Below are 560608 nucleotides of genomic sequence, written 5' to 3' on the forward strand. Positions count from 1 at the left end.
GTGAAGGTGGGGCATGGGCGTGGCTACCAGAGGCCGGCTTTCGCGGATAATGGGAAAAAAAGCGGCGTCAATCAGTATTTCGCCGGTTTTACTTGGTCCTTTTATTTTCACGACCAAGGCTCAAAAAGGTGCCCCAACTGACCACCAGAGGGAATGGGCGATGACCTCCCCGTACTCCCCTAGTGGTCACCAACCCCCTCCCACACTAAAAAAATAAAAATATAAACCTTTTTTGCCAGCCTGTATGCCAGCCTCAAATGTCATACCCAGCTCCCTGACAGCAGTATGCAGGTCCCTGGAACAGTTTTTGTTGGTTGCAGTGGACTTCAGGCAGGCGGACCCAGGCCCATCCCCCCCACCTGTTACACTTGTGGTGGTAAGTGTTGAGCCCTCCAACCCCCCCCCCCCCCCCCAAACCCACTGTACCCACATGTCGGTGCCCCCCTTCACCCATAAGGGCTATGGTAGTGGTGTAGAATTGTGGGGAGTGGGTTTTAGGGGTTTTACACTCAACAGAAACAGCACTCTCTAAAGTCTGCAATGACCTGCTCCTCGCCAAATCCAGAGGCCACTATTCCATCCTCATCCTCCTCGATCTATCCGCGGCGTTTGACACTGTCAATCATGATTTACTTCTTGCCACACTGTCCTCTTTTGGGTTCCAAGGTTCTGTCCTCTCCTGGTTCTCCTCTTATCTCTCCCACCGCACCTTCAGGGTACACTCTCATGGATCTTCATCCACTCCCACCCCACTATCTGTTGGAGTTCCCCAGGGATCTGTCCTTGGACCCCTTCTCTTCTCAATCTACACCTCTTCCCTAGGCTCACTGATCTCATCTCATGGTTTTCAGTATCATCTTTATGCTGATGACACCCAGCTATATCTCTCCACACCAGACATCACCACGGAGACCCAGGCCAAGGTATCGGCCTGCTTATCCGACATTGCTGCCTGGATGTCCAACCGCCACCTGAAGCTGAACATGTCCAAAACCGAGCTCCTCGTCTTTCCACCTAAACCCACCTCTCCTCTTCCTCCACTCTCTATCTCAGTTGATAACACCCTCATCCACCCCGTCCCATCTGCCCGCAACCTCAGAGTCATCTTCGATTCCTCCCTCTCCTTCTCTGCGCATATCCAACAGACTGCCAAAACCTATCGCTTCTTCCTCTTCAACATCAGCAAAATTCGCCCTTTCCTATCTGAGCACACCACACGAACTCTCGTCCTCGCTCTCATTACCTCTCGCCTTGACTACTGCAACTTACTCCTCACCGGCCTCCCACTTAGCCATCTATCCCCCCTTCAATCCATTCAGAACGCTGCCGCACATCTTATATTCCGCCAGAACCGATATACTCATATCACCCCTCTCCTCAAGTCACTTCACTGGCTTCCGATCAGATACCACATACAATTCAAGCTTCTCCTCCTTACCTACAAATGCACCCGGTCTGCGGCTCCTCACTACCTCTCTACCCTCATCTCCCCCTATGTTCCCACCCGTAACCTCCGCTCACAGGACAAATCCCTCCTTTCAGTACCCTTCTCCACCACTGCCAACTCCAGGCTCCGCTCATTCTGCCTTGCCTCACCCTATGCCTGGAACAATCTTCCTCAACCCCTACGCCAAGCCCCCTCCCTACCCATCTTCAAATTTCTGCTTAAAACTCACCTCTTCAATGCTGCTTTCGGCACCTAACCTTTCGAGAAATATAGTATGCCCCATCAGATCGACTCTACATTTGTCTTTTAGATTATACACTTGTCTCTAGATTTACACCTGTCTTTTAGATTGTACACTTGTCTTTAGATTGTACACCTGTCTTTTAGATTGTAAGCTCCTTGAGCAGGGACTGTCCTTCCATGTTAAATTGTACAGCGCTGCGTAACCCTAGTAGCGCTTTAGAAATGTTAAGTAGTAGTAGGATTTGGGGGACTCAGCACCCAAGGTAAGGGAGCTATGCACCTGGGAGGTATTTGTATACATATATATATATATATATTTTAGAAGTGCCCCCTAGGGTGCCCGGTTGGTGTCCTGGCATGTCAGGGGGACCAGTGCACAACAAATCCTGCCTCCTCCCACAAGCAAATGCATTGGATTTACCTGGGGTTGAGATGGCCGCTTTTTGTTTCCATTATCGCTGAAAAACAAAACCGGCCATCTCAAACCTGGCGAACTCTGGCATTTGGCCGGGCCAAACCGTATTATCGAAAAAAAAAGATGGCCAGCCATCTTTTTCGACAATACAGTTCGGCCAGCTGTTTGCGGCGCCGGCAATCTATTTCGCCGGCGCTGTTCGATTATTACCTTCATAGTAACATAGTAGATGACGGCAGAGAAAGACCTGCACGGTCCATCCAGTCTGCCCAACAAGGTAACTCATATGTGCTACTTTTTGTGTATAACTTACCTTGATTAGTAACTGCCATTTTCATGGCACAGACTGTAGAAGTCTGCCCGGCACTAGCCCTGCCTCCCAACCACCAGCCCCGCCTCCCCCCACCGGCTCTGCCACCCAATCTCGGCTAAGCTTCTGAGGATCCCTTCCTTCTGAACAGGATTCCTTTATGTTTATCCCACGCATTTTTGAATTCCGTTACCGTTTTCATCTCCACCACCTCCCGCGGGAGGGCATTCCAAGCATCCACCACTCTCTCCATGAAAAAATACTTCCTGACATTTTCCTTGAGTCTGCCCCCCTTCAATCTCATTTCATGTCCTCTAGTTCTACTGCCTTCCCGTCTCCGGAAAAGGTTTGTTTGCAGATTAATACCTTTCAAATATTTGAACGTCTGTATCATATCACCCCTGTTCCTCCTTTCCTCCAGGTCAACAAGTCTCTCCTCATACGTCTTGTAACGCAAATCCCGTACCATTCTCGTAGCTTTTCTTTGCACCGCTTCAATTCTTTTTACATCCTTAGCAAGGGTTACCTCGCAGGAGGGGGAAAAGCGTTTAGCTCAGCTCGACTCAATGCTTCCTTCGCTGTGATTGGGTGGAAGATGGCGCTGGGCGGATGGAAATCCTAATGACAGTCTCCCGAATTGCTTCTATTTGTACCATGAGACGTTTGCTCATGCGCTCCATCGTCAATCAGTATACAATTGCGCACTCGCTGATCGACCCCTGATGAAGGCTTTCTAAAGCCGAAACACGGACCGTGTAGGGTCCAAATAAAGTTTGATTTGGGAGCATCTTACCATGGTGTTTGGACTGATCTCTTGAAGTTGGTTTCTTTTCCACTTTCTTTTGTGTTGTTGTATTATTTGTGGAAATTGTGAACCCCTTTTGTTTTTTTGTGACTAAACTAAAGGCAAGTTCTTTGAACAGTTAATCAAGATATAAGGAGCTGGTCTGAGTTACAGTGTATGTAAGCTATTGTGCAATAACTGTTAATGCAGGTTAGTAAATTTAAAGGTCCTTTTGCTAAGCTGCATTAGTTGCTAATATGTGCCTAACACAGCTTAAAATGGCAAACCGAGGGACACGCTCAGGTGTCCTGCAGTAACTCCAAAATGTGCACATATTAACATAAGAGCCAACTTTTCAAAATGATTGGGGGTACTAAACTCATCAGAAATTACCCCTTTCTGGACACAGACAAGGAATTTGCTCAATATTGGGGGTGTTCAAGCACCCACTGAGCTGGCTCCTATGCACGCTAACTGTGTGCTAAAAAGCGAAGCTACTTATCTGTAGCAGAGGTTCTCCGAAGACAGCAGGCATATATCCTCACATATGGGTGATGTGATCCACATGATCTTTGAGGCGGTGCCCCCCACCACGCATGTGTGGGTGCCTTCCCTCCCAATGTGCAAGTGCGGCACCAGCAGTACAGTGTTAAAGCTAAGAAGACAACTCCAAGGGGAGGTGGGAGGGATGTAAGAATATATGCCTGCTGTCATCAGAGAACATCTGCTACAGGTAAGTAGCTTAACTTTCTCCGAGAACAAGCAGGCATAATATTCTCATATATGGGACACACTAGCTACCAGCTCACAGGAAAGATGAATTTTAGTAAGGGTCCTGGTGGAAATAATGGGCCGGAGGGTGGACTTGTATATTAAACAGTAAAAAGATTCTGAAGGACTGCCTGTCCAAACTGGCTATCCCGCCTGGAATACTACTCCAGACAGTAATGAGTCGTGAAGGTGTGGATAGAAGGCCACAAAGCTGCATTGCTAATGTCTTGAATAAAGGCAGAACAGAAATTGGCTACTGAGGCCACCATGGCGCTCACATTATGAGTGGTGAAATGGCCATGGAGGGTCAGCACAGCTTGAGTACATGTATAGGAATTACAGTCAGCCAACCATGTAGAGACTGTATGCTTGGTGATGGGAATTCCCAGTCTGTTTGGATCAAAGGTTACAAAAAGCTGGGAGGATTTTCTATGAGGTTTCGTTCATTCTAAATAGCATGCTAGAGCACGCTTGCAGTCTAAGGTATGCAGTTCTCCTCCAGGGTGACAATGGTTTAGAATAGAAGACAGATAGTACAGTGGACTAGTTGAGTTGGAACTCCAAATCCACCTTTGGGAGGAATTTGGAGTGGGTTCAGAGTAAAACCCTGCCATGGTAGAACCTAGTGGAAGATCAATATGCCACAAGGGCTTGAAGCTCACTGACTCCAGGCTCCGCCCTTTCTGCCTCGCCTCACCTCAAGCGTGGAACAAACTCCCTGAGCCCATACGCCAAGCCCCCTCCCTGCCCATCTTCAAATCACTGCTCAAAGTCCACCTCTTCAATGTCGCCTTCGGCACCTAACCACCACACCTATACTCAGAAATCTAGACTACACCAACTTGACATTTTGTCCTTTAGATTGTAAGCTCATCTGAGCAGGGACCGTCCTTCTTGTTAAATTGTACAGCGCTGCGTAACCCTAGTAGCACTCTAGAAATGTTAAGTAGTAGTAGTAGTAGTAGAAGTAAGAGCTATTAAAAACAGTACTTTATATGTGAGGAACTTCAAAGAACAGAAATGAAGTGGTTCAAACGTAGGTTTCATAAGAGAAGTGAGGATGATATTGAGATCCCATGCCACTGGAGGTGGTCTAATAGGTTTATTTTACACCAAATCTTCTTTCATGAATCTAGTTATCAACTGAAATTGGTTTATTATCAAGTTTAGCATGAAAGGCACTCAAATGTACTCTGAGTTAGTTTTGAGTCCAGAATTGGGAAGATAGATGAGGTACTCAATAAGGGTATGTAGAGAGCAAGTAGTAGAGTCAAGCAACCTAGCTATACACCAGAGAGAAAATCTTTTCCACTTTAAACAGTAACATTTTCTTGTGGAAGGTTTCCTGGAGGCAAGAAGTATCTGAGAGATTGTGTGAGAAAGGTTTAATGAACGCAACTCTATGTCATCAGGTATCAAGCCATCAGGGCTAGAGGGCGAGGGTCTGGATGAAAGAGGGATCCCTCATTATGAGTTATGAGGGTTGGGAAAGGATCAAACTTGAATGGTTCCCTGGGTGACATTTCTAGGAGTAGAGGGAACTAGATTTGATGAGGCCAATAGGGAGCAATTGGAATCATGGTTCCTTGGTCTTGACACAGTTTGAAGAGAGTTTTCCCAATGAGAGGCAGTGGGGTAAAAGCGTATAGAAGATCCTTACCCCAATGGAAAAGGAAGGAATCTGGGGCTATACGGGTGGGAGCATAGAGTCTAGAACAGAATCGGGGATGTTTGTTGTTCTGAGAAGTGAACAGGTGTCACGTCTGTGGCCGTGACCACCCTCAGACTTACCTTATTTCTGGGGATCAGCTTCTAAGCTGGCTTCTGCCTATCCTTTCTGGAGTAGTTTTCCTTCTGTGTGCTGGCTGCTTCCAGCATGGCTCTAATTACTCCACTCTACTGCACCTGGGGGTGCTGCCTGAGTTAGCTCTACCTCTGTCTCCAGCCTGGCTCTGTTTGCTCCTCTGTGCTGCACCTAGGTATTCTAAGTCTCTCTATGTTCTGTGTGCGCTCTGCCTGCTCTTTGGTTTGTGCTCCTCTCACCCGCTGGTGGCCAGAGCTAGTGGCTGCCATAGTTTGTCTTGTTGTTCCTACCCATTCCAGACTTTAGCCCAGTCCGGTCCGGTTCTTCCAGGCTGCCGGACTTGTCTCTCTTGTTTGTGCCTGGACAGCCTCAATAGTTGCTTACTGATGGCTGCAGCTGCTCCTCAGGTGGTGAAGGGCTTTATTAATCACTTAGAGACAGGAACATCACACATTTTGACTGCAATAACACAGATAGCAGAACCAGGTAAGGCCCATTATCTTTTAGAAGGGCCAGTGTGGTATCTTAATGCCTACCCCACCCCACTAAAGAGCTCCTGATCAGAGCTCCCCCCAACAAACAACCCTAATAGATACCCCAGTACCCTCCAAGAGATCCTTCAAAGCCTAAAGAGACCCCATTTCTCCATAAAACAGACCCCTCAGTGTTCCTAAAGAGACCCCCCCCCAGACTAAACAGGGCTATCCCTGGTGTCAAGTCACTCCTGCTTGGTAGGCTGTTAGCATGAAAATGGCACTATTGACTACTGCTTGGAGGTCAAGCTGTCAAAGGAGTGGCCTAGTGGTTAGGGTGGTGGACTTTGGTCCTGAGGAACTGAGTTCAATTCCCACTTCAGGCACAGGTAGCTCCTTGTGACTCTGGGCAAGTCACTTAACCCTCCATTGCCCCATGTAAGCTGCATTGAGCCTGCCATGAGTGGGAAAGCGCAGGGTACAAATGTAACAAAAAAAAAATAAGGTTGCATAACTATTTGATTCTGTAGATTGCTCCCACTGCTAGATGCTAGGGATAACCCCAGTAGACCAGGTGCTCTTTTAGGGGAGGGTGGGGATCTTTTAAGAGGGTTGCGTAAGGGGTCTCATCAAGGGTCAAAGGGTGGTGGTTGTTTGTTTGGAGAAATCTGTTTTGGGGGTGTGAGCACAAGAAGAAGCTCATCAATAGCCCCTTGGGCATCAGGTCATGCATGACTCCTGGGGACGAATATTAACCCCATTCAAAGCTGGCATTATTTGTCCTCAAATAATACAGCTTCAGATGTTAAACACAAGCTGCATTATTAAATTTGCATAATAATGAGGTACTCTGCATGCATTTGCATCTTTATTATTATGTTGCTAGCATTGCGGTAAACAAATGCACATTAAGGGGAAATAATACACTATGCAGCTTATTTTTATTATTTAGAAAAAACTTATATTCCACTCCCTTTGATCAAAAGACATTCAGGGTTTGTCTCAGGTGCCCAATATCCTTGCATTGGCCCTGCTTTTAGGTCCAAGTCGTAAGTACCCTACAGTGATCTCAAGAATATTTCACCATTTAATGTATAATATTCCAATACCAAATGAGTGCAATCAGTACTGCTAAGAGAGTTACTAATGTGATACTAAGTTCTCTTTATAAAAAACAAAAAACAAATAAAGGTAATATATTGCTGGTTTTTGCACACCCGGAAAAACAAATTAAACACTGGAAAGAAAAAGATAAATCTGTATAGTAAAAAGCAGGGGGGGACTGTTATAGCTACGCTAGATGTTCATGTTGCTGCTTCTGTGTTGCTACAGCAAAGCAGTGTATTATCTCCAAAACTGTCTGGGTCTGTTATTTGAATACTGCCGCTATAAAAATAAAAGGAACTTCACTTACGTTGGGGTACCATAATCTCCATTTATTACACAACTACTAAAGGGAGAAATTCTATAACTCAGTGCCTGTTTTAAACCTATTCTATAAAGAAAAGAAGATGCCCACTTTTCTTTACAGAATATTAGCACAAGTGACAGAGAGCAGGTGTATATCAAGTTTTGACCACTTATAAGTACATAAGTATTGCCACACTGGGACAGACCAAAGGTCCATGAAACCCAGCATCCTGTTTCCAACAGTGGCCAATCCAGGTCACAAATACCTGGCAAGATCCCAAAAAAGTTCAATACATTTTCTGCTGCTTATCCCAGAAATAAGCAGTGGATTTTCTCCAAGTCCATTTAATAATGGTCTGTGGACTTTTCCTTTAGGAAGCCATCCAGACCTTTTAAAATCCTGCTAAGCTAACCGCCTTTACCATATTCTCTGGCAACAAATTTCAGAGTTTAATTACATGTTGCGTGAAGAAAAATTTTGTCCAATTCGTATTAAATTTACTGCTTTGTAGCTTCATCGCATGCCCCCTAGTCCTAGTATTTTTGGAGAGAGTAAACAAATGATTTACATCTACCTGTTCCACTCCATTCCATTATTTTATAGACCTCTATCATATCTCCCCTCAGCCATCTTTTCTCCAAGCTGAAGAACCCTAGATGCTTCAGCCTTTCCTCATAGGGAAGTTGTCCCATCCCCTTTATCATTTTCGTCACCCTTCTCTACACCTTTACTAATTCCACTATATCTTTTTTTAGATGCTGCGACCAGAATTGAACACAATATTCGAAGTGCGGTCGTACCCTGGACCGATACAAAGGCATTATAATGTCCTCATTTTTGTTTTCCATTCCTTTCCTAATAATACCTAAAATTCTATTTGCTTTCTTAGCCGCCGCAGCACACTGAGCAGAGGGTTTCAACGTATCATCAACAATGCCAAGGTCCCTTTCTTGGTCGGTGATTCCTAACATGGAACCTTGCATTACGTAGCTATAGTTCAGGTTCCTCTTTCCCACATGCATCACTTTGCACTTACTCACATTAAACATCATCTGCCATTTAGACGCACAGTCGCCCAGTCTCTTAAGGTCCTTTTGTAATTTTTTACAGTCCTCTCGCGATTTAACAACTTTTTGTCGTTAGCAAATTTAATTACCTCACTATTTACTCCCATCTCTAGATCATTTATAAATATATTAAAAAGCAGCGGTCCCAGCACAGACCCCTGGGGCACCCCACTATCTACCCTTCTCCATTGAGAATACTGACCATTTAACCCTACTCTCTGTTTTCTATCCTTTAACCAGTTTTTAATGCACATAGGACGACACTACCTCCTATCCCATGACTCTCCAATTTCTTCTGGAGTCTTTCATGAGGTACTTTGTCAAATGCCTTTTGAAAATCCAGATACACAATATCGACCGTCTCGCCTTTATCCACGTTTGTTCACCCTTCAAAGAAATGTAACAGATTGGTGAGGCAAGATTTCCCTTCACTAAATCCACATTGGCTTTGTCTCATTAATCCATGCTTTTATTTATTTATCATTTTACTTAATTACATTCACATTTATCACATAAATGTAAGGAAATACAGAAATTAATATAAAAAGGAAAACATTTTCTCTCAACAATATATATTTACATAATTGTCCACAATTGGAAGATCCAAGATCAGGAAAACAATCTTAAAGAAAATAAGAAAAACTCAAAATGGTTAATCTTACACTTCACATTTTCTGAGGAGGAAGGTTAATCGGTTATTGCAGCCAGTACAGTGGTAACTGAAGGAAGTTGCTGCAGAGCATTCTTCATCTGTTTCCACAAACTTATAATTTCTTAGGTTCAAACAAATAAGTAATAAGGAAATAAAACACTTACAAGGGAATCACGCTAGGAAGGTCCCACCTAGGGCAATGATTCCTGGCTTAAAAGCCATGACTTCACACCTCCCAGTCTGTGATTCCCTTGATGTGTCAGGAAATATATGCATCTTTGAACCCAAAAAACTATCAACCATGTATCGGAAATACAATTTCAAAACATTGTTCCTATATAAATCAAAGACGAAAGTCATTAATCCATGCTTTTGAATATACTCTGTAATTTTGTTCTTTATAATAGTCTCTACCATTTTGCCCAGCACCAATGTCAGGCTCACCGGTCTATAATTTTCCAGATCCCCTCTGGAAACTTTTTAAATTACCGGCGTTACATTGGCCACCCTCCAATCTTCCGGTACCACACTCGATTTTAAAGAGAAATTACATATTACTATCAATAGTTCTGCAAATTCATTTTTCAATTCTGTCAGCACTCTGGGATGAATACCATCCGGTCCAGGCAATTTGCTACACTTCAATTTGTCATTTTCCAATTTTATAGAGATTTCATTCAGTTTCTCTGACTCATCAGCTTTGAATGCCATTTCTGGCACCAGTATCTCTCCCAAATCTTCCTCGGTAAAGACTGAAGCAAAGAATTCATTTAATCTCTCCGCTATGGCTTTGTCTTCCCTGATTGCCCTTTTTACCCCTTGCATAAATTATAGTGGGGTAAACACTCTGCCATCAGTTGTGAGCATTTTTTCAGCTGCTACTGTCTTTATGCTCTGATATTCAATGCTGGCCACGTCTGGGCACTGGCGTTGAAGATCTCGGCTCTCTCTTATGCACTTGTGTGACATTCAACACTTCTTAAACGAAACCAGTCAGATTTGTATACTTAACTTAGGTGGTTACGTACTTATTACCGGCACTTAACCTCAAAAGTGCCAACTCTGCCCCCAGACTGCCCACCTAAATGCTGGTTTTCAGTTTAATGATTAGTGCTGATAACCTGTTAAAATGCCACTAAATAGCAGCAGACAGCCCCGTACAAGCGATTTAAGTTGTCAGGAGCCTCTCCTGGCTGCTTAAATCGCTTTGAATATCAACCCGGGTATTTTTAAATTTATGCATGTAAATGTACACGCCACCTATACTCCATTCATGTGTACACATCCTGGAAAAGTATACATCATGAAAGTATTACATATACTTTAACACTGGTTGGTATTCTATATAATAGCTTATGTGCTACTATATAGAATACCAACCAGGGACTGTCTCTTCATATCCAAGTGTACAGCGCTACGTACGGCTAGTAGCACTATAGAAATGATAAGTAGTAGAAGTAGTAGTAGTAGTAATACATCCAATTTGAGGCCAGCAAGGAGGGCATGGTGATTAGCCTTTTGGAAGGCTTGAATGAATTGTGCAAATGCAATGCTGAGTTTGAGAAAAGGAGGTGAAAGGCACTTAAGTACACCAAAGTGGCCAAAAGTGAGCATATAAGAGGCATTTGAGACTGCCTGAAATCCAAGATGCAGAATACAGTCAGCTCCATTAGAGTATGCAGAAACCTAATTGTGCCCGTTCACATATGCAGAATCACTCCAGTGACGCAGGTCCCCTATTCAACAATTAGAAAAGGCAAAGAAAACACAGTCAGCATGTACAGTAAGAAAGGAATTAAGCCCTGGAAGCATCACAATATATACTGGTAAAATTTATATACTTAGCTATTTATACATATATATGGAGTGGAAGAGCAGTTTAATAGCTACAGAAGCTCACTGAAAACCAAGAAAGCCATAGTTCAAATCCATCTGCAATGCCTTGTGCTCCTGAGTAAATCACATAAACCCCATTGACTTGGGTACAAACTTAGAGTTTCTTTTACAAAGCCATGCTAGCGATTCCTGTTGAGCAAATGAGAGGAAGCCCACAGGAACCGAATGGGCTTCCTCTCATTCGCCGCACTGAGGATCGGTAGCGCGGCTTTGTAAAAGAGGCCCTTAGACTGCAAGACTTCAAGGGACAGGAAAATACCTGAAGGAAAAATAACAAAAAAACAAACAAACAAAGGAGCAGGGGCAGACTAGAAACTTCCACAACAAAGAAAAGCAAGGGGGTCTGAGCTTATGGCTAAAAAATGTTGTTTCTTAGACATCCACACAAAAGCCAAGAATGAACTAGCATAAACATCCATCCAAAGGCAAAGAATCACAGAAGCAAAGAAATGAACTCAAATATCCATCAAAAAGAAACAATCACAGGAACAAACAATTGGACTGAACCCAGATCTATGTTTTGGTGAGAAATGCCTGCTTCAGGAGTCACAGAATCTGTATGCACAGTCAGTTGAATAGGGAGAGAAACACCATGGCAACCTGTCTAAGAGGTTTGTGAAGGCTAAGCCTCCTTAGCCTGAACTGTTACCTTCCCACCCAGGGGTGTCCAACCTCAGTCCTCAAGGGCCGCAATCTAGTCAGGTTTTCAGGATTGCCCCAATGAACGCACAGGAGATCCATTTGCCTGCATTGCCTCCGGTGTACGGAAATAAAACTCATGCATATTCATTGGGGAAATCCTGAAACCCTGATGTGGCACGGGCTGAGGTTGGACACCTTTGCCATAGCCTATCCCCTTCCACTGTTACTTTTGCCACTGGCACTTTGTGGGACCTGGCACAGTGGTAAAAATAGAAAAAAAGGAATGGGGCAACAAGTGCTGCTGTGTGCATTGTGGTCCTGCCCTATATGACAACTTTTCTGTTTCACAGGTGCAGAAGCAGCAGCAGCACACAAAGACAACAACCCAGCACCTCTTTTCTACTTTTGCTGCTGAAGGTCTCAGAAAACAGCAGTGGAGGTACTGGGTGTTGGGGGAGGGGGAAGAAGAGAGGAATGAATGTAAGATTCAACTTAGGTGGTGGTGGGGGGGGGGGGGTGGATCAGCAGGGGATAGAGGAAAGAAAGGGGACATGATGGCCTGGGTGGGGTTGGACATAGGAAAGTAGGGTGACAAGAACAGTGCTGGCTCAGGGGTGGGGAAAGAAGGCTAAGGATACAACGGCATAAATATGGTGAACATGGGGAGTGTACGAAAACACAGGAGCAGTACTAAAGGGAATGGGGGGGGGGAGAGGAAATACTGGATGGGTCAGGGAAGAGAGAGAGAGGGGAAATACTGAATGGATCAGGGAAAAAGAGAGGGGGTGATATAGTGATAAGAGGGGGAAGAGAGGGGAGATAGAAGATGGAAGGGCAAGAAGAGATGCAGGATGGAATTGTAAGTAGGACAAGGGGAAATACTGAAAAGAGTAGGAGAGGGGAGAGAAAGGAAATGCTGGATGGAAGGTGTGGAGAGAGAGGAGATGCTAGATGGAAAGGGTGGAGAGAGGAGATGGTGGATGGTAAAGAGAGGCAGGAGGTGCTGAGTGGGAGAGAGAGGAATTGCTGTATGGACGGGAAAAGAGATAGGATGCTGGATAGAAATAGGGAGGAAAGTTAGTGAAAGGCTTGTGAATAAGAAGAAGAGAAATGGGAGGGCTGGGGTAAGAAAAACATGGAAAGCAGTAGGTAAACAGAGTAAAAATGGGAGATTGAAGATTGGATAGTAAGAATTAATGGAATCTTAGTAGGCACACAAGCAAATAAAAAAACCTCAAAGGAACAGATACAAGGTTGGAGATGAACGTAGTGGAAGAGATGAAGAAGACAAGAGGAAAATAAAATGACAAATGGGCCAGGAAACCCTGGCAAGAGAGTTGAGAAGACAGAGGTAAGCAGCAACCAGAGACTAGAACCGTTATGATTAGAAAATTAAATGGCCAGGCAAAGGGAGAAAAATTAGTTGTATTTTTAATTTATGAAAAGTAGTGCATCAGCCATTTTAGTCCACTTTAAATATTAATAAAAACAAAACAAAGAAAAGAAGGAAATACCTTTTTATTGGATAAATTAATGCATTTTTCATCTAGCTTTCAGACGCCAGCACTTATAACATACTGTCCTGACCTGAGGAAGGAGGTTCTGGGCTCCAAAAGCTAGTCAAAAAAATGTATTGTTACTTCAATGAACAGACCATTTTTTTTTTGTTTCATTTGTATTTATTAATTTTTAATTTAGTGATCGGAATGTCAGTTTTTAGAATTTCCAGTTGTTAAGTTTATATTTTATACATGAGGAAATGCATAGGAGTTTGTTTTGCTGGTGTTGCACTGCAGAGTGTGGCTTCTTGGCGTTGCAGTTTAATTTTCAGCTACAGGTTTCATTAAAACGAGCAAGCAAGGTGACTGAAAACAGAACAGGATGCCAAGCAATGTGAAACCAGCTGGTGGGGGTTGAGGACCTCTGCCCGCAAAGGTACCTTTGCAGTGGCAGTAGGGGGGAACCGGGAGAGGCAGGAGGGCAGCAGCAGGGAGGCGGTAGTGGCCGCAGGGGGTGGAGCTGGTGGCAGGAGGGTGGCGACGGGCCAAAATGTGTCCCTCCCCCCACCATGGGTTCTGCCCCCCCCCTCCCATCAAGGTCTGGCTACGCCCCTGGCAAGAAAATGAGTGGCTCATGGTTTTGAAGATACGGGTACGTCTGGAGACCCAGAAGTTGACCAGTGCCAGGTTAACTCACCACATAAAGCTAAGACAGCTGTTTTGCTGTCCTACCTTTATGCAATTACTTAGCTGATTAGCAGACTGAAAATTGCTGCTAAATGGCTAAGTTGAAGCTCTGCCCGTGGTCCACCCGCAGCCCCCTCCTAACCCAGCCAATCTGAGGATGGCCAGTTAACAGTAATGTTCAGCAGCACTAACCATTTACTCAGCAGAGTTTAACTGGGCACAAGTCTCTCCTGCCCTGTTAACAGTGGCGAAGCAAGGGTGGGGCAGTGGGGGTGGTCCGCCCTGGGTGCACGCTGCTGGAGGGGTGCAGAGAGCAGCCGCGTACCTGTCGGCTCCGCTGGTTCCCTGCTCCCTCTGCCCCGGAACAGGTTACTTCCTGTTCCGGGGCAGAGGGAGCAGGGAGCCAGCGGAGCCGACAGGTGCGCGGCTGCTCTCTGCACCCTCCAGCAGCCAAGAATGCACCTGGGGGGGGGGGCTTGATGCGCCGGGGAGGGGGGTGTCATTGCACCAGGAGGGGTGTCGCACTGCACCCTGGGGGGACGGATGCCGCTGCACTCGGGGGGGGGGGTGCGCAGCCGCAGCGATCCGCCCCGGGGGCAGCCGACCTAGGATCGCCACTGCCTGTTAAAACCCTTTTGAACATCAACCCCATATTTTATAAGATAGGCTCATTTAGGCATGTACTAGGCTAATCTAGGTGTTGGACAGTTAACCTGCTCTAAATTAGGTACAAACATCTGTGCCTGCATGTTAATGGTGATTTCGGCTGATTTCACACTACTATTTTATTAAGACACATAGGTACTTGTGTTTTACATAATATTGCCTAACTAGACACCCTGTTATAAAATTACTCTCCACGTGCTCTGACAGTAATTTTTTACAGACATTAATAGCCGGGCCCTCTCATTTGTTTCTTTTCTGAGTCCCGGTTAAGATAGTTACTCCAAACATCTCTTGTTTGTACCATCTTTGTCACTCCAGAAGCAGTTCTTCATTTCTTTATCACAATCTTCCCAACTTCTCAGTTATTATAGAGAATAGTAGAGGAAAAATGTTACTTCTCAGGTCTCTGCCACTTTTGTTTCCTCAGATAGTGAGGATGACAACGATGACAGTTACTACTAGAATTACATCGTTTCTGCACTGCTGCAAGCAGAGCAGGCTTACGCATTAGGCAAACTAGGCAGTTGCCTAGGACAGCAGCTTTGGGCGGGAGTGGAAAAGAAAAGTCTTGAGTTGATGGGGATAGAAAAGACCATAGATATGAGTGACGTACCTGAGGAGTGAAGTTCCCTAGGAGGGGGTGTAGGGAGAGATCAGACATAATGAGGACCTGCAAAATAAATGCATTTATATGTGATGAGAAAAAAACTTTCCTCTTATCGCTGCCCCTTCCTCCCCTCACATCAATACTCCATTTCCCATTATATCCCTTATCAGGAATGCAACATTCCATAAAGCTGAAACACCCCTACATAAATATTCCCTGTGATTCAACTGTAAAAAAAAAAAACATATTTCAGAACTTATCAAAACAATATTTACCTCCAGGCACAGATGTTTAATGGTGATCTGGAAGCCAGACCCTCTGCAAAGGGATCCAAATAGTGTGTTTTGTGTTGGTGCCATGACAACAGTTTCAACGTTAAAGTTCAGTAAGTTCTGGTGTAAAGACTTGACTTCAAGATATATATCCACCTGATACATACTACAGTTGTTGAACAGTTTACACTAAAGATTGCACTAACCCTCTGTACCTTCGAGCCTCTTTCATAAGATTTTCTCTCAGGCTTGCGATTTGGAAAGGTCTGTCCATTTTTCTTTGCATGGCTGCTATGTCTGCTGCAGAACATGGAGGGTTTTCCTCATAGGCAGTCGGTGGCCCAACTGTTTGGGGAGGCTAAAGGGGCGGGGTTAGGGGTGGGGCCAGGGGTGGAGCTTAAATCCATAATTGTCTGATCACACAGAAAAATAAATAAATAAAAATAAAAGTCACAATTAATACCTTTTATTAAACTTAGATATTAGATATGTATCATATGTCAAAGGATAAAGTGGTTGCTCAAAGCATATTCTAAGCACAATCGCTCAACTGCAAAACACTATGCACAACTTTGTGCAAAAACACGCTCAGAACCTTACTGTACCATAAATATTACACTGGGCAGAACCTAATACACCAATATACCACCCATACAGAAAATGCAGACCGTCAACAATATGAAACAAGGGATCATAATATCATGATACATGTAGAGCCACAAAACACCCTAATTCATGTTTAATGTGGGATAAAATGCCATAAATAAGTAAATAAATAAAAACTTTTAATGTTGAACACCTAATTCTCAAAGTGGACATATTCCAAACACTATAATGAAAATAAAATGATCTTTTCTACCTTTGTTGTCTGGTGACTTTGTTTTTCTGATCGTGCTGGCCCAGTATCCGATTCTGCTGCTATCTGTCCTCTTAACTCTGTTTCCAGGGCTTCCTTTCCATTTATTTCTTTACTTTCCGCCTTTCTTCTTCATTTCTTGCCCTACATCCGTAAGTAAAAGCTGGGTCCTCCACAGACTTGACTGTCCAGTGGATCCAGCTTGTATTTTCTTCCTCCATGTGCAGTTTTTCTCTCTTCCTTTTCCCTCATCTCATCTCCTTCCTCACTCTTCCCTCCCCTCCATGTCCAGCAACCCTCCTCTCCCCCCTGCCCTCCCCTCCATCCACCCATGTCCAGCAACTCTCCTCTCCCCTGCCCTCTCCTCTCCCCTTCATCCACCATGTGCAGCAACCCTCCTCTCCTCTCCCCTCCATCCACCCATGTCAAGGTCCTCGATCATCTCTCCCTTCTGCCCTCGCTCCCCGATAGGCAGCCCTCATTTCCTTCCTGCCCTGCCCCCCCCCCCCGCCCGCCCTACCTACCTTTAAATATTATATTTTTCCTGGAGTCGTGGGCAGCGCCAGCATTGAAGGCAGCAGCAGGCTCATCTCGGCTCCAGCAGCCTTCCCTCGCAAGTCGCATGATGGCTCCGCCCTCTTCTGACGTATTTCCTGTTTCTGCGAGGGCGGAGCCATCATGCGACTTGTGAGGGAAGGCTGCTGGAGCTGAGATGAGCCTGCTGTTGCCTTCAATGCCGGCGCTGCCGGCGGCTCCAGGAAAAATATAATATTTAAAGGTAGGGCGGGGGGGCCAGGGCAGGAAGGAAATGAGGGCTGCCTATCGGGGAGCTGAGGGAAGACGGGAGAGATGATCGACAACCTGGCTGGGAAGCGGGGAAGCGTGCACCTCGCTGGGTGGAGGCAGCAGGGGAAAAACTTCACGGTCAGTTGGGCTGGGGAGGCTTAGCCTCCCCAAGCCTCTTATACGGGGCGCCTATGGTTTTCCTGATCTAGGCACAAGTAGGTAGAATTATAGAGGATCCTATTTTCATTTGCTTAAAGCGTTGAAGAATTTATACCATATATTGACACTCTTTTCAATATCAAATGTACTTATGCCTTTTATTATGCCTCTAGCCAAATAAACAAGAAGTGTTGTTTCCCCTTCTGATCGTGACCTGTTCATGGCCAGATCCAAAGGCCTCTATTCTTTCTTTTTTTTTTTACATTTTTTATTTATAACCATTTAAATTTTTACAAGCGATAAAACAACTTGCCAGAAATACAGAGAAAGTAATATATAGGAATTATTTCAGTCGGGTAATTCTATTCTCTTCCTTAGACCACTAAATGGGGAGAGTGAAACAAGATAAAGAGATGAATATTATTATAGATGATTAATATCGAGATTATTGTTTTTCCCAGAGTTCTGGGTATGACTCCTAAAGTTTTCCTCAGAAATATTTCCTCAAATTATTACTTTAAAAGGATTGAAGCCTGTGAAAACTGGGATTACTTTAATCAGTGGGATTTGAATTAGAGACTTAAGTATATGTATTGTTAAATAACTTTCTGGTTTTTAAAAGAGAAAGAATGTAATCAGATGTATTATTTGTAACTAATATTGGACAATAAGTATGCGTTCAATGAAATGATTTGACTATACATCGTATTGGCCTTGAAGAAGCCAACCAGATGATCAATGCGGAATAATGTATTTATTTATTTATTTATTACATTTGTATCCCACATTTTCCCACCTATTTGCAGGCTCAATGTGGCTTACATAGTACCATAAAGGTGATCGCCAATACCGGTATGAACAAATACAGAGTAATGTTGAATTAGACAAGTAATATCTGGGGATAATCAGGTTAATACCACGGTTTTTTTCCCCGGTTTACTGTTTAATTGATCTCCTTATCTTGTTTCACTCTCCAAAGGCCTCTATTCTATCCTCGTCCTACTCGATCTATCTGCTGCTTTTGACACTGTTGATCACCACCTACTCCTTGATATGCTGTCCTCACTTGGATTTCGGAGCTCTTATCTCTCCCCTCACACTTTTAGTGTATGCTCTGGTAGATCCTTCTCCACTGCTATCCCACTATCAGTAAGTGTACCTCAGGGCTCGTCTCAGGACCTCTTCTTTTCTCTATCTACTAGCCGTTAAGCCCGTAAGAACGGGCTAGTTTTTTTATTTCCTATGGCCTCCCCCCCCCAACCCTGCTCTCCCCCCAGCGTCTGTTTCCCTCAGTTCCGCCCCATCCTTCCCTCCCTGCTCCCTCCTCCTCCGATTTCCACGCCCATGTCCAAGCCCTCCTCCCTATTGGGCTGTACTGCTGGTGGAGGCGGGGCTTGGACTTCTACCTCTCAGCATTCCAACTCTACTGCGCATTTGCAGGTGAGTCGGTCAATTGCTGTTTATATGTTTGATTCTTCCCTTGGTGCTCTGATCTCCTCCCATGGTTTTCAGTATCATCTTTATGCTAATGACTCCCAGATCTGCCTTTCCACTTCAGAAATTTCAGCAGGAATCCTGGCCCAGGTCTCAGCCTGCCTGGACGTCTCACTGCCATCTGGTCAAGACTGAGCTTCTTATCTTTCCCCCTAAACCCACCTCTCCTCTTCCTCTATTCCTGTGGATAACACTCATCCCCCCCCCCCCCCCCCCGTCTCATCAGCTCATAACCTTGGTGTCATCTTTGACTCTTCTCTCTTTCTCTGCACATATCCATCAGACTTCTAAAACCCGACATTTCTTTCGCCATATCATCACCAAAATTTGTCCCTTCCTTTCGGAGCACACCACCAACACCTATCCACATTCTTATCACCTCATGCTTAGATTACTGCAACTTGCTTCTCACAGTTCTCCCACTAAACCATCTCTCTCCCCTTCAATCCGTTCAAAATTCTGCTGCATGACTTTTCTACCAGTGTCGCTCCACTCACATTAATCTTCTCCTCAAGTCACTTCATCGGCTCAGTATCCATTTCTGCATACAGTTCTAACTCCTCTTATTGACTTACAACTGCATTCACTCTGCAGCTCCTCTCCAAATTCTCCCTGCACACCTCCCCAGGAACTCCGTTCATCGGGTAAATCTCTTATCTGTACCCTTCTCCTCCACTGCCAACTCCAGACTCTGTTCCTTTTATTTTGCTGCATCGTATGGCCGGAGTAGACTCCCCGAGTCAGTACGTCCAGCTCTTTTTCTGGCTGTGTTCAAATCTAGACTAAAAGCCCATCTTTTTTTGAGGCTGCTTTTAACTCCTAACTCCTATTCACTTGCCCATGTCCATTTTAATTTATTAATTCATTATTTATTAATATTTGTAATAAATAAATAAATAACAACTCCTTTTCACTTGTTTAGTGCCCATGTTTGTTTTAATCATTCCTACCATAAGTAGTTCCATAATCCCTTATCTGTCCTGTTTGTCTTAATTTGATCGTAAGCTCTGTCAAGCAGGGATAGTCCCTTACGTGTTTAGTGTACAGCTCTGCATGCATTTAGTAGCGCTATAGCAATGATAGGCAACTGCACTAGAAAAAACTGTAGCAAGGTCAAAAAGGTTGCAAGTCATGATATTAATAAGAAATTATTATTTTTGCATTGTTAATGTATCAGCATGTTCATGATTGTGTCTGGTTTAATTCTGTCACTGTTTTTGATTCATCTTGTTGCAAAATCTATGGTCCTCGTCAAGTGTTTATGATACTTATTGAATGGAAGAGACGTTTTAGATAATTTTAAAATACAATTTATTGTATTAGTAACAACATTTCTTAATACATTTTTTATGTTATTTCCATGTTTTATAAATCAGTACACTCATCTTTTTAGGATATTTGGTTTGTGTCTGTTATAATTATAATTATTTTTGAGATTATGCTTTTAGACTATTTGTAATGTATCCGTTTTTATCAATGTTTTGAGTTAATATAATTCATTGAGGCAGGCCTGAACGGCCGAAACATGACTCGTGTCAAGTCCAGTTTTTTTAAGAATAAACTCTTGCTTTGAAATTTTTTCTGAGTCCAGTAGAAGTTTGTTTGGCGTCATCCATCTTGTCACCTTCGCTGTGTTCTTTTCTTGGTTTTTCCATTGCGGAGGTCCGCTTTCTTCTGTGTTTGCCATTCAAAAAGTAAGGAGCCCTTTCACAGACTGGCGGTAAGCCCAACGCGGGCTTACCGCTTGCTCTTTCGGGACTACCACCAGCCCAATGCGGCCACTGAAGGTAGTCCCACCCTGAACGTGCGCCATTTCCAGGGGAAAAAGAAAAACCCCCCAAATGGTTTGCGCGGAGATAACCCGGTGGTAATCGGGCATCAGCGCACGCTGCCCAGTTACCACCAAGTTAGCACGGGAGCCCTTATCGCCACCTCAATGGATGGTGGTAAGGGCTCTTACCGCATGACCATATGTGCCTGGGGTATTTTTTACCCGCTGTGGTAAAAAGGGCCCCCGCTGCCAGCATAGGGCCCTTTTTCCCGCAACTTGGTAAAAAGACCCCTAAGTGTGATATTTGTTCCAATGCACACAGTACAAACAGCAGTAGTGATCCAAGGAAGGATGAGACAGAAAATGTTCACTCAAATATAACTTTAATGGAAACTAGACCCAATCTGGCTAAGTTTTGGATAACCTTCGTCAGAGGACACACTGGTTTCCAAATATATTCACTGGTAAATGCATAAGTAGCCAATATATACTGTAATTCATGATTTCATACATGCTTCTCTTTTTGAGGGCACAAGAACTTAAGAATAGCCATACTGGGTTAGACCAATGGTCCATCTATCCCACTGTTTCCAACAGTGGCCAAGCCAGGCCACAAGTACCTGATAGAAATCCGATTATTAGCAACGTTCCATGCTACCCATGCTACCAATCCCAGAGCAAGCAGATCAAGGAACAAATAAACTTCAAAGTCCACACACTGATCCACAAGATCCTCCACGGAGAATCTCCAAGTTACATGACCAAACTAATCGACCTTTCAGCCAGGAACGGGTCCAAATCTTCTCGCACATCTCTCAATCTTCACCTGCCTAATTGCAAAGGTCTCAAATACAAAACTTACTATGCATCCAACTTCTCCGTTATAGGCAGCCAACTTTGGAATGCCATACCAAGATTCATCCAAGCAACAAACGAACATCTACGCTTCCGAAAGCTGCTGAAAACATACCTCTTCAAAGGAGCCTATCCAAATGACCCAACTTAACTTACGATCCTAATCCACACCACTAACATTAAGCATGCCTCAACCCTTCCTCCACATCTCTTCCTCTTGTCCATCTCTATACAATTGTATTATCTTTGTGATACTTTTTACCCATACATTGTATTACCTCTTTGATACTTTGTACCCAAACATTGTGTTATTTCTGTGATACTTTGTACCCATACCTTGTAAGCCGCACTGAACCTGCTATTGAGCGGGAAAGAGCGGGGTATAAATGCTATAAATAAATAAAATAAATAAATGTCCATCTCAATAACAGACTTTGGACTTTTCCTTCAGGAACTTGTCCAAACCTTTTTTTTAAACCCAGATATGCTAACCACCGTTACTACATCCTTCAGGAATGAGCTCCGGAGCTTAACTATTTTTTGAGTGAAAAAATATTTCCTCCTATTTGTTTTAAAAGTATTTCCATATAATTTCATGGAGTGTCCCCTAGTCTTTGTACTTTTTGGAAGAATGAAAAATCAGTTCACTTCTACCCATTCTACAACACTCAGGATATTATAGATCTCAATCATTATCCCCCCCCCCCCCCCCATCTGTCTCCTTTCCAAGCTGAAAAGCCTTAACCTCTTTAGCCTTTCCTCAGATGGGAGGAGTTTCATCCCATTTATCATTTTGGTTGCTTTTCTTTGAACCTTTTCTAATTCCGCTATATCTTTTGAGATACGACGACCAGTATTGAACACAATACTCAAGGTGATGGAGTGATATAGAGGCATAATAATATTCTTGGTCTTATTTTGCACTCCTTTCCCAATAATTCCCAAGGAACTGAAATAGGCAAGTGTTAAACCAGTCTTTAAAAAGCCTCCATTCTCACCATCTGACCATTCCAGCTGCTGTCTAATGTCTTCATTTTCCAATGCTTGCAAAATTTATTGAGCAAGTTGTATGTGAACAATTACAGGACTTTCTTTGATACACATGGTTTACTGGATCCTCATCTAATTCATGTCCTTCTTGATGTCGAAAATATTTAGATGGTTTATAATTCACAATAAAAAGTAAATATTTAAAATTGAGGAAAGGAATATACAATTTCCAAAAATAGAGGGAGGAGAGTAGAGCAGTTTTCTGCTCCACCCTGAGATAGATCCAGACCCCACTCTCCCTCACCCATTGCCTGTAGTAGTGACAGGAAAATTATTCCATAATGATGGACCAGTGACACTAAAAATTGAAGAGTGAATTATGTCATCTTATTTCAATCATTGATCCATCCTGTGCTGAGATGGTCTTAAAAATAGATATCTGAATTTACTAGCCCGACAGACAAGTAAGTGGAGCCACAGTTAGCCCAAGGAGAGAGCTTGAAGCTGTCTGTGAGAGATCCAGGATACCGAACCTACACTTATAGTTCTTTTATTCCCCTTTTGCCAAGTATAGTTCCAAGTGGATAACAAAGAATACTAGATCGAAATATCTAACAGCTAACATAGTAGTTATTAAACACAGCTTTGTCCCACAACATGCTTCTGAAGCAGCTGAGTTTTAATGGCCTTTTTTTTTTTGTTATAAAGATTAAAGCCTAATAAAGAATCAATATTTTCTGGTAAAGCTGTCCAGAATCTGGATGCTTGATGGGGAAATGCTTGAAACAGTTTCCAGTAATCTATATCCTTGGGACTTGGGAATGATAATTTAAAATAACACACAAAATGATTTCTTGTAGGTACAGGCCTACACAGCAAAGATAGCATATATGAGGGAATTAAACCGTATAAGATCTTAAATACCAGGCTTCCAAATTTAAACAAATTTGAGCCTCTACTGGAAGAGAATGTACAGTTAAATAAAAAGGAGTAATATGAGTGGAAATTTTGAAAACAAAAATTAATTGAACAGCCGTGTTTTGAATCATCTGCAACTGTTGTTAGACACACCCAAGTAAACTATATTACAATTTATTTAGGACTAGTAAAAAAGGCCCGTTTCTGTAGGCAAGGAAACGGGCCTTAGGCAGGCAATTCCCCCCCCCCCCCGTGCTACGGCCCCCTCGAACCCCCCCTTCCGCGAACCTGTCAATCCCCCCCCGGAACGCCGAAAACTGCCGCCACCGCCGCCGCTGTTGTGCTACCTTCTGTTCCCGTAGGTTCTTCAATCATCTTCTTAGAAAGTTTAACTCCGTGCGTCTGACGTCAGATGCATGGAGTTAAACTTTCTAAGAAGATGATTGAAGAACCTACGGGAAGGGAAGGTAGCACAACAACGGCGGTGGTGGCAGTTTTCAGCGTTCCGGGGGGGGGGGATCGACAGGTTCGCGGGAGGGGGTGGGTTTCAAGGGGGCCCTAGCGCGGGGGGGGGGGGGTGACAGCTGATTCCGAGGCAGTAGGAGGAGTAGGGAAACACGCTGCGCGTGTTTCCCTACTCCTCCTCTTGCCTTGGAATCAGCTGTGTTGACGTCAGTGACATCCGTGCGTGTCTGCCTCGCAGACCACTTGCAGCCAGGGAGCCACGGTCCCAAGCATAGAACGTTGGAGGTGAGAATTATTATATAGGATAGGTGATTGCACTAAATCTAAATTGGTTCTGAAGATGTATGTTCATATTCTTAATTTCCTCATAATCCAGAAACAACGTTTAGTTAAATGATTCATTTGTTCATCCACAGTTAATCTAAAATCAACGAATATACCCAATATTTAAATGATTTTCCAATTTATATGCTACATTTTCTACTACAAAGCCAGAGTCATTATCAAGTTCAACATTACCAGTAAGTAGAAATTATGTCTTCTCCCTATTAAATTGTGAGCAATTGTTACTTATCCAATTATTGGTGAAAGACATACGCTGGGTTACTGTAGAGACCATGTGTCTTCTAATGCAGACTCAATTGTGAACAAAACTGAAATATCAGCATATATATAACCATGGTAGCCGGCCCTGTGTGGGTCTGATTACGATTATCAAACATTAGACAATCACCCCACACAACTTTCCTCAGCTGAAGCACTCACCTGCCTAGTCCTTAGCCTTATACCTTGTACAAAATACACACAATAACTCTCAAGTTACTTAGAAACAAAATAAAGTTTATTCCAAAGGAGGAGTGGCCTAGTGGTTAGGGTGGCGGACTTTGGTCCTGAGGAACTGAGTTTGATTCCCACTTCAGGCACAGGCAGCTCCTTGTGACTCTGGGCAAGTCACTTAACCCTCCATTGCCCCATGTAAGCCACTTTGAGCCTGCCATGAGTGGAAAAGCGCGGGGTACAAATGTAACAAAAAAAAAAATAATACAAGCATCAAGCAAGTCTGAAATATAAAAAAGAAATGATTAGAGAGACCCCCTTGTCTCCAAACCAGTTAACTGCTTTGGGAAAAAAAGAAGCCCCCCTGAACACTAGTCTATCACTTATGTTTTATACAATATATATTATACAATAATCCAGAAACTATTTACCATCTTAGCATATCCCACTAACCAATCATCTACCTTCCTATTCCAACACATCTGACTTCTATCAAATCAGTTCATACCCTAATTCTTAGAATAGCAGTTATGCCTCCCCACCTAACCCTGAGTCACAAAGTCAAGATATCTTCACCCACCTACTAGAAACTTCTCTCCCACTATACCTTCTGTCACAAATTCCATGCCCCCCCCCCCTCATGCTACTTCAGCAGTTTTTTGTATCACATTTCCAAACTATAATTATTTTTTGCTGTTCCAGCTGACCAGTTGGCTAGCAGACTGTTCCCAACTTCCCCTTTTCACTATCTAGATATAATATGGTTTCAAACCATATAAAACACAGGAAATCTTGACCCAAAGATTAATACAAATCCAAATATCCATTAAAGTTATCTTAATTACATTGGACCACTCTATATGCATGTACTTATCTACTAAAAGTTTGTAACAAAAAGTTCATAATCAATAAAGTTGTAAGCTGTCTTGTATAGTATCTTGCCTTAGGCATGACCTTAGCACTGGTCAGCAAAAATACAGGAACCCCCCCCCCAGTTTTTTTTAATTCCATTCTTGTGACACACCTCCATCCTCAAGATCTTCTATAACCGTCTCCCCACCCACACACATCTGTGTTTCAGTGAAGGGTCCACTTCCCCTTCTCCCATCGCTTGCCCAACAAATCACACTAAATGTATAAACGTGGTTTTTGGATCCAGTCTAGTCAGGAGGAGTATGAGTCACATGGCTGTCCTTGCACAATTTCACAAGGCCACCCTGCAGCCTGATCTAGTTAGCAAGGACTGAAAACAGTACACAGATTAATTGTGTGTGTGTGGGGGGGGGGGGGGGGGAATGAAATAAATCTTACAGGTAATCTTTGTGTTATTATTCAGAGGGGTGCTCTGAATACACAAACAGACCCTCAAGTTCCCTACAGCGCTTTTGAGTAAATTACCCAGAGATGATAGCAAGACTGGCAACAGCAGGGACCCCGCAACCAGGTGACCAGCATTCTGAAAATTCCCCCTGCATCTTGACTATATAAGACCTATTCAAAAGAAAGCCCTGAACCATTTCTGCACTTTACCAGATGTCCCAATACTATCCAACTTCTTCAAAAGTATATCATGATGAACCATATCAAAAGGCACTCGAGAGATCTAACTGCATTACACATAGGGAATCCTTTACTAAAGCTTAGCTCGAATTATCAGCAGGGCCCATTTTATTTCTATGGGCCCTGCTACAGATAACTCGAGCTAAACTTTAGTAAAATACCCCCATAATTTGCTTAACTCGTATAATCAATGTACACAATAATGTCTCTGTACAATGTAATGCACGAAAACCTGATTGAGAGGCATGCAAAAGATACATTGATCTCAGTAGCTTTCTAAATATCCAGTGACTAGACCTTCCATAATTTTAACAAAGTATGGGATAGAAGCAATGGGTCTATAACTTGTTAGATCAGATAATGAGATGGTCAGACTTTTCTTAACTGAAGTGAGAACAATTTTGCCAAAATTATTAGGAAATCCACCAGATGCAAAATAAAATTCAAGCCGTAATAAAAGTGTACATCTGAAACTTTTTAGGGCGAATTTCATTAAATATGTAGGGCAGTTATCAAGTAGGCATTGCGATTTTGAAAACTTATTAACCAATTTATCAAATTCCCTTTGCATGATGAACTAGCTAACTTCTCTTTCTTTTGCCCCACTCAGTAGAATGCTCTAGTACATCAAACACCGCCAAGGTCAACCTGTTGTTCCTTTCATGCAGGGACACAGATTAGGGCTAGGGCAGAAGCTGTAGGTGCTGACAAGGCAAGTTACCCAGCATGTTTTTTTTTTAATTATTATTATTTCCATGCTGCAGAAATTCTTCATGCATCACAAGCCTTATCCAACGTTAAAGGTGCTCTGGGGAGCTTCACTTGTATCTAGGAACAAAGAAACAGTTCCGCAGGTTGTTTCTACTATTGCTCCCCTAGCTGGGAGAGCGTGAGGAAGAGCCAAGAGCTCTAACATGCATGTGATGTCACCTGCTGAAATATTAACTCAGGACTGGAGCTGCCCCAGGCCTGAGGGTAGATACGTAGCCTTCATGAATGTCCCCATTTTTGTCAGAAGGGAAAAGGAAGATTAAGGGCCTAGCATGCTTTACTTATGTATTTTTGACACAAAATTGCAACGAGATGGCTGGTGATCCCATCAAAACAGGGATCCGACTCCATGCACACTGCATGGGCCACAGGAATCTCTCTAGCTTCGCTTTTGACTGGGTGCTAGGCCTCCACAGATCACACTCATCCACCTGGCTGTTTGCTTGCTCCAAAGCCAGGATAAATGCACCCGTTGACATGTTTATCTGCTATAGTTTAGCTTCAGCTTGTCACCACCTTTTATTTCCAGACATACTGGAAAACCTCTTCTTGCTCTGCTTCCCAGCACTGTCTTACCCTATCTTCTGGGTTTTGCTCTCATCTTGAATCGACATGCCGTTCCGCATTCTTCTATATTGTCCCCTCTTTGGAACTCCTTCTCTGCCCATGTTTGCTCTGAATAATCCTAGCTCAGATTTTTGTCATCTCAGGCAGGTTGTAGCACAGTTTGGCCAGAAGCTGGCTGCATTCTTTTTGGCAGGAATGATCCCCCTATCCTTATCTCCATCATATCTTTGACTTGTAGTTCCTTTCCTTTTTCTGTAAAGATTTTACTGTAAACCACTTTGATTTTAATTTGAAAGGCAGTATATCAAGCCTTAATAAACAAACATAAGTGAAGGGGAGAGCAGAGTACACTCGCTTAGTTGGGGCCTACTTGACTGCCTGCTCCCAGGCCAAGCCAGGCAAGGTCAAATTCACCAGCAGACATGCTGAATTGCCATGACTTACCTGCAGTGTGTCACCTCCCTTTTTCCTCAGACGTACTGAAAACAAAGGGAGGGGGGGAAATAAAAAGAGGAAGGAGTGTGAACACTTCAGATCTCATGAATGAGTCCCAATCCAGCATAGCACCGTCCATAGCAGACCAGAAGGCAGGCTGGGAAGAGGCAGCATCAGGAGCGTAGCAAAATGGGTAATTTCAGGTGGGCCCCTCTGCCCCCCAAATTGAAAACAGAAGTTAGAGGTTGATTGAATTTCAGTTTCGGCACCAAAACCGGCCCGAAATCCGTGTTCAGTCATGCAGCTTCTTGTTCACCCTCCCTGCTTCATCCCATTGCTCTAGCAGGTCATGTATAGTTTCCTTGTCTGGGTCTTAGGTGTTATTCTAGATGACTCCCTGACCTTTCATCCTTATATCACTAAAATTATACAAACATGTTTCTTCAAACTAAAAATGCTTTATTCACTCCGTCGTTTATTTTCTACCTCCACACTCCATGGCCTTTTACATGCTTATTTATTTATTGCATTTGTATCCCACATTTTCCCACCTCTTTGCAGGCTCAATGTGGTTTCAGGCCTCGATTACTGCAACGCTCTGCTCCAGGGCATTCGGAAAAAAGATATTCAGTGGCTACATCTGGTTCAGAATGTGGCTATTTTCCTTCTCTTTTGTCATGCTTCACACAAAACACCGGATAGTGAGCCCTTGGGCTACTGCCGAGGGCGGCAGCGGCAGGAGGAACACCCACCGGAACAGAAGCCACAGCAGGGAGCAGGAAGATAGTCCATGAGCCCAGCAGAACCGGGGCCAGGCAAACAAAGTCAAGGTCCAGCTCCAGGCACGGGTTCCAAGACAGGCGGCAAACAAAGTCAAAGTCCAGGTCCAGGCAAAGGTTCAAAGGCAGGCGGCAAACAAAGTCAAAGTCCAGGTCTAGGCAAAGGTTCAAAGGCAGGCGGCAAACAAAGTCAAAGTCCAGGTCCAGGCAAAGGTTCAAAGGCAGGCGGCAAACAAAGTCAAAGTCCAGGTCCAGGCAAGGGTTCAAAGGCAGAAGCTGAAAGTAGCAGGGAAAGCACAGCAACAAACAACCACAGAAGACACACCTCTGAGGACCTCTGTTGCAAGGCAAACTAGAAACACTTCCAGGTGGTTAATAAAGGCCAACAGCCAGGGAGTTCACCAGGTACGGAAACAGCTGAGTTCCAAAAAGTCTCGAGACCAACTGGCAGGCTAGAAAATCCGGACCGGACCAGCATAAATTCTGGAACCGGGAAAACCATCAACAGACAGTCCATTGCGACCACCAGGTCTGACCACCAGGGGGCGAGATGAATGCGAGCACGATACCGGGGCAGAGTCATAACATCTTTGGCGTTTCCCGATTTGACCATGTTACGTCTTTGCTGCAGGAAGAGCACTAGCTACCGGTGTCATTCTGCATTTTGTATCAACTGCTTCTTTTAGGAAACAAGATTCTTAATTCTAGTCAACCATCCTATCTGGTTCAATATTTACTACCGTATTGCCCAACGAGGGTACAATCCAGGTGCCCTTGGCCTGGATTGGCCACTGTCGTGGACAGGATGCTGGGCTTGATGGACCCTTGGTCTTTTCCCAGTGTGGCATTACTTATGTACTAATGCTCCTGTCAGCAACATGTCGTTCAAGTTACCTCATATTCACCTTTCCACTGTACACTCTCGTATTTTCAGTGTCATGGGTCCCCTCCTATGGAATTCTAGCCTTTCGTTTGGAAACTTCCCTGCCCACCTTTAAAGCACACCTCAAGGCCCATCTATTTACCAGGGTCTTTGACCCTTGTTGCTGTTCGCTGCCTGCTGGTACAGCGGTGGTTACATGACAGTGTCCTTTACTCTCTTTGTTTGTTATCGATTGCTATGGCTCTTCTCACCTTTTCTTCCTCTTTTTTTCTGTTTAAATTGTAGTTCCTTACATTTTTACTAAGATGTACAGATTTGATGATTTGTACTGTAAACCACTTTGATGGTTCTCCCTAAAGCAGTATATCAACCCTAATAAAAACTTGAAACTTTAGCCAAAATTGCCTGTGCATTTTTGTCTGAAACTGAAACTCCTGCCCTTCTTCCCCCATGACCACTCTCTGCCTGCCCCCACCCTCACCAGAGCGAGTCCTCCTGGCCCCCACCCTGTCCCTTTCCACCACTTGAAGGCCCTGCCTGGGCCTACCTTTAAAGGCCTTGGTGGTCTAGTGGCCTCTTCTGGGCAGGAGCGATCCTCCGTCACTCCTGCCGGTTTCTCTGTCAAAATGGCTGCTGAGACTGCTGCGGGAGGTCCTGGCAGCTACTTTGATATTGGAACCGGGCTGAGCAGAAGCATTCCTACCTATACCAGTTCCAATCTCAAAATGGTTGCCAGGACCTCCTGTAGCAGCCATTTTGACTAAGAAATACAACAGGGGCAGGAGCGACTGAGGATTGCTCCTGCCCAGAAGATGCCACTAGACCACCAGGGCCAGATGCCACTAGACCACCGGGGAGGGCATTCAGGTGGAGGGGTGGGGGCCTGGGAGGACCTGCTCCCTGCCAAGGGATGTGCCATTTTCTGTTTCAGCTTCAGCTTGGAGATCCCCACCAACCACACAAAGGGAACACCAATTTTGGGTGGACATGAGCACCAGAAGGCTTTTGGAGTTTTTGGTTTTTTCTTCTTCCAAAAACTTTAATCGGCTAGCACTCATGGAACATACCTCTGGCCACCTCCCAAGAGTAAGGAAGGAGGACAGTAGGATCTGTCATCATAAACCCCTACAAGAATTGGGGAGGGGGAGCAGGGGGAGAGAGTCAGCACTCATTGGATTCAGCATCCCTGGGCTCTGTAGACAAGCCTCCACCAACCCTAGCCCTCTAATCTATTCCCAAAGGTAGACTGAAATAAGCACCATTGAAACTGTTGCCTGTAGCATTCCCCAGACTTTGTCTGTGCACGAGTGGGCCTACAGATTTCCTGGGAGCAGCCTACTCATAGTAGGTGCACCAGGCTGCGTTTTTGCACCAACTGAGGAGCTGAAGGCAGTATCAGCCCCAAGCTATTTTTATCCGTCTCCATCTGCTGGCAGTGGGACATAACCTAATCTGGACTGTTCTTGCATGGATAAGGAAGCAGTATTTTCAAAACCATACATATTTTTTGCCAGAAAAAAGGGCCTACAGCAGAAGGGAGCGCAATTCCCTGTGGCCACTTTTTCCCTGGACAATTTTTTCTAGGGAAAGTATGCAAGCACTTTCCCTTTGAGAAGTGGCACAAAGTTCATGGGTTCTGAAAATTTCCCTCATACAGCAAAAGTACTGCAAAAACGCATCAGGTAGTAACTGAAGTTCAGCTTTACTAAAAAAGCACGCTGCTGTACAAAAAAAAAAAATTGCAGATGCCCGCTTTGGAGTTAAGAGAAAAAGAACTTTGCAGGAAGTCTGAGCAGCACTGCCATCTAGTGCAAATATGTAGTCATTTTTTTATACTTAATTTCTACAATAATTCTGTGGAGGTATGCAGCCAGTATAAATCACAAAAGATAAGACCAAAAATGTGAATTATGAACAGAGTCTAATAGTTTTAGTAGGAACACAGCTAGTGATTTTTGTCACTGCAAGAAAGAGATATTGGGTCCAGCCTAGCGGAAACTCACACACTGCAGCTTTATAGACTAGCACATACTGTAACATGAATTTGTATGGAAAGCATGGAAGTGTAAGCATGCAAAGACTAATGAAATGTAATACTTCAAAACATTTTTTACAGTCACAAAATTAAAGAAAAAAAAAATCTTCCCTTAAAAATAGCACTGCTTGCATGATAAAATATCAGTGGCCTTGGTGAAAGCCAAGACTAAAGCAGATTGACAAAGGTAGGGGAGAGGAATGAGTTCAGGTGAACTTTCTCTTCTATCTTTAATCTTCTCCAGTTTCACAGAGTCTCTTTCTCTCTGTCTCTTCCCCTTCCAAGCCTGCCACCAGAAGTTTCCAACTTCCTGCCCCCAGCCCCACTCCCACCACTCTTACTAACCTCTCAAGTCTGAACATCCCCCACCTTCACACACACACACCCATCTCCCCAGGTTCTAATCGACCTAACTCTGAAGCTTCAGATACTGCAGATACAGAAGGGCTGAATTAGCCAACATACGCCAAACCTAATCATTTCAATAAAACCCTGCACAGCAATATTATAGAACCTTTATAGAAAACATCAATCTTTATTCATTATTCTAATTCTCTTACTCTGTAAGAATAGTTTTACCCTTTTTGTGCTGTAATGTTACACTGGTCACTATTGGGGCAGTAGCCTAATGGTTAGAACAGCGGGCTAAGAAGCAGAGGAACCAGATTCAATGTCCACTGTGGCTCCTTGTGATCTATGTTTACTAAGGTGCGCTATATGTATGTTAGCGTGGTTAACTCACGTTAAACGCTAACACCCCCATAGACATGCATAGGCGGTTTAACGCACCTTAACTTTAAAAGGTGTGTTAAAACCACTAACACACCTTAGTAAACATACCCCTTAAGCCTCCATTTCCACAGGCACAAAAAAATTAGGGCCCTTTTACTAAAGATTAGTGCACATTAAATGCTGTGCCTCCTATTTTACACTCATGGGCCATGTGGCATTTAGCGTCTGTTAGCGTTAGTAAAAGGGCCCGTTAAGATTCAGTCCACTAGGGGCAGAGAAAGTACCTTTATATTTTGGATTTGGATTTCAGTAGTAGCTCAAGTTGTGTTACATTCAGGTACACTAGTATTTATCTGTCCCTTGAGGGCTCACAATCTAATTTTATATAATTTAATTTATATAATATGTAAATATAAACAGGTGGTATATCAAATGCATAATCCATACCATTACCGTATTCTACAGGATATCCAAGCAGCATAAATGTAAACATTTTTTCATAATGCGAAAGATATTCAGTTTTGATCAATGCTTATTTTAGCATACCTTTAAACTTGACTGCAGAGCTTTACATTATCCGCTTAACTTAGCGGCCCTTTTACTGAAGGTCGTTAGAATCTGGGCTTAGCACATCTTAATGTGGGACTTTCCTGCCCACTAAGCCCAGATTCAACATGGCACAGTTTAAAGCAGGTTAGGTGCTTATGTTCTTATGACTTCACTTACCTAGGAACCAAACGGTGAAACTCCTTATTACCCAAAATAAGAAACATACAGGAATATACTAGATTCCGCAAAATCCTCAAATCGTTCCTATTCAAACAAACCCTCACAAAGAACGCCTGTATCTCAAACAATTAATTATTACCTGAAATGGTTATTACTCTATTTACCATTAACTTTCTCTTTGCTTCATGTACAATTTCTCATTCATAATAGATTTTCTAAATGTTTAACATTCATAGCTATCCCAGTATGTTTATGATATTGTATTGTAAAATTGGATTCTTAAAACAAATTACTTTCTTATGCATTATTCTTTGTTATGTATCCTATACCATTTATTGTAAGCCACATTGAACTCAAACTTGTTTGTGGGATATAAATGTCACAAATAAATAAATTAATTAATGTTCACATTAGCGCTCATTACCTGTAAAAGGTTAACACAGGAACATTTATTGCCTCCTGTTTAGGCGGCAGTAAGTGCTCTCACGTAACTCAGCATTAGCTAGTTAGTGTGCGCTAATGGATGCTCATTCTATACCCATGACACGCCCCCTCCCAAAAAACAATTTAAAAAATAACATGTAAGTTAGTGCACGCTAACTTGCAAACTGCTGGTTTTTCATGTGCTAGCATTTTTAGCTCACGGTAAAATCAGCTGGCACACCATCAATTAAGGATATATGTTTTATATATTAAATGAGTATTAAGATTGTGTTTAGTTGAATTTTTTTTTATAGAAGACAAGTTGGCAAAAAGGGCAATAATACTCTTCAAATATAACAAAAATTAGTCACAAATAACATACATTCAAAAACAACAATTTTAAAGCAAATACCTCCCCAACCACCACCACCACCACCACGCTGGTAATGATCACATCCCTTCACTGCATTTGATGTGTAGGACTATAGGCCTAAATGCCTTTATAATGCCCCCATAACAATAAAGTAATGAGATCATACCAAATGGACACAATCTGAATGTCTCAAAATTTTCACCATGAAATAATCTGGTTAAAATTTGTGATGAGCAGTAGCAAACTGCCACAGGAACACACACACACATCAATCCCAAGGACTCATTATAATTGAGTCAGTTAATGTATGGCCAAGTTAATGGAACCTTTGTACTATTTATTTTATTTATTTGGCTTTATTTACCACCTTTTTGAAAGAGTTCACTCAAGGCGGTGTACAGTAAGAATAAACCAGACATAAGCAATAGACAATTACAGCAGTAAAAATACTAAAATAATAGAAAGTATGGCATAGTATACTTACAATGTCAACACAATACGTAATAGAACATTTTAATAAACAGCATAGGGCATAAGCAAAGATGGAACATATAGATAGGTAAGAGGAGTTAGAAAATAAGGTGACTAATTTCAAGAAAGTTGCACATGAGGTCAGAGAAATGATTAAATGTTATCTCAGCTAGGGTAGGAGTGGATAAACATGTCCTTATGCAATATGGCAGCTTGTGTCACTCCTTGTGTGTGTGTCTGTGAGACTAAGAAGTTAGTTACTTCATCCATTAAACACCTGGTTGAAGAGCCAAGCTTTCACCTGCTCCCTGAAGTAGAGATAGTTTTGTGTTAAGCAGAGCCTTTCAGGGAGTGCATTCCAGAGTGTGGGGGTTAATCCGGAGAAGGTTCGCTTGCGGGTATCATATCATGTAAAGTCTTTTGGAGAGGGTGTGGTTAGGGCATAGGCGCCCGGTATAAGAGGCTTGGGGAGGCTAAGCCTCCCCAGTCGCAAGCCCCAAGCGTCTCTCTCTCTTATCACCGCCCCCCCCCCCGATGCCGCGTCCATCTATCCGTCTCACTCCCTACCTGCAGTGCAGTCCCTCTAATTCAGATCGCCGCTACTGGCAGGCTCTCGTCCCGTCCCCCCGCGCCCGATGCAGTGTCTATCCTCCCTCTCACTCACTCCCTCCTCTAATTTGATTAGATCGCCCATCGTTACAGGTAGCAGCGGCACGCCAACATTGGACTACAGCTTGCTTCGGCCTGACGTGCCCCGCCTCCTCTCTCTGACCAGCCTTCCTTAGGATGGGTCCAACCCTCGCGGAAGCAGGAAGTTTGGTTAGAGGAGGCGGGGCACGTCATGCCGTCAGGCCGAAGCAAGCTGTAGTCCGATGTTGGCGTGCCGCTACCTGCAGCGATGGGCGATCCAATCAAATTAGAGGAGGGAATGGGACATCTCCTTACAGTACTGCTACTGGTAGCAGCATCAGTGGTCAACTTCAAGGCAAGTAGAATGCAAGGGATCACTGGGCCATGGGTAGGGCGGGAAAGGCAAAGACGCTAGAACCACGATGGGGGGAGGGGAGAGACCAGACCTGGCTGCAGGAACGCTGGAGGCTAGAGGGAAAGAGGTGCAGTGTAGGTGCTGCTCCCCTGGACCTTGGACAGATAGAAAGTGCTGTAGGGGGAGGGGAATAATAAATGTTGACCAGCTGGTGGGAGGGGGCAGAGAGGAGGAAGCTGGAATGGAACCGCTGGGGAAGGATTGAAGATCAAGATTGGTAAGTGTTCTCAGCTACAAATAAGAACTGTGCTGCAGGTTTTATTAAGTCAAAATAAAAAATAAATATTTTGTTTCATGCAGATCTCTTTTGTTTAAACATAACTAAATGGGCTATAAGCCCCTAATGCAGTCCATTGGTTTTCTTTCTTGTGATGACTTATACTGTACCAAAGTTGAAAACTCTTATCTCTATCTAGTTGTTAGTAGAAGGAACTCATTGTGAACAGTATCCACCCGAATAGGTTGTTTTGTGGCTGTGCACGAGGAATTGTGATATTATGATCCCTTGTTTCATATTGTAAGCCACATTGAGCCTACTGCTATGTGGGAAAATGTGGGATACAAATGTAATAAATAAAAAATATTGTTGATGGTCTGTGTTTACCGTATACCCGGTGTATTGGTGTTTTAGGGTCTGCCCAGTGTAATATTTACAGTGCTGCCTTTTCATGCATAATGTTACTTGACTAATGTGACCATTTCATTTTGGGATTTTCAATGGATGGAAATAGCAGTGTAATAATTGATAACATTTTTGAATAGTATACATTGGTTAATATGTGCTTTGAACAACCACTTTATTCTTTGACATATGATACATATCTAATATCTAAATTTAATAAAAGGTATTAATTGGGATTATTTTACTTTTACTTATTTTTTTTTCCTGTGTGTTGTCAGACAATTATGGATATAAGCCCCACCCCTAACTCCGCCCCCTTTAGCCTCCCCAAACAGTTGGGCCACCGACCGCCTATGGGTTAGGGATACCCCTTGGGAGGACCTTACTGTCCTTGGAGGTGTGTAGCGGGTCAGCCTGTTCTTCAAATACTCAGGGTCATTTCCTTTAAGGGCCTTGAAGATCATAATTTTAAATTTAGCCCTGTATTGTAATGGTAACCAATGAAGTTTTTTCAAAAATGGAGTGATGTGGTCACGTCACTTGCAACCTTCTCGGAGTCTTGCTACAGCATTCTGAATCAACTGGAGCTGGTGCAGACCCTTTGTAGTCAAACCATTGTAGAGTGCATTACAGTAATCCAGTCTTGATGATATCATGGCATGCACAACTGGGATAAGATTTTCCTTCTCGATGTAAGGAGAGAGGCAGCATAGTTGTCGCAAATATAAGTACATAAGTATTGATATGCTAGGACAGACCAAAGGTCCATCAAGCCCAGCATCCTGTTTCCAACAGTGGCCAATCCAGGTCACAAATACCTGGCAAGATCCCAAAACAGCACATTTTATGCTGCTTATCCTAGAAATAAGAAGTGGATTTTCCCCAAGTCATTTTAATAATGGCTTATGGACTTTTCTTTTAGGAAGCTATCAAAACCTTTTTTAAATCCCGCTAAGGTAACTGCTTTTACTATATTCTCTAGCAATGAATTCCAGAGTTTAAATACACATTGAGTGAAGAAATATTTCTCCAATTCGTTTTAAATTTACTACAGTTTAGCTTCATTGCATGCCCCTTAGTCCTAGTATTTTTGGAAAGCGTAACCAAGCGATTCATATGTACCCACTCCATTCCACTCATTATTTTACAGACCTCTATCATATCTCCCCTCAGCCATCTCTTCTCCAAGGCTGAAGAGCCCTTGACACTTTACCCTTTCCTCATAGGGAAGTCGTCTGATCTCCTTTATCATTTTTATTGCCTTTCTCTGTATCTTTTCTAATTCCATGATATCTTTTTTTAGATGTTGTGACCAGAAGTGCACATAATATTTGAGGTGCGGTCACACCACGGAGCGATACAAAGGCATTATAATGTCCTCATTTTTGTTTTCCAATCCTTTCCTAATAATATCTAACATTGTATTTGCTTTCTTAGCCATCGCCACACAATGAGCGGAGGGTTTCAATGTATCATCAACGATGACACCTAGATCTCGTTTCTGGTGGGTGACTCCTAATGTGGGATCTTGATTTAAGTAGTTATAGTTTGGGTTCTTCTTTCCCACATGCATCACTTTGCACTTGTTCACATTAAACAACATTTGCCATTTGAATGCCCAGTCTCCCAGTCTCATAAGGTCCTCTTGTAATTTTTCACAATCCTCTTACAATTTAACAACGTTGAATAACTTTGTATCATCAGCAAATTTAATTACCTCACTAGTTATTCCCATTTCCAGATCATTTATAAATATGTTAAAAAGCAAAGGTCCCTGGGAACCTCACTATCTACCCTTCTCCATTGAGAATACTGACCATTTAACCCTACTCTCTGTTTTCTATCTTTTAACCGGTTTTTAATCCACAGTAGAACACTACCTCCTATCCCATGCCTCTCCAATTTCCTCTGGAGTCTTTCATGAGGTACTTAGTCAAATGCCTTTTAAAATCCAGATACACAATATCTACAGGCTCTTGTAGATTGCTTGGATTTGGGGAATCAAGTATGTGTTGAATCTAACTGTATTTCAAGGTTCCTGACTTGTGATATGAGGGGGAGTTTGTACTTCCCAAAAGAGATTTTGATGTTAGGTACATATCCACTTGTGTTAGGGAATCAGAGAAGCTCAGTTTTACTTGGGTTCAGGCAAAGTTTGTTGTGCTTAGCCCATTCTTAAATTGATGTTAGACAGGTAATCAGTTTATTCAGGGCTGTAGGTAAGTCAGGTTCAATGGGTATGAGTTGCTACACATCATCCGTGTAGATGTAGAACCAAGTGTTCAATGACCAAATTAGCTCGGCTAGTGGCTTGAGGTAGATATTGAACAGAATGGGTGACAGTATGGATCCCTGTGGACCCTAAGGGTCAGTGCCCATGGTGGCAATGAGGTGCTGCCAAACATTATGGATTGCTGCCTGTCTGATAGATAGGATCTGAACCACACAAGTACTGTTCCATTGATACCTATTTCTGACAGTTGTGCTAGCCTGATATCATGACCCACAGTGTCAAAAGCTGTTGAGAAATCTAGCAGTACTAACACTGAGACAAATCCCCTGTATCGGTTTCTGTGAAGATCATCTAGTAGGGATACAAGTACCATTTCTGTTCCATAACCAGTCTGAATCCAGATTGACATGGATCTAGCCAGTTTCTCTCTTCTAACCAATCACTGAGTTGAACACAGACTGTTTGTTCTATAAGTTTCCATAGAAATCGGAGGTTGGATACTGCTTTCAAGTTTATCATGGTCAATGTTTTTCTTTAGCAAAGGGTGAACCACTGCTCTTTTTAATGCTGTTGGTAGTTGCCCGTTAGAAAGAGTACAAAATCTACTTTAACTTCCTCATGGTTATCTGGGTACACAAACTGGGGAATTTAACCTGTCTGTTTTTCCTTTACCTTTTTTCCTGTAACGTTGTTACAGGGACAGAAATTTCACCGATCCCCAATGAAATCTAACCCATACCCGCTGTACCTGTTAAGATCCATTTGATCCCCATAATTAATCTCCTCCATCCCCACCCATATCCGCACCTGTATCCAAGTCAAAGCTATTTACTTCCTCGCACCGCTCTGTTTCTTCCCAACCCCAACAGTCTTCTGTGGGTTTTTTTTTTGGCTAGTATTCACTATTCAACCAATGAGTGTTCTATGCCTTAGTTTGGTATTCCAGCTGCCTCCCTGGGCATTCCAAGCCTCATTCTGGTGCTCCAGCTGCCTCTCTCCATACATTCCAATCCTCATTCTGGAGTCAGAGATTTGACTATACTCCCGTGGGAATCTCACAACTTCTTCCATCCCCTCAGGAATCCTGTGGTGTCTATGGGATTCTCATGCAGCTCTCTACTGTAGTGGTCAGCAGCGGGCAGCGATTTAAACAGCCTGCTCACACCAACCCGAGTCCTCTCCAACTCTTCCAGCCTGTGGAAGCAGGAACTTATGTCACAGGAAAGGCTCAGGGATTGGCGCTAGCAGGTTATCTGAATCACTGCTTGCTGCTACCAACTGCTACAGAAGAAATCTTATAATGTTGGGTCACTGACTGGGGATGGGACAGAAGTGACAGAAAACTTCCACGGCACATCGGTTGAAAAACACTGAGCTAGTGTTTCCTCTCTCATACAAGAAAATAAGCCATGCTCAGTCAGACCACTGTCCATCATGCAAAGCATCCCGAAAGTAACCAGTCCAGGTCACAAGTACTCAGCAGATCCTAAAATGTAGATATATTTCTCCTAGCTCATTCCCAGAGGTGAGCAATGGCTCTCTGAAGTATATCAAGCTAATAACTTTGTATGGATTTTTCTTCCAGGAACTTGTCCAAAATTATTTTTGTGTCCTAGTATATTAGTCATCTTGACCATGGTCTCTGCGAACATATCACAGGTCAGGGCAAAGAACCCCCCACGTCTACAACAGTCAAATCCAAGAAGTAGGGGAGGGGGGGACCAAGAAATCTCTTCAGCCGAAGGTTTATTGAAGCAACTTTATTTGCACCAAATACATACATGTGACCCGACAGGGGACCGTGTTTCGACGGTTCTGCTATCTGCCTCAGGGATCAAAATACTACATGCAAAATAAAAAAAATATATATATGAAAAGCATGTAAGTATAAAATATAATAAACATAACAATAAATATAAACAATGTAGCAATAATAAACTTAATATTAAAATATAACCATAATAAAAGCATAAATATATAAAACATGAACTCAGATGGCAACCGATGGTCAATATGAGAACAAAAACATATGTTTTTACATATTTTTACATTAGGGGCCCTGTTTACTAAGGTGCAAGTTTTTAACTAACCATGTAGGCATCAATAGGGATATTGTAAGCACGTACATGGTTTATGCACGTTAAAAACATTAACCCGCCTATAATGCTTAGTAAACATGGCCCTAGGTTTATTATTGTTACATTATTATGTTTATATTTATTGTTGTTTATTATATTTTATACTTATATGCTTTTAATATACATTTTTTATTTTGCATGTAGTATTTTGACCCGAGGCAGACGGCAGAACCATCGAAACACGGTCCCGTGTCGGGGCACATACGTGTATTTGGTGCAAATAAAGTTACTTCAATCAACCTTCGGCTGGAGAGACTTCTTGGTCCACCCCTACTTTTTTCTCTGCTAACATTTTCCACAACTTAATTATGCACGGCATGAAAAGATACTTTCTACAATCTTTTTCAATCTATTGGAGTTTCATGAAGTGTCCTTTTGTATTAATGTTGTTTGAAAGGTTAAACTGTTCTCTATTCAACCATTCTACCCCACTCAGGATTTTGTAAATTTCTATCACCCCCCCCCCCCTCATTGGTCTGTCCTTCAAGATGAAGAGCCATAATCTGTTTAGCCTTTCTTCATAAGCGAGGAGGTCTATCTCATTTATCATTTTTGTTGCCCTTCTCCAATTCTTGCTTAGCTCTGCTGCATCCTTTTTCAGATGAGGCAACCAGAACTGTCCACAAAATTCAAGGTGCAACTGTACACTACTACTACTACTATTTGACATGTCTAAAGCGCTACTAGGGTTACGCAGCGCTGTACAATTTAACATAAAAGGCCAGTCCCTGCTCAAAGAGCTTACAATCTAAAGGATAAAATGTACAGTCAGACAAGTAGGGGTCATCAAAATGGTCTCTATATGGACCCATATAGAGACATACTGGCATTTTCAGCTTGTTCCTTTTTGAAGTCTCTAATATTCTATTAGGTTTTTTTGGCAGCTGCTGCATAGTGTGTTTGTGAAGAGCTAACTAAACTAAGAGGTCATTTTACTGAAGTGCACTAAGCACTTGGTGTGTGAATTAGCATAAAGAAAGAGCATATGGCTATGGTAAGTGTTACTGTGTTAGCACGATGTCTACTCATTCATGCGCTAAATGCATAGCCTGTTATGAAGTAGGAAATGGGTGGGAAATAGACACAGACTACACACTGCAATCAGTGCTCAGTCATTTATCACTATCACTGGTGCAGAAAGTGTGCATGCACTTACCACCACTGTGATATCTATTGGTACACTTAATATAGGGTAAAGATTTTCTTAGTAACAACTTGAATAAAGTGGTGTGGTAGCTGTGTTAGTCCACTTTTAAAGGTAATAAACAGAAATAAATCAAAATAGAGAAAAGTAAATAAGATACCTTTTTTTTATTGGACTAACTTTGTACTTCTTCAGATTGGAAATAAGCACAGTATTAAACATTCTAATTCCAATCAGGATGCCACTCGTGGGCCAGCACTTTACAAAACCAGAACATTGCATCAATGATCTTATTTTAAGACAAGGAAAGACTTTTGAAGTCAAAATGATGAAGTATTTTAACACCCCAATTCCATCAAGCTGTTGACACAAAGTATCGAGAATAGACTGTGCGACATTCCATTCATAAGCAGAGGGTAGAAATTGTGAGCTCTAATTACTGTGTTCAGGCCTGCAACATTGCTACAAGAGGGCCTAAATGTTCAAAAGCCAGACCCTAGCTGGTATAGCTGAGCTGTAACTGTGAAGAAGGACTCCGGTCCAACTAATATAGTTTGAACAGTTCATTTGGTAAGAATGATGCAAGAAGAATTACTTGATTCAGAAATGTATAAAGCAATAAAGATAAAAGTTATGTTACATAACGTTTAATTGTTGATGACAGGCTCAAGAATAATGAATATTAATTACTGTTATATGTTGAATAGTTTGGACCCTTGAGGACAAGCAGTTTCCGATTGAGGGAAGAATGTAACCCATGGTTTGAGAGTGGGCCCCCGGGTAGCAGGTTGTTAGAGGAGTGACTGAAGGACCCAGGAGGAGCACAAAAGATATATAAGGGAAACCTTGTTGGAAGGATTTTGTCTCTGGTTCTGCCTCTTGATAAAGTAACTAACGCTGGATGTGGGAGTTAGGTGTTACTGTCATTTCCCCTGCCAGATGACCCATTGCAAGAGAAGGGGAAGTCGAGTAGCATTGTAACCAGTGGATTGATTATCAGCAATTATAGGAACCAAGAACTTGGCAGATTGGAGAGTACGGCCATAACGGGGGCTCTGGTAGAATTGTAGTATACCCCTGGTTGATAGCGAGACCTTCGGGGTGGCAGCCTGAAGGGAGTATGCAATTACTGGAAGCCCAGCCCAGATGGTATTGAAGTAAGTTGGCAGTGTGAAAGCCGCTCTCGGTTTTGACTGAGCTGCTGGAAAGGCATAAGGGTTAAGCATGCGTTTTAACCCTGATATGTATTATTGCTTATAATCACTGGGAGAGCAATACGAGTTACAATTGACTGTAAGAATACCAATGCAGACACAGTGCAAACCATCAGTGGCTCCAGGGGCGTATTTGTGTGGGGCCACAGGGCCCTGGCCCCCTTCCCGCCGCCAGCCCTCCCCTGCTGCTGTTTCTTACTTTTGCGCCGAGGTCTGCTTCCTTCTGCGCCTTTAAAAATATTTCTTCAGCTGGCAGGGGACCCCAACCCCCCGCCAGCCAACCCGAGGTGATGTCTTTCAAGTTCTTCATCCGCCATGGCCGACGCGCTGGAGTTGAGCGGCTGAATCCAGTTCGGAGTTGGGCGGTTTTCCGCAATCCGCCGCAGGAAACTTTTGCCCGCGGCAGGTTGCGGTTTTATGGGCTTGTTTTGGTTTTTTTATGCTGGTTTTGGGGTGGCTTTTTGGCCGGCGGGGGTGGGGCTAATGGCAACAGAGGCGGGGTTTGTGACATTTTGGGCGGGGTTTGCCAATGTATTGGGCGGGGCGATGACGGTGGGGGTGATGATGGAATGGCCGGGAGTGATGGAATGGGCGGGGCTGACAGCGGGGGTGGGGTGTGTGCAGTTTTTGGGCGGGTTTTGGGCTGTTTTGTGTGGGAATTTTTTTTTATTTGGCACCTTAGGTGCAGTGTTGCCAGGTGGGCGGTTTTACCGCCCAATTGGGCGGTTTTCCGCGACCCGCCGCGGGAAATTTTTGCCCGCGGCGGGTTGCGTTTTTTTGGGCTGTTTTTGGCCTTCAGGGCGGTTTTTTCGGCCGTGGGGGGGGCGGGGTTAGTGACGTTTTTGGGTGGGGTTAATGACGTTTTGGGCGGGGTTAGTGACGTGGGAGGCGGGGCCGATGATGTGGAGGCGGGGCCGATGACGTGGGAGGCGGGGGCGATGACGGGGAGGCGGGGCCGGTGACGTGGGAGGCGGGGCCGGTGACAGCGGGGGCGGGGTTGATGACGGCGGGGGCGGGGTTGATGACGCGGGGGTGGGGGTGTCAGGGGCGGGGTTTGTGTTTGGGCGGGTTTTGGGCTGTTTTTTGGGCTCCATCGGGCTGGAAAAAAATTTTCCACCTGGCAACCCTGCTTAGGTGGAGCTAAAAGGCAGAGTAGTAAGGTTCAGGGTTGGGGCCTGTACGAAACTTTCACTCTCTAAAATTGCTTCCCTTTGGTTGCATGACGCAGAAAAGATTTCCTGGCCTCCGAAGGCTTACAATCTACTTTCGTATTTAAAACGACAGAAGATTAAGCTTTAAACTCTGGGTTCCCTCCTCAGCTCATTACTGTAATAACCGCTAGTCTCCTAGACTGCTCTACTGTCCTTAAATTACGCTTGTATGCAGACTATATGATTGTGAATTAAGCAAATCAACTTCTTCTTCCCGTTCTTTCCGGCATTACGTCATCACAGCACCGCCCCCAAGACCAAGAGATTACTATTCGCGCCTTTTCCCCTACCGTTAGTTGAAACATCAACCCTCCATGGTTAAAACGCGATAAATAACCAGAAAAGAATTGGCGCCTTTCAGGCAGCTAGAAATGACCTCCTCCAGGAAGCAAAGCACCAATTAAATTCCAAAAAGCCACCGCGAAACCCGCCTCCGTTGACCCGAACCGCCAATGAACTCCATGCCACGACCACCCACTAGAACTAGGAAAACCAAGGAGGTTTCATGACAGCTTCGTTCGTTCTCCAACTTGGCTTCTAAGGAGGGGGGGAGGCCGTTGCGTGATGACGTCAACACGTCCGGGAATGTACGGCGCGCGCGGTCTACTGAGAGAGAGTTTGCGGTGGGAGACTGAGTAGTGGCTGTTGCTGCTGACGAGCTTCAGTTATTTGACCTTTACCGTCAATGGCTCGCGCATCCCTTGAACTCTCGGTTCCTAGTGTACCGGTAGCTCCCTCTTGTTTCCGAGCGGGATTCCCGGGCCGTGTTTTGCCTCAAGTGACTACTCGCGTCCCGGGAAACTGCGTCATTAGCAGTACGAAAACTCGCGCCTGATAGCCTCGTGTCCCCGCCCCCCTCCCTCGGCATTTTCTTTCGTGAACTTGCTGCTGCCGCGTCCATCTTCCCGGGCAGGGGAGTCATGCCTGGAGTGGTAGAGGCGGAGGGTAGTGTGCTTCCCAAAGGGAGCCCGTCCCGCAAGAGTAGGCTGTCTCTCAAGTTCTTCCAAAAAAAAGAGACGAAAAGGGCGCTGGATTTCATAGAACCGCCAGAAAGCGAGCCCAAAGGGGCGGGAGAGGCAGGCCCTGAAATGTACGTAGCGAAAGTTTTTCCCCACCGTCCACAGGCTGAGCTTCTCGCTGCCCAGCTAATATTGTTGAATTAGTCCTGGTATCTGGCTTGATTAGTTAAGGAGATGATGTATTCAATGGAAAGAAACTGGTTCTTGTTGCATGATCGGTGTGTTTCCAGTTAACACAAGTAGCACATCGTAGATTTAGCACCACAGAAGCGTTCAGGATGTTGCTTTAATTGGACAGCTTTATGCTCTGGGGGGGGTAATTACCTTTCCGAAGGCTATGCTTTTGTATGAAAAGTACTGCAGTAAAATTAATGTGATCGTGTGCTAATTCTCAGAATTTCGTTCAGTTCAGGGATGTTGATTCCCTTTTTGTTAAAAGATGTGATTCTAATAGGCGTCCTAAAATCAGGTGATATCTAATAGAACTAAGAGGAAAGAATACAAACTACTTTTAAGTTTTATAGGCTAAAATAGTAGCATTGCTTTAAATAAATATAAATTGCCCAAGATGTTTATGGAAGAAATTGGACTATTGAATCTAGGGAAGGAATTTCGCGGGGAGCAGATGAGGAAAGCTTAAGTAAGGGCTAAGGTCTATTGACAGCAGCCCCCCTTGTCAGGGAAAGCTTACCTTTTGGAAAGTAAGCTTGGATTGAATTAAGAGAAAAATATAAGACAGGGACCTTCCAGGTCAGATATGGGAGCTAGTGAATTGGTGGTAGTTTTTGGTATTGCCTAAATATTTGTACCCAAGCTTAGTCATTTTTCCATAAGCAAGGCACAAATAGATGTTTTTTACGGACATCTTGCATTTACAGTTACTCACTCCTTTTTAGTAGCAGTGCTTTAACACCCAGCTTACTTGATTTCTGTTACTGTAGTTTGGCAATCACTTTTTCAGGCCAGGTTGTGTTTTAGGTTTCTTGCAAAATCTCATCTAAGAATACTGTGTAGTGAAACATTGTAATAAATCCCCTTTCAGTTTCTGTCTTATTGCTTAAAGGGTAGAATCTCCCTCAGGAACATTACATTGGGTTAAGCCAATGGGGAAAAATTACTGCTGTGTGTAAGGATAAATACTCCTAGGCTTGTTTGATATAGGACTTCCTTCCTTTTTTTTATATATACATTTTATAGTACAGCGCTGCGTAACCCTAGTAGCGCTCTAGAAATGTTAAGTAGTAGTAGTATGGAGTCTTTAAATATGTCCAATAAGTTTCTTGGACAGTAATAGAACAGCAGCAACATCTTATTGCCTTTAGAAAGAAGATTTAATTTGCCCTCCAGCAGGCTTTTTCCTCTAGATTAAATGGGAATTGTGGCACTGGTGAGGTGATTGTTGATTCTTATTGTGGAAGAGGTATTTTGTATTGTGATTTGAAAATTGATTTCCAAAACAATACGCATAAAATGCTATATATATATATATATATATATATATATATATATATATATATATTGTACAGTAATTAGAATAACTGAAAAATATAAACAGTGCAAACTGTTCACATCACAGGGAGAGGGAGAAAGTGGAGAAACTGAATTACATAAAATCAAATTTAGTAATATAGAAGAATAATCTTAACAGTCAATATGGTTGAACCATTTATATCCAAACAAAAAAAACAGCACCACGGGCCTTTAAAAATGGAACACAGTTCTTTAATGAATGAGCCTTGACAAAAAGACCCGACACGGGCCGTGTTTCGGTGACTAGCACCTGCGTCAGGGGTCACAGTGATGACGTGGAAAACTTGGGGAATAACTCGAATATATTCCTCTACAATATATTATTCCTTACCCCAAGTCTCAAATAGTAAAAGCTACAAAGCACCAAGGCACTTTCACTTTCTGTATCCAGGTGCTAGTCTTTAGTTTGTACTTCGTTCCCTCTCTTTTGTTATATGAACCATTTATATAAAATAAGGAACTCAGCTGTTAAAAAGGCAAACACAAGTTGTCTTACATCCTCTTTAGAAACAAGCAGTCTTTATAAGTGATCTGTTGTCAAAGAAAACAAATTTATTCTCTTGGTGGCACACTAAACATTTGCAGAAGGCATGGGATTGATTGTGGTGTGGGTAATTTGACTTATCAGTGTTTTGCTACTTTAACCCCCTTTCCCTCCAGATGTTTAACATGAAGGTGTGGAAGTAAATGCAGATTTTCATGCCATGAGGTCTTGTTAAATTGTGTTGGGAAATAAGGGTAACATAAGTGTAATTACTTGCAGTAAATGTATGGAGGATGGGTTGGCACTTAAGGTGCTCTGGAGTGTGATGTGGTTTGGACCCTGGTGTCCTAGTAGATATTAGAGAGCTGCACGGGAACAGGGTTAGCAGGGATCCCCTCCGGGTCTGTGGGGATGGATGCAGGTCCTGCTGGATTCACATGGAACTGTAGTGCCAGGCCAGTCTACCTACTCTTGTGTTTCTAAGTTAACTTAGCAATTATAATAGCACTTAAAAAAACTAATGGATATGGTCAATAGCATTGAAATCCCCATAAGCACTGAGGGGGAAGTTATCAACATCGGCTATTATTGAGGGGGGGGGGGGGGGGGTTGCTTCTTTTTACATTTTTAGCAAGATACGGCCTCCAAAACTGAACACAATACTCCAAGTGGGGCCTCACCAAGTGACTGGGATGGGGTGGTAGACAGAGTGGCAATTAGCCATTTGCTGCCCACACAGATGGAATTGGAGCCAGTAAAAATGTACAGACTGATTCCAGCTTCAAAATAAACTTATCACATTTATAATAATTTTTTTCAGGTTTTGTTTCTGTAATTAATCAAATGTCTCTTAGATTTACTATACATAGGAGTTGGAGTCGAAGGCTTGGTGTACTGAATTTACAGCCCTGGTGATTAGAGGCATCTATCTTTAAGCAGACTGAAATCTTCCAGCTTGCCCAGTTTTAACTGTTTGAATTACACCACCTTGGTTCAATCAATGTCTTAACACAGCCCCTCCTTAGAGACCCTTGGTACAGAGATGCATAATAATTGGCAAAATGAGGGTAACTTTATGGATTTTAGGTTATCCATAGGGGAGTTTTAATATCTCCTTCCTGCTTGCATTTTAGTCCAGCCATTGCTTAAACAGTCCATGACAGATATCTTTTGGACACTTGCACTTGTGAGCCTCCTGATTATAAGACACTTCAAACTCGTACATCATGTTGATTTATGCTGTAAAACAGGCAATGGACCACACTGCAGGTGAACGGTGATTCGAACGTGGTCGCAGCTGGAGGTGCGCAGTTGGTTAAGTCTACATGGGGAGAGACCGAGAAGGAAAGCCGGGGAAGCACGGTGCTTGGAGCATGCCGCTGGTGGACGCTAACAGAGCACCTAAGAACGCGGTCACAGCTGGAGGGGCGCGGATGGTTAAATCCACCCGGAGAGAGACCGAGAGGGAAAGCGGGGGAAGTGCGGCACTTGGAGTAGGCAGCTGGTGGATGCTTACAGAGCTCCTAGGAAGAAAGAGCCGTGCCAAGGAACCACATGGCTGCAGGGAGAGAGCCGGTGGGGACATCCAACCTGACTCCAGGGAACCGAAAGCGACCCCATGGAGGAGGAAGCAGAAGAGAGAGCCGCACCAAAGATTCACATGGCTGCAGGGAGTGAGCTGGTGGAAACATCAGATCTGACCCCAGGGAACCAGGAGGGACTCCACGGGGGAGGGGGCATGCCGCAGGAGAGCGGTGACTTTGAGCCCTGGGAATTGAGAGACTCCCACGAAAATACTGGTGGAGGAAAGCACCAAACTCTCCACGAATGCGGTCACAGCAGGAGGGGCGCTGGCAACAAATCCTCCCGGGGGCAAGATCAAGAGGGAAAGCCAGGGAAGTGCGGTGCCCAGAGCATGCCGCAGGCAAGCGCTGATCGAGCCACTGGGATCCAGGAGAGAGCTGCACCGAAAAATTGCACCGCTGCAGGGTATGAGCCAGCAGCGACATCCGATCTGACCCTAGGAAAAACGGGGGAACCATGTCGCACTGCAGGGGGTGAGCAAAGCTGGGAGTCAGCGTGGGAATACCACATCTGGAAGGACACGACCATACCAGGAGCCTTACCTCCTAGAATCAACAGGGGCGACCTACAGCTGGAGGGTCGAGAATGTAATCAGAACCTTGCCTCCTATAACCCGAAACGTTACCCTAGATGCAAGCTGCATCCCACAACCGGAGGTAGGCATCCGAAGACTCACCTCCTAAAACACAATCCTAGACGCAAGCGGCGTCCCACAACCATAGATTTAGGATTTTTTTGTAGAAAGCAGATCACCAATTAGACCAGTGTCAAACCAAAAATTTAACACAACATAAAATGAAATGAAAATTACCAACATAAGGGAATGGGTCATTTTTATCTTCTACCTGATTCTACTGTGGATATTTGAGCTGCAAGCTACAGCACTTAAGGAATGGAACAAAATACTGGTACTTATATTGGAAAGATGGTGCCCCTGCCATCTACTAGAAGAGCAGAACCACAAAAACCAAAACAAACCAGGAAACAACATACCAAATTACGGTGAAAAGATTAGTCCAAACAACTAAAATGAACATAAAGCCAAAAAAGAAAGAATGAACAGACAACTACAAACAGTCAAATACAGCGACACAAAAAAACGAAACATAGTAGGTTACATAAATGCGAGGTCAGTAGTTAACAAGTCAAACACAATCGGAGACTGGATCAAAAATTAACACCTAGGGCTGCTATTCATAAAATAAACATGGCTGCACCTCGGACTACCTGGTTATACAAAACGTATGTCTACCAGACTACAAAATAATATATATATAGTAACAGAACCAAAAGGAAAGAAGGAGGAGTTGCCTTAATATACAAATCCTCCTTCAAAGTAGAACACGTCACAGAACACAAAACCTCCGCAACTGAACTTCTGGCATGCAAAATTGCAAATCCAACAGGTCCATTAAACTGCATACTCGGTTACTGTCCCCCGGGTAGCTGGTCCAGTGGTCAAGAGGACTTTATGGAATTTGTATCTAACATCTGCACTAACTTCTCCAATGTCCTTCTATTAGGTGATATTAACCTGCACCTAGAAAACCAGCAAGACCATACATAATACTGGAAACCTGTCAACCTTCCTTACACAATGGGACCTCAAAACACCACAAGGCACATCATCCCAGACAAAAGGTCATCTATTGGCATACTTGCATACAGATTCTCAACGGGAAAACAACCACAAACTAGAAAGACACAAATAGGAAGAAGTGATATGGTTAGATCACAGCAAACTCACATTCACACTTCAATTGAAAGAAAACGGCAAGAAAAAAGAAGAAAAAAAATCACACAAATATCTAACTAGAGGAAAGGTGGACAACCACACCTTCTGGCCAACAGCGCTACACAAGCAATCTCCCAACAACATCCACTTCATGAGTAAATGGGACGAACTAAGCACAAACACACTGAACAAAATAGCACCACTTGAAACGGAAAAAAAAAACATGTAAGAAACCACCACGCCCATGGTTTTCAACGATGAGCTATGAGAGATTAAAAACAAAACAAATAAAAATGTAAGAAACAACCACACCCATGATTCAAGAGAAATAAAAACTAGGAAACTAGAAAAAAATTGGGCCAAAACCAAATTGGCTTGAACAAAACCGAATGGAGGAAAACAATACGAAAATATAAACACAAGATAAAAACAGCAAAAGCCAAATACTACAGCACATATGTGAGCCAAGATCAGATTAACACGAAAAAGTGTACAAACTCATGAATAATTTACTAAACTCCAAAAAAGCTACTAGCATCAAATAAAACACTACGAACTGCAAACAAGCTCGCAAAACACTTTGAACAAAAAATAACCTAACCAAAACACACACATCTGTCATGGACTTTCTACACGCTTGCGTGTATGAAACCAAAAAACGAACATATCGAGGCAGACAAAACATGGACATCATTCACGATACCTACCACCAAATCAGTTAAAACTATGCTAACAAAATACGCCCATGCTAACTGCCTACTGGTCCCATCTATCTGATGAAAAATCAACCAGACTGGTTCATAATGCCTCACCAAACACACAAAATACATGTTTCTAAATGGTCAATTCCCCCCCCCCCGGACAAGCCAACATCATACTGACCCCAGTCCCCAAAAACGCAACGAATAAGATGAATGAACTCACAAATTATAGACCAGTGACTTATATACCACTACTGACCAAAATGATAGAGGGCTTAGCTCAACAACTAATGGAATATCTAACAAACTTCTCAATCCTTCACAGATCACAATCTGACCACTACTCAGCACTGAAACGGTCTTAACTACGCTGATTACAAAATTCAGAAGGCTGATGAGCCAAGGCCAGAGAATCCTACTACTACAATCTGATATGTTGAGTGCCTTCAATATGGTAGACCACACAACACTAATGACCCTACTTGACAACATGGGGCAGTTGCATCCTGGTTCAACGGATTCTTACGAACCAGGTTATACCTAGTAAAGATGGCCAACCAACTCTCAGCCTCCTGGATCTCGGACTGCGGAGTGCATCAAGGCTCCCCACTATCACTGATACTGTTTAACATAATAATGGACCCACGTGGCAGGAAACCGGAAAAAATGGGGTTCAACCCATTTTATATATTCCGATGTGGTGACCATTTACATACCGTTCAACAAATATATCACAGATTTTGGGCAAGGGTTAAAATAAGCCTGGACCTCATGGAAAACTGGGCCCTGACTTTTAAACTTAAACAGGGACAAAACCAAATTCCTAGCTCTATGTAGCCAACACATCCCATGTCTGACCAAAACTTCACATGTGACCAAAAGATATACGCAATAGAATCGCAACTTAAAATACTAGGAATACTTCTTGACAAACACTAATCTCTTGAAAATCAAGTCTCGGCAGTCACAGCGAAAAAGCTTTAAAACCCTATGGAAAACTAAGAAGGATCAGAGACTACTTCCCTAGACAATCCTTCCGTCTAATAGTACAATCAATGATTTTGTCCCAACTAGATTACTGCAACGCAGCATACGTAGGATGCACAGAAAACCTACTAAGATTGTTGGAGACCAAACAGAACACAGTAGCAAGACTGATACTCAAAAAAAAAAAATCAAAATATGAAAGAGCTACATACACCACTGCTTACAACACTACACTGGCTCCCAATCAGGTCCAGACTGTTTTTCAAAACCAGCACATATCTTCAAGATACTATTCGGAATGTCCTGATTATATGCTAGACTTGATTGAATTATCACCAAGAAATGCGCATCCAGAAGCTAGAGGTTATCTACTACTACACCTGCCCAGCTGCAAAACCATAACCTACAAATCAGTCTGTATGGTTGGATTTAGCTACCTGTTCTGTAAATGATGGAACTCGATCCCCAAGGTCATAAAAAGCATTAATGAGTACCCAGGAAAAGCCTAAAAATCTATCTCCCAAGAAATGTTATGGCTGAACACTGATTGTAATGTAGTAATAATTACAAAAATAGTAATCATTTAATTGATAACTGTAAGCCACATTGAACCGAAACTTGTTTTTGGATAATGTGGGATACAAGAACGAATAAATACCAGTGAACGTTAAGCATATATGCAGGAACGCTTATGTGGAATACCCTGCCTGGCCAGTTGCATATAAGCACTAGCATTCAACAATTTAAGAAACCGTTAACAACACAGCTTTTTGTACAAGCTTTTTTTCTGATAGGCAATGCAGGTTTGGAGAGTTTGATGGCAGTGCTTCATGTCATGCATGTTAAGATCTATTTTTGTTATTTTTTATTTTGGCATCTTAATATATATGTTTTTATGGAAATTGTTTAGTTTATAAATTAGTTAAGTGTTTAAAATATATTTCTAAAAGTCTAGACTCAGACCAGGAAATCTTATATAACGCAACATTGAGAACATGTCTTTACTTGTAGCCATAAATGGTTATTGGTGTGATCCAAATGTCTTGAAATAAACTTTTCACAAAAAGGTCATTTTGAAACTACTAATAACATAGTGGCTTCTATTTATGTTCTGACTGTTATTTGAATCTAGGCCCATTTCAAGAGTCCGAAGTAGAGAAATGATGGCAAATTATTACAGCAAAGGTCATCCAGTCTTCCTGATTTACCTCCCGGTTTGGAATATACTGTAGACTTACAGTTCATCTAGCTCGCCCCATGCAGTTTTTCAAGTAGGGTTCTACTGCTTTTGCTTTCTTGAATTATTACTGTATTTGCCTCTAACACTTCAACTGCAAGCCTGTTCCATGCTTCCCTTTCTGTAAAGAAGTATTTTTAGTGATATCTTGAGCCAACCCCCTAAATATATCATTTCTAGTGGTTTTCACACACACTACCAAATTCTAGTATCAGTTAATATAGTACAGGGTTCTCTTTTGAGGCTTAGTCTGACTTAAAGTTTGACGATGCTCTTTTCAGAATTTAGTAGGCTGTACAAATAAAGCAAAGTCATTTTGAAAATTTAGCTTAGTTTACCTGTCTTTATTTTTTTCTTAATAGTTGTGATCAGGTTGTTCCTGCAGCGCATCCATCATCCCCTGCTTGTTGTGAAAGAAAGGAGAAGTTGCCACCTTTTGCTGGCTTGAATAATCTTGGTAACACATGCTACCTTAACAGTATACTTCAGGTAGGATCACAACCAGGGCTTTGGGAAAAGCTCGTTTTTTTTAATATAAACATTCATTCTGGGAATAAGTAGACTTTGAACAACAGAAGAAATCAGTTTGTTCAGGGACAAGACTGTACCATGTTGCAGATAGATTTACTGGAATATTGCTGACTTAGGTGTTCTTTATTAAAGTGCATTAAGCAGTTAATGTGGGAATTTGCTTGTGCTATAGTTAATACAGTGGCTTAACATTTGGCCTGTTCTAATTCCTGCATTAATAGACAAATGTGGATTTCATTATAGATTGAGAAGGGACTGTGCTTTACGCTTATTGAGCTAGATTCAGTAAATGGCACTCAAAAATTGGCACCAAAAGAATCAGTGCTTGGTGCTATTCTATAATGGGCACTCAAAGATGAGCATTGAGTGCCAGGACTTAAGCCTGCTGAAATAAGGTGTAATTCCCAGCACCCAATTTATGCGCACATTTCTGGTATTCTATAACACTGATGCAAATTTTAGGGATACCCATGGCCACACCCCTTTTTGGGTTGCATGCAATGGGATTCAGACACACATTGTTACAGCGCATAGCACCTAAGTGCTGGCACTAATTGGCTCTTTAGCCAGTTTAATTAGGTATACATCTTGGATCGGCGCCCAATTTTGGGCACCATATATAGAATCTGGGGGATAGTGTGTTTAACTCTACTACATTGGGTGGTGCTATGGCATTGCAGATAATGCAGATGCACTTAATGTATGGTATATGCATTGTGTCTCCATTAACCATAGAAGAAGGATATTATTTTGTCTGTATTTCTGGCAAGTTATTTTAGTGCTTGTAAAATTAAACTCTTATAATTAAAATAAAATAAAAAAAACCATAGAAGAAGATGCTGAGCGTGTCCTCCCCCCACCCCAACAGTTAATATGGAGGTTTTGCAGTTAATCTAAAACTAAATGCACAAACTGCAAAATGTTAACACAGCTTAATAAAAGGGAGCCTTTTTCTTCCAATTAGTTGAGCTGTATGGACATGACCACTATACTTTGCTTCCATTCGTGCTAGAATGTTTTAATGCTGATGCAAATACAGTTACACATGAATTTAGCACTTAAACTCATTATTATTGTTCATAGGTGCTATACTATTGCCCAGGCTTTGCCACCGGTGTGAAATACTTAAATAACATTATTGTAAAAAAGAAAGAACTGCTGAAAAATGAAAAGGATCAAAAAGACAAGGTAAAAATAGATTATTCTTTTATTATACATAAATGTGATTTAAGGTGCTAATAATAGATACAACCAGTTCTTAACTTTGGTTCTTTAAAAAGCAGGAATTTGTAGATTTGTCAGTCTTCCCTCTCTTCTTCCTCCCCTCTGTTTCAATTTCTAAACAGCTAGACTGAACTGCACTGGACTTTGGAGGTTGGTGAAGGGAAGGGGTCTTGACTTTGGTACCTTTTCAAATTTTGTGAGCGATTTGGAGGGATATAAGAAGGAGGGGCAGAATACACAATTTGCCCATTAAAAAGAAATGTATAGAAGGAAAGCAGCTCATATCTTGAATCACACTCATGTTTAAATGTAGGTTATAAGCAATTTTAACTGTATGGAGTGAAAGTATGGTTGATGTTCCGTTATTAATTTTTAGTCATTGGTAATAATGTGTAAAATTTATATTCTCAAATGGCTTGGGCTTATGGAGTTCTTTCTAGAAGACTGTGTATTGATATGAAAATTAGCAAGAACACTCTTGTTTTATTTTTGCAGGCTGGTTGTAAAGAAGCCTTGTCAACGTCTTATGAACTAATTTGCAGTTTGCATTGCCTGATCCTTTCTGTTGAACAGCTTCAGGTCAATTACCTCTTAAATCCAGAAAAGTATACAGATGAACTAGCTGCTCCACCTCGAAGACTGCTGAATACACTTAGGTACTTAAGTTTTATACAGACATGTATTTATTACATTTGTATCCCACATTTTCCCTCATAGCAGTAGGCTCAATGTCGCTTACGGGTTCTGGTGAGGAGAGTACCAACTCCAGGAATATATACAGAGTGGAAAATAGAGTAACAGTAGGTGCAAGGAAGCTGATAAGGTTCTGCAAAAGAGAATACAACTCTGGGACGAATATATAGTAGCATATAGAGAGAAGTAATCCCAATGAGGCTGATAAGTCTCCGGGGATGGGACTACAGCTTCTAGTGAGCAATACAGAGTAGGATAAGGGTAGAAGTACACTTAATTATAACTGGTGTGGTGAAATTCATACAGTTTGAAGTAATAGGATTATGTGAAAGGGGTATTTGTTCATTTCTTAGATTGAAAGATGTGATGCATTGTTCATGAATTAGTTCGGGTCTGCTGGGTAGGCTTTCCGGAAGAGGTGAGTCTTGAGGTCTTTTTGAAATTTTAGATGGGTGTTCACAGTTCTAATGTTTCTAGGTAAAGCGTTCCAGAGCTGGGTACAAATGTAGGAAAAGCTGGATGCATATGTTGATTTGTATTTTAGTCCTTTACAGTTTGGGTAATGCAGGTTTAGAAACGTTCTTGATGATTCGATGATGTTTCTAGTTGGTAAGTCGATAAGTTCGGTCATGCAGGTTGGGGCCAGACAATGGATTATTTTGTGGACCAGAGTGCAAATTTTGAAGGCTGTTTGTTCCGTGATTGGTAGCCAGTGCAGTATTTCACGTAGGGGTTTAGCACTTCCAAATCTTGTCTTTCCAAAAATGAGTCTAGCTGCCGTGTTCTGCGTGGTCTGGAGTTTCCTTAAGAGCTGTTCTTTGCATCCCGCATATACGGCGTTACAGTAATCAACATCTGATAGTGCCATTGTTTGAATTATGTTACAGAAAGTTTCCCTTGGGAAGAATGGTTTGATCCGTTTGAGTTTCCACATTGCATGGAACATTTTCTACGTGGTGGCAGAGGCTTGGCTCTCCAGGGTTAGGTTGGGGTCAATAGTAATTCCAAGGATCTTCAGTTTGTCCGATATTGGGAGAGTATGTTCCAGGGATTTTATGGATGAAGGGAGGTTTATTTTGTGGTGAGAATAAGGCAGTGAGTTTTTTCCTTGTTGAGTTTGAATGCCGATGCCCAGGCATCCATTAAGCTTAAACTAGTCTTTATTGCAACAGTGATTTCTGTTGAATTAGAGTTGAATGGTATATAAATGGTGACATCATTCACATACAGAAAAGGATTAAGATTATGCTATAGGGCATGAGCAAGGGGGATCATCAGATTAAATAATATGGGTGTGAGAGGTGAACCCTGGGGTACTCCGCAATCGGTACTCCATGATGGTGATATGTTTGAGTATGCTTTTACTTGATAAGATCTCATGGTTAGGAAACCCTTGATCCATTTGATTATATTCCCTCCTATGCCTATCTTGTCGAGTATTCTTAATAGTATATAGTGGTCAACCATATCGAATGCGCTTGACAAGTCGAATTGCAAGAAGAGTATGTTTTTACCTAATGCGATTTCCTTTTTGAACTTGGCTAGGAGAGTTACCAGGACGGTTTCTGTACTGTGGAGAGATCTGAAGCCCAACTGTGATTCATGAAGGATTGAGAAATTGTCGATGTATTCAGTAAGTTGTTTAGCTACAATGCTTTCCATCAGTTTGGTTCTTAGTGGGATGGATGCCACAGGTCGGTAGTTGGTGATATCGTTAGTTTTCTTTTTGGTGTCTTTTGGTAATGGTGTGAGTAGTGTATATTACCTTTGTCTTTGGGGAATATGCCATGCTAGAACAAGAAGTTGAGGTGGGAGGTAAGTTCAGTGATGAATTGAGTGGGGGGGGGGTGGTCATTAGATAATCGGGGCAGGTGTCCAATTGACAGTAGGCTGTACAGATCTTATTGGTTGCTAGTGCTATTGTTTCTTGTGTGATCTGGGCAAAATTTGTCCGAGTTCGGTCGGCTGGATATTCTTCTGAGCGTGGGTCTAGCTCATTAAAAGAAAAAAAAAACAATTTTGCCTTTGAAGTAGTTAGCAAGATCGTCTGCTGTTGGGATTCCTGATTTTGTTGAGGACACTGGTTTTGTGTCTAGTAATTTATCCAGTAGCTTGTATAACTTTTTCATGTCTTTGTAGTTAGAACCTAGTTGTTCATTATAGTAGTTCCGTTTGGATTTTTTGATTTCATATTTATATTTTCTATGTGATTCTTTCCAAGCGTTTAGATTTTGATTGTTTTTGTTTTTTCTCCAGGCTCGTTTGAGTTGTCTGGTTCTAGATTTTAATTGTTTCACATTTTCGTTGAGCCATGGAGTCCTGTTTGGATTGTGAATGTTTTTTGTTCATAAAGGAGCTAATTTATTTAGAACGGTGATACATCTCGATTCCCAATCTGCAAGATAGTTGATGGTATCAGGTGGAATAGACCAATTGTAAATTGATTGCCAAAATGCAGTTGTGTCCACTTTACCTCTGGTTTGGTAAGATTTTTTTCATGGGCTTTGAGATGCCCATTCTTCAGCCAATGTAGGGTCAGATTTAATTTGAAGTGATCTAACCATGGAATTTCCATTCATTTGTGGTCAATGACTTTAATGATTTGGTCTGTTGCGAATTTATGGGTTAGGTCAAGTGTGTGGCCTTTTCTGTGGGTGGCATTCAGATGTAGCCATTTGAAATATCATAGTTGAAAGAATTCCTTACAATCTTGGACACCAGTTGAGTTTGGGTCTTCTAAATGAAGGTTTATGTCCCCAATGACTAGTATGTTTGAGTTATATGTACAAGTGGCCGATATGAAATCCATTAGGGTTATATATGCTTCGCTCCAAGTGCCTGGCGGTCTGTAGAATAGAACGCAGTTTAGATTGCCGACTACACTTTTATGTTGCAATCTGATTGAGCCAATTACTAATTGAGGTGTGATTGATTCAGCAGTGGTTTCTAAAGTGAGATGGGATCTGTAGATTATGGTAATGCCTCCGCCTCTTTTACCTATTCTGGTCCAGTGTGTAATGTTGTATCCCGGAGGGCAAAGGTCCAGTATTATGGGATCTTTTTGGTCATGGATCCAGGTTTCGCTGATGAAGAGTAAATCTAAGGTTTCCGATGTGATCCGATCTTTTATAATTTCTATTTTGTTTATTATTGATCTGACATTGATATAACCTATTTGAATTGTAAGGTATGGATCTTCCATAATGGTGAAAGTGGGAACCTTTATTAGTTGTCGTTTGTATGTTAATTTGGATTTATTAGAGCTTTTTTGTGTTGGTTGTGCAGTTTGTTTATGGGATAATGTTTTGCTATTGTAAGTTCTGTTGCCGGTTTGGTTGAGGTTGGTGTGTCTGGTAATCCTGAATCGGCTGTGTAGTATTGGTATGGTGTTATAATCATCGAGAGATGTGGCTAACAGTATTTGGACCAATGTTAAGGAGTAGATTCCTAGGAGTAATTTCATTACGTTCATTCTGGCTCCTTTGTGTAATAGTGAGTGCTTTCGGTTTTGCACTTTCTCAGAGGATCCTATGTGATCTGTTGTGTGTTAAATGATTTCTAAGAATGAACTCTTGGGGGAGAGTGTGGTGTTAGGGGTAATGGTTTTTATGAAGTGAGGTTTATCTGGACTAAGTTCGTGAAGTAAAGAAGGAGTGTGCGTGTTAAAGTATGAGAATGATGAAGGAAGAGGGTATATGAATTTGTGGGTATTTATGATGTGGTACCCAGTTATGCTGTGCTTCTTTTTCTCAAGGGTGTATCCAGTCAACTGGTAATTGTGCCATTTATTAGGTGAATGTATGTTGGAGTGTTGATGTGGTTCAAGGACAGTCAGTTGTGGACTTTGCTCGTGGGTCCAAGGTCGTAGGCTCCAATTGCAACTCGGACAATCCTGCAAGTGTCTGACCTTCTATTTTTAGGTCTTCCCTTCCGTTTTCTCTATGACCTTGGTAGAGACCTGTCCCATAAGGAGTGAGGATCCTATCCTCTGATTTGGCACTTTTTCCACCCTTTGCAGTATAGTAGTTTCTTTGTCTGGCCTGCTTTCCGATTTGGTTGGGGAGATGTGCTACATTTGATTAGCGGCTAGGATTCTTGTATCTTTTTTTGCACCACTTCTGAGGCCTGTCCCACTATGATTTCACTTTCCTACCTTCGTTAGGATGATGGGGGCTCCTCTCCTCTTTCTATATGAAATGCAGACTCAACTTTACTGGAACACTGTAATACATTCAAGATATTTCCACATCTGTTGGCTTCATATATACATTGCTTTCTTAACTGGGAGCAGTCAGTTGTCCGTAAACCAGATATATGCCCCAGCACTGTCAGATATATAGTATTTGCTTTACAGAGGCCGCTTTCTCCTTGTTCTGAGTGCTGGAAACTGCTCTCCCAATGTACAAAGGAGCAGAGGACTTGAAGCAGGTGAAGAGCTCAGAAGGCAGCACACATTCAAATAACAGTACAGTTAGTGATGTCACCCACCAGTATCTGCTTTACAGAGGTCGCTTTCTCCTTGTTCTGAGTCCTGGAAACCGTTCTCCCAATGTACAAAGGAGCAAGAAATTTCCAATAAATTTTTAGGTTGCTGTAGGCTGGAGGGTCCCTAAACTTGGTCCTCAAGGGCTACAGACCAATCAGGTTTTCAAGGTTTCTGCAATAAATATGTATATATGAGTTGCATGCACTGCTTCTATTATATGTAAATAGATTTCATGCATATCCATTACACAAAACCTACCTTGAGTATAGGCTGTCCTGGGAATTCAGTATCTAATAGCAGAAAGCATATGTTTGTGCAAGTTTTATTCTTTGAAAATGCTTTTGTCCAAAATGCTAATGACAGCATGCTAATTGAGTGCCACAATAAAATACTGTAAAGGTAATGGATTAGTACTTTATTTTTATTTTTTCAGAAGTTCAAGGAGTATATTTCACCATATCTTTTTTTTTTTTCTTTCTCTTTCCCGCCCCCAATTAAGAGAGCTCAATCCTATGTATGAGGGATATCTACAGCATGATGCACAGGAAGTACTGCAGTGTATCTTGGGTTACATTAGGGAAAGTTCTCAGATGCTGAAGAAGGAAGAACTGAAAAGCATGCCAGCAGATGAGTCAACCTCTCAGCTCCTACAGAAGCCTAATCATGTTGAAAGCAGTGGTATGAATGGCTCAGAGAAAGTGGTAGATGGGCCTGCAATCAGGGGCCAGTATGACCTTCATGTGGCTGTGTCTGAAGAAGAATTGAAGATAGAAAATGGGAAAAGAAAAAGTGATACAGAAGTAGGGAATGAAAGAAAAAAAACGAAAGTAACCAAAGATCAAAAACCAGTGCAGGAAAGCAGACTGACTAGGTCAAAGAGAAAATCTTCAGGAGAGAAACTGGAAAATCAAAAGGAGCCTGATGCTAAGAGTTGTACCGAAATGGGAAGTGCCACACCATCACAGAAGAAATCACGACTAGGATTAAACTTGTTGAAGTCTTCAGGTCAACAGCCCAGCATTTTATCCAAATTCTGTAGCCTTGGGAAATTTACAAGGATAGGGGGCAAAGGACAGCCAAAAGAACGTGCAAACTTCGAGTTGCAGGAGGACTCCAAGTATGAGCACCCCAAAGAAAATGGGCAGAAGCCCCCATCCTTGGAAACAGTAACTGCAGAAAAGGAGACACAAAAGATTCCCACCAAAGGTTGGTAGAAAAATCGTTTGCACAACACATGGAAATATAGGAAAAATAAAATGTTTAGCTCTAGACTAAGGACATAGTGTGCAATAGTGATGTTTAGAAGGAATGATGTATTGCTTTATATGTGTGTCTGTGTATATAATTATAATTTCCAATTGCAGTATTGCATACTAGTCATATTTTGAACAAAAGCTTTCCTATTTTTAATTGGTTGAATTTCAGTTTTGGTGATGGTGTGCTTGTCTTAAATGTAAAAGAATCTAAACCAGGTATCAATACAGGGGCCTGATGTTTATGGAAAAAAAGATGAATATATTTTATACCAAGAGCCATCTTCATTTGTTATACTACTTTTCAAAAGTAAATATCAAAGCCAATGTATAAAAATTTGTATCATGGACATGAGGGAGACCCACATGGTCTCACTGATTCACTACTGACTTCCACAAGAGGAGTGTCGCAAAAAGTTCTTTATTAAGGCACCAGAAGAGACCCGACACAGGGCCGTGTTTCGGCAGAAATGTCTGCCTGCCTCAGGGGTCAAATACATCACTGCAGTAGCAATTTTGGTGCCACAGTGTCTGTTTGAACACAGCTGCAGCTGTGCTTATTCTTAACTCTGCTCACAGTTAAAGCCATCTTATCATGGCACTGTTTGTAACACCTTCCAGCTTCAATTACTGTTGTATTTGACCCCGGAGGCAGGCAGATGTTTCCGTCGAAACACTGCCCCGTGTCGGGTCTCTTCTGGTGCCTTAATAAAGAACACTTTTGACTACACTCCCCATGTGGAAGTCATTGGTTTATCCTCTACTTCTCTGGTTTCTTTATTCTCTTGTAGAGGTTACTTTCCTGTTCCCCTTTGGATTCACTCATTCATTACAACATACCTGATTATTTCTATATTGGCCCAGTAAAATATCACAGCTTTCAAAGAACTAAAGTTCCTTTGCCTTTAGAACTCTGCAGCAAACAATACCAAAATAAACCTTTTAGCAATAAATAAAACTTAAATCTTAAAGAATTTTTTTTAACTTTAAAATTTTTTCATTCTTATTCACTACCCTAATGGAGGGTTAATGGACAGCCACACCATCTTGTCACAAGTCTGAGGAGATGTACAGCGGGAGGTGGTGGAGATGAAAACGGTAACGGAATTCAAACATGAGTGGGATATGCATAAAGGAATCCTGTGCAGCAGGAATGGATCCTCATAAGCTTAGCTGAAATTGGGTGGCGGAGCAGGTGGGGGGAAGAGGGGTTGGTGGTTGGGAGGCTAGGATAGGGGAGGGCAGACTTATACGGTCTGTACCAGAGCCGGTGATGGGAGACGGGACTGGTGGTTGGGAGGCGGGAAATACTGCTGGGCAGACTTATACGGTCTGTGCCCTGAAAAAGACAGGTACAAATTCAAGATATGAGTTTATCTTGGGCAGACTAGATGGACCATGCAGGTCTTTTTCTGCCGTCATCTACTATGTTACTATATGTTACTATGTAATTCAGACATGACATAAATCCTTCTGCTCTGACCCTTGTATATGAACATTCAAAATTTTTGAACAATGGGCCACAATCAGAAATCTGCATGTGTAAAGGCTGCATGAATATTTTAGTCTGTTAAAACACAGTTTATACTCATCAAAATGTGTGAATCTCTTCTGAAATTGTGATTTCATTTTCACCAAATAGCTTCGTACAGCTTCATGTTTGCTAATTAGATGATAAATCTCAAGTAGTCTTTATTCCAAGGTCAGATAGGCCCCACTTTGGACACTCCTGTTCTAGCACTAAGCTCCATCATAAGCATTAGACATGGCTTCATTTTGGAAGAGGAGGGCAATTCTAAGACCACTCCCCTACCTGTGGGCTCTTTTTACTAAGTGGCGGTAAGCCCTGCGTGGGCTTACTACTCGCTATACAGGAAGTACCGCCGAGCTACCGCAGCAGCTCGGCAGTACTTCCCACTCCTAGCACGCTGTCATTTCCGTTGCTACAAAAATGTATTTAGTTTTGTAGCACTGGAGTGTACCCGGTGGTAATCGGGTTAACGTGGGAGCCCTTACCGCCACCTCAATGAGTGGTGATAAGGGCTCCCTCCTAAAATGGCTTCACGGCAAGTGCTTTACTGGCCGCGCAGCTATTTTCTGTAGGAAAGCGAGACTTCCCTTTTACCAGCTGAGGTAAAAGGGGGCCTCGGCGCACGAGTAAAACACGTTCCGCCAGCGCCGGCCCCTTTTGCCGCAGCTTGGTAAAAGGGGCCTTGTATGTCCTGGTTAATATTTCACTATATTCAAAATTTAAAATCGCTTGGTTTTCCTGAAGGAACATTTTCAGGTGTGAATAAAGCTTACAGATCAGTTAAACTAACTTAGCATTACTCATGAAAAGAGAACAGAATGGCCATGGGCTAAAATGCCTTTTCTCTGTCCAAACTAATTACATTGTTACAATCATTCATTTTGAAACAAGTAATGACCTGCTTTGTGATTTTTGACCCAGTACAAATGAAGGAGATTTCTAATCTATAGAGCATTATGCGCAATAACTGAAAACTTTCCTTTTAAATTATAGCCTAACAATTCACCTGTACCACTTAGTACATAAGCATTGCCATACAAGCCCAGTGATGCCAACAGCGGCCAACCCAGATCATGTACCTGGCAAGATCTTAAAAGAGTAAAACAAATGTCTAGTAGTGCTATAGAAATTAGAAAAAGTAGTATTTTATTTTAAACAGTTGTAACCCGCTTATACCTGAATCAGGCCCCATAAAAACATACATTATAAAATACACATAAAAACTACAAAAACAAATCTACCATCAAAACAGATAACATAAAGTACTGCTGTTATGACTCCTCCATCAATACATTGTCCATCAAACAAAAGCATGGACAAAAAACAGAGAAGGTTCCCCAAGTCCATCTTAAAGGTTTATGGGCTTTTTTTTTTTTTAGAAATTTGTCCAAATCTTTTTTTTTTAAATGCTGCTAAGCTAACTAGTTTTACCATGTATTCTTGCAGTGAATTTTGAGCATAATTACACGTTGAGTGAAGAAATATTTTCTCCAATTTATTTGACATTTACTACTTCAGAGCTTAATTACATGTCCCCTAGTCCTTGTACTTTTGGAGAGAGTAAATAAGCGCTTCATGTCTACCTATTCCACTTAGTATTTTATAGACCGTTAAATCTCACCTCAGCTGTCTCTTCTCCAAGCTGAAGAGCCCCTGCCTCTTTAACCTTTCTTTACAGGGAAGTTGTCTCATCCTCTTTATCATTTTTATCGCCTTTCTCCGTACCTTTTCTAATTTCACTTTATCTTTTGAAATGCATTGACCAAAATTGCACATAATATTCTAGGTGTGGTTGCACCATAGAGTGATACAAAAGCAATATAAGTCTCAATTTTCTTACTACTACTATAAATCACTTCTATAGCGCTACCAGTCATACACAGTGCTTTACAATTGAACATGAAGAAGAAAGACAGTCCCTGCTCAAAAGAGCTTACAATCTAAATCAGGACAAACAGACAGGACAGACAGAAGGACACATAAGGATAAGATAAAAGTTACAAGTCAGGAGTCGAAAGCAGCATCAAACAGGTAGCCCTATTTCTTTACTAATAATTCCTGACATTTTGTTTGCTGTCTTATCCACCGCTGCACACTGAGCAGAGGATTTCAACATATCATTGACACCTAAAATCTTTTCCTGGATGGTAACTCCTAAGAAACCTTGCATCATAGAGTTAGTTTGGGTTCCTCTTCCTTATGTGCATCACTTTGTACTTGCTTACATTAAATGTTGTCTGCCATTTGGATGCCCAGTCTTCACAGTCTCATAAGATCCTGTTGCAATTTTTCACAATCCTCTTGTGATTTAACAACTTTGAATTTTGTGTTGTCAGCAAACTTAATTGCCTCACTTGTTCCTATTTTCAGATAACTTACAAATATGTTAAAAATTAGTGGTCCTAGCACAGACCCCTGGGGAATCCCACTATTTTACCTTTTTCTATTGAGAACATTGACCATTTATCCCTACGCTGTTTTCTGTCTTTTAACCAGGTCTTAATCCAAAGTAGGACTCTGCCTCTTATGTGCCTTTTTACTTTCCTCAGGAGTTGTTTATGAGGTATTTTGTCAAAATGCCTTCTGAAAATCCAGATACACAATACGCCTACCGGAATTGTGCAGAAAATATTCAAAATTCTGTTTACTAAACTGCAAATTCTGCAAGTGTATGTTATAATTTAACCAATATTACAGCCCCTTCCCTGTACACAGATACTATCCATATTTTTCTCAGCATCCATAATTTTTCCAGCCCCCTCCCTGCACCCTATGTGGTGCAATGCCTGTGTGCTTTTTATGTATGGGTCATATTTTCGACTTATAGAGCATAGACACTGTGTGGGGACTTGGTTGTGGAACCTCCAGTATCCCATTGTATAAGAGCTTAATTTCAACATGTTTTGTTGCATACTTTTGAAACAAGTACAGCCTTCATTACACTGGGGAGACATTTGGTGGTTGCTTTGCCAGTGTGAGTAAAAATGGATTTTTAAGTTAAATACTGTTGCCCTAGCAAGTTTTAAATATCAAATTGGAATACCTTTGATTAATCATTTATCTTTAGAAGATAATTTCCTCTGATATCATGTGTTTGGCTGGAGGAGTTTGACATAAGTGTTGGCATCCTGTTGCACGCCATGGTCATTTTGGAGACTGTCTAAAATCATAGAATGCTAACCTTTGAGTAGTGTTAAATTCCAAGCAGTTGAAGTTAATGGATTTGTTACCAAATATCACTGTCCTCTGAAGCAGCATGATAACGAAACAGGACTGCTGTTGGGTTGGTGGTGACTTGACATGAAAGTGGTCTAGTTGGAATGGAATTTACAATCTGCTGTGGAAGAATAATCTGACTGAATATTGTAGATAGATGGGTACCTTATATTTATCACTATATGCTGCTTAGACTTTAGATGATATTCTGTAGCATCTCTTTTTGGCACCAGTCTCCGACTTGCTATGGTGAACCTTGTTCTCCTTGAGGTGTTATTTTTTTGTTTGTTTTTTTGAAAGATTTTTAGTGGTTTTTATTTTTATTTTTCCTGAATGATGATTGAATGAGCTCCTGCTGATTGTGCTTTAGTGCTTGGGTGAACTAAATATTCAAACCCTGCATTTCTGTGGGAGTAGGAGTTTCAGCTTCTACTGCATAAAACCTTACAATGAAACATAGTAAATAGGGAATTCCTTCTATCGACCTGCCTCTCCTCTTTTGTTCACTTGCCACAACTGCCTGAATCCCCAGAATACCCCTTGCAAATTCTTCTCCCTAACCACCCCTCCCAAAAGTAACCCCCCCCCCCCCCCCCACAGCTACCCCATCACACCAATTACGCCCCTCCCTCCAACAAAACTGAACAAAGCTGTCCCTTTCCTTTCTCCTGTAGGTCAGAAATAGAGGTGGCACCCACACAGGGGTTGGAAAGAATTCCTTGAGCCATCTTTTTCATGTTTTCCTCATTCATTTGATTCATTAACACTTGCTGGTTGAAAACAATACTCAGTACATCTGTAAGATGAGAGTTAGCTGAATGCAGCCACAGAACCTAAAGAAGCGACTCTGTTCTCACTTTTATGTACCATAAAACAAAATAGCTTTTCTTTTAATTTTAGCCTTCATAAGTTTTCATTAACTTTCTTAAATCAATGTTTATTTCAAATAGTTGAGCCAACTGGTTTTGAATTGGTGGAGAGCCTCTTCCAGGGGCAACTGGTGCTGAGGACTCGGTGCTTGGAGTGTGAGAGTTTCACTGAGAGGAGAGAAGACTTCCAGGACATTAGTGTTCCAGTGCAAGAGGATGAGCTTTTCAAACAAGCAGAGGGCTCTGAGAGTAAGTGACATCAGTAGAACTGGACAGTGAACATAGTAAATGATGGTAGAGAGACCAGCATGGCCCATCAAGTCTGCCTAGGAAGGTTGTTGGGGTTGTACTTGCCGCAGAGTGCAGGTTACAGTCTCCATGATTTCTTATACGTGCTAAAGTCATTACAAAGCCGAAGCGCTCTATGCTGGGTGTACATCCTCTTGTATCTTTGTAGGGTTCCACTTGTATATCCTACTCCATTTTGGATTCCAGCACCAGTTTTGCAGAGGGCCAGTATTGTTCATAGGTATTGAAATGGTGAGGGTTGGTGTGGAGGAGTGGCCTAGTGGTTAGAGTGGTGGACTTTGGTCCTGGGGAACTGAGGAACTGAGTTCAATTCCCGGCACAGGCAGCTCCTTGTGACTCTGGGCAAGTCACTTAACCCTCCATTGCCCCATGTAAGCCGCATCGAGCCTGCCATGAGTGGGAAAGCGCAGGGTACAAATGTAACAAAAAAAAAACAAAAAACCCATGGGTGTTCAGGTATGTTGGCTAAAGTTCTGCAGCTGCCAACACTGCCATTTGCAGGGTTTCTGGATGGTGCTTCAGTTACTGGCAGTAGAAGAAAGGCTGGCTTTGCTGGTAGCCCCTCAGGCTCCAATCCTCGTCAGGGGGCCCTTTTATTAAGGGCTAATGCGCAGGTAGTTCACGCCAAATCGGCACTACCACTGGGGTAGCGTGGACACCCTGCAGTAGTTACGAAGTTGGCGCATGCTGTTTCCCAAGGTAGAAAATCATTTTCTACCGTGGGGGAATGTTCCTAGCAGTAATCTGCAGCACGGCCACCTCGGCACAATAAATGGCTGTGCGGTAAATTCAAATGTAGCATGCAGCCATTTATTGCCTGAGCCCTTATGCTAGATCAGTGGGTGGCGGTAAGGGCTTAGGCAGTAAATAGCTTTGCGCTACATTTGATTTTACTGCCCCCATTTAAAAAAAAAAAAAGCAATTTTCCCAGCCACAGTAAAAAAAAAAAAAAAAATGGCCTAGCATGCACCAATTTCACGCATCCACACTACCGCAGGCCACTTTTTACAGCAGCTTAGTAAAAGGACCCATAAAATGCCCCCAGAAGTCCTGGGTTTGCAACTTAGAGCGGAAATGAGGTTGCTGTACTTGTGCAAAAAGTTAAACTGATTTTAGCAACACTATTTAATGTGGAAACAAATGTACACACATCTAGAGATGTAAAGTGTAGGGATGGTCAGCCAAAAAGTCTTGTCTTCTGAGGTCGTCTTTTGTTTTAGAATAATGTGTGCACACTCTTTGCACATAGTTCACACTCTTTAAGAAGAATGTGTGCTATTATCAGCAAACGACAGTCCAACCCTAATAAAATGTGGGTAAATTTGTAAAATGTAACTAGTTTATTAAAACAAATTAGACTACCTTTCAAGTGAAATAAAAATGTAGGATGTGTAATCTATTAAAAATGCTATTGTATATAGATTATCCAAATGTATTTTAGAATTAATGCCAGGCTTGATTCGCTATCGTATACATAAATATTTGTGCCTAGTAGGAAAATATATATAAAATAAAACTTTGTGATTTCCTTTCAGTCATGAGGAAGAATAAAATGTATTTTTCTATTTCTCCACTTACCACAGGACTTTGTACAAATGTTATACTGCAGATATGTGGGTGTTTTATTTTCATTTTACATTTAATTTTTTTTTTTTTTTAAATAAAGAAGGCTCTTGCCACAAGATCCAAACTGTGGTTCTAGCAAAGCAGAAACAAACTGATCATATAAGAAAATTTCTTTGAGGTGGATAGTTTTGCACACTAGCAGAGAGGGAGCAGATTCAGGCAACTGGTACTACTTTGGAGAACATTTGGCATGACCACAAACAATTTGAAAGGGCTTATAAGCAAACAGTGATGAATAAGAGGTGGTTAACTTAATATTGGGTGGACACATTAGTATTCTTTCTAAGCCTGTTCTAGCATGTTACCCTTTTGAGATCTCTTTAATAATACTATGGAAACGGTCTATAACTACATAATGTGTATATGCACTCATTACAGTGCATTAAGAACTATTCAAAATGTGCAGGTTTTTTTTTCTTTTTTGTGAAAATGGAAACTGATTCTGTGAAGTTTTAATATTTTATGGTTATTTTGTTCAGGTACTTTGACAAATTGCAGTTCTCATGTCCTAAATGGCATTCATAAAATAGCTGAGACAATTTTGAAATTGTTAGTAAAGTACTAAGTTTAGTTCTCCAATAGTCATTAATTTGGTGTAAAATTGGGCACATGTCATTCTTTAATTTTGAGTGAATGCAGCTCTTTCTTTTTGTAGTTTCTCCTGAGCCAAAAACAGAAACCAAGACCTTAAAATGGGCAATTTCACAGTTTGCGTCGGTGGAGAGGATTGTGGGAGAGGATAAATATTTCTGTGAAAATTGCCATCATTATACAGAAGCAGAGCGCAGCCTTCTTTTTGACAAAATGCCTGAAGTTATAACAATCCATCTTAAGTGCTTTGCTGCTAATGGCTTAGAGTAAGTATTATATTGAAACTGCTTGGGGACAGGGTGTGCAGCAAGAAATTTGGCAAACACAAACAAGTTTAAAACAACTATTCAGAACTAGTGTAGGATTGATTCCCTTTGTGAAAACTTAAGGAGCATAAGTTTGTTTTTATTTTGCATAACTTTTTAGGGTGGGGAGAAGGGTAGAATATAGTTTTACTATCAGGCAAGTGGCTAGCTATAATGTAATTGACATATACATCTAAAGTGAGATGTTCTCCCATTAACACTATTAGCAAGGTTTTGCTCAGTAAATGCTACACACAGTTGTTCACAATTGATCTACTTGATTTTGCCCAGTAAAATGCCCTTTTTTAAAAAAAAATTAGTGATAGTTTTTAAGTCTCCAACACCTACTATTAAACATTCAAATGTTAATTGTCTGTTAAGAGTAGCTTACTGTGGTTTGTATGATGTATGTTATCTTGTTAATTTTATTTGGCATATATACAAATATACAATTAATGTTGAATAGTGCATTTTCTTTACTAGCTCTGTTGGGCACATGCTGCTAGACTCTGATATGGTAGTAAACATAATAGAGACTGACCAAAACTGCTGTATACAATTTCGGCCAAAACTGCCACTGAAACCATCTAAATGCTTTCAGCTAAAACTGAAAGTTTGGTATTGTGAATGTGAACCAATGAGGTCTTCTGGGAATTGTTAGAGCTTGCAGCCCACAGTCCTCTGCTAAGCCAGATTACCCTCCAGTCCCAGAAACTTCAAGCACAGTTTGAGAAATAGAACCATTTTAACATGGACTTCACAGTAAGTCTAGCAAATCAGTGCAGATGTAGTTACGTATCCTCTGAGAAGGGAACTATGCGAGAAAAAAAAAGTTACTGGTTTTTACACTTACCAAGACTGCACGAGACTGTGCATGAATAGCAAGAGAAAGTAGCATTCAGATGTTCCACATTTTGTATTTCCTTAGCGACTAGCTACACTGTTCTGCACAAGTGGGTGTTATCCCCTTCTACCAGCAGGTGGAGATAGAGAAAAAAAGTTGAGCTTTACTAGTGATCTTACAGGTATTATTAGTTGGTGGTGCTTCCTGGAAAGATCCAGTTTTTTTTCTACCTCAGATGAGGTTCCTGGCCTAGCTTTGTCTTCCCCCACCAATAGATTTGCTTCAGTATATCCCACTTGTGGCAAAACAGTATAGCTAGATGTAAGGAAGGCAAAGTTGTGTTTTACCTGATTTAATTTTTTTTCGTTTAGTCTGCTGCACTGTTCTGCAACCTGCCCTCAGAAAACTTGGGCCCAAGACTGTGTGCGCTCTGCGCTTTCTCTTTGAGTAAAAAAAAAAAATTGGTCAAATCACACGTATGCAATTTACAGCAATAAAGGTTCCTATATCGTGGGGTATGCAGAGTAGTGAGTGCTACTCTGATCATTACAGCTGCAGTGGTTAATTGGGTGTGGGTGCTTTACAAACAGATTCCTTCTGCTACTTTGGCAGATGCATACTTGATCTTTCCGGGGAGCACCACCAGCTAAAACCGGTGAGGTCACTGATAAAGCCCAGCATTTTTTCTCTGTATCCATCTGCTGGTAGGACAGGATAACACCCACTTTGCAGAACAGTGTAGCTGATTAAAGGAAAGAAATCAGGTAAGGAATTTCTCCTTTGATATACATCATATCACACACAATGAGGTCATCCTGTAGAATTTTGACACACTAGATGTTGAAGATACTAGCTTATGGAGCTCATCAGAGACTTTCTGGATAAAAGGTGCTGAATAAATTTAAATTAACTTTGTTGAAATAGTGTTAATTGCACAGAAATTGACCATAGTTGGCTAATAATGCTACGTTTAGGGTTAACACTAATGATACAAGGGCAAACACATCATCTAAGCCTTAAACACTACTACTTCTGTTAAATAGCAAACAGAGTTGTCAACTTTTAAAAAATGATAGCCATTTAAATTTGTGCTACATTTGTAAATATTGTTTTGATTTTCTGATTTTTAGCTATCTGGGGTTGTCCAATTTCCTATTGCTTTTGTTTGATAAATCTCTTCAGTGCACCTTCACTTAAAAAAACTATTTTTCCTTTTGAAGTTGGTCTTCAAGGTGTATAGCGGCTAACCCCCTACTTAGTGTATTGGTAAGCTTTATCAAGGGTTAGGTTTGCTGAGAAACTGTGGACCACTGGAGAGAGAGAGATCTGCAGTATGCTGAGAATTTTAAGTTTTGCTGTAGTACAACATTGTAGGATTAAACTTAGAGGGCAGTTGCGCTATCTGACTTTCACACTATTAAAGATTAATCCATTTAGCTAAGATTAAATTAGCATGATAATTTGCTTTGGGGAAAAAGGTATATTATCAGGAGAAAAGTAAGTCTTTAAGGGCTTTTTTTACAAAGCTGTGCTAGGCTAATTTACACATTTTCAGTTTTTCGAAGGTGTTCCTGTATTAATCAGTGCAGCAACATTATTGTGCACTAGCTGGTAGGGCAGAATTTCCACATAAGCAGCCTTTTCTGCCTACAAAATAGTAATTTTTTTTAAAAATAATTGCCACAAGCTAATGGCAACATTAGTGCATGTCCTACACAAACTGTAGCATAGGTATAAAGAACAAGTTCCAACCACACACATTTTCAAATGCTGCTCAAATAATGGCAGATGCGGTACAGGCACAAGATAAAAGCAGGCAGTTCCCTTGAAAAAGCCAGTGGCGAAACGGGTCCCCGTCGGGATTGCTGCAAGAAGTTCTGGCTAATTAGCTTGATAAAAGAAGTTCTATTTTGATAATTTAATTGCAAAGAAAAATATTTTTTTTAAACGGAGGTTTTTTGACCCATGATTGAGCTGTGTACCTATTCAGTGCTAAAAACTGTGCTGTGGCACTGAGCATGGTAAGCTTCTGAGGTCTTTTTTCCTCCTAATGAAAAAATTTAAAACCCTTAAAACAGAAAAAATCTGGGGAATATTGATCGTGTTAACACTATAACAGTATATATAATGTGCGCAGTATGTGGTTGGAACATTAGTGCATGACCATTAATGCAAAAATGGTCGTGCATGTGAAAAACCATTGCAAAGGCACACCAGAAACACTTTGCTGCACTTCAGTAAAAGGACACCTCAGACTCTAGTGTGTGTGAGTGGTGTTTGAACATTAAGGACCAGATTTAATAAGTTCCCCCCTCCCCTGCAGCCTTAGTGAATCAGGCCTTGAGTTGTCTATTGTTGAGTTTTTAGAACAGGTGTCACACTTTTTTTTGTCTTTGCCAAGCTGTTTTGGAGCTGTGTTATATTTTGTAATTATTCATGTTTAGACTGACTATTTTGTTCTTACTTGCAAGGTTTGACTGTTATGGTGGACTTTCCAAGGTAAACACTCCTTTATTGACACCCCTTAAACTGTCACTGGAAGAATGGAGCACAAAGCCAACTAATGATCTCTATGGATTATTTGCAGTGGTGATGCACAGTGGCATTACCATTGGCAGTGGACACTATACTGCATATGTCAAAATCACAGATATCAGTAGTTTGCAGTTAGACAAAAATGTAATTGTTAATCAAATGCATGAGATGATAAAGCCAGAGCCACTGAATGAGGAGGAAGCTCGAGCTGCTGAGGAATATTATGATGATGGTGAAGTCTCTTTTAAAGTCAGTGGAAATGGACAGCTGCCAGATAAGGTTCCCTGCAAAAAGAACATAGAAGCCATTGGACTTCTGGGAGGACAGAAGAGTAAAATGGACTGTGAATTCTGTTCCAACAAGTCTTTGAATTCTGAAAAAGCTGTTGTCATGCTTTCTGGAAATAAGCATCTTGGGTGCCCCAGCGTTCATGGAACTCTAGAATCGGAGAGCATGACACAAGACGGTAATCCAAATGCTGTCAGCCAAACCAGCGAGTTAGAAAAAAAGGCTTTGGATGCATTGCAGAGTTTAAAAGAATATGAGGGGAAGTGGTTGCTCTTTGATGATTCAGAAGTACGAATTACAGAAGAAAAAGACTTTCTGACTTCTCTTTCGCCTTCTACCTCCTCATCTACCCCCTATTTGCTGTTTTACAAAAGAATCACTGAATGACATAGCAGTTCAGGTTGTAAATATTTTGTGGAAAATAAAAACTACTTGGATGAGCAAATGCCATCAAGGCTAGTGTGGCTACTACCTTTTGGATCTTACTGTATAGAAGATATCACTGTATATAGATCTGTATAAATGGAAAAACATAGATTTTCACTTTTTACATTCCCTACAAAAATTATACTAACCCTTGGAGTGAGGTTGGTGTCACTGTAAAACAGATGAGAGAAAATTCACTTATGGCTATTGGTACTTTTTAAATAAAATATTTGTATATGGAAAACACTTGTTTGCACCTGTACTTTAACCTTTGGGGAGGGTGGGGGAGAGTATTTTAACATGGAAACAGCCTATCACATGATGCTGGTTTCATATTTTTAATTGCTTTTTGCTTGGCATTTTGCATTTATGTAAAGGATGAGCCATGCTACAAAATGTTCCATTTGTTAGGGTATGGTAATCAACATTCATGAAGGAGATTTGTGTGCCTAGTTCTCGGGCCTGTTCATTTAGGGATATCCTGAAAATGTGACCTTTTTGTGACCTTCAGACTGGGAGAAGACCAGACTTCGCCATGGGTTCTTAACCCAGTCCTCAGGACACAAGCCAGCCAGCCAGATTTTTATTATACCCACAGTGAAGATGCATGAGAAATTTGCATGCACATTCATTGTGGCTATCTTGAAAACTAGACTGGCTTGGCGTGTCTTGTGGACTGGATTGAGAACCCCTGCCAAAAGACCTTGGTCTTTGCTCACAGTCCTTGAGGTCAGGTTTTCAGGATATCTCTAATGAATAGGCACAGTGCTTGGCATGCAGATCTCCATCATACATATTCACTAGGGATATTCTTAAAACCTGACCTGGTAGCTGCCCTCAAGGATTATGAGTGAAATCCAAGGCCTTATAATGTTGTCTTCTATCCTGGAAGGTCTGTGCTTCAGCTGAATTGATTCTCAAAAATGATATAAAAGCCATAGTGCTAAGATTGTGCAGGAAAGGAGCAGTGACAAGAATGTATAGAAATGGCTTTTTAAGGCAGATAGATGCGAGTGCTTTAGTAGGAATATAATAGTTAGTGGCTTTGTTTCCTCCAGCTGATGAGTCTTCATTCATAGTTGAGCAGGAATGTTTTCCCTTTATTTTACATCCCTTTCCATATTGTAGTCTAGTCATTAGTGAGTTAACTGTGGGTTGGGGACCATGCACCAGAGCTTCCTTTGGAACCCTAGTCGTGGGTCCTAAATTTAGGCACCAGGATGATGCTCTAAGCGTGAACTCTAACTGCAGTTTAGGTGTGAGCACATATGCTGCGTGCATCTGGTAGCACTATACAAATGCTAATAATAATATGCTATGTCAAAGCCTGCTGCAAATGCTCACCCCTCCTCACTGTTGGTAGTTAGGCACATAATTCCTGGTATAACCTGTGCACCTAACTTCTAGGCCCACCTCCTGGAAGTTGTGCATGATAGAATTTGCAATTGCAGCTACTAATTGGTGCCCAGTTAGTGCCATTGGCCAACTCCAATTAGTTGTGTGCATGACTGACATTATTGTATAACTTGTATGTGCAAGTTTGCATGCTAAGCCTAAATTTGAGTGTACAAGTTTATAGAATTAGGGGGTAGGTGGGCAGACTAGAAATGTTTGCTGTTTATGTGCCATCATTTTCATTGTTAGATGTCAGGGCCTGTGCATTCTACTTTCCAGCAGGCCCACAGTGTTGAAGATCTGAGCTAGAAATCTAATGGAGGTACAGTACCTCTGCATCTGAGTATGGGACATAGCAACTGAGCTAGCCTGGACAATTCCTTAATTTTGGAGTTGGTTCTTGCCTTTTCCTTGGTAGCTCAAGGTAAGTTACACTTGGGTACTGTATGGGTTTTAATATTCGCTTTTAGAAAATATGTTGAGAGTACTATTAGGTCACCTTTAAATGTTGGTAGCCATTTCAAATTTTTCTCTAAAAATAAAATTCAAACAAATATGGTAGTCTTGGTAGCTGAGACTTGAAAATGAAGATGGTTTCCCATTAAGAATTTTTATAGTGCTTTGCTTTCATCTGTACATGTGTGTTGCCATACCACAGTAGGACTGAAGGTCCATCAAACACAGCACCCTGTTTCCAATAGTGGCCAATCCAGGTTACAAGTACTTGGCAAGATCCCAAAACAGTACAATACATTTTATGCTGATCAGCCTAGAAATAAGCAGTGGATTTTCCCCCCAAGGTCAATGAGTAATATTCAATATTTTGAGATATCTTGTATTTGTAACTTGTGCTTTAAGTGTTGCCTTGTATCTTTTAAGTGAAAGGTTAGAAATCAAAATAGTTTTCTTAGTTAAACAGCAACCTACTACATACATTGGCTATAGAAGCCAAAATGCTTTAAGAAATGAATGTTACAGGCTGGTTGAAGACAGTCTATATTAAAAAAAAAAATCTACTGTACCAGCAGCCAGAGTAAGTGCCTGCATTGTGATGGTGCAGGTAGTAGATTGATAAGGTTGGTGACATTCGCATGTAAAAAAATGTTTAAACTGTAGTAGGTACATGGAAGCATATAGCCATTAAAGTAAGAGTCTCAGCTTCCTTGTCCTAAGATGACTTGAAGAATTTAAGTTGCCAGCTGTGACTTGTATACCTTTGGGGAAAATTCATTTCAGCAGTAGACTGTTTCTCCTGTACTGATTTTATCATTGTTTAAAATATTAATGCATATTATCTTCCAAGAACAAAGTCTGCAATGACTTGCCTTATGAATATATTTATACTGAGGATTTTTTTTTTTCCTAAAAAGACCTATGACTCATGGGCTTTGTCTTGGACCAGGCTGAAAGAGGGGGTTAATTTGTATGGAATGGTCTTTGGGGGGGGGGGGGGGGGGGGGGAGAAGAAATACATTATCACATTTTTGTTCCATTTTATCAAACCCATAGACCTTGGTGTCAGATTTTAGATGGATGTCAGAATTCAAATACAGGCTGCCACTCTAGCATAGTAACAGCTATTGGGTGTTGGGTGTACACGAGTGTTCCCTCTAAGCCATGTGTGTCAGAAAGGGAGTTCACATACCTAGCCAACAAAATTTCTGGCCACACAGTTGCTTTCTTTATTGTGAATATAGGCTATACTGGTCATATGGAGTCGGCTGAAAACTTGCACACAACGGCTAGAAAACAAAAATAGACAATGTTGGTGTATACATAGCTATCACTAAATCTACGATTTTGGCAATAGGTTTCACAGTAGAAATGTATAACATGAAAATGATACACAGCTTAAATCACTGAGAACCAATTCACCAACACTAGAGGGTAGCATATAGCACATAACTATACTGGGCCAGATAAAGTCCATCAAATCAAACATCCTGATAAAAAGGTCTTAAATATTTATCACTAGTAAAAAAAAAGGCCCGTTTCTTTAGGCATAGAAACGGGCCTTAGGCAGGCAATTCCCTCCCCCCCCCCCCGTGCTATGGCCCCCTTGAACCCTCCCTTCCGCAAATCTGTCGTTCCCCCCCCCCCCCCCGGCGAAAACTGCCCCCCGCCGCCGCTGTTGTTGTGCTACCTGTTCTTACAGCCGAAGTGTTGTTCTTTCCTTCCCATTGGTTCTTCAATCATCTTGTCAGGACGTTCCTCTGCATGCGTCTGACGTCAGATGCACGGAGTTAAACTTTCTGAGATGATGATTGAGGAACCCACCCGAAGGGCAGAACAACACTTCGCTGTCAGCACAGGTAGTGCACAGCGGCGGGGGGTGCGGTTTTCGGTGGGGGGGGGGGGGGATCGACAGGTTCAGGAAGGGGGTGGGTTTCGAGGGGGCCGTAGCGCGGGGGGTGACAGCTGATTCCGAGGCAGTAGGAAGAGTAGGGAAACACGCTACTCCTCTCCTTGCCTTGGAATCAGCTGTTTTGACGTCATTGACCTCCGTGCGTGTCTGCCTCGCAGTCCACCTGCAGCCAGGGAGCCACGGTCCCAAGCATAGAACGTTAGAGGTGAGAATTATTATATAGGAAGCCTATAGCTATGTAGTGGCTTTTCCAGAAGTGCAAACTTGAAAAGCGCTCTAGAAAGTTTTGAAAGTAAAGTAGCAAGATATTGAATACCACCTGTATCACATTGAGCTTAGTTCATCAACATACATTCAAATTAAGACTCCTGAAGAAGACCCCTGCGGGCCGAAACATGACTCGTGTCGAGTCCTGGATGGTTAGAATTAAGGTGTTAGTTTGCACATCATCTGCTGCCCTTTTCTTTGTCACCCTTGTTGTGATTGCTTCGTCTGTGTATCTAGAAGGGTTGCTGTTCTTCTGTTTTCCTGCCGTGTTTTACAATGCCCATCATATGTTCAGGTAAACTTTACTCGCATGTGTAAATTTCTACAATTTGAAGAACTGTTGGGGAGGGGGGGAGAGGCAGGAGTTTGCAATTATGTTTTGGATTTTCAAAATATGCATTTATTTTACTTCAGAAAAAATATCCATACAAGTTTGTAGCAGTAAATATTTACAGTAATTTTTCCTGGGATAATTTTTGAGCTTTTCAGTAATGTAGGTGGTTATCCCAATCTCAAGGCTCCTTTTTCAGTTCCTACAGGCTTTGTTGCATCTGCTGCGCCAGAATCATTAGCACAGCTTAGTAAAAGGAGCCCACATTTTGGTTTCAATTAGCCAGCCTCTGGCTAACTCCGGCATTCATCCACTTCCAGCCAGTAAATTTATATTCTGCACTATAAATATTTTACACAATTACAATTCACATTCATAAAAATCATGTCATCAAATTACAAGTTTACATATATAACAATATGGGGGGGGGGGGGGGGTATGAGTGAGGTCTATAAAATCCCCAGTGGTGTAGAACGGGTATAATTGAATTTTCACTCTCAAAAAGTACAAAGACCAGGGGCAACTCAGTGAAATTACATGGGAAATACTTTTAAAACAAATAAGAGGAAATATTTTTTTTCACTCCAAGAATAAGTTAAGCTCTGGAACTTGTTGCCATAAGATGTGGTGTATCTGGGTTTGAAAAAAAGGTTTGGACATGTTCCTCGAGAAAAGTCCATAGTCTGTTACGGAGATGGCCATCCCCGCCAGCTCAAGTATTTAATATTACGGGTTTATGGGCGGGAGGGGGAGATGAATTCCATGCCACCCACCTTAGGCTCAGGTCCATCTGGCTATGCCCTTGGACCAGAAACTTTTTACCCTGTGATGCGAAAGGCCTCAGGTTTTCAGTTAATAAAGTACTTATTTTTAGTTTTACACCTTTGGTTGTGTTATTGTGCAGGCCTTCCTCCAACCCTTGTTCGAGGGATCACACCCTGTTTTAGCCAATCGTCAGGCTACAAGCACTACATCAGGAGGAGATAATTTATACATCAATAGATTTAAGCAGATTCATTCAAACTTACACCACATGCCTGCTGAAATAGAATGGTCTTTAGGGGAAGGAAATGAAAAAGCACCCCACTTACAGTTTGCCATCATGCAAGTGCTTGGCCCCTATAAGTTGTTTGTATACAGGGAACTACCTTTACCTGTCATATAGGTGCTCCGGATTGCCTAAGTAATAGGTGTAGCCTTAATAGAAGCTCACCTGTACATGCATTATGGAAAAACTCAATACTCCTTTCAGGCTGGCTCTAGACCTTAACTGACTCCTCTCAAGGAACATATTAACCTTTGAATAATATGGAAATTATTAAACACTTTCATCTACTCCTAGTGCCTAACTAATTTACAAGTCAGTCTCTCCCCCACTCCACCCTCAAACAATTTTTTTCCCATTAATGTACTCCAGATGTATTCATACAAAGCACTGGACATGCAAATCAAAGTAAACTGAAATAACATAAAATTTATTTGAAGTTAAATATTTCCTTACAGTATTTCATTTCTCTACAGTATTTCATTTCTCAACATGAGATCTTCCTACTAAATATATTACAGTACTATGGTGTAAAAATGTTCCAATTATAAAATACACAACCTAAATTGTGTTTTCTGGAAGAAAAAAAGCTTCTGGCAGAAAAAAATTTATTCTCTCTGCCTCATTATACTAATTTCTGAAAACTCTTCCTTCATAATGTTTAATGCATTAATTTAGCATGATGCTATGCAAAGATTTAATAGTTGGGCTTTCCTACCCCCTTAAAATTTTTTCCCCATTCTGTACCTACTACAAAATCTTTTTGCAAAGGAGGCCCCAAGAATATCTTCCTTTGAAAGCAATTCAATATCACATATACTGCTGGTTTAGGTTTTGACAAAGAGTAAAGTCACCTTTCTGTGGTAGAATCAAATTGGTTTATATTTATTATATGCAGGTACTTTCTCTGTCCTTAGCAGGCTCACAATCTAAACTTTTTGTTATAGCTGGGACAGTGTGGAGGGTTAAGTGACTTGCCCAATGTCACAAGGAGCTTCAGTGGGAATCAAACCCAGGTTCTCAGCTCACCACACTGACCACTAGGCTACGCCTCCTATCCTAGTACTGGTCATCACAGAAAATATAACGTAAAGGGGCAACCAAAATGCTAACAGGGATTGAGGAACTGCCCCATGGAGAAGGGCAGATCAGGTTAGTGGTCTGTAAATTATATCCCGTATTTGCTAATGAGCGCTCCCTCAAATTAATATGTACAATATCAAGTGATAAGCCTCTCATATAATTGTAATACCACTGTTAAATTATACAGCTGTTAAACAGGCTCATACTATATATTATAATCCTTGAAACCTCATGTGTCCATAACAACTCGACTCATAAGTATGTGCGTAATATATAGTGCCTTGCAACTGGGCAATGTAAGCCTAACACAGACTCCAAAATGTCCAATTGTTAATAATACAAGACCAGTTGAACTACTTCAACTGGCAAGTCTACTCAAATACTGGTCCCCGAGACCCAAATCTGTGCTGAATGTTGTCTCTGCTTCAAGGAGTGAGGAGTCTTTCGCTGTCAAAATTAAAGGCCACACAGTTGCAAGGTATAATATACGTATATTTATCATGGTTCAAGTTGTTATGTGCAGATGAGATTTCAGTGATTATAACATATATGAGCCTAATTAACAGCTATATCATTTTAACAGCTGGATTGATGGCTGGTATTACAACTGTATGAGAGACCTTTTTTCACTTGATATTATACATATTAAATTGATTTGAGAAAGTATTTATTAGCTAATACAGAATTACAAATTATATGTTGGCTTAGTAATGATATCCTGTACTAGGGATTTTTTTGCTTCAGGTTTTGAGACATCCAGGTAGAAACAAATTCTAATGACCTGCATTGATTTTGGCAGGGGTAAAAATATCAGAATACAAAAAAAGGTATCATCATCTTTAGCTACAGGCAAGTGCTGGACTGGACAGTGGCGTTCCTAGGGGCGCTGACATCTGGGGCGGATCGCCGATGCGCCCCTCCCCCCGGCAAAAGGACACCCCCCCACCCCGGCAAAAGAACCCCCTCACCCCTGGGTGCACGGCCCTGGGGGGGTGCCGCGCGCCGGTCAGCGTCGTTCATTTACATGCTCCCTCCTGTTCCGGAGCATGAAAACGAACGGCGCTCACCGGTGCGCGGCACCCCCCCCCCCCCCCCCCCCAGCGGCGTGCACCTGGGGCGGACCGCCCCCCCCCCCCCCCCCCCCCCCCCTTGGTATGCCACTGGGACTGGATAGGGCTGGTGGTCTTGATTTGCTCTCAGTTTTTCTATCATAGCAGGGAATTCTCAACCCAGTTACTCTGGTTTTTGATTTGCATACAATGAAGGCAGTGTGCACAGATTTCTTTCATGCATGTTCACTGGGACTATCCTGGAAATCTGACTGGGTATGTCCTGAGGACTGGACTTGAGAACCACCGGTTTACAGGATCTGAGCTAGAAAACTTGTAGGTCAGCCCAAATGCATTTCATAATTTGGGAATCTGACTTCCAAACCAGGGATAAGAGAAAATAAATCTGTACACTAGGATCTCAACTTTTTTTTTTTTATCTCGTGGCACACTTGTGAGTTTGTTGAATCCTCGTGGTGCACCACACTAAATTCTGCATGATCATTACTACTACAGCACGTTCAAATATCAAACTGAAGCCTGTAGAGGAGACACACTGGTAAGTGGAAGTTAAAGTAAGAAGGGAGGGTAAGGTTACCATATGCTATGTGCTCTGTAGTGAGCAGTTCCATTTTGCTAAGGAAGTGGAGGGTTAAGTGACTCACCCAAGCATCTGTGGGATTTGAACCCTGGCTTCTCTGACCATTAGGCTACTCTATCATTCCAGCACACTTACCCCCAGATTCTATAAATGGTGGCTAAAGTTCCATGTGCAAATCAGCAAGTGTAGCTGATTTGCATGCGGACCTTAATAGGTTAACAAGCCAATCAGTGCCAATAATTGGATGTTAACAAGCAATTATTGGTACTTACTGGGACTAATTAGGATTTATGCACATAACTCACTAAGTATATTCTATAATGTGATGCACGTAAACTGGACTGCCTGGCCATAGGAGGGGCATGGGAGGTTCGTGGGAGTTCTGAAATTTTATGCACACTGTTACAGAATAAGCCATGAGTATTCACACCAGGTTTTAGTTGGCATAAATGCCTGCGCCTAAATTTTAGTCAAGGGCCGGCCGCTATGCATATTCTATAAACTGTGCCTAACATTAGGTGAGGTTTATTGAATAGTGCTAAGCGCGGTTTCTTTCTTAGGTGTCATATATATAGAACTTAGCCCTTAATGCCAAACCGTATCTCCAGCTGTTGCCACCGAGGCCTTTCTCGTGGCACACTGGTTGAGAAGAACTGAACTAGATCACAAAGCATAGTTTACCTTAACATTTACTTTACTACCTCTCTTACTGTTTGCCTTGCATCCTGAACCCCTTCCTGACCTGGCATGTCATGCACTCTGTTGGATTTTAGTATAATGCCTTAATTTATGACCAAGATTCTGCATGCTTTTGTTTTGTGATAGTGCTTTGGTTAAAAAGGCGCTATTGGGAAAATTCCCTAACTGGGTGCCCTCTTGTAGATGCCCCAGCGCTGCGTGAGGAACATCTATTCTATATGGTAGCTGGGTGCCTAGATTCCATGATAAAAATACCAGTGTAAACCTGCACTGATAAGCCTAAATGTATCCACACCTAATTAAACCAGGTGTAAATGTGGGTGCCTAAATGCGGAATGCAAAGTGCTTAACCTTACAGTATTCTGTAAGTTATGCACATAAGTGGCAGGCTGGCCCATGCTCTTCCCACGCTCTAGCACTTAGCGCACACCCTTACAGAATAGTGCATGGTGCACTTACGCACGCAACATTTATGCTCAGTTATAGAATTGCCTTTGATGTGACCAAGCTGAAACTGAACAGTACTTTAACGCGTGGCTTACTGAAAGACTGAAATGCAGACATTCATGGCATTCCAAAAGCTGCTGTAAACCACCTTTAAATAAAATTGGAAAGAATTTAGAAATGTAAAAGCCGCCTTCTTCCAAAATTTGGTTAACCTATTTCACCTGTGGAATTAGGTAAGTTGAAAGAATGAAGAATGATTGAAATCAAATCCGAACAGTCAATTATGTAGGCAATATTTTCTAATGGGCTGGCTTAAACATTTTCACCTGCATCTTAATCTCTTCTGTACCGACAGTTCAACTCACAGACAATGAACTGGAAATACAAAATTCAAAAGTACCTTTCAAAATAAAAGTTAAACTACATTAGAAAAAATATTAAAAGGTCATCTGTGAGGTCTACTAATATAAATTATATAAACGAACTAAATACACTTAATGCTATGAATATTATAAATAATGGTAAAATGCATTTAGTGTACCTTTGCGTCATAAAAAGTCTTTAAAAATACTGCTCAATGTCCAGAGCATCGTACAGCTTGTAACTCACAGCCATGGTGGTTAAACATTGGTAATAGTCCACATTTGACAATGCAAAATTTTGGCCACTTCACAATGTTTCAACATAAGTAAACAAAGGGTGTCCAAGACATCATCCATGGTTTTATTTGTCAATAAAACCGTTTATTTTCCTACAGGTCATACCGCTGTCATCTCCTCTTGTCATGAAAGTGCTGATTTCAGATGTCAATTTTGCGCAGGCTCATTCTGCTGAATGAATCTCTGGAGAAAGAAGACTCACATTTAAAAAAATATCCACCATTCGATGTTCAAGTATTCCTTTGTAGGAATAATTAACATGCATGCTGTGTAGCAATTTGAATCATTTGTATGTTGAGCATTTTTTAATTTTATTTTAAATCTTTTCATTAAACCAAAACATTCCAACCATGGAGAGCAGTGTATACATTCCACATTTTCTATAATCAATAGCCAAACCCAAATAACCCTCCTTCCCCCCCCCCCCCTTACATCACCAGGCTTCAATACAGAGAAATAAATCCACCCCCTCCTCCTATCAAACAATTCTCTTCTGCACCCTCCCTCTTAAGTCCTACTCTATTCCCTCACATCCATTGTGGCATGAAGGGATTTGTTTCTTACAACCCTTCACACCCTGTCCCATGATTAATGCAAAAGTCCCTCCCTCCTCCCCTTTCCTTAACTCTCTTCTAGTCTACCTAGCTATTCTTCTGCCCTCAACCCAATCCTATTAAGGACTGGAGATGCTATCAAATCAGTTCTCCCTACGGACTCAACTGTTCTCCCATGGTGTTAGAGGAGCCTGGTGTCAGTCTTGGGGTAAGGGAATATACATATCTATCCCATACCATTAAAAAAAAATTTTCTTGCATTTATGGTTGTACCTTGCATCTTTGCCAGCATGAGGGTGGGTCTTCCTAGGTCCAACATTTAAGTATATGTTTCTTCCCCAGAATCCTAAGCTTTACGCAACAACATTCTGACCCCTTTCTCATAGTTTCTACAATGCCTCTTACATCTAGTGTAACATCAGTGGAGTAGCAATTACTGTTTGTCTTCTCAGTCATTCCAAATATCACCATATTGCAGTTCCAGAAAGCAATCATTGTACACCTCTATTCCTCAGCAGGATGCCCTGGATGTATTAGTTAAAGCTTTGGAAACCCTTCCTCGTCCTTGTCAAGTTCCTACAGAATTATTACAAGCACTGGCAAACTTAGCTTTAAGGAATAAACATTTTAGGGGCCTTTTACAAAGCTGCGCTAGTGTTTTTAGCTTGCGGTAAAAATCAGCTGGTGGTAAACGCGGAGATGCACATAGGAATATGATGGGAGTCTCAGCGACCCCCTTTGTGTTTAATGATCAAATATATTTGCAACTCTCAGGAACAGCCATGGGTTTTACTTCTCTTACATAAGCACACGTCTGTGGAACGCATTGCCACAAGCTGTGAAAACAACCCACGATCACCTAAAATTCAGGTAATCATTAGACTCACCTATTTGGAAAGGCATACCCGACTGACCCAACTTAAATGCCTCAACCCTGCAACACTTCACTATCAAAGATCGTATTGGATATTATCAAACCCTCCTACCTTTAACCCCATGTGACTGAATCTTATCTTCCCTATACCACCATAACTTCCTTTGTACTTGTCCCCTACCGAACTTGGCGAATGCCTTTACGGTATTATGTAAGCCACACTGAGCCTGCAAATAGGTGGGGAAATGTGGGATACAAATGTAACAAATAAATAAATAATGATCAAATATATTTGCAATTCTCAGGAATAGCCATGGGTTTTGCTCCATCGACTGCTAATTTATTTATGGCTGATTTTCAGCAACATTGGGTGCATTCGTTGGAGAGATACCAACATGTCCACTGTTGGTATTGCTACATTGACAACATTTTTCTCATTTGGACAGGGTCAAGGGAGGAACTACAATTGTTTGTAGCACAGCTGAATGGTTGTGATTTGGATATTAATTTTGAAGTTACTTGTCATACTCAGGAGAATGTTTTTGGACATGAAAGTACAGCTTCAGACACACTCATGGAGGCATATTTTCAAAGCACTTAGCCTTCCAAAGTTCCATAGGTTTCTATGGAACTTTGGAAGGCTAAGTGCTTTGAAAATATGCGTAATTGAGAACTACTGTGTATACGAAACTGATAAGTTATGATTGTGTGAAAAGGATACATCCTGCCTCCCCTGTTCTCAATTCTTTGATATTTGTGATACCGTGGATCAGTTTAAAACTTCAGTTAATGATTTAGCAACAAAATTCCTGAATAGAAGCTATCGTAGAAAGATTGTCAAGAATGTTTCAAGAAAGCACTTTTCAACAATAAGTTTTACGCACTCACAATCTGCTCCCTCCTCTACGGTGTCTTGTATTTTGAAATATACTTGTCTGTCTTCCACAATTGTGAGCTCTACAAAGAGGCATTTGTCAAACTCAGTGCATGGTATCATATTCTTGTAATGTGAATTTAGCTGACAAGTTATGTAAATCCAATATACGGTCAATTCAAAGCAACAGTTTTCCAGCAATCTAAAAATGTGGCATGTATTCTATTTGTGCAGTTACAGGAGGAGGAACATCTTTTTGGCACAAGAAATGTAATCAATGGATTACGATAACATTCTTAGAATTACAATATGTGGAGCAAATTATCTATGTTATTAATTGCCCTTGCAACTTACTGTACATCGGCCAAACTTCCCCTGCATCTAAGATTAGAATAATTGAGCACTGACATTGTGTGGATACTGGAAAAATGGAGGCACCGATGGTCCGACATTGCATGAGGTTGAATCATAAATTTCAGAAATTACACTGGATGATAATAGATCAGCTATGTATGTTAATGAGGGGATGAGATGTGAGAAGATGGCTGAGGCAAAGTGAACAATGATGGATATACAGACTAAATACAGTTGAACCGAATGGATTAAACAGAGCTGTTAAGTGGTACGTCTTTTTCTAAAGCTTTGTTTTTTTTTTAATTTGGAAGCTGATTATGATTAGCAGCTTCAGTTTCAGGTCTATCTGACGTCAACCACCATCTTGCTGCTGTCAAGAAGTTAGTGAGTTCTTTCTCCTGAAGCAGCAGACTGTGAAACAAATGGTATATATTTGGTGGCTTTGGCTGCTCCTGATTGTCTTCTTTTTGGATATGAGAATGCGAGAAGCATGAATTACAACACGAACAGGATCTTCCTTTCAAGTAAAAGCAGTTCCTACATTGGTATCGTCAGGATCAATATCAGATAAGTGCTGCTGGATTTTGAGATCCTAAAATTTGTGATTTTTGGCACAGTAGTATTTTTGATATCCTTAACGATGAGTTCTTTGATTGGGTGACAGGAGAATTGAATCAGGGACGAGCTATGGACGTGATCTACTTAGATTTCAGCAAAGCTTTTGACACGGTTCCCCACAGGAGGCTCTTAAATAAACTGGAGGGGCTGAAGATAGGACCTGAAGTGGTGAACTGGATTAGGAACTGGTTGACGGACAGACGCCAGAGGGTGGTGGTGAATGGAATTCGCTCGGAGGAAGGAAAGGTGAGTAGTGGAGTACCTCAGGGATCGGTGCTGGGGCCGATTCTGTTCAATATATTTGTGAGTGCCATTGCCGAAGGGTTAGAAGGTAAAGTTTGCCTATTTGCGGATGATACTAAGATCTGTAACAGAGTGGACACCACGGAGGAAGTGGAAAACATGAAAAAGGATCTGAGGAAGCTAGAAGAATGGTCTAAGGTTTGGCAATTAAAATTCAATGCGAAGAAATGCAAAGTGATGCACTTAGGGAATAGAAATCCACGGGAGACGTATGTGTTAGGCGGGGAGAGTCTGATAGGTACGGGCGGAGAGAGGGATCCTGGGGTGATAGTATCTGAGGATTTAAAGGCGACGAAACAGTGTGACAAGGCGGTGGCCGTAGCTAGAAGGTTGTTAGGCTGTATAGAGAGAGGTGTGACCAGCAGAAGAAAGGGGGTGTTGATGCCCCTGTATAAGTCGTTGGTGAGGCCCCACTTGAAGTATTGTGTTCAGTTTTGGAGGCCGTATCTTGTTAAGGATGTAAAAAGAATTGAAGTGGTGCAAAGAAAAGCTACGAGAATGGTATGGGATTTGCGTTACAAGACGTATGAGGAGAGACTTGCTGAACTAAACATGTATACTCTGGAGGAAAGGAGAAACAGGGGTGATATGATACAGACGTTCAAATATTTGAAAGGTATTAATCCGCAAACGAACCTTTTCCGGAGATGGGAAGGTGGTAGAACGAGAGGACATGAAATGAGATTGAAGGGGGGCAGACTCAAGAAAAATGTCAGGAAGTATTTTTTCAAGGAGAGAGTAGTGGATGCTTGGAATGCCCTCCCGCGGGAGGTGGTGGAAATGAAAACGGTAACGGAATTCAAACATGCGTGGGATAAGCATAAAGGAATCCTATGCCAAAGGAATGGATCCTCAGGAGCTTAGTCAAGATCGGGAGGCGGGGCTGGTGGTTGGGAGGCGGGGATAGTGCTGGACAGACTTGTACGGTCTGTGCCAGAGCACGTGGTGGGCAGCGGGACTGGTGGTTGGGAGGCGGGGATAATGCTGGACAGACTTGTACGGTCTGTGCCAGAGCCGGTGGTTGGGAGGCAGGGCTGGTGGTTGGGAGGTGAGGATAGTGCTGTGCAGACTTATACGGTCTGTGCCAGAGCCGGTGGTTGGGAGGAGGGGCAGGTGGTTGGGAGGCGGGGATAGTGCTGGGCAGACTTATACGGTCTGTGCCCTGAAGAGCACAGGTACAAATCAAAGTAGGGTATACACAAAAAGCAGCAAATATGAGTTATCTTGTTGGGCAGACTGGATGGACCGTGCAGGTCTTTTTCTGCCGTCATCTACTATGTTACTATGTTACTATGTTCAGGGTCTCAGTTTTGATGTGTTTTTTTTTTTTTTTTTTTTTTTGAACAGTTGGCTTTTCTCCAAGATTTTTAACAGTGTGGAGTTTTTTTTTCCCACTGTTGTCCATTTTACACCAGAAACTGATGATATGAAAGGTGTTTCCTTAAAGGATGATTGTTTTTATTGAAAGATAATCCTGGAATTTTGAGGCTTCAATTTATTACCTTTTTTCAGTTTATGAAATTTGGTGGTTCCTGTGCATCAGAGTTGTTGGACAATAATTAGTATATATTTTTGATAATATAGTTCTCAGTTCAAGAAAAACTTTTTTTTTTTTTGGCTCTCACAAATATCTGCTTTACAACAGTTGGTACTTGGGGGGGGGGGGGGGGTATTTGTTTTCTTAACAGTATGTGTCAACAGTCAAAACAGATTTGTAAGGACTTGAAATTCCAGTGAAAATTTTAATTACACTTCAACATTTAGGAAGCTACAAATCTGTTTTGAAGATGACTTGTATGGCGGAAAAAAAAGAACACCTGTTGAAGAATCTGAGTGTACCTCAGGTTTCATGCAGATTATCAGAGAACCAGCAAGAATAAGTGGCCATTTGAGAAGGGTTAGGTGCCATCCTATATAATAATTCTCACCTCCAACGTTCTATGCTTGGGACCGTGGCTCCCTGGCTGCAGGTGGTCTGCGAGGCAGACACGCACGGACGTCACTGACGTCAGCACAGCTGATTCCAAGGCAAGGGGAGGAGTAGGGAAACACGCTGTGCGTGTTTCCCTACTCCTCCTACTGCCTCGGAATCAGCTGTCACCCCCCGCGCTACGGCCCCCTCGAAACCCACCCCCTTCCTGAACCTGTCGATCACCCCCACCGAAACTCCAAAAACCGCACCCCCCGCCGCTGTTGTGCACTACCTGTGCTGACAGCCGAAGTGTTGTTCTGCCCTTCGGGTGGGTTCCTCAATCATCTTCTCAGAAGACGTCAGACGCATGCAGAGGAACGTCCCGACAAGATGATTGAAGAACCAACGGGAAGGAAAGAACAACACTTTGGCTGTAAGAACAGGTAGCACAACAACGGCAGCAGCGGCGGCGGGAGGCAGTTTTCGCCGGAACGGGGTGGGGGGGGGAACGACAGATTCACGGGAGGGTTCAAGGGGGCCGTAGCACGGAGGGGGGGGGGAATTGCCTGCCTAAGGCCCGTTTCCTTGCCTACAGAAACTGGCCTTTTTTTTACTAGTTTACATATAAAAAGCTGACTTACATAGACAGACACAGATACTTGAAGGAGGCCTGTTGTGGGCATGGTTTGGATGGCCTTTCAAGATACACATGTAGCCTGTGTTTGAAAATCCAGAAATAAAATTTCTTATATACTGCCTGAAAGTTATCAAAGCAGGTACAGTAAGTATTTCTCTGTCCTTAGTAGGCTCATAACCTAAGGGGCCCCTTTTACTAAGGCGTGCCAAAAAGTGGCCTGCGTTGGTGTAGACACGTATTTTTGGACGTGCGCAAGTCCATTTCAGCACACCTGGATAAAAGGCCTTTTTTTGTGGCCAAAAATAGACGTGCGACAAAATTAAAACCAGCGCGCCGTAGGCGTCTACGCGTCTTAGTAAAAGGGCCCCTAAGTTTGTTCTTGAAATAGAGAAAGCTTAATTGACTTGCCCTACATCACAAAGGAGCTGCAGTGGGCTTTGAACCGGGCTCCTCCAGCTCTCAGTTCGCTGTTCTAACCATTTGGCTATTCCTCCATAACATCACTGACCATCTCTCCTCCACCCACATGTTGAGTTGCACCTTCAAAAAATTCATGTGTGTGGGTGTGTGTGTGCGCGAGTGCACATCTCTATTTTATAGGTTTGTGTGAGTATATGTGTGTCTCTGTTTTGTATGTTTGTCTCTCTCTTTGTGGGCTAGTATGCCTGTGTGTTTATGTCAGTGCATTTATGTATTTTAGAACTGCAATACATGAGCATTCTGGAAACTTTTCTGGTCAGCATTTATCTGGCTTTAAGTCATGAAGAACTGTCAGCCAGTGGCGTTCCTAGAGGGGCTGACACCCGGGGCGGATTGCCAATGCGCCCCGCTCCCCGGGTGCAGTGCGACCCCCCCCCCCCCGGCGAAAGGACACCCCCCCCCCCCAGCGAAAGAACCCCCCCCCCCCGGGTGCATGCCGCTGGGGGGGGGGGGGGTGTGCTGCGCGCCGGTCAGCGTCGTTCGTTTCCATGCTCCCTCTGCCCCGGAACAGGAATGTTCCGGGGCAGAGGGAGCATGGAAACGAACGACGCTGACCGGCGCGCGGCACCCCCCCCCCCCCCAGCGGCGTGCACCCGGGGTGGACTGCCCCCACCGCCCCCCCCCCTTGGTACGCCACTGCTGTCAGCTAATTTCTCATTTACATCTGGGCCTAAGTGGAGAGCTTGGGGGGGGGGGGGGGGGGTTAGAATTGTGCTTAAGTCTCTGTGTTATTCAAGAGATCTTGAAGTGCCAAAAACGTGAGATTTGGAGGTCAGCTCCTTAATCAGGTCAGTTTTCCAAAATAAACTGCGTATACATGTAAGTTGTGCTACTTACATATTCAAAACCTGTGTGATGATGCTTTTTTTTGAATGTGCTCTTTTAAAATTGCCTATTCTGATGTGCACCACACCAAATGTACATATTCTTTTCATAATGGTACATGTATTTTATAGAAGGCAGCAGAGTAGGGTGAATCTCAGGGGCCATGAACCCACTAATATTTTGCCCAGCACAGCATCAGCAACCAGAGAGCTTGGAGTGAGGCTAGAGATTTTTGTTTGGTCCCTCTAACCAAAAAGATGTTTCATTGCTCCTGAGTCATTTACTCAGACTTAACAATAAAAAAGCATCAGAAGCATAAAAGGCTGATGGAGGTCTGTTTCTGCTCATATATTTCATTGCTGATGGCATGGGTGCAGATCCCTTGTGTTTGACATTTCAAAATTGTTCAAATGGCACGGTCGAATTCACGTAGTCATATTTTTCCTTGATAAAAGAGGAAACCTTGCAGGTTGTGACAACAGTTATGATCAGTGGTGTGCTGGAGCCGGCTCGCACCGGCTCGCAAGAGCCGCTTGTTAAATTTTGACAGCTCTTGCGAGCCGGTTGTTGTTGGGGGCGAGCCGGCTCCATTAGGGGAGGTAAGCATGGCAGGAGGGCGCCATCACAGGCCATGCTTACCTCCCCTGCCGCTCCGAAGCATGTCCAACGATGTCCTTCGCCCCCACCCTCCCCTCTCGCTCCCCCCCGTCTTTTTTAATTACCTCCGTCGAAGCGCTGCCATTTAAAGCCCTCCTGCGTGCTGGCCGTCTCCAGGCTTCCCCTGCTTCATTCGGATGATGTTCGTGCCTTAGTCCCGCCTTCATTCTGACGTCATTTCCTTTTTCGCGAAGGCGGGACTAAGGCACGAACGTCATCCGAATGAAGCAGGGGAAGCCTGGAGACGGCCAGCACGCAGGAGGGCTTTAAATGGCGGCGCTTCGACGGAGGTAATTAAAAAAAGACGGAGGGGAGCGAGAGGGGAGGGTGGGGGCGAAGGACATCGTTGGACATGCTTCGGAGCGGCAGGGGAGGGAGGAGAATCGCTGGATGGGTAGAGGGGGGCAGGGGAGAGACCTACTGGGCATGGGTGGGTAGAGGGAGGCAGGGGAGAGACCTGCTGAGCATGGGTGGGTAGAGGGGGCAGGGAAGAGACCTGCTGGGCATGGGTGGGTAAAGGGAGGCAGGGGAGAGAATTGCTGGGCATGGATGGGCAGAGGGAGGCAAGGGAGGAGAACAGCTGGGCATGGATGGGCAGAGGGAGGCAAGGGAGGAGAACAGCTGGGCATGGATGGGCAGAGGGAGGCAGGGAGAGAATTGCTGGCCATGGATGGGCAGGGGAGAGAATTGCTGGGCATGGATGGGCAGAGGGGAGCAGGGGAGAGAATTGCTGGGCATGGATGGGCAGAGGGAGGCAGGGGAGAGAACTGCTGGGCATGGATGGGCAGAGGGAGGCAGGGGAGAGAATTGCTGGGCACGGATGGGCAGGGGAGAGAATTGCTGGGCATGGATGGGCAGAGGGGGCAGGGGAGAGAAAAGAATTGCTGGGTATGGATCAGGGGCGTAGCCAGACAGCAGATTTTGGGTGGGCCTAGGCAAGAAGTGGGTGGGCACAAAATGTTCTCTCCCCCACCCCCACATTAAAAAAAAATATCTCAGCTGGTGTGAAAATGCTTCTCTCCAGTCTCCACCTTGGTAGTCTGCAGCAGGCATGCGCTGAATACTGAGCATGCGAAGTTGCCAGTATTGTGGAGAGCAGCATTTTCATTACCATGTGCTACTGTTGGATGGGCCTGAGCCCTAAGTGGGTGGGCCCCGGCCCACCCAGGCCCACCTGTGGCTACGCCTCTGGTATGGATGGATAGAGAGGGGCAGGGGAGAGAGGAGAGTTTCAGGACATGGATGGCGGGAAGAGCAAGAGAAATTCTGGACATGGATGGAGGGGAGGGAAGGGAGAGAGAAGAAATGCTGGACATGGAGGGAAGATAAGAGGAAGGAGATTAGATGAGGGAAAAGGAAGTGAGGAGAGAAACTGCACATGGATGGAGAAAATAGGCAGAAGCTGGATCCACTGTACAGTCAAGTATGCGGAGGACCAGAAATGAAGAAGAAAGGAGGAAAGAAAAGAAATAAATGGAAAGGAAGCCCTGGAAACAGAGTCAAGGGAACAGATAGAGAGCAGCAGAATCAGATACTGAACCAGCATGATCAGAGAAACAAAGTCACCAGACAACAAAGGTAGAAAAAAAATAATTTTATTTTCATTATAGTGTTTGGAATATGTCCACTTTGAGAATCAGGTGCTGAACATTAAAAGTTTATGTTTATTTACTTATTTATGGCATTTTATCCCATATTAAACATGAATTAGATTGGAACCTGGGATCATTTAATTTTTTTTCCTGGAGAGAGTAATGTGTTGGCTGCTGCCCCCCCGCTCCCCCCCCCCCCCCCGGGTATAGCCAGCTCTGCAATTTTTTTTTTTGGGGGGGGGGGGGGCACAGAGGTGGGTGGGGGGCGCCGAGGTGGACCGGGTAGAGAGCCTGTTGTTAAAAATTTACCAGCACACCACTGGTTATGATCGAAGTGTATTGGTGAATGGGAGCTTTAGAATCAGACTGGTGTCTTAAGATGAGGCAGCCAGTGTCCAGGAAGGAAGCATATAAAGCTTATGGCCTTGCTACCATACCTGAAGAAAGAATTAAGTTGGTCTCAAAGATCCTTATAACCTACATTTAAGAACAGGTTAACACCACTGCCAGCTAAAGAATCTAATTTGCTTACCAGTTGATATTTGCTTTCCTACACTGAAATTTCTACCTTTCTCCTTCCAGTCCACAAAAGCAAAAAAAGAAACAAAATGGGAATTCACCTGTGGCAGGTAGCAGGTAAAACTGTCTTGTACAGCTGAGGGATTTTTCTATTGATTAAAGGTTGCAAAGACTCCTTGAGACGATGGTAGTTCCTTTCCAGTTCCCGCTGATACTCCTTTTGATCTGGACCTATCAGGCTCTTGTTTTTACGGAGTGCATCTTCACACCTTTAAAAAAAACCACCACCACACATGGAAAATGTTAACAGACTGATTCATGAAGGCTTAACTTCCATTTTTGTACATACTAGTGGAAAAAAAAATCTCTTCGTGTGTTCAGTCCATAGGAATTCTAATCAGGGGGGGTATTAGACACATGCGGTGAGTCTTCAACTGTGTATTTCCCTTCAATCAACATTCAGGCTTCTAGAGTTGCCTTAAGTTTGATAATTAACCTCAACAACCATGACCACCTGATCATCCCACCCAAAATGATCTTAGAAATACATAATTGGACACCATGGGCCGAGTTCCTAAATTTGACCCCTATTTTCGGCCACACAGGAGCCCACGGAGGTCATTTCAGAGGCACCTGGACATCTAAATTGGAACATTTACAGTTCTACACTACATACATGTGCAAGTAGCGATTTTAGAAAGTTGGTGTTTGCATGTGCAGAACCCTCCCCCTCCCTGATACAAAGATGTAAAGGAGGGGAGGAAGTGACGTCAGCGTCAGGGATGGACGCATGATTCCGGAGCTCCGCTAGAGCGACGGCGAAAACGACGAATAAATCCCCGAAAATTCGGCACCCAGATAAAAAACATAGCGGCCAACACAAGCCTATGGCGACCCGGAAAAAATTAGATAAATTTAAATTCACGGCGGAGAAGCGCGACGGAGCAGTGAACTCTGGCAGCAGATCGCATATGACACGCGCCAAAATGGCGGCTGCAGATTCCGAATCGGAGGCAGAAGGCCTCGTGGAACAACAGGATAGCGACACAGAGATTACCAAAAAAGAAGTCGCTCGATGGTTTAAGGCCTTGAAAGCAGAGATGTCGTCTGTTCGCAAGACGATTAAGGAGGCAGTCACAGATTTACAAAAAGACATGCGGGAAATTGGGCATAGAATGGAGCAGGCAGAGGGTGAGCTGGAGCACGTGGGAGGCGAAGTGCACCAGTTACAGTCTGAACTACAATCCCTGAAAGAGGATAAGGAAAAAATGGAATTAGACCTGGAGGACTTGGAAAATCGCTCAAGGCGAAGTAACCTCAGATTCAAAGGCATTCCAGATACTGATCAAAATATGGACTGTGCAAAAATTATTAGAGAAATATGTGCTCTTATTCTGGGAGAGACTGCAGGGACCCAGCAGGAACAAGGAGATCCTGCAATCCAATTTGACAGAGTACATAGAAGCTTGGGACCCAGGAGGTCCTCTCAACCTCGAGATATAATAGTCTGTTTCTCAAGTTATGCAATCAAAGACAGGATTTGGAGACAAGCAAGAGCTAAGGGTGAGGTCCTCTGGGAAAACCAGAAAATTGCGATATTTCAAGATCTGGCATTAGGCACCCTACAACGCAGAAGATCATTTAAAGATCTTACTCAATATCTTCAACAATCCAGTATTCGATACAGATGGACATTTCCTTTTGGATTACAATTTACAGTGGGAGGTCAATCCCGGAGAGTGTCACGGCTGGGAGAGGCATGGACTATATTGAAGGATCTGGGCTGTAAGGATTTACCACCAGAAGCTTCTGGATCATCCTCTGCAATTGTGCATCAGTCACGCAGGACATCCACGTGGCAGAGAGTGGGCTCCAGAAAGGAAACAAGTCCTCGAGGATCTCCACAGAAGAGTGGGACTTGAGTATATGATAGTGAGAACTAGATGCACACCATACAGTGTTAATCTTATCATCAGTTGGTTGAACATGTCTATTTTAGGCGATAGTTTTATGTCGCTCCTGAAATGTTGTTAATACATATGTTTTATGTTGGCTAGCAATAATACTAAGAGAAGAATAGTGAGAGGGATAAGGATCGAAACAGTGTATAGCAATTGGGGGTTTTTTTCAAGGGAAGCCCAATAATAGTCTGCTCTGGCGAGGAGTTACTCCCTCAGAACCTTCTGCTGGCAGATTCTCTACCAGCTACTTTGGGGGGGGGGGGAGGGGGGGGGGAGGGGGGGGGGGGGTCAGGGGTTAAAAGTGGGTACATGGAATGTCAATGGGTTGAACTCCCCATCAAAACGCAGTCTTGTATTTCGGGAGGTGCAAAGGCTCCATTGGGATATAGTAATGCTACAGGAAACACATATTAAGAGTAGTGATGCTCACTTGCTCAAGCACAAATCTTTTGATGAATGTATAGCTCATTTTGATAACAGAGGAGGAAAAGTGGGAGGGCTTGTAATCTATGTTCGGAAAGGTATACCATTTATAATTAATGATATTTACAAAGATGTCCTAGGCAGGTGTTTGGCGGTGAAGGGACTTATATATGGGAAACCTGTGACTATTGTGAATGTATATGCCCCGAATGTGGGGCAGGGGGACTTTTTTGATAATATGACAGAGGAACTTTCCCAGTTCCAACAAGGCCATATGATTTTGGGAGGTGATTTCAATACATATATGACACCAATGGACCATTCTAGAGGAGGAGGCAGTATAAATGTGACCCACAGTAAAAAACTAAAACAATTGATGTCACAGTTAGATTTAGTAGAAGTTTGGAGGCTCAGACACCCAGGCCAAAAGACACATACATTTTTCTCTCATTCACAAACTACATATACTAGAATAGATATGATTTGGTGCAGTCGCACACTCTGGGATAATGTGATAGATTCTGAGATTAGCCCCATTAGTATTTCAGATCATGCTTCAGTAGAACTTGAACTGAAGGGGTGGAGGGAGGAAGATAGGCTCCTCTTTTGGAGATTAAATGAGTCACTACTGGGGGATCATAGAATTTGTGCTGATATTCGTAAAGTGATTCAGTCTTACTGCATAAGCAATGACACGGGGGAGGTTTCAGATGGAACTCTCTGGGACGCATTGAAGGTGGTGGTAAGAGGGCACCTCATAAAGTGGGGGGCTCGTAAAAAGCGCGCCAGAGAAGCTGCGGAACTCAATCTGAGATCCAGACTGGTTCATCTGGAAAGACAACACCAGGCGAGGGGTTTAGCAAAAGACTTGCAGGAGCTCAGGAGGTGCCGGATGGAACTGGAAAAGCTACAAATAATACGGGTGGAATTCATGAGGAAGCTTCTCCAACATAAATTTTATGAATATAGTAATAAGTCAGGGAAAATGCTGGCCAATTGCCTTAAGGCTAGGCAGAGAAATCACACCATTACAAAAATTAAAGGCCCAGGGGACCAACTATATTATAGGGATGAAGAAATTAGAACTCAATTCTTAACTTTCTATAAAGAGCTCTATAAAAGAGAAATAGGGTTGGAAGATGCTGAGGTGCGGCAGAGTTTCGAGGGACTTGGGCTATCCAAATTGACTAGCGAAGAGAGCCGTAAGCTGGAAGCTCCATTTCGTCTTGATGAAATCACAGGAGCTATTAAAAATCTTAAGGGAGGAAAGGCCCCAGGAATGGATGGCTACTCCGCCAAATTCTACAAACTTTCACGGGGGAAGTGGGACCCTTGCTGATGAGAGTGGGTAATGCCTGTTTTGAGGGTCAGTCTTTGCCCATTAGTATGCACGAGGCGGGAATATCCCTGCTTTTAAAGCCAGGAAGGGACCCTGCAATATGTGGGTCCTATAGACCAATCTCGCTGATCAACCTAGATATAAAAATATTATCAAAAGTATTGGCAGACCGGCTAGGTGCAATCCTACCAAAATTAGTACATACTGACCAATCTGGGTTTGTTAAGGGCCGGCAGGTAGCAGATAATGTACGCCGAACACTGCATGTTATATGGGAGGCTCAGAGACAAGATATACCGGTCACTTTGCTAAGTACAGAAGCAGAAAAAGCATTTGATAGGGTGGAGTGGCCTTATCTCTGGGAAGTTATGGAAAATATGGGAGTTGGGACTGGTCTACTGGGCTGGCTTCATAGGCTATATGAAAGGCCAATAGCTCGATTAAAAATCAATGGGGGGTACACGGCGCCATTCCCGATAGAACGAGGCACTCGCCAGGGCTGCCCATTGTCACCGCTGCTCTTCGCGCTCTATATAGAGCCGTTAGCGCAGAAGATTCGAGAATCTGCGGATATAAAAGGGATAGTGATTGGGACTATAGAACACAAATTAGCATTATTTGCGGACGACGTGTTATTTTTTGTGGGAAATCCTGCACTGACCCTTCCGAACTTGATGGTAATTCTATCAGAGTACGGACGCATGTCAGGCTTTAAGATTAATTATGACAAATCAGAGCTGTTGGGGATTTCCCTTACACAGGCCTGGATGCAAGAGCTCATGCGAACATACCCATTTCGTGTGAGGCACGATAAGATTAAATATCTGGGGGTCAGGATACCTATGGAGATTTCTCAAGTATATTCCCTGAACTATATACCACTTTTTCAACAGGTACGAGCAGATTTAGAAGCATGGACGGGGAAATGGCTGTCATGGTGGGGGCGTATTGCAGTTGTCCGAATGAATATTCTACCCCGAGTACTATTCTTCTTTCAGACATTACCAATATTAGTGCCAAAGGGGGAGTTGGAGAAATTGCAGAGAGCGCTATTGAGATTTATTTGGGAGGGCAAAGCGCCAAGGCAAAGCAGAAAGTTGTTATGGAAGGCAGTTGACTTGGGGGGAAGAGGTGTTCCAAACCTTAAGTGGTACTACTGGGCTGCTCAATTAAAGTTCATTTCCGCATGGAGCCAAGACAGGTTGTCAGTGGTGGCCCAACTTGATCAACTTATGGTGCCGAATCAATGTCTCAAATCAGTACTTTGGGCCTCCTATCCACGTAGAATGTACACAACACTGACCTCCAATCCTTTTGTGCAACACCTCTTAACATTGTGGGCAGTGGTTAGGAGTAACCAGTGGCAGTCCAGGCTCACCTCATCTTTTGCATACATTGGGGGAGAACCAGGGTTTCAGATAGGAATGGGACATCCGGTGGCAAGGAGATGGGCAGAGAAAGGGATAATTTGTTTTAGAGATCTAATGGATGATGGACAAATGGTGCCCTTTGCGGAGCTTAAAGAACAAAATGGGATTTTAGAGACTGAACAATTCTTTTACATACAAGTCAAACATTATATACAAACACAAGGGTGGTTGAAGACGGACCCGGAAGAGTTTGAGGGCCTAGAGAATATGTGGAGTTCCCTGGGGAAAATGAAAGGTACTATTTCGATATTGTATAAATTTTTAAGGGGTAGGACCTTTGAGAAGTGTCCTTATATGCTTCAGTGGGAACGGGATTTGAATAAGGAATTTACAGCACACGAGTGGAAGGCAATTCTGGCTGAGGTTACTAAAGCCTCAACTTGTGTGCTGATAAAGGAAAATGCTTTCAAAATCCTGTCACGATGGTATTATACCCCACACAGACTGCATGTTATGTTTCCAGGGACATCACAATGGTGTTGGAGATGTGGAGATGAGGAAGGGACCTATCTACACATTTGGTGGTCCTGTGCCAAAATACAGGTCTTCTGGGGAAATGTCGCAACAAAGATAGCAGCCCACACGGGGAAGCCCTTCCCGTGTGAACCTCAATGGTGTTTGCTTGGATTGGGTAATAGACGAGGAGCTAAATGGCAGAGTCGGTTTAAAAGAATGTGCTTGGCAGCGGCAAAAACTGTAATAGCAAAGCATTGGAAACAATTAGAGGCACCCTCAGAAGAGGATTGGCTTTTGAAGTTATCTTTGATTGGCGAAATGGAGAAATTTACGGACAAAAGATTGGGACGTTATAATGAATCTTCAGAATTATGGACTCAATATCGGAGTTTAACCCGCATGACATAAATCTTAAACGTATAATTTGTTGAGGGGGGAGGGGGGATGAGGGAGGGGGATGGGAACATTTTGGATTGTATCAGCGAATGACTGCTTGATATGCAACATGTTTGTTATTACATAAAACCAATAAATAAATATAATTAAAAAAAAAAGATGTAAAGGAGTGTGGCCGGGGGTGGCATGCATAAAAACTAGATGTGTACTCTTAGAGTGGGAGGACTCATCTAGATGGATTATTTTCAATGTCTGTTTTGCACCTATCCCCAAGGCACACAACTTCCAGCTGAGACGTGGAGGGGCATAATTGAAAGGGACGCCCAAGTTCTGTTGAGGATGTCCTCGCAAAACGTCCCGATGGAGAATAAATGGTCATGGTTTTGATATACTGCCTTTCTGTTGTACAACCAAATCAGTTTATATTATATGCAATGCAGTACACATCCTAGGAAAAAAGAAACAAAACAAAATCTTTCACAGATAAATTAATTCATTATGCCAATATCCATTTATTGTCTGAGTATACCTTTTTGTGAAGTCTTTGAAGCATAGCCGTAGCTTATTGTGATGCCTGAAGAGCTTGGGATCATTGGGTATTTCAGACAGAAATACCTGTGCAACTTCCAGTGGCCCCTTTAAGAACAGAAGGGGGAAGGGGACAGATGTTTAAGCATGATGAGTTGAGTACACTCAAAATCAGGTGCAGGGCTTAGTGAACAGCGTTTATGGGCTCACAAAAAAGCCAATCTTAATTGGAATTCCTAGCTACAGGTAACATAAAAAGGATGTCTCTGTTTTCTAAACCTTTCCTACATCACTTTGGGGGTTATTTTAGAAGCATCTCCATGGATAAAAAGCAGCATGTACACTCATGTAATAGCAATATTAGAAACCTGTTATTTACCCAAGGAGATCCACACGTACAGAGATGGGAGTTCAATTTGGCTCAAAATCAACTTATATTACCCATTTTATAAGGGGAAAATATGTGACTATTGATAACTTTCTATGTTGGTTTTTACACCTGCCCCAAGGGATGCAGAGGTGCATAGTATGAGGGAATCTACTCTCTCCACCTTCCCAGAGCATCCCTACCCCCATGGTCCAGATACCCCTGACCCTCCTCCCCCAAAAGAAATTGTCAAGATCCTACCATCCCCTGCCCCTAAATCCTACTGGGGGTCTCCTTGGTGGTCTAGTAGGAAGAAAGAGTGATCCCTAGTCACTCCTGTTCCATCAGGTGCTGGGTTCAAAATGGTGCATTTTATCCCATCGCAAGACTACCACACAAGGGGGTCAAAGGTGATTTTGAATGCAGAGCCTGACTGAGAAGGAGTGGCTCATACCTGCTCCCTACTAGACCACCTGAAGAGCTCTAGTAGGTGCCTGAGGTGGGTTCTGGATCGGTTTGGGGGAGAACTGCCTGGGGGTGGGGGGGGGGGGGGATTCAGGGGGATCTGAACTGGTGCGGGGGTGGGGGTCTTGCCTAGGGGAGGAGGGGATCAGAAATACATGGATGTTGAACAGCAGTAATTAAAAAAAAATCTGCACCCACTCATATTTGGGGAGATCAGGACACTCTTCTTCCCCACACTCAATATTTTAAAATTGTTGCTCCTTTCTATTTGCTAACATCCATCTAAATATTTTCACAAAAGGATCTGTGTTTGGCAAAGCCTTTCTAAAGTAAAGTACTGGGGGGAGGGGATTATGCATGTCATGACCTGGATATCTCAATTCCACTCTTCAAGATTTATCTAAAATGGACTTTTATGCTAATTCAAAGCTACCAGAACTGTAAAGACGAAGATTGAATAGCATGATAGGAAAATATTACAACCCCCCCCCCCCCCCAAAAAAAAAAAAAAAAAAAAAAAAAAAACAAAAACCAAACCAGGAACCCACAAGATTCCTTTTCTAAAAGATAGTCCAACAGAATGAAAAACAAAAAAACAAGTATGTCAAACCATAATGTTTTTTAACCTGATTCACTGTTGTGCCCACTGAGCCCTGAAGCACCATCTGAAGCATCTTCGGGTCCGATGGATCTTGGTGAGTTGCAAAAGCTAATTCCTGTGTCTTTTTCTGCATATCTTCTATTGCAACTTCAATTGGTGTCAGAATTATCTAAATAAAAGAGGGAGAGGGAGGAATCAGCCAATTATAAACAGCTGCACGTTTTTGGTTTTTTTTGTACATTGAAGCAAAAATGAATTCTGTCACAGATTTTTTTCTAGGACTATGTTAAACAAAGTTTAGTATGAACTAAGAGTGATCTAGTTTAATGGAAACTGTTCCCACCTCTTCCTTGTGGATGACATTTATTCTGGTTTTTATGTAAGGGAAAGCATGTGATGTTGTTAGGATTGTCTTCCGCTTAAACTGCTCATGCAGTTCTCCATGGGCTCGGCCATCCAGTGTGAATGGTGTGCAGTACATGAAACGGCGCAGATTATAGTTCTTGTCAAAATATGTTATTCTGTCCTTCATTTCATAGGTGTCAAAGTAAGGCTCCACATAGGTGATCTGAATGAAGGCCTAAAAAGCAAGACAACATATTTCTATATATCTCTGGGGGAAAGGAACACAAAACATCTACTTTCTCAAAACAGCGTAATTTTTTTCTCTTTGAAAATAAATCTTGATTTAGGCAATCTCCTCTACTTAGGAAGTTGAATATTGGTCTTCACTTCATTAAGGCATTGAAAGAAGCCCTCACATTTCTCTGGAAGAATGGAGGTCCAGACATCACTCAATAATAATATCTACTGATTTACCAAAATACATCTGTAACACATTTCCAAAAGTAAGATGAGTCCATGTATCTCTGTTGGACTGATGTTGCTGTGGCCCTATAGCTTAGTGTTTTCTCAAGCCAATCATGGAGTACATATCCCCTTGCTGGTATGGTTTTCAGGATATCCACAGTGAATATACAAAAGGAAAAATTAGATGTTACCTGCTAATTTTCTTTCCTTTAGTCTTACCAGACCAGTCTAGAACCTGTGGATTGTGTCGATCAGCCACCAGACAGAGACAGAGAAGTAAAAAGGTTTTGTGCACTTCACCCTATCAGGGCACTGTGAAGCAGGGTATGATCAGTATTTTGAATGACAAAGCAATGGACCACATGACTTCTTGTTTCCTTGTGAATTATTTATTTATTGGTACTTATATCCCACATTATCTGGAATTAAAAACCAGTTCAATGTGGCTAACAAAAAACCAGCGAGAGTACAGGGATAATATAACGGATACAGAGAGATGATAAGTAAAAGTAGGATACATCAACAGAGAAACTGACAACAGAATAAAAATATTAGATTCAGTATTGGAATACAACTGCATTGAGTGCTTAAAACAATTTATTGAATAGGAAGGTTTGCAAAAATTTATGGAAGTTTAAGTAGTTACCGATCAGTCTAACTTCTCTTGAGATGGCATTCCACCATTTAGTGCCCAGATGAGAGAAATCTTTAGCCAAGTTGAATTGCACATTTGTTAACCATCAGAAATCACCAAAGGGGAAGAAAGGAGGTGTAAGAGGAAAGAACTTGGATTCATGTATTTCTCAATATTCTGTGTTTTGTAGCTGTTTTCTTTGATGTTGAAAGAAAAGTTAGATTCACTTAAAATAGCATCCTCTGGGTAGGAAGTTTAATTGGCCTGCTCAAACCAGGAGCCATAAAATGGCATCTGTGCCATACTGGGGAGGGTATGTGGACTGTCTGGTGAGACTAAAGGAAAGAAAATTAGTAGTTAAGATCTAATTTCTTCTTCCTTGGCATCTGCACCAGCCCAGTCCAGAACTTATGGGATATAACAAAGAAGTCCTCCATGTGGGTTGGTGAAAAGAAGAATTACTGTAGGAGCCCCAGGGGATGATTTGCAGTTATGGAATCAATGAATTGTGTCATCATAAAATGAAAGGACTACAGAATCTTGGAAGAACATTCAAAAATCCAAGATGTAACAGAATTAAGGAAAGAAAGGCAATGTAAAGAATATACATTCCTAGAAAGGTAGTCTTGTTGAAAATTAAGAAGCTGCTTAGGCACAAGCTCGAGGTACAGACACAGACTATTAGTATAATAAAAAAAGACCAGGAGAAATTATTGTTTTAAATTCACATCAAAAAAAGGAGAACAGCAAGTTTTCAATAAGCCTAGAGAGTTCCAGAATCTCGCTAGATACTGACTACCAGACAGTTTAAGAAGTTGTATTAGGGGAGAAGAGAAGGGGGTTAACTCTGGAGGTCAATCTCCCTAGATCTCCTATGGGAGTGGGTGTGGGGAGGAGCTAAGACAGTCACCTCACTCTTAAAATTAATCCAAACATAAACTGCAGATTCACAAGACCAGGCATCTCCAGGGGGAGGAATCCCTTGCTTCTCACTCCAGTTTCAAATATATAGAGCTAAGTGGAGAGTTCCCTCAAGTGTATTGAAAAAATGTTCCTTTGTGGTTTTTGTTTTTATTTTTTGGAGAAAATACCCAATGAGAGGATGAGCAGAATTTTTAGTGTTACATGATTTGACTTAGTCAGGTTGTGAATAGGATGCAACAATATTCACAGTTGAGGATATGTGGCCACAAACACTAGTTTATAGCCAATTCCTAATTCTAGGAATTTAAGCTATTATTGTCCGGTCCGTTAGTTGAGTAAGAACACTGACTTGCATAGTTAGATAAGACTCCTCCATTTTAGGAAGTAGAAAGAATATTACTAAGTTAAACCTTATAGTATGTCCATCATCCTCGGAAATGGGATCATTGAGAAGTGCTGGACTTCTTCCACCCTTCATCAAGGCAAAGAGCTCTTATATGACCAAAAATTTGAGAAGGCTGCAATAAGATTGGGGGGGGGGGGGCATAAGGTACCTAAGTCTGATTCCCACGGAAGACTGTTCTGCTCCCAAATTGGTTGTATGGCTCCTGGCCAAGAAACCAGGAATCCAAGGCAGCCCAGGGTTTACAGCCTGAGAATTCAGAGAGCTAACAAAGAGACTGTAGCCCCGATAGAAGGTAGTTGTTTCCTTGGAGCAAAAAAAAAAAAAAAAAAAAACTTCATCCTTAGACCTTGTTTAGGATTTGACATTTTTTTTTCACCATAAAGTTCCCAGACTCTCTGAAAGACAGTTACCTTTGGAGAAGATAAGACTACACAAGCTGTTCAAGGTTCATGTGTCTGCCACTCTGTTTCCGCAACACTTCTCTGGATCTCATGCAATGTGGCTTTGTCTTGTATTAGCCTTAAAGAGGCAATATAGAGGAAGGAACAAGGAGCTCCTAGATCAGATAGTTCCAACTGAAAGACAAGAAGCTGTAGCTGATGTCTTGTGAGTAACTGTTCTCCAGCTAAGTTAGATGTACATCTCGCCTATAACTGCTATGATTTAGCTGCAGAACACCACCTCCAATTATACCCAGGCATCCTGGAAGGAGAATCAGACTAAACTCATGAAGTTGACAGGTTTAAAACAAAATTTAAAAATTGATAAAGGGAACATAATGACACAATGCCCAATTGACAAGGAAGTAAAATTGTATTCACGTATCTGAGGTGAGGTGAGCTGGGAAAAGGCAAAAGGTAGAACTATTCGAAGTATTGACAGTTGAAAAACAGCAAGAAATGCACTTGCAGAAATGTTATTGTACCTTAGAAAGGCAGAGACAGAATAGAAATAAGAAAAATAAAGGCAGAAAAGAATTATTGCTCCTGGAGATGTAACTATTTTGTCTGAAAGAGCTGTGGAAAGCAACAGGTGTTCTACAAGAACAAATCCAAACACCCGATGTTCAGAAGAATGGTGTGAAATGACCGCCATTGAGAAACTGACTGAGGAAAAAAAAACACAGAGAAGCTTCCTCACGTAGGAAGGATGTCCCTGAGGAGTTGCAGACAATATTAATACAGCTGCTTAAACTCTCAGAACAAAGGAAATAGAAGGACTTCACCAAATAAAAAGACAACTGGCTAGTTTGGAGCTGATGGGAACTGATGTTCCTCCTGCCTTCTAATGCTGTGCAAAACAGAATTGTATATAGGGAAAAAACAGCCCCTCGGCCCTCAGGCAACAATACACTGGTCCAATGCTTCTCAGAAAGAGCTACTGGAATAGCTGCCCTTGTGGGATCAGCCTTGCCTCTGAGACCACAAAATACAACAAGAAGCACCAACAGCCGTCAGAGACGGGACATGGTTCTTTATTGGTAAAAATCAATATTCCAGTATTGACCCGACACGGACCGTGTTTCGGCGCACGGCCCGTGTCGAGTCCATACTGGAATATTGATTTTTACCAATAAAGAACTGAACCCGTCTCTGAAGGCTCTTGGTGCTTCTTGCTGTATTTTGGACTTTGCTCTGTACTTTGGACCCTCTCTGTATTGTTGTTCTCTGAGACCACAAAACCAAAAGTGGGTTCTGCCACAAAAAAAAAATGGTATCAAAATTTCTGTACTGATGGAAAGGCGCACTACTACTCTACTACTCTACTGCATCACTGAGTTAAAATTAGCCAGAGTTCCCTCACAACAGAAGTCTGAGCAAATTTACCAACCGGGTAAAGCACAGTTTACCCGTTTAAAACTGCAGTGTTGATAAGAGACTGTTAAAAGGCATAATAGCACAGAGTAAAAGCAAGGAGGAAGAAGGGAGAGGGACTCAGAGCCATCCGAGTAAATCTCAGGCAAAAAAAAAAGAAAAGATAAGATTCACAGTCATTCCCTCCACGCTTCCATGTCAAACGGCTTAACTGCCAGTCAGAGCAAAGAAGCAAACTACATACAGCCTGTCCATTCTTCAGATGCTCCTCCATTCCAGGAACACTCCTGCCAAGGGAAAAGGGGAGACACAGCAAAAAGGGACTTAGAGACCTCCATGTAACCCATATATCCTTTTATCCTGCATCAGTATTTTTCTTCATTTGGGGGTGGGGGGAGGACTCAGAATCTCTGAGAGCCAGATGCACTAAACCTAACGAGCCAGCAACGTGGTTTTTAAACTAGTTCTAGCCGGTTTAGCGAGCAAGTAGTAAAATGAGACATGCACAAAAGGGTTCTCAGAGCCATTATCCTGTCACGGTAGCAACTAACGAAAACAGAATTGCAAATGATCTAATAGCTCTTATAATAAGCTAATTAGTATTATAATGTGAATGCAAGGCGATGTACAGCCGTTTCTGACCCCATGCACAAAAGCAGTCCCTACCTTTACTGTGGAAATTTTAACGGGAGGTCTGGAGCTGTCGGTTCTTCATTGTCACAAGTAGAAGGGGAGAAACAAGGCAGGGAAGATGAAGCACAAAAAAAAAGTACACCAGCTTACACGCAGCTTCTTTGCGTGCATGAAAGCCGTGCCATGATTCTCTATCAAATGATACTTTACTGGTAAGAAATCAGGGGGGGGGGGGCAGTACTGCAATTACAAATAATGCAAATTTCAATAGTAAGCTGGAAGCACAACAGAGGGGGGCTAAACCAATTGGACAGTGTCAGCCTGGGATGTCCCGCCCACTCACTACTGGAGGGGGACACCAGGAAGTTTAGATCCAATCAGCTCACAGCTCTAGAGTGATGTCATCAGGGAAGCCCTGCAAGGAGGAGGAGTTGAGACAGCAGCCAGACAATGAGAGTCCATCTTCAGGGAGATAGGGAGTTACAGGATGACAGCCAGCCAATAGAAGGACGCAGCAGGAACAGCTGGAAGTGGAACCAAGCCCTGATGCCAATTCCTCACAGAAAATGACATCCGAAAGCAGCAAAGCATATTCTACACTTTTCCCACTTTTTTCCAGCAGCGGGGAGGCAGGGAGCCCCAACACAGGTCTGCCTATCCCCCCCCCCAAAAAAGGGGGGGGGGCTACATCTACTGCTTTCATACACGCAGCTTGTTTGTGTGTATGAGAGTCGTCTGTAGCATGCGCAGAGCAGCCAAGCATAGCGATTGACTGTTCTGCGCATACTCCGCTCACCGACTGGCTTCCCCCATATCGCATGCAAATGAGCTGGGTCGCTTGTGATTCTCTTTGTGAATCCCTCTGTATTTCTAAATCGGTAAATTTTTACCGATTTGGAAATACAGACGGATTCTTAACGAGACCTTTGTGCATCTGGGCCTGAGTTACACATCAGTTCCAGTTTAAAGTTCTTCAAACTTCTGCTCAGGAACTCAAACCTTTAAAAAGGTACCCCCCTCTGCTCATCAGAACTCTCACTGGGTCTGAACGCTGTCATAGAAAACAGTCAAGCTGCATGGTGTCTTGAGACCATTCGCTGGAGACAGAGAAGTACTGATGATCTCAATATGTATACTTTGGAAGAAAGGTGGGAGAGGGGAGATATGATAGAGACATTTAAATACCTATGCAGCATAAATGAACAAGAGGTAAGTAAGTCTGTTTTCAATTGAAATGAAGCTCTGGAAGGAAGGGTCATAGGATGAAGGTGAAATGGGGATAGGGGATATTTCCTCAGATTACTTCTCTGAGGAAATACTTCTTCATAGGAAGGGTGGAGAATTTGTGGAACGGCCTCCCGGTGGAAGTGAGAGAGATGAAAACAGTATCTGAATTCAAGAGAGCTTGGGATAAGTACATTGGATCTCTAAGGGAGTGATAGGGAGAGTAGATGGCATAGATGGGCAGATTGGATAGGCCATATGGTCTTTATCTGTTTCTATGATATTATGCTGCATGATGTCTTATAGGGTAAAGCACATAGGACCTTTTCACTTCTCTGTCTGCCTGCATTGTATGCAAATCTTTTTCATGCATATTTATTGTGGATATCTGGAAAACCAGAACAGCTAGGGGTTCCGCCAGGATTGTCTTCAGAAACACTGCTATAAGATAGAGAGATGTCAGAAGAAAACATTTGAAAAATATCTAGTGAAACTGCAAATATATCCCTGAAGGGCTCCAAGTCTTTCAATAAAGCAATGAACAGGGATGCTGTGAATTCAGGTTCAACTGGAAAATGAAGAGCTGGAGAAGACTAAGCACCAAGCATTAGAAAATTTAGGTCTTTTTACTAAGGTGTGCCAACGATTAGCACTTGCTAAATGCCATTCAGCCAATAGGAATATAATGGGCTGCATGGCATTTAGCACACAAGAAATCCCTTAGCATGCCTTAGTAAAAGGACCCTTAACAACAAACTATTATCCCTTGAACTAACTAAACGCTGGTTTGAACACAACAGAACAAAACAGCATGATCATCAATACTTCAATAATTCCTATGCATATAGGTAGAAGCAATGGGACAAGTTTAGGGGAAAAAATGAAAAAAAGTCCCATAATTCACTTTACTTAGCAATTGTGAATTAATGAATCTTTTACACATAGATTCAATTTAACTAAAGGAAATCCCACCAAACAGTGCACCAGACATTTAGCCGTTAATGCTAAATTTAAGAATCTGTTAGAAGTTCCAAAGTACTGCGTACATTCTTTTGCTAAACTGCAGGCATGTTCCACTACTACTGGCCCTACTTTTACATGAAATTGAAATCTGACTCTACAACGTTCAAGACTCATACAAAACAGCTGTTGCACAAGTCCATGTGTTTCTGTACACACTAATCCTAGGTGAGTCACAGGAACCAGCTCTGTGGGTGCAGCGGGAGCAAAGCACCACCCAATAAACAGCAAGCTCCTTCACTGTGCCCAGGTAGATGTAAATTTGAATTGCAATTAGCATCCTCAAACATTTCAAAAAGTTGGCTCCTATGAGGTGAGTGACCTTCCCAAGAGGCCTAGTATCCATTTAATACCAGCGTTTACCGCATAGTCCAGCAATCCCTTTATATGCTAGTGCCGTAGCGAGGGCGGCTGACACCCGGGGCAGTTCGCCGCTGCGCACCCCCCCTCTCCGGGTGCAGCGTGGCGCACCCCCCCCCCCCCGGAGCGCATTCTTACCAAAGAGGGCGGGCAGGAGGGCCGCTACGCCCCGGGTGCACGTCGCTGGGAGCTGCGTCTGTTCCGCTGGTTCCCTGCGCTCTCTGCCCCGGAACAGGAAGTAACCTGTTCCAGGGCAGAGAAAGCAGTGAACCAGCGGAGTTGACCCCCCCCCCCCAGCGGCGTGCACCCAGGGCGGACCGCCCCACCGCCCCCCCTTCCTACGCCACTGGTATATGCTTACCTTGTTGGGATCTAATTTACATTTATCTACTGGGTTAGAATCCTTAATAACTTCAACCACATCTTCACCAAAGCGCTCTCCATAAAATCCCTAAAACAGATTGAAAGAGAAGAAAATCTTATTTTCAATAATATTAATGGGAAGCACGATTTAAGAGGAACAATAAAAGTTTTGTTTGGGCAGAGAGAAGAGGGTCACTGGAGAGAGATAATCAGTAAATAACAACACTCCCATGCTTTTGTCCTGTAATTTTTGACAGAAAATTAAGGTAGAATCTCACGTGTTCCTTCATAAAAAAGAGGGTTCTTTGGTAATGGGGTCTGCATTCATGTGTACACATTCAGTTTGTATGGGTGCCTAAAATTTTAAGTATGTGTATATTACTTGTATGTGCATATACCGAATTAACGTTCACACAATCTGTATATGCAAAAAGGTTTGTGTGCCTACAATGTGCACAAAACCCATAAATGTGTAAAAAAAAACAAACAAACAAAAAAAAACCAACCATGAAAAACCCCCAAATGAAAATCACTAAAACTTGATTTAAAACAAAGACTAACTAAACATTATTTTGGAAGTACACTCCTCTTTAAAGTAAACAGTAACAAGCAAAATTCTTCCAGATAAAGTAAATTCAGGTATAATTATGATGATATACGAAATTTCCATCATTCACTTCAATCTGAGGCTGGCAAGATTCTGAGCTGTTTCAACTCAGGTCAGTAAATAATTGGAAGAATGCCTATCTTTCCTTACTTTGTGGCACATGTACTCATTGAGAAGAAAGGCAAACAAAAGTTAGGGCTTGGAATAAAAATGAAAAGTGCTTCACTACTGGCAACCTGGATGCGATATACCAAGACCTAAGACCTGAAAAAAGAATATCACTTCAAATGAATTGATTAATGAACAATGCCCAGTAGACTATAAAAGGCAGCTCATTCCATAGTCTAGATGAGACTCTGTTTGCCAGTTACACAGATCATAGTATTCTCACCTCCAATCTATGAGAAATTTCTGCCAGTTTTGTTATTGCAGGCTCCTTGTATACAAATTCTTGTTCATCCAAGTCTCCAAATTTTGATCCATAGAAGCCAACACGAAAATAGGTACCAAACATCCGCTTACCATCCTATGGTTAAGAGAAAAATAAAGTCAGCTAAAAAATGTAACCCTCCCCCCCAAAAACCCCCAAAACCTAATATCATTTGCACCCAGCAAAAGTAAAACAATGCATAATTGCTTTTGTTTTCCACCTAGACCACATGCATCTAGAGCTCTACAATACACAAAAAGGATGTTAAACACTTCTGCAGATCTACATGTTCTTCTGTGTGGGGTATATTCCTGTCATATACTCTCAAATAAAGCACTGTCAAAAATCAAGCCAGCTTCTTTTATAAAACCATGCTAGTGATTCCTGCACGGCAAATGAGAGGAAGCCCTTAAGAATTGACTGGGCTTCCTCTCATTTGCTGCACCGGGAATAAGTAACGCAGCTTTGTAAAACAGGCCCTCAATTATGCACTAATAGCCATCAAAATATATGTAATAGTATCAATAATTAACCACTTTACAGGTCATTTGGATAGTGCAGAATGACAACTTTATAGCAAAGTATGGAGATATACTTATTTGATTAATATTGCACTGTAGCACAGTCACTGATCTGTTACACAGAGGAGGGAGCATAAGATGAGAAAATGCATTTGAGATTACAGAAATATGCACAAAACAAGGGTGGAGGTGGAAAAAATTCCAAATGACCAGAACAAACAAGGAGTAAGAGCATCCAAAGAGTTTATTCGCCAAATAAAGCTGATCCAAAAGACCCTACACGGGCTGTGTTTCGGCACAAAGCCTTCCTCAGGGATCTAAAAACATGAAAAACAAAATTTTAAATATAAAAATAAACATAAAAGTAAAAAACACATGCAGCATAAAACCATAAACAATTAAATAAAGATAAAATAATGATAGATTTGTATCATTATTTTATCTTTATTTGTTTATAGTTTTATGCTGTATGTGTTTTTATATTTTACTTTGCAAATAAACTCTTTGGACAGTCTTACTCCTTGTTTGTTCTGGTCATTTGGAATGTCTTCTACCTCCACCCTTGTTGTTTTGTGCTTGCTTCGTCTGTGGAAGTTGTGGACCCTTTTTCCTTTTTTCGCCTGGGTTACAGAAATATACCAGAACTCTTCTTTTGTATCAGGGTACAGGATGTAAAGACACACAAGACTCCATGCCAACAAATGAATAAATGTGGAGTCCTACTGAATTCAAGGGATGTGCAGAGAAAATTTTTTTTTTTTTTTTTTGGGGGGGGGGGGGTGGATTTCTTTTCCTTTATAGTGTGAATTAATGGGGTAATTTACTAATAATTACTATGAGGTATGTGCCGCAGGATCTGTTTTATTTCTCTGTACAGCAGATAGCATGCTGCTAACAATTAATAAATGACCGCTAATTGGTTTTAGGGCACATAAAAATATTAGTGCATGCTAAGAAATGAAAGAAAACTACAGCACATCCTTATTGGATATAAGGAATTGGACATTTGAAAATGTCCTGGGCACACCACAGGATAAAATGGTTATTCAAACTGGATGCAATCGGCATTAAGTACAATAATCGCACCTCTCTGTACCATGACAATAGAGGGGAGAAAAGTACCTTGCTGTACACTGCCTTGGGTGAATTTCTTTAAAAAGACAGTAAATAAATCCTAACAACTAAATATCTGTGGGCGTCTAGATTTTAGACGCCATTTAGAAAATCTGGCCCTAAGCACAAACCTCCCAACCCTGCCTCAGCTCCACCCAAACATCACTCTATGCATAAAACGTGCTTTTTTTAGAACTTGTAATTATACAACCATATATACACGCAAACTTTTATCAGCCATTTTCAAAATCACCCCCTTTAAGGGGGGAAGTTATCAACCCAGACTACTGTTAAGATACATTATTTTACTGTTAACCCCAGTTTGTAACTAGCACGAGTTAGAGGTAAAATAACACATCTTAATGGTAGCCCGGTTTGATAACTTCCTCCTCCCACCCCTCCAAAAGTACCCTGCTGTACTGCCTTGGGTGAATTTCTTCAAAAAGACAGTAAATAAATCCTAACAACTAAATATCTATGGGCTGCTACCCATGGTCAGATACTTTAAAGCATTCTGAAAACCCACCCTCTTAGCTGACCTCAGGCACCTACTTGCTGTTAAAAACAAAATAAATATAAAAGGCAGCAAGATTGGCTAAACTGGGAATAAGCACTATAACCTAATGAGCTGAGGGTGCAGCTGCAAATAATGCTAGACACATGTTAACGGCTCATTAATTAATTTGCGTAGGGATCTGCGGCCAAGTTTGGATGACCTTTATAGATTCCAGAGGTATGTGTTTTGTTTGCTACTGGGAATCAATTTAAATGTAAAAAATCCCAGATCTGCAGCACTTTTAACTGCATTTCTAAAATCTCTGTGTCTTAAGTGTCTTCACAGTATGAAATTTGCTAAGTCTGGGATTTGGATTAGGTCAGAATTTATCTCTACATTATAAAAGCTTGCTTTTCAAGATGTTCTGAGGCCCGTTTCTGGTTTTTTTTTTTCCTTTAAGTTAAATGTGTATTAATCTTTTATCTTGTGAAGTACAACAGGTAAACCATAAGAGTGAATTTCACAACAATGAAACAATATGCTCACTGCCTCATAAATTTGTTTTGTTTCTTGATTATACCCTCTAAGCTCCGTATTTCAATATATAATTTACACAGGGAGTGTGAAACTGTGTTTCTGAATTTCATTTTTATACCCTCTACACGCCACGCCCCCCCCCCCCCCCCCCGCCTCCAAACCCTATGAATCTAAGACAGACTGCTATTCTTGACACCCAGCAATGCAAGTTCAACCTTCCCCTGAACCTTAAGGGAGAAAGAAATCCAAAATGATGCCTGGGGTAGTTATTCAAAGCAAAACAATCTTAGACATAAGCATGATTAAGCAGCTGAGATAACACAGGTAAATACAGATCTACAACAAGTTTGTTCAATATTCAATGTATAGTCATTTTTGCTTGGTCTTCCATACCAACAAAAGTTCTGTAAACCCTTTCAGGAAATAGCTGAAAAAGGTGAGGATAGTATGAAGGGGGAGGTATTAAAATACATTCATTTTCCTATTATTTCTAGATAAAACAATAAATAAATAAATAGGGTTTGGGGAGGAAATAGCATAAGGATGAACACTAGGCAGAGCAGTTAACAGCCATTATGAGTTATGAAGGATTGATGATCATTACTCTGCATGGTAAATACCTCCAGATATTGTCAAGATAAAAGTTTTAAATGGGTTTTTCTCTTGCACAAAATAAAAAATTAAGCTTTGCCAGCTGGGAAAGTAATTGATACCCAGATGAAAAATGTAACTTAAAAAGCTCTCATAGTAAATAGACAATAGAAACAAGATGCCTTAGTTATGATTATGAAGACAGTTAATGATCTCAGAAATATCTTAGTCGGCAGGCAAGCATTAACATAGCAGATCTTTAGTTTTAATCAAGTATCCACATTTTTTTATAGTGTTTTCCTAAAGGTAAAAATTACTCTAGTTGGCACCAGGGGCGTATCTGAGGTTCGGCGGTAGGGGGGGCAGGGGCTAGAGTGAGGGGGCACATTATAGCCCCCCCCCCACTGCCGTCAACCCCCCCCCCCCCCGCCGTTAACACTCCCTCCCTCCCCCGCCTACCGCCGTCACCTACCCCAGCTTTTTAAAATATTGCTTCAGCTGGCGGGGGACCCCAACCCCCCGCCAGCCCAGCCACGATCTTTTTCATCCTCGTCGTGCAGCGCGCTGTGAAAGCTGCATGCATCTTTAGTTCCAGTTGGATGGAGTCTGACGTCGCAGCACGTTGTAACGTCAACGTGCTGCAACGTCAGACAGACTCCATCCAACTGGATCTAAAGATGCATGCAGCTTTCACAGCGCGCTGCACGACGAGGATGAAAAAGTTAAAGATCGCGGCTGGGCTGGCGGGGGTTTGGGGACCCCCGCCAGCTGAAGCAATATTTTAAAAAGCCGGAGGAAGCGGACCTCGGAGTAGGTGACGGCAGTAGGCGAGGGAGGGAGGGAGGGTTAACGGCGGTAGGGGGGTCCGGGGCAAAATCTGCGGGGGCCCAGGCCCCTGTGGCCCCACGCAGATACGCCCCTGGTTGGCACAGCTCTTTTGATCAAATGGAATTTGGGGAAATTTCCTCAAGAATAAAATAATGAAATCCACAAAGTAGGAACTTACCACAACAGACAATAGTAAAAGTGGGGGAGGAGGGTCAGCAACCAGGGCAATAGAGGAAAAAACAGAAAGTATTTTAATCAGGGAAAATTCCAAAACAAATAAGCAGCAATTGGCAGAAAAAAAAACACAACAAATGTGAGCATCAATTAAAGCATTTAAAATTGGGAAGAGAAGGAAAAAAGGCTAAATAAAAAAAAAAAAAATAAGCATGCAGAAAAAAACTGCCAGCTATGAAGGCAAAGAGCTCAGGAGGGGGCAGTGATGGACAGCACACGAGAGCAGAGGAGCAGAAAAACTCAAAGGGTGCGATTTTCCATGCACGGTGTTAAAATCATAACCAATGAACAGGCTACAGGTCAGGGGTCGATTTAGTATCAAATTGATCGATACAACAGATGCTCACAGGCTTCTGCAACCCTAATTGCTGGGGAGCTAAAGGATCAGCGGGCTGCAGCGTGGTGGTGAGAAGGTCTGCATGTTTGATACGTCTTATCAAAATATCACATATAGCAGTGAGATCTGCTGTGAACATCATCGGTCTGACCCAGTCTAATGCTTAATATAAATTCTGGTGGTGACATCTAGCTCTAATGTTTAAAGCCGGGCATTTTGATGGCAAACAGGCCGCCCAAAAGAATGGAAACAGCACTGAATAGCGACCGAAAGGGAAACATTTTTAAACTTGCCAAGAAACGTGATTCTGGATTCTAAAGGCTGGCAACAAGCAGCAGCTGTAGAAAGATGCACAGGTTTTAATTCCTTGCAACGTTTTGTGGGCCTGAGATATTGAGCACTTCTCAGAGCACATGCTTTAGAGATTTAAAAAAAATAGTACAGTGAAAAACATGGGTATATCAATTTGTATGTAAAATGAATACGTAACATTCTGAAGTACAGTCCTCATTTAACCACCTCTTACACCCATAGCTTCAAATGCCTTCTCAGGTAACCAAAGGCAGATGTTTTTCAATGGCACATCAGCTGCCAGCTCTTATATTTTGATAAAAGACCCACTTTTTTTGACCATCTGAGCATCGTCATTTAAATCGACCCCTGTGGCTGGAATGGAAAAATGGTATTAGGGCATGATTCCATGCCATTGCTGATGGAAAAGGTAAAAACAAACAAACAAACAAAACAAAACCAGGTGTACAAAACAGAGTACTAGTGATGATAAAAAGTGACTCATTCACCAAAGAACCTTATTCGTGGAACATGGGTTGGTACCCATGCACCGCCTGTAATATCTTAAAACGATATTTTCAATACAGCAATGATTAATTTTTTTAAAAAAATGGTATTTCTTTGGTTAATGAATTTTGGTATACAGCAAACAGCAACAGAACACCCACAGCTAGCACATGTGGGCCAAGCATGGCATCAGGAATCCAATCTATTAGTGTTCTTTACTAACTAAAAGATTACCTACCTCCCAGCCAGTACTCTGTATAATAAAAAGTAAAAAATGCGATGTCACAGAAATTTAAAAAGAAAAAAAAAAATCAGAAGGACCAAACAAGGTCAACCAGTAAAAAGCACCATGCACTTCAATGTGCTCCAGTTACTATGACAGCATCATGCACGCCAACATCCTCCCTTGCGACTTTGCATTATCAAAAGGTCTTCCACCAAATATTCAGACGTCATAAGCTTTTGAAATTGGTGTTCCGTGTCTGTGTAAAAAGGGTCTTGATTGTATTGTGAATATGGCACATGAGAGCAGCCATCCTGCTGGACAACTTGGAAACGGGCTGGGTGACACAAACACTTTTAATCCGGTCCAATAACAGAAGATACTGACTTTGCTGCTGTGCTAAAATGTAGCAGTCATGGGCTACAGATACAGCTATTTGAACAGCCTTTCTGATAAGGAATAGTGTTAGAAGTACTAAAAGGGAATTTTTTAAAAAAAGGAAGCTAGGGGCTTCCAAACCCAACCTTCCCTCCACAATCTTGATTTTTCATTAACATAGATTTATGATAGACTCTCCACTGAAGGAATACTTTGAAAGAAATACATAATACAGCTGTATTCATTTTAATGTAGAGGTAACAGCTAATAATTTTAGCTATTTGTCCAAATTATAAATCATTACAAATCGGTTTCTTGCAACACGTTTTAGTAATATACCATCTAGCAACTATGCAACTTATAAAGTCTTTTAGTGCATGGTGCAAATAATTTAGAAGCACCCTTGAGCTTCAGGCAACAAGCTAAATTAAACAACTGTCCTTTACAGGGTTATTTTGCAATTAGTGCCCTGGATTGAGAGGATTACAAGGCGTCTATTTTCTGCCTATTCTATAAAGACACACAGGTGCCTATACATCTTTACAAAATACTCGCTTAAATATTGCATATATTTACAGCAGCTCAAGGGCAGGTATAAATGTACACATGTAAAATACACACGATTGCAAGTATTTTACATAAAAGGTATAAGTAAATCTTGACTCTGTCCATCCTCCACTCAAATTCCACCCCATAACATGAGTACACCAAGTGCGTGGACTTTTACGTGTAGGACAATTATTGAAGAGGAATTTATACATGAAAATGACTTTTTAACATTACCCCCTATCTTCACATAAAAGATTTCTTGTGAATAAAGGGCTCTTATAAAAGCACCCTAGGTGTTATGCCCATAACAGTGTACGTGGTGCCAAGAAAACACCATTTTATGCCATCCACATGTAGGCATGTTCAGGAGGGGAGTAAGGGAAAAGCACAGGCTGTGTTGTGATTAAGGTACAAACACACCTTTTCCTGTATGTTTGGGAAGGTCGCCAGGTGCCCTTAGCCTGGATTGGCCGCTGTCGTGGACAGGATGCTGGGCTCGATGGACCCTTGGTCTTTTCCCAGTGTGGCATTACTTATGTACTTATATGAGCAGGCCCAAATATCGATGGCTTCAATTCAGGCGTAATTTCTGCCACTTTGGGCCTAACATTTTATAACGATACATAGGCGCCTGTCTTTATAAAATAGGCTAGAAGCAGGTACCTACTTGGCCTTGACACACCAACCACCTGTTATTCTACCCTCCATTTCTGTACATCTAGTACACACTGTACAAATCGTAACAAATAAAGCAAGAGAGATTTGCAAAAATTCAATTCTCCATTCTTGATCTAAAATGGAAACAGAACAACGTAATTGGATAAGTTCACTCATGCTAGCTATTTCTACAGTGACCTTAAAAGCTGCTAACTTCAAAACAATTGAGGAATTTTTTTTTTTGTATTGTTACAATTCACTATGTCTGATGGAAACTTAGTCCATGTGCTTCAAGGAATACCATCCTTTTAATAACATTCAAAACCGTGCTAAAGAACCATTTTACTAGGCATCACTTGTCTGGGCCAGAATTAGGATGTCTTAATATAAACATCGCAGGTACAAATCAGGAACACAGTACCTGGTGAACAATCTTGCTGAATGCTTCTTGAAGTTTACCATGAATTGTGGAGAGTTTCTTTGCATCCCTGTTGGCTTCATGTATAGGGATAAGCACTTTGTAAACTTCATTTACTGCTTCATACATGCCAGCCTGGACAAAAGCAGAATTAGAGATTCAAATGTCCCACCTCAGAAAGTAAATAAAATTGGAATAACTGACAGGACACTGATTCTATACGCTGCACAAAGGTGTGTTTCACTGGTGGAAGGGGTGGAAGTGTGTGAGAGTGACTGTATGAATAGCTTCTCTCTTATTTGTCCTGTGTGTCTGTCCTAATTAGATTGTAAACTCTGTCAAGCAGGGACTGTCTCTTCATGTTCAAGTGTACAGTGCTGCGTACGTCTAGTAGCGCTATAGAAATGATAACTAGTAGTAGTAGCTGCAGGGTTGCTGCGAGTGTGAGGGTGGGGGAAGTGCAGGGATAGTGTAGGGGGAGAGGTGTAACTTACGCGAGGACGAAGCGTATGAGACCGTGGTGGAGTATGGCTGAGTGCGTGGGGCAGAAGGGGAAGTTGGGTGTGCCTGAATGCTGGAGTGCTGCGTGTCAGGCTGGCCCGAGTGTTGAGGGAGCATATGGCAGGAAAATGTGAGGTGTGGGTAATAGTTGTGAACAAAGGATATTGTAAAAACAGCCACCCTATGGCCCTCTGGCAACCATGAAGTTCTTATAAATTACAACGGTTTGAAGGACTGCTGGTAAAGAATATTCTACTCTCCCTGTAAAAAACTATAAGAACATGATCATATTAAAATGCAGCTAATTACTTGCCTACTAAAAAGATTGGGGGGCCCAATGGAAAATCTTGGTCAGGAACAAGTGGATTTGAAAGATTTATCTGCTATAGTGGAGGACTGAATTTCAGAACTGTCTGATAGAGCTCTTTATTCATTTCCTTTGTGCTTGAACAAGACCTGAATGGAATTATGAGGCTGTTTTTCAAGCATTTTCAGCCACCTTTTTGTGGCCAAATAGTATGGTTATAATACTCAAGACAGGAGGAGACGCTTCCTGGACATGAGGGCTGATGCAAAAGCATTGGGTGCTTCATTTCTTCTAGCATATCCTTGCAAATATATTATCTAATGTTCTACTCTAGGTACACTCTCAATCATTAGTTGTACTATGTAAATCTTACAAATTCTATAACAACTGTTATGACATCTATAATCACTTTTTTATTAAATGCAGTATTATTATCTCAAGTTTTGTTCAACACATTACCTCTCCTATCATTAAAACTTTTAACACTTACCAACATCACTACACATTCTTACAATCAACCATCCCCACAAACAACATAACCAGTACCATTTACTAAATATTCATACATTATGCAAATGTGTGGGCATCCTTTTCGGCACACCCACGGGCATTTGGTTTTAATTGAGTGCTCAATCCTTGCGGTAGCTGAGTATTTGACCCCTGATGATGCTTTAATAGCGAAACATGTGCGTGTAGGGTCTCTGCGTGTGTTTGGATGAAGCTGTGATAACAAAGAGGCGACCAACATGGAGTCAGCAGTTCTTAGATAAAGTGATGAAGAGACAGTCGCATCGTCCTCTGGTCCTGTATGGAAATGGCTGCAATGTTTGCAAGTATCCATTCTTTTTGGTGAAGAAATACAGTTGTATTGAACATTGACATATGGGAAAATTAAGTGAAAGTCCAGCGTGAAATACGCGTTATAAACAACTATTTCTTTGCAACGGAGTAATTAGACTATACCATGTTGCTGTGACTATGAGGAATATGGACTGAAATTTGCACTAGTAATGTATGAATGTTTAGTAAATGGTACTGGTTATGTTGTTTGTGGGGATGAGTGATTGTAAGAATGTGTAGTGATGTTGGTATGTGTTAAAAGTTTTAATGATAGGAGAAGTGATGTATTGAACAAAACGTGAGATAATAATACTGCATTTAATAAACAAGTGATTATAGATCGTAAGCTCTTTTGAGCAGGGACTGTCTCTTTGTGTCAGGTGTTCAGCGCTGCATGCGTCTGGTAGCGCTATACAAATGCTAATAATAATAATGTCATAACAGTTGTAATAGAATTTGCAAATATATTATTAGATAATTGGATGTGAAGTATGTGCTCTTTGAATTGGAACATCAAAAGTCTTTCATTGACCTGAAGAAGTTATCTGGAGTTGGATAAAATCATCCATTATATTGTGAATTAATATTGCGGTGGAATCGGGATAGGTCTTTTCCTCTGTAATCTTTTTCCTTTAATAATCTCCTATTAAAATGTAGTGACCCCCCCCCCCCCCATTTTTCTGGTCTAAGGAAGGGTTAACGTATAGTGAATGATACATACCTGTAGCAGGTATTCTCCGAGGACAGCAGGCTGATTGTTCTCACGACTGGGGTGACGTCCGCGGCAGCCCCCACCAACCGGAAAAAGCTTCGCGGGCGGTCCGCACGCAGGGCACGCCCACCGCGCATGCGCGGCCGCCTTCCCGCCCGTGCGCGACCGTTCCCGCCAGTTGAATGACAAGCAAAAAAAGATGAAAACGCAACTCCAAAGGGGAGGAGGGAGGGTAGGTGAGAACAATCAGCCTGCTGTCCTCGGAGAACACCTGCTACAGGTATGTATCATTCACTTTCTCCGAGGACAAGCAGGCTGCTTGTTCTCACGACTGGGGTATCCCTAGCTCTCAGGCTCACTCAAAACAAGAACCCAGGTCAATGGAACCTCGCAACGGCGAGGGTGTAACAGAAAAATTGACCTACGAAGAACAACTAACCGAGAGTGCAGCCTGACCAGAATAAATTCGGGTCCTGGAGGGTGGAGTTGGATTTACACCCCAAACAGATTCTGCAGCACCGACTGCCCGAACCGACTGTCACGTCGGGTATCCTGCTGGAGGCAGTAATGTGATGTGAATGTGTGGACAGATGACCACGTCGCAGCCTTGCAAATCTCTTCAATAGTGGCTGACTTCAAGTGGGCCACTGACGCTGCCATGGCTCTAACACTATGAGCCGTGACATGACCCTCAAGAGCCAGCCCAGCCTGGGCGTAAGTGAAGGAAATGCAATCTGCTAGTGTTCAGGCCTCTCAGGTCTAGGATGGGACGCATCCCCCCTGTTTTCTTTTCCACAAGGAAGTACCTGGAATAGAATCCCTGCCCTTCCTGCCCGGGTGGTACGGGCTCGACCGCATTGGCGCTGAGAAGGGCGGAGAGTTCCTCTGCAAGTACCTGCTTGTGATGGGAGCTGAAGGATTGAGCTCCCGGAGGACAATTTGGTGGCAGGGAGGCCAAATTCAGGGCGTATCCGCACCGCACTATTTGGAGAACCCACTGGTTGGAGGTTATGAGAGGCCACCTTTGGTGAAAAAATTTCAACCTCCCTCCGACCGGTAGATCGTCCGGCACGGACACTTTGAGGGCGGCTATGTTCCCGTGGATCCAGTCAAAAGCCCGTCCCCGGCTTTTGCTGTGGAGGCGCAGGGGGCTGCTTAGGCGCACGCTGTTGACGAGAACGAGCGCGCTGGGGCTGTCCCTGTGCCTGACGAGGCCTTCGGGCCGGCTGGGTGTACCTACGCTTCGCAAAAGAATAGGGTACAGCCTGCCGGGCCCGGGAAAAACGTCCACCTGTTGAGGTGGATGCTGAAGGTGGCCGGTGGGAGAGCTTGTCGAGGGCGGTTTCCCGCTGATGCAGTTGGTCCACCAGCTGCTCGACCTTCTCACCGAAAATATTATCCCCCCGGCAAGGGACGTCGGCCAGTCTCTGCTGGGTGCGGTTGTCCAGGTCAGAGGCACGCAGCCATGAGAGTCTGCGCATCACTTATACCTTGGGCCGCAGCACGAAATGCCACGTCACAGGTGTCATAGATACCCCTGGACAGGAACTTTCTGCACGCCTTCAGCTGCCTGACCACCTCCTGATAAGGCCTGGACTGCTCCGGCGGGAGCTTATCGACCAGGTCCGCCAGTTGCTTCACATTGTTCTGCATTTGGATGCTCGTATAGAGCTGGTATGACTGGATGCGGGTCACAAGCATGGAGGATTGGTAGGCCTTCCTCCCAAACGAGTCCAGAGTGCGAGACTCCCGCCCCAGGGGCGCCGAGGCGGTATCCCTCGAACTCCGTGCCCTCTTGAGAGCAGAATCCACGACCGCCGAGTCATGGGGCAATTGGGGCCGCATTAACTCTGGGTCAGAGTGGATTCTGTACTGGGATTCCGCTTTTTTGGGGATGGTGGGATTAGATAGCGGTCTCATCCAGTTCCGAAGCAGTGTCTCTTTGAGGACATTGTGCAATGGCACCGTGGAGGACTCTCTAGGTGGTGATGGATAGTCGAGGACCTCGAGCATCTCAGCCCTCGGCTCATCCACGGAGACCACGGGGAAGAGAATGCAGATAGACATATCCCTTACAAAGGAGGCAAAGGAGAGGCTCTCCGGGGGTGAGAGCTTCCTCTCCGGTGAAGGCGTGGGGTCAGAGGGGAGGCCCGCAGACTCCTCTGAGGAGAAATATCTGGGGTCCTCCTCTTCCCCCCACGAGGCCTCTTCCTCGGTATCGGACATAAGCTCATGTAGCTGAGTCCTTAACCGGGCCCGGCTCGACGTCGAGGCACTGAGACCTCGGTGTCGTCGAGCGGTGGACTCCCGCGCCGGCGGGGACGAAGCTCCCTCCATCGACGTCGACGGGTACTCCACCTGCGTGACGGTCGAGACCGGCGCCGCAAGCGGCGGCGTCGACGGCCTCGGCACCGGGCTAGAGCTCGCCGGCGCCACAGTCAACGGCGCCGAGGGCGCAAGCACCCCCGGCGCCAGCACAGCCTGGCGCATCAGCCCTTCCAGGATCCCCGGAAGGATGGCTCGGAGGCACTCGTCCAGGCCCGCTGCCGGGAAAGATGGTGGGGCCGGTAGAGGTGTCGGTGCCGGAAGCTGCTCGGGTCCAGGAGGCTGCACCGAAGTGCTGGGACCCTGACGTGTCGGTACCTCCACAACCGAAGGGGATCTCTCCTCTCGACGAGGACGCTTCGGCGTCGACTCCTCGCCGGCACCGGAACCCTGGTGCATCGAGTGCGACCGATGACGGTGCTTTTTTGATTTTTTGCGGTGCCCGTCATCGGCGCCAGGTGGAGCAGAGGAGGAGGAGGTCGATCCCCCTCGGTCCCGAGGAACCGGGTCAGACAGGGTTCGGTCCCGAGGACCATGGGCCGAGGGAGTGACCGGGGCCGATTGCCCACGCGGCCTCTCACCCCTACCTTCACCGGAGGACCGGCGGGCCGACGGGACCTGTGCTCCTGGGGTCGATGCCATCGGTGCCGATTTCTCGGGCCTCGATACCGGTACCGAAGAACCGGCCGTCGATACCGATGCCGTCGAGGTCGACGTCGAGGGGCCGGCGCAAGTTCCAAAAAGACGGTCCCGAAGAACTTGCCTCGCAACCTGAGTCCGTTTCCGGAGACCGAGACACAAGGAACACGACTTGATATTGTGCTCCGGCCCGAGGCACCAAGCGTGGGTGTCGGTCTGCGAGATCGGCCGGCCGCACCGACCACACTTTTTAAATCCACTCGGGACCTTCGAGGATATCGACGGAAAAATCGCGTCGGCGAAGTTAAAGTCGTCGATGGTGGCAGTAATCACACCTCGAAAAATAAATCGACTGTGCGGCCACTAGGCCGCAACGCGACGCCCCCGCTAGAAACGAGGGAAAATGGGAGCGCGTGCTCCTTTTTTGGAACGAAAGAAGAAAAGGAGCGCGCGGCAACTAAATAAAATAAAATCAAGACGTTCGCGTAAACGCGACGGTTTTTCCGGGGCTGAAAACAGAGAGAGCGGCGAAGGCACGACTCTCTCCAGTCGCGGAAAAAAAAGGAACTGGCGGGAACGGTCGCGCACGGGCATGCGCGGTGGGCGTGCCCTGCGTGCGGACCGCCCACGAAGCTTCTTCCGGTTGGTGGGGGCTGCCGCGGACGTCACCCCAGTCGTGAGAACAAGCAGCCTGCTTGTCCTCGGAAAAACAAGTTTACTTATTTCCTCACATTACCTTCTTGTAAGATTATTTGTTTATATCATTTTCTTGCATTATGTTCGCTCTGTTTTTCCTAATCAATGGGATATTTGTGGAATTGCTTATATCTTCTAATATAATAAAACGCACCGTGAACGTTCTGAAGACAACGTTCTGAAGTCACTCAAACACTCCCTGGCTGTAGGGTTCGTGGATTCATGGTGTGAAGCCAGCCAGCCGTCTCTGGCCCGCCCTTGCGTCAAACGTCATGACATCGAGGGCGGAAAAAAAAAACCAAACGGATCGCACCCACGCACGGTGCGTTTTATTATATTACATTTACCTCCGTGGTGGCGGTTCCGGCAGCGCAGCGTCAGGGAAGGAGGCGGCGCTCCCGACGTCTCTAGCCTTCCCTTCGCTATGTTCCGCCTTCTTCTGACGTCAAGGATGACGTCAGAAGAAGGCGGAACACAGCGAAGGGAAGGCTAGACGTCGGGAGCGCCGCCTCCTTCCCTGACGCTGCGCTGCCGGAACCGCCACGGAGGTAAATTTAAAAAGAAAAAAAATAAAAAGGGATGTTGGGGGGAGAGAAGAGGGTGGGCAGTGAAGTTGAACAATGGGAGCGGGAGGGCAGGGGAGTAACGACAGCATGGATGCGAAGGGGGGGGGCAAGGATGCGAAGGGGGGGTGGAGAAGAGGGCGGGCCAGGCTGGGACATGGGAGAGAGAGGAGCATGGATGCAAGGGGGGGTCATGGAAGGGAGAGAGGGGAATTGCTGGAAAAGGATGAATGGAGGGGCAGGGGACAGAGGAGCATGGATGGGCATGGATTGGGAGGGCAGGGCTCAGGGAGAGAGGGGAATTGCTGGAAAAGGATGAATGGAGGGGGCAGGGGACAGATGGGCATGGATTGGGAGGGCAGGGCTCACACTCTCTCTCTCATATACAATGTCTTTCTGACTCACACTCTCACACACTCTGTCTCACACTGTATCACATTCACTCTCTATGTGCCACACAGTCACTCACACACTCGCTTGGTCTCACACACTCACTCTCACAGAGAATCTGTGTCTCACATACACTCTCTCTCTCGCACACACTCACACTTTCACTCTGTCTCTCACACACACACACTCACACTTTCACTTTGTCTCTCACACAGTCACTCACACTTTCACTCTGTCTCTCACACAGTCACTCTCACATACACTCTCCCAAACATACACACTCCGAGGAAAACCTTGCTAGCGCCCGTTTCATTTGTGTCAGAAACGTGCCTTTTTTACTAGTAAATGCATAAATAAGAGTTTAAATGCAGCTACCATGGAGAAAGATGCTGCTCCTTGTTCCAATAAGCCCACCAGTCCTGCCTCTGTGAAGTACTTTCCCGAGCAGATGCCTTCTTCATCTGGTGACACCACATCATCTGAAACTGCAGATTCTTCCAAAACATTAGAGGAAATATTCTGTGGAAATGCAAATTATATTTGAATATTTAAGCGAGGTTACCTGCTGTACTACATCCATTTAGTCCAGGCTCTATGACATTACGCTCTTCACAGTCAGCTGTTCTAATAGTGTCTACAGTAAACAATCACAAGCCTGGGCTTTCGTCTTTATTTGTGTGGGTTCTGTCTTTTGGTGGGGATGGGTGTAACTGACAATATTCTTTAACTGCCCATGCCTGCTCATGTATACACCCCCCCCCCCCTTGCATTTTGGTACAATGTAGGTTTATTTATTTATTTCAGGTTAGGCACAGCCTTACAGAATAGCATTTAGACCCCCTGCTGGCACTTTCGTGGATAACTGTACACTTACACGCATAGTATTCAAACTTTGTAAAATACAGCCCCATAAGATTACTATGTCATGCTTGGAAATATGATTATGTTTCCCCATTACTTCAAAAACATCACTGGCTCCCTATTGAGCAGCGAATAGTATTTAAACTACTCACACTTATCTTTAAGGCCCGTAGGGTTGGACTCCCTCACTACTTGGCAACTCTTACTATTCCGTACTCCCCACTATGAGTCCTTTGCTCTATAAATGACCATCGTCTGATTCTCCCTAACCCCCTTTCCCTTTTTTCTATAGTGCCTCTTTCTCTCTCCCCTTCTTTTTCTCCGCCCCCTCCCCATTTTCCCTCTCATGCAGTTTAGATGAGTACGAGTGCCGTCTTTTATTATAGTTCTTCTCCAACTCTGAGACTTGTTTTTACTCTGTTAAACCGCTTAGATCTGCTAGTTAGGTTGGGTAGTATAGCAAATTTTAATAAACTATAAACTTTACGCATGTGAGGGACACATAAATGCAGGCAGCTACTTTATAGAATCCCCATTCACACGTCTAAGCACTTCCATGCCATATTCCCAGCAAGAAACACGTCTGTATCCTCGCGAAAGTACCTCAACCTGCACTACCCCAACTGTAAAGGTCTGAAGTACAAAACTTATTATGGATCCAATTTCTCCTTCCTGGGCAGCCAACTCTGGAACGCTCTCCCTAGACCTATCCGAGCAATCCATGACCACCTACCATTCAGGAAAGCACTAAAACCCCATTTATTCAAGCAAGCCTACCCAAAAGACCCAGATTAATCTCATGAACCCATCTACCTTACATATACTGAAGAGAAAACGACATTGACCCAGACTCTATCACCTATCTCTACCTACCCATCCATCCTATTACTACCCATCATTACTATGTTATACTTAATTTCCTACTTTACAGAACAAAATTCTGTGTTACCTATTACTATGTAAGCCGCATTGAGCCTGGTTTTTGTGGGAAAGTGCGGGATACAAATGTAATAAATAAATAAATATTATTCCCATTTCATAGCCTGGATCACTTTATACCATCCTGAAGATTGCTCTGCTGAAAACGCATTGCACAGCAAAGGGATCTCAAATGACGATGCACCTCCTGTAATGTGTACCATTCTTACCTGAAATGTCACACAACCCACAGGGAGGTATTTGCGATCCTCCAGCATGCTCAGATACTCGGCCACCAGCGCTGCAGAATGGACCAGGCACTGTGCAGCTTCTGCATGGTTGCTCCTCTCCGAGTGCTTTCCTGCCATGTTCTGCAGCCAGGTCAAGCGCAGGTCAGGAGATGTCTGGTACCCCTTGGCAATTCTGCTCATAAATGAAAGCACATTAAGAACCACTTGTTACAAAAAAGTGGTGCATCCTAGCTGGAAAGGATGTTTTTCTTTAAACGAGAAGGGCTACAAAACTATCAACCAAGGAAGCAATATTAGCAGAAGAGCAACACAACAATGATTATAACATACAAGGCCACAATCTTTTGCTGGATTTGTCAGAGGCAAGTATTCAAAAGGAGCCAAGTTCCTAAATTTGGGCACCTATTTTCAGCCCAACTTAGGGACCTAAATTTAGGACTTCAATTCACGTCCCTAATTTTAGGAGCCTAGCAGAGGAAATGAATGATGACTGCCTACCTTTGATCCCCTGTCCCTATCCACTTTTTAGGCTTCTAAATTAACATGCTCAAGAGAGGAAATTTACCATTTGCCACATTTAGGTACCTAACACTTCAGTAAAACATCCAGATCTTTTTAATATCTGCCTGTGAAACACCAAAAGGGCAATTCTATAACCACATATGTACAGTTACATGTGCAGGTGCCGAGATAACTGGCAATTACATATGTATATGCACCATGCGCTATTCTATAAAATAGTTCATAACTGCAGTGGGGGTGTACATGTGGGCAGAAACATGATAGGGGCATGGGCGTGTAATTAAACTCTGGAATTCCTTGCCAGAGAATGTGGTAAAGGCGGTTAGCTTAGCGGAGTTTAAAAAAGGTTTGGACGGCTTCCTAAAGGAAAAGTCCATAGATTGTTATTAAATGGGGAAAATCCACTATTTCTGAGATAAGCATTATAAAATGTTTTGTACATTTTGGGGATCTTGCCAGATATCTGTGACCTGGATTGGCCACTGTTGGAAACAGGATGCTAGGCTCGATGGACCTTTGGTCTTTCTCAGTATGGCAATATTTATGTACACCTAATGTGCATAAATTAGACAATGCACGTATCAAGGAGCACTAATGCGCAAGCATTTATGCCTGCCACTGACTGGCCTGTTAGGCAGCCAATGCTAACTCATGCTAGATTTCTATAAGAGCATCTTGACACACAGATAACATTACAGAACTGGTGCTCAGTACTCGGCATACATGCATCTACTTAGAGGTGTCCAGTTATAGAACTGCAACCCCCCCCCCCCCCCCACTAAGAGAAAGAGGCTCATTTTCAAAGCATATAGACTTACAAAACGACATAGGTTCCTTGGTAAATATATGTGCTTTGAAAATGAGCCTCTGATCAGCTTTGTACTTAAAAGAAGCATAACGGGTGGGTGTTGGGCAGTTTATGTTCAGAGGCCTCCACCCTATTATTTAAATCTTATATTGGCTCAAAAGTGATTAATACTTAACGCAATAAGCATACTGGCAAGAAACTAAAGAACAATGTTCCATCTGCAGCCTGAAAAGTGCAATAAAGGGGGGAAATGAGCAAACAATATACTACCTGTACATCAAATCAATGAGCATTTCTGGGTCTTCCTGATGTTCCTTCATTTTAACAGTGTCGGAGAGGATCATATGAAGATTGAACACCAGATCCTGGACCTGTGGATTGATTTTAAAAATATATACATAGCCTCTAAGAGTTTATAACAAGTAAAGCCTGCCCCGAAGGGTGTACTAAAACCAAAAAACCAAAAAGGACAGACAAAAAAGTAAAACCCAAATTCCTTCTTACTTAATTATATATCATATATATTATTCCAGTGAACATTAAGTGGGTAATTTTATAAAAGTCTTGAGGATAAAGAACAGTTTTTTATGTGCTCAATTTGGCATTTATAAAGTTGCCTGGGGGTATATGTGAATCGAAGTAGATGCTAGTGTAACATCCTGAGAAATTCAGCAGTGCTGTTTCCAGTCTCAGTAGAGCGTCAGTGTTCTCACTGCTGGTGCTGTTCACTGTAAGCCAGTCAATAGCAGAAATTGTTCGTCAGGCAGTCTTCTTATTAACCTAGCCGTGGCATCTCATAGGGGCAAAGCCAGCCGTATGATTTTATGGAGGGAGGAGCCCACAGTGGACTGAAGGACCAAGGCATTCCCTCTCCCCCTCCGAGTGCATTAAAATACCTTTGCTGGAGAGGATACTGAGGCCCCATCAGCCACAGAAATTTACTGACAAGCTGCCTCCCTCCTCCTCCTGCTATTGCAGGAAAAAGGAAGTCAATGCCTCCAGCCGCCGACTCCAAGACTCCCCGAGTATACTCAGTTCTTGTGCAAAGCATGTTCGAGGAGTCCCAGAGTCAGCGGCTAGAGGTACGCTGTGGCTCACTGTTTCCTACAGTAACAAGAGGAGGAGGGGAGTGCCTCGGTAGCAAATTTCTTTGACTGGCTTGGATTTGGCATCTCTGCCAGCCATTTAACAGGTGCTGCAGATTTGGAGGGGGGCCTGTCCCCCATACAAGTCCAACTCAAGGGACTGTGGTGCCCTAAGCCAACTTTTGGTTTGACACCCCCCTCCTCTCTCACAGGCCATCCTCCCCCTCCCCCCACCATGCAGCATCTTTCCCCCATGTTCCCTCCCCCCGTACAGCATCTGTCCCCCATCTTCTCTCCCCGTGCATCCTCGTTCCCCCATGTTCCCTCCCCCCGTACAGCATCTGTCCCCCATCTTCTCTCCCCGTGCATCCTCGTTCCCCCATGTTCCCTCCCCCCATGCATCTTTCTCCTGTCTTCCCTCCCCTGTGCAGCATCTGTTCCTTGTCTTCCCTCCCCCATGCAGCATCTTTCCCTCATCTTCCCCCCCCCCCCCCCCGTGAAGCATCTTTCCCTCCCCCCATGCAGGATCTTTCCCCCATCTACCCTCCCCCCATGCAACATCTTTCCCCCATCTTCCATCCCCTGGTGCAGCATCTTTCCCTTCCCTCACCCCTGTGCATCTTTCCCCAATCTTCCCTCACCCCCCTGCAGCATCTTTCGCCCCCTTCCCTTCTCTTTCCTATCCCATCCACAACTGTCATGCTTCTATGGGTTGCCGGTAGCGGCAGCAATTTCTACAGGCTGCCTGCCGCTCAACGACCTCCTTGCAGCTGCTAAGCACTAACCCAGAAGCCCCTCCTCTGCTGCATCTTGACTGGGCAGAAACCAAAGTTGCAGCAGAGGATAGGCTTCCAGGTTAGCGCTTAGCAGCTGCAAGGTGGTTGAACAGCAGGCAGCGTGTGGGAATCGCTACGAGCCTGCAACCAGTGGAAGCTACTTTAGGGGCACCGCTGCTGGGTGGGCCTGACCCCAGACTGGGTGGGCTACGCCCCTGCTGCAATAGTGTGTATCTAGGCCTGTCAGCTTGCAGGTGTTGCAGATGGTCCAGAGCTCAGCGGCTCAGTTGGTGGCTGGCCTTGCATGGTTTGATCATATATCGCCCATGTTGCAACAACTGCGCCGGTTGCCTGTGGCACAGCGAATTCAATATCATGACTCCCCCTGCTATTTGAATGCAGCTCTTCAGCATTATGTACCATCGAGGGCGTTTCTGCTAATGCTGGGTTGCTTGTTATACCAGATTCAAGGCGTGTGCGATTACAACTTACAAGAACTGGTGCCTTTTCTGTGGCTGGACCTCAGGTGTGGAATACATTACCTTGTTCTTTGAAAATTCAACAGAACACTGCCTCATTTAAGCAAATGCTGAAATGTTATCTGCTGGACTTTCATGCTGATCGATGATGCTTTCAGGTGTTTTCTTCCTCTTGTACCTGTACTGATTTGTGATTTGTATGGTTGTCTTTTTGCTATATGTATGTTGCGTTGTTACCTACCTTGGGTATAAGGCGGGATATAAATAAACAAAAACATTGATCCCCTTGACTCTGAAATTCTGTTTCCTGTGCAGAACCATCCTCACCTGGTCAGGAAATGTGGTCTCCCTTAACTCCAGATCCTCCTCAGCATAGGTCAGAATAGTCTTGAGAGAACGCCTAAGAAAATCTTCATTGAAGTTCTGAGACGTCCCCACCAAGGATGACAGAGACATGGTCACCTGCATTTTCACTCTGGCAAAATTCTGCAGTGTAAGATTTTTAGAGTCACTATGCATTACATCAAAATTGAGTAAAATACAGAAGGGGTTGACATTCAGCTTGGATTGAAAGAGCAGGAGAAGCTCCCAACCAGTTAAATCACACTGACTGAGCCAGAAAATATTCAGTGGCATTTAACCAGAGACTATACAAATTAGATCAGAGTAACAGTAATACCACAGTTTCAATGAAATTACTCTACTTAAAAGGTGAGGTACCTTGTTACTCTAGTCACGTAAATTGTAGTAGTAAGCAGGGGCGTAGCCAGACCTTGCGGTGGAAGTGGGCCACAGCCTGAGGTGTGGGGGCACATTTTAGTCTGCCACCCCACCGCCCCTCCCACCGTCCTGCCACACCCCACAGCAGCAAACACCTTAGCTGGCGGGGGTCCCCAACCCCCGCCAGCTGAAGCCTTGTCCAGCACCGGTCTTGGGCACCGCCGCGTTCCCTGCCCTACTCTCTCTTCCTCCTGATGTCCTGCATGCTCCTTTAGATGAAACTGAGCATGCTCAGTTTCGCTGAAAGGAGTGTGCAGGATGTCAGGAGGAAGAGAGAGCAGGGCAGGAGACCGGCGCTGGACAAGGCTTAAGCTGATGGGGGTTGGGGACCCCCACCAGCAAAACAAGGGGCCCAGATGAAATTTGGGGGGCCCAGGCCCCCATCTAGCTACACCACTGGTAGTAAGGAAAAAAGCATCAGAAAACCTTCAATATATAGGTGCCTCACAATAATCATCATTGCAACTTCCAAACGGTTTTCCAGCTCTAGGCAATCTCAAAATGGCAGAAGACACCACAAGAACACCCAGATTTAAAGTCTGGCGTCCCATGTCTAAATGTTGAACATATTGACATCATGATTTATTTTTTTACTGTCTTGGATTTGATACATTTTTTTTTTTCCCCTGAAGCAGCTTGGATTGGCGAAACAGGAAACCCCTGTTGGGATTTAAGTGGCAATATTGTTATTCCAAGAAAAGTACTGTGTGATAACATGGATGTGGAAAGTGAGAATTTTGTATAATTTCCAAATCTTATTCAGTATGCATTTTTGCTATATAAAGGACTGTTATGGGTCCATATATCAGTGGAATGTTTTTTTATGACTGATGATTATTGTGAGCCACCTATATACTGAAGGTTTTCCTTATGAATAGGTGTCTCCTTTTGTCTACTGAGGTCTTTTTTTCCCACTTTGTACTACTTGGGCAATCCTTCTGATACAGAGTACTATTGTACAAGTGGTTATTTTTTGAGTGAAGTTAGAATTCTACAGATTCCTTGTGTTAGTGAATTCTATGATAACCCATCCGCTGGTTATTCCATTCTCTTATAAAATCAGGGCAACGTTCAGCCCTAAACTCAGCTAGACTGAAATACTGCCACAAAAAACACAGTGCTACAATACAATAAAAATGTGTTACTGCAAAATAGCACTACATGCTTTTCAAAGCTTGCCTTGTAAGATTATTTTTATTGTATCTGGTTGGCTTAGATGCAGAGTTTTATGGTACTACTGAATCCTTAAAAAAAAAAAAAGGTTCTTTACAAAATCTGGTTCAGCATAAGAATGGTTTGACATGGATTTTATGAGCTTTGGAGACCACACAAGTCATTTCTTTAGAAGTACTTCAAGGCTGACACATTCTTCCCTCACTTTAGGGATTCTGAAACCACTTCTCAGAACGCATACGGCCAGTTTGGTTTTCAGGATGTCCACAATGCAGATGAAATATTATCTGCCTATAATGAAGGCAGTGCATGCAAATCTATCTCATGCACATCCTGAGATCCAGACTGGCTGATCATGTCCAAAGGACTGAGCTGTGGACCCCTGCCTTATGCGCTTCCTCCCTGGATTTTTATTGTCGTATCTGTTTAAACAGCGATGAACAAAACTGGGAGGATTTTCTGAATTTTAGCCTTAAATTCCCATCATTCCGTTATCTGGGAAAAAGCAAAAAGTACTTTCTCTGTTCATAGGTGGGCTCATTTATGAACAGAATACCACGCATTCTCTGCTTTGCTTGGTGAGTTATCACTTGTAATATTTGTGTAGGGGTTTTTTTTTAATGATCATGAGAAAGATCTTAAGTGAATTCGTGCAGAAATTATTCAAGGATGAGTCAAAACACAACTGCTGTTTTTATTAACAAAGCATCCATAAATGCCAAAAAATCAGCAGGGTACAATAAATATTGTTTTTCTTGGTGCCGCGGGAGATCATGCATTCATCACATCAGGGTTTCTTGGGACAGCGGCAATTTCCTTGGCTACAACAAGAACTCATGTGTGGGTCCCATTTTATGGAACAAATTGTCAGTGAAAGTATATCTTTATTAGGATAGTGTGCACTTTTGTAAGCGGTGCAAGGCTTACTTATTTGTGACAGATTATGGGGCAAGTTAGCATATTTTAGGGGAAGGGGATGCCTGGGCTGTTCCAATTTCCCATATGTATTGCTTTAGGCTTTTCTCCTCTTTGCACACCATTTTGAGATTTTTTTTTTGATATAACAGTATATAAGATGCATGCATGCATAAATACATAGATATACAGCAATAATGACATGAAATACTCACGTTCCCGATTTCAAAGTTCTGCCTCATAAGGAGGTAGAGAGAGGCACTAGCGTGTGATCTTATTGTACCAATGCTGCTGCTGCAGTGTCGGAGCAGTCTCAAGCACAAGTCCGCACACTGCTCCGTCTCCTCCTCAAACAGGAGCTCAGGGAACTGCAATAATGCATCATAATTCATTGTTTCATTTGCTGCTCAAGAAAAGCCAGATAAAGTCGCATGTCTCATTTTCAACAAGGCCCCAGTAACAGAGAGAAAATGACACTGTCTCCCAGAGAGTCAGCGGCAAAGGAGAGTCCTGAAATCCTATGGCATTCTGAATAGCACATTGGTTTTGAACTCTCAACACTACTCTTTCTTGCCTCCTCCCTCCTCCCCCCCCCCCCCCCCGGCTTCAAATAAAAGTAGAATTAAGTGAACCATCAGGTTCACCTGGATTTCAAAATTAAATGTACTTGAAAAATGAATACAAGCTTCAGCGTATTAACAGAGCGTGCAGTTTTTGATCTATAATAATAAGCTAGGCAACAGGTTCCATACAAAACTAATAGAGGGGCCCTTTTACTAAGCCACTTAGGCGACTAAGCGCACCCAACGGGCGTCAATTTGGAGTTACCGCCCAGCTACAGCGAGGCCTGGGCGGTAATTTTGTTTTTTTACGTGTGTCCGCTACGTGCTCCGGAAAATAATTTTTATTTTCCTGCGCGCGGCGAAAACCGGACGGTAATCGTCATTCTACACGCGTAGACAATTATCGCACCTGACTGCGTGAGACCTTACCGCTAAGTCGATGGCTGGCGGTAAGGTCTCGGACCCAAACTGGATGCACGTCAATTTTCATTCTGCCGCACGTCCATTTTCAGCCAAAATTTTTAAAAGGCATTTCTTACAGGCATGCTGAAAAATGGTTCTGCGTGCACCCAAAACATGCGCCTATACTAGCGTGGCCCATTTTTCTGTGCACCTTCGTAAAAGGACCCCAGATTCTACTTTTCTGCAACACATGTATGCAGGGCCAATGTTAAATATACTGGAGTCCAAAGTAGAAATTTGGAAGGGGGCCCCCTACAGCACTGGGGCTCAGGGAAACTGCCCTGTTTGCACCCCCCCCCCCCCCCCCCCCCAAACACTGCCCTCAGAATGTGTGCCTTAATATTTATATGTGGGATTCTCCAAATAATTTCTGTTGTTGCAAAGCTCTTGGACCTGCTGACATGTCCTGAAAATCTAGTGTGGATATGTCAACAATCACAAAAGGTAACAGAAAGCACACACAGGAACAGACACAGCAAGCTCATAAGACTTCCATCCTTCAGAAACTAGGATAAAAATAAAAGTAGCAGTCTTTTGCCTGAGAATATTTAAATGGGAAGGCTGGCATCCACAGTAGTACTGCTGTGCGTGTTATATTATTTCAACAGGATGGGGCCACCGTAAACATGGCGTAGCAGAGCTCCAAGGGGTCCTTTTACTAAGGTGCGCTGAAAAATGGCCTCTGCTGGTGTAGACGTGAGTACTGGACGTGCACAAGTCCATTTTTCACCACACCTGCGCAAAAAAGGCCTTCTTTTTTTTTTTAGGCCAAAAATGGACGTGTGGCAAAATAAAAATTGGCGCGTGCCCATTTTGGGCCTGAGACCTTACCGCCAACCCACTGACTTCGCGGTAAAGACTCACGCATTAACCGGGCAGTAATCGTCAGCGTGCGTACACTGCTGATTACCGGCCGGTTAGCACCATGCGGTACAAAATAAAAAATATTTTCTGCTGAACGTTATCGGACGAGCGTAAAATATGGAATTACCGCCCAGGGCTCGCGGTAGTTGGGCGGTATTTCCAAACTGATGCCCGTTGGACGCGTGTAGGCGCCTATGCACCTTAGTAAAAGGGGACCCAAGTTTCTTTCAATAAGCCTTCTTCCTCCTGATGTGAGCATCTAAATTTCAGAGAGGCTACAGAACCCAATGAAACATCGGCAAAGCTGAAACATTTTTAAAGGTAGGCCGGGCCCGGGGCAAGGCCGCCCTGCCTCTGCCCCCCCCCCCCCCCCCCCCCCCCCCCCGGTCTCACCTGCCTGCCTCCACGACTCCGGGCCCCCTGCATTCAAAGCGGCAGTTGCAGATTGCCTCTCTTCTGGCCTTCCCTTCCTGTGTCCCACCCTCGTCTGATGTAACTTCCGGTTTCCGCAAGGGCAGGACACAGGGAGGGAAGGCCTGACGGGAGGCGATCTGTGACTGCCGCTTCGAATGCAGGGGGCCCGGAGCCGAGGAGGCAGGCAGTTGAGACCAGGAATTGCAGTGCTGGTGGCCTGACCCCGGTGCTGGGCCCCCCTTGGAGGCCTGGGGAATTTTGCCCCCGCTGCCCCCCCCCCCTCGGCGGTCCTGAAGGTAGGTTACAGAGCCAACCCACGCATCCATGGACAAAGACATCACTTCCCCCTTGCAACAACGAGACCTGAAAAAGCTCCTGGCAAAAGGGGGGAAAACCAACCTCAGAAACCAGGACAGAAAGGAAGATTTCGCTGAGAGACCTCATAAGGTGGGTTACTTAACTCTAAGCATTCCCACACTCAAGTTCACATGTATTGCTAATGAGTTTGCAACTTACTTTTGTACTTCTGCTCTTTCCTAATCTATTCTATTAGTTGTGTTTTAAATACAGATTCTTTCCTCTGCTTTGTCATATCAAATTCCAAAAGAACTTTACAAAAAAAAAAAAGAATGTGTGGATGTTTATGTTTATTCATTTGCTTTTGTAAATAGGACATCAAGACAGTTAACAGTAATAAAAATAAACAATCAGTTTGCAGTTGAATCAAAATAAAAAAACATTTAAAACAACAAAGGGACCAAACCACCTGATCACAGTCTAAGCAGATGGTGGTTCTCAATTAAATATAACAGTTTATATAACACTCAATAGGTTCCAAAACACATTGAAATGAACAAACCGCAGTGCTTATGGGAAGTTACGTATTTTAATTCAACTGAATCAAGTTTGCTAAGTATTACGATATATATACAAATGTGCAGTGTGACAGAATCCTAGCAGTATGTCCCAGGGGCGTAGCCTGACACCCAATTTTGGGTGGGCCTGGGCCCAAGATGGGTGGGCAGAAGAACTCTGCCTTGTCCCACAAGGCAAATTTGGTCTCTCCTTCTCTCGCCTCCATGCCACATGGTCTCTCAAATATCCCCCCCCCCCCCGCATACGTTTTAAATAGCAGATTTTCACTGGCAACGAGCAGCAACTGATACATACTGCTCATGTTGTTCCCATAGCCTTCCCTCTGGTGCAACTTCCTGTTTCCGCATAGGTGGGAATACGTTAGAAGAAAGGCTGTGGGGCTGGTGCGAGCAGTATGCATCAGTCACTGCTCGCTGCAAGGTATGCAGGAGGGTCAGTTTTTGGCTGGTGAGGCTTGGGGGATCCGTGCCAGCCACATCATAGGTGTGCTGCTACTGGGTGGGCCTCAGCCTAAAGTGGGTGGACCAGGGCCCACCCGGGCTCACCCTTGGCTACGCCACTGGTATGTCCTACTGGTGGCAGGTTTTCATGCTACAAGATCAGGTGTGACCACCACAGCTTTACTAAGGGCCCTGTTCACTAAGGCGTACCCGTAGGGGGCGCTAACATTTTTGGTGTCTCTAGCGTTAGCATGCGCTAAAAATTCAGTGCGCCTACAATGCGGCTTAGTAAAACAGGGCCCTAAAGTTGCCAGTCTCATCCAAAAATATTTAAGCTGGCGCACATACCTTTGAAACGAGGGCTCTCTGTGTTGCGAAGCAGTGCTGTAAATAAAGCGCACTCTGATTGCAGGCCATGCTGTGCAGGAGAGTTTTAAGCACTCCGCCCAGTATACTTTCTTTCGATTCTGTCACGGAAACGGTCTGCAGGAAATGAAAGGCGGTTAATATGATCAATTCAATGAAGCCAAAATAAACAATCAGCTTGCTCTGAATTCAGGCTCTCTCACATTGTACTGCCACAGAAAAAGTAGAAGCAATTTGGTTTGAAGTGACCCCTAAATATGAGCTTTTGTTGGAATGCTACACCAAGGGGTGGATTTTCAGTTAAGACAATTCAGCAGCCAAATAGACCACTCTTTTACAGCTAACATCAGGCAACGTTTCAAAAAGGAAAGTGCACATATGTTTTCCCTTCTAAAAATTGTCACTTAGGGGTGTAGCTACCAACACAGGCTACTGTTAAGATATTTTTACCCTTATATTTACCAGTACTTTAGATTCAGGACAAAAAAAAAAAAAATACACACATATATATATATATATATATATATATATGTAAAAAGTTTCCATATCCTATATAATAATTCTCACCACCAACGTTCTAATGTGGGACTGCCTGTGTCCGTGGCTCCTGGAGTTGCTGAGCTAGGCTCTGTAGCGAGGATGACGTCACTACTACTACTACTACTACTATTTAGCATTTCTATAGCGCTACAAGGCATACGCAGCGCTGCACAAACAGAAGAAAGACAGTCCCTACGTCACTCACAGCTGATTCCCAGGCAGGGGAAGGAGTAGGGAAACACACTCCTCCCCCTGCCTGGGAATCAGCAGTCAGTGCGCCGCTCCCTGCCACTTTGGAGCAAGTGGCAGGGAGCATCGCATTAAAAAACTACAAGCGCGGCACCACAGAACCCCCCCCCTCGGCGCATCACCCAAGCCCCCCATCCAAAGCACATCAAACACCCCCCCCCGGGCACATCAACCCCCTCGCCACCCGCAGCTGCCACTGGTAACACTGTCCGGCCGCTGCTGCTTCTGCTGGTGAGCAGCAGTGGCCGCTACAAACAGGAAAAAAAAAAAACATTAATGTTTTTAAACCTAGCCCAAATCATTCGCAAATGCCCGAGTCTTAAAACGCAGTCTCTGCAGCCGCTCCTCCTCTGGCCTCCACATCACTGCCCCTGGAGTAAGACCCCGGAGGAGCACAGTGATGTGACAGGCGAGAGGAGGAGTGGCTGCAGAGACTGCGTTTTAAGACTCGGGCATTTGCAAATGATTTGGGCTGGGCTTAAAAACATTTATTGCTTTTTTTCTTTTTGAAGCGGCCGCTGCTGCTCAACAGGAAAATCAGCAGCGGCCGGACAGCGTTACCACTGGCAGCTGCGGGTGGCGAGGGGGTTTGATGTGCTGGGGGGGGGGGGAGGGTCACTGGACATGGGTAGCTGGAGGGGGGGAGGGGAAGGTCGCTGGACATGGGTGGCGGCAGGGGGAGAGGAGGGTCGCTGGATATGGATGGCTGGAGGGGGGGCAGGGGAGAGGGAGGTGGGGAGGGGGTCCTGAGACCAGAGAGGTGGGTGTGGGGAGGGGGGCTCACACTCACTCACTGTCTCTCACATACACTCTCTCTGACACACTCCCTGTCTATCACACTCTATCTCTCTGTCACACACACACTGTCTCCCACACACAAACATTCTGTCTCTCACACACACTCACACAAACACACACACACACACACACACTGTCTCTGTCTCACTCTCCGACACACACACTCCATCTCTCACACACACTCTCTCTCTCTCAAACATACACACTCCAAGGAAAAGCTTGCTAGCGCCCGTTTCATTTGTGTCAGAAACGGGCCTTTTTTACTAGTATAGTATAATGTTCTAAGTTTTTATTTTTACCAACTCCACCCAAATTGCATCCAACTGACTCCATAACCCTGGTAGGGAGTGATCTTATATATTCTTTATATATATATATATATATATATATATATATATATATATATATATATATATATATATATATATATATAAAGTAGACATATTCAAGGGCAGAGTTTGAGATTTACATACGTATTTTGCAAAATGCAATGTATCCATGTATAACCCAGCATATGTATATGTGTGTATTTGCAAAAATAAGGGGTGAAGCCATCAATGTAGGCTACTATTAAGATGTGCCGTTTTACTTTATTAGTAACAAGGCCTCACTGCATAAAATAGGACCTGTGCTAAAATAGCATGTTATATCCTAAAATTGTTAAAAATGTTGCCCTGGTGGTTCCTGCTTTGCTACCAACCCAAGTTAGTGTTGGTAGGTTGTTCGCTGCTCTGATTAGATCAGATTTGAGGGCATCCATAAAAGAGGATCTGACTGAGATTCTTTTTCCAAGGATACATTTTTCAAATATTTATTAAAATTATTAAGTGTATAACAGTGTACTGCATATTGTCATGTGACAGCATTTTTTTTTTTTGTTCAAACTTCAAATACAGTAGAGTCTTGATTATTTGATGTAAATGGGACTATCAGGTTGTCGGATACTGAAAAGATGGATAATCTGAGACTTTACTCACTGCACTACATTCCCCTCCCCACCACCACCACACCATTTTCAAATATAAAACAAACATTTTCAAGAAAGAAAAACAAGTACATGAGAACATTGTCCATGGGTGGGAATAATGTGGGATACAAATGCCATAAATAAATAAATAAATTACCAAAACTGAGTTTTACAAATAACAGATTATGGCTGAGTAATAAGTATTAAGTGCATTCACTCTGCTGCCCCTCACTACCTCTCCACCCTCATCTCTCCCTACACTCCTTCCCAGGAACTCCGTTCACTAGGCAAATCTCTCCTAATTACACCCTTCTCCCCCATCGCTAACGCCAGACTCCATTCCTTTTATCTCGCCGCACCTTATGCCTGGAATAGACTTCCTGAGCCATTACGTCAAGCTCCATCCCTGGCCGCCTTCAAATCCGGGCTAAAGGCCTACCTGTTTGATGCTGCTTTTAATTCCTAACCTGTCACCTGCTCGTAACCTTTTATCTTGTCTTCCTCTCTTCAATAGTCCCCTTTTCCCTATGTGTCCTGTCTGTCCTACCCTTATCCCTTGTTGGTCCTATCTGTCTGTCCTGATTTAGACTGTAAGCTCTTTTGAGCAGGGACTGTCTTTTCTCCATGTTCAATTGTGAAGCGCTGCGTACGACCGGTAGCGCTATAGAAATGATTTGTAGTAGACGTAGTAATAGGAGAAAGAAAAAGATCTAAAAGTTTTCCGTTTGTTAAGTCTGGCCGGAGTATACAATGAGGAATAAGAAATAGACTGTTCACATTTTTTTGTGTAGCAAAATCAAGTTCCGCCAGATATATAGACATTCACTTGAGACATATATTTTGTTTCACAAGTTTATGAATGTTATTTGGTAATCCACCTAGTAGTCTTATGATAGAAGGAATATTAAATTATTTAAAACTGGCACTATGGACAGAGTAACTGCCAGACTGGTAGTTGGTCTTTTTCTTTCATTATTACATTATTTAAAACTGGCACTATGGACAGAGTAACTGCCAGACTGGTAGTTGGTCTTTTTCATTCATTATCTACTGTGTTCCTATACAAGCATTTGAAGTAGAGAGTTGCACGGGGACAGAAATCCTACCCATCCCCGCCCGTCCCTGCTGGAATCTTACCCATCCCCACCAATCCCCGCTGGAATCTTACCCGTCCCCACCCATCCCCGCAAAAATTAAAACCATCCCAACCCGTCCCCACCCGTCCCCGCAAGAATTTAACCCATCCCCACCCATCCCCGTAAGAATTTAATAGTACATAAAAGAAAGTTCCAGTCAGCTCCCTTTCTGGATTTGAGCCACAGCACTGTAGGCAAGGAAGGAATGGAAGTTGGAACTTGGAACACTCTGGTGCGCACATGTAAGATTTGTCTCTGATTCACTGGCAGTGTGTGCTGAGAGGCCGCCACATGCACGCGCCAGTAGGTCAGGTGACATCTGATTCTCGTGCCTGTGTCAGAGCTGAGGTCTGTGCACCAGCCTGGGAGCAAAGAGGATTAACAGTAACATAGTAAGTGACAGCAAATAGACCTGAACGGTCCATCCACTCTGCCCAATAGTCACACTCATGATCAATTCATCATTAAATCAACGAGTGTGATATTATATACTTGATTATGGTCTTTCTTTCGTGTTTCTGGAACAAAGACCACAGGAGTCTATCTGGCCCCATCCTTATGTTCCAACTGCTGGAGTTGCCATCGAAGCCCACTCCAGCCTATTCATGTTCTCATTTGTGGGACACAGACCGTAAAAGTCTGTCCAGCACTGTCCTTATGTTCCAGCCACTGAAGTTGCTGTCTAAGCCCTTTCCAGCCCATCCTACACCAGATTGCCATGTATGAGACACAGACCATACAAGTCTGCCAGGTATCAGCTCTAGTTCATCACAGCCAGAGTCGCCATCTAAGTGTCACTTGACATATCCACACACATGCAGCCATTTAAGGTTAGCTTTTATATAACTTCCATTTTCTAATTAGAGATCCTCTGTGTTCATCCCATGCCTTTTTGAATTCCGTCATCATTTGTGACTCTACTACCTCCTTAATGGAAGACTTTCCACATTTATGCTGTTAAAGCAAGGAAGAAGAGGAGGAAGAGACAGCACTCAAATAAATTGGTATTCGGTAGATGAGAGGCTGGTGCAGGTGCAGCTTACACTTCCACGGGAAGCCCACAGAACTGGTTCCATCCCCGCGGGAACCCCGCAGGAACTGCCTCCGTCCCCGCGGGAACCCCGCAGAACTGCTTCCATCCCCGCGGGAACCCCACAGGAACTGCCTCCGTCCCCGCGGGAATCCCGCGGGTTCTGCGGGATTCCCGCGGGGACAGAAGCCGTGCAGCTCTCTAATTTGAAGCCTTTCATTGCCACATATAACCGACAGCTGCTTTCCCTTACCTGAACAACTATTTCCAAGGTATCCAGAACAATCAAGTTGGCTTCAGTTGCAAGATTACCATCTATAAGTGCTTCATGCTCTAGCTCTGCTCGTGATCTTAAAAATGAGAAAACACAGCCATTAAGGTAAGCCAACATACTTCACGAAACATTACTTTTAACCAAAAGACAGACAACTACAGATAGTAAAAACTGCACACGGCTACCGAGAGACAGTGCAACAGACAAATGCTGAACACTAAGGCTGCCTGAACACTGGCTGGAGAAGCAGGCAAGAAAAATTCTGACCATCTGAGGAACACAGGGTGGGTTTCCCCCAGGAAAATTCATTTTCAAAGCGGTCGCATAATTTCTGTTCAATGTTCCACAAAAACTATAGCGTTGTGGGTAATTTTATAAGGCAGGTCTGCGGGTAAAGCATCATTTTACACACAGAAACGGTGTTTATAAAATTGCCCAGAATACCTATATTTACTTAGTTCTGCATACTTTTTACCCACAACAAAGGCATTTCCCAGGGACTTAGATGCGATTATATAAATATACATAGATGCAGGTAAAATAAACTGGGACATAATATGAGCAAAGAAGCGAGCAGGTTATCAGTGTGGGTACCTTCATTCTGGAGGCCTAAGTACCTTTTACAAAATATGAAGAATTTATGGGCATATCTGTCCTATTATAAAATCACCTTTTTAGCTAGCATCTGGATATACACCATATACCCTCCAATATAAACCGGAGATTTCTGGGCCAAAAAATGGTGATCTTGGTTTGTTTTTGAGTCTGTCTGAATTTCCCCCCCAGCAGAGTTTCTTCCTGCACCCCCCTCCCCCCCCCCCCCCCCCCCCCCCGCCAGTGGTTGTCAGCATTTCTTCCTCCACATCAGCCCTACCCACCCAACTCCTTGTGGTTACCGGCATTGCTGCAGTTCCTACCTTCAGCTGACACTGACAAAGAAATGCAGGTCTGCTCGCTCTTGCCCTCTCTGGAGGACGGGAGCCAGTAGGTCTTGAGCACGTGCAGATGCTCAAGGCCCTGCACCAGCCCAGCTCACAGCTTTCTTTGTCAGTGTCAGCCATTAATGCTGATATAAAACAAATAAAGAAGAAAATTTAAAACATCAGCATTAATGCTATTTATTTCAAACAAATTTAACTTGAAATTTAACTCAAACAAATTTCAAGTTAAATTTGTTTGAAATAAATGCATTAATGCTGATATAAAACATATAAAGAAGAAAATTTAAACATATATCATTTGAAAATTAAACAATTTCCCGCTTCCCGATGAAGAGGTGGGTGTGTAATTCTCACCGTATTAAGAAACGAATTAGTGAGTGTCACCACTGAGGTTAGCGGTAAAAATCTTCCTTAGTGGGAGATTATTGGGATTTGAATGCTTGTCAGCTCCCTAAAAGAATGTTGTGCTAGTGGAATGTATATATATTGTACGCATGTACACACATGCTTTATAAAACATATATAATCACGCACGAAGTGCAGTGCTCAATAATCTGACCAAGCCATGAGATAGAAGGAGAGAGAGGCTAAAAAACAAACAAACAAACAATTTTTGGAATGGGAGGGGTAAGTGGAGTAGGCATAGCTAGAGAAGACCGCCTCAGAAATGGGGGAAAGTGCCAGAGGAATCCGGACAAGTTAACCTACACTCTGATAATTATACTGAGGGGAGAGGTAGAGGGACGCCATGAATTTAAAAGTTGGTTTAAGAGGATAGAGGGGAGGGATGTGGGGGAGGGAGGATGGGGAAATAGTTTTGAAAAAGGTAAGATTCTATGTAAATTGAAGGGTTACATGCAATAATAGCTTGGAAAAGTTTTGTATGAAGAAAAACATTCAGAAGTCTCGTCGGTAAACATTGTTGGGACTTAAATGAGGTAATAAAATACAGAGCAAATCACGAGACACAATTATTGGAGTTTAATATGGAAGTTTATGGGTTAAGATAGAATTATCTGTTATTAGACTTTTATTGTATAACAAAGAATTGCAAGTAATGCGTCTTCATTCATAACAATAGTTAAAACATAAAAGGTAAATACAGAATAGGGTCTGGGGGGAGGGAGGGATAAGTGTTGTATTTCAAAATTGGATGGCTGTACACAATTGTTGCATGTTTGAAGTGCTGTTCCACTGAGTTCTGTACAATTGTTTTGAGAATGTTATGTTTAGGTGGATTGGTACTTTTGGAGATGTCATCAATAAAAACTGTCGAAAATGATAAGCAGAGGGGAAAGAGGGAGGGTTAGGGGGGATGGAAGAAACTGTCAAAAAGATTGATGATGGACTTTATCATTGCATTTCTATTTTGAAAGTTTGCTGGTGGCATTTACGTTTATGCCAGATATTGGATGTAGTTATCTCTGTCATCAATAAAAATGTTAAAATATAAAACATATATAATCACAACTCTGCTTCCCACCCCCCTCCCAAACTATGTCTTTCGAACATCTCTGTCTTGTGTGTGTATATAAGTATATGCAATCTTCAAAACTCTAACTCTTCAACAAATATTAAACTCAAAGAACTTAAATTGTAACACATCCACTTAGGAGTATGATAAATTCTGGGAGGAAAAAGCCTCAGATCCCCTACCTCCACCCCGTACATGTCTTTAGAATGGTGGTAGGTCTTATTGGAGTATGTTAGCGTTGCAGGCGTAAAAAACCTCCACAGAATAAAAGATCATTAAAACTCCATATAGTGTTGATGCATATGGTAACCCAGTGATTTCCAAACCTGGTCCTGGTGGCACCCCAGCCAGTCAGGTTTCCAGGATACCCACAAAGAATATTCATGAGAGAGATTTGCGTGCACTGCCTCCACTGCATGCACACCTACCTCATGAATATTCATTGTGGGTATCTTGAAAACCTGACTGGCTGGGGTGCCTCCAGAACCAGGTTTTGAAACCACTGTGGTAACCCATAAACATAGCCTTTGGCCCTGATATTCAGACTGTGGGAGATAGCCAAGCTGTTTCCAGCAGACCGCGCTAAACCCGTATATTCAATGCAGGGCCATTTCTAGTGACCGGCACTGAGTATCCGGTTTAACTGTGGCTGGTTTCACCTTAACTGGCCAAGCCGATTTTCAGCGCTAGCCGGTTAATTTGGAGCCGGCCAAATTATGGTGGACAAATATGGCCGCCAAACTTAGCCAGCTCTAAGCTGAAAATCGTGGGATAGCCAGTTATATCTCACGATATAACCAGCTATCTTCAAGCCGCTAACTGGCGACATTCAGTGCCGGATAGCCAGTTAGGTACCATTTCAACTGTCATTTCCCTTTAAAAATCAGGTGGCTTATCTTAAAAAAATTGTAACTTGAAACTTTTCAACTCCAAACTGCGGATACACCAGCTGCACAATTCTATAAAAGGCTTTTCCCATATAAAAAACACAGAATTTATGCTTGGAAAAACTTTATAAAATTAAGCCCCCCAGTCATATATATACATGTTTAGGCATACTATTGCGCTCCTATAATAAACCTTGCTTCCGATATTCAAAGGTATTTACCTGGCTAGCACTTGCTGCTAACCGGATAAATACCGTCCAGATGAATATTCAACAGCACTAATCCAGATGTTATTCAGCTAGCTGCGATATTCAGAGCACTAACTAGAAAGGACAGCAAAAAGGCTGTCTAACTTTATGCAGTTAGTGGTTTGGATATTGCCACTAACCGGACAGTACTGATCTCCAGATATTCAATACCAGTCAGCATGCAAATAACGGGTGCTGAATATCAGACAATTTTTTTTTTTTTTTTTGCTTACGGCAGCCGCTGTTGCTGACTGCCACCAGTTTAATATCAGCCACGTAGATCCTCCACTGTGTTTTCAAACATCCTAACTTCTGAAATGTGAGGAAATTAATCACCGTCGTTACAGCTAACAGAGCATCTTGGATCCACAATATGTAGATATAGTAAGCACAGAAAGTGCAATCATATCAACAGGCCCCAGAAATACATGGTGGACAACACTAAACGCAGAAACAGGAGTTTGGGATGCATTACAAACAGCATTTGCTACTGGCAGCTGAAACACCAAGGTAAGGGACATAGAAGACTTCAACCAGCTGCACATAAAAAGGCCACCAAGCACTAACCATAAATAACCCAGAGCCCAGGTGAGAAAGTTAGTGCAAAAGCAGAAAAGCGACAGATCTACACTTCCAGGAAAGCAGCACACCAAGTTTACGGTACCTGGCTGATTTGTGGCTTCTATACATACAGTGGGAAAATGATCAGAGTGGTGAATTAGGATAGACAGGGGAAAGAAAAAAAAAGGGAGAAAAGGCATATTTTAAGAACACAAGAATATTTCAATACAAAATAGAAAAATGAGGCATTAGGTGTCTCTGAAAATATCGTGTTACAATTTTACCCTCAAAATAGTGTGGCTTTTAAGCCTGTAGGTTGTAATAATTCATGAACAGACACTTTCTGAAGTTTCAGTACAGGAATCAGAAGTTCTACTGGATATAAGAAGCTTTTTTTAAACTCTGCTTACTGAACGAAGTATAGCACTGCCCTGTAAAACCTGCACTGGGGCCGTCAACATGCATCAGTAGGTGCGGAGGACATACTTGTCAAGTTTTTCTGTGTTCTGACGCCAGTGGGTCATATCTTTCCTCCACCTCAGATTTTCTTGACTCCCGAATGCGCTCCCTGAAGGACTTCTCTCTGCAGGTTAAAGTCAGTGAACAATTTTTCATTGGTTTTTAAAATTAGGACGCAAAGCACACAGAACAAATACTGAGAAAGTCCATAATCCATTCCTCCGATGACAAGATGATCGGTGATATCACATATTAAAAGGAATTAGGACGGCAATAATGAGACATTATATCCAGGGGGACTAGAAGCACATTTTCAAAGGGAAATTCTTTATGGAGTTTCCTTTTGAAGATGTAGAGTTGGTGCACACAATGTGGGCACATCTATGCTTACATGAAAACAGGTGAACAGTATGCACATGAAATTGATATGGAGATATGAAAATGAAGTGTGCATGCTTTCATTACACTGACTTAATGAGAAATTAGGTTTTACCTGTTAATTTTCTTTCCTTTAGGCCCTCCAGACCAGTCCAGACTGACGCTTGGGTTATGCACGCCTACCAGCAGATAGAGACTAAGAAGACTAGAACTTTGAGTTGAAAAAGAACCCTCTGCAGTTGCCAGGCAGTCAGTATTAAAGTCTCAAAGCGGATAAAGAAAAATTAAAAAAAACCCACGGCTGTTCTCAGGACACAACATGCCACTGAATCTTCAAGGAGACTGTGAAACAGATTACCACACACACAAAGCCAAGTTTGCTTGCTAGGCATCACACAAACAACTACAACTAGTTCATAGAAAAGAGAAGAGAACTTCAAGAAACTATATACAAAAAAAACCCCAAAAACTGTATCAGCAGAGTCCTCCACAAATGAACCACAGAGCTATGTTACACCTTCCGCGCACCGTGATCAGAAACACAACTAGGATGGGTTCTGGACCAGTCTGAAGGGCCTAAAGGAAAGAAAATTAGCAGGTAAAACATAATTTCTCATTCCTTACTAGCCCTTCAGACTGGTCCAGATGTCGATGCTGTTGGTTGTGTATAATTATGGTACAGCCAGAGACCCCCCCACTGGAATGGTGACGGGCCCAGTCATAGAGCTCAGGCCATTACAGACCTTGGCTGAGTCAGAAATCTGATGGCTGACATAACTGGGAGCTTACTGGAAAAGTATGGCCTAGTTTGTAGCCCGGATTGAGGCCTAAATAAGCTAAATTAGGAAACGTTAGGTCAATAGATATGGAAACAAAATGGAGGATTTCAGCACAAAATGGAAGCCGTATCTGTTACAAAGTGGAATTTTCTCTAATGTAAGTTAGAAAAACAAGTTGAGAAATGAGACTTTCCTGTGAGCAGGATTGTGGTCAGCCATGGTGTGAGAAAGGAAAGGTGTAGCTGGATGCAGGGTCTTGCTTAAGATTTGTGGTCAAGCGAGCTAAAGACAAAACCATGTTAGCAAGATAGAAGCTACTCATTAGCATGAGCCAATCAGTGACAACCATGACATTAGCATAGATTCAATCAGGTATATCTACTGTCATATTATCCATATCCTGAGGGCACCTATAAAAATCAGGGTATTTCCTGGTTTAAGAGAGAGAAAAGGGTTGCCACTCTCTCTCTCCAAGGGAAACCAATGTGTCCAGCAGAATTGACAAATTACCTAATTGCTTTCCCTTGTAAAACCTTTAATTGGTAAAAGAAATTATAAAAGATTAGGAACTAATTAACACCTGTTTGCAGTCAGGTTATTATATTCCTATAACTAATTGATTGTACGTGCCTGTTGTCAATCACTTATTTGACTTATACCTTGGCAAATAAACTCCTCATTCCAAATGATGATTTGTGGGCTTCACTTTATGATCAGAGGCTGTAAGTATAAATGCTTTTGCTGTATCAGGCTATCTTTCGCTGATTTGTACAACTTGTGACATAAATCCAGTTTGTCATAAGGCTGGTATCTTTTCCTTAGACCTAACATATCTCTTAGTGGCAATTCCTTTTAGAACTTCACAACTCCTTGATTACCCCAGTACTAGTGCTATTTAGAGATGGAGTCAGATTTAAAGTCACTCCAGCCTTCTTGGGGGGCTCTGGACCCCTCAATTCACAACAGTTGGGAAGTACCAAAGCAGCAAGACGTTAAGGGTGGGGACCCTCAGAGCCCAGACGTCAATATTCCCGCACCAAAAACAGCATCTGGTCTGGCTTGCATATCTACTTGATAGTGTCTAATAAAGGTATGCAATAATGACCAGACTGCCGTTTTACAGATACCCTGTGGCAGAATCAAACTACTTTCAGTTCACAAGGTTGCCATGCCCCCATGTGGGATGTGCTTTAAGTGCAGGGGGCAGAGATGGCCCCTTGAGAAGATAAGCCAATGAGCTAAGGTCACCTTAGATGCTGCAGCTCCCTTGTCGTGGAGATCTGACCCTCTAGTGCAACACTGTACCTAACCCAACAAGATCATATTCACCCAATGTCCTACCTATAATATTGTTCCACTTTGTCCCTTTTATGATGTAAACCACACTGAACCCTAAACAGGAGATATTAGCGATATATAAGACCTGCACTGAATTGAATTGTTGTGGTCTCCAAACAAAAATAAACGATCAGAAAGGCAGAAGTCTTCCGTTTTCTTCAGGTAAGACAGTAAAATTCATTTAACATCCAGGCTCACCAATTAAAGTTGTTCTTTGCCTCCTTTAGAATCACCAAGAACTGGCAGAGGAATAGACTTGTTCACATGAAAGGGAGACACCGCCTTGGAAAGAAAAGAAGGAATGGTTCTTAGAACTACTTTCTCAGAGGAGAACAAGAAGAAAGGCTCTCTGCACAAAAGCGCCCGAAGCTCAGAAATTCTCAGAGCTGAAGAAAAAGCTACTAGACACATTACCTTCATGGTAAAATCATTCAAAGCACAAGAGATTTAAGGGCTCAAAGGGTGCTGACATCAGCACTGACAAGATCAAGTTTAGATCCCATTGAGGGACTATGAACTGGCAAGGGGGCCTGAGAAGCTTAACGCAGGACGTCAGGATAAGATGACAAGGCTGCACCCTTAACCAGACCCCAAAAACAGGCTAGCACCGCCACCTGAACTTTTAAGGGAGCCAGCGCCAGACCTTTGTCAAAACCATCTTGAAGTCTAATATCTGTGGCAAGGATGCACACAATGGAGCATAACCCTTGTCCTGACACCAGTCCTCAAAGATACGTCAGACTCGTACTTACGCTAAAGACATCAAACTCTTGCGAGATTTCAACGTGGTCTATGTCACTGCTGGGGGAAAACTCCTCTTCCAAAGTCACGCCCTCTCAAGAGCCAAGCTGTAAGAGAGAATAAAGACAGGTCTGGCATAATGACTGGACCCTGCACCAACAGGTCTTCCCCTGCAGCTGTAGAGGAGCACTCACTGTCAGACTGATCAGGTCTCCGTACAACAATCTGTGAGGTCAATCTGGAGTTACAAGAATCATCACACCAGAATGAGTCTCGATGTGTTGAATTACCCGACTCACTAATGGCCAAGGAGGAAACACATACAGGAAACCTTGAGAAAGCCAAGGATGAACCAAAGCATCTATGCCCTCCGACTTCACTTCTTTCTGTTGACTGTAAAATCAGAGAACATGAGTATTGATCACCGTTGCCATGAGATCCATTAATAGCAGACCCCAAGTTTGAACAATTTTGTTAAAGGCAGGCCAGACTCAACTCTGCAGGATCCAAGGTTTTCCAGTTCAGAAAATTTGCCGGCACGTTTTCCACTCCTGTGACACGCACTGCTGAAAGATTCAAGAGATGAACCTCTGCCCAGGACAATAAATGGGCAGCATACTTTACAACTTGTGCACTTTATGTGCCGCTTTGTCAGTTCATGCAGGCTACCGTTATAGCATTGTAGAATTTGCAGAAAAGACTCCAGGGCTAAACGAACTGCCTGAGCCTCCAGCCTGTTGATCGACCATGAGGCTTCTTCAGGAGTCCAGCAAGCCTGCACCACCCAGCCTAGGCAATGAAGCCCCCAGCCATTAAGGCTGGTGTCTGTCATCACCAGAGTCCGTTATGGTGGTTCCAAATCTACCCCCTGGTGCAGATTCCTTGGGGTGAGCCACCACTGAAGACTCCTCTTCACTTCTTTTTTGAGAAGTGGCATATCCAGATCATGATGCTAAGGGGATCATCTTGTCAACAACGCGTTCCTGGAGAGGTAATATATGAGCTCTGGCCCACTGCACCACGTCTAGGGATGCTGCCATAGAACCTAGCACCTGAAGATAATCCTGGGCCTGAGGAACACTGGCATTCAGGAGACTGCAAATTTGGTCTTGAAGCTCGATTCTCTCCTGTGGAAGAAACACTTTGCCTACCCAAGTGTCGAAGTGGACTCCGATATAGACAAGGGATTTAGATGGATGACGCTTGGTGAAATTCACCACCCAGTCTAAGTGTTGCAGAAAACTCACTACTCTGGTAGTAATGTTTTCAGTCTCATGAAAGGACTTCACTCAAATCAACCAATCATCAAGGTAAGGATGTACCAGAATGCCTTCCTTGCATAATGTCACCACCACAGCCACCATAACTTTGGAAAAGGTGTGCGGGGCTGACCCATGGCTAGACCAAATGGAAGAGCAAAATTGAAAGTGCTGCCCTAAGACAGCAAAAAGAAGGAACAGATGATGGGCTTTGGGAATTGGAATGTGCAGATATGCTTCTGATAAGTCTAGGGAGGTTAGAAACTCTCCGCTCCGGACTGGCACAATAACTGATTGCGAAAACTGGGCACCTTAAAAGCCCTGTTGACTCTTTCAAGATCCAAAACAGGATGGAAAGTTCCCTCTTTCTTGGGAACCACAAAATAAATGGATTAACTTCCTAAACCTCAGTCTTCCTGAGGAACGGGAATCACAGCTCGTAGCGATAGCAGACGCTACAATGTGTCCCTGATTACCTCCGCTTTCCAGTGGGAATGACAGGGAGACTCTAGAAACAGATCTGGAAGAGGATGGTCGAACACTAAGACATAACCTTCCCCAGGTGAAGTGGGTTCACCTCTGGTAAAATTCCATTAGACGACCCCTCAACTGTAAAGGGCATGGGTTATGGTTTTGATATACTGCTTTTCTGTGGGCTCAACCAAATCAGTATACATATATTATATGCAGGTACTTTTTCTGTCCCTAGTGGGCTCACAATCTAAGTTTGTAACTGGGGCAATGGAGGGTTAAAGCAACTTGCCCAGGGTCAGAAGGAGCTGCAGTGGGAATCGAACCCAGTTCCCCAGGTTCTCAGCATACTGCACGAACCATTAGGCTACTCTTCTCCAGAGGGTGGACCTCAACACCTTCATTGGGAACCTGGTTCCTGACCAGAGGAGATGGCTGAGGTCTCGCGCCCCCTCCCCAATGGGCACCACAAAAATATCTGAGTTCCCTGAAAGAAACAGCCTCGTTGAGCTCCTCCAATTCTGCCTGGACGGTTTATTTGCAGGGAGTAAGATACATCTAAAAGTACCAAATATTAGGTGTGGTAAAATTCACTCTTAGTTCGTATAGAGCTATGGTATAGCACTACACACCTGGGGGGTGGGGAACAGGACAGGGTACATTTATAATAGGGTGTCCAAATCCCAAAAGGTGCCTATGTAACTTTATAAAAACAGGCCTCCTGAACCACCAACAAAGCATGCAACTGCTAATGCCCATGTTTTCAGCAGCTCTGAAGTTGAAGTAAATGTGTGTATGCTATGCATGCACCTGCATATTTTATGAAATAACACACCTATATTGCCAACTCCATCTTCCAGGAATGCCTACACATGGCACATATATACTGTAAAAACATGTAATCTTGTAGGTATGCATACCTATATACACATTAATGGGCGTGCAATTTTACAAAAGGCCTTTTCTGTGTAAAAAAAAAACCTGCTTTACAGGTAGAAATGTCTTTATGAAACTATTCCGTAAAGGGCTGCAACCCAGTTGGGTTTTCAGTATTTCCACAATGAATATGCATGAGATCTATTTGCATACAATGGAGGCAGTGCATGAAAACAGATCTCATGCATATTCATTTTATTTTATTTATTTTCACTTGTATCCCACATTTTCCCACCTATTTGCAGGCTCAATGTGGCTTTCAAACACCTGTTGTGGCATCGCCATACAGGATGAAGTATACATTTGGTGTTACAAAGAAGTCAAGGAAGACAAGAGGATTTGATCAAGAAGTTGTAGAGAGAAACATTATACCTAAAGTTGGAAGGGTGTGTTATGGTTAATTATGGGTTCTCGTGGTAGGCTTTGTCAAAGAGGTAAGTCTTCAGAGATTTGCGGAAGTTAGTTAATTCGTTGATCGTTCTCAGGTGGGTTGGAAGTGCGTTCCATAGCTGTGTGGCCACATAAGAAAAGCTGGTCGCGTGAGTTAGTTTGTATTTTAGTCCCTTACAACTTATTTATTTATTTATTGAGGAAATCCTGAAAACCCGAATTGACTGCAGCTGTCTAGGACCGACATTGAGCATCCCTGCCCTAGAACGGTAATCAGCTCTGTACATTTCTGCTACGATACCAGCACTATATACACACACAACAGTGCACCTTAACAATTATACCACCACAGAAAACCAAACATTTTGAAGGTAATTTGTTAAGAGACTACCTACCTTATCCAGCACATCTGTGCAATGCTAATCTTTCCTTTGAAAATTAATGTAAGTGCATGTCTTCCCTTTGCATATTACACCATGTAAAGTACAAAACACACACTTACACCAGCTATGCTGCATACACAAACCTTTCCTGCAAATTCATGTAGATACTTTTGAAAATTCTAATGTACACACATAAGTTCAAACCCAGCTCCAACTACATCCCTGGGAACATATTTTCTCATCACTAATAAATGTATGCATGAAATTGAATTACAGAAGTACACAGAGGCTTGGTAATACAGAACCATGTAAACAGGAACCGTAGGTTCTACTATAAAGTCAAAAGTAGATAAATGTTTTTATTAAAATACCTAAGGACGAAACATTGCCATAGACGAAACCCCTAAGAAAAAAACTTCATTGGCTCCCACTCAAAGAATGTTTAGCGTTCAAGATCTGCACGATGGGTCACAAAATCATCCACGGAGATGCCCCGAGCTAGACCTCGTTGACCTGCCTCCAAGAAACACTAAAAGATTCCTTGATCTGCACTTCCCCAACTGCAAAGGACTGAAGAACAAGCTAACACATGCGACTAGCTTCTCCTACATGAGCACGCAGCTATGGAATGCACTACCAACTGACTTGAAAACGATTAACGAAATAACTAACTTTCGTTAATCACTGAAAACCTCTCTCTTCAACAATGCCTACAAAGAGAATCCATAGCTTATTATAACACCTTACCACTTCACCCTACTCTGACAGTCACCTTTCTCTAACTTTATTCTGCTCTTTTCTTCTCATCATGATCTTATTGTAACACCAATTGTACCTGTCTCCTGGAATGGCGATGCCATAACAGGTTTTTGTAAGCCACCTTGAGCCTGCAAATAGGTGAGGAAAATGTGGGATACAAATGCAATAAATAAATAAATAAATAAAATGTTAGGTATTTTAATAGACTTTTATTTATTTCTGACCTTGTCGTGGTAATACTTGCGGTTTCTGCTGAAATGAAATTACATGCATACTTTCACCTGCTTACACTCGAGCCCAACAAATGAGACTCCTTCAGTCCCAGGAGCTAAGAATGCTGTCTCCACAATATCCTCAGCCCCAGCTCACCAAGGGTGGGTAGAAAACCTAAGCTAAGAATTGAACCCAGGTCCCTCCAGATGGCCATAACCTGCGTTCTTGCCTCTAAAAAGATTTGCTTCTTGTGTCTGATTTACACCTTTCAGGTATTTCGGTGTATATCATATTTCCCACCTCTCTTTCCCTAAATATTATTTCACAGGGTTTTGGTGTATGTTATCAACTTTTTCAAAGTCATTCTCTGGACCATGTCTACTTTTTGTAGATACAGCTATAACCACTAATACACAATGGAAATGTATGTGACTAGACTTTTGAAGTAAGCACCTGTATTCAGCACCAACACAGGACATTAACCCATGTTTCATCCTACAGTACTTTTTCAGTGTAAACAGAACATGTAGTGAAATAAAAATAACTAATTCAGAACCAACGGATTAAACAATCAGGAACAAAAAGAGTTTGATGTAAACACAATATCACAATCATAATAGTGATAAAATACCAGTATGCCCTTGTGAATAAAGTAAAAAAAAAAAAATCAGAATGAGTGAAATCATAATGATTTTAATTGAATTACCCCCTAAAAATAGTTCTTTGTGCAGCAATGTCAACAAAGAAAGGTGAATCAATATCACCCATCCCTTACACTTACCTAGCTGCCCTCTGCTGCGCCGAACCATCTCCTGCCTTGCCCCTATACTTCCCAAAATTGCTTCTTCCAGTTTTGCTCGCATGTCCTTCGACTTCTTAAATGTCAGACTATTCATTCTCTCAAAAACTTTCTTGCCCTGAAGTGCAAACAGAAGGCATGGAGGATACATTTAAATATCTCTCATTCCATCCTGAACCCTGGCAAAAATTTCTCAACATAACGCTATTAACACAAAGAAGAGGAAATGATTACCTTGTACTCGAAGCAGGAGATGCAGAGATAGAGCAAATCCAGCAGGCGATTGAGTTGCAAGACGGAAAGATCCATGAACCATTTCTGTAGGACGGTTTCATCAGCGTTCCTCAGCACCCACAGCAAACAGATTAAGAGGCTCCGGCTGGACTCTGCTGAGAATATTGTGTGCTGCCGGGTAGCCTAAACAAAACACCAAGGAAATATTCAGCTCCTCGCATTAAAAAAAGCTGGCCTTATTAGACAGAAGGTAGGACATGGCACATTGACTATTAAATATAGTACAATCTACAGAAAGAATTCACCTGCTCATTACACGATAGATAAAACAAAAACACTTCATACATCAACTTTTTCTTTCCACTGACTGTATTCTTCCATTAGTTTCACGAAGAGGAATTCCTGACAGACCAAAGTAATTGATTTCTTCAGTTTGGTGACAAGCGTGCGTGTGTGTGTATGCATGTGTTGAGGGTGGGGGGTAGGGGATTAATGTAGCATGATCTACCCAGTCCAATCCATGGGTACGCCTATTTGGATATTTCTGATACTCATCCTATATAATAATTTGCACCTCCAACGTTCCATATCTGGTTGCCTGGGTTCGAAACATCTCCTGACGTCAGCCAGGCTCCTGCGTTCCACATTCCAGCTCACTGTCCCACCCTCGCGTCAAGACGCAATGACGTCAGAGGGCGGAACAGTGAGAGGGAAGGGAACGCTGGAGGTGAGCTGAAGTCAGAGGGCAGAACAGTGAGAGTGAAGGAAACGCTGGAGGCGAGCTGACGTCAGGAGGGATGTTACGAATGGAACGGAAGCCAGCGCCAGCCAGCCAGCCAGAGAACGTTCAGGTACAAATCGAGGGGAGGAGAGAATCGTGGGACATCGACGGGAGGGAGGGAGGGAGGCAGGGCAGAGGAGAATTGATGGACATGGATGGGATGGGAGGACGGTAGAGGAGAGAATCGCGGGACACGGACGGGAGGGCAGGGAAGGGAGGGCAGGGAAGAAAAAAAAAAAAAAGCTTACATGACAGCCTTCCTAGGGCCTGTTTCATTGTTGAGGAAATGGGCATGGTTCCACTAGTATGCATATAATAAACTAAAAGGTTCTTTTATTAAGCTGCGGCAGAAACATGCCTTAGCGCATCCTTGGCTGGGAGTTTCCCACATGCTAAGGCCATTTTTACTGCAGCAGTAAAACAGCTTATTTTCCATTTTTTTGTATTAATGGCCATGTGCTAATGTTGCCGTTAGTGCACAGCCATTAACAACACAGTTAGCACACAGTAATGTATATGCTGATTAGCGCTAGAATACTCACTCTCTGCCCTCTTACATGGATTTTTTTTAGCGCACACTATTTCATCAGTTACCACAAGATGCATGAGTGTGTCTTGAGATGCGCCATTTTAAGCTGCGCTAGCATCTAACACAGCTTAGTAAAAGGACTTCTAAATGAAGTAATAACACAATATGGCTGACCACATAAGCAGAGGTACTGGCAAGAAAAAGGAGGCATTGCTGACCTTCTTTCATTCGTATACCTTTTTTTTTCTCAGAAAATTCTGTGAGCAGGTTTTATTATAAACACTCGCATTCCTTTCTTTTTTTTTTGTTAATTCATTCTGCTGCCTGTGCTTTATTTATATCTTTTAGAACTGGTTCTCCGATTAGGGGCACATGATGGATCAACTGGGGCACAGAAGGTTTGTTTTGAAGTAAAATTAATTGTACAACATTGTGCTTTAGTCCTGAAAATCTAATTTACTTTAAGGGTGGGGGAAAGGCAGCTCAAAAGTGTTACAGAGGGGGAAAAAAAAAACCTGAGGGTGGGTACTTGGATCTACGAAGTTTGAAAAATACTGCTTAAAATCATGGCTGTAAGATTAGTCTTTCAAGGCTACAAAGTTTCAGGATAGCCAAAATATATAAACTAGGTATAAGCTAATGCTCCCTCCCTGTATCTATGCAATGAAGAGCCAGTGAGTGCATCTGTTTTATTTACAAAGATAGGCAATTTAAAAATAACTGAGCGATTGTGGCATTTTCACTTATGAAGACAATAAAACTGGAACTACTAATGATTTTGCTGGCTTTGACTAGCATTATTCTTGACAAATTTTCAGCAAGCAGAGGAAAACATATGCTGTATGCTTTAAAAATTAGCTAATTTCACCCAAGCAAGTAATCTACAAATCAGTGGAGTCATTTTTTATGCAGAACTATTTCCCACAGGCTTATTGAAAAGGGTCAGTCTCAGCCCTTCACTCATTGTTTGTGCCAGTTTTCATTTCTACTATACTTTTTTTTGGACATATGTTTAGCCCAAATTCAAGTATATTTATGAAACTGTGCAAATGAACTGATCCCTGGATATATTTCTGAATGGGCTAAGCAGTACTTACTTGCCAAAAATTGAAAGGCCCTTTTACAGAGGCACGGTAGGCTCTATGCGCATGCAGCGCATGCTAAAATGAGACTACCACCAGGCTGGCACGCCCTCCTGGCAGTAATTTCGGATTTTGCACGACCATACTGCCAGCACAAATTATTTTTTTTATTTCCTACTGTGAACGACGTTTCTGGCGATCAAGGAAGACAAAGACGTAGCGGAGAGACTGAATGAATTCTTTGCTTCGGTGTTCACCGAGGAAGATTTGGATGGGATACCGGTGTCGGAAATGGTATTTCAAGCGGACGAGTCGGAGAAACTTACTGACTTCACGGTAAACCTGGAGGACGTAATGGGGCAGTTCAGCAAACTGAAGAGTAGCAAATCTCCTGGACCGGATGGTATTCATCCTAGAGTACTGATAGAACTGAAAAGTGAGCTTGCGGAGCTACTGCTAGTGATATGCAACTTATCCTTAAAATCGAGCGTGGTACCGGAAGATTGGAGGGTGGCCAATATAATGCCCATTTTTAAAAAAGGCTCCAGGGGAGATCCGGGAAATTATAGACCTGTGAGTCTGACGTCGGTGCCGGGGAAAATGGTAGAGGCTATTATTAAAAACAAAATTACAGAGCACATCCGAGGACATGGATTACTGAGACCGAGTCAGCACGGCTTTTGTGTGGGGAAATCTTGCCTGACCAATTTACTTCAATTCTTTGAAGGAGTAAACAAACATGTGGACAAAGGGGAGCCGGTTGCTATTGTGTATCTGGATTTTCAAAAGGCGTTTGACAAGGTACCTCATGAAAGGCTACAGAGGAAATTGGAGGGTCATGGGATAGGAGGAAATGTCCTATTGTGGATTAAAAACTGGTTGAAGGATAGGAAACAGAGAGTGGGGTTAAATGGGCAGTATTCACAATGGAGAAGGGTAGTTAGTGGGGTTCCTCAGGGGTCTGTGCTAGGACCGCTGCTTTTTAATATATTTATAAATGATTTAGAGATGGGAGTAACTAGCGAGGTAATTAAATTTGCTGATGACACAAAGTTATTCAAAGTCGTTAACTCGCAACAGGATTGTGAAAAATTACAAGAGGACCTTACGAGACTGGGAGACTGGGCAGCTAAATGGCAGATGACGTTTAATGTGAGCAAGTGCAAGGTGATGCATGTGGGAAAAAAGAACCCGAATTATAGCTACGTCATGCAAGGTTCCACGTTAGGAGTTACGGACCAAGAAAGGGATCTGGGTGTCGTCGTCGATAACACGCTGAAACCTTCTGCTCAGTGTGCTGCTGCGGCTAGGAAAGCGAATAGAATGTTGGGTATTATTAGGAAAGGTATGGAAAACAGGTGTGAGGATGTTATAATGCCGTTGTATCGCTCCATAGTGTGACCGCACCTTGAGTATTGTGTTCAATTCTGGTCGCCGCATCTCAAGAAAGATATAGTAGAATTGGAAAAGGTGCAGCGAAGGGCGACTACAATGATAGCGGGGATGGGACTTCCCTATGAAGAAAGACTAAGGAGGCTAGGGCTATTCAGCTTGGAGAAGAGACGGCTGAGGGGAGACATGATAGAGGTATATAAAATAATGAGTGGAGTGGAACAGGTGGATGTGAAGCGTCTGTTCACGCTTTCCAAAAATACTAGGACTAGGGGGCATGCGATTAAACTACAGTGTAGTAAATTTAAAACAAATTGGAGAAAATTTTTCTTCACCCAACGTGTAATTAAACTCTGGAATTCATTGCCGGAGAATGTGGTGAAGGCGGTTAGCTTAGCAGAGTTTAAAAAGGGGTTGGACGTTTTCCTAAAGGACAAGTCCATAAATCGCTACTAAACGGACTTGGAAAAATCCAAAATTCCAGGAATAACATGTATAGAATGTTTGTACATTTGGGAAGCTTATCAGGTGCCCTTGGCCTGGATTGGCCACTGTTGTGGACAGGATGCTGGGCTCGATGGACCCTTGGTCTTTTCTCAGTATGGCATTACTTATGTACTTATGTACTTAATCTCCAGTTGGTGCGCATCGACCTGTCATTGCGCGTGTAGTGTGTGAGCCCTTACCGCTAGATCAATGGGTGACGTTGAGGGCTCAGGCCGTAAATAGGCGTGCACTGGTTTCAATTTTCCTGCAGGAACTTTTCCTGGCCCACTGAAAAAAAGGCCTTTCCCCCAAACGTGGTAAAACTGGCCCAGCGCGCACCAAAAACATGCGCCCACACTACTGCAGGCCACTTTTTGCCACGGTTTAATAAAAGGACCCCTAAGTTACCGTAGGATTCAACTTTCTTACATATCCCAAAAATAAAACAAAATCAGACCCCCCGCACATGCAGTTACTTGTGTTCAATACTAGCTCTGCTCAGTTTCCACAGCCAAGACAAGAATGACCCTCTTCCAAATTTAAGTGTCGCTGGCCCATCTAAAAAAAATATGATTTTACTCCTGCAGGCCTGCCATAAACTCCCCAGAGGGTCTCAAGAAGCTTCATTTAAGTACCTATATCAAAAAGTTTGCCAAAGCAACAGATAAAAACATTTTTTTGAATACATTTATTCCTGTGAAAACTTTTCACAATTGTTTTGCATTTGCACACTGCATATGCAGCTTTTTAAAACAGGGCCTGAAATTTGATATATACATCAGTGCTCTGCAAAATACTGTGTAACACTTGCTAACTTGCATCTCTACACTTATTAACTGTGGATGCTATGGACCCTGGTGATAATAATGCATGTTAATGGTGTTGGCATGAACTGTTAGCAAATGACATCCCCCCACCCCAACAACGGTGAAGTAAGTGACAGAAACAAGGTTAACATTTGAAAGATCATGCAGCACGCACAGAGAACTAGTGTTCTCTCCAGCCACCACATACTGCTTGATTAGAGATGGACAAAGGCGTTTAGGCCTCACATATGCTTTATTAATAAAGGCAATGTCTATTTACCGCTGGGGTGAGTATAAAGCTGCTGGGCCTTGCAAGTTGTGGAGTAGATGTCCCAGCAATTGCCATGGCAACAGTCTGGCTTATCATGTTCCCCCCTTCATTTTCATGGTCCTCAGTCGATGTGCAGCTCGGCCTTCCTCGCTGGTTATGAGATTCTGAAGGAAAATGGAAATGAAATGTTTGATTTTAGGTTCTTCTGAATGTCTGAGTTTCTCCCTATGATAAAGAAGCTTTATCCCACCACATGCAAAACCACAACATTATACCTGTAAGGCAATATGTTCTGTCTCTATTACCAGAAAGTAACCCATCTGTACAACTTTTATATGAAAATTTTGGTTTCATGCACAAATTTCCTAGTAGCCTATTTTTACCATTCTTGCGCAGAAAAGTGAAATTTGTTCTTACCTGTTAAGGAGAAATTAGGTCTTACCTGATCATTTTCTTTCCATCAGACCTTCCCGCTGTTCCAGAACCTGTGGGATAATTGTGTCCCATCAACTAGCAGGTAGAAAAAGAGAACTGAAAACTGAGACATATCTTCTGGCATCTAGCCCAGCTCCTCAGTAATAAGCAATAAGGAGAAATTCAAAAATAAAAATAAAAACCTTAAACAACTCACTAACCTAACACTAACCACACGAGCAATCATATATGGACCTCTATCTGGACAACTTGTAGAGAGCAAGAAATATGCAGGAAGCGCCATGCAAGGTAACAGTCGTTATTTGATCCATTACTTCGCACCGACTAAATAGCTCAGAAACCTCGGATGGTCCTCAGGAAGATTGGGAAGGACTAATGGAAAGAAAATTGATCAAGACAGACCTAATTTCTCCTTCCATTATGTAGCTTCCCACTATTTCAGAACTGTAGGATGTATAAAAGCAATCCCTAGAGTGGGTGGCATCCTGACGCTGCTGCCCCAAAGACCAAAGACTCAAAACTGGCTTCTAGCATGCCGCAAAGTCCACCTTGCTTGGCAAAGGTATGCACCATTGACCATGTCACAGCCTTACAAATATCCGCCGGAGACAATAAGGTAGTCTTCGCCCAGGATGTTGCCGTACACCTCATAGAATGAGTCTGTAAGGCCTGAGGAGCCTGCTACCCCACAAGCAAATAAGCTGACACGATAGTCTCCTTCAGCCATCTAACAATTGTGGGCTTGGAGGCCATAAGATCAAATTTCTGTTTACCAAAAAGCAGTCTATCTGATTTGCGAAACTCATTTGTGACTTCCAGATATCTAAGGAAGACTACACACATTGAGAAGCTTCAGGGAAGAATATCGAGACTTCATCCTTTCTGCAAAAGGACGGAAGCTCCACAGATTGGTCAATATGAAATACTGACACCACTTTCACAAGAAAGGAAGGAACCATGAGCAGGGAGACCCCCACCTCTGAAAGCAAAGAAGGGGATCCGAACAAGAGAAAGCCTGAGCTACAAAACCCTACATACTGACACAACAGCCACCAAGAATGCTGTCTTTAGTGTAAGATCTTTCAAGGATTGGCTCAAAAGGAGGCTTCTGAAGAGCCTGAAGGACTAAATTAAGGTTTCACTCTGGACACAGCATACAAAAGGGAGGCTTCAAGCAGCCCACTCCTCACAAGGATCAAATGATATCTGAGTGAGCCACAAAAGACATCTTCTGTACTCAGCCCCAGAAACAGGCCAAGGCTTCAACCTGAACTTTTAGAGAACCCAACCCCAATCCTTTCTGAATATCTGCCTGGAGAAACACTAGGATGTGCGCAATCTGGGCAGAGAAGGGAAATAGTCTGCGCTCAGACCACCAGCCCTCAAACGACCTCCACACCCTTGCATACACCATGCATGTAATGCGTTTCTGAGCCTGAAAAAAGATAGCAATGACCGAATCACAGTAACTTGTTTCAACTGAGCCCTTTCAATGGTCATGCCTTAAGACAAAAGGGGCACAGATCCTCCATAAGAACCGGATTACTTCAATAGACCGTGTACCTGCGGAAGATGGAGAGGATCTCCGGCCAGCAGTCGAATCAAGTCTGCATACCACAGCCTCCATGAATCATTTGAATCTCATACAATGTGATCCTATCAACATGCAGCCTACAGTGGGCCAAGGAGAGAAGAAAGATGTCTCCAGTCAGGGCTGCAGTAGGGCATCAATCCCGATCGAGCCCAGTTCTTTCCGACAGATGAAGAACTTGGGCACTTTGGCATTCCATTTTGTTGCCATCTGTCCAATGTCAGCTGAAACCCCTGGCTGGATAGTTCCCATTTTCCTGGGTCCAAGAAGTGCCTGCTGAGAAAGTCTGCCTCCACGTTGAAGGACCCTGCGATGGGAGCTGATGACAGAAAAAAGTTTTGGCCAACTCATGAGGGAGGCCGCCTCCACTGCCATCTCACAACTGTAGGTTCCATTTTGCTTGTTGATATAGGCCACCACTGTTGCAATGTCAAAGAAAACGCAGGCTGGGGCCCCCAACTGAAAGGGAGCGAAGTCACGTAAGGCATTCCACATTGCCCTGAGCTCCAAGCAATTTACTGACCACCGAGACTCCTGTTCCATCCAGGTGCTCTGTGCCAGATGAAACTTATAATGAGCTCCCCAACCCAACTTGCTGGCATCCATGGTCAATACTTCCCATTGTGTTATTGGAAAGGGAGCTCCAACAGTCAAATTTATGAGCGACAACCACCACTGCATATTTCGTCTGGCAACCAGCAACTGAGAAGAAAATTCCTTTAACAGCCACATATGAGCACTTGTCCATGGTACCATTTCTATCACCACCATCACTGACCCCAAAACCTGGACGTAGTCCAAGACCCTGAGCATGCCTCAACTAAGAAGACAAATCTGTTGAACCAGCTTCACCTCCTGCGCTGTGTTGAATAAAAAGCCCAGACACTACAGCATCTGCTATGGAGTTAGTCTGCTCTTCTTCAAATTAATCACCAAACCCAAAAACTGCAGAAGATCGGACAACTTTGTCCATCACCATCATGCAGTCCAAATAGCATGAATGAGCCACTCTGATTTCCTGGCGCCAAAGGAAGGATGCTGCCACCACCACCATTACCTTGGTAAGTGTTCTTCGAGATGTGGCGAGACCGAAGAGCAAAGCCTTGAACTGGAAGCAACGGCCCAGCACCGCAAAATGTAGAAACTTCTGACTTAGCTGCCATATAAGTATATGCAAGTACACTTCCTTGAGATCAAGGGTGGTGAGAAATTCTCCTGCTTGAACCAAGGCTATGACTGCAATTTCCAACCTTCTGTATGAATACCCAGAACCCACTGGTCCAACATGATTTTGGCCCACTCCTCCAGAAGACATACTCCCATTGAAGGAAGTGGACCAGCCTCACATCATTGCAAAGCTCTGGAGGTACTGGGCACTCTAGCTGAGAGGAGCACTTTCTGTCTGCATGAAAGGAAGATTGGTGTGCCTGAAAGTGAGACTTCTGACCATATTGCTAACGACTGGGACAATACCGTCTACTGTCTCAAAACTGAGATCAAAAGCCCCCTGATGATGGACGACCAGAAGCTTTCAGCTTAACCTCCAGCAATTGCTGTGGCTTAGCTTCCACCAGTTCTTTCACCAAGTTACTGAGATCTTCTCCAAATAGTCACGTGCCCCGAATGGGCAGTTTAACTAGACGTGGCTTTGATGCTGCATCAGCTGCCCAATGCCGCAACCAAGCTGTTGACATGCTGTGACAGCTGGGCATTATGGCACCCATCTTGTATTGCAGACTGCTGATGTCACTTGAGACATACTCTTGCCATGAACAAGCTGCACATTGTCACTTGAGACATACTCTTGCCATGAACAAGCTGCACATTGTCACTTGAAGGCTCAAAAAGGCCACTTCAAGAGGTTGTTCCAGTGAGTCTTCTAGCTTGTATCCTGTAGGTCTTATAGGGCAATGTCCCCTTCCACTGGCAAGGTGGTCTTCTTAGTCACCGTGGTAACCAGTGAGTCCACACTGGGAAGCTGCAATTTATCTTTCTCCTCTGGAACTAATGGGTAGAGCACTCTCAGCCCCATGTCCGGCAAGACCCATTCTGCTGTAATCAGAGCCTGAATGTCTGAATGCATCGGGAAGGCCTTAGAAGGATCTTTAAGCCCCCTCATGATTGACAAAGATGGAATTCCTGATGCCAAAGCAGGAGGCTCCTCAATGGAAAGCACTGCTAGTGCCTCAGAAATAAGAGTATTGAGCTTCTCTTCATGAAACTTTCGGGTCACCCTCTTTCCCTAATGGCTCCTTCATCAATGGCTCCTCTGAATAGACTGAGGCCAACTATCTGAAGTAGGGAGAAGCAGAGATAGCCTCATCTGCCCACTCCTGAAAGTCTACATGAGATCTCTTAGGAGCTGGAGGGGCAGCGAGGCGAGAAACTAAAACAACTGGTGTGAGAGCAAAATAAACTCTGGAGAAAACAAAGATCCCAATGCAACTGAATGCTCTGTCGGGCCCTAAAGCTGTAACTTTGCCTTCCAAAGAAGATGGTCTGCAGAGGCACAAATCCAAAGAAAGCAACCAATACAAATCTAATTATCTTACTGGGCAGATCACATAGGTCATTTTGGTCTTTATCTGCTGTCATCTACTTCTTTAGCATTAAAACTAAGTATATTCTGGAAACATCGCACACAATTTCTGGTTTGTTTATTTTTCTAGGTTTTCAGGTGATGTATACCAAAATTAATGATTTTTTTTTTTTTTTTTGCATTAAATACACCCCTGGGAATTATGCACAAAAAATGTAAAATTATGCAAAAGCAGAAAAAAAAGGTACAGGTACCTTTATGATTCTGCCGGTTTGGCTGAGGGGGAGGGGGGACGTCTCTTCTGATTGGCTGCCAGGGTTTGTGCTGACGTCAGGGGATAGTACTTTAGCCTGCAGCTGAAGAGTTCCTCTGCTTTCGCGTTACTTACACTCTTGTGGTGATTTGACAGCCGCAGTTCTTGGTCAGAATGTGCTCTGACTTTGATCTGAGTTCCCTGTTCAGGGATTTCTTACCTTTCCCTTTGTTTGTGTTAGCTGGGGGCAGTGTGTGTGTGTGTGTGTATAATTAGTTCACTTGCCTCCAGCTGGGCTTCCCTTCGCTGGCGGCAGTTCTCTGCTTGTTCCTCAGTGGGGGCTGGGCTTTGTTCAGCTCTAGTCTCAGCTTGGCTGCTTGTCTGAGAGCATCCTCTCCTTGTTTACTCTAAGGATTTCTCTTCCCAGTGTCCTGGCCTGCTGGCTCAGTGAGTTTAACCCTTTGTGTACTGTGTGTATTGTGTTCCTGCCTCTGACAGTGTGTTTGTTCTATCGGCCCTGCTCCTCCTCGGAAGCCTTCTCTCTGTTTGTTTGCTAATTTATGGAACTCTATCTCTCCCTGGTGTGCTGGCTGGCTCTATAAGCTTAACCCTTTATGTTCTGTTTGCCTCTGTCTGCAGTGGGTTTGAGGCAAAGGCTTTCTGCCTTCCTTTTGTGTCTGGTTCCTCTGGCTTCTGCCTGGGGCTTCCTAACCCTTGTGGGGGGGGGGGGGGGTTTGCTGTGTTAGTTCCCCTATCCTGCGCTAGTCCCCTGGGTGGGCGTGGCCTGCACTGGTTCTTTTGTTTCTCCCTCTTCCTTATCGCTGGTGTTCAGCGCGTGTCTGGCATCTTGGGGCCCCGGGGGGGGGGGGCCCACTGGGTTCTTTCACCCCCTCCTGTGTGTGTCTGAGTTCCTGTTCGGCCGTGAGGCCTGTACGAGTGGCTCTGTGTGCGTGGGTTCCGGTTCGGCCGCGAGGCCCGTCTGTTTGCCTATTTCCCTTCTTCCTGAGGGACTGTGGGGAGGGGTAGCTTAGGGGTATTGTGTAGCTGGGGTGTGTGGTAGTGGGGCGGTCTCCCCTTGGCCTGGGTCGGCGCCCTGCTGGCCTCGGCCAGAGCCCAAGGGCTCACGACCAACCCAACGGATTACAGGTACTTTATTACAACAATATAAGAAAGCTTATATCATTCTGTTTGTCTCTCACTTGCAAGTCCAAAAACAATTTCCATGAAATTGTACAGACTTTTTGTTTAGTCTCTCTAGATGTCTCCTTGGTGTTTGATACTGTAGATGTGTTGCTACATAAGTTGCGTGAACATGGTACTGAGTGGCACTGTATGGTTGCTGGACTGCATCATTATTAAAAGGTTGCAGAGTAGGGGAATAGTATCCTCTACTGTTCTAGTGAAAAGGGGAGTCCCACAAGGATCTTCCCTTTTGACATTGCTGTTTAACAACTACATGGCATCTTTAGGGCGATTGGGAGTATATTATCGTATGTATGTGGATGATGTGAAGTTTTTTTTCCCTCCAGTAAAAGCTGGGTTAGAATGGTTGATGTTTTATATGAAAGAAGTAGGTTTATGGATGGAAAGGAATAGACGGGCTTTGAACATGCTTACTGGTAAAAAATCAGGAATTACTGCAGGTAAAGACAGTGTTGGTGGGAGAAACAAGGCTGCCAATTAAATCCAGATGCAGTTACTGGGACTAACACTAGAGTCACAGTTGATGATGAAGGATCAAATATTACAGTTGGTGAAGTCCTCATTTTTTCAGTTGCATTTACTTTCTAAATTGAGGCCAATGTTATTCTGAATGGTATCAAGGTTTGATTATTGCAATGCTCTATTATCTTGGATATGCACTACAGTAGTTCAGAAAGCGGCAGCCAGGATGGTGTTGGGACCTTCTAGATTTGAACATTTGATGCCCCTGTTAAAAAAAACTGTACTGGCTACTAATAATATATCGAGTGCAGTATAAACTCTTGTCAATAATTCACAATGGTTTGTATAGCAAAGCACCATGGAATTTCTCACAAATTCTGGTGGTCTACCGACAAGCGAGGCAGTTAAGGTCCAAGACATCAATGAGATTAGCAAAAGAGTCTGATGGTAACAAGGTATGCAGAAAGTTGTGCAACTGCTTTCTCAGTAGCTGGCCCATGTTCGTGGAATGCAGTACCAGGAACATTTAGACTGTGTGGTTGTGTGGAACAGTTCAAGAAGCTTTAGAAAACTCACTTTTCTGTGAAAGTATTCTAGTGAGGAGCGATATTACCATCAGGAACTTGGGACAATGATACTACAGTACATTGATGGCACTTGTTCTTCTTGTCTGATGTGGTTTATTTTTAGTGTATTTGTGTATGTAATTTTGTACTCCGTTTTAGTTCTTAGGTGGAATAGAAATTGGTAAAATAAATAAATAAGGATTTTGTAGCAAATTAATTTTAAGTAGCATGGAATAACTATTTTTTTTTTTTTTAATATAACCTTTGTGTCTGGTGTATTTTTTTTATTTCTCTGCAGTTGTCATCTGTTTCCTCATTATCCCACTGCCTCTTTTTTTTTTTTTCCTCATCTCTGCTTCAACAGCCTTTCCATTAGTTCATTCCCCAGCTCACCCCACTTCAACACTCTCTCTCCTTGGCTCATTCCTTCTCCCCACAAAAAAAAACCACCCCCTTAATCTATATTCCCCTTTGCCCTACCCCAACTTGTCTTCCTCCCCCATAATCTCACCCTCCACTCTTTCCTCCAACTCTGTCTTCAGGCTTTCCTTCCCGCCAGCACAATGTCTCCTGGTACAGCCGCCATCTTCCTGCACTGGGCAGCTTTCTCAGAATGCGTGTCATGTAACGTTCAAAATCAGTCTCTGAGAAAGCAACAGTGGAGGACGAATATAGAATGGCTCCTCCTCAGCTGTGGGCAGAGTCTCTGGTTCCCCTTCCTAGTGGCTTTCAGAAATTACATGATTTATGTACTAGCTTATTAATTATTCCCAAATGGGTGCATAGTCGCATAACTCCTTGGGGTGTAATTACAGAAGCAGAATATAAAGAGGATAAACGTGAGTAGAAAAAGCTGCAGAAACATTTATGACACATGCTGGAAAGGGTCATGCACGTTACATCAAACTAGGATTGCCACCTCACTCCAGGTCTGCCAAACAAGCTGATCCAGGGCCGCGGCTGCCAAGCCCGGGGCAGAGCCCCCCCCCCCACCACCACCAACTGGAACTGCAAATACCTTGGCTGGTAGGAATCCCAAGGCCCCCTCAGCAGAAGAGGTCTTCCTCCAGCGCTGCTCCTCTGCCGCACTTACTGCCCGTGCGTCTGCTTTTCTCTCACATTGCGCAAGCTCAGTTTCAAAACCGAGCATGCGCGGCCTGAGGGCCCAGCAGCTGCTTGGCAAGCAATGCAAGCGGGGCCTGGAGCAGGAGCGAGAGACCTCTGTGCCGGGCTCCCCTTGGAGGCCAGGGCCCACGGAATTTTGCTCCCTCACCCCCCCCCCCCCCCTCCCCTCGGCAGCCCTGAGCTGATCCAGCTCTAGCTCTGCCCCACTGAATGCATGGATTTGTACTGTTGGCTGTTTTCTCTAAGAAAATGGGAACTACGTTCCAGCTGACCTGAAATGAGTTAGCAAACCTACCACCAACCTGCACCAAAAACAATATATTCTGTTTTTTTTAACAACACTACCTTGCATGTTTAAAAGCTGGAAGCCACTCTAGTTGTTGGGAGTGGGGGAGGAAGAAGGTCAATGAACGTGCACAAAGATGAAGTACCTGTAAAGTCATACAGCTGAGGCAGTGTTTCCATGACAATCCCAATGAGCGGCAGGTACAGCATGGCCACACGGGCCTTCACTTCAGGGTCGGAGTACCGTGGGTCCGAGTCATGACTTGACAGTAAATTGTGTACCACATTGATGACTTTCTTGTGTAATCCCCAGAGACTGTTAAAGGATTGGGGGAGGAGGGGGGATGACAGACTAATTAATCAAGATCTGTAAAAGCAAACAACACCTTCTGCACATGAAAAAATATATTTTTTATAAACAGAAAAAAAAAAGCTTGTGAAAGCTTTTTTATGTCACGATCACAAAAAATACATTCAACCAAATTTGTGTCTGATTAAATTAAACTTGAAAACAGATATCCATACTTTAACAATAGCAATCTGAATTTTCATAGTGTTGAATCTAAACTAGTGTTAATAACAAAGTAAGGGCCCTGTTTACTAAGCCACGTTATAGGCATGTTAACATTTTTAATGCGTGTTAACCGTGTACATGCCTGCAGTATCTCTATAGGCGTCTACACAGTTAACGTGCGTGCTATTTGTAGACGCTTTGAAAATGCTAACGCGCCTTAGTAAACAGGGCCCTAAATATGCTGTATTAGATTAAAAAAAAAAAGACTAATTACTCTGCTCTAGTGCAGGCTTTCCAAATCCAAGTCCTGAAGGACTGGAAGCAGGCTAGGTTTTCAGGATATTGCTAATGAATATGCATGATAACAATTTTGCACGCCTACTACACTTCTATTGCATATATATCATAGTCATGCACATTCATTAGGGATTTCCTGAAAATCTGGCCTGTTTTTGGCCTTTGATGACAGGACTTGCATAAGCCTGCTCTAGTGCATTCTCTTTTAGTCTTATTCTTAGTTCTCTTCATGCTTCTTTGCCCCGGTATATTTTATTATTGTAATTTCCATTTTTTTAAAATTTTAAATAAAAGTTATTATTGTCATAGCATATAAATGTACTCCTTAACCTTTAAAAACCATGTTTTCCTCAGTATCTTCTTTAGTTATTTATACCAGACTAGTCGTTAAGCCCGTTAAAACGGGCGAGTATTGGTATGTTCTATTTTGATGTCTAACTCCCTCCCTCCCAGCTCCAAGGCCCAATTCCCTCCTCCCTCCCCTCCCAGCTCCAAGGCCCCCCGCCCTCCCTCCTTCCTTGCCAGCTCCAAGGCCCCAGTCCCTCCCCTCCCCCAGCTCCAAGGCCCCCCGCCCTCCCTCCCAGTTCCAAGGCCCCATTCCCTCCCAGCTCCAAAGGCTCCCCTCCGTCCCTCCCTCCCAGCCAGCACCAAGGCCCCCCTCTGTCCATCCCTCCCAGCTCCAAAGCACCCCCTCCTTCTGACCTCCCATGTCCAGCATCCTCCCTCCTTCCCTGCCAGCTCCAAGGCCCTCTGTCCACCCCTCCCAGCTCCAAGGCCTCCCCCTCCGTCCCTCCTTCCCAGCCAGCTCCAAGGCCCCCCCCCTCCCTCCCAGCTCCAAGGCTCCCCTCTGTCCATCCCTCCCAGCTCCAAGGCCCCCCTCCTTCTGAGACCTCCCATGTCCAGCATTTCTCATGCTCTCCCCTCCCTCCCCCCCAAGGTCGCCGCCGCCGCCCCCCCCCCCCTCCACACGGGCCGGGCCCTCTCCTCTCCATTAAACGTACAGCACCTCACCTCTGAAACCACAGCAGGCAGATCGCCTCCCATTAGCTTTCCTTCCCTGCCTGTGCCGCCCTCTTGTGATGTAACGTCGGCGAGGGCGGGACACAGGCAGGGAAGGAAGGCCGACGGAAGCTGATCTGCCTGCTGCTGTTTCGGCGCTATAAGTTCAATGGAGAAGAGAGGGCCTGGCTCGGGTGGAGGGGGGGCCGGCGGCGACCTCGGGGGGGGGGGGAGGGGGAGGGGGAGTGGTAGCGACCTCGGCGGTTCCCTCCCTCCCATTCCATGTGGTGCACTCCTCAGCGCAGTTTCCTTCTCTGTTCCGTCATCACGTCTTGATGCGGGGGCGGGACAGAGAGGGAAGTCTCTACTGCGCATTTGCAGGTGAGTCGGTCACTTGCCATTTATATGTTTGATTTTACTTGTGTTATAACCAAATGGAATTTGTAAAGGATCAGCAATGTTGTAAACTCCCCTCCCCTTACATTATACAGTCCTCATGTTTTATGGGAGTAGTAGTACAATGTTGCCTCTAAAGACTGAGTTGAGATTAGCAAAAATTATTCTTCATGAGCAAAGGGACTAAGTGAACATGAGCAAAAATTTTCTGTTACACAATCCTGTGAGCACATCTTACAGATACAATCAGAGATGTATATACACACCCACACATACTAACACTTGCAGGGAGGATGGAAAGAATTCCATGAACTATGCTCTGCGTGTTTTCCCTACTTGTTACGTAAGAACAGCCATACTGGGTCAGACCAATGGTTCATCTAGCCCAGTATCTTGCTTCCAACAGTGGCCAATCTAGGTCACAAGTATCTGGCAGAACCATCATTAGTAGCAATATTCCATGCTACCAATCCCGAGGAAAGCAGTGGCTTCCCCCGTGACCATCTCAGTAACAGACTATGGACTTTTCCAAACCTTTTTTAAACCCAGATAGGCTAACCACTGTTATCACATCCTCTGGCAGCATGTTTCAAAGCTTAACTATTCGCCGTGTGAAGAAATATTTCTTCCCACTTGTTTTTAAAGTATTTCCATGTAATTTCATCGAGGTCTCTGTACTTTTTAAAAGAATGAAAAATCGATTCACTTTCAGCCGTTCTACACCATTCAGAATTTTGTAGACCTCAATCATATTCCCCCCTCAGCCATCTCTTTTCCAAGCTGAAGAGCCTTAACCTCTTTAGCCTTTCCTCATATGGGAGGAGTTCCAACCCCTTTATAATTTTGGTTGCTCTTCTTTGAACCTTTTCTAATTCCACTATATCTTTTTCGAGATACAGCAACCAGAATTGAATGCAATACTCAAGGGGAGGTCAAACCATGGAGTGATACAGAGGCATTATTGTATTCTCGGTCTTAACATCCCTTTCCTAATTCTTAGAATCCTGTTTGCTTTTTTGGCCGCCCCCTCACGCTGGGCAGAAGATTTCAGCATATTGCCTACAATGACACCTAGATCTTTCTCGACTTCTGAGGTGGACCCCAGCATCAGATAACTATGATTCGGACTATTCTTTCCAATGTGCATCACTTTGCATTTGTCCACATATTTAATCTGCCATTTGGATGCCCAGTCTTCCAGTTTCCTAAGGTCTTCCTGTAATTTTTCACAATCTGCATGTGTTTTGACAACTTTGAATACTTTTATGTCATCTGCAAATTTAATCACCTCACTGGTTGTTCTGATTTCCAGATGATTTATAAATATGTTTAATAGCACTGGCCCAAGTACAGACCTCTGTGGCAATCCACTGTTCACCCTCTTCCATTGAGAAAAATGGCCATTTAACCTTACCCTCTCTTTTCTGTCCAATAAGCAATTCCTAGTCCACAACAGACTGCCTCATGTCCCATGACACTTTAATTTTCTCAGTAGTCTCTCATAAGGAACGTTGTCAAAAGCTTTCTGAAAATCTAGATACACTACATCAACTGGGTCACCTTTATCCACATGTTTATTCATGCCTTCAAAGAAATGGAGCAAATTGGTGAGGCAAGACTTCCCATGGCTGAACCCATGCTGACTCTGTTCTATTAAACCATGTCTATTTGTTCATAGCTACTCTGAATTTTACTCAGCACAGCTTAGAGGAACTCTGCTCCCCCTGTATGAGGACCACTTTTTTTTTTTTTTTTAAGAGGAAGTAGGGGAATTTTTGAATACAGCAAGGAAGGACCTCTTTGCTGTCTACTAGCTGCCTCCCCCAGCCTCCCTCCTCTAGCAAGGCCTAATAAATAGGGACCTAAGTATTGTACCTGGGGCAATAGAAGGTTAGGAATTGAACCCGGCTCCCCAGGATCTCAAGCCCACTGCACTAACGATTATGCTACTCCACCACTCCACGTAGGTGTCAATGTTGCCTTTATAAAAATAGGTAACAAATAAGCCTTTTTTGGACAATTTACTTAGGCATCCTCTTATGAAATTATTTCCTAAGTCTTATTTTGCTATTGATACTTGTCAAGGTAGAAGCTATGATGTACTTCAAAGGAATTATATTCTTTGCCATGCACTCTAGGATCAGCTGAGATCAAGAAGACAGAAGGGTGTTTAAATATGTGTTAGGTCTATGTACTGGTAAAAAAAAAATAATCCATTTTGGGACTGAAATATTGAAATAAATGCCTGGACATTGTTTAGTTTAAGTCTGCTGCGAACCTTGACTGCTCCCTTTGAATTGCAGGCTTACACGCTGGCAAAACACTAAAATGATTTCAACAAGAAAGATGTGATCCATAAATAAACTGATAAGATAAAAATAAATACCCACGTTAACACAAAAGTGGTTATAAAGTAAAAAGGGAGAAACTGTCAGCCATTCACTGTTTGGCTGATTGTGGTACATTTGCAATTTTAATAAAGAGAACTCACCCCTCTGCGTCAGGATCAAGAATGACGGCCAGTTCAGTCAGCACCAGTCCTGCTAAATAATGTTGTTGACGGAAGGGCACAGACAGTTCAAACATATTTGCAATCTTCTGGTCTTGGACATTGGTAGAAAATCCAGAACTCTGTTAACAAAATTTCAAAAAACAAAAGTTGGAATATAGTTTCCCAAAGGCGAAATTCTAGTTCATGTAATATAAGGAATTAAGAGGCAGGACCTTTAAAACCTTTCCCATAATTTCTCTCTTTCTGACCCCTCCATAGTACAGAAACTGTACTGGTATCTCTTCTTGCCAAATTCAAGTAAGAAATTGCTCTAGGTAAAAACATTCTCCTACTTCAATTCGACATGTCTAGCGCATTCGATATGGTAGACTACAATATACTACTAAATATACTCGACAGGATAGGAATCGGAGGGAATATACTCAAATGGATCAAGGGGTTTCTAACCATAAGGTCATATCAATTTTATTTTTCAAGTGTTGATTTCTATTGTTAGGGGTAATAACTTTGTGCAGGTCTTACCTGGGATGTTGCAGAAGACACAGATGGAGATGGTGAGGAAGGTGGAGTAAGTAGGCTACAAGGCAAATTCAACGTAACGTAGTGTTCATGGCTGCAGATTATGCGCAAGAAGTCCAGCCTCAGTGATACCAAGACACTTGGGTTGGGCAACGAATAAAGCTTTGAAGACACCTTGCAAATACAAAAACAACCAGCAACCAATCAACATTTTAGAAAAAAGCCTCTGCTAGGTCAAGCTGTCATGCATTATTCAGCATTTCGGATCTCTTTCACATGGTTAAAAGGTGAAACAACCAAAATTTGTATTTCTTAATTCATTAAAAGAGTTGTATTAATGACTTTTCCTCCTAGGCAAGTGCCTTAATAACTGGGGTAACATGCACACACCACCCATGATACAAAGGCACTAGAAAGAGATCTTCCACAGGCTAAAGGTAAGAGGGGTCTCTGATGAGCAGAAGGCATCATACATCAACAATGTATAACTTCATGAGTTATTGAACATGATCTGCCTTCTTCCCTGCCAAGAATTTTTCAACTTAGTAGAGCCTTAAGAGGCTCGGCACACAGAAATTGAGTTTGGATATCCCGTCTAAACCCTATCAAGTGGTTTAACTTGGCAGGGCGGTTTATTTGTTAACACTGCTTAAAGCCACGCACAAATGCGATGCAAAAAAATAGTTGCTGCAATGTTCGAAGCAAATCATATTCAAATTTTATGTGCAAATAAATTGTGCTATTATTAGTGTCCAATGTTCCCGTAATAAGCCATATGGTACAGATTGAGGGGAACATTGGACACTAAAGGGTTAAGCAGAAAGCCTGCGGCTAATGGGGGTGGCTGGGAGGAGGAACATGCCTGACATTTACAGAAAGGTTTTCAGTAAGCGCAGCTCTTGTGCGCATATCCAGGCAAAAAAATGGAAGTGCCAGCACACATCAGAGCTTTCTATTCAGTGCCTAAATATGAGACTCACAAATATTCGAACATTAAATTTTTTGAAAGGATCATATTTAGGAGCAGAAGAACAGGTGCGGATGTGTGGTTTTTCTTTCCGTTTTGCTCAAACGTGCACTCGTTTGTTACTTCTCATCTGTCTTTTAAACTTGTACGAGCCTCCTTCCACTTGTAAAAAAATATATAATAAAAAATTGGCAGTTAAATGTAAAAAATTGAGAAGAAATCCTCTCCTCTTCTACGCTGCCCCTGACTTGGCAAAAATGTTTCAGCATTATAGGCCATCATTTCCTTTTATCATTGCAGCGATTCTGTGCGTTGTGAAGGCAAATTTACTGACCTCGTTAACAGCTATTTTAATACATTTCAATACAATTTGTGGCCATCTGTACCGTGCATGTTAATACCCGCACTTGAGCCCTCTCAGCATTTAGTGTACAATAACGTATGCACATACCCGGCATTAAGCAAATCCTTACACGTCTGGCAGGCTTTGAGCAACAGGGCCGCTGTTTAACACTGTTCTTTCCAATCCTGTGCAAAACCTTTTAATTAAATTATTCTCCTCTCCCTGTCAAAAAAAACCTTTACCATCTCATCTGCTGTACACTGCCTCGTTCCCAAAAGCTTCCACTTAAAAGATTTATGTGCCTAATAATTAGGGCCGCAGGTCGCTTAAATATTTTAATGGTGATTAATCGCACAATTAAGGGTATTTCATTTATTTCCCACTGCAGTTCCTTATCACTCTTGACAAGTCACTTACAGGTACTTTTACTAAGGTGCGATATAAAAATGGGCTGCGGTAGTGTAGGCGCATGTTATGGAAGTGCGCAGAATCATTTTTCAGCGCACCTGTAAAAAAAGGCCTTTTTAAAATTTTTGCCAAAAATGGACGTGTGGCAAAATAAAAATTGGCGCATGTCCATTTTGGGTCTGAGACCTTACCGCCAGCCATTGACTTAGCGATAAGGTCTCTCACATTAACCGTGCGATAATCGCCTATGCGCGTCAAGTCACAGTTACCGCCCGCTTTTCGCTGCGTGTCAGAAAATAAAATATATTTTCTGATGCACCTAGTGGACGCGTGTCAAAAATGAAATTACCGCACGAGACATGCGGTAGCCGGATATTAACTCAGAATTGGCGCGTGTTGGGCATACATAGGCACTTACGCAGCTTAGTAAAAGGACCCCTTAACCCTCCATTGCCCCAGGTACAAAATAAGTACCTGTATATAATATATAAACTACTTTGATTGTAACCACAGAAAAGCAGTATATCAAATCCCATCCTCCTTCCTCTCCTAAAGGGTTGATAATCTCCCTACTTCCCACCTCAGATCCAATCTTTCTCTCTCAGCCTTCCCTCTCTCTCCTCTTCCCCTAGGTCCATTATTTCTATTTCTTTCCTGGGGTCCATTACCTCTCTCTCTCCCCTTCCGCCCTCCCATCATCCAGCAACTCTCCCTCCCTCTCCTTCACCCCCATGAGCGGCGACACATCTTGGTGGTGAACAGCTTCAAGCTCTTCTCGTGGCTTCTGGAGCTCATTGCCTTAGTCACAGCTTCCATCAGTGACCCTTCCAGTTCTACCTATGGATCTGTAGCTCACACACTTCTCTCCCCACCCAGGATTTAGCATCTGCCCTCCTCTCAATACCCCCGCTGGTCTACCTTAAAGGTGGTCTTCTGCTGGTTTTGGGAGTGGCAGCATTGCACATATACTGTCTGTGGCCTACTCTGAAACATTCCCTCTGGCCTGTCCCACCTCCTCTGACATCATTTCCTGTTTCTGCCTGGGCAGGACAGGTCAGAAGGAACGTTTTGTACTAGGCAGCATATGTGCAATGCTGTCGCTGGCGAGGATCAACAGAAAACCACCTTTAAGGTAGACAGGTGGGGGGGGGAAGTGATGTTGGAATCAGGATGCAGGGGGAAGATGTTAGATTGCATGGAGGACAGCGGTTGGGCGTGGAAGAGAGCAGGGAGGAGAAACTGCGATGCAACAAAAAAATTGTTTTAATTGCGATGAATGATTTGATGCATTCATCACAGAGTTAACTGAGATTAAAGTGCTGCCCCACTAATAGTCATTTTTACTAAATTACTTTGCAGGTTTAACAATTTTTTTTCCATTAAATACACATTTGTTGGATCCTCGGTGCCTATAACATACACTTCAGACTCACTTCCATGATCATTTCATTATTAAAAACCTCTCTAATATACATACAACATATGTGCAAAACTGATTTTCTTTTGCATTTTCTAAATATGCATGTCAGTATAAAATGACTTACACATAGACTTGTTTTCTAACATTTAAGTTAAAGCGAAGACTTCTATTCTCCTAAATGAATTTCATAAAGAAAATGTTACTTAATGTTATTCCTATTGTACTCATTTTCATTGTTACTATGTTTTGGAACGTAGCAATTCAATAATGTGGAGAAAAAGAGGGGGAAAAAAACAAACAAAACAAAGTATCTGTAAAATGCAACAGGCATGCTCACAATGCAACACATTACTATGAATTAACTTTACCTGTTTGTAGAAAGCCTTAACCAGACTAAAGACGAACCCTCTATCCATGACTGATAGGAGGTCATTGAGAAAAAAAGCCAGACTCGTATTAAGTCTTTCAACCATCTCAGTATCCTGAATTGGGGAGGAGGAGGGGAGAGGAATGAAAACAAAGCGAGAAACAATGTTACAGCAACGATTAATCTTGCCTTCATCTTGCAAGCAGGTGGGCAGCTCAGGCACTTGCATTACCTTCTGAAACCGGGACACGATATCGCTGGCCATTGTGCTAACCAGGGCAGTGATGTCATCCATAAAGCGTTCAGGGAAGCGAGTCTTCCTTGGCACATCCAGTTTGTCTGCGAAGTAGAGATGATGCACCATGCTCTTCACCTGAGGACAGCACAAGCCAGGATGTGAAAAGGATATTCAACCTACTGCACTTCACGGACGGTAAAAGTATGATTTTCTAGGAGTGTTATTTTGGGGGGAAGTTTTATAAAATGCACCAAAATTTCATCTAAAGGAAAATTTTACAGCAAAAGAACCTCCCAGAGCTAGGCTCTAGGCCACAAACCCAAGAATTCCTGTTTTCTTCTCTGAGTGCCTCTAGCTAAATCAGGAAATATTTGCACAAGCAAACCCAAAAGGTTTGCTTTCCATATGTCAAAAATACAAATGAAATATATTATTTCTGACCGGTTACAAGGCAAAAGTGACCAAAAGTGTAGTTCGATCAGTTAAGACGTCCATGAAGCTTTCCAAAAACTCAATGAGATTTAAATCAGACTGAGGTTTGTCAGAAGACCTCAAAATACCAGACAGATATTGGCCTCTAACTATAGGTGGACAGCACTCAGACGGAACCCCCAATAATATATCATGAAAATATTTTTAAGCATGTCTAATGCAGTAATCCAAGCTGCAAGTCTGTTAAATACAAGCTGCTTTTTTTCATCTTCTTTCTCCTACGTCAGCCCAAAGTCTTGGAACATCCTACCAAGGCATCTAAAAGTGATTGATGACCACCAGCTAGTCAAGAAATCCTTAAGAATATTTTTATTCGAAAAAAGCATATCCACCCAATTAACGCTCAGTCTTCACCTTCCTCATCTTACCTATACCCATCTAGCCAACGTGTAATGCCCTCATGTTCTTTCCCGTCCTTCAGACTTTTGTGTCATTTACACTCCTTATATTGTAACCTTTTGTAACATTGTAAGCCACATTGTGCTCGCTCTAGTGGGAAAATGTGGGGTATAAATGTACCAAAAATAAATAAATAAATAAAATTAAGAAATCTCCAGTTATTCCGTCTGACAAAATTATCCAAATACTCAAGCTTACGAGGCTGTATGGTGTCGCTTAGGGATCCTTTTACCAAGCTGCAGGGAAAAAGGGCCCTGTGCAAGTGGCAAGTGCCATTTTTCCTGCGCGCCAAAGCTGTTTTTTTTTCCACAGCCGGTAAAAGCCCCCCCCCCCCCCCCATAAAATGGCCAAGCGGTGAGATAACTTGTTACCACATGGCCATGTGGCAGGGAGCCCTTACTACCAGCCACTGAGGTGGCGGTAAGGGCTCCCTCAATAACCCTGCAGTAACTGGGCAGTGCGTAACAATGCCCGATTAACGCCGGGATATCACCGCGCAAGCTATTTACAGGGGTTTTCTTTTTCCCCCCGGAAATGGTGCATGCTCGGGGTGGGCCTATCTACAGTGGCCATGTTGGGTCAGCAGTAGTTCCGGAAGAGCGAGAGGTAAACTAAAATACAAAAATATTTTTGTAGCATCAGATATGACGCGTGCTGGCGGTGGGAAGTATGAACAGCTGCTGTGGTAGCCCGGCAGTACTATCCTTTTAGCGAGTGGTAAGCCCGCGTTGGGCTTACCGCTGTTTTGTAAAGGACCCCTTAGTGCAGAAACGGCACTTACATTTAGGCACTACGGTCACAGAAATAGTGGATTTATATATTTATAAGTTAATTTTTTACTTTACACTTGGTAGATTGCACTATTTACAGTTACGTAGCTGTCAGGTATAAAAAAAAAATCTAATGTACAATAGTGGATATGCTGAAGTTCCATGACAACATTGTTAGGGTTCTGGGAGCAAAAAAAGTATTTATCACCTTTGATTTAAATAGTAACATAGTAGATGATGGCAGAAAAAGACCTGCACGGTCCATCCAGTCTGCCCAACAAGATAAACTCATATGTACTACTTTTTGTATATACCTTACCTTGATTTGTATCTGCCATTTTCAGGGCACAGACCATAGAAGTCTTGCCCAGCACTAGCCCCGCCTCCCAAACACCAGCCCCGATTTGAGGTTATTGGTGCTGAAACCAAGTGCTGAACAGTAATAATTTCTATAAAGCTATCAAACAAAAGCACAAGGGCGCCCAAAGGACTGAATTGGCTGCTAATCATATTTGCGCCTAGCCCAGTTTTTCCAAAAATTGGGTGCTCCTTCTTCTCCTGTCTGATCTTAGTAGGACAGCAAAGTGCCGAGAAAAGAGAACAGTTTTGAAGCAGATAAAACATACACTTTAAATACATTTTAATCAAATTTGGGTACACTCACCATCAACTCAAAGAAAAACCATCCCTGTTGTAAGGATGCCTCACGGACGCTCCCACTGCATACCACCCACTGCAGGGCCAGCTCTTCATGGAGAAGCTAACCAAGACCAAATCCAAAATTAATCCCCATAACAAGCAGCAATTTTTATACAACCAACTATATATATATATATATATTTTTTTTTTTACAGCAATACATGAGGCAGAGGGAGGAAGATAAGGAAAATGCAGACAATGAAAGAAAATAAAAAGCACACATAAGAACTGTGAATGAAAGCTGTACAGTTTATGGTGGTGTGATTAAAGAAAGTGCCAGACAATGGGATGTTTCCTCTAAAATGTTCATCTATGCCTTCAGGTAACCCAAGATGAAAAGGAGCCCTTTATTTTAAAAATGTCTCATGTTTAATTCTGAAGGTCTTCTTATTCTGTGCCCACAGGGGAAAAAAAAGTGTTTATTCAGCAAGGCCCCTCTGGCATTTATAATCTGATCTGATCTAAAGCTTGTATACCGCACTAATCCCAGTTTGAGGTTCAAGAAAGTTTAAAAGAAGACTCTCCTAGTACAAGAAAAACATCTAAAGAAACATTCTTAAAATTTATCAAACAGAAATGCTTTTATGCATATTTGCATAATTGCATATAATTCGTCATACATCTAATATGCAAAGGAAGAGCTGATCACTAATCACACCCATCAGTTAATGCTTTGATTTGCACATTTTGCTCTTCCTCCTGGATGGAGACTATCCTCCGATGTAGGAATCCGGTTCCAGTAGGGGAGGGAGGGGGGGGGGGGCGTGTTTGATTCTATGACCAAGCAGGCTGCAGAATTTGTGCCAAGCGTTCAGTTCAACTTGATATGATTGCAGAATGACCAAGCACTTCTGCATATCTTGTTGCATTATCATGTTGCCAAAAAGTTTCTGTAACACTAAATGTCTATTTTCTATTATATTTCCATTACTCATGATGTATTGTAAGCCACATTGAGCCTGCAAATAGGTGGGAAAATGTGGGATATAAATGCAATAAATAAATGTCTGGGACAGACAGCTCAATCTTCTTTTTTTTTTTTTTTTTTTGCTAATTGCAGTATTCCCTTTTTGTTATATCTATCTATAACATATAAAGCAGAAATTATCAAACTGTGGGTGAGGACCCCAAATGCGGTCACAAAACCTGTGTTTCGTATCTCCATATGTGCATCATTATTCTGCACCTCCGCTGGGGGGGGGGGGTGCTGCAAAATTTTATTTCACCACAATTATGGGGTTCTGGTCACAAAATTCACGGATATAAACTATAGCAGCAGACAGAGGAACAGCTATGGATGGAATTGGGTGGGCCGTGGTCCCTCCATTTTGGAGTTGGGCTCAGTCAGTTAGTGGAATGAGCACAGAGCAATGAGAGGAGAATTGGAGGCACTGTAAACATCTGCACTGCATACTGTTCATGCTTGTTAACTTGGGGCTCTGACAAAAAATCTGATATGGCTTTACCACTGGTAGCAGATGTATTTAATTAAGAATTATTGAGAAATTTGTAATGCAACTCGGCCAGGGCTGATACAGTAGCTCAGTGGAGTTCAATGCCCCCCAAAAAAGGGCTGGGATGAATTCCCAGGCCAGAACTCTGCTCCTCAGGTCGTTGAATTGAGGGTACACATGCACCAGGCTTCTGTTGCCATAATAACTGGGAGGTTTTAAAAGTAGAGGATAAACCCCACGTAGTAGTAAATGACGGCTCACGGTCAGTGGCATTCCGAGGGGCGCTGACACCCGGGGCAGATGGCCGATGCGCAGCGCCCCTCCCCCCTGTGCAGCGCGACCCCCCCCAGCCCCGGCAAAAGAACCCCCCCCCCCGGGGTGCACGCCGCTGGGGGGGTGCCACGCGCCAGTCAGCGTCGTTGGTTTCCATGCTCCTTCTGCCCCGGAACAGGTTACTTCCTGTTCCGGGGCAGAGGGAGCATGGAAACCAATGACGCTGACCGGCGTGCAGCACTCCCCCAGCAGCGTGCACCCGGGGCGGACCGCCCCCACCACCCCCCCCCCCCCCCCTTGGTACGTTACTGCTCACGGTGCCATAGCTCAGTAGAAGTCAGTTCAAATTGAGCTGAAAGCCCAAAGTAATTAAAAAAAAAAAAAAGGTTAAAAAAAAGTTTTTTTTTAAGTCAGTCTTGCATATATTATATGGAAGTAGTAAGTAGTTTTTGTTCACTTTACTTAACTACACTTCCAATAAAATGCACTAGTATTTGGCATCATATCTGATTATGTTTGATCTGCTCACAAAGACAAAAGTTTCCCGTTTTCCACTTTGGAGAGGTTACTGTGCCCAAATTTAAGTGAAAACAGATTTTTTTTTTTTTTTGATCAGCTAAGTTGTATCACTGATGGACAATGCCTTGAGACAGCAATAAAGAACCTCCATCACTGAGGCCCCGATGCTCAAAACTCTGGCACCACTCTGAATAGTGCCGTAAAAATACCGCTGGAACAGTGCAGAAGATCAATATTCTAATTGCTCAACGCTAATGAGATGGAAATTTAGGCACGCTCATAGCACTGTGCATTGAGTTCTGCAGGACCACCATGCTTTGGCGCAGGAGGACTGTGCTGCCACATGCGCAGAAGAGTTCTGTGGTAAGCTTGGCTCCTGTGCGCATGCACCTGGTAAAAAACCCAAACATGAAGCACGCATTAGCTTCATTGGCACACTGATGTCTGTTTTCTGCGGCCTGAATATAGGCATTTAAAATTTTTATTTTTGCTTGGACGCTTATATTTAGACACAGGAAACAGACACCAATGTGTGCTTTCACTTGGGTCTGCTGTTTCTCATAACTAGGTGCTTAAGAGCTTGCATAGGCATCTTACTGCTTCCAAAAGCAATCAAAACCAGCAGATTTTGCAGAACGAATCATGAGAAGCATGAAAAATCCTCTCTTTCAACACCCTAATGCTTGCTCTGACCTTGCGTTATTTTTGCAGTGGTAAGGCAGTTTTGTTTCGGGCTGTGGCGAAACAGTGGGTTTCTGAGCCTGAAAACTGTATTATTTCATGAAGTGTATTTCGTCTAATTGTCCAGCAGATGGCACTTGTTCTGAGTTTTAAAGTTGCAGAAAAAGACTCTTTCTCTCTTCCAGTTTCACCTTATGGAAAGGCAATCTGCAGTTCCATTGGGCAGCTACTTTCAAAATTGATGCCCTGAGCTCTGATTGGCCCTGGATTTCACATCTAGCCTGAAGGTACTGGATTTTCCCCAGTCTCAGCCAGAGAGCAGAGAGAGCGAGAAAGATCTATATACTGAGACCCTGTGAGCAGCTACATGATATAACCTGTGAACAGCTATATTTCCTGACCTCCCCAGGTAGTAAACAAATGTTTAGTTTTATAATCGATCCACATTCAGTTACCTGCTACTGTTTGCTGAGTTCACCTTTTTCTGTTCATTGTTCAAGTTCTGAGACAATAAACCTTTTTTATTTTATTGACTCTGCTGTCCTGGACTGACTAAGAATCCTGGTTTGTGTTTTTGGGTCTGTGGGTGATTTCTGGGAGTTGTGGGACCCCTGGAGTGTGGTCCCAGTGTCCTAGAAATCACCAGGGAATAACCTGAGAGTGGAAGACTAGCCCAGAGGCAAGCAGGACCCAGTCGCTGGGAGGAGAGTGCTAGAATAGAGCACGTACCCAGGTGCAGGAGGGCCTACGTGCTTATTGTTTCCTGCACTAGACCCTTCTGAACATTCTGTGCAAGTAAATGTGGCCGCTAGTACGGCGCTAATGGCCTCTAACACTCGCGTTTACTCTTGAGCATCGGGGCCTTATGTATTGGACAGCCTCTTATCAAAATGCTTTTTTCCAACAGGACTTTGTAAAGTGAAAAGGTCAGTCACCAAGCTGAAACAAGCTGACAATTCTAGAATTACAGAACTAATCAGTTGTTTATAATAAGTTTTCCACTTTTAGTTGAAAATTATGCATACTACAATGAATAGTGCTAGGCACTCACTGCTGAGTTTTTTTTTCAATACAGCCGGCATCAGTCCAGCTGTTTTGAAATGCCACTCCAGCAAAAGCTGCTGTGATGGGTGAGATGTACAAAATGGATACAAGACAAGTTTCTGTCTTTTTATCAAGATGGTAGGATTTGCTATGCCTAAAAATCATTTCAATTTAGCCAATAAACAAATTAGAATTTTATTTATTTATTTTTTTTTGGGGGGGGGGGGGGGGGGGTTAAACACAGTTTTTTCCCCACCTTCCCTGTTCCCCCAACCTCAACCAGTAACACTCTGCTGAAATCTACCTTTTTAGTTGGTAAGCGTCCTGTTAATGTTTGTAAGAAACTGGGCGTCTCAGTGTGCGAAGACATACGGTTACAACTTCGATCCGTAGCCTATGGAGTGAAGATGAATGAACCATGACAGCACATTAAAATCTAATGTGGATGAGTTTACAGTTCAAGGACATTACACAGTTACAGAATACTGTTCAACAGCTTAGCCAAATCCCTACATTATCATCCTCCCCCTCTCCTCAGAAAGCTGTTAGCTAAAGCTAGCAAAATTTGAAACTTGAATGAAAATACTTATTTTTTTTTCATGCTGCAAAGTCTGAAACTCGTGAGCAGTCCTATCCCTAGGGGGTCACGTATATGGAAACGTCAAACAAAAACTGGAAGACAAAAATTCTACAAGCGAGTCCAAGCAAAGTCAAACAGTGCAGAAAGAAAAACACATGCACAGGGGGTGTGCAATCACATAAAAGTCCTTTACTATATAAGACATAAGCATCGCCATGCTGGGACAGACCAAGGGTCCATCGAGCCCAGCTCCCTGTCTCCGACAGCAGACAAAAGAACAAGCATTTCATCCCGCAAAATCCCAGAAACAGTGGATTATTCCTACGTCCATTCAATAACATTCTATGTCCATTTCCTCCAGGAAGCCGTCTAACCTTTTTTTTGAACTCCGCTAAGCCAACCGCCCCAACCACCTTCTCCGGCAACGAATTCCAGAATCTAACCACGCGTTGAGTGAAGAAAAACGTCCTCCGATTCGTTTTAAATTTACTACACTGCAGCTTCATTGCATACCCCCTCCTTGTCCTAGTATTTTTGGAAAGCGTAAACAGATGCTCCACGTCAACCCGTTCCATTCCACTCATTATCTTATAGACCTCTTATCATATCTCCCCTCAGCCGCCTTTTCTCCAAGCTGAAGAGCCCCAGATTAATCCAGATAAAGGACTTTTATGTGATTGCACACCCCTGTGCATGTGCTTTTCTTTCTCTACTGTCTTACTTTGCTTGGACTTCCTTGTGGAGTTTTTGCCTTCCAGTTTTTGTTTGTTAAGGAAGCATAATCCCCATTAAGGGTCATTGGCACTATTTTGGAAGAAGGCACTAGCGAGGGCAGGAGTGACTGTGGATAGCTCCTTCCTGCACCACTAGACACCAGGGATTTACACTCAGATAGGTCTGGGGGGGACGGGTTGGTTAATTTGGGGGAAGGGAACATATGGAAATAGGGGAATCAGACATTGGGGGAGGGGCCACTTAGGGTTGCAGAATCTGGTTGTAGGCAGCACAAAGTGGGTGGGGATTATTGGGAGGAGCCCAAAAAGGGCTTTGTGCCTGGAGTGGGGGGGGGGGGGGAACCTACGGCCACCACTTTTTAACAATGGGTGCCCACTGTTTTAGGAGAAGGTCCTGGAGCATCGGGTCACAGCTTGGCAGCCCAATGCTCCCAGGAGGTAATGCTGCTTATGAGGTGGCTCACAAGCAGGCACTATTATTTAACATGGGAGTCAGAAACTTGCAGTACTGAGATACAGCAGGCCTTAATAACTCCCGCAGGAAATGAAGGTGCAGCAAAAGCCCACTTTTTACCGCACCTTGATAACTTCTCCCTCGTTAGTGAAGGCCTCGCCTCTTTTTCAAGAGCCAGCTGAATTAGCTAGAAATGTTTCTGCAGGGCACTGCCGTTTCAAACAGGTAACATCAGACAACTTCAAGAGGAAAGCTAAGGGAAACACAGGAGACAAAGCAGGAGAAAAGAAGAGATCCCTAACTGTTGCTGTTAATGCCAACGAATTTCTCACTTTGCAGCAGTGCGCACAGTATAAAAATACATATTGTGCAGCGGGTAGTTGCTTCTGTCCCTTTTATCCAGAGACGATGTGGATTCCCAAAGATTGTTCCAGCACTCGGGTGCCCAATGTGAAACAAGTGTTGAGACAAAAATCACAGAAAATACTTGGTGAAAATGGATTCAATGGTTAACGATTAAACACAAAGCAAACATGGAAAAGTTAAAAAAAAGTGTGAACCTGTACATGGTGATGTATTTCATTATAACCTCCCTCCCCCCCCCCCCCCCCCCCCATCCTCTGTAAAGCAAAAACCAATGGTGCAAGAGTTACATTTATCTCAGCCTGACAAAGCAGCGGTGACTGAAATGGAAGCACAAGGGATAAAGGCTGATGGCATTCTCTTACTTCTCATGCATCGTGGAGACAACAACATGCTGATACTTTGGCACTAGTTCAGAAACAAAAATTTCAAATTGAAATGCAAGCGTTTGCATCATCATAATTGTTATTTAGGCCCCTATTTACTAAGCTGCGTTGACGGTTTAACATGACAATTAGCATGACCTAACAGCATGGCTCCGTATTTAACATGGCAATTAGTATGGGCTCACCCGGAGCCATGCTATTAGCACATTGTAATTCGCATGTTAAACGGCTAATGCAGAAAATCAACCATTTTGGTGCATGTAATAAGCAGAGAGTGCACCTTGCAATTAAAGCAGAGGCCATCGCCACACATAAACTGCTAATGCAGCAGGTAACTCGGTGCAGTAGAGAACTTTGCTTTGCAGTAACTTCACGGCAGCCCTCCTCAAGGACTGGGAATGTCCTCCAATAGTTACTTCAAAGGTTTTGGACCTAAAGCATGTCAAATCACAAAACTCTGGTGCACCTTAGTAGATAGAGGCTTTATAAATTAAAAGGCCACAATGGTGTGGGGGTAATAATGCATGTATATATAAAAACCTTCATGTAGACACCACCTGCACAGGGTCAGCACTTGAACTGGGGCTGGATCCCCACTGGGCATCATTTGGACCCGCAGTGTTTACCCAGGAATTCGAGCGGTCTAAACCCTGGCCATGTCACAGAAGGCAGTTGGAAAAGGAAAAGAAAGATTACATGTTGCACGCGGTTACACGGGTGTCACTCTTTACAAGAACCGCTGTCCTTGAAACTGCACATTTGGAGGCGCACAAACATCATACAAAGTAATGTTAAAAGAAACTTCAATTCAGGACGGTAAAATAGAAAGTTCACCTTGCATGTACACACCTGGGGGGGTGGAATTCCATAAATCACGTTCACAATTGGGCACCGAAAGAGACAGGCGCTAAGTGCAAGTCTATAAAGGGTGTGCACTCTATAAAGAATTGCGCTTCAGGCCAATTCCCACACCCAAACATTAGGCGCCAGACTTACACCTGCTGAAACCTGGTGTAAATGCTGGCACCCAAGTTGGAGGCACTGACCCAGTATTCTATAACTACGCAAGTAATGTTTTGGAATACCCCTCACATACCCACGGCCACGTTCCTTTTTGAGATAAACACTATGAGGGGCATAATCGAAAGGGACACCCAAGTTTTGTTGAGGACGTCCTCGCAAAACATCTCGATGGAAGGGTGGGGAAACCCGTATTATCGGAACCAGATGGGACGTCCATCTTTCGTTTCAACAATACGGTCAGGGAGGCCCAAATCTTGAAATTTAGGTTGTCCTTAGAGATGGTTGTCCCTAGACTTGGTCGTTTCTGATTTTCGGCGATAATGGAAACCAAAGACGCCCATCTCAGAAACAACCAAATGCAAGCCCTTTGGTCGTGGGAGGAGCCAGCATTTGTAGTGCACTAGTCCCCTGACATGCCAGGACACCAACCGGGCACCCTAGGGGGCACTGCAGTGGACTTCATAAAATGCTCCCAGGAACATAGCTCCCTTACCTTGTGGGCTGAGCCCCCCAACCCCCCCTAAAACCCACTACCCACAACTGAACACCACTACCATAGCCCTTACAGGTGAAGGGGGGCACCTAGATGTGGGTACAGTGGGTTTCTGGTGGGTTTTAGAGGGCTCGCTGTTTCCTCCACAAACGTACGGTAGGGAGGGAGGGAGGGGGATGGGCCTGGATCTGCCTGCCTGAAGTGCACTGCACCCACTAAAACTGCTCCAGGAACTTGCATACTGCTGTCATGGACCTGAGTATGACATCTGAGGCTGGCAGGACATATTTTTAAAGATGTTTTTTGAGGGTGGGAGGGGGTTAGTGACCACTGGGGAAGTAAGGGGAGGTCATTCCCGATTCTCTCCAGTGGTCCTCTGGTCATTTCGGCCACCTTTTTGTGCCTTGGTCATAAGAAAAACAGGACCAAGTAAAGTCGTCCAAGTGCTCGTCAGGGACGCACTTTTTTTCCCATTATGGGTCGAGGACGTCCATGTGTTAGGCACGCCCAAGTCCCGCCTTCGCTACGCCCCCTTGAACTTTGGCCGTACCTGCGACGGAAAGCAGTTGGGGACATCCAAAATCGGCTTTCGATTATACCGATTTGGATGACCCTGTGAGAAGGACGCCCATCTTCCGATTTGTGTCGAAAGATGGGCGTCCTTCTCTTTCGAAAATGAGCCTGTGTGGGAGTTAGGTGCCCTGCCTTATAGAACAGCACACAGTCAGATGCATGCACAAATTTAAAACATGGGCGTTACACGGGTTGAGAAATATCTTCAAGAAAATCTTTTTTTTTTCCAATTCAGCCTGCATGCTACACATCCTGTAAACATTTCTTTTGCAACTCTTTCAGGCATTTCAGAGAGGTCAAGGGCTGTTTAAAGAAATAATCCACATTAGGTAACTTATTTTTTTTTCCCAACTAGCTGAACTTCTACCAGTACTGACAAGATATTATATATGCTTTATCTATTCCTGTCCTTACCCCCCCCCCCCCAAAGGAAAATAAAAATCAGAAGATCCTAGGACACATGGCAGGGAAAAGAACATAGCACTGTGTTTTCCTGTTGTCTTTGCAGCCAACCAAAAACAAAACAAAGAAAAAAACCACACACACACAACCAATCACAGAATAGTTGCAATTCCTGATCAGATGTAAGAATTACAACAGCATTCAGAATGATCGCTCTTTTATACAGACTTCAAGCAGTGGAAAATAAAAAACAACTATTTTCAGCAATCATTTCATAACATAAACAAAGCACTTAATTTACTATAATATCTTTATTTCCACTTTATAAGCTCACAAGTCCAACAGAACCCAGTTCATATTGTTAATTTCAACAACCATATAATTAATCTCTAAGGAGCCTTGGAGGGAATATTAACATTGGTCCTGTCAAATGTCTCACATTCGTGTGTGTCCCCAAGTAAACTCTTCTGATAGGTCAGTACTTCACTCCAACCAGGCAGCAACACTGCTTACATTTGCCTCTAGTGTGTTAAAAAAAAAATGCCATCTTTCAAGCAAAATTTAATACTTTTGACAGTGGTTCTCAGCAGGGGCGTATCTGAACTGCGGCGGTAGGGGGGGCCAGGGCCAGAGTGAGGGGGCACATTATAGCCCCCCCCCCCCCGCCGCCATTGCCGATCCCCCTCCCCCCAGCCGCTGCCATTGCCAACCCTCCCCCTCCGTTGCTCGCCTACCTTCGCTGGCGGGGGACCCCAACCCCCGCCAGCCGAGGTCCAATTCCTCCTGCCGCTGCCGGCTGCCTTTAAAGAATTCCGTCAGCTGGCGGGGGACCCCCAACCCCCGCCAGCCAAGCCGAGGTCCTTTCATTTTTCCACTGAAGCTGGCGCCGACGAAAGTTTCTTTTGAGTCTGACGTCGCTGCACGTTGTACGTGCAGGACGTCAGACTCAGAAACAGAATGAAGCTGTTTCTGAGTCTGACGTCCTGCACGTACAACGTGCAGCGACGTCAGACTCAAAAGAAACTTTCGTCGGCGCCAGCTTCAGTGGAAAAATGAAAGGACCTCGGCTTGGCTGGCGGGGGTTGGGGGTCCCCCGCCAGCTGACGGAATTCTTTAAAGGCAGCCGGCAGCGGCAGGAGGACGCGGACCTCGGCTGGCGGGGGTTGGGGTCCCCCGCCAGCGAAGGTAGGCGAGCAACGGAGGGGGAGGGTTGGCAGCGGTAGGGGGGGTCCAGGGCGAAATCTGCGGGGGCCCAGGCCCCTGAGGCCCCACGCAGATACGCCCCTGGTTCTCAGTATGCATCAGCAAATAACTTAAAACTGGATGAATCCAGGAGACATGCTTCATTGTTGAAGATCAACAGAGGAAAACGCCACTTGAAACTCAAGTTGCTGGCTTACCTTGCCTCCTATGATAGACCGCACTTCATCATCTGGTGAAGCTGGAGTCCCAGAGATGTCAGGGTTACTGTTGCTGAGGCTCCTTGAACGAATTAAGTTAAGGCTGGCGGGTCGGGCAGCTGTTCTAGCCATTGTAGCATAATGCATTGAACCCCCCAAACCTCCAGGTCCTGCAATTATTATACAAAAGCAGCACTTTCTGTAACTACAAATTAAACGATGTTATAGAAAACAAGCCCTTTGTAAAAAGATCTAAGCAAAAAAAAAAAAAAGATCGGTAAACACAACCATGTGAACCAGTAGCATTAAGAAAATGCATTCTTCAAAAAGGTGATAAATAAATCCTAATAACTAATTAACAAGGGGCCCTGATTAATAAGGTGCGCTAGGAATATTATGGGCATCTACAAGGTTAGTGTGCACTAATGCTTAGCACACGTTAAAAACACTAACGCACCTCTAGGCATAGTGACACCTATTGGCCAGACTCGGTATGTGCACAGAAGCCATAGTCTGGGACACTGGCTGACAACTGTCACTAGAATGGCTAGGGTAGATTGGGAGAAGGAAAAAAATAGAAGTTGTGAGTAAAGACCATTGTGCCACAGCCCCAGTAGAAGTTGGCTCCAATTTTGCTGCAAAAATTACATGTTAGCCGCCCCCCCCCAAATTTTTTTTAACCCACCATACAAACACCAATGTTGAAAATACATTCAAGTGGTACACAAATAGATTTAGGGAGTATCTGCAGCTGAGCTGTGATTTCTTATCTGGATTTTCTTGAATCCAAGCAAATGTAACGACACTCAAAGTTTGAGCATTTGAAGCAAAATAAGGCTACCTGGAGATGGAGAATTGGGATCTGAATTTGGCAGCCGAAAAACATAATAAATATACGATGCTAAAAGGTTGTTTCTGCCATGCTGGTCTTGGCTTCCTTCCAAGTTTTTGTGGAGTCTGTTCACGATTGATGCCATGGCCTCAAAAGACGCTTGACCTAGGTTAACTAAAGATAAAGATTGGGTATTTTATTAGTACAGTCACAGAGGTTGTCTCAAATGCTGACAGCTTAATAGGAAAGCATCTATATCCGTTCTTGAAAAGAATATGGGAAATGGGGGGGGGTGGGGGGGGGGGAGGATAAGAATCTGAAATTCCTTATAAATAATCAGAACAACTTTTAGCTGCCCGAGTCAGCATGGTTTGTAAATGCTGGCTGTGGCAGCTAAAAACAAACATGGATATTCAAGTGCTAGTTTCTGGATCTAGCAGGCTCTGAATATCCATGCAGTGCAGTCAGAACCAGCAGTACCCCAGATAACAACGTGGGGGGGGGGGGGGCCCTTTGCCTAAGCCACATAGGAGCCTTCGCGCACCCAATGCGCATCAATTTGGAATTACTGCCCAGCTGCCGCATGGCCCTTGTGGTAATTTCATTTTTGACACCCGTCCGCTACGCTTGCCGGAAAATAATTTTTATTTTCCAGTGCACGGCAGAAAGCAGGCGGTAATCGTCATTCTGTGCGCTCAGACGATTACCGCATGAGACCATACCGCTAACTCCAATGGCTAGCGGTAAAGGTGTCAGACCCAAAACGGATGCACCAATTTTTATTTGCCACATGTCCATTTTGGGCAAAAAAAATTTTTAAGGCCGTTTTTTTACTGGCACACTGAAAAATGGATCTGCGCGTGCCCAAAACCCGCACATACACTAGCACAGCCCATTTTTTGGCGCACCTTAGTAAAAGGGCTCCAGGATAAGTAAGGGCAACAGTTTTTCTATCCTTTTAACTGGGCAGCTATCCCGATTGTGGTCTGAATATCACCATTTTCTGGTTAACTATCGGCTACCCCTTGCCTCATTCACCACGGCCCTGGTACTACCCAAGTGCCAAGGCAGTTTGTAGGGACAGTGTCACTGAATATCTATAGCCAGTGATGGATAAGCCATTACTGCAATAATTCTATAGAACAGGTGCTAATATTTACAGGCTCGTTTACACTCACAGATGTTGAGAATACTGGCACATATGTCTGTACATGCCGTCTGAGTGCCTAAGTGCTATTCTGTAACTACGTGTATATCTTAAATAGCACAGAGTTGCAGGTGGGTGTACAGGCAGGTAGAGTCTTGGCAGAGCATGAACAGGGCACAAAATTACACATATAACATAAGGATCCTTTTACTAATGTGTGCTAAGAGGTGGCCTGCACTGTGGCCACATTTAGAGTGTCAGTAAAATGGTTGCTTTTTTTTTTTGTATTGGCCACATGATAATTTCAACCATATAAATGAAAAAGATTCTTTCTATATGTTTCTAAGCAATGAAATTATATTGGCTAATAATAAACAGGGAGGAAAAAGTTTTTGAACGGAGTCTAAGTAAGCAACGATGAATGGACGTAAATATCACATGATTATGGACTGCATGATGCTATCCTGCTTATAATCGAAAGAGAAAAACGCCTATATTGTGACCCAAATCGGGAGATAGACGTTTATCTCCCAAAAACGAATAAAGCGGTATAATCAAAAGCCGAATTTGGACGTTTTCAACTGCACTCCGTCGCGGATGCGGACAACGTTGATGGGGGCGTGTCGAAGGCGTGGTGAAGGCGGAACTGGGGCGTGGTTATCTGCCGATCAGAGATGGGCGCCTTTCGCCGATAATGGAAAAAAAATATGCGTTTTTAGCGAGAATTTAGGGCACTTTTCCTGGACCCTGTTTTTCCACGAATAAGGCCCCAAAAAGTGCCCTAAATGACCAGATGACCACTGGAGGGAATCGGGGATGACCTCCCCTGACTCCCCCAGTGGTCACGAACCCCCTCCCACCACAAAATATGCCGTTTCCCAACTTTTTATTTTCACCCTCAAATGTCATACCCACCTCCCTGGCAGCAGTATGCAGGTCACTGGAGCAGTGGACTTCAGGCAGGTGGACCCAGGCTCATCCCCCCCCCCCCCACCTGTTACACTTGTGCTGGTAAATGGGAGCCCTCCAAACCGCCCCCCAAACCCACTGTACCCACGTGTAGGTGCCCCCCTTCACCCCTTAGGGCTATAGTAATGGTGTAGACTTGTGGGCAGTGGGTTTTGAGGGGGATTTGGGGGGGGATTTGGGGGGCTCAACACCCAAGGGAAGGGTGCTATGCACCTGGGAGCTGTTTTACCTTTTTTTTTTTTTTGTAAAAGTGCCCCCTAGGGTGCCCGGTTGGTGTCCTGGCATGTGAGGTGGACTGGTGCAGTACGAATCCTGGCCCCTCCCACGAATAAATGTCTTGGAGTTATTCGTTTTTGAGCTGGGCGTTTTCGGTTTCCATTATCGCTGAAAAACAAAAACGCCCAGCTCAAAAAAAGATAAACGTCCATGTTTTTTCGAAAATACGATTCGGTCCGCCCCTTCACGGACCCGTTCTCGGAGATAAACGCCCATGGAGATAGGCGTTTCTGTTCAATTATGCCCCTCCATGTTTCTCTTTTCCCTGCAGATTGTCTGACTGACTGACCCTGCGGCAACTAAGGAAACGCTGGCCACCCTTGGTCACGGTCTGATATTTTTGCATAGCTGGAAGAAAAAGAGACTCCACAGCTAAATATTTAAAGCTGTTTTTTTTTAACAATTTTTGCTATTGAAATTAGACTATTTGCAATTTATTGGGGAGGTTTTTTGCCAATGATAAAGCCCTGCTTTTTCAGCTGCTAGTTGGGAGCTTCTTGAGGCTTTTTTCTTCCTGTGTTATTATTAACCAATATATTTTCATTGCTTAGAAACGAATACAAAGAATCTTTTTTTCATTTATATGGTTATATTCTTTTACACATGCTAATTTCTCCATCAGCACCCTGGACATTACCACGGGAGCCCTTACCACCACCTATTTAGGAGGTGATAAGGGCTCCTGCGCTAATCGGGTAACGCTTGGTAATGTGCCCACGCTACCCGATTAGCGCAGGCACGCCTACTCACTCAACACCCATGGGCACACCTCCCATACTGAAATATAAATATTTTTCAGCACGGGATTAGCGTGTGCTAAGTAGAACTCTACCGCGGGACACCTTAGCACATCACACGATAGGCATGCTGCACCTTAGTAAATGTGCCCCATAGAGAACTAGAGGTGTGTATAGAAACATAAACTGGTCCCCATCCTCATCCCCCATCGCATTGATACCATCCCCTCACCATTTTCACAGTTTTCTTTCCCACATTTGAGTGATCTTGAAACTGAAGAAAAACATCTAACTATATAAACGAGAGGTGACCGACTCACCCGCAAATGCGCAGTAGAGACTTCCCTCTCTGTCCCGCCCCCACGTCAAGACGTAATGATGTCAGAGGACGGAACAGAGAGGGAAAGGAACGCTGCGCTGGAGGCGAGCTAACGAGAGGACTCACAGGAGGTAACAAAAGCAGAGGAGAGTTGATGGATACTGGGGCAGGGGAGGGGGAAAGGAGAGGAGAGTTGATGGACACGGGGGCAGGGGAGGGAAGGGGGAGAGGAGGGTTGCTGGACATGGGTGGATGGAGGGGAGAGGATGGAAGGGGGGAGAGAGGATGATTACTGGACATGGGGGGAGGGCAGGGGAGAGAGGAGGGTTGCTGGGCATGGGTGGATGGAGAGGAGGGCAGGGGAGAGAGAACGGTTGCTGGACATGGGGGAGGGCAGGGGAGAGAGAAGGGTTGCTGGGCATGGGTGGATGGAGGGGAGGGCAGGGGAGTTAGGGCGGTTGCTGGACATGGGGGGAGGGTAGGGGAGAGAGGAGGGTTGGTGGACATGGGTGGATGGAGGGGACGGGAGGCCAGGGGAGAGAAGAGGGTTGCTGGACATGGATGTATGGAGGGGACGGGAGGTCAGGGGAGAGAAGAGGGTTGCTGCACATGGATGGATGGAGGGGAGGGCAGGTCAGGGGAGAGAAGAGGGTTGCTGCACATGGATGGATGGAGGGGACGGGAGGCCAGGGGAGAGAAGAGGGTTGCTGCACATGGATGGATGGAGGGGAGGGCAGGTCAGGGGAGAGAAGAGGGTTGCTGCACATGGATGGATGGAGGGGACGGCAGGGAGAGAGGAGAATTGTTGAATATGGATGGAGGGGAGGGAAGGGAAGACAGGAAGGAGATGCACATGGATGGAGGGGAGACAGAAGAAATTCTGGACATGGATGAAGGGGCGGGAACACAGAAGAAGGAGATGCACATGGATGGATGGGAAGGGAGAGAGAAGAAATGCTAGACATCCAACTCTCATTTTTCTTCGGCTGTTCCACTACATTGTTAAAAACAAAAATCTCGCCCATTTTAACGGGCTTAATGGCTAGTTTTAATTATTAATACTAAGGGGTCCTTTTACAAAGGAGCGCTGAAAAATGGCTTGTGGTAGTGTAGGCGTGGGTTTTGGGCGCGTGCTGATCCATTTTTTAGCATGCCTATAAAAAAGGCCTTTTTTCCCCCTAAAAATGGACGTGCGGCAAAATGAAAATTTGCCACGCAACCATTTTGGGACTGAGACCTTACCGCCAGCCATTGACCTAGTGCTAAAGACTCACGTGGTAGCCAGGCGGTAATGATCTACGTACGCCAAATGCCACTTGGCGTGCGTCCGTTACGTGCCCCCTAAAATAAAAATATATTTTTCAGATGCACATATTGGACATGCGCCAAAAATGAAATTACCGCAACAGCCACACAGTAGTCAGGCGGTAACTCCATTTTGGCGCGTGTTGGGCGCATGTAGACACTTACGTGGCTTAGTAAAAAAAAGGGCCCCTACGCAAGTAAAAAAAAATGTACGCAAACAAGCAAGTATGGATAAGTAAGCTGTTTTCTTAAATATCAAAGTCCATAATGTTCTCGCTGTTCCACCGAGATGACACTAGAGGTGTGTATGGGGACATAGCTTGTCCAATGACGCAGAATAAACAGTGATGGATTTTTTCCTTGCTATCTGTGACTCCCAAATGGTTGAATATGGCAATAGAATGGAAAGCCTGTGACAAGTAGAGATCGTGACGTCGGACACCGGATTTTAAATCTAGGCGTACTTGTGGTATCTTCTGCCGATAGTGCCCCATGCTGGAAAGCCATTTGTAAGTTGCATTTTTATTTTTGCTGTCTTGGATTGGATACAAAATACATTTTTTTCCCCTGAAGCAGCTTGGAGTGGCAAAACAGGGAACCCCCTGTCGGGATATGTGTGGCTATACTGGATCATACTGGGATCGTAGAGACACTATCATTCCAAGGTAAGTACTATGTGAAAATGTTGATGTGGCAACTAAGAATTTTTAATATAATTTCCTGACTCTATTCTGTATCGGTAAATGGTTTTTGCTATATGAAGGACTATTTTGGGTATACGTAAGCCACCTATCTAATGAAGGCTTGCCTTAGAATCAGGTGTGTCTCCTTTTCCACAAGTCCTTTTTCTCCACTTTATAAATTTGAGGCAATCCTTCTGATACAGAATAATATTGTAGAAGTGTGTGTTTGTTGAAGTGACACAGTTTGGTCCCCATCTCCACCAGTCCCCCCAATCAGTTTGGATTCACCCTCATTCTATCCCCATTCAATTCCTTTCCATCCCTACCCCATCATAAATGGATCTTTTGTCACCAATACCACGGACTCCTGCAGATTTTCGTGGTCCTCATCCTTATGCACATTTCTATAAAGAACTCCAAGTTTCACGCACACACTTACACCAGATCTACAGCTAGTCTAAGTATACACGTGTATATAGCCAGTTATACTAGTATTCTATAAAGAAAAGTACTTACCTACTTTCTTTTATAGAATATGCACCTATATATAGCTGCACAGTTATAGAATTATCTCCTATTTGGTTAAAAGGCTTTGAATATTGGACTCACAGATTTAAAGGCACTTCTGAAACATGTACTTCATGTTTTCCTTTAATATTCCTACGTACATTTCTCACTATAGTCTGGACTGGAATCATTTGATTTAGCAACCAAAATTAACACATTTTGCTTAGAACTGGTAAGGCAGACTACATTTTAAAAAAGAAGGGTAATGAATTTGATATACCGTTAGAGAATGGCACGGGAGTGGGTAATCGCAATAAAACCGCAGGAATGGGAGAAAATTTCTAAGCTTTACCATGGGTGCAAACAGAGGTTATTTCCCCACCCCACCAGATCGGTAATAACCTCTGCACCCGCGGTAAAACGGACGCCTACTTTTTTCACTTCCTCCCTCCCTCCCTACAAGTCCGGTGTCGCTCGCTCGCTCTCCCTCGCCACTGGGTCCCTGTGTCGCACTCTCCCCCCCCCCCCCCCCCCGCAAGCTCCAGTGTCACTCCACCTCCTCTCCACTGCGCTCCCGCTGCAGCCTTTCTATCTTCTAGACTGCCGGCAGCGTTAGCAATGTAAGCATGCTGCCTTTGCACGGCCCGGAAACCTGTCAAACAAGTGTGGGAGGATTGTGCCTGAGCACAAGCTCGGGCACAATCCTCCCGCACTTCTTCCCTATGATCAGAGAGAATTGCGTGTTTAAATTAGTATGTCATTATCTCTGATCATAGGTCCAATAACGCCCCGTGCTGTTCCAGCGCTATTTTTAGAGCACTGTTTGGAACAGCGTGGGGCTCTTGATCATCTGCTAGTGACTCCTTTCAGCATCTCTGTACTTTTAAACCTTTGCTTCAAATTTAGTTCATGCACCGGAAACTGCTGGAATCGTCAGGAAGATCTATTTAACCTATTTTGAACCTTAAGGCAATTTTTGGAATGTAATTGAGTTTGCTATGACAGAGGATATGAAGACTTACACAAATCAAGATTTTTTTTTGATCTCTTACTTTTAAATCACTTTTAAAAAAATATTTCCATAATTCTTCTTTAATATTGAAAGAGTAGAATAGTTTTCTAATTGCATTTTTAAGAAAGAATCTGAAAAAGTATACTGAACTGTAATATAACATTTATATACTTTTGGGGATTCATATCAAGTGATGATGACATTTGTATACTTAAACTCTCTCTATAAACTTATACTCCTCTCAGGCCATTCCTGCCCCCCCCCCCCCCCCCCCCACCAAGATGAAAATTACCTATTTGGCCTGCGATGACAGGAGGCCTTACTACTAGAAGGATCAGTTTATCAAGCAGGAGATGTAGAAATCGCACCACTGGCTCCAACTGAGACGAGTTCAACGCAGAAATGCTGCTCTTCAGTTCGTTTTCCAAGTTGTTTTCCATAATCCTCATGTCTCCAATTCGAACTGGGAACATGTGCTCATCCAGAGCATGAACAAGGGCAAAGAATTTGTCAAGGTATGGATCCTAAACACAAACAGAATCACACTGAACTAGAATATTTTTTTAAAAATGTAGCTTTCCTGCAATCTGGATATTTAAATTTAATGGCGGCAACAAAGTGTTTAAAGGAAACATATTAATCCTACATACATGAAGACATCCCCCTCACAGCATGACAAGTATACCATTTTAAGAATTAGAATATCTGTCATATTATTCCACCCTACATTTAATGGTAAGACACTACAGATCAGCAATTACTTCTTAGAGGGACAACTTCTCAGGTACAGCACAACTGGGAAAATCCTGTAAATGGCGCTGAAATAAAGGCACCGATAAAAATCATAAGTACATAAGCACCGCCATACTGGGAAAAGACCAAGGGTCTATCAAACCCAGCCATCCTGTCTCCGACAGTGGCCAATCCAGGCCTCAAGAACCTGGCAAAAACCCAAAAACAAAACAAAAAATTTAAATTAATAATGGTCAATGGACTTTTCCTTCAGGAATCTGCCCAAATCCCCTTTAAACTCAACAAGGCCAACTGCTGTCACTACATTCTCCGGCAGCGAGTTCCAGAGTCTAACTACGCGCTGAGTAAAGAAAACCTTCCTCCTATTTGTTTTAAATCTACCACATTCTAGCTTCATCTTATGTCCCCTGGTTCTATTATTTTTTGAAAGTGTAAACAAACGCTTCACATCTGTCCGCTCTACTCCGTTCATTATCTTGTAGACTTCTATCATATCACCCCCTCAGCCGCCTCTTCCCCAAGCTGAAGAGCCCTAAACGCCTTAGCCTTTCCTCATAGGGAAGTCCTCCCATCCCTTTTACCATTTTTGTCGCCCTTCTCTGCACCTTCTCCAATTCCTTTATATCTTTTTTGAGGTGCGGCGGCCAGAACTGAACAAAATACTCAAGATGCGGTCTCACCATGGAGCGATACAACGGCATTATAACATGCTCGTTATTCTATAAAGGGCATTCCGAGATGAATTCCGCACTCAACTTTGGGTGTGAGGACTTACGCCAGCTGGCACTTGGTAAAACTCCTGGCGTGCAAGTTGGGCGCAGATCGCCGCTATTCTGTAATACTGCGTGCATCTTTTATGAATGCCCCCAACCCGCCCATACCAGTCCCATGGCCATGCTCCACTTTTGAATTTGTGTGCTACAATTTAGAAGCCAGATCAGCGCTCAAATAATAATCAGTGCCAATTAAGAGCCCATTAACTATTTTGGGCACCAGTCTGGGATTCACACCCAATTTTGGGCACCCTGTATAGAATCTTGGTGTATATAACTACTTACTGCCTAAGTTAATTGCTGCTTGATACATTAGAGGATAAGAATGCTGGTTAGGCTGGCTTACACCCCACCGCCTTTCATCTGCTAAACTACTGAGGGGTCACTAAAGTGAGCCAAAAAATGGGCTGCACTAGTGCAGACTCGTGTTAAGGGCAGACGCAGATTCATTTTCAGTGCGCCTGTAAAAAAGGCATTTTTTTTAAATTTTTGCAGAAAATGGAAGTGCGGCAAAATAAACATTGGCGTGTGTCCATTTTGGGTCTGAGACCTTACCGCCAGCCATTGACAGTGGTAAGTTCTCACACAGGTAACCATGCAGTAATCATCTACACGTGTAGAATGATGATTACCGCCCGGTTTTTGCCACGCACCAGAAAATAAAAATTATTTTCTGGCGTGCGTAGCGAACACACGTAAAAAAACAAAATTACTGACCGGGCCACGCGGTAGCCGCGCGGTAACTCCAAATTGATGTGCGTTGGGTGCGCATAGGCGCCTACGTGGCTTAGTAAAAGGGCTCCTGAGACAGCTAAAGAAAAATAAAATCTGGAGATGTTCAGCACACAACATTTTTTTTTTTTGCTATCCTGGGTGAGCTCCAGATTTAACTGTTGCTCTTACTAATTCTGGCTGAGCAATATCACATGCACTTTTGAAAGTATCAGGTGTGCATACCATTTTACTTCCCTAATTTAAACATGCTCCAAGGACACCTCTTTTTAAGACCACAAAAAGTACATGCATTGTGGAAGCCCAGGCGCACTTTTAGCCAGGGTGAGTGTGGGTAATTTTTTTCTCACTCACATAAACTGGGATTTTGATGCAAGATAATAATTTACCTTTTCCAGATCCAAGCTGTACGTCGGTCACAAGCAGGTATGTAAGTTATTTTTTTGTCCGAGTGCACTAACAATCTAAGCTGAATTTGAGGGCATGGAGTGTAAATTTGCCCTAGGCCTCAGGATAAAACTGTCTTTCCCAGTATGGCAATACTTATGTACTTATTGTTGAACAGCTGCGAGAACAATCACAACCTTTTATATTTACCTGTGGGGTCCCACAAAGAGCTATTTGGCACCCACATTGCTCAATATATTCTTCATCTCCGTTATTGATCCTGATTCAATCTCTTGGACTTAGACAATTTGAATATGCCAATGACAAACAAATCATCTCCTGTTTGGACATCTGACTCCCATGCAATCCAGGCTCTCAATAAGATTAAAGTTATCTTAGATTAGATGATTACCAATAAACTGACGCTGAACCCCGATAAATCAAATGCACTTCTCTTTCATAGATTAGGCCACACAGCTACTTCTTTTCCATTATGCATAGCAAGGATTCCACTCCCTCTTGTGCAATAGGTAAAAATCTTACGAGTGATTGTAGATCCAGGCCTGACCTTCACTATGCACGTCTTCTCTGTGGTTCAATGTTCTCTTTTTAAGTTGCACCTAATTCGCTCAATTCGACCTTTGCTCAACTGAACTGCCCTTCAAACTCTGATCCATACCTTGGTCATTAGTTCTTTAGAGTACTGCAATGCCTGACTTCACGGTCATCATATTAAAAATCTCAGATGACTGCAACTTATACAAAATATTACAATTAAAATTACTCACGGGCTGTAAGAAAAATGACCACATAACTCCTCTGCTTAGAGAGGAACACCAGCTCCTGGGTGTCCAAAGAATCACCTTCAAAATTTTGACTCTCGTTCATAAATTATAATCACAGTGGCCTCCCTTTATACCTCTCATGGCTACTAATACCTTATGTACCTTCTCGTGCTCTGCGATCCTCCTCTCAGAATCAATTTGTACCTTCTTTTCGGCAGATTGTATTTGATTTCGTTAGAACAACTATTTTTAGCATCAGCAGACCAACACTGACATGCCCTCCCCCTCTCTGCATTTAGAACCATCTTTTGATAAATTTAAGGCCCAACTCAAAACTTATTTTACAATGCTTTTCCCTGCCTCACCAATTAGCTAACATGCCCTGCAGCACATTACTGATGTAAAGGACAGAGAAGGAAACGGAGGAATATAGATCTCTCACATCTGCTTATTTCCTGTACTATAATGGTTAATTTTCTTGCTTCTCTCTGACTGAATATGGACATCTTAGTTTTTATTATGTAAACTGCTTAGAAGGTTCTACCCATGACTGGGGTAACAAGTAAAACTTGTAACTTAACCTTGCAAAAGCAACAGTGGGATGAGGAGGATTTGAACCCCGAATTCCCTGGTTCTTAGTTTGCTGTTGAAACCACTAGGCTACTCCTTCTCTTCCTACTTCTCCATTCCAGGTATAAAAGAGCTTTGGAAAAACTACCTCACAGAGGCAAAATAGTGCAAATGTAAACTGAAGCATCACTACTAAGTTTTTATTTTCCTTGGATTATGTTTTCCTAGCCAAAAATTAATATCTTGAGTTTTTACATAATGTTTCATTATATTTATTTTCGTTACATTTGTACCCCGCGCTTTCCCACTCATGGCAGGCTCAATGCGGCTTACATGGGGCAATGGAGGGTTAAGTGACTTGCCCAGAGTCACAAGGAGCTGCCTGTGCTTGAAGTGGGAATCGAACTCAGTTCCTCAGGACCAAAGTCCATCACCCTAACCACTAGGCCACTCCTCCACTGTTGCTACTATTTGAGATTCTACATGGACATTCCATGTAGAAGTCGGTCCTTGCAGATCACCAATGTGGCCGCGCAGGCTTCTACATGGAATGTTGCTAGTGGAATAGCAACATTCCATGTAGAATCTCCAATAGTAGCAACAGAATCTCAATAGTAGCAACATTCCATGTAGAATTCTCCAATAGTATCTATTTTATTTTTGTTACATTTGTACCCTGCGCTTTCCTCACTCATGGCAGGCTCAATGCGGCTTACATGGGGCAATGGAGGGTTAAGTGACTTGCCCAGAGTCACAAGGAGCTGCCTGTGCTTGAAGTGGGAATCGAACTCAGTTCCTCAGGACCAAAGTCCACCACCCTAACCACTAGGCCACTCCTCCACTCCAATACAATTTGGCTTAGAAATATTTAGTGTAAAATCCCATTAATAGTTATTAGTATAATTAACTTTAGTACCAACCTGTGTATGGACAGTTGAAACAGCAACAACTTCTACATTGAAAACACCTTTATGATTATCCACCCACTTCATCCCAGGAAGGGCAACCTGTCAATGTGTATTGAAATAATCACCACCACAAATGTGACATGACTGAAATATACTGAAAGTCTGCAACATTTCTGCATTTTAACCAATTATGTTCATTGAATTACATTTTGGCAGGTGAGTTATCCAGCATATTGTTTTGTACATTTATACTGTCTGAAATTCCCTATGAAAAACTTATCATCATGCAACAGTGAAAGGAATGAAACTGGTAACAAAGATCAACATTTAAATAAACTAGCTCAGCTGTTCTATCTTTGGGACAAATGAATAAGGAAGTTGCTGGGAAGGGAATATCTGATGCCACGGCCCACCACCACTACTTTGTTTCTTTGAAACAACTTAATGGTTTAGCAGGGACTCCAAATTCTTGTTTTATTGGTCCATATTAATAACAAAAGCTTCAGGCAGAAGCCATCTCATTTCCTATTTCTTTATCTGCATCCAGTGCACTGCAAGATCAAAATTTGTCACCAAAATTACGTGTGAATTGAGAAGAAAAGAGACTACATATCAGGACATGGGCCCTGATGTGATGGGAAAGGTAGTATTTGCCCGGGGGGGGGGGGGGGGGGGGGGGGGGGGGGGAGTGGGTTAGAAGCTCCAGAAGGGTTGGAGGGGAAGAGAGGAGGTGGAGGAAGGGAGCGGAGTTTAAGAGGAGATTTTTGTTTTTTTAATCATCTTTATTGACACAAGATAACAATATAAGAACATTACTGTAAACGCAAACCATCTGATCATACATAGCACAAGTTCCCTTCTCAGATTCCATTGTGAGAAAAAATTCCCCCCCCCCATCCCCTACCCTTCCCCTCCCTCCCCTCTTCAGGAATTTAATACTCTACTCCGAGCCACAGGAGTTAGTGTGTCCCAAAATGGAGCCCAGATTTTGTCTCCTTTTTAATCTGCTAGGTCCACAATAGCTCTACGCTCCAGTGAGCACATATGTATCATTGTGGAGCGCCAGTGTGCTATTGTGGGGTACTCAGGGCCAAGCCAATGTTGCAGTATCACCTTCTTCCCCATCAGGGTCGCCCGTTGCAGGAAGGCTTTAAGCCCTGATTTTGATTGCCCTTGAATTGTAAACCCACCAAACAAATGCCCAGGGGAAGGTAAAGAGGAGATTATTTTTAATGTAATTTTATATTTCATATGTCTATGTTACTTTCTACTTACTTTGGACATCATAGTCAAAGATTATAGAATGGATTATGACATGTATTACTTCTAAGCACTGTAGTCAGGATATAATGAGTAAAAGTTGGGATGGTGTGTCCAATAAAAACAATTTTTGCCACCAGAAGAAGGCACTGCTGCCTTCAGATGATATAACACCTAGTGCTCAAGTTTATCCTAATAGTCATCAGCAATTTCAGGTCATTAATACAAGCTTTTTTTTTTTTTTAAAATCAGCTTTTAGTGCTATAAACCACTAACCTCAGGAGACAGTACTGAGTATGCCTGGGGTGGCTTTTCCAGTGAGACAGGTAAACAGAATTGACCGGTCTTCAAACGACCATTCTGAAGCATCGGTATCCACTTGTGGGTAAAGGGGAAGAAAATAAACACACACAAAAAAAAGGTATATTTAGAGCATGGTTTTATATTTAATTATGGAATCAGAAGTTTTTGCTGCAGGACTAGTTCTAATTAAGACTCCTGACAAGCTGAACATATACACCATGGCTCTTGCTGACTAAGCTGTATTAACAAGCGTTAATGCACACTGAAGCAATTTTAACACTTTAAATAATACAAACCTCATTATTCTCAATGGGATCCATTTATAACTACGGGGCCGTTTTACTAAGTTGCTGTGATAGCACACTCTTACCTCAGCTTTAAATGGTGTACTGTGGGACAATCAGGCATCCTGCGGTAAATGCCAAATCAGCGTGTGCTAAAAAAATTTTTTTTTGCTCTTTTCTTGGAGGGGGCTTGTCTGGGGAATTCCTGCACTAATCACTTAGCACAGCTACACTACCGCATGAGCCCTTACCACCTACAAAATAGAAGGTGGTAAGTGCTCATGTGGTATTTTTTTATTTATTTTATATCATAAACCACGCCATAACCACTTTACATGCATAATTCACAAGACGAATAAAACATTACTAAGCATATAAGCATGTACTTACTAAAGACCACAATTTGCGGAATCCAAGATTCAAAATACAGAGGTAATTAAACAAGAAATACAACACAAGAAAAATAGACCCTAACCGTCTAAGATGCAAATTAAACTAAACTAGACATCTTAAATCCCCTCACTAACAGCTAGAGGCAAAGCAGTGACCTGAGGTGCCTCAAAATCGAAAAATAAATGTACACGCTTGATATCGGACAATACATTTACAAGGATACTTTACAAAGAAAGTGGCTCCCAACTGGGTCACTCCAGGCTTTAACAATAAAAATTGGTAATATTAGCGCATGACCATTACAAAAAGTGCCATTTTTTTTTTTTTTTTACCACAGCTTAGGAAAAGGACTCCTATTTACTTAACTTGCATTACCGCATCTTAAAATATTAAAGCAGCTTAGTAAATAAGGGGGTATTTCATGTAGTAGAACAGAGACATTAGATAACTGTGGCATATCGAGTAATACATTTTTCACAGCTTCTGCTTATCTCATCTTAAGTTCACATGGAGGCGTATTTTCAAAGCACTTAGCCTTCCAAAGTTCCATACAAACCTATGGAACTTTGGAAGGCTACGTGCTTTGAAAATATGCCTCAGTGCTAGTTAACCAGCAGCTTTAAGTAAAATGATGGCATTCTGGCACTGAAACCGATTTTCATTGATCCTAGCCTTTTTGTTTTTAATCTGTTTCAATAATAATGAAATCCCTGAAACTTCTCATTTCTCTGGTCTCTGTTTGAATAAGGCTATAAGCTCCACGGAGAAGTCTTTTATGTGTACAGTGCTGTCCCTATAGAAATGTCTCATAGCAATAGTAAAAGCACAAGTATGGGCAGACAGAAGGCGGTGGATTAATGTGTCCTTTCATCCAAACTACATATTTACCTAAAAAAAAAAAAGGGGGGGCATAGACAAAAGACCAGGACCACAAGGTGTATGCAGATGCATTACATACTTTAGTAGTTCACAAGAGAACATTTCACTTACTGTGTAGCCAACAGGGGTTTCCAGAGGAGTGTTTTGTTTCTGTTGGCAACTGACATGGTAGAAAATGAAGAGCAGGTGGTGATGGTCTGTTAAAGTAGCAGGAAGTTTTATTTTTATTTCTTCATGGAAGTCAGGAGACCTGTGCATGGACAAAAACATGGGCACTCTTTAGAAGATTGGATAAACATGAAGGAGGTCAATACTAACAGTTAAAGCGAATGCTACATACCTGTAGAAGGTATTCTCCGAGGACAGCAGGCTGATTGTTCTCACTGATGGGTGACGTCCACGGCAGCCCCTCCAATCGGAATCTTCACTAGCAAAGTCCTTTGCTAGCCCTCGCGCGCCCGCGCGCACCGCGCATGCGCGGCCGTCTTCCCGCCCGAAACCGGCTTGAGCCGGCCAGTCTCATATGTAGCAAGACAAGAGAAGGGAAGACACAACTCCAAAGGGGAGGCGGGCGGGTTTGTGAGAACAATCAGCCTGCTGTCCTCGGAGAATACCTTCTACAGGTATGTAGCATTCGCTTTCTCCGAGGACAAGCAGGCTGCTTGTTCTCACTGATGGGGTATCCCTAGCCCCCAGGCTCACTCAAAACAACAACCATGGTCAATTGGGCCTCGCAACGGCGAGGACATAACTGAGATTGACCTAGAAAAATTTACCAACTAACTGAGAGTGCAGCCTGGAACAGAACAAACAGGGCCCTCGGGGGGTGGAGTTGGATCCTAAAGCCCAAACAGGTTCTGAAGAACTGACTGCCCGAACCGACTGTCGCGTCGGGTATCCTGCTGCAGGCAGTAATGAGATGTGAATGTGTGGACAGATGACCACGTCGCAGCTTTGCAAATTTCTTCAATGGAGGCTGACTTCAAGTGGGCTACCGACGCAGCCATGGCTTTAACATTATGAGCCGTGACATGACCCTCAAGAGCCAGCCCCGCCTGGGCGTAAGTGAAGGAAATGCAATCTGCTAGCCAATTGGATATGGTGCGTTTCCCCACAGCCACTCCCCTCCTATTTGGATCAAAAGAAACAAACAATTGGGCGGACTGTCTGTTGGGCTGTGTCCGCTCCAGATAGAAGGCCAATGCTCTCTTGCAGTCCAATGTGTGCAGCTGACGTTCAGCAGGGCAGGAATGAGGACGGGGAAAGAATGTTGGCAAGACAATTGACTGGTTCAGATGGAACTCCGACACGACCTTTGGCAAGAACTTAGGGTGAGTGCGGAGGACTACTCTGTTATGATGAAATTTGGTGTAAGGGGCCTGGGCTACCAGGGCCTGAAGCTCACTGACTCTACGAGCTGAAGTAACTGCCACCAAGAAAATGACCTTCCAGGTCAAGTACTTCAGATGGCAGGAGTTCAGTGGCTCAAAAGGAGGTTTCATCAGCTGGGTGAGAACGACATTGAGATCCCATGACACTGTAGGAGGCTTGACAGGGGGCTTTGACAAAAGCAAACCTCTCATGAAGCGAACAACTAAAGGCTGTCCCGAGATCGGCTTACCTTCCACATGGTAATGGTATGCACTGATTGCACTAAGGTGGACCCTTACAGAGTTGGTCTTGAGACCAGACTCAGACAAGTGCAGAAGGTATTCAAGCAGGGTCTGTGTAGGACAAGAGCGAGGATCTAGGGCCTTGCTGTCACACCAGACGGCAAACCTCCTCCATAGAAAGAAGTAACTCCTCTTGGTGGAATCTTTCCTGGAAGCAAGCAAGATGCGGGAGACACCCTCTGACAGACCCAAAGAGGCAAAGTCTATGCTCTCAACATCCAGGCCGTGAGAGCCAGGGACCGGAGGTTGGGATGCAGAAGCGCCCCTTCGTCCTGCGTGATGAGGGTCGGAAAACACTCCAATCTCCACGGTTCTTCGGAGGATAACTCCAGAAGAAGAGGGAACCAGATCTGATGCGGCCAAAAAGGAGCAATCAGAATCATGGTGCCTCGGTCTTGCTTGAGTTTCAACAAAGTCTTCCCCACCAGAGGGATGGGAGGATAAGCATACAGCAGGCCCTCCCCCCAATGCAGGAGGAAGGCATCCGATGCCAGTCTGCCGTGGGCCTGAAGCCTGGAACAGAACTGAGGGACTTTGTGGTTTGCTCGAGATGCGAAGAGATCCACCAAGGGGGTGCCCCACGCTTGGAAGATCTGGCGCACCACTCGGGAGTTGAGCGACCACTCGTGAGGTTGCATAATCCTGCTCAGTCTGTCGGCCAGACTGTTGTTTACGCCTGCCAGATACAGTGGGGGAAATAAGTATTTGATCCCTTGCTGATTTTGTAAGTGTGCCCACTGACAAAGACATGAGCAGCCCATAATTGAAGGGTAGGTTATTGGTAACAGTGAGAGATAGCACATCACAAATTAAATCCGGAAAATCACATTGTGGAAAGTATATGAATTTATTTGCATTCTGCAGAGGGAAATAAGTATTTGATCCCTCTGGCAAACAAGACCTAATACTTGGTGGCAAAACCCTTGTTGGCAAGCACAGCGGTCAGACGTCTTCTGTAGTTGATGATGAGGTTTGCACACATGTCAGGAGGAATTTTGGTCCACTCCTCTTTGCAGATCATCTCTAAATCATTAAGAGTTCTGGGCTGTCGCTTGGCAACTCGCAGCTTCAGCTCCCTCCATAAGTTTTCAATGGGATTAAGGTCTGGTGACTGGCTAGGCCACTCCATGACCCTAATGTGCTTCTTCCTGAGCCACTCCTTTGTTGCCTTGGCTGTATGTTTTGGGTCATTGTCGTGCTGGAAGACCCAGCCACGACCCATTTTTAAGGCCCTGGCGGAGGGAAGGAGGTTGTCACTCAGAATTGTACGGTACATGGCCCCATCCATTCTCCCATTGATGCGGTGAAGTAGTCCTGTGCCCTTAGCAGAGAAACACCCCCAAAACATAACATTTCCACCTCCATGCTTGACAGTGGGGACGGTGTTCTTTGGGTCATAGGCAGCATTTCTCTTCCTCCAAACACGGCGAGTTGAGTTCATGCCAAAGAGCTCAATTTTTGTCTCATCTGACCACAGCACCTTCTCCCAATCACTCTCGGCATCATCCAGGTGTTCACTGGCAAACTTCAGACGGGCCGTCACATGTGCCTTCCGGAGCAGGGGGACCTTGCGGGCACTGCAGGATTGCAATCCGTTATGTCGTAATGTGTTACCAATGGTTTTCGTGGTGACAGTGGTCCCAGCTGCCTTGAGATCATTGACAAGTTCCCCCCTTGTAGTTGTAGGCTGATTTCTAACCTTCCTCATGATCAAGGATACCCCACGAGGTGAGATTTTGCGTGGAGCCCCAGATCTTTGTCGATTGACAGTCATTTTGTACTTCTTCCATTTTCTTACTATGGCACCAACAGTTGTCTCCTTCTCGCCCAGCGTCTTACTGATGGTTTTGTAGCCCATTCCAGCCTTGTGCAGGTGTATGATCTTGTCCCTGACATCCTTAGACAGCTCCTTGCTCTTGGCCATTTTGTAGAGGTTAGAGTCTGACTGATTCACTGAGTCTGTGGACAGGTGTCTTTCATACAGGTGACCATTGCCGACAGCTGTCTGTCATGCAGGTAACGAGTTGATTTGGAGCATCTACCTGGTCTGTAGGGGCCAGATCTCTTACTGGTTGGTGGGGGATCAAATACTTATTTCCCTCTGCAGAATGCAAATAAATTCATATACTTTCCACAATGTGATTTTCCGGATTTAATTTGTGATGTGCTATCTCTCACTGTTACCAATAACCTACCCTTCAATTATGGGCTGCTCATGTCTTTGTCAGTGGGCACACTTACAAAATCAGCAAGGGATCAAATACTTATTTCCCCCACTGTATGTGGCTTGGAGCACCATGCCGTGACGGCGAGCCCAGAGCCACATGCTGACGGCTTCCTGACACAGGGGGCGAGATCCGGTGCCCCCCTGCTTGTTGACGTAGTACATGGCAACCTGGTTGTCTGTCTGAATTTGGATAATTTGGTGGGACAGCCGATCTCTGAAAGCCTTCAGAGCGTTCCAGATCGCTCGCAACTCCAGGAGATTGATCTGTAGATCGCGTTCCTGGAGGGACCAGCTTCCTTGGGTGTGAAGCCCATCGACATGAGCTCCCCATCCCAGGAGAGACGCATCCGTGGTCAGCACTTTTTGTGGCTGAGGAATTTGGAAAGGACGTCCCAGAGTCAAATTGGACCAAATCGTCCACCAATACAGGGATTCGAGAAAACTCGTGGACAGGTGGATCACGTCTTCTAGATCCCCAGCAGCCTGAAACCACTGGGAAGCTAGGGTCCATTGAGCAGATCTCATGTGAAGGCGGGCCATGGGAGTCACATGAACTGTGGAGGCCATGTGGCCCAGCAATCTCAACATCTGCCGAGCTGTGATCTGCTGGGACGCTCGCACCCGCGAGACGAGGGACAACAAGTTGTTGGCTCTCGCCTCTGGGAGATAGGCGCGAGCCGTCCGAGAATCCAGCAGAGCTCCTATGAATTCTAGTCTCTGCACTGGGAGAAGATGGGACTTTGGGTAATTTATCACAAACCCCAGTAGCTCCAGGAGGCGAATAGTCATCTGCATGGACTGCAGGGCTCCTGCCTCGGACGTGTTCTTCACCAGCCAATCGTCGAGATATGGGAACACGTGCACCCCCAGCCTGCGAAGTGCTGCTGCTACTACAGCCAAGCACTTTGTGAACACCCTGGGCGCAGAGGCGAGCCCAAAGGGTAGCACACAGTACTGGAAGTGACGTGTGCCCAGCTGAAATCGCAGATATTGTCTGTGAGCTGGCAGTATCGGGATGTGTGTGTAGGCATCCTTCAAGTCCAGAGAGCATAGCCAATCGTTTTCCTGAATCATGGGAAGTAGGGTGCCCAGGGAAAGCATCCTGAACTTTTCTTTGACCAGATATTTGTTCAGGGCCCTTAGGTCTAGGATGGGACGCATCCCCCCTGTTTTCTTTTCCACAAGGAAGTACCTGGAATAGAATCTCAGCCCTTCTTGCCCGGATGGCACGGGCTCGACCGCATTGGCGCTGAGAAGGGCGGAGAGTTCCTCTGCAAGTACCTGCTTGTGCTGGAAGCTGTAAGACTGAGCTCCCGGTGGGCAATTTGGAGGTTTTGAGGCCAAATTGAGGGTGTATCCTTGCCGGACTATTTGGAGAACCCACTGATCGGAGATTATGAGAGGCCACCTTTGGTGAAAAGCTTTCAACCTCCCTCCGACTGGCAGGTCGCCCGGCACTGACACTTGGATGTCGGCTATGCTCTGCTGGAGCCAGTCAAAAGCTCGCCCCTTGCTTTTGCTGGGGAGCCGAGGGGCCTTGCTGAGTCGCACGCTGCTGACGAGAGCGAGCGCGCTGGGGCTTAGCCTGGGCCGCAGGCTGTCGAGAAGGAGGATTGTACCTACGCTTGCCAGAAGAGTAGGGAACAGTCTTCCTTCCCCCGAAAAATCGTCTACCTGTAGAGGTAGAAGCTGAAGGCTGCCGGAGGGAGAACTTGTCGAATGCGGTGTCCCGCTGGTGGAGCTGCTCTACCACCTGTTCGACTTTCTCTCCAAAAATATTATCCGCACGGCAAGGCGAGTCCGCAATCCGCTGCTGGATTCTATTCTCCAGGTCGGAGGCACGCAGCCATGAGAGCCTGCGCATCACCACACCTTGAGCAGCGGCCCTGGACGCAACATCAAAGGTGTCATACACCCCTCTGGCCAGGAATTTTCTGCACGCCTTCAGCTGCCTGACCACCTCCTGAAAAGGCTTGGCTTGCTCAGGGGGGAGAGCATCAACCAAGCCCGCCAACTGCCGCACATTGTTCCGCATGTGTATGCTCGTGTAGAGCTGGTAAGACTGAATTTTGGCCACGAGCATAGAAGAATGGTAGGCCTTCCTCCCAAAGGAGTCTAAGGTTCTAGAGTCCTTGCCCGGGGGCGCCGAAGCATGCTCCCTAGAACTCTTAGCCTTCTTTAGGGCCAGATCCACAACTCCAGAATCATGAGGCAACTGAGTGCGCATCAGATCTGAGTCCCCATGGATCCGGTACTGGGACTCGATCTTCTTGGGGATGTGGGGATTAGTTAAAGGCTTGGTCCAGTTCGCCAGCAATGTCTTTTTGAGGACATGGTGCAGGGGAACAGTGGACGCTTCCTTAGGTGGAGAAGGATAGTCCAGGAGCTCAAACATTTCAGCCCTGGGCTCGTCCTCCACAACCACCGGGAAGGGGATGGCCGTAGACATCTCCCGGACAAAGGAAGCGAAAGACAGACTCTCAGGAGGGGAAAGCTGTCTTTCAGGAGAGGGAGTGGGATCGGAAGGAAGACCCTCAGACTCCTCGTCAGAGAAATATCTGGGGTCTTCTTCCTCTTCCCACGAGGCCTCACCCTCGGTGTCAGACACAAGTTCACGGACCTGTGTCTGCAACCGTGCCCGACTCGACTTCGTGGAGCCACGTCCACGATGGGGGCGTCGAGAGGTAGACTCCCTCGCCCGCATCGGCGAAGCTCCCTCCGCCGACGTAGTCGGGGAGCCTTCCTGGGAGGCGACGGCAGCCGGCACCGCACGCGGCACCGACGCCGGAGACCTCACCTCGGGCGATGGACCGGCCGGCGCCACGCTCGACGGTACCGGTGGCGCAAGCACCACCGGTACCGGAGGGGTAGGGCGCAACAGCTCTCCCAGGATCTCTGGGAGAACGGCCCGGAGGCTCTCGTTCAGAGCGGCTGCAGAGAAAGGCATGGAAGTCGATGCAGGCGTCGACGTCAGAACCTGTTCCGGGCGTGGAGGCTGTTCCGGGCTGTCCAGAGTGGAGCGCATCGACACCTCCTGAACAGAGGGTGAGCGGTCCTCTCGGTGCCGATGTCTGCTGGGTGCCAACTCCCTCGGTGACCCAGAGCTCTCGGTACCGACACGGGAAGGGGACCGGTGACGATGCTTCTTCGACTTCTTGGAACGAAGCATGTCACCGGAGCTTCCCGGTACCGACGAGGAGGACGTAGAATCCAGCCGTCGCTTCCTCGGGGCCGAGGCCGAAGGAGGTCGGTCTCGGGGGGGCTGTACCGCAGGAGCCCTCAGGGTAGGGGGAGACCCACCCGAAGGCTCACCGCCACCAGCAGGGGAATGGACAGCCCTCACCTGCACTCCAGACGATGCACCACCGTCCGACGACATCAGCAGACGAGGTCCCGGTACCACCGACGTCGATGCAGCTATCCGATGTCTCGGCGCCGATGCAGAGGGCCGATGCCTCGATGCACTCGATGCACTGGCGGCCGAGGATGAAGCTCTGGACGCTGAAGACGCCGATGCACACGATACCCCCGGTGCCGATGCCGACGAAGAGCCCGAGAGCAAAACATTCCACTGGGCCAATCTCGCTACCTGAGTCCGCCTTTGCAAAAGGGAACACAGACTACAGGCCTGAGGGCGGTGCTCGGCCCCCAGACACTGAAGACACGACGCGTGCCTGTCAGTGAGCGAGATTACCCGGGCGCACTGGGTGCACTTCTTGAAGCCGCTGGAAGGCTTCGATGTCATGGGCGGAAAAATCACGCCGGCGAAATCAAAATCCGAAATGACGAAAGTGAGCACCAAAACTTTGAGGGAGAAAAATCTCGACCGAGGCCGAAAAGAGGCCTACCCCGACGACGAAAGAAAACTTACCGGGGCAAAGTCTGAAATACGGGAAGGGGCAAAACGAAACCCGAGGGGGCTTCCGGAGCACTTCCTGAACAAATTTTTAAAGATTTTCCGAAGAAAAAACACGTCGAAGAAAAAAAGGACGCGCGAGGTCGACTTTCCGGGGCTTGACACAGCGAAAACACAACCGTACCGAGTGCGGACAAAAGAAGACTGGCCGGCTCAAGCCGGTTTCGGGCGGGAAGACGGCCGCGCATGCGCGGTGCGCGCGGGCGCGCGAGGGCTAGCAAAGGACTTTGCTAGTGAAGATTCCGATTGGAGGGGCTGCCGTGGACGTCACCCATCAGTGAGAACAAGCAGCCTGCTTGTCCTCGGAGAATGTGTGTTATTTGCTGCAGGACTCATATTTCATGCAAAAAGCCCTGTGGAAATAACATGCATTACTGGCTTTGTTAGAAGATTACCGCTAGAGGTCAAAGTGGCCATTTTCATCTAGGAACCAAGAGACGCAGAAACGAGTGGGGTTCACTCCTGCCCCAAGGACCATTAGATCGCGAGAGCTGCTAGGTAGTCTTGGGCGAGAGGGGTGTGTGACAATACAGAGGGGGTTTAAAGTCTGTAAAACTGTATTATTTCTTGAAGTGTATTTCTTTAGTTTGGCTAGCAGGTGGTGTATGTTTATATTTAAAGCTGTTACAGAGAACTGACCGTTCCTTCTTTAGTTAACACAGATAAGAGGCAACCTGCAGTGATGTGACCAGCTATTTTTAAAACTTGTTGTTCTGGGCTCTGATTGGCCCAGGAGCTCAAAATTCAGCTAGGATGTATTGTGTTTTTTTTTTTCTCCAGTCTTAGCCAGGGAGAAAAGAGAGAAGGATCTCTTTGCTGAGGCACTGTGAACAGTTATATTTGATAACCTGTGAGCAGCCATATGTCCTGATCTCCCCAGGTACTATTTAGATAGTAAACAAATGTTTAGTTAGTTTTATAACTGATCCATATTTCAGTTACCTGTTATTTGCTGATAGCACTTTTTCTGTTCATTGTTCTAATTTTTCATGGCAATAAACATTTTTAGTTTATTGCCTCTGCTTGTCTGGACTAAATCATGGTGGTTTGTGTGATTGGTCTGTGGATGCTTTCTAGGAATTGTGGGACCACTGGGAGTCTAGGTCCCGTAACCTAGAAATCACTGGGGATAATTTGAAAGCAGAAAATTTGCCTAGAGGCGGTTGGGACCCAGTCAGTGGGAAGAGAGTGCTACTGTATAGAACAAGCAACAGGTGCAGGCAGACCCGAGTTGTGCTGGGGTTAGACCCTCTAGATGGCCGTGGGGTAGCCCCAGGCAGGTGGCTAGGTGTTTCGTGACAGAGGGATTATCAGATAGTGCTCAGGGGGAGAGCAGGGTACTTGGACTCTGCTTATGCAGGCCCCAACCGATATTCAGCTGGGACCCATATATCGTATTTTTCTGCATATAATGTGCCCACACATAACATATGCGTGGGCACATTATACCAGTTTATTTTTACACAGACCCACAACTGAGTGCAATGTACACTATAACTGTTTATTTTTCTATGACACACTCATTGCCAAACACATACATTTGTTTTTAAGGGCTTTTCTTTTTAGGTTCTTGTATACATTATTAGTGCACAAAACCTGCAAAAAACCTAGAGAAAAATGTGCTAATTTTGCAATTCACACATCATAGTAAAAATACACTGGTATAGCATGCCTACGCATATAGTTCGCAGGGTGTGTGTATGGCTTCTAAAAACAAGCGTAATGTGTGACACTATAGAGTAGATTCTATATATGATGCCTGAAAAATCGACACCAAAAACATTTCTGCCTAGGTGTATTCTACAAAAAGGAGTGGTTTATAGAATATGTCTAGCGGCCATGCTTGCGCCTAACTTGGTGTAAATATTGGTGCCTAAGGGGTCCTTTTACGAAGTTACAGCAAAAGGGGGCCTGCGCAGTGGGTAAAAAGCAGGTCTTTGGGGGTTTTTTTCAAGAAATGGCTGTGCGGCAAGTGAACCACTTGCTGCATGGCCATTTCGTGGGGGGGGGGGGGGGGGGGGGGGGAGGGGGAGCACTTACTGCCACCCACTCAGTTGGTTAAGGGCTCCTGCGCTAACCCGGTGGTAACAGCTGGGTACACACCGGCGCTACATAAATTGAAATATTTTTGCAGTGCCGGAAATGGCGTACGCTGGGGGACGGAACTACCGCCAGGCTGCTGCGGTAGTCCGGTGGTACTTCCCTTTTAGTGTGTGGTAAGCCCGTATTGGACTTACTGCTGCTTTGTACAAGGGCCCCTAAACTAGGCGCAGAGCAGGTGTATTCTATAAACGTGCACATGAATTTTCAGAACACCCAGTCAGCCATTCCATGCCCCCTTTTTGGCAGTACACAATACACCTAGCAAGTTGTGTGTGTAAATTCTAATGCCAATTAGTGTCAATACTTGATTAAGTGGCAATTATTGGCGCTGACTGGCTAATTAAGTAAATTGCATGCACAAATCCAGAATACCACCGGATTTGCACACGCAATTTCGGTCACGTTATAAAGAATACATGGATATATGCATGAAAAAAATGGTAAGTATCTTACATAGGTCGAAGCTGGATAGCAATATTCAATGCTGGTGCCCACACATGGCCCGGCATTGAATATCCAGGGCTAATTCAGGCAGCAATGGTCAGCATTTAAAACAATGTTGGACCGTCGCTAGGTGAATATTGACCAGAAAGTAACTACTTTTATGCAATATATGGATAGGCATTCCCAGTGGCAAGATCAGCAGTTAATGCTTGTATTTTTCAGGTGTTATTCGTAGGAGCTTTGGGGCAGCCTATTTTATAAAGACATATACACTTTTCTTTTTTTTTAATAGGTGCAACGTACATGCCTGTTTAGGCACCTTGTGATAAAATTACCTTTTAAAAATGGAGATATTTTCTGGTGTCAGCTAAGACAAAAATAATCATTTATTAGTTTGATGGTATTTTCAGTTTTAGAATACACAGAGGGCCATTTTCTCTAAGATGTCTATGTACAGCTTTGAACACTTTGCTCAAAATGCCCAAAATTCAAGTAGGGAATATAGCCTTTTTTGAAACAGCAAAATGTCAAATTTGTTTTTTTGAAAATGGCTATTTGCTAGATGTTTTTGTGCTATGTGCATTTATTTTTTGATCCATTTTCGGGGGGAAAAAATGTCCAAGTGAAAAAACACACAAAATCAAGTCACTGGGATGTAGGAGAAGCCAACATTCTTAGTAGACTGGCCACACAGACATCCCAGCAAAGCAGTGAGGTACCCTAGGGGGAGCACTGCAGTGGACTTCACATAAAAGCTTCCAGGTACACATCTCACCCTTATCCCCTTATATTGTATGGGGAGCCCTCCAAAACCCCCACACACACAAAAAAAAAACCTTACTGTACCTAACTATACACCACTACAATAGCCCTTATGGCTGCAGGTGTCACCTATATGTGGGTACAGTAGGTTTTTAGGGGGTTTTGTGGGGTTGACACATTCCACCACAAGTGTAACAGAGTGGATTATGGACCTGGATTCCCTTCTCCACAGTGCACTGCACCGATCACTTGGCAAATCCAGGGACCGGCTTGCTGCTTTAATAGGATTGGCCAATGGCCAATAACATCTGAGCCTGTCCTGTCATAGAGGCTGGTATCTACTGTTTCTTTCATATCTTTGGAGGGGAGGGGGTCATTCCTTTACTCCTCCATTGGTCATCTGGTCATTTAGGGCACTTTTTTATGGCGTAGTCATTATTAAAACAGGTCTAGACCAAAACATCTTAGTTTTAGTCCTGGACCTTCTTGTTTTGTTCTATTATGGCTGAAAAACATCCCAAGTGTTAGAAACGCCCAAATTCCATCCTTAACATGCTCCCCAACACATCCCCTTGAGATTTGGATACATTGCAGATGAACTGCATAGATGAAGGTCTGCAAAATGGGTTTCAAAAATACCAATTTGGATATTTTGGTGAGAAAAACGTCCAAATGCTGCAGTATGCCACTTTTTAGACTTTCTCTCTTTCGAAAATGAGCCCCACAGTAAAACATTTAACCGGGACTGCTGTTAAAACATGCTAGGGTCCAGAGCTAGGCAAGCTTGGGACCCCCCGTAAAATAGTAAACTGGGGCAACTGTCCTGTTTGCAACCCTTAACACTGGCCCTGCGTTTAGCATTTATAACTGACTGCCACTCACCATGAATCGGAAGAACTAATGTGAGGCATAACGAAATTTACATAATATTTTCAATCAAAGGTTACCTGTTGTGGTAAACCACAGCTGTATAGGCTTCTTTTGAAAATTCGGGACAGCTCGATTTTCCGAAGATTACCTACAAAAACATAGGAGGTATCTGAAAACTACTGAAGACCCATCTCTTTAACAAGGCATACCACAACGATCAACAAATGTGAACACCTATACATATATCCAGAACTGTCTTATAATATTTGCTTGTTAAACTACTATCATGTTTTATCATTGTCATGTTACCCAAGATCCTTCTTTAATACTAAATGTATATAAGCCACATTAAGCCTGCAAAGAGGTGGGAAAATGTGGGATACAAATGCAATAAATAATAATAATAATAAAATGTCATATCACATTTCAAGGAATGTTTATCTTTTCATAGAACCCAGATATCAGGAAAAAGTTATGCAAAACTTAAAGAGAGCCATCTGAATAGTAAAATCCATTTGATCAAATGATAATGCAATACAGAGGAGGCAACAGTGATGAAAGAGAACTGGGGACAAGCTGAGGACGGAGGAGATACAAGGCAAGTTTATCTTCCTTAGGAAAAATGGCATGAAGAAAATAAAAATGTGGCTGATGGACTGACCCAGTATGGCGAGGCAACATAGATATGTTACATTTGAGTCTGGGGTGGGGGGGACCAGCCTCCAGTGTTACTTGCTGGTTGGAAATGTTCCTCCTATACAGTTCATTGTTTCTGTTTTAATCAATTGATTATGCTATTTTCCTTGTATGTTTTTTTTTTTATTATCCTTCAGTTTTCAATTAAAAACATATAAATAAAAGAAAGACCATCTTATTTAACAACCTGATCCTAAATTCTTCTTGTTTCTTAAAGAATGCCCATCCTGTGGTGTGGGGTTCCTTGCTCTAGAGTTAGGCATTTTAAATTCTGAAATCTATTTTCACTGTAGCATATTAAAATAGGCCATGTGTGCAGAAAATCTGGTAGGTCAGTTGCAGTGTTGTGTACTTCCAAAAGGAGGGATTTAGAGTTTGATTCTCAGGACAGGTCAGATGGGGCTGGAGATGCCACAGAAGCAGTACCCACAACCTGCAGACAGGAAGCCTGATTATAGCCTCTGACGATTACTGTTGTAATGGCTATGCTAGGTGAGATAAGGTGCAGTGATATAAAACAGAGGAACCAACCCCTCCTCCAGGGAATTATCAGTGAAGGTTCTTGACATGGTAGTCCAACAGATATCAGTTCCAAATTAGCTAATGTGGGGTATAAATTACATGAATAAATAAAATAAATTAAGCAGCAAAAAATGCTGGGATTAAAAAATAAAAAAAGAAAGAAAAGAAAGGTAGTAAAACACAAGCATGTCTTTTTTTAGGAAAAGAAAAGAGTATGTGTGTGTATGTTTCACTCTAATGGCTTTCCTGCTTGGTGTTCCATCTACACCACATTTTTAGAACACGGATTCATATCCTGAGGAGATTTTTTTTAGGGGGGGCTTGTCTATATATATGCTCACACAAGGGCTCACTTGGGTGTTCCAGAAAGCAGGCTCCATCAGTTCTGCATGGAAACACCTTGAAAAATGTCTACCAAATGAAAATATTCACCATGGGTTAGGCCATACTCCAGTATACTACATGTCTCCTCCCCCCACACCAACCCCACAAAAACAATAATTTAGATGTTCCTTGCAGGTGTTAGAACAGGTTTCAGAGCACTTCTTTGGGAGTAATTTTTGAGCCTTATTAAGCTAAGTTCTACAATCAGGTGGCCTAGACATACAAGCCGAGACAGGTAAGAACTGCAAGAAAGGGTCATCAGTGTTTTAATCCTGTGGGAAAGAGATTATTTTGGAATAGTAGAGAGGTGTGGTAGCCGTGTTAGTCCACTGTTAAGGTTATCAATAGAAATGTATTAAGTTATGTCCAATAAAAAAGGTATCATCTTATTTTCTTTTCCATGTTTTATTTTGTTTGATTTCTATTCATAATATTTTTTTTTCTTACATTTGTACCCCGCGCTTTCCCACTCATGGCAGGCTCAATGCGGCTTACATGGGGCAATGGAGGGTTAAGTGACTTGCCCAGAGTCACAAGGAGCTGCCGGTGCCTGAAGTGGGAATCAAACTCAGTTCCCCAGTTCCCCAGGAACAGGGTCCACCACCCTAACCACTAGGCCACTCCTCCACTCCTAGGAAGAGCTAGGAATGCCAAAGGCTTGCATCTCTAGCTAAATGGCTTGTTCTTCAACCAGTTCAACACACAAAAAAAAGCAAATTATTTCTTACTGGCATGGCATTGTTTGGATCCTCCCCATACATGAATTGGACTTTCACAGTAATATTTCTTGCAGAACCTTGACGATTTGCAAAATTAAGGCTTTGGGGATAGACATAGAGAAGATTTCTGTAAAATCAAACACAGCAAAATTGAGACAGTTAGAAAACATCTCAGCTTGAAGAAAAAAAAGTTGTGCATGTTTGTCTGGTATACTACAGAAGTCACAAGATAAAAATCTTATGTTTTCATGATTAGGACTATAAATGCATTTCTTTGACCTAAAACAACATTCCAACATAATTTTAACTTATGTTAATTCCTGAACCAGTGGTCCAATCTGCTTTGCTATCTATTTTTAAACGTTTGTGTTGTTCGCATAGGCCAGGTTTAAAAGTTGCTTTTGTGAATGCATGTACTGTAGAGCATACTCTCTCATCACACTGCATATCCTTCAAAGGTGCAAAGCAGGTCTCAATAAAAAGGAGATTTTCCTCCACAATTTTCAACTGATCTCTGTCTGCAACACTTTGTTTGGGATGCTTTAAATGGTGGTCCAAACAGATCGGTCTTTTGCTCGGCTAAGTAAACCAACCAATGTGTAATGTGCCGAGGGGGACTGTGTAGGGAACAGGGCTGCCGAGAGGGGGGGGGCAGGGGGGACAAAATTCCCCGGGCCAGGGCCTCTAAGGAGGGCCCAGCGCTGCAGTCCCCAATCTCACCCACCCTCGGCTCCGTTGACCGTCTGCCACTGGGCCAGGGCCCCTGCATTGAAATCATCACAGCACCTCACCTGTCATCGCCGTGACTGAAAGCGTAGTATCAGCAGATCAGATTCGCCTCCCTTTGGGCCTTCCTTCCCTGTGTCCCATCCTCATCTGATCGGCCGCTGCTGTGCTTTCAATCACAGAGCGAGGATACAGGTGAGGCGCTGTGATGATTTCAATGCGGGGGGGGCCCGGCCCGGTGGCAGACAGAGGGGGGGGGGCGGGTGGGCACTACGGCGCGGCGGCCCTGGTAGAGAAACATGACTGTGCTACAGAATGGTAGCCTAAAAACTACAGAGCAAAATATCTTAAGTGAAAAATTAAAAAAAAATAAAAGAAAGCTGTTATTGGAGCCTGTCAAAGTAAATTTTGAGCAGTATCCAGCTGTGAAAAAGCATTTCCTTTGGCAGAATATGCTGAATTGTATCATTCTTGGCAGGTTTCTTGTATGGAAAGAGAATATACAAGTAGACATCCATGCTCTCCTTTCAGAACAGTCTACTTTAGTTCACAGCCTCCTCAACAAAGCTGAAGTGGTGACCTAATTATTTCAGAACATTCTTGTGCACAAATTATTACTATAATGCAAGTTTTAAACACATTTGTACAGAGGAAAAAAGATAAAACCTGGGGGTAAATGTTCAGACAGTGACAGAAGGGGTTTCTTTGGCCCCTGGTGACATTATCCCCAAATATACAATGCCGAGCCATATCCAGACACCAGTACTGACTATCCAGGTTTAGAAGGATAGATAAAATTTATCTGGTTAAGTACGATATTCAGAAGGTCTGTGTTTTCTGTGGCCCTATTTATCTGTTTTGACTTACCTGCTTAAAGCGCAGAAAATTGCATATAACTGGATAAGTGCCAACTCCATCCATGGAATGCCCACAAATTAGCCAGTATTATATTAGGCGCTAAGGGCCGGATTCTGTATTAGGCATGGCAAGTAGCATGCGTCAAACTGCGCGCACAGCCAATTGCTATGCAACTGAGTAACGAGCTAATTAGTGAAAACTGACTAACAACCAATTATCACTAGTTGCCAATCACTGGGATTTACACGCGCTTGTTTTTAGGCGTATTCTAAAAAGAAGCATGTGTATTTCCAATTAGTGATAATTGGTGGTTATCAGCCAATTACCATCACTAATTGGCTCATTACTCAATTGTCTGGTTTTCAATGGCGTAAATGGTTGTGGATAAATGTATACACGTTCTACCGGTCTATGCACTATTTTATATAAACCACGTCTTACTGTAGACAATGTCAATAAAATAGCGCTATGCATGTTATTCCGACACACCTACATTTTAGAAACCATTTACAGATTCTGACCCTGAATATATTCAGCAGCACTATCTGGGCAAGTGCCGCTAGGTATAACCCGTTAGCCCTAGACAAACGATTTCAACGGTCAAGAGCCTCCTGGCTGTTAATTTGAATATTGACCCCCTAGTTTTTACAACATAATTCCTATATTCCACAATTACCAGATACTTGGTTCACTGTGGGTTACAACAAGACAGACTAGAAAATCACTAGGAAAGACAAGAAAGTAGATAGAATTCAACATAAATTAGGTTTCCGATGTTTTAGAAAATAGAAAAGTCTTCGAATTCTTACAGAAAGCCATATACTTTGATTCAAATCTAATGTCCTATGGCAGTGGTTCCCAAACCTGGTCCTGGAGGCACCCCAGCCAGTCGGGTTTTCAGGATACCCACATTCATGAAAGAGATTTGCATGCACCGCCTCCTCTGCGTTCAGACCTCTCTCATTAATATTCATTGTGGGTACCCTAAAAACCTGACTGGCTAGGGTGCCTCTAGGACCAGGTTTGAGAACTACTGTCATGTGGTAAAAAAATAAAAAAAACACAGACTTTTTCTGCTCGATATGAAAGCAATGAGGTAAAGATCTGCTTGAACTTTTCCTTGCAGCTGGAAAATTGATAGTTAATTGGCTCCTGCTATGTAAGACTGATGGTGAAAAAGTCAGCACAGGAAATATACGTTGGCGCTAATCTCCCAGTCGGTGAGAAGTTACATGTGTGTGCCTGATGCAAAGAGCTCCTAGCTCTCAGAGTAGCAGATTTGGAGCAGCCGAGAGAGACGGACAGAGGTACATAAAGGAGCCCTACAGGGACTTTGTAGAAAAGATCAACCTCCAGTCTGGCAGCCCCTGTGCTGCCTTGGAGAAGGGAGGTCTCCTAAAAGGAGAGCATCACCCTGGTGAAGTAGGAAGTACTCCTGCAGCCAGGACCTGCCCACCAGGGGATGCACTATCCTCTCACACCAAGAATATGTCTCCAAGAACTTCTGTACAGGTGGGAAGGGTTAGAACAACTGTTGTAGTTGGTGATTTGATCATGTAGACAGTGGAGAGGATGGTGGACTTGAGGATCGTCTGGTCACGTGCCTGCCTGGTGTAAAGATGGCGTTATCTAGATGGGGAGAAGTCAGCTGTCTTGGTGCACATGGGTACCAATGACATAGGAAAATGTGTGAGGGAGGTTCTGGAAGCCAAATTTAGGTTCTTAGGTAGAAAAATGAAGTCCAGATCCTCCAGAGTAGATTTTCGGAAATGCTTCCTGTTCCACGTGTGGGACCCAAGAGGCAGGCAGAGCTCCGAAGTCTCAATGCATGGTTGATACGGTGCAGCGATGAGGAATTTAGATTTGTTACGAACTGGGCAACATTCTGAGAAAGGGAGAGCCTGTTACAGAAGGATGGATTCCACCTTAGCCAAGAAACCAGGCTCCTGGCACTAAATTTTTAATTTAAGTGTTTTATTTATTTGACTTAATTTTCGAGATGTGGAGGCATATTTTCAAAGCACTTAGGCTTACAAAGTTATGTATTGTGTTATGTATTTAGTGATTGTGCAGATCAGTCAAACTTTTACTTTAATGCATTTTGAAATGTGTTCTTTCAGATGGCAATGTGAAAAAAAAAGGTAAATGAATGTGAAGGCTTTTAAAAGACACTGTGGGGAACTTTTACCAAACAGCAGTAAAAAGAGGCTTTAGTGCGCTCTTACATGGGTCATTCCCATAGGCTAAGACCATTTTTTATCGCTGAGGTAAAATGGCCAATTTTCCTATTTTTGTATTAATGGCCACGTGCCAATTTTCCCATTACTGTGTGAGCCTCTATCACCACCTATTTTATAGGCAGCAGGGACTTACATGTTAAACCTACACTAATCAGTATGCAGCAATGCCCACCCGTTGACCGATTAGCGCAGAACACACCCACTCTGCCCCCACAGCTAAAAAAAAATTTTTTTATTTGGTGATGCAGACACAAAACCCCAAATTGCTGCTGGATGCCACAGTGTGCCCCACAGTAAGCCATTTTATGCTGTGGTAAGGACATATTAGTGTCTACCACAGCTTGGAAAAGGGCCCCTGTATTTTCTAAAGCATTCCTGTAGAAGTCTGGTCAAACCTTGCCATGTCAAATTCAAACCACCACCTCAGCACATACCATAATTTAGTGAAGCAGAAGCAACTGAAAAATAAACTGCAATATTTAGTTCTCCAGAAATGTCAAAATGGATCATCCCAATGAATGAGATTTTTCATACAGTGTATCCAGAATATAAAACATAGAAAAATTTAAGTGTTGCATTGCTGTGCAAATGAAAAAAAAAAAAAAAAGCAGTAACGTAATATTTGCTTTCCTGAAGCACCTTACACTAGGAGGCTACTGTATGAATTCTGTGAAGATACATTTTCCCTATATTGTTCTGGACTTTCCCCCTTTAAGCCTCATCCCATTACCTCTTAAGCTCTAGAACTTTCTCTCTGCTAGAAAACGCTTGCTCCGTGTGCACTGTTTATACTCCATGAGCATATGAATATCTCTATCCCCTGACCCCTTTCTCTATCCTCAAGGAAGCACAGATCTGGGTTCTTTAAGAGGGCAAGTTTCATACTGGATGCACATCTGCAAAAGTCAAAAGGTAGATTTCCAGCAGGCTTCCCATTAGTTTTCATGATCAAGTGCCAATTAAACTGGATTGGAAGGGTTGGGCATTAGAGTTTCATGAAAATCATGAATATTTTTTTTTATGTATGACCGTATTTGTGTTTTTAATTATGTATGTTTTGTGGTAATCTAAGGACAGAATGCATTTCATGGATGAGAGATATCAAGTGTGGATAAAAAAAATAAAAATAAAAAGAACTCAAACCAAAACTAAGTGAATCTTTTTTTTAACTTCAAAACTGCTTAAGAGAAAAAGAACTGGCACACATTTACACCTCTATTCTGTACAGATACATTTTTCAACCAAAGGAACAGGCGTAGCTTAGCAAATACAAAGGTACTAGCATTGTCTCAATTTAGTTTAGTTTGATACTTTATATACTGCTTTTAGGGGGCCTTTCACCAAGTCACGCTAAGGCATGGCCAGCGCTGTTGTCAGTGCGTGGGGTTTCCATGCGCGGTGGTAAAATGGCCACATTTTCATATGTTTCTTTGATGGCTATGTGCTGACCTTCCAATCAGCACGTGGCCATTACTGCAGGAGCCCTTATAGAAACCTATTTTATTAATGCTAAGGGCTCCTGCGCTAACCCCGTGGCGAATCAGTCAACAATGTGCCCTTGCTACCCAATTAGCACAGGGCACACCTTCTCTCCACTCAGTCACGCCTCCTGTGTTGAAAAATAGAAATTATTTTTCAGCATGGGATTAGTGCGCCGATGGGCACACAACTGTGCGTCACCTCAGCGCGTCCTATGGCGGTGCTTTTTGCCACGCAGTACACATGCCCTAGTGCCTACCAAGGCTTTGTAAAAGGACCCTTTAGTAAAACACAGCAAAGCAATTTACAGTTGATGTAAATGTAAAAGAAACAAAGGAACTCCATATCATAAAATAGGAAAGAAAGCCCAATCAGAACAAAGACCACACTAAACACCTACACAGTGCTACCGGCAACACAAATGCACATAGAAGAGAAAACAAATAGTATTCATAAGAAATCATTTCTGTGCTGTCACTTCACAATCAGGCGCAGAAACTAGGCGTCAACCAAGATACCTATCTTATAGCAGAGCTATCAGTTGCTATTGAAAACTCAGAAAGGCTGCAGCTTCCAAATTCTCAACAATATCAACTTGTTCAAACTTATGAGTAATTTCCTTCCATGGCAAGTGTATTGAATTAAATAATTTGTCTATTAATATTAGCAAGATAGAGAATTATTGTGCACTCAGGGGGTCTTTTACTAAGCCATGGTAATGTTTTTAGCTCACGGCAGAAATCAGCTGACGGTAAACGCAGAGATGCCAGTAGGAATATAATGGGCCAGCTGATTTCTACCGTAAGCTAAAACCGCTACCTCGGCTTAGTAAAAGACCCTCTTAGAAACAACTGAAGGCAGTTTCTTTTTTATACAGAAGTATTTCCTGTTTAGATTGAGCTTTGATGATGAATATTTAATAATACTGATTTAGGGAATCATTGGTGTAAATGTTTTATTTTGTCTTGATTTTATTATGTATATTCCTTTTATTGTGCATGTTTTATTGTAATTCACCTAGAAATTTATCAGAGTGGAATAAAATTTTCTATGTAAATTTTTTGTCTTCAGTACACAAACTTACCCCCAGTTTACTAAGCCACATGGCAATACCAACACAGCCCACAAGGGGGGGGGGGGGTAATCAACGATAGTCAAGCACAAAAGGAATGGGGTAAAGAATTCCTAAAGTCACTGCTCCGAGAATTATGAAGCTACGAACAAACTATTACTGCATACAAGGGAGGGTAATTTAAAAAAAAAAAAAAACATTTCCACATGTAAAGCATTGTGGAAATGGTTTTGAAAACTTTGCACATTGATTCTCATTTAATGCGACTTATTTTAGTAGCCTCTCAGGATTGCTTCACCTATGTTCTTTGGAGGTTCCAGAATTGGATACTATTGCAAGTCAGGTCTATCACCTTGGTTTTGCCACTGGTAACCTTTCTGTGCCTATGCACCCAAACATTTCGCTGGCTCTGGACATGGTCTTATCAAACTGTTTTGCAATGCTGAGATTATCTTTTGTCACACCAGGCTCACTGTGTGAAGCTACCAAAAAACTGCTTTAAAAAAAAACAAACAAACCTCTGCACAATGAAAATGTGACATGAAGAAATGTATTATATTATACAATTAGGGACTCCAAAATACTACCGGAGCATTCGTTTTATAAATCACAAAAATTGCTCCAGACTATTTAAATACAAAAAATCTTTATTAAACACATGTGCTTCAAATCTGCTCATGTGTATTTTAAAATCTAATTATACACAATTCCCTCTTCTCTCTTTCATCCCCATTCACTCCTTTATCGTGTCTGCTTAATGACTCTACAAGTTTTTATGATATATACAACTTGCTGTTTAAGATATTAATGCACTGCATATTACATTTCACTTTTCACATTCCCCGAATAAATGTCACAGAATTTACAACATTTAAACAGGATTAAAGGCAAATGTCTTAATTATAACTCTGCTTTCATTGGTCTTCCGGTTTCCAGTTTCTCACAGTGTCTATGGACTTTTGTAAAAAGTCTCTAATACTTTCCTCAGTGAACAAATGAGTCTGCTTTCAATACTCTTCAGGCACTACGTTGGAGGAATGAGTTAATCATTCTAAAATTTGCTGTGGTCCTTAATCAACCGCCGGTTCCTCTATGCAGGACCGCATTTCGTTTTCTTCCTCAGGAGGAACCACCGTATCATTTAAACACATCTGCTTGGCTGCTTGCCAACATGGACCCTTCTCAGGCCGGGATTCAACTGCCGTGGCTTCAGCTTCAGCTTCAGCTTCAGCCACGGCAGTTGAATCCCGGCCTGAGAAGGGTCCATGTTGGCAAGCAGCCAAGCAGATGTGTTTAAATGATACGGTGGTTCCTCCTGAGGAAGAAAACGAAATGCGGTCCTGCATAGAGGAACCGGCGGTTGATTAAGGACCACAGCAAATTTTAGAATGATTAACTCATTCCTCCAACGTAGTGCCTGAAGAGTATTGAAAGCAGACTCATTTGTTCACTGAGGAAAGTATTAGAGACTTTTTACAAAAGTCCATAGACACTGTGAGAAACTGGAAACCGGAAGACCAATGAAAGCAGAGTTATAATTAAGACATTTGCCTTTAATCCTGTTTAAATGTTGTAAATTCTGTGACATTTATTCGGGGAATGTGAAAAGTGAAATGTAATATGCAGTGCATTAATATCTTAAACAGCAAGTTGTATATATCATAAAAACTTGTAGAGTCATTAAGCAGACACGATAAAGGAGTGAATGGGGATGAAAGAGAGAAGAGGGAATTGTGTATAATTAGATTTTAAAATACACATGAGCAGATTTGAAGCACATGTGTTTAATAAAGATTTTTTGTATTTAAATAGTCTGGAGCAATTTTTGTGATTGATGAAGAAATGTATGCCAGAAACTGTAGCATTTGCAAATGTATTTCACCCCTTTTTTGCTGGTGTTTCTGTTCACACCTTCCTATATCTATCTTTTCATACAGCAATAAATAGCCAGCTTCCATTCCTTAAATAGTAGCAAAAGATAAAACTTATTTGAAACCTCAACTTGTCTTCCTGCCACAGCTTCAGGACAACCTTTTGGTTACGTGTCAGTTTAAAAGGCTAGGATGGTCACTAATATGTGCTGCAGTCTCAGGTCCAGATGCACTAAACCTAATGAGCCAAAAATGTGGTTTTTATATCAGTTCTAGCTGATTTAGTGAGGAAGGAGTAAAACAAGGCATGCACAATAGGATTCTCCGAGCTCTTGTCCTATCACGGTAGCAGCTAATGAAACTGGAATGCAAATCTATGCAAAGCTATTATAATGAGCTAATTACTATACAAATGTGCATGCAAAGCGATGTACAGCTGTTTTATGACCCGATGCACAGAAGCAACCCCTACTTTTACCGTTGAAAATTAACGGGAGGTCTGGAGCTATCGGTCCTGACAGCTCTTGCTAATACTTCACAGCCACAGGGTCCTTCTCATGCAGAATACATGAGAGCAAAGCACTTTTGTCAGCAAAGGCTATCCGAAAGAAAAGCAAGAGAGGGAGAGGGAATGAGAGAGCAGAAAAGTCTTTCCCTACAGCCGACTGTCCTTCCTGTAGGCTATTTGTGAGCAGTCCCAAGCACGAAAGAAAAAAATCTACACCATTGGCTAGCCCTCTCCAGCTAGGAATTGCTGCTGCTGAACTTGCCTTGCAAAGAGGTGGGGAGGTTTCTGGATCTACCCCCCCCCCCCCAACCCACCATGCAGACTGTAGGCTCAGAAGGAGAGTGTAGGCTCCCAGCATCAGCAGACCGCGCAGTTTAAAAATAAAAACTACGCCGACTTTCATACACTCAGCTTGTCTGCATGTACGAGAACCATCTGTAGCATGCGCAGAACAGCCAGGAACTATGGTGCCTTCAGTAAAAAGCACCATGCTTCCTGTTGATGCCCTCTCCCAAGAATCCTAACCCCACACCCACCCTCACTTAGCTTCTCTCCTACATGTTCCACAATCCTCCTGAAGTAGTGATTCCAACAGTAGGAGACTAAACCAACTCACAGCATGAAAAATGTGTATAACTAGTCAGCTTCTGAATTACCCTCAACCCTGACCTTCGAAGAATAGCCTATATCATATCATCCACTTAATTTTTTCTGTATTAATATTTTACTAAATTAATTGGGTTGCAGAGTAACTAATGGCAGACACAGAAGTCAAAGCAAACGGCCAAGCAAAACCTTGCGAAAGTTCCAAAAGTCGCACGAGAGCTATTTGTACAGTGGGTAGATTTCATTCACAGAGTACCTCCCTAGCTATTAATAGACCAAATACCAGCTCCTGCCACCAAGCACCTGGTCTCTTCTAGTGAAAGAATATACATTGTCTACAATACCTGAGATGATACCAGACCAGAAGTCCAATTTTTTTTTCATGGACTTAACTTTCACTGAACAAAAGCTATCAATAGTATCTGTAATGTGGTCATAGTGCCCTAGGCTCTCTCTGAAACCACAGGGGTCAGAATGACCCTCAGACTCACTAGATTTCTGTTGATCATTTTCAGTATTGTTAATTGCACACTTGCACTGCGCGTGATCTGGCACTATGCCCCAGATTCTATTTGGCATGCCTAGAGATCCGTGCTGAAATCCAGGCGTATTCTATAACAACATGCATAACTTAATTGGCTTAACAAGCTAATTAGCTTTGATAACAGCATTTAAGCAATAATGAGCACTAATTGGCAATAATTCAAATTTATGTGAACTACTCGCTAAGTGCGCCTAACGTCTAACATGCGCAAGCAAAAAGGGGCATGGTTATGGGCGGGGAAATGAGCATTTTGTGGGCATTTCAAAATGTATGTGTGTTGTTATAGACTATAGCCCTCTGCGCCTAAATCTACATGCCGTGGTTTACCCTACATTTTAGTTGGTGTAAATGGAGGCGCATAGTTTTAGGTGCTGGGATATCAACTAAGCACATTCTATATATTTATTTTATTTATTTATTGCATTTGTATCCTACATTTTCCCACCTATTTGTAGGCTCAATGTGGCTTAGAGAAACCTGTTATGGCATCGCCATTCTAGGAGACAGATACAATTGGTGTTACAACAAGATCATGGATGAGGAGAAAAAGAGCTGAACAAAGTTATCGAAAGATGAGTATCAGAATAGGATGAAGTCGTGAAGTGGTGAAATGTTATAATAAGCTATGGATTCCCATTGTAGGCCTTGTTGAAGAGGTAGGTTTTCAGTGATTTACGAAAGTTATTTATTTCATTAATCGTCTTCAAGTCAGTTGGTAGTGCATTGCATAGTTGCGTGCTCATGTAGGAGAAGCTAGTCGCATGTGATATCTTGTATTTTAATCCTTTGCAATTGGGGAAGTGCAGATATACCGCACCTAAATCTAGACGCCACTTATAGAATACACTTAGGCGGAAATTCTTTCTGCATGAATTTTTGTTTTTGGCGCCGTATATAGAATCTGGTCCAAGGTCTGTGAACCACCGAGGGCTCTTGCCTTCAGCCTCAATCTGCATGCCTTTAGATAGTCAGTTTCAGCACAGAATATTCTAATATCAAATTTTAATAGTGACCTTGAAATTTTATGATGCATTTCCAGGAACTGGTGCAGTCAACGTCATCCCAATGCTGACTCCAATGACATTCTGCTTAAAACAATCTATAATAGTGGCTGTGATGTATGTATGCAACATTTTCAACTAAACTCAAACAAATGCTACATGTAGAACAGAATTAAACAGTTCTATACATTAGCTTATTTCTGGAGGCTTAAACCTTAGTTTAATCAATGCCTTTATATCACATAAAGAACAGAATAGTGGTTTTCAATCCAGTCCTCAAGGACCACCTGGGAGTCAGGTTTTCAAAGAACGCACAATGAAAATGCACAAAATGTATTAGCATGCACTTCTTCCACTGTATGCAAATCTCTCTCATGCATATTCATTGTGGGTATCCTGAAAACCTGACTGGCCAGGTGGTCCTTGAGGACTGTATGGAGGAGTAGTCTAGTGGTTAGTGCAGCAGAATTTGATCCCGGCAAACTTGGTTCGATTCCCACTGCAGCTCCTTGTGACTCTGGGCAAATCACTTAACCCTTCATTGCTCCAGGTACAAAATAAGTACCTGTATATAGTACGTAAACTGTTTTGATTGTAACCACAGAAAGGCAATATATCAAGTCCCATTCCCTTCCCCTGGGCTGAAAACCACTGGAATAGAAGGTCTGTCATATCATGAATGTTAGAAAACAGAAAAGTTTTGTATGCATGGCAACAATAAGTTGTTTTTGTTTTGTTTTTGTAACATGACCCAGCTTTGAAAAACCCTTCTAGCTCCAGCAATTATTAAAAGGTTAATTTTAGGTGTGAAAAGATAATATAGTAACAACATCATTGCTTCTACTTTGAGAGCATTTTTGCCTTGCTGTCTAGATACCCCAAAGTTATTTATTTATTATGACATTTCTACCCCGCATTTTACTAAGAAAGCTCAGGTTCAAAGCGGCTTACATAACAAATTAAGAAGCATTATGTGTGTTTTTCTGAAATACTAAATTATATACTACACTGAGATTCTGTAATGGTTATATCATTAAAATAGGAAAAAATGCCCGTTTCTGAGCGGAATGAAACGGGCGCTAGCAAGGGGCCCCCTCCCTCCGTCCCTCCAAGCTACTTGACTTGTTCACTGTGGCGTTTCCGTTTCGGCCCTCGAGTGTCATAGCTCCGCCCTCGACGTCATGACGTTTTGACGCGAGGGCGGTGCAGACACTCCAGGGCACACCGGATATCTCGGGCGCCTCAACTTCCGTGGAGGCTTCAGAACGTTGGGGTTGCCTTTTATATAGAGAGATGGTATTGTGACTGTTTTCCAGATAAGGACTTGAAAGACAAATGCTTTGAAACCAAATAGGCTGAAGTACTTGTTTCACTTTGAAATTAAGTATTCTTACCCCCTTCCCCCACAAACTGGCATAGCTACTTACAATTTTACTAGTTTATGAAAAACAGTAACCACTGTTATTTCATTTATTTTTTTAACAATCTAGTATTTTACCCCAAGGGTTTTCCTTTCCACTGACAAAAATGTAAACTCTTATGCCAGTTTTATGGTTTCACACTGTTTCTGTTAGAAACATTTTCTCATCACTTGGTATATCAGTGAAGTAAAAAAAAACATGACTTTGCTATTATTTTGTAACACATCCAACCAGTCTGCTACTAGGGCTCTATGATACAGTTCTTATAACACAAAGAACTGGACAAGGGTTAAGTTGGTTCAGATGTGCCCCGTTTAATAATTAATCCCTGTAAAAGCCATTTCTCTTTCTTGAACAGCACTGTGTTATATATAGGGCAATTCTCGAACCAAAGACAACCACAATCAGGTCTAAACCTCTAAAATTCCCAGCTAGGAGAATCTGTGCAGGATAAAATGAAGACAACGCTTTTCTTTTTCATTATCCCTTTTGTTCTTTCATCTAGGATAGAAAAAGACGATTTAATATTTGACTCTGTGCCTACTGAGGCAAAATCCAAGTTTGCCATGATAGACGATGTAAAACTTTTAGCCAACGGCCTCCTTCAGCTGGGACACGGCCTTAAAGACTTTGTTCACAAGACCAAAGTGCAAATTAATGACATATTCCAGAAGCTTAATATCTTTGACAAGTCTTTTTATGAGCTCTCGGAACAGACCAACGAAATAAAGGAAGAAGAAGAGCAGCTCAAGAAAACAGCATCTAAGCTGCAAGTCAACAACGAAGAACTTAAAAACATGTCACAAGAAATCAATTCCAAAGTTGAAAATCTTTTGCAAGACAAGATCCAACTTCAGTACAAAATACAGGACCTGGAAGGAAGACTAAGCAAACTGCTGCAAGACCAACCAAGAATTCCTAAGCCTGAAGAAGTCTCTTTCCTTAAAGTAAGTACAATTAATAAAAAAAGCAATTGTACTACTAATTAAAAGACCTGTGAAAAGACAGGTCAGCCTAGTGTGCAGAGTTTGTTACCAAAACTGAAAATGTTCTTATTTCTATTCTATTTCCACATAATAAACCCTTCCCCACACATGGCACTGAACACCCTCATAAAGAGGAGGGTAATAGATTTGATATACCACCTTTCTGTGGTACAACCAAAGCAGTTTACATATTACTAGCCGTTGAGCCCGTGAAAGCGGGCTACTTTTGGAATGGGGGGGGGGTTCCGAGCCCCCCCCCCGGAGTCGCCGCCGCCGCCCCTCCACCCGGCCCGAGCAGCACTGTAAACTTACATCAGCAGTGCATGCAGCAGCAGGCACATCAGCAAAGCTGCCGTCGGGGCGGGCTTCCTTCTCTACCTGTGTCCCGCCCTCGTGTAACGTAACGTTGGCGAGGGCGGGACAAAGGCAGAGAAGGAAGCCCGACGGCAGCTTTGCTGATGTGCCTGCTGCTGCGTGCTGATGTAAGTTCACAGTGCTCGGGCCAGATGGAGGAGGGGTGGCGGCGACTCCGGGGGAGGGGGAGAGGGGGAGCGGTTCTGATGTCTGCAGCATGCCAGTAGAGACTTCCCTCTCTGTCCCGCCCCCATCATCACGTATTGAAGCGGGGGCGGGGCAGAGAGGGAAGTCTCTACTGCGCATTTGCGAGTGAGTACGGTCACTCGCCGTTTATACGTTTGATATACAGGTACTTTCTCTGTCTCCAGTGGGCTCACAATCTAAGTTTTTGTACCTAGGGGAATGGAGGGTTAAGTGACTTACCCAGGATCACAAGGAGCTGCAGTGGGAACTGAACCTGGGTCCTCAGGCTCTCGGCTCATTGCACTAAGAATCAGGATACTCCTCCACTCATAAGGATTATCTAAATCTAACAGCTACTGAAATGTCGCTATTTGTAAGATGACAAAAAGCTAAAAGAACCCCCAACTTAAAAACTATGGGGATCTTTTACTAAGCGGCGGTAAACCGGAAGTACCGAAGGGCTACCGCAGCAGCCCGGCGGTAGTTCCCATCTCCAGAACGCATCACTTCCGGTGATACAAAAATATTTTAATTTTTGTAGTGCACATGTTTATCCAGCAGTAATCACTGCCCGGTTACCCGCCGGGTTAGTGCGGGGAGCCCTTACCGCCACCTCAAATACAAACCACTGCCTTTCCATTGACAGATCTGAATCCACACTCAAATAACAATGGTGCTACTTTCAACTCTTTACTTCTAATTCTACAACCGGAAAACAATGACATATTTCACTGTCAGATCCAAACCACCTCTGACTCAACAAGTTTAAGTCCATCGGCATCTAGCCAGTCAGCCCAAGCAGCCAAACACATGTTCAGGTTCCGTAAGGCCTCATTCTGATCTAGACCCACGTGCCCAACTAATTGGATGTCATCCACAAAAATATATTTGAGACTAACCTAGGTGGCTCCACAATGAGGGTCAACCAACTTAAATCATAATATTTATTTATTTGTTGCATTTGTACCCCACATTTTCCCACCTATTTGCAGGCTCAATGTGGCTTACAATTTTCCGTCATGGCTTATGTCATTTCAGAATACATATATATATACTACTACTACTATTTAGCATTTCTATAGCGCTACAAGGCGTACGCAGCGCTGCACAAACATAGAAGACAGTCCCTGCTCAAAGAGCTTACAATCTAATAGACAAAAAATAAAGTAAGCAAATCAAATCAATTAATGTGTACGGGAAGGAGGAGAGGAGGGTAGGTGGAGGCGAGTGGTTACGAGTCAAAAGCAATGTTAAAGAGGTGGGCTTTCAGTCTAGATTTAAAGGTGGCCAAGGATGGGGCAAGACGTAGGGGCTCAGGAAGTTTATTCCAGGCGTAGGGTGCGAGACAGAAGGCGCGAAGTCTGGAGTTGGCAGTAGTGGAGAAGGGAACAGATAAGAAGGATTTATCCATGGAGCAGAGTGCACGGGAAGGACGAGTGTGGAGAGATACCGGGGAGCAGCAGAGTGAGTACATTTATAGGTTAGTAGAAGAAGTTTGAACAGGATGCGAAAACGGATAGGGAGCCAGTGAAGCGACTTGAGGAGAGGGGTAGTATGAGTAAAGCGACCCTGGCAGAAGACGAGACGGGCAGCAGAGTTTTGAACCGACTGGAGAGGGGAGAGGTGACTAAGTGGGAGGCCAGGAAGAAGCAGATTGTAGTAGTCTAAACGAGAGGTGACAAGGGTGTGGATGAGGGTTTTGGTAGAGTGCTCGGAAAGAAAGGGGCGGATGATGTAAAGAAAGAAACGACAGGTCTTGGCGATCTGCTGGATATGAGCAGAGAAGGAGAAAGAAGAGTCAAAGATGACCCCCAAGGTTTCGAGCTGAGGAGACAGGGCGAATGAGAGAGCCATCAACAGAAATAGAAAACGGGGGGAGTGAGGAGGTGGGTTTGGGGGGAAAAATGAGCAGCTCAGTTTTGGCCATGTTTAATTTCAGGTGGCGTTGAGACATCCAGAACATATAGAACATGAATGCTAAATGAACAGTCAAGCAAAAAAGGGAAAATATACAATTGGTATCACATATTGAACGATATTAATTTACTGAGCCCTAAATTATATTTATAATTTTTATATTCACATAATTGTTGCACCAATTATATAAAGTTAAGGGACAGTATCACCTTTAAGTATATACCAAACAATTGATACATTTTCTAACACGGATGCTAGCTCGGATAAGTTCTCCCCTACAGCCCCTACAGGCTACCTCTATGTTGGCAAATAAAGATTCTATCAACAGTCACTTTAAATTAAAGGAAAGGGAAATGGGACTTGATATACCGCCTTTCTGTGGTTTTTGCAACTACAAGACACTGACTACAAGATATAGATTATGCCCTGCAGAAAACATTACATGGCACTATATGTGCAATGAAAATCAACAAACTATTTCACAGTACCTTTATCTGTAGCTGAACAACAGCACACCTGTCTCTTCTCTTGATTGCACAATATTAATTTTTGTTTTTTTGCCTATATCTTATACCTGTACAATGGATGCAAATCCAAGGTCCGAACTAATCCTGCAAATGTATGCTAGTGAAACATCAGAAGTGTTTCACAATGTGGAGGTTAAACATGCTCTAAATCACACTTCTTTGTCCTGAACAGAATTTTGTAGAACAGCAGGATAACAACATCAAGCAACTTCTACAAATTGTGCAGGAGCAGCACGAACAGCTGGATCAGCAACACAATCAGATAAGGAACCTAAAGGAGAAGGTAGTATTCATTTTAGTACTCTCATTTTTTCCCTTCCCCTCCTTCTTAATATGGATCCAACTACAAAACACAGAGTGGCAGGTGTGGCTCTGGCTGTCATCGGGCACATAATATAGATCACATGGTCTTTATCTGCTGTCATCTACTATGTTATTATGGAGCTCATTTTCAAAAGAAGGAACGGATCCTCAGGAGCTTAGCCGAGATGGGGTGGCAGAGCTGGTAGTGGGAGGCGGGGCTAGTGCTGGGCAGACTTATACGCTCTGTGCTAGAAACGGTGGTGGGAGGCGGGGATAGTGCTGGGCAGACTTATACGGTCTGTGCCCTGAAAAACACAGGTACAAATCAAGGTAAGGTATACACAAAAAGTGGCACATATGAGTTTATCTTGTTGGGCAGACTGGATGGACCGTGCAGGTCTTTTTCTGCTGTCATCTACTACGTTACTATGTAGAAAATGTCCAAAAAGTGGCATAAATCTGCATTTGGACATTTCTCTCACAAAAACATCCAAACTGGTATTTTCAAAACCAATTTTTAGATGTTTTTCTATGAAGTCCGTCAGAAGTGCGTTCAAATCACAAGGGGCGTGTTAAGGGCAGGATCTGGGTGTTCCTTACACTTGAACTTTTTCAGCCATAATGGAACAAAACAAAAGTGTCCAGGACTAAAAATTAAGACGTTTTGAGCTTGACCTGTTTTTATGTTTAAATCATTTTTATTGATGGTATGAAACAATACATTCGAACAATCTTCCATTAAGCCAACATCTACCATCATTTTATATATGTCCTTCCCTACTCTATCTTACCCCCTCCCGTCCCTCTAACCCATCTCTTACTCCCCCAGTTATTAATATTCACAGCGTACAACAATGACACAGAATTACATATTCAATAATAGGCTTCTTGCCTCCGAGGGCATGGTATCAAGGAATGGGCTCCATCTGACTATAAATAAGTCAAACTCTGCACGGGGCCTTTCCTTACATGCTAGTCTCTCCAACCTCATCAAAAGTATCATTTGAGTTCTCCATATCTGAATCGATGGCCCTTTGATCTCCAACCAGTCTGCTAAGATAGATTTCTTTGCTATCATGATGGCTCTTTTCACAAATGCAGAATAACCTTTAGGTCTCGGCCTGCTGAGCTGCGGTGTATTAAATAACAGTAAGGGCGAATATGTCCATCTTGTCTTCCATAGTTTTGTTATTTGTCTAATTAGGCTAGTCCAGAACTGCACTACTCGGGGACAACTCCAGAACATATGTCCCAGGGTTGCTCCAGCCTCTCCACACTTGGGGCAAGCCCCGTCCGGAGATAAACCCATGTGGAAAGCCCTTCGCGGTGGAATATATAGCCGAAGGGCAAACTTGTATTGAGTCTCCCAGTACGCGACCCAATTGGTTGTTTGTTTTAATGTCAGTACATGTTCCTTAAACATGCTAGGAGTTACCTGCACCAATAGCTCCTTACTCCAGTCGCTAGCATACTTAGCATAGTCCAGTTCCGACTTGGTGTCTTTTATATGCCTGTGGTGGTATGATAATGGTACTTTCTGCTGCGAGTTTAAGGACAAAGCTGCTGGAAGTTCCTCTTGAATATCCTCTGCGAGTGCTTCCAAGGACAAATTGGTCACATAATGTTTTAGTTGCCAGTAGTGAAACTGGTCCTTAGGTCCCAGAAGCTTTAGGCCTTGTAACTGCCTATAAGATTGCAGTCTCCCATTTTCCGTGAGTATGGGTTGTAAATACGTGACTCCTTGTTTTGTCCATCTAGTAAATATTGACCTGTTTTTATAACGAATAAGGCACAAAAGGGTGTCCTAAATGAGCAGATGACCACTGGAGGGTATCAGGGGTGACCCCCCCAGTGGTCACTGACCCTCTCCCACCCCCAACAAATGTGAATATAAATATGATTTAGCAGCCTCTATGACAAGCCTCAGATGTTAGAGCCAGGTCCCTGAAGTAGTGTAGTGGTCCAGCGCACCATGGAGTGGAAGACTCTGGTCACTATCTCCCTCTACCTGTCACATTTGTGGGGGAAAATGTGAGTCCTCCAAAACTCACCATAAACCCACTGTACCCACATATAGGTGCCCCCTTCACCCATAAGGGCTATTGTAGTGGTGTACAGTTGTGTGCAGTGGGTTTTGGGTGGGTTTTGGGTGGGTTTAGGGGGGCTCAGCCGACAAGATAAGGGAGCAACGGTGAGATGTGTACCTGGGAGCATGTTTTTGAAGTCCACTGCAGTGACACCTAGGGTGCTCCATTTATCTCCTGGGATGTCTGGGAGACCAGTCTACTAAAAACACTGACCCCTCCTACATACCAATGGTTTGATTTTCTCTGTTTTTCACTTGGACTTTTTTTTTCTTTTTTTAAATGGACTACCAAACAAAAACATCCAAAGCAGAAAACCTTGTTAGAAACAGTATTTTCAAAAACAAAAGATAGACGAATTTTCTTTTTTGAAAACAAACTTCTTTCCTATTCAGATTTTGGACGGTTTTTTTGCAAAACGTCTAAAGTTGGACTTAGATGTCATATCAAAAATGCCCCTCCACAGGACTTATTTCAAGGCACACACAGATATCACAAAATGGCCAAAAATATCCAAATTGCAATTTGACAATGGCAGAATTTAGACATCCTACACTGAAGTTTGTCCAAATAGCAAGGGGGCGTATTGTGGATGTGTTTTGGCCGGGACCATGGAGGGTCCTACATTAGAACATCCAACAGTGATAACTGAAAGGGAAGAAATTTCCAAGTCTAAAAAGGAGGATGTTTTTACTTAGACCTGTTTCAATCACATCCAAGGTACAAAAAGGTGCTCTGATTGAGCAGCTGGCCACTGGAGGGATTAAGGCACGACTCCTCATGAACCCCTCAGTGGTTCGCTGTCCCCCTCCCTCTCCCTTGAAAGAGAAACCAGAAAGGATCTATGATAGCATCAGGTATTATGGGCATTCTGAACACAACAGAAAATAGGTCCGAGGAGTAACCTAGTAGTCACGCAGTGAACTGTAAACCAGGGAACTTAGGTTTAATTCCCATTTCAGCTCTTTTTTTTCCTTTAAATTGTGAGCAACCCAGAACAGACATACCTACTGCACCTAAATATGTATCACACCTGCAAGCCTGAAAACTATTGAGGTGGTGGTGTACTGTCAGGTACAGTACGTTATTTCCTTGTCTCTGGAGGGCTCAGCATTTAAAATGAAAGAGTCGTAGGGGGGGGATATGAACCTAGGTGCCCTGGTTTACAGTCCGCTGCACTGACCATTAGGCTGCCCCTCTGCTCTGCAAGGGCATCTGAGTGGCCATTTTTGTCCCTGGATTTTGGTGTTCATTATTTGGATGGTTCAGATTGTAAAATGGCTGTTCATTTTGAATGCTCTCACATATTTTCAAACAGGAAACCCTGACGAATTTCATGTTCGAAAATGGCTACAGGATGGATGTTTGTTTTATTTATTGCATTTGTATCCCACATTTTCCCACCTATTTGCAGGCTCAATGTGGTGTTTGCAGACTTTGGTGTTTACAAATACAGAGTGATGTTGAGTCTACTACTACTACTATTTAGCATTTCTATAGCGCTACAAGGCATACGCAGCGCTGCACAAACATAAAAGAAAAAGTTCATGTGGGACAGCCACATAAAGTCGTTGAACAGTGGGAGAGTTGTGTTTTGTGTATTCTGAATTCTAGTGTTGTTGTGTTGCAGAGATCAGGCATTTGTTGGGTTGGTAGGGTATGACTTTTAAAAAAAAGTTTTTAGTGTTCTCCGGAAGTGTAGGTGGTCGTACGAGGTTTCATGGCTTTTGGTTTAATGCAGGAAAAGTTGGATGCGTAGGTTGATTTGTATTTGACTCCTCTGCAGCTTGGGTAGTGCAGGTTTAGGTACGTTCATGTTGATTCAGATGTGTTTCTCTTAGGTAGGTCGATCAAGTTTGACGCGGATGTCCTTTTGAAAATATCCCTCCACATTACACCTAAGCAGCACTGATTTTAGAAAAGGAAGGTAAACATACACTTTCCCTTCGAAAACTGCCTCTTATATGTGCAACCAGAAGCAGCAGGCCACACATTTATGCCCGTTAGACCTGTCAGTTTACAAGCATATACACTGCATTTTTTATACAGGTATACAAATATACTTTATATTAGTATACATCACAAACTCAGTTCAACTCCACCAACTGGAACACTGGCTTTATACAAGTGTAAAATCTCTCCCTACTTATAGTTTTATATGCATGCATGACATATGTGTAGAACAGGATTCTGTACAATTATTCCCCACCTGACAAAGATAAAATGTCACCATCCACTCCCAGTATCCCACCAAACACAGTGCCAGCACACAGTCATATTAAACCTTTCAATTATTATTTTTATTTTTTTTAAATTTCCGTTAAGGAAGGAACTGATGATCGCAGGTAATAGTTTGCTCCCTCGCTGTAGAACTTTTCCACCCTTCTATATCCATCTTCAGAGATTATACAGTCATGAAGAATTCCAGCAGATATTACTGGATTGCTTAGGAAGTTCTGCTCCACTTCAATGGAACAATAATTACATCTGAAGAAGGGATCTACACAGTCTGAAAGTTAATTTATATCATTATCATTCCACTAAAACTCGTTATTGGCCTAGTGTAAGAAAACAAATCCAGTTATTATGCTATAATTTATTTCTGCCATAAAGAAGATTTGAGAAATAATTTCAAACGTCTGGATATCAACTTTTCTTTATTTTATTTTAAATACAACATTTAGGGGCCCTGTTACAAAGCTGAAGTAAAAATTTGGCCTGCGGTAGAGTGGGCGTGTGAAAACTGCCTCTTCCCAAGGCCATTTTTAGTGCAGCAGTAATTGCCATTATTTTAAATGGAAATCGTAAATGGCCTGAGCTAATAAAAATACTATCGCATGGCGATTTACTGCCTGAGCCCTTACCTCCTTTCATTTACCCGGCGGTAATCGGACAGCATGTGCCGATGGCTGATTACTGCTGTGCACGCCTTCTCCCCATCCCCCGTGCTAGAAAATAGAAACATTTTCTGGTGCAGGAAATGTCGCATGGCAAACACAGAACTATCGCAGGGCACTACGGTGCACCAAGCGGTAAGTGCTGTTTTGTCGCACCTTTGTAAAACAGCCCCTTAATTTTAACTGACTCAAGGTTTACTTTCACTTGCATGGTGAACCAAGCACAGAAGCTCCGTTAAATGATCTGAACAAGTTTCTCTGCCTTGTACAATTTCATGAGAGTTACTAATGCAGAAACTGTATTCTTTTTCAGCTCAGCAATATCAGTTCTCAAGAAAACAGAAGGAATTCCTCATCTACAAAGAAACTACTTTCAAAGCTCTTGTCGCCCTTTTCACATAATTCAACAACTAAGGCTTATGAGGAAGATGGTGAGATCATTAAATGCTTTTACATGTCGGCATCTCTCAGTAACAGTGTTGGCTCACAGAACAGTTAAATGCAATCTTTGTTTTAGAAGTACTAAGACTAATAGCGTTTGTGGTAAGAAAACTGCCCGTTTTCAATTTTAACTCATTAATTTTTAACAATTCATATTAATGACAGGTCTACAAATAAATTTCCTTCCTTTCTTTTCACCAATATTCTGAAATGAATCATTCATGTTGATGTTAAAAGAAACATCATTTTGTCATCCTTGGACATAAGCATCTTTTGCGAGACTATTTGTAGACGGATCTTCCATCCAACGGCAACAGTAAGAGGCCCTTTTACCAAACTGCGGTAAAAAGTGGCTTTAGCATGTATCACATATATAGGTCATTTCCTCACACTAATGTAATTTTTTCCACATGGGTAAAATGGCCAAGTTTTCTATTCTTTTTTTTTTATAGCCACGTGCTAATTTTCTCATCTCTCTACGGGAGCACACCCAGCCAGTCGGGTTTTCAGGATTGCCATAATGAATGTATGCGAGATAGATCTGCATATAACAGACAGTTTACATAGTATATAAAGGTACTTATTTTGTACCTGGGGCAATGGAGGGTTAAGTGATTTGCCCAGAGTCACAAGGAGCTGCAATGGGAATTGAGCCCAGTTACCACTAAGCTACTCCTCCACTCCAATGCACATATCTCTCATGCATATTCACAATGGTAATCTTGAAAAATCAGCTGGCTGGGTGTGCCTCCAGGAGAGTGTTAAGAGGCACCTACAGGAGCAATCCTACTGTGGCAAATTAAACCAGCTCTACCAAAATCACACGATCACCAAAATGAATCCAGTTTTTACGTAAGTTTTCACTGCCCTGATGCAAAACATCTACCTTTGTTCTCTGTCTGATGAAATCACTGTTAAAATATTTCCCACCTTTCATCATCGGTTTTTCCCTTACTACTTTCCAGGCATCTCTAATGACTGCAATGACATTTCTATTGGAGGTGAACAGACTTCTGGTATTTATTCCATCAAACCCAATGGATCTGAAATTTTTAACGTCTACTGTGAATTCACACCAGGTAATGCAATGTCGGAAAAATGTAGATAAGAAAGGGAGGGTTATTTAGAAAGAGGCCACCTAACTTGTGCAGCTAGAGTACAGGAGTAGCCTAGATAGAGAATGACACGGGGACGAAGTTTGGTCCCGTCCCCTTGGGTTCTGTCTCCATCCCCACCCCGTCCGCGCAGGTCCTGTCCCAATCCCCATGGGCTCTGTTCTCATCTGCAGAAGCCTCAATTATGATTTTAATTTAAATCTTTTTATTAAAGTATAAAAAGGAATAATATGCTGTGCAACTATTGTGTATAAATTAGAAATAGAAAACAATAACAACAGTGAGAAGCTATAATAACCCTCCTCACCACCACCCTCTACCCTTCCAACCCAAACAATAGCTGATTTCTACTAACCCAAGTAGAGGAGTGTGGTAGCCGTGTTAGTCCACTCTTAAGGTTATCAATAGAAATCAAACAAAATAAAACATGGAAAAGAAAATAAGATGATACCTTTTTTATTGGACATAACTTAATACATTTCTTGATTAGCTTTCGAAGGTTGCCCTTCTTCCTCAGATCCACATCCATCCTGTTAGAATATCAATGATATGCTTTGATGTCCCCATACATACTTCCTACCCACCCCCCTCCTCCCACCCTGTCAGACTGTCATAGTAATGCTTGAATGTTTTCACTTATATACACTGTCAGCTAGCACATTTGCTTATTTCCGATCTGAGGAAGAAGGGCAACCTTCGAAAGCTAATCAAGAAATGTATTAAGTTATGTCCAATAAAAAAGGTATCATCTTATTTTCTTTTCCATGTTTTATTTTGTTTGATTTCTATTACTAACTCAAGGAATCCTAATCCACCCTGTTAAAATGTCTAGGGGTACAAAATACAATCCGTCCTGTATGCCCTAGAGGGGAGAAATATGCCCTATGTAACATGGTTATGATTTTTTAAATCTGTGGATGAATAAGAAGTCATCAACAATCTCAGGATTCAGTCTAGCTCTCTTGTCTTCCACAGTCCTTCCTGCAATAGAAAATGTTATCTTAGAAGATGTGCTGGTAGCAGGATGTATAGGATTCCCCCCCCCCCCCCCCCATGCAAATTTTGCTAGTTGTGGCCAGCATGTTTGCTTATTTTTTCCAAAAAATCTAAATATTGTTGCCTGCATCACTCACGCATAAATAACAGTCCAGTTCATTAACAGGCTTCAAAGTAGAAAACGAAACAGGGACAAAGTTTGTCCCCGTCCTCGTGGGCTCTGTCCTCCGTCCCCATCCCCACGTCATTCTCTAAGCCTAGTAGTTAGAGCACCAGGCTTGAAATCCAGAGGTGCCCGGTTCAAAATCCCACTGCTGTTTCTTTTGAGCTTGGGCAAGTCTCATAACTCTCCATTGTCTCAGGTACAAAATTAGTGCACCCTCCAGGGACAGAGAAAATACCCAGTCTACCTGAAAGTAACTCACCTTGAGCTACTATTGAAAAAGGTGTGAGCAAACACCAAATAAATAGTATGCGTGAAATTACACCAATTTTCAAAAGGAAATCAAATGCATACTCTCCCTTTGAATGTTACCCCAACAAACACACACCCACACTCTTCCACAATAAACCTTTTGAAACACTTTTATAATTCTGGATTTTCAAAAATATGCACATAAATCTAATCCTCGCCCCAATTCTTCACCCAGGAGCACCTCTACTCATAACAGGTAAAGGTATATGTAAAGTTCCAGAGCAGCACATAAGAATATGCTGACTCTCCATATCTTTGTCATCTGTGGTGTTGTTTTACCATTTGTTTGGGGACCCCTTCAGCACCTGCTTCCTTCACTGTTTTATGTAAAATGGCATTACACACACACTTACTTGCATAAACTTTGGCCAATTTTATAACAATTAATCCACTCAAGCTTAAGATCGTGTTAGAAAATCACAACACAACTTCACACCAGCTGTGTAATTCTAGTGTGGGACATTCACACCCTTATGTAGTCAAATTAGTCTAATTTAATGGAGAAAAAAGCTTCAGTGTCACCACCCAGCCAGCCCGACATAGTCGGCTATAAGGCGTAGGCTCGGCGTGCCATCATATAGCTTAAAAAACTCCATTCATATATTTTAAACTAATCCCCATATAGGGGTCTACTTTCGCTGTACTTATCAGCTATCCAATCTGTGTGTCTCTACTCTTTCTAAATTATTCAGACAATCTTGATACAAAATTCAGTTCTGTTAAATGAGATCAAGCAAGGGACACCATTAGAAATCACTTAGCTCATCCACACACTGTAGAGTTCTAATCATTCTGGTGTTCTCCACTCCTCAACCCGACAGGGAGCCCCCCGTTTCGCGATTGCTGAGACAGCAGCAATTCCGGGATACAGCAGATTGGATGAAAACTGTTGATATATCATTAGAGAGAATCGTTGATACAATAAGAGATACAATTTAAACCCCTGACGCAGCAATCGCAAATCCAGGGGCTCCCTGTCGGGTTGAGGAGTGGAGAACACCAGAATGATTAGAACACTATAGCGTGTGGATAAGCTAAGTGATTTCTAATGGTGTCCCTTGATTGATCTCATTTAACAGAACTGAATTTCCTTCTTTGTCTCTCAAACTCCTCTTACCTTATCCTGGCGCTACCACTCTCTCAGCCCTCTCCAACTTTGTTTCATACTCTGTCCACTAGTCTCTCACCTGGTAGACAGTGGCAGCTCCCCTCCTTTTTGGGTCAAACATCCAGTGATTGTGCCTCTCCAATTTTCCTCTTCTCTTGATTTTCATTTGATTTATTCATTTAATATATGGCATTAACACCGAAAGGCACCAAAGCAGATCACAACATTACAATAAAAAACTAAAACAATACAAAACATATCTTCCAAAAACATTAAAATCCAAAAGAATTAACTAAGACCTATGTTTACTAAGCGGCGCTATGGGCGTTAGTGTTTTTAATGCACGTAAATGGTTTACACATGTTAAACGCCAATGTGCCCGTAGAAATATATAGGCGTATTAGCGTTTAATGTGCCTTAAATTTACAGGCACATTAAAAACACTAACGCACCTTAGCAAACATACCCCTATATAATTACATTACAGATATTTAGGTCATTTTATTCACATGATACTAAATCTCTAAGCTGCAAATAGTTTAGTTATACGGGCTGATGACACCGCTTCCAGCTCCTCCTCCTGACCACTATGGGCACTGACACCTTTACTGGCTTCTGCTCCCTTCAGACAAGGTTGTCCTCCCTTCAATTCCACCCCATCATCTCTTCAGCTACATGGCCACTGAGGCATAGCATCAGGCTTTGCCTCCCCAAACCTATTACACTAGATACCTCTATCTACTGTACACAAGCAGAAATGCTTCTAGCTGAAGCTAGTCAACATTTTTGTGCTCAGTGCCTTGGACAACACTCACATGTGATCGATATAACTTGTTTGTCCGTGGAGAATTAGCACAATACAACTAGCTAATCAACCTGAAGTGCTAGCAAATATTTCAAATTTGATCTTCTTCTGTGTTATCATATGTCCAATACATGTACTTAGTATCAGTAAAGGAGTAAATACAATACGGTATATTTTCTGTTCAGGCTATTTCTAATGAAAAATTCATTCACAAGCATTGTACATCATATTAGTATGTATTATTTCTTTCATAGCATGGCTTCAAAGAAATTAAAAAGCCTATGTTTATCTAATTGTCTGCCAATAAATCGCCATTTTCCTATAAACTCATGTTTTTCCTCTCTCAATTTTTCAGAAAGAGCATGGACTGTAATTCAGAGAAGAATCGATGGATGTCTAGATTTTAACCAGACCTGGGACAGCTATGTAAATGGATTTGGTGACCCCAATGGTAAAAAAAATTATGCTTTTAAAGACATTAATTTTAGCATAAAAATTTCTGTTTACCTCACCATGTAGCCAACAAAAATCATAGGAGCCAACTTTTCAAAATCATTGGGGGTGCTAAGCTCAATGGAAATGACCCCTCCCTGGTCACATACAAGGAATGTTCTCAATATTAGGGGTGCTCAAGCACCCACATCACCCACAGAGTCGGCTTCTATGACAAAAGTCACGTGTGTTCAATGACTCGTTTCAGAAATTAGAAAGCCAGATTGCCCCTTTGAAAACTGACCAAGCTAAATAGCTAAATGTAACAGCTCAGAAAGTGAAGGATCAGGGGAGGGCAGGTGGAGCAGTCACTTATTACTAATTTTCAGCACTAGGGGGATAATTCTGTAACAGGGCCTCTATTTTGGTATAGGCATCTACTTTTCTTTACAGAATATTAGTACAAGTGGCAGAGAATGCACGTACCCTACACCAGTCCTCTGGCTAGTGTAAATGGCCTATACCTAGATGTATTAATGAACATGCATACATTATAATAGGAGGCTGACCAAAACTGCTTTTCCCCGGTTTCAGCCAAAACCCAAATTGCCACCGAAACTGTCTGAAAGCTTTCAGCAAAAACTGAAACTGCAGTCCAAAATCACCTGGTTTCAACCAAAGCCAAAACTGAAACCTCAAATTTAGTTGTGTAAATGTACAACCAGTGAAGGCTGCTGGGGATTGTCAGAGCTTGTAAATCTGCATTCCTCTGCTAATATCCACAGTAGTAGTAGTAGTATCCAAGCCAGGCAAAATAGCCCTCACACATATGGACCACAGCTAATGAAAACAAAATAAAAATCATGGTGTTTTTACAGTGGCTGAATTTGTGACACACTCAGAGTGACAGCTGAAGTCATTAATTCCACAGACAGTTTAATTCCTAAGGAGCTTATTACCCAAAATTTCTGGACTTAAATCCCTGCTAAAGTTTTGTATCAAAAGCATTTATTTGAAGTATTTTATTTACCATAAATTATTGTGCAAGATCAATATTGAAGGAAAATAAATAAATACGAGTAGGCCCCCCCCCCCCCCCGCCTCAAACTACCTTACAATCTCTGGTAGTCTAGCGGTGTAGTCAGGGCAGTAGCGATGCCCTAGTCGTGGCAGTCCTTTTGAGAGCAGAGCCAGAAGGGGCAGGAGTAACTGGGCACTGTACCTGTCCATATTACACCCTAGACCACCAGGGATTGTAAGATTGACCCGGGGGAGGGGCATAAGGGTAGAATGGGGGAAGCACTCAGGGGGTCTGGGAGGATGGCAGGGAAGGAGACAAACGGGACAAAGCACAAATTTTTAGTTTCCGCTGAAAACACACGGTCATTTTTGTCCAAAATTGAAAACATGGTCAAAAATTAAAATACCCTTTCGGTCGAAGCTGAAACTGGGCAGAAAGAGGATTTTGGGCCGTTTTTGGCGATGTAACTGAAACAAACTCAGCTGGCCTCTAAATTATAGTATCCCATAATTCACATGTGCCCATATGCATTTCCATTGGCTAACTACACACCATCAAAGCACGGTGTTTACTTTTCTGCTAGTTGATATTCTACATGAGGTTATTTACATGTTTATACATGTTCTTGATGCCTAAAATCATTTACCCACAATCTACAGCATACAAGACGTCCCTAAATTTAAGTGGTCAAACTTTGTACAGCTGTAAGGATCCTCAACTACAATGCCTTGTACACATTTTGTCACATTCTGCTCTCAAAAAAATACACTTCAAAATGCACTAAAGTAGAAGGTTGCTTCACTGATCTACTCAACATCCTCTTCACTTTCAACATGAAAGAATAACAACAGTAATCAAAACTAATTTAAGAGTAAGAAACCAAAAATATTTGATTGCTACATTTTCAAACCCAAAGACCAAAAAACTACCTTAACAAAGGCCAAAATAAGTTAAATAGAGCCCACCTGTGTCAATTATCAGTTGAGCTGACTGTCAATACTCCTGGATTAAGAATCAAGCTTTATGAGTTGTATGATGTGAATTTGAAGCAAGGTCTAAACATGATAAATAAACAGTTGTCAAAAGAACTCCAGGATAAAGTTATGCAATGGTACAGATTAAGACGGCTGCAAAGAATTTTATTGTGTTTGGATATCCTTCAAGGCACTGTCAGATCCATCACTTATAAAGCGGATAGTTTATCACCACTAACACTGTACCTCTAAAGTCAGCAGCTGGAGGTTAAGAAAACTTCATGTGCAAGGTCACTAAGGCCCAACTTTATTTTAAAAACCACATAGGTCTCCAATTGAGAAGGGTGAAAAAATACTGACTGTTCAATAATTTCAAGCAGTGGCGTAGCTATGTGGGGCCACGGGGGCCTGGGCCCCCCCCCCAAATTTCCTCTGGGCGCCTAGTTTTGCTGGTGGGGGTCCAGCACCATTGCGTTGCCTGCCCTGCTCTGTCTTCCCCTCCTAAAAGAAGCAGGACGAGAGAGGAAGACAGAGCAGGGCAGGCAACACGGTGGTGGCGGCACCAGAGATCGGCGCTGGAGAACGCTTCAGCTGGCGGGGGTTGTGGACACCCGCCAGCCAAGGTATTTGCTGCGGCAGTGGGTGGCAGAACAAAATGTGTCCCCCCCCCCCCCAACTTGGGCTCTGGCCCCCTCCCACCACGAAGTGTGGCTACGCCCCTGATTTCAAGATCATTCAAACAAACATGGCCTGTATGGAAGGGTGGGAAGAAGGAAGGCATTGCTGTAGAAACACTTATGGGACACCGCCGGTGGTTTTTGTGCTCTGATGAGACCAATGTGGAACTTTTTGATATCAATGTTAACCAATAGGTGTGGCATAAAACAAACACAAAACATCATCGTGCTAAAATCATTTCTACAGTGAGGTCTGGTGGAGGCAGCACTATGTTGTGGGGATGCACTGCAGCAGCAGAGTCAGGGAGGCTTGTGAAAGGTACAGAAAAGTTGGATGGTGCAGAGCTAACCTGTTCCAGTCTGGCACTGACCTGAGCCTGGGAAAGAAGATTCACCTTTCAGCAGAACAATGAGTAGCTCAGCAAGAACAAACTGAATGCTCTTGAGTGGCCCAGTCAATGTCTGGACCTGAATCCAACAGAAAATCTGCAGTAAGACTTGAAGACTGAGCTCCACAGTTGATTCCCAGCCAACCTGAGAGAGCTGGAGCTATTCTCCCAAGATGAACTATGTCTACGCAATCTCACTGTGCAGAGTAGGTAGATACTTGACTTGAAAATTATTTGGTCAAAGGGTGTGAAGACTAATGCATCCAAAAATTCTATTAGCACTCTTTAGAACAGTAAAACAAACTCATACTTTTAATGCACTTTGAATTCTATTTTTTAGTTGTCAGAATGTGAAGACTTCTTTAGTTGGCAATCTTTGGTACTCAGCGCTAGCTGAAAAACGGCACCTAATTTATTGCTAAATTCCATTTTACCTAACACATGAAACACATTTAGTACATGAAAGGTGTACGCATAAAAATATAACAAACGTTAACAACAAGAAAATGAAGTACAATGAATGCTCAATTTCACTAAAACCTAGCATACACACAGGGGAGGGGGAAGCACGGCAGGCAGCACATCGGTGAATATCGCTGCAGGAAAGCTTCTGCTGGCGGGACTTGGGGACCCTTGCCAGCTCACGGATGTAGGGTTGCAGCAGGGAGGTCAGGCAAAATGCCCCCCCCCCCCCCAAACAATTGAGGTTTGGCAACGCCTGTGGTTTGACACAGCTGGGGCAGATAGGGTTGTGATGGGAAGAGCACCATGGCTAAGATAAGCTTTGTTTCTTCTTTTTTGTGTGTGGCAAATGAGGCAACAGGTTACTGTGTGTAGCTCAAAAATATTTTGTTGTATAACACTACTCTAACTACATTCAGCCATCTAGAAGGGCTGTAGGCCCAATCAGAACCCTAACAGCCTTTAGTGCAGAAAGAACATACAAGAGAGTACACACCCCAAATGCAGAGGAAAACTGTCATTATTATTATTGCAAGGGATCTTTGCTGTACAGGTTTGTCTTAGGAAAAACAAAAAAGGCACAAATCTGCTTACTGAGTAATATAAACAAACAGAAAAACAGAAACAGATAGAAAAGTTAATTAGAACAATACCCGACGTGGCCACGTTTCGCCCTCAGACTGCGTCAGGGGTAAAACTATAAAAACATATAAACAAAACAAACATAAAGCCATACATATATGCAATGCAAACCAATCAAAAAATGAATATAATCAGATATAAATCAATAAATGGTTTTAAATCACATGTACATTAAAATATCTTTAATAAATGGAATAAAATATCAACATATAAAAATGAGTCAATAATCTAGAACAGTGAGATCTACACAAAACAATTATGCACTAATTTTTAAACCAACATTAAACTAATAAAATCAATACTGACAAATATAAAAATGAGAATCCAATGTAATAAGACAATAAAATCTTTAAATAGCTTTTTTACTAAGTGTGATCAGACAAATATGATCAAAACATATAGAGGAGAGGTGGAGATAAGAAAATGTAATCATTTTGTTCAATATACATACCTAAAAAGAGGGTCATTTAGCAGGTCAAGGGTCACCAACCATTGCATATGCTAATCTTTTAATTAAAAAAACAAATATATTATCTCATTATTAGTTTAATGTTGGTTTAAAAATTAGTACATAATTTTTGTGTGTAGATCTTACTGTTCTAGACTCATTTTTATATGTTGATATTTTATTCCATTTATTGAAGATATTTTAATGTACATGTGATTTATATCTGATTATATTCATTTTTTGAGTGGTTTGCATTGCATATTTATATGTATGGCTTTATGTTTATATGTTTTTATAGTTTTACCCCTGATGCAGCCTGAGGGCGAAACGTGGCCACGTCAGGTTTGTCTTAGGACTTTTAAGATCTGTTTTTAAGAGCATGTTTTTAAATATGTGAGCTAACACAGTGCTCAACTGACTTATTTTATTTAGCTTAAAACAGGTTGACAAATTTTAAGAAAATCTGCTCCAGATCACAAGTGATAAGGTTGTGCGAGCGCTAGTTGATGTCAAGGGTTGTTCTGGATAATTTCCGAGAGCTATTCTTGTCTCCTGGGAGTTAGAAAAACTTAGGAGTCACTTACTAAGACCTCTCTCTCTCAATGCTCTCACCACAAACCCCGGTCTACCGCATCAACTTTAGAGTCTGATTTACTTTTTCCCTATTAGATCTCTATGGGAAAAGAAATCAAATCTTTAACACATCACAGAACAGTGATGGCATAACAACCAGTGTTCTCACTCCCCCTGCCGCCATGCTGGTGGCTCCTGACAGCTCTGCCTGAGATGACTGCCTTTTTGCTTCATGTATCATCAAGGCCCAGGTCCTCAGCAGTCTCTCCTTGTGTTCCAGCCCTCACCCAGTCTCTACCTCTCGTTTCCATGCATCCTGCCCACACTAAGTCTTTCTTTCTCCCTCTCTCTCTCTCCCCTAAGCATTGCCAAACCCCAATCCACCTAACAAGTTAGTCATCCTTCAGAGACCAACAAATTCAGGGGCATGAAATGCCAGGAGCCAAGGTTCAATTTTTGTATGTCACTGTGGTCTGGTGACTGAGATTTGGCAAAGGCACTGACTTATAGACACCACATAAATGTAAGAACAGAAATCAAGGATGGATATTATACAGCAGTAATTACCCTAGGACTGATACATCTTATAATATGGCAGTTTTATTCTAAATATACTCTGTGGGGGGGAAAAAAAATCAATTTTGTACCATTTTCTCAAAACCTTCAAATTAGTCATTTGGGAGCTTGTCTTCCAATCATCATTAGCCAATCACATGTACTTGGCATTTGGACTGAGTACACCCATATTTATTAATTGTTAATCATCTACTCTGCCCAACAGGCACATGCAGAGAGCCAATCAATGCACAGTACAGTATCTGAAACAAATCAGTTATCAAAGAAAGTCTATGTTTTCTTGTGTTCACAATTACTCAAGACAGATTTCTGAGGATTTTTTTTAAACAAAATTCCCAATAGTATCCAAGGTCAACAAGTGAGTGGTATGTGATGTCTTTTCGCTAGGGTAATACATTTATGACTAGCTTTCAAAAGCTAAATGCAAAACAAGTATATAAAACACTGTTTGAAATCATACAACCTTTCACTCATCTTTGATTTTATCTCATTTTATTTCATGTATTAGTTTTCTTACCCTCCTTTTATAAAAGCATCCATAATGGGATAGAAAATGATCAATTACAATACAAATCACAATAAAATACTAGACATACTGACTTAAACCCCCAAATACACCCTCCCAAACCACCCCAAATGCCCAATGACTTCTCCTGTTCCCTTGTATCCCAACAAGGGGATAGCTCACTCCCACTCCACTCTCCATGAAAATAATGATTAAATATTTTGACACCCACCAGACAGGACTTAAAGATCTGGGTTTTCTAGCCCATTATAAAGCATAAAATTGTATTGCTCTGTAAATTGTATTGCTCTGTCACCTTCCTGCCTCCCTGACTCTCACCTATCTACCCCCATCCTGTTAGACTGTCACTGAAATGCTTTGATGTTTCACTTATATATACTGTCATCTACCAACATTTGCTTATTTCCGATCTGACAAAGAAGGTAAAATTATGTATAATCATACCTGATAATTTTCTTTCCATTAATCATAGCTGATCAATCCATAGACTGGTGGGTTGTGTCCATCTACCAGCAGGTGGAGATAGAGAGCAAACTTTTGCCTCCCTATATGTGGTCATGTGCTGCCGGAAACTCCTCAGTATGTCGATATCAAAGCTCCATCCGCAGGACTCAGCACTTAGAGAATTACACCCACGAAGGGACACTCTGCCCAGCTCACCACCGCCGAAACGGGGGAGGGGAATTAACCCAGCTCATCCCCACACAAGTGGGGGAGGGGAATCCGTCCAGCTCATCCCCGCGGAGCGGGGGAGGGACACCACACCCGCCGATGCGGGGGGATCTGGCTTATCCTGCAACCGCAACCGCGGGAGGAGCTGACTGACCCTAACACCGCCGAAGCGGGAGGGGTACAAAGCTGCCCTACAGCCGCACGAAGCGGGAGGGAGTGCCGGCAGAATTTATGTCTCAATCCAGCCCCGTAAAACGGAGGGGAGAGGAATGCAGCAGCTCACTGTAACACAAACTCGTCTCAACTCTTAAAGAATCCAAGTGAAAGAACTTGAACACGAAGTCTTTCTGAAATAACTGAAGACTAAACTTGAACCTGAAATGCAACCAGAATAAAAACAGAACAGATATCTGGGAGGGGCTATGGATTGATCAGCTATGATTAATGGAAAGAAAATTATCAGGTATGATTATACATAATTTTACCTTCCATATCATCAATATGGAATCAATCCTGATCAATCCATAGACTGGTGGGATGTACCGAAGCAGTACTCACCCAGGGCGGGACATTGAAATCCCTGACCTCAACACTGAAGCTCCAAACCGGGCCTCCGCCCGTGCAGCCACAGTCAAACGGTAATGCTTGGAGAATGTATGAGCCGAAGCCCAAGTTGCCGCCTTGCATATCTCTTCCAAGGAGACGGATCCGGCCTCTGCCATCGAGGCCGCCTGAGCTCTCGTGGAGTGAGCCTTCAGCTGGATAGGCGGCACCTTCCCCGCGGCCACATAAGCCGCTGCAATGGCTTCCTTGACCCATCTTGCCACTGTAGGCTTAGCAGCCTGCAGACCCTTACGAGGACCTGCAAACAGGACAAACAGATGATCCGATTTCCGGAAATCATTGGTCACTTCCAAGTATCTGAAGATGACTCGTCTCACATCCAGATATTTAAGAGCAGAGTACTCCTCTGGGTAGTCCTCCCTACGAAAGGAAGGGAGACAGAGCTGCTGATTCACATGGAAGCGAGAAACAATCTTGGGCAGGAAGGAAGGCACTGTGCGAATAGTCACTCCTGCCTCAGTGAACTGCAGAAAAGGCTCTCGACATGAGAGCGCCTGGAGCTCGGAAACTCTTCTGGCTGAAGTGATAGCCACCAAAAAGACTGCTTTCAACGTCAGGTCTTTCAGAGATGCCCTCGACAAGGGTTCAAAAGGCGGCTTCTGCAATGCTCTTAGCACCAGGATGAGATTCCACGCAGGCACCACTGAGTGCAGAGGAGGGCGCAGGTGATTAACTCCCTTGAGAAAGCGCACCACATCTGGCTGCGAAGCCAGGGAAGCACCCTTCAGGCGGCCCCTGAAGCAAGCCAGAGCTGCTACCTGGACTTTAAGGGAACTGAGCGACAGGCCTTTCTCCAGACCTTCTTGCAGGAACGCCAACACTGAAGAAATTGGAGCAGTGAAGGGAGAAAGTGAGCCTGCTTCACACCATGCTGCAAAGATACGCCAAACCCTGGCGTAAGCAGTAGAAGTAGAGCGTTTCCTCGCTCTCAGCATAGTGGCGATGACCTTGTCTGAGAAGCCCTTCTTCCTCAGACGCTGCCGCTCAATAGCCAGGCCGTAAGACCAAAGGGAGAGGGATCCTCCATCACCACGGGACCCTGATGTAACCGGCCCTGCTCCACTGACAGCCGCAGAGGATCGTCGACTGAGAGCCTGATCAAGTCCGCATACCAGGGACGTCTGGGCCAATCCGGACCCACCAGGATTACCCTGCCGGGATGCTTTGCCACCCGGTCTAGCACCCTGCCCAACATGGGCCAGGGCGGGAACACATAGAGGAGCTCTTGTGTCGGCCACTGTTGGAGAAGAGCATCTACTCCCAGGGATCGAGGGTCCCGTCCTCTGCTGAAAAAGCGCGGCACTTGGCAATTGGCCGATGACGCCATCAGATCTAGGCTCGGCTGGCCCCAGCGCTTCGTGATGTCCAAGAACGCCTGAGCAGATAGTTGCCACTCTCCGGGCTCCAAGGTATGGCGACTGAGAAAGTCCGCCTTGACATTCATGACTCCGGCAATGTGGGCCGCTGAAAGCTGCTCCAGGTTCGCTTCCGCCCACTGGCAAAGACTCATAGCCTCCTTGGCTAGAGGGGCGCTCTTGGTACCTCCCTGGCGGTTGATATAGGCCACAGCCGTGGCATTGTCCGACAGGACCCGTACAGGCTACAACACCAGTACCGGGATGAACTCCAATAACACCAACCGAATGGCTCTGAGTTCCAGGAGGTTGATAGACCACTTGCCTCTGCAGGAGACTAGAGCCCCTGCGCTGTCCTTCCCAAGCAGTGGGCTCCCCAGCCCATCAAAGAGGCGTCTGTCGTGACGACAATCCACTCCGGGGTCACCAGAGGCAATCCTGCAGACAACTTGTCTGTCTGCGTCCACCAGCTCAGCGCCTTGCGCACTGCTGGGTCCACGGGAAGGCGCACAGCATAATCCTCCGACATCGGAGTCCAGCGCAGCAGCAGAGATAGCTGTAGTGGTCTCATATGAGCCCTGGCCCAGGGCACTACTTCCATCGTGGCCGTCATAGAGCCCAACAGCTGCACGTAGTCCCAAGCCCGAATAGGAGAGGCTACTAGGAACTAGTCCACCTGAGCCTGAAGCTTGACAATCCGATTGTCTGGCAGGAACACTCTGCCCACTTGGGTGTCGAATCGAACTCCCAGATACTCCAGGGACTGAGTCGGGCGCAGCTGGCTCTTCTTCCAGTTGATGATCCATCCCAGGGAGCTCACAAGAGCAACTACCCGGTCCATAGCTTTGCCGCACTCTGCATAAGAGGGGGCTCGGATCAACCAGTCGTCCAGATAAGGATGGACTTGTACTCCTTCCTTTAGCAGGAAGGCCGCTATGACCCCCATTACTTTGGAAAAGGTCCGCGGAGCAGTAGCCAACCCGAAAGGGAGGGCTCTGAACTGGAAGTGTCGTCTCAGGACTGAAAAACGCAGAAAGCGTTGGAGAGGAGGCCAGATGGGAATATGCAGGTACGCTTCCTTGATGTCCAAGGAAGCCAAGAACTCTCCTGCCTTCACTGCCGCTATAACAGAGCGGAGAGTCTCCATGCGAAAGTGCCTCACTTTCCAGGCCCGATTGACCCCTTTGAGGTCGAGGATAGGCCGGACAGAACCTCCTTTCTTTGGAACCACAAAGTAAATGGAGTAACGTCCCTTGCCAATCTGATTTTTTGGCACCGGAACGACCGCACCCAGGCGGATCAGGTTGTCCAAGGTCTGCTGCACTGCCACAGCTTGACCGGAGACTTGCAGGGAGAGAGTACAAACCCGTCTCTTAAGGGTTGGCAGAACTCTAGCTTGTAGCCGTCTCTGATGACTTCCAGCACCCACGCGTCTGAAGTTATAGTGGTCCACTCGCCCAGAAACGAGGACAGCCGTCCTCCAATCTGCACTGGGGCGTGGACCAAGGCCCCGTCATTGGGTACGAGACCCTGGGGGAGGACCGGAGGGAGCACCTCCGGGACGGCGGTCTCTGCGAAAGGAATGCTGCTTGGGGGAGAAATTCCTCTTGAAGGAAGAGGGGGCAGAGGAACCCGACTTGCCCGGGCGGTACCGACGGGCTTCCAGCAACCGTCCTCTGGAGGTACCGGGACGAGTACTAGCCCGAGCCCTGACCTCTGGTAATTTCTTGCCCTTAGACGTGCCGAGATCGGACACGATTTTGTCCAGCTCGACCCCAAAGAGCAGCTTGCCTTTAAAAGGCAATCTAGCCAGGCGGGATTTAGAGGCGTGGTCAGCAGACCAATGTTTCAGCCAAAGCCACCGCCGCGCAGAGACTGTCTGAGCCATGCCTTTAGCTGAGGCTCTCAAGACATCATACAGCAAGTCTGCCAAATAGGCTAAGCCCGATTCCAGGGCCGGCCAATCAGCCCTCAAGGAAAGATCCGAGGGGGAAGCCCGCTGCACCATAGTCAGGCACGCCCTGGCCACATAGGAGCCGCAAACTGAGGCCTGCAAACTTAAAGCAGCTGCCTCAAAGGACGACCTTAAGGCCGCCTCCAATCTTCTGTCTGAGGAGTTTCCGGCAGCACATGACCACATATAGGGAGGCAAAAGTTTGCTCTCTATCTCCACCTGCTGGTAGATGGACACAACCCACCAGTCTATGGATTGATCAGCTTGATGATATGGAAGGGCAAGCTTCGAAAGCTAATCAACAAATTTATTAAGTTATGTCCAATAAAAAAGGTATCATCTTATTTTCTTTTCCATGTTTTATGTTGTTTTATTTCTATTGATTACCATGAAAATAATGAATCTCAGTCATTAACTGAATAAGAATCCATACATTAAGCAACTAGATCCATGAAACAAGATTCTTAATTAAATCTACACAACCAACTTTTTGCAGGTGAATTCTGGTTAGGACTGGAAAGACTTTCTGCTATTACTCAGCAAGCGGACTACATAATGCAGATTGAACTAGAAGACTGGAGAGCTAACAAGCGGTACATCGAGTACACATTTTCCCTCGGGAATAGAGAGACAGACTACTCACTCTACCTTTCACAGACCTCGGGGAACATTCCTAATGCCATGGGCAAACAGAAAGAAATCAGGTTTGCTACAAAGGATCACAACACTGCAGACAGAGATGCACAATGCTCAGAAAGTTATTCAGGTACCAGTATCAATTTTTAACCTCTGTTGAATTAAAAATGGAATTTTGGACTAACATTCTAGGCTGACAAGTTTTATGCATCTAACCATCTAACACCATCGTAGTCGACTTAGGGGCCAAGAAATTAAGAGGGGGGGGGTCTCTACAGGTAAAATGAAGTCCCTTTAAAAAATTGTCACACGTGCTTCAAAAGGAAAAATGTGCGCAATGTTGACAGCACACATACTGATTTCTGAGGGGAAAAGAAATGAGACTAGGGATGAGGATAAGGTCAGTGCAGCTGAAATATATGCCAAAATTTAATTTGAAATGTGAGCACAGTCTTTACCCTGCATAATTTGCTTCTGAATATTTTACAAGGAACTCCTTGAGAAGTGACTGATTTGCCAGCCTGTGGGTCTACTGTAACTTTGGGCCTGTACAGTCCATGGGGAGGCTCACAAATGATCCATTAACCGACTGGACACCAGCTTAACAATTAAATCACTACCCTTTTACTAAGATGCACTATAAAATGGGCTTAGTATGTCTTAACGCAGGACTTTCCTGTGCACTAAACGAATACATTAAAATAGGGCGCTTTTGACTTTTTTATTTGCAAGTCATGAACTAATGTCATTAGAACACAGCAACTGCAATCCATTAACGTGGAAGCACTTACCATCTCCTATTTAGGAGGCATTAAGGGCTCCCATGTTCACCCTGCGTTATTCAGTTAGCGTGCGCCAATGTGAGCGTGCTACCTGAATAGCACTTCCACACCCATTTTCCACCCTTGAAATGCCCCCTCCAAAAATAAATTTAAGACATTTATTGTGCATTTAACACACACAAAAGGGAAAATTACTTCAAGATGCTTTAATGCATCCTCCAGTAAGTCTTTTTTGGTGCACTAAGCCTGTGTTAGGGTTTAGCAAACATTAGTAAAAGGGCCCCTACGGTTTTAGGTACTTCAGGTTAAGCACATGGCAAGTACTCTTAAAACATACATATTTTAATAATCCTGGATTTTAAAACAATTTTCTAACGTCACTTGTAACCGATATAACTAGAAAAAAGTCAAAACCATATACAGACATGGATTTTCTATGGCTTTTCATGATTAATATATAGGAAACGATTAGAGCCTCAAGCTCCGGTCATTTTTAATAGCGTAATATGGTAGGCCATTCCCCTAAGTTTGGAACTCACTGGTGCATTTATTACAAGATATTATGCCTCTACAAGGAAAGAGTGATGATTGAACCAGTTCTTAAGTGTTTTTGGCAGGTCTTGAAAAGAGTGGGAAAGCTTCCATTGGCACCATTAGCTGAGACATTGCAGCCATGATGAGAAAAGAATAATAAAATACAGAGACCAGCCTCCTCGCCACCTCCCCCTCCCCTAAAAAGTCACAATTGGCCTATTAGGGCAGCATTTTGATTAAAATTTTAATCACGATTAATCGTTCCATTAAAAGTGTGTTCCCCCTCCCCCCACCATCACCACTGCAGCTCCTTATGACTCCAAGCAAGTCACTTAACCCTCTATTGCCCAGAGTCACAAGGAGCTGCAGTGGGAAAAAATATAAACAGCGTATCTTTAAATCACACGATTAATGACAATTACACATTTTAATCGAAATGCAGCCCTAAATAAATAAAAAGTAATGAAATGATAAATACAAATTGACATATTATAAATTAAAGAATGTAAAAGAGTATGCTAAACAGCCTTACAGTTTTCAAAGAAACTTCAGAAATGCAGCCCTAGCTTAAACACCAATCAAATTCTTTTCCACAGGTGGGTGGTGGTACACAGGATGTAACGGAACCAACCTAAATGGAAAATACATGAAACCAAGATGGAGAGGGAAGCCAGAGAAGAGAGGCGGCCTACTCTGGAAACCTGCAAAAGGGCGATTCTACTCCGTGAAGTCAACAAAAATGATGATTCGTCCTACAGATCTAGACATTTTTGATTAAACCTTCATGATCAAACAATTAGAATATAAAAATATACCACAGCAGGACACACGACTTGCCACAGAGATTCTGTGTCCAGTGCTACTAAGTCTGAGGGTTTGGGAGGTTTTTCCATAAGTCAAATCAACTGCTATTATTTTTTATAGCAAGACATGGTCATATGGGAAATCTACAATTACATCTGATGATACCGAACAGAAAGTTAAACTTGCAAAATACCAGACGAGTGTTACACTGAGAACTGTCAACAGGCTATAAAACATGGATTTAGACAAAGTAAATGGAGAAACCCTGAAAGCTGTGGATTTCACCCTGCAGCCCCCATCATACGAATGTCTACAAGCCATTTTGGGATATTTTTTTAAAGTCAAGTTATCTGACAGGTTACACGTTCTCTAGGCTCCCTCATGCTGTGCTAGAGAAGTCCATTTAGGATTATAGCCAAGTGGTGAAAAGCACAATAAAAGAATTTAAAACTACTAGAGAGATTCACTTCACAACTACAAGCAACTGACTACTTCCCACAGGTTAAATCATTAAAAAGTTAATTGCTACATTCATGAAATATCTCAAGTTTCTGTGGATATTTTTAATTTACCTTCTTTTTTTTTTTTTTAACCTGGCAGCTTCCTTCCTCCTGCTATCTTATCCTTCAATTGGTACCAGAGCTGGGATCTGGAGACCAGACTCTTCTCCCCCATTTTCTATCCCTGCTGCCCTCAACACACTTAACTCCACCCACCGCAGTTTCTTCACTTTATGGAATCTCAAAAGAACTGCTTGGAGCGAGGGGCGCGTGTTTCACAGAACAATTTTAAATGGAACATGCGCAAGCAAGGAGAACATTATGGCCTTTGTTGACATAAACCAACAGTTTCAGCAAATCGAGTGCAATTATAAGTCATATTGACTTTCACTGCTGTCTGTACAGAAGATATTTTGTAAAGTTTTAACATTTGTAATCATCACAAGTCCCCTTTCTTGTTTAAAGTATTTCATGGTAGATTCCAATTTCTTCATTCACTGTGGAACATTAGCTTCTAGGATCCAGCTCTGGAACAGACTGCTAAATGCTGATGTTTAGTTGGATGCATTGTTTCTTCAACCTGTACAATTTTTTCCTGTGTCACTGACATATGACAGATCCACTCCCATGCTTAACAGTTGGCAAGGTGTTCTTTTCTTCACACGTTTCATCCTTTATTGCCAAATGCATTTGTGTGGTTGCAGCTGAACTAGACTGGTGGTTGGGAGGCGGAGATAATGCTGGGCAGACTTATACGGCCTGTGCCAGAGCCGGTGGGAGGCGGGGCTGGTGGTTGGGAGGCGGGGATAGTGCTGGGCAGACTTATACTGTCTGTGCCCTGAAGAGGACAGGTACAAATCAAGGTAGGGTATACACAAAAAGTAGCACATATGAGTTTATCTTGTTGGGCAGACTGGGTGGACCGTGCAGGTCTTTTTCTGCCGTCATCTACTATGTTACTATGTTTATTGCCAAATGCATTTGTGTGGTTCCAGCTGAACAAATCAATTCTCATTTCATCAGGCCAAAGCACTTTTGTTCCACAAAACTTACAAATTAAGGATTATCAAGATTTTATTTTCTGTACTTCAGATGATAGAACTTTTATGATAAGGTTGTACAGAAGACCTGTATTTCAGAGTTGTCTGTGGGCTCTGGTTTGAAGACCTAACTAGTTTTAGGGCAGTTCTGTCAGAGATGTTTCTTGGTTTTCCAGATCTTACCTTAACTGCATCATCTTCATGTCATTTCCATTTATTTTATTAGTTGAAGACCTAAACATTTTGGGGTTTTATTAACTACTATTGAAAAATAAAGTACTAATGAATCACCTAGAAGGCTATCCAAACTCACAACTGCTATATTTACTTTTTTATTATGCTATTTTATTAATACTCACTTTGTTATAATGTTAAATTAAACAAAAAAAATAGTAATTATGCATTAAAATTTCCAAAATATGTTGGGTTTAACTTTGTAAAGATTATGTCAGCTTCTGTTCACTTAAGGATTCATTGAAACATATAATTTGACCACTACTGCCTTAACTTTTGCACACATCTGTATGAAAGACATGTAATGCTTTCGTGTTGGAAGTGTTAAGAGCTAGCTCTGCAGGGGAAGTGGAAATGCATACTCATTCAGCTGGAGTAGAAAAGGAGCAACAGTTTAAAAGGAGCCCATAAGCACAGAGAGGCCCTGTAGATTCCAAGCCCCAATTTCATAGGACACTTTATTTTTCACTTACTGCTTTGAACAAGCATTTGTGTATGCAGCCCAAGTATTTAATGGTATCTTCAGCTGGAGATTCATGAAACACTCTCTGAGGCATACACTTTGAGCTCTCAGATGAAATTTCCATTAAAGTGTCATCACAAAGGTCTTCAAGAGCACACACCTTGATTGGATTATAATCAACTTACCTTGTTTTGGACTGCAGATCTGGGCATACAAATCTGAGATGAGGTTATCCTAGCCCATCTGAAGGGCTTAAAACTGTTATCAGATTATATGTCCCTTGGGAGATGCAGTATAAAAGCCTCTTTAAGTTGTATGTTTCCCCCCCAAAAGGCACATTTATTAAAACTGCAACAATTGACCTCTGCATGCTCCAGGTGTACATGCCCAGAAGCCTCATTGGGCCATATGTTTTGGGTTTGTGGATTAATCAATATATAGTAACATATAGTATCCATCTGAATTATTTGGTGTTATCCCCAGACCTCGACCCCCAAGAAAAGGAATACGAGCGTTGAGATGGACAATATTAATGGCCTTGAAATCTGTAATGTTGCTTTGGATTTCTTCTGCAGCCCCAACGGAACAACTATGGAGATCTCAGATGATAAATATGTTATCCATGGAAAGATGCAAAGTCATGGACTTGTCTTCTGCTCATGGGCAACACTTTCTACAGATCTGGAAGCACAATGGCATCCAGAGCTCAAAGTTGGATTTTGAACTGCTAATCAATGTTGTAAACTTGTTTTGCCTTTTTTGTTGATGCTATAAGGTTTACCCCCATGAGGTTGGCAGGGGAAAGGGTCATTGGGGGGAGGGGGGGGTTAGGGGATTGTGAAGGGATCCCCATATCTTCTTCATTTAAATGTTGTTAGTTATTGTCGGTAGTTGTGCAATATGTTGAATATTATTGTCTTTCTAAATTCCTTGTTATTTTGAACATCGCCTAATAAAAATCACTTTCACATGAATGGTCTGTGGTTGTCACTTCCAAGAACTGGTTCTCACCAACACGTAGGACAATACTGAGGAAACCTTTGTTTAAGCAGAGGCAGATCTGAAGTGCAACAGTTACAGTTGCTACCCTTTTTCAATGTGTTCACTCCTCTAGCAAAAACCCAGTTTATGTTGCTACGGGTAAACCTGGTGCTATGTCATCCCCTCACCCCCAGAGAGGATTGCACGTTGAGGTACTGAGGCCTATTTTAAACAAACCAGCAAGTGAGAGCAAAATGGTAGCCAATCTTTGGCACACTTATTTTCTCTTGGGCCAGTTTTTAAAATGATGTACATTTTACCAGTGGCCAATAAATATACAAGTCCAATTATCCATGGCTTTTCAATCACTAAACTAAAAGTGGTGGACTGAAAACCACTCCACCATTACCCATATAGCAAAGAGGCAGAGTTAGGGCACAGTGAAGGTGACAATCCACAAATACACATACAATGGCGATATAAATGATCTATATAGCACTTGAATATTTTTATTTATTTGTTGCATTTGTATCCCACCTCTTTGCAGGCTCAAAGTGGTTTACAATACACCATGAGTAGTGGAAGAGTGTTAGTAATATAAACATTTAGTATTGCATGATTTTGGTTAGTATGATGATAAAAACAAGTTAGTAGTATACAAGCAGATTTTAAGAAACAGCTCTGAAATTAAATAGGCGAGTTGTGTAGTGTATATTCACTTGGGTTGGTCTTTTTGGTATGCTCTTTCAAAGAGATGAGTCTTCAGTAATATGCGGAAGTTCGTTCTTTCATAGATCGATTTCAAGTTGCGCGGCAGTGCGTTCCATAACTTTAGGCCTGCTGAAAAAAATCAGGCCTAAACTAAATGGAAAGTGATGGCAGTAGTCCATGCCACTGTTTATATGCACTTAAACACCCTGCTGCAGCTGAATACTGATCCCTCTTTTATCCCCCCTCATATCCCTCACCATCACCTTTGTTACTGAACACCCCAATACTTGCCTCTGTCCCTACACATATTTTCAGCCTTTGTCACTATAAGTATTTTCTATTGCGGAGGTCCCAGACAAGGAAAATAAACCATACAGCAGGATGAGCAGCTCAGGCTCTTACATCCTTTTACTACGTTGCGGTAAAGCACTGGCACGAACTACCACACTTAAAATGGCTTACGGCAGATGTACTCAGGCATCCTGTGGTAAGTTCCTAATCTGGGCAGCTTACCTGCACACAAAAAAATATTTTGTATTTTTGCACAGAAGGGACATATCTGGGAGCAGAGAGTGGGCATTTCCACTGTGCGCTGATTAGCACAAGGTTACCACGTGAGCTGTTACTGACACCTATTTTGTATGTGGTAAGTGCTAACGCAATAATTTTTTTTGTTTTTAATGGCTGTACTAATAGCAACATCAGCATGTGACCATTAAAGCAAAAAAACAAAAAATCAGCCATTTTAGTGCTATAGCATGCAGGAAAAGCCCTCGTTAAGGGTGTGTAAGGCCGCTTTATACCACAGCTTAGTAAAAGGACCCCTTGGTTAGGTGCTCCTACTCCAGGGAAATTACAGGTAGAAAAAGCGACGGCCAAAGCCAGAAGGATGCTTGGGTGCATAAAGAGAGGCATGACCAGCAGGAATAAGGAGGTGATAGTGCCGTTGTACAAGTCTCTGGTGAGGCCTCATTTGGAGTACTGAGTGCAGTGCTGGAGACTGCACCTACGGAAAGATATAAACAGGATGGAGTTGGTCCAGAGGGCGGCTATAAAATTTGTAAGCGGTCTTGAATGCAAAAATTATAGAGACAGGCTTATTATGAACTCAACACGTATACGCTGGAAGAGAGGAGGGAGAGAAGCGACATGATAGAAATGTTTAAATATCTCAAGGGCATTTATGTTCAGGAAGAGAGCCTTTTTCAAACGAAGAGAGCTCTGGAATGAGGGGGCATATGACAAAGTTAAGAGGAAATAGGTTTAGGAGTAACCTAAGGAAGTATTATTTCACAGAAAGGGTGGTGGAGGCGTGGAATGGCCTCCCGGTGGAGGTTGTGGAGTCGAGGACTGTTCCAGAATTTAAAAAGGCATGGGATAAGCATGTGGGATTGCTTAGGAACAGGAAGAATTAGGGGTTACAGAGGATGGGCAGACTGGATTGGTCATATGGCCTTTATCTGCTGTTATGTTTCTATTTTTTTGGCATTTGCATAAAGTTCCCTCAGGCTTGGCAAACAATTTCATCTCTAATCCACTTCTGCTGAAAAATATTTTGGTATTTTTTTATACCTTTCTGATACATAGTACTAGCTGGAATTTACTTCATCTCTTCAAATATCGAATATAAGCTCTGTAAAGCAACGATGATGTATTGCAGAACATTCAACTGCAAATATTGCAGAGTCAGTGGCTGGAGAGTAGAGAGCTGCACGGCTTCCGTCCCCGCGGGAATCCCGCGGAACCCGCGGGATTCCCGCAGGGACGGAGGCAGTTCCTGCGGGGTTCCCGCGGGGATGGAAGCAGTTCTGCGGGGTTCCCGCGGGGACGGAGGCAGATCCTGCGGGGTTCCCGCGGGGATGGAACCAGTTCTGTGGGCTTCCCGTGGAAGTGTAAGCTGCACCTGCACCAGCCTCTCATCTACCGAATACCAATTTATTTGAGTGCTGTCTCCTCCTCCTCCTCCTCTTCTTCCTTGCTTTAACAGCATAAATGTGGAAAGTCTTCCATTAAGGAGGTGGTAGAGTCACAAATGATGACGGAATTCAAAAAGGCATGGGATGAAAACAGAGGATCTCTAATTAGAAAATAGAAGTTATATAAAAGCTAACCTTAAATGGCTGCATGTGTGTGGATGTGTCAAGTGACGCTTAGATGGCGACTCTGGCTGTGATGAACTAGGGCTGATACCTGGCAGACTTGTATGGTCTGTGTCTCATACATGGCAATCTGGTGTAGGAGGGGCTGGAAAGGGCTTAGACAGCAACTTCAGTGGCTGGAACATGAGGACAGTACTGGACAGACTTTTACGGTCTGTGTCCCACAAATGAGAACATGAATAGGCTGGAGTGGGCTTCGATGGCAACTCCAGCATTTGAAACATAAGGATGGGGCCAGATAGACTTCTGTGGTCTTTGTTCCAGAAACACGAAAGAAAGACCATAATCAAGTATATAATATCACACTCGTTGATTTAATGATGAATTGATCATGAGTGTGACTATTGGGCAGAGTGGATGGAGTCCAGGTGTGCGGATGTTATAATGCCGTTGTATCGCTCCATGGTGCGACCGCACCTGGAGTATTGTGTTCAGTACTGGTCTCCGTATCTCAAAAAAGATATAGTAGAATTGGAAAAGGTACAGCGAAGGGCGACGAAAATGATAGTGGGGATGGGACGACTTTCCTATGAAGAGAGGCTGAGAAGGCTAGGGCTTTTCAGCTTGGAGAAGAGACGGCTGAGGGGAGATATGATAGAAGTGTATAAAATAATGAGTGGAATGGATCGGGTGGATGTGAAGCGACTGTTCACGCTATCCAAAAATACTAGGACTAGAGGGCATGAGTTGAAGCTACAGTGTGGTAAATTTAAAACGAATCGGAGAAAATTTTTCTTCACCCAACGTGTAATTAGACTCTGGAATTCGTTGCCGGAGAACATGGTACGGGCGGTTAGCTTGACGGAGTTTAAAAAGGGGTTAGATAGATTCCTAAAGGACAAGTCCATAGACCGCTATTAAATGGACTTGGAAAAATTCCGCATTTTTAGGTATAACTTGTCTGGAATGTTTTTACGTTTGGGGAGCGTGCCAGGTGCCCTTGACCTGGATTGGCCACTGTCGGTGACAGGATGCTGGGCTAGATGGACCTTTGGTCTTTCCCAGTATGGCACTACTTATGTACTTATGGATGGACCGTTCAGGTCTATTTGCTGTCACTTACTATGTTACTATTAATCCTCTTTGCTCCCAGGCTGGTGCACAGACCTCAGCTCTGACACAGGCACGAGAATCAGATGTCACCTGACCTACTGGCGCGTGCATGTGGCGGCCTCTCAGCACCCACTGCCAATGGATCAGAGACAAATCTTACATGTGCACACCAGAGTGTTCCAAGTTCCAACTTCCGTTCCTTCCTTGCCTACAGTGCTGTGGCTCAAATCCAGAAAGAGACTGAGGGAGCTGACTGGAACTTTCTTTTATGTACTTTTAAATTCTTACGGGGATGGGTGGGGATGGGTTAAATTCTTGCGGGGACGGGTGGGGACGGGTTGGGATGGTTTAAATGTTTGCGGGGATGGGTGGGGATGGGTAAGATTCCAGTGGGGATGGGTGGGGACGGGTAAGATTCCAGCAGGGACGGGCGGGGATGGGTAAGATTTCTGTCCCCGTGCAACTCTCTACTGGAGAGTGAGCTACAAATGCATCACTTGACCTCAGTCAGAGATCACCAAAAGCAACAAGGAGACCTCGAAACTCATCAGTCTCACTGGGCCATTGATCCACACATGCTCAATTTACCAATTCTAATATTCTGCATGAAAATATGAAAATGAAACATTTGCATAAATTTAGGGTCTCATTTATTAATTCCCCCCGACCCTTCACATAGAATAAGAGCTTTAGCAAATCTAGCCCTTTGACTTAAAAGCAGCCTCCAGTAATACCTGTTACTCTGTGAGCCGAAACGTTTGAGTTTCATGTATGCATGTGAACATTAAGTGGTCCTTCAGTAGCCAATATTGCATTATTTCACCTCTGGGTTATACTGCAGTTTGCTTCCTGAAAGGTCATATTTGCATAACTTACTAGTTAAAAATCACAACTTTACCCTCTGTTACAACACAGTAGAAACAGCTGATAAAAAGACAGCTGGGGCTGCTCCCTCCCGTGGTTGCTTCAGACTGTCTGTCATGAAAAGAACATAGTTTAAGCTTCATAAGATGCAGCAACCAAGGGGACAAAACAAACAAAGCTGGGGGTAAAATAAAGCTGACCGAGAAGTCATAAAGCAGACACACACTACAGCGCCAAGGTTCTGTTTTTACAAAGTAGGCGGCAATCTGAGCACCAGCAATCATCAGACGATAGAGTTTGAGATAACAGGTAAGGCATAGATGGGGTTACACAAGGTCGGTATTCTGGATTTCAAAAGTACAAAGACAGCACTGGAAAAGGTTGGGAAGAAGTGGAAAAACAGTGAGCTAAAATAAAAAGCTATAGGAGAGTAACCAATCTTTAGGCTACAAAGAAATGACAGGATAAAACATAGGTTTTAAAGAGATATGGGTGAGAAAGTAAAAGCAAAAAAAAAAAAAAAATATATGCATCTAAACTAGGGCTGCATTTCAATTAAAAATTGTAATTGCGATTAATCACACGATTAAAGGACCACTATCTTCCTCTCTCCAGCCCCCACGTCCAACATCTCTCCCCTTTTTCTTCCCTTCCTCTCTCCCACTGTCCAGGATCTGTCACTCCCCTCCATCCCCTGGTCCATTACCTCTCTCCCTCCCTCCCTCTCTTCCTTCCCGCCATCCGACCCCCCTTTCGGGTCCAACACCTTTCTTTTCATTCCCTCCCTCCCTCCACCCCCTAAGTCCAACATCTCTCCCTCTTTCTTCTCTCCATCCTATTCCCCAGCATCTCTCCCTCCCCTCCACCCCATCTATTATCTCTTTTCCTTCTTTTCCCTCTCCTCCCATCAGGTGCCAAAATCTCTCCCTCCTCTGCTCTCCCATCCCTTCTGCCCCCTTCCTCCCCCAGGTCCATTATCTCTCTCTCTGTCCCCAGATCCATTCTCCCTCTCTCTCTACCATCCCCAGGGCCATTATCTCTCTTTCTTCTATCCTCCTCCTACTGCTTTTGAGTCCAAAATCTCTCCCACTCTTCAATCCCTCCAGTTGTGCATCGCTCTCTCCCTTCCCTCTACTCATTTCCATTATCTTTCTATTCTTTTCTCTCATTAGCAAGCCTCTCTCTCTCTCCAACCCCCTCCCCAATGTGCAGCATTAATCCCTCTACCCCCAAGGTCCATTACCCCTCGCTCTCTCTCTCCTTCTCACTGGCCAACATCTCTGCCTCTCTCTACCCAGTGCACAGTCAAGCATCTATCCTTTCACGTCCCTCCCTCCCTCCCACTCTCAGTTTGACATCTCGCCCTGTTTTCCTTCTTTCTCCCTCCCCAACCTTGATGCATGATTCAGCATTTCTTTCTCCTCCCCACCATGGTTAGATAGTTTCCCCCCCTCTCTCAATTCCCCACCAACCCAGCTCCCCCTCCCAGGTCTACCTTAAATTTGGTCCTCTTGATCTCCAGCAGGGGCAGTGATACTCATATGCTGCAACAGAGCTTTCCCTCTGACCTATCCTACCCCATCTGACGTAACTTTCTTGTTCCACAGGGGCAGGACGAATCAGAGGAATAGCTCCGGAAAAGGTTGCAGGCAGCATATGAGTATCACTGATGTAGACCAAGAGAAGACCAGATTTAACATAGACCGGGAGGGGGGAATAAGGAGAAGAGATTGAGAAAGGGGGAGGGTTAGGGTGGGGGAAGAGATGGGTTAGGGTGGGGGAAGAGATGTAGACTGTGCTCAGGGAGGGGAGAAGAGAGGGAACGAGTGGTGAAAAAGTTAATAGACTCTTCCAAAGGAAACCGGAGGGTGATCATATCAGGCAAATCTGATCAATTTCTTCGATTGTGTGGCCAGAGAAGTTTGAGAGGGGCACATAATTGATAAAGTAAACTTGGATTTCAACAAAGCTTTTGATTACAGTCATGAGATTTATTAATAACCTGGAGGTGTAACCCAAGTTGGCGAAGTGGATTAAAAACTTGTTAAGGAGTAAATAGCAGTGTCGGAGTAAATGGAGTTCACTCTGATGAAATACAAATGATTCATGGATGCATCGGTATCAGTTCTGGGGTCAGTTCTGTTCAATATAAAAACTATAGCCATACTGGGTCAGACCAATGGTCCATCTAGCACAGTATCCTGCTTCCATCAGTGGCCAATCCAGGTCAAAAGTACCTGGCAGAAACCCAATTAGTAGCAACATTCCATGCTACCAATCCCGGGGCAGCAGTGGCTTCCTCCATGTCTATCTCAATAACAGACTATGAACTTTTCCTCCAGGAACTTGTCCAAACCTTTTTTAAACCCAGATACTCTAACCATTGTTACCACATCATCCATCAAATGAGTTCCGCAGCTTAACTATTCTTTGAGTGAAAAAAATATTTCCTCCTATTTATTTTTTTTAATTGCTCTTTATTACAACCACAAAAAAACAAAACACACCAACAGGCAATACAACGTGGTGATTTTCAATTTTCACTCCTCCCACCACCCCCTTCTCCAACTAAATAGCATGAACTAAACAGGTCAAACTGCTGATGTTGGTTCTTCATGGTGATCTGAACCAACAGTCATGAAAAGCACAGATACTGTCACATCCCTCCCCAAAAAAATCAGTATTTCAAGTTACAAGTTCAACAGATAATGACAGCGATGTGGTAAACGATCCCATCCTATTTGTTTTAAAATATTTCCATGTAAGTTCATTGATGTCCCCTGGTCTTTGTACATTAAGCGTTGCCATACTCGGACAGACCAAAAGGTCCATCAAGCCCAGTAACCTATTTCCAACAGTGGCCAATCCAGGTCACAAGCACCTGGCAAGAAAACAGTCCAATATATTTTATGCTGTTTATCCTAGAAATAAGCAGTGGATTTTCCCAAGTCCATCTTAATAATGGTTTATGGACTTCTATTTTATGAAGAGATCCAATATTTTTAAACCCTGCTAAGCTAACTGCTTTTACTACATTCTTTGGCAACAAATTTCAGAGTTTAATTACACGTATGAGTGAAGAAATATTTTCTCCGATTTGTTTTAAATTTACTAATTTGCAGTTTCATTGCATGCCCCCTAGTATTTTTGGAAACAGTAAATAAGCGATTCATGTCTACTCGTTCCACTTCACTCATCTTATATACCTCTATCGTATCTCCCCTTAGCTATCATTTCTTCAAGCTGAAGATCCCACGCTGCTTCCTCATAGGGAAGTCATCCCATTCCCTTTATCATTTTCGCCGCCCTTCTCTGTCCCTTTTCTAATTCCAGAATTGCACACAGTATTCAAGGTGCACTCGCACCATGGACTGATACAAAGGCATTATAACATCCTCATTTTTGTTTTCCTATTCCTGTCCTAATAATACCTAACATTAGGAGCAGAGAGTTTCAATGTATTGTCAACACCTAGATCCCTTTCCTAATATGGAACCTTGTATCACGTAGCAATAGTTCAGGTTCCTCTTTCCCACATGCATCACTTTGCACTTGCTTACATTAAATGTCATCTGCCATTTGGATGCCCAGTCTCCCAGTCTCTTAGGGTCCTCTTGCAATTTAACAACTTTGAATAACTTTGTGTCATCAGCAAATTTAATTACCTCACTAGATATTCCCATCTCTAGATCATTTATAAATGTTAAAAAGCAGCGGTCCCAGCACAGACCCCTGGGGACCCCACTATCAACCCTTCTCCATTGAGAATATAACCATTTAACCCTACTCTCTGTTTTCTATCTTTTAACCAGTTTTTAATCCATAATAGAACACTGCCTCCTATTCCATGACTCTCCAATTTCCTCTGGAATCTTTCATGAGGTACTTTGTAAAATGCCTTTTGAAAATCCAGATACGCATATTTTCAAAGCACTCAGCCTTCCAAAGTTCCATAGGTTTCAATGGAACTTTGGGAGGCTAAGTGCTTTGAAAATATGCCTCCAGACCTACCAGTTCACCTTTATCAACATGTTTGTTCACCCTTTCAAAGAAATGTAGTAGACTGGTGAGGCAAGATTTCCCTTCACTAAATCCACATTGGCTTTGTCTCATTAATCCATGCTTTTGAATATGCTCTGTAATTTTGTTCTTTCCATTTTGCCCAGTACCGACATCAGGCTCACTGGTCTATAATTTTCCGGATCACCTCTGAAACCTTTTTTAAAAATCGGCGTTACATTGGCCACCCTCCAATCTTCCGGTATCATGTTTGATTTTAAAGATAAATTACATATTACTAACAATAGCTCTGCAAGTTCATTTTTCAATTTTATCAATACGAGTGAAAAATCAATTCACTTTTACCCGTTCTACACCACTCAGGATTTTGTAGACCTCAATCATATCTCCCCTCAGACATCTCTTTTCCAAGCTGAAGAGCTCTATCCTCTTTAGCCTTTCCTCATATGGGAGGAGTTCCACCCCCTTCTATCATTTTGGTGGCTCTTCTTTGAACCTCTTCTGATTTTGCTATACAATTTTGGAGATACGGCAACCAGAATTGAACGCAAAACCCAAATAGCAGTAACATTCCATGCTACCAATCCCGAGGCAAGCAGTGGCTTCCCCCATGTTGCAGAGGAATAAGGAGAAAAAAATTTGTCTTTTTGAAGATGTCAGAAAGATCTGCAAGAAAGTGAACATGCCTGAGAGAGCAGACCAGGGGATTTCAAACCCAGTCCTCGGGGCACATCCTGCCAGTTGGGCATAGGCGGTCGGTGGCCCAACTGTTTGGGGAGGCTAAAGGGGGTGGGGTTAGGGGTGGGGCCAGGGGCGGGGTTTACATCCATAATTGTCTGACAATGCTCATGTCTAATTCTACCATCATGATCTAGTCCCGTCCCTATAGGCTACGGGATCTTGCTTCTAGCCAGTTTCTCCCATTTTTAATCCATTTCCATCTTCTTCCATGGCATTTTAAGCTGTCCCTTTTCTGTCACAACCTGGCCCCCACAGATACACCACATTCGGCATTTCTTTTCCACCTCACCACCATAGGTTCGGGTTTTCATTGTATTTGTAGTATTTTTTTGCCCGCCCGCACCCTCACCACTATGTGTTTTCTTTATCCTTCTGTCTCTTTGCCTGAAGGCCACTTCCCTTCCATTTCCTGCCTTGCTTTTGCCTTTTCCTCCCAAGATGGAGACGCTACCGCTAGTAGGCTAGCTAAAAGGCAGGATTTTAGATGTGCGCTCGAGCCAGCCGAGTCTGGCGCCATAGGAGGCATGGACCGGGCCCCCCCCCCCCAAAAAAAATAAGGGGGCGGGGCTAAATGTTGCGCGCGAGCGGCTGGTGAGTGAGAGGTGTTTTTCCCGCTCTCTTGGGAGCGCAGCCCCGCTGCCGGTCGAGTCTATTCGGTGCTGGGAGAGGAGTTAATTGCTTTTTTTTCCCCTTAAAGCACATCAATGAATATCACACCCGAATAACGCACGCCAACCTTATTACAGCTTACTTCGGGGCTTCTCGGCCTGACGTGCCCCGCCTCCTCTGACCAGCCTTCCTACTTCCATGAGGGCTGGACGCATCATAAGGAAGACTGGTCAGAGGAGGCGGGGCATGTCATGCACTCAGGCCGAGAAGCCCCGAAGCAAGCAAGCTGTAATAAGGTTGGCATGCTGCTACCGGCAGCAAGAGAGAGAGACACTTGGGGCTTGTGGCTGGGGAGGCTTAGCCTCCCCAAGCCTCTTATACCGGGCGCCTATGCAGTTGGGGATTTTATCACCATTGAATTCAAGAAAGCAAGATGTCAAAAACTGTCCTGGATAACAAGCAATATACTACAAGTGGTCATACTCAATGGCTGGCAGCTGATTTTCCTAGTCAATGTGGACAACAACAACTGAGTAGACTGGATCGACCAACTGGCCTTACTCTACTACGCTGCTTTGTTACTATGGAAGATTTCTTTTAAATGCGAAATAAAGACCATATTTAATTAGTCAATTAAAAATGAATTTTCCTTGCGATTCCTGAGCTGTGTATACTTGTGATGCTGCCTGGAAGGAACACCTTAGAAATATTTGCTGCTTATTTAAGTTTCACACATTTTGATTATGCTCAGCTATCAGTCTGAATAGTGCAAACTGTTAGCAACTGAGAAACTATTCATTTACAAACTAGAGTAATTACTTTTTGTTACCATCATTATGAAGTTAATATCACTCTTAACCTTCAGAGAAAACGTCAGATTCTCTCAGGAGTGCATTCTCTTACAATAGTTTTTTTTTTTTTGCACACAGCACATGACGAAGAGACAAGATTAAGGGTTATAAGAAAGAGACGCAAGTGTGACAATTCATAGTACAGACCCTTAAATGGACTCTATAATTTGCAAAGACATGCCTTTAAAAACCTGACATTGAAACAAAGATGTTTTAACTAATTATACTGAAAATTAAGAAAGAAATCTACTTCTATACAAAAAAATAAAGTTAAGAGAGGGTATATGTCTAAACCATGTATAGATTTATTCAAGACACTGTTGAAGTCAAATGGATATGGCAAGATTAAGCAGCACAGGATAAGACAAAGGATAAATTTACATCATGGGAGACAAATATTATTCATATGGGTGATATGGCTCTGGAACAGACTAATGGGAGTAGATGAGGCACTTTCTGGACAGGTTTTAAAACTGAGGGCATATTTTTAACTGGAAAAAAATATCAGCACCCACATGGAGAGATATAGTGCACAAACCACAACCTGAGTCTTCCTAAGGTATTTTTCCAGTTGGCAAACTGTGCCCAACTGTATGCGCTGGTGAAACAGAATTAAGTGCAGTTCCTACAAACCAAATGATTTTAGGACCCAAAGCAACATATTTTACCAGAGGTTAAGTCTTGCAAATTCCTTGGCAGGATGAGTTGGATCAGGGAGAGCTTTAGATACAGTTTTGCATAACTGACATATAAACTGAGCCACCTCGGTACAGGCCCCAAAATGACTACCTGGGTTAGAAACCGCTGAATGCGGAACCAAAGCAATATATTTTAGCAGAGGTTAAGTCTTGCAAATTGTTTGGCAGGATGAGTTTGATCAGGGAGAGCTTTAGACACAGTTCTGCATAGCTGACTTATAAACTGAGCACCCTTGGTATAGGCCCAAAATGGCTACCTGGTTAGAAATCATTGAATGAAAGGCAATGAAGGCACAGTGGTAAATGGAGCTTACTCTAAGTGTAGCAGGACTACCACAATATACCCTCTATGCTTAGTGCAACATTCTGGAGTCTCTGCTCCTAAATCGGAGAGGCCCTCCTCTTTGAGACACCAAGGACTGGACGCCCCTGTGCATCCCAAAAACCCAGACCAAGGGTTGTTTTGAGATTTTGTATGTTTTGCAGTCTTCCTCAATTTACTCTCTTGGAGCGGAGAGGAAATTACCAATCTTTGTATCTTGTGACAAGGCAAGCCCCAGAGATTCCCCAGTGAAGCAGTTGAGCACAGAACTACGGGTCCCAGAAGTCCTTGCAAGAATGAGAGAAGAGAGTAGTCCTAAAAAAAATGGAATGGATTCCCAGCCCCAGCAGGGGGAGCAATGGCTCGAGGCAGGGTGAGCATGTTACTTCTTTCCCCACTAGAGGGAGAGGGAAGGATGAAGCTCAGTTTCCCTGGCTTCGCCATCAGTATATAATTCCCCCCAGCTGTGAGAAGGGGAGAGCAGATTTCCTGGAGGCTCTCAGTCACCATGAGGGAGGAGAGACGCAGGGAGAGAGAGATTCCATGAAGGAAGTAGCCTGCCACTAGAGCTGCCCAAGGGAGAGGAGCCAGCTACCATGGAGTGGGAGAATTCAAAGGCTGTCCTGCCCAGAACATGAAGGCAGTGGAGGAGGCCACACCGGGCGTGGTGCTGAGAGGTGGGAGAAACTGCCAACCCTGCTCCTTACAGGGTTCCCTCTGTGCTGTGAAAAGGCAGGTGATTGGTGGTATTGGTTTGATGTGCAAAGACTGTCTATGAAGATTTGTTCTGAACTGTTGTGCTATATTGGAAGTGTGCTGAACTCTTTCTAAACCCTTCTGAAGGAGGGGGAAGGGAAAGCTAATGCCCTAATAGAAGACCTGAGGTCTTGAGGAGCTGAGCGTTTTCTGAGGGATTTTGGGACCTGGACTGTACCTTTTTTTTCATTTGAAGATTATCTTATGAGGACTGCACCTTTTTCTTTTGACGACTCTATTAAGAGGGCTGTACCTTTTGTTATGAAGAATTAATTATGATTTTTGGTATGAAATTGCCTTGACAATAAAATACTTTGGCCCCGAGTCCCAGTATCAGCAGTATTCTGTCCTGGAACCCTGGGAGCCCCGCAGGCTTGCCGGCTCCACACAAGAGGAGGAAGCGGACCCCCTTTACAATCTTCAGTTAGGATTTTCATGGAATTTGCATTATTTCCAAAAGCATGAAACACCAGTCATGTCTGCTTAAGGTACAAGAGTTGAGAGGTATAATTTCCTTTACAAATACAGTGATGTGAAAGAGTCCCCCCCCCCCCCCCCCAATTTCCTATATGTCACACTGAATCTATAAATAAAACGTAATATGAAATAAAAGGAACCTGAGTAAACACATAACAGTTTTCCAACTATTACCTCAGTTAAGGAACAAAGTTATCCAACGTCCAAATCACCCCACGTGAAAAAGTAGATGCCCATTAGTAACTGGTTGCATCACCTTTAGCAGCAATAATATCAAATCATAGGAAGCGTTTGGTTGCAATCAGTCCTTTACATCACTGCTGAGGAACCTTAGCCCAAGCTTCTTTGCAGAACTGCTTTAATTCAGACATATTCATACGATTTCCCGCATCAATGGTTCATTTCAGGTACTTTCAGAGCATCTCTATTGGGTTCAAGTCAGGATTTTGACTAGGCCAATTCCAAACTTTAATTTTGTTTCTCCTCAGCCATTCAGATGTAGAATTGTTTTTATGTTTTGGATCATTGGCTTGCAGTATAACCCAATTATGCTTCAGTTTCAGCTCATGACAGATGCCTGGACTTTTCCCTTAAGAATTTTCTGGTGCCATGCAGAATTCATGGTTCCTTCAATAATGACAAGTTTTCCAGGTCCTGAAGCAGCACAGCATCCCCACACTATCACACTCCACCAACACTTTGAGTGCGGGCATGATGTTCTTACTGTGGAATGCTCTATTTTTTTTAATACCAGACATAACGTGACCTGTGTTGTCCAAAGAGTTCTACTTTTGAATTATCTGTCCATAGAACATTATTCCAAAAGACTTGGGTATCATCCAGGTGCATTCTTACAAATGTGAGATGAGCTTACTGACTTGGAACTATTGAAAAACAGTGCACGACTAAAGCTAAGTGATTGTAAATCTTATTTTCAAAGTTGTGTTCTGGATTGTTTGATAAATTCTACTCTCTTCCTTGTGTGTCCCCCTTTCTTAATAGATTTTTTTTTTTTACCTCTGCTATTGTTATATATATATTTTAAAAAATTAACCTTCCTTTCCTCTGACTTGGAGTTATACTGGTTGCTAGAAGTTTTATATTTCTGTCCTCTAACTTTATAGTCCCTCCCTACCCATCCCTCTCCTACCCACCCCTAGGCTAACTCTCTCTCTCTCTATATATATATATATAGGTAAACCAAGAGGCAATTATCTTCACTAAGTTATCGTAACATAGTACACCTCACACTTCTTAAGCATATCAACATGACTTTTATTCAATGCAATATATGTGGTGCCTTAGTCCTAAGACAACCCATCTGGTACCTTAGAGCTTGCTCCATCTGTGTCCAAATATCAAAAAGGAGTTGGCTACAATCAAGAAGTACCCAATTCCCAGTCAATTTACTACCAGCACTGCCACAGAGAATACAGCAGAAAAGGAATAGATGGGTCACAGTAGGCTCAGGTAGACTACGACCTGTGACAGAGGCACTGACCCTCCCAAACTTTACCACTGTATAATTCCTTTGCTGTATTGGATCATTGACTTGACTTTCCATAGATGGTTTATGATCCAAGGTAATGACTAAAAGTTTTTAATGAATGATCCAAAGTCGGACTTGAAATCGTCATATTGAAAATGCCCCTCCACTTGACTTGTAACCAATCCCTGCATAACCTTAATGAAATAAGTAATGGATGCCACTGGTCTATAAGTGGCAGTAACAAATTTAGGGGCCCTTTTACTAAGCTGCATAAGGAAAAATGGCCTAACAGGATGCACTAAAGTGTTCTGCATTAGTTTTAATATCTGAACGAAGAATTTATTTTGGGAAGGGGCATGTCAAGAGTGGAGAAAGGGCATTGAAATGCTATTCAGCTAGCGCGCTAACATTATCAGCTTGCTAACTGGTTAGTGAATCCATAACGCAGGAGCCCTTAAAAGCCTCTTAAATAGGAAGCAGTAAATGCTCTTGCATTCAATTTTATAAATGGCCATACACTAATGCTACACTAGTGCAAAGCCAGAAACTCAACAAGTTGAAAAATGCCTCTTTTGGCCGCACTGGAAAATAAGCTTAGCGCATGGGAAAGATCCACGTTAGCACAAACCAAGCCCATTTACTAGCACAGTTTAATAAAAGGGCCCCTTAGTACTGTAGAACTGCAACCTGTTTCTCAGGTCTTACCTGTAGGTCGTGTTTGGAACATAGACATCTCTAGCAGGAAACTCCAGGATCTCTCGTGTGGGCCGCACTCTGCTGTCAGGATAAAGCTTCACTTGCAGCAGCTCAGGGGTAAGGCAATAACTGGGGTTTTCAGGTGCTGGAGAAATGTCTAGCTTCAACTGAGCTGAGGGGGGGAGGAGGCAGAAAAAAAAGACAGCATTTGGATGAAAGCTGAAACATTAAAGTAACTTTTGATGAAGCAGCAGTCATGCACGTGGGGTCCAGATAATAAGAACGGTGTCAATACGCATTATTTTCCATGTTCATATTTTTATAGCTTCTCATACAGGGGAGTCACAGAGAGGCCCTTTTACTAAGGCGAGGTAGGCTCTATGCATGTGCAGCACGTGCCCAAATGAGACTACCGCCAGGCCAGTGCGCCCTCTTTGTGGTAATTTCAGATTTGGCGCAGTTTGAATTCTTGGGGTTCCCAATTCAGTTTTTATCTTTATATTTCTAATTTGTGCTTCCTTGGTCTGTATTTGGTGTGTGACCTAGGTGTGGTATTCTGTGGGCAAGTAGTTTCTGCTTACAATTCTGTAGCAGTCCCACTTTTTCTGTTTTACCAGTAGTAGTTGTATTGGTGTTCTAGGGCCCCATAAAAATATTTGTAGTGCTGTATGTTAAGTAGGATTGTTGTTTAAATCAGTGCTACCGTTCTATAGCAGATTGCTTCATGTATATCGAGTTAGGATTTTTTTCAAGTTTTGTCTTGTTTCACAATGTGCCTGGTAGTGGAGAGATTTATTTCACAGTTATTGAGATGATGTGCGAGTCAATTTTTTTTTTTTTTTTAATTTTTGTATGGTAACTTCCATGGAGAAAATGTTCAGAACTCGGCTGCACGTCTTATCTTCCGCCTGGACCGATATACTCATATCACCCCTCTCCTCAAGTCACTTCACTGGCTTCCGATCAGGTACCGCATACAGTTCAAGGTTCTCCTACTAACCTACAAATGCACTCAATCTGCAGCTCCATCCTTACCTCTCTACCCTCATCTCCCCTTACGTTCCTACCCGTAACCTCCGCTCTCAAGACAAATCCCTCCTCTCAGTACCCTTCTCCACAACTGCCAACTTCAGGCTCCGCCCTTTCTGCCTCGCCTCACCCCATGCTTGGAATAAACTCCCTGAGCCCATTTGCAAGGCCCCCTCCCTGCCCATCTTCAAATCCTTGCTCAAAGCCTACCTCTTCAATGTCGCCTTCGGCACCTAACCACTACTCCTCTATTCAGGAAATCTTGACTGCCCCAACTTGACATTTCGTCCTTTAGATTGTAAGCTCCTTCGAGCAGGGACTGTCCTTCTTTGTTAAACTGTACAGCGCTGCGTAACCCTAGTAGCGCTCTAGAAATGTTAAGTAGTAGTAGTAAAATGTGCTAGTTATGATCTACACTGTTGTTGTGGGGGAGATAAGGTTTTTGTGGATGCAGAGCATGTTTACATTTAAGAACTGATATACTGTTTCAGACCAAGGTGCATGAGAATTATGTGAGCAGGGTGTATTGGATGCAAGCATCATCCATCATGTGTGTCCTGTGGGGTCACACAAGGAATTGCACAGCACTTGATCCAGCATTCCTCCCTCTTTCCCCCTGTCCTGCATAGTGCTCTTGGCCTTTCTCCTCGGCAGACCTCCAGTGTTTCCATGCCTGCCGGCAGCATCGACAACTAAAGCAAACTGCTTCTGGCTGGCTCCACAAGCGTTCCCTGTATAGGTTTTTGTGTCTTTTTGCAGGGTTTTGTGTTATTTCATAAACTGTTTGGCTCTATTTGGAAGTAGGCTCTGGGGCAAGGGCTGCCTTTGGTGGCCCTTGTCACCAAAAATAAAAATGCTCAGGACTAATGAGCTCCACATCCTGTAGAGTCACCACACAAACAAACGCCCATCTGATTTAAACAAAGTGTCTATCGGTGGAAGGAGTATTCAGAGGTGATGGTTACAATTTGAATAATTTTACTTGCAGTTAAGACAGGCTGCCTGCTCTGGCTGGTCCCGGGACCTCTGCTACCTCCCGCCTCCTGATATAACTTCCAGTTTCCTTGTAGGTGGGATGCAGCAGAGGCAGCCTGTATTAATCATTGCCAGACACAGTCACTGTACCTGAGCAACAATACTGGCACTGTCGCCTGTCCGACACCGACCAGCGCCTAATTTACAAAAGTCTGCTCCAACTGACATGAAAACCTGGCTAAGTCTCTGGAACATGGCACATAAGAGTGCCAAGGAGTAGTACAGGGCTGGTGTCTAAAAGGTTAAGCTATACCCTCCTTAGCATCCTTAAGTGGGTATAGCGCAACATTCTTAGTGTTTCAATGTTTATGTGCCCAACAGACTACATCTAGGATTGTCAACCCAACCCAGATTGATTGAACGGGGAAATTCAGTCCTAATTTAACCTGTCCCCCACCCCCAATTTCCCTTATACAACTCCAACAACAACTCAATGCATGCTACTAGAATAACTACATAGTAACATAGTAGATGACGGCAGAAAAAGACCTGCACGGTCCATCCAGTCTGCCCAACAAGATAACTCATATTTGCTGCTTTTTGTGTATACCCTACTTTGATTTGTACCTGTGATCTTCAGGGCACAAACCGTATAAGCCTGCCCAGCACTATCCCCGCCTCCCAACCACCAGCCCCTCCTCCCAACCACCGGCTTTGGCACAGACCGTACAAGTCTGTCCAGCACTATCCCCGCCTCCCAACCACCTGCCCCTCCTCCCAACCACCGGCTCTGGCACAGACCGTATAAGTCTGCCCAGCACTAACCTCACCTCCCAACCATCAGCCCTGCCTCCCAACCACCGGCTCTGGCACAGACCGTACAAGTCTGTCCAGCACTATCCCCGCCTCCCAACCACCAGTCCCGCTGCCCACCACCGGCTCTGGCACAGACCGTACAAGTCTGTCCAGCACTATCCCTGCCTCCCAACCACCAGCCCCGCCTCCCAATCTTGACTAAGCTCCTGAGGATCCATTCCTTCGGCACAGGATTCCTTTATGTTTATCCCACGCATGTTTCAATTCCGTTACCGTTTTCATTTCCACCACCTCCCGTGGGAGGGCATTCCAAGCATCCACTACTCGCTCCGTGAAAAAATACTTCCTGACATTTTTCTTGAGTCTGCCCCCCTTTAATCTCATTTCATGTCCTCTCGTTCTACCACCTTCCCATCTCTGGAAAAGGTTTGTTTGCGGATTAATACCTTTCAAATATTTGAACGTCTGTATCATATCACCCCTGTTTCTGCTTTCCTCCAGAGTATAAATGTTTAGTTCAGCAAGTCTCTCCTCATACGTCTTGTAACGCAAATCCCATACCATTCTCGTAGCTTTTCTTTGCACCGCTTCAATTCTTTTTACATCCTTAACAAGATACGGCCTCCAAAACTGAACACAATACTCCAGGTGGGGCCTCACCAACAACTTATACAGGGGCATCAACACCCCCTTTCTTCTGCTGGTCACACCTCTCTCTATACAGCCTAACAACTGATCAACCTGTTTGGTTAACATAGGGCAAAATTGGAAACTGTGCGACAACATTTGGGAGAAAGTGCCAAATACCACCTGGCAGTGTAATTGCCAGAAATACAGCATGTTTTGTGTTTCTTCTTTTACAAATACCCGGCTCTAGTAAATTCACAGTTCCACAGAACAGCACTGCATTTGCTGGTATAAGAAGAAACGGAAGAGAACTAAAAGCCTGGCAGCTGGAACTGGTGATGTTACGAGAGAGAGAGAGAGAGAGCCAAAGAGCAAATAATCACTGCAGCCTGATGAGTTGGGTGTCAGCGAGAAACAACAATAAATCCTCACATTAAAGACGGTTGGGGAGAGATGTCAGATGATGACATGGGATGCGCTAAACAGAGTCTCCGGAAAACTTATTGCTGATGAGAAACAGCAGCTGGCAGGAGTTGGCCCTTTATAGCTCTGAGAAGGGTTTAAGGGATTCAACAATCTGTCAGTGTACACTGATTGTCCTCCTGTTAGCGATTTTATGTTATTGCTAGTTCCGTTCTTAGTACCTAGACACAGTGGGTCTCCAGAGACTACAAACAGGGCATTTTCAACTAACTGTTTCTGCAGAGGTTCCACCAGAAGAATCACCTGTTGGAGAGCAATGCAGCATCCATAGATAAAAGTTGCATGCTTACTTGGGGGGTGGGGGGGGGTGCACAAATGGTAGGGAAATCATACTCCCAAAGGGAAGAGCTAGGTCAAATCAGCACTAGTTCCTTCCACTATATGGATCAAGAATTCTTGGTATCAAAGATTAGAATTTTCCCCAGTCTCAAGGAACACCCAGAGGCAGGGCCAGGAAGAACCCTCAGGGTTCAGGCTCAAGCTCTGGGGATGAATTCTCTGCTTCATTTTCCTTGTACTTGTTGCCTAACTTTTTCAAAATAATTCTTATGTCTTTGGTGAACCCAAGCAATTGTTAGAATTTGTGGTTTCTAAGAAAAAGTTAAAATACAGACATGACTTTCTCACAGCTATCTTCAGGGACACTGTTAGGGCTGAGGTTGCTCTCTGAGGGACCCTTTTACCAAACAGGGGTAAAAGGTTGCCTTAGCATGCCCTTATGTTGGTCATTCTCAAGTACCAAGACCATGTTTACCTTTGAAGTAAAGTGGCTGATTTTCTTATTTCTCCTATTAAAGGCCATGTACTAATTTTCCCATTAGCATGTACCCATCTATTTCGTAGGTGGTAGGGACTCACGTGCTAAACCTTTGCTAATCGGTTAGCATGTGGGCATTGCTGATCGCTAACCAATCAGTGCAGAACATGCCCACTCTGCCCCCAGATCTGCCCCCAATGCTAAAAAATAAATTTTATTTTTCAGTGTGTGGGTAGCACGCACATTCCGTGGTACGCCATTTTTTTTGCTGTGGAAAGCCTGCATTAGTGCTTACCACAGCTTTGTAAGAGGGCCCCTGAATTTTGTGTCTGTTCCATTTGTTTTTTTGTTTTGTTTTTTTCCCCTTATATTCTTAGCAAATTCCAATACCATAGTCCTATCACCTTAAAGTGTGGACAAATGTAATTTGAAAATTTTCCTGTAGTTTTAGATTTTTCTTTAATTTCATCAGTCGCATTGTTGATGCGATTGTAAAATTTGAAATGTTAGAAATAAAAGTTAAAAAACAAAACAAAAAACACAGAAGCAGTTCTCAGAGCATCTATGTGGCACCAGCCTTCTGTCATCCTCCCCAAACTACACCTATAGCTAAATATGGTCTGCTTTTATGCTTAGTCCTGTCTGCCTGTAAGCCCCAAAAATACACTGAATAGTTCTTAAAGCTTTTTGTGTACCATCAGATAATGGATACCCAAAATTCAGCAATAAGCTTGTATAGTAGCACCTCTTTTCTCATCGGTCCTTATTATTATTTTTTTTAATTCCGATTAGTTCCTCAAATAAATGACTTTTATACAAAAGAGTTTTTTTTTTTATAAAAAGTTTTGTACTTATCTCTAGGTGCCCATTAACATTCCAAGTATAGTTGACTCATGTGTTATTTTAACGTGCAGCTAGACCACTCCATTACAGTGTTGATATATAATCTTAATTATTTTTCTTGGTTTCTGTAATAATTGGTAATTACTTCACAATCTTTAACCTTATTATGTTATTTTGTGCTTATTGCTGCATTTGAATTTCAATAAAGACTTCTAAACAAAATAAAACAAAAAATAGTTAAGTAAGACCACTGCCATGTCTGCTATACACAATTACATACTAAGGGAAAAAATTATCAATGTGAGCTACCGTTAAGACGGGTTATTTTACTGTTTACCCTAGTTATAAGTAACTAACCTGCTCATTTTCGAAAGTGATCGCCGGCCATCTTCTGACATAAATTGGGAGATGGCCCGCGATCTCGGAAAAGCGGCGAAATCGGTATAATCGAAAGCTGCTTTTTTGACAGCATCACCGCTTTCCCGTCGCCAGCGAAGCGAAGGCGGGACATGGGCGGGCATGGGCGTGGCTACCAGATGGCCGGTGTTCACGGATAATGGGGAAAAAAAAGTGGCGTTAAGCAGTATTTCGCCGGCTTTACTTGGTCCTTTTATTTTCACGACCAAGCCTCAAAAAGGTGCCCCAACTGACCAGATGACCACTGGAGGGAATGGGGGATGACCTCCCCGTACTCCCCCAGTGGTCACCAACCCCCTCCCACACGAAAAAAATAAAGCACTTTTTTGCCAGCCTCTATGCCAGCCTTAAATGTCATACCCAGGTCCCTGACAGCAGTATGCAAGTCGCTGGAACAGTTTTTAATGGGTGCAGTGCACTTCAGGCAGGCAGACCCAGGTCCATCCCCCCCTACCTGTTACACTTGTGGTACTAAGTGTTCAGCCCTCCAAACCCCCCCAACACCCACTGTACCCACATGTAAGTGCCCCCCCTTCACCCATAAGGGCTATGGTAATGGAGTAAAGGTGTGGGGAGTGGGTTTGGGGGGCTCAGCACCTAAGGTAAGGGAGCTATGCACCGGCTAGCTTTTTTTGTATTTTTTAAACATTTTTAGAAATGCCCCCTAGGGTGCCCTGGCATGTCAGGGGGACCAGTGCATTACAAATGCTGGCTCCTCCCACGACCAAATGCCTTGGATTTCACCGGGTTTGAGATGGCCGGCATTTTTTTCCATTATCGCTGAAAAACAAAACCGTCCATCTCAAACCCGGCGAACTCTGGCATTTGGCCGGGCTAAACCGTATTATCGAAAAAAAAAAAGACGCCTGGCCATCTTTTTCGATAGTACGGTTCCGGCCAGCTGTTGCGCCGCCGCCGCCAAAATAGATCACCGGCGATGTTCGATTATGCCCCTCTAAGTCTCACTGCATAAAATATGCATGAGTATGCTAAAATAGCACAAATTAGTGGTAAAATAATCTGTCTTAACAGTAGCCCACATTGATAACTTCCCCCTTAATAAAGGGCAAGTGTACTTCTTCCATTCCCATTCTTGATGTTACCATTCCTGGGCACCTTTTCAACCTCCGAGGGAGAGGAAGGGATAGTAGTTGGTGTGGATCGCCAGACTGGATAGCCCATATGATCTTTATGTGCCTTTATTTTCTGTTCCTACGTCACCACATCAGACTGGCTCAGTTCATGTTTAAACATATTGTTTAAATATATCTAGTTTCCATTTGTTAATGTCATTGTGAAGCACTTGCTACTCCTGTAATACTTATTTATACAAGTGACACTCAGCACCATACCTGTAATAGGTCTTAATCGCCGTAAAACAGAAGATGGTCTTCTCATATCAGCAAGGAATTTATACAAATCTTCATCACTCAAACGATCCCCTTCCTGGTGGATTTTCAAGCAATGAAAGAAAGAAAAGGAAATATTACACTGTCTGATATCTGTAGCTTAAAAATACACAGCAGGCCCAGGCTGACATAAAACTAACAGGGGATAACCTACTGATGCCAACTGTAGTGTAATATTGCTTCTGTTTGTACGTCACTGACCTGAAACAGATACCGTCAATGACATTCCCTCGTTTCCTAAGGCAAAGTGCCAGGCTCTGGAGTGTCTAGCCAAAAATATTAGCAACTGTTTTAATGACACACTTGCTCTGAGTGTCTTGGTTAACACATCAAGCTTGAATTCTCCTGAAATATTCTGGTGGCAGCAGCCATATTTATGTATTTACTCAGCATTTGATATACAGCTGTAGCTGATGGACAGATCATAGCAGTTTACTAACAAAAACAAAAAGCATAATAAAAGAACTACAATATGCAATAGGAAAGAAAACATCTATACAAAGGAAGTACACAAAATAAAATAGCATCCAAATACCCATGGATGTGCTTTGATATCCTTGGGTTAAAGAGGCGTCCCTCTCGACAGAGTCCAGTTGCCGAGAGGACGGGTGGTTTCTAACCAAATGGAGAGATATGATTGGTCAAGTGTTGCAGCCCATCTGGCAAACAATTAGCATGCTCCAGCAAATACAAGGGAATAGGGGTGGGTTGGAGGGGGGAGGAGGGTTAAATAATAAAATTTGATACTGTTGAGATATTAGGCGGTTTAAGCACTGTAGGTTTTAAATGTTCTGTTATACTGCAGTTAATATTGGGTTGTATTATATTCAGGTGTCAAACAGTCGGAACAAATAGCTGAAGGGGGAGGGTTAAATGTAAAAGTTTGATGACTATCAATAAGGATGTTTACCATTGGTGTTCATGTCACATGCTATTAATATGGTATAGTACGTTGTATTTTCCAAATTTGTCATCAATAAAAACCGTTGAAACATAAAATAGCATCCAAATTTGGAACTAATATTTATACCTACAATCTCCCTGGTACCTGCACCTGAAAGGGCCGCCTCACTCACTGGAGTATGCCTTTAAAAGTGCTCTAAAATTTTTTTATGTTACTTTCACTGCATATAAACAATGGAATAGAATTCCAAAGTTGTGGAGCAACAAAGAAAAAAGCACTGTGAAGTGTGATTTCTAGTTGGGTGGAATGAGGGCCTAGTAATACCATGAGGTGATCGTTAATGGATCGTAAGACACGTGCCAAATATGGTTCGGTCAAAGATGAAAGATATAAGGGTATATACCCAGTCAAAAAGCTTCGAAAGTCAAGAATAACATTTTGAATTGAATACGGTAGGTCATTGGTAACCAGTGATGATCTTTCAAAGCAGGCGAGACAATCGAATTTCCGTAGATGACAAAGTATGCAGATTGCTGTATTTTGCAAAGTCTGCAAGCTCTTGAGTAGCGAACTGGAGATCCCTAAACAAATGATGCTACAATAATCTAAATGGGACATAAAAAGGGAAAGAATTAGAGAGTGAAATGTATCATGATCAAATAAAGGACAGACTGATCTCAACTGGCCCAAGAGAAAAAAAACAGATTTACAAAGAGCAGATATTTGAGGCTCAAAAGGAAGATTAGAATTAAGGTGTAAACCTAGATAGTGAAAACTGGTGACAGAAAGATCAAGGTGTCAAATAACAGGAGCAGAACAATTGGAATAGAGAGATAACCAGACAACCAACAAGCCACCATCTTGTTGCGATTCAGCACAAAGCGGTGGTCTGTGAGCCACTGAGCAATTGCCTGCAAACAATGTTGCAGAGGCTGCAAATCAAGAGAGGACTAACCTTCTAAAGCAGTAGGATGTCATCAGCGTACATGTAAAAGGAAATATAAAAGAACTGAGTAAGAATGGCTAAAGGACTCAAAGAGATGTTAAAAGGTGGGAAGAGTATGGAACCCTGCAGAACCCCAAACGTCAGCAATTTATCAGATGAAGTGGAATGGTTGAACGTAACATGAAAAAAAGCGGTCAGAGAGAAATGAGTAAAACAATTGTAGAATTTCCCTAGACAAGTTTCATTTATTTCACTGCCCTACTGGACATCAGAGAATTGGTTTAAAAAACACATTTAGGCTGATATTCAGCCTGGAGCAGACAATCAGGCATATTTTCAAAGCACTTAGCCTCCCAAAGTTCCATAGAAACCTATGGAACTTAGCCTCCCAAAGTGCTTTGAAAATATGCCTGTTTGTCCACCAGCAGCGCTAAAACCATAAATTCAATGCTGGGCCCTGTTGTATGGGCTTCGGCATTGAATTTTTTTTTTTTTTTTTAAACGGGTTAGTGCATGCCCAGCTAAGTCAATACACAGACTTAAGTGACTACTGCATAAAGATACGACAGCTATTTATGTGGTCCTATTTATACACTAAAAATGGCTGCTTAGCTCTGAATATTGGGAGCTAACTGACTCTGCCCCTGAAATGCCGACTTTTACTTTAGCACTAACCTGTTGTTTTCAATGCCACTGACCAGTTAAGTGACGCTGGAAATGACCAGATAGCCGGTTATAAGCGAGTTAATTGGTTGGTGGCCGTTCCCAGCCACTTAACACGCTTTGAATAATCAGTCGGATTAACTCTATTGGCTCAGTGGGCCTCAAGGATAGTCCCATTAAAAAAAGGCCCTGGTGGTCTCTTGGACCCCTTCTGTCCTTTCCCCAACTCAATTCCATATTGGGAAGGGGAGAAGGAACTATCCCCACTCATTGAAAAATCGTGGTGCCTGGCCACTAGTGATACTTCGATAGATTTTTTTTTTTTTAATTTACAATTCAATGTAAAAACATGCACCAAGTCAAGCTTAAGGATTTACCACCTAATACAGTAAAGTATCATTAGCTTACTACATTGGGCATTATAGTGTGTGGGGGATTTTTTTAAAGTGCGAATAAATGGAAATTAGTACTTGATTTTATTACATCAGTCTTAGGGCCCTGTTTACTAAGCAGTGTTACAGGTGCGTTAAAGTTTTTAACGCGCATTAACCATGTACACGCATTAATCATGTATGTGCCTACAATATCCCTATAGGCACCTACATGGTTAGTGTGTGTGTTAAGTGTAGGTGCGCTAAAAACACTAACGCACCTTACTAAACAGGGCCCTTAGTTTCCTAAGTTAAACATTCTTCTTAGATACTGGATTCATATTTGCAATCATAATCCATCCAACTTCGTGCATGTTTTACCCACTATTGCAGGCTGCTGCTGAAACGTGGCCGCATTACGCATTATTTTATCAATCAACTGCCTTCACTATACGGGGGTTTCCTGTAGTATTTTGGGTTTCCTGATGTCTCCGAACATGCTTTGAACTACCACTGAAAAGGCACGAGCTAAATCTAACCCCAAATTCAGCCATTTCTGCATTGTCCTAGGAAAAAAAAACCTTAAATTGTGAGCCTACTAGGGACAGAGATGTACAGTAGTACCTCGGTTTTCGTTGATTTTTTTGACGAGAAATGTGTCTCGGTTTTCGTTGGTTGCCTCGGATTTCGTCGAAAAAGAAGGACGTTCATCTCCCAATTTGTATCGGAAGATGGACGTCCTTCTCCCGATTTTGGGTGTCCTCGCTAATTGCCTCAGTTTCATCGGTTTCGGATTTTGCCGATTGTTTTCGGACGGATTATCGACGAAAACCGAGGTTTCACTGTACCTGCATATAATATATGTACACCACTCTGGTTGTACCACAGAAAGGCAGTATTATCAAATCTATGAACCCTTTACCCTCCCCCCTCCCCCTGCCTTTTTCATTCTGTGGTGGATAAACTGAGCACTGATGCAGCTGGGTAATAAAAAAATCCTTTTAAATGCATTCACAAACTGCTCCAGATGATAAGAACAGTACGGATGTACTGATACACAGTGCTTTGTCTGGAGGGCACTGGTGTTTTATTCCAATATGACATGTATACTTATACTAAAACATTTTCCACTATTCCGAAATACTAGCAAAAGCAGAAGACATCAGTCATGGTGAGTGATTAATACCTGTTTAAAGAAATTTGTCACAGTTAACGTGGCTGGTCTGAAACTAGTTAGATTGCAAGCATCGTCTCCACTTGTGGTTCGCTCTAATGAACGCCTTCCAACAATACTGGAATTCCTTCTCTCCGACCAAGATCCTTTACGTTCTACAAAAAAAAATGAAAATGGAAGCATCAAACAGTGAGTAAAAATCTTACTGGAAATTAATTTCTGAATTCAGCAGTAACCTAAAGCTATGTTAAGGCAAACATCCGCCCGAGTCATCAGAAAATCATTCAGAAAACTATGAAGCTGGGATGACATTCTTCACCTCTCATTAAAACTTTTACAATTATAAATAAGGAAAGAAAGCGAGAATGTCCTTTCCATTAATTTTCTGAAGAGAGGAAAGCAGAAGCTATGGGGGAAGTGAGGAGATTGGAGGGGATATATACTGTAGAAATGGTCAATGCATAGAGGAAGGATACAAGCAGATTATCCCTCCCTATAATGATCATAGATCTCTCTCTCTCCTCCCAACCTCAATCCCACATTCCTCTTTGCCCTGAGTTCTCATCTTTTCTCTGCTCCCTAATTCTTCCTACTCACTTCTCTTTATTGCCTATCCCTTTGTTTCCCTCCTCTGGGATTTTCCCCTCTCCAACATCCCTGAGGTCCATTCTCCTTTCCCTATTCATATCCCCCACCTCCCTTCCCAATTCTAAGATCTTTTTATACCCCACAAAAGTCCAAATAAAGTAACTGGCACACAGAAATAATCAACTTTTTTCTTTATTAAAAAACTTTAGGTCACGTGACACTATGCACAGGTGCAGCAGCTAAAAAGCACTGCTCCTGCCACCTTACCACAAAACCCGTTATTGTTGCACTAAATCCCCTGGATTTTCAGCCTCAGGGAGTGACTTGGTTGATTGAAAGGCAGCAGCGTATTTTAGATCAGGAGAGGGGCAAACAATGGCAATGAAAAGCCTTCACAAGGAGAAAGAAAAGCAGAAACCGAGCACAAAATGGCGGTGCCGGCCAGCCCATTGAGCTCCACCGTTGGCTCTGCGTAGGTGGCGGAAATAACAAGAGAGGTGATCGTGGCGCTGGAAAGCATCCTGGATACACGTTTGAGCCCTACAGACACAAAATTGGAGCAGCTACAGGGAAATGTAGATCACATCGTAACAGACTTGGCGGCGTACTGCCAGCGCACAGGGGAACTGGAGGACAGAGTGACCAAAGTGGAGGACCTGCAAGCAAAACTGCAGAAACCATAGCAGCTTACGAAGAAAAATTACAAGACTTAGAAAACAGATCACGCAGGAACAATCTGCGCTTCGTGGGCCTGCCAGAATCGGTGGAGGAAAAGGATCTCCGGGGGGTTCCTGGAGCGATGGCTATCGCAGCAGCTCCCAATGCCATTACGTGGTGGCCCGCTGTTGGTGGAGACAGCCCACAGGATAGGCCTCCATCAGAGGGGGTCGAAAAGGCCCAGAGTGGTGATTTGCCGCCTTCTAAATTTTGTACATAAAGCGGCCATATTGCAAGTGCTCCGAGGTGCAAGAGATCTGAAACATGAAAGTCAGAAAGTTCTATGCTTCCAGGACTACTCAGCCACCGTTGCAGCACAACGTCAGGCATTTTCGCCCATTTGTTCTCAGCTATACAACCAGAGGGTGAAATTTGCCTTGTTATACCCAGCTAAGCTACGTGTGATACATCACGGCCAGACAACCTTTTTCGCATCTGCGTCGGAGGCCCAGATTTTTCTACAGCAATTACCTACCCAAGAACAGGAGGGCCCGGCCCAGAAAGCTGATTTTGACAATCGGGGACTGTGGACAACATATATAAATTCACATAGACTTTGGCCCTGCTAGTCGGCAGGGCCTTCTTATTGACTGAGGTCCTCTGCTTAAAGCGGCAGAGTTTGGTTGGACGATACCACACACTGCTACAAAGAGCAGGGCTACTGGTAGCTGTTGGAAATTTCCTTGAAAGTGTGTTTTGTGGTGTAGCTGCCTGCGGCATGGGCCAGGGGCCTAGCGTGGAATCATTTGACAGTATACATTACTTAAGCAATGTTTTGGTGCAGAAAGATTGAGTAGTGGGTGCGAGTGAATGTTTTTTGGGTTTTTTTTAAGGGTTTGGTGCAAGTATGAAAGGGAACTGGGGCAACAGTTGCCGAGAAGCTGACATGTTCTCATTGTTAGGTTAATCTGGGGTAATCTTTGCATAACAGTGCTATACTCTAAACTTTGGCAATGCCAGTTACCAAGTGACAGCTAGGCGGAATGGGGTGTGGAGTGCTTGTGTGGGGGGGTTTTTCCCCTCGAGGCTCGGTGTGAGGATGAAGGGGAGTTGTGATAAAGGGTGTGAGAGGTTACTGAGTAGACAGCCTCAAGGAAAGTGAGAGCAACCCCGGAGGGAGACGAAGAGATTTATTGGAATAAGGAATAGGCCCAGGGACCACCAAGCCCACAATGCACCTGACCCAATACAGGACTCACAGGAAGTGAAGAGGGAGGGGCAAGATTGGGAGATGGCTTCTAATCAGGGAGATGAGGAGCAGCTAGGGGAACCCTGGGAGGAGGAAGAAGAAATGGAATGGGATAAAAAGGAGGCTATAGAGGAGGCTATAGAGGAGAGTGAAGAGGAGGGTATGGAGATGGCTGCATTAGCATGGACCGCTGGGGCTAAGGTGAGAGGTTTCTTAGCGGCTGTACTTCCTCAACTGTCTAGAGTTGGTAAGACAGAATTGATGCAGCTGGGAAGGAATCTGTGGCAGCAAGTAACCCAGAAGGTTAAGTGTGGGGCAAAAGTTAAATACTGTGTGTTGTAAAGAACTGGTGATTAGCAAACTGATCGGTGACGAGCCAAGAAGGGAGAAGTGGTGTTTAAAACATTGTACTATGATCAGCAATGAACCACTCTTTGGCATTGTGAATGTGAACAAAGGTCAAGGAGTTTAAGATGAGACAATATTCTGCACTGCTGAAATTACTACAACTGATGTAAATAAAAAAAGCTTCCTTTATTATAAAACGATTGGAGTCTCGGTCCATTTGTTGGGATGTGCGGACTAAAGGCACAGTGATTCAAGGTAACCAGGCTATGGAGAACGAAGAACAGGAGTAAGGCTGATACTACGAGGGACAGGAACCCTTTCAGCATATATACTAAGCAGGATCGACCTGGACCAAAGAGTGGAAGGGGGACCTGTCTACACGGGGTAACAGCTGCCAAGAACCTGACATGTTAGCATTAGTTTCATTGGTTGTAAATCCTTGCATAAAAAATGTTATACTCAAATTGGTGGCATTGCTAACTGCCTGGTGTCCGCTCTACGGAGCGGGGTGGAGAGTATCTGTGTGGGGTGGGTTTTGAGTTTTTTTCTATGTGAAGTAGGATGAACGCAAACAGGATGGCACCTCTGAGGATAGGAGGATTTAGTGGGGAGGGAGGCGTTGAAGAGTGACTAGTTCCAAAGGGGAACGTTATATCTGGGATTTTGGGGATGGGGGAGGGAGGGCTTGGGGGGGTAGGGAGAATGGGGATAGTCCTTAGCATGAAGGGGAATGCACAAACTGGGGGGTGTGGTTATAATTGCCTTCTGACTGTAATAACAAAGGTCGATCCTAATCAAACTCATAGGGCTGGGGTGAAGGAAATTGAGGGGGACTGTGGGCTGGGGCGGTCTCCCTGTAGCTTTTTGATCAGAGAACAGCTGACTTTGTCCTTAAAACTTCTGCTTTGGTGAAGGTGGTTACCTGGAATGTTGGGGGTACTTCTTCTCCCATAAAACGATCAAACATTTTGCAGCACCTTCAGCGGATCAAAGCAGATATAGCCCTATTGCAGGAGACGCATCTGTCTGAACGGGAAGAAGATAAATTGGCCCGGTGGTGGGTAGGGGAATGTACAGGCTCCCCAGCAGTGGGAAAGAAATGGTGGGGTAGCTATCCTGTTTAGGAAAGGAATAACCAATCAAATACAAAATATTAAAAGGGACCCTGAGGGCTGTTTAATTTTTTGTCAGGCTTTGGAGGCAAGGCAGCATGTGTTGGTGGGCAGTATTTATGCACCCAACCAATGGAATAGCTCTTTTTATAAACGTTTAACACAGCACCTCGTGAATGCTCCATCTGTGCCTTTGATATTGGGGTGGGGGGGGGCTTTAACACAGCATGGGACCCAGAGCTTGATAACTCTAGCCCCTCGCCTTGCCCGAAGTTCTGGCTTACTAGGGGATTGCCTAATCTTTGTGAACAGCTGGACCACTTGGCATCTTTGTTAAAAGGTGTCATCTAGTTCACTGTTATGCATGATAAAATTCAACACATTTATGCAGGATGGTGAGTCACTGTGAACCTCTGTCCAATAGCACAAGAAGACCTTATAAAAGAGATTCCGGGACTTTGTAAATATCAGAAACTTTTAGTTCGCCATCTGCTACACGTGGCCAAGCTTACCCTGGCGGCTGCTTGGAAGATACCAGGGGTTCCTCTCATAGCAAAATGGGTTGTATGTCTTCTTTGCAATTTCCTTTCCCCCTTCCCCACCCTTTTCTCCTCTTCCCTTTTTTCTACTACTACTTATCATTTCTAAAGCACTACTAGACGTACGCAGCGCTGTACATTTGAACATGAAGAGACAGTCCCTGCTCAACAGAGCTTACAATCTAATTTCTTCTTTTGAATAGTTTAATATTAGAGATTTTATTGTGCTTTGAGAGAATGTTATTATTCTTTGAGCAATTTGAACACTGAACTTGACATTGTATATTTTCTATTGCTTACTGTTTCCATCTTGCTCGGTTTAATAAAGACCTCGTTTTAAATAAAATAAAATAAAAAGACCTATGTAGCACAATCCGTGAAAGCAACATATAGGATGAATAGTTTAAAAAAAAAAAAACCAAAAAACACCCCAACCACCCCAAAATGCATAACCTGACCAATTGCCTCTCTCACACACAACCATGTTATCTACTCTTGCAAACTCTCTTTTTCAATCAAACAGATTTAATTGTCCCGAGTGAGACTATGCACAAAACTTTGTAGATCCAACAAAATGGTAAGGCATTGCAATCCGCACAAAGAAATAAAAGTTATTTTTAAAAGGCACATCAAGAATACCTCCTGGTCCAATTTCTACTTCTGTCGTCGAGTCTCTTTCCAAACTTCCCGCGCTGCTGACAATATTCATTAAGTGAATCGCTGTCCAGGCAAACGGCATGCGATATTTCCCCAACCTCTGGCAAAACTGATCTGCTTGGCCCTTCAGCTTCTCCAACTTCTCCTTATTCTGCAATAGAACATTAAACACACTGTCCTGACACTGCTTATCTAAACAATAACATTCATCCATTAATATTAAAAACAATGAATTACACTTAAAAGAAAAAAACAAATCCTGTTGCAAATACAATATTTGAGGTTATTCATACTCAAGATTTCCTAGTTTCCTACAATTCCAATCACGGCAGCAGCTGCAAAATTTGGCTCTCTCCACAAAATCATGGTAAAATCAGCAAACCTTGCACTGCCTCCGCCTGTCTCACGACAAACATTGGGCCCTGCTTACAAAGGTGCACTAACATTTTTAGAACACACTAAAAATTAGTGCGCGCTAACCGTGTAGATACCCATAGGAATATGATGGGCATTTACACAGCACACACTAATTTTAGAATGCGCTAAAAACGCTAGCATGCCTTTGTAAACAGGGCCCATTGTCTTAACCTCTTTCCCAGGCTTTTCCCTTCTTCCCCCCTCCCCTCTTGGGCCATAGCACCTCCTATTCTTCCCTCTCTCTCAGGCCAAGACACTGCTCACCAGGGGCGTATCTGCGTGGGGCCACAGGGGCCTGGGCCCCCGCAGATTTCGCCCTGGCCCCCCTCCCCGCCGTCAACCCTCCCCCGCTGCTTACTTTTGCTGGCGCCGAGGTCCGACCCGCAATCTCCGTTTTTCGTCTTCCTCCGTGGCCATGCTTCCAGGAAGTAACGCTGCAGTGCTGATTCGTTGAATCCAGTTCGACGTCTGACGTCAGACGCCGAACTGGATTCAACGAATCAGCACTGCAGCGTTACTTCCTGGAAGCATGGCCACGGAGGAAGACGAAAAACGGAGATTGCGGGTCGGACCTCGGCGCCAGCAAAAGTAAGCAGCGGGGGAGGGTTGACGGCGGGGAGGCGGCGGCGGCGGCGGGGGGGGGGGGAGGGAGGCAAAAATGTGCCCCCCCTCTCTGGCTGTGGCCCCCCCTACCGCCGGATTCCAGATACGCCCCTGCTGCTCACCAGCCTGAAAAAATACAGCCCACCAAGGCATGCAGCTGACAGCCACTGCCAAAGGCCTGCTTCAGCTAGAAGATAAGTTTCATGCTAATATTCCTCTCTGCTCCTGAACACTGAACTGTGCAGCCTGTTGCATCTCATAATTTGCTGTGGTGATACGCTGTGAGAATAGGTAAACTATTAGCACTGTGCAACTCAGCATTAACACAAGATATAAAGAGATCTGGAAAAGAGGATGAAATAATATGGTGTGGGAAGGTGTAGATAGGAGGAAGAAGAACAAATTTATGAGGGGAGGAAATCTAAAGAAGGGACAGAGAAGAAGGAAGATGAAGGAAAAGACATGAAAAATAAGGAAGATGTGAGCGTGTAGAGGAAACGTAATGAAGGGAAAGAACAAAAAGAGCAAGGGAGATGAGGAGGTAAGATTAGGACGAATGTAGGAAACCAAACAAACTAAGGATGAAAGGAGAACAAAACAAGCAGAGAAGAAATTCTGACAGGAGATGAAAGGATGCAAATAGCAACATGCTGTGACTGAAGAATAGGTAAAGAAGGCAGGAGAAAGAAAACAGGAAAGGAAAAAAAGAAAATTTAAATTACATGGGGCCCTTTTACCAAGGCACGCCTAAAAGTGGCCTGCGGTGGCGGAGGCATATGTTTTGGACGCGTGTAAGTCATTTTTTCAGCATGCCTAGAAAAAAAAAGGCATTCTCTTTTTTGTGTATGTGGTCGAAAATGGACGTGCAACAAACTTAAAACCAGTGAATGTCCATTTTTGGCCTGAGACCTTACCACCATCTACTGACTTAGTGGTAAGGTCTCACATGCTAAACATCCAGTACACGTAAACTGCAGATTACCACTGGGTAAACGCCACTCAATAGAAAATATTTTCTACTGCGTGTCAAAAATGGAATTACTGCTTGGGGCACGTGGTAGCCGGGCGCTAGTTCCAACTTGGTGCGCAATGGTGCCATGCCCCTTAGTAAAAGGACCCCGTAGTGAACACATATATATATGGTTGGATGTGAAGCGTCTGTTCACGCTTTCCAAAAATACTAGGACTAGGGGGCAGTGGCGTTCCTAGGGGGGCGGACTCCCGGGGCAGCGCCCCCCCCCTGGATGCAGCACCCCCCCCCCCCCCCCGATGCAGCGCGGACACCCCCCCCGGGTGCACGCCGCTGGGGGAGGGGGTGCCGCAGCGCGCGCCTGCTCAGAGTTCCCTGACTTCGCACGTTCGCTGCAGCTCCCTCTGACCTGGAACAGGAAGTAACCTGTTCCAGGGCAGAGGGAGCTGCAGCAAACGCGCAAAGTCAGGGAACTCTGAGCAGGCGCGCGCAGCGGCACCCCCCAGCGGTGTGCACCCGAGGCGGACCGCCCCCACCTTGGTACGCCACTGCTAGGGGGCAAGCGATGAAACTACAGTGTAGTAAATTTAAAACAAATCGGAGAAAATGCTTCTTCACCCAACGCATAATTAAACTCTGGAATTCGTTGCCGGAGAACGTGGTGAAGGCGGTTAGCTTAGCAGAGTTTAAAAAGGGGTTAGATGGTTTCCTAAAGGACAAGTCCATAAACCGCTACTAAATGGACTTGGGAAAAACCCACAATTCCAGGAATAACATGTATAGAATGTTTGTACGTTTGGGAAGCTTGCCAGGTCCCCTTGGCCTGGATTGGCCGCTGTCGTGGACAGGATGTTGGGCTTGATGGACCCTTGGTCTTTTCCCAGTGTGGCATTACTTATGTACTTATATTTGAAAATATATTTCATATTTGTTATTCTACAGTACTTTAGTTTGTGCAGATGTATGACTGCTCTTTCCTGTCCAATTTTGGTGTTCCTTTTTCCCTCTTTTTTACTTTCTATGTATATTTAATTTAGATTGTTAACCGCTTTGATCTGCAAGTTTGCAAAGGCAGTATGACAAATGTCAATAAATGAGTAAAATAAAATATTTAAAAAGCTTAAGAGACTGTTTTTTTGGTGGTTGTTTTGTTTTGTTTGGCATATTGAGCCAAACAAATCCCAAGCTCATTTGTGTAGATCTACCAGAGAATGATCCTAAAAACTACAAGGTCAATGTCAGCTGCAGTGGCTGAACCACAGTAAGTTAAACGCCAGAAGTGGTGTTCACCTTATTCCGTACATTCCGCAGCACTGACCAATGGAAGGGAATAGGAAATTACCTCATTAATATGTTTGACTGCATTAGCATGTTATTTGCTCTAATCTTTGGCATGCTTGTTGTCTTCCACACTAGTGCCTCTGAGAATTCTGTACTCACTAATGCAGGTGCTAACGGCCTCTAGCACCCAGCATTTGGTTCTGAGCATCAGGGCATTTGTTTGTAAACCCAATAAGGGGCAGCAAAAGTACCTGCAGAGAATATGTAAACTGCTTTGGTTGTACCACAGAAAGGCAGTACATCTAGTCCATGACCCTTTATCACTTGGCACTCCTTTCCTTTTTTTTGAATGGGTTTGTAAACCATTTTCTTGTTTGCCCCATGAAAGGCCATACAGCAAACAAAAACAAATATAAAATGTTAACACACTTTATCAGCTGCCAGCAGCTATCCAAGAAAAAGGGACAGGCGTGCTAGAGAAGCAGCAAGAGCAAATTCCAATCAGCTGCCACTGCTATGGTTGATCGGAAGGGTCTTATTCAGCACAGAGGAGCTTCAGCGGCTCCTGAAGTGGATTGAACTGCTCCCATATGAGGAAAGGCTAAAAAGGTTAGGGCTCTTTAGCTTGGAAAAGAGACAGCTGAGAGAGGATATGATTAAGGTCTATAAAATCCTGAGTGGTATAACAATGGGTAGAAGTAAATCAATTTTCACTCATCTAGGGGGGCACTCAATGAAATTACATGGAAATACTTTTAAAACATATAGGAGGAAATATTTTTTTCACTCAAAGCATAGTTAAGTCTCTGGAACTCATTGCCAGAAGAAGCAGTAACAGCGGTTAGCATATCTGGGTTTAAAAAAAGGTTTAGATAAGTTCCTGGAGGAAAAGTCCATAGTCTGTTATTGAGATAGACATGGAGGAAGCCACGGCTGCCCTGGGATTGGTAGCATGGAATGCTGCTACTATCTGGGTTTCTGCCAGGTACTTGTGACCTAGATTGGCCATTGCTAGAAGGATACTAGGCTAGATAGACCATTGGTATGACCTAGTAGTGGAGGAGTGGCCTAGTGGTTAGGGTGGTGGACTTTGGTCCTGGGGAACTGAGGAACTGAGTTCGATTCCCGGCACAGGCGGCTCCTTGTGACTCTGGACAAGTCACTTAACCCTCCATTGCCCGCCGCATTGAGCCTGCCATGAGTGGGAAAGCGCGGGATACAAAATGTAACAAAAAAAATAAAAATAGTATGGATATCCTTATGTTCTGATTCAAAAGAGAATAAGCAGGCAGGAGAGGCTATATATATTATTAAGGCTGAAAATGACATCAACACAGTGGCATAGCTACGTGGGGCCTGAGGGGGCCGAGGCCCCCGCAGATTCACCCCAGGACCCCGCCGCCTACCTTTACTTTTGCTGGCAGGGGATCCCATTCCCCGCCAGCCGACGTCTTCTCAGACCTTCCTACTCTTCAATTTGTTTGCTGACATCCTGCACGTAATTGTACGTGCAGGACGTCAGACTCAGAGAACAGTTCTGTTCTCTGAGTCTGACATCGTGCACGTACAACGTGCAGGATGTCAGCAAACAAATTGAAGAGCAGGAAGCGACTGAGAAGACGACGTCGGCTGGCGGGGAGTGGGATCCCCCGCCAGCAAAAGTAAAGGTAGGCTGCAGCAGCGGTGGGAGGGGGGGGCGGCAATGTTGGCGGTGGGGGGGTGGCGCCGGGGGGGAGGAGGGCTAAAATGTGCCCTCTTCCCCCGGGCTCTGGACCCCTCCCCCACGGAAGGCTGGCTACGCCCCTGCATCAACATATAAGAACCAGATTATATGGGCATTTTTCTCAGCACTGCATAATTGCAGATGAGATTCCAGCTGTAATGCTGGATTTACATAGCAAATGGTTTACACAATTCATTAGCAGAACAACTTTTTTTGGCTGGTGGAAAGTCAAACAAACCAACATCTGTCCCACAGCTGTCTGCAAGTTCCCAAGTTGCAGATGTGTGTGGGGCAAAATATTAATCAGGCTATGGCCTTGGTGCTCCACCCAGTTCCATTTCCTAAGACACAATACAATATAACGTACACAATGATTCCCACCACCTATACATCCCTTCCTCATAGAGCTTACAGTGTGCATCTGTCGTTGAGAGACTCCCAACTGAGTGGGTAGGCAATGTAACTGGCATCTCCATTTTCATACTTCTGTCCTATGCCATTAGCTTTGACATATTAATGCAGCCAGGTAGTAATACACACTTTTGCCAAAAAAAAAACAGGCAAAAAATCAGTCAAGCAGAGATGGATAAGAACTCACTCCTACCTTTGCTGTATCTGCTTCTTTAAAAATCATATATGGTTCTGCACACTCTCCAATATCTCCTTGCTGCAACACTTTTTCTAGCTATGACAAAAAAAAAAAAACAGCTTTTGCAAATGAGGAAATACTAGCCACACTTTTTTTTTTTTAGACAGATATTATTCAACCATCAACAAAATGACCCTCAAAACAGCTCAAGAGCTTGTGAGCTTTGGAGGTTATTTTACAAGCACCTCAACATGTAATTAGTAGCATTTACACACCCCAATAAAGAGTAGTTACTCACCTGTAACAGGTGTTCTCCGAAGACAGCAGGCAATATATTCTCACAACCCTCCCACCTCCCCTTTGGAGTTGTATTCCTCTAATTCTTGTAATTAACTGAGGAATGTGCCCGCGCGGCGGGCGGGAAAGTGGACGCGCGCATGCGCACTGCATCCGCCCGCGCGACGGGGGACATTTTAGACTTTGTCATGGACTTTGCTGGAAAGTCCTCCGGGCCGACGTGACGTCACCCATCAGTGAGAATATTGGCCTGCTTGTCTTTGGAGAAATAACTGTTCTACATATGGAGATCTACACCACACAGATTTCAAGATAGCATGTTGGGGTGGGGGGTGGCTAGGCAGGCCTAAAATATACACATGTATCCCCATTTTACAATGAAAACAAGCATATATGGGGAAAAGAAATCCCATTGAGTTTTGTACCACCTGCACCACCTCAAGAGGCATGCACAAATTTTTTTTTAAGTGCTCATTTTAGCCAGGGCTTTACTTGAGTGATTAAGAGAGCAATTCTCCTTAACTCACCCACGACCGTTGTTTATTTCCATCTCCAAAATGAAAAAAAATAAAAATTGTAGCCTCATTACTCAATTGCTGGCTCTTATACTTTTAGGTTTATAAAATAGGCCAGCTACAAGTTCAAGAGGTACCACTCATGTGGAAACTGCAAAATTTTCAGTCTGCCAAATTCATGCTGCTCATTTTTCTTTTATTTTAAATATCTGAATTTAAATATCACCTTACACAAGCATCCATTTGTTATCAGAATACAGATTAGAAATAACATCTGAAACATATAGTAGCATAGTAGATGACGGCAGAAAAAGACCTGCACGGTCCATCCAGTCTGCCCAAGAAGATAAATTCATATGTGCTACTTTTTTATTTGTACTGTCCTCTTCAGGGCACAGACCATATAAGTCTGGCCAGCCCTATCCCCGCCTCCCACCACCAGCTCTGGCACAGACCGTATAAGTCTGCCCAGCACTATCCTCGCCTCCCAACTACCAGTCCCGCCTCCCACCACCGGCTCTGGCACAGACCGTATAAGTCTGCCCAGCACTATCCCCGCTGCCCAACCACCAGCCCCGGCACAGACCGTATAAGTCTGCCCAGCACTAGTCCCGCCTCCCAACCACCAGCCCCGGCACAGACCGTATAAGTCTGCCCAGCACTAGTCCCGCCTCCCAACCACCAGCTCTGCCACCCATTCTAGGCTAAGCTCCTGAGGATCCCTTCCTTCTGCACAGGATTCCTTTATGTTTATCCCACGCATGTTTGAATTCCGTTACCGTTTTCATCTCCACCACCTCCCGTGGGAGGGCATTCCACATATCCACCACCCTCTCTGTGAAAAAATACTTCCTGACATTACTCCCAAGTCTGCCCCCCTTCAACCTCAATTCATGTCCTCTAGTTCTACTGCCTTCCTATCTCCGGAAAAGAATATGATAAAAGAAAAAATTCAAAATCTTCCTTAGACCACAATAATGAGGGGCAAGATTACTAACGATTAGGAGCTCAAAAAAAAGAAAGGAAAAGACAAAAAAAAAAAACTTAACCCATTGTACCTTACATTAATCCTAAACACAACCCATTATTTCAGCAATTCTTTTCATTTCCAGGAAAGATTTCAATTGTTCTGTGGTAAAGAAAACATATTTAGATCCACCGAAATTAACCATACAATTGCAGGGATAGGCCAAAAGAATCATTGATCCAAGAGCTAAAGTTTCTTGCCGCACATCAAGAAAAAGCTTTCCTCCTCTGAGTGCTCTTTGTTATAGCAGAATATATACACACTCTGACCGTGAAACAAAGTTTGCATATTACAAAACTACAATTTTCATAATTGCATTTATGTCTTGTTCAAACATAAAACTCAAAGATGTTCTCAGACAAGAATTCCTCTATAATAGCTGAAAAATGTGTAAATCATGCTACTCATTTTTCCACATATATATCTGTAAAATGTCTGCTCCCACTATGCGTGCTGGCAAGTACAAGTGCTCTCCTGCACATTCTTATACGTTATTTTACAAATAGCTTCACATTCGGCAGAGCCTTTCATAGAATACCACTGGAACTGAGCACGTCTCGAAGTGGTTGCTGAGCCTGTTTGTCACAAACCATCCAAAGCTCACTTACTTAAGGATTTCACTTCAGGACACACTATAACTGTTCTGAAATCCTCTTTCCAGCCTGTATGAAAGGTTCACAAAGCCTTCTATTACTTTTGTACTTGTCTCATCAATCAGAACATGGTACTCATTATTCAGAATCTAAAAGTCAGTGAGAGACATACCAGCTATCAAAGAAGCTACAGCACACACATTTATACATATCAGCACACATATATAAACATATCTTCCCCAAAGAAGGGAGTGGTATTGTCTTCAATGATTATGTGCTACAGTACCTTTTTTGCTGTATAAACAAGTCATAAATTTAATTTAATTTGGCATTTATAACCTCTTTACCAACGTTCTAAGTGGTTTACATTTAACAGTGTATTGGTCAATAAGTTAACACTAATAATACCTTACAGTGGAAATGTTCAATATACAGTAGACAGGGTTACAATACATCTATATAAATAATTCTCACCTCCAACATTCTGAAGCTCAGTCTGTGGCAGGAAAACACTGAAGCCCTGCACTGTTGGTAGTCAGCACCACTCACTGTCACTCATGCACCACTCACTGTCACTCATAGACACGCCCTCAGCCACACCCCTTCCGCACATAATTCGCAACCCCAATGTTCTAAATGAAGCCTCTCAACCAGAAGTGTGAGGCGCCCGACATATCCTTTTTGCCCATGACTATCAACCGGAAGTGTGAAGTGTGAGGCTCCGCCCTCGCGTCGCTACGTCATCACGACGAGGGCGGCCCACTGACACTCCACTGGCAAAACGCCGCCACCCTCCCTCTCCTCTCCAAGTCCACGGTCCAACTCTCGGAGACCCTGGCAAAACGCCGCCGCCCTCCCTCTCCTCTCCCAGTCCGACTCTCAGAGAGGGACTGCGCCGCCACCATCAGCGCCCGCCGCCTGCGAATGTCCATCAGGGAAAAGGAGGTGGGTGACAGCTGTGGCCAGCGAATGGTCTCTGCCGGCGAATCGGGAGAAGCGACACAGCACCTACTGTTCAACACCTCTGTGTTCTCACTTACATATAACAATCTCCACCCCCCAGGGCAAGGCTGCTTCTCGCTCCCCAAACCCGCCTCCAGCCTCTATAACCCCTCCCCCCACCACCTCGCACTGACGCGACCCAATCCCCGTGCCCACGACAGCTGCCGACTCCCAAACAGCCTGCCTCAAGCAGGCTAGGACCGACGCTATGCCCAACTGCAGCCTTCTCTGTAGGACGTTCCAGCACAAGTACCACTACACTGCAGCTGTGGCACAGAGGGCCAGAAAGGCCATTCTGCTGCAGCTGCAAACACAAACGTCACACCTGACCCTACACTGTACTGAGGGAAGACAAAAGGACAGCAGATGCTACAGAACAGGTAAACCAAAACAAAAAAACAAAACCCACACACAACATACACACACACTCAACCCACTTTCACAAACACTCTCTCTGGATCCTCAGTTGCGCACACAGGAAGTACAGAATGCTTAACCACATTGGCAAGTCAGGGGACAGCAGCAATTACTTGTCAGGATGCAGTCACACACACACACAGATACTCCCCCCTACCCTCCCACTTCGCAACACACTCTCTCACATTCACACACACACACACGATCTCTATGTGACACACATGATCTCTCAGACACCCGCCCCCTCCCCCCCCCCACTGTCAATCTCCCACACACACAGACTCTGATGCAGGACATGGATAGATGCACACTCACTCTCTATCTCTGTATCGCCCTACCCCCCACCAACGCTCAACCCCCTTCAAGCCCGCCACACTCGCACATTCACTCTCTCTCTCTCATACAGTCACTCTCACACACACTGTCTCACACATACACACTCTGAGGAAAAACCTTGCTGGCGCCCGTTTCATTGGTTTCAGAAACGGGCATTTTTTCCTAGTCTTATATTAAAAAGGGTCAAATGAAATGAAAGGCCACCCAGAAGACTAAAGTTGGGGGAAAGGAGTTACTGCATACCTTTGGCTTGGCTTCGGAACTCCTAATAGTATAACTAAGCTCTGGTATAGGCTGGCTGTAATATCAGAAGTTGAGGGGGGAAGGGTGGGGGGGGGGAGAAGATACTGCCTAGTGCTTGCAAACCTTCATATCTTTGAATGTTTTTAAAACATTGCTGTCTCAAACATAATAAAAATGCATTAAACTAAGAGTTTGTTTCACTTTAAACTCTACACTCTCAATGTCAACGAACAATCAGATATATTCAGTACCTACACCCAGTGCTCCCAGACCCAGCAGCAAGCCCTTCACATATAAAACATGTTCTAGTCATTATAGCCAAAAACGTCCACCGTCTAAATACTAGGCTGTCCGAACCTGGAGAGAACATAGGGTTGCTGTGTTAGCGTTTAACGCGTCTTGAATTTAAGGCGCATTAAACGCTAACGTGCCTATACATTTCTATGGGCGCATTAGCGTTCAACGCACATAAACCATTTACACACGTAAAAAACACTAACGCGCCCATAGCGTTACTTAGTAAACATAGGTATAAGTGGGTCTTTTACATAGATGCACTAGGGTTTTTAGCACACGCTAATAAGCTTGCACTAAATACTAGAGATGCCCATATATTATGGGCGTCTCTAGCATTTAGCACAAGCTAAAAACACTACCGCACCTTTGTAACAGGCCCCCTAAACGACTTACAACTGTTACTGTGGCAAACAGGGTTTCCATCAATTATTCACTTAAGGGGTGTAAAGCCTTAAGCAGACAAGACCTTTTGGTTTCTTAGTCTTAATTATTTTTTTGGAATACTTCCACAATTGTTCATGTTGAAACTCTAGAAGAATCGTGACGATCAGTGGAAAAACTCTTCCTTTAATGAATTCTGGACTGCATTTTTAATACAGTGGAATGTGAAAAATTGTAAAGGTGTGAAGACTTTTGCAGATCTGATCTGAAGAAAGTCTTGCCTTCAAAAGCTAAACAAAAAAAAAAAATTTGGGATCATCTTTATTTCTTTTTTATGTTTGATTTATATTTATTTATTACCTTTAAAAGTGGACTAACATGGATACCACACCACTTGACCCGACTGGATTAAAAACGTGTTATTTTCAATAGGCATTTGGTATTCACCTGAGTCTCGAGACTGGGTGTAATTTCTGTCATTCTTTGTGCTCTTATTTTTCCTTTTCTTTACCCAATTTCTCTTTTTTTCATATGAACTTACACTATGGAAGTAATTACCTAGTGCATTAAGGATGATTTCTTCTTAGGAATACTTTAAACAAAAATTGAAAACGTGGGTTTTCCGCAAATATTTCCTAAGTACATGACTATCCTATGATATGATTTTAAATGTGAAATTATCATTGCCTTGTATATTTTTGTAATCTGTATGATTGTAATTCGCCTGAAGCTGGAAGGTTAAAGCGGAATATGAATGCCTATGTTATATTAAAAATAAGGGCCCTGTTTACTAAGCCGCATTATAGATGCGTTAGCGTTTTCAACATGCGTTAACCATGTACACATGTTAATTGTGTATGCGCCTGCAATATCCCTATAGGCGCCTACACAGTTAGCGCATGCACTAATTGTAAGCACGTTAAAAATGCTAATGCGCCTTAGTAAGCAGGGCCCTAAATTTGTATGATTGGATCATATTCTGTTTAAACTTGCGCATTCTTTTCTGATTTTTAGTATTGCAAACTGCTCTAATCTGCTTGTCAGATAGTGGTATAGAAAGTTCTACATAAACCAACATAGGCCCCCAGGGGTGCAGAAACTAAGGAATTACATTTATTGCAGCAGACCAGAGTGAAAGTGCTTACATCCCCTAAAATACGCAAGAAGCAAATAAAGCATTGAATGAACGCTCTTACCTTTATCACAAGGAAGACGTCTTGAGAAGGATACGTGATGGAAAAGATAGATGACCTGGCCAATGTGCTAATGGCAGCTGGGGTAACGTAAGGCCTCAGCATTCCTTTTATTTGTTCAGAATTCAAATCAAAGTAGAAATTTTCTGAAATCTTAAAAAAAGAAAAAAAAAATGTTAAGAAATGGAGTGCGCTTTGTATTTTAAATAAATACCAGCTGTTTTTATTATTTGTGCAAAATTCTCTTTGTCAATAGTGTATAAGATAAACCTCCTCTTTTTTTATGGAAGAGTTTTCACGTTGCAGGGTAAAGGTTCTTGGATTTGATATACCACCTTTCTGTGGTACAACCAAAATAGTTTACAGGTAATTTCTCTGTCCCTATTGGACTCAATCTAGGTTCTATATATATTCATGTTAATATAAGCTACAGAATTTCATGGGTGAAAAGTTTGTCCCCGTCCTGTACCCACAGGCTCTGCAGTCATCCACACAAGCCTCAACACTAATGATTTTATATTTATATCTTTTTATTAAAGTATAAAAATGAACAATATTTTATACAACTGTTTATAAATCACAAATAGAAAACAATAACAAAAAGCAACTGAAATAACCCCACCAACACCCTATACCCTTCCAACCTCAACAATATCCGACTTCTACTACCTCAAGGAACCCTAATCCATCCTGTTAAAATGCCCAGGGGGACAAAATACAACCTGCTCTGTATGCTGTAGAAATGGAGAAATATGCCCTTTGAAGCGCTTTTTTAAAATCTGTGGATGAATAATAAGTCAACAATCTCAGGATTCAGTCTAGCTCTCCTGTCTTCCACAGTCCTTTCCACAACCGAAAATGTCCTCTCAGAAGATGCACTGGTTGCAGGTTTTGGCCAGCACTTCTACTTGTTTTTCCCCCAAAAAAATCTAATTGTTGTTGTCTGCATCACTCGAACATAAATAACTGTCCAATTTATTAACGATGGCCTTCAAAAGAGGTATTGTTCAATAAAAAAGTTACTCATAAAACTGCTAACATCCATTGTCATTCTTTTGGAAGAGGGCTCTTCCACATTTCTGGGAATGTGGATTGCGGAAGTTCCCGAGTTGTTGATGTTGATAGACTCAGCCCTTCCATTTCAATCTGGTTTTGATACAACCTTCGCAAAGATTCGGTTGCCTGTGTTTCTACATCATCTAGGAATATAATTGGATTATCTTTCAGACATGGCTGTAGAAGAGAATCTACTGTATAGCGAATGAACAGGAAAATAAGAATCAGTTAAGTGTTGGAAATGCTCCTTGATGCCAGCAACAATGGATGAAACTGTTGCAGTAACAGTAAGATGCTTGAGCAACTGAGCACGCGATAGGATGCTGTAGAATGTAGGAGTCTGATCAGCAGACAAGACTCTTGTTGCCACATCAAAGGCATACAAGACACAAATAATGTAATTCAACAGTGTTTCATTTAAATCCAAACGCAGCAATACAGTTGAATGCAGATTTATGTCAATTACACTCTTTAAACTTCCAATGTTGGTTTACTGAGACGAAAAACCATCTGATGGCATAGGATCAGCTGCCCCTTTCTTTGAGTGGTCATATTATCAGATGACAATTTTCCCTAAACGGTTGTACGCTTTGCAAGTTCTCCCCACCAGACTGCTCAAGAGTGACTTGAGGAAGTTGCATTGTCTTGTTGGCACATTTTGTTCGGGGGGGGGGGGGGGGGGGGAGGAAGACCTAAACTGTTGCTGTATTTTCTTTTTGGAAACTGGAAAATGGGGGTCTAGGCTTGTCAGAATTAAGGAGATACAATCAGGCTTGTCTGGATCAACATTTGAAAGACTGGCTGTTGTATACTCATGATTATACACCTAGGGGCATAGAAATATCTTTATTTTGACCCTGGCATTTAATTATCTCCTTCATGCTCCACGTAGGCTCCTACCTAGGGAGGTTAGACACAGTTACCACTTGAAACTTCTCAAAGAGCTTTGGAAGAATTTTGTTAAGATGTGGGGAGGCAGAGCTACGTGTACCTCCTTACTGCCTATGGGTGTTTTATACCTGGGAGGAGGGTTTCTCTCTTATCAAGCATTTTTTTTTTTACATTGGAGGTGGGGATTAAAGTCTTTTGAAGCCCTTCCTCCTTGATTGAGGGCTTGTGGTGGAGCTCTTTTTGCTTATTTTAATTGACCCATTATATCCAGCCTTTAGATTTGTCACAAAACAACTAGCCACCCGCCTGGGGTTACCCTGCAGCCACTTGGAGGGTCTATCCCCTGTACAGCTCAAGTCCGTCTGCACCTGCTGCTCATGCTGTACACTAGCACCCTCCTCCCACTGACTGGGTCACAACCACCTCTGGGCGAGTCTCCCGCTCTCAAATTATCCCCCGTGATTTCTAGGTTACTGTAGCCACACTCCCAGTGGTCCCACAGTTCCGAGAAAGTACTCACAGACCAACACACAAACCTACAGGATTCTTTATCAGTCCAGACAAAGAGGCAATAAACAAACTTGTTTATGGTCTTAAAATATTGAACAATGAACAGAAAATGTGCAATCAGCAAACAATAACACGTAACTGAAATACGGATCAATTATAAAACTATCTAAACGTTTGTTTACTTTCTAAAACGTACCTGGGAATATCAGGATATATAACTGTTCACAGAGCCCCAGCAAAAAGATTTGTCTCTCTTTTCTTCCTGGCTAAGACTGGAGCAAAGGCCAGTACTCCTGGGTAATTTCAAACTCCAGGCCAACCAGAGCCCAGAAGAACAAAATTAAAAAAAAAAAAAAAAAAGCTGTCCACCTCACTGCAGGCATTTCCTTTATCTGTGTTAACTAAATAAAGGTCAGTTCTTTGTAACAGCTTAAAACATAACATGAACCACCTGCTGGCCAAACTAGAGAAATACACTTCAAGAAATAATAAAGGCAGTTTTACAGGTTTAAAACACACTGTTCTGTCACAACATTTGTTAACTGTCACTGTACGGATTTTTTTCTCAGGAGTTTGAGGACTGCATAAAGCTTTTCAGTCCCTAGACACTGATAGAGATTATGGTCGTCTACAGCGAGCGAGGGAGAAGGAAGGGACTCACCCTTTCAGGCTGCTCAACTTTCCTAGGCTGGTGAAAAGTATTCCTTTAGTGCAGATTATTGTGTGTCAATTCCAGGTCACCCACCATGTGTATTCTTCCCCTCAGCAAGCCTTTAAAGCAAAGATTATAGCCTCTCCACCATTTTCAAAGTACGATTCACAGGATGGCACCTTGTTGAACATCTTTTGGGCTTACCCTCAAATTACCTCCTTCTGGGAAGGAATAGCTGCTCATCTTAGTAGTTTATTGAATTCTCATCTCATCTTTCTTTTGCAACTTGGATTTTACATTGTGAGAATGATAGCTTTGGTGGGAAAGAAATGTATCCTTCAGCAGTGGATCACCTCGGAGAGTCCCTCTCACTGGCAATGGCGAAATAGAGAAGCCTACCTTACATATAAGCAATATAAACGATTTTTGGAGATCTGGTCTACTTAAGTCCAATTTCTTAGTCTAAGAGTTCGGAGCCTAGTTTTGAACAAGGTACATTTAGCTCTTTTATAAATGTTTTCTTATGGAGGCTACATTTCTCCTATGGTCACAGTTCATTAGGGTTCCCAGATGGGGAGGGGAGAGGCAAGGGGTTGTACATCAGGGGTAATATGGGACAGGGTGGGAATGGGGAGAGGCTATAGTTCAAGCCTCCCTCCCTTTGTGCTGGGGGGGGGGGGTCATATGTTGTTAAACTTGCTATAATTCATTAGCCTTCAAGGATGCTATTTGGCTCTGTTCTGCTGCTTTTTGCTTTACATTTGTTAATAATTCTTTGTGTTTTTCCTTACAACTCTTTGGATTGCATTTTGTATCCTTGCTGTTCTGAATAAACTTTCTAATTAAATATATTTAAGCTACTAAAAGCAGTTTCTGCAGTTCTTTTATCATAGAATTCAGTTGCCTAAGGTGTGTTATACATATCAATACTAGCATTTTATAGATATTGTTCCATTTAGTTGGAACAGTGTGTTTAAGGCTAGTCTCAAGCTTTTAAAGAATGACACGAGACAAAGTTTGTCCCTGCCCCCCCCCCCCCCCCCCCCCCCCCGGCTAACCATGTGTCCCCATCCTCACGTCATCCTTTGGCATTTTTTCAAGACAGCGTCCAGTTTGGTTGAATGCACGTCTGGCATGAGCTAACTACTCTATTTGGAACCAGACGACTTCATACATTTGTCTAATTACTGCTTCTTATACAATACAAAGACCTTAGCTGACCCCTGAGGCAGGCGCCCGTGCGCCGAAACACGGCCCATGTCGGATCTTTGTAATAATAAAGGACAGCTGTTATATCTCTCTCTTGAAGGCCCAGTGTTGCTTTTTTGTGTGTATTGTATGCTTGTATGCTGCAAAACCCTCTCTTCTGTGCCTGTGGCCATTCTCTAATATAAGCCATGATAAACTTTTGAATTTTTGTGACCACTTGTATACTTTGTTAATATCTAAGGATGAATATTATACAAAAACTTAATGATTCTAATGTCTCTGACAGGGTCACTCACCTTTTTCTTTTCCTTGACATCATACAAAGACAAACTTGCAAAAATGGGTTCAATTTCAATTTCAAATCTTTAAGAAATGAAAAAAAAAATATATTGAATTTAATACACTTATATGGCAAGGATAGACGGTGTAATCAAATCCATATCCTGGTTGGCAAATGTGGTAATCAAACGGAATATTTCCTTTGCTTTAAATCTCACTCTTTAAAATAGACTTCACAATTTATTACTGATGGAATTACAGGGAGCCAAGCGTCATCTTAAGGCAAAAAAGAGATTTTTTGGATGTTTGGAAAGTCTACCTACAGATTTTATCCCCTAGGTCAAGAAATCAGATTTTGAATGAATTAGGAGGGGTAGGATGAAGATCTTCAAATAATTATATGTATTCCCCAGTTGGAAGGGCGGAGGTAAAGAGACAGAGGAGGGAATGGTTAAAAGGTATTTTGATTTATGGAATCCTAGGAAGGCTATAACAGCCCGGGTCTTCCTGTGATATTGTTTGTTAATACTTCTTATGGGGGGGGGGGGGAGAATATGGGGAGGGAATATTCTCTTGAGATGGGGAAGGGTTTTAAGACATTTTGATTACTTGTTAACTATTCACTGGATATTGTTAATACTTCTTATGGGGCAGGGGGGGAGATATGGGGAGGGCGTATTCTCTTGAGATAGGGAAGGGTTTTAAGACATTTTGATTACTTGTTAACTATTCACTGGATATTGTTAATACTTCTTATGGGGCGGGGGGGGGGGGGAGATATGGGGAGGGCGTATTCTCTTGAGATAGGGAAGGGTTTTAAGACATTTTGATTACTTGTTAACTATTCACTGAATAGAATTGTCCACAATATGCTGCATCTTTTCCTTTCTTGCCCCCCCCCCCCCCCCCGTTTACTAAGCTGAACTAGCAGCTGCCGTGCGGCAATGCTGACACAACCCATTCAAAGTGAACGGGCTGTATCAGCATTAGCGCACCACTGCTGCTAGCACGGCCTATAAAACAGGGGGAGGTGTGGGTTTTTTATTGGGGGGGGGGAGAGGGTTCCTACGTAGTTAGTTATTTATACAATGTTTAAAATTAAGAGAATTGTATGGGAGGGGGGATTTGGAAGGTAAGATACACTTGGTTGGTGGGAAATAAAAATGGCCATTGTACAGTTTCATTGTTTGTATTGAACAAGAATTTACATAAATCCCAATCTTTAGATACAAGTAGCAAAAGAACATCAGTAGCAGAATACTTTCACCTTTTACTTCAGGAATTTTTTCCTACCTTCAACATTTGTCTTTGAAAAGCATTACTTTTAAAGTGAATATCAAAAGAGTATCTACAGTTGGCCTCAGAAGGGTACAAAAATTAAAGCATTGTGGGTACACTATTTGGTGTTTCTGAAAAGCTGTTGCGTTCCTGAACTTTTAAAATATTTTGGCTTTTTTTTTCAAATGTAAAATATGCAACCTAAATCATTTTATATGGATGAACAATTTTTCTCTTAACTAGTACAATTTTAAAAAGTATTTACACAATAAGCAATACTTTAACCATAATCTCTAATAATTATTATTAGTTCTATTGCACTACCAGGTGTATGAAGCACTTTACAGACACATATGGTAAACAGTTCCTGCACTTAATACTGGAACGTGAATCACTGAGGGGTTCTTTTATGAAGGCGTGCTAAAAGATGGCTGGCAGTAGCTGTAGCACCCAGCTTTCACATGCGCTCCGCCCACCTCTTAGCATGGCTGCCAAAAAGTCAAATTTCTATTTACAGCAATAATGGCCAGGTGCTAAGTTCAAAATTAGCGCCTGGCTATTTACTGGGTGAGCCCTGAATGCCTTCTATTTAGCAGGTGGCAAAGGCTCATGCGCTAACCTGATGGTAATCGGGTAGTGCGTGGCAATGTGGCCCTGTTGCCGATTACCATCCAGAATGCCCCCGTGGTAGAAAATAGAAAATTATTTTCTACCGCAGGAAACAGTGCGCATCAAGCAGAACTACCGCAGGATGCCAGGACGTGCCATGTGCAACCCATGCAGTAGTCCAACCACCCGTGGCGTAGCTACGTGGGGCCTGGGCCCCTGTAGATTGGGCCCTGGACCCCCTGCCGACGACCCGCTCGACCCCCCCTCCCCCCGCCAACCCACCTACCTTAGCTGGCGGGGGACCCCAACCCCCCGCCAGCCAATGTCCTCCTCGTAAAAGGCTTCCTATTCCTTCTGTTTCTCACATCCTGCAACAAAAACAGAAGGAATAGGAAGCCTTTTGCGAGGAGGACCTCGGCCGTCCAGCAAAGGTAGGCGGGTTGGCGGCGGGAAGGGGGGGGGTCGAGCGGGTCGACAATAGCTGGCAGGCAGGCGGGGTCTGCGGCAATGCGGGGGGTCGGCGGCGCCGGGGGGGGGGCCTAAAATGTGCGCCTTCACCTCAGGCTCTGGACCCCCCTCCTGCCGAAGTCTGGCTACGCCCCTGCCTACCACACCTTCGTAAAAAGGCCCTCAAGACAATAATGCACAATCCTGAATCCCTGAAACAGTGATTGTTTTGTATTTTCAGTTAAGTGGAGATTTTTGTACAGATATATATATATATATATATATATATATATATTTTTTTTTTTTTTTTTATAACCAATATAAATTGGACTAATGGTTGAAATTTCCCACAAAAAAGGAGAGGATTTTTTTTTTTAAAGCCAATGACAGAATTGTTCCTGAATGTTGAGAGCCTGTGGCCAAGACAAGGACACCAAGGCCTTTTCCTTCCTTGAATTAGATATAAAAGGAATTTATGAACATTACACACTGAAACAAGTGGAGGTGAATTTATGTGGTTGTTAAGACAGTCCATGCTCGTCAAACCTTACTGGCTTCTCCTTGATATGTTATCCTCTATCATGTTGAGGGTGGGAATTGCTTAAATATTCCATTTAAATGCAAATCCACAAGAAAAGCATAGGCTTGGCTTATTACTGGTCATCTAGATGGTAATTCTTGCTATCTAGAGACCAGCAAAGTTATACCAGCACTTTCATTCCCCCATAACCTACCTAGTGTACCTGAATGTAACACACCTTCAGCTACTACTGAAAAAGGTGTGAGCAAAAATCCAAATAAATAAATCAATAAATAACTCAAGTGAAGCTTCAAAAGAAAACTGCCCCCACATGCTTTGCATCTACTATTTTTGTGGGCAGGGCTAGACAGTGGATACAAGACATGTTTAAAACGTGTGTAGCTCTGTCACCAAACCAAGCTACAGTCCTTGAAATAATTATATTCAGAGCAGTTTAATACAGCATCAGAAAACGAATACAGAGCAATATTTAATATTTAAGGAATCCTATTCAGAAGGAAGGGATCCTCATGAGCTTAGCGGAGATTGGATGGCAGAGCCGGTGGAAGGCGGGGCTGGTGGTTGGGAGGCGGGGCTAGTGCTGTGCAGACTTATACGGTCTGTGCCCTGAAAAACACAGATACAAATCAAGGGGCTGGTGGTTGGGAGGCGGGGCTAGTGCTGTGCAGACTTATATGGTCTGTGCCCTGAAAAACACAGATACAAATCAAGGTAAGGTATACACAAAAAGTAGCACATATGAGTTATCTTGTTGGGCAGACTGGATGGACCATGCAGGTCTTTTTCTGCTGTCATCTACTATGTTAAGCACTTTGCAACTGTGCAATTCTTGAACCAGTGGATCTAGCCTCCTAATTCTATGGTCAAGATTCCTTGGAAAATTGTCTGCCTCCACCCGTGTTCATGTTGAATAGACATCCACAGTTCTTAATTTTAAAATCCATTTTGCTTTCATCCTCTTTCATACATATGGGTGCAAGGTACCTTGCAGTTGGGAACTGAATGCTTAAAAGTTGCACTTGACTCCAGAAGTATTACAACCACAAAATCTTAGGAACTGCTGTCCAAAGTGCTGATTTTTTGAAAACTGCAAGTTCAAGCCTAGGTAAGGCTCACTCCATTAGTGAAATCAGATGACAATGATGTAATTCTACCTCAAGACCATACTGGAGCTGCAACAGTTAAATGGTGAAATAATATAATATGGACATCGTTAACAACTGTTAGGGAGGGCAAGTGGTCTGTCTAATGGTTTAAGGTAACATATGCATTTCACATTAGAAAGGTAGGCAGGGAACAAAGGGTTAAGCCCGTGCAAAAAAGGTGGAGCCCTGCAATGAACACTCTGGCCTCATCCCAAGAAAGAGCAAGTTATTAAATGGATTGAGACAATTTTATTCTGAAGCTGGAGGGGTCCTGATAGCGAGCCCTGAACAGTGTGTGGACCAGAATATGCCAAACCCCTCCACTCCTACTGGTATCAGAATACACAGGCTTAAAAAGTAGTGAGTGGTGCGATGAGACAGGCGTACAAATTCCCAGAGTCAAGACAAGCTGCAATAAAGACTACAGACACAAGGTCAACCCCAGAGAGCACAGGCAAAACTGTCTAGCCTACAAAGCATATTTTAAAAGAACTTAGGGGTCTTTTACTAAAGTTTAGCTCGAGTAATCTGCAGCAGGGTCCATTTTATTCCTATGGGCCCTGTTGCAGATAACTTGAGCTAAGCTTTAGTAAAAGACCCCCTTAGACTTACTAAGTTCCATAGGTCGCTATGCTCACATTAGCCCTCTCCTCAAGTCACTTCACTGGCTCTCTATCCATTTTCACATTCAATTCAACTTCTCTTACTGACCTATAAGTGCATTCACTCTGCCGGTCCCCAGTACCTCTCCACTCTTGTCTCTCCCTACGCCCCCCCTCGGGTACTCCGTTCTGTGGATAAATCTCTCTTGTCTGTCCCCTTCTTCTCTACTGCTAATTCCAGACTCGTTCCCTTTATCTCGCTGCACCTCACGCCTGGAATAGACTTCCCGAGCCTGTACGTCTAGCCCCGTCTTTGGCCGTTTTCAAGTCCAGGCTAAAAGCCCACCTCTTTGACACTGCTTTTAACTCCTAGCCACTACTCACTTGCCCTGTACCCCACCTCTTTAATTCCCTTACCTCTTAGTTGTTCTGTTTGCCTGTCTTATTTAGATTGTGAGCTCTTTGAGCAGGGACTGTCTTTTTGTGTGTAGTGTACAGCGTTACGTATGCCTTGTAGCGCTATAGAAGTGATAAGTAGTAGTAGGTTACTATGTAACTTTGTAAGTCTAAAGTCTGTTACAAAGCCACGCTAGTGTTTTTAGCTCGCGGTAATAATCGGCTGGCAGTAAATGCTGAGGTGCCTATTATATTCCTATGGGTGTCTCAGCGTTTACCGCCAGCAGATTTTTACCATTAGCTAAAAATGCTCCCCTAAGTGCTTTGAACACGAGCCCCCTAGTCTTCTCTAGGTTTGGAAAGAAATGCCATTCCAGTAACGTCTTGCGCTTATGGACAGGGCCCACAGTTTCCTGTGGCAAACTTTTCAAAATTCTGTGGCAATTTTATTTATTTTCGGCATTTATAGCCCACATTTTCCAATTTACATTGTTTCAATGCGGCTTACAGTAATAACAGAATGGTTACAATATTTGTGCTCTAGTTACATGTTTGTGAGAGAAAGGACTGAGTACAGACTCCTGGCAGAGTACAGGCTAACAGAGAAATTACTGATTCACGTATCTGATCTGGAGACCCCATTTGAGTCCTCACAGAAGAACTTTTTGAAGAAAAAAAAAAAGCTTTGAGTTGTTTACGAAAATTCAGGTAGTTATTAAATTCTGTGGCGCAGACAGGCATACATTAGAACGGATCTGCATATTAAATAATGTCAATCTGTATTTTCACTTCATAAAAAATAAAGCTCTTTCCAGACGTGTTTTGTTCTGAGACGGTGGTTTAAGGGAACCCAATAATCAGTGCTAGGATACTGGGACGAGAGAAGGGGGAGAGTAATTAGGGGTCAAAAAAAAAAGTGGAATATTGAGAATAGCGCAGGAGAATGGGAAGGGAGGACAGAGAAAGAAAAATCAGGTCAATATGTTCAGCTGCGCTAGGCTTTTACACACACAGCTACCAATATATTTACCGAGACAAACTTTTTTAAAATAAAAGTTAAGCAAACACACTTACTTAAGAGTTAAACACTTTACTAGTAACCTCTGACCAAAGTGTTCTTTGGGAACTTCAGGAACACTCAAGCGTTCTATTGGCTCCTCCTATAGAAACACAAGGTAGTAATTAACATGATTTTTAAATCTGCAGTGCCACACCCTAACATTATGATTAAAAAAAAATTGCTGGGTTGAACAGAATTTTTAACCCTTTAGTGTCCAATGTTCCCGTGATAAGCCATATGGGAACAGATTGATGGGAACGTTGGACGCTAAAGGACTAAATTAGGTTTTGCTACACTTCTTGTATGAGAGCTGAATTTGGTGTGCCTGAGTAATGAGAGATAAAAAGTTTGCATGTGAAGACTGACTCTCCTGATATAGTACACTCCCCAGTTTTACACAGAGCTCATCCAGCATGCGAGGTGAAAACATGTATCAGGATAGTGTAGCAGGAGTGTTATGAGGATCGAGTTACATAGGTGAGGGCAAGGAAATGATTTTGCTGTAGCCCTCATTGGGGCTTGAGCTATAAAGGTGGAATCAGGGTCATTTTCTCTTCAGGATAGTTTTCAAATGATCTTTCCCAGCTATTTGGTCACCCAGATAAAACTGCTGGTTTAAAGGGGTGGGGGGGGGGGGGGGGGGGTGAGGGATAGAGTTAGCATATGTCCTGTTTTACCCAGACATGTGCTCTTTTTGAAGACACAGTGGGATGTAAGGGGCGACTCTTTCTAGTCTGCTCATTTGTCCAGGTTTGAGGGCAAGTGGGCAGGCTGGCGGGCCTCAGGGTGTCCTCCCCTCCCTTATTGTGCAGTGGTGGTCTAGTGACCTCTTCAGGGCAGGAACGGACCCCATTCTTTCCTGCCCAGCGATGCCACTTCCACTCACTACCGGTGCCACTTTCGAAATGGCTGCCGAGACTTCAAGTGGTGGCCTCACAAGACTTCCACAGAAATCTTGTGAGGTCACCGCTTGAAGTCTCAGCAGCCATTTTGAAGCTGTGCAGGCAGCAAGTGGGGGTGGCATCGCCAGGCAGGAAAGAATGGAGTCTTTTCCTGCCCTGAAGAGGCCATTAGACCACCAAAACACAATAAGGTAGGGGAGGTGAATCATGGATGGAATGTGGTTAGGGGGTAGGGGGCGAGGGAGGCTTTCTTTGGGGGGGGGGGGTCAAGGTGACTGTATGGCATGGGGGTGGGGAGGAGGGGTGTGATGTGGAGGGGCATGAAAGAGTGAGGAGGGGCGTGACTATTAGTGTCCTCTTTTTTTTTTGTCAAATATGGTTAACCCTATGGGCGGGGGGACATGCCTTTACTTCTCTGCCTTTCATGGATCCTATGGGCTTGGATTCTTTCAGCAGAGTGGTGTTGGGGGGGGGGTGTAGGTAGAGGTAATTGCTTTCAAAGAGTATTGTTTGGGGAGGGGGGATATGACGAGAGGGAACAAGGGGAATCTTACAATGAAAATTAAAAATAAATGTGTGCAAACTGCTATTGTTAACTAGCACACTGTTTTGAAATGACAGTTACTGATTGTTTTTCAATAAAGATATTAAAAGTTTTAAATTTTATTTCTCTCTCAACTTGTGAAAACAAACAGTGTTTCACACAAGAGGTATATTTATCTACATCACAAAGTTTAATTTAAGGGGGCGGGAGATACATCTAAAATAAATAGGGATTTCATTCTCAGATCCCTGTATAGACTTTACAGCACCTGCTGCAGAAGAAATAGATCCCACATTTTCAAAGTGAAACTCAGTAGGAAGCTTCTTTTTCAAAATTAACTTGCCAAACACCCACACGCCTGCAAACATGCTATTTTTAAAACCTGTTCCCTAAATGGAAACTTTGCAGTAAACTGGGTGTGGCTCCACTGGTGTGGACAGGGAGGGCAGCATGCTAGGTAGCTAAATAAAGCTAGAGTCACCCTACAGAGTAGAATTTTTTTTTCACTAGATTCTCTATGGTGTATCAAAGACATACAGTGCTAACAGAGAAAGGAGGCACTCTAAGGATCAGTATTCGAAATATTTATACAGTTAACTTGGTGAATTAACTAGATGTAAACCTCTGCCTCTAAAAATATGGGGTTGCTGGCCAGTTAAATCTAAACTGGACAGCTTGTCTACTTAAAATGTAACCAGGTAATTATGGGAGGGAATGGAAGCATTCCTTTTCACTGCTGCTTTTGGCTCCTAGCCACTACTCATTTGCCTCCCCCCCCCCTTGTTCCTTCTCGCCCAGTACTTCCCTCGCCCTTAATTGTCTTGTCTGTATTATTTTAGATTGTAAGCTCTATTGAGCAGGGACTGTCTCTCTCTGTGTCAGGTGTTCAGCGCTGCGTGCGTCTGGTAACGCTATACAAATGTTAATAATAATTATAAATAGCATCAATACACTATTAAGTGCTATCTAGTTATCTTTATCTGCTTAAATCAAACCACATACACAGCTGTCCTAAATGAATAACTAAAATTTAAAAAACTGGTGGCTGAACAGCTACTGATACCCTACCCCTTTCCACACTTCCAAGATAACATGTAAGGCAGCTGAGCTGCTTCCTTTATCCTCCAACATATTAAACAAAAAAAAAGCATGGCTGAGTACACTACTTTTCCATCTTCCCTCCCCCTTCATCCAAGATACTTTTAAAAGGGATGGCAGTCGAGTAGTTCACCCATCTCCTGCCCCAATATGTTATAAAAATATATTTATTTATTTATTTATTATTTAGATTTTGCTTACACTTTTTTCAGTAGTAGCTCAAGGTGAGTTACATTCAGATACTCTGAATATTTCTCTGTCCCAGGAGGGCTCACACTCTAAGTTTGTACCTGTGACAATGGAGAGTTAAAGTGACTTGCCCAAGATCACAAGGAGCAGCAGTGGGATTTGAACTGGCCACCTCTGCCCGGTGGTCTAACCACTAGGCCACTCCTCCACTCTACACGGCCTCCTACGCCCTACCTTAAAAACTAGGTTGTTAAATGTTCACCCCCTAAACTAGGCACTATTACCTTTTTCCACTAGGCTGATTACTCAGTACCCGTACTGCGGTCAAACCAGCACCTCATTTATTAACTATCTCTACCACCCCCAATGAAGGATAGGGGTGAAAATTTGGCAACATATTTTTTTAAGGAAGGGAATGGGGCACAGGCGAGAGGGTAGTGCCACATTATTTTACAGTATGTTGGGGGGAGGGGAGGCCACTTAGCTGATGTAAGTTGTGCCCAAGTACCTTAGGCAATATCAGCCACTAAATGGACAGTTTTGGGTTGCCACCCTCATAGTGGTAGAGTGACTAAACAAATGTTCAGTCCACCACTATCCATACAGGAGCTGAAAATCTATGATAGCAGAGTTTAGACTTTCATTGAGTACAGATGAATTATCAATTAACTTGAAAACTGACCCAAATTTGGGGAGAGGGGAAGGGTGTTTATATTGTTCACCTTGCAGAAAGGTTTGGCAGAAAAGTAACTAAATTGGAAACAATAAAGCAAGAAACTCATGTGTATACCAAAAAAAAAAAAAAAAGTTAGTTATGGGAGCCAGCCAAGATCAATCACCTTGCATCGCTGAATACAAAATCATATTCTGAAGAGCTAATTCCTTGTTGTGTATTAATTGTTTACAACTATGTTTCTCTTCAGATTATTGTTGTAATAAAATAGCCTTCCTTGCTTTTACCTCTGAAGAAAGAGCCGTAATAGTTCTTTAAATAACCTACAAAATGTTTCTTAAGTGTGGCAATATTTAACTAAATTGGGCATTTTAAGGATGAACCAAATGAGGACACTGGCCAACTGACTTTTCAAATCTCATAATTTCCATTCTGCTTCATTTATATTTACATTAAAGGTACCTCATCCAGCACAGGGTGCAGTGCAAACAGTTCCTTGTGTCTGTTCGACTTCCTTTGCTCTTCATTCTGATGATCTATTTCTTCATTTGGAGTTCGATCCAAGAGATTAGGAAGGAGTGAGTCAGGAAGGGAGTTTTTAAGGTCAAAAATGCTACAAGCCCAGCTGCCTCGTGGTGTATCATCAATGGACATGGAACGCCTCTTCAAGTCATCCTACAATGCAAAGAACTTAATGATAGACTGTTCGCTCTCCATCACAAGTACATACAGCGGCTCTTAAACCTGTCCACAGCCAGTAAGAATAATCACAATGAATATGCATGTCAAATCTGCATATCGGGCAGACCCAATGTATACAAAGTTATCTTATTTACTGTGTATATCCTGAGGGGCCCTTTTACTAAGCTGCGTAAGCACCTACGCACGCCCAACGCGCGCCAATTCCGAGTTACCGCCCGGAGATTGTGTGGTCCGGGAGGTAATTTCATTTTGTCAGAAAATATTTTTATCTTCAGGTGAACGGGAGGTAATCGGCATTTGAACGTGAGTTGACCATTACCGCCCAGTTAACGTGTGAGACCTTACCGCTAAGTCAATGGCTGGTGGTAAGATCTGAGACCCAAAATGGAAGCGTAACCAATTTTCATTTTGCCGCACGTCCATTCCCCGCCCTCCCCCCCCCCCCCCCCCGCCCCGCCAAAAAAGGCATTTTTGTTTTTACAGGTGCGCTGAAAAATGATTATGCATGCGGCCAAAACACGCGCCTAAACTACCACAGGCCTTTTTTCAGTGCACCTTAGTAAAAGGACCTCTGAGTCTCTACCAGCTACAGAGACCAAGAGGCAGGTTTGGGAACCATTGTTAAAAGTAAATCATTCTATAAACTGAACAAAAAACATTCCGAGGCAAGATGAATTATATTCTGTAGATTTGGACACTAAAGAGGGATAACAAGGTAGACGAGAACAGTGGCGTACCAAGGGGGGGGGGGCGGTGAGGGCGCCGCGGTGCGTGCCTGTGGGCTCCGAGTTCGCTACACTAACTTCGCTGGTTTGCTGCAGCTCCCTCCCTCTGCCCCGGAACAGGTTACTTCCTGTTCCGGGGGCAGAGGGAGCTGCAGCGAACCAGCAAAGTTAGTGTAGCGAACTCGGAACCCACAGGCGCGTGCCGCGGCATCCCCCCGCCCCAGCGGCGTGCACCCGAGGGGGGGTGTCATTTCGTGTGGGGGGGGGGCGCATCAGCTATCCGCCCCGGGTGTTATCGAGGGTAGGAACGCCACTGGACGAGAACAGAGAGATCAATATACCCATCCAATCTACCCAGTTATTCTGCCTATACTGTCAGCCACACAGAGTATGAACACCTGCTAGAGCTTTCCTTATCCAGGTAATCTTTTTGTCTTTCTTCCTTGTGTTCTACCATTACCGAGTATATGAGCCTACAAAAACCCCTCCAAATTCCCACCAATACCCTACTTTTCCGTAAGCACAAAAGTCTGCAGTATTCTAAACAGCCAGCAATTGTAGTGTGGTTGTTGCCCAAATATCTGGCCTCCTCAATCTCCTGCAAAGCCTCTGCTTTCATTCGCCCAAAATAAGATGATAAAGTCAATGTTATTTTTGACAGCTTGAGGCACATTAGGCAACTACTTCCATATTTGACTGTGGAGGTTTTATACAGCAGTACAAGCACTGGTAATCACGAAACTTGATCTTCCAGTTATTAGTTCATAGCTCATATTTGACATACTGTGGTTTACCGCATCGATATGTAATAGGACATAGTAAATTGTCTCACACCCCGCCCCCATCTCCTCAGTTCTTTTCCTCTACAATCATCTTCTCCTTCTATCATTCATTCAGTTTACCACTCTTTATTGCGGCTATTCTTGCTAACGTCAAACAATGCTGTGATTGTGGGAGTTAAATCCAAATCTCTTATGTCTAGTTATTCATGACCCAAATGAAGAAAATAAGAAGCAACACAAGAACTGGCAAATCAGATGCAAAGCACTGATAAAGAAGGTTCCCTAAAGATAAAAGTTTAGAAAACAAGGGAAGTTATGCATTATATCTTCTGGAGGTCTGTGTAGTGTCCCCCTTTAACCTACTCAACATCCAAATGCCTGAGCACAAAAATGAGCACCTTACTGCAACCCAACATGAATCATATGTACATCAACTGCTTTAACAAATGGAAAGAGCAGAAACTGACAAAATGTAGCTTGTAAGATCAAATGGGTGTAGAAAACAGGAGAAAACATTCACGGAGATCTGGGGGTGGGAAGGCTGGAACAGACTCTGCAATAGACATGAAAATTTCCTCTCTTCCAAATCTTAAATTCTGTGGTAAGGGGAGGCATCCACATTTGACATTCATGATCAGGGACATTACTTGTTCGTCTTGGTAATTGCTGTCAGGAGCCTCATCAGACTCAAAGACTTGTTTGGGTAGACCTTTCTGTCTTTCCTTCTGTTTGTCTAACGTGTTAGGATTAAATCCTGTGCCAAGTTTGTGGTACCTGTAGAAGACACAATTTTTAATATTCTTTTAGCAAGCTAGAATGCTCTTTCCACTTACCAGAAGAGACAGTTAATGGTAAAGAACATATATTTATTTAATAATGCAAATACAAAGAGGAGATTCTTTTTATAATTTTATGTGGGGCACAACTGCATGAAGAACCAACTGAGAAGGTTCTCTTATTTCCATTTAACTAAGTTAGATTATCAGACCAAAGCACTCAACCCACGGTCTGGGGCAGTGTGTTTCAAGTCGGCCCGGGGTATCTCACCAGCCAGTCTTTTTCAGAATATCCACAATGAATGTGCATGAGTCAGATATCCATGCCGTGGAAGCAGCACATGCATGTCTACCTTGCTGCATATTTATTATGGGTATCCTGAAAACCAGACCAGCAAGGGCAGGGGAGGGCAACCTCGGTCCTTCAGGCCACAGATGGGTTTTCAGGATTTCTCCAATGAGTATGCATGAGATGTATTTGCATACACTGCCTCCATTTTGGATTCAGAAACAGTTTACCAAATCTGGTGCACCATGCTGGAATAAAACTCATCTTGAAAATGAATCCCAAAATAACCTCTGGTAACGATAATCAACAATCTGCCATGAACCAGGGTATAGTAAAGAGAGAGCAAATGGTGCACCAGTCTGAAGGAGGCATTTTTTTCAGCTGTTTAAAAAAAAAATCACCTTTGAAGTTCCTGATGAAGTGAAAACGAAACTCTGCAGCGTTGAACTTGAGGAGGTTGATGGCGGAAAAAGTTGCAAATAGAAAATTAAAAGGATATTATACAACAGAGCGTGGGAACGCCTAATGAGAATTGGACAGCTTGCATAGAGAGCACGTCGCTGTTCGGGAACAGGAAAAGCGGTGTTGGAATACTGCAGACCATGTAAAGTGGTTATTGCAAGTTGTAAGGTGTAACAGAGGCGGACCATTGACTCACAAGCTAAGTATTGTCTCATTATACAGCGCTATGGACACGTAGTATATGACAGTGACTGATAGCATATTATAGTGGCTGATAAAACAATATTTAAGAACGATATTTTGTACATGAGATAAGTAGCGCTTGTTTAGGTGCAAGACACCGGACAGAGTGAACGAGAGAACATAACCAGGTATTTTAAGCACGGCACGGTACAAGGGTTATATTAGAGCACATGAGGGTTATTGCTCATCTCTCTATATAAAAAGCAACACCAACGTTCTATGAAGCCTCCAGCCGGAAGTGTGAAGGGGGCGAGATATCCGGTTTCCCTATGAGTGTCTGCCCCGCCCTCTCTGTAACACAGTCAGTGAAGGAAAACAGCAGAGCACAAAATCAAATCGCTGGCTCTGTAACAGTGAAGGACTCAGAGGAGGGAGGGGAGAGAGGCCAGAGGGCAGGGACACACACACTCCCACATGCACACAGAAGAAAACATTGCTAGCCCCCGTTTCATTTGCATCAGAAACGGGGCTTTTTTACTAGTAAGAAATAAAAAGAAAATACTGTGAAGATATTCTATGATCAAGAAGCTTATCCGCCCTCTGGGGCATAAATAACTTGGTGTAGTCCCGTTTGGGTGAGTTTTTACTCTGAGATTTCTCCACTTATTCTAAAAATATTTTTATAGCAGTAGATAGTATTCTGGAGTGTTTGTTCTCTCATTTGCTCTCTCCTTACTATACCCTGGTTCATGGCAGATTGTGGAATAAAACTCATGGCATCAGGGAAAGGGACAGGATCTGATATATCACCTTTCTGTGGTTATAATCAAAGTAGTTTACATATTATAAACAGGTACTTACTTTGTACCTGGGGTAATGGAGGGTTAAGTGACTTGCCCAGAGTCACAAGGTGCTGCAGTAGGAATTGAGCTCACTTTCCCTGGTTCTCAGGCCGCTGCACTAAATTTTAGGCTACTCCTCTACCACAGCAACTGGTGGCAAATCTAGACACTGCCAGCAATACACGGCTGATAGGAATGGTGTTCTTGAATATGCTCTGCATGTCTAGAAGCGAGTTAGAATATGACGTTTAAAAAAAAAAACACTTATTAAACCAAACTTACTTTCTGTTCACAACTGCCCAATCTTCTGTGTAACTTCTGACACAGTCCCTAACATGCGGATCCATTTCGCTGTGGACATAAGAAAATGTTCTTTTGTTAAAAATGTTTTATGTTTTCTTAGTATATATAACAGATCCAAACTTTATATTAAAAATGGAAAAGATTGAACAGAAGAGTTATCTGAAAAAAATATTAGTAATTCAACGGACTCGCCTCTCTTCGGGCACAGATGATGTAACTGTTCTGCAGTCTCTGGGGGTGTATACAACCTCAATATCATCAGGAGGAAATTCAAGTAGGTCCCTTAGAGGGCCCGAATCCACTGAGAGAGGATGAGTAAGAAGATAATCTTCCAAATCCACTGGATCCACCGGCTCTGTGAGTGGAACCTAAAAAGACCATTCGAAGAAAACAAAAATATAATTAGTTGAAACCCATTGGGTTTTATTTTAAGGAAACAGCAAGGCAGTATTTTTTTAATGTATTGTACAAGTCCTCCAATAAATATAAATTCCTTTTAACAGGTCACTGCATTATCTTAGGCAAAAGAAGCATGGAATTACAACACGGAGAAAAATAAAATTAACCTACAGACATGTAGGAAGTAACCTGTTCCGGGGCAGAGGGAGGGAGCTGCAGCGAACGAGAGAATTTAGCGTAGCGATTCGAACTCGCAGCCAACAGGCGCGCGCCGTGGCACCCCTCAGCGGTGTGCACCCGGGGCGGACCGCCCCCCCCCGCCCCCCCTTGGTACACCACTGACTAAGGGTCTTATTCTATAAAGGTTATGCTCCTAAATTTACTACTACTACTACTACTACTACTATTAAACATTTCTATAGCGCTACTAGACTTACGCAGCGCTGTACAAATCAACATGAAAAGACCAGAAAATATTTTTAATTTTCTGGCGCGCGGGCGGTAATTGGCATTTTACGTCAGTAGACCATTACCGCCCAGTTACCGCATGAGACCTTACCGCTAGTTCAATGGCTGGCAGTAAGGTCTCAGACCCCAAATGGACGTGCAGCAATTTTCATTTTGCTGCACGTCCATTTTCGGCAAAAAATGATTCTGTGTGCACCCAAAACATGCGTCTACACTACCCCAGGCCATTTTTTCAGTGTACGTTTGTAAAAGGGCCCCTAAGAACTTCCATGTTAACCTGGAGCTACAATTTATGTTAACTGTATAGCTACAATTTTTTTTTTTAAATGGTAATGCCCTTTCTTGGTGCAGCACTGGTTTTTCAGTTTGTCACACATTAAAATCCTGTGTTATTGCACATTAAGCCCCAAACTTAACACATTTTAGTAAAAGGGCCCCCTTAATATTAGTCTCGATTCACGAAGCAGATAACGCTACATGGTATATATTAGCCAGGGTAACACTTTTTACCCTGAAACTTTATATCACTGCCACATGAGAATTCAAATTTAATCTGAAATATACCATAGACGGTGGGGGGGGGGGGGGGGGCGGCGGAATGTGGTTGGGCAGGGCTACTTTTCATGACCCATGTGAGATGCAATTTCTTCACCATTTCTTTAAAAAATGTGCTGCTCTCCTGGTAAAAAGGAAAGAATACCTACTCCCACCACATCAACTTTCTATGCTTACGGTGCATTCATTTTATTAAACTTTAAGCAAACCTGCACAACCTATCAATTCTACCAAACCATGAGACTGAGTTTTTATAAACCATTTTGCACTGATACTGTACATGGGAGCTCACAGGATGCCCTCGCAGACATCAAAGCAAGTACTGAAAAGTACTAGAAAAAATAATTGTATTCAAATTATGTTCTTATCTAACCTCACACAAACAAGGCAAATATAATTATGTATCAATGGGACTTACTACAGGCCCAATTAAGAAATTAAATCGTAAGGGAGATAAGTACACCTTTAGTTAAAAAAAAATCAAGTGTTCTTGGATAGCTCTGTTGATCTTTTAATCTTCACTGCTGAAATAGTAACAACCTCAACTAATGAAGCAACCATCTTCCACGTAACTCCCATAATGCTAAATGCAGAGCTTGCATTAAACCAGCGTATCTGACTCAGACAGTGCAGCTGCAGGCCTCATGAGACACTGCAGAGTCATATATTAAGACTGCAGACAGGTCCAGTAGGGTGCAGGCACCATGGGGAGAACATGCTAGAAGCCTGGGGAGGGAGGGAAGATGCAGCACCAGCTCAGGGTTAGCCTCAAAGGAGATTGCGAATCTGGAAAGGGGACTGGAGCTGTACCATCACGAGCTTCACAATTGCTCAGTAGCCTCTTCCATGCAAATCCTGCAGCAGCCACAATGACAGTCCTCAGCCAAGGGACACAGACTACAGCTCCCTCTGGAATCTCATATGCATGCTCCGAGTGGGGGCAATTCTATAACTGCGCGCCTCAGTTTAAGCACCCAGATGCTTCATGCTGAGCACTAATTCTATAACGGTATCTGGGTTGCAAGATTCCATTATAGGATATTAGCAAATGGCTGTGGAAGCCATGTTAGTCCATTTTTAAAAGTAATAAATATAAATAAAACAAAGCATAGAAAAGAAAATAAGATGACACCTTTTTCATTGGACTAAGCAAATGATGACAAATATCAGAATAAATAAATGAAAAACAAAAGAATTCCAACCAGTCTCACAGGCAGAGGGTGGGATGGGTTAGGTAAAAAAACAGGGAGAGATGGATGGTTGATAAGAGGGTGACAAAGTATATGGTTTATAGTGGGCTTGAAAATCCAGATGTTTGTTAAGTCCTGTTTGGTGGGTGTCAAAATATTTCATCATTTTGAGTTCAAAGGTTTTACATTCCTGGATTGTCTTAAAGTTTCCTTTTAGTATTCTTGCCATAAAATCATTGATGCAGTGCTCTAGTTTTGTAAAGTGCTGTCCCACAGAGGTGGCATCCTGATTGGCATTGGAATATTCCAAAGGCATCATCTTATTTTCTTTTCAACTTATTTAGTAGGATTTATTTACCGCCTTTTAGAAGGAATTCATTCAAGGCGGTGTACAAGTTTTTGTTTTATTTCTATTTATTACTTAGAATATTAGCATAAATTGACATCAACATGCCTACATTTAGGCACATTCATGTCAGTAGCAGGCATTAAATGCACACGCCCAAATATAGCACTTTAGTGCATACCAGAGATTATTTCGCAGGTCAAACGTAAATTCTGGTCCCGCCCATGCTCTTCCCCTGTCAATGCCTCCTTGTATTTATGTGCTAAGCGAGCTCGGTGCATTATTTTGAGAGTAGAGCTTTGCTAGCAAGCATGCTTTAAGTGTACATTTACCTGCATCAATTTAAGCACCTATTTATTTCATTTATATCGCATATTATCCCAATAGATCAGGTTCAATGTGGCTAACAGTACAAAACGTGATGTGGGATAGTATGCATTAACTAGCAATAACAAAATTAGGGGTCCTTTTACTAAGCCACGTAAACACCTATGCACGCCCAACGAGCGCCAAATTCTGAGTTACCGCCCAGCTAACACGCGGCCCGCGTGGTAATTTCATGTTTGACAAGCGTCCGATACGTGCATTCGAAAATATTTTTATTTTCTGGCGCACGGGCGGTAATCAGCATTTGGGTGCATGTTGACCTTTGCCACACGGTTAACGCACGAGACCTTACTGCTAACTCAATGTCAGTTGGTAAGGTGTCAGACCCAAAATGGGTGCACACCAATTTTCATTTCGCCGCATGTCCATTTTCGGCCCCCTGAAAAAAAGCCCGCACTGAAAAATAATCCTGCGCACGGCAAAAACACGTGCCTATGCTACCGCGCGCACCTTAGTAAAAGGACCCCTAAATGAAGACTGAGTAATTACAATATGTAATATGGAAACAAATGCTTGATGCAAAAATTTAACAATTTATAGTCATCCATGTATAATAACAATTAGAATGGAACTGAGATAAAAACTATGCTTCTACGCAAGATGAGCTTAGTATCGCATAAATGTGTATTGCAATATTAGGTATCTGCTGAGCCTCCAAATTTTGGGCATTGGAGGAACCAGCTACACCTATTGGTGACCTGTGAGGCCAGAGATGCTAAAGGATTCTTCCCCAAGAGACAGAAGTGGTTGTGGTTTGCTCATTAATACCTTATAACACTTTTTTCTTGGGGGGGGGGGGGGGAGGAGGGTAGGGACTACACTATGAGGCATATTTTCAAAGCACTTTGGGAGGCTAAGTTCCATAGGTTTCTATGGAACTTTGGGAGGCTAAGTGCTTTGAAAATATGCCTCTATGTCTGGAGTATTGAGTGGTCTCAAAGGGCACAAGGGAAAGGGGGGTAAGACGGAGGGGGTGAGGAATTTAGCAGTGTTCCCTTGTCTTAAGCTCGAAGGGTCATAAGAGTACAGACCTTCTGTGCCATCTCGGACTGAGCGAGGGGACGGGGAGTGGGGTGAGGGAAGGAATGGACTGTTTCAGATTAGGAAGTTTCTCTTGTGTTTCTCTTATGTATAACAAAACACAGACATGTTGTTGATAAATGTTCCATTCATTTCTCAATAAAATTGTTTGAACATAGAATAGAACTGAGAAATTGAATAATTGTACAATTAAGGGTTTAAATTAATTATGATTATCCGTGAAAAACTGCTTAAACAGAGAGGCTTTAAGGTATTTCCAGAATATCAAATAATTATGTTCCCATTGGATTAATTTCGGGAAGGAATTCCACCATTCAAGTTATAGAACTAGGGGGTAGGTGTCATTACTTTGTGACAGCTGCTGAGATTTCCATTCACCAAGAGAGACTGGGGGTGAGAAGAGATATTCTGAACACTGGCAGGGCAGCGCTGAGCCATCAAGCAGGTCGATGACACATGCTTACACATGGCTTCCTGTGGCTACAGCCTCCAGCTTAGAATGAGTCATGGTAAAAGGCTGGCAGATCCTCAGGGCTCTGTACAGAGTGCCTCAGCTGTACTATATACAATATAAAGAAAGGTACAGTAAAAAGGTACCACTTTTCATCCACTGGAAGCTACGTAAACACTATACCACTGCTGTGAAAGAAAAAAAAAATATCACGACTCATACAGAATTGCGGAGAAGGAGTAAGATTTCTAGTCCCCCTTCTCCTTTGTGACATGGACCGCAGTTCCTGCAACATACACAGCCTAACACAACAGGGACCAGATAGTCCACAAGACGGTAGAAGATCAGAGGTTGTTGAGTGGGAGGTTTAGGATACTTAATTAAAAACTTAAAAAAATTGGAGTCATTGTTTGTACAGTTGTAAGAAAAGGAAATCTTACTGTTATGGAATTGTTAAATATCCTTTACAAGTATGTTGCATTGGTGTCCTAAAGGTGTGGACCGGTTTTATAAACCTATGTTGTGATTATCTCAAGTAGTGTCCTTGTGTACAGGGATTTCTCAGTACTCAATAAAGACTTCAAATAAATAAATTAAAAAAAAAAAAAGAAGGCAGAAGACAAAACTGATCATCCTTGGAAAAAATGTTCAACAAGTAAGTCTTTTTTTGGGACAGGGAGTCACATCCTCCATGCAAGGTCAAATGACAAAGTTCAAACTGCGACACCTGACGCATTTTGGGGGGGCACCATTTATAGAACAGAGTTCACGCATGCATGCTTTTACATGATCTGCGTGTAGGTGTTTTTGGGAGTATAGTTTCAGCAGAGCTGTGATGTATGCATGTAAGAATACACAGCTACATCTATAGAGTACTATATTTTCAACCCTAGTAAGCCATGGATTCTCTGCCTTCATGTAAATGTTCTGCTGCATAAGCCACACCTACGTATCAGCTTCCGCTCAGGTGTGTGCAAATGTTATTGCGTGACGAATGCTCGAGCGCAAGTGTTAACATGCAAATTTTAAATGCAGATAGGGGTCCTTTTACGAACTGCGGCAACAGGGGGACTCTGCTGGTATCAGTGCGTGTTTTTGACACGCTCCGAGGCCCCCTTTTACCGCAGCAGGTAAATGGCAGGTTTCCCTTTTCTTAAAGAAATGGCCACGCGGCAAGTGAACCACTTGCCATGTGGCCATTTCGGAGGGAAGCACTTACCACAACCCATCGAGGTGGCGGTAAGGGCTCCTGCGCTAACCTGGCGGTAACCGTCATTACAAAAATTGAAATATTTTTGCAGCCCCAGAAATAGCACGCGCTGGGGGTGGGAACTACTGCCGGGGCTGCTTCAGTAGCCTGGCTGTACTTCCTTTTTAGCGAGCAGTAAGCCCACATAGGGCCCAAAGTAAGCAACAAACGTGCGTGTGTCCGAACAAAACTGAAAACGAAAGCACGCATATTTAGAAGCAGAACAGGCACCAACGAGCGCTGACGCTTTGTTGACATGCGCACAAGTGCTGCACTTACAACAAAACCTATGTGCACATGTGACAGGCACATTCCTCCTCCACCCCCCCCCAACTTTCAGTTTAATAGTGGCATAAAATTTAGGTAAACTTCACATTGCATAGTCCGCTGTATATTTATGTAAAGAGGAATGTGTATTAGCTGTAACCTCTCTAGTCAAAATGTAATACCTATGTTCACTAAGGTGCGCTATAGGCGTGCTAGCATTTTTAACGTGCGTAAATGGTGGACCCACGTTAAACACTAATGCACCCATAGGAATGTATATTTTTTTGTTACATTTGTACCCCGCGCTTTCCCACTCATGGCAGGCTCAGTGTGGCTTACATGGGGCAATGGAGAGTTAAGTGACTTGCCCAGAGTCACAAGGAGCTGCCTGTGCCTGAAGTGGGAATCAAACTCAGTTCCTCAGTTCCCCAGGACCAAAGTCCACCACCCTAACCACTAAGCGAGTTAGCGTTTAAACGCGTCTTAACTTTAAAGACATGTTAAAAATACTAACGCGCCTTAGTAAACATACCACAAAGAGTATAAACCACAGCTTATATGCACAAAAATATGTCGCGCACACACGCCTCAGAGCAGGCATGAATATTTGCAGAAGAATGCGTGTGGTACTAGGGGAGCTTTTATAAAATAAGTTCAGTTCAAAAGTGCCTATGTTGCTTTAAAAAAAAAAACTGATTAAACTCTATCAAATTATTGAAACTGTGGCAAAAAAAAAAAAACAACCCTTAATTTACTTAGCAAATTTTTCCTAATGAAAAGGTCTTCCTAGAGCAGAGCAGGTTTGACAACCTGGGAATAACTCCTCTAAAGTTCTAATCATAGGTCCACATCAAAACGCTCAATGTGGACCAGGGGCGTAGCCAGCCTTCCGTGGGGGAGGGGGCACATTTTAGCCCTCCCCCCGGCGCCGCCCCCCCACCGCCGACATTGCCGCCCCCCCCCTCCCGCCGCGAACCCGCCGTCGCAGCCTACCTTTACTTTTACTGGCGGGGGATCCCACTCCCCGCCAGCCGACGTCTTCTACTCAGTTGCTTCCTGCTGCTCTTCAATTTGTTTGCTGACGTCCTGCACGTTGTACGTGCAGGACGTCAGACTCAGAGAACAGAACTGTTCTCTGAGTCTGACGTCCTGCACGTACAACTACGTGCAGGACGTCAGCAAACAAATTGAAGAGCAGGAAGGGCTGAGAAGACGTTGGCTGGCGGGGAGTGGGATCCCCCGCCAGCAAAAGTAAAGGTAGGCGGCGGCGGGGGCGGGTTCGCCGGGAGGGGGGTCCTGGGGTGAATCTGCGGGGGCCCCGGCCCCCTCAGGCCCCACGTAGCTACGCCACTGATGTGGACCTATGATTAGAACTTTTGAAGAGTTATTACTCCTGGGTTGCCAAATCTGTTGCTGCTCTTTATTAAAGTTCTCTTTTCATTTGAAAAATTTGCTTAGGGGTCCTTTTACTAAGGTGCACAAATGGATTTAGCACACACTAAATGCTAAGAAGCCCACAGAAATAAAATGGCCTCCTTAGCATTTAGTATACGCTAATTATTAGCATGCACTAAATCATTTAGTGCACCTTAGAAAATTAAGGATTTAAAATTTTTTTTTTTACTGCCAGTTCAATAATTTGGTTGCGTTTAATTGATTTTTTATTACTTTGAATAGAATTGTCTTAAGTACTTTTTAGGACTTTTCACATAGACACCTTGTTATAAACTAGGCCAAAAGGGAACAAATTTATAAAAGCATTTTCCATATGTAAAGCATGGCTTAGACCATGAACATGGCTAGCTCACCTTAGTAAAAGACCCCCTAAAATTCCTCTATTAATTAGCAGAAGTAAAATAAAATATAAATTGTGATTAAAAAAATAAAGATGTAACTCTCTGGCTTATTCAGAGAAATCATGTCTTAGATTAGCTGGACAGGATATGTCAGAGTGGCAGATCCAACATCTGATGAGATAAAGATCACTGCTGGAACTGTTGGGACCCACTGCACAGCGACTATTAAAGCCATAGTGTGTCAGTAGAAACCAGAAAACATTTCTACAGTCCCTGGTGGGTGTTTGTAGATCTGCTGCTATACTGACAGACACTCCAAAGTGAAGACCCTGCTAGTAAAGCACAGTTACGTGCCTTTAAGCCAGCCCCAGTCAGGTTTTCCCTGCAAGCACTACCTCTAACTCATGCAAATCTCTCTCACGAATATTCATTGTGGAAATCCTGAAAACCAGACTGGCTGGGGTGCCTTCAGGATCAGGTTTGGGAATCACTGCTTTAAGCCCTGATTCACGTGTGCCTGGTGAGCGATTTAGAGGTTGTAAATGTTGTTGCACCCAGTCACTAGCTGGTTATCATGGAAAGTCCCAGCTGTTTGCCTTGATCCTAGACCTTGAACATATGAAAGTATCTAGGAAGTTCTCAACCTTTTGAGAAATTTCCATTGCAGGAGGCTCACCAAATACCACACAGGAAGGACTGAGTAAGTTTAAAACTTGTATGTTAACTGATGCAACCTGACTGGGAAACCTAGAGGCTCTGCATCAGCTCATGAGAATAGGGATTTCAGTCCTACCAGCTGTAACCCTTCTTTAAAATTGCTCATGAGAATCAGGATTTATATTCAATTTTTATTGAGAATGAAATTACAAAAGAATAATATTGCAGAGATACATTTAACATTGATAACATATTTCCACTACTTCAGCTTGTGCAACACATATCATCCAAATCCCATCCTCATTTTAAACTCCTTTGTCCCCAATATCCCCCCCTCCCTGACCCTCCCTTTACCTCTATGTATGTAACTTGAGCATTATAACAGTTGGTAACCGCATTCATAGTTTATTAAGAATTAAACTCCTTCCCTGCTGTGTTAGTTTAGCTAGGTAGGGACCCCAGAGCTTGAGAAAACGGGCCTTACGTTTATATGAACCTCTGGCCTCTTGCGCTTCCCATGTTATTACTTGATATATTTGATTGCGCCAGTGCCAGAATTCTGGTGTGTCCTTTGAAGCCCATTTTTGCAGTATACAATGTCTAGCAATCAGACATAGCTTGCGGCACAACAACGCTTCTCCGGCTTTATGCCCCCTGAATGAGTCGGGGCAATCAAGCATCACCTGCATAGGTGTCCCTTGTACTTGACACGACATCAAAAGTGAGAGGTATGCCACCACCCGTCTCCAAAAACATCGTATAACTGGACATCCCCAAAACCCATGATATAAAGAATTGTCAGCTGATTTGCACTTCAAACAAGTGGGTGTGTCAATTCTCCCTGCTCGGAATAACTGCACCTGTGAAAAGTATGCTCTATTAAAAACTCTATATGCACATTCTCGGTATCCTGCCCCACTAATTAGTTGAGGAATGTTCTTAAGGTGGGCTGCTATGTCCCAAGAAGTAAGATATATCTACTTCCCACCGTCGCCGAAGCTGGGCCAGCTCCTTTCCAGGTACAAAGGACCAAATTTTCTTCTGTAAATTGGAAATGGAAGGAGCCTCTTCTGAGGTCTCCGCAAATAAATTCTGAATTTTCTCTCCTAGATTGAATTTGAGTGCCTCTTTGTCTAGAGAGCGAACATAGTGTTTCAGCTGGCAATAGGCAAAATTATCACCCCAGCAAATGGATTCACGAGGGATCAATTGATCTAAAGGTCTAGGTTGAGAATCAGGATTTAAATCACTAAGCGGCCAGATAATATCTGTATAGTTGTAGGCAATATATCTGTCAGACCTAGCAAGACAACATGTGTTACTCACAGTGGCATGATGGGATACGCTGCCACCAATGTTGGCATTTTTCAAGAGCTGGGGAGAGCCACCGTACTGCCCTGAGATCTGTTTCCTTACTTCAGCTGCCACGGTTCTGAAAAGAGACATCAATTTCACATACTAGTTAGTAAAAAGGCAAGTTCCAAACAGGGCTGGCATATTTGGGATACAACACTTTCTATAATTGTTAAAAATGAAAGATTTTTAAATGGGCAAACATAGGCAGACTTACAAAGGAAACCAGAACTGAATGAACCTTGGAGACTCATGCTATTTGCAGAACAGGGTCCATAAGATGGTCACTTCCTCAGCTTAACCTAAACCCAATCTAGGGAATCTACCTGGCTTGAGTTTTTATGTACAATAAACATGCCCAAGACAATGGAGGCAGTGTATGCAAATCTGTTTCATTAATATTTGCTTCACATATCCTGAAAACCTGACTGGCTGGGGAGCCCTACAACAAACTAGGGAATTACTGAATCTGGGTGGGGTTTTTTTAGCAGGTTCCATTTCTTTCAGGATGGGCAAAATTAGGACCGAATCAACCTAACAGCACGCAAGAAAACTAGGAACTACAAGTCCATGCACGCCATGACGTAAACCAGGAACCAGATTAGCACACCATGAAAAAAAGAGCCTGTTGGAAACTATTCCATGCCACCCAACTCAATAGATAAAAGCTTCAGGATGAAGCCTCAAAAACTGGAGCACCACATCCCTTCAGCTCTAGACCTCCTGCTGGTTTTCCAAAGAACTTGATGCCCTGCTGAACCTGAAGGGACAGGTGGAAAGCTTTGCAGCATCTGTACTATTGGGCAATAGTGCCCAACCCTGGGTCCTGGAGGCACCCCAGCCAGACCAATTTTCAGGATATCCACAATATTCATGAGAGAGATTTGCATGCAGTGGAGGCAGTGCATGCATATCTCTCTCATGAATATTCATTGTGGGTATCCTGAAAACCTGACTGAAGGGGTCTCAGGTGGCACTCTTTCAGGAGCAGCATCTCCCCCCTTCCTTTCTCCACCCCATTCCCTTTTACCTTCTTTTTACATTTTTTTTTTGAAAGCTGGCAGCAATTCCCATATGCTCCCCTACCGCCAGCACCCGCCTCTTCCCTTTTACTGTGGCCACTTCTTGGAAGTAACTTCCTGTTTCCTCAGAGGCGGCTGCAGTAGAGAAGAGGCCGGTGCCAGCGGCAAGGCAGCGTATTGGAATTGCTGTCGCTGCTGGCTTTTAAAAACATAAAAAGAAGGTAAAAAAAAAACGGGGTGCAGGAAGGAAGAGGGTGATGCCAGAACTTGGCCCGGGTGGGGGTCGCATCTCACCCTTGCCTCTATCTGCAACTTGTCTTGGGCTGCCCCTGCCTGAGTGGCTGGGGTGCCTCCAGGACCAAGTTTTTCAACCACTGCTATAGGGCATGACTATTATTACACGTTCAGTCTTCCCAGTTCCTCTCCATACCTGCATCCCACTTCCAGCGTCCAATATCCAGCATGTTTTACAGATGTAATCATACAGGCATCAACATAAGAAATCAGTGGCTGCTCACACAGCAAATCTTTTTTTTATTGCATGTCCATATTAAACCAGTCCACGTGACTAGATATCCAATAAACATTTGTCGTTTTCAGAGGATTACAAGGACATACTTGGTGTACTGGATAAAGACTACCTGACAACATAATAATCTGTTTCCAGCATCAAGTGAGATTAACAAGCCTTCTTTTACATATCATTATAAATTGCATCCAGTTTATTACTAAAACAGAATTCTCATTTACACAAAACGCTTTGTTAAAAAAATAGATATCTGAATTTTACAAGCGCTTTTCCCTTCTGCGGATTCTCAACGCATCTTCTAAACACAAAAGATGCTGCAGGGAAAAAAACTAATTTTGGCTCCAATAAAAATTCCTCCTTGCTTCATCAGGCAAAAGCATAAAAAATAAATTAGCTCAGTGAAGGAACTTATTTCTGGTACCAGCTGTTGTCTGATTTATCTTCCAAAGCATAATTACAATAAAAAAACATTACTGCCACGGGGCCAGTGAATGTCTTCACACCTTTCTGGAAGATAAGGAGATCCATCTAGGGCCAACACTAATGATTCAGGACACCAGGCCTGCACAGCTTCTTCACTTTCAGAACTATTTTTTAAACAAGGTTAATCATGTTTTTTGTGGCCCCCAATTTTGTATCAGTTGTGGGTCTGTCCATGTTCTGCAACTGAGGTGAAGGATTTTGCTAGCATGTAGTGTGTGTAGGAAATCTGTAACAATCCAACTTGTTCCAGTTTCTAGTTACCTTTAGATTGTAAGCTCTCTTGAGCAGGGACTGTCCTTCCCCATGTTTTAACTTGTACAGCGCTGCGTAACCCTTGTAGCGCTATAGAAATGCTTAGTAGTAGTAGTAGTAGTTTCCCAGTAGTGGCATATTGGTGTTCTAGGGCCCAGTACAATATTTATAACACTGTCTTTTCATAGTGTGATAAGTAAGAGGGTGTCCTATATGGTGTAGGCCACTAGAGGGCGCTAGAAGAAGATGGAGGTCGCTAGGACCGGGGAGAGCCCTGGGAGGTCCACAGGTGCAGGCGGTTATGAGCTGGGTCCTGTGTAGCTAATTAACCACTTTATACCCCACCTGAGTTGTGAAAGGAAGGGAAGTAAGCTAGCGGCAGAGGAAGAGAGAGCCCCTGAAAGATACTGGCTAACCTTATGGACTTGGGGGTGGACTGGGTGTCCAAAGGAGATCAGCAGGCTGAAAGTCCTGGGGTAAGAAGTCCCTAAAGCATTAGTGTTTGACTGTGTGTCCTCAGTACTTATAGGAACTGTGTGTTCAGTGGAGGGACTGTGTGTCCGAAGAAGAAAAGACTGTGTGTCTAGAACTGTGTGTCCAAAGTACTGACAGAAGCAGGCTGCAAAGCCTGGGGTTGAGAGTCCCCAAAGTACTGGTATAGTACTGAGCCCATGTATCTGTGTGGGGAGGCTCAAGGTGAAGATCTATGAAAGCATAAAGTGTTAAGCTAGAAGAAGTGTGCCCAGGGGCTGGAATAAAGAGTTGCCTGAGAAATATGCAGTTGGTGAGACCTGCTTAATGTGCTGAGTGGAAACTAGGTCACCCTGAGTGAGAAGGGGTAGCCCACTAATCTGCATATGATTTGCATATTGAGAACCAGATCACCCTGAGTGAGAAGGGGGGTATCACAATAGCTGGATCAGAACTGTTATGGTGTGGTATGTCTTTCCTATATAGGTTTCAAGCGTCATTTTGTATGGTTTTGTGTTATTTCGAAGTGTCTGGCCTTTCTGAAAGCAGGCTCTGGGGCAAAATCACTCAGAATGCCTGGCAGTGTACCTTTCATGAAGTGATAACAATTTGAATATTTTTTTGCATGGTGACTTCTAAGAAGGATAGCTCCATTTTTGGGGAGTATGAATTATAGAACTAGACCTTCAGGGTTTATGCAGAGATCATATAGCGATAGAGACCAATCACATACATAAGAATTTGTTGAATGATATCAATTATAATGCTAATTTAAGAATGTATTGGGGGGGAGGGGGGGAAGAGGGATCTGATGTGAAAAAAGGTCATTTTGACTCTCCCCCCCAACATCACCCCAAATATTTCTGAAAAGATCCATCTTCAGTTCCCAGAATCAGTTCCTTGCCCGTGGACAGGTAAGAGTGGGGATTACTATGATAGCAGCCCCAGTCATCACACCAGAGCGATACCTGTTGGCCAGGCTCAGGGTGCATGTTTTATATACACCAGACAGAGGGGATCTGTGATGTGTGGCCCCTGCTAAGCACCGTCACCGTAATAATGGTTAGGGATATGCATTCATTACAAAACAATTGGTTCATTAGTATACCCTAAAAAAAAAAATTTTAATTCAAAAAAACAAAATATTTCAAAAATAACTATAGCTTTTCTTCTTCATACCTGGAGGAGTTGCCGTTTCTAATTACTGTGGCTACTGAGATAAAGAAATTAAATATGAGCTCTGCAGTATATATTTGACAAATCGTGTTTTGTACTTGCTTCCTGATGCTTTGACGTGTACTAGCCCGAAAACGACCATGACTGAGGTGCATGCCCAAGCTACAGGCAAGGGCATGACAGGTTGTCAAGGTCATTATCCTGGCTGTAAAAGCTTACTTCCTGAGCTTCACTCTGGTTATGAAACCATTCATTTCATAAGAAATCAATTTATGAATGTGTATTAGTCAAACTGCTGAACAGCTGGATCCCACAGATATATATAGCTCATACTAAGGACTGCAGAAAACAGCTTCTGACTAGGAAATACATATTCACCATGTAGAATCATTGATCAGTAGACCCACTAGGATTCCTACTAGAGCAGTGTGTCTCTGTAGAAGGGTCACACCAAGCAGAAGAAACTAGAGGAGCGTACTATTTTGTTACAGCACTCCCTTGGGAAGTTGCTACAATAGTTGTTTCCTAAATCTATAATAGCAAAATGACCGTAGATCTTTCTGTTGGGTTTAGTGAATGTTAAAACATTCTACACAGGCTTTGGAGGTTATCCCTCCCTCTCCCAACATTTGAGAACGCCAAAGTGCAATGATGGTTCTCTACTCAGCCAGTCACTTTAAATATGGCTGCTGGGTGAACAGAGCACTTTTCATAAAATTTATATATATAATAGATAAAAGAAAAACAAGAAAAATTGATGGTGGTCAATGTAAACCACAACAGCAGGTATATAAGAATTATTATTTATAGATATCTTGAATTTGTGTTGAATTATTAAGAGATATATTTATATTTTGTATATTCCCTATCTCTCTATATATTGTGATACACAAGTATCTCATGCCAGAAAGACTATTTTAGTGCAATCCCAAAACACATGTCCCAGTTTAGCTCATGGGGCAGAACATTTAGGACATTCACTCTTCTAGTAAAATCCTTATAAGGAGAAACATACATTTGCATCAAAAATTTGTACTGCTGCTCTTGCAAAACATCCAAGTATGTTAAGGGTTTTATAGGTTTCAAAAGCCTTTTTATATCGTCCTCATCCAAGCCCCGGAAGTCCCCCAGATCTCCATGCCAGATTCTGGAAACATTGTTCAACAAATATGTTTCCTATACATAAGTTCCCATCAAATGTGGCACTCCCAATCTACAAATATGTTGGATTCGTAGATAAGTATACCAATCAACATTCATTAACCACAATTCCTTCATTAACAAATTAAGGAACCTGTTTACAAAGGCACGCTAGTGTTTTTACTGCACACTAAAAATTAGCACGTTAACTGTGCAGATGCCCATAGAAATATTAAGGGCATCTACATCGTTAGTGCACAGTAAAAATGCTAGTGTGCCTTTCAGGGCCCTAAATGACTTACAATGACTCTCATCCATGAGTAACTTGGCAACTTGCTGTGCCCCCCCCCCCCCCCCCCGCAAGCCATTTAGATATAAATTCAGAGAAAGCATTAGGGTCCAAATCTATATTTTATTTATTTTAGTGCATTTGTACCCCACACTTTCCCACATAAGCAGGCGCAGTGTGGCTTACATAAAACAAGAGCATATAATTCAATATGGAGAAGGCACAGAAACAGGATGCGGCAGGAGGGGAAGGTACACGGGACAACACGGGTAAATGACAGGGGTGAGGAGTCAACAAGTGGAAGAGGGTAAACTGAGGACTAGCCAAGGGAATAAGCCTTGGCAAATAAGAAGGTCTTCAAGGACTTCTTGAACTGATGATCGGCAAGCTTCTTAAGCTGTCGTGGCAGGACATTCCAGGATTGCGTGCTGATGTAGGGGAAGGAAGAAGCATAAAGAGTCTTGTATTTTATATGCCGATAGGTGGGGTAATGTAGGTGGAGGTAAGTCCTGGCAGTGCTGTGGGCATTTCTGGAAGGCAGATCAATTAGAGTAAGCATGTACCCAGGGGCTTCACCATAGATGATCTTGTAAGTGAACAGATTTTAAAATGAAATACGGTCCTTGACAGGGAGCCAGTGTAGTTGAAAACAGAGCGGCCGAGCAGGAACAAAGCGAGATTTCCCTAGGATAAGTCATGCGGCCGTGTTTTGAGCCGTTTGTAGACGTTTTAGAATATAGTCCCGGCAATCGGCATAGATCCCGCTGCACAGGGCCGGTCTTAGCAAGTGCGGGGCCCTATGCAGACCAATTTGGTGGGGCCCCATCCTAGCCCCACCCCCACCATTGCCCCGCCCCACCGTAGCTCCACCCCATTGATAAAATTATTCCATTTTTAGAACATTTTTTATTTATGAAATTTCAAATAAAGACAAATGAAGCTAAACTTGTACAAAAAACTGATTGAAATAATAAGCACAATGCTATCATGAAACCTCCCCTCCCCAGAAATTATTCAGTTCAAGTCCACTACAATTAGTAGTTTCAATTCTCATAACAAAGGAGAATAAAGGAAAAATATTAAGAAAAGATTCAGTACTTTCAAATTCCCCTATTATTCTGTAACCCATATATGCAATAAAATAAAAATGAAATGAAAAGATATACAATAAAATAAAGTGATATGTAAAATATAATGTACAATATAAAAACATATAGACCACCAAGGTATTAAAATTGTTTTAAAATATATACCACAACTCTCTGACTCAAGAAGACTCAGACTCTGTCATCCATAATTGTCTGACAACACACAGAAAAAAAATAAGAAAAAGTCACAATTAATACCTTATACACCAATATACCAGCCATACGGAAAATGCAGATTATCAACAATATGAAGCTAGCAAGGGATCATAATATCACAATTCTCATGTAGAGCCACAAAACACCCTTTTAGAGACAGTGTGTCATGATTTAGGCTCTACACCCTTTCCGATATTTGGTGCCACCTTAATAAGGCCAACACACAATCTCTCCACTGCAAAACACTATACACAAACGTGTGCAAAAACACACTCATAACCTTAACAAACCATAAACAGCACTAATTCCAAGGACAGGACAAGCTACAAACTTATGCGTGGCGTGGAAAGGCAACTGTAATTACACCGGGCTCTAAAACACCAGTGCACAACCTAGTGAAAAAAAAACAAACAAAAAGGGCTGCAAACTATACGCTAGCAGAATACTGCACCTTCCTTGATCACACCTGAAAAACACATGAATGCAAAATACAGAACTGGAAAGTTACCTCAAGAAGTCAGACTCAGTATGTAGCAATACTACAAAAATTAAAACTTACATGAAAAATATCACAGATGCACATTTCCAAAAACTAACATATTCCAATTAATAAATCCTGAATAAAATAGTTTTTTCTACCTTTGTTGTCTGGTGACTTTGTTTTTCTGATCATGCTGGCTCAGTATCCGATTGTGCTGCTATCTGTCCTCTTAACTCATTTCCAGGGCTTCCTTTCCATTTATTTCTTTACTTTCCGCCTTTCTTCTTCATTTCTTGCCCTACATCCGTAAGTAAAAGCTGGGTCCTCCGCAGACTTGACTGTCCAGTGGATCCAGCTTCTGCCTATTTTCTATATCCATGTGCAATTTTTCTCCTCTCTTCCTTTTCCCTCACCTCATCTCCATCCATGTCCAGCATTTCTTCTCTCTCCTCCACCCACCCATGTCCAGCGACCCTCCTGTCCCCCCTGCCATCCATCTATGTCCAGCAACCCCCCTCCCCTCCATCCACCCATGTCCAGCGGCCCTCCCCTGCCATCCACCTATGTCCAGAAACCCCCCTAACCCTGCCACCCACCCATGTCCAGCGCCCCTCCTGTCCTCCCTGCCCGCCCCTGCCATCCACCTATGTCCAGAAACCCCCTCCCCTGCCATCCACCCATGTCCAGCAACCCCCCTGTCCCCTATGCCCTCCCCTGCCATCCACCTATGTCCAGAAGCCCCCCTCCCCTCCATCCACCCCATGTCCAGCGACCCTCCTGCCCCCCTTGCCAACTGCCATCCACCTATGTCCAGTAACCCCCCCTGCCCTCCACCCATGTCCCGCGACGCGAGTCTCCTTGTTCCCCTGCTGCTCCCCCTCCCTCCAGCCACCTGAGACCCCTCCCATCTGAGCCCCCCTCCCCGACCCGCCAAACGACCCTCTTCTGCCGCCTGCACCTCACCTGACCCAACCCAGCATTTCAAAAAAACCTCCAAGCGGCGGTGCCGGTGCCTTGCGTCTCAGAGAAGAAAACTCGCGTAGTCGTTGGCCGGCCTTCCCTCAAGTCCCGCCCTCTGATGTAACTTCCGCAAGGGCGGGACTTGAGGGAAGGCCGGCCAACGACGACGCGAGTTTTCTTCTCTGAGACGCGAGGCACCGGCACCGCCGCTTGGAGGTTTTTTTTAAATGCTGGGTCGGGTCAGGTGAGGTGCGGGCGACAGAAGAGGGTCGTTTGACAGGGAGGGGGGGGGTCAGACGGGAGATGTCTCAGGTGACTGGAGGGAGGGGGAGAAGCAGGGGAACGAGGAGACTCGCGTCGCGGGACATGGGTGGAGGGCAGGCGAGCGTGGTCGGCGAGGCAGAGGCGAGGCACGCCGCGCGGGGCCCTATGCGGCCGCCTCGGTCGCCTCTGCCTAAGACCGGCCCTGCCGCTGCAGTAGCCTATGTGGGACGGGATCAGCCAGTGTACTAGGGTACGGAATAGATCCAGTGTTAAGAAATTCCTGATAAGCTTCAGCCTCCACATGGCATAGAACATACTTTTTGTGATGAGTTGCACTTGACTGTCCAGGCGTAAGTGTGCATCCAACATAACTCCAAGGATTCTCAAACTACTGGAGATAGGAAGTGTGCAGTCCTTCACAGCGAGCGTTTTGTGGACAACTTTGTTGTACTGGGACGATAGGATAAGACATTGTGTTTTGTCCTGATTAAGTTTAAACAAAAACGCCTTTGCCCAGGAATCCATGGTAGAAAAACAGGTTTCAATTTGTTCAGCGATTTCGGCTATATTACCCTTTAAAGGCAGCAATGGGGTTACCCTAGGATTCATCTTCATTAACCTGCACAACAGTATCCAAGCCTACAGTACAGAAGTAAAATCCAGTTTTTAAAAAAACCCTTTGGGAATTGGTCACATACAGCACGTATAATAAGTGCAACAGAGCCAATAACTGCTCCTCTCAGGATATATAATATTGTGTTCCCTTGATCCAATATGCTATATAGCAGTAAAAGACACAAAAAAAGGGGGGGGGGGGGGGGGGGGGGAATGCAGTCTCCACAAAACAGTCCAAAAAAGAGAAACAATGGAGAACACAACACACACAGTGAAGTGTGCAATGATAAAGTCTAAAGCGATCCTTTTGAAAAAGTCCTTAGTCATTTTAAATAAAGGTTTTAAAGTTTTTGTTCGCTCATTTCACCGTGTGCGTGTTGCATTTGTTCTATTTCCAATGTGCAATACAGCATATTTTACAAGAGAATTTTGCGAAGCATTATATGCAACTTCTCCAAGTCTTTAAATTTCAAAAATAGAGGGAAGGTATGAAGTATGTAAAGCCACCTGGGAAAGAGTATGATTTTATAACATGCCATACAACCCTTCAAACTCAGGGGAAGTTTTGTCCACATTATTAAAAAGTCAGCTCTGTCTTGCATAACAACATAGCCACATTTTCTCCATATAGATTCTTAAGATCCGTAGTAATATAGATCCTCAAATACTAAATTTTATCTTCTACCTATTTCAATGGAAAAGTAGTTTGCTAGTCCCCAACCTTATATCCCCCCAAATTACATAAATTTACATAAAAAGGAGAGGACCTCTCCAAACTGAAGCACAATTTGTAAGGTGCAAGACTCAGGTTGGGTTAAAGTGAGCAACATATCATCCGCAAAGGCCAAAATCTCAGTATAAGCATCACCAATTTGAATAACATGGACCTCTGCATCATTTCCAAGGTACTACAGCATGGCATTCAAATATAAAAGAAAATAAGAGGGGAAAGTGCATAACCCTGTCTAGTGTCTCCGTAAAGAGGAAAATAAAAATAATCTGATCATGTTCCATTAGCCGTCACTGCTGCTAACAGGTTGGCGTAAAGGACCTATACCACTTCCAAAAAAGGGCCAGCCAGACCATAAGCCTTCAAAACATTAATAAAAAAAAGGTTCAGCTGATCACAATTGAATGATTTCTCAGCAATGCGGTTTATATAACAAGAATAGGCCAAACCCCAGATCAAACAAAATATTGACTTACGCGAGACTCATGGTCTCATTTATTTAAAAAATGTACATACCACCTAAAAAAAAAAACCCGGTTCCTATTATAATCACAGTAGTAGCCCACAATACAACAAAGGGAATAATGTTCATGAAGCTCACTAAAATGCAGTCACAAACAGCTGTGTTTTAAGAAGCTTCTTAAATTGCATCTCACTGCTGCAAAGCCGCAAGTGTCCTTTAAGAGCATTCCATAGCTGTGTACCTGCAACAGTAAAAAAACAAAAAAAAGGCTCTGGTTTCCACATAAGTCTGCACCACTGGATCAAAGGACAGCCGATTCATACTTTCCAATCTCAAATGCCTTTTCAGATGATACACTTTGAGGCCTTGTTGGAAAAGCACAGGGGCAAAAAGCATAAATAGTTTGATGCACCAAAACCAACACCTTATATTGAATATGCTGCAAGATATTTAACCAGTGCAACACCTTAAGAACTGGTTAAACGGGTGAATATTTTGATACACCAATAATAAGTCTTTCTGCAGCATTCTGCACCACTTGCAATGCCCTGAGTCGAGAAGATGGCAAACCAAGATACAGGGAATTACAATAATCTAACCAAGACAATGTCAAACTTTACACCATAATTCTGAAATCATACAAAGTTAACATAAGTCTTAATCTGTGCAAAAGATGTAACTGAAAAAAAAACCTGTACTACCTTAGAGAATCATGCACACTCCAAGTGAACACCTAATAACCTCATTGTCACGATTGTGACTGTATTCCATGCCTACACTCACCTTGTCCCCGGGGTGACCAGGCCCTGTGGTTGCTGTGGACTGTTTTTTCCTGTTTCCCCAGACATCTTCCAGGTTCCATTCCGGTCCTGATGTTCCAGCACTCCAGGCTTGCCCTGGTGTTTCTGCTGCCAAGCCTCACCTGTGGCCTCATCTGTAATTGCCTTTATTAAGCTCCTGAGTATTGTCAGACTTGCCTTTGCAACAGAGGTCTTCAGATGTGCTTTCGACTGTGAGTGCTTGTTGCAGTTCTAGCTCTGCTAGTTCTTGTCTTTAGCTTCAGTTCCTTACTGTTTGTATCTGCCTTGTTTGTTTTCAGTTCTAGCTTCCTTACTGTTGTATCTGCCCTGCGTGTCTTTAGCTTCAGTTCCTTACTGTTTGTATCTGCCTTGTTTGTTTTCAGTTCTAGCTTCCTTACTGTTTGTATCTGCCTTGTTTGTTTTCAGTTCTAGCTTCCTTACTGTTGTATCTGCCCTGCGTGTCTTTAGCTTCAGTTCCTTACTGTTGTATCTGCCCTGCGTGTCTTTAGCTTCAGTTCCTTACTGTTGTATCTGCCCTGCGTGTCTTTAGCTTCAGTTCCTTACTGTTTGTATCTGCCCTGCGTGTCTTTAGCTTCAGTTCCTTACTGTTTGTATCTGCCTTGTTTGTTTTCAGTTCTAGCTTCCTTACTGTTGTATCTGCCCTGCGTGTCTTTAGCTTCAGTTCCTTACTGTTGTATCTGCCCTGCGTGTCTTTAGCTTCAGTTCCTTACTGTTTGTATCTGCCTTGTTTGTTTTCAGTTCTAGCTTCCTTACTGTTGTATCTGCCCTGCGTGTCTTTAGCTTTAGTTCCATTCCTGCTTGTATCACCCTGTTAGTCCTTAGCTTCTGCCCTACCCTGCTTGAGTCTGCCTTGTTTGAAAACCCAACAGTAGCGTCTCCCCTTTCATACCAAGCTTACCATATCACCTTAACCAGCTTCGCCATTTGTGCCGGAGGTCTGTAGATAACACCCGTGTGGATAGAGATTCCATCTTCGCTTTCCAGGACAATCCATACAGCTCCCCTTGTCCCCAGGTTCCCCCACATTTCAGCTGCTCTGATATTGTGTTTCACATACAGTGCACCACTCCTCCACCTCTTTGGCCCTCCCTATCCTTCCTAAAAAGATTGTATCCTGGTATGGTCACATCCCATTCATGGGAATCATTGAACCGTATCTCTGTAACAGTAACAATATCCAAGTTTTCCTCAAACATCAGAGCTTGCAAATCTTGAAGCGTTTTACTTAAGACTACGAGCATTTGTGCTCATTGCTTTCCATGTGTTATATGATTTTGAATGGTTTTCTATATTTACATGACCTTAGCCTCTACCATCATGCTTTTTCTGTGAAACAGCCAAGTTATAAGTAATACCCTGGGCGAAGGAAATTGAAGTGACTGAAAGTGTCCTGAAGTGCTTACACATAGTACTTGTGCGTGATAATTAAAGTTGCCATATACTGTGGAGCTTGGCAATAGAGAATTAAAAACTGAATGGGCCTCAACCAGCAACCAACGTAGCTTGCAAATCAGTGGCATAGCACTTTCAAACCTAGAGGATCTAAATATTAATCGTATTCTGCAATGTCTGCAATCCATGACAAATTGATATACTACAACCATTAAAAATGATGCTGCAGTAATCCAAATGACCCATTAATAGTGTCTGTATAATTTGCCTCAAAGCAAAATAAAATACATCTCAACTTCCACATTAGTCTAAATACCTTAGTAGTTAACAATTCCACATACCGAGAGCTTAACAGTGGCACTCTAACATTCCTACATTCTAGACTTAAAACTCTGTATTGAATACAACAAGCTATGTAAAGAATGCATAGACAGCTGGAACATGCTAACTTGATTCAAAGAAATCCAACACAATTCCCCGTCTGCTGGCTGACTAATGTGCTTGTGAATAGTGTGTCATGACAATTCATCATATACCACAAGCTTAAGTTTTTTTTTATAAAACTTTATATATTTTGTAAACTGCTTTGTTGTTGGTGTGAAAAAGTTATATATAGTGCTACTATAAAAGCTTTATGTATATATATGTGTGTGTGTGTGTCCTGCCAGACAGGAAACAGAAAATTACATCAGTGAGGCCAGGGGCCAGCGTAGGCAACAATAATGAATCACTGCAGGCACCGGGGACGCCTGTAGGGCAGATACTGGGATGCCGCGCAGGAGGAGACATGTTGATGTGGGGTGCTTCTGCTGCTGGGTGGGCCTGAGCGAAGAATTGGTGGGCCTGTGCCCACCCTAACTAAACCACTGATATGAGGAAAGGCTAAAGAAGCTAAGGCTGTTTAGCTTGGACAAGAGATGGCCGAGGAGAGAGATGACAGAGGTCTATAAAATCCTGAGTGGAGTCAAAACAGTATAATTGAATATTTACTCTTTTAAAGAGTACAAAGACTAGGGTATGCTCCATGAAGTTACATAATAGCTTATTTAAAACAAATAGGAGAAAATATTTTTTTTTCACTCAACGTATAGTTCAGCTCTAGAACTTGTACTGCTGGGGGAATTCTGCACAAAATTTTTTAAAATTCTGTGCACAATATTTGCTCTGGCCCCTTCTCATTTTCAGCCACTGGCAGCAACTCTGCTCCCTCGTTGTTCCTCCTTGCCACGGGAGTTCAGTGGGAGAGGGGAAGTGAACCACTACAGATCAGGTCACCTCCTCCTCCTATGCCAGCTTAGACCAGACTGTATTTATTTTGTTGCATTTGTATCCCATGTTTTCCCACCTCTTTGCAGGCTCAATGTGGCTTACAATACATCATGAATAACAGAAATACATGAAAAAAGTATGCATGTAGTGATAACTGCAGGAATTGTATAAGAAAGTATACAGGAATAAACTATCAGGTCTAAACCGGCATAGAAGGAAATACCCCAATGTGCAGTCATTTTTCCTCTTCTAGCTGCTCAAGCTTAGTGGGGGAGGGGAAGAAAGTGAGCAGCGCCAATGCTGTCCGTACCTGCACTGAATTCTACACAGCGTGTGCAGAATTCAGCTCATCCTGTGGCAGTGGAGAATTCTGGACAAATTCTCTGCGATGCAGAACTCCCCCAGAAGTAAGCTTTTTGCTAGAGGATGTAGTAAAAGCAGTTAATGTTTCTCAGTTTAAAAAAAGGTTTGGACAACTTAGTGGAGGAAAAGTCCATAAACTTATTATTACAGTAGACCTGGAGAAAACCACTGGTGTTAAATAACATGGAATCTTGCTACTTTTTGGGACTCTGTCATGTACTTGTGACCTGAACTGACAATTATTGGAAACAGGATACTGGGCTAGATGGACCTTTAGTCAGACCCAGTAGGGCAATTCTTATGTTACTACTACTATTTAGCATTTCTATAGCGCTACAAGGCATACGCAGCACTGCACAAACATAGACGAAAGACAGTCCCTGCTCAAAGAGCTTACAATCTAATAGACAAGGAGGCACAATCAATACCAGTTTGACAAAGCAAGCAGAAGCAAATAGATTTTAAAGAGCTTCAGAGTTCTGTCTCCATAGCTCAGTTTATTTGCAGACTAGCCATTGAGCCCGAATGGGAGGGTTTCCGAGCCCTCCCCCCCCCCCCCCCCCCGGAGTCACTGCAGCCGCCCCTCCACCCGGCCCGAGCAGCACTGTAAACTTACATCAGCATGCAGCAGCAGGCACATCAGCAAAGCTGCCGTGGGGGCGGGCTTCCTTCTCTGCCTGTGTCCCCACCCTCGTGTGACGTAATGTCGGCGAGGGCGGGACAAAGGCAGAGAAGGAAGCCCGACGGCAGCTTTGCTGATGTGCCTGCTGCTGCGTGCTGATGTAAGTTCACAGTGCTCAGCCAGATGGAGGGGGCGGCGGCGACGTCTGCAGCATGCCAGTAGAGACTTCCCTTTCTGACCCGCCCCCATCATCACGTATTGAAGCGGGGGCGGGGCAGAGAGGGAAGTCTCTACTACGCATTTGCGAGTCAGTACGGTCACTCGCCGTTTATATGTTTGATATGATAAACTGCCTTTCAGTAAAACAGCAGAGTACAAAAACTAAAGTTGCATTTTTTAAACATTTTAAAAATGATCATAGTTATGTCTCAGAAGAGAGAAATTCCAACCCACCAAGTGAACAAAACCTAAACATAAAACCATGTCTTCACTCCTTGAAGGCAAGCAAATGACTTTGAACTTTATCTGATAAATAACCGATAATTGCAAAAAAATCAGGTGTACTCTGGTCTGAAGAATGAGCGTTATATAATACATGAAAAACTGTATTCTGAACCAACTGTAAATCACTGAAGGGTAGATTAACTCTCTTTGTTGTACAATTAATTACAAAAAAGCGGTAAATACATCCTACAAATAAATACATTTAAAATGGCCTTTCTTCAGACAAAACAAATGAAATAAGCTCAAAACTGAACAGAAGTAAAAATTAGAACCATAAATAATTTTTAAAAAACATAATTTAACCTAAATTGCACTACAGCCTCTTTCTCCGTCATCACTTACATTCCACATAATCTAACCATATTTAATCTCAGTAGAGCACACCATCATCAGAATACAAACAGCAAAATAACTAACTATAATGACAAAGAAAAACTGGTTAAAAAACAGCTATAGCTAAAACAAAATTATAAAAAACTTGCAGCAATAGCCTATCACTTAAAAAAAAAGTCAAGTACTTGTTTAAGCCCCCTCAAAATTTGAGAATATAACTCTTACCCCCCCCCCCCAACGTTTACTAAGCCACACTAGCAGCTGCCGTGCGCTAATGCCAACACAGCCCATTCGCTTTGAATGGGCTATGTCGGTACTGCTGCGTGGCTTAGTAAACAGAGGGATAAAATGTCTTCTGAAAACTCAAACAGCAATGTTTCATCCTCAACACACTTGGAAAGGCATTCCACAGAATAAGGCATACTACTGAAAAGGCCATCCACCAAGTAATTGACAATCCTCTTTACTTACAGAAGGACCTAAAAAAAAAAAAAAAAATTCAGAGCTGTAATAGATCTAAGCACAAGATTATACTGATGTACAATTATCCAGTTAGTCAAGTATTTAGAACTCTCACCATGTAAAGTTCAAAATAAAACAAAACCTATCCTATGCTCAATTGGGAGCCAGTGTAATTTAGCAAATAACAGAAAAATGCACCGATGATGATTACATAGAGTCAACAACTGAACTGCATAATTTTGAATTATCTGCATAGCTCTCAAGAAGAAAGGCCACCCAAGAAATCATCAGTAATTCATCCTGCAGAAGTGCAGCATAGTACAAAATTTTTCCAGCAGGATGAAATATCTCAATCACCTAAATAATCGCAACACTCTTTAACTATCTTAACAATTTGCACCTTAAACTGTATGAGTGTACCAAGCTTAACACCCAAATTTCTATCTTCTAACATACCCGAGATAGCATCCTCAATCTGCACCATTCTGAGGCAAACAAGCAAGTCTCTATAGCTAATCCACAGAATCTCCATTTTTAAAATGTTAGGGATCAGCTTATTCTGATTCATCCAAGTATTTATAAGTTTTAAAATACACTACAAAGCAGAAGCATTACCTGTATATGGATACTGCAAGATCAGAACCACTCCCAAACAGTTCCTTGGAGTCCAGACAAGAACATCAACCACTGATGCAATATCCAGACACACCAAGAGGTACGACTCGTATCTAGACCACACCACAATGAATCAACCAATCACGAGGAAAAGCATCTCCGTACTATGTCTCCTCAAAAAGTTAACCTTTGCTTTTTCTAAAAAATAATCTACCTGCTAACCTAAAAAATTTTGCTTAATAACCAAGAGACCAGAAATGCACCGATATCTGACACACTCGGACATACCAAATACCAGTCACTGGGTAGGCCCCACTTGGAGTACTGTGTTGAGTTCTGAAGACTGTATCTTTCTAAGGATGTAAAAAGACTTGAGGCAGTCCAGAGGAAGGCGACAAAAACGTTACGGGACTTGCGACAAAGACATATGAGAAGAGTCTCAGAGTAGTACCATGTTTGTTTAAGAGTAATTGGATTTTCAAGTTAAAAATTAATGCCAATAAATGCAGAGAGTGATGCACTTGGAGTAGAAAATCCAAGGGAGCCATATGTGCTAGGAGGTGAGAAACTGACATGCACAGACAGGGAGAGGATCTTGGGATGATAGTATCCAAGGATCTGATGGTAACGAGTATGACAAGGCAATGGCTATAGCCAGAAGGATGTTAGACTGCATAGAAAAAGGCGTAACTAGCCCCTTGTACAAGTTATTGGGGAGGCCCCACTTGGAGTATTGTGTTAAGTTTTGGAGACTGTATCTTTCTAAGGATGTAAAAAGACTTGAAGCAGTCCAGAGGAAGGCGACAAAAATGTTATGGGGCCTCCGTCAAAAGATGTATGAGAAGAGACTGGAAAACCTGAACATGTATACTCTGAGCAGTTTTCCCCAAGTCTGGTCTTGGAGTAGCCCTTGCCAGTCAGGTTTTCGAGATATCCACAATGAATATGCATGAAAAAGATTTGCATATAATGGAAGTAGTGTATGAAAATCAAGTTCATACACTGGACAGGAAACACTGCTCTAGACGAAAGGAAGGACAGGGAAGATATGATACAGACATTTAAATACTTTAAAAAATATTAATATAGAACCAAACATTTTCCAGAGAAGACAAATGGTAAAACTAGAGGACATGAACTGAGGTTGTGATGTGGTAGGAGTAATGTCAGGAAATTATTTTTCACGGAGAGGGTGATTGATGCTTGGAATGCCCTCCTGAGGGAGGTGATGGAGACAAACATGGTGAAAGAATTTAAAACAGCACGGGATGAACCCAAAGGATCTCTAATTAAAAAATAAATGGTATTTTAAAAAAATGGCTGCATGTGTGTTGTGTGGAAAGTGGTCAAGAGGACCAAGACTATACTAAAAGGTCTTGAACAACAACTGTTTTTTTTCTCAGCAAGTTGCCTCAAAGATGGATGATTGAGACTAAGATTTTACAGTTGGATAATTCCCTTAAGAAATCTGAATCTCACATCGGAGTATTACAACAAGCAGGAACATCAGAATCAAGGATAGCTTGTATTTATATAGACAGATTAGACGTCCAGCTTACGGATACCAATCTGAGATTCTTTAATTTTCCTGTTTGTTCACTGTCTGAAAAAAAAAACTGCTTAGGAAATATTTCAAAGATGTTTTACTTGTGCCTAATGCGGACACTATTGCTGTTACAAAAATGTTATTTGCCTAGGAAAGTACCTAGGGTGGCCCTGGATGGTTTATCCATTAGAGATAATAAGATGGATAATTCAATTGCCTTTCTAGAGACTTCCTAAGATAACATCTCACAGTGGTCCACTCTCCTAGTGTCTTTATCCTCAAAACTGGACAAGGCTATAATTATGCAAAATTACTTTAGAAAAAAAAAAAGATTTCCTGTATTGTGGAGGGAAAATACTGATATTTTCGGATGTCTCTAAAGTTTCCCACCAAATGTTTATTTTATCTGATGTTAAATATGTCTTCTTTGGAGGACACGTGACGCCTAGAGCAAGAGTGGAAGCTGCCTTCTCGATTCTTCTGTTTCCCCATCACATTATCCATCTATTTTGCATCTTTTTTTTTTTTTTTGCAAGAATCGGGTTATACCTCTGTTTTGTTCTTAGTAGCATTAACTGCTTCGGAACAGTACAGAGTTTGTAGACATGGTTTGTGTTATGGCGTCTCTTGAAACACAGGGCCATGAGAAACCACGAGGAGTTGAAGCCAAGATGGCGGCTCTCTTGGACCCGTTGAATCCTTCAGTTTTTTTACAAATGGACTAAGGAAATTGTAACAGAAGTGTGGGCTGTAGTGGAAGCTGCTTTGGATACTAAATTACAGTAAATGAATGATCTACTGAAGCTGCCCACGAACATTTGGATAGCATGAACCTGGAGCTTGACGCTCAACAACACTGTGTGGAAGTACAGGAGGCTAGAGTAGAGCATACTTCGTAAGTTATGGATCAACTCTGCCTTGACTTTAAACAACTTGAACGTAAAGTTGAGGATATGGAGGGCAGAGCTCAACGCAATTACTTGCATCTGGTGGGCTTTTCCAAGTCTTTTAAGGAAGTAGATTTGGTGAAGAATTTAGAGACTTGGCTTCCAAAATCTCTAACTTGACATCTTTTGTAGACCCTTTTAAAATTAAATGGGCCTGTCGATAGGCTGCAGGTCTGGAAGTCATGCTCTTCATAGGGTGATTGTTTATTGTGTTCAACATCTTGCTCATAAGCGAACTATACTGAAGGCCGTGCATGCTGGACAATGTTTGGACTACAAGAATCAAAGTTTTGTGTTTTCAGGATTATACTGCTAAAGTCCACACGCAACGTAAGGTTTTTGCTCCTTTTATGCTCTGCAAATTCCTAGTGCCTTACTTTATCCAGCACCACTGTGTCTGCTGGTCAGTCATTTTTTCACTTCCGTGGAGGCAGCAAAAACTTATATTCAAAATCTCCCAGCAGATGGAGAAACTTAGAAGATGCTGCTTTGTTTCTGTGCCTTTCCAGCAGTTTTTTTTATTGATTTGGAATGTTTCTCATCTGTTTTATTTTACTTTGGACTATTTAGTTTGAGTGTGCTAGCCTGTTTCTATTGGATTCTATACCTGATTCATGTCTAAGTTTGCTTAGCTTGATCTGGAAAGATGGCTCATAGTATGTTTTGTTTTTTTTAATAGTTACTAGGATTGGTTAAGGTAAGTGGGATGGGCGGGGGTGTTTCACATGTTTGATACCATGGAATTGGGACAATAAGGTTGGGTTGGAGGAAGGGGGGTTGAGTTGGGGAAGGGGTTAGGGATGGCCGAAATTCTCTATATTTGCTTGTGTTTTTCTTGACTGTTGTATTTGTTGTCAAACAAATTTAACTAAATATGTCTTCTTTGAACTAGATCAGTTGGAAAGACATAGGGAAGTTAAATAATATTATCATGTGTGGTGTGAATTAACATCACTTTAAATATTGTCCAGGTATGTTGCGACTAGTTATCTTAATTTTCCTGTTTCTTTTCTATATTAATTGTTCTTCTCCCGTGATGTGGGCTGTATTAGTTTCTTGAAACAGTGTTGGATGTGCTTGTTTGAAATTTAATTAAATATTTAAATTTAAAGCTGGGCTACAAATATTTCTTCACCTTGGCCTTTGGAACCATGTAGCATCCCTGGCTCATTTGGGTCAATCTTCCTCATCCCCTACTACCCTTTTCTGTTTGATTACTGTTTTGTTTTTTTTGTTTGGTTTTTTTTTTTTTGCTTTTTAATATTTGTTGTTGTGAACCACTTTGTTGTGCTATCTAGCTTGAAGAGTGGTATGTCAAGAAATAAAACTAAACAGAACCTACAAAAGTGCCACATTCTCTACCATGTTAAAAACACACAGGCCCTGCTCATTCTGTGGTCCATTCTGGGTTGGCTATTCACATGGAAATCACTTAGCTTAGTAAACAGTCCCCTTAATGTACTAACATTCAAAGTTTACCTTTAGCATGGTTGACCAATGGTTTAAGCAGGGGTTCTCAACCCAGTCCTGAGGACAGTCATATTTTCAGAATTTCCATAATGAAAATGGAGTGGCCTAGTGGTTAGGGTGGTGGACTCTGGTCCTGGGGAACTGAGTTCGATTCCCACTTCAGGCACGGGCAGCTCCTTGTGACTCTGGGCAAGTCACTTAACCCTCCATTGCCCCATATAAGCCACATTGAGCCTTCCATGAGTGGGAAAGCGCAGGGTACAAATGTAACAAAAATAAAATAGATACTATTAGAGATTCTACATGGAATGTTGCTATTCCACTAGCAACATTCCATGTAGAAGGCTGCGCAGGCTTCTGTTTCTGTGAGTCTGACGTCCTGCACGTACTCACAGAAGCAGAAGCCTGCGCGGCCACATTGGTGATCTGCAAGGGCCGACTTCTACATGGAATGTTGCTAGTGAAATAGCAACATTCCATGTAGAATCTCAAATAGTAACAACAGTGGAGGAGTGGCCTACTGGTTAGGGTGGTGGACTTTGGTCTTGAGGAACTGAGTTCGATTCCCACTTCAGGCCCAGGCAGCTCCTTGTGACTCTGGGCAAGTCACTTAACCTTCCATTGCCCCATGTAAGCCGCATTGAGCCTGCCATGAGTGGGAAAGCGCGGGGTACAAATGTAACAATAAAAAAAATGCATGAGGTTAATTCACATACATTACCTCTATTCTATGCCACTGTGTGAGGCATATTCATTATGCGTACCTGATAACTAGGTGTGTACAGAGGACTGGGTTGAGAACCACGATTAGAATAATAGCAAGGAATCTAGACATTTGAGTTCCCAGAGCTGCCATTGACACTAGGTATCACTTTGGCAATTCACTTTAATTCTCACCGCCTCACATACCCACTTGAATGGTCATTTATTTTATTTATTGCGTTTGTATCCCACATTTTCCCACCTCTTTGCAGGCTCAATGTGGCTTACAATGTGTAGTTGTTAGTAGACAGTAGATTAAGAGAAAACAGTTAGTGTTACATAGAAAGTGGCGTAATCGAAATTTAAACAGGTAATTATAATTAAGAGATATTACTGATAGTAGGTAAGGTGGAGATGTCATAGAAAATAGCCTCTCAAACAAGGACTATTGCACTGATCTGCTTCAGATTTTACAGAGGTACTTCTCAACCCTCTCTCCTGGAGGCACATCTAGCCAGCCGGTTTTCGGGATTACCACCATGAGTATGCACGAGATAAATCTCCATATAACGGATCTCCACTATATGCAAGTCGTATGCAACACACATCCATGACGGTAATCCTGAAAACCTTACTGAGTTGTGTGCCTCCGGAAGAGGGTTGTTGTAAAGCACCCTAGCGCTGTATAGTGAGTTATTTATAATTTCATATTTTAAAAGTTGATTGCAGAATATTTCCCAGTCTCCAAACATGTGCTTACTTAAGAAAACGACGACGTGTACAAATAAGAACCAAGCTTAAGGACCGTGCATTTACAACATTTTTCCTGTTCGATAGGGATAAGGAGTATCTACCAGCAATCAATACATTTCGTTAATGGGGGGGGGGGGAGGGGGTGGCATGTCAACATCCTGAGACAGAAATGATCGCAAACCTTCCTTTTATGAAAACGTACAGGAAACTGCAACGCAGGGGGGGGGAGGGACCGGGAGAGGATGCTGGAGGCAGGGTCATCCCGGCCGGAATCCCCATGCAGCAAAGCAAACGCAGCGCGCAGAAAGTCCCCGGCAGCCTGGGCCGCTCGCAGCCTGCGGGAAAGGCAGGTCGTCCAGCGCTGCCAGGGGCTTCGGCCTCTCTCTCCAGACCTTAGCGAACACCAAAGTCCCCTCACCTGCTGATTTTCTGTGCGAAGGCGCGACGCTCCGCCATGGCTGCTACCCCGGGAGCTGAGGGCCGCTGCTGGGCTCTCTCCCGCGGCGCGCGCAGAATCCAGCCGGGAGAGCAGGAGCGGGGAAAGACAGCCCCAGCCGGCGGCGCCGTAATGCTGCTAGTGCGAGCGCAAGCGTGCGTGCACGCGCGGGAGGGGCGGGGTCAGAGCGGCGTCAACACCAGCTGTCATCTGCCTCGCGCTGTACTTCAGTTTGGGGGGGGGGGGGGGGGGGGGTTCAATCCTGTCGTTTCTGCTTCGGACAATTCGCTGTGGATGGACCTGCAGTTAACTAAGGCAGATCATTTCAAAGTTATATAAGCAGGGTGGAAATAATTCTATCCTGTAAACCCCTTCAAAACGCGCCATTTAAGATTTTTAATGCCTTTTTCTTTATGTCTAGTGTAATTCACTTTGTTCAGAACCCTTGTTTTATCATCCTCACTTTAATATTCCCTCATCTCTTGTTTGTCCTGTTTGTCTGTCCTAATTAGATTGTAAGCTCTGTGGAGCAGGGACTGTCTCTTCATGTTCAAGTGCACAGCGCTGCGTAGGTCTAGTAGCGCTATAGAAATGATAAGTAGTAGTAGTAATCAGTTAATTATGGGGTATGTTTACTAAAGGGAGTTAAGCCCTTAATGCACGCTAACAGGCAGTGTCGGTCAAAGTACTTAAGTAAAAGTAGAAATAAATGTTATATTTTAATACTTAAGTAAAAAAGTACAGTGAAGAACAGGCCACATTGCACAACACTATTGTAACTCCACCAAAATTTAAATTGCAAAGCCACTTTGAACTGAAACTTGTTTTTTAATAATCATAGTGGGATACAATAATGCATAAATAAACTAAGTCCCCTGTTTGCTAAGCTGCGCTATAGGCACGCTAATGGTTTTAACTTGTGCTCATTTTTAGCATGCGCTAAAAAACACCAGCGCGCCTTAGTAAACAGGGCCCTAAAACATTTGCTTAAGTGAAAGTAAAAAAGTTATTGACTAATATAATACTTTTTGAGTAAAAGGTACAAGTACCACAACTAAAATGAATGCAACTATTGTTAACGCTTTTATTTCAACAACTTTATTGCTCTACAAATTCAATCCACTTTGAGTAATTTTTTTTTAATGACTGTCACTCATGCGAGTCCACTTTTCAGTCATTAAGTCAGCACAGTCAACAAAGTTCAAGAACTGCACTAGCAGAAAGTGGATTGTTTGATTAAAAAGTTCCTTCAAATCAGGCCAGGTTTTAGTATTACTGATTTCTTCTGACTGGGGCTGCAGGTTATGATCAAGGGAATCTCTGAAACACTTGACTTCCATAGAGCAAAGAGTACTTTATCATCATTATTGTCATTTATCATCTTGTATCTTCATCTTCATTATCATTGACATGCTGTCTGTTTACAAAGAAAGCTTTCACAAAGCACTGCCTGTTGTTCTAACACTTTTTCGTCTGATGGCAAACTCTGAATATCTAAGAGAATTGATGCAAGAATGTGTGGGGACCCTTCAGTCTTAAGGCCAGAGTGTCGCGTCCGCTGCTTCCTCCGGCGCCTCCGCCGCGGGGGGCGAGAGCCGGCGTCCACCGCGGCGAGGGGCGGCGATTCGGGGGCCACGGCGGGGAGCCAAGGCCCGCCGCAGTGATGGCCGCTCAGCCCGGGGCTGAGGCCAGAGGCCGGCGATTGCGGCCGCCGGTCTCTCGGTCTCTGGTGGTGGGGGCAGTGGTTGCGCTGGGGAAGGAGGCAGTGCCCGGGCGCGTTGGCTGGCGTCCTCGGCTCTCCCGGGCGCAGGGGTTTGGAGCTCCGCCTCTGAGGTGCGGGATTGGGCAGACAGAGCCAATCAGAAGGGCTCTGTCCATGGCCAGGCTCGGGTTGGTTGGCTAACCCTGCGGGGGTGGGGCGGCTGATGCTGTGCAGTACTTAAAGGAAGAAACTGAGGTAGAACTTTGCTTCCGGTTCTGTTCCCGAGGCCTGTTTTCCTGTGGTTCCTGTGTTCCTTTGCGTTCCTCGTTCTTCTGGTTTTGACCTTTGGACTGTTCCTGGTTTTCCCTGCTCGCTGCCTGCCCTGAACTTTGCCCGTTATTGGATGTTCTCTTCCTCCATCTGCCCTCTGCTCTCCTGGTCCCTGTCCGGGTCAGCTTGGCACCCCGCGGTTCCTGAAGTCCCATTGACCGCCTGCAGCTGGGGGCTCAACCCTTGGTGAACGGCGGTCTCCGCGGGTGAAGATTTGGGGTTGCTCGGCTGTTCCTTAAGGTCCCTCGGGACCTTACGGGACCTAAGGGCTCACCATCCTTGCATATAAGACACAGAGAAGTGACTTCCTCCCTAAAGACTCTTATCAATCCAGTGGACAGTTACACCCCTGTAAAATTTCCCATGGCGTGACAAGCAATCTGTTGTGGTAGAGACATAGAGCCAGATGCACTAACTCCAGGAAAAAGCCCTTCCCTTACCGATCCCTTAGCGAATCGGTAAAAAACGGTCATACATGAAGAAAATCGCATGCAAATTAGCTGCTCGCTGTTAGCTCATTTGCACACAATTTCCTTCCCAAGGAGGGGAAGCCAGTCGGCCAATTGAGCATGCGCAGAGCAGCCAATCATTATGCTGGCTGCTCTGCGAATGCCAAAGATGGCTTCATACACGTCCTTCACTCAAAAAAAAAAGGACATCCCTGATGAGCACTTGGACGTTTTATTCTTCAGATTTTGTGATGGGCATCCTTTTTGGACATGTTTTTCTTACATGCCCAAAATGACCACCGCTGGGGAGAATCAGGGATCGGGACATGCGAGGACATCCAAATCAAAACTATTTGGACGTCCCTTTCGATTATGCCTTCCAGGTCTCTCTCAGCCAATCACAGCGCATTTAGCTGACACCAGTGACGTTTCAATAATACAGTTGTGGACGTCCAAATCTCAACATTTAGGTTGACCTTAGAAATGGTCGACCTAAATGTTGAGATGGTCATCCTTAGATATGGGCGTCCTCAGTTTTCGCCGATAATGGAAACCAAGGACGCCCATCTAAAAAACGACCAAATCAAAGGCATTTGGTCATGGGAGAAGCCAGCATTCGTAGTGCACTGGTCCCCCTGACATGCCAGGACACCAACCAGGCACCCTAGGGGGCATTGCAGTGGACTTCACAAATTGCTCCCAGGTGCATAGCTCCCTTACCTTTGGTGCTGAGCCCCCCCCAAAAAAAAAAAAAAAATCCACCCCCCACAACTGTATACCACTACCATAGCACCTACAAGTGGGTACAGTGGGTTTTGGAAGGCTCACATTTACCACCACAAGTGTAACAGGGGGGGGGGGGGGGTGGACCTGGGTCCGCCTGTCTGAAGTGCACTGCACCCCTAAAAACTGTTCCAGGGACCTGCATACTGCTGTGATGGAGCTGGGTATGACATTTGAGGCTGGCAAAAAATGTTTTTTTTGCAGTTTGTTTTGGGTGGGAGGGGGTTGATGACCACTGGGGGAGTAAGAGAGGTAATCCCTGATTCCCTCTGGTGGTCATCTGGTCAGTTTGGGCACATTTTTGAGGCTTGGTCATGAAAAAAAAGGGACCAAGTAAAGTCAGCCAAATGCTTGTCAGGGACGCCCTTCTTTTCTCCATTATCGGCCGAGGACGCCCATCTCTTAACCACACCCCCGTCCCGCCTTCGCTACGCTGCCGACACGCTCCTGTGAACTTTGGTCATCTCCGCAATGGAAAGCAGTTGAGGATGCCCAAAATCAACTTTCGATTATGCTGATTTGGGCGACCCTGAGAAAAGGACGCCCATCTCCCGATTTGTGTCAAAATATGGGTGCCCTTCTCTTTCGATTATGCCCCTGATAGGCACCTAATAAATAGTACATACAAATCAATTGGACGTGCCATATGGAATTAGCAAATGGACAATTTTAGGATATGGACCATATCAAATGCTTTGGTACTATTTCATATTTACAGCCAGATATGTAACATAGTAACATAGTAGATGACTGCAGAAAAAGACCTGCACGGTCCATCCAGTCTGCCCAACAAGATAAACTCATATGTGCTACTTTTTGTGTATACCTTACCTTGATTTGTACCTGTCCTTTTCAGGGCACAGACCGTATAAGTCTGCCCAGCACTATCCCCACCTCCCAACCACCAGTCCCGCCTCCCACTACCGGCTCTGGCACAGACCTTATAAGTCTGCCCAGCACTATCCCCGCCTCCCGCCACCGGCTCTGCCACCCAATCTCGGCTAAGCTCCTTAGGATCCATTCCTTCTGAACAGTATTCCTTTATGTTTATCCCACGTGTGTTTGAATTCCGTTACCGTTTTAATTTCCACCACCTCCCGCGGGAGGGCATTTCAAGCATCCACTACTCTCTCTGTGAAAAATATGGGTTTTTCCAGATGAACTAGTTAATCTGATTCTTGAGGTGTTAAGATGCCTCATCTGTCTAGTGTTAGCAATGCAGAGCCTATTCCTTTTGTGCACAAAATAGATCTCATTCTGGAGATGATACAGAAGGCTCGCAGTAGAGTTGCACATGGATGTCCAAGTGTGTGCCGTATACCGTGCTTGTAATACTCATGCAGCTAAACGCTAAGATGCCCACCTGACTGATTACACACAGGCATTGGTGCCACAGTCAGCTAACTGAGAGCTGCCACTCCCTCATAACTTTTTTTTTTTTTTTTTTTTACTTTTTCATACTGTACACTAGTGGAGTATTACTTTCAAAGAACTCATTAGCTGAAAGATAAATATATGCAGATTTTATGTGCGGAAAACTTGCAGCTAATGGGGGGGGGGGGGGGAGTGTGCCAGACACACGGGCACAAAGGTTTTGTGGTAAATGCAGCTTTTGTGTACATATATGAACAAAACTGAAAGTATGAGTAGCAGTACTGACATCTGTTTTCTGCATATAAATATGAGGCTTGCAAAAATAATGAGGCAGCCTGGACAGAGAAATCATATTAATTTGCTAATTCTGTTTAACTTTGGTTCAGTCCTGTAAAGTGGTAGAATGCCATCTGGTTTTAATTACTCAAATGTCTAGCTTTTGCTAGACTAGAGGTTAGAAAGGTCAGCGAGAAATAAAACTTTCTTTGTCTCTTTTTGAGTGATGGATTGTTAAGGCTAGTTCATAGGTATAATAATAATAAACCACATCTGGATGCCATTCTAAGCAAGGCATACTGGACAGTCTCGAGGGGATCAGCAAACAGGCAGTTTTAAAAGATTAGGCTAAATGCTGTTTAGAGATTCTTGATAATTTAGATTCTGTCTTATAAGGAATTCTGATTTCTGCTTATTTTAAAATGTTTTATTCTGTTTACTTAAGTTCTATTTTCTCCCTGTAAAATACATCTTTGTCTGACTTTTTCAAGTGAGATTTCGGCAGTTTAAGAGGTCATCTAGTTTGAATTATCCACAGTCCTAGCTAGTTCTGTGTATGAAGCTAAAAGGTGAAAGAGGTCAGGAAAAGTCAACTCTTTTCCTTGATGGATTATAGCTAAGTGTAGGACTGGCCCCTTGGCCCCTTAATGAATGCCAGAGTCCAGTTAGCATTTTAAGTATTGGTAAAATAATAGAATCTGAGAATTTAATAATAATAAAATGCAGGAGATAGGTGCCACATTGTCTAGTTTGAGAGGCCCCAGGTCGTAGGTCAGTTTAGGAAATATCTGAAACCTATGTAACTGATATTTTGAGTAAATGTGTAGAGATAATTAGTTCAAGACAGGGTAATCAATCTAATTCCTTACCATCTGGTGAGAAAAGGGGGCTAGAGGGGTTTAGGACCCTATATAAATGAGAACAGAAGCAGCTTACGTTAGACGAGAAGGAACCAAGACAGGACCCAGAGACGAGAGAGACAAGACACAGAGAGCTGGAGAGAAGGAAAGGGCTAGCGCTGATGTCCTACTTTGTTTGCTGGAAAATAAAGAAGACTTCTCTCTCATTCTGGTGTGTGGTGTTTGACTCCTGAAGTACCATAGATTCTGCTAACAATAGTGGTAATTCCTGCATCAATTCAATTTTTGCAAGGCTTGTATTTAGGCGCAGAACAGGTGCTGATGTGTGCTTTCACTTTCAGTTTTGTTTGAACACTCGTACATGTCTGTTACCTCCTGTCTTGCCTTTGAAACTTGCAGGCGCTTCTGGTTGCAAGAGATGACAAAACTGGCTGTTAAATCTCAAAACCTGCTATGAAATCTTCCCTGATAACCCTTCTACACTGCCCCACACCTGGTGAAACGTTTCTCGTGTTACGTGTGCATCAGAAGCCACTGTTTCCTCTTCTGCATTGCACGGACTACTTAAATGCGCTCATTACCATACATTTGAATGAAGTGTGGGCCATGTCTTCTGCATGAATTAAACACACATGCTGAACCCAGTTCTGCATTTAGCACCCAATAATGTGTGCGTATGGCCTGTGGTAACCACACAGATGAGCTCATGGTACCTTTCTGCATTGGCCCCCTGTGAAGGAGTGTTACAGCAGCAGGTGCTCCTTGGAACACTCCCTCACCGGTGTTGAAGTTAAACCCCCTTGTGTCAGGTGGCGCTATTATGGTGAGTCAGAGGGGCATGACTCAAGCAAAGAGATGGTTAAATGACCTGGGACAACAGTTCAGGGAGGAGATCTCCAGCGGAGAGGTCCAGACTGAATGGAACTCCAGGAGAGATTCTTCAAGGGAAGGAGTTCTCCCAAAGTGGTGGCCTGGGCTCATAGGCGGTCGGTGGCCCAACTGTTTGGGGAGGCTAAAGGGGGCGGGGTTAGGGGTGGGACCAGGAGGTGGGGCTTAAATCCATAATTGTCTGATAACATGCAGAAAAAATAAATAAATAAAAATAAAAGTCACAATGAATACCTTTTATTCAATTTAGATATTAGATATGTATCATATATCAAAGATATATGGTTGCTCAAAGCATATTCTAACCACAATCGCTCAACTGTAAAACACTATGCACAACTTTGTCCAAAAACACACTCAGAACCTTACTGTACCATAAATATTACACTGGGCAGACCTAATACACCAATATACCACCCATAAGGAAAATGCAGACCGTCAACAATATGAAACAGGGGATCATATCATCACAATTCTCATGTAGAGCCACAAAACACCCTAATTCATGTTTAATGTGGGATAAAATGCCATAAATAAGTAAATAAATATAAACTTTTAATGTTGAGCACCTGATTCTCAAAGTGGACATATTCCAAACACTATAATGAAAATAAAATGATCTTTTCTACCTCTGTTGTCTGGTGACTTTTTCTGATCATGCTGGCCCAGTATCCGTTCTGCTGCTATCTGTCCTCAGTGCAGGTCAGGAAGTCATCCTCCTTAAATATCTCCCTGGCAACCCAGGACACCTCCAGCCAACCCCCCTTGCTCTCCCAGAAGTAAGGTAAACAAACCATAAACCAATTTCTACAACTGCTAGAGGGCTTTCACTGCAGCTCCTGCTGTGAGGATGGAGGTAAATCAACAATTTAATCCCCTCAGAGCAACTGGACTCCACAGCTGATCCATTCTGCTGCAGCAGAGGGAGGCTTAGCCTCTCCAAGCCTCTTATACTGGGCGCCTATGGCTAGGCTGCAGTACCTGTGGGGGAGTCCTAGGGAAGCCAGGAGTAGCCCTAACTCAGTCGTTTGAACCCTAAAGATGCCCAGGGATTGCATGAGAAGGAACAGAAGACTGCAAAGGTAAGAAGAGTGCCTTTATTTTCTGTGAAGACCCAGGTCCTGAGTATCCTAGTTGGAGCTAGGACTGGACTTATGTTTGAGTAACTGGAATTGTACTGAAGAAGCTAGAACTGCGAAGAGAGAAGAAGCAAGTAAATGTTACTGGGGTTGTGTGGCACAGGGTTGGACAGAGTCTGTGAAAGAGGAACTGGCTGCATTGCTTTAATTATTTTCTACCAATGAGTTTTCCTTTGACTTTGTACTGCAAACTGTCTGTGTCTGTGAGGTCCGGTAGCCAGTGCCATAGTGAGGGCAGCTGACACCCGGGGCGGGTCGCTGCTGCGCACCCCCCAGAGCGAATTCTTACATGAACGAAGAAACGAGGCGAGGGGCGGGCCGATCCGCCCCCGAATGCAAGTCGCTGGGAGCTGCATCGGCTCCGCTGGTTCCCTGCTCTCTCTGCCCCGGAACAGGAAGTAACCTGTTCCGGGGCAGAGAGAGCAGGGAACCAGCGGAGCCGACACCCCCAGCGGCGTGCACTCGGGGTGGACCACCCCACCGCCCCCCCTTCCTACGCCACTGCTGGTAGCCAACTGCAAGTCAACACTATCAGAGCCCCTCTGTGCAGTCCTTAAAATCACAGTTTCCCTCTCTACCACCAAGGTTGATGGTTTCTTGGGAACACGCATTCCCTTTCCCCATCCTCCTATGGAACACCCAGAGCAAAAGATTAGAGTTCTAACCAATCTGGGAATACTTCCGTGCGAAAACCTTGAATTTTGCTAGACTATCAAAAGCATTTCAGAAAACAATTTCAACATTTATGGAGATCCTTCACAACTATACAAACTAAAGGGGATAGTACTAAATTCTGGTAATTGTTATGGTTTTCTGAGCTTGATAAAGGAAAATTATCATTATTTCCCGGAAAACCATCAGAACATTTGTACTTCCTTACCCCCAGCAGAGCCCCATATACCCATACACGTTCCACTGGATTCTACTGTACAACATGCAATAACTATTTATTTATTTGTTACATTTGTATCCCACATTTTCCTACCTAATTGTAGGCTCAATGTGGCTTACATAATTCCGGAGAGGTGGTCACAGACTTTGGGGTGAACAAATACAACGTGTATAGTACAATTAATAGATCTGGTGTGGTCCGTCCCATGCAGGTTGCATGGGGTGGGATCGTGCGGCGAGGGATTGAGTATTGTTAATTTCCTAGTTTAGTTGTTGTGTTTCATTGTTCGGTGTTTATGTTGGTTTCTGTGGGGTATATTAGACAACATACCTTCACAATAGACATTTACCAGAGAACAGATTCTCATATATGTATAGAATATTTAACATGACAGTACAGAATTCCACCTGTCATCTTCTAGATCAATTTCTACGTAATTTAAATTAATTTCTTCATGCAGGATTACTATTTATGATCCGTTCTTAGGAGAATAGGCATCAGTTGTAGATTAAAATGTCTGCTTGTCTTTTTATTGGGGGGGGGGGGGAGGGCATTCATACTGTGAATCAGGCCCACAGAGCCTTCAAGAATGCTGACCACTCCCACCAAGACTATTGCAGACAGACTGTGCCTCACCACAGAGATATACGGTAATGAAGCAAAGATTCTTTGTACTTTACTCCTGAAGGGAAGGGTTAGATACAATAATATCTTTATTTGAAACACTGTAATCTTATTTTAAACAATAATGATACAAAACATTCTGTAAGGTCCTGCTCTGCACATTTGAAACAGATGAACTAGGTACTGTAAAGCCCTCCTATGGATATATTCATTCACGTACGGACACTAGAAGGCTGCAGTTAGACTGGATTGGCTGATCTTTTAGGATTTAGACACACACTGATTGTGTATCTCAGTAAGATTCACTGGAAATGGCTGCTTGATTGTATTGCAGACCTCAGCTTTTTCCCCTCCTCCCTTCATCTCTGCCTTTTACCGCAGCTTAGTAAAAGGATCCCTTAGACCAGTTCTATGACTGGTGTAAGAGATTGCTCCTAAATGTTAGGCATGTTAATACTCAGCTATGTTAGCATTCTATAAAGGAAAGTAGGTATCTCTTTGTTTTATAGAATAGGCATCACATAGGCAACCTGTTATAGAATCACAATCCATGGGGGGCATTTTATAAAGAGTTTTATTTTTGCACATATATGCTTTTGTATTTGCACAAGAGATCTCTTATAAATTATCCCACCATACAACTATAAAGGTTAAAAAAACATTTTTATTTACACTTATAACCTGCACTATATTTCCACCTCCATAATTCAACAGATGTGTACACATGTTCACTTTTTCTTTGAAATCTGCTACTACTACTTATCATTTCTGTAGCGCTACTAGACGTACGCAGCACTGTACACTTGAACATGAAGAGACAGTCCCTGCTCGTCAGAGCTTACAATCTAATTAGGACAGACAAACAGGACAAATAAGAGATAAGGGAATTACTACGGTGGGGATGATAAAATAAGGGTACTGAACAGTGAGTTAAAAGCAGCATCAAAAAGGTGGGCTTTTAGCCTAGATTTTAAGACGGCCAGAGATGGAGCTTGACGTACCAGCTCAGGAAGTCTATTCCAGGCATATGGTGCAGCAAGTTAAAAGGAATGGAGTTAGCGGTGGAGAAGGGTGCAGATAAGAGAGATATACCCAGTGAACGGAGTTCCCGGGGAGGAATGTAGGGAGAGATGAGAGTGGAGAGGTACTGAGGAGCTGCAGAGTGAATGCACTTGTAAGTCAATAAGAGGAGTTTGAACTGTATGCAGAAATGGATAGGGAGCCAGTGAAGTGACTTGAGGAGTGGGCTAATATGAGCATAGCGACACTGGCAGAATATAAGTTGTGCAGCAGAATTTTGAACAGATTGAAGAGAGAGATGGCTAAGTGGGAGACCTGTGAGAAGCAAGTTGCAATACTCTAAGCGAGAGGTGATGAGTGTGGATGAGGGTTCTGGTACTATGCTCAGAAAGGAAAGGGCGAATTTTGGTGATATTATAGAGAAAGGAACGACAGGTTTTAGCAGTCTGCTGAATATGTGCAGAGAAGGAGAGACCCCAAGGTTCCTTCACCTCAGGTGGGGGTCCTTTTAGTAAGGCGCAGTAAGCCTAAGGTGGGCCTACCGCACGATAATAGGACACTACTGCGGGACATGCTGAGGTGCCCCATGGTAGTTTGTCCATCAGTGCATGCTACTCCCGCGATACAATATTTTGTATTTTTTGCTGCGGGAGGTGTGTCTGGTGCAGTGGCGTAGCCAGATCTCATGGTGGGAGGGAGCCAGAGCCCGAGGTGGGGGGGGGGCAATTTTGGTCTGCCACCCTGCTGCCGCCCCCCACCACCTCACCGCAGCCATGCCGCGCCGCCCTGCCGCTCCCCACCCACTGCTGCAGCCAATACCTTGGCTGGCGGGGATCCCCAACCTGCGCCAGCTGAAGCCTTGTCCATTGCCGGTCTCCGGCAGTGCCACATTGCCTGCCTTGCTCTCTTTTCCCCCTCACATCCTATATGCTCATTTTAGAATTTCACTAAAAGGAGCATGCAGGACGTGACAGGGAAGAAAGAGCAGGGCAGGCAACGTGGCAGCGCCGGAGACTGGTGCTGGATAAGGCTTCAGCTGGCGGGGGTTAGGGGCCCCTGCCAGCAAAACCATGGGGCCCAGAGGACATTTGAGGGGACCCGGGGACCCGTGGTCCCATGTAGCTACGCCACTGGTCTGGGGGCAGAGAGTAGGCATGCCTGTGCTAATTGGTTAGCATGGACACATTACCATGTGCTACCCAATTAGCATGGGAGTAACCCAGGAGCCCTTACCGCTTCCTAAACAGGTGGAGGTAAGGGCTCCAGGCAGTAATGGCCACATACTAATTTATTTATATGTTGCTTTTGTATCCCACATTTTCCCACCTGTTTGCAGGCTCAATGTGGCTTACATAGTACCGTTATGGCGAAAGCCAATTCCGGTGTAAAAAATAGAGTGGTATTTTCAATGCACTTAGTCTTACAAAGTCTAAGTGCTAATGAGGAAATTGGCACATGGCCATTAAAAAAAAAAAAAAAAAGTGGCCATTTTGCTGTCACACTAAAAATGGCCGTGGCACCAGTCACTTAGACCCCTTGGTGAGCAGTGTCTGTGTCGAGAGGCTGATTTGCTATTCCTTCTAAAAATGGAAGAATGTAGTGAGCATTTGTTGCAATGTAAGCGATGTGCTGTGTGTTAGAATTTCTGACTGTTGAAGGAGTCTCTCCAATTGCAGTTCTCCACCGCATGCAGGTTGTTTATGGTGACAACCGTGCTGCTGTGAGTACTGTGCGTTGCTGAGCCAAAAACAATTAAAAGATTATAGACAGAGAAGAGCTGATTTGTGTGATCAAAAACAAAGTGGACATCCCGTGACCGCCACAGATAAGTATCACATGAGAAAGGCTGATGAACTTGTAAAGGACAATCAGAGGATCAGTCAAAGCATTACACTGCAACCCTGGAAACTTTGACAACAATTTTTTTTGTTTTTGTTATTTTTTTACCCTGCACCTTCCCACTCATGGCAGGCTCAATGCGTCTTACATATTATATACAGGTACTTACTTGTACCTGGGGCAATGGAGGGTTAAGTGACTTGCCCAGAGTCACAAGGAGCTGCAGTGGGAATTGAACTCAGTTCCCCAGGATCAAAGTCTACTGCACTAACCACTGGGCTACTCCTCCAGTAGCAACATTCCATGTAGAATCTCCAATAGTAGCAACATTCCATCCACCCCTCAATCTTCATCCTCCCAAGTGTAAGGGTTTGAAATACAAATCAATGCATGCATGCACCTTTTCCTATACGAGCACGCAGCTCTGGAATGCGCTGCCACGTAACTTGAAAACGGTCTATAAACTGACAAATTTCTGCAAACTATTAAAAGCCTATCTCTTCGACAAGATATATCACAAAGATCAACATGTGTAACTGTATAATCTTTTAAACTTCAAGTACTGTCTTATAATGTCTTTTGCTTTAACACCATCATGTAATTCACCACCATGTAACACAAACCCTCTATAAACCTAATGTATATTCACTTCTATTTCCAGTACCCATGATGAATTGTAAGCCACATTGAGCCTGCAAAGAGGTGGGATAATGTGGGATACAAATGCAATAAATAAATAAATAAATAAATAAATACATAAATAGTAGCAACAAAATCTCAATAGTACCAACATTCCATCTAGAATCTCCAATATTTATTTTATTACATTTGTACCCTGCACTTTCCCACTCATAGCAGGCTCAATGCGGCTTACATATTATATACAGGTACTTATTTGTACCTGGGGCAAAGGAGGGTTAAGTGACTTGCCCAGAGTCACAAGGAGCTGCCTGTGCCTGAAGTGGGAATTGAACTCAGTTCCCCAGGACCAGAGTCCACCACCCTAACCACTAGGCCACTCCTCCACTCAAGAAGAGTTGATGATCAAAAAGAGTTCAGAAGCATAAGATGGGACATTTTGCTGCAATTTGACAACTCTAGGCCTCACACAGCCTGAAACACCACAGAGGCAACCTAGGCTTAGTGCCGTGCATGTTCCATCTTTTTCCAAAATTGAAGGGCTACCTGAGGGAGAATCTCTTGGACTTGAATGAAGAGACAGAAAGGACTGCGAGCAACTGGTTGAAGGGACAAGATGAGCAGTTCTTTTGCAATGACTTTCAAGAACTTGGCCATTGGCAAAAATGTGTGACACATGGTGGCAATTATGTAGACACAGAAGAAAACAAATCTCTGCAGGAGTTAGAAGTGTGAAGCAAAACAGCGAAGATGACTCGAAAGCAATGGACGACGCTCCAGATGAAAAAAAAAAATACTGTTTATTGAGGATGATAAAGACTCGACACAGCTGTGTTTCAGCTCACTAGGCCTGCATCAGGAGTCTCTTGTGTTTAATAAAATCATCCACTTGGAATATTTGCCGTTGTTAGTATATTAAAACAACAAGTTGATGCGCTCTGTGTGCCACAGTCAAGTAAGAGCTATTGCGAACAGTAGAACTTCGAGAATAAACACCCAATATACCGGGAAAATATACTCCTTGCTCAAGAAGTGCATCCCTGGAAGGAGGCCAGCCAAGAGGGTCTCTGCCTGAAGGAGCTGAATTGCAATCAGGAGTACCACCAGGAGCAGCCTTGGATTATTGTTTGTCCCAAAGGGATGGGTAAAGAACAAGAGGTGGTGTGAATGTGTAAATACTGAAAGTTGCAAAGAGAATCAAGTCTGGAAAGCGATTAAGGTTGTAATGCACAATCTTGAATGAACAGGAAGATTTTTACTGTACAGATGGAGTTATAAATGGCCATGCTGGCTGTTGTAGAACAGTTCAGTAAAGTTGAGCTTGCATTAAATAAAATCCTTGGAGTGCTATGTAGTTCTTTGAAGCAGGAGTGAGGACGCTTACTCCCTGGACTGGAAAAGCCTCACTGAGAAGCCACACTTAATTTCCCAAAGCCTGGATCTCTATTCCAGACCGTTGACCTGCTTCCAAGCTCGACTGGTGAAAGCATTGACTGTGTGTGTTGGAGAGCTGAGTGGAGGAAAGAAGGACTGTGAATTTTTATAATGTGGCCTGGGTTATGAGAGCAAGGGGTTGGAGAAGCTGTCCGGACCCCTGGAACTGAACTAGTATGGGTCGATCCCTGGGGTTACACATAGTCTGCAGCTCTGGACATATTAGTTGCTCCATTATGTTTAGTTTATTAAAAATTAGCTTAATCTGCTTCCTGTGTGCTCTATGTTCCTCAGCAACATCCAGTTCAGAATGGGCCTCTGAGATCTCCGAGGCCCATTCCGAACCGGATGTTGCTGAGGAAGGCACAACTGTCTCTACCCTTTTGGTCTCTTCAGGGTGGCACTTCTCTTTTTCCTTCTTTACTGATTTTGTCATCATTGAAGCACACTGCAGCCAAAATACAGTGGGAGAGGGTCACCACCAATGATAATTGTTAACTTCAAGGCCGTTAATTTAGCTGATTAGTGTGAGGCAGAGCAATCAGCCCCTGTCTCTTCCATGGCACCACATGACCTCCATAACTGGTCTATTATAGTTTATTCTTGTAAAAGGTTGCCCTTCTTCGTCAGATCGGAAATAAGCAAATGTCTGACGAAGAAGGGCAACCTTCGAAAGCTAATCAAGAAATGTATTAAGTTATGTCCAATAAAAAAGGTATCTTATTTTCTTTTCCATGTTTTATTTTGTTTGATTTCTATTGATAACCTTTAAGAGTGGACTAACACGGCTACCACACTCCTTTTCTTGATTAAGAAATTTGCTACCTCAAAGGTCTGAAAGGCAAGTATATGATCATTGTATTCTTATGTTATTGGAATAAAATGCATATTTTTTGAATGTTGTAATATTTAAACATGTTTCTCTGTATGATACCATAGTTTTTGCTTGGTTTTTTTTACCATTACAAACTACATGAAGCCTTTCTGCCAAGGAACTCCAGAGGGTCCTAATCCACCAGTGCTGGTTGACTGAAGGGGGAAAGAAAAGGCTAGCAAATTGTTTTTCCTTGTTCCTTTAATTTTTACATTCAGGCCACATTTTGTTTTAAAATTCCCAATATTTGACCTTCTCATCCCCTTAGCTGCTGTTGCTGCCACTAAAAAATATTCTCCGTACCTCCCTCAGGCCTCTGTACTCTCCCCAGACCCTCCTTACACTATCTGTCATCTTCTAAGGGCAGGAGTGATCCTGAAGCATGATATGAATTTAATTGTCAGAGTTATTGATTTTGCTGGATCACATACAAATATAAAATATATACAGATGCAAATACTTTACTTTCACCTTCCCCCTTCCCCCTGGAAACTACTGATAACAAAAACTAGCTGGGTGGATACCTAAGTCCATCAACACATCTCCAAAGAACAAAACTCTGAAGATGGACAGCAATCAGCAAAACTCCACCTAAAAAGCATATCTACTCTCAGACAATGACTCAGAGACTGAAAAGCCCATCTACCTATCCAATCTGACAAAAGAAGCCCACCTACTCTCAGACAAAGACTCTTGTAATCCTGTCAGATGCCTTCTGGATGTATATCACAGCAGATGTCCAGACAGAAAGTCTTATGATGTCATCAAACATGTGACCAGTTACCATGCTCCATCTCAAAACTAGATGAAACCAGTTTTCAGCTATCCCTTAGTTTTCATTGGATTGAGTACACCCCACTGGACTTCAGCCTATGGTCCAACAAGAGATTATAAAAAGCCTGGAAAATGCCCAGTTCGCTCTCTTGGTCTCTGGCCACCATTGCCAGGTGGGCAGTTTTCCCACCCAATTGGGCAGTTTTCCACGACCCACTGCGGGAAATTTTTGTCCGCTGTGGGTCGCAGTTTTTTTGGGCTGTTTTTTTGGGTTTTCCGCTGTTTTTTGTGCGTTTTGTTTCGGGCCACGGGGCGGGGCTACTGACATTTTGGGCGGGGTTTGATGACAGAGAGGTTGGGGTTGATGATGGAGGAGCGGGGTTGATGATGGCGGGGGTGGAGCTGATGACGGCAGAGGCGGGGTTGATGATGGCGGGGGTGGGGGTGTGAACTTTCTGGGCGGGTTTGGGGACCAGGTAACTGGCAACACTGTCTCTGGCTTGCTCTCTTGTTCTCTTGCTTCTTCGCTCTGCCTCTTGCCTCTCTGCTGGACGTCACACACATCTAAAATAAAACTTTGTCCAGGCTCCAGCAACAACTCTGCAACAAAAGACTTCTTTAGCAGCCAGGATCTCTTTCATCACTCCAACTAGCAGTCTCCATCAAAGTGAGTTACCATTATCCAGCTTAATTTATAATTCAGACTTTCTAATCTTGAAAGCACATTCCCCTTGTAAAAGATCCTTAAAAACTGCCTCTCTCTTGTAAAATGATTACATTACCTGTATTGTGAATAAACATTTTAAAAGTGAAATATATGGCCTTTATGTTCTGAGCACGTCCTTAAACCTTACAGTGCAGGTTAATGTAATTCAACAAATATAGTATTTAATTCCCCCTTTTCTTACATATTCTTATTCTTATCATATTACCTTATATTTAATTGGTGGAGAAAAGAATATAGAAGAATAGAATAATATATATGTATAATATTATATTAGATATTATTATTTTACATTTTCAATCCTTTCTTACTACATTCTTTCTTCACCCCTGGGTACCCACAAAAATTAAATCCTGGCTGTGCCCCTAGAATGGACTGGGGAGGGGTAATGCATTTATCACTACTGCCCCCCCCCCCCCCCGCTGCATTCATAATTTTAACCTTTGCTGGTGGGGATGTCCAATCCCTGCCAGTTGAAGAGATCCACTGCTCAGAACTGCCCCAGTGTTTCCTCAGCCCCCACCAGACATTCAACAGGTACTTTGGGTTGTGGAGGGGGACTGAGCCCAAACTTGGGAGGGGGACCCCCAAGGCCCCCTCATATAGCTATGTCACTGCTTCATTCACTCTCTCTCCCCTCCCTCCACCGTACCTCTCTGAGCCCCTTCCCTCATTCTCCATTTCCTTACCTCACTCTCAGCGTGATCGTTACTCTGATACCTCACTCACACTTCACAGTTCATCCAATTCCTTCACTCATCCTCTAGCTCCTCCCCTACATTCCCTTTCTCCTCCCCCTCCCTAGTGAGGTCATCAATGCTGAGACAATAGGACCTCAGCAGCTAAAACAATAGGTAGCAGTTGATCCAGGAAGCTAGCTAACACACCCAGGAAAGGCAGAATCAATTAGCCTGATAGGCATTCACCCCATGTCTCTTTGACCTTGGTTGTTCTCCCTCATGGTCTCCTCAGCTGTAAAGGGTAATCAGGCAGAATCCAAGTCTCTGTGACTGCTCCTCAGGGTAAGGAATTCCATCACTTATAGCTCTACTTTCCTTTGTGTAGTGTTACCATGCATTATCTTTTAAGAGGACATTCCTCCTTTTGGACTTCTTCAAATAAGTCCTCCAGGTTTTTCAATGTTCTTTTATGTGTGTATGACCAACACACCTGCCCACATAATGAGAGAAGCCATCTCTGGCCTATTAGTCAGTCTGGACAGTGGGGGTGCTAAAGAGAGAGAAAAGCATTGCTGATCTCCTCTCTGTTTCCCTGTTACATAAGTACATAAGTAATGCCATACTGGGAAAAGACCAAGGGGTCCATCGAGCCCAGCATCCTGTCCACGACAGCGGCCAATCCAGGCCAAGGGCACCTGGCGAGCTTCCCAAACGTACAAACATTCTATTGGTTGAATCTGACAAAGGAATTTTGTTTGTGCAGCATGACTTTAAGCATATGTCAAGCAAAGACGTATCTCAGAAGCCAGCTGCTCTCCTGATAAGCTCACTTGGGCTCAGACTCAGTCAAACCCAAATCCAGAAGTTGGGTGTAGATCATTTTTGAGCTCCAGTCCCACAAAGGTAGGATTACCATATTTGCAGATAAATATTTAATTGTAACAAATATGATAGGGTTACCATATTTGCTAAAGAATTATTTAATCGTAGCAAATGTGTAAATTACTTTTAATTAATGAACACACACAAGTCATTTGCTATGATTTATTTATTTATTTGATTTATTTATTTGTTACATTTATATCCCACATTTTCCCACCTTATTTGTAGGCTCAATGTGGCATACATAGTACCGGAGAGGCGTTACAGACTCCAGTGTAAATAAATACAAAGTGATGTTGTGGTAAGATAAAGTTCATGTGGCACAGCCACACTAGGGAATCGTACAACGGAAGAGTTGTGTTATGTCCATTACGTTCTTTAGTTTTGTTGTGTTGCAGAGATCAGGCATTTATGTTGGATCGGTAGGGTAAGCCTTTTTAAACAGGTTAGTTTTAAGTGTTTTCCGGAAGCTTAGGTGGTCATTCGTAGTTTTCGAGGCTTTTGGAAATGCGTTCCACAGTTGTGTGTCTATGTAGGAAAAACTGGACGCGTAAGTTGATTTGCATTTGAGTCCTTTGCAGTTTGGGTAGTGCAGATTTAGGTACGTTCGTGTTGATTCGGATGTGTTTCTAGTTGGTAGGTCGATCAAGTCTGTAATGTATCCCGGAGCTTCACCGTAGATAATTTTGTGAACCAGAGTGCAGATTTTGAAAGCCATGCGTTCTTTGATTGGGAGCCAGTGTAGTTTTTCGCGAAGGGGTTTTGCACTTTCAAATCGCGTTTTTGCAAAGATAAGCCCCCCCCAAAGATCCAGAAAAGGACAAATAGTGTTAGTAAACCAGATCCTACTGTATGGTGCCCATTTACTAAAATGGGCTTAGCACATCTTAACATGGGTGTTTCCTGCAAGCTAAGCCTGTATTTAACACAGCAGTAAAATAAGGCGGCTTTTTTCTCATTTGTAGGTCATGTGCTAATGTTGTCAATAGTGTCCGGTGACTGCAAATACGGCAGGAGCACTTACTGCCTCCTATTTAAGGAGACGGTAAGTACTACCACTGCTTCTTATAATTTCTATAGCGCTACTAGACATACGGAGCGCTGTATACTGAACATGTAAGAGACAGTCCCTGCTCAACAGAGCTCACAATCTAATCAAGACAGGCAAACAGGACAAATAAGGGCAGGGAGGACTGAGGGTCGTCTGGGCCCCCCTCCCGCTGGGCTGCCGCTATTTTCCCCCCAGCTCGGCCGCTGCTCAACACCCTCCCCAAATGCCCCTGCCACTGCAGCTGATGCTTCCGCCGCCCCAGTCCTACCTGAGTCCTGGTAGTCTGGTGGCCTCTGTGTGTGTGTGTGTGGGGGGGGGGATGTTCTTTCCTGCCCGCTGCACTGCCGCTATTCCCCCACCTGCCAGTCCCCTTCTCCCCTCCCACAGTAGTCTTGCGGGTCTTGACAGTCTTGCAAGACTTCTGCAGGGCGTCTCGGCCCCCATTTTTTAAATACGATGGTGACGGCAGGGGGAATAGCGGCAGCACAGCAGGCCAGGCAGGAAAGAATATATTCCCCCCCCCCACACTGAGGCTACTAAATCAGCAGCGGAGCTCCAGGCATCCAGGCAGAGCCTCTGGGCCCCCTAGAGCCCCTGGGGCACTGCCCGGTTGCCCGAATGGTCAGTCCGCCCCTGAATAAGGGATAAGGACATTACTTGTGATGGGAATGATAAAATAGATATGGGTACTGAACATACTCTCATTTTACATCTGTGTTATTCAGGTAGCGCGTGGGAAATGGTAAGTTACCACAAAACGCTTTTTGTGGTGTTTCCCTAAGTGCTAATCACCCATTAGAGTTTAACACCCTTTAGTAAAAGGGCTCCTATGTTTGCTGTTTGTTTCACTTATCTGTCTCGCACCTCTTTAAATGTATCAACCGCTCCATCCTTTTATTTTGCAACCCTTTACTGGGTTGTAAACACTGATGTAACTCACCATACAGTTTACTTGCATATTCAGGCAACATTGCTTTTAGCTTGTTTAGCACTGATTTGATTCAGGGACTGTAATGCTACTATGATACATATCTTCTTTGTTGATTTTTGTTCCTCTAAGTTTAAAATTGAAAGTGCACCCACAATTTGAAGCTTGGACACAAATGAAACTCAATATAGTTACCAGTGTGAACGGTCACTGGCCCCAGCATTGCAAGTTAAGAGCACCATCTGCTGGTGACTACTAGTAACTTGCTTTAGAATGTGAAAAATGTCATAGTAGATCAGTTCATTGAATCCACCATCCTGCTTTCAACTTTGACCAAGTCAGGTCACTCTGAAGAAGTACCCAACCAACAGATCCTTATGGGGTGGTTCATACAGCATATCCAGTCTGTCCATCTACACCAACTGGTCAGATCTACAATCCCTTCCTCTCTCTCAGAGATCCTTTTCTCCAGCACCTCTGTTCAGAGGCTGTTCTATGCAACCACCCCTTTGGTAAAGAAATTATTTCCTTAGATGGCTCGCTTTCACCCTCATCCCATGAACTGTCATTCCAGAAATCCATTTGTTATTGAAAAAAGTTTGCCTCCTATGCATTTACAGGATACCTTGGAGGTATTTAAATGTTTCTCTCGTATCCCAATTTTGCCACTTTCCTTCAGGGTATACATATTTATATCTCTAAATTTGCCATCATATGCTTTACTATGAAGATTATTAATTATTTTAGTGGCCACCTTCTGGACCAGCTCCATATGCTGTACAATATAAAGCATATAAGGCCCAATATTCAAAATGATTTAATGGGCAGGAGATCGACCTGCCTGGTTAAATGGCTTGTGCCTGCCTATCCGCTGATAGTCAGTGGCACTTAACCAGACAGTGCCACTGAATATCAGCACTAACTACCCCTGCACTGTCCAGTTAGTGCCAGGGCAGTCCATGAGCAGAGCTGGTACTTGGCCTAATATTGCAGCTAACCGGTTAACTAGTTAAGTAAGCAGTAAAGATAGGGCAGCAAAAAGGCTGTCTTAACTTTATCTGCCAAGCTAACTGGGCACCAGTCTGAAAGTTGCTGATGCCTGGTAAACTACTGGGTAGCAGCCTGAAGGGTCTTCTGGTCCTTCCCCCCTTTCTGACCCTCCTCTAAATCAATGGCTGCCTTCCTCAATTCAGATCTCCCTCCCTCCCTCTCTAACCCTCCTGAAGTGAAAAATATGCCCAACAAGCCTCCTGCCATCTCTCAACCCCTGTAGGTCACCCCAAGCCAACCTTTAATAGACCTGGGGGCTCATTTTCAAAGCACTATGGAACTAAGGCTAAGTGCTTTGAAAATACGCCTCCTGGTAGTCTAGGAGGTCCTAAGAGCAGGAATGATGTCCACTTGCTTAACTGACATGAGATGGCATCATGTGGCAAGGCTGAAGCTGTAACTGCCATCTTGATGCAAGCAAAACAAAGCAAACTATTGGGTTCACGCCAAGTCACACTTTTGCCCAATCTTGAGATTTAATCCAAGGGGCTAATTTCTGAAAGAGAAACATGTCAAAAAATTGCATAAAGCACCATTTCGATGGATTTATTCTCAAAACTTCCAAATCTGGTGTTTTCAAAACCAGTTTTGCAGATGTCTATCTATGAATTTGGTCTGAAGTGCATCCAAATCACAAGGGGCATGTCAGGAGTATTTTGAAGGCGGACTTAGGGCATGTCTAACACTTGGATGTTATACAGCCATAATAGAACAAAACTTAAATGGGTTTTTTTTTTCTAAACCTGTTTTTCTAATGAATAAGGCACAAAACCAGATGACCACTGGAGGGAATCAGGGATTTCCCCCCTTATTGCCCCAGTGGTCAATGACCCCCATCCCACCACCAAAAAATGTGAATAAAAATAGTACTCACCAGCCTCTATGACAGCCTCAGATGTTATAACCAGGTCCATTAGAGCAGCATGCAGGACCCTGAAGTAGTGTAGTGGTGGGTGCAGTGCACTGTAGAGAGGTGGACCCAGGCCTATACTTCCCCCTACTTGTTACACTTGTGGTGGAAACTGTGAGCCGTCCAAAACTTAGCAGAAACCCACTGAACTCACATATAGGTGTCCCCTTCACCCATAAGGGCTATTGTAGTGGTGTAGAGTTGGGGGTAGTAGGTTTTGGAGGGCTCAGCAGACAAGATAAGGGAGCAAAGGTGAGATGTGTGTGTACCTGGGAGCATTTATATGAAGTCCACAGCAGTGCCTTCTAGGGTGCCCCATTGCTCTCCTGGGATGCCTGGGGGATCAGTCTGCTAAAAATGCTGGCCCCTCCTACATCCCAATGGCTTGATTTTCTGCATTTTTCACTTGTGTGGTTTTCTTTTTCAAAAAAGGCCTGAAAAGATAAACGCGAAGAGTACAAAACCTTCTTACAAATGGTATTTAAAAAAAAAAAGATGTTTTACTTTTTTAAAAACGGTTATATTTGCTATTTGGATTTAGGACATATATAGGACATATATTTAGGATTCTATATAGTACGCCTAACGTTCCACGCTGAAATCCAAGAGTATTCTATAACTATGCGTGTAACTTAATTGGCTTAACAAGCCAATCAGCATTGTTAATACGGCTTAACAACAATGAGCACTAATTGGCAATCATTAGAATTTACACGCACAACTTCATAAGCGTATTCTGTAACACACTGCTCCTAAATTTTAATGCGCACAGGCAAAAAGCAGTGTGGTTATAGGTGTGGAAATGGGCATTTTGTGGGCATTCCAAAATGTATGCGCGTTGTTATAGAATATGGCCCTCTGTGCCTTAATCTATGTGACGGGATTTGCGCCACATTTTCATTGGTTTTAGACACTAGAATATTGACTAAATGTATTCTATATACTGCGCCTAAATCTAGGCACCACTTATTTTACATAAATACATAAGTATTGCCATACTAGGACAGACCAAAGGTCCATCAAGCCCAGCATTCTGTTTCCTACAGTGGCCACTCCAGGTCACAAATACCTGGCAAGATCCTAAAAATGTACAAAACATTTTATACTGCTTATCCCAGAAATAGTGGATTTTCCCCAAGTTCATTTAATAATGGTCTATGGACTTTTACTTTAGAAAGCCATCCAAACCTTTTTTAAACTCTGCTAAACTAGCCGCCTATACCACATTCTCTGCCAATGAATTCCAGAGTTTAATTACACGTTGAGTGAAGAAAAATGTTCTCCGATTCGGTTTAAACAGTGCCGTAGCGAGGGCTAATGGCACCCGGGGCATGTCGCTGCTGCGCACCCCCCCGGGTGCAGCACGGCGCACCCCCCCCCGGAGCGCAACCCCCCCCCCGGACCGCATTCTTACCTGCGGGAGGGCCGATCCGCCCCGAGTGTACGTCACTCGGAGTTGCGTCGGCCCCGCTGGTTCCCTGCTCTCTCTGCCCCGGAACAGGAAGTAACCTGTTCCGGGGCAGAGAGAGTAGGGAGCCAGCGGGGCCGGCACCCCCCGAGCGCATGCACCCGGGGCGGACTACCCCTCCCGCCCCCCCCTTCCTACGCCACTGGTTTTAAATGTACTATTTTGAAGCTTCATCACATGCCCCCTAGTCCTAGTATTTTTGGAAAGAGTAAACAGGTGCTTCACGTCTATCCATTCCACTCCACTCATTATTTTATAGACCTCTATCATATCTCCCCTCAGCTGTCTTTTCTCCAAGCTGAAGAGCCCTAGCCACTTTAGCCTTTCCTCATAGGGAAGTCGTCCCATCTCCTTTATCATTTTCGTCGCCCTTCTCTGCACATTTTCTAATTCCACTGTATCTTTTTGAGATGCGGCGACCAGAATTGAACACAGTATTCGAGGTGCGGTCGCACCATGGAGCAATACAAAGGCATTATAACGTCCTCATTTTTGTTTTCCATTCCTTTCCTAATAATACGTAACATTCTATTTGCTTTCTTAGCCACAGCAGCACGCTGAGCAGAAGGTTTCAACATATAATTTTTCTGTCTCCAGGCAATGGAGGATAAGTGCCTTGCCCAAAATCACAAGGAACTGCAGTGAGATTTGAACACTGGCTTCCCTGATTCTCAACCCGCTGCTCTAACTACATATTAGTTCTGATCATCAGCTTTCTAAGGACCGCAAATGTCCATGGCACAAATCTGAAGATTTCAGCTGTGGGGTTATGATTTGATAAGTGCTGTCCAATAAGCCATATAACTTTAATACTGGAAAGGCAGTTCTCATTGAAATCATGAAAATTGGAGAGAGAAATTTCAGCGTTAAGAAGTTTAGGTGCTGAGGCGGAATAATAAAAGCACATGGGTTCCTTACTGGAGAGATCATAGACAGAACTATGGTACAGCGAAGGGCGACGAAAATGATAGTGGGGATGGGACGACTTTCCTATGAAGAGAGGCTGAGAAGGCTAGGGCTTTTTAGCTTGGAGAAGAGACGGCTGAGGGGAGATATGATAGAAGTGTATAAAATAATGAGTGGAATGGATCGGGTGGATGTGAAGCGACTGTTCACGCTATCCAAAAATACTAGGACTAGAGGGCATGAGTTGAAGCTACAGTGTGGTAAATTTAAAACGAATCGGAGAAAAATTTTCTTCACCCAACGTGTAATTAGACTCTGGAATTCGTTGCCGGAGAACGTGGTACGGGCGGTTAGCTTGACGGAGTTTAAAAAGGGGTTAGATAGATTCCTAAAGGACAAGTCCATAGACCGCTATTAAATGGACTTGGAAAAATTCCGCATTTTTAGGTATAACTTGTCTGGAATGTTTTTACGTTTGGGGAGCGTGCCAGGTGCCCTTGACCTGGATTGGCCACTGTCGGTGACAGGATGCTGGGCTAGATGGACCTTTGGTCTTTCCCAGTATGGCACTACTTATGTACTTATGTACTTATGGTAGGATGACAAAAATGGAAAGAAGTGCATGAGAAAGACCCCCCCCCCAAAAAAAAAAAAAGAACAAAGAAAGATTCTGCGCTGCCTCAGTGAGAGGTATCTGTGCTTGATTGGTAGCAAGGCAGAGGGTAGCACAGACTGTGGGCCCCATGAATGGCAAACAGAGGGGGAAACATACAGTTTTAAGCCCCAGCTGTGCAAATGGAGGTTCTGTGTGGTACAGCCCAGGTAAGGGGCAAGTTTCACTTGAGTGGAAAGACTAACAGGACAAAAGGATGATATCAGTAAAAAAAAAAAAAAGAAAAATAGGGATACAGATTGAATCTTCAGACCTGTTTTACTATTTATTTATGTATAGTACATTTCTACCCCACATTTTCCCACACACGCAGGCACAATGTGGCTAACATAGGTTAAGCAAAAATGACATGACAATAAAAGGAAATGGTAGGAGAAAGGAGTAGGCAAGGAAGGGGAAGGGGGCATAACAGGTGCAGTGGTAGGTAAGTGGGACTATTGATCGGTAAGGGTGAGATTTGTACACTGGCTTCCCTGATTCTCAACCCACTGCTCTAACTACAGTATTAGTTAATTAATTAAATTAATTTTTTAAATGGGGATCAATGTAAATGTTTTTCATCATTAATAGCATAAGAAAGATAACAATTGTTATTAATGATGAAAACATTTATATTGATTTTGACTGAAGTAATAAAAAAAATGATTTGGAAACAGTAAACCAGGCTTGAAGATTTGATCCATTTCCTTTCTTTTCTTGACATTTTTCCTTTTGTCCTGTTGGAACTGCCAGCTCAGGGCCTCTTTTATCGAGCCACGTGGCCATGCCGACAGAGCCCATGCTTTGTTGGCATTATCGCACCAGGAGCCGCTAGTGTGGCTTGATAAAAGAGGCCCTCAGTTAGAACCTGTTCCTTTCCGGGCTGCAGCCAATTAACCTTCATTTGCAGTTACCCGTGGTTTTCCCACATTTTGACTTATCTACTGCAGTAATAGTCCACAGGCTGAGAAGCAGAAATGTAGTTCTTCCAGAACCTGGTACCCGTGTAATCCTGAGGTGCTCGGTACTAATTTTGGGTTATCAATGAATGCCCATCCATACCCTACACCTTCCTAGGACAGTGAACTAACTCCATAGCAACCTCATCACTTTTAACTTACCAAGACTGCCATGCAGGAGACCTGTTAGGTCACTAGGCCAGCCCACCCCATTTCATTTTGAGTTTTCTCCGAGATCATTACCAGAAGAATCCTTCAGAGGCTGAGAAAAGGTGAGAAACCACTTTTACAGGATGCCCACTGTCTGGAACATTTGTGTCTTTTCATATTTACTGCTACACTACACACCCCAGTGGTGTTAGGAAACTGGCAATTTTAGGGGGAGATCTCAATCACACCCCCTGTGTAATACAGCATTATGGGCAAAAGCAGATCAGAGTTTTCTTTCCCACCTGTGCTTTAAGCATACTGCTTTGCTAAAAAAGAGGCATTATAATGTAATTGCTTAGCTAAGCAAAAGCAGAAACATACACATCACTGCACCTGCTAGAATTATTAGGCATTGTGGTATATTGTAAAAGTGTGCATCATCTTCAGTGTTTTATTTTATAACTAGTACTAAAGCACAAGTAAGCAACAGGATGGAATAGCTCTAATGAAAATAAATTAAGTTGTTTCTATTGACTCAATAGATTTGGAAGCAAAATTAGCAAGATCAATTCTAGGTATAAACACTCATTCCTTCTTTGCTGATTCCACAAGACATTCACTGTTGAGGAAATTTTGGCTTCACTAGGGTTGGGCAATGCACGCTAATGAAACAAAATTATACGACTTATACCCAGACTGTACTGTGGACTTTTAACCCATTCAGTGATACCTATGGGTTATGACCTTTGTTGTGGCTCTTCCTTCGAAAACGTTCACTCATCCTAGAAGCTGTCTATGGAAGAGATCAATAGGCATGGTTCTTACTGTACAGAAGGGATATGACCCAGCGAAGACTTGAAAAGGTTTTTATTTTGGGAAACAGTCTACTGAACACCAAGTAAATAAAAAAGGCAACCTTGGTCCATGCCTGCAAGCTGTATTAAAAGGCTAAATCAATTCCTGTTTGCAAAATGGGAGTAATTTTGTTTGGTGAACACTAGCTGTTCTGTGCTATTGACTTAAGGCGAACAATAAAACAGTGTCCTGTAATAAACCTGTTTAGTAAGATTTTCAAAATTACGACAAGAATCTTATACACCAATGAAAACAGCACTTCGAGCTTTTTAAATTTTCAGCTGACAGAAATCCAGTTTTTCACTCTTAAAGCCAAGCAGTCATAGGCCAGATTTTCTTTGAGCTTTTCCTAGTCTGCTGGTGGTCAAGTCCTATAAGGGGGCTCTAGATTTTTTTATCCAGCTGGTAGGATAAAAAGTCAAACTGAAGACTGGCACTTGAACGGTATTTCCATCCAGGAGGACTGTAGCAGAATTGGATGTACCAGGATACCTCCTACAAATAGTATTTATTTTATTTATTTATTGGGATGTATTAACCGCCTTTACGAAAAGATTCACCCATTCATTCAAGCAGTAAAGACATCTGACACAACCAAAAGACACAGAAAGGGAAAGAGACTAACTTTTGTTTATTCTTGATATTTGTAGCCTTAGAGATCCTTCCAGCGGAACCCAGTAGAAAGAACTAACACCAATCAGAAGGACTTTGGAAAAACAAAGGGTATGGAAGAGGAGAAGGAAGTGCATTTCATAAGTAGGAATCATAGAAAATTGCATTGATAGACAATGGAAGAGATATGTAATGCAAGAAACAAACAAACCCAACTAGTGCTTTTCTTGAATAGGTTTTTGAAAGCAACAGCTTAGGACCAAAGCGCATCTATGAAAGGGAATATTGTAAGTACAGTAGAAGTCCTGGAGGAGTTGAATATTCAGAGAAGGGAATAGAAGAAGAAAGGAGCTGAAAAACCACTGTGCTTCCCTGTCTGCATCTGTGACAGCCATGAAAAACCAGAAGCAAATTGAAGAACCACCCTTCACTGAGGGTAAAGAAAGGAAATCAATGGGTCTAAATAGAATGGCTATTGACTGACCTGATGCCAAAGAATGCCCTATTCAGACATGAAAATCCAAATGTGAAGGAGGAGTGGCCTAGTGGTTAGGGTGGTGGACTTTGGTCCTGAGGAACTGAGTTGGATTCCCACTTCAGGCACAGGCAGCTCCTTGTGACTGGGCAAGTCACTTAACCCTCCATTGCCCCAGGTACAAATAAGTACCTGTATACAATATGTAAGCCGCATTGAGCCTGCCATGAGTGGGAAAGCGCAGGGTACAAATGTAACAAAGAAATGTCATCACAAGACTGTAGTGGGATATACTGCCCATGCCTGCATGGCCTAACTGAGAGCTATGAACCAAACTCTGAATAGACTAGAAACTATCTTTTTAGGACAATACTGTCATGGCTTTTACTAGGCTTTCTGCAGCACTGGACACTGACATTCCAAGGAACATCTGCGTTCTTCTCTCTGGTGTGAAACCTACAGTGTGTGATTTACATTGATGCTGGTATGTGGTAATCTTGCTGACCATCTTGTAAGGCACTAGCAGTACCAGCTTTGATAAGGAGGACATCACCAAGGCCAGGGGCCTCATTATATCATCTACACAGGCATTCCTGTGCCAGGCTAATGCCAATTACTATCTGCTTAGCTGTGATCCTGGTGGACCAAAGCTTTACCAGACTGTCCACATGCACACCTTATTGAAGCAAGTCATTGTGTGCCCAGCTTATCCAATCAGAGAACTGTTCTATGTTTGATACAATGTCCTCTATATCATGGACTCTTTTAGGTGGAGAGGAGTTAGACACAAGAACTACACAGGCAGTTAACCTGCTAGCTAACATGTCCCTCTGAGTTTCACTGTGGGCCTAAAGCCCTCAGTGCTCATAACAGGGGCTTAGCCAGACATCCAATTTTGGGTGGGCCTGGGCCTAAGATGGGTGGGCAGAAGAATTCCACCCTGTCCCACAAGTGATTTGGTCTCTTCCTCTCTCGCCTGCATGCCATATGGTCTCTCAAACATCCCCCCTTCCCCCGCATACCTTTTAAGTAGCAGATTTTCACCAGCAGCGAGCAGCAACTAATACACACAGCTCATGTTGGTCCCACAGCTTTCCTTGTGATGCAACTTCCTGTTTCCGCATCGGCGGAACTACATCAGAGGGAAGGCTGTGGGGTTGGTGTGAACAGTATGTATGAGTCGCTGCTTGCTGCAGGTGAAGATCTGCTATTTACAAAGTATGCAGGAGGGGCAGTTGTTGGGAGTTCTTGGCTGGTGGGGCTTGGGGATCCCTGCCAGCCACATTATAGGTGTGCTGCTACTGGGTGGGTCTGGGCCCACCCGGGCCCATCCTTGGCTACGCCACTGGCTCATAAAGGAACTGACTTAAGAATATGTGCCGTATTGAGTAAGAACCAGTACTGGGTAGCATCTTAGCTTCAACTGAGAAAGTTCCAGAGAAGAGCTGTGTGCATTCCAGCTTCATTGCTGATAGCATTCCACAATGAACACAGACAGAAGACACAGTGGAGCAGGTAGCCTATCTACATGCCCTTGTCTAGGAGCCGGCTGGGGAACTTCAGCTTGGAGTCCGAGAGGGAAAGGAGAGATCTGCCACACAGAAGGAGCCAAAGAACTTTTCCAGGCAGCCTACAGGGTGAGGTCAGTTGGCGAGATAGAAAACATTGCCAAGTTCCAAGTTTGTCAGAAACTTTTGGCTTGAGGTCTTAGGGTAGCACCAGTAGTCATATCTCAGGAATAATTATTAGTTGCAGTGATATTGTTACCTTTCCAAAGTGTGGCATTCTTCTCTCAGAAGAACTTCTTTTGTTTGTTTTGGGACCACTTTAGGGCAAACTCATACGCCAAACAGATGAGACAAGCCACAAAATCTACCAGAGTAATTATTAGCTAATTAGCTTATTAGCTAATCACCTTATTAGTCCTACAAGAGTAAGAAGAGAACATAAGGGCCCTGGGACATGCCATGAAATATAAGTGGGAGCCTATTAGGCTCAGAATAAAACAATATCAGACTTCCCGAAGTTGTGTAACAGTGGTGGCTAATGCTTGTGTTGTCAAGTTAGCTAGGCAAACAGCTAGACTGTTGAACTGTACAAAATAGGTGGTTTATATAGCCTGAGCCATACAGGCGACCAGCAAAACTGTACTAAAGAGTTGACACAGCCAAGCACCATAAGCAAATGCATTAAGTGATGTTATACATGTAGCCGAGATAGCTGGAGCTATAGACATGGTTATCAAAGCTGGAGACATCCAGGCCACCGCTGTAGCAGGAATTATAGAAGCGAGTGCGCAGCTGTATCTGTACAAGTGTCCGCAGTAGCTGGTGCCATATAGTCAGCCGTGGCAGGTAGTATCATACAGGTGGCCATGGTACCTGGAGTCACAGAGGCACTGCGGCGGGTTGTGTAATACTGGCAGGAGCCGTGACTGGTGTAACACTGTTGGCTGTAGTGGCTGATGTTATACATGCGCTGTGTAGAGGCTGGTGTCATGCATGGAGCTGTGGTGGTTGGTGACAGCTGCAGTAGCTGGAACCATACAGGTGGTTGCAGTGGTTGGTACCATTCCGGCAGCAGAGTGGTAGAGGTAGCTGTGATAGCTGGCATCATACAGGTGGCCACTGCATTTGAAGCCACACGTTTGCATGTTGCAGCTGAAGCCATATCTACAGATGTTTTATGCAATACTAGTAAAAAAAGGCCCGTTTCTTAATGCAAAGAAACGGGCGCTAGCAATGTAATGAGTTCCTGCCATTAATGTTTCCATGGTTGTATTCTGAATATAATTATTGTTTACATGTGTAAGATTTCTTTATATACAATATTTTTTGTGTAAACTGGGTTACAATGTGGTAAAAGTTTTCCTTGTTCAGGCCCTTCAATCAGTTTAACAATCACATCAGAAGAGCTCCTTACTGGTGAGAATGCAACATACGGTTGCCCATGTGAGAGACTGAGAGTGACAGTGTGTTTTACAGATAGTGTAAGAGAGAGATACACAGTGTGATTGAGTGTGTGTGTGTATGTGTGTGAGTGACAAAGTGATTAAATGTTTGTCTTCCCTTCCGTTCTGTGCACTTGCCTCCACTGATGTTCATACTGTAGGTGGTTATATATATATTTTGTAAGAGGCCAATTCCTACCTATGTACTCGCTTATGTCTAGGGGGCGTGGCCTCTGCCCAACCTTAGCTGCATGGAAAATAACGGACAGACCAATAGAATATATTAGTTTATTTATACAGCGTTATATACAAAAATATAGAAAACTCTTATCAGCTTATAGCATCAGCAATTCCTGATTGCATGCACAATGATACCAAAATATAGAGAATAACTATGATTATCCTATTGGCTAATCTGTAATGACAGATAAACACAATACCAAGATCCTAATGATTACCACACAAATCTTATACTAGGCTAACAGCAACTAGATCATAAATCCTGACGTCACACATCTGATGGGTCCGAGCACAGACTAATTATCTAACCCAGCCTGAAGGAAGTAAACTATGATCTCACCGTCCCGGTCACTAGATCAGATTCCTTCCGATGCCTCAGCCGAATGCCTCAGCGAGGTCCCACAAGCTCAGGTGATGCACTTGTCTTGATCAGCCACAGATGATACAGACTCAGTATAGATCCTGTAGACAGCTGTAATCTGGGGAAAAGCTTTGCCAGGTATTATCAGTAAGTCTCTCAGGTAAATTAGGTGCTTGCAGAAATGCAAGTGTTCTCCTCTTCTGTTCTTCTGTTCTTCTCTCTTCTTCTTCTCTCAGGAACTAGTCTCTTTCTGTTCCCGCTTCTCAGATCAATCAGTTTTCTGGGAGCCAATCAGAAATAATCCCACCATGTACTCCCAGCATCTGTATGAAGCTTCCTTTGTCCGTCTTATCTCGTATGCTCTCTCTCTCTCCCTCAGGGACATGCATTCTCCCCCGATACAGAGTGACCTTGGAGGTGGTGCAGGCTTCAGTAAATCTATTACAAGCTGAAATGCTGACTTCTGCACAGTTGGTAGTCAGACATATAGGTGAAAGGTTGCAGCGTCCATTTTGGCTGTAAAGGTGCTCTCATATGCACACAGGGTGGGTGAGATCACAGCAAATACTCCTACAGATCCCCCCCCTTGGAGATGGAAATTACTGCAAAGGAGTAAAGGCCTTCTCCAACCTAACTACAAAAATAAGCCAGACAGTTCAGTCAGGATTCAGGTACAAACTTCATGGTCAAAACTACAAAAAGTTTCAAAGTAAATCTCAACTAATGCAAACTAACGCTCTTCAAACAGTTCAATTAAGCAAAATAATGTTCACAAGGAAATCACAAATGCTAATACAGCAAAATACTGAATAATAGAACCCGCATGTGCAGTTAGTTAAAAGTCTTCACATGAAAATTAATCAAACAAATCATGAACCATAATCACATAGATCATGAAAATCACATCATGCAAAGCAAAGCATATTAGTACAGAAAAGTGAAAACGGAATAAATTGTTGGCAAAACTCTGGTCAGATGTAACTACATAAAGTCTTGCAATCTCATCGCCGTAGGTGACAAAGTGTTTACGCGATAGCGTAAATGACGAAGGTCTCTCCAAAACACTACAGCACACAGGAGCATGATGACCCACGAGATGGTCAAAAGTGGGATGACAACGTGAGTGGACATGTGGAACTGGGTGACATCAGATGAACGACGTTTGTAATCTGCAACCTCGAGAGTCTCATGGTCAACAGATAATTCAACAGTGTGAGAGTCTTTGGACTGTAAAAATGGTATAAGGTCCATAGCAAAGTCAATAGGATGTCCACGAAATACATCAAGCACTTCCAACTCAGAAACAACCGGGTCTGTGTCAAGATAAAACAGGGAAACTCCTCCTACATGGGCAACAGCATACTTGGGTACAGCGATCACACAAACATTGCAAGGAAGAGTGTAACGGTTGATTACATCATGCTTCTGGAAGGTGACAGTAAGTTCCGTACTAGGTGTGCTAACTAACCATACCGTATCCAGTACAGCTACAGTGGTATCAGAAAAATCGTCATATTTTGATACGGTAACCTTACACTTCTCTTGGACATTCTCTGTGGACAAGCCACAAAGAGCTTCTGTTGTGTCTTTCAGGAAAGGTTTACCAGGGCACAGCCAATTAACATCTTTAGTTTTGTGGCAAAGGTCTAAGTTAGGGACCAAATAATGTTGCGGAGCATCCTGTTGGTAAGCAACATACTTAGGTGTATCAACATTAAGGTACAAATTCTCATGCCACGTACCTACATTTACAACTTGTTTAAGCTGGTATACATTCTCAGGCATAATAAATGGCAAATTAAGGATGAAGGCAATTTCCATACGCTCCATATCCAAATAAAGGGGAAGGGCAGTACCTAAATGAAATGCGATTTGAATTTGAAAAGGTTCAATAGACAAACGGGTAACTTTGGCAAAGGCATCTTTAACAACATCAGATGGTATCAGGTACGTTGGTATCTGTCCCTGCATTAGCTTACTAACACTAGTATCTACTTCCCTAAATAAATCCTGGATAAGGTCCTTAACAGGTTGTATAAACACACGGTCTTCATTCATGGTACCTTTAATTGTCAACAAATCAGCTGTGTTAGCACTAATTTTATGTGTATGTAAATTCACAAGAGTGACCGTATCAGCAATAGTTTTACCCTGGGCCACAAGTTGGCTCTGTTGGACTACCAATTTGGTCTCGATGGCTTTCAAGTCTGCTTGGATGGCTTGTATATTGGCCTGCAGCTTTTGGACAGAAACTACGTTGGCAACAGACATGGAAATACCAAAAAGTGAACCAATGGCCGAAAAAATCAAACCACCGGCAAGACCAAGAAAACGCTTAGATCTGGACCTGGAATTATAAGGTTGCATAGGTTGTACCATGACTTTGTCCAGTTGATGCAAAATGTTCTTCACTTGTGCACGGGCATTTTGCATATAATTGAAAAACCAGGAATGGGTAACAGCAGACAGAGATAAGTTACTCATATTGAAATGTTTCAGTAGTACATGCATTGGGTCAAGGGACACAACTACTTTCTGGGGAACAATCTGGGACTGGGTAATCAGGAAGCCAGGGGTATCTTGCAGAACAACTCCAGACATGGGACCAGGTTCGATCATCTTGGACCACGATCCCAGCAGCACGGAGATCCAGAACACGATCATCAGGGTTCTTTTCTGCATCTGCAAGGTACAAAGAAAACAGACTATGCTGTTGGGGTGTTAGTACAGTTCGTGTCATCAACACATATGTCTGGAATCAAATGACTGGGATGACGTGGTCTCAACTGATTGATGTGGACCCATTTAAGGGTGTCTTCACCGTTAGTATTTTTCTTGAGGCAAATTTGGTAAGCCACAGGTGAAGCTTTTTCCACTATTGGGAATGGACCACGCCAACTAGGCAGAAACTTCCTTTCTTTAACCTTGTTTCTGGCAAAATTGAAGTAGAATACCTTGTCGCCAATTTGGTATTCTTTAGAGGTAGTCCCTTGATCATAATAGGCTTTTCTACCTCTAGCGCTACTTTCCAAATTTTTCTGAGCAAAGGCAAAGGCACTTTGCAAATGCTTACGCAAATGGGTGACATATTCATGAGTGGAGGTAGCACTGGACAAGTTCACATCATTAGTCCTGTACAACAAATGCATTGGTAATGTCATTTCCCTACCTGTCATCATCTCAAAAGGAGACACTCCGGTGGAACGGTGGGGTGTGGAACGAATCGCCATAAGGACCAATGGTAAGACAAGGTCCCAATTCTTACCTGAGGATGACACATACTTCTTCAGAATGGTCACGATGGTGCGATTAGCTCTTTCCACCTGTCCCGAAGATTGAGGTCGGTAAGCTATGTGCAACTTACTCTTCTCTGTGTGAGTAGTACAAGCATCAGCCTGTTCCACTTGCTCTTTCACCATAGCATCAAACTCTGAGAAAGGTTGGTTGGATGAAATTTCCACCTGTTCTTCAATGTCCTCCTGCAAGGTTGAGGTTTCCACAGAATTCACCCTTCGAGGCTTCTGAGGTACAGACATTTCCCTGGACAGAAACAAGAAGTCATCTTCCACCTGTACCTGAGCACACGTCGCATCATAGGGCCAAACAAACTCGAGAGATATGAGGCCCCTGGGAGAGGTAAACCAACTGTCAGTCGTCTCCCCCCCCTGGCAGGTGTCCCAAGAAGAAGGCAGCCTGCCAAGGATAGGCAAACTTACCTCGACATCATGGAAAGACTGGCCAACCAGAAAGCCAACAGAATCTCCAGCAGATAGCTCAACTTCAGCAGACTGTGGATTGGTGACCAACAGGTATAAGGTGGTACCGGTGACCTCCAAACATGGCAGAACACCAATTGCCAATCCAAGGTCTCGAAAGTGGGCATGTGGGTTAAAGAACACTACATCATCCAGCAGACGTTGTCCTTGAGCGAGGCGAAGCTTGAGGGAAAAATCCCGTACCCTACCTGGAATGGTTACATCCTTGTCACAGACTACCTCACAGACCTGGGGAATGGTCTGTCCAGACTTCAAACAAACAGCCGTAGGTTCAAGTTCCACTGGGTTGTTCTGCATTCTACTCCACAGGACAAGATTCACCAGGTCCACATAAACTCCCAGTCGTGCAAGGCAATCTGACCCCAAACATAAGGGTTCCCTCAAGCCCCGGACAATAGAGAAGTGGTGAGTGAATGTCTTCTTTCCCACAGTCAAGGGAAGGCCACATATTCCGTCAAGCGGCTTGGAGCCTTGTCCCGGTACCTGTACCGAAGTAGAGGAACATCTGCTGAAGGGAAGTTGTACAGACTTACGAATTTGGCTGTACAAAGAGTCACTGATGTAGGAGAGATCACTAGTGAACAGTAAAGTAGCTTGAAGCAATTGGGTGTTAGCCACCTGAACTGGTATGGTGAATTCATCACCTTTCTGGGTGATGACAGTCACCTTGCAAGGATGAGCAAAATCAGGACCAGAGATAGGAGGTGATTTTTCAAGTAATGCTGGAGACACAGTATCTGTTAAGTCATCCGTCTTGGCTGAGTCCTGTGAAACAATCTCTAGTTGGTCCGCTTGTTGCACCAGCTCTTCATGCTTCTGACCCCCTTTTGGTGCATCTGTCAAAGGAGGCTCCCGCATGGGCGGATCCGCGGAACACCGGAGATCAGTCCGCAGGGGAGTGTCCTGTAGCTCCACAGAGTTGGCATCACCGACTGTACGCCAGTATCTCCCTCGCACATATTTAAGGGGTCGAGTGACTTTGGACCAGATCGTTTCCTCGTCATAATCCAAAACAGGCCGAAATCTCTTCAAAAGGTCATTTCCAATCAGAAATTCTTCACCCTCGCTGGTAGTGATGATGGCTGGGTGCCTGACGGTCATCTGTCCAAGCTGTAAAGATAGCCAAACCTGTCCCACAGTTCCAATACTTTGATTGCCATAGGCCACCAGTGACAAGTCGCTCGGTGTGACATGCAGCACATCCTGACCCCCCCCTAGAGATGCCTCTAGTTTCTGAAACAGGCCCTGGGTGACCAAAGTCACCTCTGATGCCGTATCCAGGAGACCTTCACAGGAAAGTACTTGTTGAATTAACAACTCCACGGTATATCTGTAACCTTTAGATATAAGCTTACCTAGAAAATACCTGACTTCCTGGGATGAGTCTTTTGAAAGAGGCCCTTCCTGGTTCGAGGGCTGCGACGCAGCATGGTTCACGGGGGACTCCTCACTGATGGACGACAACGCATCCACGTGGACAGTGGGGACGCTTGCGGTAACAGGTTTCGTGGCCACGTCTAGTCATGCTTGTTCTTCCTCCGAAGAGGATGGCTGTTCCACCTCAACAGATTTAACACTCAGCCCCGGAGGGGTCGGCGGTCTAGAAGACTGGTCCTTCTGCTTCTGGAATTTGACCTTTTTATGAGATGAAGGTGACTTAGGTACACTGCTAGACTCCGCGATTGAACATCCTGCCATCAATTGGTCCAGCTGAGCTTGCATAGCACGGATCTTCTCTGCATTCCACTTCTTCTGATTAAACCGCTTCTTTTTAGGTTGTTGCTGTCCCTCCTGTGCAATAGGGGGCGCTGCATCCCGCGGCAGGGCCTGAGAGCCCGGCGGCGTAGTTGGTCTCGGCGCTTTGTTTTCCAGAGAAAGCGTGGAAGTGACCGCACAAACAGCGGGTGGTATCACCCTGTTGCGACTCTTGGACGCCGGTTTCGGAGTCTCTGCGATGGGCTTGGCGCGGCAGATTTCAAAAATTCCTTCAGCCTGCTTGAGAAGGCTGGAATAGGGTTCTGCGTTTTTTCCTGCCAAGGGAATCTTTATCGGATCAGGCAGACCCTGTATAAAAAGTTCCCTGAAATCACCAAATTCAAGATCTTTAGAATCAGGCGGGACCCCCCCTTGGTAAAATGCACGCTTCAAGCGATGGGCCCACTCCCGCGGACTCTCCTCCGGATTACAACTAATAGTATACGCTGCACGCTTAGCTTCAAGAGAGTTGGCAAAGAGACCATAGCGCTTCGCTAAGGCTTGCTCCACTGACCGTAAATCAGGGTTATCGGACATGATCAAATCTAGAACTTCATGGCACTCGGTACTAAAGGTCCATTTGAGGAGGGCTCTGATGTCATCCTCAGAAGAGACGTGCATGGTCTGCAGGAGTTCATGCACTGCCTTAAGATGGGTTTCTATGGATACCGAGGCAGACGCTTTAAAAGGCGCTATTACGGTACGTAGCATCTTTATAACATATGCCTGCCTCTCCATAGACATTCCTTTCTTGGGTTCCGGCTTGAAGTGCCGCTGATCACTACCAGGTGTAGAGAACCTCGGGGCAGGTGTACTGCTAAAACTGGGTGGATCTGCCGAAGGCTGAGGCCCTGAGCTAGGCACCTGACCAAGTGAGCTGATGATTTCAGCAGGCAGTCCCTGGACCCGTGCCCCCAGTGGGTGTGTCACTGTCTCGGGTCTGCTGCTTAGGTCACCAGCCACTATGGGGCTGGATTGTACAGAGGGGCGGGAAAGAGCCGAAGCCATGCCCCCAATGGGTGTGTTTAACTCGGGTCCCTCCCGGCTCACGTAACGGTTCATTTCGGGAGCTGGGCTTGGGTGACCCACAGCAAAACTGTCGGGGAACTCTAAGGTATACGGTGCTTCTTCCTGCGCCATGTGCGTAAGCTCTTGCTGCATTGTGGAAATCTTTACAGTGCACTCATCTAATGCTTTAGACAATGAATCTCTGTCCTTCACTGTACATTGTAATTGCAGTGAGACTGTCTCCTGCTTCTCTTTTAACTCCGCCAACTCTAGCTTGGCTGCGTGCCAATCTTGAAACACAGACACAGATTGTTCTTGAGTGGCCACTAGCTCCCTGCGCAACTCACTCTGAACACCTTCTGAGACCTGTTTTAGCTCCCGATTTAATGTCTGCAACTTATCTGTTTCCCTAATCTGGTTGTGTAATGCATCAGTCAAACGAGAAAATTTCTCTTGCAACGAATCAAAAGACACGAGGTACTGGGCAATTTCTTGCTTTAATGTGTAATTAAGTGCTTCACAATCAGTTAGGTCACCCTGCAAAGTTTTACACTTATCATACAGTGTCTGGCACTGCGTACAAATCTCTTCAGAGGAATGAGGTGGGGCGGGGCTTACATTGGTCCCTGCTAAAGCAGATTTGGCAGTCTGTAAATCAACTCGTAATGCAGCTAACTCACTGTCTCGCTCCTGGACAGTTTCCCTAGTCTGGGACAAATCTAACTGCAACTCCGCTATGCGATCTGTTAGAGGTACAGATACCTGTCTTATCTCATTCATCAAAGAGTCTTTAACTGCCAAAAGAGACACGCCCAGTTCACAAAGCATCCATTGTGACAAATGCTGTTTCTCTTTTATAATTGTATTTAAAACCGTAGCATATGCTTCTGAGCTATTCGGTGAACTGCTACTAAATAAAGCACGTACAGACTCTACTGTAGGAGGAGTTGGTTTCGTCTTACTATGAGAGAGTGGCAGTAATATTTTAAGCACGCCCTTCTCCTGTTCACTCAGGAGAATTTCAGGCAATGTGCCAACCGTGCCGGTCGCCATGTTAAAGACTAAACACACCCTTTTTCCTTCCTTACAGAGTTAGAGAAACCGTTTCTTTCTCTTTTGGAGCTCAGAGTAATAAATCTGTCAACCAATTACAGCAATAAAACACAGCTGTATAAACAAGGTCTGCCGTCAGCTAGGGTAAATCTGCAGTTCGTGCAAAAGAAACAGAGAGTCAAAACAGCTTTCTGAAAAGACCCAGAAAAAGTTTTAACTTCTGCTCTTCCTGCACCAACCGTCCCGGACGAGCCCCCAATTTGTAGGTGGTTATATATATATTTTGTAAGAGGCCAATTCCTACCTATGTACTCGCTTATGTCTAGGGGGCGTGGCCTCTGCCCAACCTTAGCTGCATGGAAAATAACGGACAGACCAATGGAATATATTAGTTTATTTATACAGCGTTATATACAAAAATATAGAAAACTCTTATCAGCTTATAGCATCAGCAATTCCTGATTGCATGCACAATGATACCAAAATATAGAGAATAACTATGATTATCCTATTGGCTAATCTGTAATGACAGATAAACACAATACCAAGATCCTAATGATTACCACACAAATCTTATACTAGGCTAACAGCAACTAGATCATAAATCCTGACGTCACACATCTGATGGGTCCGAGCACAGACTAATTATCTAACCCAGCCTGAAGGAAGTAAACTATGATCTCACCGTCCCGGTCACTAGATCAGATTCCTTCCGATGCCTCAGCCGAATGCCTCAGCGAGGTCCCACAAGCTCAGGTGATGCACTTGTCTTGATCAGCCACAGATGATACAGACTCAGTATAGATCCTGTAGACAGCTGTAATCTGGGGAAAAGCTTTGCCAGGTATTATCAGTAAGTCTCTCAGGTAAATTAGGTGCTTGCAGAAATGCAAGTGTTCTCCTCTTCTGTTCTTCTGTTCTTCTCTCTTCTTCTTCTCTCAGGAACTAGTCTCTTTCTGTTCCCGCTTCTCAGATCAATCAGTTTTCTGGGAGCCAATCAGAAATAATCCCACCATGTACTCCCAGCATCTGTATGAAGCTTCCTTTGTCCGTCTTATCTCGTACGCTCTCTCTCTCTCCCTCAGGGACATGCATTCTCCCCCGATACAGAGTGACCTTGGAGGTGGTGCAGGCTTCAGTAAATCTATTACAAGCTGAAATGCTGACTTCTGCACAGTTGGTAGTCAGACATATAGGTGAAAGGTTGCAGCGTCCATTTTGGCTGTAAAGGTGCTCTCATATGCACACAGGGTGGGTGAGATCACAGCAAATACTCCTACAATACCTCCCTGTATATGATTGTTTGTTAGAGATTCAATCCACTCCTCTTCCCTCCTCCAAGTTACGTTCTGTCTGATTGGTTCTTTGTTCCTGTGACGTCACGTTTGTTTGCTTGGCAACTATGCAGCATTCCGTTTCCTCGACGTGAGGGCGGGGACAGTGAGAGCCAATGAAACGCTGAACTACAGACTTACGAACCCTACACTGCCACAGTGCCACAGAGTCAGCTTCAGAATGTTGGAGGTGCTTTTTCTTATATACGATGATAGCTATGGCAAGTGATGGATGCTGCATCTGATACCCTACTTTTGGGTACTGCAGCTGAAGTCATGCAGTCAGCTGCTGCCTGGGAAGCCACACAAATGTGCATCTAATGTGCAGACTACTGGTACCTTTGATGCTACATAAGCAGCTTTGCAATTGTGTCATATACACAGCTTCCATAATTTAGCCATATAGACAACTGCTGGAACTGTGCTATACAGGCAGCTGGTACACATTCAGGATGACAGAGTAGCTGTGCTACACAGCTGGCTACTAGAACAGCGCTATACAGCTGGAACGCAATGTCATGTAGGCAACTGCTGAAGGTAAAGAAGAAACTCAGCTAGTTCAGCTGCACAACACAGCTGATTGTGCAATGTATAAGGCAGATGGTTGTCACATCTATGAAATACTGGTATTGTGTGACACAGGTGGTTGTTGTAGGCATGGAAAATAGGCAGCTGCTTATGCTGAGTAGTACTGGTACTTGCTGTAACTATGGAAATGACCTAGTTGTTATATGTGTGCAAAACAGGTGACTGTTGCAACTACACAATAGAGGTGGTGGTAGCAGGAGCCATCCGGGTAGATGCTGCAGGAGAGCTAGACTGGCAGCCACTTAGGAGAGCAACATAGGTGATTGCTGCCACTGTACAAACAGGTGGCCAGCACCACCGTGCAACCCAGGTGGTTGCTGGAAATTCTTCATTGCATTTTCTATACCACCTAAACTGACGCACAGAGCTAAGAGGTTTACAATGAAAAAAAAAAAAATAACATATAATGAGATGAGAAAATAACTCTAATAAGAATAGGAAAGAGGGGAGAAGTAGGCAACATCAAACAACAGCTGTAAAAACACAAGGAAAAAAAACCCATAAGGGTAATTAGAAACTAAAAAAGGAGAGGTAAAAGGGAAAGAAAAGAGAGCACCAGGACCTCATCATTCCACATCACAATCCAAAAGCCTGCTTAAACAACCAGGTCTTGAGTGCAGTCTTAAATTTAGGGATTATTCCAAGAAGCAGAGGCCAAAAAGTAGAAAGCACAATGACGTGTATGTTCATACTTTATTTATTAATTATTGGCAGCTTTAGGATCCAGAAGTACCATACGATGATCATTTATTGAATGTAGCAAATGCATAGGGAGAGTAAGGGATAATGAGTGAAGAGAGATAAGGTGGAGAACCTATTCTGAAAGCTTTAAATGCCAGGAGAAGTATTTTATATTGCATTCGATAGGAAACAGGCAGCCAATGAAGCTTCTAAAAAAAGTGGTGAAACTGAATCACATTTACTGGCACGGTAAATGAGATGAGCAGAGGTGTTCTGTAAAGTTTGAAGCTTTTTCAAGGAAAACTTTGGTAATCCTGCAAAGACAATATTACAATAATCTATTTTTTTGTAACTAGTAAAGATAGGACTAGGGAATAAAACAAACCATGAACCAAAATTTGACCATAAGACTCTAAAAGGTGCAACACACAGTTGAAATGAGAACCAACATACAAATGAACAGAAGTATGTTCAGCATATTCACCAATACAGCTCACTAGCAGGGTCTTTTACTAAGGCGCGCTCACGTTTTTAGCGCATGCTAAAATTGTGGGCGCCCTAAACGTTAGAGATGCCAATGCATTCCTATGGGCAACTCTGATGTTTAGCACACCCACAATTTTAGTGCACGCTAAAAACGTGAGCGCGCCTTATCTACTATAATAAAACTCACCCTCAACATTCTGAAGACAATGTTCTGAAGTCACTCAGTCACTCACTGAAGGGTTCATGGATTCATGGTGGTGAAGCCAGAACACTGACCATGTCTCTCTGCCCCGCCCTCGCATGACGGACCAATCAGAAAAAACACCCTCAACATTCTGAAACACAAAGGACCATCACAACACCGTTCCCAGGCAACACTAGGCAACGAGAGAAGAATATTCCTGCTGTGTGTATGTGCAAAAATAGACCAGGGGAGAGGGGTGGGGGGGGGGGGGGGGAATTTTTAAATGCCTAATGACAGTACTGAAGAGTGTCAGAGGGCCTATAGCACAGACTATATTTGGGGTAACTTGACATGGAGTCAGAGGAGCCGGAAAACAACGTGCCCGTCACCATCTGGGACGTGGGCGAACAGGACAAGCTGTGGCCCAGCTGGTAGGATTACCCGCGACCCAGCCAGCAGCAAACAGCGACCAAGGAAGGGGGAGGAGTAGGGACACGCTCCGCGTGTTTCCCTACTCCTTCCCTGCCTAGGAATCGCTGGAGACTGGCTGCCAAACTAACGAAACAACCGCACACCGACGCACCACCTCCATCATTAGAAAGGCATCCACTCTTTCTTCAACAGAAATGCAAACTAATAATACAAAACAAACAAAGAATACATGGTTTCTCAGGCGGCTGCAGGTAACTCCCCACCCCCTTCCTCTTCCCCTTTTGCCGAAGCGGCCAAGGACGTGCCCAACAATCCCCAGCCTCAGGCAAGCTGTCTCCCACCTCGGGGATTCCCCGAGCACCCGGAAAAAGACGGTGCTGATTCCTGCAGTGCATAAATGTTCCAGCATTCCCCTGCAGCCGGCCTGAAATGGACCAAACATACCGGATCACCCCCCGACGGCCCGAGACCGTGCTCTTCTCCCTTCCGCCAACTTAAAACAACCATCTCCGTCCTCAGGCAAGCCGTCACCCACCTCCAGGATGCCCAGAACCCCAGCCCAATGAAAAAAGATGGCGCTGCTTCCAACAGCACATTTCTCTTCCAGCATTCCCCTACAGCAGCCCTGAAACGGCCAAAAAATACCGACAGACAAAGAACGTGCTCCTCAACCTTCCGCCCATCTAAAACAACACTGCTGCCTCAGCACAACACAAAAAAAAAAAAATGGAAAAAAAAAACAACACTCAACAAAGGCTGACACCCCCTACAACCACATTTACATTCCACCAACAGAAAGACCCCCCTCCACAAACCTCCTTGACAGACAAAACCACACACACACAATACAACAGAAACACACCCTCAAAGCCACACACCAATCCAACCCACTTTGCCAGCACAGCACATCCCCCAACCCCCAAGCAAAAAACAAAACAAAAAAAGACACACATCAACAACCTGCACACACACCGCACCCTCACACACACACATACACACACAAAATAACTCTGTGACACATACACACACACACAAAAAAACCCACATACTAGCGCCCGTTTCATTGGTTTCGGAAACGGGCCTTTTTTACTAGTAAGTACATAAGTAATGCTACACTGGGAAAAGACCAAGGGTCCATCGAGCCCAACATCCTGTCCACGACAGCGGCCAATCCAGGCCAAGGGCACCTGGCAAGCTTCCCAAACGTACAAACATTCTATACATGTTATTCCTGGAATTGTGGATTTTTCCCAAGTCCATTTAGTAGTGGTTTATGGACTTGTCCTTTAAGAGACCGTTTAACTCCTTTTTAAACTCTGCTAAGCTAACCGCCTTCACCACGTTCTCCGGCAACGAATTCCAGAGTTTAATTATGCGTTGGGTGAAGAAAACTTTTCTCCGATTTGTTTTAAATTTACTACACTGTAGTTTCAGTGAAAGACCCTCATGAATGGCAATTACCTGACCTCAGGATCCATACCTGAGAAAGAGAATAAAAGAGAGAGGCACTTAATGTGACCTACTTTTTTTTTTTTAATATTCAAGGAGAGAAGAGCTAAAAAATGTCCAGAGTTGCCCATAGTCAGGCAGCATAATTAGAAAAGAAAAAAGAACTCCAAACAAACAGCAGCTGACAGAAATGGGAAAAGAATTCTGGTGGTGGGATTAAACTGTGACAAAAATGTAAATCAGCACAGAAACAGAAGTAGGTAAAAATAGAGTCACAGAGAAATAGAAGCTGCTTAAAAAAAAACTGGAAGAACAAAGCTTTCAGTAACTAGTGTAACTGAGCAGGAAAGAGATTGTAAGCTCTGCCGACCACGGACTGTCTCTTCATGTTCAAGTGTACAGCGCTGCGTACGTCTAGTAGCGCTATAGAAATTAGTAGTAGTAGTAGTAGTAGTCCCTGCTGTGAGGAATGAACAGTGGCCTAATGGTTAGTGCAGCGGGCTTTGATCCTAGTTAACTGGGTTCAATTCCCACTGCAGCTCATTGTGACCCTGGGCAAGTCACTTAACTCTCCATTGCCTCAGGCTACAAAAACCAAAATTGTGAGCCCTCTAGGGTCAGAGATAGTACCTGCTTATCACTGGATAGTAAGCCACATTAAACCTGAACTCTGTTTGGGATAATGCGGGATACAACTGTCATTATAAAAAAAAAAAATAACAAGCCAGATATCTTTGTGTGTTTAAAAAGGAACAGAAACACAGACAACACTAGTACACTGAAATAGATCAGAATAGGCTCACCAAATGCAGCTTGACTTCCAAAGGAGATGCTGGTAGTCTGTGGGGAGGGAGGTAGGGATCTCACAGATCTTTGAGATACACATTAGCTCCAATTAAGCCATCTTTTTAATACAGGAGGTTATGCCAAAGAAGGCACCCCAACACAACTGAAATCCAGTTATTAAACTGGGTCTGGAGAACAAGCCCAAGAGAGCACCCTCAACTTGACTGAAACACAGCCGAGAAACTGGTTCAGGACAACAACTACTTAACTACTACTTAACATTTCTAAAGCGCTACTAGGGTTACGCAGCGCTGTACAGTTTAACAAAGAAGGATAGTCCCTGCTCAAAGGAGCTTACAATCTAAAGGACGAAATGTAAAGTTAGGGCAGTCTAGATATCCTGAATGGAGGTATAATGGTTATGTGCCGAAGGCGACATTGAAGAGGTGGGCTTTGAGTAAGGATTTGAAGATGGGCAGCGAGGGGGCTTGGCGTATGGGCTCAGGGAGTTTATTCCACGCATAGGGTGAGGTGAGGCAGAAAGGGCGGAGTCTGGAGTTGGTGGTGACAACAAGCCAAATAGACATCTCCAACTCAGCATAAAACTGTCTGAGGAGCACGAAACCCCAAAAGGGTAGTTAAAGCTTAATTGAAACTAGTTAGAAACCAGGGCAGGAGCAGAGCTGTAAGCCCATTCACTTGGGAGAGAGAAAAACTAACATTCTATGCTGAATGATACCATTAAAGAATAATCACTTGAAAGAACTATTTTCATTCTGTTTCCATCCACTAGTAGACAGACACAACCAATTTGTCTGGACTGGTCTGATAGGATGCTAAGAAACCACAATTATAAATTGAATCATAAATCTGAAAACACATTAAGTAGAATGTATGAAAAAAGTGCGTGGAAAGAAAACTGTGGCTAGAAAGTGTATGTAAAGAAAAATAAAGCAAACATAAATTAGAACCAGTGAGAGAAGACAAAGAAGGGAAAGGGGAACATCTATCATCGAACTATACGTGAAGCAGATTTTTTTAGCTCTGCAGTTTCAGTCTCCATCTAGACATTCACTAGGGAGGGAGGGGAGTACGGGAGGGGAAAGGTTCTTGGGGTATGTTCTCTGTAAAAGTTTTTATTGTGTCATATAACATAGTAACATAGTAAATGACGGCAGATAAAGACCTGAACGGTCCATCCAGTCTACCCAACAAGATTAAAACATACAAATTAAGTTTTGGATGTTACTGAATTCTATTATTCTGGCTCACTGAATTTCCAGTTTTGGCACAGTATAAGCCATCACAAGAGCAAAATATAAGAAAACCAATGGACTATACAGCTATAGATGGCTTATAGCTCATCTATATAAATAATTCTCACCCAGTAATTCTTAGCACCACTCACTGTCACTCCACCACTCCCTGCCCCTCACCCCTCACTGTCACTAACCCGCCCCCAGCCACGCTTCTTCCGCACATAATTCGCAAGGCCAACGTTCTAAGTGAAGCTGCACTTCTGGAATGTGAGGCGGCATAGATTGGAATGTGTCCCCACAAGTGTCCACCCCGCCCTCGCGTCCGAACGTCATGACGTCCCCATGACGTACGAACACCATTGCCGCCCCGCCCTCGCATCAACACGTCGAGGGTGGCTGAACATAACACACACTACAAACGCCGCCATGCAACCCCCTACAAACAACATTGGGGCCTGCCCCGCCCTTGCGTTTACACATCGAGGGCGCGAGAGGACTCACACACACACACACACACACACACACACACACTCTCTCTCTCTCTCTCTCAAACACACTTGCCCACAATCACTCTCTCTCAGTCACAAACACACACTTCCACCTGGGAGGGGGGGGGGCCACCCTGGCACAAAATCCTCTTCAAGACATTCATTGCACAAAACAAATACCTTGTTAGCACCCATTTCATTGCTCTCAGAAACGGGCCTTTTTTACTAGTTTAGTTATGTTTCAACAAATGAGAGGTCTGTTTGAAAGAAAATATTTTTATTATTTTGACTTATAAACCATCTGGCCTTGAACATGCTCAATCAACAGAATAATCCATTTGTGTATCTAAAAGATAAAGTTCTACAAAACAGATGAAGATGTGATTCCATGTGCCCCAATGAGAGTTTAATTCTACTTCCATTTAATTACAATATATTCCATCATCTTTATAACACCAGGCTTCCCAAGGCAGATTACAACAACATTTAAGATGAGCCCATCAGGAAACAGGATATCCTCACTGAAATTTGGCCATCTGTACTGTATACAGTGTATTTATTTAGGGCCCCGTTTACTAAGACATGCTAGAGTGCTTTTAGCGCATGCTAACCATTAGCAAGTGCTTTGTAGGTGCCCATAATATTCCTATGGGCGCCTACACAGCGTGCGCTAATTTTGTGCACACGCTAAAAACACTAGCACACCTTGATAAACAGGGCCCTTAGTTTTTAGTGTACAAAAATAAGCACAAAATACAGAGTTTAAAATTGCTGTTTCTACCAGCTGTAATACTTTTTTAAGCTGTTTTAGTGATATTCAATTGTTATTTCATAATATGTATATCTACATATGGGAAGCTTTTAAATAAATTAAAAAGCTGCCCAACAATAAGTAAAAAAACAAAACTTTTGTCCACCTTTTAAGGCACTGCCTATCCAACTGAAACAGCTTTAGAGTTGTTACAGATGGACCACCAATAAAAAAAACGACAATGTGGATGCAGCAGTTCATAGGTTTGCTTGCTTTGTTTTGAGTGAGTGGGGATGACGGCTGCACTGGGAAGGGGAAACGTAGACTGTCCTAATTGGCTTCCTGGCTTACAGTGGACTAGATTGGCTCACTTCCACTCCTGTTTATTAAACCCCCTTGCCTGAAACCCTCGACCTCCACCACCTCAGCCACTCGCTCGGACAGAATGACACCTTTAATTACAACGCCTGTGGCACGCGTTCAGCAGCCTCCTCCCTCTCCGGCCCCTCAGACGTGGACGCAAGCATGACGTAACGGCCGGAAGTAGATGCGAGGCCGGCGTTCTTTTCTTTGGTTCATCAGCCCCGGAAACTCGGGAAAAGAAAGCGAAGGGTGTGTGGTTGCTGCAGCGGTAAATTTTGAGTGAGTCTCGTGAGGAAATCAATGTTTTGTTTTTTTGGTTAATCTTGTTGAATGTTGTCTTTATGTTTCCTCTCTCTTTCTCTGTCCTTCTGACTCCATAGTACTAGAGATTGTCTTTGTGGTTGATTTTCGGGAGCCTTTTCTCACCTGATCTTTAGCCGCAAGGGATTTTTGACCTTTATCTGCGTTATGAGAGTATATTTCCCGAGAGCAGTCAATAAAATAAATAAAAAGTCTCGGCAGTCTTTCTGTAGGTTAAGTTAATAGGTACGGCCACTATGCAGAGTTCGCTTAATGAGAAGGTGCAGGGATTAGTATCTCGGTGATTAAAGCAAGCAGCAGCACCACCACCACTAATTTTTAAAAGTCATGCGGTTGAACTTCCGTGTTTTGGCAGAATTGTTTGATTTCTAAGTTTACCGGTCTCGGTTGAACTAGCATACCTTTTTTTGTATGCACCAAACTGAGATTAACCTAGAATCATATCCTACAAGGGAGTACACCACGGGTTTGGAATTCCTTCCAAGCGGACTTAAAAACAGGGAGAATATGGGAAATGTAGGAAGGCACTTAAAATCTGACTTGGTGTTTGTATTGATTAGATTGTATTTTATTGTAACTTATAGTGTAAGCCGCACTGAACCTGCCTTGAATGGGAAAGCGCGGGGTACAAATGTAACAAATAAATAATATGATGTTAATTGTAATCCCACCTTGTATTGGCTTGCTGGCAAAGCAAATTGAAGTGCCATGTTAAATTAATGTTAAATGTGGCTTTGGGATGGTTCTCTCGTAGTGAATATGGATTCCCAGTGACGGTAATGAGTGGGAGCCTTAGGGATGTCATACAAGGGGGAGATGGGGTATGTACAGTTTGATGGGGATTTGAATTATAGGTGCAAACTCTGTGGCTGCTTGATCCAGATGTGCCCTCAAGTCAGATTTGACCCCTGGTGACCACACAGTGAGGGACCCTCCCTTGTGGTTTTCTTGGCATAATACAGGACTGGTTTACCGTTGTCAGCGCCAGAGGCATGGAGGGTTAAGTGACTTGCCCAAGGCCACAGGGAGCTGCTGTAGGATTTGAATTTGGGCCCTTCTGGTTCCCAACCCACTGCTCTAACCATTAGGCTACTCCTCAGCACATCTAATACTAAGTAGGTGCTCCTTCACTGTGTTCAGGCAGGGATAATTTCTGTTGATCTTGGCACCCCCCCCCCCCCCCAGTCATTTTGAAAACAGCCAGCACTTGTGTAGATGGGTAAGACTCAGATGGTTAAATATGAGTATGATTTATGATATACATTTTTGACAAGATCTCTTTACTGATTCCTCATGTATGCCATCCTTAAAATTTTGCTTAGAAGAAGGAGAGGCATATGAACCTAATATGGCCATTTTCTCAAGAAATAGGAGGATAAGGGCTGGAGGGGAATGTCTTTTTTTACTTAAGGAGTTGTATAATACTAGGAACAGTATGTAATGTAACTTCCTTAGCGTCCGACCGGACCAGGATTGGACTGATGGATTGTGCACGCCTACCAGCAGGTGGAGACTGAGAAAAAACTGTGACTCTAGAGAGCCAATAAGAGCCCTGGTCATGTGACCCTAGCCCCAGTATTTTCTCAGACTCCCAGCAGGTAGGAAGCGAGCATTTTAGTCTCTCTCTTTCTCTTTTAGAGGTTAATAATAAGAACAACAATGCTACTTCTTCTTCTATGCCTAGGAATTCTCTGTTAGACGCTGGTCAGATAGAGATTTCTTTTCCTTTCTTTCTTTTACAGCCTCTGGGGGTGTTAAACTCGGGTGTCCCCGAGTCCCTCCCCCCTTCCTCCCCATCTCCCATATGTAGCTGGGAAGGGCTACCCTTTGTTTAGAAAGGTGTATGTGTTTGGGAAAGGCAGCCACTATAGCAAGTTAAAAGTACAAATATTTTTCCTTCCCCAGCATTTTAATGAGCAAGCTGTTTAGAAAAAAAAAAAAAAATCCCCAGGCTACTAATGAGCAGGCAGCTCTGTGTTAATCTTTTACTCTTCAGCAATTTTCTTTTCTATGTCAGCTCCTTTAAAAAAAAAAAAAAAAACAACCAATGTGTTGCTTTTTTGGGCGGAGCGAGCTCCATTATGCAGGAGACGCTGCAGCAGGTTTTTGTCTCCGCAGCAGTCTAATCGTTTTCGGCTCCAACTTTTTTTTTCGGGGCTTTATCTAATCTTTACTTCATCAGAATTTTTTCTTCCGTTTTCTTTTAAAAATAAATAATACATAAAAATAAACAAAGAAGACAAGGGCGCGAAGTTTTTGTTTCTCGACGGGGCATAAAGGCGCGAAGCTTTGTTTCTTGACGGGGCATAAAGGCGCGAAGCTTTGTTTTTTCGTTGGGGCATGTTTATGTCAGCGCCGGAGTGTAACGGTTCTTGCGGAGTTACACGTTTCTTCGGGAGCTCTTTGGGCGGCGTCAGCGCTTCCATATGTCTTCGTTTTTGCCCGGTCCGTCGCGCCTCTTTTTTTTTTTCTGCTCTCGGTTATTTCTTTCAATTGTGGCGAAGGCCGCCATTTTGTTACTGCAGCTGCAGCTTCTCAGACGCAGCACTTCTCTGTTTTTTCTTTTTCTTCTATGGTGCAGAGAGAAACGGAAGCAGTGGAATTTGACGAATCTCAGGAGATGGAAAATTTTATTTGTTTGCCTTGACCTGGTCTCCACATGTTCCAACAGGTATGGCTTTACGGATGTTTCAGGGGAGTCATTCACTATTTTCTTCATTTAAGGGACCTTCACATTCAGTTCCACAAGTAAATCCATGGCTCGCCCAGGTTTAGCCTATTTTATACAATGTATGTTTTATACGGAAGGCTGGCTTGCTTGCGCCTTTGTCCTCACAATTTGCACACAGTAGCTCTGCACAAATTATTTCAGGCTGGTTGCTCAGTTATCTGGGGTAATCTTGTTTTCTGGGTTCCCAGTGTTGGGGCTGCCTCATATTGCTATTTCTTTCTTTCCCTAGAGGGTATGTACATACTACACGTTTTTACAGAGGCCATGATTTCCAATTATGCATTCCCAGAGTTTTCTTTTTCAAGCATGGTTAGAGTCACAGGGAAATTTAAACAACACTAATCTCCAGGTAACGTATAGTTTCTTTTGCTAAGCCTCTAGTGTTTTTTCTTACAGAAGCAGCATCTTAAGGTGTTTTGCTGCATGGTGTGTTTTATATTTTCAGACGTTTCTTCAGATATCGTATGTGCCTGAAGGCTGGTTTCTGCATATGGACCTATAGCTAACTCTGGGTTAGCAAGTACTTTACCTTTCTTCTCATGGTATGAACTCTGTTCTATATATTTCTTCAGAATTCTGGCGGGTCTGGCGGCTAGTTTGTGCATATAGCACTATAGCTACCTCGGTGTCAGCAAATGCTATGCCTTTTTTCTCTCTGGTATGACATATGCTCTATGGGTGCATATTTATCTATACTGTTGTCCTCACTTGTTTTCCTTTCTGTCATAATATCATAGTGGCAGGCCACTTTCACCTGTTTATGTCAGGAAACCATTCTTTTCTACTTGTATTTGGCCACTGGTCCATGGCCCTACTCTTACAGGGCACTCATCTTCTTGTTTTCTCTGGCCAGTGGTTCTTGTGGTGTATTTAAGACAGTTATGCCTTGCACTTTGCCATCTTTCTCTCGGATGTCTTTCACCAGTTTTCCCTATCGCTCTCGCGGCAAGGCAGGTCAAGTAGGGAACTCCCTACAAGGGCTCTTGGTCCTTACACCATGGCCTCTCTCGATTCTTCAGAATGCAATTTTTTACTTTCTAGTTCCTAAGAAGGAAGTGTCTTTCATCCTATTTGGACTCTCATTGCCGTCGAGCGCGCTTTTAAAGGCTCAAATCTTTATCATCAACTCCTTCGATTCCTCATTGTGGAGTTTCGGTCAGCACCTTGGCTGACAGAATCTGTTCTGCATATTTCTCTCAGACTCAGTCTCTAAAAGTTCACCATAGTTATGCTACCCATCAGAAAAGAGGTGATTCTTCTTCACGCATGGCTAGATGCCTAGCTATTTAAAAAAAAAAAAAAAAAAAGTAAGAAGTAAACAAAAAGACCTGGCTTGTCTACAGAGTCGAACAAACAAAGCAAACACTGGGCCTTCAGGATTGAGAAAAATGTAGTTCTTTATTTATAAATAAAGAACTACATTTTTCTCAATCCTGAAGGCCCAGTGTTTGCTTTGTTTGTTCGTTTGGTTGCTTTTGTATGCTGTATTCCCTCTTTTTTTGTGATTGTCTACAGAGTCAGCAGGCCACAGTCCGAGAGGTGCAATTTTTATTGTCTTCAGGATGCATTTCGGGGTTACCTGCGCAATGGTGGCAAGGTTTTCCCTTGGCAATTGCCTTTTGCAGCTGCACTTCCGTGCTCTTTCTCTTTTTGAGTGTCCTGAAGCATTTCCAATCTTCTTTATCAGTGTTAACCTTTGTGTGTTGGTTATGGGGCCTTCGGTTTTTTTTCGTTCCAGGACTACCATGTAGTCTCTTTTCATGGAAACTTAATTTTCCTCCATTTCTATTGGCATTTGATTTGCTTCCAGGGCTAGCATCTGGTCTCTTTACGTTGCCATTTACCTTTTCCTCTGGGTGGCATTTTGGCACTCTAGGGGACTGTCAGTCGCTCTCAGATCAAGTAGGTTTCCCTGGGGGCTACCGATTTATTATGAGCACTCTGTCTTATGTCGGCATCGTGACATATTCTATTCGGAATATTTTTCCTGTCCTCTGGTATTTCAAAATACTCAATCTTGTTCTCTGGCAGGACTGATTCTATCTTATGTTCTGGCAGAATGGTTTTCGGTCTCCTGGCAAGTCTGTGGCCTTCTTACCTTCTTATCTTCGTTCAATGTAGACATCTGGTCCCCTGGTAGATTGGGGGTCATCGTATGTTCAGAAGGCACATCCTTTCCTATGGCAAATCTGCCAGAAGGCGTGTTGCCTCCTTTCAAGGTGGTCAGTTTATTTTGTTACAGGGTTCGCATGTGGTCTCTTTACAGGATTGACATGTAGTTCTTGTTCTTCCCCCATGTTTCTCTCTTCTCTATAAGCAGACTAAAGTGTAAGCTAGCGAACAGTGCAGTGTGCTGTCCTCTGTTTTATTCCAGAGGGGTCATTTGTATGGATTTACCATCCGCCAAGCCAGGTAGCATACCGTCCCATTCGGGCAGGACGGTCTTCTCTTCAAGGTCGGCATTAGGCATTTTGATCAGGCATTGGGATCTCAGAAGGATAACCCTTATGTTTCCTTCCCGCTATACCAAGTTGCCGTTTGGGGCTGTCTTTTCCTTTTTGTCTAGTGGAGTTTCTGTCTTCTCCAGTCTGGCCTCATTGTTTCTCTCTTACTCAGGCTGGCGCATGCTCTGTCTGGGACAGGCATCCAGCCTTGATAAGCAGGACGGGGTCTTTTGTAGTTGCAATTTCTCGTTTCCCCTGTCTGGTCTCTTTGTTTATCTTTTACTCAGGCTACCGCATGCTCTCCACCTGGCACAGGCATCCAGCCTTGCTAAGTAGGACAGCGTCTTTGGTAGTTGTAGTTTTCTCTTCTCCGATTTCAGTCTCTATGCCTTAGCGACATTGTCAGACCATGGAGTGACAGGGAGTTAGTCTTCTTCGCCTGATAGTCCGAGATCTTCTGGTTTCCTTTATGGTTTCTTACTGTCTTCAGACAGTGCTTTTAGTAGTCTTGGCTTCAGCTAGGAGAGTAGGTTCTGCAAGTTTTTTTTCTTTTTGGAATTTTTTTCCAAGGAGCAAGTACGTCTATGTAGGTAGTACTTCTGCATCTGGGTACTTCTTTTCTATCTACCGTACTTTCCCATTTTCATCTTTTCCCATCACTTTTTTCTTATTGGTCTGGGGTCTTCTGCGGAAGGTCAAGATCACAGGAAATTATATGCTACCTATGAAAAGAGCTCTTATATATTTAGAGAGCTGTTACAAGCTATTTGGGTCTTCTTTTTGGTCCTTCTGGTCAGTTGGAGTGAGGTTTTTTTAGTTATTTCGGCCTCACTATATCTCGACAGATAACGGAATTCATATCCTCTATTTGTCTGGTCACTGGGGTACCGTCTCCGGAGAGTGTTTTCGCCTATCTTACTTCTTGGTGCCCTAGGTGCTCATGTTGGAAGGTGCCATTTTGGACTTACCTTCATTTTGTTTTAATTGATATGCACTCTACATGTTCATTGTCACCAGGAGGCGATCTATGCAACTCGCATATTCTTAGCGGCTTTCATAGGGTCCCTCCCTTAAGATTACTGCTTTGGTACGTCCCATCAGTCCAATCCTGGTCCGGTCCGGAGGGACGCTAAGGAAGCTAATTTGCTTTCCTTTAGTCCCTCCGGACCGGACCAGGCCCCTCCCATATTTCGGCATCTTTTCAATGGAATATTTAAAAAAAAAAAAAAAAAAGGAATATGACAAGCTGCTAGTATATATGGAACTTTAGGTGGCCCGTGCCACGTCTCTGGTCGGAGTTGCTGGTGGCCTTAGTGGCTGGGATATATGTGTAGGTATATGTCTGTATCTTTATATGTGGGTATGTGTATATATATATATATATATATATATATATATATATATATATATAAAACTTTAAGAGGGCCATGCCACTTCTCTGGTGAGAGTTGCAGGAGACCTGTAATACAACTGAGAGTTGCGGGAGAACTATAAGGCAACTGAGAGTTGCGGGAGACCTATAATACAACTGAGCCATACCACTTCTCTGGTGAGAGTTGCTGGTGAGCTATATTGCAAGTGAGCCATACCACTTCTCTGGTGAGAGTTGTTGGTGAGCTCTAATACCTAAGGGGCCATACCACTTCTCTGGTGAGAGTTGCTGGTGAGCTCTAATACTTGGCATTGCTGAGTGATTTGTGGCTGCTAGAATTCCATACGGCACAGAAGCTTATCTTTCTCTCTTTCTTTTCTGCTTTCTTAGTCAAATACTGAGGCTAGGGTCACATGACCAGGGCTGTTATTGGCTCTCTAGAGTCACAGTTTTTTCTCAGTCTCCACCTGCTGGTAGGCATGCACAACCCATCAGTCCAATCCTGGTCCGGAGGGACTAAAGGAAAGCAAATTAGCAGGTAAGATCTAATTTCTCCTTAACAATGGCACTTTAAAGTCAAAACTACAACTGAAAATACCTCGCTCCGTTCAAAGGTTGCATTTCTTCTAATTTCTAGTAATGGTTAATTTCTTATAATTCTCAATTCAAGTACAATAAATTAAAAGTCATCTTGAAACATTCCTGGCAATCCACCAATTTCTTTAATTATTACCTGTAATTGGACTTATTTTCTGGGAAAGTCGCCAGGGGTTCACTTTCACCACTTTTCACGCTTTGGAGCAACAAGAGCATTCTGTTCCCAGCACCTCCCCTTCCATGGAGCCTGCAGGGGAGGAAGTGAGCCTGGAGCAGAGTTGTCCTATTCCTTAATCCATCTTATTTTCCCAGCCTGTGGCTCGCCCATTCTCTCTTCTGGCCTCACGGTTCCACTTCCTTTTTGTCTACAAATTAAGCTGTGCCAATAGTGCAATTTGTAATGCATACTGGAATTAAATTTGTATGTGTGTTTACATGTGATCTTATATTTGCTGTCTAGTGTGCTCAAAGGTGGTGATGGAGGCAGAAGCAAATCGGGTGTCTCATATTAGTCATCTTTTCTCCATCAGCTAGTAAAAATTCTCAAACTCATGTTATGCATGTATAGCTCGTACATATTTGCCACTGGAGGCTGACTGAATTTCGGTTTCAGACTCGATGCCAAAATTGGCCTAAAACTCACTCTCCCCCTTTAGCAGTCAGTCTTTGCCTCCCCATCCAGCAGAAGACAGGCTCGCTGGTGGCAGCTCTCCCTTTCTGAGCGCCTCCTGTGATAGCCCACCCCCTCAAGCCTGTGTCACCCCTGTTTGCAGCCCCTTCCTGGGCCTACCTTTTTGTTGGTGGGTTGTGGGTGCTGGAGCGTCTGAACTCGCTTTTTTACACAACCGGCCCAAAAATTAGCTTCCATTGGCAGTCTCGGCAGCCATCTTGAGAATGGAATCTCATTGGTGGGTAGTGGGCGCTGGAGAGTCTCCACTTGCTCTTGCTTTTTTTAGACACTCGGCCCAAAAAATATCTTCCAGTGGCAGGCTTGGCAGCTATCTTGAGAATGGAATTGGCACTGATAAGAGCATGTGATGGCTCTTGCTTGAGCCAATTCCATTCTCAAGATTGCCATGGGAAGTCCCAGCAGCCATCTCACAAGCTGTTTTCTGGGCTGGGCAGAAGTAAGGAGGGACACTCCTAAGCCCACTACTGAAAAGGTAGGCCCAGGAGCAGGCTCAAGGGAAGGAGGCTGCTTCTGTGTGCTTCTGTGGAGATGGGGGGGGGGGTCCTTTTCAGCTTTGGTTTCTGCTGAAATCGAGCAGCCAATTTCTTTCACAGATTTGGTTTTGGCAGAAATTGAAGATCATGGTTTCAGTCGGTCTCTATCTGCCACACACCCCCTTCCCTTGACACATACATAGCTGTCCTCAGCACACCCACACTTAACACTAATATTTACAAAGAGAGGGAAGATAATTAAAATAACTTTTCATGATTCATTTTTGTTTGACATACTGCAAATAATCTAAGCAGTTTACAACTAATACAAATCATAAAAAAGGGATAGATGATAAACATCAGTCAGGGGGTCTGAAGTACAATCAGATCATTATAAGGAATAGTAAAAAGGGAAACATAAGTACTCTATGGTACAAGAGGAGATAGTTTTAAGATCACTAGTAAGTAGTATGCTATGTGAGCCTGCATGCACTAATGAGCCTCAATTCATGAGCCCGTAGACATCCATCCTTTCTTCTTTCCAATTACATCCACACATACTTACTCCTCGAGACAGATTTCTCCATGTTCGCATGTGCAATCCCCCACAAAGTCTATGACAACCACTTCTGCTGTCTACAACCATACCCCCAAAATATAGCACATCCTTTCTGTTCAACACTTCCACAGGTGCCTGCCCCCCACCCACATATATCAGTACTTGCCAGATACATCAGTACACATTCATGCTCCCATATAACCCTTACAGCCTTACATACATTTCTCCAAACACAACTTCCACCATACATATGCATACTCCTACCCATCCATGTACATAATACACAGAGTTCCATACACTCCACCTGTACACCCCTTCTATGCCACACCCTTCATTCTCCCAAAGAGACCTCCACCACAGCCTCCCCTCTACAATCCCACATACCTTTCTACAAATCTATGTTGGGAAGTATTCCCAAAACCATGCCTCGGCATGCTTTCCCTTCTCGATTTACTTAGAATTAAAGATCATAAAAGGTTGTAGATTATACTTCTTCATTGGACTAAATATATGTGTAGCTTACTTTAATGTCCCTCATTCTGTAAATGGTGCACACAGTTATATGTGCAATTGCGCACATTTTTATGGAATAGTATCACTTAACGTATGTAATGTAATTCCTTAGTTGGCGGTAACTTTCCATAATTGGCCTTAACTATCACTCATTGGCACTAATTTGCAGTTTTGCATGTGTTATGCCCCTATTCTGTATAGTGCACATGTAAAATCTCTGGCATGTAACTGTAAAAGGGGTGTTCATGTGGGAGGGGCATGGTTGGGTCATTGGTGTTTTAGCTCTTCTGGTGCGTGCATTCTAGAATACTATGATTTACGTGCAAAACTGCTGCATTTAGGCACTAAAATTTATGCCTGCTGTAGAACTGGCAAAATTAGTAGACGCATCATTGTGGACTAACACTATTCTCTAATGGTTTTGGCATGTAAATTTGCCTTTTATAGAATACTAACAACACTCAAATGTCTGATGAATGGGTTTGGGTGACTTTTGTAGAATTGCCCCCTATGCTCTTTTCATCAGAAACGGGCTAACATGGCAGCTATTTTTAAGTACACACAGCCAAATTTGATGTAAACAACAGTAAACAAAACAGAAATTATAGAAGATTGGATCACATTGGAAACAGATTTACTCTTCATCAGCGAAACGTGGATCCATGACCAAAAGATCCCATAATACTGGACCTTTGTCCTCCGAGATACATTACACACTGGACCAGAATAGGTAAAAGAGGCGGAGGCATTACCATCATCTACATATCCCATCTCACTTTAGAAACCACTGCTGAATCAATCACACCTCAACTAGAAATTGCCTCAATCAGATTGCAACATAAAAGTGTAGCTGGCAATCTAAATTGCGTCCTATTCTGTAGACCGCCAGGCACTTGGCGCAAAGCATATATAACCCTAATGGATTTCATATCGGCCACTTGTACATCTAACTCAAACATACTAGTCATTGGGGACATAAACCTTCATTTAGAAGACCCAAACTCAACTGGTGTCCAAGATTGTAAGGAATTCTTCCAACTATGGGATTTAGAGTGGCCACATCCGAATGCCACCCACAGAAAAGGCCACACACTTGACCTGCTAACCCATAAATTCGCATCAGACCAAATCATTAAAGTCATTGACCACAAATGGACGGAAATTCCATGGTTTGATCACTTCAAATTAAATCTGATCCTATATTGGCTGATGAATGGGCATATCAAAGCTGATGAAAAAAAATCTTACCAAACCAGAGATAAAGTGGACACAACTGCATTCTGGCAATCAATTTACGACAACAATTGGTCTATTCCATCTGATTCCATCAACTATCTTGTAGATTGGGAAATGAGATGTATCACCGTTCTAAATGAATTAGCTCCTTTACGAACAAAAACCATTCACAAACCAAACAGGACCCCATGGTTCAACAAAAATGTGAAAATTAAAATCTAGAACCAGACAACTCGAACGATCCTGGAGAAAAAACAAAAATGATCAAAATCTAAAAGCTTGGAAAGAATCAAACATATAAACGGCGAGTGACCGTACTCACTGCAAATGCGCAGTAGAGACTTCCCTCTCTGTCCCGCCCCCGCGTCAATACGTGATGACGGGGGGGGGGGGGCGGGACAGAGAGGGAAACTGCGCTGCTGACGTTGCTACCGCTTCCCCCCCCCACTCGGAGTCGCCGCCGCCGCCACCCCTCCACCCGGCCCGGGCCCTCTCTTCCCTTCTGAACTTACAGATCCATTCGCCGAACGCAGCAACGCACATCAGCTGAGCTGCAGTGAGCCCTTCCTTCTTTGCCTGTGGCCCCGCCCTCCTGTGACATAATGTCAGCGAGGGCGGGACACACACAGGCAGAGAAGGAAGGGGCAGCTCAGCTGATGTGCGTTGCTGCGTTCGGCGAATGGATCTGTAAGTTCAGAAGTGAAGAGAGGGCCCGGACCAGGTGGAGGGGTGGCGGCGGCGGCGACGACTTCGAGGGGGGGAGAGCGGTGGCGACTTCGTGGGGGGGAGGGGAGCGGTGGTGACCGCGGGGGGGAGGAAAACCTCTATACCAGCCCGTTTTTACGGGCTCAACGGCTAGTCACATAGAAAACACAAATATGAAATACAAAAATCCAAACGGAACTACTATAATAAACAGCTAGGTTCTGACTACAAAGACATGAAAAAGTTATACAAGCTACTGGATAAATTACTAGACACAAAACCAGTGTCCTCAACAAAATCAGGAATCCCAACAGCAGACGATCTTGCTAACTACTTCAAAGGCAAAATTGTTGATCTACACAAAAATATGTCACAGGACTACACCAACCTTGATACCTTCCTTAATGAGCTAGGCCCACGCTCAGAACAATATCCAGCCGACTGAACTTGGACAAATTTCGCCTAGATCACACAAGAAACAATAGCACTAGCAACTGAAGAGACGGCTAGACGAATTTCATATTTAATATAAAAAATTTACTCATTTGTTTAGTGTACAAGCTGATTACCATCAATAGGGGTAGTCAGGAAGCATTTCTGTACTCAAAACACATCTACACACAAGCAATATACAGCAAGCTTAAGGCAAATCAAAAATGCTATAGACAGACAAAGAAAAATTCAAAATGCTTACTTATTTCTTTGTTCCACTCTCCTTATAATCTTCTCCTGATATCACGTGCTTGCAGGCTGTACCATACCATAAATCCTACAGCAGAACATATGCTGCATCTGGTTCCCATTATCGGCCCCCCCTTCTTGCCAGACTTTCTGGAGCCATGCCTTTGGCTGATGTGGGCCCCATCATGTCCCAGGAGATTTAGTGTTGAAACAGCTTGCTCTGCATGTTCTTTGAAGCTTTCCACCTCTATTCTTCCATGCTTTTATTCAACATTTTCATGCTTTCATTCAACATCCTCCCTTTGAGGACTGATATTCCAGGCCTCAACACATCCGTTTTAGCTCCAGTCTGTTTCCTTTCCTCCCTTCTAAATCTTCAATATTTCAGCTGACATATTAAAGTTCTATTTATTCTTGATTTCAGTTATCATTGTTATTTTAAAAGCATCCTGGCACATCTTTGCAAACATGCTAATACACATGTTACACAGCCTTAAACAGATTCAGCTATACTAGGGTACAAAATTTATATCTCTTGAGGTATATAATTTATAGGACAGTGAGCTTCATCAAAGGGAAGTACACTGTCATTCATTCTTACTTTTCATTAGCTGATGTGGCATTAAAAATTACACAAAGTAAAAGCATAACATTCATTGAATCAGTTGTTACAACATTCTGCATGTAAGTGCACTTTATCGGGGGAATGTGTTCAGTTGTCATACTATTAATCAGACACCAACATGATGTCTGTGGGTACTTGTCCATAAGCAAGGCTTGCTTATAAATAGTCTCATTTGTCCAATGAAGTCCCTTACACAGGTATTATTGGGATCACAGTCATGGTGCCCACTCAATTTTATCATTGTAGTCCCATACATCATAGCTGGCAAGGACAAGGATGTGGGCACATATGATACAATCAGTCAAATTCAACATTTTGGCCACTGTAACAAGTCTATTCTCATATGTGTTCATTGGCCATTAACAAACACCAACAGTCCAATACCATCATGTTTAGGGACATGATGTTTGTTTATTCTTTGTCCATTTCAATGTTATTAATTCGTCGAATATCTGCTAAATGTATCCAAGAAGTATGACCTTCCAGACGGGCAGCGGTCTGAGTAAGGGCCGTGATAGCAAAAGGCCCTACATACACAGGATCTTTCCATGTTTTATGTGTAAAGTTCTTTCGCAGTACTAGATCACCTACTTTAAAAGCACAAACATCATTAGTAGTCCCTGCCTGTGATGCTACATTTGTTCGGATCATATCACTTGTCAGGTTCAACATAGGTTGTAGCTTTTGCCAGTACTGAGCTGTGCTATCAGTACTTGCTGTCTGCATCGGGAAGAAATGACGTCCTGTCTGAATTTGGAATGGGGTCAATTTAGTACGCCCATTAGGTTGGGCCCTTATAACCATCAAAGCTAATGGTAACAAATCAAGCCAGGTATATGGTTTACCTGCTGTTTCCTTGTTTAAAGCCTTCAGTAATACTCTCAATTTAGTTTTTAAAATACCATTGTAGCGCTCCACCAACCCATTGGAGGTGGGGCGATACACTGATACTTTTCTGTGTGTTAAACCCATAATCGTTTCCATTTCTTTCAAAACACTGTTATTAAAATGTGTCCCGTTATCAGAAATTATTCTAGACGGACACCCATGTCTTGGCATAATATGAGTTATCAGGCATTGTACCACCTCATGTGCTTTCTCCCTTTTACATGGAAATGCTTCTATCCACCTTGAAAAAGCATCCACCCAAACTAACAAATATCTTTTTCCCTGCACTGGAACAATCATATCCGTGAAATCGATATACCATTCTTTTGCTGGGCCTTCTGGTATTGGAAGTGTCCCAGGTGATATTTTAGGACCTCGTTTAGGTATGTTAATATTTGCCTACCATGCAATTTTGCACAACCTGTTGAATCAGGTTATCAATTTTTAAAGTCCAAAATCTTTGCTCAAATTGTTGCCTCATTGTTTCCTTATTCCAATGCATGGTTGCATGCCACCCAATCAATACCTTAATCGCCTGGCTCATTGGCATACAAGGTAATCCTTCTTCTGCATTAAACCATTCACTTCCCAATTTCATACATCCTCTCTTCAACCATTTTTCACTTTCCTGTCCCTCTGGCTGCCACATTTCAATCTTATCTACATTCGTAAGTGGCCCTTCCTGTGTCTGTCTAGTATTATACAAAATCTTTTCACTTTGCTTAACCACCTCCGTTGCTGCTGCATCAGCCATTGCATTACCTAGTGCCTCAAAGGTTGGCCTTTCAGTGTGGGCCGGGGTCCACACAACTGCAGTTTTTCTACCTTCACGTTCCCTTCTTGCCAAAATTTCAAACAGCAATTTCCAATATGTGTAATGTTGTAGATTTTTACCTGCACTGGTTATCATCCCCCTACGCTGCCATTTTAATATATGATACTGTAGTGAACTTGCAACGTAACCACTATCAGTATATATAGTGACATTTTGAGTCATATCAGTGTGTTGTAAGGCCGTAATAACGGCTAAAAGTTCAGCATGCTGTGCAGTCTGGTCAGGAGGGGTTTTTTATCTTTCTTAGATTCTCATCTACCTGCACGCAGGCAAAGCCTGCAACAGTCTTTTCACAAGCTCCATCTGTAAACCATATTAACCCATCAGATAAGGGTTCAAAAGTAAGACAGTGAAATGTAGGGATTTCTATAGTATCGATCTCACCCTTTTGATCGACAGGAAAAAGCAGATCTATCTTATTTCTCTGTTCTTTAGTTAATGGTATTATTCTTATATCTTGTCCTAAAAGTACTGCTTGATATTTTCCAAATCTAGTGGCTGTCAATGCCGTCTGGCTAGGGCTCAACAGCGTTTTAATCGTGTGGTTGGTATGTATTACAATAGGAACAAAAGGCATTTGTGCTCTCCATTTACCAACTGCTGCCACAATAGCTGTCAGTAACTTTGGTATTTCTTTCATTCCCTTCTCCACATGATTAAAAGAGCCTGACAAAAAAGCTACTGGTGCATTTACTTCATTGTTTTGATTAATCATAGCTGCCCAACTATTTCCCATGTCTTTTACCCACAAATGCACAGGTGATTGGATATCTATTACTGCTAAAGGTCCTGGAGATAACAAATCCCTCACAATCTTAGCCAATATTATCTTATCCTGCTCTTCCAATACAATTAATGTATTCTTTGGTGTGGCTGCGGGCAGTTTCAAATGTTTATAAAGTCTCATTACTTTTTGTGTATAATTTGGTATCCATTGTCTGCAGTAATTTAACATTCCCAAAACAGCACGTAACTGAGTAACAGTTTGCGGTACCGGGGTTTCATTTAAAATAGATATAACTTCCGGTATAATGACCTTATGTTCTGCTGAAACATTTTGTCCTAAAAAGGTGACAGTAGACTGAGCTATAACACATTTTTCCTTATTACATTTATATCCTAACTCTCCTAATAACAAAAATAATTTTCTAGTCCATTCTAGGCATTCTGCTTCAGTCTCAGCAGACAGTAGAATATCATCTACATAGACAAACAATGACACCGTGTCAGGCAATTGACTCCTGAAATCCTTTAAATCCATCATTAGTTGTTTTGAGAATACCGATGGACTATCAGTAAAGCCTTGAGGCATCCTAGTCCATCTGTATGCCTCATTCTGTACTATAAATGACGTCAAATCCCTAGACTCTGGATGAAGAGGTATTGAAAAGAATGCATTAGACAAGTCAATAACAGTGTTATATGCATATATATTCTGAGTGTGCAGAAGTGTAGCAGGATTTGCACAAATCGGAAATTGATTTTTTGTAATCTCATTTAGCTCTCTTAAATCATGTACTATCCTTACATTGTTTTCCCCTTTTGGAACCGGAAACAATGGGGTATTGTACGGGGATACTGAAGGTTCAATAATACCACATTTCAATAATTTATCAATGTGCTCCAGGGTTTTGGATACTAATTTAGGTCGTATGGGGTAAGGGTCTTGCTTCGGCCCCTTTGCCCCTTCTATTAATTCTCTTATGGGGTTTTGCATTTATGGCTAGTCCATATGGTGAATCACTTGTACTCCAAATATGTTGTGGTAATTCTTCCATAACCCTTACTTTATTTTCATTATTCAACTGCTGGACCATGGTGAGCAAACTTGGTATTTCTTTATTTCCAAAATCTAAACACAATCCTAATTGAGACAATAAGTCTCTACCACACAAATTTACTGGGCAATCAGGTGCCACTAAGAAGGGTACCACAGCCTCCCTTGAACCGTGCGGTTGGCATTCCAATCGCACCAGAGTCGGTTCTGTTAGCCTTTTTCTTTTTTCTATCCCCGTAAATCCCACTGTTGTTCTATACTGATTTGAAAGCTTAACTCCCTGTGGTTTTGCACACAACACAGAGGTACTCGCCCCTGTATCTATCAAAAATCTCACAGGAGTTCCATATTTGCCAATTGTCAATGTAATAAAGGGTTCCCTTGTGTCTAATCTGAAAATCATTCCCTCTTCCTGACACTGGTCTGCTTCCAGTCAATAGCATTGGTCTGGAATATTCTGCCAAGTTGGAAAAGCATTTACAGTACCCTGTCTCTGTACTGCAGCTCCTGGTCCCTGTGATTGCGTCGCTGGCTGCTGTATTGCAGTCTGCGGGGCACTCGCAGGTATCCCTACTACTTGTGGCATTAATCCTTGCTGCGTCTGCATTTGTACTTGGGGCATTCCTGCATTCTGATAACATTCTGAAGCATAGTGACCAAATTGCTGACAAATCATATTGTTCAGATGTTATTAAAGATTTTAAATCACCTCTTTCCCTATTAGCCCTACACACAAAACTAGCTAGGACTGTGACTAATTCAAGCCAGATGATCTCTTAACACTGCAGGAATCTCACTTAAAAAAGAGTCAAACAAAGTTAAATTGCAAAGATATTCCACATAGAGAACTAGAAACAGAATAACACATATTTTTAAAATAAACAGAGATCACCTTATAAGACAAAATCAAACTTATTTAAATCTAATCTAAAACAATCTTTTAAAAGGAACAAAAAAAAAAATTTCAGTTCTTTCAGACCTTTCTAACCGTTAGCTTAGCAACAGCCAGACACCGAGAAATCAAAAACAGATGACATTCCTCAACCTTCAGGCTGAACCAAAGGCTGCTTTTTTTTTTTTTTTTTTTTTTTTTTACATCTGCATGACAAAGATCTGCTGCTACAGAAAATAAATTCCAAATTGTAAGATGTCTCTAAACTTTTCTTCTGCCTAGTTTTATTTTTATTTTCTTGTAAGTAGCTCAGGAGAGATAATAATTTTGGACGATCAAACGATCCATCCTGAGACCAGCTCAAATCAGAATCTTTTCCTTCATATTTGACCCATTTCTCATGTATTTTTTCAATCTGTTTTTTTTCTAATGGGAATAATTCTATGACATGCTGCAAAGGGGAGCATTTTTTTGAACTATCTAAATCTAAATACATAGCATATATAGGAGGCTTTTCTTTCTTATCTGCCCCTTTCCCTTTCATTGTATTCTGACTATTACAATTTCTCCTATAAAGCCACAATCTACAAAAATATACTAATGCACTTAAACAAAGAAAATATACAAAAAAGAAAACTACAAAGCTAAACAAACTCACGCGTCTTCTTATTTCTCTTTTTAGCAAGCCCAGGAGTTATCACCTGTATGTCCACGTCAGTAGTTTGATCAATCCCACATCAATGGAGCACAGAAATCATCAGGTTTAAACAACGCTTGCTTTGCTTTCAATCCTGTAAAAAACTTCATTAACAACAACTTAATTTGTCCTTCGTCTCGCCTTCTCTTTTCCGTGTGCGGCCTACTCCTGGCTGGCTCGCCACTTGAAGAGACGGCTAGACGAATTTCATATTTAATATAAAAAATTTACTCATTTGTTTAGTGTACAAGCTGATTACCATCAATAGGGGTAGTCAGGAAGCATTTCTGTACTCAAAACACATCTACACACACAAGCAATATACAGCAAGCTTAAGGCAAATCAAAAATGCTATAGACAGACAAAGAAAAATTCAAAATGCTTACTTATTTCTTTGTTCCACTCTCCTTATAATCTTCTCCTGATATCACGTGCTTGCAGGCTGTACCATACCATAAATCCTACAGCAGAACATATGCTGCATCTGGTTCCCATTATCGGCCCCCCCTTCTTGCCAGACTTTCTGGAGCCATGCCTTTGGCTGATGTGGGCCCCATCATGTCCCAGGAGATTTAGTGTTGAAACAGCTTGCTCTGCATGTTCTTTGAAGCTTTCCACCTCTATTCTTCCATGCTTTTATTCAACATTTTCATGCTTTCATTCAACACAACCAATAAGATCTCAACAGCCTACTGTCAATTGGACACCTGCCCCAATTATCTAATGAACCCCCCCCCCCCTCGATTCATCACTGAACTTACCTCCCACCTCAACTTCTTGTTCCAGCATGGCATATTCCCCAAAGTCAAAGGTAATATACTACTCACACCAAAAAGAAGACTAACGATATCACCAACTACTGACCTGTGGCATCCAACCCACTTACAACCAAACTGATGGAAAACATTGTAGCTAAACAACTTACTGAATACATAGACAATTTCTCAATCCTTCATGAATCACAGTCAGGGTTCAGATCACTCCACAGTACGGAAACCGTCCTGGTAACTCTCCTAGCCAAGTTCAAAAAGAAAATCGCATTAGGTAAAAACATACTCCTCTTGCAATTCGACTTGTCAAGCACATTGAATATGGTTGACCACTATATACTATTAAGAATACTCGACAAGATAGGCATAGGATGGAATATACTCAAATGGATCAAGGGTTTCCTAACCATGAGATCTTATCAAGTAAAAGCAAACTCAAACATGTCACCATCATGGAGTACCCCAGGGTTTACCTCTCTCACCCATATTATTTAATCTGATGATGATTCCCTTTGCTCATGCCCTATACAAGCATGCGGATGATGTCACCATTTACATACCGTTCAATTTTAATCCAACAGAAATCACTGTTGCGATAAAGATTAGTTTAAGCTTAATGGATGCCTGGGCATCGGCATTCAAACTCAAAACAGGAAAAAACTCACTGCCTTATTCTCTCTTCTCACCGCAAAACAAACCTCCCTTCATCCATAAAAACCCCGGAACATACTCTTCCAATATCGGACAAACTTAAGATCCTTGGAATTACTATTGACACCAACCTAACCCTGGAGAGCCAAGCCTCTGCCACCACGAAGAAAATGTTCCATGCAATGTGGAAACTCAAACGGATCGATCAATTCTTCCCAAGGGAAACTTTCCGTAATATAATTCAAACAGTGGTACTATCACATGTTGACTACTGTAACGCCGTATATGCGGGATGCAAAGAACAGATCTTAAGGAAACTCCAGACCGCGCAGATCACGGCAGCTAGACTCATTTTTGGTAAGACAAGATTCGAAAGTGCTAAACCCCAATGCGAAATACTGCACTGGCTACCAATTAAAGAACGAATAGCCTTCAAAATTTGCACTCTGGTCCACAAAATAATCCATAGTCTGGCCCCAACCTACATGACCGAACTTATCGACTTACCAACTAGAAACATCATCGAATCATCAAGAACGTTTCTAAACCTGCATTACCCAAAATGTAAAGGACTAAAATATATATCAACATATGCATCCAGCTTTTCCTACATTTGCACCCAGCTCTGGAACACTTTACCTAGAAACATTAGAACTGCGAACACCCATCTAGAATTTCAAAAAGACCTCAAGACTCACCTCTTCCGGAAAGCCTACCCTGCAGACCCAAACTAATTCATGAACAATGCATCACATCTTTTGATCTAAGAAATGAACAATACCCCTTTCACATAATCCTATTACTTCAAACTGTACGAATTTTACCACTTCAGTTATAATTAAGTGTACTTCTATCCTTATCCTACTCTGTATTGCTCACTAGAAGCTGTAGTCCCATCCCCAGAGACTTATCAGCCTCATTGGGATTACTTCTCTCTATATGCTACTATATATTTGTCCCAGAGTTGTATTCTTTTTTCCAGAACCTTATCAGCTTCCTTGCACCTACTGTTACTTTATTTTCCACTCTGTATATATTCCCGGAGTTGGTACTGTCCTCTCCGGAACCTGTAAGCCACATTGAGCCTACTACTATGCAGGAAAATGTGGGATACAAATGTAATAAATAAATAAAATATTCTGGTTAAACATATCCTTGGTTCCTATAGATAATAGCATTGTAAAATAACACTGAATGCAAACAGCAGCAAAGATCTTTGGAGCTTTTTTCCTCTTATGTTAGCTTTTCTTTCCCAGAGGGCACAGATCATAGTTAGGAATAGTCACTGAGCAATGAAGACTTGAGGACATTACTGGAGGTAAAGACCTTCTGTTGCCAGGTACTGCTTGTTTGAAGTTATCTGATATTAAATAAAATAAATACTGGCAGTCCACTAATCATTTTTTTTTATTTTGTTAAAAATGATTAGTGGATTGCCAGTATTTATTTTATTTAGTATCAGATAACTTCATAGTTGGCTTCTTTGACTTCTGCGAAGTGCAGGTTATGAAACTTAGAACTATATAGAAATAAATTTTTGATGTATTTCTGTGAGTAACGAATAACAGATGACTCCACATCCTTTTGATTAATGTTGTTAACATAGTGGTTACATTGGTAATATATTTATGAATTTCTAAAATCTATTTGGATGTCCTGGCTGGATTTTTGGCCAGATACCATACAGTCAGTTGGCTTTTGAACTGGTTGGCAAGTGAATAGATTGCCAGCTAGTAGCTCAGAACTTCAGATTTGTTTCTCTGAATTGCAGAAAGGATCTTCCTCCTTAGCTTCTTTCCATTATTCCTGACAGATCATTCTAGAGGCCTGCCCTACTGCTTTGCTTTCTATTCAGGTGTTTTTGTTCTAGTGGTGCCGGGAGGAGTTCTGGCAGAAGATTTTTCTGGGGGCCCCTGGTCCTCTCCTAGTAGCTTTTGCGCGCTCAACAGTTGCAGTTTACTGTCGGGCCCTTTTCTTCGTGCAGTGTGGGTTCTATGCCCATGTGCTTACTTGAGGGCTCTGGAGTCTCCTCATGTTCCTCTGATCCTATTCCCACCCATCTACTTAACACTATCTCTCCTACTGTCATCCCTTGTATCTGTCATATCCTCAATCTTTCACTGTCCACTGCGACTGTTCCTGATGCCTTCAAACATGCCGTAGTCACACCACTCCTTAAAAAAACCTTCATTGGACCCTACCTGTCCTTCCAACTATTGCCCCATCTCCGTCCTCCCTTTCCTATCCAAGATACTTGAATGTGCTGTTCACCACTGTTGCCTTGACTTTCTTTCATCTCAAGCTATTCTTGATCCACTTCAATCTGGCTTTCACCCCCTTCATTCAACTGAAACAGCGCGTGCTAAAGTCTCCAATGATCTGTTCCTGGCCAGATCCAAAGGTCTCTATTCTATCCTCATCCTTCTCAATCTATCTGCTGCTTTTGACGCTGTTGATCACAGCCTACTCCTTGATACACTGTCCTCACTTGGATTTAAGGGCTCTGTTCTTTCCAGGTTTTCTTCTTATCTCTCCCAGCGTACCTTTAGTGTATACTCTAGTAGATCCTCCTCTACTTCTATCCCACTGTCAGTTGGTGTACCTCAGGGATCTTTCCTGGGACCTCTTTTTTTCTCCATCTATACTTCTTCCCTTGGTACTCTGATCTCATCCCATGGTTTTCAGTTTCATCTTTACGCTGATGACTCCCAGATCTACCTCTCCACACCAGAAATCTCAGCCGAAACCCAGGCCAAAGTATCAGCCTGCCTATCTGACGTTGCTGCCTGGATGTCTCAGCGCCATCTGAAACTAAACATGACCAAGACTGAGCTTCTCATCTTTCCCCCTAAACCAACCTCTCCTCCTCCCCCATTCTCTATTTCTGTGGGTAATACTCTCATCCTTCCTGTCCCATCAGCTCGTAACCTTGGGGTCATCTTTGACTCCTCCCTCTCCTTCTCTGCACATATTCAGCAGACTGCTAAAACCTGTCGTTTCTTTCTCTATAATATCAGCAAAATTCGCCCTTTCCTTTCTGAGCACACTACCAGAACCCTCAACCACACTCTTATCACCTCTCGCTTAGACTATTGCAACTTGCTTCTCACAGGTCTCCCACTTAGCCATCTCTCTCCTCTTCAATCTGTTCAAAATTCTGCTGCATGACTAATATTCATCCAGTGTCGCTATGCTCATATTAGCCCTCTCCTCAAGTCACTTCACTGGCTTCCTATCCGTTTCTGCATACAGTTCAAACTCCTCTTATTGACCTATAAGTGCATTCACTCTGCAGCTCCTCAGTACCTCTCCATTCTCATCTCTCCCTACATTCCTCCCCGGGAACTCCGTTCACTGGGTAAATCTCTCTTATCTGCACCCTTCTCCACTGCTAACTCCAGACTCCGTTCCTTTTATCTTGCTGCACCATATGCCTGGAATAGACTTCCTGAGCCGGAACGTCAAGCTCCATCTCTGGCCGGCTTCAAATCTAAGCTAAAAGCGCACCTTTTTGATGCTGCTTTTAACTCCTAACCCTTATTCACTTTGTTCAGAACCCTTATTTTATCATCCTCACTTTAATATTCCCTTATTTCTTGTTTGTTCTGTCTGTCCTAATTAGATTGTAAGCTCTGTCGAGCAGGGACTGTCTCTTCATGTTCAAGTGTACAGCGCTGCGTACGTCTAGTAGCGCTTTAGAAATAAGTAGTAGTAGTAGGTGGTTGGTGTTCTGGTTTTCTTGAGAGAGGAATTCGTTTGCAATTTGATTCAGTTTTCCTGCTTGGGTATCGTTTATACTGAAGAGGTGGCTACTGCACAGGGTATTATATGGCAGAGCTCTGCTTTTCTATCTCTACATGCAGGTAGACGGCCATAACCAACAAGTCTCTAGGCTTAATTTTACCATCCCCCGTTCCTATGCAGCTTTCTACTCTGGACAGCACTGTGTGCAGTGCCAACCTTTAGCTGAAGAACTTCTTAGTGGAGCATCTGAAAAGAGAGGAAAAAGGTAGCAAACAAAAACATTTCCTAACAATTCTTGACTAAAGCACACATTTTTAAAATATTTTTCTAGCGCAGTTTCTCACGTACCCCTTTTCATTCTCTTTTCTAGGTTATATAACTTTAGATCTTGGGGCTTCTGGTGTTAGAAATTTTTGTAATTTGTGCAAGTGGATTAGTGACTAAAACAATATTCTTCAAGTTGCATAAACTATATCTGAAAATACAATGGAATGTTCATCTTTGTTCAAAGATTACTTTTTCAAAATTACAAATCATTCACTTTGCTTTTTGTGCAGGTCCTAATTCTTTCTTACAGACTGGTTTTTTTCCCTTCTAGATAATTAAATGCAGCGTTATTTTGAACCACACCTGATCATTTCTTCACCTGTGGATACTGACAGAAGGCTGTTCATTGGTAGGAGTCGGCTGGATTGCTAGGTATGATCGGTTTGATTTGAAGAAATCTGTCTTGAACCCAAATTTTTTTCTTACATTAGAATACTATGTTCTAGAATGTAACAATTATACCCCATATTATCCCGAACATACTTGAGTTCAATGTGGCTAACAGTAAATAAACAACAGACAAGGTTTACAAAGCCATAAACATCAAATATAGACCATTGATGGCCAGTTGCAATCTGCAATACATATTCAGGTCTTCCAGTCTCTTCCCAAAGGTCATATAAGAAGAGACTGGAAGACCTTAATATGTATACTCTAGAAGAGAGGAGGGACAGGGAAGATATGATACAGACGTTTAAGTACTTGAAAGTATTAATATAGAAACAAATATTTTCCACAGAAGGGAAAGTAGTAAAACCAGAGGACATGAATTGAGGTTGCGGGTGGTAGACTTAGGAGTAATGTCAGAAAATTATTTTTCACGGAGAGGGTGGTTGATGCCTGGAATGTCCTCCCAAGGGAGGTGGTGGGATAAAAAAAATGTGTGCAGAATTCAAAAAGGCATGGGATAAACATAGAAGATCTCTAATTAGAAAATGACTGGTATAAAAAACAAAACTTAAAGGGTTGCATTTGTGTTTGTATGTCAAATGGCGCTTAGATAGCGACTCTGGCTGCATCAACTAAGGCCTGTGCTGGGCTGGCTTGTACGGTTTGAGTCCCACTTATAGCAGTCTGGTTTAGGATGGGCTAGAGAAAGCTTTGACGGAAACCTCAGTAATTTGGAACGTGAGGACAGTGCCGGGCAGACTTTTACGGTCTTTGTCCAGCAAATGACAAGATGGATTTTGATAGGCTGGAGTGGGCTTTGATGGCAACTCCAGTAGTTGGAATATGACAGAACTAGGTGGACTTTTGTGCTCTATGTCACAGAAGCACCAAAGAAAGACCATGTAGTATGTTCATTCTTGATTTAAATTTGTTGGACAGACTGGATGGACCATTCAGGTCTTTATCTGCTGTCACTTATTATGTTACAATACAAGGTACTCAATCAGTGAATAGAAACCTCTCAAAGAGGAGAGTTTTTCAGTCTTTTATGAAATACCAAGTAATCAGGCTGACCCTCGATTGCCATTGGCAGTGAATTCCACCACTTAGCACCCTCGTATCTAGTCAGCAGAGTGAACCGACTTATAACGCACCCTCTTGTGTCATGCCATATAATATTTGAAAGACAAAAACACATAGTTTAAAAATAATCCTAACTTTAATGGGCAACCAGTGCAACTTACATAATAATGGAGTGGCTCTATCAAAACGTGATACCTTGAGGACAAGCCTAGCTGGAGTATTCTGGGCCGTTTGTAGCTTTTGTTTTTTAGGACATCCTTCTTATATCCAGCATATATGGAGTTAAAACCAAGGATTGAACTAGCAGTTTAAAGATGTCTGTTGAGAAATATGATCTGGTTCTCTTCAGCTTCCAAAGAGACCTGAAGGATTTTTTTCACTACTGAGGAAAACTGAGGCTTCAATGTGAAGTGACTGTCAATTAATACACCCAGTACCCTAAGCGTAGAGTCTAGGGCAGTGGTTCCCAAACCTGATCCTGGAGGCACCCCAGCCAGTCAGGTTTTCAGGATATCCACAGATTTGCATGCACTACCTCCACTATGTATATGGAAAATTTCTACTTGGGAAAACCCATCCTGGTGTCCTGTCCTTTGGTCAGCAACCGCAAAGCAAAAAGGGGTTCACAATATCCACAAAATTCAACAGCACAAAAGAAAGTGGAAAAGAAACCAACTTCAAGAGATCAGTCCAAACTCAGGGTAAGATGCTTCAATAAGCAATTTTATTTAGACCCTACACGGTCTATGTTTCGGCTTTTAAAAAAGCCTTCATCAGGGGTCTAGAAAATAACATTTAATTAAATTTAATACATAAAAATCAAAATAGACAAGATATATAAAGAAGTTTAAAAATCAAAACAAACAACATATATACAAAAATGTAAAATTACACATTCGATATATTAAATTAATAGAGTAGATGTAATTCGATAAAATGAAAATTATTGTATAACTATTATAATAAATCCACTGATACATCAGAGATAATGAGAGATTAGAAGTAATACAAATTAATAATAAAAAAAATTATTTGAAAAACTGTATAAAAACATATCTCAGAAAAAATCTCTATATATTCATGGCACAAGTGTATTATATCAATCCATTGTAATATTTGTTTATATAAAATGATATAGCATACAACAGAACAAAAATGTTAAAAATAATATAATAAACTGATCCATAGAAATAATATGACATTCCTACATATAAGGAACTATTATAAATAAAAGTAAAAATGCTGATGCAAATCCAATCATAAAAGGGATAAAATTGTTGCATTATATATAGGTCACTTGGAGATATAACTTAAAATGGCAGACATATGAAAAATGAACATACCGATCAAAAATGCCCCCTGACTTCTCCAGGATATGGAACAATTGACTGATCAGGAGCAAGAAGTAGGAAAGGTAGGCTCTTCTGAAAAATCGGAGGAGACGTCTGTAAAGAAACAATTCTTTATTGCAAGCAAAGTACAAACGACTACAATTGACTGATCGACATAGAGGTTGTTTTGACCTGAATCATGAAGAACGATCCCATCTTGCTCTTATTTTGCTGGAGTGCCTTGGTTAGATAGTTGTGCAGGTGGGAGGTTTGATGGTTTAATTGGCAGTCATTGAAAAAACGACGACATCACTGTTGCTATGTTTTTCTATTGGGGGTGTGTGGTTTTTTTGTCTGCATTTGGTATATTGTATGTTTTTTTCCAAATACTATACAAAAAATAGATAGATTGCAGTCTGCTGCTCAAGTCCTACTGGCTCCCACTCCCTCTGAAATGGGAAGTTTTTTTTGTGTTAGCCGACCCAGAGAGGGAGGGAGAGAAGGGGAGGAATGCTGGACACCATGTTGGAGGTGGGGAGTGAGGGAATGCTGGAATACAAATCCTTAGTTTTTATTCAAGTTAACATTCCCCCCCCCCCTTTTTTTAGTGGAAAAATATTATCTCGGTTTATATTTTTGAGTATAAGTTTTGTTGGGTTTTATCATCGCTGTACAAATGTGCCCTAGGGTTCTGCTGAAAGGGAGAGCACACTTTCTGCATGTCGTTTTGGCTTCTCTTGCACTGTCTGGCCCAAGATTAACAGTTTGATTAGCCTGGGGAAATCCTTCTCCCAGGCTGTGCTGATGGAAAGTGATTGTGATGTAAGACAGGCTGGCAGCGTCGTAGCTTCCCTCTGCAAGTCTCGCCTATGCGTAAACAGGAAGTTGTAGGCGGGACTTGCAGAGGGAAGCTACGACGCTGCCAGCCAATTGCTGCCTGCACCGTTCGCCTCTGAGTCCGACGCTGGCTGGCAGGCAGTGAAGGAGGACGGCTGGGGGACGAAGAATCGCTGGATATGGGAGAGGTGAGGGCAGGGGAGAGATGGAGAATCGCTGGATATGGGAGAGGTGAGGGCAGGGGAGAGACGGAGAATCGCTGCACGTCGATGGGAGGGCAGGGTAGAGGCGGAGAATCGCTGGAAATAATGGGAGGGAAGGGCAGGGGAGAGAGAATTGCTGGACATGGGATGGGAGGGAAGGGCAGGGGAGAGAGAATTGCTGGACATGGGATGGGAGGGAAGGGCAGGGGAGAGAGAACTGCTGGACATGGGATGGGAGGGAAGGGCAGGGGAGAGAGAATTGCTGGACATTGATGGGAGAGCAGGGATGAGATAATTGCTGGACATGGAGGGGAGAGAGGAGAATCGCTGGATGGGGAGCGGAGGACAGGGATGAGAGAATTGCTGGACATGGAGGGGAGGGCAGGGAAGAGAGAATTGCTGGACATGGAGGGGAGAGAGGAGATGCTAGAAATGGATGGAGAGGAGAGCAGGAGATAGAGGAGAATTGCTGGACATGGATGGATGGAGGAGTTGGCTAGGAGAGAGGAGAAATGCTGACTTGGATGGAGGAGAGGGGAGAGAGAATTATTGCTTTATATGGATACAGAGGAGGGAAGAGAGATGAGAAATGCTGGACATGAATGGAGGGGAGGAAAGAAAAAAGAAGATGCACATGGATGGAGATGAGGGAAAGGGAAGAGGAGGAAAAACTACACATGGATGGAGAAAATAGGCAAAAGCTGGATCCATGTTATACCTCCTCTAGTCAATTCCATGGAGGAGGACCCAGCTTTTACTTATGGATGCAGGGCAACAAAAGAAGAAAGGAGGAAAGTAAAGAAATAAATGGAAAGGAAGCCCTGGAAACGGAGTTAAGAGAACTGATAGCAGCAGAATCAGAGACTGGGACCAATATGGATAGAAAAACAAAGTCACCAGACAACAAAGGTAGAAAAAATCATTTTATTTTCATTTTAGTGTTTGGAATTTGTCTTATTTTGCACTGGCTATACTGGAGCTGTAACAGCTTACATAAATTATTTATAATGAAAAAAAATCACATTATTTTTTTCTCCTATACTAGTATAATATTTTCAATGATGTCTGTTTATATGTGCCATGGCTGGTATAAGGGGTGTGGCTAATGTGGGTGTGGCTATAATAAGGGTGGTGCCATATGTGGTGACCCCGCCCACAATGAGTACCGGCACCTTTTTTTCTACAAAAAAAGCACTGGTTATACTAGAAGGCCCATGTTATTCTTATGGGCTTTGTGGTGGCTAATGTGCATTAACTGCTTTAGCACACACTAATGCTTAACAGAATTGTCTTGGGGTCATTTATTAAGAGACTAAAAATTAAGAGACTATGGGATATGTTTACTAAGGTGTGCTAGCATTTTTAACGCGCCTGTAAATTTACGGCGTGTTAAACACTAACGCGCTTATACATTTTTATGGGCGTGTTAGCATTTAATGCGTGTAAACCATTTACGCGTGTTAAAAACGCTAATGTACCCATAGCGCCGCTTAGAGGGGCATAATCAAAAGGGACGCCCAAGTTATGTTGAGGATGTTCTCGCAAAACGTTCCGATGGAGGGGTGGGGAAACCCATATCATTGAAACAAGATGGACGTCCATCTTTTGTTTCAATAATACGGTCGGGGACGCCCAAATCTTGAAATTTAGGTCGTCCTTAGAGATAGTCGTCCCTAGACTTGGTCATTTCTGATTTTCAGCGATAATGGAAACCAAGGATGCCCATCTCAGAAACGTCCAAATGCAAGCCCTTTGGTCGTGGGAAGAGCCAGCATTTGTAGTGCACTGGTCCCCCTCACATGCTAGGACTCCAACCGGGCACCCTAGGGGGCACTGCAGTGCTCTTCATAAAATGCTCCCAGGAACATAGCTCCCTTATCTTGTCTGCTGAGCCCCCCAACCCCCCCCCCGAAAAAAAAAAAACCCACTACCCACAACTGTACACCACTACCATAGCCCTTATGGGTGAAGGGGGCACAGAGATGTGGGTACAGTGGGTTTCTGGTGGGTTTGGGAGGTCTCGCTGTTTCCTCCACAAACGTAACAGGGAGGGGGATGGGCTTGGGTCCCCCTGTCTGAAGTGCACTGCACCCACTAAAACTGCTCCAGGTACCTGCATACTGCTGTGATGGACCTGAGTATGACATTTGAGGCTGGCATGAAATAATTTTAAAGATGTTTTTTGAGAGTGGGAGGGGGTTAGTGAACACTGGGGGAGTAAGGGGAGGTCATTCCCAATTCTTTCCAGTGGTCATCTGGTCATTTTGGCCACCTTTTTGTGCCTTGGTCGTAAGAAAAACAGGACTAGGTAAAGTCGTCCAAGTGCTTGTCAGGGACGCCATTTTTTTTTTCATTATGGGTTGAGGCACGCCCAAGTCCCGCTTTACCTATGCCTCCGATACGCCCCCTTGAACTTTGGCCGTCCCTGCGACGGAAAGCAGTTGGGGTTGTCTAAAATCGGCTTTCGATTATACCGATTTGGACAACCCTGGGAGAAGGACGCCCATCTTCTGATTTGTGTCGAAAGATGGGCGTCCTTCTCTTTCAAAAATGAGCCTGTTAGTAAATATAGGCGTAAAATAGCTAAATGTAAGAGACTTGTTTCTGAGCGCTGATATTGTTGTAGAATATATTGCCATATTCATATCTTTCTCAAGTGAGGAAAATTTTTGTTACAGAAGCAAGTGATGGCTTTCACCACAGAAAGCAAAGATGGATGCCTCTGGGACAGATGAAGTAGAAAAGTTAAAGTCAAAATTTAAGTCTGCATGGCGTAATATGAAATACAGTGAGTTAAATTATTTCATCACTAGCCAAATATCAAGTAATTTTTCAAACCATTTTTCACAGTATAACTGTTCTCTAATAAAGCAGTTAAATGGAAGGAAAATACTAACGTAAAAATAAATAGCACAAATATCTTAAGTGTACATGCAATGTATGTACAGTATGAAATGATAAAAATGGATCGCATAGCAATAATTAGCCACCTTTTAAAAAAATGTATTTAGATTTTGCTCACACCTTTGGAGTAGTAGTTCAAGGTGATTTACATTGAGGTGCACTGGGTATTTCATTATTTGCTTCTACAGAGTTGATGAACTGTTTTGTACTTGGTGGACTTTCTCTGTAACTGCAGGAACTGTGGTGGATTTCAAAGTGTAGAAACATTATACTCCTAGACATAACAAATCTTAGATAAATCCCTGTGAAAAACATATTGTCTCATATTGTGCTGCTGAGGTAGATATAATGGTTATTTTTGTGGTACCCTCTCAGTGGAATGCTTACTAAGGGGGGGGGGGGGGTAGTGTTTTAGTGCGCACTAAATGCTGGAGACGCCCATAGGAATATATATGTGTCTCTAGGGTTTAGCGCATGCTTATTTTTAGCAAGGATGCTGCTTTTCTGAGATTTAAACAGAGGCTGAAATTTTGTTTTTAAGTTGGTCTATAAGGCACTGGGGTACGTGAAGTGGAGCTCAGTCATTGTTTGGTTCTTTTACTAATACTTCCCTTTTTGCAAGTTTGTCCTGCTGCTTCTTTTGACTCCTTGTAGTTTTTTTGTAATTTAAATGTTAGATGTTTTAGTTGAACCTTTCTCTTTCTTGTGTGCCGCCTTGATGAGTAGACTTGAAATGTGGTTAAGCAAGCACAAAAAAAACTTGACTAGACTAAATTACCTAGTTTAGATGCATCCTTAGAGTACCGATGGTTCAATGGATGTCTGCTGTCTTAGTGGTTATCCTGAAGCTTTAGAAAAAGAAAAAAAACACATATGAAGTGCAGATGGAAACTTGCTGTTCTAAGTTTCAGAAACAATTGAAGGTGCTTTTATTTTCCCAGAAAGAACAGGGAATAAGGTTGTTTGGAGTTTAGTTGGGCTGCAGATGCTTAGGCTGCTTGCTGTTTTCCTACTAATTAGGTTATTTAAATTATTAGTTGCAGTCGTGTTTATGAGATGCTTTAATTTTATAGTTAAATGTTCTAGTATATGGTGTATTTGTAGTATATATTTATATATCATTTGATGTATTATGTTTTATTTTGTCAACGGCTTTGAACATATTTGAGTCTTGGGAAAGTGGTATGTAAATGTTTTAAATGAAAAATAAAATAAATGTGACATTTTATTAACTGTTATCTGAGTTCAGTTTTATATTACTCTGGACTTGGTGGGGTGGACAAAAGTTAGGTAATATGTTTCAGATTTTCAAAAACTTTTGTTTTTCTAACTGATCAATTTGGGGGGGGGGGGTTGAATTTTGTCATTAATGTTCACTTGGGACCCTGTTATAAACTACAGTGAAATGACAGGACCTTCTAGAGAACTAAGTGACATCATAATTCAAAATATACGATCCGTCGGCTAAATGCTTTAAATGTAGTGAGATGTTTAGAAATGTGACAGAATATTTTTCTAGGATTAATACTTTTTTTTTGGTTGTTGTTGACTGATGACAATGAGACTTTATTTCCTTACCCACTTGACTAATTCTAGGCCCTTAGTTTGAGAGCCAGTGATTTCTCCTAAAGCAGCACATGATATATTTTGTCTGTTTACTTTTTCTTCTGTATTGGTGTCAAATACATTAGATCATTTTGTAGGCTTGAATAAAGGATTCTGTTATGTCAAATAACTGTTTAATGGCTCTTTCAGACCTAATTTCTTTAGATGTTATCTTTCCCAAGTGTCCTTTGATGTGAAGTAAACAAAGAGCTTCTGTTTTATGCCTCCTGACTGAAACTTGACTAGAAACACCATCAGATTGCCTTTGAAAATGCTGCATTGTCTGAGTTTTATCACAGAACGCTTTGTTCCCTTTGAATCTCTTTAGGCTGGGTGTTGAAAACAAAGACCTATTTCAGCAGAAATTCCCCTGTTTTCTTGTTGGGAAAATGTTATCATTTCAAGTCTGAAGGTAACTATACGAGTTTTTATTCTAAGCTTGTTTATAACAATAACATCTATTTAGTAACCTCACAGTTATTGTGGCAAATAGTGATATGAAGAAAACTTAGCCAATTTTCATTACCAAGTATCTGATATCCCCTCTGATCTTTCTAAGAGGATGTTATGCAGTAGTTACATAATTCAGTTGAATGTTAAAATGATGGCAGATTTTTCCTTTTCTAGATCCTTTATTTATTTTTATTTTTTTTTTATAATTTTCATTTTATTACATAAAGATGATATTACATCAAAATGCATGGAATTCACAATATTCTATACAATCCAATTATACTATATATAAAAATAAGGAAAAATCACCAAAATAATTTGTCCACAATGGGGAGAATCCAAGAAAGGAAATATATCCATGTATAAAATACACAGCAATAAACTTAATCGACTTAAATCATTGACCAGTAGGAATTTGGAATCAAGCAGCCTAGTCAGCACATTTAACCAGGAGATTCCATTCCAGGGGTATCTTTTACATTCTCTCGAGCAGCCACAAATTCTTGTAGTCTTTTAGGGCACGTAAAAAGATAATTAACTCCATGCAAAGTAATCATACACTTACAGGGAAATTTAACTAGAAACGTACCACCAAGTGAAAGGATTTTTGGTTTAAAAACCATCATTTCCTTCCTCCTGGCTTGGGATTCTTTTGAAAGATCAGGGAAAATCTGAATTTTAGCACCCATAAAGACAGCATTCATTTTCTGGAAATAAGTACGCAATACCAAATTTTTATCCGATTCCAGGGCAAAAGTAGCAAGCAACGTAGCTCGATCTGAAATTTCAGATCTTTCAAGAAAATCAGTCGAGTCATTCTGTGGAGATTCTGGAACAGCATTTGTTGATTTCACTAATTTTTTAAGATAAACTGTTCTAGTCCTTAAAAAATGAGTGAGTTTCCGTGGGAATATCCAGTATCTCGAAGAAATATTTTTTCAAAAGTTCAATAGATGTAATAAATGGAGAAAATGGGAAATTCAAAAATCTTAAATTGCATCTTCTAAGCTGATTTTCCATATATTCTATTTTACGTGCCTGGACTTTGTTTTCTTTAATTACAGAGACCACTGTAGTTTGCAGAGTTTTTATTTCAGAATCCACATTTTCCATTTTAGATGAAAACTTTTCAACTCTAGTGGAAATCTGTAATTCAGTAGCTTTTAAATGATTTATTTCCATCTGGGTATGATTAAATATTTGCTGAAGAGATGCATTCACCCCTTGAATGGCCTCCCAGAGAGTGTCCATAGTAACTTTTTCCGGCTTTAACATACCTCTTCCTAATCCAGGAGATATTTCCCCTTGGATTACAGCTGGGGGTAAATAGCCCCCTTCAGTTGTTAAAGTACCTGGTGTAGAGGCGAAAGCTGGTCCTCCCCCAGTCGTTGGAAAGTCGCCAACTTCGGACGCTCCCTCAAACGACTCTCCTTCAGCTCCGCTAATCCTTCCAGGTTGCGGAGGAGTCAAACCAGAAGGAATGCTCAATGTAGCGCCCTCTGTGCTGCGCTCCAACGTTGGCGTCATGGAGCTACCAGAGGCTTGAACCGGCGTTCCCAGTAACCGGATTCCGAAACTTTCCAGCTTAGATTGAGACATGGTGGGTATTCCAGCTGCGCTCAGGGAGGCAGGGGCAGCAGTTTTACCTTTCCTCTTCCCCATTACTTTTGGGGAGCGCACCGTATTGCCGACCCACAACGGTACGTTTCAGGAGCTCCCGTAAACGTGTCTGGTCAAGCAGCCATCTTGGATCTGGATCCTTTATTTTTATGTTTTTAGTCTGCCCTTCCATGTCAAATCTGGGGTGCAAGAATCCTACTACTACTACTTCTTAACATTTCTAGAGCGCTACTAGGGTTACGCAGCGCTGTACAGATTAACATAAAGGATTGACATAAAGGACAGTCCCTGCTCCAAGGAGCTTACAATCTAAAGGGCGAAATGTCAAGTAGGGGCAGTCCAGGTTTCCTGAATAGTACCATAGTAACATAGTAGATGACGGCAGAAAAAGACCTGCATGGTCCATCCAGTCTGCCCAACAAGATAAACTCATATGTGTATACCTTACCTTGATTTGTACCTGCCTTTTTCAGGGCACAGACCGTACAAGTCTGCCCAGCAGTATTTCCCGCCTCCCAACCACCAGTCCCGCCTCCCATCACCGGCTCTGGCACAGACTGTATAAGTCTGCCCTCCACTATCCTCGCCTCCCAACCACCAATCTCTCTTCCCCCACCTGCTCCGCCACCCAATTTCGGCTAAGCTTCTGAGGATCCATTCCTACTGCACAGGATTTCTTTATGCATATCCCACGCATGTTTGAATTCCGTTACCGTTTTCATCTCCACCACCTCCCGCGGGAGGGCATTCCAAGCATCCACCACCCTCTCCGTGAAAAAATACTTCCTGACATAGAGGTATTATGGTTAGGTGCCGAAGGCGACATTGAAGAGGTGGGTTTTGAGCAAGGCTTTGAAGATGGGCAGGGAGGGGGCATGGTGTATGGGCTCAGGGAGATTATTCCAGGCATGGGGTGAGGCGAGGCAGAAGGGGCGGAGCCTGGAGTTGGCAGTGGTGGAGAAGGGTACTGACAGGAGGGATTTTGTTACTTGCGTTCTTTTTGTTGCTGGATCCACTAAGATCGTTGGAGCTACTTCAACAAAATAAACTAAGAACATTTTTTTAGGGTAGAGAAGGGACCTTATTTCTGCCTTAAAAAAACCAAAACCAGGCCTTTTCTGCATACGCTGGTGGGCCTGCTTCACTTTACAGAGGTTGGGTGACAAGTGCCAGAGATAGAAGAACGCAGGAGAGATCAGGGAAATACCTTTATAGGTTTGGAAATAAGAATTTTAAAAATATAGTTTTGAGATATAGAGAGACATTTTTGAAAGGAGGTGCAAGTCAGAATAGAGAAGTCCAGCTCATAACAGCCAAAACGGACATCCATCCTGTGTGTATTTTCCAACAGGAAATATGTCAGGCTCTCTCATTTGAAAATATGTGAGATGTGTGCCCAGCATATTTTTCTGTTTGGAGGGCTTACAATAATTTAAAAAAAAAGATGTTAAAATGGGAGTTGAACCTGGGTCCCTTGGTATAAAGTCCAGTACACTAACCGCTAGGTTGCTAAGAATGTCTATGATATCTGGAGCTGTCATAGAGCCTGGCATCCCCTTTCAGTATCATTTTCAGTAGAGAGGGAGGGGGACAACAACCACTGGGGGATTAAAGAGGTATCATGCCGTAATCCCCCAGTGGTCAGCTGCGGAATCAGAGCATCTTTTTGTACACTGGAATATTGAAATATTAGAGTGGACTTCGAAGGAAGATTTTTGAAAAACAGAATTGTAAAAAATAAATAATAAAAGATTTTGTGTGTTTCAAAAAAAAAAAAAAAAAAATCACAAACTAAGCTGACCTTTTCAAACATTTTTCACTGGATGGGGGGGGGGGGGAGGGTAGAACCCCTTAAAACTACAGTATATATGAAGTATCATTTGGACATAAATAGCAGGGCTCTGTCATTTGTGTGCTCTCATTGATTGCATTAGTAAGATTGAATGGTTATTTATTTTAAAAATGTATTTAAAAATGTATTACCTGCACCATTTAAAATCCTAAGCAGGGTACAATATAAATGTACACAATTTATTACAGACATAAAATAACTCTCCACATACAAATTCAGTAACATGCCTCTGTCAACTCATTTCTAAAACACTATAAAACCAACCTTAGAACTACAGGTGCATGTCACAGTTGTATTGCTGGATTTTTGTTTTCCTCTAAAGTGTGGGCAGAGGACATGCAACTGAGGTTTCTAACCTCAGAGCAGAGCCATTGGAAGTGAACAAACTCCACCTGTCACCCTGTTTTGAGTCACGTGCTTCACATTATTTACAGATCAGCACTTGTCATGTAGTCGTTTATTGAATGAGACTTGAGGTCAGTTTGCCATTCAACCTAAGAAAAATCTATAATGTTCATTTCACAGGTTTCCAACTAGTAAGAAATAAACATTAGGATCAAGAAAATGAAGACACTGGAATAATTCCAGAAAGGAAAAAATAAAGTAAAGGAGCACGCGTTATAGAAACAGAGTCATGACGGCAGATAAAGGCCATATGAGTCTGCCCATCCTCTGTAACCCCTAATTCTTCCTGTTCCTAAGCGATCCCACATGCTTATCCCATGCCTTTTTAAATTCTGGAACAGTCCTAGACTCCACCACCTCCACCGAGAGGCCATTCCATGCCTCCACCACCCTTTCTGTGAAATAGTACTTCCTTAGGTTACTCCTAAGCCTATTTCCTCTTAACTTTGTCATATGCCCCCTCATTCCAGAGCTCTTTTCATTTGAAAAAGGCTCTCTTCCTGTACATAAATGCCCTTGAGATATTTAGACGTTTCTATCATGTCTCCTCTCTCCCTCCTCTCTTCCAGCATATACATGTTGAGGTTCATAAGCCTGTCCCTATAATTTTTGCATTCAAGACCGCTTACTAATTTCGTAGCCGCCCTCTGGACCAACTCCATCCTGTTTATATCTTTCCGTAGGTGCGGTCTCCAGAACTGCACACAGTACTCCAGGGAGTCCGTTCCATGCATGGGGTGAGGCGAGGCAGAAATCATTGCTCAAAGCCCACCTCTTCAATGTCACCTAACCACTACACCTCTACTCAGGAAATCTAGACTGCCCCAACTTGACATTTCGTTCTTTAGATTGTAAGCTCCTTTGAGCAGGGACCGTCCTTCTTTAATTTGTACAGCGCTGCGTAACCCTAGTAGCGCTCTAGAAATGTTAAGTAGTAGTAGTACTCCAAATGGGGCCTCACTAGAGACTTATACAGCGGCACTATCACCTCCTTTTTCCTGCTGGCCATGCCTCTCTTTATGTACCCAAGCATCCTTCTGGCTTTGTCTGTCGCTTTTTCTATCTGTTTGGAAGCTTTAAGGTCATCAGACACAATCACCCCCGCTCTTCCTTCGTACACTGAAGCACTTCCCCCTATACTGTACTGTTCAGTCGGAGTTTTGCAACCCAAGTGCATGACCCTGCATTTTTTGGGATTAAATCTTAGTTGCCAAATATCGGTCCAGTCCTCCAGCTTCACTAGGTCCTTCCTCATGTCTTCACATCCTCCAGGGTGTCCACCCTGTTGCAGAGTTTAGTATCATCCGCAAAGAGACAAACCTTACCAGACAGCCCTTCCGCAATATCGCTCACAAAGACATTAAAAAGAGCCGGCCCTAGGACCGATCCCTGTGGTACTCCACTGACGACATCTTATTCTACAGAGCAAGCTCCATTTACCACTACCCTCTGTCTCTACCATTCAACCAATTTTTAACCCAATCAGTTACTCTAGGTCCCATACCGAGGGCACTCAATTTATTTATCAGTCGCCTGTGCGGAACCGTGTCAAAGGCTTGCTGAAATCCAAGTATACCACATCAAGCGTCCCTCCCACATCCAACTGTTTGGTCACCCAGTCGATGAAGACAGTCAGATTAGTCTGACACGACCTGCCACTAGTAAAGCCATGCTGCCTCAGGTCCCGCATTCCATTTAGTTCAAGAAATCTCACAATCCTCCTCTTTTAGAAGTGTTTCCATTAGTTTACTCACCACTGAGGTCAGACTGACAGGTCTTAATTCCCAACCTCCTACTTACTTCCACTCTTGTGCAAAGGAACCATATCCGCCCTTCTCCATTCCACCGGGACCACTCCAGTTTCTAAGGAAGCATTGAAGAGGTACTTCAGCAGAGCCGACAGAACTTCTCCGAGTTCCTTAAGCACCCTCGGGTGTATCCCATCAGGCCCCATCGCTCTGTCTACTTTTAGTTTGGCAAGCTCCTCACAAACGCAGTCCTCCGTAAACGGGTCTTGGTCTACCATACATCCATCCCCTTTAGCCTTTGTTTTCTGCAGCCCTACCCCCGGATTTTCATTTGTGAACACAGAGCTAAAATAATTAAGCAGTTCAGCTTTAGCCTTATCTTCCACATATTTCTCTCCCTCAGCTTTGAGCCTCTTCATCTTTCTGAGTCGTCTTATAACGTGCAAAGACTAGCCTCCTTACCCCTATCTTTTCAGCTACTAGTACCAGAGAGACCTTCTTTTCCTCTTACTTTTATGTAATTTTCTAACATAAAGGTTAGTTGCCTTTAATATAGCTCCTTTCGGTTTCGTCCATTGCTATTCTACATCCTTCAGCTGTTCCCATCCCGCTAACTGTTTCCTGAGAAATTCCCCCATCTCGGCAAAGTTAGTTCCTGTGAAATCCAGGACCTTCAATCTCGAATGAGCTCTCTCTTCTGTTTTAATATTGAACCATACCATAAGATGATCACTAGATGCCAAATGGTCTGCCACCTTGACGTCAGAAACGTACCCTCCATTCGTAAGCACCAGGTCCAGAACAGCTCCATCCCGCGTCGGTTCTGTTACCCACTGCTAGAACAATTCTTCTTGTAGGGAATCTAAGATCTCTTTGCTTCTAGATGACCCCGCAGCCAGGACACCCCAATCGAGTCTGAAGAATTAAGCAGATAGTCTCAAGAATCTGCTTGATACTTTCCCTTTACCTGAAAGCAGAAGAATGAACTGCAGGCATGTGACAGCATTCAGTGCTACTGCATTGGCATGAACCAAGGCTGTTAATGTGCTTTATAGGCCTCGCTAGAGAATGATATGGTTACCGTTATCGCAAATATACAATGGTAAATCTGCGATAACAGCAACACTCGGAAGCAGGAACAAAACTTTTTACCGCCCCACAGGAATGGTAAAAAGCCTTGTTCCCACGGTAAAATAAATTGCTGTCCTCCCCACGGGTGCCACTCGGGTATTGGAGTCACTTAACACTTTCCTGCAGCCAGTCGGCAGCATCGGCGATTCACACAGGCCAGCTCCTTGGCCTTCCTCCTGTCAAGTTCCACCTTCTACTGCAATTTCCTGCTTAGCATCAAACAGGAAGTTGCAGTAGAGAAGGCGGCACTTGGGCAAGAGGAAGGTCACTGAGCCGGCCTGGGGTGGGGGGCAAGAGAGTGCTGGCTGGAACAGTAGAGAGGGCGGCACTTTGCAGGAGGAAGGCCATGGAACTGGCCTTGGTGAATCGCTGCCAGCTGGCTGCGAGGAACGGGAGCGGTGTGGGAGAAATGCTGGGTGGAGCAGTAGAGAGTGCGGCACTTTGCAGGAGGAAGGTCATGGAGCTGGCCTTGGTGAATTGCTGTTGGCTGGCTGCAGGAAAGCATATATGACGGGGGGGGGGGGGGAGCAGAAGAAAAGTGCTGACTGCAGCCACGTGCAGATGCCAGCTGTTGAGCTGACAGTGTTTGTTTTCAATTAAGAAAAAGGAAATACAGGGAGAGCTGTAGTTGTAAGCTCTATACTATTAAAATGAGTATCGATACTTGACCAGGGAAGGAGAAAGTAATGATAACATGTCTTTGGGCCCATAGAGAAGGATAGTTGGATGATTTGATGAACATTGAAGCATTTGCTAAGATGCATAGACACTAAATGAGAAAAAAATTGCATTACACATTTCAGGGTGATTTGGGAACAGAAATAAAATATCCAGAGGTCTCATAGAATCATTTGGCTAAACTGGGAGCACTGTTCATTAGCGATGGTGCTGTAAAGCTCATGTGCACTTTTTTTTCTTGTAGAAATGGTATCTCATTTTTGAAAGGAAACTACCCAAGTTGTCCATGGTTTGCCTCTCCAGTTTTTGTGGTCAAAGGTTTTCTGCAAATAAGCCATATTGATTTGAAAAGCAATCCTACATATACTGTATTGCCTGTCTCACTCTACCCTAGGTATGATTAGACATACATGTGTAGTAGAGCCCATGTGCACTTTTAGCAAAGTTGAAAAAGGTCAAGCTTTAAATAAAAGGCCATTTTACCGAGTACGGTAAGTACCTATTTACTTAGCTAAATGGTTTTCTAAAGTTTATATGCCACATACATGTGTAAAAATGACATGTTCATACATCTGGTGCTATTTCATAGATGAGGTAATTTTTTTTGTTTGTTTATTCGATATACCGTCTCTTTTGAGCTTGAGTCGAGATGGTTTACATACATTGTACAGGTACTTGCACTGCTCCTAAATGGATCACAATTTAAGTAGAATGTTGTTCAACGCAGGGGGAGAGGATAGGTAGATAGAGAGGTGAAGATGGATGTTGGGATATGAGCATAGGGGATATAGTGGACAGGGAAGTATAGGGACACAGAAGGGAGATGCTGAACATGGGGGACAATAGGGACACAGAAATGGAAGATGGATGGTGAACCTGGAGAGAGAAGAGAAGTCAAATAGAGAGGAGAACCTGGTGAATAAATTAAGAAAAGACAGAGATAAGCAGAAACCAGAGCCTGATAACAATATGATTTTAAAAATACAATGATCAGACAACAAAAGGTAGTGAAAACAATTTTATTTTCCATTTTGTGATTAGAGTATGTCGGATTTGAAATGTGCATCTTGCCAGAGATAGTGTTAGACGTGGCTGGGGCCCGGGGCTTAAATTTGGGGTGGGATCCCAAAGCCCACTACCAGGCTACACTTTCTTCACCTTTCCATCAGGCTTGGGGCTGTCTCTGGTCAGGGGCTAAGGGCAGTTGCCTTAATCGCACTGCCCTAACACCATCCCTGGTGTGTGCCATCTTTATATTTTGCATAGTACAGGAGTAAATGCATCTTTCTATATCTCTGGCATTATACTAAATAACTGTTTGAGGCTTGTGCAGATGGAGGGACAGAGCTCACGGGGATGGGACGGGGACAAACTTTGTCCCTGTGTCATTTTCTGTTCCTCGCCACTTGAAGTGGGACCTGGGATAAATGACAGGCCTTAATGTGGGTCAGTGTACTGTAATGCACACAGAACTATACTTGGTGTTCATCTTTTAAATCTAGCCCTCAACTGGTCATTTGGAGCATGACAAATTAAAAATTTGGAGGGAGCTTTGAATATGGTGAACCAGTCTTAATAATGGTTAGTTTCAACAGTTCAGTCCATAGCAAGAATTGTACTCCTACTGAAGGCAAGTATCAGTGGGAAGTAGTACTGCTTTAAATTGTGATAAAGGTCTAGATTCTATATATCACGCCTAAGAAACCAGCGCCAGAAAAGTACAAGCGGATTATAGAATACACTGAGTGCCCATCCGTGTGACTTCATTTAATTGCGGGCAGTTAGGCTAAGTAAAACTTGGGCGAAGCCTAAATTAGGCACAGACCGGGTGTATTCTATAACAATGTGTATAGATTTTAGAAATGCCTGTAACCTGGCAATTCTGCGCCCATGGCCACACCCACTTTTCAATTATGCGAGTTAGAATTTATGCACATCATGTTACAGAATACGCTTAGTTGTGTGCATAAATTCTAATACCGTTTAATGTCAACTGCTTGTTAATTGGCAATTATTGGTGCTGATTTGGCTTGTTAAACAGAGATGTCTATGTTGTAACTTGCTAAATGATTCTCTTACAGAACAACCGGAACATTCTGTAGACTGGCCAGAATTTAGTTTGTTAGATGATGAAGTTATTTGTGGCAGTGTGGAAGAATTTCGCAAGGATTTCATTTCCAGAATATGGCTGACATATAGAGAAGAGTTTCCGCAGATAGAGGGATCGACCTGGACGACGGATTGTGGATGGGGCTGTACATTGAGGACTGGTCAGATGTTGCTGGCTCAGGGCTTGATACTTCATTTACTTGGTAGAGGTGGGTTTCTGCAATTAAAAGCAATAAATGTTGGGTTAGCATTTTGTTTTTTTTTTTTGTGAACCTTAACCCAATTGTTTGAGTAGATCATCTTTTTGGATATGCTTGTAGCAACACAGATAACAGAATGAAATAATTGTTTAGATAAGTGCATCCTATGTATCTGGATTTTTTTTGTAGACTTGTCCATTTGAAAACCTTTCAAGGCATTATAAATATGGATTTGTAATTTTAAATGGACTAAGTTGCAGGTTAGATTAATGTTGGGGATAGGTGTTTATATTTATTTTGTTCTACATATGGTTATGCATTTAGAGGCTCTTGTACTAAACTGTGCTAATTTTTGCACTGACTGCATGGGTAGCACAGAAATTACTGTGCAGGAAGTGCAAAGGCTCTGCAGCAAATGCAGGGGGCATGACCACCATCTGCCTTGCATTTACTGCACAGGGCAGATGGTTACTGCAAAGACACTGAATTATTGCAATACCTGATAGCATGGGTGCATCCATACTATCAAGCACTGCATGTAACCATGTAACAATATACTGCGGTGCAGGCCAATAGCAGGAAAAGAGAGAAAAATCAGAATGATCAGGCTGCAACCCTGAGCCCTACACAGTAAGTACCCTCCCAGAACGCTGACCCTCCAAGTCATACTTCTTCCCTCCCCACCACTTACAAATTCAGGGCCCTGCAAGCCCCACTGGTAGCAGTCCCAAAACTTCCCCACCAGTTCAACTTTTCCCTATCGTACTTCAGTGCTGCTGCTCAGGTTGGTGCCCCCTCTTCCCCCCCCCCCCCAGTGGTTGTCTCACAGTACTACCATAGGGGAGTCGGGTGGCAGTGGAGAGGGACTGCCTCCCAGAAGGGCATAGGGTTGGGGGGAGGGAAGAGAAGGGAGTCCAGGTTTCTATGTCAGGGGTGAGGTTTCTGAGCAACGATGGACAGGATTGAACTGGGGAGTAGGAGGATTGTTGGTGGGAACTCAAAGGGCCCTGAATTTGTACAGGGGGGTGGGGGTGTCAGAGTGTTTGAGTTGGAGAGGCTGGGTTTGAGATTGGAGGAGGGCACTTATTGGGTTGGGGAGAGAGATCAGACAGGGGTATTGAATGAGGGAGTGCCACTGTGTTAAATGTAGCAGCTGTGCTTCCGAATTGCTGGTAGTGCAACTGCACTTACTACCTTCTCTTGAGATGGCAATAAGCTCGCTAGCTGTCACAAGCCAGCCAGGGTGGCCCTCTGCTGCAAAAGAAGGAACAGGCTCAGATGTCACAGGGGCAGCAATGAGGCAAGAGAGGAGAAGCACAGATCAGCTGAAAGGTGGCTACTGCTGCCACCCGCCACTGCCAGTCTTTGACCAGTCCCACTCCTTCAGTAGCACTTATGTGACAAATGGGGTAGGTCTCCTTGCCAGTGTGCTACAATGACATCCTCCAGCTATTGCCTCCATGTTGAGGAGCACAAGGGTAATGGACAGATGGCAGCATCAGAGCTCCAGGAGGCAGACTGTCTTTTTGGCAGGCTTTTGATTGAAACCGAAAATCAAAAGTCTGTATCATATCACCAAAATAAAGTGTTGATGGTGTAGTTTAAAGAAATTGAAAGGAATTTTCATAGTGATGAAGAGGTATTTGTAAACTTGATAGATGGTTTTTAATAAGTTTGTTTTGCCACCTTACATTAGTAAATTAGACCAATGCACAGAATATACGTTTCTAATTCTCTTGCAGCATGGGTATGGCCAGATGCAGCACATGTGGAAAGTTCAGACTCTGATTCATGGACAGTGCATACAGCAAGAAAGCTTGCTGCATCGTTTGAAGCGTCTCTGACGGGGGAAAGGCAGCTCAAGGTCGTACCAGCCCTTAAGCCAGTACAGAAGAGAAATTGTGTGGACGATGAAACTGCTAATGAAGTTTATCACAGAAAAATTATCTCTTGGTTTGCTGATTGCCCATTGGCCCCCTTTGGTTTACATCAGCTAACAGATCTTGGGAAGAACTGTGGGAAGGTGGCTGGAGACTGGTATGGTCCAGCTGCTGTTGCTCACCTTTTGAGGTAATATTCCAGACTGTGCTCTTAGTGTAACAGCTGTAATTTCAAGGGAAAACGGCTGAAAGTATTTGAGGTTATATTGCATAAATTTTCTGCATGGCAGGCAGTTAAGATAAAATGGCTTGTTTTTTGCACAAGTTTTCTAGAGTTGTCACCATAATTTTGTTCTTTTGATTTTGTTGTTTTATTTTTTTTGTGTGTGTGTTTGATGAGAGGGTCTCTGGGGAAATGTGAGTACTGGTTTTCTAAGATGGACTAAAATCTGGAGGATACTGAATTTAAGGAAAATACCTTTCAAACTAACAATTCTTTCAGTCTGAAATGTGCATAAGATTATAGAATATTTTTATACTGTGACCTGAGGGCTGTAGTGTACTAAATAGTATAATGAAATGTCAAAACTAAAATTGATTATTCAGTGTTTCTTAGCATGCTTCTAGTTTTAGAGAACTGTAATTGTATGGAACTATTATAATTACATCATAGTAATGTTGAAGGGTCTGTGATAGTCTGCTGGGGGAGGAGGGGTAAATCAGATGTTCCTGTTTAGTATTGCATTTTATAGGCCATTACAAAGATACCGATTGTTTCCTTCAGCAATTGCAATCGTTTGTACTTTGTTCTTCAGTTACTCCAGTTGATTCATTTGGATATTGTGATGTTACCATCAACTTTGAGATGGAAGCATCTACCTTTTATCTACTGGCTTCTTTGCCTTATGGCAGTTTCGCTTCCTGTGCTGCTTGTTGGGTTCTGCTGCTCAGCATGATTTCATTCAGGTTCTAATAACTTCATGCCTGGACTAGTGCAGTATTGTTTGTCAGAGTCAAGCTGCTATAAAATACTACCAGGCTACTACTACTACTATTTAGCATTTCTATAGCGCTACAAGGCATACGCAGCGCTGCACAAACATAGAAGAAAGACAGTCCCTGCTCAAAGAGCTTACAATCTAATAGATAGATTAAACCATGTTACACCTTTGGTATTACTGCATCCCTGGCTTCCTGTATTCTAAAGGATTGCAGTTCAAAATTCTAGTTTTAGCCCACAAAAGCCTTATGTACAGATATTCTCTCTCTCTTTTTTTTTTTTTTTTTTTTTTTTTTTTTTTTTTTTTTTTTTAATCTTTCTTCCCTCGTACTCCTCAGGCATAGGCACTTGTATAAGAGGCTGGGGAGACTTAGCCTCTCTAATAGCAATCACGACCTCCACCTACTGTCCCAGGCTGCCGGAAATTTTCCTCTCTCCTACTCCCAGCGGTCCAACAGTGCTTGCTAGCCTGCCTTAATCACTGTTGACAGGGGCACCACAGCGATTGAAAGGCTCTGCTTCACTGCCTCGATCTTCCCTGTGATGTGTCCTGCCCATGCAGAACAGGAAATTACATCAGAGGAGGCAGAACACATCACAGGGAAGATCGAGGCACTCAGGTAGCACCTTTCAATCGCTGCGGTGCCCCTGCCAGTAGCGATTGAGAGAATAGCAAGCACTGTTGGACCGTGGGGAACAGGAGAGAGAGAGAGGTGCTGGAACTGTGGGGTGGTGGGCGATAAAAGGGAAGAAACACTGGATTTGTGGGTGAGAGGGAGGGAGAGCTAAGTGCTTCTCTGCTGGAACTGGAGGGCAGAGGGAGGTACAGAGACAGGATCATATAGAGTGCCTTTGGTATGGGCCCTAAAGTGACTGGGTTAGAAACTGGTTGAGTGGAGGGCAACAGAGGGTAGTGATAAATGGAGTTCACTCTGAGGAAGGGGATGTTACCAGTTATGTGCCGCAAGGTTAGGTTCTTGGTCTGGTTCTTCTTAACATTTTTGTAAGTGATATTGCTTGAAGAGCTGTCCGGTAAGGTTTGCGTCTTTGTGGATGATACCAAAATCTGCAATAGGGGAGACACCCCTGATTGTATGGATAGCATGAGGAAGGGATCTAGTGAAGCTTGAAGAATGGCTAGAATTTGGCAGCTAAGATTTAATGCTAAAAATGCAGGGTCATGTATTTAGGCTCCAAAAACTCAAGGAAGGCAATGTAATACAGGAAGTGAAATGATTCTGTACATGAAAGAAGAGCAAGTTTTGAGGGGGTGATTGTAATTGTTGATCTTAAGGTGGTGAAATAGTAAAAAAAAAAAAAGAGCGACTGCAAAAGCTAGAAGAATGCTTGGGTGCACAGGGAGAGGAATGGCCAGCAGGAAAAAGGAGGCAATAATGCTTCTATATATGCCTTTAGTGAGACCCTCATTTTGAATACTGTGTGCAATTCTGGAGACTGCAGAAGGGATCCCTGGTGAAGATTTCTCTTGCAGTCAGCCATCGCAGGTGGTGTAGATAAATTGTCAGCTTTTATTGCATCAGCAGAAATGTCCAGTGAGCTCCCCTTGTGACTCATTGGTATGAGGCCAATTACACATTAGAAGACCTGAAGTTCTTTGCGATTAAACATATATGCACCAAGTGGAGAGGTGGTGACATAGAAACACTGCTACTCAGGGAAGAACAATGGTACAAATCCGAAAGGATTGAATTTAGAACGTAATCTTAGACCCTTTCTATGAAATCCCTAGGTGTATTGTGGCAGTAATGCATTAAATATGACAAGAAGGGAGATATCAATAGGAAGAATTAATTATAAATTCATATTAGAACGTGACCACAATTTATGGTGCTTGAAGTAGGTCTGTCTCATGTCTCATTTCTGTTTTTGTAACATAAGCAAGTTTTATTACATTATACAATATTTTATAGGTCAAAACTATATAGTCTTTCAGTTATGTTCTTTGTTAAATATTATTAATGGATATATTTTAATGGAGTTGGATGAGCCGTATAGGAACCTTTTGTGTGTGATGTCTTTGAGTCTTAATGGGAACATTTTTGTTTAATAATAGGCATGCCCAATATGCTTTACGTAAAGGATGTATTTTTACGTTCCATTTGATTTTAATTCCCTAGCCGCTTCAGCCTTTCCTCATAGGGAAGTCGTCCCATCCCCTTTATCGTTTTCGTCGCCCTTCACTGTACCTTTTCTAATTTCATTGTATCTTTTTTGAGATTCAGCAACCAGAGTTGAACACAGTATTTGAGGTACGGTCGCACCGTGGACTGATACAAAGGCATTATAACATCCTCATTTTTGTTTTCCATTCCTTTCCTAATAACAGTCTATTTGCTTTCTTAGCCACCGCAGCACACCGAGCAGAGGGTTTCAACGTATCATCAATGCCGCCGCCTAGATCCCTTTCTTGGTCGGTGACTCCTAATGTGGAACCTCGCATTATATAGCTATAATTCGGGTTCCTCTTTCCCATATTTGTCACTTTGCACTTGCTCACATTAAACATCATCTGCCATTTAGGTGCCCAGTCTCCCAGTCTTGTAAGGTCCTCTTGTAATTTTTCACAATCCTCTTGTGATTGACAACTTTGAATAACTTTGTCATCAGCAAATTTAATTACCTCACTAGTTACTCCCATCTCTAGACCATTTATAAATATGTTAAAAAGCAGTGGTCCCAGCACAGACCCCTGGGGAACCCCACTATCTACCCTTCTCCATTGAGAATACTGACCATTTAACCTTACTCTCTGTTTTCTATCTTTTAACCAGTTTTTAATCCACAATGGGACATTACCTCCTATTCCATGATTCTCCAATTTCCTCTGGAGTCTTTCATGAGGTACTTTGTCAAACGCCTTTTGAAAATCCAGATACCCAATATCAACCGGCTCACCTTTATCCACATGTTTGTTCACCCCTTCAAAGAAATGTAGTAGATTGGTGAGGCAAGCTTTCCCTTCACTAAATCCACATTGGTTTTGTCTCATTAGTCCATTCTTTTGAATATGCTCTGTAATTTTGTTCTTTATAATAGTCTCTACCATTTTACCTGTCACCAACGTCAGGCTCACTGGTCTATAATTTCCCGGATCTCCTCTGGACCTTTTTTAAAAATCGGCGTTACATTGGCCACCCTCCAATCTTCTGGTACCATGCTCGATTTTAACGATAAATGACATATTACTAACAATAGTTCTGCAAGTTCATTTTTCAATTTTATCAGTACTCTGGGATGAATACGATCCGGTCCAGGAGATTTGCTACTCTTCAATTTGTCAAATTGCCCCATTACATCCTCCAAGTTTATAGAAATTTCATTCAGTTTCTCTGACTCGGTCAGCTTGAATACCATTCCTGGCACTGGTATCTCTCCCAAATCTTCCTCGGTGAAGACCGAAGCAAAGAATTCATTAATCTCTCCTCTGTCTTTGTCTTCCCTGATTGCCCCGATTCAATTTTTCACAAGTGGATTTGGGCAGTGCAAGTAATTATGCGAAGCAATATATATTTGAGTGTCTTCCTAACAGATAATTGGCACCTGTTTCGAGTGTGTTTTGCTTCTGTGCTGCTTGTATGCTTAACCCAGTGGATCAGGCAGACAGGGGCTCATTTCAAAGCACTTAGCCTTACAAAGTTCCATAGTAACCTAAGAACTTTGTAAGGCTAAGTGCATTGAAAATATGCTTCATTGTCAACTAGATGAGGTTGTTAATCATAGTAAACACAAATGTACTCAATGGGTCTTCGAGCTCTGTGAAAGAAAATGCAGATGTACTGACAGTTACTTTAAGGAACTATAATAACCAATTTTACCCTCGAACCGTTATGTGCTACTTTGACAGTGGTCTCCACATGTATGTTAGGACAGGCTGTCTTTCTGAAGCTTAACAAAGTGTGAGGTATAAAACACTGTTTTAAGCCCAGGGCACCCTTGCATTTTCAAAATTGTGTAACACACCAGCCTCTGTAGAGCAGGTAGTGTAGACACGAGAGGTGACTCAGAGGGCCAGAGGAAAAGCTAGTTTGAAGGACTCTGAGGAGGTGGTGCTTTGTGCACCCGGTTATTGGTGCCCTTTACACCGTTTACTCATTCCTAAACCCCAGGGCTCATGCTGTGTCTAGAAAGGAGAGAGGTTTGTGTGACTACACATGTGCTCAGGAAGGAGCTCAAATTTAAGAGCCACTGTCTATGTCTCTTGTTGGCTGTGATGTGCTGAGAGTGTAGTCTAGAGGTGCTGGTGTAGGCCTGATAATCAGACAGTGGTGAGTTTCTTTTTTGGAACACTCAATCAGTTCTGAAGGCATACAGGTTAGGAAACACTGGTTTGCCCTCCATTGCCCCAGGAGTACCTGTATATAATATGTAAATCACTTTGATTGTACAGGTGGTATATCAAATCTCATCCCCTATCCCCTTTCACTTTGTAGTTCAATCACTACTGATATTTTGAAGCTCAATCTATGTGATGTGGAAGAAGCTATAATCTTTCTGTACTTCTCTCTGTTTCTAGAAGAGCAATCGAACAAACACAAGAACCCAAGTTACAAGGAATCACTATCTATGTTGCTCAAGACTGTACAGGTAAACCTCTTAAAATGTCATTTTTGTTAAAGCAGGTCACTGTGTATCGCTGAGTCTGGTGATTGGCTATAGAATTATAAAAGCAGTAGGGGCCAGATTTAAGGATTGATGATAACTCTGTCCTCACTCCATGTGAGGGATATAGTGATATATAGAGCCTTCATGTTATCCACGAAATAAACAGCTTAATTCATTGAAAGTAGCTCTGCTGCAAGTACAGCCTACACTGAATACCCCTTTGCTCACGTTCACAACATTTTTCTAAGTATAGGTCTCTGGTGGTGGTTTTGGGGGGAATTATTGTTGGATTTGCTGACAAGTGACACAGCCGCAGTGATTGAAACAAGCATCTTCTGTCTGCATTCTGGACCTTTCCTCTGCTGCATCCCACCTCATATGATGCATCTTTCTGTAGCTGCATGGGCAGGAAGCAACAGAGGCTGCTTGCTTTTAATCACTGCGGCTGTATTGCTTGTCAGCAAAGGCACTTTTAGTACTGGGAGGTATATGGGAAGAGGGAGAGACATTGGATGTACCAAGGGGTGGGGGGTGGAGACAGACAGTGGGGAGAGATGCTGCACCGGGGGAGGAAGATAGAAGAGGGAGACACCAAAGTGTGTTCAGTATGATTATTGGGGACAAAAAAAACCCTGGCTTTTTTACTGCTGGTTTTGAGGGTCTGCCAGCAACTGGCTGGCCTTTGAAATACCATCCAGGCCAGCTGAAAACAAACTAGTTGTCAACCCTGGTTCAGGCCCTCCAAGACCTAGGTTGCCCACCTCTGCCTTTGAACTTGAGTCCTCTGATCTTTAGATACGACATTCTCCTCTGAAACAAGTACTGAGTTCTATTATTCATTGGTTGATTGTCTTTTATTCGAACGCTTGCAGAGACAGAGATGAACCATATGTGCTGTAAAAATTATTTCCATTGTCGTATGGAACAAGTGTGGTGGTCTCATTTGCCTCTGGATTTGAACTATTTAAAAAAAATGTTATAAATTGTGTAAACCATACTAAACCTTGTGACTGTTGATTTCCAGTGTATCATGCAGATGTCTTTGATAAACAGTGTTCCTCTTCAAGTGTGACAAAGATATCAAAGCAGTTATTATTTTAGTTCCTGTGAGACTTGGTGGGGAAAAACCCAACATGGAGTATGTTGACTTTGTAAAGGTATGAATCATAATTCACATTTTTAAAACATATTTGTATATATGTAGTGATATATGTGAAGACATTTAATATGAAAAGGTGTTAAATGTTAGTTTTTGTCTAAATGTTTTTTTTTTAATTATCATCAAATAGTATATTGCATTTCTAGCTAGTGGCGCTTAATATATCACTGTAACATGGGGATGAGACTTCCATCCTTGTATCAAAACTCATGCCAATATCATAATTCTTACTTTGACAGAAAAATTTAGTTCTTAATGCATAGAGCTCTGTCATCTTTCATCAGACTGAGATTTTATTGTGATTGAGCAACCTAGGTTACTGTCGTAAGCCTGCAGTGTTAAAGTGATACTCAGCCCTGCTATTGTAGAGAAGATTTGGTGACTGTTTTCCTGTTTATAGGATTGAAAATCAAAAGTACCTCTCACTCCAAACCTAAAAAGGTCATGTGTATGCATAAAAAAGAGATCCCCACCCCACTTTGATTCCAAACTTCAAAACATCCTGTGTGCATATATAAAAAAAGAGACCCCCTTCTGTTTCAGTAAACTCTATCGTTCTGACAGCATAGGTGCAACCATAGTGAACATTCTGCCAGATGATGTAATCTCACAGCCTTCATAGAAGGCAATGCATTGATAATCACTACTGAAGCATTTTAAAAAGTTGGATCTAGTAACATAACATAGTAGATGAAGGCAGATAAAGATCTTCCCCAGTCCATCCAGTCTGCCCAACAAGATACACTCAGACTCACTTGATCCTGATCTGTCCCTGTAGAAGTCTGCCCAGCACTGGCTTTGTTCTCCAGCCATTAAAGTTGTCATTGACTACCCCCTCCAGCCCATCCAAATCTGTCCAGCCACAATCTGGGCACAGGCCAGTGTTGGGCAGACCTCTATGATCAGGGCACATAGAAGTCTGCCCAGCACTGACTTTGCTTCTCAATTACTGGTGTTGCCATCTAATCACAGCTAGACTTGTGTGGTTCCATACCTTCCATACTGGATTCCTTTCTGTTTATCCTATGCATTTTTGAATTCTGTTATTGTTTTTTGTTTTTTTTTAAATCTCCACCACCTCCTGTGGGAGGGCATTCTAGGTATCTACCACCCTCTCCATGAAAAAGTACTTCCTGACATTATTCTTGAGTCAGCCCCCATGCAACCTCAATTCATGCCCTCTGGTTCTACCACCTTCCGTCTTTGGAAAAGGTTTGTTTGTAGATTAATACCTTTTCAAATATTTGTATCCTATCATATATCACCCTTTCCTCCAGGGTATACATCTTCAGGCCCTCAAGTCTCACCTCATACCATTTTTTTTCACTTTTCTCTGAACCACTTTGTCTCTTTACGTCCTTGGCAAGATATGGCCTCCAAAATTGAACACGATACTCTAAGTGTGGGGTCTCACTAATGACTTGTACAGGGGCATTGATACCTCCTTTCTTCTGCTGGTTATACCTCTGTATTCACACTAGCATTCTTCTGACCATGACCACTGCCTTGTCATATTATATTATTTTGTCACCTTGAGATCTTCAGACACCATCAGCCCATGGGTTCCTCTCCTGAGCTGTGCTTATCAATCTCTCTTCTATCTGGTATATCTCCTTTGAATTTCTACACCCCAAGTGCATCACTCTGTACTTCTTCACATTAAATTTTAACTGCCAGACCTTTGACCATTCTTTTAATTTTTGGAGATCTCTTCTCATGGTTTCTACTCCCTCCAGGGTATCCAGCCTATTGGTTATGTTCGTGTCATCTGCAAAATGGCAAACTTTCTTTCTTAACCCTTCAGCAGTGTCTCTCACAAATATATTAAACAGAATCGGTCCCAGTACTGATCCATGGGACATTCCACTCTCACCTTCCTTCCTCCAAGCAAATTCCATTATTTATTTGGATTTTGCTCACATAAGAATAGCCCTACTGGGTCAGACCAAAGGTCCATCTAGCCCAGTATCCTGCTTCCAACAGTGGCCAATCCAGGACCCAAGTATCTGGCAGAAACCCAAATTGTGGCAACATTCCATGCTACCAATCCCAGGGCAAGCAGTGGCTTCCCCACCCTCTGTTGCCTGACAACCAAGTTCCAACCTAGTTCACCACTTTGGGTCTTAAATTCAGCCCTCTCAATTTATTCATGAGTCTTCTGCGAGGAACCGTATCAAAGGCTTTGCTGAAATCCAAATAAATTATATCTAGCGTATATCCTTTATACAGTAATCCAGACAAAGAAATCAGATTCGTTTGGCAGGATTTTCTGTGGTAAAGCCATGTTGCCTTAGATCCTGCAACCTGTTGGATTCTAGAAATGTAACTATCTTTCCTTCAGCAGCGACTCCATTATTTTTCCTACCACCATTGTGAGGCTTATCTGCCTGTAGCTTCCTATTCCTGTCCCCCGCGTTTGTGAAGAGAACCACATCCATCTGTCTTCAATCCTGCGTAACCTCTCCTGTATCTAAAGATCTATTAAATGCTTAAGAGGTCCCTCAGTATCCTGGGATGTATCCATCCGGGCCCGTAGCTTTGTCCATTTTCAGATTTTCAAGTTGTTTATAACGCTTTGTTCTGTGAATGGTGCAATAATCCACTCCATTCCAGGATTTTCTTCCGTGAACACCAAAGAGAAGTATTTGTTTAGCACGTTGCTTTATCCTCATCACTATCTACTCTCTGTTCTCAGCATTTTTCCATTTACAATTCTGTTCCTAGTTTTTCTCCTTTCCCCAATATATCTGAAAAAGGTCTTTTCACCTCTCTCTACATCTTTAGCCGTTTTTTTCTTCTGCCTGTGCTTTTGCTAGCCATATTTCCCTCTTCGCTTCTTTGAGTTTAATCCAGTAATCTTTTCTGTGATCCTCTTGTTGCGTTCTTCTGAATTCCTTGAATGCCGCCTCTTTTGCCCTTTTTTCGGCTGCTTATTTGGAGAAGCATATAGACTTCCTGTTTCTCCTTTTACACTTTTCTTGTATAGTGATCTGTTTCCATTTTTGTAGCAGCTTTCAGCTTGGACCACTGGGCTTCCACTTTTCCTATGCCTACCCATGCCATCAGTTCAGGTATTCCTCCCCATTTTACCAAAATCAGCATGCCTGAAATCCAGTACTTTGAGATTTGTTCTTCTGCACTCGGATTTTGCTCTCATATCAAACATTGTGTAATGATCACTGTTGCCTAGGTGGGCAACCACCCAGATGTCGGAAATACTTGCGCCATTTGTGAGCACTAGATCCAGCATTGCCCCTTCCCTTTTTGGTTACATCACAATTTGTCTGAGCAAAGAACTTTGACAGGCATCCACGGCCTCTCTGCTTCTTTCTGATTCTGCCGGTGGGATGTTCCAATCCACATCAGGCAAGTTGAAATCTCCCAGCAACAGTACCTCCCCTTTCATTCCAAGCTTATGAATATCTTTGATCGAATTTTTGTCCAGCTTCTCCATTTGTGCTGGGAGTCTGTAGATAATAACACCCCTGAGGAAACAGGTTCCATCTTCTCTTTCCAGGACGATTCATATAGCTTCTTCCTTTCCCCAAGTTCCGTGCATTTCAGTCGGTTTGATGATATTGATATTATTTTTTTCACTTACAGTGCCACTCCTCCACCTGTTCTGCCTTTCCTTCTTAAAAAGAAATTGGGAGGAGACACAGATACAGAGCAGTTATGAATTAATCCAAAACACACACATCTGAAAATATATAAATTCAGAAAAGTTAGCTTTCAGGCATGCAATGCTTCAAAATACAAAGTTAGGCATATTTTCAAAGCACTTAGCCTTCCAAAGTTCCATAGGTTTCTATGGAACTTTGGAAGGCTAAGTGCTTTGAAAATATGCCTGAAAGTGTGTTCTTCTCAGGAATTCCCAATCACAGTGGATTCCGGTTAATTGGGACACCGCTTAATTGAGATGGCCGCATATTTAGGCCAAAACCTAGAGAACAGAAACAAAGCACAGTTCAAAAGGTGCAACATTTCGGCTTTTTTGGGACAATGTGCCGTTTATCTGGGCCAGTAGCGTATGTAAAATGCCATTGATATGTCATGATATGGGCTGCTGCGTTTGCGTACACGTGCTACTCTGGGATGTGTCATGTATCGAGCAAAGGAACATCGTTTTTTTCTTAACCAGCACAGAACGAAAGGTAAAGTTGGGGGGGGGGGGATCCATTCGTTTTATTTTTCTTTTACGGAAACTGGAGTAAAATGTACTTTTTTTCCCGGGGGGTGGGGGGGGGGGGGGGGGGGGGGGGGGGAGAGAAGAAGCTACAGTGAATGCCTTCTCATCCCACTAATGCAGTTCAAGGAGCTTGATTGAATGGCCTGTTGAGGGCTGCTATATTAAGACACTTAAGGCTGTTTATCTTTATGATTCAATACAAGAAACGGTAACACTTCGTCGCTCAAAGCTTTTCCAAATCCTTTTTTCTGGGAAATTCCCTCTATTGTGCCGATCAAGCAGATGGTTGCAGGAAAATATAGCTTGGTCCCAGTGACCAAAATTAGTTTTATCTAGCTTTCCAAGCCTGGCATGTTTGTTTTCTTTTTTACTGTCTCTTTTTTTTTTTAAACGGTAACACAACAGTTTCATTTTTGGGGGGACAGCCGCTTAATTGGGGCAATATACTGTAGTCCCAATGTGTCCCAATTAATTGGAATCCACTGTATATGTAATTGATGATTATGCGTCCATGGAAGTTCTTTCAGGTTTAAGGAAGTCTTTCTCCCTATTCTATAAACTCCCTGGTTTAAAACTGAACACCTACTAAATGACTAGTTGTTTAGTTCAGTGTTTTGGGGTTTACTCTGTCTTCATTTGAAAGAGTGAAAAGTTGTTTTTTTTTAACACACAGATAGATGTTTGACGGGTATGAGCATGAGTGCCTTCATCAAGGCTTTAATTTGTTAATTCATTCAATGTAGCTGTTAGCTGCACAAGTTAGCAACAGTTGCTACTAGTCGATGAGGGCACAGTTTTAAAGGCAAGGATCTGTGCATAAAGCTTAAGAATTTGAAGTTATTTAGAGTGTGGGAGAGAAGCTGAAGTGGAACGAGGGTTCTGTTGTGAATCCTGGAGAAAGGAGGATGATTGGGAACAGAGGTTGGCTAGCAAGGGAAGTGTAAACTTGAAAGAAGGGTTAAAATGGTATTCAGAAGGAATCATACTTCATGACAGATTCTTCTGTTTAGATATCAATAATTTTGGATACTTGTGTTTTATGCATTTACATTTTTAAATTATAACTTATTTTAGATGATTACAGTGTAGGGGTGGCCTTCACCAGAAGGGATACATATTCTTTACTCGATAAGACATGACATAGTAACATAGTAGATGACGGCAGAAAAAGACCTGCATGGTCCATCCAGTCTGCCCAAGACAAACTCATATGTGTATACCTTACCTTGAATTTGTACCTGTCCTTTTCAGGGCACAGACCATATAAGTCTGCCCAGCAGTATTTACCGCCTCACCATCACCGGCTCTGGTACAGACCGTTATATAAGTTCTAGCCCTCCCCTATCCTCGCCTCCCAACCACCACCCCCTCTTCCCCCCAACTGCTCCGCCACCCAATTTCAGCTAAGCTTCTGAGGATCCATTACCTCTGCACAGGATTCCTCTATGCAGATCCCACGGCATGTTTGAACTCCGTTACCGTTTTCATCCTCCACCACCTCCCGCCGGTGAGGGCATTCCCCAGCGTCCACCACCTCTCTCCGTGAAAAAATACTCCTGATCTCTTTCCTGAGTCTGCCCCTTCCAATATCATTTCATGTCCTCTTCCGTTTCTACCGCCTTCCCATCTCCGGAAAAGATTCGTTTGCGGATTAACTACCTTTCCAAATATTTGAACGTCTGTATCCATATCACCCCTGTTCCTCCTTTCCTCCAGGGTGTACATGTTCAGGTCAGCAAGCCTCTCTTCATACGTCTTGGAACGTAAATCCCATACCATCCTCGTAGCTTTTTCTTTGCACCGCTTCCATTTTTTTTAACATCCTTCGCAAGATACGGCCTCCAAAACTGAACACAATACTCCAGGTGGGGCCTCACCAACGTCTTATACAGGGGCATTAAAACCTCCTTTCTTCTGCTGGTCACTCCTCTCTCTATACAGCCTAGCAATCTTTTAGCTACTGCCACCGCCTTGTCGCATTGTTTCGTCGCCTTCAGGTCCTCAGATACTATCACCCCAAGATCCCTCTCCCCGTCCGTGCCTATCAGACTCTCCCCGCCTAACACATACGTCTCCCTTGGATTTCTACTCCCTAAGTGCATCACTTTGCATTTCTTCGCATTGAATTTTAATTGCCAAACATTAGACCATTCTTCTAGCTTCTTCAGATCTTTTTTCATGTTTTCCACACCCTCCGGGGTGTCCACTCTATTGGAAATCTTGGTGTCATCCGCAAAAAGGCAAACTTTACCTTGTAACCCTTCGGCAATGTCACTCACAAATATATTGAACAGAATCTGCCCCAGCACCGATCCCTGAGGCACTCCACTACTCACCTTTCCTTCCTCCGAGCGAACTCCATTCACCACCACCCTCTGGCGTCTGTCCGTCAACCAGTTCCTAATCCAGTTCACCACTTCGGGTCCTGTCTTTAGCCTGTCTAGTTTATTCAAGAGCCTCCTGTGGGGAACCGTGTCAAAAGCTTTGCTGAAATCTAAGTAGATTACATCCATAGCACGTCCTTGATTTAATTCTCCGGTCACCCAGTCAAAGAATTCAATGAGATTCGTTTGGCACGATTTCCCTTTGGTGAAACCATGTTGTCTCGGATCTTGCAACTTATTGGCTTCCAGGAAATTCACTATCCTTTCCTTCAGCATGGCTTCCATTACTTTTCCAATAACCGAAGTGAGGCTTACCGGCCTGTAGTTTCCAGCTTCTTCCCTATCACTACTTTTGTGAAGAGGGACCACCTCCGCCGTTCTCCAATCCCTCGGAACCTCTCCCGTCTCCAAGGATTTATTAAACAAGTCTTTAAGAGGACCCGCCAGAACCTCTCTGAGCTCCCTCAGTATTCTGGGGTGGATCCCGTCCGGCCCTATGGCTTTGTCCACCTTTAGCTTTCCAAGTTGTTGATACACACTCTCTTCCGTGAACGGCGCTCTATCCACCTCATTTTCAGGTGTACTTTTGCCAGTCCCTCTCGGTCCTTCCCCAGGGTTTTCTTCAGTGAAAACAGAACAAAAGTATCTATTTAGCAAATTGGCTTTTTCTTCATCATTTTCTACATAGCGTTTTGTTGTATCTTTTAGTCTCACAATTCCCTTTATAGTCTTTCTCCTTTCACTAATATACCTGAAGAAGTTTTTTGTCTCCTCTCCTTACATTTCTAGCCATTTGTTCTTCCGCTTGCGCCTTCGCCAGACGTACCTATCTCTTGGCTTCTTTCAGTTTCATCCGGTATTCCTCCCCGTGTTCCTCCTCTTGAGATTTTCTATATTTCTGGAACGCTAACTCTTTAATCTTTATTTTCTCAGCCACTTGCTTTGAGAACCATATCGGTTTCCTTTTTCTCTTGCTTTTATTTACTCTCCTTACATAAAGGTCTGTGGCCCTGTTTATTACTTCTTTTAGCCTGGACCACTGCCCTTCCACTTTTCGTATGTCCTCCCAGACATAGTAGTATCCTCAGCAAATATGTCAAAATTTCAAACACATAAGTTCAATCATCTTTTTCTGATGTGTCTACTACAGATTTGACATTTGGTAATGTTGGATTTTTTCCAGACATATCTGACACTTTTTCCAGTAAGGAAGGTCCCTTTCACCATGATTTACTTTTGTGTGCATGCTGCTTCTGGTGGAAATGCCACATCAAATGGCATCCTTTGAGACTGCTCCATGTGAGAGATGCTAAGCGACTTTCCTATCTTCGACTGTCTCTTACAAAACTGATCACCTACTAGAGATCTCATTCAGTTTCTCTGAGTTGTCAGCTTTGGATATCTTTTCTGGCACCTGTATCTCTCCCAAATCTTCCTTGGTAAAGACCCAAGCAAAGAATTCATTTAATCTGTCTGCAATGGCTTTGTCTTCCCTGAGTGCCCCTTTTACTCCTTGGTCATCTAGCGGTCCAACTGATCCTCTTACTGGCTTCTTGGTTTTTAATATACCTAATTTTTGCCTCCAACGCAATCTTTTTTTTTTTCCAGAGTCCCTCTTTGTCTTCCTTAACAGTGTTTTGCTTTTGACTTGCCATTCCTTATGCTATTTCTTATTATTTTCAGTTTGATCCTTCCATTTTCTGAAGGATTTTCTTTTAGCTCTAATAGCTTCCTTCACCTAATTTTTTAAGCATGCCAGCTGTCATTTGGTCTTCCTTCCTCCTTTTTTAAATACATGGATACATGGTCTTGTACTTCTGATTTTCCAATGATTTTTTCCTTAGAAAATCAAAACTACAAATTCATGCATACATTAGGCCAAATCCATGAATGGATTAACCTGTTTTTCATTACCAGGAGCCAGTGGCCAACATTGTGTTCAGTTCCTCATTCCCCAGAGCCAGTTTAGTAATGAACCTGATTTGAAAGAACCATCTTTAAATGCCTTTTAAAATTACATAGCAAAGTATTAGCTCAGTTTTGGTTTTATAGTAAACTTTTAAGAATTTTGGGATGGAAATGACTACCTTTGTCCTATGACCTTTTTTGATGTTCAGTCAGCCCTTGCTATAGATCCGTTGCTGGTGGAACTGGGGTCCAGAAAGGCAAAGATTAGCTTTGTGAAATCATTGATTTTAATGTAATTTGCTTTCCTAATTTACAGCTCAAGTTCTTGCTCCGCCTGTACATTTGTTTCAGCTTTGAACCTGAATTATTTTTTGGCAGGGAGTTCTAAGCCTTGAATATTGTGTTGGAATTATTGGTGGGAAACCTAAGCAGTCCTATTACTTTCTTGGGTTTCAAGGTACGTGATTTACTAAGAGATTGGTTTTCAATGTTTACTAATGAAAAGGAAGGGTCTTAGTTAATATATGATCAATCGGTAGCCAAATTACTAGAATTGCAAAATGAATACATTATGTTAGGGTTGCCAGCCTACGTCCAAATTTCAGATCTGGTTGATCCAGGCCTAATTGTTCCCCAGTGCATTATGGGACTTGTAGTTCGTCTTTCTATGCTGTATTTCCTAAGAGATGATACTAAAGGTCCCTGGATGCACCGCAGAAAAATCAGGAACAAATCTGCCCATCCTGAAAAGTTGAAGCTAGTTGGGAGCTCTGCATCAGGCCCATGGAAGGGCATTTATGAGTCTATGAATTCTGCCAGTTGCAGGTTTCATTTCCTTGATTGCACAAACAGAGCATAGTTAATACTTCATTTAATAATACTTTAAAAATCTCTCCTTGAGCTGCTTGGCAGTTTCTAGTTGTTCTACTTTTTTAAAACCTGTGTAAGTGCTACTAGTTGATGATAAAATGATAGGTAATAAGTGTTCTTCCTGTCAGTGTGACATTCTTCAGTACATTTTTCATATTTTATATGCATATGCTAGAGAAATTGTGTGTTTGTGAAAGCAATTTTATCACCAAAAATTAAATGACAAACTTATCACTTTCTAAAATTTCTGCTTGTATAAGCATATTTGATTATGCAAAAGTTAATGTGTCTTACAAACCCATGTGTCAGTCTGGTAAAGTAGACCTGTTAGAGGTGTTATGTTTTTTTTTTTTTTTTGTTTGTTCCTGTAATACTGCATGGAAATTGGATTGTAAGCAGTGTAATAATAAGGTGTGTTTTGAATTACTTGTCTTCTCTTTTGTCCTTGTAGATGACAGTTTAATTTACATGGATCCTCATTACTGCCAGTCTTTTGTAGATGTCAGCATAAAGAATTTCCCTCTTGAGGTAATGTGGATAAAGGCGGGGTGATATTTTGTGTTTGTCTTAAAAAACTGAGCATTTAGATAAGTGTGGGTTTTTTTTTTTTCCCTACATTTTTATTGTCTGATTTTTAACTGTCATATATTGAAAGTGACGAATGATTTAAATTGGACAGCTACTGTGAAATGACAATCAATCCAGATAGCCAAATGTTAAATAACTGGTACTGGGTTTTAGTTTGGTTATTATTAGGTCTTTATTTTTCTGTCTTGGATGCCAGAAATCTCCAAAACGAATTACCCATCTTGGTATCACTTAAGGTCTGGTTGACTAAACCTTTTGTTCCATTCTTTGTGGAGAAAAAGCATAGTGAATCAGGCTCTTGGTGCATTAAAAATGTTTAGAAAAACTGTCATTGGGATGAAGAATGTGATGGGCGTAAGTACGTCTTTTTTTAAATTTATTTATTTATTTGCATTGGCTTTATTATTGTAGGCAATATACTTTTTGTTCTAGATATGTTATTCATTCTCTTGCTTCAGTACTTTGTATCACTCTTCAGTGTGTCTCTTGGAGCAAGATTCCTGAACCTGGTTGCTGAACAGGCTATGCTGGGGATCTTGGAGGCCAGATTGTTGGGTAATAACCACATTTGTATTGGTGGTATTGGAAAGCTTTTGTAGCTAGACATGGGAAGGGAACATGAACTTGATGAGAGCTCTTATATACTCGTCAGGAAGTATTTTTTCACGGAGAGAGTGGTGGATGCTTGGAATGCCCTCCCGCGGGAGGTGGTGGAGAGGAAAACGGTAACGGAATTCAAACATGCTTGGGATAAACATAAAGGAATCCTGCTCAGAAGGAAGGGATCCCCAGAAGCTTAGCCGGTGGTGGGAGGCAGGGCTGGTGGTTGGGAGGTGGGGATAGTGCTGGGCAGACTTATACGGTCTATGCTAGAGCCAGTGGTTGGGAGGTGGGGATAGTGCTGGGCAGACTTTTATGGTCCGTGCCCTGAAAAAGAGAGGTATAAATCAAGGTAAGGTATACACAAAAAATGGCACATGTGAGTTTATCTTGTTGGCAAGACTGGGTGGACCGTGCAGGTCTTTTTCTGCCGTCATCTACTATGTTACTATGTCTGCCTAAGATGGCAGAGTGCATATAAGAATGATGACACAAATATTGCTCTGAATAAGTAGACAGGCTTCACAAGTGGTCACAGGCAAGAGGTAATGGTATTGGGTTCGTTTAGCAATAGTGAACATGATTAAATTTGAGTTAATGATGGTAGTGAAGACACTAGGAAAATCTTCTGTCAGGATTTAATTTTCAAAAGGGCAGCTATGATAAAATAAAAAAATGGTTAAAAGAAAAAGTTAAAAGGAGCATTTGGAAAGCTTAGGAGTTTAAATCATGCATCATGAAAGCCCAGATCAGATGTATTGGGTGTATTAAAAACAAGATGGAAGGAAGGCCAGATGTCCATCATGGTTAAAAGGTGATGTGAAAAAGGCTATTAGATCCAAAACAGCAGCATTGAAAAAATGGAAAAAGGATGTGAATGAAGAAAACAGGCTAGTTAGATGCAAAACATTGATAACTAGTAAAAAAGCCCCGTTTCTGATGCAAATGAAACGGGGGGGGGGGGGGGGGGGGGGGGGGGGGGGGGTGGCTTGCAAGGTTTTCTTCAGAGTGTGCATGTGGGAGTGTGTGTCCCTGCCCTCTCTCCCTCCCCCCTCCCAGTCCAGTCCTTCAGTGTTAAGTTTCCTGCTGTTCTGTGTTTTTGTTACAGAGAGAGTGAGGGCATCTCTCTCCCCTCCCCGCTCTGAGTCCTTCACTGTTACAGAGCCAGCGATTTGATTTCGTGCTCTGCTGTTTTCCTTCACTGACTGTATTACAGAGAGGGCGGGGCAGACACTCATAGGGAAACCGGATATCTCGCCCCCTTCACACTTCCGGCTGGAGGCTTCATAGAACGTTGGTTTTGCCTTTTATATAGAGAGATAAAGGCTTAGAGAGTTTGAAAAAAAAAAACCCCAAACTTGCTATAGAGGCAAAAACTTGGAGTAATAAAACTTTTTCAAGAACACTGCCCCTGATTCTCATCCTGCTGCTTCTCCATTCCTACTATGTTACTGTGGTACAAATAATCACTTCATCATGTTAGCTGATTCATAGTAGTAGTTTTAAGGGCTTGGGTATTGGTAATTTTAGATGTTATACTTAAAACTCATGTTGTTTGAGCTAATTTGTCTCGGGCTGTGTCATGTAAACATGGAAGGATACTACTGTAAAGCATTTCGACTTTTACCATTCAATCGTGAATTTTGATATTCTTATTTCTTTCAGTAGGTGCATTTTACAACTGGTTTAGAGAGGCTAAACCTTCTCAAAGACAACGTAGTGTAGCCTGAGAAAGGTGTAGGATGGAGAGCAGTTCATGTTAATTTTTTATTTAAATCTCTAAATGGATGGATATATTCAGCCTTTGACAACAATTACGTGAATATAATGTAGAGTGGAGAAGAAGCACGACAAGTGTATTACTGTGAATAGGAGAGAACAGAATTGGAGGCTGTGAAGAGTTAGGGTGTGGTTCACCTGGTCAGTTCCAGGTAATTGTGTAAACATATAAGCCACTATAGTGATCTCAATATGAAGTTATTAGTTTTACTTTTTGAGAAAAAATGTGAAAGGACTGTTTTACCTAGTGTTTGTAGCAGTGAAAAATGTGGCCCAGATCTGTTAATGAAATGTCAGTATTTTCAATGAGGAAATAGGTTTTTACATGGGAACCAGCCTACAATGAACTTGCCCTTAATGATTTTAAACATTTACCTAGGTAATGTTTTCCACACCCGTCCTGGAGACACACTTCAGCCAGCCTTGTTTTAAGGTTAGCCAGAAGCTAGCACGGCTGAGCTGCATACTTTGAAGGTGAAATGTATGCACATTTCTTATGTATATTCATTACAGATATCCTGAAACAAATTCAGTTAGGTGTTCCTCCAGGATAGGGTTGGGAAACATTGAGCTGATAATACAGTCATGCTGCTTGACCTTTTTAACTGACCTCTCCAAATTTTCTCAGCTATTCTGTTTTCCTCTCATTTCAAGAATAGAATAATTCAGCTTTTAAAACTGAGAGGAGCCGGGTGTGTAAATCTTTCATCTCGTATTAATTAAGGAACCTTATAAGTATATGGATTCCTGTTAAGTCTAATGATTTAGCGGCAGTCGTAAGAGGTGGGATTTTGGTTAACTTTACATTGCTATAAAATAGTACTTTTTTAGGTCTTTTATTACCTGTTTTGGATAGTAGTCTCAACTTCATAATTTCCTAAATTGCTGTTAGATGAAGATGGCCACAAGTGAAATAACACCTGTAGTCCTTCAGCAAGAACAAGTATCGTAATAGTTAGTGCAGCGGACTGAAAACCAAGGAAATTGTGTTCAAATCCCACTGCAGCTCTTTGTGTCCTTGAGCAGGTCACTTAACCCTCATTGCCTTAGGTACAAACTTAAATTGTAAGCTCTCTGGGGACAAGAAGATAGTGCACTGTACCTGTCTGTTCCTTGCCTTGAGCTACAACTGAAAAAAGGCATGAGCAAAATCCAGAGCCCTTCCTTCTCTTAATGGCTTAAGGCCTTTTAGCAGCCTTGGGCATACAGCTGATCTAAGCTCTGCCAAATTAAATACAGCAAGTAGAATAGACTCGCCAAATCTATCCCCCTCTGTTACTCCTGAACCATCATACTCTAGCTGTCCAGTGATGAATGCCAAGAAGTTACTGTTTGTCATTTTGCCCAAATTCCACAAATTTAACAGCTTCTTAATTTTCAAGCAGTGTATTGTCACACATATCCACGTATTTATGGCTTTTTTTTTAAAGCATTGTTTTCTTTTCATGTGATATTCCTTTTACCTGTAACCACTATCATATTTGGGGAAGGTACTCCGAGAATAACAGTTCTGATCTCTTTTAATTCATGTATGCCTGAGTACTACCTTAGCTTTAGGGAAGAGCTTGGTATAGTAGAATGGCCAAGGAGTCATGCTGTCTATAAGAGTTCTCATCAGTTGTATGTGGTACACTGCATACATACCTTCCTATGGAAGATTCAAGGACTTCTTTTCTGCTGTGCCTACTCAAATGCAAGGTGAGCTAGCCAACATTTCTTCTGAAGCAGATGAGTGTGTAACTCTGTTTTGTTCATTCAGCATATGGAGGCAAATTCTATAACATGGTGCCTAAGATAAGTGTCCTAATGTTAGAGAGGCATCAATATATGGAGGAGTGGCCTAGTGGTTAGGGTGGTGGACTTTGGTCCTGGGGAACTGAGTTTGATTCCCACTTCAGGCACAGGCAGCTCCTTGTGACTCTGGGCAAGTCACTTAACCCTCCATTGCCCCATGTAAGCCGCATTGAGCCTGCCATGAGTGGGAAAGCGCGGGGTACAAATGTAACAAAAAAATAAAAAATATGGAAACTGACCTTGATACAGCTATTTGCGAAACGTGATTCATGTCAGTGGTGATATGCCTCCTGCTATGACTTTATATGTTTTCTTTGATGGACTTTGTTTAGGATAAACTGTTAAAAGCACCCTCTCATCAATCTGATGAAAATACAGAGTGATCACCTTCAGCTAGAGTTAAGAAGGATCTGAGCATGAGGATGTGTAGAGTTAAGAAGGAACTGAGCACAAAGTTCTTGAGTGTACCAGGCTTGAAGTTCTCCAAATGTTTGAGAGACAAGGATGCCATCGGCTCAAATACAAGTTTCATCAAAGATGTAAGGATGACATGCAGGTCCCATGTAATAGGTAGCTTCTGTACTAGTGGTTTGGCATGAAGCAGCCCCTTCGTGAATCTTGTAATCATGGAACATTGAGGGTTCAGAGTTCTATCATGTCACAATAGGCTGAGAGAGCACCAAGGTGAACTCTTTTATAGAGGGGGTCTATAAACCAAGTTGATAAAGATGATAGAGGTACTGAAGCAGACCATGAAAAAGAGGTCTTGCCTATTAAAGCAACAGGTATTTGTGACCTGGATTGGCCACTGTTGGAAACAGGATGCTGGGCTTGATGGACCTTTGTTCTATCCCAGTATGGCAGTACTTATGTACTTATATCCTCAGTCACATAGCAATTCAGGTTTACATTCCAGGGAATCAAAACCAATTGGCAAATACACTTGGCAGAGGTGATCAACCTCATGAGTGATCCCTAGATCTTCAAAGTATTATTTGGAAATGGGGCACACATCAAATATTCTTGTTTGCCAATAGACCACAAAACTTCCCCTCTATTGTTCAGTGCATCCAGCTGTACCTTGACTAATATAGGATGTGCTAGCCATAGTCAGGGCTCCTCCTCCTCTGTGTATTTTACCATCCTTTTATTAGCCACGACTGCACAAATTGGAAAAGAGATCAAATAGAATGATTTTTATAGCTCTATGATGGCTTCATCAGAGCGGTTAACTGCCCTTGACCTTGTTGGAAAGGTGATATAGAAAGTCCTTAATAAACTATTAAAACTCTGTTCTCTACCTTCTTCCCAGCCCCATTCAGGCTTTGAATCTTGCCTTCTTCAATGTAGGGCAGGGGCACACTTCTTCCAGCCACAAATCTTTTGCTCAAATAGCATAAGAACTGAGCAGTGTCTACTTGCTTCTTTCAACCTGCCACCTCCGATTTAGGACATGTTGTTTATAAGTGATCTAGAGATGGGAATAACTAGTGAGGTAATTTAAATTTGCTGATGGGAGTGGGCATCCAAATGGCAGATGACGTTTAATGTGAGCATGTGGAAAGAAACCCTATGTGATGCAAAGTTCCACATTAGGAGTCACTGCCCAGGAAAAGGATCTAGGTGTCATCGTTGATGATACATCGAAACCTTCTGCTCATTGTGCAGTGGTGGCTAAGAAAGCAAATAAGGAATTATTAAGGAAGGAATAGAAACCAAAAGTGAGAATGTTATGCCTTTGTATCGCTCGAATATTGTGTGCAGTTCTGGTCCTGCATCTCAGATATATCAGCATGTGCCATCTTTATATTCTGCACAGTACAGGAGTAAATGCATCTCTTTTGGTATCTCTGGTGTCGTACTAAATAACTGTTTTGAGGCTTGTGCAGTTGGGGGGGGGGGGGGCACAGAGCTCGTGGGAACGGGACAGACTTTGTCCCCATATCATTATCTAGTTTGTACCTGAGGTAATGGAAGGTTAAATGACTTGTCCAAGATCACAAGAAGCAGTAGTGGGATTTGAAGCTGGCATCTCTGGTTCTCAGCCCACTATTCTACCCATTGGGTTTCTACTCCACTGAAGCATCATCAAATAAGAGCCATTGCTGCTTTATTGGAAAACATTGCAAAGCAGCTACTTTCTCCTTTTATGCCTTCATCTCAAACTGCTTCCTGGACCAGTTTTCCATCAGAGCTAGTGCTTTCTGTCAAACTCTTATAATATTTGACCGTGTTGCTCTTCAACAACAAAGTGATCTGGAGCAACTGAGAGCTTGGGAATCACCAACTTGCGTCCTGCTTGATGACAGAAAAGGCAAAGTTGCTTACCTGTAATGAATATTTTCTGTAAACAGTAGGATTAATTGGGCATAGAGTCCCCGCCTCTCGAGAGTTGTACTTCATTTTGAGCTATGGACTTCTGTGTGCAGCAAGGGCCACACAAGCTTAGACCTGTAAACTAGTTCTGAGCATTGGGAGAGCAATTCTGTCCCAGCACTGCGTAATATTACCCAAATGCAACAGCTAATGCTTCTTAAACAGTTATGCAGGAGAAAAACAGCTGCTATTCAGTCACAAATATGTAAAGTATTTAGGAAAGACCTACCTCTTGCAGAAGGCTTTGGTTTTTTTTTCATTGAACATATGGTGAGTTTGCTCCCAAAATGAAGGTTTAGAATGTTAATGCATGCTTAGAATTACCCATTGTTAGCATGTAAGATTCTTAATGTTTCTTCTCATAAAAATAAAAGGAAATGTGATGGCTTTGTACTCTCACCAACAGGAGGTGATGTTTGAGAATTGAATAAGCTTATTTGAGGATGATTTTTATAAAGAAATCATTTAATGTGCTGGGGCTAATTCCACCTCTTGTCACTTCTTTCTGGGGAAGTGAAAACAAAAGTCTATTACTGGGAGTGCAAAATAAAGCTAAAACATAGAACAATGAAACACGCTCGGAGTTTTGTTGCTGCTGTTTTTTTTAAACAGATCTCTGCAAATCTGACTTCTATTTTATTGTTAATTTAAGAGCAGTGGGTGGGACTGGGGAGTGAGGGTTCAGAAATGTAGACTTAAAAGTATTTTTCCATCTCTTGTTTTGTGTGTTATAGTCATTCCACTGCCCTTCTCCCAAAAAGATGCCCTTCAAAAAAATGGATCCTAGCTGCACAATTGGATTTTATTGTAGAGATGTGGAAGATTTTGAAAAAATTGCTGAAGAACTAACTAAGGTACTTGTTCAAATAGTGGTTTGTAAATTTCAATCAGTGCTTGCCTTCTGATTATTGTTATTACTGGGTAAATATTCAGCCGACAGTGTTTTGTTGACTGCCACCAGCGTTATTCCCAGATATTCAGTGCTGGGCTATGTCTGGGCTTTGGCATTGACTATCTGGTTTATGTGGCATCAGCTAACACATGGCCAATTTAGTAGACCTTCAGCACTTAACCAGCCATGTGTTGCCGCATAGAGAGAGGACTGTGTTTTCTGCAGGCTCATTTATGCAGTTACCCTGGCTGGTTAAGTGCTGAATATTGGCACTTAACAGCCAAGAGCTGACTCTGCCTTGGAACGCCCTCAAAATTCGATTTGTACTGAGGCGCAACTGCTCATTTTCAGAAATGATAACCTGTTAATTGCTGCTGATAATTAGTGGATAGCCCCGAACGAGCAATTTAACCAGTCAGCAGCCATTTCTCGCTGGTTAAATCATTTTGAATATTGACCAGTTTATTATTTATTTATTTAATTAATTTATTTGTTTGCTCTTGTATCCCACATTATCCAAAAACAAGTTTCAGTTCAATGTGGCTTACAATTATCAATTAGAAGATGTTACATTCTTTTTTGATTATCATTACATTACAATCGGTGTTCTACATTTGTATCATGAGTGATTAGCCATAAGATTTCTTGAAGAGAGAAGTTTTTAGGCCTTCCCTGAACATTGGGTATTCGTTAATGCTTCTTATGGCCTTGGGGATCAAGTTCCACCATTTAGAGCCCAGGTAGTTAAATCCAGCTCTGTAGGTTGAGTTGTAGGTTATGTTTTTGCAGTTGGGCCGGATTGGGGACAGTATGATGTTGCCCTTGTCTGGCGGGAATTGACCATTTAGAAGCATGGCCATAGTCAGAAGGATGCTAAGCTGTATGGGGAGAGGTGTAACCAGCAGAAGACAGGAGATGCCCCCTGCACAAGTCATTTCGGGCCCCACCTGAAATATTGTGTTCAGTTTTGGAGGCTGTATCTTGCTAAAGATGTAAGAAGACTTGAAGCGGTCCAGAGGAAAGCAACAAAAATGATATGGGGCTTGCACCAAAAAAAATATGAGAAGAGACTGGAAGACCTGAATTATGTATATCTTAGAGGAGAGGAGGGACAGGGGAGATATGATAGAGATGTTTAAATACTTGAAAGTTATTAATATAGAAACAAACATTTTCTAGAGAAGGGAAAATGGTAAAACTAGAGGACATGAATTGAGGTTGCAGGGTGGTAGACTCAGGAGTAATGTCAGAAAATTATGTTTCATGGAGAAGGGTAGTTGATGTGTGGAATGCCCTCCCGAGAGAGGTGGTGGAGAACAAAAGCTGTGGCAGAATTCAAAAAGGCATGGGAGGAACACAGAGGATCTCTAATTAGAAAATGAATGGTATAAAAAAAACCAAAACTTAAAGGGTTGCATATGTGTTGCATGGCAAGTGGTGCTTAGATGGCGACTCTGGCTGTATCAACTAAGGCCAGTGCTAGGTTGGCTTGTACGGTCTGAGTCCCGCATATAGCAGTCTAGTTGTAGGATGGGCTGGACAGAGCTTTGATGGAAACTCCAGTAATTTGGAACATGAGGGCAATGCCAGGCAGACTTTTACGGTCTGTATTCCACAAATGACGAGATGGATTCAGATAGGCTGGAGTGGGCTTTGATGACAACTCCAGTATTTGGAACATAAGGATGGAGCCAGGTGGACTTCTACGGTCTATGTCCCAGAAACACCAAAGAAAGGCCATGATCAAGTGTATAATATCATTGTTGATTTAATCTTTAATTGATAATGAATGTGACTGTTGGGCAGACTGGATTCAGGTCTTTATCTGCCGTCACTTACTAACTATGTTACTATGTAACAATTCCAAGTATTATAACTATTATATAAATAATGGGAAATCCTGAAAATCTGACTGGGTTGCAGCCATTGAGGATCGAGATTGCCCACCTTTGTATTAGACCATCTTTTAAGCAGATAAAGTTGGATGTTTCTTGCTCCTACATGTTTATATATTGTAGGACCAATGCTGTGGAGTTGTCTCCCTCAAAACCCTCAGAAAGATGACAAGTTTGCTGTAGTTTCACGAATAGTAGAAGGTGTTTTTTCAGCTTTTGAATCATAATGCTTCATATTAGTGTTTGGTATATGATTTGAATGATCAAAGTAGCTTATTTTTGTTCGTGTTTAAAAAAATTGTTTTTTTTTTTTTGTTTTTTTTTAAATTTAAGATTGTTTTTATTCAACATTTCAATAAAGAAAATCATACAATACACTTAACTGCAGCCACAAGGCTACCAACTCTCCAAAATTCCTCAAACTCATCTGTAATACATAATCCACATTGTATTTTTTCCCCCTACCCAACCCTTCCACCCCCCTCCCACCCCTCCTCCTCCCACTATCCTCCCATTCATGGCTGCCACCCCCCCCCCGGTGTACCACTAGCAGTGTTCCATAAAATTGTTTTTATTTTGTGTGCTGCCAAGTACTGTGGGTTGTGTGGCTTATAAATATTTTAAATAAATGAATAATGTAATTATTTCAGTATATGTATATAGTTATAATATGTTACATTTTTTTGTTCTTGGTTATGCTGCAAAGGAAGTGTATATGTATGTATGTGTGTATATATTTAAGTATGCAAATAATGAGTGCATATATTTTAAAATGTTACAGGATGGCATCCAGAGAAGAGTATGGATAAGACAAATTGTAGTCAGTTAAAACTGTAAAGATGAGGCGCGTGAATGAAATATTTACTTTTTGTATGTTTTATAATGTTGCTATTTAAACAAAAAAAAGCAATGGTTATGAGGTGTGTGTATGCAGAGTATTTAGGGTTGAGGCCTCATTTTCATCATTTGCGTATGTAGATGAAATTTGAAATGATTCCTGTAGGTGGCACTGTTGCAATAAAATTTGTGAGTGTTCTAATATGTTTCTACAAAGAACATTGGCTGTAGAACTGAAAGAATGCATTTGAGGCCCAAATTATGTATTGTAGTATAACTGCAGATATCCGAGGGTGTATCTTAGTAGAGCAGGGCTTTTTTTTTTGTTGTTGTTGTTTTTATGTTTAAATCTTGAAGCATGGAATGCTTATTAGAGTTAATTAGCATTGTTTCAACAAGCCAGGTGCAGTGCTATTGCTCACTTAAACTGTCTAAATATGTCTTGTATACTCAAAGGAAAGTGGAATGGTCATGGACTTATGAAATAAAGGCACATGGTTTACCATTGATTGTGCTGGTAATATGGAGGTTTGCATTTTCAGTTAATTGTGCCTTCACTAAAGATGGTCATATGAATGCATGTTAGCTATATTGTGGATGCATTGAATAACCTCCCTGTTGGGAAGTAGAGAATAAGGCAGTAACAGATTTTAAGAGAAAATGGGATAAGCATAGAATATCCTTAATTGCACAACGAAGAAAACTTTGTGCAAAAATTAATTAGCACGTCTGTTGAGCTACAAGGACAGTAATGGCTATAACTAGACCGAACAGGAATGCAGGCACTTGTTTTTTGGTCTGTTTGGCAGAGTATGCAGGGGACCTAGGAGGATGATGTTCAGGCGATGGCTGTGCTAACTAGATATGGGAAAGGAAGGGTGCTGGAGATCATGTTTGCTTATCCTACCTATGATGATGTCTGAGTGCAGAAGACAAATAATGGTCCTGATTAAAGAGCCAGGCTTTGCAGTTGTACTGTCTCACTATGACTAGCAGCTGTGATGCATCCTTAGCAGCGTGGACAGGAAAATTGACTTTATTCTGTTGTTGGATAGACTTGGGTCAAATTTCTTGAAAGAAAGAGATTCGAGAATTGTTTCTAGATAGTAAGGCCTATCACTAAGATAAAGTGAAGGTCTGACATTTGAATGTACTACTAGTACTGCTGCTACTAAAATACTGAAGGGTGAGGGCGGAGAGGTGGTTTATTAGTGAGCTTATTGTTGGGGGGGAGGGGGGTTGGGGGGTGATTGTAATAGTTTTCTGTAACTTGCATGAGAAGGGGCCAAGATCTTACTTATTCTTCTAAGAAGGCAGCCTTATTAGATGCCTCCTGTTTGTTGGCTCTCAAAACTTTTATACAGTGATAAAAGTAAGCAAATAGAGGTTACAGTTTATCTACATGATTTATTATTGCAGTACAATAACTGAACACTGTGGTTAATGTTGTCATAATATCTGATTATGCATATGTCAGGAAAGAGAGGTTTAATTTGTTCTTTTCAGTTTTGCATACGATAATCAAGGGAGGAGACTTGTCAGCAGCATCTAGCTGTGCTAATAATGATTGACCTGATTAGATTCTCATTTGAAAATTTCTACCCCCTTGTGTCCCTTCTTCCCTGCCGCCCCATGTAGCCAGAAGTATACATTTAGTTATGTTGAAAATGGACAGGTAAGGGAAAGTATTCATTTTTAACTCCTGTGAATACTTTCCCATGTGGACTTTGCATCTGCTTTCTTGTAGGTCCCTGCAGACCTGCAACCTCCATGACCATTTTTAATTCTAGTATCAAAATGACCTGCGACCTCCATGGCCACTCTTAATCTTAGTATCAAAATGAAAGGAGGATGATTGCTGTTGGCCATAAATGAGAAATATCTTGGGCAACAGTCTAAAGGAAGAACCACTAAACCACTGCAATCCTTTATTTTTTTCATTAGTTAATTCTGCTAAATACCTTTATTCTTTCTCCTTTAGAGTAGGCCTACCGTATAAAAATGATCCCTTCCATTCTCTGGGCCAGGCCAAGGCTGTTAAGCACCATAAGTGAATCTTCATCAAGGAATCTATCTCATAGGTCAGCCACCCTAGCTCTACAATTCCCATGAGATAGGTTTCTGTCTTACATTCCCAGGGCGGTGCCCCATTCAGCAGTCATCACCATGATCACCTCAGCACCATCCTCTCTGAATCATCCTGTCAAAATGTATAGATGTACAACAACTGTTTGGTGGTGCAAAAATAGCTCAACGTGGAGTATTACTGTTTAATAGGGGACGTCTCATACATTCACACAGGCACTAGGTATCACGCTGTTAGCGAGCTTCTGATTTAGTGCCGGTTTTTATAATCATTGACTGCCCCCAACCTCCGATAGTACACTGAACTTGCTGAACATTCGTGTCTTATAGTGTATTTACATTATAAAAGTGTTAGTGCCACGTTTTCATATCTTCATATTTTTATTTTTTTCTTGATTTTTCTCTGTGTACTATCCATATAATTCACTTCTGCAATCTCACAATAGTAATCTACACTTGAGCTTCAACCGGTGCAGAAAAATTGTTTTTACTTAGTACATAAGTACATAAGCACTGCCACGCTGGGAAAAGACCAAAGGTCCATCAAGCCCAGCACTCTGTCTCCGACAGCGGCCAATCCAGGCCCCAAGAACCTGGCAAAAACCCAGAATTTAATAACGATCAATGGACTTTTCCTTCAGGAATCTGTCCAGACCCCCTTTAAACTCAGCAAGGCCAGCTGCCGTCACTACCTTCTCCGGCAATGAGTTCCAGAGTCTAACCACACGCTGAGTAAAGAAAAACTTTCTCCAATTTGTTTTAAACCTACCACATTCTAATTTCATCTTGTGTCCCCTAGTTCTATTATTGTTAGAAAGCGTAAACAAACGCTTCACATCTGTCCGCTCTACCCCACTCATTATTTTGTAGACCTCTATCCATATCACCCCTCAGCCGCCTTTTCTCCAGGCTAAAGAGTCCTAGTCGTCTTAACCTCTCCTCATAAGGTAGTCATCCCATCCCTTTTATCATTTTCGTCGGCCTTCTCTGCACCTTCTCCAATTCCTTTATATCTTTTTTGAGATGAGTCGACCAGAACTGAACACAATACTCCAGGTGCGGTCGCACCATGGAGCGATATAACGGCATTATAACATCCTCATGCTTGTTTTCCATCCCTTTTCTAATAATACTCAACATTCTGTTCGCCTTCTTAGCCGCCGCAGCACATTGAGCGGAAGATTTCAACGTTCTATCCACGATGACTCCCAGATCCCTTTCTCGGTCCGTAACTCCTAAAGCGGAACCTTGCATGACATAGCCGTAATTCGGGTTCCTCCTTCCCACGTGCATCACTTTGCACTTGTCAACATTGAACTTCATCTGCCATTTGGACGCCCAATCCCCCAGTCTCACAAGGTCCTCTTGTAATCTTTCACACTCCTCCCGCGACGAGACGACCCTGGATAACTTTGTGTCATCTGCAAATTTAATTACCTCACTAGTTACTCCCATCTCAAGGTCATTTATAAATATGTTAAAAAGCAGCGGTCCCAGCACAGACCCCTGAGGGACCCCACTAACTACCCTTCTCCATCGAGAATACTGACCATTCAACCCTACTCTCTGCTTTCTGTCTTTTAACCAGCTCTTAATCCATAATAATACACTGCCTCCGATCCCATGACTCTCCAGTTTCCTTTGGAGTCTTTTATGAGGCACTTTGTCAAACGCCTTCTGAAAATCTAGATATACAATATCCACCGGCTCCCCTTTGTTCACATGCTTGTTCACCCCCTCGAAAAAATGCAGTAGATTTGTGAGGCAAGACTTCCCTTCACTAAATCTGTGCTGACTTTGTCTCAGCAGCCCATGCTTTTGTACGTGCTCCGTAATTTTATTCTTAATAATGGCCTCCACCATTTTTCCTGGCACCGACGTCAGACTCACCGGTCTATAATTTCCCGGATCTCCTCTGGAACCCTTTTTAAAAATCGGCGTTACATTGGCCACCCTCCAATCTTCCGGTACCACACCTGATTTTAGGGATAAATTGCATATTACTAACAGCAGCTCCACAAGTTCATTTTTTAGCTCTGTTAATACTCTGGGATGAATACCATCCGTACCCGGCGATTTACTACTTTTTAGTTTGCACTGTTGAAAGCCGCAATTTGATTTGGTCATAGGGTGGCATTCGGCACTATGTCCTTCATAGATGTCTCTCGACTGCATTCAAAATCAACTTCGGGATTGTATACCAAAGTTGAATTTGAATGCTGGGCAGACTTACATGGTCTGTGCCAGAGCCGGTGTTGGGAGGCGGGGATAGTGCTGGGCAGACTTATATGGTCTGTGCACTGACAATGGCAGATACAAATCAAGGAAAGGTATACACAAAAAGTAGCACACGTGAAATTATCTTGGGCAGACTGGATGGACCGTGCAGGTCTTTTTCTGCCGTCATCTACTATGTTACTATGTTGACAAGTTGTGCAAATTGTAAAGGCTTTGACTTCATCTTGGTTATATATGAGAGAATTGTATTTTGGATGTGTAGTGCAAGTTTGAAGTAGTGGACCTTATGACAGTCATTTGGCTATTTTAAAGCAACTGCATTATCGAGGTTACAGAAAATGTAGAAAAAAAAATAGACCCCACTAAAATTGAAATGTACAAATATAAATGATTTTGCTGTTTTTGTTTGTGTGCTTTGGTTTATTTTGTTTTGTAACACAGATTAATCTCTGCTCCCCCCTCCCACCCGGCTTGATTTCCTTTCTGTCAAACTTTCATGCAACTGGGAATATATATGTGAGCCACAACTAAATTTATAATGAACTACAAGACTGTAAATCATTGTAGCAAAAAGAATGACAGTTATGATTATGACTTAGTACTGGCTGTGAGGTAGAATGGCAGTTTAGTTGTGACTGTGGTGAGTGATCTACTTCTTAGTGCAAAATTATTTTCACATACTGAGTGGAAAGTAGTTGGCGTTACTCGCCCTAATCTGAGAGCAGTTTACAACACCAACATGAGTGGGTGGATCTGTTGGACAGCTTGTGAGTGGAATGAAATGGTGGTGGCCACATTTTGTAACCCTGTTCAGTGCATGGCAGTTGCGTTGACTGGTCCATGGCACAGGTGTAGGTCAGCTGGAGTTTTGTTGCTGTGTCTTCATCTTACTATTGGCTTCAGAAGGTCTTAGTGATGTCGTTGAGATCTCATCTATCAGAAAACCGCAGCAAGGCAGAACTTCATAAATGAAGAAGCCATCTGACCCACATCAACCTATCTTAGGTCATCAAATCAAAACTCCTGATGTCCGAAGACTTGTTGTGAATGCCAAAACACCACTTGCTATATGTTCAACAGGTTCATGCTAAATGTTTTGGTGTTTTCATTAAAAAAAAAAAAAAAAATGCTCTTACTAGCAGAACTCTAACATTACTGCAGAGATTCTGAAGGATGGATCCTGTTGTGGTAATACCGTGTTCAGTAACTCATATTTTTCTTAATAACTTAAAATTGTTATTGATATGTTCCATTGATTTCAATGTAAAAATTTGTTTGGTTATCCGTATTATAGAAACATTCTTCCTGTTCCTAAGCGATCCCACATGCTTATCCCATGCCTTTTTAAATTATGTTGCAGCAGCAAATAGGTTAATGTCTGTGGCAGTCATGCGAAAGGCTATATATTCATTTGTTTTTACTCTGCCTCTGAGCTTAATTATTGATAAGCAACTACCACAGTCCACTATAAGGCCTGTCCCATGGTATCGTTAGTTGATCAGACTGCACATTTGGAAAGATGCCTTATAAATATTGATTTCAAACCTTCAGGGTAGATTTCAATATTGAAAAATTCCATGCCAATGGAATCAAACCTTTCTTCCCAAGGGAAGTATTCCGCAGCCTAGTACAATCAATGGTGCTAAGTCATCTAGACTACTGCAATGCCATTTATGCCGGATGCAAAGAGCAAATCATTAAGAAGCTTCAAACCGCTCAAAACACAGCAGCCAGACTCATATTTGGGAAAGCGAAATATGAAAGTGCCAAACCCCTAAGAGAAAAACTACACTGGCTCCCACTCAAAGAACGAATTGCATTCAAAGTTTGCACCCTGGTCCACAAAATCGTTCACGGGGAAGCTCCGACCTATATGTCTGACCTTATAGACTTACCTATTAGGAATGCAAAAAGATCATCACGCACATTCCTCAATCTCCATTATCCTAACTGTAAAGGGCTAAAATATAAATCCATATACGTGACCAGCTTCTCATACATCTGCACGCAGCTATGGAACGCACTACCGAAGGCCATAAAAACAACGCAACACCAAACCATCTTCCGAAGGCTACTAAAACAGATCTTTTCAAGAAGGCATACCATAAACATCCATCTTAAATACTAAATAATAACACTATACACGAACTATACAAAACCGAACTCTTATCACATGACTGATTAACCTCTTTGATATGCATGATCAAGCAATACCACTTTAAACCTTATGTTCAATAGGGTTTCTCTATAGCTGATGACCTAATGTATGTTACAATCCAATTTATTACTCAGGAACCTTCATGCAATACCATAATTTATTCTTCTTTACCATGTATGTATGCACATGGTATTTTGATAAGTAATTATTTTTAATGTGTATTGTATATATTTCTTAGTCTATTTTATTATTAATGTTTTATGGAAACCACCAAATTATAGGTGGTCTATACATTTTTAAAATAATAAATACGTGGATGAAATCCTCCACTACCTTGGATTTAGATATTTGTTGGTCTTTATTACTGAATTATAAATGATTGGTAGAAAATGTGAAAGAAATATTTCTTCACTCAACAGATTTCTAGTGTGCTCAATCAGCAGAAGGAGCTTTTTGGTCTTGTCAAAAAGCTAGCTTATTGGTACCAAGATGTTTGGTGATCATGACACTATGGGGGCAGTTATAATTGGGCTCCGTGAGGTAAGAATGCCATTGCTGAGCACCAATTCTTTAACATCATCTGTGCGTCAAGATGCTGTTATAGAATGGGTCATTCCATGCCAAGTGGTCTAAAATTAAAAAAAAGTTCCCACCATCATGTTCTCCAATTTTGTTCAAGTTTTATCTGTTGTGCGAGTCAGGTGTTAAACGAAGTTTCCCAAAATTTGAGGTCTCTAACTGCAATAGTTGCAGATCTAGACCCCCTTTTCTGAGAGGTTGTCAGTTCATGAGTGCACGACATTTACCAAAATGCCATTTTTGGGGTCTAATAAAATCCAAACACATTTATAAGAATGGCTAAAAAATTCAAATCCTGTACAGTGTTTGATGCTAATTCCGATGAAATACATTTTAACATTATGGATGCAAAATCCAGTCAAACAAGTTGACTCAAAGTGTGCATCAAAATTGGTCGCGACTCATCGGAACATATTTGGACCAATATTCAGACCGCAACAACTTCCATGCAAACAAAGGTACGGACTTGAAATTTTGAACAAGCATTATGCTTGTGCTGGACATAATACTGCCAGATTTGCGACTAACCAGCATCTATAACCACCCTGCAGGATCTCTTCAAAGTTGGCACTGTCAGCGCAAATGGTAAAATATACCAAAGTTCAAAGCCAATTATTAAAAAAGAGTCTGCCTGAATCAGCTTGTGAACAGTATCATCTGAAAGAAAACATTGTGCTCTACAACATTAATATGTTTTTGTTTTGCAATGCCACCATTAAGTAGTCATTTACTCAGGTCAAAGTATGTTATATTTTGTGTGCGCGATGTATTGCGTTGGTCCATGATGGCTGAGCCATTACTGGTTATCACATCGAAACCAGCATCCTCATCGCCATAGGGGCCACGCCCGATAGCCATGCAGTAACAGCCACGGGTGGGTATCTTTACTGCAGGATCCCAAGCCTGATTGTGGGTTTTTTTTACTGTAGGATCCCAGCCTGATTGTGTGTTTCTTTACTGCATCTCAGTCCCTATAGCATCTGACTTCTTTAAAATATTCCATCATACAAATTTATAAATGTCAATGTTTTCTCTCAGTAATGAAATCAAGTGTTAGTCCTTAAATAAGTGTCCAAAATGCATACACTGAAGACAATGGGCATGCAGATCTTTTATGCATATTTGTTAGGGATATCCTGAAAATCTGGCCTGTTTGCAGCCCTCAAGGACTGAACTTGGAAAAGCCTGCTTTGCTAATGCACTGAATCCTCGCCCCTCTTAGATTCAAGACCACCATTTCAACCTGTTTGACTCACTTAATTAATCTTACTTTGATTAAAGGCATTATACTTACCTGACTAAAACAAGCTTTGATTATCCAGTTCCTTAAAAAAATGACTTCTGATTATTCAGAATTGAATAATTATCAGCTTATTTGTTCTTTGCTCTGAATGGTGAATTGGCTGTGTAGCAGTAGCTTCAGGGTTTTTGTGGATGTTCATACTGTTCTTAATAATTTTGGATTAAGGGGAGCTTGTGGCATGGAGTCTTAATTTCAACTATTGATATATGGATTTACAAATAGATTGAGGCTACAGTGATAGTTGTCTGTTTGGATATTTCTGCAACTTTTGACTTAGTTGAGCATTCCATATTACTCAAGAGGCTTAAAAGCTTTGGAATGGGTAGTTCTGTATCATCCTAGTTTAAAATGCAGAGACCTATACCCTAGGGATCTGCTCTGTCAACGATTTTTCTTTGTGCCCATTCTGCAATATTTCTCAATAAATGATATTTTTTTATTCTTTTTAAATTGTACAACCAAAGACAAAGCTTTGAAAGAAAATAAACATAACTAGACAACAGTAAACATCCAAAGATAAACAATGGAATATAACAATAAGAAAAATACCACATATACTCGGCTATGAGTTAATCTCATATATAATTTGAGGGCAGATTTGGGTCTAAAAATAGCCAAAATTAGTGTGACCCATGTATAAGTCCCACACACACAGAGCCAAATTTGACCCCCCCCCCTCCCTAGCCAATAAGTCTTTCTTTCTGACACATACAGACTTATCCCTGCCTCACTTACACCCCTCCCCAGCTAGTTTGTCTTTCTCTACTGCCTCACTCAGAAATTCAGCTTGCCCTTTCTGCTGCACTCCCCAAGCATATCTTTTATTTGTTGGTACCCCACTGATTTGAGTGATACCAGAAGAAGAGGGGATTTGGAACCCCTCTGATTAGATCACTCCGCCAAGTGGATGGGGAGATAGGACCCCACTGGTTGGGTAGCGTCCAGGAAGATGGCAGAGTTAGGGTCCATATGATTGGGTGGGCTCCAAGAGGATAGGGGAGTTGAAACCGCTGTGTAAACAAGTAAATGACTATAGTGCATTCCCTTGCAGGTGTGATTCATGTTGGGAAGGGCAGTACTGTGAGAGGTGTATCCGCATGTCTGGATGTGTGCAAGGGTCATGCCAATAGTTTGGCTGGAAATTTCTGTGATAAAGGTATGGATAATACCTATAGCACTATGAAACTTGTGTAGTAATACCGCCCCCTCCTCCCGCCACCATTGTGTACCTTAAACTCTCAAATTTCTATGCCTTTTGCATTTACATTACTACAGTACACCTAGGCTGCCTGAGGTCTGCTCCAGCGCATGCCTTCTGATTCGTCCTGCCCCCTCTGACTCAACTTCCTGTTTCTGCACAGACGGGATGAGTCAAAGGGCGCGCTCTGGAGCAGACCTTAGCGGGCCTAGGTGTATCGCTGCAGTGCTGGTGCTGTAAGGAGAGATTTTAAGATACCCCCTAGGGGGGACAGGATTGAGATGCAGGAGAGATTCTCATGCTGCTGACAGGGGTGCTGGGTTGAGGGGGCATTGCCAGTAATTTTCATAGCACTAAGGATGTTACTTGTAGATGAGGCAACCTTGGTTTTTTAAAAACATTTTTCAGCTTAAATTTCTCAGCCTGTAGTCGAGTATGTACGATAGGGTTATAGTCTACATTGAGTGAGAGAAGAATCAAGAAGAGCCATAGGAAGCTGTCACAACAGAAAGAAAAAGAATTCCAAAGGGGGAAAAAAAAGTAGGAACATTGACCTCCCTTGCAAAAATTGTAATTCCAGATGTATCATGAGCTACCTGATACCAAATGTTGTTTGCCTTTCTGGTTGCTTGTACTTTGCTGAACTCTTTTGTATTCTGTTGCTTTAGTGTATTGCTGGAAAGTCAATAAAAATGATTTAAACATAACATGAGCCGCCTTCAGTGTATAATTACAAGGATACAGCTTTACCTTCCAGGAAAAATATTAATTGACAAGCTTTATAAAAAACATAGCTATTATTCTATAAAGAAATTAAAAATTTACGTGGAAAGCTCAATTGAAAGGGGTCTCCCAAAGAAATTACAAACTGTTTTAATTCAAGAAGCTGCCTTTTCCTAAGCTGAGTCCATTTAGACACATCCAGAAAAACTGAAACTTACCCCATTAGAAATTTGTGTCTTACTCAGTAGTAAAGTTTCATTATAGCTTATTTGTCCTGCAGAAACACAAATTATACTAACACGTTATTTCATCTGTTGATGTTTCCAATATGGCTGAAACATCAAATGGACCAGCTCATTCCTCAGTTCTATTCCATTGGGCAAATAATAAATTTTCTTAATAGGTGGAGACACTGTTCTTGGGTATCCTCAATGCCTTCCTCAAAACTCAGTACTTCCACCAATGTGGGTATTGGTGATGAGATATAATTGATTCTACTGCAGATAGATTGCACAGCCTTGCCCGCATCTCCAGGTGACATCCCAGACTCCTGCGATGAACGCGAGTTCAGCACACCAAGAGTTTTGAGCTGTGGAGTAGGTCCTGGACCTAAAGGGCTAAGTGAGAATTTGTTTTCCAAGTTGGGGCTCTTCCTTGCCCCGACAGCAGCTTCGTTCAGAGTGAGAGAGATCATGAAGTTATATCAGCTGCTAAGAAATCTTCAGTGATCCAGGATGTCATCCACGAACAGTATCTTTGACATCGTAGGAATCTTAGATGAAAGCTAGGATTTACTACTGGCTGAGCTATGTCCAACAGATTTTAACATCCAACATCAACCAACACCAGGAAGACCATAGCAGTCCTGATTCAGGATACAATCAAACTGCCATAATTGCTATTCCCCAGATATAATGAATCAGAATCTCTTTTAATCTGACTTCTCATGGTATACTGAGCACCTCATAACACTTCTGTGCAAGAACTCCTTGATCTGATTACACAAGTGACCCTGAATTACCCTAGGATAGTGATCATGGGAGATTTCAGTCTACACATCAAAACCACCACATCTGTCTTCCTGGACACGATGACAGCACTAGGATTCACACAGGTGATCAATTCTCCATGAAAAGGGTCACATACTAGACATGCTATTCTACCAAGGGGTTGACATCCCAGAATACCTGGATAGCATTATTGAAATAACACCCCTATCATGGATAGACCATTTTCTAATTAAATTTCCCCTAAGTGACTACCTGAAACAAATGGTACCGCCTAGAGTTTGAAAGGAGATCAGCAACAAGAAAACGTTGACTGCTGAGAATTTCCTAGAGGCCTTGGTCTGTCCACATGTGGATGAAAAGACAATGACAGAACAAGTTGATATTTGGAATATGCATGTAGCTAAGACCTTAGAGAAAATGGCACCAGTAATGCCCCACTCACAAATGCTCACTTTTCTCCAGAACTTTGGACCCTTAAGCGCAAAGGACTAAAACTGGAAAGGAGATGGTGTAAATCTTGCCTGGATGAGGACAGGCAAAACTGTAGAGAACACATGACAAAGTACCACCAAGCCTTAACAGCAACAAAAAAAACAGTATTTTCTGAGTGCATTGAACAGGTGCCAAGTCAACCAAGCACCTGTTCAGCATAGTAAACAGTCTACTGCAATCCCCACAACAGAACCAGCCTGGCCAGTCAATGATTTTGTTGCATACTTTGCCAACAAAATTAAGTCTCTGTCAGGATTTACAGGCAGTCCCACACAGTCTCCAATCAGTTAACCAGGAGTGCACAAATTCGTCACGTCCTGACACAGACATGTGGGACTCTTAACCCAATAACAGAGGAGGACCTTGACAAAATCCTAAGAGATCGTGGACCAACTACCTGCCCCCTTAACCCCTGCCCATCAAAGATAGTGCAGCAGACAGGTAGGGGCCTCATAGAAGGCGCCACAAAAATTGTGAACTCCTCTTTCTAATGGGCAACTACCAACTGCATCAAAAAGGGCAGTGATGTGTCCTTGCTAAAGAAGAACAAGCTTGACCAGGACACACTTGAAAGATACTGGCTAGTATCTAACATCCCATTTCTAGGAATGCTTATAGAGCAAACCATCTATGTTCAACACCATGATTGGCTAGAAGAGAGAAACTGGCTATATCCATGTCAGTCTGGATTCAGACCTGGTTATGGAACAGAAATGGCCCTCGTGTCCCTACTAGATGATCTTCACAGAAGCCAAGACAGGGATTTCTCAGCTAATTTGTTGGACACTGTGTTCTACATCTATGCGGATGATGTGCAGCTTCTCATACCCATTGAACCTGACTTACCCACAGCCCTGAATAAACTTGACTACCTGTCTAACATGAATTCAAGAATGAACTAAAAACAACAAACTTTACCAGAACCTAAGTAAAACCAAGCTTCAATGGGTCCCTAACACAAATGGGCACATACCTGACATAAAAATCTCTTTTGGGAAATACAAACTCCCCCGCAAATCACAAGTTGGGAACCCTGGAATACAGTTAGATTCAACACTTACTCTGATCTCCCAAATCCAAGCAACCTTCAAGAGCAGTTTCTATTATTTGTGACAACTACTCTGCCTCTCTTTACATTGAGAAGGCAAATCTGGTCTTAGTTGTGCATGCCATGATAACATCAAGACTGGATTACTGTAATGCACTCTACACTGGTCTGACTACAAAGAGTCTGCACCAGCTCCAATTGATTCAGAATGCTGCAGCAAGACTAATAGATGATTGTAGGTGGTTTGACCACATCACACCATTTTTCAGAAACTTCACTGCTTTGATTCCATCCACTTGCTATACTGGGATCCTCTGTGTTTATCCCTTGTTTTTCTAAATTCTGTCACACTGTTTTTTTGTCCCCCCCCCCCCCCACCATATCCATCAGGAGGGCATCCAAGAATCTACTTCTTTCTGTGAAAAAGTATTTCCTTGTGTTGGCTCTTACCTCCTTGCAACTTCATTTCATGCTCTCTAGTCTTATGCCTTCCCCGACTTTGAAAATAATTTTTGTTCATTAATACCTTTGAAATATTTTAAATGGTCATCGTGTCTTCCCGTCCCTCCTTTCCCCTAGGGCAGTGCTTTTCAACCCAGCCCCTGGGGCAAACCCAGCCAGATTTTCAGGATATCCAAAATTAATATGCAGGAGAGAGATTTGCATTCCAGGGAGGCAGTGCATGCAAGTCTCTTATACATATTTATTGTGGATATCCTGAAAACCCAACTGGCTGGGTATGCCTCAAAGACTGCCCTAAGGTATGCCTACTCAGCCCTTCAAGTTTCTTATGTCTTCCAGTGCAGCCCCTATACCATTCTACTGCCTTCCTCTGAACCACTTCAGTTCTTTTTATATGCAAAACTGAACACAGTATTCCAATTGGGGCCTTACTAGCCACTTGTACAAGGCATTCTCGCTTCCTTCTGCTGGTTATAACACTCTCTGTACAGCCTAGCATCCTTTTGGCTTTGACCACCAACTTATCACATTTTGTCACCTTGTGGTCCTTGGGCAATATCACCCCAAGGATCCTCCCTTGGTCTGTGCACATCAACCTCTTTCTTCCTATTGCATACAGTTCCTCTGGATTCTGCACCCAAAATGCACTTTGCATTTCTTCACATTAAAGTTTAACCACCAAGCAATAGTCAATTTTGTAGATCACTTCTCATATTATTCACTCCATATGGGTGTCCATTCTGTTGCAAATCTTTGTGTCCTCCACAACAACTTTTTCTTTTAATTCTTTGGCAATATTGCTCACAAATAGATTGAAATTGGCCCCCAAGACTAATCCCTGTGGTTGTCCACTGCTCAACTTTCTTTAATCCATTTGAATTCCATTTACCACCCTCTCTCTGTTTTCAGTCAGTGCAACCTATTTCTAATCCAGTTCAACACCTTGGAACCCAACACTATATTGCTCAGTTTATTCATAAGCCCCCTATGCGTTACAGTATGAAAGACTTTGCTGAAATCTGTTTAGAAAATACTTAGGAAGCTTCAAATTTAAATTAGCATTAAATTATTTATCAAATGTAAAATGTTTGCTCAACTGGGTGTTTTTCCAGACTCCTGGTGATGACTTCAAAAATCATCACATTTCATTGCTCACAAGAATATCTTCTTATATAGAATGTAAAATGATGCAAAATGTTTGCCATATCAACTATAGTTAATCTCAATTTATGAATAGTTTGTACATGTACTTAATTTGCACAGCTTGAAGAAGATTCATCCAATCAGCTTATATCAAAAAGCTTACATTTATATGAAGTATCAAATGCTGTCACTTAAATCATGCTAGTAACAGAAATCTCAATTCAATCAATCCTCCAACACGGTCCCATATTTCGTTGACCAGCTTCTTTAGGAGACTTCGGGCCCTATTTACTAATCTGCCCTATAGGTGCTCTAGTGACACCCATAGGAATATATGGGTGTCTGTAGCGTGCGCTAATTTTAGCATGTGCTAAAAATGCTAGACACTTTAGTAAACAGGGCCCTTCATTAATTCAAAAATGGCATTCTATATTTCACATCTTTTCTGCAAAGCAAAATTCTTCATTTTTTATAGTTATTAAATAAAAGCAGTACATGAAAAATATTCAGTGATGAAATATGGTGAGACAGGTACTGAGATTTTTAAGGCAAAATCTGCAATTACTGAACAATTCAGAGCTTAAAAGTAATAAATGCATCAATCAAAATTGAATTTCCAAATCGCATGAGATCCTTATCCAATCAGATGTATCAAATCTAGATCAATTGAATCTTTTGTGCCAAAAAGTAAGATTTTTATTGGACGTACAGATTAAAACTTGCTGCCCATAATTCTTTTCACTTGAAAAGAAAAACGTTATTCAATTTCAGTTGTGTTTTTCTGTCAGTTACTGATCTGCATTATAACATTACTTCCTATCCTGTGACTTTTTTTTTTTTAGTTACAAGTCTTTCTGAAAACTTTAAGGCATATGTCAAGTTCCAGTAATTTGTTACTGTTTGAATTTTCATCTTGTTCTATTATAGCTTCCTGGTTCAATGTGATTTGCTTCAGCTGTTCTGAATTAGCACCCTCAATAAATGTTTCCAGTGTAAGTAGTAGCCCAATACCTTCAGTAAAGATGAAACGAGGAATTCATTTAAATTGCCTGCTATGGCCTCATCTGCCCTGAGCACTCCTCTTACCCCCACTCCCTCAGTCATCTAGCGATCTGCTACTAGGGCTGGGTCAACCTTTAGACAAACTAGGAAATCACCAAAGGTGACAGCTAGAGTGGTTGGGGGGGGGGGGGGGCAAAGAGCTGTTGTAGTCAAAGTAAACCAATAGGTTCTGAAAACCACACAAACTTTAAAAAAAATGGGCAATTTTCAAATGCGAGCAACTTAATATAAATAGATATTAGTTATATATATGCTTAATGTTAAGTATAAATTAACACAAAAAATAATTTAAAAAAAATTTCACAATTAAGAAAATATCAAAAATAGGAGGAAAACCTCAGAACACCCAAATCTGTTTTGGTGCAGTACAATCATAGGCATAAGAACCTTCATGAAATAGCTTCATAAACTAATTTCCAAAGATTTTCAAAGACACTCATCTCAAATCTTTGCCATCTCCAGCCTTCCAAACCAAGTCTGATGATGGTCAAGGTTTCGCCAATCTGCTTCAGGGTCTTAAGCTAGGTGCACAAAGATTTTATTATTTTTTTTTAATTTTAAACATTTTGTAATGACGTTTTCTCACAAATTCTTCAAGAAAGCTATCTTTTTTTTGGTGCTATTGTGTATATATTATTTAATCTGCCTAAGCAGACTATATATATGTAAAATGGGTGCCACCAAATGTCGGCTACTAGGACTGCCAAACAAACATGGTGGCTTGTTCTTTTAAGATGCTTTTGATTCAGAACTTAAGACTTATATAGAATGTGTAAATTTATTTATTTATTTGCTGCATTTGTATCCCACATTTTCCCACCTATTTGCAGGCTCAATGTGGCTTACATTGTTCCGTCATGGCTATCGCAAATCCAGAGTTAAAGATACAAGTAGTGATACATAAACAACATGAATAACATAGTAAAATTAATCAAACAAGTATGAAGAGATCACAAATTCGAGACCAGAGAAAAACTGGTATTGCATTAGGGTTTATATGATGGGTCATTGCGGTATGCTTTGATGAAGAGGAAGTTCTTCACTGATTTCTGAAAGTTGGTTGTCATTGCTAAAATGAGGTTTTTTTTTTAAAGACCAATGAAAGGGAAAGAATTCATATGAGACAATAGCTATAGACTGTCGTCATAACAGAATAGTTCTAAGCCCTGACTACTGAGGTCTTTTCTCTTTTTAATATTTACATACTGCCATTTAGCTTCAGTTGTGAGAGCTTTCTGTATCTTCTATATGTTTTTGTTTCTTGAGTTTAGCATTAACATATTTAAATATTGAATCAATTTGTGATCATCAAATAATATATTTTCATTTATTTATCGGTGTAATATTGACTTAGATTTAACCAGAGGAAGAACAAGTTTGCATTAATTACAAGTTTATTACTAAGTGATTGCAAATTAACCTTTTTTTCCTGTTCTTTTGCCCTTTGCCTTTTTTTTTTTTAAAGTAAACTTTTGATTTTTTTCAAGAATATTAATGAATTGTCTGCACGTACATTATTTCATTACTGTGTCTAGTGTCTTTTGTTAGTGTAAGTGGTTATACTACTACCACTTAAGTTCTCCTCTTAACTAGACTATAATTTATTACATGCTGTGAAGGAAGAGAAGCCAGGGATCTGGTTGCAGTTAATGATCCTTTGACTAATCTACTTATATGGAAATTTAACCCTACTGCAATTTCTGAGTTTGAATTGGACCAGAATGTTTCCTATTGGGTACACTTTAGAACAGAGGTTTTTCTCAAACAACCATCATAGCCGCCATGATCTCTGAATGAGATTGACCATAGCTGACAATATTCTTCTTTCTGTTAAGCAAAATAAAATTTATCTTCAAGTATAACCTTTTAAAATTTTTAATAGTTGGTTACTCTTACAGAGCTCTTGCTCTAAAAAAAAAAATCTTGTCTTACTGTTTTAACTGCAAAAAGAGGTATATTTCCTTATACAGGGTATATACTAAGGCCTCAAGTCTAAAGTCTAGAAAACTCTTTAGAACGAACTGACTAGCTTGGAAAACAGTGGTATTGTTTGCATTAAGTAGTTAAAAAGTATGAATAAGTACTCACTTAAATTAGTAAGTTTTATGCTGGGATGACACTTAACTCATGCATTAACATGTATTAATTGCCTAGCGGTTAATGGGTGGGGACTTTTCTTTGCAGTTATTCCATGGTAACTTACCATGGCAGGAAGCAATAAGTGCATTCACACTATCGAGGCCTTTTTTGCAGGTGCGCTGAAAAATGGACCTGCGCGTGTCCAATACACACGTCTACACCAGCGCAGGCCATTTTTTGGTGCACCTTAGTAAAAGGACCCCTTAATGCTGAGATGCCCATAGGAATATAATGGATGTCTCAGTGTTTAATGCCAGCTACAAACGCTAGCACACCTTAATTAAAAAAAAAAAAAAAAACTATATTTTTTTTTTTGTTCTGGATCTGAACTACTGGTGAATATTCTTGTCTTGGTTCTAAAGTTATATGTATATATAAGTATAAAATGATACATTTACCATATATTATGGTTTTTATTTTTTATATATTTTGAAGCTGGAGTTGGTACATTTTTACTGACTCCAACTCCACCCAAAATTGCTTCCAACTCCACGACTCCTACTCCACAGTCCTTTTTTAAAGTGTGTGTATATATGTGAACATAAGAATAGCCTTACTGGGTCAGAACTATGGTCCATCTAGCCCAGTATTCTGCTTCCAACAATAACCAGTCCAGGTCACAAGTACCTGGCAGAAACCCAATTAATAGCAACATTCTACCAAACCCAGAGCATCTCAGTTACAGACTATGGACTTTTCCTCCAGGAACTTGTCCAACCTTCTTTAAACCCAGATTCGCTAACCGCTGTTACCATATCCTCCAACAGTGAGTTCCAGTGCTTAACTATTTAAAAATGTGTTTCATCTGGCCTGTGTAGAACACTATATAAAGGCAGAAATTCAGTGTAGTATTTGTTTCATATTTAACCTTTTTTTTTTTTTTTTTTTGCATTGTAGATTCTAAAATCATCATCCAAGGAAAAATATCCTCTCTTTACTTTTGTGAAAGGTCATTCTAAAGACTTTGACTGTCCTTCCATTCCAGTTTATGAACCAGGCGACCCTACCTTGGCAGATGAAAATAAAAGGTTAAAAAGATTCAGCACAGAAGATTTTGTCTTGCTTTAAAGACATTTTACACAAAAGCATTTGCAGTTGTCATCCAGAACATTCACACTAAAAAAATCAGCAACATGAGTGTTTTTTAAAAACATTTTATTGTATTTAAATATTTTGGGTCTAAAAATGTCACATAAAGCTCACAGTTGTTAGTTTCAAAATAATGTTGTGGTTTTCTTTTGTCTGATGTCTTTGTTAAGGTCATTTATGTTTCTAAGACCATTCATTAGTAAAAGAGATTTTGGTGATTATATCGCCACATCTGTAACCTCAGATAATGTAGCAGTGTGATTTTATTATTATAATGGCTGTCCATGAAGATTACTGCTGCAACTTAAACGATCAACTATGTGTTTGTCCCATTATATTAATGGTCTAGTAATAATTTTAACTGTTAAGTGCAATTAGGTGGAAGCAGTATTTACAGTATGAATGACTATTTTATTACGATTGTTATGTATTTGCAACTTGTAATACTGAAAACAAACCAGAGAGAAAGGTAGACCTAGCAAAACCTGATTATAGCATATATCTATGTAGAAATTGTTAAAATAAGTAATATTAAATGCTTGAGATATAAAGTTTAGGCCATAATAAAGATATGAATACACATAAAACCTCTGGTCAACTTCTATACATTTAGTTCCTGTGTTGGAATTTTGTTGTGTCATGTTTTGATTGTGGCATGATCTTGTTTTCCTTGAAAATTTTAACATAAGGACACAGTGGACAAAAGGACTTAATTCAGCATTTAAAAAACAAATGTTATTCTAAAATGTGTATGAATTAGAAAAAAAAAAAAAATCATAGAACCTTTAGATAAAAACAAAGTGAGAGTACCATATTAGATGAGCATTATATGAATGCCAAAACAATTATTGCTGAACTTATATAAGACACAAGTCTCTCCCTCACTGAGCAGCTTACAGTGTTGACCGTGACTTGCTTGGCTCGTAAGGAGTGTCTTGGGGAGTAGTGGGGCTTAATCTGGTTTCCATCACTTTAATCACAAAAGAGAGAGTAATAGAGCATACAAGCATACAATATAGACAAGAAAAAGCAACACTGGGCCTTCAAGAAAGAGACAATGGCAGTCCTTTATTGTGAAAAAGATCCGACATGGGCCGTGTTTCGGTGCACAAGTGCCTGCCTCAGGGGTCTAACATAAAAACACAAAGATAATTATAAATATGCATTTCACAAAAATTAACATCCATATCATAAAGTGATAATCAATTAAAATGCAAAAACATAAAAATAATAATATATAAAATACAATATTAAAAATAAATATATGAGGATCAAGATCTTGTCAGTGATAACCCAAAGTGTTTAAAATGAAATAACTAAAATAAACTTTCATGAACCATTATGTACAATCATATACACATTAATAACACCATTTACAAAATCATAGAATGAATGAAAATAATATGATATATTAACCTATTGTGATATGATTGTATATAATGGTTCATGGAAGGACTGCCATTGTCTCTTTCTTGAAGGCCCAGTGTTGCTTTTCCATCACTTTAAGTCCCATCCTTCCCCAATATAACCCTCTTCCCTGCCTGTCCTTTGAATACAGTAGTTGCACATGCTGAAACTAGGAAGTATCACTATCATCTTGGAAAGAAGCAACACAGCAGAAGCATTTGGTTACTCTCCGAGTCTCTGCCCCTACCTACTACCTCTTCATTGTTTCTCATAGCAAGTTGTTAGTGCTCATGAAGGAGCCTCTTGGAGTATGGATTGTGTTCTCCCATCTACTATGCACCAGATAAACCGATTGAACTTTATGTTTATGCAAATGAGAATAAATTTCATTTAATACTGACGCTAAGACTGTCTCGGTACTAAAATTTGATGTAAAACCAGACTGCCTAGGATGAAGGGCAAGTGTTTTTCAGTGAAAGATAATTGGGAAAAGACAGATATTTTTTAAAACCTTAGAGATAGTTTGTGAAAAGAGCGATATGACATGCAGTGCTGCTTATAGTGGAGTAAAGGCAGGGCAAACGTGCAATAGAGTTCAATAGATTTATTTGCATATATGTGACACTTCCTATTTAGAAAGAAGTAAAACGCAATAATGACAGTAATATTTACACCACCAAGAATGTCTTTTTTTTCTTTCATCCCCCCCCCCCCCCCCCCCCCACCCTTTGGTTCCTGTTCAGGTAGACTAGTTAAGTACAGAAGCATTGTGAACTCTGGGTAAGATCTTTTGGCTTCTTGTTCTTAGTCCAAGTTGATAATGCTGCATAACATAGTAAGTGACAGCAGATAATAATCAGCATAGTCTATCCTGTCTGACCAGAAAGGTTGCCAGGGTTGCACCTGCTTCTCCATGCAGGTCTCCACCAACCTCACTCCTTTTCTTTTGTTCGTGTAAGTCAATATTTATTTGCTTGGATTTAGCTCTTCCCCCTCCCCCTCCAAGTGTAGCTCAAGGTGTTATGTTCAGGTACATTAGGTATTTCTCTGTCCCAGAGAGCTGATAATCTAAGCTTGTACCTGAAGCAATAGCAATGGAGGGTTAAATGGCTTGCCCAAGATCACAAGGAATAGCAGCATGGTTTGAACTAGATTTCTCTGGTCAGACCTGTACTCCAGCATATTTTACTTCTGAGTGGAAGTAATTATGTGTGAAAATGGCATTTAGACATCCATATTGCATGGACATCTAACACTGCAGTATGGTCATATGGCAAGGGAGAGCGGTGTGGCTATATTTTGGGCAGAACTAGGGAGGGGGTCAAAAGATGGATGTCCAGCTCTGATTGCAGAAGGAGCAGGGACGTCCATGTTAAAAAAGATGGATGTCCATATTCGGAAAGGTATACCTGACTGACCCAACTTAAATGCCTCAATCCTGCAACACTTCACTATCAAAGATCGTACTGGACATTAACAAACCCTTCTACCCAACTTGACTGAATCTTATCTTCCCCATCCCACTATAACATCTTTTGTACTTATCCCCTACCGGACTTGGCGAATGCCTTTATGGTATTATGTAAGCCACATTGAGCCTGCAAATATGTGGGATACAAATGTAACAAATAAATATTTAGACTTGGTATATCCAGATTACAGAAAGGTTATCTGATTAAGCAGTTCTTCACTGAATGAAGATCCAGGAAGTCGCAGTTGATATTTTTCTGTCCCTGCAGTGCTCACAATTATTTAAAAAAAAAAAAAAAATCTGCAGTGGGACTTGAACTGGCAGCCTCTGTCTCTGGCTGCTTTAACCATTAGTCTATTTCTGCACAGAGATGTTGTATGTGTCCATTTTATAATAGGGATGTACCTTTGCTGCCTCACAGATGTTCCATGTCCCTTGTTTTGCCCTGTTCATAATTTGGATGTTTCAGTGTGTGAAATGGATGTTCATGCTACATGTTTTCAGCACAGCGATGTCTATCTCATATGTATTTAGACATGCCTATTTTATGACGTACTGACTGGACTGTCCAATATTATGTTTTCTAAAATGCCTTTCATAGTCTATTTTGGAAAAGGTTTATTAATTTATGTCACTCAAGTATTTAAATTTCTGTATCATATCTTCCCTATCACTCCTTTCCTCCAGGTATACATGTTCAAGACTTTTCTCATGTGTTTTCTTGTAGAGACCCCATGCCATTTTGATTGCTTTCCTCTTAACCACTTTGAGTCCTTTAAGGTCCTTGCAGGATATGGCCTCCAAAATTGATCACAGTGCTCTGTGTGATCTCACCAATGCCTTGTACAATGGCATAATCAGCACAAAGAAGGAAGTGATAATGCCCCTTTCTTTGCAGCCAGGCATCCACCTGATCAGTGTTTTGCACTTTTTCCTCAGCCACTGTTGCTGTGGTCTGTGCACATCAGTCTCATGTCTTCAAAGTACTTTGCCCCATTCCAGATGTTGGTGAGTGAAGAGCACAGCTGTATGTATCCAGAAAGAGATAATGGCATGCATACTGTAAAGACACAGCTAATGTATAGTAAGTTGTGTTTAAAACAAAGAAAAAAACAACAAAGGGGTTTTTTTTTTGCCAGATAATGGAGGGTGTTGGAAGTCAGCCTTCTGATTCTACAAAAAGAAGGTAGCTGACTCAAAATGCCACTACCATAGTAGCTTAATAGGTCAAGATGATTTTGACAAAAAAACCTTTTCTCCTTAGTTAAAATAGTAGCTTCCACTAATAAGGATGAACAGTCACAGGAAACAGCCCAATCTGTAGTTCAGCCTTGATCGCTGGAGATCCTACGCCCCAAGGACTCAAAACTGGCAATCTTTTCAACCACTAACAGCTGAGGATGTAAGAGCAATACTGTTGAAATGCTCCTTGGATCAATGACCAAAACACCTACTCAAATCCTTCCATATGAAAGCAGTAAACTGGTTACTTGATCTGAATGAGCTGTTAAAAACTGGCTCGCTTCATATGGACAAAATTGTTCTCATTCCACTACTGAAGGGATCTGGGCTTAGAAGTAGCATTGCCTGCAAAGTATACCAGTGGCAAGTATACCTTTTACTAAAGCATTAGAAATCTACATTAGTAAACAGCTCTTCTTATCTGGAAAAAATTTCTATTTTACACTGGTCACTATTTGGCTTCAGATCTTCACATAGTACAGAAACATTACTGCTAGTTCTAGCTATATATGTCAAACAACACCTATGCAAAGCTGACCAAGTAATTCTCCAATTCGATATATTGGTGGTGTTTGATGCAGTTGGCCACACAGTGCTAATCGAACACCTGGATCAGATAGGAATAACAGGGAATTCTTTCAAATCAAAGCTATTCTGTCATGGAAAACAACCAACTCTCTAACTACTGGCCTACTAACTGTGGGGTCCCGCAGGGCTCTCTCCTCTGACCGATCCTGTTCAACATCTTTATGTCATCCCTTACCTCAATACACCTGGGACTTAATGAACTACTATTATCCTACGTGGATGACATCCTGCTTCCCTTACCAGTAGCAGCATCAAACAAAGATCCAAGTCTGTAGTGAATGGTATGACTGCTGTTAGCACTTGGGCTTTGACCAATAAACAAACTAAATGCACAAAAAAACAAGGTCCTGTGGTTCTGAAATTAGAGAGTTGAGGTCCCATCATCAATATCTTTATTCAATGGTCAAAGCTTTACAGTTGAATCTGAAACCAGAGTATTAGGGGTCTTGCTTGATTCACTCACCTTCTCTTCCCATGTTAATCAGCTATGGAAGAAAACGCTATTCAAAATGAGACAGCTACGTAGACCATTCTTTGACCAAAAAGCCTTCGCACTACTAAGTCCAAATGTTCTACCTCACTTGGATTACTGTAACATTCTATTACTAGGTATTAAATGTCAATATCAGAAAAAAAAACCCCTATAAATTTATACAGAATACAGCTGCAAGATTAATATACAGATTGAATAGATATACTAGTGTTTCAACTCATCTAAACAAACTGCACTGCATTCCCATAGCAGAAAGATTCAGGTTCAAAGCTGCTTGTTTAGTTTTCTTACAGGGCTTCACCTCTGAACTGCTGACTAAGACCGCTTCGCTATGTCTGGTCCAGTCTAACAGACTGAAACAACAACTAACAACAACTAATGCTAGCATCACCATCTCAAAAGAGAATTCAAAATCAGAAGCTTTTCAGCTCTCTATTCTTTGTATTTGGCATTAAAATATGGAGCAGTGGCCTAGTGGTTAGGGTGGTGGACTTTGGTCCTGGGGAACTGAGTTCAATTCCCACTTCAGGCACAGGCAGCTCCTTGTGACTCTGGGAAAGTCACTTAACCCTCAATTGCCCCAGGTACAAATAAGTACCTGCATATAATATGTAAGCCTCTTTGAGCCTGCCATGAGTGGAAATGCATGGGGTACAAATGTGACTAAAATAAAATCTCTATCTCTTCCCTTCAGAACAGAAAATAAGCTATGTCAACTACAGGAAGAGGCTAAAAACCTTTCTCTTCCCAAAGACTGCTTCATAATAATCCATCATGACTTCTACTTCCTAGTATTATCCTTTCCTTTAATGTTTTTAGTCTCATGCATTACACCAGTGGTCTCTAATGTTTCTCATACCTCACACTAACACTATCTGCTTTTGTCTCACCTAGAATGTAAACAGCACTGAACCCTGGAAGGGGATATTAGCAGTATATAAGAATTGAATATATATATTCTCAAAAAGTTGCCTAAAGTTGGGCACTGGGATAATGCATGCTAAGTAATTACATGTGCAATTGTTGCTATAAAATATTAGGATGTCTGCATTTATGCATCTAACTGTAAGTATTCTGTAATTTGTGCAAGTAAATGTTAGGCATGCTTCTGACCTGCCCATGCTGCACCAAGGTCTGTGCCTCCCTTGCAGTTGTATGCTCTGAAATTTGCATAATTGGGTTATAGAATATACCAACTAGGGCCAGTTAACATATGTAACTGCTAATTACTATTAACAGCAATTATAACCAATAATTGGTTAATGCCAATTAGCTCATTAGCTAAGCTATGTGTGTAAATAATCCCTATACTATAAATTACACACACTACTTTGAATGCTAGTTGCAAAGTTGAGCATGCATTGAATTAGGGGGTTAGTCAACTAACTTTCTGGCAAAAAGATTTTCTAAATCCTGGTTTTGGAAGGTCTTGATTCCGGCATTGACATAAGAATAACCATACTGGATCAGACCAATGGTCCAACTAGCCCAGTATCTTGCTTCCAACAATGGCTAATCTGGGCAGAAACCCAAATGGTAGCAAAATGCCATGCTACCAATCCCAGGGACAACAATGGCTACACCCATGTCTCTCAATAGCAGACAGTGCATGAGTCCTTAGTTTGGCACATCAGGTTATCTATGAAATAGAAACGCAGGAGCAACATTTGGGTGGATTTGCCAGCAAAACTCATAGCACTGTCACTGAAGACAGAACTGAGCTGGCCAGCATCCCATGAACATTTATAAAGCCCATGAACTGATAAGCACTAATCTCACAAGATTAATAACACTGGTTTGTGAGATTTAAAATTCTCACATAGTCCTGGTAGGCTTAGTCCTTTGTGCCCAGCTCTTGAAGAATGAGTGCTGCCAACCTGCTGCTTCTGTGTGATTTTGCACTGGGGCAGTAGCTGCTTTCTCAGGGGCACCATGCCATTTGTCAGAGTAGACATGGGGGTACAGGCAACTCTCTTATATTGATTCCACACCAGGCCTAGATTTAGGAATAGGTATATGCCTTCAGTGTTAAAAGTTGATAGGCATTGCAAGATCAGCTCTGAGGACATGCCTGTTTGGGCATGGTTCTGCTGTTCTGTTGAATGAACTAGTTCCTTAGCAGTAGCAGCAACTCCTGAACCCAAAAGTCAGCAGAGCTGCGTTGCCTAATCCCTCCCATGGGTTTTCCTAACAGCAGGGCCAGTGCAAGGGTATTGGATGCGCTAGGCCACGGATTCTCAACCCAGTCCTCAGGACACACCTAGTCAGGTTTTCAGGATACTGAAAATGAATATGCCCTAAGATAAATTTGCATTCACTACCTCCATTCTGTGCAAATCTATCTCATGCATATTCATTGTGGATATCCTGAAAACATGACTTGCTGGGTGTGTCCCAAGGACAGAGTTGTGAACCCCTGTTCTAGACAAACCTTTATCCATTTGCCTTTCCTTGCCACTCAGCCTTGATCCATTGGTCACCACCTGTTAGGAGTTTAGCCAGTGCCATGCTGCCTCCTTCAATGACCCACTGTGGTGCCAGCAGCCGGTGAGCGAGAGCAGGGCTGGTGCTGGAGTACTGGGTACTCTAGGCATACACTCATCTTGCAGCCCCCCCCCCAATTAAATTTCAAGTCCCTAGCCTGTTAGCTCCCCCTCCAAGATTTTGATAACAACTCTTCTAGTGGATGAATTTAAGACCCACAATTGAAGGGTTCTAGAAAGAGGGTAGTGCATCTGCTCTGGTCAAAGATGGTCACTCAGTGCCTAGACTAGGTGAATTGGGACATAAAATAGGGAACATTTCAACAGGTAGTTGTAAATGAAGGCTTATACCCTTGGATACAAGCCCCATCTCTGATTAAGCTGGGTGGGACCAGGCTGCTGGCATTGGCATTTAAAAAGGAGATAGAGCAGCTTTTAAACTAGAAACAGGGGAAAGGCCGACAATCGCTCAAAAGCGCATGGTTCGGGATAAGGTATCTTTCAAGGATATCACCAAAACAGGGAAGATAGGGTATCCTGATAGTGAGGTTGCAAAAAAGACCATAGTAGATCAGGTGTCCTTAAATAAAAATAAAAATCAGACAAAAGATTGCAAATTACTACTGTCAAGTACTAAGCATGATGTAAATAGGAACAACAAACATAGTTTGAAATGTCTATATGCGAATGCCAGGAGCCTAAGAAATAAGATGGGAGAGTTAGAATATACTGTACTAAATGAAATATTAGATATAATAGGCATCTCTGAGACCTGGTGGAAGGAGGATAACCAGTGGGACACTGTCATACCAGGGTACAAATTATATCGTAGTGATAGGGTGGATCAAATTGGTGGAGGGGTGGCATTGTATATTAACAAGAGCCTTAAATCAAATAGATTGAAAATTCTGCAGGAAACAAAACACTTCTTGGAATCATTGTGGATTGAAATTCCATGTGTAAAGGGGAAAAGGACAGTGATAGGAGTGTACTACTGTTTGCCTGACCAGGATGAACAGACGGATGCAGAAATGTTAAAGGAAATTAGAGGTGCAAACAAACTAGGCAACACAATAATAATGGATGATTTCAATTACCCCGATATTGACTGGGTAAATGTAACATCGGGGCACGATAGGGAGGTAAAATTCCTTGATGAAATCAAGGACAGCTTTATGGAGCAGCTGGTACAGGAGCCAATGAGAGAAGGAAAAATTCTAGACCTAGTCCTTAGTGGAGCGCATGATCTGGTGTGGGAGGTAATGGTGCTGGGGCGCTTGATAACAGTGATCATAATATGATCGGATTTGATATTAGCCTTGAAGTAAGTATACATAGGAAATCAAATACGGTAGCGTTTAACTTTAAAAAAGGAGACTATGATAAAATGAGAAGAATGGTGAAAAAAAACTTAGAGGAGCGGCTGTGAGGGTGAAAATATACATCAGGCATGGATGCTGTTCAAAAACACCATCCTGGAAGCCCAGGCCAAATATATTCCGCGTATTAAAAAAGGAGAACGGAAGACCAAACAACAGCTGGCATGGTTAAAAAGTGAGGTGAAGGAAGCTATTAGAGCTAAAAGAAAATCGTTCAAAAATGGAAGAAGGAACCAACTGAAAATAATAAGAAACAGCATAAGGAATGTCAAGTCAAATGCAAAGCGCTGATAAGGAACGCTAAGAGGGACTTCGAAAAAAAGATTGCGTTGGAGGCAAAAACACATAGTACATTTTTTTTAGGTATATTAAAAGCAGGAAGCTGGCAAAAGAATCAGTTGGACCACTAGATGACCGAGGAGTAAAAGGGGCGATCAGGGAAGACAAAGCCGTAGCTGAGAGATTAAATGAATTCTTTGCTTCGATGTTCACCGAGGAAGATTTGGTTGGGATACCGGTGCCAGAAATGGTATTCAAAGCTGAAGAGTCAGAGAAACTTAATGAATTCTCTGTAAACCTGGAGGATGTAATGGGGCAGTTCTACAAACTGAAGAGTAGCAAATCTCCTGGACCGGATGGTATTCATCCCAGAGTACTGATAGAACTGAAAAATGAGCTTGCGGAGCTATTAGTAATATGTAATTTATCCTTAAAATCGAGCGTGATACCAGAAGATTGGAGGGTGGCCAATGTAACACCGATATTTTAAAAAGGGTCCAGAGGAGATCCAGGAAATTATAGACCGGTGAGTCTGACGTCAGTACCAGGCAAAATGGTAGAGAACAAAATTACAGAGCATATTCAAAAACATGGATTAATGAGACAAAGAGGGGCATAATCGAACGGGGCGCCCAAGTTTTCCTGAGGACGTCCTCACAGGACATCCCGGCGAAGGGGTGGGGAAACCCATATTATCAAAACAAGATGGGCGGCCATCTTTCGTTTCGATAATACGGTTGGGGACACCCAAATCTCAACATTTAGGTCAACCTTAGAGATGGTCATCCCCGGTTTTCGGCGATAATGGAAACAGAGGACGCCCATCTCGGAAATGACCAAATGCAAGCCCTTTGGTCGTGGGAGGAGCAAGCATTCGTAGTGCACTGGTCCCCCTGACATGCCAGGACACCAACCGGACACCCTAGGGGGCACTGCAATGGACTTCATAAATTGCTCCCAGGTGCATAGCTCCCTTACCTTTTGTGCTGAGCCCCCCAACCCCCCCCCAAAAAAAAAACCCCACTCCCCACAACTGTACAACACTACCTTAGCCCTAAGGGGTGAAGGGGGGCCCCTACATGTGGGTACAGTGGGTTTCTGGTGGGGTTTGAAGGACTCACATTTACCACCACAAGTGTAACAGGTAGGGGGGGTGGGCCTGGGTCCGCCTGCCTGAAGTGCACTTCACCCACTAAAACTGCTCCAGGGACCTGCATACTGCTGTCAGGGAGCTGGGTATGACAATTGAGGCTGGTAAAAAATATTTTTAAAGTTTTTTTTAGGGTGGGAGGGGGTTAATGCCCACTGGGGGAGTAAGGGGAGGTCATCCCCGATTCCCTCTGGAGGTCATCTGGTCAGTTTGGGCACCTTTTTGAGGCTTGGTTGCAAGAAAAAATGGACCAAGTAAAGTTGGCCAAGTGCTCATCAGGGACGCCCTTCTTTTTTCCATTATCGGCCGAGGATGCCCATGTGTTAAGCACGACCCAGTCCCGCCTTCACTATGCTTCCGACACGCTCTTGTGAACTTTGGTCATCCCCGCGATGGATAGCAGTTGAGGATGCCCAAAATCGGCTTTCGATTATGCCGATTTGGGCGACCCTAGGAGAAGGACATCCATCTTGCGATTTGTGTCGAAAGATGGGCGCCTTTCTCTTTCGAAAATAAGCCTGAAAGTCAACATGGATTTAGTGAAGGGAAATCTTGCCTCACCAATCTACTATATTTCTTTGAAGGAGTGAACAAACATGTGGATAAAGGTGAGCCGGGTGATATTGTGTATCTGGATTTTCGGAAGGCGTTTGACAAAGTACCTCAAGAAAGACTCCAGAGGAAATTGGAGAGTCTTGGGATAGGAGGTAGTGTTCTATTGTGGATTAAAAACTGGTTAAAAGATAGAAAACAGAGAGTAGGGTTAAATGGTCAATATTCTCAATGGAGAAGGGTAGTTAGTGGGGTTCCCCAGGGGTCTGTGCTGGGACCGCTGCTTTTTAACATATTTATTAATGACCTAAAGATGGGAGTAACTAGTGAGGTAATTAAATTTGCTGATGACACAAAGTTATTCAAAGTCGTTAAATCGCGGGAGGACTGTGAAAAATTACAATAGGACCTTACGAGACTGGGAGACTGGGTGTCTAAATGGCAGATGACATTTAATGTGAGCAAGTGCAAAGTGATGCATGTAGAAAAGAGGAACCCAAATTATAGCTACGTCATGCAATGTTCCACGTTAGGAGTCACAGACCAAGAAAGAGATCTAGGTGTCGTCGTTGATGATAAGTTGAAACCTTCTGCTCAGTGTGCTGCTGCGGCTAAGAAAGCAAATAGAATGTTAGGTATTATTAGGAAAGGAATGGAAAACAAAACTGAGGACGTTATAATGCCTTTGTATCACTCCATGGTGTGACCACACCTCGAATATTGTGTTCAATTCTGCTTGCCACATCTCAAAAAAGAAATAGTGGAATTAGAACAGGTGCAGAGAAGGGCAACGAAAATGATAAAGGGGATGGGACGACTTCCCTATGAGGAAAGGCTAAAGCGGCTAGGGCTCTTCAGCTTGGAGAAAAGGCGGCTGAGGGGAGATATGCTAGAGGTCTATAAAATAATGAGTGGAGTTGAACGGGTAGATGTGAAGCATCTGTTTATGCTTTCCAAAAATACTAGGACAAGGGGGCATGCAATGAAGCTACAATGTAGTAAATTTAAAACAAATCAGAGAAAGATTTTCTTCACTCAACGTTTAATTAAACTCTGGAATTCGTTGCCAGAGAAGGTGGCAAAGGCAGTTAGCTTAGCGGAGTTTAAAAAAGGTTTGGACGGCTTCCTAAAAGAAAAGTCCATAGACCATTATTAAATTGGACTTGGGGAAAATCCACTATTTCTGGATAAGCAGTATAAAATATTTTGTACTTTTTTGGGATATTACCAGGTATTTATGACCTGGATTGGCCACTGTTGGAAACAGGATGCTGGGCTTGATGGACCTTTGGTCTTTCCCAGTATGGCAATACTTATGTACTTATATATGTACTTATGTACTAAGTCCAAAGAAACAGGAGCAAAGTACTGCTGCCTTCATCACCGCCCCCCCCCCCCAAATAAATATATTAAGAAAAGAATTAAGAGAATATTTGTGATTTTTTTTCCCTTTATTCAATAATAATACAGGCTGACCATAAATGTGAATGAAGAGTTTTGAAATTGAGGTCATAGTTTATTTATTCAAGTCATTTCACCTTCACTTCCAAGTTGAACCATCTGTCCCTATGCACTCTTGCAATTTTAAAGGGGTGAAGCTCTCTAATTGGCTAATCTTTTCCTACCACCTTACAAAATGAGCAGTGCATTGTGGTAAGTTAATATATCATTGCCAGAAAAGTTTGTTTGATCTGAGTTCCATCCTTCTGTAAAAGCAGCTGTGTGAAATGCTACTGTTGTAGGTCACGTGTCGGGGCTCATTTCCACTGGGAAAAAAAAAAAACTCTTTTACAAATCGTGCTCTGTAAATTGAGTTTGCCACAGCCTAAAAAACAGATAACTGAATAATGTCTCTCAGATCCCTTTTTAACCAAGGAATGCACCCTACTGAATATATTAGATTCTGAGAGGGCCGCTGTGTCAATGACATTATTGGCAGCTGTGGTAACAGTGAAGGGGCTGCCTTTGTATGCCAATATAGTTATTAAATTTCTCCAGAGACCATGACTCATTAATCAAATATTCATACATCTCTGTAAATACACACAGAACAGAGAATACCCTCAGAAGAGAGCATCCTAGCACAAGTGGCCTTTCATGTAGTGCTGACAAAACCCTGAGAACATGCACTCATGTTTTGCATTTCTAACACACTATGTACTCTTTGGTAGCCCATATCCTAAAAACAGAACACAAATGATCTTACTGATTACAAGTGTTGTATAGTTACAATTAAAATTATTCCACTATTGCTTCATGCCATCCTTTTTAAAGTGAAGACAGTGAATTGATTCTTCTGTTCATTGTTTGCCATCAAACAAGTAACTTTTTCCCATACGGGTGAAGAAATCCAAGGCCATGCTCCTATTAACACAAGAATTTGTATTAGCATGAAAACAGCAAAGTTCTGCGGAGACTCCAGAGGCCCAAGGAACATATTATAGGCACAAACTCACTGTGCACATCAAAGATCTCCCTCTGTCTTTTCCTGGCCAATTTGGTAAATTTTGCCTTTCATGCACTCTATCATGAATTGGACAGTCTCTTGCATTGGGAAGGTAACGTTGACTGCGATAGGTAAACCTTGCAGAAATGCCAAGGATGGCACATCCCAAAGAGTGGAATGCGCGAGTTTGAAGGCCAAAGCATAAGATTTTTCAGGCAATGTAGCTGCGGTATAAATCCAAGGCATGAGGAAAGGCGTGGTGGGGGGGACATGGCAGCAACCAGAAAGGCTTCATATCTCTCTGACCTAGTGGACTCAGTATCACTGAGGTCACACATGGTAACGCTACAGAAATCTTTTTAAAGGGAGGACTGTATTCCTGTCCCCTCCCTCAAGCCACCATAGTGGAAATGAGAATCAAGCATGTACGCTCAGATCTTCTTCTCAAAACCTGCTTACCACCCCTACTTTATCATCCAAAATAAGAAATATACAGGAATATACTAGATTCCACAAAATCCTCAAATTGTTCCTATTCAAACAACCCCTCAGAAAGAACAACCATATCTCAAACAATTTATTAATACCTGAATTAGTTATTATTCCATTTACCATTAACTTTCTCTTTGCTTCATGTACAATTTCTCATTCATAATAGATTTTCTAAATGTTAAACATCCATAGCTATCCCAGTATGTTTATGATACTGTGTTGTAAAATTGGATTCTTACAACAAATTACTTTCTTATGCATTATTCTTAAGTATGTATCCAATACTGTTTATTGTAAGCCACATTCAACTCAAACTTGTTTGGGATAATGTGGGATATAAATGTCACAAATAAATACGTATCTACTGTCAGATCACCCACGAACATACAAGAAACTCCATCTTTTCAGTACAAGGCCCTCATCTTTGGAATGTCCTGCCCAATTCTTTATGCTTTCAAGCCTCTCTTAATATCTTCAAACCTAGCTTAAAATATATCTTTTTGTAGATGCCTATGATTAACAATGTCTGTGGTTCTGTTGAGCCCTGATTTTCTATGGAGTTTTCCCCTTCCTTCTGTTTCACCCTGTTCTCTTTTCTATCTTATTTTTTGTAGTTCATTCTTTCCATTTCTTTTTCTCTCCACTCCTCCCTCCTTTTTTTTTTTTTTTAGCATTTTCTCTCTCCCTCCTATTTCTGTGATTGTAAGCTGCCCTAATGGTCCTCCAGAGGGCGGGGTAGGAAATTTCAAATAAACTTGGTTATCAATAGAAATCAAACAAAATAAAACATGGAAAAGAAAATAAGATGATACCTTTTTTATTGGACATAACAATACATTTCTTGATTAGCTTTCGAAAGCTAATCAAGAAATGTATTAAGTTATGTCCAATAAAAAAGGTATCATCTTATTTTCTTTTCCATGTTTTATTTTGTTTGATTTCTATAGATTCTACATGGAATGTTGCTATTCCACTAGCAACATTCCACGTAGAAGTCGGCCCTTGCGGATCACCAATGTGGCCGCGCAGGCTTCTGCTTCTGTGAGTCTGACGTCCTGCACGTACGTGCAGGACGTCAGACTCACAGAAACAGAAGCCTGCGCAGCCTTCTACATGGAATGTTGCTAGTGGAATAGCAACATTCCATGTAGAATCTCCAATAGTAGCAACATTCCATGTAGAATCTCCAATGGTATCTATTTTACTGTCATAGTAATGCTTGAATGTTTTCACTTATATACACTGTCAGCTAGCACATTTGCTTATTTCCGATCTGAGGAAGAAGGGCAACCTTCGAAAGCTAATCAAGAAATGTATTAAGTTATGTCCAATAAAAAAGGTATCATCTTATTTTCTTTTCCATGTTTTATTTTGTTTGATTTCTATTGATAACCTTAAGAGTGGACTAACACGGCTACCACACTCCTCCAAATAAACTTGGAAAACCGGAAGCAGCCAAGCTCGCAGGCTGGTAGTGTGGTGGGAGCGAGAGGCTGCACTTTAGTAGTATAGATACCAAGTCACCCTTAGGCTGGCTGCACCTTCACGCTCTGCACCCTGAATGTGTGGAAGGAGAGGGGTTTGAGGTCAGGTAAATGGATATGACTTGGCATCTCTGCTTTTGACTGAGTTGTGATCCTCTCCTTGTTAAGCCCTAAGTTCCCAGGCAGCCATCAGAGCTTATGAAGAAATGGCGTTCTACTGCACTCCCCTTCCAGCTCTCGCTCTCCCCCAGCCCTCACTGATGCCTCTTCTTTCCCCAATAATAAACCAATCATTCAAAACTGCACTCTTTTGAAGGGAGTTCTGATATACAACACACCAGCCATTCCCAATCCTGTCCTTGGGACACACCTAGTTCCTATTGGGTTTTCAGGATATCCACAATAAATATGCATGAGAGAGATTTTCATGCCATGGAGCCAGTTATTTAGAATGAGTCAGCTCATAAGTACATAAGTAATGCCATACTGGGAAAAGACCAAAGGTCCATTGAACCCAGGATCCTGTCCCCCGACAGCAGCCAATCCAGGTCAAGGGCACCTGACAAGCTACCCAAACGTACAAACATTTTATATATGCTATTCCCGAAATTGTGGATTTTTCCCAAGTCCATTTAGTAGCGGTCTATGGGCTTGTCCTTTAACTCATTTACAAATACCCTAAATCAAACAGAGATTAAGATCCCAGCTTCTTGTGTTCTCATCACAATTCATTTTTTTATTTCATAATTGTATTTCATTAATGGCTGACGTCTGGTCTACCTACATTCTATTGATTTTTCTGCTCTCTGGAAGGCAACCTTTTGTTAGCTGTAAGGCTAAGAGATTTTACTACTTGCAACACTTTAAATGTTGAAAAAAGGTTAGGATATCTTGATTACAAAGATTGCTTTCCTGAAGCTTGCATTGCAAGCTAGAAATATACCTGCTATGCAGACAGTTTTCCTGCACTGCTCCTCTTCAGGGCCACAATGCATTACAACAGACTTAACAATGAAGCTGCTATAAAATCTCTGATAATTAAAGTGGATTTGACAGTAATTTGCAACAGTGAATCAACGTAATTATTGCTTGTTTCAAAGAGAGCTAACCCGATGTTCTAATCTAACCTTTTGTACTGGTAAAATCTGAGACTAAGGCGCTTATAAACTAATCAACCCAGCCCTCAGTACGTACCCAACTAGTCCGGTTCTTAGGATATTCACAATGAATATACATGAAACAGATTTTCATGCACTGCCTCCTTTTTATGCAATCTGCCCTCATTGAGAACCATTGCACTAAAGGTTAGTGCATATCCCTTGATGATCTCAATCTAGCCTAAAACTAGCACCTCTTCCTACCTCCTCTAATCCCTCCCTCTTATTATACTAGCCGTTGAGCCCGTAAAAATGGGCTAGGAAAGGAAGGGGGGGGTTTGAAAGGCCCCCTCGGATAGGTTGCCGCCGCCCCCTCCGTCACCCCTCCACCCATGCCGGGTATCTGGCTTCACTATTCAAACCGCCGGAACGCAGCACATAGCTCATCTGAGCTGCCATCGGCCTTCCTTCTTCTCTGCGTGTCTTCCACCCTCGTGTGATGTAACGTCGGCGAGGGCGGGACACAGGCAGGTAAGGAAGGCCAACGGCAGCTCAGATGAGCTGTGTGCTGCGTTCCGGCGGTTTGAATAGTGAAGCCAGATACCCGGGCCGGGTGGAGGGTGGGTGACGGCGGCGACTCGGGGTGGGTGGGGGGAGCGGTAGCGGCAACCCTGGGGGGGGAGGGGAGCGATGGCGACAGCGGTTCCCTCACTCGCAGGTGCGGTTCCCTCCCTGTCACGCCCCTGTCATCACGTATTGACGCGGGGGCGGGACAGAGAGGGTCTCTACTGCGCATTTGCGAGTGAGTACGCCTCTTGCCATTTATATGTTTGATTACCTATCTACACTTCCCCATTACTCTGCTAAGCTTAGCCTGTTTTCTCTGACTATACTTTGTATTCCTATTACTATGTAAGCTGCATTGAACCGGCTATGAGTGGGAAAGTGCGGGGTACAAGTGTAACAAATAAATAAGTAAATAAATCTGCTAAGGCAGGTTAGTATACCCAGAAATGAGTGTGCTGTGCTCCAGAGCTGTAGCTAGCCTAAATGGTTTTAACTATGGACTACACAGTCGAAAGGATACAACCCGTCGCCCCAGTCTGAAGGATACCTAGTGGATCCGAGCATCATGGCTCCTCATTTATCTCTGCCAATTTTTACATTCCTGCACCTGAATTTCCTCCTGAAACCCCAGTTGCTGAGAGGGAAAGTTGGGAAATCAGATATCTTTATATTTGAGGGAGCATCTTTTATGCTTAGAACAGCATCATAAGGTTTCACATAATTGTTCTGGCCTTCAACAACTTAGGTGGCTGAAGTGAATTTTCAGAGGAGGCAAATTTTTTGAATTTGGTAACAAATCTGGAACAATGCTAGCACAATATTTCAAAACAAAGAGCATAATCATTCAGAAAATTAAGGGGAGAGGGGATGGTTACTCCACATGGATGAGGAAATTAAATTGCGGTTCCTGGAGAGAATGGATGAGATGCAGTGAGAAAAAAAAACGGGATTTGACAACTGAGGAAATATGAGAATCAAATGCCAACTGAGAATCCAGAATGACACCAAAACAGTGCATGGATACAATGACAGAGATTGGTGAATTTCTCAAAGTGAAACATAGAAAAATGCAGGCAGATAAAGACCATATGGACCATCCAGTTTGCCCACCATGCTATCTACTCTGCCTATCATTCCCTTACAGATCTGATGTACTGGTCCCACAAGCTCTCTTGTATTCAGATACCGTTTTCATCTCCAGCACTTCCACAGGAAGATCGTTTCACAAATTCATCACCCTTTCCATGCAGACGTATTTCTTCAGGTTACTTCTGAGTCTACTTTCACCTTCATCCTATGCCCCCTCATTCCAGAACTTCCTTTCATTTTAAGAGACTCGCTTCCTGTACATTTATGCTGCATAGGTATTTAAATGTCTCTATCATATCTCCCTTCTCCCGCCTTTCTTCCAAAGTATATGTAGTGAGATCTTTAAGTCTGTTCCCGTATGCTTTATGATGAAGACCACTGACTGTTTTAGTAGACGCTCTCTGGACCGACTCACCCTGATTATATCTTTTTGAAGGTGTGGTCTCCAGAATGGTACACGATATTCTAAATGAGGTCTCACCAGAGCATTATACAAGGGACATCATCACCCACTTTTTCCTACTGATCATTCCTTTCCCTATGCACCCAAGTATCCTTCTCGTATCATTTTGGAGTTTGCAGATTAATTGCCCTATTGTTTCCTGGTACATAGATTTAGCCATGTTTGTGAGAACTCATTGCAGTGAATCATGCATTGAAGTTAACAGGCATTAAAAGCACATACCTAAATGGGGTGTTTTATTCTCAACACACTTCCCCATAGTACAAGAAAAGAATGCTAGCAACCTACAGACTTATAATTACATTTAAGGTTAGTGTTTGTATCTAGTATTACCAAACAGCAACAGCATCAGAAATCAACAGCATAAATATAAAGATCTAGACTTATAGCCACAGCACTCTTCCACCACTGGATTGCTTTGTACGCTAGCCAAAGTTGCTGTATGTGAGGTTTATATGCATGTCACAGGGGTCAAAGGGCAATCATTCCAAAGCTAGATTAAAAGTGCAGCTTATTAACAATTAAAACCACTCTAAATTCAATTGCTATCATATTTTAAACTCGCTATTAACATGTCAAACAGGTTCCATTCTTTTCTGCTCTAAACCAGATCAATTTTTTTGGGAGACTTTTTAAAAGAGCTTTCAAATCAGGTAAAAGCTTCTCATTTTAAAGAGGAAGATATGCCCTCCCAGAATCGATAAATATTTTGTTAAAATTGCAGTTTAAAAACACTGGAAAACCACCAAGAAATTTTTTGTGTTCCAATGTTGCAATTATGATGTCATTGGAATCAGAATGTGAATCTTCTACTCCCTGGAAACACCTCAGAAAACACTTTAAACCATTAAAAGTTGCAATAAACTCCATAAAGCTCTGAAAAGATTAAGTAAATCAATCCTCAAAATAGAACTATATAAGTTGCGGAAGTAGAGAGGGATTAGTGCTCCACAGATAAATAAATAAATTGCCACAGTCATATAAATTACTCTAAAAGGCACATTAAAATGTGATTAAATACATTTTTCATTATGGGCCATAACATGGAGGCGATAACAGATCAAAGTGTGCGATATTGGGTGAACAATCTATAACCTAGGTTTCTGTCATAAATATTCACTCCAGTTCAGTTCTTGATTCAGTCCATTAGGAATGACAGTATTAAACTGAAAGATAAGCCTTTGTTCAATTCTCAGCAAGGTTTTATCTTTGTTTCCTCCTCTCCATGGTATCTGTGGTCTGGTCAACACACAAAAAAAATCTAAAATCTTCAAAGGAATGATTAAACTGGATTGAATGTTCAACTGGAGGTTTCTCTAAGTGTTTTCTTTTAATGGTGCCGTGGTGTTCATTAAGTCTTGCACTCAATATTCTCTTGGTCTTACCAATGTACATCGGGCCACAGGGGCATAGTCCTGCATAAACCACTCTTCCAGTCTTGCTGTTAGAAAAGTGTCTCTAATAATATGGCTTCCCTATGACTGGATGTATTATGGCTTTGATGGTAGCATTCACCGAGCAAACTGAACAATATCTGCAGGGATAATTGTCCTACAATAGTAGGTGCATTAGCATGGCAAGTTCGCTGAAATGCTGAAGAGATAAGTAAATCTTTCAGGTTCTTACCTCTGCTATATACAACTAAAAGATCTTTGTCAGCAAAGCAGTCAATATTCTTTATTAAAGGTCAATACTTTCTTAATATCTTCATGATGTTATTAGAGAACTGGTTGAATTTGATGGTGCATACCACCCTATCTTCCTTCTTCCTATTCCTAGGATTCAATAGTTCATTTCTTTCACAAAGTCTGGCTCTTTCAAAACCTTCTTCAGTGCATTCTTTTGGGTAATCCCTATCTGAAAACCTTCCCTTCCTATCATGTGCCTGTTTGATGAATTCAGACTCCTCAAGCACATATGTCTTAACTGCATGAATAGACCATATATGGTAAGTTCCTTTTCAAACTCCTGCTATATGGCAGCTCTCGAAATGCAATAACTTATTAACATCTGTTTTCTTTCTTAAATGCTAGTACATATCTTCCTTTTCAAATTTCTTATTAAAATGTCTAGGAATGAAATTGCTTTTTCACTAAACTCTAGTTTAAATTTCAAATTGGCACCAAGACCATTAATCCAATTATGAAAATCCAGTAGTTATTCTTTAGTGCCCTTCCAGATAAAAAAAAAATCATCTCTGTATCAGTTCTAAACTATTAGATGCTCTGAGTAAGGATTACTAGTAAGAAACTTTCCTCAAACTTGGCCATTCATAAATTGGCTTTAGAAGGCGCCATTGTGCAGCCCATTGCTGTTCCCTTTGTTTATAGAAAGTACTATCAAAACAAAAGTAATTCTTTCATAGGGGCCCTTTTACTATGCCACAGTAGGGCTAAAAGACAGGTAGTGCATGCTAAATTGACACTACCGCCGGGGTAGCATGGGCACCCTGTGGTAGTTTCAAAGTTAGCGCACACTGTTTCACTCGGTAGAAAATAATTTTATATTTTCTACCGCAGTGGCATTCCTGTTAGTAATCGACAGCGTGGCCACATTACTGCATGCTGCCTGATTACAGCAGGAGTAGCGTGTGGGCCCTTACTGTCAAATAAGTAGCTGGCATTAAGAGATCAGGCAGTAAATAGCCAGATGCAAGTTTTAATATTAGCGCACAGCCATTTACCTCCCCAATATAAAAAGGCTTTTTCATCCACCGTGGTAAAAAAATGGCCCAACACGCACTAGTTTCACACATCCAAACTAGTGCAGGCTACTTTTTACCACAGCTTAGTAAAAGAGCCCTTTAATACAATATTCTGCAAGAATCAGTGTTAGAAATTCAATGCCAGGTCATATCTGGGCTCTGGCATTGTATTTCTGGATATATGCATGTGATGAAAATATAGCTGGTTAAGTGTGATATTTAGCGCTATGGTGGACTGTATAAAGACAGGACTGTGTTGTATGTGGTCCTATTTATGTGCTTATCCAGCTACTTAAGGGGTCTTTTAACCAAGCTGCAGTAAGCTCTAACGCATGCTTACTGCAGCTTAAAATGCAATACCACGTGGTGCGCTGAGGCATCCCACGGTACTTTTGACATGTGCGCATGCTACTGGTGTGTTATAAAATAAAATTTATTTTTTTCACTGAGGGGACGTGTCTGGGGGGACACAGAACGGGCACGTTTGCGCTAATCAATTAGCGCAGCCAGATTGCTGAGTGTTGATTAAGGTGTGATTAGCATGTGAGCCTTTACTACCTACAAAATAGGTGGCAGTAAGGGCTCATGCATTAAAAAAATAGGAAAATGGGCCATCTTACTTCAGTGGTATCGCATTTGAAAGGCCCACGTAAGGGTGCACTAAGGCCACTTTTTACTGTTGCTCTGTAAAAGGGTCCCTAAGTGTTGAACATCGGCACTTAACCAACTAACCCCCCTGTTTACTGAGCCACAGTAGTAGCTGCCGAGCAGCAATGTGCTGTGTCGGCATTAGTGCACAGAGGGGCCCTTTTACTAAGCCGCGTAGGCGCCTACGCATGCCCAACGCATACCAAATTGGAGTTACCACCCGGTCACCACATGGCCCTTGCGGTAATTTCAATTTTGGCACGCGTCTGAAAAATGTTTTTTGTTTTCTGACACGCGGCAGCTAGGCGCATCAAGTGGAATTTGATGCGCGTAGATCATTACTGCCCAGTTACCGCGTGAGACCTTACTTCTAGGTCAATGGCTTGTGGTAAGGTCTCAGACCCAAAATGGAGGCGCGTCAATTTTCATTTTGCCACACGCCCATTTTCGGCAAAAAAAAATTTTGCATGTTTTTGTAGGTGTGCTAAAAAATAATTCTGCGCCTGCTACACAACTGCAGGCCATTTTTCTGCGCACCTTAGTAAAAGGACCCCAGAAGCCGCTAACATGGCTTAGTAAACGGGGGGGGGGGGGGGGGGGGGGGGGGGGTAAGGATTGACTCCACCCCAGGAACACCTACATAATAGCCAGTTCCTGCTTAGGCAGTTAAGTGATACTGAATATACCTGGCTAGACCGGGACTTGTTTCTGGAAGTTTAAATTTCTATGACTATCTATCCCTTCATATACTTTATAAATTGAACAGCAATCTGTTTACCTTAGTATTTGCTAATTTCTTTTTTTAATCTGAGGGGGTTTCTAAAACAGTTTTCAGTGTTATACATGCATTCAGATATTTGTATTTTATCTTCAGCTCTGATGTACATGACTGCTTTTATAAATAAAATAACAATTGTGCAAACTGAAGCTTCTAATTGTTGGCATTTGTGAAACGGCAAATTCAGTTCATCGTAAGTAGCACACAGATTTTTTATAAGCATGGATGTCAGGTTTTCATAACAAATCGCTACTAATGATGCATCTTTAAATAGTGAGAATTTGAAAGATGAGAGTGGATATGTCCTGGAAGTTGCACACTATGGATAAAAAGGTAGCATCTGTTAAAATGCAATGCGGCCACGTTTTCTCTGTAGCTTAATTAAATGCCAAAATTTATCTACATTAAACAATAAAGCACTGAAATTTATTGATCAATTCACATGATGTAAGCTGACAAATGGCTGAAGCAATTTCCATAATGCTTTCCACATGTTTAAAATTTGTAATGAAAAAGAATACTATATTAACATTAAATGTGAAATGAAAGGGGGGGGGGGGGTTGAAATGGGGGAGCAATGCCCTGCGGCAGTGTACTTTGTTTTTCTGTGCCCTGTCCAGGGCTAAGGCTGTTTCAGCTGTGTACAGATGGGTCTCTGACAGTCCTACAGCTGTTCTCCTAATTGTCCATTAAGTGTTCTATTGATTCTCTGATTCAAAGTACATGTGTCTTTCAGCTCAAGCTATCCTGTGAAAGTGGCAGTACATTGCTGGTAGAATGACAGACCTGGTTGAATCTTAAAAATGTGGGCTGCCAGTTTCAATTGTGGATTCTGCTTTCAAGGGAGAAGGTTTGAATTCAAGGAGCCTTTGCAAGAGCTTGTTAGGTTTTTATTTTCTCAACTTTTCCCAGCAGCCTATTAAATGGGCGGCAGCAGGAAGACTTTTTAATTCCCTCTTAAGCATGTGCAGATTGCACCTGGCTGATAAAAGGATTTACAGGGCCGTATTGGCTGTTCCTAACCAGCGATTAGAGTTCTGCGAGCACGTGTAGATTTGGTTTTTCATGCGCACCTGACATGAGCTAAAGCATTCTCATTTGACTAGCTAGTTCGCTCTTAGCATTTTTTTTTGTTCCTATTGCAAGATCATCTGTAATTCTGGATTATGCCAGTCAGACAGAACACTGCTTAAAATCATCTTATTATAATCTGAAGACTGAAAGATAAGATGCATGACTTTTGCAGGGACCATAAATCTTCAAGGAAACAAATAGCCGTAGATAAAACTGTAAAAGTTATTTAGCTCGCCACCAAAAAGAGATTTATTAATCTAAAATTTCCAGTCCACTGTGTCATGATTTGCTTATCGTATGGAATCTCATTTCTTGTAATTGCATATGCCCCACACGTCAGACTGAGAGCTTGATCACTTCATAGCTTTGACTTTATCAATTCTGTTCAGATGTAAACCGGAGATAAAAAAAATAAAATGTGGCCTGAAGAAAAGGAACATCACAGGCTTCATACGTCCAAGGAAATTTGTGCATAATTTGCCTCTTTTTTAAAAACCTTTTCTTTGCATTCTTTCCCTTCTGATGGCAGGCTTGGTCACATCAGTTTGGTAGCCCTGGCCCCTTGTTTGGGGGAAGTCAACCGTGGCCAGGGAAAGGTGAAAAATGTTGAAACTTAATATTTATTGAAAATGCCACAAATACAAAATAAGAATGTCAGCAGACATGTACAGCCCTATTTTAGGTAGAATGTAGGAACTGGAATTGAGACATCAACATTGGAATGTGTCCAGTTCTGGTAGTATTTTAGAACAAGATCAACCGATGTAGATACTTTTCTAAAATATATGTGAGAATGCACGGGTATATAAAATTTTGTCAATGATTGAAACATCAATGGAGGCAATTTGCACTTATACGTGTGAAAGGGGATTTTGGAACAAAGATGTGAAAGTGCTGCCACTTAGATGTTTATATCTGCCATTTTGGAAACCTACATGGCTAAATGCTGGAGGATTAATGGAGACCTCCTTAATCCCTCCTGTAAAGCACTGACCAGAATAAGCACTTTTCAAAACCTATATGCAACTGGGAGCAACTGAAAATCTGGACGCTGATCTCTTTAATGACAGACGTGCATTCCCCTTCTGTAATAGGCAATGTACATGTAGATTTGTTTCCATCCTAGTCTTGTCCAAACCCTGCCCAAATCATGCCCTCTTGCCATATGCACATACCCCCTAATTCCATAAACTTGCATGCACAATTTGACGTATGGGGTGAATTCTATATTTCAGAGCTGAAAAAAGCCTTAAAGATAAGTGCAGTTTATAGAATAGCACTTATGCCTAGGAATCGGTCCTAACTTTAGATGTGAACACATCACGCCAGGAAAGGAAGAAAAGTAGAGAAGGGACACAGGCCAACCAACAAAACAGAGATCCAGAGCTTGTTTGTAGAAAGTTTATTTAACAGATATCAAAATACATGTAGACTCATGTGGAGGAGTGGCCTAGTGGTTAGGGTGGTGGACTTTGGTCCTGGGGAACTGAGTAACTGAGTTCGATTCCTGGCACAGGCAGCTCCTTGTGACTCTGGGCAAGTCACTTAACCCTCTATTGCCCCATGTAAGCCGCATTGAGCCTGCCATGAGTGGGAAAGCGCGGGGTACAAATGTAACAAAAAATAAATAAATAAATAAAAAACACGGAGCTGTGTTTCAGCAATAAGATGCCTGCCTCAGGAGTCAATGTATCTGATGTTTGCTATCTGTTTATTATACAATTGTTATAATTGAGAAAAACACCAAAGTTCACTTTGAAGTGAAACAGCAACTGCCACAATGTTAGCATAATAAACAGATACCAAACATCAGATACATTGATTCCTGAGGCAGGCAACTCATTGCCGAAACACGGTTTCATTGTCGAGTCTACATGTATTTTGATATCTGTTAAATAAACTTTCCGCTATCAACCTCTGGATCTCTGTTTTGTTGGTTGGCCTATGCCCCTTCCCTACTATTTAAAACTTTAGATGTGGCCATTTGCACCAACTGAAACGTGGTGCAAATCTTTGTGCCTAAATTATGCATGTTTCTCCACTATTCTATAACTACGCACATTAATTTTAGGAATGCCCCTGTTCCACCCATAACTCTCCCATTTCCATGCCCTCTTTTTGAACCTGTGCCTAAATTTATATGCATATATATTCCAACTAAATCTAATTAGTGCTAATAATTGCTTATAAACAAGCCAATTATTAGTGCTGTTTAGCTTGTTATTCAATTAAATTGCACGCACAATGTTTAGTGACTTTTATAGAATTAGGGGGTTAATGCACAAAGTTGCATATGCAAGTGATAGAATAGTACCAGTTACACATTGTGAGGAATATGAGGGTGAGAGGGAGAATGAAGGCACATGGAGGAATGAGGAGGCTCGAGGGGGAGGGAGACTGGGTAGAGAAAGGAAGGAGTCTTTTCCCCTGGGGGATTGGAGAAAAGGAAGACTACAATTCCCAACAGCCCCTGAGTAGGTCCCATGGTAGAAACAGGGACTTCAATCCCCAATAGCCCCCAGAGGAGGTCAGGAGAAGGGCAAGAGAAGGGAGTTGGAAAAACCTGTCCCAGAGAGCCAGGATAAGGGAAGGAGTTCTGAACCTGCCCAATCAAGCAAATGGAGAGCAGCTGAGCAATGGGTGTGAGGAGGAACCTATGGACTGGCAAGGGGAAGAAAAGGAGGAAGAACTAGAGCAAGAGGAGCCAATGGAGATTGCTGCTCTGACTAAACTGGAAGGAAAGGAGGTGAAACAGCAGAGGGCTGCTTGGGAGGACAGCCTGGTAGAAGAAGGGAAAAGGTGGCTATCCCACGAGAATAGCTGAGAGAATAGGTTTACCATGGAAGGGTCATGCGGGTGGTGGTCAGGTTATAATGCTGGCCTGGTTGGGGAGGGACCCATTCCACTCTCCCTAGGTTGATTTCTTTTGAAAGGGAGAGAGGAGGAGTGGTGATTTGGGGGCATAACTGCTATACATGAACTGCTGGGAGTTTGAACCCTTTCTGAACTGCTGTGTTTGGGGAATTGTTTTGCATAGCTGCTTACATGAACTGCTGGGGAGTTTGAACCCTTTTTGATCTACCTTGTTCGGAGAATTACTTTGCATAACTGCTGTACATGAACTGCTGGGAGTTTGAACCCTTCCTGAACTGCTGGGAGTTTGAACCCTTTCTGAACTGCTGTGTTTGGGGAATTGTTTTGTCTAACTGCTGACTTGAACTGCTGGGGAGGGTTTGAACCCTTTCTGGAGCTACTGTGTTTGGAGAATTACTTGGCATACCTGCTATACATGAACTGCTGGGAGTTTGAGCCCTTTTTGAGCTACCTTGGGTCAGGGTATAATGCTGGCCTGGTTGGGGAGGGACCCTTGCCACTCTCCCTAGGTTGATTTCTTTTGAACTGCTGGGAGTTTGAGCCCTTTTTGAGCTACTTTGTTTGAAGAATTGCTTTGCATAACTGCTTTATATGAACTGCTGAGATTTTGGAACCTTTTGGGGGTTTTTTGTTTTGTTTCGAATACTATGCTGTTGAACTGCTATGCTTCTTGAGGAATGATGTGGTGGGAACTACCTTAGGAAGAGCAGTTGACACAAAGGGATTACAATAAAGTATAATGATCTGACCTTGTGGATTGCCGTGTGCTCTTTACCAGTGGATTACAGCACACAGCTCAGCTAAAGGGCCGAGGGACTAAAGAGTCTCCCGGTGTAGGAGACTTTTCCAAGAGTCTCCCGGTAGTGGAGACCTTACAATATATAACTTAACTGTTAAATTAGCTAATTGCCATTAACAACTAATAATTAGCTATAATTGGTGTTAGTTGAAACTAATTGTCACTAATCTGCAGTTATGTGTATAACAGCCAGTATTCTTCAAATGGAGCATGCAAAATTCATAGTGCGTAAGTACAAGGGGGTGTGGATCTGGAAGGGGCATGAGTGGGTCAGCAGCATGTCAGGTTATAGAATACTTTGTGTTACGCACCTAACTGACAGCAGTTAGTTCAGCACATTTACACCAGTCACTGAGCTAAAGTTAGGCGCATAACTGTTGATGTACACTAGAATTCTATAATGGCAATTAAATGTGTGTAATTGCTGAAATAGAGTTTGTGCTCAGTGCACATCATGTCGAACTTTAGGTGACCTGTAGAAAGTTACCCCCATGACGCATATTTACATGTGTAAATCTTGGCTTTCTAAAATTGTTTTTTTTTTGTATCAATAAGTTTTTATTAAAGAAAATTTTTCAAAAAATATAAATCAACCAACAACCAAAAATTCACAATTGCCCCCATAACTCCTCTCAACCCACTTACATGTACAATATTGCCTGAAATGGTGACCACTGTTGATTCTTCAGTGGCCACCCGGTCAAGACCCCCCTCAATCCTCCAGCAGTGAGAAGAACTTGTAACCGAGTCCATTCCTCTCTGGGGGTCAAATTTTCCATGATGCCGGTTAGTCAATTTTTCAAACTCTGCCAACAGTTGCAATCACTGTAACCAAGCTTGCACCGTGGGGCCAATTGCTTGCTTCCAATGTGTGGCAATCTTGCATTTAGCTGCGCTAAGTACATTCATTTAGGTTGCATCTGCCATCAAAGGCCCCTTTTGTTAAAAAAGCCAAACAAGCAAGCCCAAGGCTCCAGAGGAAACACACATCCCAGTCTCCTTGTCAAGAGTTGGCTCACTGAAGTCCAAAAAAATTTGTATTAACCCATATGTCCACCAAATATGGTAAAAAGTCCCTCGTTCCTGCAAACATCTCCAGCAGGTGTCAGTTCTGGTTACAGAGAACAGGGCTTTCAATTTCTGAATTTCCAGAAAAAACCCTCTTCCATTCTCCCTTACTGCTTTTTTTCAGTTTTGGCCAAAACCAAAACTACCAGCGAAACTGAAAGCTTTCAACCGAAACCGCAGCTGAAACTCATTACCTGGTTTTGGCAGACAGGGCCAGTCTTAGCAAGTGCGGGGCCCTATGCAGACCAATTTGATGGGGCCCCACCCTAACTCCGCCCCCACCCTAACTCCACCCCCACCCTAGCTCCAGGGCCCGCCACCCCTCCCTCCAAGCTCCAAGGCCCCCACCAGCTCCAGGGCTTGTCGATCCTGCACAGTCAATGTCAACTGAAAGCCATGTCTTTTTCACAAACACAGATACACCCTAATCCACTATAGAATAAATAATCATAAACTTTCTATTTAGACAAAAATTAAACTGAACCCCCAAGATGCCAGACTCTGCATACAATGCAACACCACAGAAACAGAAAATGTCCCCTAGTACTGTGCAAAATATAAAGACAGCAGATGTAAATTTGATAAAAACTAACAAATACCAATCACCACTTTACAAATTAACAAATAGAAATAAAACAAATATAGAAAAAAAATACCATTTTATTGAACTAATATATTTAACTTTCAGAGGCCAAAACATCCTTCCTCAGGTCAATACAGTATAGTACTGTTACAGTATCCTATCCTGACCTGAGGAAGGGGGTTTTGTTCTCCGAAAGTTAGCCAAAATGTATTAAAATTAGTCCAATAAAAAGATTACCTTGTTTACATGTTCTATTATAAACATTTATTAACACATCTACAATACTACTTTATCCTAAAGCAAAAAAATTAAAATATATATTTTATTTACAGTTTGTTGTCTCTGGTTTCTGCTTTCCTCATCTTCTTTTCACTGTCTTCCTTCCATCCAGCATCTGTCTTCGGTCTCTCTCTGCCATCCAGTGTCTGCCCTCTCTGCTGTCCCCTCCATCCAATGTCTACCCTCTCTCCCTGCCCCTTCCATCCACCATCTGCCCCTGTCTGCCCTCTCTCTCTCCCCCATCCATTCACTGTCTGCCCTTTCTATCCCTTACATCCACTGTCTGCCCTTTCTCTCTGCCCCTTCAATCCACCATTTGCCCTCCCTCTCCCATCCATCCAGGGTTTGCCCTTCCTCTTGCTCCCCCATCCAGGATCTGCCCCTCTCTCTGCCCCTTTTTTTCAGCCCCCAGTTCCAGCCCCACTATCCTACCAGTCCCCCATTTCAGCCCCAGCCCTTTTCTCCCACTAGTCCTGAGCTTCAGCCCCCCAGCCACTTCTCCCTGTCCCCTTTTCAGCCCCCAGTCCCCAGTTTCAGCCCCTGCCCCTTTTCAGCCTCCAGTCCCAGTACTAGCCCCCTTATCCCACCTACCCTCCTTTTCAGCCCCCCAGTTCCAGCCCCCTTCATCCACATGCCTTGTATTAGGGCCCCCCTTTTCAGAACCATTCTCCCACCTGACCCACGCATGCCCCATTTTCCCACCAGCCCCAGTCATGGCCCTCATTTTCCCATATTGCCCCTTCTCAGACCCAGCCCCCTTCTCCCAATCCGAGAACCCCCTCCCCAGTCCCCTTCTCCCATCCAAGAACCCCAGTCCCCTCCCCACCCGTCCCCTTCAACCATCCAAGAACCCCCTCCCCACCCCTTCTCCCATCCTTGAACCCCCTCCCCACCCGTCCCCTTCTCCTATCCGAGAACCACCTCCCCAGTCTCTCCCATCCAAGAACCCAAGTCCCCTCCCCACCCGTCCCCTTCAACTATCCAAGAACCCCCTCCCCACCCCCATCTGCTTCTCCCATCCATGAACCCCCTCCCCACCTCAGTCTCCTTTCCATTTGAGAACCCCCTCCCCACCCCACCCTTCCCCCACCTGAGAACCCCACACCCTTCTCCCATCTGAGTCCCTCCCCACCTACCAGCTCCATTCTCCTGCCGCCCACCACCCTCAGTGCCTTAAAAAAAACAATTTGAAGCGCTGGAGTAACAGGCAGCAGCGCCTCGCGTCTGCCCTGCTACTAAAAATCTCTTCGACGACGTCGTTGGGCCTTCCCAAATTGAGTCCCACCCTCCTCTGAGGTAACTTCCAATTACCGTGAGGGCGGGCAGGACTCAATGTGGGAAGGCCCAACGACATCGTCGAAGAGATTTTTAGTAGCAGGGCAGACGCGAGGAGCTGCTGCCTGTTACTCCAGCACTTCAAATTGTTTTTTTAAAGGCAGGACAGGGCGAGCAGCGGGAGCGGACTCGGAGCACCCCCCCCCACCACCCGCTGACATCTGGGGCGGACCGCCCCCACCACGTCGCCGTTGCGCGTTGTTGAACTTGGGAGGGAGGGAGAGTGGAGCTCGGGAGGTCAGGGCAGGGCAACCTGAGGCGCGCCGCGCGGGGCCCCCCTGAGCGCGAGGCCCTATGCGGCCGCCTCGCCTTAAGACCGGCCCTGTTGGCTGAAGTCGAAGCTGAAAACTCAAGTTTGGCTGTGTGAATGCGAACAGGTGAGGGCCGCTGGGGATGGTCAGAGCTTGCAGTCCGCATCCCTCTGCTAAACCTGCAGGGCCCGATATTCAGTGCTATTTAATTGGCTAGAAATGACTCCTGCCGGTTAAATAGCACTTAGCTGGCTATGTGCTACTATTCAGAGTGAGATAGCTGGTTATTAATATTAGTGCATAGTGGCTAACTTGCTGCAGGGGCGTAGCCAGACACCCAACTTTGGGTGGGCCTGGGCCCAAGATGGGTGGGCAGAAGAACTCTGCCTTGTCCCACAAGGCATTTGGTCTCTCCTTCTCTTGCCTGCATGCCATAAGGTCTATCAAATATTCCCCCCCACCCCGCATACCTTTTAAATAGCAGATTTTCACTGGCAACGAGCAGCAACTGATACATACTGCTCATGTTGGCCCCAAAGCCTTCCCTCTGGTGCAACTTCCTGCTTCTGCATAGGTGGGAATACGTTAGAAAAAAGGCTGTGGGGCTGGTGCGAGCAGTATGCATCAGTCACTGCTCGCTGCAAGGTATGCAGGAGGGTCAGTTTTTGGGAGTTTTTGGCTGGTGAGGCTTGGGGGATCCGTGCCACCCTTGGCTACGCCACTGACTTGCTATATCATGTGATATAGCTGGCTATCTGCAACTATTCAATCACTGGCTGGCTAACTTTAGCAGGCAAATTGGACCACCTAAATATGGTCCTATCTTTTCCTGCTATTAAATTAACCAGCCAGCGCTGAATATTCACATAGGGGCCCTTTTACTAAGCCACGTAGGCACCTATGGGCGCCCTACATGCACCAGTTTGGAATTACCACCCGGCTACTGCGTGGCCCATGCAGTTTTTTATGCACGTCCGCTATGCGCGCCGGAAGATATATTTTATTTTCCGGCGTGTGGTAAAAATCAGGCAGTAATCGGCATTCTATGCGTGTAGACAATTACTCTGCGGTTAATGCGAGAGACCTTACCGCTAAGTGAATGGGTGGTGGTAAGGTCTCAGGCCCAAAATGGACGCACGCCAATTTTTATTTTGCTGCACACCTATTTTCGGCAAAATAAAAAAAAAAAAGGCCTTTTTTTACAGGCGCACTGAAAAATGAATCTGCGCGTGCCTAAAACATACACCTACACTAGCGCAGCCCATTTTTCAGCGCACCTTAGTAAAAGGACCACATAACCGGTTAAGTTAGAGCTGGCTAAAAATAACCTCGACTATTCAATGCCGGTCACTGGGAATGGCCTGGCATTGAATATCCGGGGTCATTGCCAGCAGCTAACGGCGCTGCCTGCCACCTGCTGAATATTGTGGTGATGGTATCCAAACCGGAATATAAAAATTTAAATAATGAAAGACTGTATTATACCTCCAAGCAAAATAGCCTCAACACACATGGAACACAGCTAACGAAAACAAAGTAAAAACCATGGTGCTTTTACAGTGACTGACTTTGCGCCACAGCTGATGTCATAACTCCACAGAAGACTCATTCCTAAGGAGCATATCATTCCACAATTAGAGACTTAAATACCCGCTAAAATTTTATATCGAAAGCATTTATTGGGAGCACTCTACCATAGAAACTATTGTGCAAGATCATATTTGCATTACTTGCAATCGCAGTAGATAAGAAAAAAAAAATACAAAGAATAGCCCCCTCCAGGACTACTTTACAATCTCCGGTGGTCTAGTGGTGTAGTTGGCAGGAGTGATGCCCCAGTCACAGCAGCTATTTTGGAGCAGAGCCAGAATGGGTAGGAGTAGCTGGGGATCACTGCTGCCCCAACTACACCTCTAGACCACCATGGATTGTAAGATAGGCCAAAGGGGGCTGGACAAAGCACAAATTTTCAGCTTCCACCAAAAACACAGGGTCGTTTTCGGCTGAAACTGAAAACAACCTTTTGGCCGAAATCAAAACTGGGCAGAAAAAGGATTTGGGGCCGGTTTTGGTGCCATAACCAAAACCAAAATTCAGTCGGCCTATAAAAGCAACTACTTCTAAAGACATTCAAAATTGTCTTAGGATGTGGTTTCCTCCCCAGAATCGAGAAACTGAAATACCAGACCCATCGCCTACTTTTTATAAAATCATATTAACCCATGTATCTACCAAGAAGCAAATCTGCCTCAATTAAAGTGCTGACCTCTTTATACCAGGCCTCTGGTAAGGGAGAAAGCACATTGCACCAGATCAATAAGATTACCCTCCTCTTACCACAATCAGGGGCCCTTTTACGAAGGTGTGTAGGCAACTATGTGTGTACAATGCATGTCAAATTGGAACTACTACCCACCTACCGCTCTCCGCGGGTGGCAATTCCATTTTTGACACACTTCCAAAACATGCGGTAGAAATTTTCTACCACGTGGCTCTTACCCGGTAGTAATTGGCAGTGTTCACACGCTGATGATTACCGCCCGGTTAACACGTGAGACCTTACCACTAAATCAATGGTTGGTAGTAAGGTCTCATGCTGAAACTGGACACGCACTGGTTTTAATTTTGCCGCATGTCCATTTTTGGCCACAAAAAGGCCTTTTCTGCAGGCACCTTGAAAAATGGATCTGCGCGCATCCAAAACACGTGCCTATACCAGCACAGGCCATTTTTTGGCGCACCTTAGCAAAAGGGCCCCTCGATTAATCTTGTCTCCCTATAAGGACATAAGAACATATGTATTGCCATACTGGGACAGACTGAAGGCCCATCAGACCCAGCATCCTGTTTCCAACTGTGGCCAATCCAGGTCACAAATACCTGGCAAGATCCCCAAAAAAGTACAATACATTTTATGCTGCTTAGCCTAGAAATAAGCAGTGGATTTTCCCCAAGTCCATTTTACTAATGGCTTATAAACTTTTCTTTTAGGAAGCTATCCAAACCTTTTTTTAAAATGCTAAGCTAACTGCTTTTCTATATTCTCAGGCAATGAATTCCAAAGCTTAATTACACTTTGAGTGAAGAAATATTTTTTCTGATTTGTTTAAAATTTACTACTTTGTAGCTTCATTGCGTCGTGCTCCCTAGAACTAGTATTTTGGGAAAGAGGAAACAAGTGATTCACATCTACCCATTCCACTCTACTCATTATTTTATAGACCTCTATCATATCTCCCCTCAGCCATCTTTTCTCCAAGCTAAAGAGCCCTAGCCACTTTAACCTTTCCTCATAGGGAAGTCGTCCCATCCCCTTTATCATTTTCATCGCCCTTCTCTGTACCTTTTCTAATTTCACTTTCAGGCTTATTTTAGAAAGAGAAGGGCGCCCATCTTTTGACACAAATCGGGAGATGGGCGTTCTTCTCCCAGGGTCGCCCAAATCGGCATAATCGAAAGCCGATTTTGGGCGTCCTCAACTGCTTTCCATCGTGGGGACAACCAAAGTTCACGGGGGCATGTCGGAAGCATAGCGAAGGTGGGACTGGGGCGTGTTTAACACATGGGCATCCTCGGCCGATAATGGAAAAAAGAAGGGCGTCCCTGACGAACACTTGGCCGACTTTACTTGGTCCTTTTTTTTTTAAGACCAAACCACAAAAATGTGCTCTAAATGACCAGATGACCACAGGAGGGAATCGGGGATGATCTCCCCTTACTCCCCCAGTGGTCACTAACCCCCTCCCACCCTGAAAAAAATTTAAAAAAATATTCTTCCAGCCTCTATGCCAGCCTCAAATATCATACCCAGCTCCATGACAGCAGTATGCAGGTCCCTGGAGCAGTTTTAGTGGGTACTGCAGTGCACTTCAGGCAGGCGGACCCAGGCTCATCCCTCCCTTACCTGTTGTAGTGGTAAATGTGAGCCCTCCAAAACCCACCAGAAACCCACTGTACCCACATCTAGGTGCCCCCTTCATCCCTAATGGCTATGGTAGTGGTATACAGTTGTGGGGAGTGGGTTTGTGGGGGGGGGGGGTGTTGGGGGGCTCAGCACACAAGGTAAGGGAGCTATGCACCTGGGAGCTTTTTCTGAAGTCCACTGCAGTGCCCTTAGGGTACCCGGTTGGTGTCCTGTCATGTCAGGGGGACCAGTGCACTACGAATGCTGGCTCCTCCCATGACCAAATGGCTTGGATTTGGTGGTTTCTGAGATGGGCGTCCTCAGTTTCCATTATCGCCGAAAATCGGGGATGACCATCTCTAAGGGCGACCATCTCTAAGGTCGACCTAAATGTTGAGATTTGGGTGCACCAACTGTATTATCGAAACAAAAGATGGCTGCCCATCTTGTTTCAATAATATCGGTTTCCCCACCCCTTCGCTGGGACATCCTGCGAGGACGTCCTCAGGAAAACTTGGGCGCCCCATTCGATTATGCCCCTCCACATCTTTTTGAGATTCGGTGACCAGAACTGCACACAAATTTGAGATGCGATCACACCATGGAGCGATGCAAAGGCATTATAACGTTTTCATTTTTGTTTTCCATTCCTTTCCTAACAATACCTAACTACTACTACTACTACTACTATTTAGCATTTCTGTAGCGCTACAAGGCATACGCAGCACTGCACAAACATAGAAGAAAGACAGTCCCTGCTCAAAGAGCTTACAATTTAATAGACAAAAAAATAAAGTAAATCAAATCAATTAATGTGTACAGGAAGGAGGAGAGGAGGGTAGGTGGAGGCGAGTGGTTACAAGTGGTTACGAGTCAAAAGCAATGTTAAAGAGTTTGGCTTTCAGTCTAGATTTAAAGGTGGCCAAGGATGGGGCAAGACGTAGGGGCTCAGGAAGTTTATTCCAGGCGTAGGTTGCAGCGAGACAGAAGTCGCGAAGTCTAGGGTTGGCAGTAGTGGAGAAGGGAACAGATAAGAAGGATTTATCCACGGAGCAGAGTGCACGGGAAGGGGTGTAGGGAAGGACGAGTGTGGAGAGATACTGGGGAGCAGCAGAGTGAATACATTTATAGGTTAGTAGAAGAAGTTTGAACAGGATGCAAAAATGGATAGGGAGCCAGTGAAGCGACTTGAGGAGAGGGGTAGTATGAGTAAAGTGACCCTGGTGGAAGACAAGACCGGCAGCAGAGTTTTGAAGCGATTGGAGAGGGGAGAGGTGACTAAGTGGGAGGCCAGCAAGAAGCAGATTGCAGTAGTCTAAACGAGAGGTGACAAGGGTGTGGATGAGGGTTTTGGTAGAGTGCTCGGAAAGAAAGGGGCGGATTTTACGGATGTTGTAAAGAAAGAAACGACAGGTCTTGGCGATCTGCTGGATATGAGCAGAGAGAAAGAGAAGAGTCAAAGATGACCCCAAGGTTTCGAGCTGAGGAGACAGGGAGAATGAGAGAGCCATCAACAGAAATAGAAAACGATCCATTTGCTTTCTTAACCACTGCTGCACACTGAGCAGAGGGTTTTAACATATCATCAATGATGACACCTAAATCCCTTTACAGGTCGGTGACTCCTAATGTGGAACATTGCATTATGTAGCTCTTTCCCAAATGCATCATTTTGCACTTGCTCATGTTAAACATCATCTGCCATTTGGACGCCCAGTCTCCCAGTCTCATTAGGTCACCTTGTAATTTTTCACAATCCTCTTGCGATTTAACAACTTTGAATAATTTTGTGTCGTCAGCAAATTTAATTACGCCATAGAAGAATAGGTTAAAAAAATACTGCTGGCCTTATATTCAGAGCAAGTTACCCGGAGTCAGCCACTGAAAATCATTAATCACTGCCCCAGTGCCTTCTGGACTTCACCAGGGTAGTGTCAGGGCACAGCGAAGGTGGAGCTAGAACGTATCCAGATACTAAAACAAAATATAATTGGGAGAACCAAGTCTGTGGTAAATCCTAATATTATTTAAAAAAAAAAAAAACACCTCAGCTATGTTTAACTATATTTGAATTTGTTAGGAGCACATCAGAATAATTTCCATAGGGTCACAGGATCTCTTATAAGACTACATCTATTTCAAGCTCAGACCTGGGTGACATAATTTGAACGCTGTTCAATGCAGTCACATAAGTGTTTGCCTTCAACTAAAATTGTTTCTTTGTTAACATTTATATTGACTTGTTTCTCATTTCACGTTTGCAAAAATGATAGTTGTTGGAGGACAAGTGATTGAGTATCAACTGCAGGTCTGGACTTTCCTCAATAACTTCTCCATCACTCCCTTCCATGATCCATGGTATCACAGGGTTCATGTGCTACCTCATGACGGTACCGCAGACGAGACTAACCTTGCTAAGGCCTCAGTTGGCCCCACTTTTGAAAATTATCCCAAAACATTACCCATATGAACATATTTATTTTTTTATTTTATTGCATTTGTATCCCACATTTTCCCACCTATTTGCGGGCTCAGTGTGGCTTACAATACATTGTAATGATGGAAGTACAATTTGTTACAACACAATTATGGTTACATTGTGAGGAGTTAAGTTAAAACAAGGTCCAGGTATCGTTAAGGGGAATAAAACAGTGGAGAAGAACGACTAACAATAGAAGAACAACTGATACTGATAGGGCAACAGAACATTAGCAGTAGAATGTTCTGGCTTAATATATTTTTTACCTGTAAAATTGAGGTTTAAATGTGTTAGAGTTACGGGGGATAATAATACAGAGGAGAATGTATTGATGCATTGTTAACAGTGTGTGTGGACTTCATGTGTTTTGATCTTTTCGATAGACTTTTTCAAAGAGATGAGTCTTTAATAGTTTGCGGAAGTCGGTTAGTTCATAGTTTGTTTTCAGGTTTCGTGGTAGTTTGTTCCAGAATTGCGTGCTCATATAAGAGAAGGTTGATGCGTGCAGCATTTTGTATTTTATGCCTTTGCAATTGGGGAAGTGGAGGTTGAGGAAAGTTCGGGATGATCTTTTAGCGTTTCTGGGTGGTAGGTCTATTAGGTCAGACATGTAGGCTGGGGCTTCACCGTGAATGATTTTGTGGACTAGTGTACATACTTTAAAAGTGATGTGTTCCTTAAGTGGCAGCCAGTGTAACTTCTCTCGTAGGGGTTTCGCACTTTTGTATTTTGGTTCCCAAAGATGAGTCTGGCTGCTGTGTTCTGGGCTGTTTGAAGTTTCCTCAGTGTTTGCTCTTTGCAACCTGCGTATAGTGAGTTGCAATAGTCCAGATGGCTGAGTATGAGTGATTGTACTAGGCTGCGGAAGACGGATCTTGGGAAGAATGATCTTATTCTTTTCAATTTCCACATGCAGTAGAACATCTTTTTGGTTGTGTTGTTGGCGTGAGTTTCAAGTGTTAGGTGGCGGTCAATGGTGACTTCAAGGATTTTTAAAGTTTCTGAAATTGGAAGATTTAGTTTTGGTGTGTTTATTGCGGTAAATTCTTTCGTGTTGTATTGGGAGGTGAGTATCAGGCGTTGAGTTTTTTCTGCATTCAGTTTCAGTCGAAATGCATCTGCCCAGGTGTTCATGATGTGTAAGCATTGGTTAATTTCATTGAAGATTTCTTTGATGTCGTGTTTGAAAGGGATGTATATTGTTACATCGTCGGCATATATGTATGGGTTGAGGTTATGGTTGGATAGGAGTTTTGCCAAGGGTATCATCATTAGGTTGAAAATAGTTGGTGATAGGGGTGATCCTTGTGGTACTCCACATTCTGGTGTCCATGCTGTAGACGTAGTTGAATTTGATGTGACTTGGTATGAGCGCAAGGTTAGGAACCCCTTGAACCAGTTTAGGACATTGCCTCCGATGCCGAAATTTTCCTCGCTACTAAGCTGCAACCCCCCAACTTCCTTTCCTATTATCCCTTACCAATAACCCACACAGGTTGGCAGGGTGGGACAAAACCCCAGATAGCAACCTCCCACTGCCCTCCTTTTCCAAAAATAAACACCCCCCCAAAAAAAACTCATTCCTGCTCAAATAAACATTCTGGATTCCCACATCTAGCCCCACCCCCAAGCATCCCTATCCAATCCTTTTTTCTGTAACATTTCCCCATCACCCAATTCCATTCCTTCCTACACTCCTGCCCTCCCTAACCATTTCTTATTTTAACCCTTTCATGACTTCCCCATCATCCTATATCCACATGTCCTACCCACACCCTTCCTTTTCTCATGGCTGCTCAGCCAATATTAAGCCCTCTGACCCCAAGGAGCAGAGGGTTTCCAAATATTGAGGGAAATGATTTTAAGCCTAGGAAGAGTCAGGGACACATGGAAAGTTAGAATCAAAGCTCATTAGGTTTACTACTATCTGTGAAAAGAAAAAAAATCAACCAGAAAAAACAACTAGTAGCTGATAAAAGGATTTATTTGAGAATCAGTCTTTAAAGACAAGGTGTGTTATATATTGATCTACCATACAGGTATTTTTTTAATCATAGCCTGACATCAGGGGCTTATTTAATCTTTATAATAGGAACAAGACACTCTTGAGACAGGAATTTCAATGCACAAAGAGTTCTTATACTGGACTCCTTGAGGCCAGCATGCACTGCTTTTACTTCAGTTATGTGTGCGCAAATGAATGTTAATGAGGTGTCAACAATAAATACTTGCAGTTAATTAGCATCAGTTTGGATTTGCGTGCACATCTGGCCTAGTCGTTACTCTGTAACATCTGCATCTAAATTTTATAGTGCGCAACTCAAAAGGGCATGTGCCACAGGGTCAGGGGTGTTCCCAAAAATTAGGCGAAATGTTATAGAATACTTGGATTTGTGCGTCCAACTGCTATCAGTTGGGCGCAAGAATCTACACCAGGTTTCAGCGGGTGTAAGTCCTCACACCTAAGATTTGGCAAGGGACTTCGCTCTAAGCGTTATTCTTTAAAGGTTGCCTAGCGCTAAGCGACCCTTATAGCACTGACACTTAGTGTGGATCTTAACGGCGCATAACTTTGACCCATTTAGCGAATCTGACTCTTAGAGGGTGAGATAGAGGCATACTGTCATAATGATGTTGCACGATTAGTTTCCCTGTAGGAAACTAGGCTAATAACCTTTCCAGTATCATGATATGAGCTGTTCAATGCAAAACAAATGTTGTGAATTTACATCCCCACTCTTCTAAGTGGAGTGGAGGAGTAGCCTAGTGGTTAGTGCAACAGACTTTGATCCTGGGGAATTGGGTTCAATTCCCACTGCAGCTCCTTGTGACTGTGGGCAAATCATTTAACCCTCCATTGCCCCTGGTACAAAATAGGTACCTGTATATACATAAACCACTTTGAATGTAGTTGCAAAATACCACAGAAAGGCAGTAGATCAAGTCCCATTTCCCTTTCCCCTAAGCTCCACTCTGAGCCTGTTTTCAAATACAGAGGATTTCAACTTTAGACTTTTGTCTCACTGAATGAACTTCAGCTACACTAAATTTTAAGTAAATTTGTGATGACTGAGCAATATACATTGGCTGAGCAGAAATCCAATAACCCACAGGACAAATTAATTTTCAACAAAAAGGGCACAAACCTCCAGAGCCATGAGTATATGGAATCTCATTCCATCTCTCTGGAGCCATTTTTGCAAATCACTACAGCAATTCATAATTTAAATCAGTCTCCTTTAGCAGCGGAAAGATTTTTTTTTCATGACAAAACAGAAGATGACATTCATTAGTGCCTAACTTGCATAAGCTATCTCAAATTTATAGGCAGTCCTACTTATTTGAGTATGAATTCCATTGTCTTCTACAGATACAGGAAGATTCTGGCCAGGACACCTTAAAATATGAATTGCATCTTTTAACAGAAGTTCTAACAGTTGACTTTATCTTGCAAATAAAATCAGTCCTACTTTAAGGATTTAAGTTTCCAGTGGGTGCTGTTTCACCCATATCTAATATGAACCAAAAGCTGATCAACCAGGTGTTTACATCATTCAAGTGCTAAGCTAGGAGGATAAAGGAGATGCTCAATAGTTATGGAATATTATTAGAAGGGGAGTGGGCTGTAGAGCTCTAGATTATGATGGAAGCCCTTGGACACAAATTTAAGACCGGCCTCTTCCATTGTGTTAGGAGGTGGTAGCTGGGGAATGGGGGGGGGGGGGGGGGGGAGAGAGTGGATGTTGAGAGCAAACTGTAGGTAGCATGGAGCTATATCGTGTGCTATCTGGCACTTATGCGGTTAACACAAGTCCACTTAGCACTTCTATGCTAATTACACCCAGATTGCAATATAGTAAGCAAAAATCTAAAAAATTTATTTGGAGGGGAGAAATAATTGCTCTTACATAAACAATCTGTGTGTGTGTGTGTGTGTGTATATCTATCTATCTATCTATAAAACTCTAACCAAAAATTATTGATAACAATAATAATAATAATAATAAAACCACAACCATGAAAATTCCAAACATAATCACAAAAATTATTGTGATGTGCTCAGAAACCAAAAGTGCCACACATTGAGAAAATGAGAAGGCAACTTCATATTTCTATCACCACACTTCAAGATTCAAGGTTCCATTTATTTGATTATCCACTTAGGGTCAGGCCATCAAAGCCGATTACATACAATAATATTATATGAAAAAGAAAAGTTGCAATCTGATCGAAGTCCATGCAGCATATAGCCAAAACCGAAATATGTGTAGACGATTATAGGACCTCAATTCTTTCTATTGCTGGTCCTAAATTATGGAATGCACTGCCATCCTCTAAGATCGATGATGACCCTCACAGTTTTCAAGAAGTTTTTGAAAACCCTTTTATTTCATAAGGCTTTTGATATTACTAAAACTAAGGCTTAAGGCGATGAGTTGTATTTTCACTACCATCTTCTTTAAGATCAATGAGGACCCTTGATGTTTTTAAGATGAATTTAACATCTCTTTTACTTTAATGTTTTTTGAAAATGTAATTTAAGGCATTGAGAAATATTTTCACAGGCTATTTAAAAAAATATGTATTGTCTATATTATTGAATTTTTATATTTGTTTTTATGTACTCCACCCAGAATTGTAGATGGAATGGATTACAACCCCCCCTGTTTACTAAGCTGCGTGGCAATGCCAACACAGCCCATTCAAAGTGAATTAGCGCACGGCAGATAATAGATAAATAAATGGGAACAGGGAAATATAGAATACAATTGTATTTATTTATTTTATTAGGATTTATTTACCGCCTTTTTGAAGGAATTTACTCGGCAGACAATGACTACAAAGCCCATTCAGTCTGCCTGATTTAGGGGTTCTTTAATTAAACTGCAGTAACAGGACCCCTATGGTGACATTGCATGCCAAGGCCTCCTTTTACCACAGCTGGTAAAAGGCCTTAAAAAAAAAAAAGGAAATGGCCATGTGGTCATTTCCCGGGTGAGCCCTTACTGCCACCTATTTATGGCACATAGAGCTTTTTAGATGCCTATCAAACTGTATACGCTGATTCCGACTACTCCAGCTCTATATTGAACGTCAGAAGGAGTCAGGTACTTTTGATCATTTACTATTTTGTTGTCCTGTGATCCACTTCTTCTGGAAACACGTGGAATTTGATTAGGAAGGTGCTTCAGGTTCAGTCTCCACTAAATTATGACAGCGTTATCTTCAGTTTAGTTGTCTTCGAGATGGGTAGCTGCTAACAGATGATTATTTATTTATTTGTTGCATTTGTATCCCACATTTTCCCACCTATTTGCAGGCTCAATGTGGCTTACATAGTACCGTGGCAGCGTTAGCCAACTCCGGTGACGAAACAAATACATAGTGATGTTGTGGTCGAATAAGATTCATGTGTTACAGACACATTAGGGAATCTTAGAGAAGAAGAGTTATATAGTGTTTCATTACGGGCTTTGGTTTCGTTGTGTATCTTGGTTCAGGCCCTTAGGTTGGGTCGATAGGGTATGCCTTTTCGAACAGGTTGGTCTTTAGTAATTTCCAGATGTTAAGGTGGTCGTACTTTGTTTTCACGGCTTTTGGTAGTGCATTCCACAATTGTGTACTTATGTAGGAGAAGCTGCATGCATAAGTTGATTTGTACTTGAGACCTTTGCAGCCAGGGTAGTGAAGATTTAAGTATGATCGTGTTGATTGGATTGTGTTCCTGGTTGGTAGGTCTATGAGGTCGATCATATAACACGGGGCTTCACCATAGATGATTTTGTGGACCAGGGTGCAGATTTTGAAAGTAATCCATTCTTTGATTGGGAGCCAGTGCAATTTTTCTCGAAGGGGTTTGGCGCTTTTGTATCATGATTTTCCAAAGATAAGCCTGGCTGCTATGTTTTGAGCGGTCTGGAGTTTCTTTATGAGTTGCTCTTTGCATCCCACATAAATTCCATTGCAGTAGTCAGCATGGCTTAGTACCATTGATTGTATCACATTGCGGAATGTAGCCCTCGGGAAGAATGGTTTCACGCGTTTGAATTTCCACATTGAGTGGAACATTTTCTTGGTTGAAGAGTTAACTTAGTTTTCAAGTGTGAGGTTACGGTCGATTGTGACATCGAGGATTTTCAGGCTATCTAAGATAGGGAGGGTGTAATCTGGGGTATCTAAGTTTGTGGATGTGTTCATATTGTGTTGGGATGAGAGGAGAGACAGTGTGTTTTTTCTGTATTGAGTTTTAGTTGGAATGCATTTGCCCATGAGTTCATGGTGTTCAAGCTGAGCTTGATTTCGTTGGTGATTTCTGTCAGATCATGTTTGAAAGGAATACATATTGTAACGTTGCCTGCATAGATGTATGGGTTGAGGCCTTGGGTGGATAAGGACTTGACTAATGGGGTCATCATTAGGTTGAAAAGGATCGGTGATAGTGGTGATCCTTGAGGTACTCCGCAGTCTGCTTTCCACGGTGATGATATGTTTGAGTTTGATTTCACTTGGTAAGTTCTGGTGGTTAGGAAACCCTTGATCCAACTGAGTATAACAACCTGCTGTATAACAACTTGCTTTCTATCATGCTGGTGGTTACCATACAAATTATTAATAGATCATGCAAGTAGGGTTCTAATCTGAATGTGTATTTCTGGTGGTGCTTGCTATGCCTGGTGTATAAATATGAAGCTAACATTGTAGACCACACAGGCCAAGTAGGCCGGTTAACTAGAATTTGGGAACCTGTGCAATGGTTTCTGGAACAATCTTCCATTATCTATCAAGGTTGAGTTTCTTGTATTGATGTTTTCTTTGTTTTTTTTTTGTTTTTTTGCCTATATTCTTTCACTATAGGTCTTTCTTCTTATTGGGGAGGGAGGATTGGGGGTATGTTAAGGTTTTCTGTGAATTGGGGTGTACTCCTACTTTGGATTATTTAATGCTTATCACTACTGTTTGTCATTTATTTGTTTTTTTGTTTCTTTAAAAACAATACAAGTTGAGAACTTAAAAAAAACAACCCTTTGAGTCTAACTTGCCAGCGCTAAAATTCTCAGTTCTCCCTAAACTGATTTGCTAAATATCAGAGTAGAAAAAGAATCCAACAGATATGTATTTACACCTGAGAGGTGAGGAAGGAGAGATCTGATTAAACTTGATACTACAAGGCGCTCACAAGTAGTTCTGTTTACTAACATTTCAATTTCTATGCCTCATTTATTAGACTTAAAATATAAAGGTTAGAGGGGTGTTTGGGATTGTCTTTAACCTTGATGATAGTTCCACTGAAATTGTGTAATGGCTCTTAATTGCTTAAGTGAAGGGAACATGTTGACAGTTTCTTCTTCCCGCTTATAGCTCTTCACCTAAGCCATTATGCTAATTCAAGCATTATATATATCAAAGCATTTATGGGACTGACACAAGTGATGTTGCAGGTAAAGGGTTGTGAAATGGTCTGTAAACAGAGAGAATTGATTCCAGGCGCAGAGCAATGCTGTTAAAGTCACAGACACTGAACAGCCAGCCCTACGACTTCTATCCAGATTGCCAAATTGGGTCAGACAGTGTCAGCTGGGCTGTCATTATAGATCAGCTGGGTGGCTTCATAATATGTAAAACAACCCCATAAGTAGGAATTAACATGAGTGCAGCAGGGCCGTGTGTCTTTGGCTTTCCAGTGAACAGCCCTTTGGTGCAGAAGGCAGACACTTTGCATGTTTGCTAAAAGAGCCATAGAATAAAAACCATGCAGTAAAGATCTCATTTATCGAGCCCTTAATGAAGCGTGGCCATTGCATGACTTCAGTAACACCAGACTCTGCAAACAAGTATATGTCCCCACTGATTACACTAACTGAATAGATTACATTTTGACTTCTAGTTTTTTAGTATTTTTGTAGGTTTGTCTTTTAAGAAGTAGGCTCTGAACACTGTAACGCAATTTATAGCTATTCTGCATGCTATTTTAAATTCTTTCATTTGTAATTTGTCAGTTTGTATTTTGCATTTCTTATCTTTCCATTACTTTTTATTCTTTAATTTTTTTTAGGGCTGCATTTTGATTAAAATTTGTAATTGCAATTAATTGTTCGATTAACGGTATGTTATTTATTTATTTATTTCCCCCACTGCAGCTCCTCCTTGTGACTGTGGGCAATGGAGGCCACGAGGAGCTGCAATGGAAAAACTAATAACACATCTTTAATCAAGATTAAACTTTTTATCCAAATACGGCCTTAATTTTTCTGTTTCTCTGAGCATACAATATTAGGGGTCATGTTTTATGAAAAGTACAATTATTATTCACTGTTTAAGGTTTATAGAGACACAACTGACAATCCAAAATGGAATGGAGACAGCCTTGCTTATGCTAATGGATGAATTAAGAAGGAACTTAGGTAGGGGATCAGATTTATTATTAAGAATTAAGTTTTTTTTTTTTTTTTTTTTTTGGGGGGGGGGGGGGGGTTTGCCGGGTTCTTGAAGCCTGGATTGGCCACTGTCGGAGACAGGATGCTGGGCTTGATAGAGCCTTGGTCTTTTCCCAGTATGGCGGTGCTTTTGTACCTTAATAGCAATACCTTTAGTGATGGTATAGTTTGATTTCTCCTTGGCCTTTGATATTATAGATCATATTGTCCTAGATCAATTGGGAAGGTAGGTATCAAAGGGATTGGTTTAAGCCTTTTTTTAGATAATAGAAACAAATTCATCTGGTGGAGATTTCTTATGCTTTCAGAATAAGGTATGAAATCCCATATAGATCTGTTCTATCCCCCTGCCTTTTAAGGGTAATTAATAGCAGGGCTTTTTTTGAGGGGGTACTCGGGGGTACTGAGTACCAGCACCTTATCCAGTGTCTGCTAAAATTGACCCATGGACCACAAGTTTTAATGAAAGAGCTCAGGCTCAAGACACCAATTCTGCCTTGTCATAGATTCTGGGACTAGTTGTAGGGGGCCTGGCTATTGTGGGGTGAGTCCCTCAGTGATCACCCCACCCCTGAAGGGTGGCCTGGCATTTGAGTACCGGAACTTTTTTGCTAGAAAAATTGCACTGATTAATAGACTAATAGGACAGAAAGATGCCTATTTTTAGCCTATTTTATAAAGACATATAGGTGTCTATCCAGCTTATAATCGAAAGTGATCGCTGGCCATCTTCTGACGCAAATTGGGAGATGGCCAGCGATTTCTTAAAAGTGGCGAAATCGGTATAATCGAAAGCGGCATTTTTGACTGCATCGCCGCTTTCCCGTCGCTTCGCCGGCGAAAGTTCAAGGGGGCGTGTCGGTAGATTAGCGAAGGCGGGACATGGGCAGGCATGGGCGTGGCAACCAGATGGTCGGCTTTCGCTGATAATGGAAAAAAAAGCGGCGTTAAGCAGTATTTCACCGGCTTTACTTGGTCCTTTTATTTTCACGACCAAGCCTCAAAAAGGTGCCCCAACTGACCAGATGACCACTGGAGGGAATGGGGGATGACCTCCCCATACTCCCCCAGTGGTCACCAATCCCCTTCCAAACTAAAAAAATAAAACTAAAAACCTTTTTTGCCAGCCTGTATGCCAGCCTCAAATGCCGTACCCACCTCCATGACAGCAGAATGTGTTGTATCCTCCGACAGCCTTTCCCTGGTTGCGATGTGGCTCTCGGGTGAGTGTGACACCTTTTCTGTTAGGTGCCCTGCAGTGTCACATTAGCAATGCATTGTGGTGGGTGTAGGGTACTGGGCTGTACTCCGATGGTGCTTTCCCCCCCTGCTAACTGGGTCAGAGTGTGCCCTGTTTTGTTTCCTGTTGTAGTCCATGCGGTAGTGGCCATTTTTGTAAGCCAGTTTTAGTTCCCTTTCCTGTGTTACCCACGTTAGAGAACGTAGTTCTTACCTTGCATGGTGCTGAAAGAGGGCATTGTACACCATTGTGCCAGCTCTGACCTACTGCTAATCTTAGTACCAGGGGACTCTTTGCCAGTGGGGCACAACCTCTGATCTGCAGTTAACTGTGAGTAAACGTGGTTATTTCAAGAAAGGACTTTTTCAGAGAGATTAGTCTTCAGGTGTGAACTGGTGTGCCAAAGTTATACAGCAGCAATAAGTCCTAGAGGCTGTATGCAGGTCCCTGGCACAATTTTAGTGGGTGCAGTACATTTGTGGGTAGTGGGTTTTGGGGGCTGAGCTCCAAACGTAAGGGAGCTATGCACGTGGAAGCTTTTCTGAAGTCCAGCGCAGTGACCCCTAGGGTGGCTGGTTGGTGTCCTGGCATGTCAGGGGGGCCAGTGCACTAAAAATGCTGGCTCCTCCCACGGCCAAATGCCTTGAATTTGGCCAGGATTTGAGATGGCCAACATAACTTTCCATTATCGCTGAAAAACAAACCCGGCCATCTCAAACCCGGCGAACTCCACGGCATTTGGCCGGGCTAAACCGTATTATCGAAAAAAAAAAGATGGCCGGCGATCTATTTGGCCGACGACGTTCGATTATGCCCCTCAATGGTGCTCATTTTCAAAGCACATAGACTTACAAAGTCAAGTGGAGGGGCATTTTCGATATGACGTCTAAGTGGCTATACTTCTGGGCCAAGAAAAGGACAACCAGCATCAATTCTAAGTCGCACAGTTGAAAAGGGGGTGTGGCCAAAGGCATGGAATGGGCAAGTCGTGGGCATTTTTCAAATCTATATGGTGGTTATAGAATACCAACTGGTCTGTACCTAATTTAGGTGTCAGAATTCACACCAAGATTTACTTAATGTAACTGCCTGTGACTAAATTTAGTCACACAGATGGGTACTCAACATATTCTATAATCTGTGTGGAAATTTAGGCTTATTCTATAAAGTACGCCTAAATTTAGGTGTATTTTTTATAGAATATGCCTAGGCGTATTTTCTTCAGTGCAGATTTTTAAGGCACCATATATAGAATCTAGTCCAAAACATATATTAACATATGCACTCATATTATCAAAACCCTTAAATCACAAGAAAAGGGGGCCAATGTTTGCCATATTTTTAAAGTTTCAAGATGTTTTAAGTGTTGACAAGGACATTGGTGCATTTTTTGCGCACTTTTTGGGTGTGAACATTGGCCCCCTTTTCTTGTGATTTATCTCCTCTCACACAAAATCTTGAATGAGCATAGTGGCGCATTTTTAAGGTGCTTTTGTTATTGTGGTGTAGTATCTTAGCAGTATTTAAGGCTTTTTATTGCGTGCCAAAAGACAATGTATGCAAATGTATGCACACACTATGCGATATGCGATACACTATCCCTTTGGCAAATATTTTTTGTCAAATGATGTATTGCATTTCTAAAATTGTCTTTTAGGACTGACAAATGCTTTCTTTCTGGATCATGTAACTTGAATGCCATAGAAGTTTGGATGGTAAACTTTGATAATATGAGTGCATATGTTAATATACATTTTGGGCTAGATTCTATTTTTGACTCTTTAAAAATTGGCACTGAAAAAAATACACCTAGGTGTATTCTATAAACTATGTCTAAAGTTGGGCACGGTTTATAGAATATGCCTAAATTTAGGTGTAGTGTTAGTCGTGACCATTTACGCCAACTAAAACCTGGTGTACATGCCAATGCCTAAATTACACGTGGAATGGGCATATTCTATAACACTGCATGTAAATTTAAGGAGCGCCCACAATCCACCCATGCCCCTTCCAAGGCCGTTCCCCTTTCAGATTTGCATCTTAGAATTTACACGCATCATATTACAGAATATGCTTAGAAAATTGTGTGCATAAATTCTAATTCAAGCCAATTAGTGTCAATAATTGCTTGTTAGTTTGCAATTATTGGTGCTGATTGGCTTGTTAAGGCAATTAAGTTGCACGCAGAAATTCAGAATACGATCAGATTTGCATGCCCAACTTAAGTCACACTATATAGAATTTGGGGGTTTATGGCTAATGTTAATAAGAACTATGTATTGAGAATCACTGGGTGTGATTGGCATGCAGGTTAAAGCAGAGTATAGAACATTACTATGAGAAGACTCAGAACTCTTGAACTAAAATCTTCTTTAATGCAGTAATCAAACAAGGAAAAATACCTTACAGTTCAGATGTGTTGGACAAGAGTTTTTTCCTTAGAAACTGGGAGCCTTTTCTTCACCAGCTCTTTCTCCATGCAAGAGAGAAGCTGGGAGTAATTCAACAACATGTTGAGTAGAGAAGCTATTTATACTTTTAGACTGGTGAAATCTTGATAGTGTCACAGTAGCTTCAAGAGGGTCATACTGCAAAGTACAGCATAGACAGTTTCAGCAGTGGCATTCCTAGGGTGGCTGACACCCGGGGCAGATCACCGATGCCCCGCCTGGGTGCAGTGAACCCCCCCCCCCCCCCCGGTGAAAAGACATCCCCTCCCCCCTGGCGAAAGGACACCCCCGGGTGCATTTTTACCTGCTGGGGGGGTGCCGCGCGCCTGTCGGCTTCACTCGTTCTATGCTCCCTCTGCCCCGGAACAGGAAGTAACTTGTTCCGGGGCAGAGGGAGCACGGAACGAGCGGAGCCGACAGGCACGCTGCACCCCCCCAGCGGCGTGCACCCGGGGCGGACTGCCCCCACTGCCCCCCCCCCCGGTACGCCACTGAGTTTCAGTTCACAGAGGAGAATGCTGCAGACTAACTCTTCAGACTCAATGGAGAAAGAAAGAGGAGGGGGCAACTTGTACAACATGCACGGAGAACATGGCATGCCAATAGAAAGAGTCCCATAAAGCACAAAGATCTGGGACATGTGATCTGGAAGAACCTATTATAGAGAACTACAAGATTACAGGGATTTGTAGTTCAAGGGCACTACCTTAATTAAAGGTACAGGCAATATAATCTGCTACAGACAAAGCTTAACATATATACATAAACAACAAACAGCTTGCCTCCATGCAAATGGGGGCAGAACAAATATATTTCAGATCCATTATGCAGGCTGTTTAGCTGAAACTTGGCATTCATACATGGACTCATAAATAATTGGATTAGTTGAATTAGTTGAATTAATTTTTTCATATGTTTATTTTCTTTACATATGTATTGATTCTTTATATATGTTTTTAACTTTTACATGTTTTCCTTTCAAAGATATGTTTTTTATGGCATTGGTGATTTTCATTGATTTTCTTGTATGTTTTCAAACGCTTTGTTTCATAGACTCCTGAGGAAGGCACGTGATAGCGCTGAAACACAGCTGTGTTGAGTCGCATCTTTCTTGTTTTTCTTGCAATTAAGAATTGATTCTCAACAGACGTCTCCTCCGTTTTTTCAGAAGAGCCTACCCTTCCTACTTCTTGCTTCTGCATCTTTTCACGTAGGAAACCAGTGTACCTCCACCCTCCTGGTGGTATCTTCTAATTTAGAGAGGGAGAGATGCCAGATCCACAGGATGGGGGGAGAGGAGAGAAACAGTAGAGATGGTATTCCCATTGGTGGGTTGGTGGGTGAGGAGAGGAGAGGAGGCCAAACCTGCAGGATAGGGGGAGAGGAAGAGATGCGAGTCAATTGGGGGAGGGCAGATACCAGACCCACAGGATGGAGGAGAGGGAGAGATGCAAGTACTTGGGGGAGGAGAACTGCCAGATTCGGAGGATGGGGGTTGGAGAGGAAGAGATGTTATTCCTGTTGGTGGGTGTGGAGGCCAGATATGCGGAATGGGGGGGAGAGAGAGAGCGATGCCAGGCACTTGGGGGAGAGGAGATGCCAGACCCTACAGGATGGAGGGAGAGAGAGAGATGCCAGGCATTTGGGGGAGGGGAGATGCCAGACCCAAGGGATGGGAGGGGAGAGGAGAGGGAGAGATGCCATACCCCTCTTGAGGGGTGGGAGGTGGAGTTGCCATACCAGAAGGTGAGGGGGGAGAAAGAGACAGAGAGATGCTGGAATCTGGGGGGGGAGTGGAGGAAAGAGAGTGAGAACCCACACTGTAGAGGGGGAGAGATGCTGGACCCACAGTGGGAGAAGTTGGGAGTGGAGGGAAAAGAGAGAGAGAGAGAGAGAGAGAGAGAGAGAGAGAGAGAGAGAGAGAGACCAATGGAGGGAGGTGGAGAGATACTAGACCTAGAGGAGGGAGAGAAAGATCCTGGACTGCCAGGGTGGGCAAGGGAGAGAGAGGGAGATATGCTGGCCACAAGATGGGGGTACATTAGGAGGTGAAGAGAGAGGGGATGGAACAGTGACACAGAGAAAAAATGCTAGGCATGAGGGAGCCTAGGGACAGGGACATGGAGGTGCAATGCTGGACACGGGGGGGGGGGGGATAGGGACACTGAGAAGGCAGATGAAGAATATGTGAGAAGAACAGAGAGGGACATAGAGAATAGGACAGATAAGGGACACAGAGGAAAGATGGGTAGTGGATATGGAGTGAGAAGACATGTCAAATGGACAGGAGACCCTGCAAGAGAATTAGGGATAAATTAGAGAAAAATAGAAAAGAGACACTGGGTCTAAAACAAATGGAGAAAGAAAATGTTCAGATAACAAAGGTAAAATAATATATATCCCCTCCGAAGGGACACTACCTTGTAAGTGGTGGAGGGGCTTCCGTGTTTCAATGACTTAGAGGGCTATGCTGAAGGGTTACCCATATCAGACAGGCCTCTGAGGAGAAACCAGACAAAGAGTGTCTCAAACTGGAGGATCCAAGATGGCGTCGAGGGATGACGTACGTTAGTTGAGTTCCCGTTTTTACAACAGAATACCCGAAGAAGTAGGTGCGCTCCCCAGAGAATGGGGAAGAAAAAAGGCAAAGCTGTGGTGTTGTCCTCCTCGAACACGGCTGGGGTTCCCACCACTTCTCAGTCTACTTAGGAGAGATTCGGGGTCATAACGTCGGGGATATCGGTTCCTGCTTCGGGGAACAGCAAGGCTTTATTGCCGAATCTCAGTGGAGAGGGAGTGACTTTGAGTCCCCCTGTTAGCATGACCTCTCCAAGACCCGGAAACAGTAACACTTCGCTATGGAGGTCGACAGTGGAAACACCCGGAGTGGGTTAGGATTCTCACGTGATCCGAGGAGGTCCTGGCACAGCATTGACTCCGGATAATAAACCAACTGGGGGATTGGAGAATGAGCTCTTCCCCCCCGAAGATATCTGGAGCGGTTTCTGTGGAGAAATTGGACCTGATGAAGCCAAAAAATGTCATAATGGACGCACTATGGGAAGTGTTGCAGAGTGTGAATAATTCTCTTCTTCAGATGTCAAAAATTTTTCAGGAATAAATATGTGATTATATCAATACTTATCTAACAAAGTGGAAGTCCAAGATATAAAAATAGAAACTTTGATTACGGAAATGGTTTCTCTACGAAAATCAGTTAATCTGGTAATGAAGGACAGTCATGTTTCTTGTAAAAAAGTGGAACTTCTGGAGAACCAATTAAGGAAAAATAACTTGAGAATGATAAATCTTCCTAAAATACCCTATATAGAGAGTTATACTACTAGTGACTTTTGCCTTTGATTTAGATAGGAACAATGTTTTGAAATTGTATTTCCGATACATGGCTGATAGTTTTTTGGGTTCAAAGATAAATATATTTTCTGATATATCAAGGGAATCGCAGACTAGGAGGTGTGAACTCTTGGCTTTTAAGCCAAGAATCATTGCCCTAGGTGGGACCTTCCTAGAGCAATTCCTTTGTAAGTGTTTTATTTCCTTATTACTTATTTGTTGAACCCAAGAAATTACAAGAGTTTGTGGAGTTGAAAGAACAGATGAAGAACCCTCTGCAGCAACTTCCTTTAGTTACCACTGTGCCGGCTGCAATTACCGATTAACCTTCCTCCCTCAGAAAATATGAATTTGTAAGATTAACCATTTGGGGTTTTTCTTATTTTCTTTGAGATTGTTTTCCTGATCTTGGATCCCCCAATTGTGGACAATTATATATATATTGTTGTGAGAAAATGTTTTTTCTTTTTCCTTATATTAATTTCTGTTTTTCCTTACATTTACATGATAAATGTGAATGTAATTAAGTAAAATGATAAATTAAAAAATTAAAAAAAATTATATATATATAATTTTTTTTAATTTTTTAATTTATCATTTTACTAAATTCAGAAATATATATATATATATATATATATATATATATATATATATATATATTTCTGAATTTAGTAATTGGCATGTGTCAGCTTTGGCAAATGTTCTTCTCTGGTATCTTGTATTTCAGTTTCTATTTCTCTACTATTGCTGTATATGCAGAGTCTGACTTCCTGAGGTTTCCAGTTTTGTTTTTTGCTTTCATATCTTACTGATGTGTGGTCTCTTGTTTAAATTTGTTGAAGGTCTGTCTTATTTTGTGCGTATTCAATTCAGGTCTTATATACCGCTAATATCCCCTGTTTAGAGTTCAGTGCGGTTTACATCATCTGTGGGTCAGAGTTTGGTACAATATTATGAGTAAGTCATTGGGTGCTGTATTCTGTTAGCATGTATTTTCTGTGAGGCATTCTGTTAGTGTTTATTTTCTAGGTAGGAAGCTGTAACGCTCTGATTTTCCAGTAAGGACTATATTGGTATTCTATGGTGATGCTTTTCATAGGTAAGGTTGTTTCTATTTCAGTCCTGGATATCAGTGCTGCTTTATTATACCAGGTTTTCGACATATGTGTGGAATGTGTTTGTTTTTTGCAGGATTTGGTTACTGGAGCTCTGTTTCTCTTATGTCAAGTTTGTAAAATAATCATAGAATGTACGTGTACATGTGGCAGTTTTTTCTTCTGAGATGGCAACTGTAGTACGGACTGTTGGTTGCAGAGTAGAGGGGTGGAGAAGAGAAGGAGTAACATGGGTAGTAAGGTATCAGGCTCCTAGAGTGAACAGTGCAGTTACAGGGAGATATCTGGGGCAATTAAGTTCCCTGAGTGGATCCAGAGAGGGCAGGGTATTGTTGGATTCTGGGGACTGCTGTTCTTGGGTGAGGTTTTTTTTCCCATCTGCTTCCTTCTCCCCACTACCCCCTCTCTTTTGGAGCAGGGTGTCACCTTTAGTGCAGGAGAATGCATGTGTGTTTTGTATTTCCTTGTTTTCCTGTGCCTATAACATTGTGCAACTTGAATTTTGTTTTGTTTTTTCAAGTCTGCAGACTCAGAGCAGAACTTTTTCCCTGTGTTCCTGAGACTCCACTACAGTCACATGGTTTTGGCAGCCATCTTAAGTGTGGGCACAGTAAAAGTCATCATTTAGGGAGTATCATGGCAGCCATATTAGAAGTGGGTAAATAGGAGGCAGCCATCTTAAAGGGCTGTCACATGGGTTCTGGCAGCCATCTTAAATGTGGGCAGAAAGGAGTTAGCCACTTTAGATTATTGCAGGTAGCCATGTCAGTATGGGGCATAAAAGAAGCAGCCTTTTGGAAGCATGCAAGCTGTGGCAGCCATAGTGGGGCTGGCAGAAATTGTGTCCTTTGTTACAAAACAGAGTAATAGCAATGTCCGGTTAGTAGGCATTGCTACTGTTATCTCTACACACTGATACTTGATTATGCATGTCTGAAAGGGGTGGGGGGCAGTGGTGTGCTGGAGCTGGCTTGCTCCGGCTCGCAAGATCCGGTTGTTAAATTTTGGCCGGACTTGCGAGCCGGTTGTTGGAAAGGGCGAGCCGGCTCTCCCTCCCTCCGCCCTCCGGATCCGGTCCCTCACCGATCCTACCTTGACTATCGAATTCTTCGGGGCAGGCACTGTTGTCTGCCCGCTGCTATCGCTGACTTTCCTCCGCCACCTGTTTGCGCTTTAAAAATGGCCGCCGAGACTTCCAGAGGCAGCCTCGCGAGACTTCTGTAAGTCTCGGCGGCCATTTTGAAGCGCGATCGGGCGGCGGAGGAAAGTCTGCGATGGCAGCGGGCAGGCAACACTGCCTGCCCCTAAGAATTTGATGGCCAAGGTAGGGTCGGTGAGGGACTGGATCGGGAGGGAGGGAGGGAGGAAGCAGGGGAGAGAAGGGAGCTGCTGGCCATGGGTGGATGGAGGGCAGGGGAGAGAAGGGTCGCTGGCCATGGGTGGATGGAGGGCAGGGGAGAGGAGGGTCACTGCTGGCCATGGGTGGATGGAGGGCAGGGGAGAGAAGGGTCACTGGCCATGGGTGGATGGAGGGCAGGGGAGAGAAGGGTCGCTGGCCATGGGTGGATGGAGGGCAGGGGAGAGAAGGGTCACTGGCCATGGGTGGATGGAGGGCAGGGGAGAGGAGGGTCACTGCTGGCCATGGATGGATGGAGGGCAGGGGAGAGAAGGGTCGCTGGCCATGGGTGCACACAGGGCAGGGGAGAGAAGGGCCGCTGGCCATGGGTGCATGCAGGGCAGGGGAGAGGAGGGTCACTGCTGGCCATGGGTGGATGGAGGGCAGGGGGAGAGGAGGGGAGAGAGAATAAATGCTGGACATGGATGGAGGGGAGGGAAGAGTGAGGAAGGAGAAAAGATAAGGGAAAAGGAAGAGAGGAGAAAAACTGCACATGGATGAAGAAAATAGGCAGAAGCTGAGGACCAGAAATGAAGAAAAAAGGAGGAAAGGAAAGAAATAAATGGAAAGGAAGCCCTGGAAATGGAGTTAAGAGGACAGATAGCAGCAGAATTGGATACTGGGCCAGCATGATCAGAAAAACAGTCACCAGACAACAAAGGTAGAAAAAATCATTTTATTTTCATTATAGTGTTTGGAATATGTACCCTTTGAGAATCAGGAGCTCAACATTAAAAGTTTATATTTATTTACTTATTTATGGCATTTTATCCCACATTAAACATGAATTAGATTGGAACCTGGGATCATTTAATTTTTTTTTCCTGGAGAGAGTAATGCATTGCCCCCCCCCCACACCTACTGGCTATAGCCAGCTCTTCAATTTTGGGGGGCGCAGAAGTGGATGGGGGGCGCAGTGGTGGACAGGGGGCACAGTGGTGGACGGGGGGGGGGGGGGGCGCAGTGGTGGATGGGGGGGGGGCGCTGAGGTGGACCGGGGAGAGAGCCTGTTGTTAAAAATTTACCAGCACACCACTGGTGGGGGGGGGGGGGGCAAATGTTTATGTACTGTATAGGTTTGATTTTGAGATATCTTTACTTCATAGAAGGCTCATGGAAAAAAGGATCTGTTTGTAGAAGTTTTTCAATGGCATGCTAAAGGAAGGATCTCTTTTGGACGTGGAGAGCTTGGAATGCAGTGAGTTTTATATATATATATATATATATATATATATATATATATATATATATATATATACTGTATATATATATACATACACACACACACACACTGTCTAGATGGTTTAATTTGGGTTTATGAAATTAGGGGTGATCTTAAAGAGGGCACATGGAATATACATTTTCTTTGGATCATGACACTGACATTCTCATAATTATTTTTGCTTTCTAAGCATTTATTGTATATCATGCCTCTGGCTTAATACACTCCTACCCTAGCTGAGATAATATTTAACCATCTCTCTGACCTCACGTGCAATTTTCTTCAAATCAATCACCTTACTTTCTAATTCTCCCTACTTTCTTGCTTATCTATGTTACAACTTTGCCTTACCCCTCACTACCAATTAAAATGTTCTAGTACATATTGTGTTGTCATTTCAAGTAGTATACCATGCCATACTTTGTATTGTTGTTCGAATATTTTTACTGCTCTAATTGCCTACTGCTCATGTTTGATCTATTCTTACTGTACACCGCCTTGAGTGAATTCCTTCAAAAAGGCGGTAAATAAATCCTAATAAATAAATAAGAAATCTATCAGACAAAAAGTGGCACCAAACAGAAAAGACACAGACAATGTGCCGGCATCTCCAGCAAGTCAGCAGAGGCGTTACAATGGAGGCACTTTACAGGTGGAGCAAGGAGATGGGCTCAAATCCCTACAGAGAGATAGAGGAGCCACTGAAGGAGCTGCAGCATCAGGTGGGGTAGCACGGCGTGGCTTCTGTTTGGCAATGTCTGCAAGAAAGCAGTGGTCCTATGGAGGGGCATAATTGAACGAAAACGCCTATTTCCATGGGCGTTTATCTCCGAGAACGGGTCCGTGAAGGGGCGGACCGAACCATATTTTCGAAAAAAATAGACGCCCATGTTTTACTCAACAATGTGTGAGCTGGGCGTTTTTGTTTTTCAGCGATAATGGAAAATGAAAGCGCCCAGCTCAAAAACGAATAAATCCAAGACATTTATTCGTGGGAGGGGCCAGGATTCGTAGTGTACTGGTCCCCCTCACATGCCAGGACATCAACCGGGCACCCTAGGGGGCACTTTTACAAAACCAACAAAACAGGTAAAAGAGCTCCCAGGTGCATAGCACCCTTCCCTTGTGTGTTGAGCCCCCCAAATCCCCCTCAAAACCCACTGCCCACAAGTCTACACCATTACTATAGCCCTAAGGGGTGAAGGGGGGCACCTACATGTGGGTACAGTGGGTTTGGGGGGGGTTGGACGACTAATAAGCATTAAGTAGCACAATTGTAACAGGTAGGGGGGATGGGCCTGGGTCCACCTGCCTGAAGTCCACTGCACCCCCTAACAACTCCTCCAGTGACCTGCATACTGCTGCCAGGGAGCTGGGTATGACATTTGAGGGTGAAAATAAAAATTTGTGAAACATCATTTTTTTGTGGTGGGAGGGGGTTAGTGACCACTGGGGGAGTCAGGGGAGGTCATCCCCGATTCCCTCCAGTGGTCATCTGGTCATTTAGGGCACTTTTGGGGGCCTTATTCGTGAAAAAACAGGGTCCAGGAAAAGTGTCCTAAATTCTAGCTAAAAACGCATACTTCTTTCCCATTATCAGTGAAATGCGCCCATCTTTGTTCGGCAGATAACCACGCCCCAGTTCCGCCTTCGCCACACCTCTGACATGCCCCCATCAACTTTGTCCGCATCCACGACAGAGTGCAGTTGAAAACGTCCAAAAATCGGCTTTCGATTATACCGCTTTATTCGGTTTTGTGAGATAAAAGTCCATCTCCCGATTTAGGTCGGAACTTGGGCGTTTTTCTCGTTCGATTATAAGCAGGATGGGGTATCAGACAGCCTTAAAAAGAAAATACAAAAAAGGAATTCATTGATATTTTCTCACATCGATCAGGGATTAGGAAGGTTGTGACAGTGAATGTAAAGTCAAATGTTGTAGCGGGAATGATAAGGAGAAAAAGCAAAACAATATTTAAATTTACTGGTAATTGGGTATCTGGATTTCACATCTTTATGTGTGGTTGAGCACATAAGCATTTTGGAGGTTGGGGCTTGGCTCAACTATGATATTAAATTCAGAAAGAGCATGACAGAGGATCCCTCAATTACTTGGAAACACAGGGCAGTTGATCTATGGTTTGACAAGATGTCTGTCCATAGACCATTCAGCCTAGATAGATTCCAGAATAGTGAATACATAACATTGCATAAAAAGGGCAGTGATAGGTGTAGAAAGTATGATACTAGTCGAATCCATATGGGTTTTGGCATGCCTATTCAACCAACGAGGTGACACATCTGGCCACCCAAATTGTGAACATGTTGCACAGCACTGGTTTCCTGTTTCAACTTGGGGCTTTCCTTCTATTTGAAACCCTCATCCAGTTTGCACTAATTTGAGCATGGCAACCTATATTATCAATTTTAATCCTCAAGATTCCGTTAGCAAGAACTTCTTGAGAGTACGTGTTACAAATGCAGATACACTCTGGTACCGCCAAATATAGGCTGCTTACATTTAGCTGAAACTGTAGGGCTTGAAAGAAAGTCTTTTGTCATTGATGCCACTTACACACCTAACGGTTCAAGCGATAAGCTAAGAACCATGGAACCCACTAAGAACATAACATAATAATAGCCAGACTGGGTCAGACCAATGGTTCATCTAGCCCAGTGTCCTGCTTCCAACAGTGGCCAATTCATGTCAAAAGTACCAGCAGAACCACAAATAATAGCAAGATTCTCATTGTGGCTCCTTGGAGATATTGGGCAAGCTACTTGATCTGTTGCTCTAGGTACAAATTCATGACAGTGACAGGAATATATTGCTGAAAGGGTGTACCATAAGTCCGAAGCTCCCCTTATAGAAGACTCCTCATAATACTGTAGCAAGTAAATGGTAGTGGTGGGGGGGTGGGGGTACTGTCTGCAGATAAATATCCCACTGACACCTTTACTCAACCTTCACATCTTTATGGCAGTGTAAAACAACAAAAATATGAGTGCAAAAATGTTCTTCTTCTGTATCTGCAGGGGCTTCTGGAGGGTGCATTTGACCATCATGAAACTCGTAAAATCCCCAAATAGTTGTTGCCGGGCAGACTTCTATGGTGTGTACCCTGAAAATGACAAGGACAAATCAAGGTCAAGTATACATATGTAGTATCACATCATATCTTATGCTATGAGTTTATTTTGTTGGGCAAATTGGATGGACTGTACAGGTCTTTATCTGCCATCATCTACTATGTTGCTATGCGTGCTACTATATCAATTTGTGTAAATCCTTGTGCCCAATTTTGGGCACGGATCCCGGCGCTAAGCGCTGCTATATAAATTCGGAGCACCATTTATACAATAGCGTTTAGTGCTCATTTTTTCAGCACCCAAATTTAGGTGGCATTTAGTGAATTTAGCCCTATGTGACCATATCTACATATAAAGGATTAAACTACTTATATATCATTGCTTAAAGTATGCACCCCCTTATTAAATTACCCTTTATATGTTCAATGCCCCTGAATTTTAAAATGGCACTGAATGTACAACTGCTTGTTGAATACTGACCTATATCTATAATACATATATGTGGAATGGAATGGAATGTTTTTGCTTTAGGGCAGTGGCGTAGCTACGTGGGGCCACGGGGGCCTGGGCCCCCGTAGATTTGTCCCTGGACCCCCCTGCTGACGATCCTCTCAACCCCCTTCCCACCGCCAACCCACCTCTGCCACCGCCGTCAGCTACCTTTGCTGGCGGGGAACCCCAACCCCCGCCAGCCAAGGTCCTCTTCTTCCGGCACAAGGCTTCATTCTGTTTCTGTGAGTCTGACATCCTGCACGTATGTGCCAGACTCACAGAAACAGAATGAAGCCTTGCACCGGAAGAAGAGGAACTCGGCTGGCAGGGGTTGGGGTCCCCCACCAGTTTAGGTAGCCGACGATGGCAGCTGGGGAGGTTGACGGTGGGAGGGGGGTCGAGAGGGTCTTTGGGGGGGGGGTCAAAGTTGTTGTTGGTGGCGGTGGGGGGGGGATGAAAATGGCAGGGGAGGTCGGCGGCGCGGGGGGGGGGCTAAAATGTACCCCCTCAACTCGTGCTCTGGACCCCCCTCCCACCGAAGCCTGGCTATGCCCCTGCTTTAGGGAGACCAATATCATGTGTAATTAGTACATTTTCTAAAGTTGGAAAAATATGGAGATTCCTACTAGATAAAAATAGTGGGTAACCCCCCCCCCCAAAAAGGATGGAACTAGTCCAA

At 42.9% G+C, this 560608-nt stretch overlaps 4 protein-coding genes across 13 annotated transcripts; 3 read left to right on the forward strand and 1 right to left on the reverse strand.

The window, feature by feature from the left end:
• Nucleotides 1-44666: 44666 nt before the first annotated feature.
• Nucleotides 44667-74322, forward strand: USP1 (ubiquitin specific peptidase 1). Of its 2 annotated transcripts, XM_030205566.1 has the most exons (9): nt 45085-45172; nt 53255-53393; nt 53722-53848; nt 54974-55078; nt 55610-55770; nt 60793-61499; nt 67244-67411; nt 69753-69954; nt 73309-74322. In XM_030205566.1, the coding sequence occupies exons 2-9, from the start codon at nt 53380-53382 to the stop codon at nt 74045-74047; spliced, it is 2223 nt and encodes a 740-aa protein (XP_030061426.1). In that variant the 5' UTR covers nt 45085-45172; nt 53255-53379; the 3' UTR covers nt 74048-74322. The 2 variants fall into 2 exon arrangements, with proteins under 2 accessions (XP_030061425.1, XP_030061426.1); XM_030205565.1 differs by lacking the exon at nt 53255-53393 and having other exon boundaries at nt 44667-45172.
• Nucleotides 74323-82522: 8200 nt separating this feature from the next.
• Nucleotides 82523-362050, reverse strand: DOCK7 (dedicator of cytokinesis 7). 9 transcript variants are annotated; one of them, XM_030206643.1, is made up of 51 exons: nt 361936-362050; nt 339513-339618; nt 329573-329748; nt 329360-329428; nt 327173-327299; nt 324779-324991; nt 320925-321010; nt 314850-314916; nt 310239-310388; nt 303950-304030; nt 298334-298502; nt 293214-293356; nt 289087-289180; nt 281797-281959; nt 222532-222649; nt 220279-220349; nt 208318-208456; nt 206624-206725; nt 205100-205186; nt 200472-200703; nt 193234-193398; nt 192393-192562; nt 189059-189151; nt 186289-186378; nt 181979-182074; nt 179648-179788; nt 179417-179530; nt 175914-176084; nt 175371-175510; nt 170820-170989; nt 162224-162378; nt 156868-157050; nt 156616-156751; nt 148215-148311; nt 147832-147849; nt 143597-143693; nt 138606-138740; nt 134854-135006; nt 132098-132256; nt 129701-129801; nt 128080-128272; nt 126446-126589; nt 119101-119232; nt 117111-117125; nt 111379-111504; nt 110379-110468; nt 102536-102772; nt 102218-102361; nt 100761-100867; nt 94328-94495; nt 82523-84210 (listed from the first exon to the last, which is right to left on the reverse strand). In XM_030206643.1, the coding sequence occupies exons 1-51, from the start codon at nt 361971-361973 to the stop codon at nt 84168-84170; spliced, it is 6414 nt and encodes a 2137-aa protein (XP_030062503.1). In that variant the 5' UTR covers nt 361974-362050; the 3' UTR covers nt 82523-84167. The 9 variants fall into 9 exon arrangements, with proteins under 9 accessions (XP_030062503.1, XP_030062496.1, XP_030062500.1 ...); XM_030206636.1 differs by lacking the exon at nt 189059-189151; XM_030206640.1 differs by lacking the exons at nt 186289-186378; nt 189059-189151.
• On the forward strand, nt 235229-263634 carry ANGPTL3 (angiopoietin like 3). Its single transcript, XM_030206646.1, has 7 exons — nt 235229-235795; nt 238991-239101; nt 244416-244533; nt 245509-245622; nt 249398-249493; nt 260864-261133; nt 262916-263634. The coding sequence occupies exons 1-7, from the start codon at nt 235304-235306 to the stop codon at nt 263095-263097; spliced, it is 1383 nt and encodes a 460-aa protein (XP_030062506.1). The 5' UTR covers nt 235229-235303; the 3' UTR covers nt 263098-263634.
• A 71493-nt stretch (nt 362051-433543) lies between the features above and the next one.
• On the forward strand, nt 433544-500264 carry ATG4C (autophagy related 4C cysteine peptidase). The gene is given in 13 exon segments (XM_030206723.1): nt 433544-433563; nt 433897-433997; nt 440148-440257; nt 442307-442390; nt 451947-452183; nt 453917-454244; nt 459589-459659; nt 460702-460743; nt 460746-460834; nt 469696-469774; nt 470639-470715; nt 478059-478178; nt 499486-500264. Coding segments are annotated over 11 exon segments (1374 nt in total). The 5' UTR covers nt 433544-433563; nt 433897-433997; nt 440148-440181; the 3' UTR covers nt 499657-500264.
• The last annotated feature ends 60344 nt before the right edge of the window (nt 500265-560608 follow it).

This window comes from Microcaecilia unicolor, chromosome 6 (assembly GCF_901765095.1).
Source record: "Microcaecilia unicolor chromosome 6, aMicUni1.1, whole genome shotgun sequence".
Classification (NCBI taxonomy): Eukaryota; Metazoa; Chordata; class Amphibia; order Gymnophiona; family Siphonopidae; genus Microcaecilia; species Microcaecilia unicolor.

Excerpts from the sequence above, each read along its gene's own strand:
- USP1 (XM_030205565.1), top strand. The coding sequence starts at position 45,003 with ATGCCTGGAGTGGTAGAGGCGGAGGGTAGTGTGCTTCCCAAAGGGAGC. Across the intron at positions 53,849-54,973 it reads ACCTTAACAGTATACTTCAG|GTGCTATACTATTGCCCAGG; the intron begins GTAGGATCACAA and ends TATTGTTCATAG. Across the intron at positions 55,079-55,609 it reads AAAAGGATCAAAAAGACAAG|GCTGGTTGTAAAGAAGCCTT; the intron begins GTAAAAATAGAT and ends TTATTTTTGCAG.
- DOCK7 (XM_030206643.1), bottom strand. The coding sequence starts at position 361,973 with ATGGCGGAGCGTCGCGCCTTCGCACAGAAAATCAGCAG. Across the intron at positions 119,233-126,445 it reads GAGCAGCATCTTTCTCCATG|GCTGGCATGTATGAAGCAGT; the intron begins GTAGCTGCATTT and ends GCTTTTGTCCAG. Across the intron at positions 102,362-102,535 it reads ATGTCATCCACAAGGAAGAG|ATAATTCTGACACCAATTGA; the intron begins GTGGGAACAGTT and ends TCTTTTATTTAG.
- ANGPTL3 (XM_030206646.1), top strand. The coding sequence starts at position 235,304 with ATGAAGACAACGCTTTTCTTTTTCATTATCCCTTTTGTTCTTTCATCT. Across the intron at positions 235,796-238,990 it reads AAGAAGTCTCTTTCCTTAAA|AATTTTGTAGAACAGCAGGA; the intron begins GTAAGTACAATT and ends TGTCCTGAACAG. Across the intron at positions 261,134-262,915 it reads ATGCTCAGAAAGTTATTCAG|GTGGGTGGTGGTACACAGGA; the intron begins GTACCAGTATCA and ends TCTTTTCCACAG.